The sequence below is a fragment of the Caloenas nicobarica genome, chromosome Z, assembly GCF_036013445.1.
Source record: "Caloenas nicobarica isolate bCalNic1 chromosome Z, bCalNic1.hap1, whole genome shotgun sequence".
NCBI classification, from domain to species: domain Eukaryota; kingdom Metazoa; phylum Chordata; class Aves; order Columbiformes; family Columbidae; genus Caloenas; species Caloenas nicobarica.
The window spans coordinates 81,533,734-82,110,449 of NC_088284.1; the positions used below are offsets into that span (position 1 = coordinate 81,533,734).

Genomic DNA, 576,716 nt, shown 5'->3' on the forward strand with positions numbered 1-576,716 from the left:
CCGCATCTGGTGTTCTGGATTTTGTTGTTGTTGTTGTTTTAAGGAAAGTTAAATTCTGAGGATTAGCTTTTGTACTTTGCCATTTAGGAGTGCTTTTACTGACTCAAACAAAGAGTTCTTGCTTTGGATGTGGCTGGAATTTGGTCACTAGATCAGGAGCGTATCTTCAGCATGTTCTGCACAGAATAGGCTTGAAATGCAAGGCCTATTTTTTTCCTCACAGTAGAAATAGCTAAGGATGAACTTTTCCAAACATGGCTATCAAAATTCTGCATGTTTTTCAAAGTTCTTGTGGGCTATATGTTCAAAAAACATTCTAAATTGTACTGAGGAAAATATTTTTTTTCCGATTTGAAATATCCTAAAAAATCTCATTCAAAGTGTTGCTATTCCATCTGGGTAGTCAAAACTAGAGAAGTAAATCCTGAGCAAACAAATCAGACTTTTGGACCTCACTCCGTAAAGACAAATATTAAAATTGCAAACAGTAGATAAATAGAAACATTCTAAAATGCAAATTAATTGTTACCAGTGATATAAGGCCAAGTCAGTAAAGTGCTCTCATTAAGAAGCTTTATGGAGGCCACAGATTTAATTATCGGGGGCAGTTGTACAACTCATTCTGACCTACTAGAAACATTTTTGGTTTGCACAGATGGGCCATAATTCTGTCTCTTTCCTCTGTCTGTCTTTTCCGTTCCCCAGAACAGGCAAATTTCTGAAATCTGTAAGTATTCTGCTCAGCAAAGCTCTCACCCTTGCTTGTCAGTCTTGAAAGCAGCATGCTTGCTGCTGGCAGTAGAGGTGGAGACAATTTTCAAGACTGTGAAAATCTTGTAAATTTTGTTTCTTAATAATTATTATTCTGTAGTTGGTGAAGATAAACGCAGCCTGTTCTCCCTGCTCATTTTCTGCTAACAACAGTAAGTGTCCTACATGCTTAAACCATGTGCTGCAGACGTGGGGTGGAGGACAAAGAAAAAGCTCACATAGCTGGCTTAATTAATGAGGGGCTTCAAATGTTTCACTAAGTATATCCATGGCGTATGACCCTTTTCTATTCACTCACCATGAAACGATGAAGTTTAGGGCCTCCTGAAAGGCATACATTACACTTGGCCATGTTAGTTTTACAGGAAGGTGAAGAATTATAAAAGGCTTGGGCTTTGCTCTTTTCCCTGAGAGGAAATATGAAACTCTAAACAACACATTGCTGAAAAGTCCACAAAATAAGGCCCTGGAAATTTCTTCTATGTACTTGTACAATATCTTGATAGAAAAAAATTAATCCTGTTTGTTGGAATGTGATAACTGCTGGATGGACTTCAGTAATAAAGTATGTCATCTGTTCTTCCACCCAAGAGCTGCTGCTCCTATCAGTCTGCTTATTCCTTTGAGTAATCAGTTTTCGCTAACGTCCATTTCTGTTCTGTCACCAAGAAAATGCATTAAAAGCTTACGTTGCCATTCAAGCCTCGTAATACTTGCCTTAAAAATTTTGGACGACCATCAGCAAAAATTCTCTATTCTGTGTCTCCAGCAAGAAAAACAAACAAACAAACAAAACTAACCAGCCAAGCAAACAAAATCCTAGGTGGTTTGTCATCTCTATGATTTTATTCTTGGAGCAAAAATCTTGGGTCACCAATCCATATCTGAAGAGTGAAAACTTCTGCCTTAAGTTCCTTTTTTATTGATGATAGATAAAAAGGACAGCGGAAAGCACAGCTTTCTCCTGAAACACTATGTAACTGGATAAACTAATGTCTGACCTAATCATTTCTCATGTATTAAAACAAATATCTCTAATGAGTATGTGAAAATACACTGCCAGCTAATGAATGTATAGGACTCTTCAGATTTTTTTTTGGTAATGCATTTAAGAAGACCTGTCTCTTGTTTGTCTTGACACCTTCCTTCAGTTTGATCCATTGCTTAACAAAGGTTAAAATAAAGAGCTTGTGCCTGGACTCACAGCTTCTGACCTGTGCCACACAAAAAGTCAGGGTGTCCTTTAAGGTAACAGTTTTCCCACAGAACCCAGTTGTGAACACTAGACTTGCTTTAAACATACTTAACTTTTAAAAACAATTTTCTTGACATTGATGTATCCATGTACTTAAGCTACAGTTAGAATCACAGTGAGAATATTTCCTTATTTCCCAGCACTAATGTTCAATTTCTCTTTGAGGCGTCGTAACTGCATTTTACTTTCACTGATCCTTGGTGCCAGCCAGCCCTAGCTTGCCTAAGTTTCACACAGTGTGACTGCATTCACTGTGCTAATCTTATGTTACATACATTTTTTTGTCACTCCATGTGTTTCTAATTGGTTTCCCAAGCACCCGCAGCATTACAGCTGCTCTATTTGGCAGCTGCAAGTGCCCACAAACCCCTGTGTCTTCCTCTTCTACACTGTTTTAGGTATTCTCTTTTGGCACTAAAGTAAAAACAGTTGTAATCAGATGTAAAATATAAAGAAAAAAAATAAAAGCATATGGAATTCTTGTGGCTTTGATGTTGCAAGAGGAGAAAAGTCTCTTCCTGCATTGTGCCCGCTGCTCCACCCCTGCTAATGGAAGCTGACATTTCTCTGTGTAATCTGGGGTTATTATAAGAAATTACAAGCAAAATAACCACAACCAGAGGATGAATGACCAAGAGCGCACAAGCTGCCTTTGATGGCGGACCAGGCAGAGGAGAGGGCAAGGCTGACCACAGCGGCCCTGGATGGAGGTTCTTCACACCCACGTGCAGTAGGCTCAGGAGGTTGCGATGTCCTCCCAAACCCTGCTTTACTTTCCCTGCCTGGAAAATGGCATACTGGATGTAATTACTTTACAGTGGAAAATGTAAATATTTTGTAAAACACTCAAGTTTTTTACATAAAATGCCAAAGGGCTTACTTCTAAAGCACAGTATTTTATGACTAGCAGGGAGATAAGCACAGCAAGGTGCTTCATAAGCTGCCTACAGAAAAGCACCATTGAAATGCATCATGGAAGCCCATATGGGAAAGGACTACGTTATCTCTACTGTACATGCAGAGCAGATGGGTTTTCACTTTGGTGTCTCTGATCCCACCTGAGAAAGACACACAAGTGAAATGATCATTTTATCTGTCATGCAAGAATGAAGATCAGAGCCAAGCCCAGCACCACCTGAACCTGCAGCTGGAGGAGGTCATGAAAATCTATGTTCTGAGTGCAGATGTCCTCAGATCATGGGTGGGCTTGGCTGTGAGCATCAGTCCAGATCCAGGCAAGGAATTGAGCTGCTCATCCTGTGCAGGGCAGTTAAAAAATTTTTCTGTTTCTGTGTCTGTCACCATAGTTGTGATTTACTGGACTACATACTCTAGTAGGCCTGTAACATGAGTTTCTTACAGCGAGTGCATCACTATTCATGTGTAGAAAGGGACGGAGAAAAATAATGAGTGAATTTTAATCCCATGTTCATTTTTCGTGGAAGATCCTGGTGGAATGGACTAAAAATACTCACGCAGGACGGCAAAATTTTTGCTTAAGGGTGCGCAATCCACACATGTAATCCTTGTAGTGTTTCTGCTGAATTGAGCCTTCTATGCGGGTAGAAAAGAACTCCTACAAAATATGTTGCATTAATTATAAGTTTTGCATTTGACAACTTAATTAAGAAGAGTTAGTGTGGGGCTTGCAGAATTCATGATGAATCACACGTATTCGTACAGACTTCATTTTCATGTTTCAATTATACACATTCCTAACTGATGAACAGCAACATAGTATTTTCTGTTTAATAAATGTGATATCTGTTGGAATTGATAACATTAGTTCAGTAATTACTGGGCCATTATTGTCAGGCATGAGGGAAAAAAAAGTGGAAGGATGCCCTAGTTATTAAAGTTTAGTATCAGCACTTAAAAAAAAAAATTAAAAAGTGTGAGGGCTTTACCTACTGGAACAATACTTAGCAAAAGCCACTGATGGAAGGTGCCCATGGATCCAATTAGGAGACAAGGCAGAGAGAAGCAATAGCTTCTTGACTGGAGATCTGTGTTTCATTCTTGTATCCATCACAGCCTTCTTGCGCAGCTTTGGTCAAGTTATTTCATCTCTTTATGTCTCAGCTGTCTATCTGTAATAACATAATATGCAATAATACAATATCCTCTTCTCCCACACTTTTGTTTATCTTTTTCAATTGCAGTGGCTTAACTGTTGGGACAATCTCCTTCTCTGATACAATAGCCCTCCAATTTTATGGGAAACACCAAATATGCTGCCATAATACAAATAATTGTAAATCTGATTGTCTTTTAACTCAAGGGGAAAAAAAAATAAAAGCAGGCCCCTTCTGAGTAGACACTGAGAGCAATAACCTTGAGAGAGAAGTAAATATCAGTTCAAGCGTCCTTTTTATAACAGTTTTTGATACACCTTTTTTTTGTTGTTTATCCAGACTTTCCAAGGAAAATTTCCCTTTTATTTTTCTCAAATATGGCAGGAAGCAAACAGACATTAAGAGAGGGGAATACTTTCCCTAACAGAGCCGACAGCAGATAGTTATGGGTGACACTTTAGACACAAATTCAGCCAAATCCTTTGATTTTGTTCCCAAAGAAGAGCTACTGTCTTGGCAAGAAATGAGCATTCTTGGAGGTGTCAGGGGTCTCTGCTTGATGGGGTTTTTTTCCCTTTTGCATTAACAGCATCTTGAAATCAAGTTCAGATATTTATTCATTTGGTGACCTATCCAAAGTCTCTTACACTACCAAAGAGGCAACTGCTTATGCATAAAATAGGTTTCTGCCATAATTACCTTTGAATGTATTCATAGTTATCTCTAACAAGATTACTGATCAAGAGCCTTGCCTGAGAGAACAGCTGGAAATGGCTTCTTGTTCAGTTTTCTAAGGAGCACTGTCTGCTTTATTTTACCTGTTTATCACCAGAGACTGATGAAGCACAAAGCACTTGACTCCTATTTCACAAAACATTTTTAGAAATGCACGCTACCTTTCTCACTTGATGAGAGGTTCTGTTTTCATCAAATAAAGCACAAGGAAACTGAGGTACAGAGCAACTCTAAGTGGGCATTTTGTACATTCCATCAAGAACAAGAAAAAATATGTGGTTTGACATTTCAATGCACAAAAAATTACTGAGAAAGGGATGAAGAAGATGTCCTCTTCACCTCTTCCTGTTACCTACAAGTTTATCTCATTTTATGAAGCAAACATGAAAATGAGTGACATCAAGAAGCAAAAGATTATTTCCTTACTATTTCATAGAATTATTTTGGTGGATATAACAGATAAACACAAGAGCTGAGTGAACTCCACCTGATGTGATAGGTCATGGTGTTCATCATAATGGTGTGATGAATATCCACTACAAGAGCTGTTCCCCAATTCATCATCTCACATTTGACTGTTACTAGAAATGACTGCAACTGTTCCAACTCAATGTTTTTGTTTTTCTTTGTCCCACTGGAAAATGCTGATTTGTCAAAATGTAGCTGATCCATGGGAACAGAATGAATTTAATGAAGTTCTGGTTGAAGCCAAGGAAGCTGGCAGCTGTGCCAGTTTTCAAAATCTCTTGCTCAGGCAGGTTTCTAAAATTATCCCATGTGACTTGCTGCCTGTTCACCTGATATATTGCTAAAGAGACCGAGCTCCCTCTGGTCCCAGGCTCTCAGCCATGGGCTCACTAGACCTGGAAACACAAATGCTTAAGGTGCCACCTCTGGAGTTTGCCAAGACATGGGAAAGTTTGAGAAGCAATATTTTGAAACTATTGGATAAAACAGAATTTCAGTTTCTGTTAAAAAGAGCTGTGGACTTCTTCAGGAAGACATTTTTGAGTCTGTTTTTCACTTGAGTTTTTATCATTATTATTATTATTTAGAAATTTTCCACTGAGTGGCTGAAACCCAGCATAATATACTTCTTTGCTTTGCAGTTACCGCTGTAAAGCCATTTCTACTGATGAAAAAGAAATGCAAAAGCTGTGGCGGGTTTTGTGTTGACCAAAGTGGGCATGTGGAAGAATTGACCTGAAGAGATACCTTTGTCTTTTCCCAGCTGTGGAAAGACCTTAACGGAGGCTAGACACAGATACAACTTCCAGAAAGATACAATTCAGCAAGATAAATACTATTCCTAAACATGAAAAAATCCAGTCTGAAATTAGAAGAGATTAGGCATGCTACCTACTGTAGCTGGATGAAACAGACTCTATTGCATAGCTCTCTTTGGTTGTCTGGTTTGGTGTTTTGTATTCAGAATACTAAAAAAATAGAATTTGTTATGAGGATGAGAATTTGTGCTCTGAATTTAGTTTTATTCATAGTACCTGGAGCTATTACTTGATTTTTTTGGCTATTTAGAAATACCATAATGGCAGCTTTCATCTACTTTCCAAAGGCCATCTAGTCATAGTTGCTCCCTTTATTAAATGTCAATTTAATATTGCCTTTTAACCTTCCTTTTGTTTTATCATCCTGTCATTGTCCTGAGGTTCTTTGTGACTTTCCCCCTTATTCCAACTGTAGCCACTTGCCCTGCAATTTCCCTTTTTCTGTCTCCACCTGGGACAAGTGATGTATCTGGGGCAAACACAGGGTTTACAGGCTTCTGCTTCAAGCTGTGCAGGTTTTAGTCACTTTTCCCTTCTTGATATGGATTGCTACACAAGCTGGAAACTCCGTTTTCTCACGGGACATCTCATCTCTGCCAAGGTCAGATATTCCCGGTTTCAGCTATTGCAACATATAGCAGAACTCAGAGGGCTGTGATCAACGGTGCAGAGTCTGGTTGGAGCCCTGCAGTTAGTGGGGTTCCCCCGGGGTCAGTGTTAGGTCCAGTCCTGATCAATGACCTGTGCGAAGAGACAAAGTGTACCCTCAGCAAGCTTGATGATGATACCAAACTGAGAGGAAGGGCTGACACACCAGTAGGCTGTGCTGCCATTCAGTGAGACCTGGACAGGCTGGAGGACTGGGCAGAGAAGAACCTGATGAAGTTCAACAGGGCAAGTGTGGGGTCCTGCACCAGAGCAGTAATAACCCCGGGCACCAGTACAGGTTAGGGGTGGACCTGCTGGAAAGCGGCACTGCAGAGAAGGACTTGGGAGTTCTGGTGGACAACAGGTTGACCTTGAGTCCATAATGTGCCCTTGTGGGGAAGAAGGTCAACAGTATCCTGGGGCGCATTAAGAAGAGTGTGACCAGCAGGTGGAGGGAGGTTGTTCCTCCCACTCTGCTCTGCCCTGGTGAGGCCACATCTGAAGTACTGTGTCCAGTTCTGGGCTCCTCAGTTTAAGAAGGACAAGGAATTACTGGAGGGAGTCCAGCAGTGGGTTACAAAGATGATGAGGGGTCTGGAGCACCTTTCTCATGAGGAGAGACTGAGAAAGCTGGGGCTATTCAGCCTGGAGAAGAGAAGCTGAGAGGGGATCTCATCAATGTTTATAAACATCTCAAGGGTGGATGTCAAGAGGATGGACTAGACTCCTTTCAGTGGTGCCCAACGACAAGATGAGGGGAAACTGGCACAGACTGAAGAATAGAAAGTTCAAACTGAATATGAGGAGAAACTTCTTTACTCTGAGGGTACCAGAGCCTGGAACAGGCTGCCCAGAGAGGTTGTGGAGTTTCCTTCTCTGGAGAAATTCAAAACCCGCCTGGTCATGTTCCTGTGTAATCTGCTCTGGTGAACCTGCTTTAGCAGGGAATGGGGCTAGATGATCTCCAGAGGTCCCTTCCAACTCCAACTATTCTATGATTCTGTGATTCTGTGATTGATTCTGTGATTCTGTGAACATGAGCAGTCTGCCAGCACCTGCCCATTTTGATGCTGGACCGTGTCTGCCAGGAGATTTGAAATTCCCCATCATTGTCATGTCTCCTTTCAATGACATGCAGGGCACATCACCCTTAGCGTACCCATGTGGTGCCTGCTCTTCCAGAAGATGTGCTATAGCCTGCTGGGAAAAAAGGGCTGCATTTCTTCTTTCATTCTGCAGGTTCTGTTTTAACATATTTCTGATAAGATAATTTGTTTCCAGACTTAAGTGGTCTGCGGTGTTTTAGATGTCTGAAATGACAGCAAACCTGAGACCTTTTCCATTTCGCATAATTCCGGTTCCAGCTCCCTTAGCCTCACCAGGCAGACTTGTGTATTTGGGCACAGGAAAGTCCTCCTCAGCTGTTCTTTAAAATGTGATACAAGGATTAGCTGTCAAGATGAAACTACTGCACTAATCAGTTTACAGAGGTGTAAATTGTTTGTCAGAACACAATGGCAGCAAGGCAATTTTGTTTAACAACAATCCTAACAGCAAGGGTCCCTGGGGTGGAAATAAGTAATCAAGAAATGAACTGGGGCTGAAACTTTGAGAAATTGAGGAGCCATCCCTTTCCAGTGCATCTGCAGTACAATGAAACCTTGCACAAAGCACCAGGAAAGGAACCAAGTTTCTTATTCTGTGATCCTGAAATCAACACTTGTGCAACCAATCTGTATTCACACTAGCAAACTTACTTCTTACCGTGAGAAAAGAAGGACAGGAGAACCAGGGTTTTACCCCAGATTTTCAAATGTGGCCAGTACTAACTCAGTTGTCCCTGAATTCAACAGTTTTGTTGGCAGTCACACTGGGATTAAAAGAAAGTGATCAGAATTAAAGCCAAACCAAACAGTCCAGGAAATCCCATCTTCAGAGTACCCAAGTTATGCAGCGTTTCATCCTATCACTCTTAATTAAACCATCCCAGCTGTTTTAAGGGTTGCAGAATCAAGTTATTCCAGTTTTAGTGCCTGGGTACTGAAATTAATTTTATGCCTATGCCCATATAGAGGTATGTCCATAAATCCAAAGCATGAGGAATGCTCAGCGCATCTCATTTCCCCTTGCCAACTACTGCACGGGTAAATGAAAATTTATTGAATAAAAGCTGCTCTTTTTCCCTGCAAATTTTGCCCCACTTCTGTCCTTAGACCATCACAAGTCCCATCATACTATTGCAGTCAGTCAGCACAAGAAATGAAATGATTGAAAGGCAAGTCTCAGCAGAACTCGAATAGCCCTTTCATTTTTTATTCCTTACTTTCATGTGTGTGAGACAGGGAGAGGGAATGAGAGAGACACTATTGAACTTTAAACTTCCTGATAAGCTGTATTGTGGGAAAGTGCCGTTTTTAGGTTTACATGAAGGATCTACCTCTGAGAATGGCCTTTTAGCCTGTGAAAAAAACTAGAAACATCCCAGGAAGTCTCCGAAACACTGTAGCACTGTGAGAATTTGTATAAAAATAAACATTGGATTATTTCAGTCCTACTCCCTTGAGAAAATGAGACCAAATTACTCAGAGCTACTAGCGTAATCTTGACAGAGGAAGGGAAATTAACAACTGATGCCAGGGCTTTTTGTTTTGTTTGGGTTTTTTTTTCCCCTTATTTCAGTTTAAAGTAATACACGGAAGAGGCAGCAAAGGCAGGTTAAGTATGTGATTGAAACGGGCATAGAGCTGAGACCAAGCCTTGGAAGAGAGCAAGCCAAGGCAGAAGGAGCATTTTTAAAAGGTGTAAACTGGAATTCACAGAAGCATGAGGTCTTGGAAAGTGTCCACTGACAAACACAATCCAAGAGCAGACAAATCCTGGTCTCTAGAGTTCAGGGGTTTTTTTAATGTTTTTTGCTGAGCATTTTTCTCAGGAGAAATCGAGATGTGAAAGGCACAAGGAGTCAAGCAGGGTCCCATGGAACTGCCAAAGTTGTTTCTGAGCCTGCTCAGGAAAGTCCTTCATTTCATGGAAAAATTATTCTGATTAATTTGTCTTCCCATCAGGAAGAGCTGAGGATCCCACATGGTAATAAACCCACTCTTTTTTTTTTTTTTTTTGACAGAGTTATCTGAAGCTGTAATACTGAAAATGCATCTGTAAGAAAAGAAGGAGAATGAAGGTGTTTCTGCCACAGCTGCAGGCTGCTCCACAGTATCGACAAAGGTTTGAGGGAGAATGCACTGTGCCCTGAGAGGGTTTGTTTGCACTTAGAGGAGAGCAAAAAATCTTGCATTTTCCCCAGTTCAGAGTGATGGTTAAAAGCAAATGCTTCATTAATGGTCTAACACATGACATCTGAGCTCCGGGCCCCAGAGTACTGTCCCTCTCCATACCTTGCATAACACCAAGAAAACAAGGAAGACAGCAATATGCTAGTAAAGAAAAAGAAAGAAGGTATTCTGCCTGTTGTCTTGTCTGACTCTGGATTTAAGAGTAAAAACGGGTTTAAAAGTATGAGTTTCTTTAATTTGGGCTAGAAAGCTAGGGTTTTTTAGCTGGCTGTGTAGCAAACTCGTATTTCCCTGGGATGAAACACAGATGGGAACCCCCATCAAGCATTGAAAAAGGGTTGCAGAAGTGGTCACTGCTACCCACATCCCTTTTTGCGAAAAATCGTTCCAGGCAATTCAGGAGTGGCAGCAGACAGGATCTGGTCCTTTTGCTGCCAGATTGGCCAACAAATGAAGATGAAGGTGAGGATCTCCAGTAAGAACAAAATGAAGGCAAAGAAGTTGCTTCATGTCAGGTAGAAATTCAATACCACCAGAAGCCAGAAAAAAAAATATAAGATACATTTTTAACTTCATTGTCCAATCAAATTAATAAAAATCTCAAAAAAATCACTATACATCTATATGATATCTACAGTGAAAATTCAATATCTACTGCCATTAACAACATCATTAATAACAAATGTCTGTTTAATTACTCTTGCTAAGATTAAAAAGGCCATAATTCTTGTAACTTGAGAAATTCATTAGCTGGAAAGTCTGTTTAATGCCAAATGCACCCCCCTTAAAGGCATAGAGTTTAGTTCTTGAAGGTATTTCTGACACTCAAGCATTTGTGTTGCTTAAAGAGTTACCCAGCTGGGCTGAAGTTCATGCTGTGACAATAAACAAGTGCTGTTACATTTCGGAAACTCAGATGAAGCTACAGGACATGTGGTAGCAGTGTCTTTCCTCTAGAAGAGTTAAAAATGCATACAGACACAGTAGGGTTCTCAGAAGTACCTAAATCACTTAGGACCCTTCATCTATATGAAGGAAAAAGGAATGCTTCCAAAAGATGGGTTTGGTAGCTGTATGTCTCAGCAAATTTAGGACATGCTGCCCTATAATGTAGTCTGTATAAATCAGCTTTCTTTCATTGTTTGCTGGAAGGGTCTTGCACCACCGCCATAAACCCTAACTTTGTGGATGCTGCAATGTGCACCTTCCATAACCAAACCCTCGTGACACCTAACACTCATGTTTGCCTTGCTGTTGAAGAGAGGAAAATGTAGGAAATGTAGTAGTGCCTGTTAATGGAGCAGTTTGACTGTTATCTGTTTTCTAATGGTTCTAAACTCTTCAATGAACATTCCGTCTACAGAACTGAATGCGGTTGTACAAGCAGCTACAAACAGAGCAATTACCTCCTTCTAAAGCATGAAAAGCTGTACAAATCCTTGACCAGAGCCCAGGGTAGGCAAAGGATCTGGTCTGTGGCACAGATTGGCATGGAAAGGTAAACATATTTCCCACCTCCGAGCTCTACGGATGGTGCAGAAAAGCTATAGAGAAAAAATTACTGCAGTTCACAGCAACTGCAAATAGGGATGCGTTTAGCAGGGTAATTCACCCTGAGGGATAAGAAGCTGCATGCAGAAGTAGCAGCCTAGATTGTGTGCTCCTCCAGCTGGGAAACTTCCACATCATGCTCGCCTTGTAATCACAGCACAAATGAGGGAGACATACTGAGACAGTGGCTGGAAAAGAAGCTTTCCAAAAAGATACCCAAATGATCAGTATCTCAAAAAACTATGCTGAAAGAAGGCTCACTGCTTTGCCTGTTTGTGCACAGTTTTGATTACCACAGATTACGTGCCAGCCTCTATGTAATATAGGACAAGGGGTAACAGTTCTAAACTAAAAGAGGGGATATTCAGGCCACACATGAGGAAGAAAGTTTTTACACTGAGGATGGTAAGAGCCTGTCCCAGATTGTCCAGAGAGGTGGTGGATGCCCCATCCCTGGAGACATCCCAGGCCAGGCTGGACGGGGTTCTCTGCAACCCAAGCTGGTGAAGATGTCCCTGCTCATGGCGGGAGTGGGGCTGGACAAGCTTTGAAGGTCCTTCTAACCCAAACTTACTTATGATTCTGTGAATATCTTGTGCATTTTACAAGAGCTGAATTAACTATCTAGTACAACACTTTTTTAATACTGAGTTGAGAGGCATTAGCAAACATAAATGGGCTTTTAAAAAGTGTAAAACTGCAAAATTTGTCTTTGATGCAAAGGCAATGACTTATCCTCTTTCCCTCATTTCCTCAGAAAATGACAATAGTCCTAGCTGCCATCTTAAAAAGATCTCAGGTCCACCAGCTCTGCTTCTTGGGTACATTTGTTCTATTTTTCTGCTTCTGGCAGACACATCTGCCAAAAACAGAAGTCTAGACTTTTTATGTTGTTGTTGCTGTTCTTTTAGCGTTTCAACCTTTCTCTCCTGTTGATATCATCCCTAACTGATGCCTGTTTGGAGGTGATTCCCTTTTTCATGTTATGCTGCTTAGGGAACTCAGCTATAGTGGAATGTAGACAGTTCTCCCCAAAAATAAAAGCTCACACTAAACATACACCATTGATTAACACTTGCAGCTCAGAAACAATCCTACCATGTGACACAATGGATGCTTTTACATAGTGAAAGCAGAATGACTTGAAATTATGAGGAAGTAGACGTCAGGGGACCTTAATAGTAATTCTGAAAATCTTTTAGGTTTGGCTTCTAAATATTATACAAATCTATTTGCCTCGCCCTACTCACAGACATCCAAAAGCCTTGTCTTTTACAGTCACTCTCCAGCAATGTATAAAAGCGTCTCATTCATGTTGGGCACCAATATATGAATGTCTACCACGAAGTCACAAACATCTGCTAAAAGAGCTTTTTATGAGTGCTTCTGCCCTGTTTCTAGGTCACGCAAGAAGGTACACTAATTCACTGTCAGGAGTAGTGGTACTGTGGGCAAGTAATTATGATAATACAAATAATGATATGTACTTGTATGACAGAAGCTTTTTCAGAGTTAATTTTGCAGTCAAGCAATTGCTTTGCTCTGTTTAGCCTTGCATTTGGATAGCAAAAGAAGTAAAAGAACAACCATAATTTTGGTCAGTTGGGAGTGCTGCATTACAGAGTTCTGGGGTGGTGACCAGAGGACATTAACTATTTTCCTTCTGCATCAGTTTTCTACTGCCTTGCTCCACTTTGCGAGCCTTTAAAGCTTGGCTTTGAAACGTCATACCCACCCAGTTCTACCTTTTTTAGCTGAAAAATATCACATCAGAATCAAGAGTTGGACTTGCCAAAGAGCAATGCAGAAAAAATAATCACCATAGATGAACTGGGGTGACTTTCTGAAATCGGTCCAATACTCACAACAAACCTCAGAGTGTCTGTCACAGACTAGAGCTGTAAAGGGTGCAGATGTGTTGCTCAGGCCTAGATGAATGGGTAAAGACATCTGTTTAGATCAGTTAATTTAAAAGTTCATACACTGTTCATAGTGTGTTTTTTAGTAAGCGAGGAGTTAGGTCCAGCAGTGCTCCTGAGCAACCAGCCAGACCTTATATCTCAAACGGGAAAGTCGGGTTGCCAAGGGTTCCATTTTGATTTTTAGAGCTTTAACCCAAATATGTCTAGTAGACACAAAATCTAACTGCATCTTTGTTAACATGCTCAAACAACTATCCCCTTGAAATATGTATAAGCATAACATAAAGGAGACAAAGCTAGAAATGAAAAATTATTATATGTGTGTATGATTGCCACCTCCTTTTTCTCAGAAGCAGTATGATTACCGTATGTATCCAGCTATCACACACCCTGGGTTAAATTAAACCATGGTACAAACACAATCAGTTCAAATGATATTATCCCAGGGGTCAATTTAGCCCATCACATGCTAATTACATCGTTGAAAATTAATACCTTTTTTTTTTTTAAGGTAAATAGTCTTTTCTAAAATTATTTTTATGGAAAACAGGTTTGTTTGTTTTTTCAAGAAAATTACATATTTACAGAGTTCCTGGAGTTTTTATGCTGTTACAAGTTACATCTGGTTTTCTCCACTGGCGTTGTCCAAGCCAACTTTGAAGGTAAAACTAATCCAGAACAAGCCAAGGATCTGACTAAATTCTATAAGCCAAGAAACAGCCAAGCCACAGAGAATATTTAGGCACGAGGCTCCTGCCCACAGCCCAGTGCTGCAATCCCCAGGAATGCACAGCAATTGCTCTACAACCTTGAAAAGCCCAGAGACAGCTGCTGGTTCCTGGCTGCAGCCTCCACTGCTGAAGCATTTTTTTTCCAGTTTGGTTTCTTCTCCTCCCTGTCCTGCCCATCCCCACGCCATGAGCCCCAGGGTAGGATTTTGGTGGTTCCCCTGTTCCCCTTCACCCTGGTCATCACCACCCAACAGGGTTATGCAGGAGGATGGACAAACTTCCTGAGGCTTGATGCTCTGCAAATATTCACTCTTCCTTCTTTGCAAAAATAACTTGGGTCCACAAGCTCCTCTTCTTGCAAAGCTGAAAACCTGACCCGGCAGCATGGTTTGGTTTTTTTGGTGTTTTTTCTGCTTGTTTTTTTGTTATTAAATAGAAGAGTGAGCTGTCTATTTCTACTTCTTATAAGTTAGGCTGGTGGAAGGGGGTCATCTGGACAACAAAGTGCCTAGCCATACCTCTGGTTCACTTCTTGTTCTTCTTAGTCTTTGCTCTGTAATTTCATCGTCTCTGCTGTAACTCAAGTCTTCCAACTGATTCTGAGTTTGCTAAGCAAAATTCTGGCCCCAAAAATGAGTTTTGCAGCTGATTTTAGTGCGATAAAATAAAGTACAGTTATTTATTGCGAGAAGACATAATATTAACCATATAAAACTTAATATAAACTCTATGTTTATTTGCAGTGATATGGTGTGAAAACCACCAGTATCGTCATAGCTACAGGGCAGTCTCCATATAAAAAATCTTACTTTACCCTGTGATAAGTATCCCTGGTTAAGGGCAATTGCATATTCAGCATGAAAAATGGGTATGTAACTGAAAGAAAGACTTCTGCATCTGTCTCTCAATCCTGCAGCTGTAGCACTCAAATATGTATATTTCTTACATCTGCTCTTCAAAAGGTAGATCATAGGCAGGTAAAGCTGAAAGAAGCAGTGAAATGTTTTACTGGCAAAAAGTCCACAGCAAGGTAGCAACAAGAACCTATTTATTAAATAAATGGGCTGATGGTTCCCACTCTGAATCGCACATTCTAGTTACTCATGTATGTGGACATGTACACAGATATTAGGATAATACGTCACCAGGTAATATGAGCATCCATAGGTATAATGTGTTTTGCATTCTGTCGTCCCATAGAAGATTTAAATTTCCCACCAAAATTCAATCCCTTTTACTATTCTCCCCCGCCAGTTTGTTCTCTAACACCTTCCCCACACAGTTTCTCTCTTTCCAGAGCTGTTACAAAATCAAGAGGCTCACGAGGTTGACTCAGATGGACAGAGCCGGTCATTGCCCATCATACCCCAACCCGTCCGGACATCACGTGCCGCTCGGGAGGTTTTTCATCCTTCCTGTGTGTCTGCTCTCACTTCACTCTTCCCTGGGGGCTGTTCCCTTCCTCTCCCCTTTGATTTCTCAGTATTTCATCAGATGTTTCTGCGTCTTTCCTCAAGTGTTTCCCCCAAAAGAAGGCAGTTAGGTTTTCTTTCCTCAACGAGGCTTGCCAGGGTGTTGGTTGGACCTGCGGAGGTGAGGAGAAACCTCTCTGGTCTGCAAAGCCTGGGCTGCTGCGTGAGTAATCTGGAGCTCGGTGCAAATGTTCCCAGCAGCTCTGGGTTGATGAGCAAAGGTCCTCGGCCTGGAAAAGCACCTGAAATGAAAAGCAGGAAAGATTTAATAAATCTGGAAAATGAAGGCATCAGAGAGCTACACCTCCCAGAGGTGTACCTACCAGAATTCCCTAAAACAACCATATCCCTGATGGACCCTTGAGTTTGGTAAGCGTGTTCCCCTTCCACAAGCACCTACATCTGCTCCTCAGGAGTCACTTTGGTTTAGCCAGCCCCAGGTCCTTTGGAGAGTCTATTGTAAAGATACTTTCCCCACTCCGTCATTTGCAGCTTCCCTTTCTGCTTGCCTTCCCCACACTCTGTAACAGTGCTCGGGTGCAATAGGCTGCTTCCAAATACTATTAATATCTGTCACAAACTACAATCATTTGTATTAACATTTCAACAGATTTTCTGTCTCCAACATCTTCTACATACCTAAAAGAAAGATTGCAGTGCTAGGACTGGTAATTTTTTTTTTTTTTTTTTAATTATCAATTGCCAATCAGGATTACAGAGCAAAAAGTAACAGTTGCAGAATCCTAATACTCACATATGTTTTTTATCAATTTTTCTCTCAATCACTATTCTGGCTTTTGCAGAGTTCTGCTTTGTGCTAGTAGCCTTCTTGGTGGTTATCAATTTTGTTTAGTTTGCAAAGAAAAGCCATGTTCTTCAGTTCTCCTTTGTAATTTAAACAAAGTGCAAACTAGTTATTCATAAACAGAACCACCTTTCACTTGAGAAAGCAAAAACCAGAAGATTTTGCCTTAAAGTGGAAGCTCCCTATTTAGTTAAGACAGATGTGTCCTATTCACTAGGAAAAAACAATAGCAAATCTGAAGGCCACACTGTCTAAACATAATTTTTGTGCCATTTCGAGAAATAACTGGTGCAAAAGAGATAAAGCAAAAACAACTCAAATTTGAGGTATATATTAAAAACATGTCTCATTTTAACATCTTAGTTTTTCCTTGTTCCGAATAGGCAGCTTACATATCACTGATCTTCTTTAAACCAGTTTTTCTTAACCTTTTTAAAGATTTTTTAAAATAGCATCAATAATTTAAAGCTAAGCCTAAATTTATATGAAACACCTTATATGCCTATTGCATTCCAGTCCTCTTCTTTTTTTTTTTTTTTTTAATTAAGGAGATTCTAGCAGTAATTTCTGACTGCTGTGGCATCTCTCTGCAAATCCTTTCTTCAGCTCTGCTACACTGAGGTTCATTTGTGTCATTCAAATCTTTGCTCTTTAAATATCCTCTTATAAATTTATTATGGCAATACATTCATATCTTTAAGTTTAATCTGAAACTTCGATAACAAGCAGGAGATGGAATAAATGAGCAGAGAGGAGACCAGATAAAAATTAAAATACTGTTCTGTCATTGCCCATATAAACTATTAGGGACACTGACAGAGTGGTATTTTAATTTTGTCCTGTTCTCCCTCTCTTCCTCCACCCAGCTTCACTCTTCCGTGTTCAGCTTGTTACCAAATCTTGTGATTAAGCCTAGGAACAGTGTACGATACACAACATGATCAGCAGGTCTTTGAAAAGTAGGAATATGAATGACACTCAGTAAGCATAGGTGTGCTGCAGCTCAGCAGAAAGGATCTTTTCTTTGATTAATCAGATATCCAAGTGATCCTTGCAGAATAACGCCCTTAATGTCTAAACAGTGATAAAAGCCCAGGATCATTTAATCCCATCCCTTCACCCACCCAAGATTTGCAGTGATATTATAGGGTAATTTTTTTTTTCCACAATCCATGTAATGATGCTAATGCAAAATCTACTCGCAGGTCTCTTTACAGCCCTCTCTGAAGCAAACAGTTCAGAAGTGCTTTCACTGTGTAACTAAGAATCTGAATGTTGTTGGATTTTTTAACATTAAGGTATGACTGTTTTCTCTTTCCTTCAGTTAAGGGAGAAGAAAACAAGTCTTTTTTCAGTTTTCTTATTTGTTGAGTATCCAGGTAACAAACTACTTAAAATCAAGCAAACAAAACTTGATAATTGGCCCCCATCCCCATCTGAGCCACAGAAGAATGTAACCATGGCAACGTGTGGTTTAGAGCAGACCATTTCGTGTACCTTTCAGGATTTAAGCTTGTGAGAATCTATCCATTCCTAAGTAGAATTATCACTCCAGGAGCAGTTTGTTCTTTATTTTAAAGGATGGTTGATGCTGGGGACAGAAATAGTCCTTGACAATGTGTTCAGGTGGTGTGTGGGGGGGAAGGTGAAGGCGATACACATGCACACACAAAAAGGAAAACAAAAACAACAAAAAAACCCCCAAAGTTCCTCTGCAACTGGGAACAAACAGGAACGGACACTGCAAAAGACAATAATTAAGGATGAGTCAAGCACAGCAGGTTGTCAGAAAGCTCTCCTGGAAAATGTGTTTTCTTGTGAGCTAAGAAGCCTGGAACAAAGTTAGTTATATCTCAGCTCTACGGTCCAGCACCTCTTTTCTTGCTGTGACTAACTCTCATTGTAAGTGTATCTATATATACCATTAAAGAAGTATATCTATGGAAATAAAAATAAAAATAACACACCCCGGTTTGTAATGTGTCAACCTCTTATAATCATGAGGTTTCAGGATCTAAGGAAGCTAAGCCAATTTAATACCATCATACTTTTTCTCCCCATCACGTTAAGGTTTCTGGGTTTCTTCTATCTGTGTAACCCAACCATCCTCGTGTGTTTACAGTTAATACCTCTGTGTTCATAGAACCATGCATATAATTTTGCTTTCTTCCTGCATCCCACTAATTAAATTCTATTTTTTAATGCAATTAAGTGCTGGTCTTGAAATCCATCCTGCTAATGTTAGTTTTTTGTTTTCCCTTTGAAACGGAAACTACAAACACAACAGATTGTAGCTGTCTCTTTTTACATGAGACAAGTCGCATTGTTTAACCAGAGCCTGATTAGGCAAATCAACTGACATGAGAATGAGTGGTTGCTCTGAAGAGGTAATATGCTACACAAGGCAATGCTCAGAAATATCTTGACATGGAAATCTAAAGCAGACATCTGTATTCAGATTTGAAAGGAATTAGATTTGAATCAGAATAAAAATATTCTGAGTCAGAACGAAATATATTCCTGTATTCTCACATATTATCCTATTACCCTCTGCAGCACACAAAAGGGAAAACATCTTTACATATAAGATCTTTGTGAAGAGAGGAGATACTTTGAGTAGGTAAATTCCACATTCTCCACAGGGCTCTCAGGCTGGAGACCGCTTGGGTTACTGGCTGAAGTAAGTGATGTTGAAAAGTACATTGCAGTTGGTGTAATACCATAAAATGAAAGGTACACACAAACACTCTCTTCTAACAGTACAATGGTCAGAGATGGGGCTATTCATTGGGAGTGCAAGATGCTTTCTCTAATGAGCACATTCCATGTCTCCTTTTTGTTTTCCTTTCTTTTTTTTCAGTTCTTGATATCCCTATTATCCTATACATTTTTATAAAAAATAGCAACTTACAATAAAAAAGGAATTGAGAGGAGGCATTTGTGATATTTAGAGGTGGCCTACAGTGAGGTCTGAGTTTTCATATCTAAAATTAGGTTGTAGACCTGCAGAAGCAAATATTCTTGATATCATTTCTCTAATTTCAAGGTGAATCCTAAAATAGACCATCTGGTTAGATTATTCTTAATGTGCTACTACCAGTCTTACTGCCATTGCTATTGCTGCAAGTACTATTACTATTTTTTTCAAGGAATAAGTAGGATTTTATTCATCAGCAAATAAATATTGCTTGCTGTTTAATTTTATCCTCAGAGAATTTTGCATCTTGTATACTTTGATAGAAATATAAGCTCATTAACAGAATATTTTTTAACCAGACCATTATGACTTCATTTTGAATCAAAGCTCATTAAAACAATTATAATCAAATGTTTCATTTTCTTTTTCCCTTGTGAGGAACAGCTGAAAAGGTTATGTTTGTTTTTCTTTACCTGAATCTCTAGGGTTATATAAACAGACTACATGGACTTGTTTGTGCTCCTTTTTCTTTACATTTAAGGTTTTGCTCGGCAGGTTGTGTGTGAACAATGTTCTTGGGGTCGTTCGCAAAGAGTTGCAGCAAAATTAGATGCAACCCAGACCACACAAAAATCAGTGGCAATATTCTGGTTTTTGCCCGAGAATGTTTCCTCAGCAACAAAGTCCAAACGGTGGCCATCTCTTCATGATACATCACTGACAACGTTTTGAGGGTGTGCAGGTTGGGGAAGGGTTTGCAATGTGTTTTCTTCCCAGTGTACACAATGGAATGGAAGTCACTTACAAAAACCCCATTGGACCTTAACATTTAAAAAGGGTTGTCCTTAATTCTTTGGTGCTGAAAAATATCTCTTTTTCTTTCAACACAATCACTTAGTAACATCATTGTTGTTAAGCCTGAAATTGTGCTTTCAGCAAAGCATATCTCGATTAAGCAGTCTGTAATTCAAAATAAAAATGACCAGCTCCAATTAAGACAAAATAAATCTATACACAAAACCTTGTAATCTATGTAACAATAAACTTAGAATTAAGGGATTTTATTCTGAAAGAGCATTACCTTCATATGGAAAATGGTGATTATTTTTTTCCTCTGAAATATGTAAGAAGTGCACAGAATTTGCAAGCCACAGAAACAGCCCTTAGCTACAGTCCAGCATCACTTATAGTAACATCAAACATTAATTGTCTTTCAGCCGTGAGGATAAAACCTGAAAGGTGAACATGGGTTAACATCTGAAAGCTCTGTGTACAAATTCTTGCTCAGGAATTACAGTCTTCCCTGATTCTACTGAAAATGTGAATCTTTGCTATCTTAATATAGCCAAATTTTTGTATTAGCCCAGTTTAACAACTATTTCCATGCAAACAATCAGCCAATACATGGCAGATGATGTACAAAGCTGTATAATGAAAAACCATCAGTAACACAAACAGGAAAGAAAAATGTCAACTTAAATTGACGCCTACTTTTTCTTCTAATAACTGATCTAGAAAGTGATGTCTAATTTTGAGGGAAGAGACGATACAATATAAAGGGACATACTTTGAAGCAGATAATATTTGAGCACTTCCTAGAAGCAAACTTCTTTATGACAGATATATTTAAGGGAGCTGTATTTGCAAAAGGCTAGGGTAATTTCTTAGATTTACAGGCTGCTGTCAATGCTTTCTGGGCTGTAAGATGAGCATAGGACAACAGACAGAAATGAGGACAACATCCATGTTTGTTCAGCACCATGAGGGACTAAGTTGTTCAGTCTGCTCTACCAGACACGTTAAGTGTTCTTTCGTTATTTCCCAGTTACAGCCTATTTCCTAGGTTGTGAGGCAGCAACACAGGGCTTAGCTGGTGTTTCATAACCAAGGGTTTGCATGACCTCTTGGCAATAGATAGGAATGGCTGTCACAAAATCTTCCAAATTGGTATATTAAAGAATCATTTAGTCTAAACATGGGTTTGCAATTTCACAATTTCATATTTTAACTTAACTTTGAAATGTCCTGTAATTATATTACTAGCTTAACAGGATGATTACTTTCTTTTTTCTTTTCTCTTTTTTCTTCCTTTTTTCTTTTTTTTCTCTTTTTTCCTTTTTCCTTTTTCTTTTTTCTTCTTTCTTTTTCCTTCTTTCTTTTTTCTTTTTCCTTCTTTCTTTTTTATTTTTCCTTTTTCCTTCTTTCTTTTTTCTTTTTTAATTTTCTTTTTTACTTTTTCTTTTTCCTTCTTTTTGCTTTTTGCTTTTTCTTCTCTTTTCTTTTTTTTTTTATTTTTCTCTTTTCTCCTTTTTCTTTCTCTTTTATTTTTTCTTTACTTTTCTCTTTCTTGCTTTTTCTTTCCTCGTTTTCTCTTTATTCTTTTCTCGTTTTCTCTTTTTTCTTGTTTCTTTTTTTCTTTTCTTCTTGTTTTTGGGGGTTTTGTTGTAGCCATTTTTGGTGGTGGTGGGTTTTTTTGTTTGGATGTTTGGTTGTGGTTATTTTAATTTTTTTTTTTTTTTTTTTATTTCCACCCCCCAGTCTAAAAAAAGATGGAGAGATTTCAGAAACAGAGACCAGGAGTTCATGTGGGTCTCCTTGCACATTAACAGAAAAGGGAGTCCTTCTCTTTGCAACATGGCTGTCTCTTTTTCTATAGACAGATCTTCCACTGACAACAGTTAGAAGTCAGGTGGGCAAGCAATGATGTTTTAAGTGACAGCACATAAACACTAAATAATGCATCATCTCTAAAATGACAGTTAATTCTCTGTCATAAAATTGAGTAATAGTAAAACAGAGAGGTGTTAGGAATGTTGCCACTAAAATTAATAGAGAGGTTAATTTGCAATTACCATCCGTTTCCTCAGATTATTTCCAAATGCAGATCTCTAAGCCAAGGGATGTTAAACTTTCTTCAGATTTGCATAAGTTTAGCTTTCAGGGTAGCGCTGTCACCTATGTTGTCCTTCATCCTTAGCAGGCTACCAGGAATGGGAAGAAAAATAGGAGGATGGGGGATGGAGGGAAGCAAAGAAAGAGGCATTTTGGAGTATTAGTTCTCCTGCCTGCACCAGTCCTTTCCTCAGTGCTTCCTAGTTAAAGAGTTGCTTCCCAGAGACAAGAAGGGTATGAGATGTGAAAGACAACATATTGACAGATGAAGTAAGTGAAGTTTTTTATTATTTTATTCTTTTTTAACTCAGTTAGGAGAGGCAAGCATGACCCTTGTGTCAAGTCTGGTCTGCATATGGAGCAGTTTGCATGCTCAAAGAGCAGGACTGTTTCTCTCAGGACAGTGCTGCTCTGTCCACGCTTCTCCAGCTCCCACGCCACGGCCACAGTCATCGACATTCTACTCAATGGCTGCCAAACCCATTTGATACCGTCTTGCCTGCAGAAAGACAAGGTTTTCCTCTTCACAATGAGCTCTGCCTAGAGGATCTGATTTTTCTATAAACAAGCCAAATGATTTTAAAATCATTTTTTGTTTTGTTGTTGTTAATTACTGTTTTAAGGAAGGCGGCAGACTGGAAGGCGGTGACCTACACACAGATGCTGAGATCATTTGAAATTGTTGAACGCAGGCAGTATGGCCAAACCCAGACATTCCAAAGTCATGAATCAGGCCCCATAAACCATGAGACAGTCTTGAAATAATGATCTTTTAAAAAAATAATGAATGTTGGGTTCTCTCCAGTGCCTTCTGGCTTTGTCATCTTTTCAGGTATGCATGAGATCAAATTTTCAAATTTTACTTATCAAATATGAGGATCTTAACCTTTTTAAAAAAAAAAAAAAAAAAGAAAAAAAAAAAGAAACCTGGGGTTGTTAAAATACTACATGATACGTGGAACTTTGTTTTTCAAGAAATATCAACTATTACCACTTTTCTGATAACATCACCAGAGCTGGCAACAAAGGAATAGCATCTATATATTGCAATAGTCTTTCTCAGGCACTTCAGTAAGACTTACACATTTTATGCTCTATCTGTGCTTTAATTAAAACCAGTTACTTTCTTTTGTTTGAAATAGCTCAAAAAAAAATAGAAGAAAGAAGCTATATGGATGAGTTTCTAATAATGGGTGCAAATCCACTCATAATCAAGATTTATTTCTACAAATCATTTCAGTGGGAAAACAGAGCCTCCTAAGTGTGCATGCAATTAAGTATCATACCAAACCTTTGCTATCCTTGTGTTAGACCTGGCTAGTGTCTATGTACATTGTTAGTCAAACATAACAATATCATAATCATAAATAAATCACATTTCTCATGAAAAGCAGTCTAAACCATTGGGACTCTGCATTTCTATTCATACATGTAACTGCCTGACAACAAAAACAACTTTATCATTTCAGATTAAATTGTGGTCAAATATTAACTTATGAACTCTTCTCTGACTTCACAAGACTCTGCAGCATTTCTGCCTGTTATCTGAAATCCTAAATAATGCATTAGAAGACCCAAATTTCAGAAGAATTTGTTTGAGATTCCTCTTTAGCTTCATCTGCAGTTCTCAATGAGCAATGCATCATCCAAACACATTATAGAAATTAGAGTCTGCATTCCATTATGCATTCAGACATTTATAGCAGAATGATAAACCTGTCTGTACCTCAGGGAGTTGGCTTTATAAATCAAGGCTTCCTGTAAAAAGATTACATTCCTATTTGAAATTATTGGGGTTCTATATCTTCTTTCCATATCATGTTACAAAATACATCAGAAAAGGAAAGGACAATGGAATTAAAGTGTGTGTGGGGGAAAGTTATATTTTATTAGAGGCAAAATGTGTTACTATTTAATTTTGATTTTCTGAAATAAAGCTGAGATTCTGGAGTTTTAGGTTTGAATGCTTCACTCTTCTGGAGCTTACAGAAAACCTCTGATCTCTCAATCTGGTTTTGAAAGTTATCTGCTTCTGTAGTACCAGAAAACCTCAGAAGTCTTTCACGTATTTATCATTACTGAACTCCTCCAAGGCAGGAAAATATTTATCACTATTTTAGAGATCATATGTTAAAGCACAACTCCTCAGGTTTTGCAGGCGAGCTCCAGCAGAGCAGAGGAGTGATCCAGTGTCTCCCAACTCCCAGGTCACTCAGGAGATGGAGGAATTGGAAGACCAGTCACAGCAAAAATCTGTCTTACACACTATGGTCAATGCAACAATGATGGTCAGACAAGGCTAGGTGAATAGAAGTGTAGCAAGGTAATATTTTGCCTGGAAAAAAAAAAAAAGTTTTCTGTTTTCTCTATGATGTCAAGTGAGCATAACATCCTGTAAAAAAACATTTGGTATACTTTAATTTAGGCAGCAGGTGTACATGGCATGGTTTCTTTCACAGTTTGTAGCAACAGTGTGGAACAGGAAACGTGAAATAGGAAATATTAAGAAATACAGGAAATTAGAGAACACAGAAAATACAACTGGTGATGTGAAATTATCTGTTATTTTCTCCTTACATATTAGTATTTTACTTCATTTAATTTACAAGTCAGTGAACTCGATAACTGTGTTCCTCAGCCGAACTGACTTTTCACTGAGAAACTACCTAAAAACACATCATTAATTGTATCCTGAGCATATTCAATAATGGAAAGGGAAGAAATGTATTTCAGGATGGAGGTGCATGAAAATACTAATTTTGGAGGTAGGAGTATGTCCAAAATCACCTGGGTTGCTTGATAAGACTGAAATGTACGTGTGAACTGGCAAACTTTCTCAGCATTATTATTTAAAATTTAGCATCTGAATATCAGGGCTCAGAAGAAACACAGTATGAAACACCTAGCTAAAGTGAAATAGTCTTGTTCTCTTAGGTCCAATCACTTAGTCAATGAATGGTCTGAAATCCTATTAAGACAGTAGAGTTAGGTCTTCTGGGTCTTTAATTTAGACCACAAGTGATGCCCACAGTGACTTCAGCATCTACACATTAACTTCATTTAAGCCACAGTGACTTATCATCTATGCATTAACTTTATTTTATTCACTTATTTGAACACAGCTCTTTAAGGTTAAAATGCCCCTTGAGAACTGGAGGTTATATCCACCCTAAACTAATTGAAAAGATCCGAAAATCACCAAAGGACATTGGTGTGTTCATATGACACAAGACCTTTGTCATGAAAAATAAAAGCTTTTCACATATGTATACGTAAATATATAATTTTTTTTTTAATCCTTTTTTTTACTTTCTTCTCCGCAAATAAAATCTTGTTCCCTAGTTCCACTGTGAAACAATATCTTCTCATTTTATGTTTTTCTACTTAGAAGCAAAGGTTTCATGCACTATCCTTAATATTCTCAAAACTTGAACCACTTGTTTATTATCTGACACCTAGATATTCCCTGTTAAGTGTAAGCTATTTGCAGGTATACCATTTAAAAAAAAAAAAAAAACAGCCAAAAGCTAAGTCTGGTAAATTAATTTGATCAAGAAAATTTATCCTACATTGTTCGCTTAATCTGGGATTTAGACTCAGGAAGTTGTGGAGGTAAAATCTGCAAGATGAATCCTACTTTACAATCAATAATCCTTATTCTTTCCTCACTCATTACAATTAGAGATGTAGCACAATATAGATAAGGACTCAGGAAGTTTAACATATACAGTATCGATTCCTTTTTGTGCTTGTTTTTTATTTTATTTTTGCATTATAAAATACTCCCAAGAGATGCAAACAGAGCCTAAGGAGGCCAGACATAGATGCTGTACCAGCACTATAGAACAAAATAATTCAGCGTATGCAATCTTAAAACCCTAACCATTAATCTTTTGATGCAGTGCATCTCTGAGTGTGGACTCATAAAGTATATAACAAAACACAGAGATGCCTTTTCTCAGCTGTGTGAATTCCAACAGCAGAATAAGAGCACAGGAGTGAGCACAGGGTAAGCTCTAGGGAAGCAAATGACCAAAGCACTTTATGCTCTTAGCTCTTAAATTCCTCTAGCATTTTAAGTTTTGCAGGCCAAACTATAGAACCACCTATTCTACAGCAATGCTGTATCTTGGTTGACTGACATAGTCCACTGTCAATCTGTCAGACAGTTTCACCGTCTAAAAGCTTCGAACAAATGTAATTGTCTGAGTGAAACTCTTCCAAACCATATGTTGGAATATGGGAATATTTCACAGTGGGGTTAACCATATCTGAGATGGATTTAGTGAAAAAATTACCTTATTTTGTTTTATTTTTCATCAAAGAAATCACCAAAATGTTTTCTCTGAAAAGTTCAAATTAGTCAAATTCTAAGGAATGTAATTGAAGTTTGACAAAAGTTGGCATTTGAATCATGTGTGTGGCTTTGGCTGTTTCTGGGAAAGTGTACCCAAATTTAGATAAAATCACAAGCCTATTTTACAGCTCACAGCTGCAAAAAAATTCTGTGGAAGCTATTTGAACTGCTGTGCAAAACTGACACAACTAAAATAACAGAAAACAGCACATCTGACTGGGCATCTCTTTGCCCCACGTTTATCTGTGGGATTATTAGTTATAGCCTTTTATCCCTCGTTTTCATGAAGCGGTGATGAGGCCCACACAAGAACACGGTAAAAAGTAAACCACGCTGTTTGCACAGCAAAGCTTTAAACAAAGCAAAGGGTGACATATTGAAGAAAGAAAACAAAATATCAGATATCTCATCATTAATCACCAACCATCCTAGGCACTAAATGAGACAGTCGTTTTTGAAAAGACTAGGATGTGATCATGTAATTTAAGACTGAATAATAAAGCGTGGGCATCTTTCCTTGCTATTTCCTTACTTTCAAGTGCCTGGCTTTGTGTTGTTATTAACGTAGTCTCAGTGACAATCTTGTTGTACTCATAGCAAGCAAAGGTTATCAGAAAAACTGAATTTCTGGGAATATCATGCATTCCATCAGACAAGTTTTGGGGATGCATGCCTACAAACTATTTCTCTGATGCTCCTCAACAGAATACATGTATGATTCATGTGTGTGTGTGCATCTAATACATAAACAATATAAGAAAGACATGGTTCACATGTGAGAGAAAAATACCGTTGAACTATAACATTCCCAGATGTTATTTTACTAGTGCAGCATATAGGCAGAGAGTAGCTTCCCCTTAAATAGCTTGCAAAGGTCCTCGTACTGTTCACCGTACTCTTCATTTCAGAGCCACCAGAAACCAGCCAGAGCAGCAATATGTACATAACTAGGCCTTGGATGTTTGTATATTTTTAGTAAACACAGTTATTTGGTACCCAGCTGTGCCCCTGTGGTTTTTTCATATTGTTTTTGTTGTTTAAAGATCAAAAAGCACAGTCATATACTGTACATTATAAAGAAAGGAAATGAGGAGGCAAAACTTAGATAATTTAAAAATGTCTCTGGCACCTCACCAAAACACAAAATACAAGTCTAGAGATATCCTTGAATATTACATTATGTACCTTGTGCAGAGCCAGGATCTCTGCATTGTTTGGTTTACATTACTCAAACTTCAAAATAGTGAAACTCTCTTAGTATTGGCTTCCACAACTTCATTATCTTTTGTACTATCAGCTGCAACGGCCTCAAAGAAACAATTTTTAACTTTCATATGTGACTAATGTAACCATTTAACTCTAAAAGGCCTTTTGTTTCATGCCTGAATGTGAAGATGTTTTTCTTCTAATCTTCTTTCCTTGACAATAATATGAACTGTTTTGCAGACTGTTGAGAACTTCGTCGCAGTGAGAGGTTATTACTGATTTCTCCATTTACTCTGTGGGATCTTAAATCACATGAAAGTATCTCACAAAGGAAAAAAAAAAAAAAAAAGCTGGGAGGTGACCGAAGTGTGTAAAAGTAACATCTATGTGAAGTTCTCTTCATTCGGGCAAAATAGCAGGAAAAAGAAACTTGCTCTACGTAAAGACAGCCCAAAACCAGGGAGGTCTTGACTGAGGTGTTAGTGGTACAGTGAAACCTCAGTGGATATAAGACATATGGACTAGAAGAGTTCAACAAAGTCTGATAGCAAATACAATAAATAGGCTGGAGAACAGCTGGTTGCAAGAGGAAAGCAAGCCAGAGAACTGTGTAAGAAGTAGTTACGAGCTGAGCCTAAGGGAGAGGTCATCTTTGCATAGAGCGTCCTGGAAAGGCAAACTCGGATTTATGAGCAAGGCAATTTTCTATTGTTTGTTTCCACTGTGTACCAAAATAGATTTTTAGACCAAAAAATACCTTCTTTCTCTTTCTTAATTTTTAGGACTTTTTGTGATGGAAACAGTATTTCAGGGCTTGAAAACTTAATTATGACTTGAGCTAAACAGAACAATATTACTGTGTTTGAGTTATGGAGTTATCGTGAGCAAAGTATATACACTCAACACAAGTCTGTGATGCTCATACCCAAACCTTTGTGTTTTCTGAGACTCATCTTTTAAACAAATAGAATGAGAAAGTGAATCCATATGCAGCAAAATGTCCATTTACTTCTGTGTGTTATCTACCTGAAGAAACGCTTCTGGACATGGGCATGGAAGTGCTTTTACTGTCATATTCACCTCCGTTAGACAGTAAATAAAACATGTAGGTATGTGTTGATGTACCTCCCTAGAAATTACAAATTTCACAAGTATTATAGATTATCATACAGGGATCCTGACAAAGTGTTTGTAGAAAAAGATTTTTTCCCAAGTGAAGTCTCAGAGCAAAAGTGAGCCCTCAAGATACAAATGAAGCTCCTGCTGACAATAAAGGCACCTGCTCTGGACCACAGTCACACCACAGGAGAAACTCTGACACTGAAACTAGGTTTATTTAAGTTCATAAAAACATGGAGCAAGATATCAAAGTATAGTATGAACATTTAGGGAGAGAGGGAGTTGCATAGAACAGGTAACCAAGCAAGCGCTCTGGAAGAAAGATGAAAAGTGACATGTTAGAAAAGCAAACATCTGGCATACACGGAAACAAAGGTTGTCTGGACAAAGTGAAAAAACTGTCACTTAAAAGTGACTAGAGGTTGATGCGTAAACCAGCTTTTGAAATTCAAATGAGAGGGCAGTAATTAAAATCTTAAAAAGTAAAGGAATCTTATAAGAGGATAAACTCTAGGTGAATCAAAATCAGCACTGATGGAGAGGAGTTGCCTGGTTTTTAATTTAGAAATCTACGTAGAGAAGAAAAATGAATGGAAATTCATGTTTGTTTAAATCACAATGTTTCTAGATACCTCCATGTATAATATAGACACATTTCAATGACAGTTATATTTCTTTAGATATCTGTCACTTTCTAATGCATCTATTAAACTAAAGAAATAAAGCCCCCTCATATTTATTTGAATTCCGTGGAATAGAAATTGTCTTAGTTGAAATGTGGAAAATTATTTAGAGGTATGTGTTTCTATACATCTGTGTGTAATAAAGACTGATGGACTGATATATATGCATGTCAATAGCTATCTATGAGATTTTATCTACAGTGGTTGTAAAACGGATTTTTAAATTCAGTGTTACAGTAGTGTCTGAATAATATATGTAAGAATACAGGGTGTTCTGAAACACCAGTGTTAGTTGTACACTGAGTCTTTGAAATACCAACTAGTCTTTTGTCTCAAGCAGGTGAATTCTGTGCAGGACGTCTGCAAAGGACTCATCATTATTGCTGTGAGGATTCATGCATGAACTCATTTTTAATCATTTTATTTCTAACTCCCTTTCCAGGGAATGGGTGTCCACATTAAAAAAAAAAAAAAAAAATCTTCATTCCTGCTGTCAGCAGTCTCCAAGGAATGCTGTCCTGCTGCAGCCATCATCTCTGGACCAAGGAGCTTTGCAGTTACTGCTGCAAGACCTGCAGCCCATCCCACAGAGCTGGCCAAGCATCCCAAAAAGGACAGAGCACAAAATCAGCCAGCAACACATTTTTATGGTTTTCAGGATAAGCAGAGGGGAAGGCCAAGGTCTCTGAAAAGAAAGTTTTGTCTTCACTCACAGCCCTTTGTCTCTTCCCCTCCTCCACATCCCCACCACTGCTCCACACGGATGTTCTGAGTGCAGATTGCCTCCAGCATCCTCAAAGCTAATGCACCGCAAACTCCCGACCAAGTATTTCCCCAGCTAAGCACAGCATGGGTGGCTGTTCATTTAATGAAAGAGAAACACACTGATGCCTTCTTCCCCAGGTCTTTCCTCCTCCCTGGTTCAATTCCCATTCAATTGCAGACGGCAGGAGAGGACCCAGGGTCAGTGCCAGCGAAGCAGCCAAGTCCCCACCTGCATCATATTCCATGTTGAGGCTCTGATGTGGTGGCATCGTTCTATATCACACACCCCGGGCAGGGAAAGGACCCAATGTCTGCACCACCCAGAATCTGCATGTGGGAGACAAGAACGACTGTGGTAGCCTCACTGGAGGACACATGGTCCCATCACATCTCCCACCGTCCAGGTCCCGAATCCTGCCTCTGCCCTGAAGAAACAACTGAAGACAAAAAGCACTCTAAGGCCAAAAGTGAAAGAAAATCCTCAAACTAAAAGGGATCTTTTTTTTTTTCATTAGACATTTTGTTTTCAGGCAGAAATGCCTTTTCAGCTGAGCAGACAAAAACATAGCCTTTCTTCCAAAGAAATGCTATCTCTCAGACAAAACTCAAAAATAGAAAAATGTTTCTACAAACATTTTCTTAGAAAAAATGTCTTAATGAGCTCTACAGATGATTGTTTCAGAGGGTTTATTCCCTAATTTATTTTCAGGTAACACTCTCCTTGACCTTACTGTTGAGTAAATTTTCAAGATCTGACCTTAAAAGTTTCATTTTGGCTCCACTGTAAGGAGTAGGAATAGATTGTTGTATTCATACACACACAAAATTTTCCTTGAAAAATTAGGTTTTCAAATTAATGCCCCAACATCTACAAGTATTTATAGGCTGAAAAACAATAATCTGTTTGAATATAACCTCATGTACTGAATAAAAGAAATATATTGTTTCCATCTGTCAATTAAAATGTTCACTTGAAGTGAACATTTACCTTGTATGTAATTCTTTTTAATCTCATTGTTCAAATAAAGCCAATTATTTTTGTTTGCCTACAGTAAAACCCCAAGACCTACTCTGTACAGCAACCTACATAAAATTGTAAAAGTGGTTATTTAGTAGAGAAGGTTTCAGTTAACACTACCCTTATAATATATTTATTTTAAAGTTCCCTATATGCTCTCTGTAAAGATAAATTGATTTATTGTTTTAAGACATTTCTTTTTATGTTATTTGCTAAGATAGCATTTCTCTTAATGCCCCATATTTTCTTGATCTGCCTTACAATAAAAAGCCTTCCTTTAATAATTTCAGACATTTTAGCAGGCAATCATTTATGTATGTATGTATGTGTGTTAGCAATTAAGGATACCTTTAATATTAACCTAATCAAGCTCTAGTTTGTAGTTAAGCAATCATCACTTTTACTTCAGTGAGATCCTGCCTTTTCTATATTTTACTTAACATATATACATACATACATAAAATAAGATATAATAAAGGACAGGAAAAGGTTTCTCTGGCTATATTTTTACCTTGTTTTCCTAAATGTATTTCCAAACTGTGAAACAACTATAGTCATAGACTGTTTGTACTTGAGACTAAGTAAGCATGGATGTTGTTTATTGTCTTAAGCCTCTTTTTCACTAATACTTTGTTCCAAATGCTAAATGAAAGAATGTGTTTTAGGAAGCTACTGATGACTGTGGACTAGAAAACAAAAACAGCTGCTTAAAATCTAGTTAGACCAACAGAAATATAATGGTCAGCAGACATAGCAGAGTACAAAATAAAACCATGGTATCTCCACAGCAGTGAGGAGCTGAACCAGAATATTTAAATTTCTCCTCTGAATCCCCCTAAATGTCTGCAAAACCCTACTGGTACATGCACTGGTGGAGAGAAGTTGCACCATTGCCCGTTTGTGGGACCACTGCTGAGTAGGAGAAGATCCGTGACACGAGCAATGCTTTTAGTGTAGGGGGAAAATAATCTGCAATAGTTGCTGAGGTTTGGGGAGCCATGGCCAGCTTTCTTACTACCCTGGCAGACAGGTTTTGTCATCGAGATAGTTCTTCATGGTGCTGGACCCGATTAGTGTACTTTACCTGGAAGACGGGTGTCCTACTGCAAAAGTCCTGTAGGCAATTCTGAATTTAGTCACATTTAACCGTGCCGCTTTCTTGACATGACAGCAACCTCCTTCAGTCTCTGGATACAGAGTTCAAAATTGCCTCCGATGCCTTCCCCAGCTACAAGATCAGTTGTCTGAAGAAAGGTTTATTGGCAAACAACACTTCCACAATCAAAAATCTTCCTACAGAAGGAAATGGCTCATTCCACACATGAAAAAAAAAAAAAATCATCTATTTCTTCCTTAAAATAATTAGAGGGCAGAGCAGGGACCAGAGAGACACTTTAAAAGGACAGCTTTATTTCATCATATAGACTATCACCTTGCTGTAATGCAATTTAGAAGTTTCTGATATTGGACAGATAAATTAGGAAGATAAATTGCCAGTGACAGAGACAGGATCAGAGACAGTCTAAGGACCGTGGCGTTTGTGTTTTATCTCCATGAACACAGATTTTAATACCCTGTGTTTTATTCCTGTACAAAACAAGGCTAGGTTACCTTTGCCTAGTAGATGTAATTGTCTTTTATAAAAGAGAAAAATGTATAAATTCTGAGGGAAATGCGATATCTTTTGACATAGTTTTAGACCACCCACATAGCAAGCTATGGAAACTAATGATCTTAAGCCAAAATACGTTTAAATCACTGAACAAAGCCTTTACCTTTTTACACATCTTGTATTGTCTAATAAAAATAATATGAGCTGGTTGTGAATTAGAATTTTTGAGCCCACTCTTTTGTCTGGTCTATGATGCAGTTATTATTGTTTCTAATACAAAATCCATTTTCAGTAGAAATATGCGGTCTAATGTATTCTTAAAACAGGCCTCCAAATTAGAAGGGAAAAGAATGTCATCTATTTTTAGTGCTACATATCTTTTAGTACCTGATATGAGGTCAAAATCTGCTCTGATGTAAAGAATTGATAAAAGAAAAGGATGCAAGGATATATATACTTTTTATTGGAACCTGTTTTTTTTCTTTACCTACAAATCAGAATTACTGTTGACCTGATCTTCACCACATTTAACACTGATTTTAGAAGTTACTGCTGCAAGAGAAGTCTTGCAGCACTTCACAGCACTTAGCTTATGCTCAAGGGTTGAAAAGGGCAAGCCCTATGTAAGGTTATTACCACCCACTCCCATTCATGGTCGGTCCTTAGCAAGGGGACGTGCTAGTAAATTGGGAGGTGAATTCAAAACAATTTCTCTCAGACAAGGACCCTTCTCAACCAAAAACCCCTGAAAGCATAGGAAATGTTACTCTGAATTCGAATGAGCTTTTGATTGGCTTGCTAGATAGCAAAGAGAGAGCATCAACAAGAGTGTTTATTTGTGAATTTGCAAAAATAGACACAAAATCTGGATGATAAACATTTGCGTTTATCCAAAAAGCTCTGAATACAGCACCCTTAACTAGAGCCATCATCAGCTGTATTACCTTTATCTGTGAGGAGTCCCACTTGTTTGAGTGGAACCATTAGTGGAAAAATCAGTCAGCAGTTCCATGCAGATAAGGATTACAAACCCTAGTGTTTTATTTCACTGCATTAACTGCTTTCTCTGTATTGTCCATGGAATATTTACACCCTTTAGAGCAGGGAACTATTAGGGTTAAGGAAAGCAACAGTTTCCTTTTATCCTTCTTTTGTTCCTGCTATAAGTAATACCAATAGTAACAAAAATATTTCCAAGATAATTTTCCAGCATTTTACCTGAGGTTATTCCGGAAAATGTTTGTGGTTGCCAGAGCTGTGCCTTTGAATTATGTAAGGAGCCCTGCGCTCTCTGCACTTCTTCCAGTAACAATGCTTTGATTCAGCCAGCCACCAGCTTGAGCTGAAAACAGTGATTAAGCTTGGCTAAAGTTGTGAGAACCATACCAAATCTCCTTAAGTTCAGTCCAAACAATGGAATGAAAACATATATTTTCCTTTAATAAAAAAAAAAACAACCTAGCCTTTTAAAGGGAGCTTAAAACAAGTGGTCTGAATTAGGTTTTAGTTGTGACCTCAGGTACTGCTTTTTTCCTTGGGATTTGCAAGTTATTTGGCTAAAATTTCAGTGCGAGCTTGAATAAACCAGATTGTCTAACTCATATTTTTGCACAAGATTAAAAAAAAAAAAAAAAAGTTAAGTGTTAAGGGGCAGAAGAGAGTTATCAGGAGCAGCAGCTGACCTCAGGTGTTTTGCCCTTTTCTTCAGGTTCCTGCCCCTCTACTCTGCCCTGGTGAGACCTCATCTGGAATATTGTGTCCAGTTCTGGGCCCCTCAGTTCCAGAAGGACAGGGAACTGCTGGAGAGAGTCCAGCGCAGCCACAAAGATGATGAAGGGAGTGGAGCATCTCCCATGTGAGGAAAGGCTGAGGAGCTGGGGCTCTTGAGCCTGGAGGAGACTGAGGGGCGACCTCATTCATGGTTATCAATATGGAAAGGGTGGGTGTCACGAGGATGGAGCCAGGCTCTTCTGGGTGACAACCAATGATAGGACAAGGGGCAATGGGTACAAACTGGAACACAGGAGGTTCCACTTAAATATGAGAAGAAACTTCTTCATGGTGAGGGTGCCAGAGCCTGGACCAGGCTGCTCAGGGAGGCTGTGGAGTCTCCTTCTCTGCAGACATTCAAACCCGCCTGGACACCTTCCTGTGTAACCTCATCTGGGTGTTCCTGCTCCAGTGCAGGGATTGGACTGGATGAGCTTTCGAGGTCCCTCCCAATCCCTGACATTCTATGGTTCTGTGATTCTGTGAAATGAGAGAAATACTCATATATAAGGAAAAAATATATGTGCTAGAACAGCATGTCTGTCTGAGATGGGTGTCATTCATTTTCTTGTGACTCTTCTAGCAATGAAAACAAAAGTACCAGGCAGGACAAGTCCCTGGACATTATCATTGCTCTGCAGGAGTCAGATATTTAAACCTAACACAGGTTCAGACCCTTGGTCAGATGCTGAGAACTCATCATTTGCACAGAAGAGACCAGACAGCCTCTCCCCAGGTACCCATGCCTGAAACGCCACCCAGGCAGTCCAGTAGATTCTGGGAATGACAGCTTGATGCTGAGGATGAGCGGGACCATGGAATTAATTTCACTGCATCTAGCTGTACATGGGACATGGCTTCTGCAAGAGAGGAGGGAGGTGACCAAGTTTTCCAAGGGTGGAGGTGGCCCTGCCATGCTGTCGATGCACTGGACCCAGAGACCCCAGATAGAGGTGTTCTAGGGCAGCCCCCCTCACGAGATACGTTACTTTATCTCTAGTGGAAATAACCATAAATGAAGAAAGATGTCTCAATCAAGGCAGACTTTTTAAAGCTGGTCTTCTACTTCCTCTGCTTCTCCTTTCTATCCTCCTCTGACACAAGGAGGAGATTCCTTCACTTTGTTTTACCATTTGATTACTTGGATGCTTGACGCATGGTATACGCGGAAAAATGACTTAATTGCAAGAGACTTACATTTCCATGGGAGAGTTACCATTTTAATTGTTCCTGTCTTCTAGTATTTTTTAATAATATCAACATGGTTTTGACCCTAACAGCAGAGGCAGAAACCCTTCCCATGCACTCACAAAAAACAGCTCAGATTAGCTCAGCTCAACTCTGTGTGTTGGAGGGGACATCTCTTTGCTGCTAAGAAGACTCACAGCATTTGCAGAAATGCAGGCACAAGCCTGCAATACTCTTCAGCTTTAGCTCTGACCAGTTAAGCATTTTATTGGGTCTGCTTGCATTAACCTGATAATGTACTTAAATGCTTTGCCGGTATATACATGTTTATTCCTCCTCTGTGAAGTCTATACCACTGCTAAGGTTATTTTTATTACTATTTTTCGTGCCACTCTCAATGTGCCCATGCATAGAGAGTCCCGCACAGCTAGAAGACCCAATAGCTGGGAGGATCAGGAGGAAAATCTTCTCGGTCTATACTCTGATAGAGTTTTCACTCTTTTTATTACCAAAACATATGGCAGCATGTCTAGAAATCTGCAGCAAAACTAATGCTGATCTATGGAGAGACTAAAGGCTGCTTTGAAGTCTCACCGAGTCACAGGGTAAAGGTCTCTTTAATTTCAACCTGCAGGAGAATTTGTTCATAGGAGTTTTGCTAAGACAGAACGAGTTTAATTCTCTCAGGTCTAAAGGAATGTACCTGTCTGCAAAGTAATACCTAATGATAAAGCTTTTAACGTTGAAAACATCCCACCTGATTTCAGCATTTAAGGGTCTGCTTCCCAAAGGAGACAAATCCCCAGCTGCAAGAATTTGATCTAACGCAACAGCAGCTCTTCCAGGTTTAACAATGAGCAATTTGCATCGTTTCAGTCAAACATCCCCCCTCCCCCTGGTCCACTGTGTGAGAATCCACAGACCGTTCATAAATAGATTCCCCTTTTCCAACTTTCATCTGCTGTTTTTTAAACAACAAGGGTAAAAATGTTGCATATCTGTGCGCTCCCATGAGCTCACAGAGATTCAAAGCATTTCACCAGCACATTGTAGATTTTTACCTACTGCTTCACATTTTTTTAAGTGGGACAATACAAGGCTGGAAATGGCGAGGTTTTAGGGTAGAGAACTGTTCAAAAAAGATTTTAATATGGTAAAATCAATCTAAAATTTGTACTAGGCAGGCAAGTGGCAGGGGATAACATGAGCAAAGGGAATAAAAAGAGCTCTGAAGAGCCCATACCAGTTGCTAATACTTAATCTCTTTAAATAATGAATTAGCTGCTCATATCTACTGTCTCTGCTAAGAGAAAGCACTTTCTTTGTGAAGTGAAGTAAAGCTTGAATACCCATGAATTATTCAATATAAAGTGTGCCAGTTAAAATGCCTTGATATTGGAAGTCAAGTGTAAGATTATCTTTTGTCTGTCAGAAAGCATGTCTCCCATCTTACTGAGACTTGAGGGGGTGGAAAAAGAGGCCAACCAGTGCGCAAACACATCAAGAAAAATAAGGGAAATATCGCAGTAACACACAGAATCATTTCCACTTATGGATGAGCTTCAGTCCTATGCAGGAATTATTCTGTTGGGCTTTATTCTGTTTACTGTTTCTGTTCTCCTCTTCCTCCGTGTTCGCTCCATCATGTGTGGCTCCAAGGGAATCACTCATGATGCAGTGATGCTGCTCCAAGGTTTCTTCCAGCAGAGACAGTATCAGCTATTGATCTGTCAGCATTTGCTGACATGGAGAAATATATTTCTTTACTCAGATTTCTAACAGTGTCCAGAACTGAATAATGACCTTTCCACTGTATCAGAATGTGTAATCTAGAAGAATGCACCTTGCAGGAGAGTCTGACACAGAAAATGAGTGTTTCTCAGGAAGGTTTAGGTCATGTAGCCCTGGAGTGCAACATCAGCTTTCCAAAGGGCTGGGTAATCAGCTGCTATTTTTCTTCCTTCGGGGGTTTTTTTTTGTGTTCCATCTTCATACAGTCCACACTGTTGGCAGCACCTCCAGATATCTCAAACATTCCTTATTTTATTTTATCTCATTTTATTTATCTGTCTTTGAATGGATTCTATTTTTTTTTTAATGGTTGCAGTTGGCTTATAAATATCATGAAGATCTGAAGCTACAGAGAAAATCAGGCTGGTGTTTCACAGGATATTTTTTCTTTTTTTAATCCTTCTTCCCCATTCCTTCTCAACAAAGTATCTCAATGCTTAGATTCTCTTTATCTCACTAGTGTCTCTGTGGTGCCTTTGAATTTTGTGGATACATGGTTTGCATTTGGTGATTTTTCAGGTACAGTACTGTAACATTAACAACTAACCCACAGGTGTAGCATCAAAAATATTATTCGACAATCTGGACATCAAAATGGGCTGTATACAGATTACCACTTAGAAATGCCTAATTTAAGCATCCTTACTCTTATTTTCACCAGCTATTCTGGCAGACAGGATCTAGCATGAACAGAGGTTAATCTGGGTGAGTCATCATGATACTGACCTGGATGCTATCATAGATGTGACAACCGCACTGAACATCCTAAGTGGCTTGAGTGTAGTCCAGTGCAACACTGAACACCAAGCTGAGATGACTTAATCATTTCTGGAACACTTTAATTAGCATTGCTGTCCATGATCTAGTTTTTATTGATATGGAAGAGTTTATCTGAGCCTAAGACCTCTCAGAAATCTAACCCTCGACTTTGAGGTGATACTGGAGAAAAGGTATCTCGTGTGTCTGTATCACTGATAATACTCAGTGGAGGACTGTACTAGTGCACCCAAGGGTGGCATCTGAGGGCTTTCATCATTCCTATCATTCCCTAATGATGATTCCCTAATCATCAACTGAAAAGAAAAAAAAAAAAAACGTGAAACAGAACACTGAAAAGTATCCCAAACTGTAACAAAAGGGATTAGACTCACTCAAACTGAAGAGAGATAGAAGGGCTACTGCATACTTTTCACGTGCAATTTCAGTCTGGTCTTTCTCCCTATTTAGATAAGATTGCTAAGACTATTGATCAGTTCAAGTTTGGATAAATTTCTCAATACATAAAAATGATTTACCTCTTTGTCTTAATGGAACCATCCACCCCAGACCTCTTCCACTCATTTTCATGTTTATGTTGAAATACAAAGAGCCAGACTTCATAACCAGGCCCAGGCCAGGCCAGAGAAAAACCTTGTGGTTGTCTTTCTATTTCACTTGTGCTGCCCATACATTAACAAGGAAAGCTAGAGTTTCAAACATTTACTATTTCTATGTTCTTGGCCGCTTTTCTATGTGTTGGGTACTATTCAATTTCCCTTTTAACAGATATTAGTCAAACTGAGCAAAGTTAGAGTAGCTCTCTTTTCTACAGCCCCAAATGTACCCCAGTAAGAATAAAATCTTCATCAGCCAATAAGATGAAGGGGAAAAAAAAATAGATTCTAGAATTTTTTGTCTAGACAAAGGCAGTTGTATGATTACATGGCTTGAAGTTATTTTAAATCAGAATTTTTTTCTTAATGCAGCATTCATATATAATTAATATAAAGAAATATAACCTTAGCAAGAAAAATCAGAATTGGAACTATTGCATCAATTGCCTTGTTTTGAAGGGAGATATTTGCACGATGTCTTAAAATATGGCTTGCAACGTCCTCATTCAACAGATTAAGAATATGCAACATGTTGCATGACAAATCAAGGCACAGTCTTTAGAGTCATTTAAGATTGATGTTTAGCAACAAATGAAAACCATTTACCATTCTCCCCAGAGAAATTTTGGAATGAAAGATTAATTATCCATATTATTATGAAAGCTAGATCCAGAAAAACTCACTTGGTTTACATCTTGTGTTCCAGAAATTAATTTAAATGTCTTGAAAAGATTGCTCCGAATTTATATGGTGCCTTTCCTCATTAAAATCCATGGATATAAATTTCACAGTATTTAAAAGTACATAGATTTTAGCAGGGAAAAATTAGAGGCCTGTGGCCTTTTAAACGTCAGGGACCAGATTATGGTCTCAGTTGTATGTGTCTAATTCTTGCTGAAATGAATAGAAGACCCACACATATACTGTCTTCATAATCAGAACCAATTGTTTTTCTGTTTGCACAATTCAGTCTGGATGAATGAGAAAACATAGGAAAGTAGGCATCACAGGGTAATATCAGTCTTTGGTTCTCAAAGTTTGCAACACACTAGGTCTGATTCACTCATTTGTGGTTTTATATTGAATTAACAGGCTTTTTATTAGATCTTCCATATTTTTACAATGAGAAGAACCTCCAGAATTTCATGTAACACACCACTCTACAGATTTTGTTGAACTATTACCATTTTTTATTTTTCTTGCTGAATAACAGATTTGCCTTTGTTAAGTGAATATTTTGTGCCTTTAAAACTACAAAAGCAGAGAATAGGCACATACACACTTGTGTCCATTACAATGATCTTTGGGACAGGGAACAGTTTGTTTGGGGTTTGTGGCATGTCTGAAATTTCTCTCCAGAGTCTCTCCAACATGCATTACAGATTTCGTTTCTAAGAAGTTCGCAATCTATCTGCAATATGGGCTTTCTTGTTTTGGTTTTGAGGTTGTTGTTTGGGTTTTTTGGGTTTTGTTTTGTTTTTTTTTACAAACCAACAACTATTCCTGACTATTTACACACTGTGCAATATTTATGTCTGTTAGAATGACCTAGTTCTTGCAGAATAATGCCAGATGTCCTGTATTCAAAAATACCTACAGTAATGCAACAATGACCACTATCACTATTTGTTTATATAGTAATCAGCTGTCACGCTGCCTTTTTGTATCAGTGCTGGTATTGTTTTAGCATGAGGTCTAGAAGAAACAGAGGAAAGCACACAGTTTAATTGGGCCACACACATCTTTGTAGAAAAAAATGTGAAAAAATAAAAAACCAGTTTTGAAAGTAATAAAGCACTTTGATCTCTGCTGTACCTGCTAAAGAGGCCAGATACATTTCTAAGATGCTGCATGAACACCTAGGGACCTTACTTCACAATGGAGATTTAAAACTCTCTTTTTCCTTAGGCAGGGCCGAAGGTTAGATTTCTTTTTTTTTTTCCCTGATACTATTTATTAGCAGGTAAAACTTAGATAACTACACATCCACCTGTGGGCAGTCAGGAGTTGTTCAAATCCACGTTTTAGCCAGACTATTTCTCTGTCAATTGCTCTGGCTGACTGACTCACCTCTTTTGACTCCTGAGCTGTAAACTTAACATTTAGAAGAAATCTTCCAAGAAAAAATGTTTATTGGAATGGCTACACAAACAGATTTAAATTCACAAAACATTTTGCTTGGAGTAATACAACATGGGACAAAAATGTTCTGTTGGGCCCCTCTGAAAAAGCACTTGGACTTGTTAACCCAAATCCTCTTTTCAAAATGACATCTTGACCTAAAATCTTAAGAATTAGACAATAGTCTTGAGTGCTTCTTATGCTGGCATGGATACTGAAGACCTGTTGGTTACTGAAGTGTTCCACTAACCTTAAAAAAAAAAAACCAAACACAAAACAATGCTACTCACAGACAAAGGAGTATCTGCTATACCTGTTAGCCTTCATCTGTAGTCCATATCTAAAAAAAAAAAAAATCTGCAAAGCTTGCTCACCTTGAAAACTCTTGTTTTGCTAACATTTAAGATACTACTGCTGTCTTTTCCATCAGTCTATAAATAAATACAAAATGATCCAGTGATCCAGTGTGAGTCTAGTTTGCTGTTAAGTACAGCAGGTTGGACTTCTTGCCTCATTCAGCAAAGACAAGGACATGTGAAAAAGAGAGAGGTGGAAAAATGTGAGTTGCGTTGAGAAAGCTGGTCTTCAGAGTCAGACACAGCAGAAAGACATTGCAAAAAAAAGAACTGATACTTTTCTTATCTACACCAGAGTAACCGTGTTGCTCGCACTGGAGATTCATTCATTATCTTTGGAGGATCATGTTATGAGCTGATCCAAAGAGCTGACAATTTTCCTCCTTTCCTTTCCCTTCCTTTCCTTTCCTTTCCGCACCTTTCCGCACCTTTCTGCACCTTTCTGTACCTTTCCTTTCCTTTCTGCACCTTTCCTTTCCTCTCCTCTCCTCTCCTCTTCCTCTCTTCTCCTCCTTCCCTCTTTCCTTCCTTCCTTCCATCTTTCTCTCTTCCCCTATGTCCCTCTCTCTCTTTCTTCTTTTCCTGTCTTTCAAAAAGCAACATATTAAACCAGTAAATCGAGGAGAAGACAGTAAACATTCCCACTCCACATAGTAAATAACTATTTTGACTAACCAGCTGCTGGCAGGTATAAAATCTGAGACAGCTGGTTAACCAAATCCTTAGGGCTAACTGCTCTAAAAATCACTTTTTTTTTTTCTTTTTTTTTTCCTTTTCACAGCACATATCCAGATACAGAATCTCTGAGCTAATTATCAGGGCTGGGATTCTCAACTTAATCATCACTACCAATTCCCTGGAGTACAGTGGCATCTAAGAGCTAACCCCTGCCATGCTGAATCACAGACACACAGATGAAGAGCAAAAACCAACTGAGATTTTTCACAGAGGAGTCGTGTACACATATATAATATGATCCTGTACTTTACAACTGAAGTGTAAACTGGAAGACACTAGCTGATGAAATGCAATTAAAAGTTAAAGGATGAATGTTATAGATTATTAGTTTAACAAGGCTTCGGGGAAGAGAGAGTCCATCTGTTTGCTTTGTCTAAAAGTAATTCTACGGCGGGTTATCTTTAAGAATTAACTCATGACATGTTCTCCATGAATGAAAAAAGGTGGAAAGATAAATAATCAGTTGACTAAGTAGCTGTAACTTTGCACAAAACATTCAGCTTCTGGTTAAATTAAGAGCAGGGAAAGGTAGATTGCAGAATTACTTCTTTCCATCATCCTCATTAAATTTCATTTCAACAGGGAATGGTGTCACTGCTGCTTTAGTTATCTATTATGAATTCATGCTGATATTCAGCTCGACTACTATCTGTAATGTTACTGCCCGTACTTGCAGGTATACAGAATGGTGGGCAGTTATGTGATGCCAATAAATGGCAGGCTTAATTGTTTTGTAATTATGCCATGAAATCATTTATTTTGCATGAATAAACACAGATGCTTGTATTCTCTTCTGGTGTAAATCAAAATTGTCCCACTGACACCAGTGGAGGTGTGCTAATTTACACCAGCTGGAAATTTGGCCCGATTATTTAAGGACTTGAGCTATTTGGTGAATGCTCAGTAGGCACAACTGAACTGTGAAGTTTCCTCCTAGGGCATTTCGGCAGTAGATTTTATTTTATACAGAAACTTCAGCTATCTGGATGTAAAATATTCCTGGACTAACTGTGGTAAATTAGTTGATCTGTCATGGTATTTGCTACACCATTTGCAGATGTTCAGTCCTATGTGAGAATTCCTTGATGCAACTGCCTATAACAAGGACATATTTATCACACTTATAGCTGTCTAATCTTTAAGTAATGCTGCTCAGATGGAAGACACTTCTTTATAAGAAATCTGCACTATGCTATTATTTTTTGTTAAGGTTTGTGTGTCAGCAGCATTGGCAGCTTACAACATTATTGTTTATACTGCGCTGTTTAGTGTGATGCTTAAGGCTGCAGATTGTGGAGTTATGAAAATATGTCAGAATATGCTTAACTTTTTTAAGCATAAACGTCTTTCTAGTGGGCATTGTGGAACAAAAAATTAAGAAAACATCCTGAATGGATATGGAAAGTTCAAAACCACTTGTCTAAGAAAGAGCCCCAGACATTTTATTTCCTCTGTCTCACTATAGCTACCAGAATTTCATAATTTTGAATCACCTTACGTATTTCTTGATTTGTGACTTTGGCAGCACTGCAATAATAGACTGTTTTTCACAAAATGATAGTAGAAGATACGAGCCCTCTGCCAAGAAACCATGATGTAATTTAGTGAGATTTCAGGCTGAGTGGAGCAGCCATACATACATTGGCAGGATCTTGTACATTTAAACAGAAGATCACAAAACAAATGAAATTTTAAAGCTTAAAGGACATAAGAGGAACAAAGGAGCTCTGATTTTTATTCTCAATGCTGCCACAATCACCCTTATTCTCCTTTTGTATCCCTTTGGCCAAAAATTAAGAAAAGCAATATTTCTTCATCACTGTTAATCTGTTCAGTTTGGGAGAACCCTACAGAATCGAGTTGGTCATACTAAATGTCACAACAACTGCAATAAGTATATAATAGCTCTATAACGTCAAAAACAACCCTTTCTCTTCATATGTTTAGCACATAAACCTTTAATTCTCATTGTTGTGTAACAAACTTGTCATCAACTCTTGCTAGATGAGATTCTATAGCCAGATAGATTTCTGCAGCAGTCAGATTAAACTACAGGAACATTTGGTTCGATGGCTTTTTAACTGCTTAAAAAAAAAAAAAAAAAAATCAGGTTTATTCTATGACTTCAGTAATCAGTGCAGTGTGAAGTGCTAAATAGTCAGAGAGAAAACCTTGGATAGATTATAGTAATTTTCTGGTATGTTTCTAGCTCTCTGTAGCAGTATGGTCTTCCATATTACAAGCAGAGATCTATTTTGTTTGGTTTCATTCCATCTGCTGAAGACAGATCTGGTCCCTACTTGCATTTCCCTTAGAAACAACAGGGGAGAGGAGATGTCAGCAGTATTTTCATCCCCTTTTCTTTCCTGGGCACATACAAACAGTTTGGAGGTTTTCTTCCAAATTACCAACAGACAAGGGGGAAACTGACTTGGCAACTTTTTTCTGCTACGTGGTGTTATACCAATGCTGATATGCAACCAGAGACCACTTTTATAGGACCATCTCCTGCAGATTATTCTGGTCTGATCTCAGGCAAACAGTAGTAATCAGACCCGACTCCTTTAACCATACAGATCATATTTGAAATATTTATATGTATTTATGTGAAGTCAAACATCTCAGGAGGTTCTTACTGCTCTTTGTCAAGTGCTTCTGAAATTCTGCCTGTGAAATCATTCCTACCTTGATTGCCTAAATACCTTTACAAAAATCAGATCCCTGATCTCCACTGGTGGACAGTACCAAAGGTGGACACTTTACTACGTATTTGGTTCCTCATTTATATGTCCCCCTGCACAAAGCTGAACTGGGGATATTTCCTGGTAATATTGGTGTGGTTACCTGCACAATTGCATGCACAGGTATTACAGTCCACGGGCTGTCCTTACCCTCATTACTTCATGCAAATGCTGTTGAATTCAGAGAACGGCTTGTGATGAAGAGGCCTCCTTGAGGGTTTCATACAAGCCCAGAAACAGGCTTACCCATTTAAACACATCTTCCAACTGTGTTATGAACTCAAGCTTATACCTTTTAATGGATTTTCTAACCAAAATGTGACAAACACTCAGAATTTGACATCAGACATTCATGATATGAAAACTCAAGTTCTTCACAGCCTTGGCAAAGTGAGTTCTGTTACAGCAGATATCTCTTACCTACCTGGTTTTAAAAATACAGTTATAATTTGTGGTATCCTCCTACTGGAAGAACAAGCTGCCTTGTTTCCTTCTAAAGAAAGCTAATTGCAGCTCTAGTGTCCAAGTTGCAAGGACGGATAAAGATTAACATGTGCCCTCTTGAGGCACATTCCCTTTGGGGAAATCCCATCTTCAGGTCCTCTGCCCCACGATGATGCTGCACCACAGCACACTGGACTCTTTTCATGCCTGTCAAGTCAAGATGTCCTGCAGCATTCAGCTGCAGGGCACAATGCCAAGGTTTCAGAGATGGATTTGAGGGCAGCTTTTCTCTAGATGTTTCGCACATTTGCAACGCAGCCTTTTAAGCATGGATAAACTGCTCCTGCTTTTCTTTTGTTTTCACAGTGTGCTAGCAGTCATTTCCTTTCCTGAAAAGCCTGCTGATGTTTTATACCCATTTGATGCAATTTTTCTCAGGATTTTCTCACAAAAGCTTCTAGGAACAAGCAGGTTTGTAGGTACAACTACACTGCAGACTGCTAATACTTCATTACAACCAGCTCTCATTGTAAAGGCATTTAAACTTGGTCCCAAAATGCATGCCTAGCTCTGATGTATCATCTTTCTTCACATTTAATTTGCCTTAAGCAAGCTAGTGATGGGCATCATGTAAATTCCCTGACAAGAAGAAGTCATTATATTTGAAGTAGCTCGCTTTGGGTTTTGGTAAGGAGCTGTGGCACCTTCCAAATCATTCAAGCCATTGTCATCTCTCAAAACTGCAAAGCAGATTGTGCCAGAGAGTTTAGAAGAGAAAGGAGGATGGTTTTGGGGCACAGTGGTAGCACATGTGTCCTGGAGGGCCTGTCAGGAAAAGTGGGAAAGGCTGAGAGCAAGGAATATCAAATCCTGGAAGCTGGGACCCTGTGGGCAGATAAGGGACGAGTGGGACCTTGTGGGACATTAGCTGATTTAGAGAATCGCTTAAACGTTTGCGTATTCACCTGAAACTTGCTGCTGCTAATATCACTGGTACCATTTTTCTGCTCCCTTGTCTAGCTACAAAATGTCATGTTGTTCTTGCAGACATAATTATCTAATTGTTATTTGAATCCTCCTAAACCCTTTCGCTGTTCGTTTAGCAAGTTACCAGTGAGGCTAATGACATCAAGAAAATTGCTCTGAAAGGAGTTGCCTGTATACTGCGATGTATCATAAATATAGATGAGTGCAAAGTAAGATGCTAGGCATAAAATGCAAATGAGCGGGCAATGAGATTCAGTTGTTCACCAGAGATTTGGATCTTGATGGAGAAGCCTCTGTAGGGCTACCAAGGAAAAAACAGGCTTATGTTTCCACTCCCCAGTTGCTGCTGAATAGGGACCGCAACCTGTCATAGAGCACTAATTGAACAGGATGCTGCTGGAAGGAAATATGTGTCAGTGCCAGGCCCCCAGTGAAGAGCCACCAGGCAGACTCATGGAGGAGCAACGCACAAAGAACAGCTTGGGCCAAATGTGTAGCCTGGAATGCAAAAAGTCAGGAGGGTAAGCAGACGCGGGAGAGCTCTCCTGTGGCTGAGGGAAGTAAAAGAAGGTTAAAATGCCCTGAAGATTTAAATGGCCTCTGCGAGAGAAGCAGCAGCAAGACCGCTGAAGGGGATAAACTGCTGTCATGGGAGGCAGTAATTCCGTACAACACAACTTTATTTCACTTTATGTCTTTTATACAAATAATTGCCCAAACCGTTTCACCAGCTGAAGCATCTCAAGACAGCTGAGGGTACCAGAGGTGATGGAGGGGGAGCAGGCACTGCATCCCTGCCAGAACCATCCCACAGCAGGCAGCGCTGGAGCGGAGCAAGGGACACAGACACTTCTCATGCCAGTTTTAGAAACAAAACTTCATGGTTGGTGATATTTTGAATTACTGTTATTGCCTAGTTTTGTTCCAAATTAAAACCAGTGCTCAAAGAACTGACCTCTCCCAGTTAGCCAACCTGAAACACTCAAAAGAACCCTGAATTTCAAAGGCTTTTCTATCTGCCTAGCAAATCTTACAGATACAGGTAAAGAAACAATCACAGCAGGTTTTTGATGAAAGTAGTTGTTTGAGGTGGTGGAAGACTGTTTGCAACATGGAGCCTTCAATCTTTGGTCAGTTTGAGCTAGCAATGACATTCCACAAATAAAGACAAGAAATCTTTTTCACACCTCTATGTCTCTGTTTGGGCATACAGGAGACTCATTGCTGCTGTTAAATCTACAGTGCATAAGCCACAGATCTATGTAAAGGTTTTGAGAGAAGTGCACTTCAGCATCATCAGGTTTGGACATCTTAGATATGAGGTTGCTGTGACTGGACTGCAAAGTCTTTGATCCGCTTCCTTATTTTCTGAAACTATTAATATTTATGTCTCACATTTTTTTGATACATTGTGAATTAGCTTCTGGGTGATTAGCACCTAGGATTGAGATCAAGAAGTCTGTCTAGATAATAATTTCAAAAAATCTTTGTGATTTCCTTTTTCTGGTGAATTAAGCATGTTGCTTGTGCTCAGATGTGTCGTTCAGTTTTATAAAATCTACAAACTGGGATTTTTCTTTTCCACTTTAGCCCAGAATACCTGATAGTCTGCAGGTAAGATTATATTCCTGTGCAGTTTTTCTTCCCCTCTTCCTCAAAACATCACCTGTAAATATGTCCTATATCCTCCAAAGCATGCAGAGCCTTGCAGCAAGAGGTCTGCAAGGCCAGGCACAAGCCCAATGGCAATCTGATGAAACTCTCAGCACAATCCCAAATGTGCACAAGTGGATGCTCAATTTTTCCGCTGGATCCTGCCAGACCTTGGCTTGCACCAGGGTGAAAGTAGGAGCACAGCATAAATTAGGAAAGAGAAAAGGCATCTGAGATGATAATAGCAGAAAAAGAAAACCTGGGAGCAGCAGTGAGAGCTGCAGGGAATTAAGGAGCACAGAGCCTGGAGAAGATGCGGATGGTGCGTGGGCAACAGCAGCCGATACCAAAAGGGAAAAGGGAGAAATCTGGGTAACAAGGAGCTTTGCAGCTCTTTCAATGCATAAACAGTTTGAAGCAGAGAGTCAATATTATTGTTCAGATAAACAGTATTGTGATATACACTGAGTTTGGTACTCCTCAAACAGACTTATTGTGTAACTCAGTTTACTATTACTAACCATCCCTTCACGAATAAACCTTGTCTGAGAGAGGTCCTAGGAGCAGGTCTGAAAACCACTTTCACTAAGGGAAACAGATTTTTTATTTTGGGTGTTGTTTTCTGTTCCCTAAAACCTCTCCTGTCAAAAGTCAGATAAGTTCCTGGAATTGCCCTTGTTGTGAGGATGCTGGGGAGAGGCCCAGGGAAATCATTCCTGTTCCAGTAATATGGGAAAGTATTTTGCTGCTGAATCCTTTTCCTTTTAGGGGACAGCCCCATTAATGCCGCTACCTATATCTTGCAGGAAAAGAAAATCAACCAAAAGTCAAGTTAAAAGAGGATGGATAGAAAGGAAAACGTAGAGGAGAAATATGGAAATATATTTTTCAAAGTTGCTGCCTTTTCTGAGCTAGCAGCTATTTGAATATTACTGTTGTGCAAGAATACACTGATGTGATTTAAAAATAAAAAGACTCTAGGAAAATACCAGTGGTTTTCATTATTTCTCCATTGGGAGTTTCTGGCTTCGTTAGTAGATTCAGACTTCATTGTTAGCAGCCAAATACTGAATACTAAACAAAGCATTTCCTCCTAAATTAAATGAAGCTTTTGAATTATGCAGCTTTAATGCTCACTCCTCTGCAGAGAAGAAAGGGTTAACAGCATGAAATATTACCTCTCTGTGAGAGAGGAGTGATTTAATTTCAGAAGGCAAGATCTTACAGCATATCCTGACTCAGACATGCTTTTACTGATTCAGCCATAGCATTCACTTGGAAAGCTTTACATCATGGCCTTGGCAGACTCCCAGGCTTTCCCAATGCAGGCTGCTATTTTTCCTTTAGCTTACCAAAAATAGCCATGCATAGATTTAGTGTACTTGGTTTGCTGATGTTTACAGGCATGTGACTGTTGTCAAGATTTGCCCTGGGCAGGCAGTGGTTATTACAGGTTGGAGAGGAATGAGGGAAATTCTAATTTTCTCTGGAGGCAGAGCCACCCACCCTACAGTCTAGGACTCTGAAGACCTCCAAACATATGACCTGTGCGCTTGTCTTACTCATTTCGCTGGCCCCACCATCTGCATTTGTGTTCCCAGCTCAGGGCCAGCCTTTCTGCCTGTTCATGGTAGTTTCTAAGGAGTTAGTCATTCCCTTCCTTTGACACTCACAATACACTGTTAGGGCAAAACAAAGTAGATATGCCTTTCTTTGGAGCAAGATGTGCCCAAACTCTGTCTTTCAAATGTTGAGAAATTAAAAAAAAAAAAAAGATGACTTGCTACACGAAGGGATGAGCATCACAACATCTCCATACAGACTTTCTGACCTCTTTCTAGCCCATTTTCCTGCAGCTGGGAGAACAGAGCCTCAGCTGCTATCACAGCTGTCATGCATTACAGCTTCTGGGTGGACGGAGCTGCCTTCTGCTTCATGCACTGTGATGTGAAGTGACTGACACACCCCGGTGCAGGGGATCCTTGGGTATGTATCACAGAAAATTGTGAAGGAAGATTTAGCAAGATGCCTAAACCCGGACAGCCTTAATGCTCAGCTGCCAAGACAGGCATCCCCAGTGCGCTCCTTGTCCGGGGGGCACGGCAAACACCAGTACTACCATGTTGGCCACCGCAGGACTTCCTAAAGCGACATATCTAAAAGATGAGGCTCCTGCCAGCATCCAGGCTTGTGATACAGACTGCAATTTCAGGAGAAGCACACTGTTCCTTGACTGGAGAAGGCAATTGGCAATAGCAGCAAGCACTCAGCGAGGTTTTCCTGGGGTGGTTTACCTAAAACAAATCACAGCAAGAGTTACAGCAACAGGTTAGCACATATTTTTGCTTGAGCTTACTCCCGGCCAGGTTTGTAAGCTTCCTAGCACGTCTGCAGCAGGCTGGTACCCTCTGCATCCAAGTCCAGGGTTGCTGCAGTGATCACCTCCAGTAGAAAGATGAAATAATCTGACGATCTGGTAGCTTTTGGCCCACATTCTTTAAGGTAAATCATCTGAAATAATAATCTCAAGGTCTAGAAGGCTGCTGAACAGGGTAACTGCTAAAAGTGACCAGCTGTCATAGCTCCCTCTGCTACACTTCTTGTCTCGGTGGTCATCACCACCCAACACCTGTGGTACAAATCCAGAGAGGAAACAAGACCAAGGTGTAATGGCCATATGGTGTGTATTAAAACAGGCTTCAGCTTGAATCTCACTTGCAGTGTGAGTCCTGTTGTGATGGCATCAGTGAAAATGCCTCAGTCAGAGCTCACTTTGGGAAGGCAAAGATGCTGAGCAGATGTGGGGGCCTGGGAAATGGTTTGCTTTTAGGTATGTGAAAAGTCTATCAAGGGAGTTGAGTGCCCCCTTTAGTGACTGGAGTTCTCTTTGATTTCTTGTCCCCCACAAACAATGAGGATGAAGATCACTGTTCTGATCACTTCATCCCAGGGTCTTTCCCTGATAGTTTTTTGTATTAATTTACACAAGACCTCACTTTCCAAGTGGACAGCAACATGTATATCCTCTTGCAATTCTACTTGTCCCCATATCCTTTCAGTTGCATGTTCTTCTCCTAACAACAGTCTCTCTAATTTCATCACCCAGTACCTACCTTTGTTATTTTTCTTTCATTTTACAGGTGTTGCTCTTAAGAGCTGGAAAGGACAAGATATCTATGAAACCAGACAAAAAGACAGTTCTTTTAGCTAATTCAGTGTATGTAATAGAAGTCTGTGTATGTGCATTCATCTGTTCCTAGACACATCCACATACGTGTGTGTGCATATTTTGTTTTCAAAATATTTTTTTAAAAGTGCCCTTAAATGCTGACAATGCAAAACCAACAGCCCCATGCAACTCTGGCAAGTTAGAAAGTGTAGGCTGGGCAGCCAGCACCAACCTTAATAACCAAAAATAACTGCTTGGGTCTGAACCAAGTATTTTCTCATCAGTATACAGCACCCGAGTGTAGGAGGAGGAAAATGAGGAGTGGGAGGATATAAAACAAACAGCAAAAAGGAAAAATGTCAACTGTGTTCTGGCCTTCCTTTCAGCTTCTCACAACCCACCCCAAGCAACGCAGTTGTGGTAAGTGAGGGGCTGCGTACAGAGCCGGGGTAGCACGCATACAGCTGAGCACATCTGGCAAGCAGTTGCCTGGTTTTTGTGCTGCGAGCCAGCCGACAGCATCCACGCATCTAAACCAGCCCTCTGCCATCCTTGCAGAGTGGTTTATGACTTAACTTTTCTTTTGTGATAGGTTCATTCCTCCACCCAGCGACGCTGCTGTCACTCTTTCATCTTTGTCTCCCCGCTCGCTACAACCTTTATCTGCACGTGCATCCAAACAGTCAAACTCAGGGTGATTGCATCGTAGAATTTGATATAAAGACTTTATCTGAAATGCTAAATACCTTTCCTTCCTAAGGCCATACCCTTCAAGGGAAACCATATTTATTTACATGTGTGACACCACTTCGCATGCCTGGATCTGGCATCAAAGTGGAAAAATGTGGTTTCTGTACTTCCAGGTACTAAGCAAGATGTATGTTCATGCTATATCTTGGGTAAGCTGTGGTTGCATAAAGGGAGGTTTAGCTTGGATATTAGGAAAAAATTCTTCACAGAAAGGGTTGTCAGGCATTGGAACAGGCTACCCAGGGAAGTGGTGGAGTCACCATCCCTGGAGGGGTTTAAAAGATGTGTAGATGTGGTTCTCAGGGTTCTTACGGTTTAGTGCCACTGTTGGGTTAATGGTTGGACTCAATGATCTAGAGGGTCTTTTCCAATCAAAATTATACTATGATTCTGTGAAAATGGCAGAGCTTCGTTTTTCAGATTAGCCTCAATCAGTCAGGAGAAACACATCTGTCCTTTCCCTTTTTTCTATTGACCAAGCTATCAGTAAAGTGGCCAAAGACAATACCCTTCTCTCTGAGCTTTGTTCAGTGTAATAGAGATGATGATGGGGGAAAACAGCCATCACACAGGCTGCTACTCATTACTGTTCTCATTTTAATTATTTCTACTTTCCCATCCTGCTAAGAAACCAAGGTTTCAACCAGGCTGGAAGCTGACAGTAGTAGTGTGAGGAAGGTTCAGATAAAGAGGAGAAAAGAGCAAGATGAGCAGACACGTATTTGTGAGCTGGTCCATGCACAGGACAGGAAGGAAGGTTAGAGAAGCATATCTGCTTGGGCACCAGGGTCACACCAAACAAAGAACAGAGATACAGCCATGGAAATACAGCTGTGCACATGGAAGATGTGATAGACTGGCAAAGTCAAATCGCTTCAGAAGCAAAATTAACTGTGATTACTTGATGCAAGACATCACTCAAACCAATCAAATTGTTATTTTGGGAAATCATAAATTTGTATCCAGAGTCAGTTTGTCACTCATTAAAATCTTACAAGAATGATTAGGAAATGATCTTAATAAGTAAATGTTCTCTTTTTCATTTAATAGATAAAAATATATGATGATCTCATCTGGCTCTTACATGACCCCTGACCACCTTGCAACAAATTGTTTTTATTCTCATCTTTACTGCTAGGATTGGGCTCAATCTAATTCTTTATGGCACAAACCTAGATGAAGTCTCCTTGCCACCATCTTTATCTGGATGAGGAGTGTTGCCCCAGTACAGTACATTTTAAACTCACTTATGGCAGCTCATTGCTTGCTTCGCAGGACTATGGGCAGACTAATGCTGCTGTGGTTATGAGGTACATGAAAAAAAAATAAAGAAGAGGAATTCTTATGAATCCCTTGTGAAACAAATGAAAGGCGTGTGATCCAGAGCTGTCTCCATATTATAAGGTAAATTATTTTGGTGGTTACATATAATAGATGGAAAATGGTTACTTAGGCCACTTCTGCCAGCCTTTTTGGCTCACTGGAAAAGTTGTTCTTACTAGGAAATCCCCCACAGGAGGGACTTCACAGATCAGTTTGGTGGCTTTTCATGTGTGCTGCACATCTGTAGACTCGAACTAGGGACTTTAGTTTATTTTAAGGAGCTTCCGTGAAAGGCATCATTGTTAAGTTATGCAGAAGTAGGCACAGTCATTATTAAAGTATCACTTAAATTACATTTCAAAAGGGTAGCTTAGGTGCATATAATTTCTTTTGACTGCACAAGGGCATATTTTGTGTCATATGCATGTGTCAAGCATGTGTCATATATCTGAGTGAAATGTTCCTCTCTTTCCAAGAACTACCCTTGTATAATGATGGACTGGATCTGTACATGAAATAAATACAGATCATTCTATATCCTTAAAACTAATGCATAAACCATATTGGAGAAACTAGAAAATAAATTATACAGACCACAAATTAAAAAAAAAACAAATCAACAAAATAACAGTTTTTAAAATGGAACCATTTCCAGTGCAAGTTGCTGTAATACAAATACAGCAGTGAATTCACTCTACCTTTAAATTTTACCTCTCCTTACATGGAACTATGTGCAATTGAAAAGCTGTTGAAATCTGTACTTCTTAAGCCTCCTTTTCAATAGAATAACTATAGGAAACCCAAGGGATTCAAGTGCCCAACAGGTTAAGAGCAGTTTTATTTAATACATTGTCCTGCTTTGCTGAAAGAGAATGGCGATATCTTTAAGAGACCTTTTTGATTTGCTCTCGGCTCATCGCTGCTTCACAGCGCAATTCTCTATTCCTTTCTCTCCATATCTAGAAAAAAAAAAAGTAAATGCCAGTGTGACACATTTTCAGAAAGTGACAACATGGTTTAGAAACTGTCAGTACCTAATGAAGCATTTCAGTTCTATTTTATAAGCTGTGATTATCATGATCATTTTACTGATACGTATATGGATTTGACATCTGCAGCCCTTTAGCCTTTTAAATAATCTGGTCAGCAAAATTGCCAGTATGTAGGTCAATTTAACCATTTCTTTCTAGGTTTTCTGGTGGTTTTTAGTCTTATGCATTGGGTATATTTTCCTTCTTCCCTGTAGGAAACGTAGCACGAAGACTTGGAAGGTATTCAAAAAACTCAATTATAAACTCAGAAACTTCTTATTACTTACTATATTTGCTCAAGGCAATGCATCACGTAAATAACACTGACAGAAAGGCTCTGACCCAAGAATTAAAGCACAGACCAGAACTGTTGCTCCTGTGGCTCTTATGTTATCAAAATGTTTGTTTAATTGTAATTCTTCTCATATAGATCGTGAGATGACAAGACTAATAAAGTGGTTGTAACAATAGGGTGAGGAACAAAAGGAAAAGAAAACCCAGGGATTATGTTCTGGACTGGCATTAGGAAAGCGCCCAGCTAATGTTTCTGAAATCAGGAGTAGTTAATTCTTTTCTCCAGTTTTCAGACACATTTGGTTTGTTACCATTGGAAAAAAAAAAAAAACAACCCTGTAGCCTGTGTCTTTCTGCCTGTCTTTGCATGGCAGTTGGTCCAATATGATGGACAGTGCAGGAATTGTGTGTGCAAGCCCAGGAGAGCAGTTGTTCAAGGCACAGATACTTTGCTTGTGCATGAAGCTGCAAACCAGTAGACACACGGATAAACACAGAGCAATTTGGGTTGGAAGACACCCTAGGCTCAAGATCGGTCAGGTCTCATATGGATTTGTCCATCAGGACTGGACTCTCGTACTTGCAGATGTTGACTATGGTGGCTTGCTTTTGCTTTCCCTGGAAAACAATTGATTTTGGTCCAAGTGTGACCTTACGTAAGTAACCACGACACCAAGTCAAGTATTTGAATGTGTGATTCCCGTTAGGCGTGCAGGTGGTCCTGGTGAAGTTCAGGTGGCTTCTAAACAATCCCCCGGTGACTTGGACCGAAGTGATTTCCGATGATGGCTGTTCAGTCTGATGCACAGTGTTAGCGGACCTCATCAGCAGTTTGCAAACTTGTTCATAAAAGAAATCCTCAAAACACTGTTTGGGCAGTGTCCCCATGCCTTGATTACCACAAAATTTTTCTGTTAGTCTCAAAGACCAGAAACCAAATTTTGCATGGTTATCCTAGTGATTTTCTTTTGCTTAGAAAACTACAGTTTTTACATTCAAAATATACTATTGTACCATTGCTTCAGGCTGGATTCAGATCTGTAACTAGACTTGTTCTTCAACAACTTTGAAAAGCATTTTTCAGACCAAGATTAAAAGCAATTTTTTTGATGTTTGTGATACAGGTGGTTGGTTTTCAGCTTGGTTCTGCCAGTCTAACATACAAAATACAATCTTTTCATGGAAATAGGTCTGTCTATTCTTTTTCACTTTGAAATCAAGGTCGTTGCTCAAGCACAAGATGGGCAGGAGACGTTAGCAACTCTGAACCCAAGTGCAGCAGCATTGCATATGCTGTAAATGACAATCACAAGGTAAATGCCACAGCATTTGGACACCTGTGCTAGATATTCATGCTGTGCATGAAATGCTTTCCTAGACCTACAAAGTGCTGGTGGTATGTCGAGCACCACGAGTCACCAAATTCAAGTGAAATTTATTGATTCACACGTGTGTGTGTGCCTCTGTGTGTGTACACAGAGCTACTCCCACATTTAACAAAATAAATTAATGCCAAATAGATTTTAACATCAATCTATAGGTAACTCAGCTTTCTGCAAATGCCAATTTGTGCCTCTTCCTGGAAACCACCTACAGATAGCCAAGAACTAAAGAAACCTTGAAAACTGTCATAGCAACATTTCAGATTGCAGTTGGGAAGCCTGCGCGATATCGGTGCCTTGTTTCAAACCTGACATCCAAAAATTCAAGTTTAACATCCAGCACCTGTTTGGTGCTTTTCTGAATCAAGGCCATCCACAATAACCGTAATTTGACCGTGCTTTTACTGCACAATCAATTTTTAACCCATCAGATGAATTCTCAATAAAAATTGACCAAACTACATTCTTATTATGAATCGCCTCATGAACTTTCCTGAAATAAAATATGCTCACTCTCTTTCACATGGAACTAAAGCATAATCTTCATAAATTGGTGCTCACAGATGGGAACTCTTTCCCCTTGTTAGTCTTCTTTGTAAACAGACTTTTCCTATAAGAAATGATGAAATGAAATTCATTCCTGGAACAGTGAGTACAGCCCTGTGTCAGCTCTCGAGGATCTTGTTTTCATTTTCCAGTTACTGTACAAATGAAATAATCATGAGTGCCCAGTGAACAACTACACTGGGTCAGAAGGTCTTCTAAATTGTTAACAGTTTGTTGCACCGCAAAATTTACTACTCTCTACCACAGTTTAAGCAGGGATATACAACAGATTAGCTACTAATTAAGGGACTAAACTCTGAGCTGAAGCAGAGACAGTGAAAACACAGTCTTTTAGGCAAGCTGGTGGTCTGATTCCAGATTTCATAAATGGGTCTGTGGCTCAAAGTAGCAACACCTTCTGTTTTCAAGGAGCAGAACTGATGGATGAAGTCAGAAGTTCAAGTCTACACTTAAAGTGCACACTATACCTGTAATCTTCTTTGCTCTCACATTTTCCCCGAACACAGCACCTCTTGCCTTCCACCTCCATCTGCACCCAGAGCTGCACACCTGGGTTTTCATGTTCATTTAAGCTCAGTCTCTAGGAACTGACATGCTGCCCTGGCCACAATTTACCCATAACTGTACAGCTGCTATATGTTTCTGTGCTTTTAACCACGAAATGACCAACGGTTGCAGAGGTCAAGGCAGTTTCCCATACTTTCTTACTATTCTGCAAGAAGTGCGGGTTTGTCTACGATTGTGTTCAGAAGGGCTCAGTATTAAGACACGGTGTGACTCCAGAAATCGTAATGTCTCTCTGCTTTTGATGGAAGATTTTCTATACTTAAAATGTATCTTGAAAGATACAAGTTCTCTTCCTTTCTTTTAATTTTTCTTTCTGTATTGACCTCAGTCATAGAGTTGTCTCTTCATTGACTTTCTGCTCAGCATTTGTAAAGAAGACAAAAAGCCACAGTCTCTTTGCTCGTGGTCTGTTTTACATGATGCTCAGCCCATGAGAGCACAAATATTCATGAAGGGACTTTGGACAAGTTCAAGAGAAGCTGGCTGAAAAGGACACAAGCACTGGAAAACCCCTTAAGGCTTCTTCATCCCATAGATCCAGCTGCTCTCAGTTGGATTTAATTAACACACTTAAAATTGGTAGGCTTAAAATTAGTGCACACATTGTTTCTGTCCTCTTCTGTTGGCTGAACGCTTGCAGACAGCAACTCTATAAAGCATGTGTACCGTCTCTCTTCTTTTGCCCTCTTTTTCTCTCTCACACAAACCAAAACACAGACACACACACACACACATGCACATACACAGTCACGGCTTGTCAACAGCTTTAGCAAAGTAAAATACAAATGATAATTAGAAACATGTGACCCTAGAAAAGCAGCACAGAAACTAAAAGGTCATCTTTTTTTTCCAAATAACCTAATTAGAAAAGCCTGGAGTGTTGGCTACAACATAATGGTTTTACACAGCTTTTTAACATGGACTTCCTGTTTTAAAACAGTGCAGTTTAGTGATCCTGCAAAAAAAAAACAAACAAAAAAAAACCAAATTGACATTTAATGCCAGCAAAACTGGGCTTCACAACAACACCTGCCTCAGGCAATCTCCAGCCTGTTAGATCTGTCAACGGAGCACTTGCCATCTCATAATGACCATCGAGAAGCAGCACCAGGACCTCTGCCAGATGATGAGAGAGGCTGAAGAGGCACTCCAGCATCGCAGGGAGCAGGCGGCTGCATCCCTGCCCGCAACCCCTGCTGCAGCATCCCGCTGGAGCATCCTCGCCTTGGCGGAGCCAGAGGCAACGGGCAGAGGAGAAGGGGTGATGGAGCAAGGGTAGGAGGTGGAGGCATGCAGAAATGAAGAAAAGTATGGGAAAAGGAAGGTAGGGGCCAGGGCACAAGGGAAGGAATGGAGGAAGATACCTTGCCTGGGGCCACCTCAAAGAGAAGAGCATGGGGTGCAGTTGGGGGATTTGCTGAGTTTAGTTTCACCTCCTCACTTCTCACTCCATGCTCCTGTGTAATAATTTTCTTTGTTCTGGTAAGTGTGTGTGCCAATTATTTCTGCAAAACTATTAATCCCAACTTCTTCATCGTTTAGCGGAGCTATATTTAGTTTATGGCTTTTCCCCATAAATCAAACACTGTAGGCTCCTTCGATTTTAAATGGTTTAATTACGGCAGCTATTCCCAAGCTGTAGGGCATGTCCCCACCACGATGGGAGTGCAGGGGGCTGCAAGATCGGCTCAGGACAGCAACGAGGAGAGGATGTGAGCTGGCTCCCAGGCTGGAAGCAGAATAACCAGGACACCGTGGGCCTGCCCTGAGCTAATTAGAGAGAGGGACAGAGTTCATGGAGGAAGAAAGAGCTAGAGAAAATAGCTTGAGAAGTGTTGAGTTCAGGCCATATTCTGGATTATTAAAGGCAGCCGAAATAGGTTTCTGTGAGTTCAACCAAAGGGAAGCCCAAGCTTTCTCATGTCAGACAGGCTTAATGCTTTGCAACTATCCTAAAGGTGGGAGGGATGTGAAGTTTGAACATCCATGTCCCTGGGGGCTTAGAAGTTCTCTGCTCATAGTGGTTTCATTGGGAATCGACAGCATTGCCCATTTCTCAGGCAGCCTCCGTGTCCCATAGGATTGAGCTGGATGAAGAAGCACGGAAAAATAATATATACTGTGCATGTAATGTGCTGCTTAACCATTTTTTCCAAATTTACAAAAGCATGTGATCTTCATTGAAAACTGCATACATGCCAAGTTTAGAGCTTTACATTCAAACGCTATTTGAGAGTCTGTAATGGAAAAAAAAAATACACTTAGTTGGGTAAAAAAAAACATACTGTCTCTCCAGCTTCATTGTTCTGAAATGACTCTGTGGATTTTATTCAGCTGGGGTTTTTTTGTTTTTTCTGGTTTAAGAAGAACAAATGTCAAATTTTAGCCTCAAACATAATTTCACTATGAAAGCCACTGAAAATAGGGATTGAAAAATAAAAGAATCATAACAATAGTAGTGATAGTACAATGACATTATGTATTAATAATGGTTTTCTCGTGGTAATACTTTTAGTAATAGTGGGTATCTCATGCATAATTAGGCAGGGACATTCAGATATACTCAGTGCTTGCAATACGCAACCCAGAATTTAAAAAGAAGCATCACCAAGATACCGTATCATTTATGATACAAGTTATGTGAAAGCTTAAGGTTAGAGATTGGCAATTTGTGTCTTCCCTATACTGCACAGAAAATGTAGCCATTATCCTCAAGACTTTTTTTTCTCTCTTTATGTGGAAGGGGTACCGAGTTCCACCAAGGCAGAATCAGGTATCTGTAAAGCATTCACACCTGCATGGGGTTGTCTGTTGATCTGGGGAGAATCAGGTCACTAAGACGTAACTTGGTTTCAAAGACTGAAAGGTACTAATTTTATATGCCAGTAAATCCATCAGATCACAAGGAGACTGAGGAAATGCTTTTATCTTTAAAATGACAGGCATTAATAATGTTACCAGAATTTTCCTTATATATAACTGTAACAGTTCCGGGACTCTTCAGTATCTGCACAATGTGAAAGCTTCTGAAATATAGAAGGCAGTGTCCTCTTCAGAGTCACTATCATTGCCAGCATGGATGTGGGAAGATGAGATATGTCCTCGGGAAAAAGAAAAGGTTGGATAGAAGAGAAAAAGCCGTAACCGTTTAAGGAGAGGTATATTACATAGAAACTTGTACTGACAGCCTTGTAACTGATTCTATAAGACGAAGACCAGCTCTGGAGTGGGGCTGGAGCCATCAGTTCAGTCAAGGATGGTTTGTGCCGAATTCTCACTCGCAGATGCACACAATAAACATGTTTCAAAACAACCATTGCTAGTGACCTTACAAAGCCTATGGGAATTTTACTACCAAACACGAAGTGAGGTCCAAAACAAGCACTCTGGAAAACCTGAACCACAAGCTCTGAGTATGATCTAGATGAGAAATGTGTTGACTGTTTGCTCGGAGCATCCTCGTCTCTGCAACTTCCCTCATCCTTCCTCAGACGAGGCCCTGGAACACAATGGCCAGAATATGGCTGCTTAATCTTTAAAAAAGTGGATAAATAAAGGAGTCTATTGAGATTGCAGTTTATGTTTAAATAATCTCAGGTTCATGTCAGGATGTCAATCTTCCCTCCACCCCAGTATAAGAAAAAAATAACAAAATACATTTATTTTTATGTACACGTCATTAAAGTAGTTCTGTGTTGTGTACTTCTGATATCCGTCTGCCTGGACCACAGTGGTAAGCTCACGACAAGAACATGATAAGCACAATCTACTTTTGAGCCTACTCAAGCCTCTAATAATATCCTAGCAGGGTGCCAACATGCATCTCAGCTGGATGAATATAAAGCAAGCATGCCGTGACCTGAAACAAGACTAATCATCCCCAGAACTACACCCAGGATTAATTTCTCCTGATATGCGTGAGAATTAGCAGAGAGAAAGTACAACATGGGCAGAATATAATGCAGCAATGAGTCCTGCGGGTTGAGTGGACATCCTTGCAGGTTGTACTCACTGGCTGCCCCATATACCAAACATTTAGCAGACTATCTGGATTGTTACTTTTTTTTTGCTCTTTTCTTCCCAAGCTAATGGAGTTCCTGGGAACGATTCGGTAATGGAACTCTGTGGGGAGTTAGCGTCCCTGCTTTTTTGTCTCCTCACCTTACTTAACTGTCTATCTAATATAGGACCTATACTAGTTAACTCATATAGGAGCTGAATCTTTGCCAAAATATCCAGAGCTCAGAGGGTGGGAAAGAGAGATCACAGAGGCAGCAAACCACACAACTTTTTGGTTTTGCAGCGTGGATTAGTCACTACTACCCCACACCTGCTTCTCTTTAAAAATCAATGAAAAAAATATAGTGGTAAAATGATACAGGTGAACAATCAGATTTATTTACTGAAGTTCCTGTAATCTGAACTTCTGTTCTTTAAGATACTTTTCATTAGTGTCACGTTAGTACAGCACACTGAGATTTTACAACGGCAGCAGCGATTCATTGCCTTTGTTAAAGGTTATTTGAAAGTGTGTGCAGAGCAGATCTATAGAAAATCTACAGGATATTCCATTTGGTTCATATGATTCAAGCTCACTGCAGACTGTACAGTCACAGCTTCCCATTTCTGCTGGAAATACTACAAGCTATTATATTTTTTTTATTAGCTATAATGTGCAGATATGGAAACTGAAGGCTACCCAGCTCCTTCTACTTCTTACTTCCAGTCGCCAACACTCTCTTTCTTTCCCTTTCACACACACGCTTCATTGATCTGAATTCTACATTTATTTCCATCAGAGAACAGATTTAGTTGATCACAGAAAGTCGCTCATTCCAAAGTGGAAAGATTTTTGCTTTGTTTGGCAATGGAAAGCACTTTTAACAGGTTTGGGCTTTCAAAGTTCGCATTTCACAAGCTAGCTGCATGACTTGACTGAAGCAGTATGAGCAGGAAAGTCAATAGAGTATGCACAAACAACCCTCTAAAATAAGATTTTTCTAATACCAATTGCTTTATTACCTCAATATTGGTGTCAAAAAGTTTCTTAATTCACAGAAAACCTGTGTACAAAGAAATTATTGGTTTTACTCTGTTTAAATACTTTTTTTAAATTTTTGTGCTCAGAGAACACCAAACCAGACAACTGCCAATCTCTGATTATTAACACTAGCTGCAGGGTTTACAAGGTCTGCACAGGGGACTAACTCGTTTGTGCTGACCTACCAGAACCCCAAAAAACACCACTCCTTCTGCATCAACGTGAAATACTGTGTTAAACCCCAGCTCCTGGATGGGCACTCACAAGCATCCCACTTGTGGCTGACAAAGAAGGGAATGCTGCAAAGGTTATCTGTGCCTCGAAGGCAACACCATACCCAGGAACTCACATTTTTGAAGCTGTCACTCAGGGACTGCCGAACATGTATATTATGACTGTAGGAGTGAAGCTCAGAAGTGTGGCATGCAAGAAACAGTTGTCACTAGGGGCTGGGAGGAGAATAATTCGGAAGAAAATATTTCTTTTTTTTTTTTTTTTCTTTACATAACCAATTCAAATATCTATATTCCTCCGCTGCTGGGAAATCAAACACTGAGATTGTTCCCAGACTGTATAAAACTGGCACCCAGAAGGTTCAGGAGGCTGGGAAGGGGTGAACAGGGTCGCCCTGTTAGTGCTCCCATGCGGAAATAAATTGGGAGCATATCATCAGAGCCTTGTGCTGTTGCAGAAACAAGTTGCTAGCAAATCTACAGTGGTTGGGTGCACAGCTCTTGTCCAATGAACAAATCCTGCTCTGAAAGGGTCTGTTCAGCGGCTGCATTTTGAGGGTCGTTCCAAGTTTCTCCACCCTTCATGGAGAAGGGAAATAAAATGCTGGATCCATAGATGAACAGACCTCAGCAAACATCAATTACAACATTATAGGCATGCCGGGTGGCCATTAGGAAATGGCGCCTCCGCTGAAGCTCCCATTCCTGAAGATTTTCGTCCAGCATCAATAAAATATCCTCTGTAATCAATCTCTGCAGCTATAGCCCCTCCGGTAGGTTGCTCCACAGTTTGAAGGATCCATGCCCAGAATTGCAGAGTGTGGTACGACGCAAGCGGGAGGCCATAAACTTGACTTCACCATGGATTTTCAGACCCACAGAAAAACAATAAATAACTCTGCAAACAACGCTGCAGGCGGGCAGCACTGACTTGCACAGGAGAGGTCAGCAGGACAGTGTGTTACAGCTTCTGGCAGTCACAGAAATTACTGAAACAAGAAATCTCTACTGTTTTAGCATCAGTGTAGGACTAGGAGGTAGATGTTGTCCTCCTTATCATTTATGAGGATTTTGAAATCTGACGTGAGGGGAGCTGTGGGCAAAAACAGAGCTAAAATCTTTGGGCCACTGAGCTGGATAATCGGATTTTTGGAGAGCTGCCTGGTGGCACAGCCATGCCAGGCAGTGGTTGGTACTGCAGGGACCAGCAGCTACCCTAAATCCTTGCAGTTCACCACAAAAATACTTGCACCTGAGAGGAGGAGGGGTCTTGTGCTGCAGCGGTCTAGAAAATGTGGTTTATCAGGGTAGTGTGGGGTTGGGCAACACACTGAAGGATTCACATAGCCTGCCTGGCGCTGGTACAATCTCCACAACGAGGACAGCTCTGAGCTCACCAGCTCTGTACCCACAGTCAGAAATGACCCCATAGAAGCACGTTGCTCTCAAATTAGGCAGATGGAAGCACAGGACTTGCAGAAGTGGTGTTTCCATCACCCACTTTCAGCACTCGTGGCTTCTTGCTGAAGGTAGAGGAGAAACTGAGGTGCTCAGAAGCATTGAGCATCTGCCAGCGCAATTGTCATCACAACCGCAGGCCAGAGGTAAGACTTTTACAGTCAGCATCTCCTCTGTAAATTCACTCCTGAAGTTCTTCCTCAGGGATCGTTCGGTTATATCTCAGGCCAGCCTGTGAGCTTTCCTGAGAAAGCCACGGGAAAAGTTGTACAGATGTTGAACAAAGATCACAGCCCTATTATTTTTTTTATTTTTAAACTTCTAAATTGTTTCTTTAGTGGTATTCAGGCCATGACGTCGGTATTTTGCTGAGACAAATAACAGCTTGAATGGAACCTGCTGGTGAAACACACATGCTCAAGTGATGGCTTGTTAATATATTAATAATGATTTTTTTCTGAATGAGGGTCTTTGACAGGTAGACAACTTCTTGACTCCAGTGCACCTTTAGAAGGCTCAGACAGAAGTATCTTCCTCTTTCAGCAGAAATTCTGGTTGATTGCTTAATGATATTCCATGTCAGGGATCTACAAGATCATCATCATGTTTTATTGGAGATGGTAACAATTTACTAATTATCAGCAGCACAGTTCTGAAAACCCTTTTTTCTTTCCATTAAGTTTTTTTCTTACTTTTCCTCATAGACACAACTAAATATTCACACATAGATAAACCACTGTTAATTTGGCTTGATTTTTTTTCAGAGGGACTGTTAACTCATCATTTTTATGACATTTCTAAAACATCTGCTATATTTTTAGAATCTTCACTGTTTCGGTTTTTGTTTTGTTTTGTTTCGGTTTTTTTAAATTACTTGGAAGGTTGTATTTTAAAGCTAAATAAAAATTTTGTTCCAAATCAAACATTTATAGATTAAGAGCCACGCACACAACCTCTTGTTTCTGCACCTACCATTTTGTGGTTGGGATCAGCTGCACATGATAATTTGGCATTTGGGGTTTTCAGCATTTTTGAAACTGATCTTCAAAATTAGGCATCTGGACAGTCGTGAGTATAATTACTCAGTTTGCACAGGTAATTGCAATATTTCAATATGAAGACACAGGGTTCGGGTCTGCTCTGTTCAGCATCACAGGTAAAATCTCATTCATCTCTATGGCAGGAGCATGTGGCCAGTAAATTCTTATAACTGGATAAACTGTATTATTTCAAAGTGGGGCTTCAGTCATCTGATCTTGCCTTACTGACATGCACGCAAATTACGAGTATATCATGGCTTCCTTTTAGTTTTGTAAAACTACACCATAACTACAAACATCTTTACTACTACTTGCAAAATGCTTGAGCCAAAGTCCTTTTGTACTGGGCACAACATGTGCAGAAGTTAATCATGACACCAAAATATTTATAAACTACACAAATTTTTATAATTTAAGTTTTCCTTTTCCCCACCCCAACCCCACCCCATCTTTTTAAAGCTGAATTTAAGTCTTCCTGTTCAGCCTACAGATAAGTGTATTTCAATTTATTATAGCAGTTAATTTAATTTTACAACCTTATCTGAATAATATCCTAGATTGACTTCACACATAAGATAGCTGGGTATGAAAAATCAAGAGATTTAGGGTTTATTTGGTTTTTTTTTTTTAAAAAAAAAAAAAGAGCAACAGATTGAATTCAAAAAAGAAGACAACTAAGTTGATTTTGCCAGAAATTCCTGTGTATTCCTAGGAATTAAATTCATTTCTCAGTGACTCTCCTTCCCAACTTTAAAACTGGCATTAAAACCTTTTTCTTTTTCTCTCCCATCTATTTAGATCCTTAACACTTACTTGGCCTCTTGCTGTTTCTAATGATCTTAATACTTCCAGATCCCAACGTGATACAGGTAATAACCACAGGTTTCATACAACTCCCACTGGGGTGGTGTGAGACAGACTAGGTCTAATGGGTTTGTCCCAAAGTCATGTAGAGCTCTTTGGGAATGAGACACTTTAGGAGGAAAAAATAAAATATATATATGGTATTGCTCTAAGAACATTTGTCAAGTCTTCAGCCAAAGCTCGTAAACTCTGTATACCTTATTTCTCTGTCTATATAGAAAAACAAACAAACAAAACCAACCAAACAAACAAAACACACCACCAACTTCTAAAAGAACTCTCAGTAGTCAGCGTCTCATGCTTATGAGACTCCCTGTTAATGGGAGTGACCTTCATAGAAAAAGCCCATCAAGAACAGAGGCTAAATTTCCCATATAATGAATTTTGGACTTCAATTGTGAGATCATGGTCCTTTCCTCTGTGATACTTCAATCTGGTATTAGCTGCAATAGCTTCTCAAAGCCCTTTTTAAACTAGAAAATAAAAACCAGAAAGAAATCAATCAGAAAGTAAGAAAATACTCTTAGGGTATCAGGAAGCACTAAAAGACAAGAAATGAGGGAGAGAGTCACATTAATATGTGTGAGTTCATAAAGAGGTTTACTTCTAAAACTCTTCTGCAAATGTTAGTCTGTATAACAAACAGGACTAGCAGGCATGCTGTAAATGTAGTAACTACTGTAAAATGCCATAAAAATGATGGGTTAGCAATCTATATGAAAAAATAGTAACAAGTCAAAATAACAGTGATTTGATCTTTCATGTGAATATTCAGTTCAGTCTGTGATGAGAAGTAACATTAATGATGAGGGGATATAACTGTCAAAAAATCCTGGGAAAGAAACTTAATGGAAAGGAAAATATTATTCAACCCCAATGCTGGTAATAAGTAAATTATTACCAACTTTGATAAAATTGGACAATTAATATGTAGAAGCGCCATAAAAGCATGTGGAGTCTCTAGCATGCAACATGAGCTGTTGCTTAATAATAGAGGACCTGGTTTAGGCTAAAACTTTCATAAACAACACCTTTTTATATTGTCCTTTACATTTGGAAAATTATCCCATTTTTCTTGAGATCTTTTCTTAGGGTGTTAATAACAGAGTAGAGAGTTTTTGAAAAGGCTTTTCAGAGATAATCTCGATTTTTAAGGAGTGACTGTACTTCTCATTTGATAGCAGCAATTTTACTGTTAACTGCATGTAAGTTGGCCTTGACTATAATGAGATATATTAAGGATGTAAATATTACATAGGCACACTTCTATAAGTGACTTTATGGGACACATGAAGGGTATGTGCAGGTTATTAATGGTTATTCAGGACTGCTTCTGCTGTTATGCAGACATATATTGAATTGGTAGCTGAGACACTGCTGGACATCTTTGGAAACGAACCTACTTTGAGGAAACTTCAGAAACTGTCCTACAGCACTAGCTTCAGGTGAGACTATAATATGATAATGATGAACATGTTCTTACATGTTACATGGAATATTTACAACACAAGAACATCTCATGGGAAAATGTACTCCAGATCAGGTCTGTGCAAGAGGGCGTTTTTGTACCTGCAAAAGACTTGGTTTGCTTCTGCAGCAAATTTGTGGTGCACATCAGGGCTCACCCAGAAACAAGGCAAACTCCCTCCCTTCAATTCTTTCACAGAACTGGTCCCAACAATAAATAATAAATGTTTTTCTCCCATGACCTGGCAGGTAGATCAAGTGTATAGGATTAGCCATAAAAGCAGTCTGGCAAATTCTAGTGACATCTGATATACAGAGTTACCTAAAATGTCTCAAATAGGTTGGACTGGGATGAGGTCTGATTTTAACCAGCTATTGAGGAAGAAGACCTTCTCCATCTAAGAAAAGCTGCCAGAAATGCAGTCAGAAGAAACTAAACAGTCAATAAGAAGCAGCATAGAAATGATGTCTTTCTGCTCCCAAAGGCTGTAGTTTGCATCCATTCAACTTGTTTTTTCTCCTCGAACGAGATCCAGCTAATAAAGCACTATATAATGTATTCAGATTCCTGTGGTAACAGTGGATCTTTCTTTTTTGCATGACATTTTTTCAAAGTCAGCTTTATGTATATGATTCCCGCCTGCCAAATCTCTGCCCCATTTGAAATCTATATCTAGCCTGAAACATTGTGTTTTGCCCTCTGGTTGACCGTCTGCGCCAGTGAAAGGCATCCTTGTGAAGAAGTGCCCCTTTGCTCCTGTGGTTACCAATACTGTTCCACAGAGTTTCCAAGGGTGATGCTATTATATTGCTCCGGCCACTCTATGCACCCTATTGAGTAATTTATTGGCCAAGATCCTAACAGAGGAAAGGCCTGTCTAGAATCCTACTGAATTTTAAAAGGTAGGAATATTGCACTTCATAACAAGCAGCCATTAATGATAACCAACAATATAATTCTTATGGAATTATGTCGTGCATCTGCATGAAATTCCCAAGCATAATAAAAAGCGAACCAAAGAAGTTAACCTCTTGTTTGCCGCGCTTCCTGGAGCATAATTACGGAATAGTGGAAAGAGCGTGACCCCGTAGCTCTCCAACATTATAATTAGCATTCCCCATACTGAAGCCTATTGTCTGAAGGACAGTTTTGTCTCTCCTCTGTTCTGACTTGTGCAAAATTATACCCCTAAATGTGAGTTCATGGCCCTTTCTCAAAGCCAGGCTTTTGTTTTCAGTGTAGTCCCAAAATCAATGGACTGGCAGGATGTGCCGCGTACACCCACAGGGTCAGTTTGATGCTCATTCACTAGATACATACGGTGCATTGTAAGGATCTATATGAGATAACAATGATTTTCCACTTTTCAAATGTAGCCATATGAGATTAGGGTATTCGGCAGAAAAGTGCTGCCAGCTCTTTATGTCATCCTATTAATGGTGAGTAGCAGAGTCTGTATGTTTTGCTTGGATTACAGTGCAAAACCTGTTCAAAAATCTTCCTGTTTCTCTTCTCATGTATAAATGAAGCTGTGCATTGTACCTCATTAAAACAAACTAAGATACCTCATTAACACCCGCCAAGAAGTAGTCTGAATGTCAGAACTGGAAGTCTGTATAATTCTGACACGAAAAGTTTTATCGAAGAAAAGCTCTGTTTAATTAAGGAGATACTGACAGGTCTTAGCAAAAGATTAACAACCAGAAGTTCAGAATTTCGCTGAGACTGAGGTGTAGTGAAATATCATGATCCTTACCTCAATCTTTTTTTTTTCTTGAAAATTTCTGGCTGTGTTAATGAAGGGGTTTGATGTTTTAATTTTTTTTACCATTATGTCTTTCTTCTCTACAACGGGAATAAATGGACCTGCACAGGTACAAATGTAAATGTGAGGCAAGTTTTCCTAAATTTTGCACCAAAATATGCACTCGGTTTTCAAAAGCAATGATCGTGTAAAGCACCAACTGAGCTCAAGCCAAAGAAGTCAACTAGAAAACATTTCAGATAGAGTCACTGTTTATAAAGTTGTTTTCCCATAGGATCCCAGGTGGCATGCTGATTGATCAGCACTCTTAAATATCAGGCATTTGCTTAAGAATCTAACAGGTATTTAGGAGCAAAAAATTAAGACTCTTATTCTTGGAAAATGTTGCATTAGATGTTCACAGAGATACTATATGTAAAAAACATGATTTTTTTTCTAATGAGTTTCCTTTTTCCTGCAATGGTGGTGTAAAGAAATGTAAAATAAATACACTGTTTTCAAATCTCCATTACTCCATTTACTTTCCTTAATTCCCAAATAACTAGGAATATCACATCCCAGACAAGAGCAAGCCTCTAAAACTGAGACACAATTGCTGCTGCTTGCCCAGAAACACTGCTCTTACATGTGGTACTGTACAATTTTATACTCACTTTGCCTCGGATGCCTAGAATAGACAAAATCCAAGCCTAATCCAGTCTGATTACTGTGAGTGCCCATCAGTCCAATTTGTCTTGAATGAACTTTTTGTCCTTAGGACGATTAAAGAGCTGGCAGCATTAGAAACTGAAGTCCACCGTTTGTTGTAGCAGGGAATTAATGACAATTTACAATGTGAACATGCTCCAAAGGATGCTGAGATGGTGATCACTTGGTCCAGGGTCAGAGCTTCGGACCATGCCAAAACCATGCAATGTGCCTTTGTAATATAGGTAAAGCACACACTGGGCTAAAATCAGCCTTGATTTTACCTGGGATTTCCAAGTAGATGTAGGCAGTGTGATAAAGGTAGAAACCCAACATTTGACTACCGAACCTTTTCCTTATATGGTGCTTTTTGACTCATTTCACGTCTTACTCATAGCCAGAGCAGAGTGAAAAATTTGTGGTAAATAACTAACACAACAAATTTAGCCTTTTTTCCTACTCAGCAAGCAAATAGTGATTTTTCAAGTGAACTGCTATTCAATTTTATCAAATATACGCTGCTCAGTTGTTTGGCTACATCATAGCTGAATGTAAATAGCTCTGCAAGCGCATTAATAGACATTAAACTCATGAAAGGTGAACTGTCTCTTTAATTATATCTGACTCACTGGAAGTTTCACCCTTATTTTCTGTGTGAAATACCAGGAAAAATTTGTACAACTTTCCACCAGTTTCCTCCTTTTTTCTGAGACTGGTTCATTATTAATTTTTCTAACTCCATGAAGAACAGTGAATTAATTTTTCTAACTCCATGAAGAACAGTGAATTAATTTTTCTACTTTTTAGTTTAGTATTTGCTCTGGAGAGTGAGCCACTCAATGTGTTCTAAAATTTTCCTTATTCTTATTGAAGTCATTTATTTTTAGTGTTCTTATATAGCTAACACATTTCATTTGGTTTTTTTCCATAAAGATGAAGGAACACATGGAACACAACACAGACTTATGACCCTTATGGCTGACTGTAGACAACAAATTTCATTAGAAATATAAGTTTAAAATTACCTGCTCAGATAATTGCAACAAGTAATTTCAATAAATTGACTTCCATAAAAAATATTTCAATTTCATCTTGATTTGAAATCCAAGATTTTTCTGAACGGTTCCTTTATTTTATATAATTTGTACTTTTGTATAGGTAGACAAATTAGATTCCTATATTAATGACAAGAAAAGTAGTGAGTTTTTCATAATTTTATAGTAAATATATAAATAGTTTTAGTCCATGAGAATTTTTAGCAACTGTATGCAGGGCCTTTTGAGTCATACAGCTAACCCATCCCAGATTTGCTCCTTTTCTACAGATGTATTCATAGAAAAGAGCTGATATTAAGTTTGTTTCCATTATTCAGTGCCAACTAAAAAAACAAAAAAAAAAGACCTTGAAAAAAAAAATATTGACCTGTTTTTGAACATCTGAAGTTCCCAGTCCAGTGCAGAAGTTAAATGTCTTTGCTTTTCCACTGTGCAATGCAGAGAATGTGGTGGGAACAGAATAGCAAGGCAACTCAGCTGGAAAATATCTCAGATAGATGAAATATTTGTCAAGCAATTTTCTCATGTGAATATGCCTGTAGTTGGTATATGCCAGTCACTAGAGCATGGCATTTGTTTTATCTTCTGTCCCAGAGATTTATTTCAAAGGAAAAACTGCTGTCTAAGGCATCAGAACTGTGTAGACAACAAAGCAAAGTAAGTTTAACAAGAACTATATCTTTTGTGAGGCTAACAGAGAAAGAGTCAAGTGTTAATATCCTCAAAGGTCCTTTTTTGCAGATAAGAATTTTATAACAAAGAAACTTTAAGCTAGGTTCCCTTTTTTCCTCTCTGTTAGACCCATATTCATTATTGCCAACAAGGCATCATTTTGCATTTTTTAAAGATGCAGACATCAAATATGATAATGCTGAATTTAAAATGAATAACAACAACTATAATATTAAAAAACATGTTTTCCCCAGATGTTCTGATGTCTCAATAGAATCTTTATGCATAAAAAGGAAACAAGGCACATATAAGTGTTTATCAGCTTTGCAGCTTACAAAACCAGTGTCCTGAACAAAGACAGCAACATATCCGGTGGGTGTTATCTGATCAAAAACATTCCACATGTACAAATCAAAGCTATGGGGAAAAAGAGCCATCTAAAGATGAGATAACTGAGAAAGGAGCCACATTAGGAAAGGGTCTCCTATTTAAACAGGCTTTTAAAAAGGCAAAATGAGATCTAAGCAAGTCCTCTCTTGGGGTTCATGTCCTTACAAACGGGTCTCTAAATTGGATAAAGATACATAATGATTCTGTTTTCCAGCATGGTGCGGACACTAACCTCTCTGCAGGGCATATTTTAAGGTTTGTATAGACAAAAAAAGAGAGAGAGTTAAGCCCCAAAAGAGGCATGCAGACAGCAACTGGGACCAATCGATATTACAATTAGTGTTACTAAAGGAAATAATATTAACATTTTGAATAGAAAGAGCCCTGTGGTACACTAATGCATAACACCTGCACCATCATAATTTACTGCTGATCCACATTAAGTAGAACCAGTGTCTATCTGTCACTCATCTCCTGGATGAGGCAGTTAAGAATGCAAGAGAGAGGGAGTCTTTGCTACATACTGATAGAATTCCCATGGAAAAGTTGCCCAGTCACTGGCACTTTCCTCTCCAAGACTACTGTCTTGCTTCAGTTCTTATTTGTAAGTTATTTATGTCTCTGACCATAAGGGTTCAATAAATGGTTCAATCAGTACTGAAACTGAAAAATCTGGCTCATTTGCGTAAACTCTCTGACTTTCATGCCTAATGTGTGAATTCCTCACAAAGATTTCTCCTAGGACACACACACATGTATTAGCTCTGTCCCATCTATGCTCCTTGTGGTCCAAAGGATGTCAGATTATGCTAATATCCCCCCAGAAGCCTGGCAGCATATTTACACGGTTCGTTATCTATTTCCACAAAATATACAGGTATTTGATGGCCTTTTCATTGCATATTTGAACTTTACATTTTTAGGGCTTTATATGCAACCACTCCGCCCTGAAAATAAATTTGCAAAGAAATTAAAAATTACTATTATTAATATGTTTACAATAAAAAATAATTGCTATTTTCACATCTACTGAGTTTAGGGCCTTTAAAACAAAAAGAACTAATGTTTTTAAAAGCTTTTATTGAAAAAGCAAACCAGCATTAGTGCTGGCAGCACCAAGACTGTTCCTACATTTCCCTTGGCAAAGGAATCTTCCAGGAGCTGTTTCTGCACTAAAAAAAACTTTTGCTGGGAGGATGAAAAGGGAAAATAAATAAATGTGGGGGTTGAAATTAGCACTAAGTCTTATTTAATCCTACCTCTTCATTTATACAATATAATATTGTTTATGCTTTAAAAGAGTAATAATTAGTAATCTGTTGATGCACTTAATGAGAGGAGCAGAAATGCTGTCAATATAACTGAATCAAATATGCTGGGAAGACCAAAAGACTTGTATTGTCCCTCGGATTAAACACATCCAGGGTCTCAAGTGTAATAGGAATTGTCTATTCACTTGAATAAATAAGAAGGATTGTTATTTAGCAGTACATGATTTGGAGATGCAGTATCTCAGTCAGCTTCAGAACATAAACTGTTCTTCCACAAATGGTGAGGAAGAACCAAGGCAATGGTCAACATCTGGCATTGAAAACTGTAGCGAATGAGATGGTTTGAATGCACATGGTTAAAGCCACATTATAGCCTTCTCTCGACAACTGAATCACCACTTTGAAGCACGGTAGCTTGTGTTTTAAGTAGATATCTATGAATAACAAGAGTCATCAGAGGCAGACTGACGCAGTGTGGAACCACGATGACAGAGATGTCACCATTGTAGGACCAGGATGCTGGAGGTGACCAGAAAGTCTAAGAGAATTTCGCTCTTCCATCTATCTCTGTAGATTAGCAGCAGATGCTGTCGAAATGGCTCGACAAAAGTAACAATTAGCAATTACATATCCCAAACCTAAGGTCTCCTAATGTTTGAAACAATGCTATGTCTCCTCCAGCTTCTATGTTCAGAACCTCTACTTTTGAAGGAAGAAGATACGTGTGAAATTACTCTGAGGTAATCTGCAGGATGGTGATGACACTGACTCTTACATTCAAGGATTTTTTTTTGTTATTTTTTTAAGAAAAATACCTTTGAAGTGTTTATTCAGCTCAGAACATATTTACTTTGCATGTCACTGGTAACAGGGCAGCATAACTACAGCCCACCACACCAGTTATGTGTTACTCCAATGGGAAATGGAAGAGAAAGGCACCATAAGAGTTAACAAGAGAGGAGAAAGGAGTGGTTATTACTGGGGTGAACATTCAGTGTGTGACAGGCTAAGGGAAGGAGGCAGCAGTTCTGGAGTTTTATACTTCGTCACAAATTATTCTGCTTTTCTTACAGCCCGTGTCACTGCAAGTCACCAACCTGTGATCCTTCACCCTCGACCCCCAGGAGCCTGGGAGTTCATGTCTATTTCAAAAGTTCAGCTCATGACAGCTCCTCCTTCAGCCTGCCCTGATCTGAAATTGGGCAGGGGGTTTATTTTACAATAACGTTTGAAAGATTACGTTTTCTAACATCATGTTTTACTTGCCTTTGTTCTCTAATACAGTGTAAAAGGTGGGTAGCTTGGCATTTTAAAACATAATTTGCAGACAACCGTATGCTCTGATGTTATCATCCTTTAACAGGCAGGTCTGCTGTCTGTGTCAGATGCCTCATTTGCTGCAGGTAACGTGGGCAGCACAGCCTGCAGCTAAGTGTCCTCTAACCTCTGCAGTGTAAGACCTTGTTTTCAACTGTTTATAACTCTGCCAAATACATTCGTGCTAATTTTTTCACTATGAACTGAGTTCCGTCTTATTTTCCTCACCAGCGATGTCAGACGAGTTGTCTGTTTGCATCTGGAAATCTTAATCAGCCCAGTCACCCTCCATAAGAGAACAAAGAAAGCTGAGTTTTAGCAAATGAGAAATATGAAGTATTGTAATTAGCATCTCTCGTCTCCCAGAGGCAGCTATTACCTTCTCCTGCAGGTCCTCCCACAGCTGTAACCCCAGCCGACTCTTGTTGAACTTGGTTTGCATTCAGCAGCGTGACACTCGATAGCTCTGAATCAGTGCTGATGACTGAGACAAGGCAAACTACATGAAACGCCGGGCATTAAAGACAGAACTTCTTTTGCTACGAACATGCCAAATATTGCTGATGCACCTGTTTTTTGTGTTCGGAGTGGTACGGCGGTCGAAAAGGAAGTGGCCAGCTTTAAAAGAGAAGCAGCACTTTCAATTTCTGAAAATAGCCCAGATACAGAACTGGGTAATGAAAATACGTTACTGAGTAAATGCATGTTTGAAATGTGCTTGGGCATTTTTTCATCGTCACACACAGATAGTATAAGAGATGTTTTCAACACATAGATTCATTTTCAGTGGTCTGGAGTGCTTATCTCCATCTGCCACTGGCAGGGTTAAGGTGCTGCTTGGTGACAGTGGTCAAAGGTTTGCGAGAAAGCCTGCAGTGAAATCCGTTATATGGATTAATTTGCCCTTTTCCCCCTGATTTTCGCTGCAGTTCTCACACAGATACAGCGGAGAGCACCCGAGATGTTAGTGCACACAAGCTAATGTTCAGATTTTCTGAATTTGAAAGCCATTTTTCTAGACAGCATATTAATTTCCTCAGCACTCAACAGGAATTCTGGCTGAAACTGCACTGCAGGCAGGGAAATTATAACAGGTCAGAAACTTGTAGGAGAGTTGGAAAGTAGAGGAAAATGTTGGTCATTGGTAAAAGAAACCTCCATTAGAACATGAAAGTGTGAAATATCCCAGGATGTGAGGGACGAGGAAAAAAGCATTCGGCATATGACATATCTGCTCTCCTTTGCTGGCTGAATCCAGTTAGATGGTACACAAAAGTGTCTCATAATGAAGTGAACAAAGATTTTCCACACCTACTAGGGTGGTAACCCTGGAGCTATGAAAGAAAAAAGAAAGAATCTCTTAGAAACCACAGAACACTTGTTAGTACTTTAAAAGATTGCAGAAGCCAGGAGAAAAGGTTTTTATGTTGGCTAGTTAAAAGAGACAAGAGAACTTACTAAGAAGTATGGTGTGATTTTTTTTTTTTTCTTTTCAGTTTGACCACAAGTCCCTTTGAGCAAAGCAAAATCTTCGCAACCTGGGAGTTTGGGGTTGGGAGTAAAATAAAAAAAAAGAAAGAAAAGAGCATGAAATATGTGACGCTTGCACTTGAAAAGAAATCTTGATTCACTCCCACACACGTATAGAATATCTATACTACACAGTAGCACATAGCAGAATCACAGCGTTTTATCTGCAGGTAAATACAGACCTATAAGGTAAATGTGGTGATTCCTCTGACTTATAAAGCAAAAGAGATTTAAGGGGTGATTACTGTGGTGGGTGGACTGCTTGGTGCCGAGCTTTGCAGCCTGCTAAGCAGGCAGGTTCCTGAGCCTCCGCACAGCGCATGGGAATCGTGCGAGGGAGGGATTGCGAAGGGGAAAGGACAAAACCCCCGGGGACAGCCCTGGAATCATTAGAGCTGTTGATCCAACATACCAGGGTAATGTCAGAGCTGTGGGACCGGGAGGAGGGAAGGGCTGCTGGTGGTGCCACTCCGCACTGCAGCTACTGAGCTCTGCTGAGAAGTGAGTCCGGGGAAAATTAAGGCATCAAAAAAAACTCTGTGTGTGTCAAACAATTGCCTCTTGAAAACCTTATTTTTTTCCCTCTGAGTTAAAATCGTACCCAATTTGGTATGTTAATAAACATTCACTCCACATATGGAATTTTAAAGCAAGAATCTGCTTTCAAAAAACACATGCTGCATCAGGACATGCTGCATATAGAAAATCAAATAAATATCTTTGGAGAAAATGTTTAATTTAGAACAGAGATATGTCTAGTGTTTAGAGCACCAGGTTTCGTTCAGGACCATCTTAACTTCAGAATTAGCCATCTGAGGATTCTTCTAGTATCCAGGACTGAGGGCCAAATTCAGGTTCAATTCCCTTTGGGGATATGGATACTTAAAAGCTATTCCTTGTCCATGTACTTAATCTCCTGTAGGTACACAAATACATCATGACACCGAGCAGGCCAGAAGGCGTTCATCACCCTGCCTTTGGGAGGTGCCTGGCGGTCTGCGGAGAACGTACAACACATGCACACCCCAACGGGTTCAAATTGCCAACTCCCAGCATGCATTTTTTACTGCAAGGACAGAATTTACACTTTCAAAGATCTCCTGTGTGCTTGACCTAGCTTCTCTGTTTGTTCTTCAGTGGACAGAGCTTTGCTAAAAGCTGTGAGCAGCTGTCAGCCATGCAGAGAGCAAGGACTGCAGTGAAATTCTCCCACTGGCATCCTCTGGCCTGTCTCCTCTATTCGCGGTGCTGAGGGTTGTTCCCAGCTGGCCCTGAATGCTATCTGCCTGTGGTATGCTAGCTAGATATCGAGTATTCCCTGTGTCCAAACAGCTGGAAACAACGACTGAAATGTCTTAACCGTGCCCTTGAGTAAGGCTTTGAATGTGGCTTTTATGCTAACATGGACAAGAAGCAATATATATATATTTATATACATCAATATATCTATTTTTTAAGTTATATTTGTATTATGTGATTTCAGGATACTTTTGAGCCTTCTGTAGTACATGCTGAGGTGTGAGACGAAATGCAAGCTGGGCATTCAGGGATGATAATCACCTACAGGCACTGTCTCCATCTGGAGCTGTAAGGAAATCGCACAAAGAGCCAAATCACCCATTCCCATAAATCAGCCCCTAGATATCAACAGGGCAAGGCTGACCCACGTTATCTGAGAATCCTACTCAAAATTCCCCAGATGGCCAATGACACCGAGAATCTGAGGTCTGGGGCATTCAGGTTTTGATCAAATTAACCTTGCCCCCATAGTTTTCTAACTTTAGGATGTGAAGCTTATCTGCACTAATACCTCCATCACTCACACTTTTTTTTGAGACAGTCATTTGGAAAAGAATAAGCTACCTTTAAAGAAATTTTGAAATGTTAGAGAGATGTTCAAAGAACTCGTTATTGTAGTTAAAACAGAACCAAAGTAAAACCAAATATTGTCTCACTTAAAAAACAGCAACAAATACACTGATATAAAATCAGTGCAAGAGCTTTTTGATGTAAAATGCTAAAAAAGCCTAAAAAGTTTTTATCAGTTTTGAGAAGCACAGTCTCCTCTGAGCCTTTGGTGACTATAGAGTGATGTATAATTTACCAAGAGCCATAGCTAGCACAGCTTCTTATCAGGATTATCTGCCTTTCTTTATAAGCACTTTGTAGCCTGTGTGGATCGCACCAATGACTTGTTCTGCTACAACTTTGTATTCAGCATTCTTGAATTATTCACTGCCTGCTATTTGAGTGGCAGAGTTTGCAGAAGTCCTTTCAAAGAAATAAGAAAGAGGAGCTGGTGAGGCTGCTGCAGGGGCAATGAGGGGCCAGATTTGGTCCACAAAAACATGCCAGGGGACACTTGCAGATTCTTGTGTTTTGATGTGGTAAACAATCCCACCTACTACACAGAGGAATAATCTTTAATAAAGATGATAGCTAGTTAATAGCTACACTGAGCACAGTGAAAGGAAAAGTGGAGTGGAAAAACCTGACTGTATGCCCCAGATTGTTTATTTCTGAAAGCTACGTTATCTTTTATTACATCTAGATATAACATTCTTCACACAGAGCAAGTTTAATCCCCCCCAGATCAGTGAACAGTGGTTAGCATCAAGATATTACTCCAGAAAAGTCCCGTGACACTGCTTGTTGTTTCAACCAGGAAGATTTCTTTTACAATTGCACTGCAATGATGGAATTAGCAGGGTCAGAGGAGGTAGCATGAGATGAGAAACAAACATATGTGACAGCCTCCAGGAGACAATTTACCTGTGAAAAGCAAATGTTTCCAAAACTAAGAGCCGTGCAAGCTTGACAAGCAAGGATGCAAGCCCAGTCCTTTTGAAAGCTGAATCTGAATAGTTTGGGGGTTTTTTTTTACTGGTAAAGGTCAGAAGTCAGGCTCTTACGGGCACTGATGGAGGGGAGAACCTGAGATGGTATCTTTTAGGTCAGGGTCACTCCCAGTCCCAAATTTTGGTCATTGTCTGTGATGGGAGAAATTAATAGCTATGGTTGGCACTGGCATTAAATGATGCTGGTGCACGTAGCTGCCTCCAACTTTGACACACCCGTAACCTCCAGCACTGCCTGCAATGCCACGGCCAGTTTTCCCGAGCAGAAGTCATCAGGAGTGGTTGTGTTCAAAGAGGACTGAAGGCTTAGGCTGGAAAAAACAGCTTTCAGGCAGCCTAATCTTGTCGAGTATTACAATGTGCAAGGGCAGTGAGAGTAGGTGTTCACCTGTCAGTCCACTGCATCGAAAACAAGAGCCTATCTCCGCTTTATCAGGCACTGACTTAAAAAAAAAAAAATCACATGGGGAAAAAGAAAAAAAAAAATCAACATCTTTGCTACAGAGACATTTTTAACAAGTATTCCAGAAAGAGCACCAGCTATCAAAAAGGCTGCCAGGACCAGAAGGAGCCATCAATCGAACAAGTTTACATTTCAAAGTTTTTTGAGAACAGTGAAAATGTCTTTACCCTCCTTGATGGGAAAACTGCAGTGCTATAGGAAAGTAGCTATTTGCTGCTCCTTACTGAAACGCATTTCTCTGAAGTGGCCCTTTAACCCTGGAAAGGGTGCTAGAATATATAGACGTATATATATATATTAAGTAGCTCTCCTGAGAGTTCTGCTCAGAGCTGCTTAAAGACCGTGGAGTCAGTCTGCTCTCTTTTCCCTTTGTATTTGCCGTTGTTCAGCTCCAGAGCTTCTCTCTGATATTAGAGATGAACTGGTTAATTTTTTAAAACCCCTTCCTGATAGTATTTAAGAGACAGGAGAATGCATCTGTCTAATTTTGACATCTATCAGATAATTCAGTCAAGTTCCCTCATGTGACACAGCTTTGTTCCCTCGAAAAGAACCTGCTGCAAACAAAAGGCCATAGTGTACTGCACAGCATCACTGCTCCCAGATGTTTCAAAATTAAACTACTAAGCCTCCCTGGCCCTGTGAAACCTGGAATAGCACAAAAAAAATGGAGTCACTCTTAACAAGCTGCATTTTCTGTTTCTGTGCTCCTTATTTCATCTCTGTGCTTGATTTTTCTGCGTCATTTGAAAATGATTAGGCAGCTCAAATAATTGTTTCCTGGGTATATTAGCAGCACTATAATTGTCATGTTTAGAGCTAAAGTTGGTAAAGACTGTAGTCTGCTCTGGAATATTCTAACTTCCAATATACAACAGCTCACAGATAAATATTTTGAAACTTTTATTACTAGTCTCCCTCCCAATTTTTCCTTTGTTTCTTTGACAGGACCCCATGTGGATTCGGTCTGACACTGTTCTTCATTACCCAACAGCACTGCTTGAACTCTGGTTGGAAAGGTTGTCCTCTAGCCTTTGGCCAGCAGCTTGTAGTCACTGTCGTACACTGAATGTTACATACTCTCCTCTTCTGGCTGGGTTGAATAAACAACCGGCTTTTAATTCTATGTACACGCAGAAAAAAAGAAAAATACCATCTACCATGAGACATAATTTATGTGAGCACAGTCACAGCCTCAGACTGACTTATTGAAATAAATTATATTTGGTATAATTCATTTGGGGAAAAAAAAAGTTATCAGTTGCCATGTCAACACTCTTTGTAAATACCCTTGGTTCTTAATGAACTCCTTTTGACCCTCTGGTCTGAGGTTGTTGCTGTGTGATGTACATAATTCTCTCAACACTGGTCCATTACTTCTACTCAGGGTTGGGGGTCAAACCTGTAGTATAAAGTCAAAGAGAATTAGCAGCCCTATCAATAACCAGCTGCAGGACTGCAGCCCAAACGATAGACCAGAAAAATCCAAGGAAAGATGAATAAAAAGTGGAGGAACATGCGTGTGTATTCTATAGTTTGAGCAGCTGCTGTGGACTATCAACATCATCAGGAGACCTCAGTGAATTAGCATAAATTCAAATGACAAATGCACAGTGCTATTCAGAGACTCATTAATTTGCAATGGGTGCAGCACTCATGGCATATTAGCGAAAAATTCAAATGCCTTTGTAGCATCGTGAGTTTAGTTGCGGGACCTAAGTTGCTAAAATGAAAACGTGTGCAATTTTTCAGCATTTTATTAAATTATGAAGTGTGATGACTCTATCTGTTCATCTTTTTAAGCACATGAGGTCCAGCGTGCTCCAGCACCAAATTGCATGGTTTGTGTTGAAATCTCCCTGTCAGACAAAATTCGAGCAGGAGCTGAAATTCAGGCTGGGTGCTCAGTTTTCCAGCATTGCAGGCTGATATCTCCCCCTTCTGGGTAAACGGCTCTGACACCAAGAAAGAAGGAAAACACCGATTCATGGCTTGTGCTTTGTTACGCCTGTCTCCTCTGCCACTTCAGCCATGGGTTTTGTTGCACGATATTTAGGGGAGTCAGCAACAGTATAAATAAAATAATGCAGTCTGATCGCGTGCGAGTGTGATGGCTTCCTCTGTCATTCCCCATGCACACCCGTAGCCTATACGTGTATGATAACTTGCATGTATAGGGTACAGAAAGCCTTAATTATGAGTATCTTGTCTTAAGCAGTGGCTTTGTCTATGTATGGAGAGAGAAAAGATTTACATTTTTATATGAAGAACAGCCTGGCTATAGTACTTTTTCATAACATTTAGATCAAGCTTGCAATTATAGCATGTGACAACTGAAATACACAGTGCTGGTGTTTATTCTTAGTGCCTTGACCCTGCCCTGTGTGTGTAGCTCCGACACGCTACTATATCTTTCCAACCTCAATGAACACTGCAAGCTCCACCTTATATTTCAGCTTCCTCTCGGACCTCTGACTATATCATTGCCTGGCCCTGAGTTTACATGTTTTTCTGTCCACCTGGTTGTCACACCTAATGTGGGTTTCCTTTACCAGGCAAATATACTGTAAGATAATTGCTGGTACTTTTTTTGAGGAATGAAAAGCTTAGTTTTAAAGTGCAGGCGCCACAATACCTACCTAGTAAAAAATAGCTTAAGTTTTCAAAGGCACTGGTGATTTTAGCTGCAAAGCCTCTGAAAAATTTTGAAGCAATGAATCGGCTGCCAGTTGGTTATCCAAAACCATTAGTTGCTTTTGAACATTTGGGTTTCTCTGTAAAACGCAATAATATTTTATATATACACCAGTCATTAGGTAGCACAATAATAAGAGCCTTAATAAGGTTTGCAGCATCCCCCAGCATATGCCACACCTCGGAGTGAAAGGAAAGCCATTTTCTCACTCTGGCTTCTCATCTGTGTCATCTGCCACATAGGATATGGCATGTCACAGCTCAAAAAAAAAAAAAAGAACCAGAAAAATAAAAGGATGGCATTTCTTTCCCATTCCTGCAAGGATTGGCACATTCATCTGTGCACCCAGCTATTCATATGACCTGGGCTGCCAGTGGGCTCAGTGCCTGGGGAAAGTGCTTTGCTCTCTCCACAAAGGGAACTAAAGTAGTTAGCACATCACCAAACTAAGACTATAAATCACTATAAACTGGCTTAAAGCTATAATTTACAAATTATACAAAAGGATTAGGATGCTTGTCCACCCTCAGCTTCCACCCCCTCCAAAGGCTTTGCAGGTAGGCATCTGGGGTGATACCATAAAAGCTCTGCATGAGCCTGCCATTACAGTCAGTTGAAGCTTCATCACGCACTAACATCATTTATTTTCATAAACCTTACCCAAACCTGCCAGGAACCTCAGCATCGCTTCGGATCTGAGTTATTGCAGACAGAAGGAAGGAGTTGGAAGAGGAGAGGGCACAAGGGGTGGCAAGGTGCGATGCAAACAGAGGTTGCATTTGGATGTGTGGATGTCAGGATCGGTTTTGAGACCACTCCACACCTTCCCTCTGCTTCCCACTCCTTCCACAGTTTTCAGCTGTGGGAAACACAAAAAATCTGCAGCAACAGACAAGGCTGGACCTACATTTATTTTAGACACAGAAGGGCAAACATTCAGCCACGGAGGCTGCTCCAGGGGACTGGAGGGGAGGAAGAGCCAAGAGCCAGCAGCGCCGTGCCTCCATACCCCCAACTGATGGAGAAGCACAGCAACCACCCCCAAAACGCTCATTTCCCCTTCGCCACCAAAATCCCGGTGTTTAGCAACACAGCAGAGCCTGAACACAAGCCTGGCAAACATTCCAAGTGCAGGGTTCCTGTCCTGACCGGAGCTGATGGAGCAGCTGAAGGTCCTACCCCAGCAGAGGAAGCATTTGGTGGCCCTCAGTTGGGTCCAGCTCTCTGATATTTCCATCCCTCCCCTCTGCCCAGGATAAGGCTGGAGCAAACAGCACAGGGCCATGGATGATTGCCTGACGTGATTGTTGATGCCAGCAGGACTCGAAAGCTTAAGTGACAGCCATGGGGTCAGAGGAGCCTGGAAATGAGAGAGTCGCCGTTCTCCCACCACCCACATCAAAAATGCTGAGGGGAAGCTTGGTGCACCTGGGGATTCAGACCATTAGCTAAATGTCACTTACAAGGCTTCTCCGGAGAGATGAGATTTTATTGTGCGACTGTCTCTCAAAAGCCCAGTTAAAGGAAACAGGGCAAAAGGCATTTGGTTTTGTTGGTTTTTTGTGTTTTGTTTTGATTTGTTTTTTTAAGAAAGTATTCTATATTCCGTATGAGGATAACTTTCCTTCATTATCAGGCAACACTGAACAAAAGGGTTTGATTTAAATATAATCACCTAATCTCTGCAACCAGTTGAAGAGATTTCCATGTATTTATGATAAATGTACTTGAGATTTAAGCATCAGCATAGAAAGCATTTGGTACTTGACCAAGAACATAGGCAAAAGAAAACCCACACTGCAAAAAAAGTCAATTTCTGTTACTGTAAGAGGCAGAGTTTTCCTTTTCAGAAAACACGATTTTTTTTTTTTAATTTATTTTTATTATATCACCCCCCTCAAGAGGAAAGCTGCTATGGCCATTTCATTTACAGTGGAGATGCCAGCTTCAGGAACACATTCCAAGAAGAGGCACCTTGTCACAGGTGTCAGGTGGCCACCTGGCAACAGGACTCAAATGGGGAAACATCCCACCTCTAAAATCCTACAAAATTAATATTACCTGCAGAAGAATGCCAGCAGAGGGAGTTTGAAAAGGCAAACAGGGAACTAGATTTTGTCTACAAGCTAGCAGAACTAGTGGACTCTCCCAAAAAATGTGGTCAGTGGGAAAACCCTGGCCTGAGCTACACCAGTGAAAATCCTGCCAATTTATTGGCTTCAAAAGTAAAACTTGGTCCAAAGTGGTAAGGAAGAAGGAGGTGACAATATTATTAAGCTTATGACACTGTTTGTGTTAACATCTCTTTTTTTTTGTGCAGAACATGTTTGTATTTCAATTGGCAAAGTATTTACAATGAGACTAGACACACTCACCACCAAGGGCAATTAATTCAGGGTTATAAAGCTTGTGTTTCAGAACAGGCATGAATAATTCAGTGTTAGGTTGTTTAAGTGTGTTTTGTAAAATAGAGCTGCAGCTTTCGTTTTTTTCTTGAAAGCTTCTGGAAGTAAAATGTGATTTGGTTTTTGGTTTCTTTTTGCTTTTTCTCTTTACCCCTGGGGAGAGCAGTGGCCTTTTGATGTTCCACATTGACCTGCATTCCTAGCCTGTTTCCCACTAACTTGAAGAAAATACTAAAAACAGAAGTTTTGCATGTAAGGAATAAGGGGTACTGCACTAGCCCCGGGTGTCAGAAGCTATCAAACAGGCTGCAGAGTTTCTGACTGCTTTAATCATTACTAGCTTTCCTGGACTGTGAGCATTTATGATGCTGATAAGCAAAAAATGCACACGGATGTAAACGCAGTACTTGATTTTGAGATGAGTTTGTGGAGAAGAGGGGAAGGTGTCTGTGTGGTGTCTCTCCATCTCTGCCTCAGGCACACTGCACTACCTGTCACAGCTCCATGGGCGACACAAATAAACCTAAAAACCGAGCCTGGATAACTGCTGGCTGATGGCTGACTTCTGCCCCAAACTGTCTTTACCACCCTGACTCAAAAGCCAGTAAAAAGGATGAAAGCTGATCAGCGGGATGGAACACCTCTAGTATGAGGACAGGCGCAGAGAGCTGGGGTTGTTCAGCATGAAGAAGACCCCAGGGAGACCTTATTGTGGCCTTCACATGCTTAAAAAGAGCCTATAAGAAGGATAGAGACAGTCATTTTAGAAGGGCCTGTTATGACAGGACAAGGGGTGATGGTTTTAAACTAAAGAAGGGGAGGTTCAGGCTGGACATGAGGAAGAAATCGTTGGCCCTGAGGGTGGTGAGAGCCTGTCCCAGGTTGGCCAGAGAGGTGGTGGATGCCCCATCCCTGGAGACATCCCAGGCCAGGCTGGACGGGGCTCTGAGCAACCTGAGCTGGTGAAGATGTCCCTGCTCATGGCAGGGGTGGCACTGGGGGAGCCTGGAAGGTCCCTTCAACCCAAACTATTCTATAACTGTGTGATTCTACAGCATTTGCAAAGTGCTGCCATAGTTCAAAACATATACAAATCTCTTACAGGCCCTTGCTGAGGAGTATTTTAAATCGAGAAGTATCAGAAAGCCCGAAACAATATGCCGGAGAGGTGTAAACTGCCTCAGTGAAGTAGTAAGGCATTAGCTCAGATAGCTGATGTTCATAATGTAAACCTTGCTGGACCTTTTTATCTTGGCAGAACTCAGGAAACTTCAGGAACACCAAAAATGTTCCTACACAACTGGGCAGGCGTGGCCAACCAGGCCAGTGTTGCTAAGTATCATGCCCTGACAAGCAAACTACCTCAGATGGGTGATACAGGAGACAGCCTTGTTTTTCCAAATAACTACCTAAAATCTCTTCAAAGGATGAAACCTTATGGTACTTGTTTGGTAGCTGAGTTGAGCCTTTCCAGGCTAGGCCTACAACCACCAGTTAACAGGCCGGAGGTAAAATCTGCACCTGTCCAGAATTCCACAGCCAGGGAGAGAATGATGCATGATGCAGCTGAAATGCTGCATTTTCACACTTTTCTGCCCAAAGTCCTTTGTGCAAGTAAGCCATGAGACTTCTGAGAAGGAAGAAGACTCTGTGTACATCTCCTTTAACGCCTCTCAGACCATGTCGTGCTCACCTACAGCTTTTTCTGCGGACCTCTACATAAAGGATAATGTTTACTCTCACAAGAAAACAGCCCAGGAAGATTATGGAGAGATATTGAGCCTGGTAACTCAGTATTTTCAAGATAGTTGCCCATATTTCTGTAATAAAAAAGATAACATGGCAGTAGACAGGGCAAATTCCACATCAGCTTTTCCCTGTGGGAAAAGGACAACCATGAAAGTCAATATTGAATATTTGCAGTAAGTTTTGTAGTTTATACAGGCTGTCTGCAAGGTTAGTGTGATTGAAGATTATGATTTAAACTGAAACAAATGTGTGCCCCAAACCAGCATTTCTCTTTAGAAAAAAGTACATCTTTAATTGTCACCTCTATAGTACTTTTTGTAAGGTTGATTTATTGTTTTCCCTAGAATGGTAAATCTTGAACAAATGCTTGGATGCTGTAGTGTATGGCAGTGTTTAGCAGATTTGTTTTCTAGTTAGAAATCCATATTTCTCCTTGTTTGTGCTGCGGCACAAGAGTGATTGAGTGAAACGTCGAGACCTCATGCATCCCAGGATCGCTGGCTAAGTAGGGATACACCAAGAGCTGGGAGAGTGTGGGAAGGAAAGAAATTGACAAACAGCCAACGGAAACAGAGAAAAAGGCATTTTTACTGCACTATGTTTACAACTTGTACTTTCTCAGATCCTAAAAAATCCACTGCTTTGCCTGCATGTCTGCAAGACATTATAGTTTGACTTGGTAAAAAACTGTGCATGTCAGTGCACAGTTATTAAAGTAATAGTCTCCCCAAACCAATGTGTGCTGAAATACAGGTTTAGAATTGCCTGTAAATTCTCGCAAAATGGAAGATTTAATGAAAGGATCTTCAGATTACTCAACCTGAATGGTGAATTTGCGGTCTGCCCCTTCTTACTGCTTTCATTTCTGTACGACAGTGTTTTATCTTCAAAAGTTGTGCTAAAGATCTCTAATATGACAGTGACCTAACATAAGAGGGAAAAGATATGTGTGTCCTGCACCCACTTCTCAAGTTTGGAAAACATCTGACGTGCAGAGCAGCCAGGAAATTTCAGCAGAGACAATTCAAGATATTGCTTGGTACACATACTGGGGGGGAAATAACATTTACAAGACTCACTCCTTTTTTTTTCTCTTTCTTTTCCCACTGAGGAATGGTGCTGTGTGGCTGTGGAGGGGTTGTGTGTCCACGGAGACCCTCATTCCCTGCAAGGTCTTTGAGGGTCACAGTCCATCTGCATCCACTACAAGGGACACCCAGCCAGTTTCAAACAGCAACATCCTTTCTCTCTCACATTTTTAGATTTATTTTTAACATTAGAATAACTTAAGAGCTAAGCATTAATGGCTACAGAATGCACTCTGGAAACTTAATTTACACCCATTGCATTTTCTGAAAATGCATTTGTAAGTGATAAATAAATTATTTATTAGATATGTTCTAAAATATTGGCCCAGGCCTTCTTCAAAGACCTTTTATTATGTGATACCTTGTTTTCATGTATCTTACAGTAGTCTTCACAGCCCTGTTTCACTAACGAGGCCATTGCCTTCGTTTTCATCATACCTCCTCATTATATTAATTATTTTCTGTTTTTCTTTACCTGTCTTTTGCCATTAAGAGAGTCCTCTGTGGTTTGCAGTGTGACAGAACTGTCAGAGATTCTGCATATTTGCTTTGCTGTTGTCTTGTTTAACAAATATGAACTCCTAGACAGTTTGCAATACCGCATTTCCCAGTCTGTAAAACATACACAATGAAAAAAAGTCATGTGAGAAAAAAGACTCTATTTACAATAACCAGCCTGGTACAGAGCTCACATCAGAGCCAATCTAAACATTACAACACTTAATAGCTGAGCCACAAAACAAAGACAGCCCAAAGTACACTGCATTATGAAATGCTTAGAATATTTACCATTTTTTGTAGTCCTGCTGCCAGCTGAAGTACTGGTAAAAATATTGGCCTTTGTTATTGATTTCGTTTTAAAAAGCTTCACAATATAAACTTAAGGAAGTAATTTCATCTTCAGTTTAATACAATTAGTCATGCCTATTGATTTTCCATTAATAAGTAATAATAAATCTAACAGTTACAGATACTAAGAGAAACTCGATCTTCTTAGGCTTGGTCTAGGTATCATTATCGTAAAGACTCAAAGGTGTTAACCCCCAAGTCATCAGCCAGAAAATGAGTTTGGGTTTGAACCATAAATATATTGACTGTTTCATAGGTGCTGCCTATGACCATAGTCTTACTCTCCCCACCCATGTGGAATGCCATGTTTTCTCATTCAGTGTGGAGGACAGTTAGTCTAAGCAGCCTAGGGCTCCTTGCCAAGGGTTTGCATGGCCTCAGGAGGCAGCCAGGATGGAGGTGACCTGGAGACATTGCTTGAGGTCAAGATTCGAGATTCTCTGCTCTTTCCCATGCCAGGATGTGTGAGCTCATGGTCCTCTGAGAGCAGGAGTGGACAGGTTTCTCCTTCAATCATAGGTGAAAGAGACAACCTAGTCAGACCCAAAGACCGGGTGAGGTCAGGACTGACAACTTTTATTTTTGAAAGGAATTCTATCGCCGTAGGTATTTTTTATCTGCCTTCTCATCTAATTCTTTTTTTTTGGTCTGTCTTCTCATGCACTTCTTTTTGTTTGTCATGTTCAAGACTGCACAAAGACTGTAAGACTATATTTCATGCTCTGACACCAGCTGCTCCCTTAAGACAGTTCTTGATAAACAAATGCAGAAGGTAATGAAGATAAACGTTATACGAAGTTTATCTTTTAACTTTGTACAGAGGCATTACGTAAAATGGTCAATTTTCTCAAAAAAACCTCTACTCAGTAGTTCACCAAGCCTAGTTAAGGTATTTTAAATTGCATGTAAACAGTTTATTATTTTTTTTTCTTTTTCTTCTTTTCTTTTTTTTCTTTTTTTTGTGCATTATATCTAAGGTGCTTCATTTCAGGGAGAGAAACAGACAGCAGGGAGACACGAAGCTTCCTGAGCTTCTTCTCTATTATATAGTGGAGTGCCTAGTTGTTCAGAGCTGCAAAATAGTCTGAAGGCACCTGATTATGCAAATACATTAAGCATCTCTGAAATTAGACCATGTCAGCCATACAATTAAGGAAAATAAATCATCTAGTTTGAGTGTGCATGGGCTTCCCTATTTGAAAAAAAAAATGGTTTTTTGATAGGAGAGAATGGAAAAGGATCATGATATCAGCCTAAATCCAGGTTGCAAGCTGGACTGCTAGTTGTCTCATGAGATATAACCCAGTGACAATTGACATTTTGTCCTCTAACCTTACCTCAGCCTTCACACAGTTGTCTGTTCCCCTTGAGCCAGGCAGATCTAAGCTGTCAATTAATAGATAATGTAAGTTTACTTAGATGTCATGTAATGCTGTTATCCATGTGGAAATACATCAAATGTCCTAGTTTGCTCTAAAGGCTATGGCGTTTAGTAAAAATCTCCTCCCATGGGAAACCTAGGTTTGACAAATGCCTGAGGATTAGTCATAGTCAGCCATATCTTTGTGATGCAAAATGACATAATCATTGACTTTTTCAAATAGTATTACACTTCTACTTTCTTCAAATAAAGAACCCAAGCCCAGGTTTGCAAACAGTTTAGACTGTATAAAATTGTTATTACAGAAAGATATCTTGCTAAATCTTGGGAACAGAAGATACACAATCGTTCAGAGATTTGCTTGCATTTTCATTAAATTCAAGGATGTCTAAAATCCAGTGTCTTCTTCCAATATTTGGTATGGTATTGTATTATATTGCTGCAGCACTAGATAATCAATAACTTGGACTATTCTCTCCAAAACCATCCTGATTGTGCACCAAGCCACTAAATAGTTTGCACAAAGCAGGTTGACATTCCATTGTATTAATGATAAACTTTATTTACACTATTCTTCTTAAAGTAGGGCATCTTTAAATTAAAACTTTATGTTTTAAATTGGACCAAAAATCCATTAAAATGCTTATTTTTCCTAAACCTCAACATCCAAAACATATGGAAAAAATTGCCTCTAGGTATTGAAAGTTGTTGCCTTTATCACACTGTGCATCTAAATTCCCAAGGATGATTGATTTAACGAGGTTTGCACATTAAAAATCTTTTTCTTTGTTACAATAGAGGAAATCACAAGAAAGATTAATGCCCTCTGCGTGGTGCCACCGAATTAAAATGTCTTTCAAATGTCTTCACTCCAGGAACACTTTGCTATCCAGGCCTGTACTTAGTAAAGCTTTTCTCAGTGTCAAGAATGTATTAGTCATGGCTGATGATGCTGGTGTGCTATAACCTAAATACCTGGAATATGCATATATTAGGACAAACTGGGCACTTCAGAAGGCTTTAAACAACTGTTCATTTTTTCAGACTGGTATAATGGATTCCATGTCAGAAATGCACGAGGCCACCTGAAGGTATGACATTGTCTTGACATATTTTCCCATTGCAATGGTGTTATCTGACATGAAACAGAGTAATATCCTCTACTCTTGCTTCAAAACTTTCTTACGCGTAAACCCTCAGTGGTATCTTCTTTGCCTGATGTGACAATGTGTCACTTGAGCACCTACTGCATTAATGTTGTACAAGACCTTATTTTTTTTATTTCCTCTGCTCGTACAATCATAAAGAGTATGTTGCTGATCCAAATATTTTTTCTATATTCATGTGGAGACTCAGGCTATTTTGTCTTAGAAAGCACCTCAAAGTTAAAGGGACACAGACAAGCTTGAACATACACTTATTTCTTTAGGCAAAGAGCTTGTGTCCATATTGCATATTGATGTATCATGGAGCAAATTTCTCAAATTTCTAAAACACACCCTACTTTTGACCTGAGTGGAGGGATAGGGAGAAAGCGTGGGGGAAGAAACAAGGCTCATGAGGTGGCTCTGGAGTGCAGGACCATGTCTGCTAAAAATTATATCCCTGCTGGTGCCATTCTGTGTGCCCCACCAGAAGATCATAGAACCACAGAATAGTTCAGGTTGGAAGGAACCTTCAGAGGTCATCTAGTCCAACCCCCCAAGATCATTTAATCCACTCCCAGGCAGAGCCTGGGACACAGATGTCTCAGATGAAACACGGATGACTGGACACCATGCTCCTGTGCAAAGCAGGGAGATAATCAGCCTGTTAATACAGAAGAATCACCACAGCATACTGGCTCTTCAGCTTTATATCTACCTCAACAATAGTATGGGGCTAGGAAAAAAAAAAAAAAAAAAAAAAAAAAGAAATATTAATTTAATAGCTCTTTTAAGGAAAATACATTATAAATACACCTACAATACCACTATATTGGAAAAATCATAGCTCTATTTAGCCATGAAGTCAGGGTATGGAAGTATTTACAGTGGGGAGAATAAAAGAAATATAGGATCACAGAACCACAGAAAACTGCAGGTTGGAAAAATCTCTGCAGTTCATCAGATCCAACCTTTTGCTGAAAGCTGGGCCTTGGATTAGGTTATCCAGGGCTAAATCAAGTCAAGTCTTCAATATATATGAGGTGAGATTCCAGCTCTTCGATGGGTAAAATATCTGATATTTGAGTATTCTCACTGTGAAGAGTTTTTTAATATTCAGGCAGAATTTTACCTCAAGTAACTCATCCGTGTTGCCTCATGTCTCAGGATCATGCATTCTTGTGAAGTGAAGATAACTTATTCTCCATAACCACCTTCATGGTATTAGAAGTCCGTGATTAGAACCTCCTGAGCCTCCTCTCCAGGCTGAGCAAACCTAGTTCATCCAGCTTTTCTCCACACATGTAGTTCTCCAACACATTCATCATCCTGGTGGTCTTCCTCTGGATCTGGTGGCCTTTCTGTCTTGCACCAAAAGGACCAAGGCAGTTTTCCAAGGTATGGCCTGAGAAGTGCCAAGCGGAGTGGGACAGTCATATCCTTGATCTGCTGGTTATTCTCCTGCTGATGGAACCCTGGACACAGCTGGCCTTCACTGCTTCAAAGCTGAGTTTGTGTCCAGCTTAGTGTCCACCCTATCAGTCCCCTGCATTTCTGACAGACACGGATGCAGGAGGTTGCATCAACATGCAACACATAAAGCGACCATGGCCTTGGGTCTGCACGATTTTCTGAGGTGTGTTGTAGGATTTGTGCTTGCTCCTGCAGATCTACTGAACAGGTCAACAGGAATCCACCTGCCACCATAAATCCAGTCCATGTTTCACCCATTAAAAAGAACAAGAGAACTTTCCCAAGGACTTCATGCATGATTACAGTAAGAATGCAAGACAGAGAGAATAAATACAGTTCTGGTGCAAGACAGAGAGAATAAAGCATGAAAATATACCTCTAATCTCAATAAATGTTCAAAAGTAAATATCAAAAGAAGTTTCCAAGCTGAATAGTGTTGGAAAGTGAAATATCAGAAAAGCAGCTTAGAAATTGAGGTGTGCTTTCAACAACAAATGTAGTTCTTCAGACAATAGGTGAAAATTGGGTGTTCTTTGCCATCTACTATAATTACTTAAACTCATTCGTTATTTCTAGTTTAGCAATATGTCATGAGTTCCACCCAGGCAATTTCCCATTATCCTTCATATTCTACAAACATATAGTAAGAGACAGCACCTGTCATGACAAGCCTTAAATGCACAAGGTAAAAGATAGGAGAAAACATGGAAATGAATCACAGACAGAGACAAGTGATTAAGTTTTTTCAAATAATTGAAGCGACTTTGAATCCTTTCACATTTAATAACAACATCCCTAGCGACTGGCCCAAAATAAAATAGAAAGTCTGTTGTAGAGCCAGATATTTAGCAAATTTTTTCAGAGTCACCATCCAGAGCCTTCAACAAAGGCCCATGTACCACAAAAGACACTGACCATGGGGTAGGGGTGCAGCACTACTGCCACATCCCTAATGCCTTTTCTTAATATTTTACAATTCTATTTCAGGCATGTTTTTTTAAACAAAAAATACATGAAAAAGTACAGCTGGTCTCAGAGAGGTGGGATGGACAGCTATTTGTCACCACATCTATTTCAGTATTTCTCAGTACAAAAAAAGAAAAAGGTTTCTCTTTCTTGGATCTCCTTTAATAGAGATACAACATTATGTTATTGTAATTTAAAATGTTTTAAAGAATGCAATGAAAACAAGACATAAACCCATAGTGTTGCACATTGAATTACATTTAACTGGTAAATGTCAATTATACATGTCTAAAAAAGGGTAAAACCAGAGAAGGCTGGGAATGTCAGGCAGCAAGCTACTTTGCAGCCATAAATGAGGTGAATTCTGCTTTTCCAGTATTCCTGTTTTCTGATCAGGAGGTCAGAAATATTTGAAGGGCTAAAACCAGCAACTATTTTGTTCTGCTCCTTACAATGGTGCAGGAATGACTATCCATGTAGCTCTTCTACCTGTTCCCTGACAAGACCCATGCAGTATAGAAAACACCGGATCACCTGCCTTGTTTACCTGGGACCAGAAAAAGAAAAGGAAAAGGGGAGCAGGAACGATTTGTTTATCTTTTCTTCCGCCTCCTGTGCAAGACAAATTAATTTGCTCTGAAGAGTGTGGTTGTCCAAGAAAGAAAGCAAAACTTCCACAGTGTGTTTTTAACTATATATTTAGTTCATATATAACTGACATTAGTAAAAGTTCCTAAGCTGGTAGAGTCCATTCATTCTGGCTTCAATTCCTCAGTACCTGTTAGCTCGTCTATTCCTCTTGGTGCTTCAAATCCTTGGAAAGTGAGGAAATGCATTCAATTTCTTGCCTTTTTTTTTAACATGTGAAGCATGATTTTTGTTATTTACCACATAAGCACACTTCCAATTTTTATGAAATTAGACTTTTAGTAACCTCTTGTATGCCTGTTATATCTGCAGTATCAGAGCTCTTATTTGTATACTCCATAGTCTGACAAATTCTTTTTTTCTTTTTCTGTCTGCCTGTCTCTCTTATTCCCTTTTTTTCCACAGCATTTTGTTCTAATCAGTAGATAGTAGTGTGAGGTCTCTAAAAATGGAAAATTGGCTCATCAGCATTAGACTATCTACAAATTCCTCTGTGCTTTTACCTTCTCCCTGCCTTATCTATGTAAAGCTGTGTCATGCGCACTTTTTATTTTCCTGTAGTAGGTTCTCAAGCTTTGTGACAGCTCTGCTGTTAGCAACTGCTGTCTTACTTTATGAAAAGTTTTTAGCAGATGAAGTGCTTCCAAACCAAGTCGAGTTAGAACAATACAACCCTTTTTATTGCACTCCTTTCTGGTGGCACCCACAAAGAAGTGTCATTACTGTTTTCCCCCTATATCTTCAATAAGTCCAGAGAGCCTTAGCACTGTTTTTTTTCCACCTTTCAATCAGGGAAGGTGTAACTTTGCCTTTTTCCCCTCCTGCTCCTGTGTGTGCTTCCAAAGTCACTCAAGTAGAGACAGTACGTGATAAGCAATGTGCAACACGTCTGCTCATTTGTACCGATGTTTCCAGCTAGTAAAATGCTGCCCATCCTACCTATAATTTCCAGACCAGGAGCCAAGGAACTAGCTGTGATTACTTCAGCTGGCCCAATATTTGGTCTAGATGTGTTCTGAGCCTGCCTGAGCTGGAGTTAAACTGGACAGGCGAGATAGCTACAGGCACTGTGCTATCTAATGCAGCAGGGAAGGCAAGTCCCGAGACTCTAATGTTGGCACTGTTTGGAGAAAGGGATTGGGAAGACCGAGCGCACTCCCGGTAGCTTTGCAGATGACACCAAGTTGGGTGGGAGTCTTGATCTCCTGGAGGGTAGGAGGGACATTCAGAGGGATCTGGACCGGCTGGATTGTTGGGCTGAGGCCAGCTGCCTGACGTCCAACAAGACCAAGTGCCAGGTCCTGCACTTGGGTCACAACAACCCCATGAACACTCCAGGCTTAGGGAAGAGTGGCTGGAAAGCTGCCTGGCAGAAAAGGATCTGTGGGTGTTGATCGACAGTGGCTGAACACGACCCAGCGTGTGCCCAGGTAGCCAAAAAGACCAAGAGCATCCAGGCTTGTACCAGCACTAGTGTGACCAGCAGGACCAAGGCAGCGACTATCTCCTGTACTGGGCACTGGGGAGGCCACACCTCAAATCCTGGGGTCAGTTTTGGGCCCTTTGCGCCAAGACACACCTTGAGGTGCTGGAGCAAGTTCAGAGAAGGGAACGGAGCTGGGGAAGGAGCTGGAGCATAAGTGTGATGGGAGCGGCTGAGGGACCTGGGGGGTTCAGCCTGGAGAACAGGAGCTGAGGGGAGACCTTCTGATCTCTGAACTGCCTGAAAGGAGCTTGGAGCCAGGGGGGTCGGGCTCTGCTCCCAAGGAACAAGCCATAGATTGAGAAGAAGTGGTCTCAAGTTGCGCCAGGGGAGGCTGAGGTTGTATCTTGGGAACAATTTCTTCCCAGAAAGGGCTGTGGGGCACTGGAACAGGCTGCCCAGGACAGTGGTGGAGTCACCATCCCTGGAGGGGTTTAAAAGACGGGTAGATGTGGTGCTTAGGCACATGGTTTAGTGACAGTGTGAAGCTAACAGTTGGACTTGATGATCTTGAGGGTCTCTTCTAACCAATATGAATCTATGATTCTATGATTCTCCTATTTAGTTGATAAATATAATTCCGTGGCTTGACCTACAGACACGTGATGCAGAACGTGATGATGCCGGCATGGCAGCAGATGCCACAGAGGGTCTCCACTGGCAGAGGGCAGAAGTGGAGCAGATGTGCCAGCTGGGAAACTTGCTCCGAGGGGCAGCTGGGCTTCTATCCCCATCTGCAGAGGGTTCTGCACCCCCAGAGGTCTCACCTTGCAGCACCAGTGGCCAGTGGAGCACAGCTGGGCAGAGGCACAGGAGCCGCTGCTGTCACCTCCCCTGATGTCACACCTGGAGCCCTGCAATAACCAGGGAAGATGTCCCAGCAGGTGATGTTGCTGGAGGTGGGATCATGCAATCCAGCTGCTCACCACACTGAAGTAGAGCATGTCGCCCCAAGCTCTCTGCTGATGTTGCCCAAAAATCCAAACTTTAGAAAGAATTTAAATGCCATATTTATGTCCTGACAAATCTTGTCACTTGATACAGATATACCATTTCACTTAAGCTACTGATGTTTATCTTTTAATGACTAAAATAACAAGCAAGGCAGAACCAGTGCTGTTTTCTCAACATTTCAATACATTTAAGGTTGTTGTAGTATTTTAATTCAGCATAGCTGATGTGTCATATGGAATGTATAGAGCATTGGTTTTGTACATATCTCCAAGAAAGCATTGGCCACACAGCTTTACCCGTTCTGTCCAACACGAAATACTGTCATGCCTGAACTAATTCCTTTATTACAGTGATCATATCTAGAATCCTGGTAAGTGAATATTTGTGAAACTAGCTCTTACATAGACCTTCATGAAGATAATAAATGACACTTATCTTTTTCAGCATTGTCATATATTCCTTGCCATTTTATCTGTGATGCATCTAGCTAGAGATCAATGAATCCAACCATGACATAAACAGCTAAATAAACCATCACAGTATATGACAAATCTCTTGCTAGCTCCTGCTTGCTCCAAGTTACAAATCTGCCTTTGTGTTAAAATTTTGTGTCTGGAAATGCTTCTTCTGAAGACGAACTTTAAAGTACCAAAGTATGTAAATTTCCAACAACCTTGCTATATGATATAGACCAGAGGTAGAAACAGGATAACTCTACAGTCTGGCTGGCATAGAAAAACAACAAAACGTGTAAGTGAAATAACACCAAAACAGCCTCCTAAGCAGACTGGATCATCTCTAAACCATAAATTTTTGGTAAAGTTCACCATTCAGGTTTCCACTAATAGAAAATACTTTCATCAAATCATTCAGAAAGGGGCAGCTCCTCTAAGTGCCCTCATTTCTGTTTTCATTTCCATTTTTCTCCTTAAATGACACTTGTTCTTACTCTGCAGCAAGGCCAGGTGTGCTGATAGAGACACTTTTCCCATAGCTAACTATGAAATGTATGTTCCCTCACCTCTCCAGATACCCAGTTAAGTCCTAAAAAACTTGATGGTAGAAAGAAGGGGAAAGCACGCTCCAAGTTGCTCCACTGATGGCCTCATATCAAGCCCCAGATTTCTGCTGTAAAGATGAACATCTGATGCCACGACTGGAAATACTGTTGGGTTCGCCACAAATGCAGCAGAAATAATAAGAAGCAGCAACAGCTTTTCTGGGGAAGCAACCCAAAACTTATCATCTGGTTTGGAGACAAACTTCCGTATTACTGTTACCTGTATGATATTCTGTAAGAGATAAATAACTGGAAAACTCCAAGTGTAGGTAAATAAATCTGTTTCAAAGTGTTCTATGGTAAAGGGCAGGTTGTAGGACAGATGGATATAGTTTTGTCCTATCTGCAACGTGCCAATAATCTGTGTTAATGCTCTCTTCCCAGCATGCATCTTGTCTGCTTAAATTCTGTGGGCCAGGCTCCTCACTCTTCACTTTGTTTTCACGCTGGAGCATCCTCAAGGAGTGTGAAGATTAAACCGGAAAATTCCAATTATTAAAGAACCATGACTGTGTTATACTCCCTGAGTATTTAAACATACGTTTTACTATCCTTGAGGTCAGGTCAAGTGTCTTGCTGGGCTGACATAGACTCAAAGAAATGCTTGTGCCTAGTACTGAAATTTATGCACTCTTTATTCAGTGCCTAATGCTCTTCCTTGATTGCATGAGCTTTTATTAGGCTGGTTGAGCTGATGTTTGTGTGTATTTGTGCTGTGTCTGTTGCATGGCACCAGCTGAAGCAGCATGCCAAGTGGGGTAACAGTAAGTAGGAATCTCAGTAATTGCCCTGTGTTTTTATTCCTTTGCTGTTTATCCTTCAGTAATTCCTCCTAGGCCATTGCCAAACAAACTACATATTAATGCAGCAGTACGTTAAAATAGCAAGCAATGAGTTTCAGAGTTTAACATGTTGACAGTTTCACTTGAAACTGAGTCATTTTATTTTTTTTGTAATTAAATAAAAATAAGAAATAAAACTTTTTTTTTAAAAAAGCCTTTGGCTTCTATTTATCATAATCTGCAAAGACCATGGAAGAATCTCATCAAATCATGCAATTTTCATTGAAAAGTGGCACTGTACAGGAGTCAGTGAGAAATGTTATGAAGCTTCATTATATTAAGCAGAGAAAATCTAGTCCTGTGATATGCAAGCAGGCAACAACTGTATTTTTTTATGGAGGAGGAGGACAGGGAGAAGACCAGACAGCTTACTGTGATTTGTATGTGATCTCTACAGTATGATCTTATTATGGTGTCTGATCCTCTCACAAAATAAAATATATTCTCACAGTACCTTGCTCATCTCGGTTTTGGACTCAGGTTTTATAGAGCTTAGCCTCCAAAGAGTTCTTAGCAGTCTGGAAGTCACTGCAGGTTCGTCCCAGAACAAAGGACTGAGCTGGGATTGCTCGGCAGTGGCACAAGAGCCTGGCAAAGCTTTACTGAGCTCTGTCCCAACAGCAGACCTAACTGCTTATAGCTCAGAGCTCATCTTAAGAGGGGAAATACAACCCTTTAGGATAAGGGAGTCACTTTGTAGTAGTTATTTTCAGGTTCTTCAGTGGTCATCAGAAGGGATGGGCCAGTTGCACTGGTTAGAAGAAATAACAATCTGGAAACTCAGTGAGGTTTGACAGAGTAACTACCTTTTTAAGAGCCTTTTTTTTTTTTTTTTTTTACATCTGAGATGTTATGGCTCATTTTGAAAGCAGAAATTTTAAAAGGATCTAAGAATAGTTGTTTCCAACCAGAAGTAGTCACTACTAGACATCTCCTGAGATCTGGGTGGAAAATTTTCAGTCAAGAGATGTTCTTTTTTACCAGAGCTTCATTGTCTGGATGGCGACTGCAAAACGCATATCTGCCCAGACTTTGCATAAGTAGGTTGAACGGGTCGATTGTCTCTGCAAATAGGCACCTGCACACCCAGACACTAAATTTGCAAGCAGAGGTGTAAATTTTGGGCATGGTTTATGTTAGGAAATGATCCCTTGCATCACCAATAAGCCTTCCCTGCACCTCCCTCCCACAAAGACAACTGAACCTCAGGAAAACAGGAGACCCTTCTGGGCAGGTCATCAGGTCCTCATGGTGAAAGTCACACAAAAAGGTGACGGGCAAAGAAGAAGGTCTCCTCCCTGATTCCCAAAGCACAGTCTTTCCAGGCTCACAGTGCCTCATATTTACTCAGAAGGGGCAAACCACCAGTTTGGCCATTCTTTCAGACTGCTTTCAAGATCAAGGTATGATAAGACACTCAAAATAATTTTTGGGGGGGAGAAAAAAAATACATGGCTAACTTACATCCATGTAAGAACCTTCAGAGATGGAGGATTCTCTGTTCGACCCGTAGGCCACCTCCTGTTGTCCATCAGGTATCTGAATTTAAGACTGAATAACACTGAATTTATTAGGACTGAGCCTGCAGGAGACATCAGCGTGGAAAATTCCTCCTGTGTATTTTGCTGGGGCTCATCTCTGCTGCCCATGTTGGCAACTCTGGTGATGTCGATATAATTTGGGTAAGGTTTTTCTGTTCTCATTCTGTCTAGCTATTCTTTGGGGGGCAGGGAGGGCATTTAAATTTATTCTAATGCTTCCGATAGAAAACTATGGTTGCCCCCATGCAACCAATGTACCTAGTCACCAGAAAAAGCAAAAGAAAATATGGTATTTCCCTCCTGCCAACCCATTCACTGCAATGATATTGGAGAAAACAGTAAATCCTGGGTGTAACCCCTCAGTTTTTCCTAAGAGACACATATTAATTCTGGTTTGATTATTAAAAAAACATTAATCATAAAACCTCATAATAACAAAACATTTTACGTTTTCCTATAATTAGGAAAATAAAATGTGAAGGAGAAATGCAGGGCGCTTCTCCTACCTCCTTTTTCCATGCAAGCCAAGAGACAGGGTGAGCCAAGGAAACTAGAAGATGTCCTAAAGGTATTTTAAGGCTAAAGGAACAGTCGACTAGTAATGCATCTGGCATTAGCATAACCACTGATAAAACAATAATTTATAGAAAAATCACATGTTTTATGGTCCTTCAAAAGCTTCCTTTGAATGGAAAGCAAAGACCGTATAGTGAAAACTTCCACTCTTCAAGGGTGGATACCTCAAAGTAGGGTTCAAAGGATTTTCTTCATGGGTTTCTTTGTTGGCTTTTTTTTTTTCGTGGTGGTGTTTTCTCAATATATAATTTTATAATGATGTAACTTGCATCTCTGTAAATTATATTCTATGCGCAAGAATCAAATGCTCCTAAAATATTCTCAAAAGACACTAAATATATTTCATGCATTCCTTACTAACTCTATGTTATAAAGTAATTGATACACAGCCCACAAAACATCTAAAAATACTCATTCAGCTTAAGAGATGCCTGCAATTTCTTCTGCCATGCATAGCTGCAGACCACAGAAACCAATTTGAAAATCCAGTTAGGGTAACATTCAGGAAGTTACAGAGAAAAAACAGCTTTTCACAACCTGAGCATTTGCTGTGTTTCATACTGAACTGCAAGCATGTTTGCAGAGCTCAGGGACAGAATAAACTTTCAGTAGGTGTTTTCCTAATTAAAAATATTTTTCCACGGTTCTTGACATTATTGGTCCTTCTACAGCTGATATTGTATAAATCTAAATAAAAAAGGAGACACAGTTATATCTAAATTGCTATTGTGTCTGTTTGTTTATTTCAAGCAGTGTGCAATCTATCCAGGAATATTAACGCTATTTCTAAAACGAGTAAACGTCCATCATTTATTTTCTGAGTGCGCACAGGATTGGTTGGTTTCTTGGGTTGTTTTGGGTTTTTTTTTCCCTTCCTTACAACCATAGAAACTGTTGGTATGTCCATCCTAATCCACAAATATCAAAAATGAGGCCCATAAAAATGGATTCATGAAGGCTTAAAACAAAACAGGATTCATTATTTCAAGCAGTACTTTTTCCATGACATCAGATTTATTTCTGCTGCAGCAACTTTCAGACAAAAAAAAAAAAAGGAAAAGAAAAAGAAAAAAAAAAGGTGAGAAGACTCTGAATTTACACCAGATGCTCAGGCAATTTACAGATGTAAGAAAGTGACGGGGAGAACCTCAGAGGCTTCTGAGTGACCCGATGATACGGAGGTAAAGTGGAGAACTTCTCCTGCTGCAGCTGGTCCCTGTAGGGGCAGGAGGTGGGGAAGTTTCCAAGTGTGCCCAACAGGGACAGCAACACACGTGGGTACGACTTTACCAGTGCCTAAAATCATTCACTCCACCACCATGCTACGAACCAGCGAGAGAACAACGTGCATTAGGTCGTTGCTGTTCTTCTGGTCCCGGAGCACCAACACTCCTGGATGTCACTGAAGGAAGGAAACAAATGAACTTGTCACTTCTGTATCAGAATTATTGGCAGGATCAGATCATAAAAGTGGTAAAGAAACAGGGAGAAACCATATGTTCTCACAAAAAAAAAAGGAGAAAGGGATGCACACATGAAAATCTTATGAAATTATCATCCGCGGCAAATCAGGTCAGAAACAGAACCCAAAAATCGTTTACCCAAAAAGCCACTGTGCGGCTGTGGGTCTGCTGCAGAGGGGTTGACCTCTTGTGGGGGTGGAGAGCCTGGGGCCAAGCCTGGAGATGTGAGAGCAAGGACCACCGCACACCACCCGGGGTGGATGCCTTCACACGGAGCCTGGCCTAGTGGGTAAAAATCACAAGTCCACTTACATCTGCAGTCTTGGCCAAGTGAAGGAGCTCCACCAAACTGTGCATGGGGAGAGCCACGGCCAGCAAACAACACAGCCTTCTGTGCTGACCCCTCTCAAACCACTGATGAATGGGAGGAGGCTTATGGCTGCATGTGCAAGCCTTTGTTCCCTGGAAAAGAAAATACATCTTTTCATCTTGGGAGGAAAAAAAAAAAAAAAAAAAAAAAAGTCTAGATTTTTTTCCTTCCAGTGATAGCTTTCTGAACCTTTATAAATGGATTGCTGAGGTTAAAAGAGATACATAGATGCTTTCTTCACAGAAGGATTTAAGCTTCCTCTGTCCTACAAAGTCACTTTTTCCTTTTTTTGTTATTGTGAGAAGTGACTCATTTTGGGGGGTTGTGCTCAGGAATGATACCCACATGAACTGGCAGGAAGCTGACAGTGTAATTTAGGAGGCCAGCTGTCTACAGCACACTGACATTAGCTAGCTCTTAGATGTGACCGAGGAATCTTAAATAAAGTGGGGAAATACTTCTTGTTTGACATTCAGGCTTTTTGTTTGCCTGAAAATAAGTTTGAGGAAAAAAAAAATCCATAAACTCACAAAAAATACAGCTGCTGTGCAATAGAGTGAAATCTACAAATGAAGAGAAAGAAAGGAAAATAAAAACAAAACAAACAAAAAACAAAATAAAACCAAGAACAACAACACACTAACTTTAAGTAAATGGATAGAGTCCTGTATTTTAAGCCCTGATAAAATATTTAAGGTCATATTGAATGGAAGCACAAGGAACATCTCAGGACAAGCTGTGGTAAAATCATCGTGTAAATGGACAGGCGCGGCAACATGTTCAGAGAGTCTTCAATACATATTATTTTGAGAAAAATATTTTGCAGGTCTGTTTCAGAGGGTGATGTGCATTTTGTTTAGAAAACCAAGGTTAAGAGAAGGCTGGAAACTAGCTGCCAAACTGGCAAGGAGGGATGTGGATGCGCCTCACGTGAATATACTGAACTCACAGCTACTGAGCATGAGGGAGTGACGAATAAACACAGAACAACAGGGAAGGGGGGTTAACAAGCAAATCCAGTATATCTTCTCAGTATCTTCTTTCTCTTTCTCTTGGAAGCCACCTAGACCAGATAACACTCAGGAAAATGGGGTTTCCCTAAACCTTTGCATTTCTGAGAGCTCCCAACCAACTGGAAACATGAAACAGCACTGTCTCCCACCTTTCTTTCCATAACCTTCCAGTTTCATGGCCAGATGACTCCTTGGTTGGCCTCACTGGTTGCTGACACACCTCCTGACCTGCCATTTGCAGAGGCAAAGGATCTCAGGATGACAAGGGAAGACTTATGAGGTTCTTAGGGACACGGTTCAGAGGTGGACTTGGCATTGCTGGATTAACGGTTGGATTCGATGAACTTAAAGGTCTTTTCCAACCAAAACAACTCCATGATTCTATGATTCTATGGCTTTAAAAAGCAGTTACCTTTAGCTGCTGGGTCCAACACCTGCCCTTATTTCTTCACTGCCAGCAGCTGTTCAACCTGATCCTACTGAAATGACATAATAAAATATTTTTTTTTTTTTCCTTTTCAAGAAGCATCCAGAATAGTGTATCTGAACTGTTTGGAATGAACGATGTTCCTACAACACCTATTAGTGGTCCAGTATCACTCTTTCACATGTCCATCAATATAAATGTAACCTTGGCATCGTCGCTGCCATCTCAGAGGTGAATGTCATCAGGGACAGTCGCTGGAGGTAAAAAAGTCCCTAACGACCTGCCAGCCAAATCTGTGAAATCTCAGTAGAAACCCTCAAAAGCAAGACCAAAGGAACAAAATTTTTAAAAACAACTGTTGAAATCAGAGAAATTTTGCCAATTCTCCCCTTTTCAAAACTTTCTGAAACTTCCATTGTAATATAACTGCTTTTAAGCTGTAGTTAACTTCAGTTTCTGAAGAAGTTGTTCGGATTGCTGAACAGCGATTTTTTTTAATTTTTAAAAAATGTCAAGTTGATTCAGTTTAGCAATTTCGAAACTTTCCGTCAAAAGCATTTCTTAATGAAAATGTAACTGAAAGAAAATGTTTTTGAAAAATGGTTTTCTTGTAAAAGCACTGATTTAAAAATCTTCTAAACCTGTATTAAGGAAAAAAAACCCAGAAATTCCTCAATGAACTCTGTTCAGAACTCTGTCAACTATGGCAGGTTTATTATATATTGTATATATAATGATTCCTCCTATTTGCACAATGCTCCTTTCGGCCTTGCATTTGGGATCCCAACTAAAGGTCCACGTGGCGATTATGTCTGTGCTGCTAGCCTGGACTGCCCAGGACATTATGGGCAGGACATTTTTTCAGATTTACACAATCTTCCATAACTAAATATAAATAGACAACCCCACACATTCAGCAGGGAGGAAATCAAATGCACTGACACTTTTTTTTCAGAAAGATCAACATGCTTTAAAAGTTTATAACTTCTGTGCTTAAGGACTTCAAATCAGAACATTAAAAACTTTAGATAAAAAAATTCCTCTGTAAAACGCCTCCCTTCTTTCCTTCAAGTTCCCTGGAGCCACAAAGAAATTCTGCCATAACTCAAAAGAACATTTAGCCGTAAAATAAGAGTAAAATATTTAGAAGTTATTTCACATACATTTGCGTAAAACTGGAAACCTTACATTGCCAATCAACTTCCCATTTATTATAGTTTAGACTATTTAGCTTTTGCAGCTCTTTCTCTCATGGCGGTGTTTTTCCCTTGTTCTTCCATCATTTAACTTTTTATCCTTCTCTGAAATATTGCACATTAGCGCCCATCTTTGTCTTCAGCATCTGTTTCCTATTAACCTCTGCTCTTCCTTCCTGACTTGTCCCAGATTATCAGATCCAGACGCAGGCTTGAGTAATCCTAGATGATTTTTTTATTTATATATGAATACATACACACATATATACTACCAACAGAAAATATTTATATGCACATGTATAAATATATTCATATACACATGTATAACTATAAACAAGTATGCAATATATATGCATACATCCCACCCAAAAGGTGCAATGAATGATATGGAGACAAATGAAAGCTCCAAGATAATAGACGTATATTGACACATAGCAGAAAATAGAAGTGGTCTCAGAATACTACATGCAATGAAATTTAAAAAGAAAATTTGGCGTGACCCAAAGACCAGAGAAAGACCCAGACAGACATTTTTCCATCGGTATTAGGTTCTTCCTAACGTTTCAGCAGATGTTGAAGTGAGGTGGTCTAACCGTAACATGAAAAGCTTTAAAGAGCAGTTAGTTTCACAGCATGAGATGCTCTGTATGCAAAATTACAGAGTTTATAATACATTCCCAGTCTGCAAATCTGATTGGTTCAGTAGGCTTAAGTGCTTTATAATAAGATTGTCTCTAAGTGCACATATAAATACATGGGCTAAAAATGCTCCGAAGTAGACCATGATGCAATAAACTTAACTGCTGTGTTAAGGGATAATGCGACAAGAATTCCTGTTTTAATAACTACTTCATTACCTACTTACTCAATCTGGTGAATATTATGTGTTTTCTGGTAAGGAGCATTTGGTAAACACATAATTAAAGAATCCCTGAAATATTCATTCTGGGGATCTTTTTCTGGGAAAGAAAAAGAAAAAGAAAAAGAAAAAGAAAGAAAAAGAAGAAGAAGAAAAAGAAAAAGAAAAAGAAAAAGAAAAAGAAAAAGAAAAAGAAAGAAAAAGAAAAAGAGAAAGAGAAAGAGAAAGAGAAAGAGAAAGAGAAAGAGAAAGAGAAAGAGAAAGAAAGAAAAAGAGAAGGAAAGAGAAAAAGAGAAAGAGAAAGAGAAAGAGAAAGAGAAAGAGAAAGAGAAAGAGAAAGAGAAAGAAAGAAAAAGAGAAGGAAAGAGAAAAAGAGAAAGAGAAAGAGGAAGAGGAAAAAGAAAAAAAAGAAAAAGAAAAAGAAAAAGAAATAGAAATAGAAAAAGAAAAAGAAAAAGAAAAAGAAAAAGAAAAAGAGAAAGAAAAAGAAAAAGAGAGAGAAAGAGAAAGAGAAAGAGAAAGAGAAAGAGAAAGAGAAAGAGAAAGAGAAAGAGAAAGAGAAAGAGAAAGAGAAGGAAAGAGAAAAAGAGAAAGAGGAAGAGGAAAAAGAAAAAAAAAAAAAGAAAAAGAAAAAGAAAAAGAGAAAGAGAAAGAGAAAGAAAAAGAGAAAGAGAAAGAGGGAAAAAAAGAAAAAGAAAAAAGAAAAATAAAAAGAAAAAGGAAAAGAAAAAGAAAAAGAAAAAGAGAAAGAGAAAGAGAAAGAGAAAGAGAAAGAGAAGGAAAGAGAAAAAGAGAAAGAAGAAGAGGAAGAGGAAAAAGAAAAAAAGAAAAAGAAAAAGAAAAAGAAAAAGAAAAAGAAAAAGAAAAAGGAAAAGAAAAAGAAAAAGAAAAAGAAAAAGAGAAAGAAAAAGAGAAAGAGAAAGTGAAAGACAAAGAGAAAGAGAAAGAGGGGAAAAAAGAAAAAGAAAAAGAAAAAGAAAAAGAAAAAGAAAAAGAAAAAGAAAAAGAAAAAGAAAAAGAAAAAGAGAAAGAAAGAGAAAGAGAAAGAGAAAGAGAAAGAGAAGGAAAGAGAAAAAGAGAAAGAAGAAGAGGAAGAGGAAAAAGAAAAAAAAGAAAAAGAAAAATAAAAAGAAAAAGGAAAAGAAAAAGAAAAAGAAAAAGAGAAAGAAAAAGAGAAAGAGAAAATGAAAGAAAAAGAGAAAGAGAAAGAGGGAAAAAAAAGAAAAAGAAAAAGAAAAAGAAAAAAGAAAAAGAAAAAGAAAAAGAAAAAGAAAAAGAAAAAGAAAAAGAAAAAGAAAAAGAAAAAGAAAAAGAAAAAGACTAATGTAAGTGCCAGAGGCAACACAACTGTGAAAAGCTACACCCAAAAAGCCCTCTGAATGAGAATTCAGGAGGCAAAGGATGACTAAATAAACAAATAAGTGAGGGGAGCAGGGGAGAGAGGGAATGAGCTATCAGTGAGTTAATGTTCGAAAGTCAGTCTATGTTTTTAACCTTAATTCTAAATGTCCTGATTTATGCCAATTTAAATGTTATATGCTCTGTATTTATAAAAATATTAATTTATACGTCCTATAGCAGCAGTAAGTAACTCTACTAATATAAATTAAATATTCCGATTACACCACTGTTGTGATGCACAAGGAACGATGCACCATAATCTGCTTTCCTACACACTCTAGAGCAACACCACAGTGGGACAAATACAGTCACTTCGCCTCAGCTTCACACACTGATTCAGTGATAGAATTAAGTACTTCACAGATCAGCGTAGTCTGCAGCACTTAAAGGTCAGGATTTATTGTAATGTAAATCACAAAGCAATTTTATCTTGACAGAGATTACATACTGTTATAATATTTCTCGCTGAAACTAGTGATGCTTTTGCTTTTTCTTTGCAACTGCTGTGCAAAATTGGACTTTAGCCCAGAAAAGAAAAAGGGATGGCAGCCGGTTTTTCAGCAACAACTTAATTTCTCTTCAGATTTTTCAATGCTATGAAAGAAAGGTATGAAAAACAAAACGAAACAAAACAAAGCAAAACTAAAAATAAAAATACAAAAAAACCATCCCAAGCAGACAAACAACCAAAAAAACCCCACCCTTCCATAAATACAAGCAAACCTCACAGAATGGAAAAGCGGTTTGTGTAGATATTAGGCAGGACATCCACCAAGTTCTCCTGCAGTATAATGGATACTTAACTCTTGCTATCTGGAACCAAACAATCTCATTACACAATGCTGAGGCAGCATGCTGTCACGTCATTCAAAATGCACTTATTGATTAAAAAAAAATGACATTTATATCATAACTAAGACTGCAATGGTAGCGAGCCAGCGCTCAAGCATCTGCTCCACTCGTGGGTGAGCTGCCTGGGGTTACACGGTGCCAGGACTGCAAGGCACTGTCCCCTTCACAAGGCCTGAATTAACTATTCTTCACCACGTTTACGGATGGCAAAAGTTCTGTGTATGAGAGCATTACTCGTCCACAGCATTAAAATACACGGTAACTTGCACTCGTCTTCAGAGTGGCATCAGAAGGAATCACAGACGGGATCTCCATGCCTTGTGAAGGCACTTCCCAGCAAAGACTTCAAGGTTTCCTCAGGTACGAAGCGCACACATCCCTCCAGTTGACCCAAACCTGCACCTTCCCAGGGATGGGACTGAGATGTCTGGGGATGCCTCACAGAGTGAGAGGATCCAGTGGCAGTAGAAGGCTGCATGGAGAAGGATGCTGCTCCTGTTGTATGAACCTTCGGTCGACAGCCAGTTGAACATGATCCAGCATGTGCCCAAGTGGTCAAAAAGGCCAGAATGTTGTACCAGCACTAGTGTGACCAGCAGGACCAAGGCAGCGACTATCTCCTGTACTGGGCACTGGGGAGGCCACACCTCAAATCCTGGGGTCAGTTTTGGGCCCTTTGTGCCAAGACACACCTTGAGGTGCTGGAGCAAGTTCAGAGAAGGGAACGGAGCTGGGGAAGGGGCTGGAGCACAAGTGTGATGGGAGCGGCTGAGGGACCTGGGGGGTTCAGCCTGGAGAACAGGAGCTGAGGGGAGACCTTCTGACCTCTGAACTGCCTGAAAGGAGCTTGGAGCCAGGGGGGGTCGGGCTCTGCTCCCAAGGAACAAGGCATAGATTGAGAAGAAGTGGTCTCAAGTTGCACCAGGGGAGGCTGAGGTTGTATCTTGGGAACAATTTCTTCCCAGAAAGGGCTGTGGGGCACTGGAACAGGCTGCCCAGGACAGTGGTGGAGTCACCATCCCTGGAGGGGTTTAAAAGATGTGTAGATGAGGTTCTTAGGGACATGGTTCAGTGCCAATGTTAAACTAATGGTTGGACTCGATGATCTTGAGGGCCTCTTCCAATCTAAATGACTCTATGATTCCATGACTCCTTTAATACAGCCAAGTCTTATGTTAAAAACAAGTCAAGTACCTCCTTCCTTTGAAAGCCACACTGCTTTCCCAGTCTTTCTTTCAAAGTTTAGTAGTTTGGGGGCAAACCAGGCATTTCAGTAAACTCCCTTTTGTGTGGAAAACAGGATGGAGGAGGACAGGAAAACACAATGCAGGGTGGAGAAACTTGAAGCATTTTTACAGTCCTGTATACCGCAACCCGGGATTGATGTGGTGACTTGATAAAATGTTGAATTACGCAACCATTCCCACAGATGTACTATATCACATTAATTTCAGACCCTTGAAGTTAACTAGACTTGCTGACCTCAGACTGAGTGTGTAGTCGGGATAAACAAGTCACTGTGCCAGTGTACAAAACGAGTCTTGAATTTGAAAAGTCATTAAGACAATAAACATGAAGTTAAGTTTACAGATTCACTTCTCCAAGCAAAATCACACTTTAGGCTATATTAAGAAAGCTCTCTTTTTCAGTCAAAAATGCAGAGCTGCTTATAAACATACAGTTGTATAACTGCTGTGCGTATTTTATGTTTAGATGAAATGGCAAGTTACATCCTGATGGATTTTCTGGGTTCCTTTCACTGAATTCCCAACCTTTACATTTGTTTTTCTTTCATAAGGTAGGATTCTAAAATCCAAATATAACAAAGAAGTAAAATCCATCACACGCTCCTGACTGAACAAGGATGCCAATTAGTATTCACAAAGCTTTCTTCTAATGAGCAGGAAAAGTAGGTGTTCATGGAAAGCAGCAAATTTTAAGTAATTCCACAGTTCATGAAACTTTGTATTTGTTTCAAAATGCAGTTAACATTACAGCAATTAAAATGAGGGATTCTTGGGCCATATTAATATTTGTCTCAGAATATGAAATAAGTGTAGGAAATCATCCGATACCAGGAACAGCGTACAAAAAAAAATTAAGCACTTGCAATAATTATTTTCTTGTTTGTATGAGGTTTTTTTTTAATTGTACACACTCGGCTGAGGAAACAGTGCTGTTGACCTGGCTAGTGTGGATTTAGGGCATGTTGTTTATTTACACAGAGATTTTTGTAAGCTACAAAAACAAACAAACAAATAATGAAATAAATCTTCCACATAAGTTTGAGGCCACTCTTCTGGCACCAACTCAGCTCTAGCCAAAGAGAATGCATTTTAATCAATTTCAGAACACACAAGTTTATTTTGTTCTCTCCAGAGCAAGGATTCCTTAGTTTATTAATTTTAGCATCATTACCTTTCTGTGTAAATACTTCTTTCTAAAGCTGAAAAGAAAAAACAGCCTCAGAAGCAGCCAATGGGCTTTTTTAAAGCACACATTTTACAGACTGCAATCAAAGCAGGTTAACGGCACATATAAGTAATTTTGATTTTTAGATCAGCCAATGAAAATAAATAATAACCTTTCAATTTATCACAAATGAAATCTGGTATAAATACCTACCCTTTGCACATTTTAGGTGGTCATTTAGCAATCAGAGGCAATAAGAAATGAAATGCTACTAGATTGTACTGAATTAAAAAAGGCCATATTTTTATTATTGGGATACTACAGCTTGTTTATTAATTTCTGTCTCAAGTTCTTATTGACCACAGATCTTCACAGCAGCTTAAAAATGTCCAGAGTTAGCAATTTCCTACTAGATTGCATATATTATCCTTTTTTTCTAGAACGGAATCTGAATTAATACATTTCTTTGCATTTAAGCACGTGCTCTAACACAAACTAGCCTGCTGAGCTCAGTGCAGAGCTATGAACTTGCTGTCAGAGGTTTTTCTGTAGAAAGATCCCAGGAAAGCCCCTAAAACTACCTCAATACAAAACTTGAGAGCCTCCAGAACCTCTCTGCGACTCTCTGGGGCTGCCAATGAGGTGCAACAGCCCCGCTGCTTTGCACGAACCTTTAGAAGAAGCATGGCTACAGGTATCAGCTTAACTGATAGAGCTGAAACTTTAATTAGCATGACATGAGGTTTCAACAGAAGAATTTCAGGTGGGTGCAACAATGCAGTAATTTCAGATGTCAACACCCCTCCTATCTCTGAAGGCCACCATGCCAAAAAACAAGTGCTACCGTGACGAAAGATGCAGGAGTGTGAGTTTGCACCTTTTCCAGCTTAATCCACTAGAAAAATCTGGGAAAGCACTGAGGTACCTTTTCCATGTTGCTACCATCCATCATATTCCACCTCACTGAAGCACAGGGCAAATGCTTGCCCTGCACACCCATATTTGACATTATTATTTGTGCTGGATGCACAAAGACTAGCACACAACAGACAACATCAGGTTCATCACTGAGTGGTACCTTAATATCAATAGGGGAGTACTGGATGCAAATTCCTCCTTCAACAGTATCACAGCCTCACCAAATTGTCTGCAGTTTAATAGTTTTTTAAGCCCACATGAATAATAAATACAGAGTAAAATAAAAATACCTGGAGTTATGTCACAGGTAGAATATAAAAATTCCTGCACAGGATGAGGGTAATAATTGCAAATTCAGCTGCATGATTTAGGAAGTTAAAGTAGCTTCCAAGGGGTGTCCTGGTGCTTATTTTTCAATGGTAGCAGAGGGATTTGCAAGTCCCTGATGTTCAAGGGCCAAGACCCTGGTGACTGAGATGCCCACCTCCTGTGTTTTACCATGGAATTCAAGAAGTAGATCCATTAGTTACTCGGATGTGATCTGAATATTTCATCCCAAAGCTCTGCACAATGTCTCAAAAAGGGCCATTGAAAGCAACCAAACAGGCACTTTGCTGAAATACTTTTTTTAAACGGTCATACAGCACAATTGCTCATCAGTCTTTTGCGGGGACGGGGGCGAAATTTCGCAGAAGTAAACACTAATTCAAGATAAATTTTCAGTCGAGCACATTTAAATAAAAAAAAATTTCTTTGTTTAAAAAACCAATGTTACTGCATAGTATTCTGTCACACCTAGGAGAAGAATTTAAAATATTAAATGTGTGAAACAACAAGAAGGAATAAAGCTATGCATTCCTTCTGAGAAAAAGCATGGTTACTAGTAGCATTAGAAACATTACTAAACCAGCTTCATTCCAGGCAGTATGCAATAATTTCCATTGCTTTTTATTTCAGCACACCCAAGAAACATGCTGTCCTCTACTTTTTAGAGCTTGGGTGCCAAATTAATTCTGACACAAGCCAACAGGACAATAAAAAGAATAAGAGGGGCGGCACGGACCCTGATTGGTGGAGCATCTCAGGGGCAGAGCAGTGCAATAGGCAGCACAGCTGGCATGAAGTTGAGTCCAACACAGGCGAGATGTGGGTGCAAGGTGGTTTTGGAAGGAGTCTTCTGAAGAGCGGGGCACATGGTTGCAAATCCCAGACTAAAAGAAGGTGATTGCTTGAGGAAAGAAAAAATGCGGACATGGATGAGATATATGTTTGTCAGGATGGAAACTGTTGTGTCCTCCTATCCAGAATTAAATAAAACACAATGACTAGCACATCTTCGAACCAGTATATATTTTAACAGTGAATACTGCACAAGTAATCAAATTTTTTTTCTGTCCATTTTTATTTCAGAATAGAGCTGAAGGTTGTTCAACATAGAAACATGGGCTTTCCATACATATAAAATACTCAGTTCTTATTTCTCCTGCATAGAATCACGGAATCACAGAATAGTTGGGGTTGGAAGTGACCTCTGGAGACCATCCAGTCCAACCCACCTGCTAAAGCAGGTTCACCAGACCAGATCACACAGGAAGGTGTCCAGGTGGGTTTGAATGTCTCTAGAGAAGGAGACTCCACAGCCTCTCTGGGCAGCCTGTTCCAGGGCTCTGGCACCTCAAAGTAAAGAAGTTTCTCCTCCTGTTTAGATTGGACCTCCTATGCTCCAGTGTGTGCCTGTTGCCCCTCGTCCTGTCATTGGGCATCACTCAAAAGAGTCATAAATAAGATTCCCTCTCAGTTTCTCTTCTCCAGGCTGAACAGACCCAGCTCTCTCAGTGTTTCCTCGTAAGAAAGATGATTCCAACCCCTCATCATCTTTGTAGCCCACTGCTGGACTCCCTCCAGTAGAAGCTGAATCTTAGTTGGCAAATCACTGTTACACGGGTGGAAGAGGCCCACAGATTTTTAAGGTGTCTGTACACAGCAAGAGAGTGAAAAGACCGGTATAAAAATTCCACCTGACATTTGATTACGCTGGTGGGGTTTTTTTCAAAACTTCAGATCCACTTTTTAGTCATTACAATGGGTCCCTCTAGTGGGCAAACGCATAATTGACGAATTTTATCTTTTCAGATTTTCTCTTAACACTGTAATGCATCACATTTGATTACCAAGTGGAAGCTGCCTGCTTGTAGAAAAGTGAGCACGCCAAGGTACGGATGACTTTTGTGAAAATTTTTTAACACCTAAATCACAGCCACAGTGATATAGACTCCTAATGAGCCATTTCATTAAGCAAACAAGTCACAAGCCATCCTTGTAGATCAATAATGTGACACAGAAAGTACACCTGACTTATAATAATAGAAGTTTAACAGGTTGGTTTGCCATAGCACACCATCACTGTGCTCCTGTACACTAGCCACAACCAAAATTAGCAGTTTTTGAAGTTTTAAGCAACAACACCTCTACTGCTTAGATTGTAAAGTTTTATGCTCCCCAGTAAACCAAGCTCTTTGTAAGAAAGGGAAAAGAAAATGTGATGTGCCTTTTATTGGAAAAATAAATAACTAATAAATAGCATGAATGTCCACAGCCTTGAGACACATCAAGAAATTATTTCAGAGAGAAGTATTGTATCTGTTCTTTCCCTGAGCAATGACTGGTTATGAGTGAAAGAAAACAAAATAGTAATTCCAACATAATCAATATGCTGCCGTAGTAAATATGAGCCTACTTCTACCAGTCAATACCAATGCTGGCTTAAAGTGTTTGTTTGGTTTTGTTGGTTTTTTTGGTTGGTTTTTTTAATTGTTTGTTTTGTTTTGTTGCTTGGTTTTGTTCATTTGTTTTTTGTGGGGTTTGTGTATATTTGTTTTTTGTTTTATTTTTGTTTGTTTTTGTTTTTTTAAGTTATATATACCTTTGCATGAAGAACTGTAAGCAATACATCCAGCCTTTCGCACACCATTCATACTGACGCAGGTTCCCTCTCTGCATCTGCAAAGCATTAACTGGCTCTACGGTGGGGAGTTCAAATGACGTATGAGCCTGAATCCACTTGCAAGATCAAGACAGATTATGCAAATACCCAATAAAAGCATTGCCTGAGCAGGCAGACTTATGCCAAAGATAATAATGCTATTTTCACAACTATTCAGCAAATAGGCTAGTTTATAAAAGTTTGTGTCATCTCCAGAATAATGGGCAGGTCATATCTATCTTTATAATTCTTAATTGCTATAATGAAATGACGGTGAAAACACTATCTGGGAAATGACAGATAGATATATGATTGATAGATAGATAGATAGATAAATAGATAGATAGATATAGATAGACAGATAGGTAGGTAGATAGATAGATTTGGGCTAAGAAAAGTTTCCTCTGAATAAACACCCATATGGCAGCCAGGGACTGTGGGAAGTCTACCCTCCAGTGAGCATCTCAAACAGTTTGGCCAGCATTTCCTTTCTTGCCCTACCTTCCCCATGCACAGCCTTCCCTCAGAGCTGTAACACTCCAGCCTCCTTTGCTTTAGCAAGCCAGCTTTGCAAACCTTTTCTTTTTTTTTTTTTTTTTTTTTTTTGTCACCTCTCTCTTCAGCTACAAAAGCAAGTGAAATTCAGATCCTGAGGTCAACCTCCCCCATCTCTGCCCTCCTCCCTTGTTTCCCTTGTTGCCTTGCAGGAGGGTCTGGGCTGTGATGGGCATGATATGCACCTTGTTATGCTTTAAAGAGTTGGTTTTTGCAACTTCTGGCAGTGAGGAATATATAAGTGCTGTGGAGACAAGACTTATGTTTCCCTTGAGACCTACCTTTCTTTGTAAAACTAAGGTATCAGTCTTTGAGATAAAGGCATTAATGATGTCTCTTCCTTGAGGCCCCTCTGTTCTTTGCCTCATTAGTGGTATCTCTTCCTTGAGACCTTATTAATTGGGCTTGAACAAAGGCAGGGTCATTCAGTGATCACTGACCAGCTGGGGGAAATGACAAATTACCAGCTACCCATAGAGGACCAGCTGACTCACTTCTGGGCAATTCTGGGACCACCGACTTTTGCGTGGAACCACTGACGCATTTCTGGAGCGATGCCTTTATTTAGCATGAACCTCCCTCTCCTATCTCGCACGCAAATGAACTAAAGTATAAAAACACATCTCACTTGGGACACTAGTAAATGTAGTTTCATCGCACTCACCACCAAGACAGCTACAGAGGTTGTTGCCGGATCGACTGACCTTTGGAGTGGTGAAATCCTACTTCTGATATCTTAACCTATTTCACTTTTCTCTCTCTTTCTGTCTGGGTGGCCTTGGGTCTGGGCCTGAAGCTCCCTGGCCCTACCCATGGAACTGCTCCCAAATATTGGCTGAGCATCACTTGTCCCTCTGCCTTTTACTCTGTGAGCCCTATGGCTGCCCCCAGGAAGGTGGAAAGGAGAGTTGTTAATACGTGAGATTGTGTGTCTGGTCTTCTGTTTCATACAGCTGTTTCCACGGGAAGCAACAGGCACCGCTGACTACATCATACCAACCCCGGGACTCTTTGCTGAAAACCTCCCAGAAATCAGTTTAAAAGTTCTCAAGGAAGCTGCTGACCAAGCAGAGAGACAGACAGCTCAAGTAGGGGAGAGTAGGCCATAGCACTGCAAGGCTGAGGGTCCGCAGAAGACCGTGAGATGGGGACAGTAGTGCTGGGACTGCTGTTGAGCTGCTTCCCGAAGGCTTTGTGGGACATCTGCCTTTCAGGACAGCAGCCGGCTTGTAAACTCCTCACAAATTTTTACAATTCCCTTCTTGTCTAGCTGCTTAGAGGAAAAGGCATCTTGCTGGCTATTCTTTCTAGTCTGGTGCCTTTGTGGGAGGGACAGGGGCAGATCTGTAGGCTAGATCATGAGGAGAGGGTCAAGCTCCTGCAGGAGACCATCCCCAGGAAGCAGCTCCCATGCCATATTAGACTTCTGCTTCCCTCGTTTCATCATATTGTCAGTCACAGCAGCAAGGACTGAGATGTGGGGTTTTCAGGCTCTGGAAATGGATGTCATTTTCAAGGAGGAACAGGAGGCACTTAAAACTGTTCCTCCAGTTTTAAAGAGTTTTTATTATTTTTTCAAAAGGATGTTGGAGCAGAACAGCTATGGGCCTTTGCTACACCCTGATCTTTCATTCTCACTTTTGTAAAGACTAAATTTAGTGTCCAACTAGAAATTACATCAGGCCCCAATTAGATCACAGAATCATAGACTGGTTGGGGTTGGAAGTGACCTCTGGAGATCGTCCAGTCCAACCCACCTGCTAAAGCAGGTTCACCAGACCAGATTGCACAGGATCACGTCCAGTCAGGTTTTGAATGTCTCCAGAGAAGGAGACTCCACAACCTCTCTGGGCAGCCTGTTCCAGGGCTCTGGCACCCTCAGAGTAAAGAAGTTTCTCCTCCTGTTTAGACGGGACCTCCTGTATTTCAGTCTGTGCCTATTGCCCCTCATCCTCTCATTGGGCACCACTGAATATTAATGTTGTGGTGGCTAAGCTTCCATCTTGTTGGTAGCATCTTTAAAATGTTCACAGAGGTTGAAGTCTTTTACCACATCTCGTCTACCTCCCTGAAATGAGGACTCCAACCCCTGTGCTGCCAGTTCCACTGGCCTTCTGCTCCACAGATGAGGATGAGGGAAGGGATCCAAGGAGATGGGACAGCCAAGACACATGTGAAGTGGGGTAACAACTGTGGCACAAATTCTAGTGATCTGTCCATTCCCTCCTCTGTGCACCTCCAGTCCAAATGGTGTATTTTGGGCAAGGGAAAATGCTCTTTGAACGGAACACATGTGTAGACACAGCCAACATTAAAGACGTTGGTTTTTTAATTAAAATCACAAAAAGTTAAAGTCTTCAAAAGAGCAAAAGTGAACATGCGAGAAGAAAGTGTAGTGAAGAAAGCTCCTGGTTTGGCTGCAGGACTGTCAGTTGATGTCTACGACTGGCATCTCTCCAAATGCCACATGGGTGCTTAGCACATCTGAAAGAAAGATAACAGTAAAAAAAAAAAAGCTTTATGAATGAAAACTTGCTGTCTCAAGAATATATTGTTTTCCCAAGCAGCTCTCAAAGACAGACATAAAAGTCTCACGACTTAGTTAAGCAAGAGCAGTAAATATCCAAGGAAGAGAATGTACCCATAATTTTGGATTCCAATTTCACTGCAAAGAGCTTCAGTCCATGGGGCTCTCCAGGTTTATCACGGACAGCAACACTCACATCCTTTAGGATTTTTAAAAGAGCTTTGTTAAAGAGGAAGCCGTTTGCGCATTAAATCCCATACGTTAGACACATGCCATATGAGTATGTACCTAGCAAAGCTGGAAACCACATTTTCTACCTCCCAGAAAGATCACCTAAACCACAGGCCTAGTCCAAGTCCATTAAAGTGAAGGTAGCTGTATAGAAAATAAACAAGGTGTTGAGTAGCCAGAACAGAGGAAGTACAGTGAAAAAATATATATATATATACGTATATATACATGTATCTGTAGACTGTTGCTTAAACTGGGGAGCAGTTGACTTTCAGCAGAATAACAATAAAATAAAATTAAATTAAAAAAAAAAAAGAGAGACACAGCAGTTTTAGAGCCTCCCAAAAATCTTTTGAAAAAAGAAAGACATTGCTGGCTAAAAATGCTACTTACATTCAAGGCCTCAGGAGCCACTGAGCTCTGACTTTGTGAACTATTACAAGATGTCGCTTCTTGGCAACTCTCATCCTCCATGTCCTGTTTTCCCTGTTTTACTGGTTTTCCTGTCTTCCACTGCAGGGTGAGATTGTTCTTCCCCACTTTCTCTGCAACTTTGCTGACGTCTCTGTTGGTCTGGGATTTCCATAACCTGCCCAGCCTCTTTTTCTCCTAGTTTAGGTGGGTCTATGTCTAGGGGGTCTTTAGTTGAATCTTCTGTCGCAGTTAGTTCCAGTGTTGATTTCTCAAGTCTCACAGTTTCCCTTGAAACATCTTCAGGGCTGGTCACAATTGGTAAAGAATTCTGACTTTGTTCATCTTTCAGCATCTCCAAAGTCAACAGCACGTCTTTGGTGTTTCCGGCAGTCGCATGAATTTCTGCAGACTCTGTTCTCGTAGCAGGTTTCACTGTTCCTGACGGCTGGAGCTCTTGTTCGTTACTCGTTATCTCTTCTTCTCGCTGGGCAGGTGCCTTGCCAGGAACATCTTTGGATTTCTTCCTTGGGGTCACTAAATTTTTAAATGATTCCCCTGTCGGTAAGTGCTGACATGCCCCTAAATCAAATTCTTCTCTTTTGGCCTTTGGCTTCTTCCAAGGCAGTTTTTTTAAATCCAGTGCCCATCAAGAGCTTCTTGAAAGGGCTGCCTCGTCGTTTAGTTGTTTCTGGAGAAGATGGCAGCTCAGCATCATTAGTGATCTCTCCTGGAGGCCTCTTTGCAACGGCCTCTTCAGGACATATTTCTGCACTTATTTCATCGGGGTTTAGGAGTTTCTCTGGCACGGCCTTCTCTTTCCCTCCTTCTGCAGCTTTTGCTTCCCTTTTACCAAGATCTTCTGACATTTGCACCACTTTCCCTTCCTGATCCCCACCTGCAGCTGTTTTCTCCTTCACCCTCTCCTGAACACCTGCTGCTGCCACCTCCTCTCTTGGTCCCTGCTCCTCACACCTGATGAGCTCTTCCTGCTCACTGGCTCCAGCTCCTCTGCTGCCACAGGCTGTTCTGGCTCCTGCTCTCCACCGACACTTTGCTCCTTCTCGTGCACTTCCACACTTACTGCTGCCACAATCTTCTCCTCAGCTTCTTTCTCAAACTCACACTTCTCCTCCTTTGCACTGGGTGCAGTTGTTAATATTGACTGTGCTTTTTCTTGCTCCTCTTCAATGGGAGGAGACTGGAGTTCACCATTTTCAGGCTTCTGGAAACTCTTCTTTTTTTGAAATGCAGTCCATCCCCGATTGAAAAATTTTCTGAACCGGGATGTGGAAGCAGTGGTGGAAGCAGCTGAATGACAACAAAGTTCATTGGCTTCTGGTTCTTTATGAGACTCATGTGCTGTTATTCCATTTTTCTGTGTATCTTTGGTGTTTCCTTGTGCACAGGGTGCTTCCTCAGAGTTCCCTAATTCTTCTGAGCTAATTTCTTTTTGATCACCTGCTCCTGCATGGACTCGTCTTTTTTACAGTAAAAGCCAGTTGAACTGGTTTTGATTTTCCCCTCTTTTCCTTCTTCCCTCTGAACCTGAATCCAACACATTTAAGAAACCCAGCTCATGAGACTGTGGCTCAGACCCTTGGTCAAGTTTTTACGTGTCTTCTTCCCAGGCCGGCAACTGTTTAATTGTGGAAGCATCCTTGTCGTCATCCTTCTCAGCACCTACGCCCTCCTTGGTGCTTGAGGCACATGGACTTGCCTCCATACTTTCAGTGTCTTCCCTCAAACATACACTGAAATGTTCTGTCTGTCCAACTGTCTAAAAACATGAAGACAAACACAAATTCAGTGTTGAAGAAGAATCTCAGCAGTTTACAAATAAACAGGATTACTGCAAGTGGGGAGTGATACAGGTGTTCTATTTCCAAAGTGAGAGATCACATATAAGACTAGCATAGAAAGGCACTGTGAGTCGTGGAACTGCTGGTGTCCCCCCGGGCACCCACACCCGATCCAGACCAAACAGCCCCTACAGAAAAGCCACGAGTAGTTTACCCCTCATCAACAAAGAACAGGGGAAACACTTGTGATTCTCCACACTGAAACATTTGCTCCTTTGCCTGTTCACTGTCACTTAGGGGATGGGGTTTCTTTGTTGTTTTCATCTGTTTCAGTTTTTTGAATTGCAATTCTCTCCAATCTAATTACATTGCAAATTGCCTCCAATTCTGCTGCCAAAGGTTTCAGAAAGGTCTGACTCTGGATACTTGCAGTGTAGTAATGTAATTCTCCAGCAGCTCCTACTGCAAGTACAAGGGGTTGCAATACGATAAAATAAAATGTAAAGGGTCGGTATCTGATATAGGTGACCAATGTCCAATAAAAGCACTAATGTTTTTGAACTCATTTCAATATTTTTCTGGTTTTGCAACCGGTTCTAGGGCATCTCTGTGGACATTTTCTTCTGATGCCAAGTTTGCCATCATAACTTTTTTTTTTTTTTCAAAAACAGCAGTCTTACATCACTTGATGCATGTTTGTCTCTGCTCTGGCAGTCCTCCAACTCTGCTCTTCCGCTTCCCTGTGCGTTGCCAATACCACTCGCTGCCACTTTCCTGCTGGTTGTACCTTGCCAGTCAGGGGGGACAAGAATCAATAACTTACATAGTGTAAAAGTCAAAATTCAAGAGGTGTTACACTATTTTTCAGTGATGTGCCAAGGTTCCTTGTTGCTACGGTAAGATATATTAATATTGCAACTGTTGTTGGTTGGTGAATATCAAGAAAAGGCAACAAAAACTGCAACACTCCCAGTACACAAAACAGCAAGAAGCTCACCAGTCAACAGCACAAAACATGCCTGGTTTTGGAACGCAAAAGTCTCCCAAATGATGAAATTCAGAGAAAAAGGCAAACATGGAGACAATATGACTAAATACTACGCTGACGGTTTCTTTTTTCTTCTGTGCCACTCCCACAGTCTGAGCAACCTTCAACACCTCTCCAGTTGACTGGGCTGTGCTTAGGGAGCATTGCTCTATCGGTATTTGGCCCATAACTAGTGCTGCCACATGTGCAAGAATAAACTAAGATTTTTCAAGTACATTGCAAATGCCAAAAATAAGGCCTCAATCCAGAAGAGAGATATTGCATCTTGCTGGAAGTGTTGCAAACAGAAAGTGACCTCTATCAAGAAATAATTACCAGCCACCTATGGAAGAACAGAACATTAATATACCTGTAAAAGGCAGTTGTTCAACAGCTGCAGCCAAGTATTAGAAAACTGGCACATTAAAAATAAAGCTATTATTGTCGGGGAAAAGGTTTTTTGATGACTACTAAGGGACCTTTTAAGTTCTCTATCACTTCCAGTGTCTGCAGAAAATGAAAGTGTCTCTGAATAGTTGACCTAAGAAATGAAAAGCAAAGCCAGAGACTACTGAAGTGGATAATACCCATAGTGTTCCTAGAAAACACTTGTTAAGAGCAGTTCACAGGCTCGGTCCCAAACACTGAGTCTTTTCCCTTAAATATTCACCTCCCAAACAAATCTGCTGAGACTGCAAAATACTGGTTAAAAACTGAGTGGTTTTGTTGCACATTTTTTAATGGTAGGTTTCTTTAAAGTAAGTTTTAAATTTTAGGTGGGTGGTTTTTGCTATTGGAATCTAAAGCATTTTACTTGACCTAAAAGAAGTTTGCTGTGTTTATTTCCAAGCAAGATTTTCTCTTGCATGGTAGAATGCTTTAACTCTTATTTTCCCCCTTTTCCAATTATACTGAAATGAATAGAAAAGAAATAATGTCCATACTATATATAGCAGAATATTTGCCCCATAAACACCAATCTTCATCCTGCAAATATTTCATTATGTTTACTTTTTGAGCAAGAACCTGCATATAAAATCTGCCTCTGATATAGCACAGAAGAAGTTTTACTCAAACTTTAAGACTGAGACATTAGTCGAACATTAAGAAGACTGCAATCTCCTGGCTAATACCAATTACTCCTTCACTCCCATAAATTTCATGTTAATTTTAACCCTCCCATTTTCCCCCATTATATTTTCATCATTAATTTTGAAAATCATCAAAATGCAAGTACCTCAACGGGAAGCATGTCCTTTCCTAGCAAAAGCTTTTCAGAAGACGTCTCTCTAAATGAGAGTGATCCAGCATGGCAATCCCAGTTGATGGCTTGGTCAGTAATACGGAGCCACTGCTAGTTATTCTGAATTGCTCTAACGTTCTGTATAAACAGACTGGTATTGATGGCTTAAAAGAGAGCAACGCAGGATTTCACAGACAGGAATGCTACAATATACACTCAAAAAAATAATAGGAAAAATCTATTAACTTCGATGACCTTAACTTCTGCCTCCTATAAATTCCAAGCTCTGATTTTTTGTGCGGACCAAACCTGTTCATATCCCCAGGATTACAGTTAAAAAGAAGCTGCTTTTCTGACAGTAAAGATGAACAAAGGATTAGCCAAGATTGAAAGTTACATCTTTTGATATCTAAGGAGAGAGAAATTTAAAAAGAAGAAACAATTACTAGTAGACAGGAAATTGGAAGATGAACCAATGAGGACTCTCCTTGAAGACACCTGGCAAACTAGAAATACATCCAGTCTTTTCAACTACTTTAGAAGTTAATTCCCTATGATGCTTTTCTTCTAACTAGATAATGCAGAGAAAGGATATACCCATCATAAACAGTTGTTATTGTTTCCACAGTTATGAGAGCTGTAGATCCTAAAGAGACCTGCTGGCTGACAAATGGATGATTTAAGCACATTTTTGATACAGTTTATCATCACGCATAGTTGCTTGCCTTTTGCTATCAGGGGTAACAGAGAGTTAATAAACTGTATATCTGGGGATGCAAATGCTTGCCCATTTAATGTTAACATTCATCTAGAACAGTGGAAGTACAAACCTATAAATAAAAAAAAAAACATTTTCCCCAAAGGATTTTATGTTATAGTCCAGTTCAGATTAAACTAAAAAATTAGACTTTCAAGTAGCAATAGTAAAGAACATTTTATTAAAATGGAAGTTAGTCAAACCTTATGTACCAAAACTAAGGCCACAGCTAATGCTAACACAAAGTCAACCTCAAAAGGTTCTTATAATATGATGCAATTTAGAAATCCTATACAAAGCTATTTTACAAATGAGTACTCAAACATTCGGAAATGCAGTATTACTTACTTGTTCTAAAATGGTATCAATTATTCTAGTGATAATATTTAATGATACAAAATACTGAACTATCAGTGCATATAACCTGTCTCTACTTTGGTCCTGCGAGGAAAGTAATTTTCTGCATCACTCCAGCTACAGAAATGAATGGAAATACAAAACATTGTAATGGAAGCTGCCAATGATTCCTCCTTTTTGTGCTGGGTTCATTTCTTTTCTTCTGATGCTAAATATCTCCAGTCATAATAGCAATGAACTCTTCTTGATTGACTGTAGAAAAAGAGAAAAATCATTAAACAAACAGTAAACATCCATAAACCATAAAAGAAAATAACACATCTGTATTATACTTTTTACTTAAAGGTCTCCCAGTTAGTATCTGTTGTGTCTGATCCATTACTAATCAGGCTTTACAAGTTTGGATTTTTTGATTCTAGAACAACAGAGATTTTGCACTTTTTTTTTTTTTTTTTCAATGTGAAAGGAAAAGTCATAATGAAAGCTTAATTATGTAGAATACTTAAGCCAGAATCTAGCTTACTATAACAAGCTATTCTTATTTCTAATCACTAAAGTAAACATATTCTAAAACAACATAGAAACAAGCACTGAGAAAAGTATGTAAAAAGACAGCTACGCAAAATCATTTTATTATTAGGATTTTGAAAGATTTATGAAAATGTTAAAAACTATAGATAGATTTCGTTAAGTAAGTGCATCAAACAACAGTGCTGCAGCTCCACTCACGATCAAATTTGGTTTTATTCTTAAAATCATGATTCAGACATTTATGTCCAATCTTCCCCACTCCTCCAACCATGGTACTCCTCTCCCTCTCAAATCTGTAACACTTGCCAAATACAAAATGAATTTTAGAGATCATTTACTAATGATTCCATAAATTAGCTAGAATTAAAATGGACTTTTGACAAGCTTTTCCCCATCTGAACTTGCTACATTCTTTAGTGATAACTAACAGAAGTTTTACACAACCGGGCTTGAAGAAATTAAGTTATAATAATAAATTAATTACCAGTCATTAATTATTTTGCTGCACTTATACCTGAGCTATTGACCTTACTCATATGTTAATACAGAGCTACCATAAAAGAGTTAACCAATGAACATGTTCACTCTGCAACTAATTACTGTAGTGGGGAATGATTAGATACGGAAAAGACCAGACACATATGAAGAATTCTCCCTGACAATTATCTGTCCCAGCCAATGTGCCCACACTATTCCTAAATAAAGCACTGCAAAGTAAGAGCTACATTCACAACTAGAAGAAAATAAAACAAATTCAACTATTTTAAAGAATAAAAACATAAACCTACATCTGCCCTTCTGTGACACATTCAAAAAAAAAAAAAAAAAAGAAATAAGTAGATTTAGTCTAGCTTAGGACACTATACTCTGAAGTATTGGTCCATCCTATAGCTACATCATGTACTACACATAAGCACTGCATTGTCTGTATGACTTCAAAAAGCATTTCCACAGTTTTATCAAGGTAACAACACAGTAACAGCAAAAATACAAACATCCTCCCCAAAATATTCTCTGGTTTAAAACATCTGTGTTAAACAATGCTGCAAAGCGGAAATACAGTATTATAATGACAAGCAAATTTTGTAACATTCAAACAAACTGCAAAGAGATGCATAGTTACAATTGCCAGTAAACCAGTTCATCCTAGTTAATCATCCTCAGACTTAGGATCTGTTCACAAGTTAAACACAATGAAATCAGAAGCAAATCAGTCTTTTTTAGGGTCAGATTTCTCTTAATTCCACAACATAAATGACCATAAAAGAATGAACTAGTATCACAGCTAATATGAAGAAAATATTGACTTGGACTCTGGAGACTTAAAGGACCGTATTATTTCAGTGGAGGGTTTTTTTTCCCCAAATTCTGTGTCAAAATCTGAGACCTAACACTGGACCGTGTTTCCTACAGATGCATCCACACAAGACGACAAAACCTGCATGAACCGAGAGCACCAAGTTTCTAAAAATAGTCATACTCCAAAACAATCCATTCCTAAGACCAGGAATACGAAAATAAGACTATTTACCATTTTAAGGAAGACAGAAATATATATAAAATACTTTTTTTTCTGTAGAAACCTATACACAGGTTTCACTGGAAACACAAGGGTTCAAGTAGTCTCAGTATCATACAACAGACCTTATTTCACTATGAGCAAAACAATCTCTCGAATGTAAGAAGGGTGTTCCACCACAAGTGGTATTATTCCTGTATTTGATGTATCAGTTAAAAATGCCACAAACTAACAGTTTCACTTTTCTTTTTGGCAGGAAAAGGAGAACTAGATTACAGCAAGATTTTGCTACATGACCCAGATGTTTGAAGGTCAGTGGAACAGTGATTCACGAGATTTACTTTTTCAGAATACATCTTAAAAAGCTAGAAACAGCACCAGTTGTCTTTGAAGAAAACACACAGAACCTTAACGATAAACAGCAACATACACAAACATTATGCTGTCAGTCTTCCATATTTGATCTCATACTTGACTGCTCTAGAGAATGAATGGATACATGAAATCGAGCCACCCACTCTTAGATCAACTTGAATTAAAAAAAATGTAGCACTGACCAAAAACAATTGTGACTTGGGAACCTTCCTGAAAGGAGCTAATGGTCTACATTCAATTTGTAGTGACCAAATAGCCACAAGACAGAAAACCACCTGTGATTCTAACATCTCAGTTGGCAGCTCCAGGAGAGCGACAGACAACAAAATGTGCTTGTAAATGACTTGTACTCTCTCTCACCTCTAAAGTCACACCTTTGATTCAAAAATAGTAAGATGAATCTGAAAATAAAAGTAAAGCTAGCAATGCAATGTCTCTACCATTCTTCCTTTTAAAAGAAAACAAGTTCAAAATTAAAGTATCTACCTAGATTAGCAATCAGTCTAACAGACTGAGAAAAAAGGCATCATTCCTTGCCTGCTATACAGCTAAGAAAAAGGAAGTAAACGAGTATCCTGCAGCCTATCGGAATTCACAGCTGCAATCCCGTGTGTAACTGCATAAGTGCCTAAAAACAGGATTTTCAGCTTTCACCGTACTAAGCTGCTTCAATTACCCTATAGGAAACACTGAGAAAAAACAAAATGTCTTTTCTCAGGATGCAGCTCCAAGAAAATCTGATCAAGCAGTAGGACAGTTCAGGGATCTAAGCAGCAAGAAAAATATCAGTAAAAAACCTAAGTGAATAGTTTCTTCCTGGCTCAGTGCCCTTAAACATCTCACCTGTGGGATCTGATACTGCCAGTACAAGAAACAGGTGGGAAGACACAGCTGGGAGTGTGGCAGAATATCAGAATTATGCAGTATGATAATTATGCAGAACCATGGCCTCAGACCATAGGAAGATATGAGAAAACAACAGCTCCAAAAGGAAAGAAATCACACATTTTTCTCAACACTTACTTTAGCAGTAACAGTGTCAACATTAACTCTCTCTTGGAAGTTAAATCACTGATTTTTCACTACCTTTGTCTCCAGGCATCCTATTTACAGCACTACAATGGAACAAAAGTCTCGCATTTCCATGCCACTGACCATGTTTAAAATGTCCTGCTCTTCCTCTTGAAAGAAAAGGAGTCCTTTCAGCACGTAACTGTATTCCCAAGTGTGGAATAATACCTATCTCAAGCAGCACAGAGGGGAAGAGTGTCTGTCATAAGGCTGACAACACCACTTTTTTTTTTTTCACTTGTGAGAGTTTTGAGTCCAACAGGTGGCAGCTCATGAACAGAAATACTATTGTAACTGGAAAAGCTGATGAACTTCTAGTGAAATCTCAGACACTAGTCTGAAAGAAAAACTCAAAAGTAAGTTTTGATGACAATGTATACACGTGTTTATATACATGGTCTCAAGTAAGCGGCCCCTAAAACTCAGATACTAAGGTTTTTGGTGTAAACATACGGGTATTTTCAAATTAATGAAAAAAAAAAATTTAAGTTTCAGCGCTCACAAGATTTAATAAGCACGGTATCAAACTGGATTTGTTAATTCATTCTTTATCTAGCTAAGAAATCCCTTTTGCAGCCCACTCTGTATGGACCTTGTCAGCTGCCCTGAGTGATTTTTCACACTCTGTTCCTCAGCACTCTTAAGTTCATATGTTAAACGTCCACCCAAGCTGATCCCACACATATCATCCAACATGATTTATTAACTTAACACTCCATACCTGACTAACACACTGAAATCCCAACAGTGACCTCACCACTTAAGAAATATTAACCAAGCAATCAGAGTTCTTCGCACTTTAATCCTTTTACTGATCTAGAAGGAAAAAATAATGTAATGTAGGTACATGGTATCTCCCATGTTCAATGACTTCCACCTTCAACTATATTTTCACTGATCTTTAAACAGATATTGGTTGAGTAAGAGTTAGTGGTGAATCAACTTGAGAAATCAACTTGATTTTTAGACTCCAAGATGTGTTTCCAGGACTCACAGCTGTCAAAACCAATTTCCATTATTTGCAGTCTAAACTAAGTTTGAGTTTGAAGTTATTTAGACAGAAAACAAAGAGGATATCTTCACAAAAAAAAAAAAAAAATTAAAAGGGGAGAAAATTAAGAACAGACTGTATGGGGTTTTGTGCTAACACGTACTTTCTCCATCTCCATCTTTATCAAATTCTTCAATCATAGCCCGTAGTTCTTCATCAGACATATTTTCACCCAATTCTCTAGCAACCCGGCGCAGGTTTCTCAGACTTATTTTACCAGAGTCATCATCATCAAACAATTTGAATGCCTTGAGTATTTCTTCTTGTGGGTCTCTGTCCAATATCCAGTCTGTTACTGCAAGAATGATATGTAAGTTAGATTAAAAAATTCTTAAAAACGTAAACTCAGAATTACCTTAGCCAACTGAGGTGAAGAACAGAGACTTCGGATTTCACCTGTTCTTTCATTTTTATATATTTCAATTCAGCATGCATATTTGGCTGTTATCTGACCTCTCCTTCCTATCTTTCTTTTCCCAAGCTGAGTTTCTTTTTGGTACAAACTTGTTGCTGCGGAAAACTACATGGCATGGTCAGGTTTTCAATATACTTTTCAATAGGAATTAAAAAGTATACACGTGCCTACTCTGTTTCAAACTTATCATTCAGGAAAAACATCAGCTCTGCCAGATGCAGACGTGATTTTTTTTTTTTTTAAATATCATATCTTTTGATCAGGATGGCATTTTGACTTGGAGAGAACATAGAAACTAATGGAAAGCATTCACATGGAACCTGTCTTTTAGATACAAAACCACATAAACAAAAACCAAAAAACTCCCTAAGCCCTGGGGTTATGAAAAGGATGCTGCTATGAACTGCAAGATATTAATTCTGGAAGGATTCATCAGTCTTTATTATTCTTTTTATCACAACCATTTGTCAGTTCCTGTAACAGAAAAGACAAATTTGCGACATAAAATATTTTTCTAGTAATTATTTCAGACACTTCTGGAACCAGTCATAAATATCTTCACATCTGTTTACCTGCTAGTCTCGTATTACAGGGCTTGGTATTTATGACTTTCATCAAGCCATTAAAAACACATCAACCTCATTTCTGCATAGAGAACCACTTAGCATCTGCTACTGTCTGCAGTTGGAATGGCTGCTCTGGCTTAACTAACTAGAAAGGAAAAAATTAGATTCAAGTTCAGACAAGCTCACTACAGAAATGAAGTTGATATATCTATATAAATCCCTCAGACTTATACTAAATTTGAATATTTTCATCTAAAACAGCTACACTGCATGACAGTATTCCATCATTTGAAAACTTCTACCTTTTGTGGCAAGAAGTCAGCAATGTCACTGCAATGTCAGCTGAAGAACAATGAAACACTAAGGCTCTAAATACTGCAGGTTACATGACTGTAAAAAACAAGGCAAAATGTAATTGTATAAGTGTCAGGCCATTCCTACATTTAAAACCATAAATAACTTCAAAATATGACACTGATTGCTCAATAATTGCTTAGCTATATTCAGCAGCTCTTCACAATTAAAGCTCCTATAACCTATTTTATCTAACTCCCTTACCTTTCTGATAGAAGTGGTAACATGCTGAATTCTGTCTCAAGGTCATATTGCATCACAGCAGCTCTCAAATCCAATTCAAGTTTTGGGACAGGTTATATAGCCTTCCAAATATATATTGCACTTTCTGGAAGAATTTTCCTAGCTTCCCACAGCACTTACTGACATTTTAGGTTAGCACTTATTTCTTTGTGCAGGTTTGAAAATATTAGGACTGTGTATACTCTATTTCCTTTTATATGTTGGCTGTCACTCATCTCTACATTTCATACTGTGTATTCAGAATACAAAGATTTACATTCCTCCACTATTGACTCTTATTAAGAAAAAAACCTCCCAGTTCTATATCGTAATAGTACCAGACAACTGAAAAAATACACAAGTATTGCTTCCAAATTGTACAGGCTTCATTTCTCTAAAGGTACACAATCGAACACATACCAACTTCATTAAAATCTTCAAAGGTGATCTTGCCTGTTGCTTCTCGATCATAATCTTTAAGTATTTTCAGTACATCAGCTTTTTTCACATCAAAACCCAAGGCTCTCATTGCCACCTTTTGGAATAAAATGGAAGTGCAACCATATATGAAGATTAAAATATGGATTTCACAGATTTCTTTTTATTTTCAGTAATTAGCTTCTTGACCAAGAGAGAAGGTGCATATCAGTGGTTCAGCAACAATAATACACACAATTTAAAAGAGGAAAAAAGCTTTGGAGACAAAAATCTCCTAAAATTACTATTAGCAAATGGAACATCAAGTTACAGTGGAAAAAAACCCTAACCTTTGCCTTTTCAGGCATTTTACAGACTGGAGAAAATGCTTCCTAGGACAACTAGATTTATTTTCCTCACTTTTAAAAATGTTTCAAGTACTGACTCTTTTTCAAAGATAAAACTGAAAATCATTCTTCAAATTATTCTTCCTCAGTATTCACACTAAGTGTGTATATGTTCATGTGTTTACAAGTCCTCTTACAAGTGACTTTACTGCTTTTCCAGTGAACAATATAAACCAACCCATTTTTTCTTTTTCCATTAGGTTAGCAGTACTCATTTAGTTTCCTATTTCAACTGGAAATTTCTCAGCACACACTACCTTGACTTCCTTCAAACTGATGAAAATACATTAAACCACAAGTGGAAAACCAAAATGCTACTGGATGTAGCCATTCAAAAATCTATGCTATACGCTGACTTTGTAGAGAAGGAGATAGTTCTTTTGTTTATATACCTCTGTTCTTTCATAGTATTATCTTCAGGGCCACAACATTTAGATAAACAGCTAAGAAACAGCTTTGCAAGTAATCATGACAGCTGGAAATTCAAAGTATACGGTAACTGGAAAAAGCATATTAACAGTCTCAAAACAGTGCCCGCTACTACACTACTCACTGTGGCTTCCAGCAAAAATAAAATATCTGAACTCTGAAATAAAGAGAAGGGAATTCCTACACCTAAGACATTCCTGTAACAGAAATTAAAGTAAAAATAAGACTTTTTTTTTCCCTCCTGGAGTTAGTTGGTAGAGCCAGACTGTGGAGCCAGCAAGTCGGATAAGATATTCCTTCCCAAAAGAACCTCAGCCAATAAGTGACAGAAACACTTGCCTCTCCAAAGACATTTTTTATTCTTGACGCAGTATAATCAGAATAAAAAAAAAAATCATTAAAGATTTAAAGAGGCTTTAATAAACTTAATGTACTACTTATAGAGACTTCCAGACAGGAAGACTCACTAGGAAGGACTGCCACACTAACCTCCATTTGCCAATAGCTATTGAGAAGAGAAGCCTTCGTTGGGAAGGACAACTGCTGAGCCTTCCACACACACAGCAAATATTGTACCTCACTCCTACAATCCATAGGCTCCCTGCTGAAGAATGCAAGTGGGTAAGCTCTGGCTTGTCGTCAACAATTTTACAAGTTTGATTTATATCTCTTACCTAAGTATGTGAAACCTGTGGATTTTCATGGATTATGTAGTGCCTTTAAAAAGAACCAAACAGCTTTCCAAGAGCTTTTCCTGCTTTGTGATCTCTCCAAGCTAAACCCTGGGGAGTGTTCAGGCCAGTGTTATTGCTACAGCGATTCTGTTACTGTGTCGAGTATATGGTGTGGGAAGAAAAGCTTGTTCTTACACCAATAAAGTATTTCCTGATTTTTTTCCTTCCCCCAAATATCCTCCCTTCTTTAGTTCAGCAAGAGATTCTGAACGTGGAGCATTTTTAAAGACACGGCCAACATCTTAAAAACTCACCGAGAAACAGATATATATTATCTGCCACAAAACAGTTTAAATTGAAAAACTTTTACCTTTAATTCATGATAATTTATTGCTCTATCTTTGTCTGTATCAAATAACTCAAAGGCATCTTTAATTTCTTGCTTCTGTTCTTCAGTCAGTTCTCTTCTTTTCTTCTTTTTAGTTTTGTCTACTGCAAGTTCATTCCTATGGAAGAAAAAATAAATTAAGTGTAATTGATTTCTACTGGGAAGATACCACTGCAGGTAACATTTTCCACCATGAAGAAACTCACCATAATTGCATAGATCACCACCTTCTCTATTCAGTCTTTTCCCAGCTTGCCCTCCCAATTTAAAATAACACTTGAAACAGACAATTCCTTCATGAAAGCTGGACAACATGGCCACTCCCCCACCCAAAATAAAACCAGTACAGGAATTTTGGTTAACAAATAACAACAACAAGAGAGAGTAAAAATACTACGAGTTAAAAAGAATACTTGAGGTTACATACTATAAGAGATTAGCAGTTGAAATGATGTTACTCTTGAAAACACTTTATTTCTAAACTGAAGCTTAGAAGAAAGCAGTTTCAGACAGACAGGCTGTTGGAGGCTTAACCAGGCCAGACAATTGGGTTGTCCAGCTACTAAAGTGAGTGTTAGGTGCCACCAATTGGCTTTGTTGCCCACAACATTTCTTAGATAAATGGCATTTATGGATTTTTTAAAATCCTTTAAATCACACACACACACTGTTCTAAAAGCTTTTTTCTGCACAAAAGAGACAAGCCCTGCCAAATCAGCAATTCTTGCTAAAAGATAGCCCTCTCTTCCTTGGCTAGTCTAGAAATAAGACAAAATTTTCAGATGACAGAAAATACACGATTCATACATTGGAAACAACAGCTGAAAAAAACTGAAAAGGATGGCACTGGTAAAAGATATTTGGACCAAGCTAGTAAAGGGTTAGTTTTGCTGTAATAGTGCTTTATTCACATCAATGAGACTGACTGCTGTACCCAGAGTAATTGCCTGGTAGATGTCCATTTCAGAGCAAGAACTCTTAAAAAAAATACATTTGAGATTAACAGGTGATATCAACTAAGACTGTTACAGTATTCAAGTTACATTCTTGGAAGAAGCAGCACACTGTCACTGTGACGAGTGTGGCTAATTCCCATGGTAAATCCCCTCCATTCTGTGATCATGAGGCCACATCGGACATACCAGGGTGTACTGGTGGACCTAGTACAAGAGAAAAGCACAGAACCCTGTCTAGAGGGTTATTACACAGAAGACAGCAACAGGTTCCCCTCAGAGGAACACAGGGAAAGGACAAGCGACAATATCTACAAAATGCAAGAGGAGAAACTGCAGCTGGATATCAGGGGAAACATTTTCCCCAGTGCCAAGTGTTTATGTGCTGGACCAGTTGCACTGGGAGACCGAGGAGTCTCTATGATCACAAATTTTTGGAACTCAATTGAAAAAGGTTCCCAGCAACCTCATTCAGTTTAGAGTGGGACCTGCTCTCAGCAGAAAGCTGGACTAGATGACCTCCAGAAGTCATTTCTAACCTAAATCACTGTATATATTAAGTTATGCTCTCAGGAAAGGTTTTTTTTACACTCATTTGTTTATTTGCACCAGACACAAAATTCATGCTGTGCCACCTACAGTAAAATGTACTAAAATTACTGATGAGTGAAAAGAAAACTGCGTTTCAAATATATTTATTTTCCAAACCTCCTGGAATGAGCTTGTTTTTATTCTCCTTTGTTAAGGATTTGCTAATTTTAATCAAAAGCAAAGGCTGAACACAAGCTGAGATTTAGCTTTCAACAACCACTGAAGCTACACCAGTAAGAATTCCAAATATAGGCAAGAAAAGCACAAGCTGGAACTGCCTCAGACTGCAGTAACCTCCAAGTGAGAAGTCCTCAACAGAGCAATTGAGACAGCACGATTTCACCCTGGCTTCAGATTACTACAGCTTTTGGAAGGACTAAAATAACTCTGAGCTGGCGACTTAATTAGGACTGGGAGAGCAGCTCAGATCCAGAGAGCCCACATTTTGTGAGCTGTGATGACAAAATCCATTTGTAAGTCTGAAAGCAGATTAAGGCTGAACTCTCCTGGGAGAAGGATCCGGGTACTCAAGTGTTTGTTTAGTGCTTAACATAAAATATTTTATTTCAAAAGACACAGAAGTACCTAAATGGAAGTAGCTCTGTGCCACCTCTACAACCAATTTCAGCATATGAGGAGTGAAGTTCTCAGACTTGAAAATTAAGGACGGCATATGCCGTGTAAGCGTATTAATTATACATGAAGACAAGGATTTGCCAAGTATAGAATTCATAAGCTGGGCCGCTTTACACAACAGCTACCGAAACGGAAAAAAAAAAAAAAGAAACAAAAATAAACAAACAAAACACAAAAGGTTAATTTCACAGCTATTAAAAGGCTTTTTGGAGGTGTATTCCTGTCATGATGCACAGGCGAACGCCTGATCCGCCCCCCAGTCCCTCAAGGGATCAGACAGAAGGGGCTGGAGGCTGCCGATGACCTTCCCCTCACCCCGCGTTCCGCCATTTCCCCCGAGGGGACAGCGAGGCCCGCGCTCCAGGGGACGAGGGAAGAACCGCCCGCCTCATACCGACCTCAAGGCCACGCTCATGCTGCTTCCGCCGCCCCCGAGCCGGCCGCAGCGGCCCGGGCAGCACCGCACCGAACCGAACGGCGGGCCCCGCCGCTCTCCCTTCCCCTTGGAAACGCGGCGCGACGCCGCCGCCCGCCAACCGGCGGCCTCCTCGCCACGCCGCCGCTGTCTGATTGGGCTCTGGGAGAAATCTTCCCGCCTCCCCGAGGGCAGAGGGCTCGCTTATTGGCTTAGTAAATGCCACTCAAGCGAGAGCGGGCGTGTCCTCCCCGCGGGGGGGGTTTCGGCGTGAGGTGCCGTTACCCACAATGCTGCGCGGTGGCTGCAGCCTGAGGCGGCGATGGCGGCGGGGGTGGGGGCGCGCCGTGCGCACTACTTCTCCGTTCGCCTCTAAGCGCGGCTGGCGGGCTCCCAGGGACGCCTCGGAGCGGCTGTGCCGCCTCCGCTCGCCCGTCTGTAGCCTGGGTGCGCTGGGCTGTGGCACAAAAGCTCACAGAATCACAGAATGTCAGGGATCGGAGGGGACCTCGAAAGCTCATACAGTCCGATCCCCCCGCCGGAGCAGGAACACCCAGATGAGGTTACACAGGAAGGTGTCCAGGCGGGTTTTAATGTCTGCAGAGAAGGAGACTCCACAACCTCTCTGGGCAGCCTGTTCCAGGCTCTGTTACCCTCACTGGGAAGAAGTTTCTTCTCAAATATAAGTGGAACCTCCTGTGTTCCAGTTTGTACCCATTACTCCTTGTCCTATCATCGGTTGTCATCCGGAAGAGCCTGGCTCCATCCTCCTGACACTCACCCTTTACATATTGATAACCATGAATGAGGTCACCCCTCAGTCTCCTCCAAGCTCAAGAGCCCCAGCTCCCTCAGCCTTTCCTCACACGGGAGATGCTCCACTCCATCACCTTCGTGGCCCTGCGCTGGACTCTCTCCAGCAGTTCCCTGTCCTTCTGGAACTGAGGGGCCCAGAACTGGACACAATATTCCGGATGAGGTCTCACCAGGGCAGAGTAGAGGGGCAGGAGAACCTCTCCAGACCTACTGACCACCCCCCTTCTAATCCACCCCAGGTACCATTGGCCTTCCTGGCCACAAAGGCACAGTGCTGGCTCATGGTCATCCTGCTGTCCCCAGGACCCCCAGGTCCCTTTCCCCTACACTGCTCTCCAACAGGTCATTCCCCAACTTATACTGGAACCTGGGGTTGTTCCTGCCCAGATGCAAGACTCTGCACTTGCCTTTGTTATATTTCATTAAATTTTTCCCCGCCCAGCTCTCCAGCCTGTCCAGGTCTCTGAATGGCAGCACAGCCTTCCAGCGTCAGCCACTCCTCCCTGTTTGGTGCGAACTTGCTGACACTCTATTCCCTCATCCAAGTCATTGATGAATATATTGAATAGAACTGGTCCCAGTACTGACCTTTGAGGCACTCAGAAACGTGAGGGGAGCCATGATACTGTAAGAAGCCACTGAAGAAAGAATGTTGTTTTTACAAAACCAGGGACTTGGCGCCTGACTCCAGTCGGCGGGGAAGGATTGGAAGACATCAGACTATGAATCCTTAATGTAAAACAAAGTGTCTTCAAACTAATCCCAGAATGCAAACTGATTACTGTATTTAAAAAGTTAAGCTAGGGGGAAGGGTAACCAAAGAATCAGGAATCCTTATTTTAAATAAATCAATAAGGGGAGAGGGTTGTTAGAATTAGATGAATGAAATAGGTAAACTGAGGCAGGCTTCGGGTAGTCTGTAAACTCTGAAGTACCAACCAGTAGGGAACAGGGGAGGGTATTTGTGGCCAGGATTTGTGGGGGATATCATCAGGGGCTTTTTGCCCTATTCGGTGTGCCTACCTTTAGGGATAACACCTGGTCTTGCAAAATCATTAATAAAATACGCTTTGCTGAGAGATCCTGCTTGGGCCTGTTACATTGGCAAGATGATCGTTTCCTACAATACATAAGCATGTTCTTGGTAATATGCAGATACATGCAGGCATAATATTCAGAGTATACGGGAATGTTTTTATCAAGCCTTTCTGATCGTGTATTGACTTCACCCTCCTAAAAATTTCAGGGGAAAGCAGTGTATATTACCTGAAAATGGAAGACCTTCCTATATAGTTCCAATTCTGATTGCCATGAATATTTCTGTGCTTTGCAAGCCAGTGAATGAGCCAACGTTGTGTATTGTGTGGGTGGGGAAAATACTCATTTTGTTGATAGGAAAACACGGAAAAAGTGCTGCATTGGTGCTGTGATCTGTGACATGGCAGATGCCCTTTGTGCCTGGCCATTCGGAATGCCCTGAGCAGGCAGGGCTGTTTTATAGCTAGTGCTTAAACAGTACAGTCCAGCCTTACTAGCTGGACAATATGGATGTTCAAATCTTTCCTAATACTTTACTGAGCAGTCTGGGTAAATTCACTGAAAAGACTTGGGCAGTGAAAAATACTTTCAGGCATTTCGGACCAGCTGCCCTGTGGACTGACAGCATGTCTTGAAGGAGTTTGGCATCTGCAGACACCTAGTTTTCCAGTAATTAACTGGGAGCAGCTTGACCCCCAGTACACACTGTTGGATCTGAAGAGCTGGATTCAGTAGGTGTGGTCAAGATTTCCTGAATAAAGTCAAGCAGAGATGAGTCTTGTTTGGCTGTCCCTATTGTCTCCGGTCTGCAGATCAAGTAGGCAGAGGCACTGTGAGAAGTTTGTAGTTGACCTCTCTTAACAGATGCTAGCTTTGTAAATAAAAGCATAAACCACTCACAGGTTTGATCCTCATTGTGTGCTGTAGTGAGATTTTTGGTTAGAGGTTTTTCATTTAACTCCTTGCTGTTTGGATATGTTTGCAAATAGATGCATTCATCTGACCAATGGTGTGATTGCTTTCAAATCTCTTTTTTTCACCAGTTTGAGGCAGAGAGTTGAGTGTGGGTCCTGATATGTGTCTTAGAACTCAGTGCCAGTAGCTGTGCAGTCAGTCCACACTGGTCACATTGAGGCCATAGGTACTGTACAGTAAACAAACAAGCACATATAACCACAAGGTGGTTTTTGTTGTTTATTTTTATTTTTTGTGTGTGTTTCATACAACATATTTACATGGCCAAAGAAAAGGAGAGCATTAGCTGAATGGTGAGAATGCTCACCCGGAGCATGGAGGAGGTGGGGTCAGGGTCTTGTGTGTACCAGCAAGCCCAAATTGCCCTGTCTCACCTGGGACCTGTACCCCTCTGCATGCTGGTCCTGAATCTCAGCCCAGAGGCTCTTGATCCTTGCCTGAGCTGAGCTGGAGATAAACCTGCCTTCCTGCTCTGTGGTGCTCTCGCTTGGCTTATTGACCGGGCTTTGTGACCTGGCCTTGAACTTGACCCATCACCTCACAGTTGCCTGGCAGTCACTGCAGACAGGTCTGGTTACAGTCACCTGCAAGTGCAGGGATGTCACTATCCTTGCCTGTGCTGCGGTTGCGCTTGGCTTCCAGGTTGTCCTCCCTCTTGGAGCACGTCCATCCTTGCTTCTCCCTGGCAGGTGCTCTCAAATACATGATACTGAATGATCCTTTGGGAATGGGAGATAACACGTTCAGAGCTCTGTTTCTAAACTTAGATGAGCTATAAAATTGCTTTCTTACCTCCAAAGCCAAGGAGCTTGCCAAGACTAATGAGAAGAGATGCATATCTGACTAACAAATTTGCTCTAGCCTTTAGTTACTTAACATACATACAGCTGTCCTCTCACACGTTTCCTATAGGACAGTAGGAAGTTTGCTGGCTTTGTGAATCCTGGCTCTAGGTGCTTATGTGCTTCACTGAACAAGTAAGAACAAATTTTCCTTTCAGGTGGTAGAGGTAGGACTCCTACTCATCGCTTTTCTGCTGGTCTACCACAGTGCTTCCAGAAGGGAGCACACAGCCACGCCTGTGGTAACCACTTCTCATCCCTAACCTGGTCAGGTCACCACTGAAGGGGAGCTTGAAAAGATAAGGGCAATTAGGGGCTACAAAATCCACAGGAATAAATACACCCCTATGTTCTCTGCCTCTAAATTTGATTATTCCCAGCCAGTCTCATTCGGAAGTGTAGGAAAGGAGAGTATCTTACCATTTAAAATCTTTGGTGTTTGTAGTGATGTTGTTATTCTCTGCACTACACTGTAAGATCTTCAAGGCAGAAGATCTCCAAGCAGATTCCTACTGCAACTGGTGCTGTTCTTAATGGGATGCTATGGCAAAAGTTCTGCTCCAGAAACCAAAATGCCACTGTAAATTTAGTAAACCTGGCAGCAGAGCTCATGTGCATGAAATGGATGTGCCAGGACTTCACAAATGAAAAGGCAGGCTCAAATTATAATAGCTAAAAATAAATACTTGATTTTGGGTATGGTAGCTGTGAAGTGCAAACCCGTACACTTTCAAAGTTGACTAAAGACCTTTTAAAATTACCACTTAGGAGTAGAGTGGATAAATTAGAATATCACTAGCACGTTCCTCACACATATGTATTGCCAGCTTAATAAGGAAAAAAATTGTTTATTTGCGAGGTATACTTGAAGGCTTTATCACTAGCTGTATCTTCAGCTTTTAATAAGTTTTCAAAATCCTCTGTTGCTATATGAAAGCATTTTGTGGGGCTGTCTGCTAGCCATATCTTCCCTTTGAATTAATAGGTTTCCTTTTCTAGTCGTAATTTTATAAGTATTTGAATGAATAAGTTTCCTTTTGTATTCCTATTTTTAGTAGTGTTTGAAAGCACTCTACTGTTTCCTTGTCCAAAGCTGAATTTGAGGGTTCAGGAGATTACAAACCTTGTCCTGGCTGTTCAGATCAAATATCAGAACCTGCTAATGTAAAGCAACAAGCAGAATGTACTCTGTAGAAGCATTAAATGACTTTGAGGTATGATTGCGCCACATAAAGCAACGCTGTGTTAATGTATGAGCTAGTAGTAAAATGATTTTAACATCGCCCTAGAGAGTGGCCTGGGCTAATTATGCATCTCAGAGGACGAGATTGCTTTCTGGCTAGTCTGGATATCCCTGTGCTGCACCAGTCTGTGCCTTGTAAATATAACTTAACATGTTTTTATCAGCAAAACCCAAATGTAATATTTATCTTCAAATAATTTTAAATTTAAAATAAAAACCTGATGAGTGTTTTTTGATTACTTTTCATCTGTTTCTGTGCTTCCTAATTTGACTTGGAAGTGAGGGGACTGAAGAATTAGTTTTGGATGAAATCTGGTTAGACACAAGAGGTATTTCTTAATGATATCAGTAATAAATGCATTAATTATAAATAATAACTTGAAACAGTGTTGGTTGAATTCTTAGACCTAGATCCTGAAAGTTAAATATTCATAATTCCTCCTTCGTCATATAGTTTTACACCCTTGCCTCCCTCTCTCTTTCCTAACAGATCTCCATTTTTTGTCTTTGGCGGCACATGTCGGCTCTTGAAAAGCAAAGTGTTACAATAGGCTTTAACAGCAGCTGTTCTAAAGCTCATTCTGAGCTCTGCTATATAGCATCTTACAGTCTAGGATTTAGCAGTAAAGATGTTGGTGGTTTTGTTTGTTTATGTTTGTTTGTTTATTTGTTTTTCTGTCCCTGAGAATGTTCTTTTTAGCAGAAACATCCCGTGTTTCTTTCATAGTGACACAACAGTAAATAGAGATGCTCACTGATGTAAAAATAAAATGAGATCGTGTAGTACTGAAGTAATTAAAATGACTGTTTCATTTCCAGGTGTATTAGATGATTACAAAGATGCCTTACTCATCTGAGATAGCTACCTCACAACATAGCATCTGCTGTAAAATACAAGGTGTAGTTCAATATCACAAAATAATCCAGCATTCATAGTTGCTGTAAATAAAAATGGTATGTAACCAGTAAGACACTGGAATCAGATTGCATGCACAGCAAGATGAAAATTAGAATTTTACATTTTAAAACTTCAGTTCAAAGTGCCAAATAACGAACCAAAACACCAATTACTGTCAAGAAATCCCTTCTATATGAGGAGAGTATAGGCTGAATACAAGATGAAGGCACAGCAGAAGGTATGAGACAGTCTAAAGGCTGTTCATATTTACGCAAAGATACTTTCTGTGACTGAAGCAGCCTCCTCAGACTCTCTGGCTTCCTTCTCCACTTAGTAAGCTGTGAAGACAACTACGTACACCCTCCACGCAGAGGCCGGAAGAGTTACAAGCATGATGGAAGTCAGGATCAGAATTCAGAACTATTTTGACGAATTGACAAGATGGTCAGCAATCAGTGAAACAAAATGTAATGATGGCAAGTTGACAGTGCTTTATTTCATATGAGAAAACTCCTTTGCAGAAATGCAAGATGGGAAGTAACTGGATAGAAAATACTATTACTACAGAACTTGGAAGTTACAAGGAACCAGGTATATGAATCAACAATATGATGTATTAGGAGGGGTGCAAACACGTAAGGCAGGGAAGAACCTGTTCCGTTCTGCTTGGTGCTGGCAAAGCTTGAGTGGTGTAGTTTTGCGGAACATAGTTTAAGACAGAAATAAAGAAACTGGAAAGGTCTGGGGGGGAAAAAAAAAGGAACTAAATCTTTCCTTGAAAGTAATGTTCTTAAGCTTATGGTACCTGGTAATAGTTTTCTGCAATGTAAGAACATGTACAGACACTGCATCCTAAAACAACAGCTTAATTTGCAGAAAAGGGTAACCTGAATATGAAGAAAAGTCTAAGTTTATCAGCAAAGCATTGTGGAATTACCTTTATGGCCAGTGGTGAGCCACAGGGTGGCCACTTCTCTGTTCGGTTTCTTTTCCTGTGCTCCGGAGATGGTGGATTTCAGATATTGTGAAGGAAAAGATTTCTGGAGGTGAGGAAGAGGTGAAAAAGGTGGGGGAACTCATGAGGAGGTGCAGACAGAAGTATGGATATGTGGGAGGAAGCAGTAGCAGATGACGTGGGACAAAAGGAAAAAGTTTGTAATAGGCCAGACACATGAAGCAGCTGGGGGACCAGAAAGTGAAAAAGTGGCAGAAAACAGGAAGAAGTGGGGGCAGGCAGACATGGGAAACTCTAGCTTTAAGCAAACATTCTGCTTCTCTGCATAACGATGGTGCTAGGTGACCTCAAGATAGTCTTTATCAGCCCTCTTTATTACTCGTCTGCAAAGAAGTGCAATCAAGCATTCAATTTCTCATCTGCAAACAAAACCTGTGCCCTTATCTGCTAAACGCCACTGCAAAATAATTCTTTCTTCTTACTAGGACAATTTACTGTATCAAATCTGATGTCAAATATGTTTTTCACAGTGCATGTAACAAACTTCCTTTAACACCTGTCGGCAAACCCATTTATTGAGAAAGAAGTAGTGACCGTGACAGATTCTGCTGACACCTTGAGTTCCAAGTGCTTCTGCTTCAAACACTGAAGGAGGACAGGAGGTGAAGTTCTTGTAACTGGGGCACCAAAATCTTTTTGTCCTGTGCTGTGGTGACTAATTTCCATGAAAATTCCACAGTTATCAGTTAATAAGGAGTCTTATCTTTTACCAGAATCGAGACAGCAAGTATTTCAAGCTTGTGTGTTGAACAGAAGCTCTGTGACCATTTTCTTTCAGCTGTCATTAGCTCCTGTTTTGTGTGGAAATAATAATCTACCTCACTGTGAACTGAAACTGACTCCCAAATATATAACTTTCTTTGCATCCATGTTTTCTGTGTGTGAATTTCCATTGAAAACCTAATACAGTTTTGTGGTGGTGGTGTTGTTTTTTTTTTTTTTTTTAAAAAGTACTCACTCATGGTTTTGCACAGGCTTTGCAGCATCAGTCTATGATATGTAAATTTTTCTAATACAGCCTCTTGCTCAGAAGCATAAAAAGCACTGCTAGCCACCTCTAAAGATTTTACACTCCATTTAGAATGAAAAGGTGCTTAATGAATGAAAAAGTATCTTAAAAAATATGACTGGACTGCATAGCATTATATTTTTTTTATTATTATGTATGATAAAATTATTTTTTGTGTAAACTGTTATTTAACATCACAAAAGTCTTGACAGGTCACAGAGCAAAACTTCCCATCTGACTTTTTTGTCATTTCCCCAGTCTACTGAAAATTGCATTAACACACATTTAGATTTTACAGATAAATCAACACAGTACTAAATGCCCAAGATGTTGCAATATTTAAACTTACAATTAAATATTTAACCCAAGTAGCGTTAAAGGGACACTGCCAAACTCTTATGACTAAAACATGGTAATTCTTAACAAAAATAAAGACAGTTCTTTATACTTACTTAGTAGTGAATTTCTTATAATACAAAAATAATTTAGAGACCCTCAAAAACTACTTTCAACTGGATTGTAGCAGCAGTTTACTAACAAGCCCTGTTTTGGGCCATGTTCATGTGAAGCTTACTTCTGAACTAGGAAGCTATTCCCTAGGTTTTGGTGAAGGAAAAAAACCAAAACAGCAATTGCCTGAGTTTTTTTGTTATCTACATACACTTAACAGACTTAAGCATGGCGTAATAGGGCATTTTGACAGAGATTTGGGTATTTATGGATCTTGTAGCTGATACTGAGCATAGATTTAAACACAAGTGACGGAGGATATCTTTCCTTATGAACTGGCCTGTGAGTCTTCTCTGTTGGAGCTCTGTTTTCACAATCCAGTACAATCTGGCTAAAGGGCTTATAATACTGGATCAAATAAACTGATAGTGGTATAACACAAAATGCTAATTCAAAACGTGATCTCACTCTCCTAATGAACATTTGCAAAATTTTAGCAACTGGCCTACGTATCGGCAGGGTTTGTGACAGAAGAGGTCTCTCTGTCCACGCTACTGCATGTGGTTATCATCAGCGCTCCCACAGCCTTCGCAAAAGTGTAGAGCAAGATTACTACTGGTATGATACCACAGGTGGCTAATTTGAAGGAATTCAATCAATTACTGTTAGGTAACCATGTCTTCACCGGGACAACTGGTGTAAGATTCAACGCTATCTATTTCTTGAGCCATTCTGACTTTACCTGCTTGCCACCTCAGATGTGTGATTGCCCATTGTGAACCCCTGGCTACTGAGAACAGTGTCTGGACTGCTACGTAAATAAAAAAAAAAAAAAGTAGCAGCATGTGTCAGCAGGCTGAAAAGGAAAATCACACTGTGGAGTTTGTTCACTGGAGGGCTTTTTTTGATTTCCAGGCTAAACTTCTGTATTTCTTCCTCTGGCCAACTGAGGCCAAGACAAAAAGCTCCTAGGTTTGTTTATGACAGGTCTACCGACTGATCAAACACTCCTGATGTAATACAGACATATTTGGATTCCTCCAAAAGAGAGACTACGATCCGAGTGATAATAGGTCTTTCAAGTGCTGCACTGCTACACCGCTCCTGCCCACTTAAAATTTTGCTCCAGCTTGGAGATGTCAGCGCAAACAAGAACTAGGCACGTCACAACCTATCAGTACAAATCCTGGTGAGGAATATACTCAAGATAGTAAAGGCAGGAGTGCAGTGAGTTGTGAAAGGAGAAAAGCATTACATAAGATATTCTCTTCTGTAATCTGTAGACAGAGATGCTTTCTATTTTGCAACTGTTTTTTTCTCCAGAATTTACACCTGTTAAGAAGGCTACCGATTTCCACTACCCTATTCCTTAGAAAGAGCCCGTATTTTGGACTCCCTTTCTGTTGTGTATAAGACGGGGGGAGAAAAAGTTTCCCCATAAAGTGAAAGTCAAACAAATACAGTTAAACTCTCATTGGCACTCTTTTTAGGAAAGTATATATGTCTATATACAAAAATAACATCAGACAGTGTCCTTTTAAAAAGTTATATATATATACTGTTAGAATAATGACACAAACTTTAGCCATTTCAACAGCTTTTAAATATCACACATTCAATTTTCATAAGCAACTTACAACATCGTTTAGCATTTCTCAATGCATTCAACTTTCTTTTTTTGGAACAGAGCCAAATGCAATGCACTTTTCATAAAAACCATACGCACCAAACACTTCATAAGCAAACAGTAAGCAGTTCAAGTTACATTCACTTTGCGGGAACACGTGTACCGGCTGCTTAATCCAGCGGCTGCAGCAGGGCAAGGTAATGTTAAAACGTCCATCCTTCCACTAGCACAGACCACTAACAACCAATTTACCATCCAGTCACATAAAAATAGTCTTAAACACAAGTAAAACCTTTAAGTTTGCACAGCCTGGCTCTCTCAAATTTAGAGAATGTGCTCTGTAAATAAAATTTATTTTATGAGCTCAGAAAAAACACCAAACACATCAAGCAAGGGCTCAATCCGCTTGGTACAGAGTACTGCAACACTTTAATTAGTTCACACATTCTCTTAATTCCTAACTCTCATGCCCATAAGAAGAACACTTCCCTAGCCGACGGTGAGAGTGCTCACTCTTGTTCCCATCAGGATCCTGGTGTCCCCAGGCAAAAAGCCTCAACACTCAGTCTGCGGTTTGATGCAAATCAAAACCTTTTTGGTAAGCTGATGTACATGTTATCTTGCAGCTTGGAAGTTTTGTCTATAGCATTTCCCTATGTTAGTAGATTATAAAGAAACTGTCACACAGCTACCTTGCAAAGATGCAGGTGATGATGGGTGCAGCATGCACCAAGCGGCGGGTGACAATGGCTGCAGAATGTCCCTCACCTCTTTCTTCCCATCGAATCCTGCGTAGATGCTATTCTTGCTTTGACCTAATGGTGCTGCTCCCAGCACACACCCAGGCTTAGCACGAGCTGTCTTAGGCCAAAACGTGAGCAGGAGTCGAGTGAAGAGTCACAAACCTAGTGCTACATTAACAAGGTTTCAGGCACGAATGTAAAAACTCTTGTTTGGGCATATATGCATCTCTCAGAATCATAACAAAAATAAACCAATATATTTCAATCACAACACATGTGCAAACATGCCATGAAAAACAAGAAAGAAAAATGGTAGCTTCGGCTAACGCTGCTAGCTTATGTATTTTTTACAAAAATAGGAATAAAGTAGGCAAAAATAGGTGAAAATTTCTGCAGCTCATGTGCATCAATTTGCCCGCTCTTTACAAACACATACTGCTTTTGCTTGCATCAACACTTTCACAAGCCATTTGGGTTTTCAGCAGGGAAGAGATCACCCAAAATGCGGTCACTAAGAAGCGCCTCTAGAATTTGTAATGTGAAGCACTATGCTTGCAATGGATTTCATGGCACAAGTAGAAACCTTGTGACAAACTCCAGCTTGCGAAATGTAGTTGGAAGCTAACCAATACAGCCTTTCTGCCCCAAATATGTTGAAGTGCCCAGGCAGTACCTTCTCCACGAGGCCTCTGTCCACCAACTCCATGAGGCGTCGGCAGCTTGCAACGTAGTCGCTTATTCTGCTGTAGGGAAGCCAGTCAATCATGGATCCGTCGTACACCACATCTCCGCTGAACAAAATCTTCCGGTCTTTGTCGTGCAAGCAAATGCTGCCTCTGGAGTGACCAGGCATGTGCATGACGGTAAGCTGTCGGTCTCCAAGGCTGATCACATCCCCTGCAAACAAATGTGTTACAGGAAAACATAGGCGTTTATCATGTATGTTAAACACCACAAAGAGTATGACCTACCCATGCACTGAGAGTTTATACATGCTATATATCCATGACAATGGGAGTGTGATGTTTATTTTCTTGGTGAATGCATCTGAAAGATATGCTTGACATTAGGGTATTTTCCAATGATAGTTAACACAGGCTTGGGCTGTAGTAATTGGATCTATTCCCACCCTAATAAACTAAACAATGCGAAAAGAAATGTGGCAGGGAAAATAAAACAGGAAAAAAACAGAACACATCTAAGTTGGGTCTCCTTTGGAAGTTTACCAATAGAGTGTTTCACAATTTATTGTAATTTTACCCTCAATTCACGTAGAATTCTGCTGCTGTTAGTTTTGAAAGGCAAAATGACAGAACATGGAGGATAACCAAGACTGGCCTCCACACACTTTCTTCATCTCATTTAATCAGAAATATAAAACCAGAACTTTCTTCACTTCTGGTAATTTTTGCCAGCTTAAATTTGATTGCCTTTTCACTGTTCTGGCCACTGACCTGGTATTTCCTGCAGAAAGTTTGTCTAGGGATGGAGAACAGGCCAAGTAAGTCTGCTGTTGATTTTAAATTGTAATGCCAGCTTAATTATAAACCATTTATTTACAGGTGGTAAATATGCAAACTTCAGGGCTTTGTAGGGAAAGATGACCAATGTATAAGCAACCTTCTCAGTAGTTGCTTAACCACTATATGAAACAGTTCTAAAAGACCCAGCACCCAGCACCATTGTAAAATGGTACTTGTGCTTCAAGTTCCAAGGAGAACAAGAAAAAAGTTAACCAAACCTCTACTGTATTAGAAAGCTGAAAGTTACAGATCTTGGGCCAGAGACAGGCATGCCACGAGTTTAGTCAAGAGTCAGGGAGCCTAAAGCTACTTAGCTCTTGGAAGGCAGACCTTTTGTGACAGGACCTTTGGTATTCACCTGAAAATGATTACTGGAAGTGCCAAAACAGCATCTGGAAGTCACAACAAACCTAACATCTGACCGGGTTGTACCTAACAGGGGAATGGATCCCTACATTTGGAGAAGCAGCTAGTTTCAAAATTAGCAAAGAGAATTTTTAGCCAAATTCTCTTTCAGGGAAGTGTTGTGAAGCCTTGGCAGGAGAAAGAAATAGACCTGACTATTGAAAAGATTGTGCAGATTGTGCATTGGTGAATGAAACTACAGTGGAGATAGTGAAGTTAACAGAGGAAAGTGTTCCAGTGGGTGTCAAACTGCTCTGGCACTGAAAAGAACACAAAGAAACAGAATATGGCATAATAAAAATTAAAGAAGAAATGTACAGAATTTAAGAAAAATTATTAAAATTCTGAAGCTGAAGAGACAGCTGAAGGGAACTGTGAGTCTTGCAAGACACAAGTGACTAGGAAAACACTAAATGGTAAGGCACAACACAAGTAAATACAATTTTAGCTAGAAGGGCCAAAATGAGAAGCTTGAAAGACCTGGTAAGATTAAGGTAATGCAAAACCTAAAGAAACTAAGCAGACAACGTATAAGTAAAAGCTGCAGCTTTGGACTGTTAACAGAATATTGCCCCTGCCCCATTCTGTATTTTCAGCATTACTGGGTATCCTCACCCCACAGCAATGACCCAAACACAGAGATGAGACGCCACTTCCATGCAGTATGTCTCAATAAACGTTATCTTAGAAAATATGATTACTTTGACTATGAGTGTGCTTGTTCTTGTACAAGACTGTTTTTTAAATAATTCCTCCTTTTTAAAGAAAAACAACTTAAACTTCTGTTGATTGACTATAGTTAAATGCCACATTAGATATCCTCTGAAGTCTTCAGTCAGTTTGGTTCTGCTTTTCCAAGCACCTATGTGGGACCATAGAATAGTCTGGGTTGGAAGGGACCTTCCCAGATCCCCCAGTGCCACCCCTGCCATGAGCAGGGACATCTTCACCAGCTCAGGTTGCTCAGAGCCCCGTCCAGCCTAGCCTGGGATGTCTCCAGGGATGGTTCATCTACCACCTCTCTGGCCAACCTGGAACAGGCTCTCACCACCCTCAGGGGCAACAATTTCTGCCTCATGTCCAGCCCGAATCTCCCCTCCATTAATCTAAAACTATCACCCCTTGTCCTATTGATGAAAAGTTAAAAAGATAAATATTTCGCAACACAGGGCTTTGAGCAAGTTCAATCAGACAAGAGACAGCAGAGCCATCTGGAACAAAGAGAGAAGGAAACAGACCTTGAGGTAGAAGCTCAAGGAAACCTCCCTCCGTCATGAGCTGGTGGTATTTCTATAGCACCAGATTTGCTCAACTTGCGTCCCTCAGGTGAACTTCACTCGTTATAATCTCATTGTAATGTCCAAACCCACACCTTCAGCAATAAAGCCCCTGAGCACGCGCCGTAAATTTAAAACACGCTGCACCTTGGAGATGGGCATTAGCAGAACCAACAGGAATGAGGCTGACCAAGCGTAACCGTGAAAAGTGCTGATAACTCTTGCCCAGCATGTATAAATGTTAACTGTGTGATAGCCAGTGTGGCAGCTTTGTGGAGTTAACCACCTAGCACCCACCTCTGCACAGACATGAAATAAATATCTCCACTCTGCCTGCTATTCCACTTTTTGCACACGGGGTAAAAGAAACCTGATTTTTGGGACAACACTATCACAATGGGCCCTGCTAAAAAGTCTGTCCCCAGCTTTCCTATCAGCCCTTTTTAAGTATGGAAAGGCTGCAATGAGGTCTCCCCGGAGCCTTCTCTTCTACAGCCTGAGCACTCCAACTCTCTCAGCCTGTCCTCATACATCTAATACAGCCAAGAAGAGACCAAGTTCCCTGCAAAAGGTGTCACCTGCCTGTCAGACAGCCACCCTTTAACTTCTGCTACACCCTATTGTACAGTTAGGTTATTTGTTGCCAAAATAACCCAGGCATTGTTGCCTATGAGAGACTAAGTGGATTTTTTTTACCTGTAACAAGACACTTCTGTAAAAGTTACATTTATGCACATTCTGTAAAACAATATCCATGTTCTTTGCAGTACGTATTTCAATAAATTGCTTTGTTCTTTACATCACTATGCCCTGATAGTTTATAAATAATATGGGTCACCAGATGCCAGAACTGATTGACACGGTGACACTGTTAGAAGCCCAAGGCTAAACCTGGGGTGCTCAATTAGTCAGTCACTCAAATTACCGCTCAGCGATTTTAAGGAAAAAAAAAATCCTGCATCAACAGGAAAACAGATCAAGCAAGCACACGGCATTTTTACACGTCTCTCAGTCCCTGACAATACTTTCAGAACTGGCAGAAACCAGAATTTAACTCATTATGTATCTTTTTTGTCTCACTGTGTGACCCCCTACCATCTTTACCCTTCCCCTAGTTACTGCTGATTTAATACTTTTTGGCAATCATCCTGCTTGATAATCCTTTTTGGGGCAGGATGTTCCTCTCCTACCCGTCTTTACGGTTTCTCTTGCAGGATTTATCGGTCACTAAACCTCCGAGTTTCTCATTTGTCTTCCTGTTGTGTTCTTAAAGGAAGTCTCACTTTACTTGTGAACATATAGCAAGTTTTTCTACACAATATAAATCCTTAAAGGCTAAACATATTGTCAAACTTTTTAAGAATCGAGCCACCATGTCGATGGCTTGTAGATTCTGAAAAGTGGGTTGTAGAAGTGAAAAAACACCGTTAAAAGGAGCCCCATGAAAAGTGCTGATAACTCTTGCCCAGCATGTATAAATGTTAACTGTGTGATAGCCAGTGTGGCAGCTTTGTGGAGTTACCACCTAGCACCCACCTCTGCACAGACATGAAATAAATATCTCCACTCTGCCTGCTATTCCGCTTTTTGCACATGGGGTAAAAGAAACCTGATTTTTGGGACAACACAATCACAACAGGCCCTGCTAAAAAGTCTGTCCCCAACTTTATTATTGGCCCCTTTTAAGTACGGAAAGGCTGCAACAAGGTCTCCCCGGAGCCTTCTCTTCTACAGCCTGAACACCCCAACTCTCTCAGCCTGTCCTCATACATCTAACACAGCCAAGAAGAGACTGAGTCCCCTGCAAGAGGTGTCACCTGCCTGTCAGCCAGCCACCTTTTAACTTCTGCTACAAAGTGAAAAAACACCGTTAAAAGGAGCCCTGTAAAGCCATACGAAAACAGAAGCAAGGCGCTACTCCGCGACCCAGAACTCAAAACAATTAAACATTATTATTATTTTTTTTTTTAAATCGCTTCAGCCCAGGCATTCACACAGTGCGGGAAACAGGCCGCGCCGCCCTTACCCTCCTGCAGCAGCCGGGTGGGCCGCACGGGCGGGACGCGGAACTGTCGCGCCCGCCAGCCGGGTCGCGGCTGTCGCGACACCTCCCGGTCCGAGAGCCAAGTGACGGCCTCGTAGTTATCGCCGCGCAGCAGCGCCGCCGCCTCGGCGCCGTGCACCGCCACCTCCTCGAAGTGCTGCAGCCCGCCCGAGTGGTCGAAGTGGACGTGGGTGGCGACGGCCATGAGCGGCCGCGGCCCGGCCCCGGCGGCCGGCGCCAGCAGCCCGGCGGCCCGCAGGTAGTCGGGGAGGCTGCGCAGCCCCAGCCCCGCGTCGATCACCACGTCGCGCTGCGAGCCCCGCACCAGCCAGATGTTGGCCCGGTTGCTCGATTCGTAGAAACGCTCTTGGATCCAGAAAATGCCGTCGCCCAGGGGCTTGTGAGCGAACCACTCTAGCGCAGACATGGCCGGGCCCGCCGCTCCGGAGACGACGAGCCGCCCCCCTCCTTCACGGCGCCGCGCCGGGCGGGGCGGACACGGGCCCGGCCCACTGCGGCAGCCGCGGGCGGGCCGGCGTGCGGGGGAGCCCCGAGGGGCGGTGAGGGAGCCCTGAAAGGAACCTTGAGGGGCGGGTGAGGGAGCCCTGAAGGGGGGGATCTCAGAGGGGCAGGCGAGGGAGCTTTGAGGGGAGCCCTGAGGGCTGGGTGAGGGAGCCCAGAAGGGGAGATCTCTGCGGGGCGGGTGAGGGAGCTTCGAGGGGAGCCCTGAGGGCTGGGTGAGGGACCCCTGGAGGGAATAGGGAACCTCTAGGTCAGGACTTATAACCTCAGGATACCCGAGGGCATCCTGAAGGGCGGGTGAAGGAGCCCTGAGGGGCGGGTAAGGGACTCCTGAGGGGTGGGGTCCCTGGTGGGCGCCTTGAGGCGCGGGTAAGAGCGCTCTGAGGGAGGCACCCCTGAAAGGAGCCCTGAGGGCCGGGTGAGGGAACCTTGAGGGGACCGGGCGGGCTCAGCCGCTGCGTGAGAGGGCGGGTGAGGGGTGGGAATGAAGCGCCCTTCTCTGTCGCGACAGGGCCGGGCGGTGCCCGGGGAGGCCGCCGGGATCTGTCTACGGAGGGGGGAGTAAAGAGCGGGGAGCGGAGCGGGGGGACCCTCGGGGGTGGCGGCAGCTCGGGGCGGGGGTGGCGGCGCCGACAGCGGGGAGAGGGCGCGGGAGGAGCCCAGGGGAGTGTTTGACCACGGCGGGGGACGGTGGCTGTCGTGACAAATGCTGTCACCCTTTTACCTTCAGGGGCATTAGGTGAAAAGAAAAAAATAAACACAAAATCTGAGTGCTGGTGAAGGGGCTGGAGCACAAGTGTGATGGGAGCGGCTGAGGGACCTGGGGGGTTCAGCCTGGAGAACAGGAGCTGAGGGGAGACCTTCTGATCTCTGAACTGCCTGAAAGGAGCTTGGAGCCAGGGGGGTCGGGCTCTGCTCCCAAGGAACAAGCGCCAGGACCAGAGGAAACGGCCTCAAGTTGCACCAGGGGAGGTTGAGGTTGGATATTGGGAACAATTTCTTCCCCAAAGGGCTGTCGGGCATTGGAACAGGCTGCCCAGGGCAGTGGTGGAGTCACCATCCCTGGAGGGGTTTAAAAGATGTGTAGACGAGGTTCTCAGGGACATGGTTCAGTGCCAATGTTAAACTAATGGTTCGACTTGATGATCTTGAGGGTCTTTTCCAACCAAAATGATTCTCTGATCGTGTGATTTAAATTTCAGTCCTTTATCTGCTCTTCCCTTCCACTGATTGCACCAGTGTCTGAAAATCAAGGATCTGAACACAATCGAGATTTTTCTGAGCAAGAGACACACAAGACCCTCCTCACGCCCATCACTGTCTCACCTCCACTGCAGCCAGCGGGAGCCCCATTTCCACAGGCTGTTCCACCCCCAAGGCTGCTGCAGCCTTTCCCTGAGTGACTGCCCAAGCAACAGCGTACGTAGTTTCAAAAGAATTGTAAAAGCTTAATTCTGAAATTCACCATCACATTTGTGGAGTAAATGGCACAGAAACTATCCGTAAACAGAAAGATGCACCCAGCTGCTCTATTGGGCATCCCTCGTGGCAGCTAAAACACTAGTTGTCCTGGCAACATTGTCATGCCTGGTGACTTAGTTGTACAACTCAACTTCTCTTTCATGATTTCTCTGATCATCTGTCACTTTCTGATGTCAGTAGACATAAACCTTCTAAGACAGTATGCTTGAAAAAATCATGAGTTTCAGTAGAACTGTGGAGTTCAAACACCACTAATTTGAAATCTTGTTACTGCGCATCAGACTAATGTGCTATTTCAAGAGAATCTTACCGAGAGTAAATTTTAAAGCAATATTTTTAAAATGGAGATTTATATTAACTATATTTAATGCAAATAGTGTGCCTTTCCTTCCTGGCTGGGCATCTCCCTAACTTTTTTCCTTCTGGTTTTAGTTCCCTTTTTTCACATCTAGATAATATAATTGCTCATGTTTGGGTCTTTACAGTATCTTTTATCTTTCTTCATTCTGCCAGGCTCACATCTTGCTTTTCATCTTTTTTTTTTTTTTTATCTTGTTTTCAAATGAGTTTGATTTTTCTTTTTTTTAGATTAGTTTATTTGTTTGTTTGTTTATTTCCAGTTAATGAAATAGTCAGGCTTAGCTTTTACTTTGTCGTCTTTCTTAAAATGATTTATTTAGGTCTCCCTGCTTATTTTTAGACTTTTCTGTGCTGATGAGTGATGTGGAAATATGTAATGTGATTTTGTTTTATCCAAGCAGAGCTTATTCGTCTTGAAGACAATAAGTAGGAAAATACTTGCATCAACCTGTTTCTGGCATTTAATAAAAAGGCCATTGCTTCCATTTAGGGGAATCTTAAAAGATCGTAATCTCAAGTATGCATTTCTTTGTTCCTTTATCATAATTCTTCTCTGGATTCTGTGTTATTTTAGACAAGTGTAGGTATTGTGCTGTTTTTTATTTCCTTTTTGAACTAATTATCCCATCCGCACACTAATGGTGGGAATAGATGTGATGATTCAGATATAGCAGTAAGTCTGCAGCACACACGTTCTTTCCAAGCAGGGTAGAATACCATAACCTTGCAATTATTGTCAAACAGAACGTGGGATTCTGGGCTGGGACCTTGAATGTATTTTTATGTCATTTGGAGAGTGCGCAGAAGCACATTGCATCAGATGGGCTTCTCTTGGGTCCCATTTTTTGACATCTTCCCCTGCAAAAAATGTGTTTCACACATCTTGCTTTTCTTGCCGACCCATGGGTCATACAGTCCTGAGATGAAGAGTGGCCTAACAATGAAGGTGGTGAGATGTGACTGTAAGTGTAGTTTTGTAGGGTGTTTTTCTTTATCCTTAGTGAAATATTTTAGTGAGAAACAACCTTCTTTTATCTGCAGGTAGCTTGCAGACATCCTGGAGTCCTTTGATGCTTTTACTTTCACCCTCTTTGCTTTTGGCTCTTTATCAGTACCCATAACTATTTACAAATATAAAGGAAAAAAACAAAAAACTGAGGGACAAAGAAGCAACGAGTGACAAACGCAAACCTCTTTTTGGAGAAAAATTAATAAACCGCAAAGTGTATTCACCAAAAGTTCAGGGTCCGTGAATGATTTTGATTGGTTGGTTGGTGAGTTTGTTTATGGGGGTTTTTTGTGTTTTTTTTTTTCTCCTTACCTTGTTTCTGGTTCTTCTACACCGATTGAACTCAACTCAGAGTATCTAAGGTTTAAAAGAAGAAAGTTTAAAATTCCTAGGTTAGGAGGTCATTTCAGGCTGGCAGAAATGAGGGAATGCAGTTGATTTTAGACGTACCAAATTTATAGTATGTGGAAGAACCTAAGGTGCGCATTAAAAATGGCTTGCAATTTAAAATGATCTTTGTGAGTGGTTTTAACATCGCTGCAATCTTTGTTAGACATTAATTTTACAGGTAATATATACGTGCATTTGATATATGTAGTAAAAATAAATCTTTAAAAATCAGTAATGTTTTCAGTAGTTGCAGATGGCCGGGTCGGGTCGAGGAAGAGGACGTGCTGCGTTTACCTTTGACATTGGGGCTATTGGCTTTGCTAAAGGTGCAGCTTTACCCGACGTTGTGTGTCAGCCTCCACCACCATTCCCTGTAAGTACAGCAGGTCTCTCTATGTTCAGGTACATTGTATTCACTCTCATGTTTAAATAATGTAATTAAATATATGAACAACCGTAAACACTTCAGGACAGTTCTGAAGAATTTAATGTAGATAATTGTATGGGGTTTTATTATCTCTTCCTGTCCTTTTGCTAACTGTTGTATCCCATATTTAACTAGATTGCTTGCAAGGTGTTTGTTCATTAAAGTCCTCATCATGAATAACAGAAACACTGGCTATCTGAATTTGTTTGAAATGAAGTTACACTAGTCTTTGAAGCTGCGAATGGATTTGCTGATTTTAGAAATTTACTGTTGATGCAAACATAAGAGATTTTGGATGATTGTCTTGTACCTCAGAAGCCAACGTTTGAAAATAATTTGCATATAACTGAAAGATATTTTATGTAGTTAAGGAAACTTAACTGAGATTGGACTTTTGGGACGTATTTGAAAATTAAAGAGGAAGGAAGAGCACTTTCTGACCATGTTTTGCTATGCAGGGAAGCTTCGACAATTTTGAGGTGGAAAAACAATCTTACAGTGTTGAAGTTTTATATAAGAGAACTTCCCAGTTATGTCAGGATTTGATCCAGGTGCATGATTTTTTTCTGAATCTCACATGTTATGATGCAGAACTTGCAAGTTTGGCATGTAATTGGTGCTGTGCTGAGATTTCTCTGAACAATTACTTCACCCATGGTTTTAACTTACCAAACCTGATGTTATATATCCTCTTAGCCCACCTTTACAATTAGATTGCATGATTTCATTGGTATAAAGCCATTTGTAACTATTCCTAATGTGAATGTTGCAGTCTGCTTGATAGCACAAGGACACTGAATTCTGTGTGAACTACAGTTTCTGCAGCTACAGTCAGCAGTGGACCAGCCTTGTAGGAGGGACAAGTCTGGGACTTGTGAGAGCACTTTGTGCTCTGCGACCTACCACTCAGATATTGATTGGGCATCAACATCCATTCTGTAATTCTGTCTCTGTCTCTAGTTTTCTGTATATTTTAAAAACTGTTTTCACTTATTTATCTTTCGCATTTTCAAGATTCATAGTTTAAAAGAAAATAAATCCAACTTTAACAATTTATTTGAATTCAATTGACAGGAACTGAATTGTGTGAGGGCCTTGTGCTACCTGGTTGTATGACAACACGGCTTGTGTCTGTGACAATAGTCATGGAAAGGGTGTCCACATTATTCAGAGTGATCATAATTAACGTAGTTAAAACACTGTTTTAGAAAAGGTTAAGGCCAGTGCTACCCTGAACAGAGAAGCAATGGTTTCTGAGCAAGTTAGACTGGTGTGAAAGACTGCTTTTGGCAATTAAGAGCTTAATGTGACTCTGAATGACTAATTCACAGTTTTAATAATTGTCTTTTCTTGATTTCTTTATACATTTTTGCAGAAAGACACAGCAAAGTGATAAAAGGTATAAATTTAGTTGTAAACATAGCCATGCATGTCAGAATGCAATAAAATATACTTGCAAAGTAGCATAATGCATAGTTGGTCTCTTCCATGATTAGCTGTGTTTATTGGAGCTTTTGTTAGTGTTCCTGTATATTTGATGGATATTAAGACCTCTTAAATAATAAACATAATTTGTACAGAGTACAGACAATAAGCCAGTGCCCCTGAAAACAGGAGAAGATGAAGATTACATGTTGGCCTTAAAACAAGATCTTAGAGGAACTATGAAAAGAATGCCTTATTTTTTGGCAGTAGAAGAAGATTGTGAAGGTTTGTTTGTGTGCTTTTTATTTTTATTTGTATCTTCAGTAGTTATTATTCCATGAAGGATGATGTAGTGAAATGCATGTGTGGAAGACGTATTTTGTACTGATAATGAGGAATAAAAATTGGCAGCTGAAGATAACAGGGAATTTTTCTGCTTTTACACTTACCGTAGTTGTCTGTTTACCTTGCTGTGGGGTTGCTCTAAATCTAGCGGACACAGGAGGTTATTACTGTGAGGAGCGCTTCTTTTTGTTTGTGATTTTTGCCAAGTGCTATCATCCTCCTGAGTGCTTGTTCTGAATAGTATAAATAAGAAATACAACATTTTAGGAAATGCTACATGTGTCAGTCCCAGTCAGTGCAACAGGCAGCCACTAAAAAGCTTTATAAAAATGTTTCAGAAATCCAAAGTGGCAAAACACTGCATAATCTTTTCCTTGCTATCTTGTGCTGATTTTGGATAATGAGAGCTGACTTGAACTCAAAAACGTGAGGTTGTATTTCCAGCATAAATCTATCTGAATATTTTTTGACTGAATATTCATGAAGTCGATACAATACAGGTACATAGTCCAATCCCCTCTGAATTTTTAGTAATTTTTGTTCATGGTGTAGTGGTGAATTCTAGAGGTTTTTGAGACTGCATGCATTTTTTTTTATTAGGCTTTGAATGTAACACTGATTAACACACCTTATTGATTGTCCAGTTGTTGTAAAGCACTGTTTAAAATGGAGCAGCACCCTGCAGTGAGAGCAGCGAACATGCTGCTGAACAGACATTGTGGCTCACAAAAAGCAGAGTATTTCCAGGAGCAGCAGGCAGCTGTCGAGCAGGACAAGCTTACAGCCCAAGTTGGACCCTGACAGTGTGGCCAGGTAAAACCTTGGTTATGAGGCAAGGAGAACAGATCCGATCTTCATTTCTACATCCCTTTATGGTGGTAGAAGAGTTTCAAATTACTCTTATCACATCTCCTCTTTCATCTTCTGAGTAAACAAATTTCAGTCTCTTCGGATTCTTGTCTCAGCAGAGGCTTGCTGTGCTCTTGATCTTTGTTAGGCTTGAAGTTTGCTATTTCTGTTCGAGGCACGAAAAAGGAAATGGCTCTGCCTAAGAGTGGGTCAGGGTTATTTCCAAGGAACCAGTCACTTTATGAGAACATATTCTCTCTCTTTTCCAACTTTGCCTCACGTGATTGTTCTTAGTGTTCACCTCGAAATCGCCTTTGTTTCTGCAGCCTTCTTTCTGAGTTGGAGTGATCTCTCTCTGTTGCTGAGTGTGCTTCTTAATAGAACTTCCAGCTTTGGAGACTGTTTTTCTACAAAAACTGGCAGTCGCAGGGAAAGCAGGCAGACAGCCACTTGATAGACTCAAATAATGCTTCAGACGTTCTCATCATCTCAAGGGTAAATTGGTAAGTTGAGGTAACTTTTTCTGGACCTTTAGTTGTACAGAAGTGCCTAATTTGAGGGGTGGGGTATAATTACATCAGTGGTGCTCTGGAGTTTAAAAAGCTTGCTTTCATCTCAATCACAGTATGCAGTTGTCTCTGGGACTGCATTATGTGGCAGAAGTGGCCTAGCTTTAAGAAAATCACTTTCTTCACCCTAAGGTAGATTACTTTTAACTGATCTTTTCTGTTTTCTGGTTTACAACCCTTTTCTCCCCTTTATTTCATCAAAACATCTGTCAAGCGGGGAACTGTGTGCAAGAACTTCTCAAATTGGCTTTGCTACAAGAACAAATGGATTGTTCTAAATCCTCAGCACAACATCTGTGAGCCAAATGGTCCTTTGAAGTGTGAGAAGGGAAACATTTTCATTAGTTAAGACATATCTAGCTATCTTTCTTTCATTATTCATGTAGTAAATGAAAGCCACATCTAATACTACCTGGCAATTCTGATGCAGATTTTCATCATTCATTTCAACATTCACTTTGAGTGAGTTGCAGGCAAATTCTATAGTAAGTTCTCTATTTTCCTCACTTCATAAGCTATGAATCATTCCTATTTTTCCTTTAGGTATATCTGCTATGACTGGGTGATTGTCACCTTGGCAGTGGTTTGTAATTAATTCATTAGCTGTAAGTGGTGAGAGCCAGTTAGACATTTTTTTACTGATGACATCAGCAATTAGTTCTTCACTAAATTGCCTCGAGCTGAACTCAAAACTACTAGCTTCTTTCCCTCTCTGTGCTGACAGTTTCCTACAGCATCTGTGAAGGCCACCTGCCTTAAATGCCCCGTGAGACACTCTCATTTTAAATGCAAGCTCTTTGTTGCACAGTTTTAAGTAGGTCTTCTGCCTGTCCTCTTCATAACTAAGTTTAAAACTGAGCTTCATTTCTGATGTCTTTCTTTCCCTTCCTTTTCTCTGGTGGGTATGTTAGAAGTCTTTGGCTATAAAGGTCACAGTCTCTCTTTGTTACCATTTTTTGTACAATACTCACAAAAATTATCCGTGTTTGGTTAATGAGCTATTAGTGCAATCAGAATCAGTAACTTGCATCGAGTGAATTTTGCTGTTGGGCATGGTACTTTTGTAAGAAAAAATGGGACTGATTTAAAAATACTTGAGTTTTTATATTGCCTTTGTCACTGGAGATTGTACAAGGAAGTTTTTTTGCAGTATAAATGCATGTGCTTTCACTGTATAACTCCTTTATTATTTACAATGCGCTTCTCAGTTTAGTTCTTGTGCCTGGAAAGAGGTTAAATGGACTAAAATGTATTGCTGCTGCTTAGGACACATCTCAGTTACGCTGTGAAACTTTGCCATTGCAGAAGTCCTTAAAGTCTTGGGAGCTGATCAGTCTGAGATGTGGCTTTCTGAGACCTGGGAATTCTAGATACTCTTTTGGATTAGCACTGTGGTGATAAATGTCACTGGCTGGTTTTGTAGCAAAGGTTTGTGAAACTGTTGAAGAGTAGAAAAGTTGGCATTCATTTGATGTTTCAGCATTGTTTCCCTGACTATATCTGCATTTCCTGTTTTCGTGCTTTCTAAGGATAGAAGTATTAATTATAACAATTTTAGAGTTTTGTGTTTGGTTCGCTTGTTTTTTTGTTTTGGGGGAGGGGAATGAAGAGGAATGTGTTGATAGGAGTGTGTTGATTGAAATGAGATACCCCAAAAATGCAAAGCAACATTTGGTTGGGGGGGATATAAAATCCAGGTCTTACAAGTACTTAGCAAATTATTAGTCCTGTGAATTATCATAAGAACTGCTCAAAGCAGTGACGTTAAACTGTTCGACAACTGCTCAAGAAAGTATTCAATGTGGGATAAAAAAATACACAGTATGTTTAGTTACAGGAAAATATCAAGGACAGTTTCTGGATTGCCTTTTTAATTAACTGAATTTAATAACTCTTTGTATCCTTCTCTATAGCAATTGAGAGGTACAGTAAAAAGTACAGTGAAAAGGAGCATGCAACGTGGACCCCAGGTAATATCTGAGATTATCAAAGGCTAATTCTTTATTAACCTGTGAAATGTTCTGCTCTTTTAAATGTTTGATTCATTATTTTTCAAAAAAGTATGCAAATCCTTACCAAGTCATATATTCCTTGTTGAGTGTTATGCCCTTTCCATGTTTTCAGATCAAGGCCAAGTATTGTTTTGCCAAAAAAATGCCAGTTGTCATTAAGTGGGTGAAATGCCATTCTTCACTCTAGTTCCTCAATTTAAAGTGCATCTAGAATTCAATAAAACTGCTGTGTGCTAAAACTCTGAGGAAGTAGGATCAAGCACAACAGAGGTTCCTGCCTTTCCTTGGTAGGTGGCAGGAGGATTACTGCTCTACATCATCATTCATATATATTAAAGCTATTTTCTGTACAGATTGGAGAAGACTCCCAAGAGAGATGAAGCCAAGGAAGAAGACCAAGAAAGGTAGATTATATATTTTTAAGGAGGATTCAGGACACACTAGTTCAGTGATGGAAGAAATACTGGAGCTAGTTAGGGAAAAATGGCAGAAATGTTAATTAGTCTGAATAATCAGGGTTTTGGCAGACTTTTTCTAAATAATTTACTAGTCTGCCTGTCTTTTGTGGCTTTTGCCTTGCTTCTGTAGGATGTTTTAATTTACTGGAGCATATTTATCTTCCTTTCCTGATGTACCTGCTTCCTTTCCTGCTTCCTTCCCCGATGTACCATATTAATACATGAGATAGGTAACAGTGAAAGATTAAAAAAAACGCAAAACTTTTTGTTTTGAAAGTTTGTATCTTTAGTCGACACTCACCCTTCTATTCAATGAATAGCTGGCTCTTCAGATTTCCTTTATGCTTTGGATTTCTCAGTTATCTTGTTCATGATTTGGTTGAATTTTGCATTTTTTAAGCCTTTTATGTGTGAATTAATGTAGGGTTTTTTTCTATTTTCCATGGGTTTATTTGTTTCTCTATTTTCAGCTTTTTTCTGCAGAATTGTGAACCAGATTCTTCAACAGCAGTTAGAGCTGGTATTGGTTGTTCTTACAGGAAAAAGCTTTTTTTTATTACACAGTATCATATGTGTATTTGTTTTAAAAAGTGTTTTCTAGTATGCATGACTGTTATTTTCAGTTCTCTGTAGAAGTCTGTTGCTCTGTTGATGTGAAATAACACTTGGCCTCCTGTATCTGTCTGTTATGTATAATCGTTTACTTTATTGTTCTCTTTGTCAAAGTCCTTCATGTATGATTTTTCAGTTCAAGGATAAAATAGAAGAAGAAAAGGCAATGTGCAGTAGTCATGGATACTGGCTCAGCTGAAAGCTTTGTTCCTTTTAAGAGTGTCATTGAGAAGCACGGTACTAAAGGTAGACTGCAAGATTCAACTGAAAATTAAAGACTTATTTGCAAAATCTCTAAAGAATAAACAAGCACATACCTACTTTTTTTCCTTAAAAAAAAAAAGAATAAACTGCATTGGCTTTTATGAGCCTGGATGCAATGATTACCTACCCAAGATCCAATTAAATCATAAATGCCGATTTATTATTTCTTGTTACAATAATGTTGTGATTATTATAAACAAGAAAGAATCACTGTTCACTGTGCAGAATTTTTCCCTTCTTTTGTCCCAGTTTCTCTATTTGCTCTTAAAAGTATGTTTTCTTTCTTAGTTGTAATGACAAAGATCAGCTGACCATCAGAATTTGATTGGATTAAAAAAAATACATTTTTCTAAAACCAAAAATCGTGAGTTTAGGAGGTTTTGGGGCAATCCTGATGACAGAGAGGCCACACAAAAGTCTTATGACTCAGGTTTGTAAATAGGTGATCAGTGACACATTAGCCCTTCTGGTACATGTCTGTTGTATTTTGAGGACAGCTGTCTTAGGTGATGCTTTTTAACTGAGCGGAGCAAAGGCGAGGCAGTCAAGAGAATCTGCATCAAAACTGAAACAGGCTTCCCAACACTCTCCCTTTGCAGATTGCAGCCGTGTTTTGGGAATCTCTACACAGTTACATCTACAGGGATGGATGCATTTTTACACACCTCTCCCTCCTCCTTCCTGATTTCCCTAAAAGTTTTAACCTGAGACCTGACCACCTGCCTTCTTAGTGACAAAACTTTGGGTAGAATTCCACATCTCCCCAACACTTAGCCTGGGCTGTGGACCACAGTGTCCTAAATACCAGCACTGCCTGCCAAAAAAAGCCCCAACATTGACTAGGTCCAGCTCTTGTAGGTCAGCTACATGCATATGTATATAGCAATCAGATGTATGCATTTAAGCCCAAGCACTGTGAGAACAGGTATTTGGAAAGATTAGATTGTATTCCATTGCATCTCTAATCTACATGGATCTAAAGGCCTATTTTGCTTCAAGTTATGATGGGTCAGTGTCTCTAATTTTATAAGCTCCAGAGATGCCCAGCATTTAAGGAAGGATCTTACATGACTCTTTTCATTTCCAGGCTGTTCTGTAGGCATTATCTCTCAAAGCCTGCAGGGGTTTCTGCAAACATGGTAATTTTGAATCGCACTTTCCACTTACTTTCATTGAAAGCCTGCTTCATTCTGGATGTGTTTGATGCTGTTCATATGTTATTACAGGGCCGCTTGACTTCCCTCAGCTCTGTGCAGTGCTTTTGTCACATAATGTAGGCTAAATCACAAGCCTAGGCTAAACACTGAAACGAAAATGTTATTTATGACAAATACTTTTGACAAAATATGGTTGTCTTCTTAACAGCCGTAGTGTTCTGCTTCCTTAAGTATTAGGCCAGATAAAATGTATAACCATATTGGGATACTCTCTGCTCCAGAAAGGCTATCCCTTCCATCAGTGAATACATTTTTTCTTTCTGATACCACGTAGTGTGGTCTAGCATAAAAAAGATGTAAGTTACTTAAGCTAGCTTGTCTGAAGCTGCCTTGTCCATCTGCAGCCATGTAGCTACACTAATACTGCACTTTACACAGGCAGTTTTACCCTGCTGAGAAGAGCTAATCTGTGTTAGGTACAGCCCTGTGTTGTAAGTTTTATGTGGTCATGCTGAATATAGCAGGAGGGACAAAAGACAGTTATGTTGTGGAAACAGGATGCTTCACAGAGCTCTCTGAATGGTATGACGTCTCTCTCACTCCGGAGCATTTTTGTTTCTCCTCATATACTGGTCAAATTGCACTCCTGCTCACCTTAGTTTAGGGTGCTGCAATTCAGGTAGCTCTTCCCAGCGTATATGAATGCTATTTTTGACCTTCACTCCACCGTATAGTTAAGTAGCATAATGAGGTTGGATTGTGGGGAGTAACTTGATAAAGATGATGTTCATGAGTCAAGGGAGCAGGTGGAAATACACCCTGTGGACTCATTAGACGAGAGCCCGTAGCTGCAGTAACCACACCTGCTGTGTTGGAGCTAGTAAACTGCTGTCTGCCTTTTTTTAGCTATCTGACACAACCAGCTGTCGTTAATGTGTTGCATAAATTAGTAACACTAAGGAAGTTTTGTCTTTTCAAGATGATGAAAAACAACAACTCAGATTTTGTTCTAGTTTCTTAACATATTGTGAGCATGTAGGTGAAAAGTATTTTGTGAAGCTGTATGTCATACTTTGGCCAAACCTTTGGTTAACTGTCTGTTCAAAGTGAATTTCAGACTGGCCCTGTAGGCATCACTTACATAAATTGGGCATTTATGCCTCCATGAATGATGTAGCTTGAAGTCTAAGGTAATTTCAATACAGAAAGTATCGTGTTTCCATGGCATACTCAAGATGAAAGCTCTTAAAGCAACTAAAACCATATATTCTTCCATACTAAAAACAGTGATGTATTTTATTTCAGCAGGTGCAAAACCAAAAAAGGCAAAAAGCTCTGAGCCTAAAAGTAATCTGGATGTGTTGAAAAAAATTGAGGTAAGATGTGCCTACTTTTTCTAAATTGTACGTTAGAAATTGCTGAAGGAAAATAAAACCTTTTGTATGTTTTTTGCCACAAATGGCCTTTTTCTGGCCTTGTCCATCAGAGTAACAAGACAACTGTTCTGCAATGTGGTAGCATAAGGAAGAGGATAATGATAGAGCCTGGCTGTGGGGAAACTGTTTTCTTTGCTGCTGTTTGAACACAATGACCAGTTGTTCTTAACTAAGTAGTGATGTAGTCTAACTGTGAACAGCAGAGCTACTATTAGAGCTTATTGGAGGAGAAATTGGTGCCAGAGCTTTTAAATCTATCGCTGTTTTGCCAATCTGCTGGTGTTGGAAATTAAACAGTTTAATAAGTTAAGAGGGAAGAAACATATAGAAAGAGAAACTTAGGAGGAAAGTGACCTTGGGTTTGGAGGCAACTACCGACCATGTGGGAATGGGAAGATAAAAGGTGAAAAAGTGTTGTATTTTTCTGTTGGTGATCCATCAGTTTGCTGCAGGTACATTATTATATACAGTAAGTGGTATTGCTTTATCGAGTATGACACATCTACCTGTCAGGTATTCCAACAATGGGTGGTAAAGAGAAATCATCATCTCAATTTATCACACAAGACATACTTTTAGACTTCAAGTTCAATGGCTAATGCTTGATCACATAAAGCCCTTACGAAGTTCTTGTGCTTCACATCAGATTTTAAATATTGACAAAAAACATTTGCACAACATCGTTATGTGAGTTGTCTTGCTATTAAATGCAGCATAATGTTTTGGTAACGTGGAGGATATGCTGTTGCTTTAACATGGGATTACCTTGCAAAGGAGATTGCCTTGTGACAGGAGCTGGAAAAGAAGGACGATGAAGAAGAAAAATCTGAAGATGAGAAGGACAAAATGAAAGATAAAGAAGGTGAAGATGATGAAGAAGCAGAAGAACCAGAGGAATATGATGAAGAGGAGCATGAAGAGGTATGATGTTAGTTTTCCTATTTACACAAAGTCAGATCGTACTCATTGAGTAGTGTGTTGGCTGTCAACCAAAAAAGTGTCCCTAGCTTTTCTGACACTGAGGGACAGTTGTACAGAAAGGCATTAATACATTAGTTTTTCTTGTTGCACTACAATGTGTTGTAGTTAATTTAAGTGGGTGTTTTAGACTTGTTACTCCCAAAGAGCTTTGAAAAAAGATCTCTGAAGCAGGAATGTGTCCTGCCACAACCAATACATGAAATTACTCATTTTCATCAGTGAAAAAGTGATGCCTCTTCCTTTCATAGATAATAGAACTTCATGACAATATTTTCCTTCTTTCCCAAGAAATAAGGAAGGAGAAACTCCTATTACTGTTTCAAAACATGGGTGCTCAAATGCAGTTTAAAGCATGTTTCTTTCATAAATTGTCTCCTTCACAGATACAGTCAGATTTTTTTTTTTCGTTTTGTTTAGGAAAATGACTACATTTCTTCATATTTTGAAGATGGAGATGACTTCGGTGCTGGCAGTGATGACAATATGGATGAAGCAACATATTAGCTATTGCTGCTAGGTCTCCACTGCTCAAGCCTTACACTACTTGAAGTAGAATTCTGGAGGCAGGCTGAGTGTCAACAGAACTAATGCTTTAGCTCTGTTGGTTTTAAGTATACTCTCCAAAGAAAAGGTCAGACAATTCTTTTTGATTGTACTATGCCGTAAAACAGGATATGGGATCCTTCATTTTGTTCTTTTGCCAAATGTTTTGCAGACACGTGCCTTTCTAAGGTTCTCTGGAATGCCTACTGATGGAGTAAGCTATATATGCCATTGTATTGCACAGAAGAAGAATGTATGCATTTTAATCAAAATTGTGCCTAAGCATTTGCAGTAGTCAGTTCTATGCTTTAGCAGTCAAATCTTGAAAAGAATAGTGAAACTCCTGGATGACTGCAGCAAAAAGAGATACGGCCTTTATGGACATAAGCTGCTCGTATTTGGAATCTGATTCCTCTGAAGAAATTTATGTAACTTCTGAATTCAGGTGACTGAAAATAATTGACCACTAAGCACTTTAATATAAACTGACTTGAAAGGACCTTAGTAAAATGGACAAACAACATAATGAGAGCATTTTGAAGAGCTATTATTCTACTTGAACTCATTATTTTTAGTATCTTTGTAAGAAGGAACTGTAATATTTAACCATGTGTTTATGAACCAGTGTAAGTAATAATTAAAGGTTAATTTCATTTAGAATGAAAAATTATGGAATCCTGGTTTTCACCAGTGGCACACAGACTAGTCATGAGAATTTCAGTTGTCTCAGTTTCTTAAGGTGATACTAACTTTCCTCACAGAGCTGTTAATTGAGATGGCAGATGATAGTTATCCATGTAATTGTTAATGCATTTATTTACTTTCCTACAGAACAAACAAGACCAAAACCTAACAGACAGCCAATCAATGCAAAAATCCCCCAAAATATAGGAAAAGAATGTGGTAAAGTATTTTGATGCTTGAGGTTTTAATTAGGAAAACAAGGCAAGAATACTGAGAATAGCAAAACCAGAATGTTTGGAAACATTAATTTTATTTAAGAACAAATAGCTGAAGTGTAGAAAACTTATTCCTGAGATTAGAAACTTGAGGAAATGACAGAGCATTCTCTGTGTCCCATTGTCCCTTGATGATACAAAATTGTATTGATTAGTGTAATCACTATTGATCAGAATTGGTTTTTTTCTTTTTTAAAGCACGCTGTTACTGATAACTAGTGCTGTTATCAGATCTAATGAAAGATGAGTTTTAAAACCAATTATTTTATCAGCAAAGTACAGAAATTTTCCTTGCAAGTTTGGCATTTTGTCAAGCAGTGCTTTACCTCACTGCTGACTGGAAAATAATACTGCATTATTCTATAAACTTTCATGTGCAATAAGAATTTGTTCCTTAAGGTGTAGCTTTCAAGTATTCTGATAAAGTTCCTATCAGATCTAAAGGAAATGAAACTAAAATGCTACACAGGTCACACCTCAGAGGTATACCAATTTTATTTTGAAGTGTTCATAGCTATAAAGCTTAATAAACACTCTGCTGCATTGCATAGGAAACGGATTTCGTCTGATCATTTTCTTCTAACATCACACATGGCAGCAGCTGTTTCTTGAACAGGTGTGCCTGTTCGTTGCATGTGATATACAAGAGAAAAACAGATGTTGTGAACAAGCTAAGCATGTTGAAAATTAAATGTGCCTGTCTCAAGTATAACTAGTATTATCTCCTACTAGCTGTTTCCTCCTGTGCAAGGTAAACAAAGCTCCTTGCCTCTCACACAAGGAATGCAAATAGATGGCTTTTGCCAAAAACTAGGGAACCGACACTGGAAAAGCATTACTGACTTTCTTCAGTCATCATACTGCTAATGGGAAAGATGACTGCCTCCCTGCTGTACTGTTGAGAAATATTACTCTGGCAGAAAACAGGTCTTTTTGAGACCTTTAAAAGCTGAACTGTGGTCACCTCTGTCCTCCAGAGGGAACTGCGGAGTTTAGGATGGACCATCTAAGGCCCTCTAGAGTCTAGGACTAGTTTAACAATGGCAATTAAGGCAAATGCCTGTGAACACATAGAGTTCTGCAATGATGCAGCTCTGTGCCAAGGAACTTCTGAAACAAAATGAGATTGTGCTGTTCCAGAGGCACAACAGTTGCAGCTGTTTCTAAGCTGATTTTCCAATTGTTTAGAATTTATTCCAAGACCATAACACTGATAAAACTTAGACTGCTCTTTGGGTCTCAGCTAACTTCAGGTTTTGACAGGCATATGTTCAAATCCTATCTTAACAGCATAGCAGAAAAACATCACTGCTTCATACAAGCCAGCATGGCTTTCAGGACATAGAGACATCACCACTTAAGACCTTCACTGATCACTACCTTAATTTTTTATGCCTATTTCTTAATCCTCATTTCACAGAACTAACTTTACGCAGAAAAGTTCCAAGTTCTACAGGGCGTGCACAGGATAAACCATTAAGGCTCCAGTTATGGTATGCTAGATGTGAATGTTATATGCAGATACTGCCAACAAAATACCTGTTGGCCAAGGATTTTTATTTTAGATAATACATAAAAACTAGCCAAAATACATACAAGTAGGGCCTCCTGTAAGAAAACATGTAAAGTATATAGAGCTAAGAGTACGTTATATGCACCACTTCCACTGCAGTCTAAAATAAAGTCTTTATTTTACTTATATTACTTAAGTTCTTCTAAAAGCAGAGGAGCAGAAGTAAAATAAGACTTGCGTCCTCCTTCACGATTATTTTACAAAGTTACATTTTCAGCCTTTATAAAGTAGTCATACAAAGACTATTTGTGACAACATAGCCCAAAATATAGCAGATTTAACATATTTACATTTTATATGATCCAACAGTGCAATATGCACTTCAATTGAAAACCAACTTCCTGATCAACAATGTGTTGTAATCAATCTAAAACATGATTTACCACTCAGTTCTGGTTTTTTGTTTTGTTATAAACAAGTCAGTTTCTAAAAGATTAACTTTACAGATTTTAACTTAGATCAGATTTAAATTCCATACAGAGCAGTTGGCCTGTTTACTCAGGGGTGACATGTGATGATGCATTGCCAGTTGTGTTGTGCTTTGGAAGAAAACAGTAAAGATTCCTGCAGAAACCCAGGCAGCTGATGCATGTAGATTACCAGTACTGGCAGTCCTACAATCCTGGAAAGAGACCTGCTCTATCTTCAGATAAAGTCAACTCTCTAGATTAAAAATAAGCTGTATGAAATATGCTACATCATAAAATGGTAGAAGCATGCAGGGCTCTTGGTTAGACTATACTATGGTACAATAAAACAGCCATCCCTTTGTGTTTTTCTCATGACTGCTTATCCTAAGGTACATAAACGCTCGTCAGGCTTAACTCCATGACAATAAGCCACAGGCCTTCCAATGCTGTGAAAGCCCAAAGCCCGAGATACACTAAAGTACTGTTCAGCTGTACCACCACAGGACAAAAACCAGCTGTTAACCACTGATCTCTTTACTAGTCCATCAACAGCACAGAGACCCTCCTGACTGAGTCAAACCACAGCTGACGAGTTCAATTCTGTACCAATGGCAATTTAATACCCATCAGTTCAGGTATGCACAGTAAGTTAGGCTTATGTTGCATCATCACAATAGCTAATTTCATGTTCTTTCACAACTTCATAAGAAATGGAAGGATAAACATTAAAAACGTTGAGGCTTCAGAAACAGAATAAAGGGGAAAGAAGCAAATCAGGAAAAAAAGCTTGCAGCAAAACACAGACGCCTTATGTACCAAGTTTCAATCCTACATAGAAATTTGTCTATGTGCCAAAACTCTTATCTGGACTACAGCAAGTCACCTTTTAAAGTTTTAGCCATAGAAGTGGTATCACATTAGCCACCATCAAGTATTTTGCAATGCAGTTTGTCATACAGCCTTAGGCAGAACTGGTACTTCAGTATTCATGCCTCTGTTATTGGCATATTCTTTTAATGGGAAGAACTATTCTTTTAAAAGACCTTTGAAAGCAAGTGTTAAGTGAAACATGACGTTCGTGCCTGTTTGCAATTCCTCTTCTATGTGAGAACTACGAGCAGTCTCACTGTCTCCACAGATGCCACTTTGATCAAAGGGTTCAAGAGCCACAGATCATAGATCACATATCCAAGTACAGCATTTCCCTTCAAGCTTTGGCCTGCTTCAATTTCAATAGAATACATTAAAAGTTACCTCGTTCATGTTCACACACTGGCATGGCAGTTAGGAATATTCACCCCACTTCTTGGGGCAATAAATGGGGCATGAGTCTTTGAAAATCTTAGTTAATAAAGCACTTTGGAGTAGCTCAAATAGTTACAAAACATTCACTTTATCAGATTTCTTTATAAGGAATATACTTAGTCAAGACACTCAAAGGAAAGCTTACAATAGTAGCTTAAAGGACACTGATTATTTTTCCATTTCTCTCTTTGTAAGTTGTATTCTATACAGTTATCTTGGGCTTTGGTAATAAATGGTATTTTGAACAGGGCAATGTAAATCTTACTCCACAAGGCAAACAAAACAAAAAAAATGCAAGCAGCATCTCAGTTTTTATTTAAAAATATTCTGAGTACACAAGTACCTCATTTTTTCTGTAAGAATAGTCCAGGTTTTTGTTTGTTTGTTTATCTTGTAGCATTCTCAGGTCAGGAAAAGCACAGAAAAACGAAGTTGTTTAGGAAACCCCAAGTGAAACATTCAAGAACAGAGTGGTTAATGAATACACTACTGCATAAAGAACAAGTCTAAAGCTGCACCTGGTCTGTTCTGCTGCAATTTAAGTTTCTTGCTAGCAGTCATTAAATCTCATTTGAAGTTTTCTAGGAGATTCCAGGAAAAAGTTAGTGTTTGAGGTTCATAGGCACACAGCCATTAGCACACTTACTACCCACAGAACTGCTGTCTGAAGAATCAGTTGGTCCTGAACTGAGATTAACTGGAGGGGGAAAAAAAAAAATCCTCTAGCATAAAGACTACTGAAGCCATCACAGCAAAGTGCCAGACATCTGCACTTCTATCATTCTATACACAGCTGACCAGATGAGAAGTGCAGTCCAGTCAGTTTTCAGTGGGATGCCATGGAAGGATGTGAAGTTTCAGCAAGACTCTCAGCTGGACTGTGTTGAGGCACAGTGTCACAAATTATCCTAGTGCCTATACTGAAAAGCACTGAAAAATGAAAAAACCACAGGCACAAGATTTGAAGATTCCAGCTTAAGCGTTAGCTACTACCTCTATAAAAGTCACTTTTAAAAAAGAACTTTGCAGTGGCAATTAATTATGGAATGATTTGGTTTTAAAAAAATCTTACTCTATACGAAAGATAGCATTATGAGAACGCAGTTTTAACTGACAACTGTAAACCCGATATTAAAATGTCAAGTGTACTATGCAATCTATAAATACTTCAAGATGTTTAAAAGTTAGATATCCCCAAATGCCCATTTTAGGGCTGTAAAAGGTACAGTGAGACTCCTCATCTGTTAGTTCAAACTACATTTTTTCATCTCATCATTAATTAAAAAAACCCATATGCCTATCAAAATAGAAAAAAGTGCAAAGCTTTAGAGACAATTTTATACCTTGATATCCCAATCTTGCATTAAAATCTCCTGTCTCAGGCATATTCAGAGATTACATGATCCATAGAAATATCCTTGAAGTGGAACACTGCCCATAAAGGCAAGTCACACATCAGTATGCATTTTCTCCACTTTCCATACACATTTTGCATTCTGTGGTTTCCCCTTTATCTAATGCTATGTTATGTGTCTATGGATAATGGTTGCCTGGGGTTTCCAGTTGTTAAGGCTGAAGGTCTCCTTGATTATCAACATTTATAATACTCGCTGGATTAATTCCATTTTCTATTTGTTTCGGATGCGATGCTGCTGTGACAAACACATTGGAAGATTCCATTGTCGAATGGTGACTGACGTCTGCTTTCACTAGAACTTCATAATACAGGAGATAAAAAACTGGAGTTACTATGCCGATAATCAACATAATCACAACAGCTGTCCACCATCCTATACCCCAATCTGCTCCATAGTAAGGATCCTTGCATTTTTTAGTTTTACCATCAGTTTCAAAGCAGATCTGTTGGGCTGCTAAAGCAGAAACAACTTCATTAAGATTCTCTCTCTTTGTATCATTACACTTCACTATTTCTTCTATGTCTCGATCCAGTTCTTTTAAGAAGTTGCCAGCAGTCTCATTAGCAGAGAATTTATCAGAAGGTGACGCTTCCTGCACATCAGGGGAACAGTGAGCAGGCCGAAGGACTGGTCTTCCTTTTGGAGTGACATGTGTTTCAGTCAACACACTGAACTTTTTCACTGGAATTTTGATAGACCTCAGGGCAAAAAAATCTTGATCATTGATAAGATTGTTAACTCTCTTGATATCTGCAACCTAAAAATAACAATAATAAAAAAAACAGTTTAAATATCACAGCTTCATTGAACTGAAACTCTTTGAGATGACTACATCCTAGAGAAATACCATTCTTCCCTAATGAAACAAAGGCAGAGCCTTTGTTTCGGCTGGTTTTTTTTGAAACCGATATCTATTCAAACAGTATGAAGTGAGGTCAAAGACCAAGTCTGAACAATGTTAAAGCAAGAAGGTAATTATGAGTTAGCAAACCTCCTCACTTCAGATAAGATTGAAAGTCACTTCACACATACACACTTCAGGCACATTCATCTACCAGTGGCAACTATCTCTGAAATGAATGGGACTTTACCTCGGTGTTTTCAAACAAAGTACATTACTGTGATTTCCTAATTAAATTGAAGACTTCTGAGTAAGGAATATTAAAAATTAGGAGCTTCCAATTCATCTAGCTGCAGCAGTGGTTTCGATACTCTTTCTGCTTCTGGGGAGTAAGGCAAAAACCAACCCTAACTTTAAACTGTCATCCTACCTCAAGTCAGCTCTCCCCTTTCCTTATTCTTGCTCAAAATGAATCTCATTTTGCTCTCAGTAAATTCAGAACCTAAATTTAATGTGAAATACTCTGCAAGCATTTAAGTGCCCTTGGAGAATTAGAGGCTTCATTCTGAGACAGTAACTCCCTCAGCATGGAAGGCCCAACCAGAAACCTCGCCATCATGAAGTACTTAAAAATCAGTACTTTTTTGCAATGCCTGGTAAGCACACAGGAATTGTGTCCATTTCAAGATGCACAGTACCTGAGTTCAGATCCTTCCTGTCCTCACTGGGAAGAAATCTACCTCAGGAGGAGTTACAGACAGAAAACAAGGTAGTCAAGGACCCTCTTTGCTCAGACTGTTCCACTTAAAACACAGATGTGCCCAGAAAAATTAACTTAGGGCCACCAGTGCCTACTGCCTGCACTAACTTTGTAACACAGAAAAGTGTTTCAGTTCCTGTGACGCTGTACTTACGTGTACCATGCTTGATAAATCAGATAACCATAAAAGACTGCCAAATGGCAGCATTTGCCCCACTGATTAGTGAATTTCCATGAATTCCAAGAAAGACAGCAACCCAGTTACTGTCTATTTCTTATCTGAGGCTTGATCTAGTAAGTCTGCTCGACATACCTAATTGTGGTGGGTTCTGAAGCCAAGACTTGGTTAATGAGGCCAAGGTCTGTCATGATTATGCAATAGCAATGTCAAGACTTTGGTACCTAAGCTCATGACAGGAGGCCCCTCATTTTGTTTCTGCCTGAAGAACTGGGTAACAGCAAGACTTTTGTAAATAAGTATTTTGAATTTGACTAAATTTGACCTCTTGAAAACTACACATTTAGCAGTCAGTCCACCAGCACACACAGCTGATTTCCTGTTAAAACTGCATAGATGCTAAGGCCAACATCAACTGAGACAGAAGTCTCTGCCTTAATTAGCACTGGCCAGACAGAAGTACTGGGTAGGAAGGACACTCACCAGACTAATTTAAGAACTCTTAACTAGGAGAAGTCATGAGGTCTGAGCACCAGAAAGGAAAGCTTGGGGCATGTGGACAGAGATCTCCCAGCAGTACAACGTGCTTGTGATGATAAATACGTAGGCAACTTAGCAGAATTTAAAAGGCAACTACAACTTTTTTTTTTTTCCCTCTTCCTTAAAGGAATTAAGGCTCCATAAAAACCATGAGAGTGGTCCCTCCTCATGACTAACTCAGACAGCAGAGACAGCGCTAGGAGAAGTGCCCACATGTGACAGTGCACGAATGTCACTTTAACCATAAAATGTACTACTTTGAGAGACGCTGCCACAAGAAAAACCATGTATCTATTTCTTACGCTTTAAGTGAAAAAGTCTACGGAACTGGAACGCCAGCACACTCTGCACTTCTGAAGCCCAGGTAGCGCTACATGCTCAGGGAAGAGTGGCTGGAAAGCTGTCGGGTGGAAAAGGATCTGAGGGTGTTGATCAACAGCAGCTGAACACGATCCAGCATTTGCCCAGGTGGCCAAAACGCCACCAGCATCCTGGCTTGTACTGACACTGGTGTGGCCAGCAGGCCCAGGGCAGTGACCGTCCCCTGTGCTGGGCACTGGGGAGGCCAAACTTTGAATCCGGGTGTCAGTTTTGGGCCCCTCACACCAAGACACACCTTGAGGTGCTGGAGCGAGTTGAGAGAAGGGAGCGGAGCTGGGGAAGGGGCTGGAGCACAAGTGTGATGGGAGCGGCTGAGGGACCTGGGGGGTTCAGCCTGGAGAACAGGAGCTGAGCGGAGACCTTCTGATCTCTGAACTGCCTGAAAGGAGCTTGGAGCCAGGGGGGTCGGGCTCTGCTCCCAAGGAACAAGCGCCAGGACCAGAGGAAACGGCCTCAAGTTGTGCCAGGGGAGGTTGAGGTTGGATCTTGGGAACAATTTCTTCCCCAAAGGGCTGTCGGGCACTGGAACAGGCTGCCCAGGGCAGTGGTGGAGTCACCATCCCTGGAGGGGTTGGACATGGAGATGAGGTTCTCAGGGACATGGGGCAGTGCCAGGGGTGGGTTATGGTTGGACTCAATCATCTTGAGGGTCTCTCCCAATCAAAATGACTCTGCGACTCAATGAATGGCATTTCTGACGCACTGTCTCCGCAGCAAACACCTGCAGCCACCCAGCCCAGGAAGGCACCGGACCCGCCCGCAGCAGAGCCCCGAGGAGCCTCATCCCCGCCCGGCAGGAGGGAGCAGGAGCAGCGCCCGGGACTCACCGAGCAGCAGAACTGCAGCGCGATGGCGTTCAGCGTGTCCCCCTCCTGAATGTCCCTGCTCAGCAGGACGATGTCGTCCAGCCGGTCCCTCGACGCGCTCCGCCGCACCTTCTCCCTGCCCCGCGGCCGCAGCTCCGACACCTCGCCCTCCTCCTCCGGGCCCTCGCCCTCCGCCGCGCTCACGAAAGGGAACAGGTGCCCGCTGACGGGCGGCAGCGCAGGCGGCTGCAGGCCGCGGCCGGCGCCCCTGCCGGCCATTCTCCGCGGGGGGCTCTGTGGGAACAGACCGCAGGCGTGACACCCTCCGCGGGAGGTTCCCCCGGACCAGCCAAACCCCGACTTGGCTTCCAACCCGCCACCGAAAGGAGCGCCCGGGCCGCGGCCCTACCTGCCGCCACTCCTCATGGCCGCCGCAATGGCGGCCGCGCCGCCACGTCCGCAGGGCGGACCCGCCCCCCGCCGCCCGCGCTTAAAGGGCCCGCGCGGCGCTTCACCCGGCGACGGCTCCTGAGGGGAGAGGGTCACACGGAGGCACAGAATGTCAGGGGTTGGAAGGGACCTCGAAAGCTCATCCAGCCCAATCCCCCCACTGGAGCAGGAACACCCAGGTGAGGTTACACAGGAAGGTGTCCAGCCGGGTTTGAATGTCTGCAGAGAAGGAGACTCCACAGCCTCCCTGGGCAGCCTGGTCCAGGCTCTGTCACCCTGACTGGGAAGAAGTTTCTTCTCATATTTAAGTGGAACCTCTTGTGTTCCAGTTTGTACCCATTGCTCCTTGTCCCGTCATTGATTGTCACCCAGAAGAGCCTGGCTCCATCCTCGTGACACTCACCCTTTCCATATTGATAACCATGAATGAGGTCGCCCCTCAGTCTCCTCTTCTCCAAGCTCAAGAGCCCCAGCTCCCTCAGCCTTTCCTCACACGGGAGATGCTCCACTCCCTTCATCATCTTCGTGGCTCTGCGCTGGACTCTCTCCAGCAGTTCCCTGTCCTTCTGGAACTGAGGGGCCCAGAACTGGACACAATATTCCAGATGAGGTCTCACCAGGGCAGAGTAGAGGGGCAGGAGAACCTCTCTGACCTACTGACCACCCCCCTTCTAATCCACCCCAGGTACCATTGGCCTTCCTGGCCTCAAGGCCTGGTGCTGGCTCATGGTCATCCTGCTGTCCCCAGAGAGAGTGCAGAGGAGGCGATGAAGCTGGTGAGGGGTCTGGAGCACAAGTCTGATGAGGAGCAGCTGAGGGACCTGGGGCTGTTCAGCCTGGAGAAGAGGCGGCTGAGAGGAAATCTTATCACTGCCGACAACTACCTGAAAGGAGGTTGGAGCATGGAGGGTGTTGGTCTCTTCTCTCAGGTAGCAAGTGATAGGATGAGAGGAATTGGCCTCAAGTTGCACCAGGGGAGGTTTAGATTGGATATTAAGAAAAAATTTTTCACAGAAAGGGCTGTCGGGCATTGGAACAGGCTGCCCAGGGCAGTGGTAGAGTCACCATCCCTGGAGGGGTTTAAAAGGCGTTTATGAAACAGAGAAATAAACAGCAGAGTCAATTACACTCTTAAGCAGCATTCTTTATTTTATCAGTGCTGGAGAACACTGGAGATCATCCTCCATAAGTGCTCCCAAGACTGGATGCTCCTGTGTTGCTTATATTCACATAATTATTACATATGCATTACAATTTTTGAAAATTTTGACATATGTCTATACTAAGAAATAATTGACAATGTTAGTTATAATTGTTTAGTTTCTTACTCACAATACATCTATTGATTATTAGTTAAATTTAAACTAAGCACTCTGCTTCTAAATGATGTATCACTAAATCTTCTGCCTCCCTCTTGTCAGGCATAAGGATCTAAATCTTGAGAAGATCCCAGGCAATTTATTTTTATCTCTTCATGCCTCTCCCCCCTCCTCAGGACTAGTACTGCAGAGATACAGGTGTTCAGCCCGTGCTAATGTATTTTTTTTCACAAGAGAGAAACCATAAATAAGCACTGTAGATATTTGAACTTTTTCTTCCCTAATAGAGCCATTTTCACCATTAACTCTTGGCAGCTGTTGCAGTTGCTGGGGCAATGGGCAGTAGCAGGAAGACCTACGAGTTTAACTAGTGAATTTAATCTAGTGTGGGTTCCTTCTGACGTGGCCCTAGAAGGAAGTTTTTTATTACAGCAGGAGCAAGTACAGTATTTCTTACAGAAGCTGACAGCTCTAAGGTTAGGCCGAACATGTTTGTAACAAATGATTGCATGGTTGCTGAAGACAAATGCAGTTTTGAGTCTGGTTCTTCAACAGATTAAATCTAACCTTGAAAGTAATTTTACATACGGAATTTTTTCCTTTTGTTTTTAGAGCCTTGTTATACAATGTTTTCAGACTTCCCTGAACAACTAAAGAGGTTAGAAATGCGTTCGATATAAGCAAAGGCAGAATTCTTCTGTGACCTTAGTTTTGAAAACTAAGTGAGTCTGAAGACATAAACGTAACAGCAAACGATCGTGTAGCTCTATTGACAGTCACACTTGACACCCACAGAAGCTAAAGAAGTGTGAAGACACATTTCCAGGCATCATAAAATAAGCTATCAAGGTGCAGTTTGTTCTTGTGTCTCGTTTTAAAGACTAAATGTAGATCTTTTTCAGTATCTACCTTACAGTAGTGCTCTGTTGTGGATGAGGGATGGATCAGGTAAAATTGAAGTATCCCTAAGGCTGTCTGGGTACTTCCTGGTAAATAACATCAACAAGAAAAGCAACACATTTCAGCATAGGTGTTCTGTCAAGAGCATAGAAGTTCCATGTGGTAAGTAAGAGAAAGTTTGCATGAAAGAATATAAATAATCTCAGGTGCAGAAGTCAGCAGTAGGTGTAAAATACGAGCTGCTCTGATTAGACAGGTCTGATTGCTGCACTTGGTGGAGAAGCGTGGAACAGTACTAATGTGTAAACACAAAGTTAGGCACAGTTAGTAAAAGCTAATTTTCCAGCTTTCTTATTTCAAAATTATTAAGATATTGCTGTAGATGCCAAGTGTAATTAGAATTCCCCCCAGCCAAAGTTTCTTATGAGTCTGGAGACTATTTCTAAACCATTTCATTGCATCATCCCAATCAAAGCCTGCTCAGAAATAAGCCTTCTATTTTTATTATGGGTCAGATGCACAGCTTGTGCTAATTATCATCACTGCTCTGGAAGCTTTAGATACCACCTTACCTAGAAACCACAATGCAACAAAGACAAGTTTGGATTGTCAAATTACATGGCAAATGTGTGAACATCTTGTAGGGGTCCCAGAATGATTTTGTGTTTCTGTGAATGGCAAAATACAAGTAGATAGACTCTTCCACCAACTCTTTCTGGCAAGAATCATATTGAAGGTGACAAAGTTGAATTAATTTCCCGTAAAACCCTAAGTTTTCTCGTGGGATCTCAAGTTGAAAAAAAGTAATTATAACTTAGTGAATGAGAATTCCATCTATTCAGAGGTGTCATGCCACATCTGGCAAAGAATATCTGCAGCTCCAACCAGTTTTGTTTTGTTTTTTAAAGGAAGCTTTCAGGAATAGAAGTGAAGCAACTGTAGTTGTCTGTAGCTGGGAAACTGATGACTCAGACCCTATTCATGCTGTTGAAAGACTGTTTTATGAGACCCGTCAAAGCTGTGGGTGGACCTGGAGAGGAGTCTGAAGGCAGACTTCATAGGCAGCGATGCCTGCAGCGGTGTCTGATGATTGTCCCATCATACACCACTGATGGCATATCCTTTTGGAGGTTTTCTTTAAACTTCGGGTGGCGAGGCTGCACAAAAAGGTCAGGGCAGGGAATTTCACCATTTCTTTTATCCAAAGAGGTGTACTATCAGGTCAAAAAAGAACTGCTGAAGCAGCACTCTGTCTGAGAGAGGGAAAGAAAGTATTGGAGTTTGCTGTGACCCTGCTACACCCCTGTGTGTAACCATTTGTAACTAGTGACATTTTCCCATCAATAACAAAAGGGTATATTCCAAACTTGATGAACAAGACTGTAGCTGCGTAGCTCCCATGAATGCTAATAGGAATACAGCCTTTCTCCATCCTTGTGTAAGTTACTTTGCATATCCTAATAGTGCATTCTCCGTGAGCGACAGGGTCAGTGTTAATCACTCCGTAGCATTGCAAGAGCAACTGCAGGGATCTCTACCGTATCCTCTTTGGTCATGTTATATCTACTGTGGCTTGGTCAGAGCTAGGAAGTTAAGTATATTAGTAGGAATATTAAAAATATCTTAAGGAATTAATAGAAAGGAACTGTAAATGAGATGTTGGAGGGCTGATATAACTTGTTAGTCATTTTTAATTTAAAAAAAAAAAAAAAAAGAAAAAAAAATACAACGACACACACAAAAAAGCCCCACATTTTCTTTCTGTCTGGAAATTACTTGTGTGTCATGTGCCACCACTGTTTTTGTAAGTTTTTAAGTCATTCTATGATTCGGGACCACAGGGCTGGATTTACATTTAGATAGTTAGTGCCAAGTATCCAAGTGGATGTTTTAATTGGTAGAATGACATGATAAGCTGTGACTCATTAAAAGATTCACACAGAAATAAATAGACAGCCTTTGTTTGTCTCTGCTTCCCTGCTTACTACTTGCAAATGGTACTAAAATTGTAGGAAATAGTAATGTCAATGTAGATCTGAAGCTCCAATGGAGCTTAAACAAAATGTGAAGTTATTAAGCAGTGTCTGACTGAAAGATGTCTCAGATGCATGAAGAGAAGCTATTTAAGAACTATAAAAGTATGCAGGCAAATAATGCTCTATCTGCAGACACTTGCAGAGTAGTCTATTCTCTAGAGGAAATATTTGCACATATACATTTAACTATAAGTATCATAATCTAGACCTTGATCCTCAAAATTAGCAGAAACCCTTTTTAGTTAGCAAGATTCCAACAATTTCACTTTAAAATGTGTTAAAAACAACCACAAAATTTATTTTTTTTTTTTTAATTAAGTGGTGTTGTGGTTTTAATGAGAATAAATGCAAATTTATCTTTGGATTGAGACTCTGATTTCCCGATTTCGTATTTCTTGTATTTGCGGCTTGCTTTTGTTACAGAAACACCCCAAAGTGACTCCAAGCAAATCATAAGCCTAAACCAACTTTAATTAGGAACCGAAGCCAAATGATAGACTGAAACAAAATGACAGAAACCAATATAAGCAGGGGGGTAATCTAAAATCACTCCAACAATGTTTAACAAACTTCAGGTTCAGTATTCCAGTTGGGGATATTATTACTACACAACCACACAAGAATGATGATCCACAGCCTGCACACACTCACTCAAAGAGAAGCTGCTCTCACTCAAGAGTACCCAGAAGAAATAATTGCTTGCTGGGGTGAGGGGCAAGCGTTCAGTCAAGGATATATCCAGAAGAAATAATCTCTCACCAAGGAGGAAGTGAGAGCTCTTAATTCCGGGAAGTGTCCTTAAACGGCATCCCTGTTTAAGGGGAGGGCTCCAATCACAGTCCTGCTGCTCTGAGGGTCTTTGGCGGGGGTCCCGTTTGTAGCCTTGTCGGATCTGGCTGTGGGCATTTATGGACATGGTCCAGAGATTCTCTGAGCCTGGGGCACCTCCTTGGCTGAGGATCCTGTCCACAGTGTGGTGTGAGAGGGGCAAAAGAGCTGCAGAGTTGAAAGCTCTGGTGCTTATTGACGTGGATGTGACAGCCACAACATTTTAGTTACTTTTATTTAAATTTAATGTGTATTAATAGTAGAAATATGCTGTGTACCTTCCATAACACAGCCAGTAGAGTGCATTGGTTGTTTAATATTTAGTTTTCAAAAATCTTTAAAGAGCTGCATATTTGCTTCTGATTTACATTTTACTTTGCCTAGCTCAGGTATCCTCTGAATAAGAAAATCTACCAGTGAAGCCATTCAGTTATGGTAAAGACAGTATGCAAGAATGGAGTATGTATGTTTGAAAATTTATTTCAAATTATTCACAGACATTTTGCTATAAGATTCTGAATTCCTACTCATATTGATGAATAAGACTTTCTGCAGCATGATAAGTAAAGTGTTTGTTTGGTTGGTTTGGCTTACTTGTTTGTTTGTTTTATATTGTCATAGATTACTTCCAGTTTTAGCTGGATGAATCTGTAGTTAAGTTCAGGAATAGCTGTTACTTTATCACATGATTTCCCTGAATAAACTAAGGAACCCTTTCCTTGCTCAGCTCGTTTTTTCCCCAAGGGAATCTTTGCACTGTAGTCAAGTCTTTTTTTTAATTTATTTTTTTCTTCGTTTCTTTCAATGAATTTAATATTCAGAGATTGTTAACTTTTGCTCTCTGCTTTCTCTAGCGCTCTCTTTTGGGGAATTTGCTTTGTTTGCATCCTCTGTGAGTTTCAGTGTTTTTAAAGTGCGGACACCAGAACTTTATGAACTTTCAAATATCCACCCCATCAGTGCTACATACAAAGGCAAATCATACCCCAGCCCCAACTGTTGTCACTAATATACTGTCGATGTATCTGAAAATCAAACAAACTGGTTTTTTTCCTTCTCACAGCATCACATTTTACACTTGTGGTGAGCTTCTCTGCTAGAGTTCCTTCAGATGAAAATGATTCAGAAGACGATTTGTAAGGTATAACCTATATTTTGATTTTGAAAGTATTCAGTAGGGTTAGCATGACTTGTTTTAACGGAACCAGCTTACCAGGTGAGCCATATCACTATAATACTCTCATTTCCTTTCTGCTAATACTGACATCACAAACATCTAGTTGTGATTTTTCTATTTACAGGGAGAGAGGCTTGAGGAGGAAGAGATCTATTTGTAATCCTTGTTGAACTACATAACAGAATTATTTTTATTTGTTTATAATGAAATCTGTATTTTGCTCATAATCTCTTTCTGAAGAATGCTTTCTGAAGTCTACCAGCTAGTTTTTAATCCATTTCACAGCATTGCACTGCTTACTAGCATTGCACCATGTCTTTATCAGACGGTAATGTGATTAAAAAGTCCTCCAGCTGTTCAGTTCTATCACCACAATTACTGTCATTCAAATTTGTAACCTTTCAGAATTAAACCAAATCACACTGTATAATATCACATATTTATTCCATTCCTTTCTTTTTCCTCCTTATAAGTGAAATCCCATATGAGCCTTTACATTATTTTGGCTAGGTTTGCTGTCAGGCTGCATTTATAGTCTAAACTTCCTTTTAGATCTTTGGAATTGGTTGTTATGTACAGTTCAAATATGGTTATTAAGCTTGTTGTCTTGCCAGCCCAGTGTTTTTCCCTTATATCTTTAATCTTCTATAATTTATACAGTGTAATTTAAAATGTCTAATTTCTAGTCCCTTTTTCCATAGCCTGTGTACTGATGGGTTTTTTGTTTCTGAATGAATTTTTGCTATACTATTGCACCAAGATGCATACTTATTCAAATTTTTTTCTTGATTGTAGAATACTGGCTTTTTGTCACTCTAGTAAAATCTTATTCTTCGTTTGGAAAATAAAAAGCTTAACGATTTTGATTGTTTCTCCCACACAGGGAGGAGTTGAATGTTATATGGCATTTTTTAAGCTTTGGGATTTCAGCTGTGGCTGAAGCTTTCTTTGGCCTCCGTGGTACTGATAATTCACTCTTACTGGTGCCACTGCTATGTTGGAATGCTTGCATCTTTATCGGTACGGACTTTTCCCTGGTTACAAGCCCTCTGGCACACAAGTTTTTTACTGAGGATATATTCTGTATTGGCACATTGCTACCTACAGCTACAACCAAGAAAAGCTTTCACTGGCAAACAGTCCTTTGATGTCATTCCACTGAGTGGGAAAGTGACCTTATGTATCACTTTCATCCTTTGTTTTAAGCTCCTTGTGGCTGGAATAGTGGGGAATGCTGAACAGCTTTTACAATGGAGAGAGGGAACAGTAGAAGGGAGTGCGAGCTGGAGCAAGGAGACTATCTCATGGTAAAGGATCTGATTCAGAGCCTTGAAAAGCTTTAATATATGAGCAGGTGTGGCATTCACAACCAGATATATGGATAAATAGTTGAGATGCCTTTGGTTTTCACCTATAGTAGCAGGCCAGTGTAAATTAAACTGTTGAATTAATGCTCTCTGGTCCTGGTATTACTAACAATAATGGTACCGAAATTGTAAACATCTTGCTATGCTTTCTTTCAAATTTTCAGTATAAAGTTGATTTGAAAAAAACGAAAAATTTATCATGTACTATAGTTATTGTAATCTAGAATACTTATGAACAGAGAGCTGAAGAAATGGTTGCTTTTCGTACAAAGCATGCTGGTTTCAGATTTGCCTTTATCTTTGTGTGTCAGTTTTAGATAACTATAGCATATTTTAACAAGTATGAAAGTAAAATAAATCATCCCCTTCAGCTTTTTTTAGCATTTAAAGTATGATTACAAATGTGCAGTTTATGACATAAGTAAGAGTGTGATCTAGTAGACACAGAAACTGTTTGACAGGAGGATTTTCATGAATTTTAAAACAGATTCCCTCCACCCCTGTTTTCTTACAACATTTGTCTTTTTATTCGATTCAGCTTCTATGCAGGACAGCAGAATGCATCAGAAAGCTTTTAAGTTCTTTCACTGAGTATCAGGCATGTTAATGCAAATACATTACGAGTAATCCCTCCGTAAGGAGACACAGTAACATAGCCCACCCAACATCAGTAAAGTGTTTACAAGGTATTAATATGCCCACTGTGACAAGATGTATTTGATGGGAAGCAACAAGGAATTTGTTTTATTAGTTTTCCTCCACCCTCAAGTGATAAATCTTAAAAGCTTCAATATTGATTCAATGAAATGAATGGCTGAATCATTCTGGAGGGGCTCTGACAAGGGGACAAATGCTTCCATGGTTACATTGTGCTATGCAGTATGGTTACCGAGCTTTGTTGGTTTCCTCCCTCTGCCACTGAAGTAAAATAACAAACCACAGGGAAGTACCACACATGGTGGGCGTAGACTGGAAACAACTTTAAAAGATCAAGTTAGCTGATCTTACACAGATTTTAAATGATATGGGTTTTATTCATTCATACTGTATACGCTAAACATACATTTCAGTACTTTCTCCTTCATGTATCACTTTCTCATGGAACATTTTTATTTCTTGTCTAAACCACCTCTCACTTTTGATTTGCAAAGTCATCAATTAAGAGGCTTTGTGAAAGTGTGTTTTATAGTAGTGTTGCATGGGTTATGTTTTTCTAGGAGTATTTTTATATCAAGTGATGCTACTGCATCAGTGTGGGCTTCTGCACTACATAGATGATCAATAATGAAACAGGTATAGCGTACATCTTTTATGTGCATTTGTTTTAGTGTGCTTTGCAGTAATTTAACATAATTAAGTGGTTTGATTTTCCATCTCTTTGCATCTAATGTACTCAAATTTCAGGTATCACAAGGAAGAGGGAGATGACATGTAACTTCATAGATGTCTCATTTGAAAAAAAGAAGAAAAAAGTAATGACATACAGTTATTTCATTAGCTTAAAAATATTGTGGATTAAGTATTACATTCAGAGAAGGAAATCCTGAAGGCCTTAGGTTTTGTTCAGGACAAAGTGTAAATTAAACTGAAAGCAGAAGTATCAAGACTAGTTGCATCTTTTTTTCCCTTGCAGACCAATTCTGAAAAAACACATTATCCTCTGCATTAGTAGCTGCTAGGTTTTTTTTCCTCTACATGCTTGACAGTCCCCAGAATCACTATCTCGGCATCAGAATGCTAAGGTGTTCCAGTGACCCTTTGTAGACACAATTTTACAGCAAGGATGGATGCCAGGATTCCCCACAGCCAGGAAAACAAATTCATAAACGCGGAGGATAGTGACTTCTGAGACAGAAATTCCAGCCTTACGGCTTTCCACTGGAAGCTTACATTTTTTGTAGGTACTTAATTTCACATTTACTTGAGTAGTGTCGCTTTGATCTCAAGGGGGTAAAGTAAGCAACAGATAAAGAATTTCAGAAAAGAGTCAGCTCTTATGTTGAAAAACAGAAGCCATTTTTGTTTCCAAGTTGTTCTTTTCCTCATTCAAACGGAAGCAAACAAAATACCCGTCTGTGAATTGGGAAAGCAAGTGAAATTGTATGCAGCAGCTGGAATGCTTTTGCTTTGATCTTTGTTAGTCTGAAATACTTTTTGAGGACTTTGAAATTAAGAGCAATCTAGATGCAAGAGATTATGGAGAGTTTTTAATATTTTTATTATGTTTTACCTTCAGAAAAATGCACTTCCGGTAATAATTCTGTTTGAATTTACAGTCTAGTGCTTGACATGCTTTGAAGTTGTGTGCTTTCAGTAGTTTGATGGATGTTTTATGAGAAAGTTTCTGGTTTGCTGCATACTATCTACATTGTCAATGACATGATGCAAATTAAGAGCTGGACACATTGGGAGAAACAAGACTGCAAGTTTATTTAGCAACAATAATCACACAAGAGGAGCAGGTGGATAATTCTTGCCAAGTTCTCATCTTGCTGTTTCTCCATGTGACCTACAAGCCAGTAAAGCATCCACTATAGTTTGAAAGAAGCCACTGAATACTGTAAGACCAAACCGTCTCTTCAGACATGACATTCTTTTTGTGTCATTATAATGACACAAAATGACAGAAGTTGTGTCAAAATTATGTGCTGGACCTCGATCATGCAAATCTGAGATGCACTAAATTGAAACAAAGAAGTTATTTTCTCATTAATTGGTTCATTTTTTTGCACTTGAACATACTAAAATTAACATTTTCTAAAAGTCATCTAATTTTTCCTGAAAGTCTTGTCAAATTTGTAACTATGTTCAGTAATAAATGTCTTGTGATTATAGAAATAGCATTTCTGCCGTAATGTATGTTAAAAGTTAGCAACCTCCCATGAACAGGTGCCGGGGAATTACTTTTTTCCTGATAATAGGAATACTTCAATTTTTTTCAGTTAAAAGCTCCTTTTAAATGTTAGCATGAGTATGCTTTATCAGTATGGAACTGTACCATAAAAACGTTCATCTTTGCCAATCTTTGCCATCTTTGCTGATCACAGGAGGCATAAACTAATTAATGTTTGTCCATTTGAAAAAGAGCATAACCTGCTTGGAAGTTGTCATTTTTCAGTTTCCTAAATCCTGGACATCTCTGCAAAATAGAAGTTCAGAACCTGAATTTGTCTACATTCATCTGCAGATCTACCAGTGCAGCATAAACTGCTGGGTCAGAAGCATAATACTCAAATTCTGTCATTCAGTCTTCTCAGATTATTAGTGCCATTTGTATTTGCTTTGTGCTTTTTCTAGTGTGTGTTTATTTATTCATCAGGAAAATATGCAGTAAAATCAAGATTTTAATATTGAAGCATGCCCAGCCCATCAAGAAGGATGTGGAGCAGTTCAGGAAAGAGAACAGCGCAAGTGTCTGGTACTGCTCAAGAGGCGTCAGGTGATACCTGACAGCGGTGGTGCGTTTCTTTGGTGTGGGGTACCTGGATTGGAGTCTCCAAGGAGTGCAGGAAAGTGATCAGAAACCTCATTTCATGTTTTGAAGAACAGACAACACAAGCTCAATCATAAGCCTGGTAAGACAGAGTAGTCAAGCTCTGAGGTGAGCACACTTCTTTGGGATCAGTCCTGGTCTGTTCTGCCCTCTTCCAGAGTGTGACTTTCAGAATTGCTCCCTCAAGACTGTGCTGCCAAAGTCACGTCCTGTAGTTCTGCCAATCAGATCTGCTCCCCAGTGTGAATTACACTGAGAAGGAGTAGTAAGAAAGAACACAAGGAAGGCATCCTAGGCATCAGCCAAGCAAACAATTGTCTATATGGAACGAAATATCAGACTACAGCCTCACAGGGAAGAATGTACGTGATGGTCCATAATGTTCTTAAAAAAGGTCTGTCTTGCAGAAATCTTCACCACAATGGACCATTTCTCAAAGAAAATCCACTTTTCAAAAAAAGTCGGACCACCAAAACAAAGTTAATTTCTTTCAAGGAAATAATCTGTATCGTGCTGATTACTCTGTGAAGAGAGGAGCAAGATCAGCCTCGGTATTCTGCCTGTACACTAGAACTAGTCAGAACAGTGGTCGATATTGTGTATTTTTGAAATGTTGTGTTGTATTGGATATGATTTGTTAAGAAGTGAGAAAGAAGTAAAGTTAACTTGTGTGTGGTGTATTTTAATTAAAGGTCGATCTATGAAGCAGCTATGCATGTGCCTTCTCATACTCCTCATTCTGAGTAATTCATTCCGCTTCAGCTGAAGCAGCAGAAAAGGTGAATGACAGAGCAATATGGTAATCTCTGCAGCACCAAAATTTCAAAATTCTCAGAATCTCCTAGTTTGCTACTTGCATCCAAATAAGTGCTTAGCCTAGAACTTTGAAGCTTCGATGCCGCAGGTGAAAACAAATCTTGATTTTAGTGGCATTTATGGATATTCACGAAAATTTATTGTCAGCATTTGTTTTTGATTTCTGATATTAGTAGACTAAGATTGCAATACCTGTGACTGAAAACGAAATGGCCTTCATACAACACAAAAATCTTCCTTAATAGAAACAAAAATGCAAACAAGAAGAGAAAATACTCCCTTCTGAAACCTCTCATTTGGATTTTTTTTTCTTCTTGTTCCTTTAAGTCTTGCTTTCCTTCTTAAGGATTTGTTTCATCTTCTAACTCCCTCTTCTCTGGTCTTTCCTTTCAGATGATGCCAATAAAGGGAAAAGGCAAGATTTCAAAACAAACAAACAAACTAGAGTCCATTGATTCTATTGTTGCTGCTTTCAATATTGGTTTACTCTCAGCAGAGCCATTTTTAACTTGCAGAGTTTTAATGGATTCAAAACAAAGGAAATCCAAACAAATGAAGAATTGAGGGGTGTACTTACTACACCTTATTTACTGCTTTTATTGAAAAAGAGAAATTAAGGCTGACATGGAAGCATAGTTCTGTGCAGTGCCAGATCTGTCGTAGATCCAGTAGCAGGCCAGATTGTTTATCGCTGACGTTTTTAAGGAGTGTGGTGTGGACAGCATGCAGAGTTGTTAAAAGTGCGTGTGGAACATCTCTTGTCAGTTACCAACAACCTTCCAGCTGGTTGTGCACCACCACTGACAAAATCCTGTGGGAGCTCTATCTCATCCTCCTGTAAAACAAAGGGAAATGCAGGTCTTGGGAGCGGTACAATGAAATAAAAAAGTAATTGGGAAATCCTCAGGTATGGAGAGAAAACCTGGAGTTCCATGTGTTGATTGGGAGAGAGGAGCAAAAGCTACAGTTGCTTAGGTTTTGAATGCAGGTTTTTTTTAAAGATTCTATGGAAGTAGCCATGTGAATTAGAGAGCCTAAGTCTTGAGTTCTCGCTCTTCTTGTGTTTTCTAGCTCAGTAATTAACAACATTTAACGTGCTCAGGTATGCTATAATTGAGAACTGATGACTATGAAGGCAGCCTCTCTGATACTGAGCAGCTTGATGGCTGTTGGTGGGAGCCAAACTTCCCACAGAAACTAAACAACAAAAGGACAATAGGAAGTAATTTATATAAGCTGAAAAATATTATAGAATAAAAGATAAAAAGAATTTTATACCTCAAGTATCCTTTCCACCTGTTGATCCAGAGAGGGAAAACAATATATGATCTAGATTGTGAGGCTGATATAGGAAACTAATAATGGTATGGTATTGAAAAATAGACTACTTGTTTCTTATCCTCATAGATTTTCTGTCCAATGCAAAATTTGGCAGCTGATAGTATGGGCCTTTGAAGGACTGCTTGCTCTCTTTTCAGTACAGAAGAACTGGAACTGGTGCATGGGAATAACATATAATAAAGTACTGATCAAAAATATAGTCATAAATGGAACCATGTGGACTACTGCAAGAAGTGATTGGATATATGGCACATATTATCATACACACCCAGCTGAATTCCTTTTAGGTGCACAGCATAGCTTTTTGGAAAAAAAAGAAAAAAGTAGACTGTGGGTTTTTTAAAAAATATATTTTATTATAATGTTTGGTGAGTCATTCTAGTGGCTTTTTTCATTCACTCTTCTGAATGGGAGTTTATTCTTATTATTATGTCTACTTTTGTGTCTGCATATTAGATCATCTATACCTGTATCAGTTGTACTACAGATTATTATTTATCGATGTTCACTTTCCCTGTAGCTGTTTACAGACTAAATGCAGAGCTTAATCTTACCTAACATTAACCTAGTGTCGTTATCCAAAAGTTAGGCAGTAGTCTAAGATACTCAGAGGACAGAAATAAGCCCCTCTTAGAGGTAGTTCATCCTGTGCTACTATGAGACTAGGTTAGACTGGATGGCTGATGTTAGGTGGAAATCTTTCTACTTTGAAGCATTGCTTTTATAAGCAAAATACTTCTTGAGGTCTCTTTATCTTTTACTAAGAAACTTTTAAAGCCTTTCATTGTTCTAAAGCACCACCTTCTTTGCCTTGTTTGTTCACCATAAGACAGTGTTGATGTAGTGACAAGGCTAATGCCATCAGAAGGCAGTCTCCTAATCCTGTCATTTCTTTGGCCTTAATACTTGTGCGCTGTGTTCTTTCCTTCCACATGCAAATATTATATTAGCCTTAGCAGAATCAATGCTTCCTCTCTCTGTGGTTTCTATCAGTGATTGCTTTTTCCATGTGCTCCAAATAAATTAAAAACAAAGCAAAAGAAGCTCATTTGAAATGCATGACTTCTCAGTAAACTATAGCAAGGGTAAAAGTCATTCTGCTTTCATTCAGGGCAGAATCCTATTTTGTGCTTAGCATTTCCCTCTGCCCTTTCTATGAACTAAAGCTGTGAGTATTATATCTAAAATTAGGCTAGAGTTATATCTGGATTTGTTTCTAAATACTTACATGCTAATATGTATTAATATAGGCATTTACAATAGATTCTGTGTATCCAATACTAATAAGCAATACGGGATTTTAAAAAATGCGTCTGTCAAACATCACATTAGGTGCATGTTGCTTGTAACATTCATTTTGCGCAGAGTTGTGTCAGATGTGTGATTTTTAGAGCTACTTAGAAGTACTGTTTTGAGAGAACAATCTGAGGATTTGGGACAAAGGAAAAAGTCAGGATTCAGCAAGCTCTACATACCTAGTATGTGGTTTTGTACTCTTGTAGATTAGGAGTGTATTGGGAGTTGGATTTCCTTGGAGTTGGAATTGATTCTTTTTTAAAAATTTGATTGAATGGTTTCAATTTGTAGGAAAGATGCAGAGAGTGTGAGGTTTTTAATGGATCTAATGGGATCCAGCTACATGAAATTGTGCTGCTGCTGCTTCATTCGTTTGCAATAGTAGTTCCACTTTTTAAGATCTAGTAGTTATCTCACAGGTTCTGGGAATGTAGTGAAGAGTGTGTAAATGGAACTAAGTAAAATTTCATAAAAATTCACTATTTTCTACATTTTGGGGGTGAGATGCATCGATGTTTATTGGATAAGTAGGAATTTTGATTCTTGTTGAACACTGAATGGGAGAATGGGTGTGATTTTGGAGCCAACAGTGGCAACAACCGAGTGCCGCCTTTGTGTCTTTGTATGTCAGGATTTGCTTGGAACAGTGGTGACCAGAAAATGTGAATTTGATGTTAGTTAGAGAAATTACTGAGTCAGAACACTTGATCTAGGACTGGAAATTGTTTCTCCTTGCCGAGGACTGAGTAGCTGTGAGTTAAGATGAGCTGCATGTCCTGGTGCAGCCGAGGACATGAATCCAAAATCTGTCATAATTCGGTGATAAAACTTACCAGTTTTGCTGCCTCCAGAAATAAGAGCCCATACCTGTCGAAGTGGAAGAGCTGCTGAGGCAGAGCCTGGAGGGGCTCACTCTGTCTCAACTACAGCAGCGCAGGAGCAATTGCAGGGGTCTGAAAGCACTTTCCCCTCTTCAATTCCACCCCCTTTTATCTCCGCAGCAGTGGGAAGGCAGCAGGGGCCGGGAGAGGGAGGAGAGAGCTGGATGCTGCGCAGAGCGGAGGGAGGAGTAGGAGAGGGGAATGCATAATGCGTGAGTGACAGAGAGCGTGCAGGCGGCTGGCTGGGTCCAGGAGACGCGGACGTCCATGTCCCCGGGTCTAGGTAGGTTTGTTGCCTCTCCCTTTGAGGCAGTGGTTGCTTGGGGAGCATCCTGTATCAGCTGCAGAGATGCTGGCTGTCCAGATGGAAGGTTCTTCCAGCGGCACCTGTTGCAGCAGGGAGAGGGTTTGGACAACGAGCGCATTGCTCACCCTGGAGTGGCTGCTGGGTGGTGAGAGTCCGATAAGGTTTCCCTTGTTCCAGCGGCTCCTCTTTCTGCTCTGCGGAGCAGGACAGGTGGAAACAATAGCCTTTCCAATGGAAAATCCTGCTCGCAGGGGATCATATCAGGATGGAACTCGGTCTAAAGTGTCCTAGCTGGCAGCTTCTAACTTTTAAAAACGCACAAAACATCAATTTGGCTGTTTAAATTAGGTGAAAATTAAACTGGAGGAGCTGCGTATCCATTGTGTATTGTAAGGGAGAGTGAGTTAAAAGAATGAGTTTTTCAAATCATCATCTGATAAGGAATGAGTTTTAAACATGTTAAATATTAAAATCTGGCATGTAAGTGGTTACGATTGGCAATATTGCTCATCCTTCTTGCTTTTGATATACTGATTCTGTATAAGACGTTGCATAATGCACTCTGGCTAGCCCAGATAAAGTTAAGATCAACTGTATACAGAACTGCTTGCCAAACATCAATCATTCTTTTTTAATGAGCCTATAAATGCTTTATAGTGCAGATGTGAAACAAGATGTGATTTTTAAAATTCTTATTCATTATATAGAAGCCAAAAGTGTTTTGTTTTGTTTTAATAATACTTCACACACATCTTCTAAAATTAATATTTTAGTTAAATACTAAGCATTTTCAGAATCTGCCATGAGGGCAGTTTAATAACTGAAGGTGGAGTATGATATATTTAGTCTATCTGTCCCTTAAGCTTTCTGCTACTACATGTATTCAGTGTTTCCATGTGGAAAGAAGAACCGGATTCCCATGGAAATAAAATAATTTATGGCATATTAGGCTTAGAATTGAAATCACCAAATATTTGATAATGTAATAGCTAATGTATTTCAAGGGCGTACAATTTTTAATTTCTTATTTGTTATTACTAATATCTATGTTGTTATTGATTTCTAACTTACAGTTTTGTGCTTTATTAGCTTTCTAAAATCCTTTTGTTTTCATAGCTTTACATGAGGAAATCAACGGTATTTACTAAATTTACATCTGAGTGAACTAATTAACGTTGATAATGGAAGCACATGCTTATTAGCTTGTAGTTGTGGTCTGTGTCTTGGTCACGTGGAAATCAATGGGAAAAATGATATTTGCTTTTGTGAGAACTAGTGCTGGGCAGTTTATTTGTGCTGTCAGCATTTTTAAGGCTGAAAAATAATACTGCGTGAGTTTTAAAGAGTTGATACTAGTGAATGAGATTAGTCCTTTTGCATTCAAACCTACAGTGCAATACTTCCCTTGGAAGTTGTTCTGATCTTTATTTGAATGAAAGTTTCAGAATCAGTCTCAATCATAACCTGTTACTGAAACCTCTAATATACAGGGAATGTTATTATTTAAACTTATTGTCTTGCAGGGTTTTTTATTTGCTTTTGGAATTCCATTAAAAAAATAAAAGCGCTTAAGTCTGCAAATACTTATGTGCATGTCTTAACCTGTGAATCTGATAACTGAAACGGAACTATTGGGAAAGCTATGGAAGCATATACCTTTAATGTATATACACTACAGAGGTGTGTAAGAATCTCAGTCATGGGGTACAAACAATTTATGGCAATCTGGGAGAGAAATTTTGATTTCATCATTGACCCACATTTCATCATTCATAATTTTTCAGAAATACAGCATGGTAACAATGAGCTGATCATTAATTATATATTTGAAAGTACATACCGATAGTCTATAAGCTTAACAAAACTTTAATTTTAGATTGTTTCATTGAAAACCTGATGGAAATATATGTCCTTGCATCATGCTTCAAAGAAAGGGAGAATTAAAATTTCCCTCAACTACATCTGAAGTTTTTTAGCCTAAGGTGTTTTTGGAAGCACCAAAATGGTAAAATGCATGTCTGACTCTTGCTATTATTTGAGATAGGGTATCTGATGCAATTTAACTGAATTTTCTTGCTGGACAACGCTGCTTTCTGGGGTTTTTTTTCTTTCTTGGTCAGCCTCTTCCAGTGTGTTCTTGGTACTGGGTCTTTTCAGTTGTTCACTAAGAAATACAAAATTGTAGGTAGGCTAGAGAAAATACAAAGGATATGCTGAAATTCTTTGCTCAGGGAGTATTACAACTTGACCTCATAAAGATATAGTCACATACGTAACTGGTTTTACATGTGTAACCCTATTGATTTATTTTACTCATTTGAAGAAATTGTGCTTGCGTTTCAGCACCGCAAGACTGGCCAATTTAGTTGTAGTTACTGTTATGTATAACACTAAATATTACACTTATCCGTACTATAAATTTTCATACATAGTATCTGAATACTTTTTTCAATGTGTGTTAAGACTCAGATGCTATTTAACAGCTCTATCATCAAATCAAAGCTTACAGAACTATTGCTGTTGATTGTAGGTATTTGTTGTAGTTCCAGAAACTTAAGAATTATGTCTAATAGGAGCTATATTAGTGTTTCCTAGGGAAGAAAAAAAAAAAAAAGATCGACAGGAGGAGTCAGTGTTAAAGGCCATTTATCTTATTCCAGGTGAACCCACTGTAACTATTTTTAGTCTAAAAAAAATTACTGAATCACAAATTACACTATTTCTGCAAAGCTTCTCTTGCCTAAGTCACTCTTTGAGTGAATAACCTCACTGGAAAATACTTGCTGTAAATAAACATTTTGAAGATTGCGTTTACTCCATTCATGAGAACTTGTGGCTGTTTGCAGAAAGGATTTGGAAAATGGGAGTTCAGAAGTATGCTTAAAATATGAAAAACATTGTTTCATAGATTGGCTTATGATTATTTTCTATAAAACTAATTAAAGTTGTTTAAATTCCTTCTACAGAAATAATTTGTAAGTCCAAACCAAGGTTGCTGTTAGGATGAAGTTGTACTTGTTTAAGCAGGCTTGTTTGATGGGCTAAATTTATCTGTCAAAATTAAACAACAGAGAAAATGCTTTCCATGTTCATTGCAGCTTTTGTGTGTGTGTGTTTTCTAATAAATTGAAGATGGAATTTCCTCTAGAAGGTTATAACAATATCTTTTTATATACGAAAAGGTTTTTTGTTTGGATATCTCATTTTGTATGTCGTACAAATTTATTAGTTAGGCTACAGTTATTATTCTCATTTTCAGATGGCAGAATAAACATCCTTCTTCTCAGTCACTTGCCCTGAACTGGTCCAATATGTTACCGCTCTGAACTGTTTTAAGCTTTGCTTCATTAAGGATTTAACATGTCCTTAATTCAGCCATCTGCTATGGGTTTGGCAGACCAGCTGATTCGAGGTATTGGTCAGAGCTTTAGAAATTTCCCACATTTTTAAAGGTTAGGAAAAGAGCTACCTTTATGAATAGATTTTGAATAATTCTCAGCAAGACAATGGTGCAGAAGTGGGGTAAAAAATGCATGTCATTCTCTGAAGCACAGGGTCCCCCGTCTGCCTTTGGCTTCGCTGAAAGGCAATTAGCATTTCAACCAGCCAATTTGGTTACATGCAATGAAGTCCTTGGGTTTGTAATTTGCTGCTCTCGGCTTGGTGCTGTTGAGAACTAGCTCTGTGTAATCCTCTCAAAGCAACTTTCTTTCCAGCATAGTTATTGTTACTGGTCTTAAATAACTAATCAACAAAGAGATTTCCTTGTCTTGAGCTATGGGGTGCCTTAGAAGAATGAAAAGAAATACCCAGTTAATAAGGGAATGATTATAATTATTAAATAGTGATTATTAAATTGTGACATAGGTTAAAAGGTTTAGAAGGCCAAGGAAAGCACAATACATGATAAAGGTACTGTGAGAAGTCTTTGAACCCAAACAAATTTTGCTTGAGGATTTCTCTTCACCCCACAAATGCTTTATCATATGTTTTATTTAAAAATGGACTTCCCAGATTTAAGAAATTAATTCACAGTATAGATTAGAGTGAGGCCCCCGTGCTTGTCTTCTCAAAAGGATGCAAATATATTTTTACTTCAGCAGAAAGAAGTCTTTGGGCGGGCTTTGTAAAATACAGATCTATAATAAAACCAACATTCTTTGCTGCAATCTAGTTGGAAATGCATACGTTTAACTGTAGAAATGAAACTTGTTTTGATATACATCTTAAATTTGATATACATAATTGATACAGATTTTCATGTTTAATAATAAACTTTTATGAACTCAAGAATAACTCACTGACACAATTATTCTAATAATTAGGCAACACGTTGACGTTCTGTTTGGCTCATACATGCATATTAACTTGCAGGAGTCCACCGTAATTCTTCTGTCAGTATACCTGAAATAATGCCATCTAATCCCCACTATAAGGCCATAATTTACTGTTTTATACCTTACAGATTTTTTTTTTTTTTTATTGCAAAATTATTATGTGTGAAGCACTATTGCAAAACAGGTTGTTAAATTTTTGGTTTTGAGAAAAATAACTACTATACTGCAGAAGCCCATCATTATTTTTCCTGGTATATGCTATTTGTTCAGGCCATAGTACCAGATGTTTGAAGCTATTGTAGTTTTGTCCTCAGCTTACAGGTTCTGAAAATAGGTTAAATAATTAAGTGTTGAGGACCTGAGAGAAAGCTCCAAAGTAGAGATACAAATGGAAATTATTGTGAAACTACTGAAGTTGAATAAATGGGTGTTCCTCACTAAAGCCTGCAGACCTTCCTCAGCTGGATTTCTTCATGTGCAAGAGCCTGGTCCTGTGGCAGGCTCAATTCTTTTTTTAATCTACTTGCTTTTTTTGTTCAAGCAACTGTTTGAAACAGAGTATGAAATAGAGTATGTCTCCACTTGGGGCAAAATACCTCGGTAAAAAGCTAGACCCTGGTTCTGGAAAACCCTGTAAGATAGTTTCTATTAGTGAAAGACATCTGCTGCTTTCTTTAGAACTATATAGGTGAAGAGGGATTTCCAGTGTGGTGCTGGAAACTGTATTTACCTTTTGCGTAAACCTATACTATATGCTAAGTGGAATTATTCCAAAATAATATCTTGGGGTTTTTTACAGTATATAGTTAGAACTATATAATGATAGAGTCTCATCAATTGCATGAGATAAATTAGAAGTTCTGCAGCTGAAATCAGTTTTGTTTTGTTTGTACAAATGAGGATGATTTCAGATTCCTACTGATGTATTTCTTAACATTGCTAATCAGCAAATTTCAGCCAAAGTTTTTTTTTCCATTAGACTCTGATCTCTTTTCTAAATATAAAGTAATCCTAATAACTCCAAGTCATTTCACTGGAGGTGCTCTGGGTAAAAATAATCTGGATCTTACAGCTAGTGTAAATTATTGTCTGGTTCTCTGTTTGACCAGCAAATTATAAGTTAACTGCAAATGTTTGTAGAAGAGGTTTGCGCTCTCTCTGCTTGCTGCTAGCAAACAGAAATAGTGGATTCAGCATTGCTTGAGAGTTTTGCCCTTTATTCCCTGCTCAGAATGAGAACAGTAGAGCAGGTGGTTACCTCAGAAATCCTTTGGCATTACCTGGCTTAAGAGATAAAACTTGGTTCTCCAATGATGATTACGTGCTTTAGAACTTAAAATTTAAGGATATGGTTTAGATCTACTCACATTCTTCTGAGGAAGTGAAAAGATGCTGCCAGAAAACTTACAGGGAGTGCTCTGGGGTTATTACACTTTTTACCTCTCAGTGGCCTCTAAAAATGGGATGGGATGATTTGGATTTCTCCTCAGGCCTCTGTCTTGGCCTCAGCCTGCAGATTTACCACTTCCAGTGTTGCTTCCTGGCTGTGATGGTAGATTTACCTTTCTGACTAGTAAGTGTAAGTACAAGGGCAGGCAGCATAAGCATTTTTTCTTCCTTAGGATAAGCTGTCTATGTTACAGGCCTTTTTCAATGTAACACAATTGAATGGGCAAGAGTTTTCTTATGGAGGTGTTGCTCAGGTTACATTAAATTGGCCATTCCCGGTGACACATATGGTGATAGATAATATGATTTTTAATTTTTAAAAAAATATTGCAACTGTTATAAGGCAAATGATCAGGAGAGTTGTTGACCCATGTCAGTGTCATTAATCTCAAATGCAGATAAACGTCTGAGCACCTGAGGCTGTCGCTGTGGTGCTGTTCTATCACGGCAGCAGTCATGAGCCGTGTAAGTAAGCAGCTGAGCCCAAAAACTTCAGGGCAGTGAAAGCTGATCAAGGGATTTCCAGCACCTGGTAGTCTGCATTTGTGCTTTTGCTAGCACATTCCAATGCTAGTAATAAGAAGGGGGAAAGTGGGCAGGTACCTGAAATACCTTTGCAGAAAAGAGAAAGACAGGAGACCCTGGAGAAGAATTGGAAGCAAAGGCATTGGTGACACTAAATAATGTGCATGGAAATGGATAAGACAGACTCTTGCCCCAAATGCTGCAACTATTAGTGCAGCCCTGGGATGCAAAGCTGTTGTTGTTGTGACTTATAATTCTCAGGCTTTATCCACCTTGAAACAAGTCAAAGGCAAAAAAGGGATATAGGAAGATATTATTTTGAAATTGTGCCTCTGAAACACTCTGTTGTGTCCTCCTTTGTGTATGTGTGAACTGTGGAAACTTCGAGGCAAAGAAAACCCCAGCCTGAAATAAAATATTTCTCTGTTAATTTGGGATCATGACAACAGAAAAGTTTAGTAAATCAAAGTTGCTATAATTCCTATTGCTTTCCTATGTCATTCTCCAAGACTGTTGTAAATGCCAGTGTTTTTGAGAATGCCTAAAATAAAAATGCTGAAAATATGCATGTTTCTAGTATGTTTCTACAACAGGTGCAGCAAGGGCAATGACCTTGTGAAACTTCTTGCTGGGCGCTGTTCCTGGCCGCTGCAGAGAATCCCCTCTTTACATATGAAAGAGCACACGCATCTCTCTGCCGTTGTATCCAGCCAAAGATGCTGCTGGGCGCTGACATGTCTGCTGTGAACAGACTTCTCTCGGGCAACAATTGATGGCTGTAGTGCTGTACTCCATGCAAAGTACGGGGCTTGCCAGTTTCTGAATGTTCTACTTGGCTGGGTGTTTGTAATCGCAAGGAGCAGAGACAAGGACGGGCAGTGAAAAGCACACTGGGCTTTACGTTTGCTTTGCTGCACTGTGTCTATGGACTTTAGTAATTTACAATGAGTTGTAGGTGATGAGCAGTAGTAATCGAGTTGTAGCTGCTTCAGCATACCCACTTGTTTCTTCTGCTGACCAGCAATGGCAAGTCTGGGGTAAAATGTACTTAATCCTCATTCCGTCTATTTATTTGTTAGTAGACTCCCCTTTATTTTGCTATTCTCCATTCCGTATCTGGCATTTTACACTCATTTCATTTCAGATTTGGAATCTTTCGTTTCCCTTTCGATTTCTCCACTTGTCTGCAGGTTCCCTCACCCTTCAATGAGAAAAGCCAGGAGATCTTTTAATTCTGAAGGGTTTTGATTGATTAAGCACAGAAGTCAGTGTAAAAATCTGCAGAAAAAGACTTCTCGTTCTTTATAGAATTCTGCAGGAAAGACCACCCATGCTTTATAAACTTTAAAACCTTAATGTGAAATTTGTTCCAGGAACCGAGGCGGGGGGAAAAAGCAAATCCTGGTGATTTATCAGTTACAAGAAAATCTAGTTTCATAAACCTACCTCTCCTTGGCTCCAGCTGGGCAATGGGTTGAAATGGTATTCCTCACATTAATTTGTGATATTACCGTGGAAATCACTGTGTGGAATCAGCGTATGCTTTGCTGAGTTCTACACTAGGATTCTGCTTTTTTGCGGGAAACACAAGTATGCTTCAAAAAGTGCCATAAAATGCAGACTAAAAGAAAATATTAGTTAGATATCATGACTCAGAATTCAGCATTAAATTTATTTTTTTTTAAATATGTGGTTGAAGAATGTAATTTTTAGGCTTTTAAGATTCTTTAATACCATTAAAATGTCTAGATAATTTTTGAGAGGTACTTTCTTTTGGTTTTGATGCCAGAAACCTTTATTGTAAACCCCTTGAAAACATCATTTAGGCCTCAGTATGTAGCGTTTCTTTAAACTACCACTGATACCACAAATCATTGCTTGAAATGGCTTTAATCAGAACATAGTGACAGAATAGTTGGTCCATTGATTTGTATGTACTCTGAAGTTGTATAATATCCCATTGCTTCTAGTTTCAAAAACAGTTACATGACTTTGAGTCAATAATCTATTTTAAAGCCTGACTGAACATCCTGGTTTGAGAGAACTGAACTCAATCATATTTAGCTGAAGCAACGGGGAGTATTCGATGCATGATGCACCAAATACATAGTTTACCAAAATTTAGCAGTGAACAAGGACTAGAGTTTCAGCTTTTTTTTTTTTTAAAAAAAAGGAAAAATAATTAAGCTCACCAGTGATATACTGGGATGAGGGAAGTGAGGAAGAATTGCCTTTTAATCCCTGATCTTGCAAAACCTTCTGCTGAGCTTTATGCAATGCAGTTAATAAGGAACAAATTTTGTTCCCATATAAATTTATGTAGGAATTTAGCATACAAAGTGAGTTCATATTTAATAAAGTAAAATATTGTGACCTATGATGTCTTTTCAGCTGTTTGAATAAATTTGTTCTGCATTCTCTAAGTATTAATTTATGTTATTTTTACCATCTTACATCAATTTTTAAAAATAATAATGATTTTCAAAGTTAAGTTTATACAAACAGAGTAAAAACTACTTTCGGCAGGCTGTACAAAGTAAATCTTAGTACAAATAATGTAACAAGGAAGAATACACACCAGCTAAATAATTGATGATATGATTGTGAAACCTCTCTTGTTCCACAGGGGTAATCCTATAGTTTTAGAAGGCTCTCTCGTAGAAGTAATAGAATTCAAGTAATTCTAAACTTTGTAATTTGCCCTCAAGGATCATGTTTTCAGTATTATTTACTAGAAGCATGTACCGTGGGAAGATATTTGTGAAGTCTATGACAAGGTAACAGCCGAAGCTAAAAGGTCAACAAATTCCTCGGTTTAGTACAGACGATTCCTGGATCTGCAGGCAGCGTAATTGTCCCAGAGTTTGCAAAGTTAGACAACTGTTCCCTTTCCAGCTGGAAGTTTTGTATTTTTCAGAACAGTTCTACATAAAAACAACAAATGTATCTTGCACGTTAAGGCAGACGACTTTGGAAATACTGACGATCTTAGATCCCAGGAGTTTTGTGTATATATATATATAATCTCTGTTTCTTACTTTATGTTTTTTCTGCACTAAAATGACTAAATAGGTAGATATGTAGGAATCAAGCATTGTTCCTGAAAATCTGTTGTGCATTGAGTTCTCAATAAGAGCTATGGATATCTTGCAGGGCTGCATTCATGGTTATAAAAGTTTATAGCAATGTGAAGTTCTGCAGCAAAATTATTTTACTGTGTGTCATTTTTGATGGAAATAACGAAACACTATTCAAATAGGTTGTATAATGGTTAGTTGTTTTGATAGTGAAAATGTTTAGTCCTGATTTTTTGCACTTACTTCCATTGCTCACCTGTTTCCTCTGTGATGTTGGGTAGGGCTAAGTGAATATTTTATTGTAAGTAATTAAAATTGGATAATTTTGTCATCTCAGCAGTCTTTGCTTATAGGAATTCTGAGAGACACTGGTAGTTTTCTTGACTGTACTTTCATCTTATTTAATACATCATGTCTCTGGATAATTTTTGTTCTTTACCTTGCTTCAAGCCAGTTTATTTCAAGTCCACACAACATAAATTTGGCCCTTGCCCAGACAGAATTTGTTGTAAGATGAATCAAAGTCCCGAAGCCTTTCTAGTGTGTGTTAATTTTAGTGGACTGAAGCCTGTTTTATTCTCTGTTCATTGCAAGATTAAGGCTGCCTGACTGTGTACAGGAAACACTCAGAATCTGCACTAGACCTCAGATGTATTCTGATTACAAATTTGATCCACACTTCACAAAAATACATTTCAATATATGCATAACATTTTATGTTTCAGTGACCACTTGTGACTGAATATTCATTTACTCTCAGTCATAAATAATGGAAACAAGTGCTTTGCAAACATGGCAGAGCTTAAATATTATCGATACGCAAATACTAAAGTAATATATTCTGCACAGTTTATCCAACCATCATTGACCAGGTTTGTCTGATGAGCATAGCATCTTGAAGCATAATTTTAAGCAAAATGAGATTTTATTTATATGTGTAATTACATAATATTGTTTGTATCTTTTGTAGAGAATTTTTTTTTAAAGTAACATTGTAAAATAGTGAAAGAAACCTGCTGAAAAAAACAATTCCGTTGAAGATCCATGCTATAAAGCTTTTTGGTGTTTAGAGCACAACTTTTTTCTCTTGGTTTGTTCAAAAATTGCTCAGATCCTTATGACAGAAATTTGCTTCGTCCAGCACGCGAGTTTTCAGCTCTGGTCAGCACTCTACAATATACATAACATAACAGCTGTTTCCAATTTGTTGCGCCAGAGCTTCTTAAAAATGTGTCTTTCACAGTATTGACATCTGATGACTTCACTGGAACTTAAACTCGTATTTTACATTAAAAAACTGGACTCCGATGTAAAGAGAAATAAACCACCTTAGTGTTAAATTGTCTTGTCTTAACAAGAAAAGAAAACTAGACACAGTGCAGAAACAAATGAAAATCAAGATCTGGCTGTACAAAGGTTATAATGGCATTAAAATGTGCCACAGTGATTCTCTGTGACAAGAAAACATGAAAGAATCATGGGGTAAGAGAAGCAGTGAAAAGAATCTCAAGTAAACATGCAAATGTTTCAGAACATTTTGTGGTCCCCCAGATGTCAGAAGATGGTCTATGAGATGGCTGCAAACATCCTTTTACCCGTCCTGCTGGTTCATGTTTGTTTCTAAAGAAAATCAAGAGTGGAAATAGAACTGCCAACCTTGAAGCTAATTATTTGTTGGTTGAAAATGAAAACAATTATGGCAATGTGATTATTTTTTCTTAAAGAAGTTACTTATTCCTCCACTTCAAAAAATTCCAGAAAATCATTATATGAAAATATAATTAACTATAGATGATAACTATGTTATCTAAGTTGATTAGAGCTGAGACTTGTGCATGTTTTCATCTAATTTCTGAAGCTCACAAGATAATAATGGTATTTGAAAGGTATTTGAGAAGGGTTGACTGGATTGGTAATGTTGACTGGGAATATTTAATGTATTTTAGATTCACAATTTATTAATTATTATTTTCTTTTTCTATAGGGATGCCCTCTACTTCTTTATCAGTTTACTTGCTTTTAGCATTACTCATCCATTTCACATCTGAGGAAACAGAAGTGAGGTTCAGCGGGCAAACAGAATTTGTAGTTAATGAAACAAGTACAACTGTCATACGTCTTGTAATTGAAAGGACAGGGAAGCCTGCTAACATCACAGCAATTGTGTCGGTAAGAAACTATGCCTTTTTTTCTTGCTAAATATCAAGATCTTTCTGAAGTTTTTCATGTTGGTGGTTTTTGTCAAGCCAGTGAACAGGAGGGTGGTATTTCATTGGGACAATGCATCACTTTGGAGAAGCAACACCCAGTTTCCGTAACTGAGCAAATTCTAGCTGGCTGCATCAACAGTTTCAAAATAATAGTATAAATATATCCTACAGCTCAGGTACATGTCCAAACTGATATACTTGCTTGATTTTGATTGTGGCTGTGAGCTCATGCTGAAAATGTGGATATACAACAATTTTTCCTTTTCCAGATTACTGTAGAACCTGCAATTTGATAGCTACTCCACTGAGTCAGCTTTCCTTTTGAATTTTAAAAATTTCATTGTTCAATTCATTTGGAGATCAGAGTTGCTATTTTTACATGATTTCCTCTGTTTCTTAGCTGTTATTAACCATGATCTCTCTGGTATTCCTTTTAAAAGTTTAAACTCCTTAGAGTGTGCTATCCGATATGTGTATGGAGTAAGATGCTGTGTGGTATGAGTAGTGCATGAGAACACACCAGTGTACCAGAGGAGATGCACTGCTTATGGATTTCCACAGTCTGTAGACATAAGAAATTATCTGTGTTCCCACACCATATTTTATTCTGCTGTAACTAAATATTTAAAAAATATGTGTCTTAGAAATTACAAGGAATAACGGTTGGTCTGTAAGGATTTCACACTTTGTTAACATCTGAGGAGAAAACCTTGAGAAAATGTGACCATACTTTGAAACTAATGCTCTTTACTGCTGTAACAAGCAGAGTAATTTAGTTTCCTTATTAAGGACCTGAAATTCCAAGGTTTGTTTGTAATGTTTTTTGAGCAACTTCTTATGAAGATGTTTGTAGCCTGTTTTTGTGAGGGCTTTTTGGTAGGTCTAGTGTTGGCTCAGATGATCCATAAATATAGTTGCCAGTATGTCCAGTGGTAGGTGAGAGCCACAAAAATACCTTCCATAATTTACTTCCTCTTCACTGAACTTCGAATTTCACTGCTCTCAAATGAGGAATAGCCTTTTTCACAATGGTTCGTTGAAACCTTTAGTGACTGTGAGGATGGTAGTTTCAGGTGTGGCAGCTGTGCTGGTTGAGTTGTTTCTCTCCATTTAGTCTCAGCTTCCAGCTGTGAACTTAACTTTGCTGTCCTGACACTGCTGCCTTTGTAATCTCGCCTCAAACTACCTTCTTACATTGGAATCAGTGGGATTTTCTTTTGTTGACTGAAATAAAAGCAGGGCTGCTCATTATAGAAGAACTCATCTTGCCAGCATTGGCAATCAAAATGTTAATCTAGGTTAAATGCCTAGGCTGCTTCTAGTCCCTAGACTTAGACGGGAAGGTAGAGGGTGTTACATCTTAAGGTAAATTTAATTCAGCTAGGGTATTATGAAGTGTACAGGTCTGTGCTAGGACTAGCTTTTCCATTAAAAGCCTGATCATATGATGCAGTATGCAAAACATAACCGATTGCAAGGCAGGAAGTCATAAATTATTCTGAATAAAGTATTGTGATTGTTGTTTTGTTTTGCTTTGTTTTGTTTTTCCTTTTTCATCCTGGTAACTCAACATGGATACAAGGGGCTATCTATACCTTCTGTCCAGAAATTAGCTATATGACAACAGGGGCAGGAAGAATTCTGTCCAAAGAAGAGTGTATGAAGTGTGTTAAACGAGTTCAGAAAAATATTATAGAAGAGAGTGGGGAAGGAGAAGATGGCATTTAGTTGTGTATTTATTGCAGATTGATGGGGAAAACACAGGAGACTTTTTTGACACATATGCAGCTGCATTTATACCCGACACAGAAACAAACCGAACAGTGTATATATCTGTCTGTGATGATGATCTTCCGGAGGCTGATGAGACATTCGCATTTTACTTGACGCTACCAGTAAGTCTCAATCTTTCAATTTATCTGTTTCCTGGAAAACGGTGAGTAATCTGGCGTAAATGGGTGGTATTCCATAGCTTTCAATGTGGGGTTCCTGGCAGTGCTACATGCTTCATACTTAGTTCCCTATTGCTATTGTGTCATTAATAGATTGCCAAACTATGAGTAATCATTTACAAAGTTTGTTTCAAGCACCTTGTTGTTGACTGTATACAGTATCTTTCCTCAATAATTAAGAATTATTTTGGTATCTTCTATTTGCTTAAATAATTTTCATTGTAATGTATAAGAAAAAGACCTACAATTTGATATAGGCTACACTCTTAAAAGACAGTATAATAAAAATGTGTGGTTTTTGCCCATCACAATATTTAATATCTTGTTTGTTTGTTTTAATTTTAGAAACCATCTGCAAGGATAAAGCTTGGCTCACCCAAGTCTGTCTCTGTAACAATCTTATCAAATGACAATGCCTTTGGGATAATTTCTTTTAACATGGTATGGCTTTTTATATGATACTGATGAAAATATTAGAAAACATAAGGGTGAAATTTTCAAATACGCTGGTTAGTTATTCAACTGTATCCCTTGAGAACTGTTTCTGAGGTAATTCGTGCATATGCATGTAATTAATATATGTATACAGCTTTAATACTTCTGTACTTTTTTAGGTTTTGAGATGTAGTCTGACACCTTCACACATGGATGAATATCGATGTTGCTTATCTTAAATATAAAACTTTTGAAAGTTATTTGGTCCCACTGTTTTTCATCTATAAGATCTAAACATAGTAGGGAAGAAGTGAGGAGTAATACCGTAGGAAACTTAGAGATGCACTTTGGAAATCTTGAGAATATATACATTTCCCATCTTCGGTGAGCAATTTCATATGTAGTTCTCAAGCTTGAGAGAACAGTATCATGATATAAACATTGTAAAGCACCTTTCCAGAATAAGACCCAGGTGTGACTCTAGTGACATGGAGGATATTTGCAATAATACAGAGTTTGTGTTCATAGAAAGAGAAACTGTGCCTTATTGCCAGCATTATGACAATTTAATCTTTGTGGAGGAATTTCCTGAAAAAGCACAAGAACATGAGAAATTTTTAGCACTCCAGCACTAAGCCATGCTGCTCCCTGAACTGGTGTAATTCTTTTATATCTTTCAGCTACAACAGTTTGATAGGCAGATTCCATTTATAGCTAGTTATCCAATAAGTGACTTTTTAATGGAGAAAACCTATTTTTAATGGGGTTAGGAACTCCTATAAATACCAGTGCTAATATGCCAGTGCTTTGTGTATATTGACTGTGTTAATTTACAAAAAAAACCCACCCAAAACACAACACTCTACTTGCATAATTTATTATAATTTTTTAAACTAAAATCTTTGAAGCTTTTTATTAGCTGAACTAATTGGTTGCTAGGAAATCTATGCCATCAGTGGACTGGTTTGTAGGTTGGATTAATTTGTCTGTGGGAGTTTGGTATTTCTATGGCAACGGTTTCTTCCTTTTGCTGTGATATTTGATCTGTGCCTGATTGCCTGTCTCTTTTCTTCCTCATTAGTCTGCCTTAATCACAGTGAATGAGCCCAGGGGCAGAAATGAATTTGTGCCTCTCACTCTAATTAGGGAGAGGGGAACCTATGGGACAGTCATCGTAACTTTTGAGGTGAGTTTATCAAAAAAGCTTCATACCTTTGTCTGTTAGATGAAACTGTAAAGCCAAAATCGTAACTTATTGAAGTGTTTATAAAAGAGAGGCAAAATACCTTTGTCGACTTTTGTGAAACCTGTTTCATAAAATGGAAGGATACTACCTGTGAAATGGAAAATACTGTAATTATCTGACTGTGTAATTAAGAGAAAATTAGGACGTACTAGAGAAAGCTGAGTGTTCTCTGTCATATGGGAAGATATTTGAGGCAGCATTAGTTGTTATTACCAGAAAACAATGTGTATTAAGTGTGTAAGAAATGTCTTATTTAATATTTCTTCAAACTTTATCTGTATTTTACAACTAAACATCTGAGAGAATCTTTAATGCTTGTGCCACCTTTGGACATGTATGATAGCTCCGTATTTAGTGAAATTCTGTATCTGTAAGACTGCAGTTTGAATCTCCAGAAATGAAACCACTCATGTTGAATATTTAGGCCATTATTTATGTACCTGATTTGAATGTGATACAGTTATTGCCTTCATCTATCTATCTATCTATCTATCTATCTATCTATCTATCTATCTATCTATCTATCTATTCTTATCTAGCTCTGATTCTACTACATACTTGAAACTTATATACAAATTCTTTCATATGGTTATTTCTTTATCAGTTGTCTAGTTTTATACATCATCAAGGGTTTAATCTAGGCCTGTCAAAATCTGAAAAGATTTTTGCTGGATTTTATTGCATACTAAATACAGCATGTATAGTTAAAGTATAGAATGAGATTATCTGTGTAATTTATTTCAGATCTATTTATTTTAAGGTCTATTAAATTTTACTATCTGTATAATTAATCAGGTTGGTTTCACAGTATAGCTTATATGTTGAAAAATATTAACAAGATTTTCTAAAAAAAAATCACCATTTTGCCTCTAAGTGGCTTCTTAGTCTTTTAGCTTTCACTATTAAATGTAATATCCTTCATAACACATCAAGATAAAAAGGACACAAAATCAGAAACCGCTATTATTTTGTCTTGGAATTTATTATGAAATACTAGTGATTTAAATTAAATTATAATGAATTTCCTTTCTGTCATGTAAAAGAGTCAATTATGCTTCAGTAGAGTCCTCCAAAGAGTCCTCATAGACCCATATGGAAGTAGTTCCTTGTTTTCTGGCGATACATAATTTCTTCAGAGTGGTTACTCTGATTTACTCCATCTGCCAAAAAAAGGCAGATTTTCAAAACTGAATCTGTGTGCCTGTGAGCAGGAGATGACTGAAGAGGTAGTCATTTGTTATGCATGTCACACACTGTATATTGATTATTGCACTTGCACTAGATTTGTGTTCCTGGTTTATGTATTTCTTATTGTACGGATCAATTATTTGCAGATAGAAAATGGACCAAACCCAGCTGAAGAAGATTTCAGTCCAGCCAGGGCAAATATTACATTTACCCCTGGGAGATCAATGCTGATTTATAATTTAACCGTGCTTGATGATCAGGTAAGAAGGAGCTGACTTTGTATTTGGTTTGGATGTGTAGAAGGTTAATTCCTGTTCTGGTGAGACTTAGAGTACTAAGTTACAAAAATGCTTGGCTTAAAGAGGGTTAAAAGTGCTTTTGCTTAATAAAGTGATGTTAAATTTTGGCTCTATGACCTCTCATTTTTACTCCTTCTAATGTGACCTCTGTAATTCTCATCAGTGAATATTTTTAGTTTCTGAACATATCCTGGCCGCTCTGACTAGCCCTGTTAGGTGCTAATGCAGTAAGTGTATAAATAATCAGGAAAGGTCCTTGTCGTCTGGCCAAGGAGGATGTTTGCCGACTAGATATAGGTTTATCTCTTAGACTATCCTTCCCATATTGAACTTTTCTCTATTTCTTTTAATTTTAATTGTCTGCCTTTTAATCTTTTAATTGTCTGCCTTGCAAATCAAGCTATGTTTGCATAATGAACTTAGGCTCTCCTTTTTGTCTTTATTAATTGTTTAGGCAAAAGGAACCTGATCATAACATTGCTTACATGGTGAATTTATTATTACCTCCTCAGTGATGCTGGTGCAGCTCCTCTGTCTTCAGTGCACAAGAATCCAGTTTATTCTTTGTTAAAAGCCTCTCACTCATGTGAAGAGCAGACATGTTATGTTTGCCACTAAAGAAAGAATATAACACATCGAATATTCACAGAGAAAACATAGATTGAAAAAATGTATATGTTTTTATGCAGACATGTTTCTGGGTATAAACATATTTTCAAAAATTATTCTAAAAATATATAAGATTCCTAAAAGAAACATGCAATCTAGCAAAGAGCATGAACGCTGGGTGATATTTAATAATTTTGAAGTTTTGGATTGGTCTTCAAAAAAAATATCCTCATATGTTGTGAGACATTCTTTTTATTTCAGAGTAAACAGAAAATTTTCTTCTACTTTTCAATTTGAGATTTTCATTTTTCTTACCCACGGTTTTATTTTATTTTCTTTTTCTTTATAATGAGGATAAGATGGAAAATAGAGGCACCAAAAACCAATTAAATATCATGGGGAGCAACTTAATAAGGAAATTCACACACACACAAAAATCATAGGGATAAAGTGCATGTCTCAGAAGTGCGCAACTTTAAAGGAAATTTTTTTGCATATATTTTTAATGTTAAGAGATTGTGCCAGACTAATGTGTAGAAATATCTTTTTCAGATTAGATGTGATAGTTCTGTGACTTAAGCATAGAATGAAATCTTTCGGCTTTTTAGGAGGACGTGTTTTTTGTTTTCATGTGAGAAATGCTTTGAAAGTTCCATTTCTCAAAGTTTGATTTCTACAGGTGTGGCTGGTCCACTCAGAGAAAGTCTTTCACAGTCATACATGGAAGTTGAATTTTGTGTAAAATGCCTTTGATGATGATGATGATGATGCAATTCACAGGAATCCAATGTTACTCTCAAAACTTAGTTTGAGCTTTTAAGATCTGAAGTTAGGAAGAACAATGGAACAAGTATTTTTCTGAATTGACTAGCCCTTTTCCTAGAGAAATTAGGGGACTGCAGATCTGATCTCCACAGCACTATGTTTATAGTAATTTTATTGTATACATTTCTTTTTTTAGCAAGGAATAATGGCCGCTTTGTTAAGAGGAAATGAAAAAGGCAAGGCAGCACTGGAAATCCTTTATACTGTTGTCTTTGAAGTTTGACTGGTTTTTGTGTTGGTCAATCATGGTGCCATTAAGAACTCCAGAATGCACGATCGATGTGAGATATCAAGGTGTAAACGACAACTGTAATTGTGCAGACACTTTGGCTGTCTCTTAAATGTATATTTTTATGGTGCAAGATGGCATATTGATTAGTGAACTAAATGAAACGTAAGTTAGCATCTATTCTGATACAATAAAATAACTGTTGTATCTCAGTATAGGAGAGAGGTGACTGAAAGCTTTGAAATCGCACATTGACAAAAAAATCCTGCATTGGTCAACAGCACTATGCAAGTTTAAGTGCCACCAACTGAACAAGGGACAGATTTGGCATCAGCTATAAAAGCAGTTGCATGCCTGATGTCTTAGCCCTAGAAAAGGATCTGAGGGTGGCCAATTAACAAATGAGTGTGAAAGAGAAGAAGTATTGGACAGCGGGGTTTTCAGAGCTTTTTTAGCTCAGTAAACAAAAGTACATGAAAAGGATTTGTCAACTTTATAACAGAGTATTAACTATTAGCAAAAAATAAGTAATTTTGTCCTGGAATTCCTCTCAGAAGCAAATAAGACTAGTTTCCAAGAGTCAACAGGAAAGATGAGATGCAGAGATCATAACTAATTTTTGAAGATCTACTTTTCACCTATAGCTATTAATAAATCAGCCTTATTTTTCACTTAAATAGGTTTAGCAGATCAAGAATTGGGGAATAAAATGTAGTAATATAAAGCAAAAATCTCATCCTTAAGTTCTGTAACTTGTGGTTTACAAGTCATTTGTTGTTGTCTGCCACATCAGTTACTGCAGAAGAAACAGCTGAAAGTAAAATGTAGTTTTAAACAATCATCTTGTAGAAATTCCAAAGGCTAATCAATTGCTAAGCACCAGAAAACACTTTCCCAGATCTGTGGCTGAAATTTTCTCTAGGGATGTGGCTGTGTCTGAATGCAGGTTGTGTTCCTTTTCCAGTCGTATAGGAATAGACGGGCCAAGGTAGGTTGTGTTTGTAAGTTGTTTCTGTATTCCCTCCAGGATGCACAGAGGTTAATCAGTGTCAACATCAGGAAATCAAGATGTAAATCTAAATAACAGGGGCAACACTTGTTTCCAAATAGAGGTGGCCTCCGAGAGTAGAGTTTGGATCTCCTCATAGTCTCATAGTTGGAAAGATCAATTTTTTTCTGACTCTTGCCTAGTTTTTGGTTTCGTTTTGTTTGTCATACTACCAGAGCACAGAAGTATGTTGCAGGAAATGGAAATACTCAGTTTTGAGAAGGGATTTCAGCCAAAGTTAAAAGACTCCTCACCTGTTTGTTTTAATATCAAATGGGCTGTCAAGTTTGTATTATTTCCCTTTTCTGCAAAATACGTAAAACATACTTCTCAGAGTGTTCTGCATGCATTTGAAATGTGACTTATATCCACTTGGTAACATTTTTTTTTTCCAGGTACCTGAAAATGATGAATTGTTTGTTGTTCGTCTGAGGAGTGTGGAGGGAGGGGCTGAAATCAACCACACAAAAAATTCCGTTCAGATAATTATTAAGAAAAATGACAGCCCTGTGCGATTTGTTCAGAGTGCTTACATGGTGCCTGAGGAAGCTGATGTGCTGACAATTCAAGTGATCCGTGGTAGGGACGACAGTGGAAAATTAATTGGACCTGATGAATGTGAAGTCTCTGTCACTTATGCCATCATAACTGGGGATACAACAGCACACGCACAGCTTAACGTAGACTTCCTAGATCTACAGCCAAATACAACTGTTGTTTTCCCACCTCTAGTTCATGAAATGTATATGAAATTTAAGATCCTTGATGATGCCATACCAGAAATTGCTGAGACTTTTCAGATTATGCTTCTTAAGGACACTTTGCAGGGAGATGCTGTTTTGGTTAATCCATACGTTGTTCACGTCACCATCCAACCGAATGATAAACCCTATGGAGTGCTATCAATCAACAGTATCCTGTTTGCTCAAACTGTTATCATTGATGAAGACCAAATTTCAAGGTACTACAGATCTTTTAATCTAGTATCTAGTCAGTTTAAGAGATTTGTTTTGTGTTGTTAAGCATCCTTAGCATTTCATTGAAAGTAATCATAAAATCACCACTGAAAATTAAATGTAGAAATCAGCTAGTGTGTTGTTGTTATTATCAACTATATCTACAATGATTTCAAGGGAGTGAGAATGTCTAATTATACAGGAAATATTTTATCATTTATGAACTAGATATAAAAACTGTAAGTATTTAATCACATTATTGGAATACTGCAAAACTATTAATCTAAGGCAGGATCAATGAAGTTGTGGTGCTGCCACACACCGGTTCATGCAAGTAGGAAATAGATTTCTGGCTTCTTTCCCTGGTAAATCTTTGTATTTACTATATATAAAATCAGTCTCTTGTAAAAAAAAAAAAAAAAAAAAAAAAAAAAAATTCTCGTGTGTCTCCCTGAAATACTGAAATATTTACCTTAAACTTAACAATAATTTAAATATTTGTAATTTTACAGAGAGGTTAAAATCAAAGCTCTGTACAAATTTTACAGGCAGGACTGATAAACAATATTGACAGTCTCAATAAAAATGGCCACTGCTAGCTATTGATGGTAGTTCATCCTGAGAAACAATGCATCCGGCTGTCATACTATGAACAATTTCAAAAGAATATTTTATAGTATGTAGAGCCCAGCAGTTCAGTATTAATCTGTCTTACATACAGTAAAGAAGTCTTGCTTTCTAAATGTTGGTAAGTCACGATTCCCAGATATTTTGTTGTAGTATAGTGCTTGTCAGATGCAGGAAACATGACATGTCCAGTATCAGAAATATTGATAACTTAATATTTCAGTACAGAGGCAAATAATTCATTCAGAATCATTATTTAAGTGTTCATGCCTGACAACTGTATTTTGACATAATTTATAAAATGCTGTAGAAAGTTAATAAAGAAAAAGTTCTCTGAAATTTGACTTCCATTTCTGAAGACAAATGTGAAACATGCAGAGTCTCCACTTGTCAGTATCTTTCTCTCTGTAAACAAAATCAGTTCTAACAAATATCTTCAGAGACATTACAGAGAGCTCATGAGTAAGCACTCTAAGACGATTCTTACATGTGTGTTACGATTTCACAAACTCTAAGCCCTGACTCAAATGTCAATTGCAGCAGTTAACATCTATTCCATTTATGTCAGTGTAACTCTTTCAGGGAATCAATAACTAAGCAAGCCAATATCAATTATAATTTCATATTGTGGGGTTTTATTGTCATTGAAAACCACAGGTTTGAAGGGATTACGATTGTAAGAAATGGTGGAACACACGGGAATGTTTCTGTTACCTGGGTTATAATCCGAAACAGCAGCGACCCCTCACCTGTGACCACAGACCTCACTCCGGAGACTGGGGAGATATGTTTGGATCAAGGGCAGATGCTGGTGACACTTCCTCTGGACATTATTGATGATGATGTGCCAGAAGAGGCAGAACCCTACCTGCTGAAACTCTTAGCTCACACAATACAGGGAGGCGCAGAAGTCAGTGAACCGTCTGAGGTAAGTTTGCTTTTAGAATTCTTTTGAAAAAGGCACTAAAAAGTAATAATTAGGGACTTTACTGTTTTTGAGAACATTGATTGGCTAAACTGACTTAAGGGTTTGGGCTTGAATATAAGTCAAACAAATTAATATTTCATATAATCTTAGTATATAGAGCCACATACAAAGTATTTGGCTTAGTATAGTATACAGAGCCAGACCTTTTTAATACAGTAGATTATTCCCAACATACATAGCATCGCATAGATGCCGTCTTCAGGGACCACCTGCTAGGAGAAGGCAGAAAAGTTATTTTCACTTGCTCGTTTGCTGTCTTAATGATTATTGGAATGTTTCACACCGAGTAACAGCTTCAAGAGGAGGGGTTGGTGATTAAGACTGTAACCTCTGAAGCATTAAATAAAGGATGGCTAGCATTGCTGACAGTTTCGTGAGTCAAGTCCCTACTTTGTCGTTCTCAAAAATGGCTGGAATCAACTTGGTAAATAAAATGAAATTTTTCGCAATCTGAAACATTTTAAAGTTATTCACTTCGGCTGCTGAACCAAAAAATCAGTTGTTCAGAGCTCATTCTGGCACATGGAAGATGCATAGTGGGAACATTGCCACTGTCACTGTTGCTTTGCTTGTGTACAAAGAATATTTTGGGGCTGTCAGTCTGATTTTCTTGAGTGCCAATTCACTAAGAACAAAAATGTATGGTGACAGTCAGGACATGCTTCTGTGAAAGCACGAAAAATATGGTATATGGTAACTGTAGCATAGAGTAAGTGATGCTGTTTTCTGTTTTGCAGCTTCTGTTTTACATTCAGGACAGCGATGATGTTTATGGTCTAATAAAATTTTATCCTTTGGAGAATCAGAAGATTGAAAGTAATCCAATGGGGCGTTTTTTATCCTTGAGTTTTGCAAGGGAGAGAGGAACAGTTGGAGATGTGCAGTTGGTTTATACAGCACTGTATATTCCAGCTGGAGCCCTGGATCCTGAAAGAGCGAAAGATGGCATTCTAAATATGTCTAGAAGAAGTATTCTCATATTTCCAGAAGGAAAAACACAAGATACTTTAAATATACCAATAAGAAATGATGCATTTCTTCAAAATGGTGCTCATTTCCTCGTACAGGTATCTCAGTTGTGTTTTGCGGTGTGTTTTTAGCCTGTGTAATATAAAAGATAGAATTTAGTAATGGCTCTTTCCCTTTTAATGTAATTAAAATGATCCTACCTGTTAAAAAGAAAAAAAAAACAAAGAAAAAGTTATTAGCTCTGTAGCTAGGAAAACTTTCTTGGAGACAGCTTCCAAAATATGACATTAAGAGCTTTATTCCTAATCCTTATTTACTACTTATACTATTTAAAAAAAAATTGACTGTTTTAACAGGATTCAGGTGTTAATCACGTAATTTAACAAAATGAAATCCGTGTTGCAGAAGTTAGTTATCTTTTGAGGTATGTTTATTTGCCTATCCCTTGGCTTTCAGTTTAACCAACTTAGGGTTCTTCAAACTAAATTACAGAAGCATGGAGAATTTTAGACATTACAAGCAAGTAGATATAAATGAAAAATAGTCAAAGATCTATTATGTTTTATTTATGTATAAATTTGGCCAAAGAACTTGAAGAGTATTTTTTCTGCTTATCCCTGTATAGGCCCTTTGGGCTTTTTCCTTTTTTTTTTTTTTCCACATATGAATGTGTAAGATGGAAAATCTACCACTGCTAATTAAAATTGGATGGAAAAATTTGCTAAAACTGTATTTTTGGCAGAAAACTGGACTTTTAGCAAAAATCTTTAAAGAAAGAATTTCCACTTTCCAATGAAGGCTTTCATTTTTCACTGGAAAAAACCAAGTTTGCTTACATTTTAGCAAGGTATTCTTCAGATATACTGCTGTGGAAGATCCTGGGCATTGTTATCAGTATTCGTTCTGATTATTTTCTCATCTGCAGTTAAGACTACTCCATAATCTCTATTTCCTGTGATTAACTATTGCCACTCTGGTCATCTGAGACGAAGAGCCCAGGTAGTGATCTTGATACATAGAGAAAGGGATGACTTGGTGCATCCAAAGCACAAATCAGAGAGATATGTCTCAGTTCCTTTAAATTAATCTTTAATATTAAATTAATCTTTAGATTTTAAATTGGAGATCTTCAGAGTTTTCAAATGGAGATGTTGATGTTAAATCTATAGATTTAAAATTGCCAGGTTTTGTCTTTAACTTATGTTCTACCAAAGGTGTTTCCATTACTTCTGGGATCTTGAAAAGATTTATTTGACCCACCTTGTTCTCCAAAAATTCTCTTAAAAAAAAAAAAAGGTAAAAGAGAAAGAGAGAAAAAAAAATATTGAATTATTGCCATAATCATGTTATTGTTTTACTAGTATGCAATCTTTTGTGTTTGCAGTTAGACTGGGAATTGCCTTCTGGAATACTAGAATAGGCTAGTGTGTTTTACATCTGCACAAGATCAGGAAGATCTACAGAATTAAAATACTTAATTCCAAGCCCCTGTTAAAAGATACATTATAAATAACATTGCAGTGTGGACTATGCACAGGACACACATATGATGAGTATTTAAAAATGCATGCACTTTGCCTGGCTTTTCAAACTGCAGATTCCAGGGAGGCGGAGGGGGGTCAGTGTTCTGTACTTTCTCCATGAACCATAAAGATCTTTTTGTTTGAATAAACAAAATCAGAGGGGCTTTCCAGCATAGAAAATTCATTTAGAAACTCATAGAGAAGGAAGAAAAATACCCCTATTTATCACTATGACAATCTTTCTACTTTGTGAATAAACGTTAATCTCAGTGAACATGTTTAGAATGAGAAGATTACAGAGTTTGTACTAGGCACAATAAAGGATCAACTCAGGAATCAGAGGAGGAGGAGAGGAGGAAGAAAGGAAGCTTAAACATGACTGAAGACTGGATAGAGGAACTGGAAAAGTGAGATTAACATTGTCTGTGATACCCTCAATTAAATAACCTACTGTAGTCTGAGGTGCAGTTTTTGGTATGGACAGGAAGATTAACTAATTTAATAAACTACTTGTCATTATTATTCCATTTGCGATGCATTCTTTTCTCCTTATGAACTGATTTGTTTTAAGAGGAAACACTGAAAGAAAAATAAAAATATCCTTGTTCTTCATTAATTATTACTTTAATCTCAAAGTTACTGCCTGGGACCAGAAGCACTTTATTAAGTGAATTGTTTCAGCTGTGTAGTATTTCGGAAACTTTACTGAGCTAACAACCACACAACGGTCCACCTGTGTACTGTTAATTGCAGGATCAGATCCAACTCTAAAAGAAAGCTTAGAAAACAAGCAAAGCAAACAGTCCCACCATCTGTTCCTCACATTCTCCATAAATAACTAGTATGGTTGAGAATCAATTACTGAATACAGCATTTGTAGAACATTTCCATCTATCATCAAATAAAATTGGCATGAATATTTTTGTTTATTACTCAAGCAATAGTGGATAAAAGTATGATGCCACACAAGTATTTTATACAGCTTGGTTTTAAGAATCGAAGGACTTTTAACATCACCAGTTGAAATGGTGATTCATGATCACTATATAGATTTAAATAAGGCAGCTTTCCCCTCCTTCAATAAAACCTTACAGTATGATAATATCTGATTAACTCCAAGCAAAAAACATCCTTGTGAGAGTTAAAGGTGATTGTCATTGGAGGTTCATGTCCCAGTGAAATGTTTGCAGAACTATTTGCAAATCAGCTATGGAAACATTTATTGTAATGATGTATGTAGACAGAATTGCATGGTATAAATTATATTTGAAAGAGATATTTAAACAAGCAAGTCCTACCATCTTTACTACATCAGTAATGCTGCTGGGGTTAGTGAGCGATATGTCTCTTTCAAAGAAAGGGTAAACATTTTTATATTTCTTCTTAGTATCAATAAACCATCAAAAATATGACTGTTCTGAAATACTACACTGATTTTCAATCCTAAGTACAATTCTAGTGTATTAGTTATCATAAATAGAGAAGTCCTTAAAGTCATATAAGAAGGGAAAGAAGGTTGGATCATTCTTCGCCTTCATCAGAGGCTGTAAATTATTATGGTTCCTGTGACTTCAGCAGATTTTTATCAATGTATGACAAAAAACCAAGTTAGGATAGTAGCTTGGGCCACGTGTCAAATCAATACTGTTATTCATAGGTGTAGTAATGAATCAGCTCATCTAGAAGGTTCATTCTCCCTCCACATACATTTAGTTGTGTACACAAACATGATTTGTCTGAGAGGTAGACCATTCAAAGCTCAACGATATCCACTTCATTTCTTTCACACATCTGTTTACACATCTTTGTAACAATAATATTGCCAGTAAGAGAAATTTGTTCTGCAGATGTTTTGGCCCCTCCATGTGAAACTTTGAAATGCCAGAATTGTTCTGATTTCATACTAAGGTTTCTTATTTCTCAATTTTTTCTTACATTTTCCTACAGCTTGAAAAAGTTGAGCTGGTGAATAGGATTCCTCTAGTCCCACCTGTGAGCCCTAGATTAGGTGAGATTCGAAATATTTCTCTAAAGATTACTCCAGATATTGCAAATGGAGAAATAGGCTTTATCAGCAATCTTCCGATTATTGTTTCTGAGCCAGAAGATTCTCCTGCTACAGTGGTAAGTATACCTTTTTATATTGTCCTTTAATATGGAAAAAATATTTGGAGAAAGCAAAGTTTGCTATATTCAGTGTAACAGTTGAAAGTTAATGTTAGGAAAATCCTTCTTCTAAATTCTATCTAATCCCAAATATTGCTTTGCTTTGAAAAAAAAAAAAAAAAGAAACAAAAAAAACCAAAACCAAAATGTGCTTCTAAAACTAAGGTCTGGAATAATGTGCTTGTCACTATCAGAAAATTGAGCTTGGTCTTTGTTTTCTTTGTAAGCATCTAAAACCATTCATGTCTTGATGTTGACTCAGAACAAAAGATGCTGCAGACAGTTTTAATCTCTTACCAACTGCAAAGTTAGTAGTGTAAAGTAGGGCTGATATCACTTCTACATTGCATGGAAATATCTGTGTATCTTAACAGCTGACTGACTTACATGCGAATGCATTTTTTGGCTTGCTGAGTGTTATTTCCAACAAGTGTGCTTTTTAGGTTTCTGAGAACACAAAAAATTATTTTCAAAAGTATTGCCATCCGTCCAAGTGCTGCAGTACCACATGGAGAAATGTGTTTTCATACTTTTTTACTTTTTTCCAGAGTTCACTGAAATCTCCCCACAAATCCTGGACCAGATAACTTGTTTCTCATTCTTAGACTAGAACTGCTGATTAGCTTAAGGAGAGTACACGTTGTACTGTACTGTAATAACCAGAGTAAAATTATGGTAGTTATATTTAAATTCTGGGTTGTGTCTTGACTAAATTGATTAAATCAGTTATACAAGGCTTTTTGTGTTTGTGATTGCTTAATGGTTTGTAATATAAAGAATCTGCCATCTCCATCGCATAGTGATTTGTGATAGAATTTATCATCTCCACTGCCAAAGTATGTAACTGATAAATGGTTAAGAGGTTAAGATTCAGTATATATTTGCATTGATACACTGTCTTTGATTTCATATCATATACACAGGTACAAGTGAAAAAACAAGCTGAACATTTTGAGGTTCATATTCAAATGGTAATTTGCAAGGGGTAGTTGTTTCTGCATCTGGTTTTACAAGTCACAACAGATTCATGTGTTTCACAGGTTTCCATTGCATTGCATCGAGATGGGACTGATGGTCAAGCAACTGTGTTTTGGAGTTTGAAACCTTCTGGTGTCAATCAAAAGGCAGTAACACATCATGATATAAGTCCTTTTAATGGCTCTGTCATTTTCTTATCCGGACAAAGTGATACTACAATCAACATTACTATTAAAGCTGATGATATACCTGAAATGAATGAAACTGTGTTATTAACCTTGGACAGGTATTGTACCCTAGTCTCTATTTGTATGTGTCGGTTGTAACACTCAATTGATGTATAACAAATTAGCACAGTATTAATTAGGAGGTATTGCCTGTAGTGTGTTGATAAGTGCCTGACGGAATATTAGGCCCTTGATTCAGACTATGTATGGATACTTGTTTGGAGATCAATGGAAGAAACTGTGTTGTGTTTATCATCGAATGACTTAATTTTGTTTATATTTTCATGAAAATAACGTGTGCTATTTAGAAAGTTATTTCAGCTTTGATCTTCAGATATAGCTCTTGGTTATAACATGTATCTTTTCAGAAAAGTAATATTTACTGAGGTAATTGGGAAAACTGTAATGAAGAGTAAACAGTAATACATAACTGTGTTTCTGCCAGAAAAAACGTTTATAGCTGGGGTGTCATTGCAGAATTAGATCAGCTTTTTATTTGTTTGATCTGTGCATTCCGTACTGCTTGCTCTTGATAATTAGATACTTCCATCACAACTCCTGGCTTCAAAAATTGCCCAGTGTGACCATTACCACACTCGTTGGCTACAAAGAGAGAAATGGTGTTTCTGAAGCACAGTGTTGTAGTCTCCCTTCTGCACGAGATCAGGGTTACAGGATAATTAAAACCTTAAGGGACCTCAGGAGATGCTATTGCCTGCGTGTGAACACTACTCACAATACTTGCAATAGTTCATATCGAGGAGTGTATTCCCTGCCCTGCTTCCAGCAACTTAATTGCATATATAGTTTAGAAATACCACCACTTCTACTATCTCCTACTAGTCTAAGGTACAATTTTCCACTTTTTCTGGAAATATACTGATAGGAGCCTGCCAGCAGCAATGTCCACATTGAACATTTGCTACTTACACAGTCCTTACCTCATGCAGAAGTATTTTTGTCCTATATAGGAAGTGCAAAATAGCTCTTGGGAGCTTCAACACCAGATACCCAAGGTGATTTCTTACTAGAAACCAGCAATCAGCTCCTGAAGCTGTTGCTGATCCTGTTTCCGAAAGCCTGTGTTTTGAATAATACTCTGTCGCACAGGAAAGCTGTTATTCCATTGCAGAATTGACCTGCTTCTGTGAAAGCTGGCTGGTGGAGGCATCTAGTGCAGAATGAGTTATCTAATTCTACCTTTGCTACTCACTACGTTGAAAAGACAATCCAGTTCAAGACAGAAATAAAGGGAGACTATTGCATGTATTTCTCTGCTTTCCTGGTTCATCTCAAGGAACTCATTAGTGTCTCTGGCACAAAGGGGGAAACTATAATAAGATTAGAAATTACAATGAAAGTTGTGAAGGGGTTGTGTAAGGTGGCCAGGAAATAGGGGCGGAAGGATAAGAAGTAAATAAGTAGATAGAGGAAGTGGATGGTATGAAAGGTTGACTTTTTCGAGCTGGCAGTTCTACAGGTGTCTGCCACTTACTTTGAGTAGTAACCCCATGCCGTGCCTTGGAGGTGATGGCTGCAATGAGGATTGAACTGGCAGCTGAACAAATGTGACCACTGTTCTGTTTCTATGATGTGTGGTGGGAGCAGCAGGTTCTGCTGGTCACAAAGTGGCTGGTAAAAAGCATGTGAGCTGTAAGCAGCTTTCCCAGACTTGGCAAGGTCAGAGAGTGAAGTAAGGAACAGGTGCTCTGGCATGGAAAAAGAAGTAAACAAGATGGAGATAAAATCTGAACTTTTCTCTAGACTTGGATGCTGTCCCCAAAGGCTATGAGTGACATTTGGCAACTATGACATTAGCAGAAGCCAAGACTGAAATGACTGCAAAGATCATCCTTTCAGTACTGGAGATGACTCTTCAAATCAGGGTTGAAGGATTCTGGCAGGGTTATGTGTGTAAGCTTGTAGGGTTGCTTTCTTCATAGTTTGTATTTTCTGGATGAAGAGAAGATTTCAGTTTCCAAGGCTGGCAGCCAGCACCTCACAGCAGTAGCGAATTGGCATAAAAACAAAGATGCACTGTGCTGTGGATGTGTTTGTTCTGTTCTATAAATTGTAGTGTAAGTCAGCAGGAAAATAGAGCTTGTAAGAACTTTACTGAAACTATAGACATAGAAATATATTCATAAGCATTCTATTTATTGTAATTAGTAATAACATGGATAAAATAATAAAAATAATTAGTTCTAACAAGGATGTATTATTTACAACTCAGTGGTATAGTTAAGGAAGCTTACATTTTAAACAAGCTTCAATTGCATCCATAACTATAAGAGAAACTTTCCAAGCCATTTAAAATAGTATTTTCTTTCCTTGTTCTGTGGCCTCTGTCTATGGGCTGTAGATATTAAAAACATCTCTGAATTATGACCACAAAATGGAGGCCAATGTATATCACAAAGAAGATGCTTCCAAAGAAGACAGATGAGTAATAAAGAAGCAAGACAATCTTGTACATGCTGAAGCTTCTTCATATTTTCTTTTTTTAGGAGCAGCTTCAGGTTGAATGCCTGACCATATCTGAATAGGCCTGAATTGAGACCAAGCATAAATAAAGCCAGATGTCTGTAGTGCAATCTGTATGAGAAAGGCCTTGGTCTTCTTGATGAATGTAGGTGGAATAGGCCATGGAAATTGTGTGTATGCTTTGTGAAAGCATGTGCACGTACTAGGGCTGTTCATTTTACCTGGTAAGCACAAAGAGAAATAAGTTCTTTTTAAAAATCCGACTGTTGTTCTTTCCTTCTGCACAATGAATTCTCCTGCTGGCTGTTGTTATCCCCTCAGTAAGGTGCAGATACACAACTACCGCCGTTTGGCAATTGGCACAAGTTGGAGTTCAGGACCTCCAGGGCTTGCGGGCTGTGTTTGCAACTCTTAAATGTGTGGGGGCGAGTCTGAGAACCTGCAGAGTTTGGGATCTGCAAACAGCCATATGCTCATTTTGATCTGTGAAAGTGATAATCTATGAACAGATGACTGTTTAAATAGTCCTGATTCTCAGATTTTTTTGAATCATGACTCTCATAATTTAGGATGCCAGAGCAAATTCATGTACGTATGTTATGACCTAGATCTCATTTACTGTATACAATAAATCAAACCTGAAGCAACGCGGTGAGGGGACTTTTATAGTGCTAGTGATTTCTGTGATGCAATACAAATTTCCACAGGCTAAAATTCTCTCTTGAGTAAATTTAGAAAATAGATTTTTTTTAAAAAGTGCAAATGCAAAACATATTTTTGACTATTTCATTGTGAAAGGTCTGGTAGATTTTTAACGTTTTTGTGTTGAAGAGATTACTTCATGTCAAAAAGTTAGCAGATCATAGAAGGCCTATTTAAAGCCCTGCACACTGTCTGTGGTCCTTAATTCAGGGCTCAGGTGGTGATTGTACATTGTGGGTTGCTCTCTGCACTGGCATGCACAGAAACAATGGTATGCTGTTTAATGGATCTGGAATTTTCTCCTAACTTGATGATTTCCTGTGGCTAGTGTCTGTTTCAAAACCATGTCTATCTAGTTAAGTAATTTTTCTATTAAGTAATATGTGTGATGCTATAGAAATTATCTCTTTTGGTGTAAACCGTTGACTTTCTCTTTAAAGGCTTGATCAGACTTTGTTCTCTTTAAAGGCTTGATCAGACTTTGTTTTGACGGCGAAAAAGTTATTTGAAAATAGTAGCAGAACATTGAAAAGAGTGCTACTGGACACCTACTGCTAGCTTTTATTACTTTTCAAAATAAAAATACCATATATCTCCTGCTATGAGTAACATAAAGTAGCCTACAAAATCAAATAATTTGTGGATTAAACCTGGAGAGAAGGTGTTCCTCTGAAGAGAAGCACTATGGAATTTATAGTGTGGCAAATCCTACTTTAATACTGTTCTTTAAAGCTAGGTCTTGCCACTAATTAAATCTGTAGATAATCCTGAAAAAATTGAGAAGGAGAGAACACTGGCTGCAAATCTAGGAAGCAAATTGAGTAACATTCCACAGGTGATCTGAATGCACATTTTCTGAGATACCCTGATAGAAAAGAAAGATTTTAGAGAAGTATGTTTTTAATAGTAACAGCAACACAGATTCACAGCTGCAGTTAAGTTTCTCAGGTGCCTTTCAAAACATTCACTTTCTGCAGAATTCCAATTCTTTGCTCAAAGCTATCAAATAGAGCTACATTGCATCTCTTAATAATTATTATTTTATCTGCAGTGTATTTAGTTCATAATAACATTCAAATTGCCATGTTACTTTAAACCCAGTCAAAAATCTCCTTTCTGGTATTTTGTAGTACTATGTGTTTAAAAAAGTGTAAGAAACATTTTGAAGCTTTAGTTGTCCTAATTAATATGCAGTTCTTGCTAAATAATAATTAAGGAGTTTTAAATAAATAATTTCCCTAATGACGAGTCATTTCACATGAGATTTGTCATATGGAAACTGTTTTTTTTAAAGCTATTTCAACACAGAAAACACAGTTACACAGTTTGAGACTGCATTTCTTACATTAGCATCATAAACATTCCCCGGGATCATCCTCTGTGATAAAAAGAAACTCTATGTCCACAGGTAGATGTTTTATGGAAAAAGTTAAGCTAAGGAGAAAAAAAGTCAAGTGGTTTCCCAGTGAGAGAGAGCTCCTTACTCTTGGTCTAGTGCTCTCTCTAGTAGCTGAGCTCCGTGGCTTGGCTAAGGAGCTGTTTTAACTCTTATCATTACTTCTAAATGCCTTCACCAGGGCAAACCATGAGTTTTGGAAGTTCTGGATAGACCTTTTTTATTCCGTTTCCACACTCCTGTTGTAGGTGGGCTTAAAGGGATGGTTCCAGTATAAGTTGGGGAATGACCTGTTGGAGAGCAGTGTAGGGGAAAGGGACCTGGGGGTCCTGGGGACAGCAGGATGACCATGAGCCAGCACTGGGCCCTTGTGGCCAAGAAGGCCAATGGTACCTGGGGTGGATTAGAAGAGGGGTGGTCAGTAGGTCCGGAGAGGTTCTCCTGCCCCTCTACTCTGCCCTGGTGAAACCTCATCTGGAATATTGTGTCCAGTTCTGGGCCCCTCAGTTCCAGAAGGACAGGGAATTGCTGGAGAGAGTCCAGCGCAGGGCAACAAAGATGATGAAGGGAGTGGAGCATCTCCCGTGTGAGGAAAGGCTGAGGGAGCTGGGGCTCTTGAGCCTGGAGAAGAGGAGACTGAGGGGCGACCTCATTAATGTTTATAAATATGTAAAGGGTGAGTGTCAGGAGGATGGAGCCAGGCTCTTCTCGGTGACAACCAATGACAGGACAAGGGGCAATGGGTACAAACTGGAACACAAGAGATTCCACGTAAATATGAGAAGAAACTTCTTCATGGTGAGAGTGGCAGAGCTTGGACCAGGCTGCCCAGGGAGGTTGTGGAGTCTCCTTCTCTGCAGACATTCAAACCCGCCTGGACACCTTCCCGTGTAACCTCATCTGGGTGTTCCTGCTCCGGCTGGGGGGATTGGACTGGATGAGCTTTCGAGGTCCCTTCCAAACCCTAATATTCTGTGATTCTGTGATTCTGTTTCACATGCCATGAAGAGTGAAACAGGACTAAACTGATCCTGTGTACTGAGAGGCAGTTTGGACTTCTTGACTCTGTGATGAAAGGACCATAGATGAACACCACGTTGTTCTTGACTATTGTCAATACATGTAGCAAGGGCTGACGTCTGGTGGCCTGGGGGCTGTGTGGTGGTGCAGAGCCAGGAATCCAGCCCGATAATGTGGCTGGTAGGTAGGTAACGGGGCAACCTGGAGTCCAGGGCATCAGGAAAGGTCATGGCAATGGGGAAGGTCAAGCCAGGAAGACACATCAGGTTTAGGCCAGATGATGGTCACTGCAATCAGGCACAGCCCAGCGATTGCCAGGCAGGTCCACAGCCAGGAGACAAATCCAAGGTTGAGCCAGGAAGTCACCAAGTGGGTCCTGGTCCAGGGGTGTTATGAGAATGTATGTGTGTGTACCTCAGAGTGCAGACACAAGGGATCCTCTTGTGTAAACTGTTTGTTGCTCATGTATTAATAACAACAAGTCTGTGTTGGAAACCTAAACCTAGCTGCTTCTGTTCCATTTTTACATAAAATCATAGAATCAATGTCCTGAAGGATCACAAGGATCATCGAGTCGAACTCCTGTCCCTGCACAGGACAACCCCACAGTTCACCCCGTGTGTCTGAGGACATTGTCCAGTCTCTTCTTGAACACTGTCAGGCTTGGGGCCGGGACACCTCCCTGGGGAGCCTGTTCCAGTGTCCAGCACCCTCTGGGTGAAGGACCTTTTCCTCATGTCCAGCTGACCCTCCCCGGCACATCTTCCTGCCATTCCCTGGGTTCTGTCACTGTCACCAGAGAGAAGAGCTCAGCCCTGCCCCTCCTGCTCCCCTGCTGAGGAAGCTGCAGCCCCATGAGCTTTGCCCTCAGTCTCCTCTTCTCCAGGCTGAACAAACCCAGGGACTTCAGCTGCTCCTCGTACGGCTTCCCCTCCAAACCCTTCACCAACTTCGTAGCCTCTTCTGGACACTCTCCAGTAGCTTTATCTCCTTTCACCCTGTGTCCCCAGGCCTGCACACAGTGAATGCTCCAGGTGACGCCGCCCCAGCGCAGAGCAGAGTGGGACAATCGCCTTGGCTACTTTATGCCATTTTTGAATAGTAACCAATATTTACTATGTCAGAGCAGTGAATAGCAGTCTGACCAGTCATGCAGAGAAAACATGGTCAGATCAATCAATCAATGAATCAATCAAGTGATCCTAGTGTTGGAAATGGGCCTTGGATATAGAAACCTCCCAAACAATTGTTTCCTTTAGCGGTGGGTGGGCTGAATCTGACTAGTTGCTTCCTAACTTCTAGATTGGAGTCTGACTTACACTGTCACTGTTTTGAAGTAATAAAGCATTGCCAGTCTTCTCAGTCCTTTCGAAGAACACCTGGAGATGCTCAAGATGCTCATCTTATGGTACCTTGTGGCCCTTTCATGTCTGCTGCCCTCTTCAGATTTCTGGGGTGCTGCCCTTGTACATCACAGCACAATATTAGATTCTAGCACAACTCTTCAATTCACCTTAAACAGCCTTTTTTGTTTGAGCTGTGTTTGGACTCATGCATTGTAAATCCTTGAAGCTGAAAGTGATTTTATTTCTGGCATGACCTTTCACTTTCTGATGAATTATTATGTCTTAACTACTTAAGCTTGTACATACATAAAAAACCCCTCCCTTGACATAATGGTTCATTTGTATTCTCTGTTGTAAATTGTATTACCAACAGCTTAGTGATATAATTATATTTTAGCATTACCAACCCTGGAATTTTCTTCTTGATCTTTTCATTGTGTCAACACCTTGATGGCTTTGGAACACTTTTGCATATGTTTCTGAAGGAAGGCAGAATGTCTCAATATATAGTATTTAAAATATAGTCTCATTGGAAATCAGTGAGAAATTTCTATTAGCTCAGATTGCCTATTTGAAAGAATGTATTTTCCTTTATTTTCTCAAACTTTCGAGCGAACTCTTCTCGTATTGAGTTCTGGATCTGAGTTCTTTTTGAGATTAATGAAGTCAGAATTTCACTTTATAAATGCTGCGGTAATCCGTTTATGGTATTTTGATAGGCGATACAGGTTTATATTTCATGTATACTTATTTTAGATTAAGAAAGTCAAAATGCATGATTATCACTGCAGAATATTACTGACCTTTCTTCTGACTTGATGCGATAGTTTTGTTGTAAGTGCTTGACCGAAATGTAACCATTAAGAGATTGGGAAATACTCTTTTCTTATTTTGCTATTTTGGTTTGTTACATTTTTATATTGGTATTTTACTTTGGTAATCTGGTTAACTGAAAAATTGACAAAAATAAAATTTGATATGATTTTCTGACAAAATAGTTGTTGATACGTACCTGTTATAATTCCCACCGTACTTATTTGTTTTTATCATTACTTTGGCAAATTGATGAAATAATATATTATGGAAGCAGGTAGGGAAGTGTTTTGTTGTTTGTTTATTTTAATTGAAGAGCTGTTTATAAATTAGGGCTGCTGATGCAGTCGTGAGTACGTACAAAGGCTAGCAGTAACTGAGTTCTTGGGGAAGGGCTTGGCAGAGTGTGTCATGAGCAGGTCTTGACACACTGAATTGGTCTTCAGGTCATTTCTCCTAACTGGGAACTGCCCACTGGCTAGCATTTGTCAACAGGAAAATGCCAAGCAGGTAAAGGTCCCATAGAAAGAACATTATAAGCTTTTGAAAGGAGAAAGAAAGTGATTTTATTTTTAATCTTAATTTTATTTTTTTTAAATTTTGATTTTCTACATTTATACTATTGAATTCTAGCAAGTCGCACTTTCGTTCCTTCCCCCATCCCCTTTTTTCTTTCTTTCTGTGCTGACAGGGTAGAGACAGAAAGGTTTGTCGTGTACTTTGGGTAAGTGCAGCAAGCTCTGCTTTGTCTTCAGTGAATCAATGCTCTGTTTTGCAAGTGGTTGGTTTTGACAGAATCTGTCATTTCTTCTCAGGAATCACATCTTCTGCATGCACGCTTGCCCTTCGGTGTTTAATTTGATGGCATGAGGTTCTGGCTTGAAGGCATTTCTTTAATCAGGATCTCTGAACGGTGAAAGTTACAAATGCATGGCTCGGTGTTTGATATTTAGTATTTAATGCAATAATGGAGTAGCTGTTTTAAACTGCCACAATTATGATTTGCAGCAACTAAATGACTGAACTGACTTGAATTGTAGAGAAGAAGTTTTCTGTGGTCAAAGATGAGCAGTTATCTTGTTTTTGAATAACCTATATTTAGATCTGTTGGCACAAGTTATTGTGTCTGCTGACGTATTTTTTTAATGTGCAATAAACATGTCACATTATCCTATTAAATAGATATTTCCTGGTTTGCATCTAGTATCCTGCCTGTAGACTTTGCTACAAGATACATTGCTATCTGTTTTTTTTGTAAGTTCACAGAATCACAGTATTGTGATTTTTGTAAGTTGGAGCATCCCAATTATTTATGGAGTGGTTTTGTAAACAGCTCTGGAACTGATTTCAAATATTGAATATAACAGATCACATTTTCTTTCTATATAAAAAAAGTGTTTGATGAAGTCTGGGTTGTAGTGCAGTGAAACCATAAAAATATGTACAATATGTTGGACAAAGATTTCATTGAAATTTTCTTCCAGGTAACATGGAATATGCACAGGAATCTAAATACATAAAGCTCCATGTAATAAGCCATAAGCCACAAGCAAACTGCCTTCTTGATGGGTCCTTCAGTTGTATGTTTTCTGGCATTTTTAATGTAATGAACTGAACTTAAAACAATGGCTTTGAAAAATAAATCTGAGGAAATTAATGCAAGAAATGTGCAGCATCATTCACTATATGCGTTTAGGCAGCAGGTTTATGAGTAAGAGAGGAGAAAGAGAGCTACTGAGAGTAGATCCAACACTCCCCAGAGCAAAACTGGATCCTACAGGTAGGGTCCACATCCTACAGAAGGCAGGTTAATGCACAGATGAGGATGAAACCCACAATATTCATAGAATAGTTTTGGTTGGAAAAGACCTTTAAGATCATCGAGTCCAACCACTAACCCAACACTGCCAAGTCCACCTCTAAACCATATCCCTAAGAACCTCATCTACATGTCTTTGAAACATCTCAAGGGCAAGTCTCTTCCTACTTGCAGCAATAGTAAACTTTGCAGAAGAGGGTAAGAATATATAGTTATCAATGTAATTTCTATTTGCTTAAATGATTTTGGATTATCCTTTAGGTTTTGATCCAAATACAAAGTAATAGTGAATGTAACTCTAATTTTTTACTGCACAATTCTGTTTCTTTTCCTGTGTGGTGTGTGCATGTGCCTAAAAACCCCCAGATCTCCAACTATAAAAACTAATCAGAAAATGAAGTAACTTCAGAAGTAAAGCTGTTTTTTTCTTTACAAATGGATAAAACATACTGATAAGTCTTTCTTAATTCATTTGATTCTTTGCAGGTAATTGTTTGTTTTCATAATTTATTCATAAAATCCATCAGTATTCCGATGTTCTTCACACAGATGCAGATTTACTGCCAAACAGAATTATCACTGAAAAAACCCTCTTGCCTTCCTTTCCCAGGGTCAGTGTGGAAAATCAAATACTGAAATATGGGTTTACTACTTGTGAAATAATTATTTTAGAAAATGATGATCCTGGAGGAGTATTTGAATTTTCTCCTTCTTCCAGAGGTCCTTACAGTATCAAGGTAGCTGACTTATTTCTCTTAATCATTACGGACAACTTAGTTTAAGCGGAGTGCTAGAAAAAAAAAGCTGGATTTTATTTTTTACAGGAAGGGGAGTCTGTCGAACTGCAGATTGTCCGCAGTAGAGGAAGTCTTGTCAGGCAGTTTCTACGCTACACTGTAGAACCAAGAGACAATAATGAGTTTTATGGAAGCACGGGAATTCTGGAGTTTAAACCTGGTGAAAGAGAGATCATAATTACTCTTCTGACAAGGATGGATGGGATTCCAGAGGTAAAAATTACTATTTTTCTGTCTTCAGATTGTATTTTTTTAGGCATATTAATTCATCATTTATTAAAATATAGGCAAATATATAATAGAAGAGCAAGTGTGTAATGGCTTTTCTCCAGAATGTCTTTCCAGCCTCCAAACCACAGATATCTGGATAAATAGCAGGTGTATTTGGGTTCAGTAGTCCTCAGTGATTTGGGGTTTTTTTCTGTGAATTTAAATAGTTATGTTTTGAATTCATGTAAGTTGTTAGCGTCCATGACATTCTGTAGTATAGACTACCATAGTTTAATTGAAGAACCACTTCCCTTTTTATTTTTTTTCTAGTAATCAACTGCTAGCTTCACTCAGTGCTCTCTAATCTAGACTAATATTTGCCTTATAGATATGTAGACACAATACCTGTTTTAGTGTTCCTTGAAGCATTAACTGTGAACTTTTTTCAAGAAACATATAACTACAAAGTCCCTTTAGATTAATAAAGCAAGCTATTACATTCTTTCTAAATTAGTGTGCTGTTAATGGTTTTAAAATCTTTGCTTTCCCTGTTACAAAGCCAGAAATGATAATAAATCCTATAGAAAAGAAAACTTAGCTTTCAGGGAGAATTACAAATATATATTGTGACAGTGAATTGATGTGATTCTAAGATAAGTACACAAAATAAGTTCATACCTATAATGATTTTTGGAGAAAATGGTCCTATCAGAGACAGAAATATCTAATTGGTTTTGTGTGCTGATGGTGAAGTACAAACACTTTGTGCATGTAGAAAGTGTGTGTGATTTTCTTTTGTTTAAACTTATATCTCTTTCTGCCTGACTAGGGACTGTGCATGTCTGCTGGTCTGTTTTGGATGTGAATACTGAATATGTATTTTTATTCTGAACTGAGTTTTTCTCTTCTAGCTGGATGAGATCTATTCTGTGGTACTCAGTGGCTACAGTGAAATGCCAGGCAAGATGGGGAATGCCACAATGGTCAATATAACCATTCTGAAGAATGATGATCCACATGGTGTCATTCAGTTTCTACCTGGTGAACTGCCAGTAACAATAAAGGAAAGTAAAGGAGAAATCATCTACACTGGTAATTCTTTTTTTATTAGAGTTCCTGCTTCATCTGCTCTCTGCCCCTGTAAGGCTGCTTCTCCCTGTTCACATTTCCAGGACAATATCTGTCTCAAGTCTCCACTCAGGAGTTTCTAGAGTGGTTCAGTGCCAGCAAGATGAGCAGTGGAGCAGGATGGGCCTGGAAAGCCAGAGGGACCCATCCAGCAAAGAAATGGCTTGAAAATATTCCAGACAGGAGGGATGCAGTGTTGATGTATGTGCAAAGTGCAACCTGGAGGTAGCAGCTCTGTTTGTGGAGCATGAAGAGTAGGGTGCTGTGTGAGAGAAGAATAGCAGTAAATCCTCATATGGGTGACTTCAATTTATCTGTTTCTATTCAATTATCAAGTACTTTTACAGGCAAAAATTGACAAATTTGAACTGTTTTCATGGTGAATCTTTGTATGTCCTTTCAGCAGTGCTCTCATATATTATTTGGTTTGCAATAAGTGAATTTGCTTATCATTTCATTTTTCTTTGTTTCAGTTTTGCTGACCCTCTTGTTTTTGATTTGTATTGTTCTGAAGATGCACACTGACTGTATATATTTGCATTTTTAGCTGCTTACAGCATTGTACGGAACCAAGGGAGCTATGGCAATGTTAGCGTGTCTTGGGTTGTTGACCCAGCATGTACCAATGACATCTATCCAGAACAAGGGACTATTTTCTTTGATAATCTGGAGTTTTCAAAAAATATCACCATTTACTCACTGCCAGACGAGGTAAACATTTTTACAGTATTTTTGTGTGAGTATTTGGGACAAAGAGTAACTGCTAAAACCTTACAATTTAAGGAGAAAGAAGAAATATATCTCTTATAAGAGCCTGATGAATGTTTGTGGGAAAAATCAAAATACTTAGGTAGAACTGTGATTGCTTCAGCAAATTGTAAAAGAATTTGAGAAGCCGTGCATACCTTTAAAAAAAAAGTTACAACCTGAGTGTAGCTGAATGTGGTTAAATTAAAGAAAATTTCATTTGAATAAAACCCTTGTTTTGATAGCAGGAATCCTAATTTTTATGTTTCATGTTGATATATTAGAAGTAATATAAGAAATTATTGGAATAAATAATAATAAATAAAGTTGTAAAAATAAATTATTTGTATCAGAAGCAAGAAACTGCAAGATAACTTTTGGATCATCTGTATAACAGTAAGTGTGAGGGGACTTATTTGCGGGGATTGTAGGTTCATGATGATTTCTGTTTAACTGTATGAACTGTCATTTGTCATCCCTCTTGACACACGTGAAGATCAATAATTAAAAAAAAAAAACAAACGCCACTCAGAAATCTCTGGTTTGTCAATCCCCTCAGCTGATCATTTTAATTTCTTCATTGTTTTGTATGCAAGAAATTAATTTTGTAATACTTTCTCCTTCAGATACCTGAAGAGATGGAAGTATTTGTCGTCACCTTAGTCAATGCTACTGGTGGAGCCAGGCTGGGCAATATAACGAGTGCAATTTTACAAATTACAAGGAATGATGATCCCATTTATTTTGCAGGTTAGGTATTTTTGGTTTTAAGTGTAGATTAACTTCTTTTTGTCAGCAACACAGACAGTGGGACTGAGTGCACTCTCAGCAAGTTTGTTGGTGACACCAAGCTGTGTGGTGTGACCAACATGCTGGAGGGGTGGGATACCATGCACAGGGACCTGGACAGGCTGGAGAGGTGGGCCCATGTGAACCTCATGAAGGCCAAGTGCAAGGTCCTGCATGTGGGCCAGGGCAATTCCAAACACAAATACAGGGTGGGCAGAGAATGTATTGAAAGCAGCCTGAGTAGAAGAACTTGGGGCTGTTGGTTGATGAGAAGCTCAACAGGAGCCACGAATATGTGTTTGCAGCCCAGAAAGCCAATGGTAACCTGGGCTGCACCAAAAGGAGCGTGACCAGCAGGTCAAGGGAGGGGACTCTGCCCCTCTGCTCCGCTCTGGTGAGACCCCCCTGCAGTGCTGGTCCAGCTCTGGGGTCCTCAGCACAGGACACACATGGACCTGTTGGAGAGGGGCCAGAGGAGCCACAGAAATGATCTGAGGCTGGAACAGCTCTGCTGGCAGAACAGGCTGAGAGAGCTGGGGTGTTCAGCTGGAGAAGAGAAGCTCTGGGGAGACCTTATTGTGGCCTTCCAGTACCTAAAGGGAACCAACAAGAAAGCTGGAGAGAGACTTTTTACAAGGGTGTGTAGTGATAGGACAAGAGGTGATGGCTTTAAACTAAAGGAGGGGAGATTTAGGTTAGATATAAGGAAGAAATTCTTCCCCATGAAGGAAGAAGACCCTGTCCCAGGTTGCCCAGAGAGATGGTGGATGCCCCATCCTTGGAGACATCCCAGGCCAGGCTGGACAGGGCTCTGAGCAACCTGAGCTGGTGAAAATGTCCCTGCTCATGGCAGGGGTGGCACTGGGTGACCTGGGATGGTCCTTTCCAACCCAAACCGTTCTATGATTCTACAGTATACTATCACAAACATATTTAACTGACAAAACAGATTATTGAGAAATCCTAAATCCAATAGAGCTAGTATGAAATATTCATGTTTTTGTTGTGTTGAATTTGTTTCATTCGTAACGTTCCCTAATTATCTTTCATTATTCTCTGTGTTGATTCTGGGATTGGTTAGATGGCTAAGTACAACAATATTCTCTTGTACCTGCAAGTATTTCCATGCTTTTACCACATGTGTCTTGTCTTTCACTGGGGATGAGGATTTTCTTGGGGAGGATTAAGAAAACAGGCCACATGCAAGGAGCTCAAGCTTGAACTCATGTGGATTTGTTGCTTTTGTATTTTCAGAGCCTCTGACAGTGAGCGTTAAAGAAGGAAGTGTTGCAAACTTCACAGTCATAAGGAATGGATCTGCTGATGTTGCTGTTGCTGTCCAGTATATTACTGTTAATGGAGACGCAACAGCTGAAGAGGGAGACTTTGTTCCTAGTGGAAAGAGCAGTGTTATTTTGTTTGATGTTGGAGAAAGAGAGCAGAACTTATCTGTGTATATTAATGATGATGACACCCCTGAAACTGATGAAACATTTTATATCTTCCTTATGAATTCCACAGGTAAAAGTAATGATTCGATGCATGTTTAGTAACTCTTCTTTTTTCTTGCTGCTATTTTCTACCAGCTTGGTATTATCGTAAGTCAATATATAAATGCAAATGTTATATGAATAAGGTCTGCTTCGACATTTCTATACGATTACTGTACACAATGTGTTTGGATTTTCATCTTGAATTGTGTAATTGGAAACAAACATCAAGTGATACAGCTAAAACCTTTCCAGCAAAAACAACTGGAGTGAAAGACTCTTTTCAAATGTAAATGCTCCAAATTAGATGAGGTTTTGACTTGACTACAGAAACAGGAGACCAAAGAATGTTAGTACTGCAACAGTATTAAGGAAAAAGGGATTCTTTTAGACTTTTTGTCATGCTCCAGTGTATACTACACAACTGACTGTTTTTTCTAAAAACAAACAGAACTGCCTTATTTTAGAGAAAAACATGTAAATTGGTCTCTGTTTTATTTTTGTAGTAGGGCAATGTATGCATACTTTTTTTTCAGACTGACATTATAGTTATACAAGGCTTAATCTGCAGAAAAACGCGTGTTAGAAGTTACCCAGTGTACCACTAGTAGACAACAGCTTTACTATCTTAGAAATAACACTGTGAATATACATACATATATATATGTGTATATATATATATATATATATATATATATATAAAAAGAGAAGTTTCCTCTTAGCAGGAAATGATACAAAATTATTCAGCATATTTCTATTTTTGAAATAGATGTCTTCTGGAATAAGTCATCGGTGCATTGTAATGTTGATGAGAAAATTTAAATGAAATATAAGAAACAGGTAAATTTGCCTGGGTTCTACCTGCTTAATAAAGACCCTCCCCACGCCTAGCCCTGCCAAAACTCAAAAGGGTAGTGAGAAAGTAATTTATAACTGTGTTAGCAAATTGTAATGATTTACTGTCCTTCAGACGTTATTATTCTTTAGATGAGAGGTCATAACAGGCTGTGAACAGGCTGCATATCTTTACAATGCAAACCAAAACTGAATTGAATAATCCATCAAAACAAGGACTAAGACTTAGGGCTGTAATTTAATAAAGCAGAGGAAAACTATCACAATTAACCATCAGACTGTGCCTTCACATTAGATTGTGTTGTAGGTTCACAAAATAAAATACCTACCAGGGATTCCATTGAAGATAAGGAAATATAGAACTGGACTTCTTCATTTAGACGTGCATACTAAGTGTCTTAGCCCTCATTACAGTCTTTGATTATCTGATTCGCCATCAATGAGACCAAGAAAGTGCGTCAGGTTACGCAAAAGTGAACATCCTGTGGCTCGCCAATGAATTGCTCACAAGGCTTTATTAATCTCAAACTGAATCCTGACCTCGACATTGGTAGCAGGCAGCCAGAGAATTATAGGGGAAATTTTAGCAATTATTTGAGCATAAGGTAGTTTATGTGTTTCTTGAGGTCAGCTGGCATTCACTCTGATACTCGGGTCTCCTACAGAACATCACCTTCATGGCAAGGATCGAAGAAAGCCATTCATCTCTCTTCTTGAATTTTCTCTTCAGTGACTTCTTTCTACTTGACTAATGTTCTTCAATATCTACTGTTATTTTCTCTTACCACTCTGTTGGGAACATATAATGGCTTTCCTTCTGGCACACTGGTCCTACAAGCATGGGTAGCTTCAGGCTCCCTTTGCTTCTCAAAGAAGGATCATAGCATCACGCAGCCTCTCTAGAATCACTGAGAATACATAATATTTCTATACATATTCCTGAAAGAAAAAGAAATTATTATATGTTGCATATATTGGTTTTGATTATTACATCTCTCTTGAAAATTATGTTGGACTGTTGCACCTCAGAGAACATGCAAGTAGAAGTATATGAACTTAAAGCAGTGAACACATTTTTTAGTTTGGAACAAAAGCTTGTCTAATGCTCTTAAATAGGGTGAAAAACAGGATGGGGGTGGAAACATAATGTACGTCTATGGACATAGGAAGAGTGTTGGAATATCCCTGTAGTGCTAAAATACGCACAGAAATCCTACTGTCTTCCCCTCTACTTCACAGGTATCTTTTTTCCTTCCAGATAGGCTGTGATATGGGTATGAATAAACTCTTAGGCTGTTCTTGTATTCCGTTTAAGTGCAATATTTCGATTCTAGGCCTAAAGGAGAGCTGGAGTCCCTGAATACTTTTTTTTTTCTTTTGACAACCAATTGATCAGACATGAAGTAGTACCTCTCACACAGTCCTTTCTGCTCAAAATGATGTCTTCTCAGGTCATATGTATTTTTTCCTGCAGACCTTCTGGTTTGCTCTCTGCATGAAATGCTACTTAAGTATTTTTACTCTGATTTGCCCCTTAGTGAATATATCAAATATTGGTTTTCACTGATTGTTTTATTGTTGTTCATTTCTTTGTGTGCATAAAAGCCATTGGTGTGAGAAGGAACCACCTTCGGTTTTAGAGTTACATCAATTTCTGAATTTAGATTAAATTCATCACCCTCTTTTTAGGGGATACTGTCATCTTTAAGGCTGGTGTGGCTACAGTTATTATTGAAGCAAATGATGATCCTAATGGAATTTTCTCCCTGGAGACTTTAGAGAAGCAAATAGAAGAAGGCAAAAGTAACAATTTTTTGTAAGTAACTTTAAAACGATACTTTACACTTTTTTTGAATGGATGTAAGTGGTACTTTATGAATAGAACTTTCTTCTAATCCCATATAAATTTGCATTGATAAAAATGTATTAAAGGAAAATAGCTTTACTAAAATTTGGACTAAATGATTTGTGAATATATTGAAGACATCAACTGTTTTATTGTCAAGTAGACTGTGCATATTAAAATGTATACATAAATGAATGTGAAAATGTAAATAAATAAGACTACAGCATTGCTGTTTTCTTATATTCTCAGTAGACTTTAGATATAGAAGAATCTTGATGATTGAGCAGAATATGACCTGGACAAACTGAGAAGAAAAAGTCTTCTAAAAATACAGCTAAAAATGGCTATGTGGTTGTTCTTTTTACACCCTGCGTTGAAGCCTTCCTCTACAAACAACTTATATTACTGTATTTTTTTGATAGTTTGTTTTTCTCCTATCTGTTAATAGCGGATCGAAGGCTATACTCAAAGTATTCTAGAGTGAAAATATTCTTGCTTAGCCTGATCTCTAAAAGTATTTTCCTTCCAGCCACTGGGAGGTATTAAAAAATAGGAAGAGTTAATAAATGAATTTGCCTGGCATCTTTACTTGTTGTGTTCCATAAAGCCAGGATAGGATTATAACTTGACAAAGATACTGATTGTTTATTAAGAAACCTCTAGACAGGATATAAAGAGAAGTTAGATCACAATAAAGACGATAGTGTGAATAGTTAGGGAAGAGGCCCTTTTCGTATTTGTTTAATTATTTTTTATATTTTTGTTTGTTGAAGTACTTGAAGCAGATGCTTATGACTGTGAATTAGGCCTTTATGCTTGTGTTAAACATCTGAAGAATGAAAAACCTGGAGAAAAGAGGATGTTAAATATATTGTGTCTTTGGTTTTGTTATGCTGCTCTTTTTTTTTTTTTCCTTGTCCTTTGTAATCTTCTTTGCAGGATAAATCTTTTTGATTTGATGTTGTGAAGAACGATGATTTGAACTAAACATGTTTATATACAGATTCTTTATGGAAGCACATGATACCAAGATCACCAACATCTGACAACCTTGCTCAGTCCTCACTGATGAAATAGATTTACTAGGGAGCTGTTACCAGTTAGCGATACAAAAAATAAAATCTTGTTTTCATTTACTACATCCTTAATCTGGAATACCCACAAATTTCTGAAGGACTTAGACCATAACACAAATCTAATACCAATATAGGAAAGACTTTAAGGAGGCTTGATGGCTAAAGGGAAAAATGTTTGTGGTTAAATGTAGATAATTCTGTTTCCTGTCAAAGGTGGCCAGGTATATAAATTTTTAATGTTACATTGCAGAACTATTATACATTAACATTTATTATTTACATAATAGAAGTGGAAGACAAACTAATGTTTAGCATAATGGTGCTACTTTGCATGGACCTGCATTGGTTACGTTTTTTCTAAACTGCCTGTAATATACACAAGAGTAGAATTATATTGTGAAATTGTGGGCCTTCAAAGAGGATTGTATTATTCTTCGTGGTTGTATTTATTGATAGTGGTTATATAGAACATCATATGTTATTTTTCACAGTAAGGAAGATTAGTGTAACCGTGTTTTGCCTTGCTAATGAATGCTGATGTATACCAGCCAGGACATTCACTCTTTCTGTATCACCGAATAGGGTTTTGAGACACAGAGGACACTTTGGCAATGTCTCTTTGACCTGGCAGCTGTTTGACAATGACTCTGCACTGAGGCCAGGAGAAGAGTTCTATGAAACTTACGGGACTGTGTGCTTCATGGATGGTGAAGGATCAAAGCCAATCACACTCCGTGCTATTTCAGATAGAATTCCTGAATTCAATGAATTTTATGTTCTAAAGTTGGTGAACACTTCAGGTATTGTCTTCCATATCACCATTCCCTTCTTATCTGCTTGAAAAGAATTATGTTTAATGAATCAAAAAGAGACCAGCTTTGGAAAGATCTTTGCCTTGGATCATGTCTTGATATCCTATAATTTTCTGGTAAGCTTTTAGGTTTTGTTTTTCACTTAATTCAGGTATATGAATGCAGTTATTCAGTTCCTGAATTACTGTTACACACATTTTGGTGATCTGACCTTTAAAAAGGATGTCTCTTCATGTAGTTGAAGAAAAAATAAAGGTATTAAAGGCTATGCATGTCTACTGTAATGGAGGTTGGCTGGTTTGCTTGCTTTTTTCTAGAGTAGGTAAAATACTTATAGTTACTGCTTCATATGACTTAAATTACAACTACTACAGGTCTCATACTGAGCAGAGTTCCAAATCTCCCAGACTCCTTCCACCTCAGTATTATTTATGGTCTTCCGTGCCCAGATACAACTGAAAATATGTGTTGACCTTTCCTGTAAGTGTAATCTATATGTGTGTATGGAAGTTTTTCTACTTATAATAGGTAGATCACTGCACGTTTTGAACGTAGAGGTTCTACATTCACAATTCTAATGGCAGTATCTGACAGCAGTTTTAATACATGACTGGTTACTGATTTTGCAAGGTATCTCTGCTTCTGTTTCAAAGGCAATGGGCCAAATTTTGCCGTTCCATATTGTGCAAATCTTGGGGTGATATAAGAACTGAATTTGGCCCCATGTTTGTCAAATGAATCAAAGGTAACCTGTCTCACTGACTGATTCAGAAAAACTTGAGATAACCTTGTTTTAGCTGAAAAACAAATATGTGTTTTGCAGTTGAAAAATAACATGCTGCTTTTTTTTCTGTGAAAATTATCACTATAGTGTTTTGAAAACATTACAGTTAAATTATGTTATTATTAAATCGAAACATTTTCTAAGAGTTCAGAGGCCCTTAAAGAAGGTTTAAGCCTTTTTAGAAACATATTTAATTAAGAAAACTTTAAGTACTTAGTAACTTATTTCAAACTGTTTTGTTGGAAACCGACCATTAATGTTTCCTCTAATTTCCGTTGTATAGGTGGTTCTCCTGGTCCTGGTGGTCAGTTATCTGGAATAAACCTTGCTGTGACCGTGATGATCCCATTCAATGATGACCCTTTTGGAGTCTTTGTTATTGATCCAGAGAGCCAGGACAGAGAGATAGTGGAAGACGTTCTTTCTGAAGATGATCTTTCCTATATTACAGACTTCACCATCTGGAGACAACAAGGCACTTTCGGTGTTGTCCGATTAGGGTGGGAAATACTGTCCAGTACATTCCAAGCTGGGCTACCATCAATGGTTGACTTCTTGTTGCTGGGATCATTTCCAAGTTCAGTACAATCCCAACCTCACATGAGGCGACATCACAGTGGAACAGATGCTTTGTATTTCAGCGGAAAAGAGAATGCATTTGGGATAATTGGTCTGGAATACCCGTACAATGGAAATACTGCAGTAACTAATTTTACATTTTCAGCATGGTTAATTCCTAGCATCAGTACTGATGGTTACATAGTTGAAAAGGATGATGATAATGGGACCTTATATTACGGTGTGAAAGTCCAAACAAATTATTCTCATGTTTCTGTAGTGCTTCATTATACAACATTGGGATCCAACACGACATATATAGCTAAAGCAACAGTACTGAAATATCTGGATGAAAATACTTGGCTTCACCTTCTGATTACTCTGGATGAAAGTATAATTGAATTTTACATGGATGGAATTCCCATTCTGGGAGGAATGAAGAGCCTTAAAGGAGAAGCAATTGCTGATGGTGAGCCAATAACCTGCATTATTTTTCTTTGTCTGTAAAGTTCTGCAATGTATAGAAGAGTCTAGCTCCTGGACAGGTGTACTCAAGATACTGAAACTATTATATCAGCTTAGTTAATTGAAAAGAATGAATAGAAAATTCTGATGTTTTTCAAAATGCATATGCAAATTAGATGTATGAAAGTTCAAAAAAATTCAGAAATGTAAGAGAACTTGGCTTGCAATAGTTTTTAAACAAATTAATAATTTATAATTATATTTATGTATGCATGAATATCATGTATACATACAGTTATATATCTTTGCAATTAATAATTTCTGTTAAGCTATACAGCACTGTAGCTGAGAAAGGACACTTTCTTCTCAGTTTCTGAAACAAAATACAGTAATGATTTTGTTTCTGGTTGTGTATTATTTTAAACTAAGCCAATACCTTGTAAGCAGTAGATTTTTTTAGGGCATAGATTTACTTAAGTATGTATTTATATGGTGTATTAAAATTATGCATATAAGTTTAATAGTGTTCCAGGGAACATTATCATGTGTTCTTCAGTTTATGGAACTGGATAGTCCCAATTGTGTTTTTTGTCATAGTTAACAATTACGGACATTCAATCTGAACTAGCATAGTAGTGACCAGAGAAGTATCAGAACAATTTCTTTATAAAGTCAGATGTTATGTGGTTGGAATACATTTATATTTATTCTTTCTTCTGTTTACCACTTTTCTGCATGCATTTTTTCAATTGCAGATCATTGCCATCCTTTTTCCTTTCTTCTCACCTTCAGTTTCGCATGCTTTCTTTGATGGGGATAGACAGTGAATGATTATTGAATTATTGAACGCAGTCTCCTGTTTATATTGAAAGAAGGAGAATTAAAGAAGATACAGTGATGTTAAACATGTATACATCTACATGCATATATGACCACAAACACAGAGTGAGACTAGAGAGGAGACTTCATTAACTGTATAGTGTAATATTTTATTTCTACCTCTAAACTTCCAGTAGTTTAATTCTGAGAAATAAATTTGCCCTCTGTAACAAGGTAGTGGCTCTGAAACTAGTAATTTCCATCAGACTTGCAGTATTGTAGCTGAGAAAGGATTTTTTTTCCCCCTCAATTTCTAAAACAAAGATGTGTGAAATGCAATAATGCTTTTGTTCCTGGAAGTATATGTCTCAGTCATTGTAAATTTTCTGTATTAGTGGAGATGGCATATGCTCTGTCTGGAGATAATACAAGTACAAGGTAAGGATTTAATCTCTCTCCATTTAATGTTGGATACTACACAGTGGTGAGCACAGTAGCAGAGTTTTTCTCGCTGTCCTCTTCCTTGTGCCTTGGGACCATTATCAGTAGCTGTTTGTCTCTAGAACTGACACTCAGTGTCATATCTATGCCAGTACATTCAAGAGCAGAGTTTCTTCCAAATCCAGAAAACAGCTGGAAAGAAGAGACATCTATGTGTTTTAGCGCAATAGGAATGAGAATGAGTATGAGCTGCCAGCTTAGAATTCTTGTGAAAAAGGCAGCTGTTATCCTATGATTTACTGAGTAGGATAATTGTTTGGAGACAGAGATCTATTAATGTTGTTTTAAAAAGCATTTGGAATTTGGTGTATATTTCTGAAGTCTATATTCCCATTGCATTAGGGGTAAAGCACGTCCAGAAGGGATAATGCAGGGATGGTGAGTATCATCAGAATGGATCAACTGTCCTAACAGAGAGAGAAAAAATTGGGGTCTGCTTAGCAAAACAAAAGCTGAGAGGGGTTGTGGTTGTGCTCTGCACAGCTCTCTCTGAAGGAAAGAGAGAGATTTCAAAGTCTCATAAAAATAAGGGATGGTGGTAATGTGCTGGTATGGTGAAAAACGTGAACAGTCTAGGATGGAACTGTTTGGCTTGTGGTGATCTGCCTTTAACGCTGAGGCTCAAGGAACCTTCTGATTTTGCATTTCAAGATCAATATGATTCCTAATCCAGGGGTAATAAACAGTTTACCATTGATTTGTAGCAAGTACAGCTATTCAGTTGCAGATTTATTACTTTGAAGAAATACAATAACTTGAAGAAAATTATAATTTCCTTCTCAGGCCCAGGAACAGTGAGAATTGGAGCAGGAATCAATGGCAGCAGTAGGTACACAGGGCTAATGCAGGATGTAAGGCTTTATGAACGTAAATTGACCCGAGCAGAGATCTATGAACTCCATGCAACTCCTGCAAAAAGTGATGTCCACCCTATCTCTGGGTATTTGGAATATCGGCAAGGAGAGACCAATAAGTCATTCATTGTGTCCGCAAAGGATGACGAAGAGGAAGAAGGAGAGGAGTTGTTCATCCTAAAGCTCGTTTCTGTGCGTGGCGGAGCTCGAATTTCACAAGAAAATACCACAGCGAGATTAAGAATACAGAAAAGTGATAATGCTAATGGTTTATTTGGCTTCACTGGAGCATGTATTCCCGAGGTAAGGTGTTCATAAGGAAAATGATAAGTGAAGTTTTGAACACAGAAAAATGAATGGCAAGACCAATTGACCTGCGCAGGGCCTTGATTTCACATTGTTAGCTTTTGTAGTTAAGCAAAGTTTTTCTAAAATTTGGAAATGTGTAAGTTGTTAAGAAAATTGATTTTAGTACATAAACTGAAGAATAAGGCTGAAATTTTTCTAGAAGAACATTTTTCTTTGTTTACTTCTGTCACATTTGAGACTGGGTTATCAATTAAAATATGAGATTTATTTTTTGTGTTTGGAGAATGGATTATTACAAAAATTTAAGTTTGTTTTTCTGTGTTTGAAATAATTTGACTAAAGTTTGTTCAATGACACAGTGTGAGGTATTTTTCCAAATCACTTGCCGTCATATTGTATGAGATATACATTGTACGTTTGGTGTGAATTCACTTGATATCGTCTGTGCGTTGTTTTTTTTAAACATTAAATTGTTCTTTGTTGGTAGCCACTATATATGCAATATATAAACTTGCTACTTGTTTGGGGGGAATCAAAATAAACATAATTCGTTTTTACTTCTTATACAATAATTAAGGACAAAGATATAATACCTCTTTGTCTTGGTGTTGGATTATTTTGGAAGACAAATTTCAGAATACTTTCCAGTTTGGGAACTCCCAGGGCCTTTTAGTTACATTCTTTCTAACCAAAGTGCTTATAATGTATTTGAAATCTTACCTGAGTGATACTGGTTTTTAATTTGGTTCAGTTTTCTTTCTATATGCCTACCATATGCTATGATAACAGATTCCTTCAGTTTCAAATGCCACTGGTAGTACTGTGATGCCACAGATCATCAGCCAACCATGAAGCAAAATTAAAAATTTATATGTCATGTTAATTGTTTTGCACTTATCTGTGTCCATTTCACCAGGGAAGCTGGAGCTTTCGGTGATGATGCAGATACACAGCATTGTTTTATCAATAGTTTAATTGCTTTGTGTGCATATCTGTCTACTAGGCAGCTGAAGGCACATGCAGGAGCTGTACTGCATTATACAGCTAAAATTTCTCTAATGCATAACATAGCATTGGCCTTTCAGGCAATTTTCAGACAAAATTATTTTCTATTTTAGTTTTATGATGATAATTTTCTAAAATATATGGTGAATATCAACACCTACTTTGTTCCAAATACGTGAAATTGTTGCTATTGAAGTTATGTTCCCTGTGAGAACAGTATTGTTAAGAGGACTGTAGCATACAAAAGTTTTTCCTTAATGAAGATAGTATAGTTTAATTTTAATTTATTTTCCCCCCATAATGTTTTTAGTTGAGTAAAGGAGAAATCCAAAGATTTTAAAAAGTTACTGCTAATTAGAATTAAAGTAATTGACATGAATGTGAAAGAGTATTCTCAGTTCTTTTTGACATGTGCATTTCAAGCATATTGATTCTGTCTTTGACATGTCATTTGGGGCAAGAGATTGTGTCCAAAACAAACAAGAGGGTGTAATTATTCTCTTACCTTTGTAGTCCTGTTGCAAATTCCACTAAGATTGTTCTGACCACCACCAAGCCAGTTTCAGCTTCCTACCTCTCCAAAATGCTGAAAGCAACATGACAGCAATGTCTTGCCTAAACTTTTGACCAGTGTTAGAGAATTCCGTGTTTTGCATTTATTACCTTGGTTTACTTTGACATCATTAGCAAACATTTCAATTTCTTGCTTTCTTCCAGACTGCTGATGAGGGTTCCACCATATCCTGTGTTGTGGAGCGTACAAGGGGAGCCCTGGACTATGTGTATATAAATTACATTATCTCACAGGTTGATTCCACTGGCATTAATTACTCTATTACCGATTTTTCTAATGGCACCGGCACTATCACATTCCTTCCCTGGCAGAGATCAGAGGTAAACCCTACCTTCCTATTAACTGTTCATACTGTCCTTTGCAAACTTGCTGGAAAATACCTTCTGAGGGTGCTTGACTGGTTTTCATACTAGAAAGTGTTTCCTTCACATGCCTTTTGTTATATTTTACAGGGTTTTTCTAACCCTGACAGGTAGCAACTGATATTGCAGATGCTTATAGATCTGTGTTCAGGGGTCACCATCTATGCGTATATGTTTGAATGCACATAATATATTAGATGTGTTTACATCCACATAAATATAGAAAATATTAACTAAATTTACATATATGTATGTGTATACTGAGAGCATAGGAAGTCCTGGACTGAAATAATGTAGCCAGCTACTTTTGAAATTGGAAAATGGTCAGGTTTTGATCTGAGGTTTGTAAATCAGATTTATTTCCACATCAATTAAATATATAGCAGTAAAGTTCACTGCTGTATTCAAGTGTCTTGCAACTGCTTTTGGCCACGCTCTGTCCCTTTTTCTTAACCTGTTTCTATGAATTCGTTCCTGATCCATAGTACAAGAATTTCACATGTATTTTAAGAAGAGGTGTGAGACCACAATACAGTAGGAAGTTCATGGTTGTTTTCTATTAGTGTTCATAAAATAGAAAGGGTGAATTGTTGGTAGAAAGTGCCACACTCGTTTTCACTTCTCTCACTCTGCTGAAGTCAGTATGGACTCACTGACACCGTTTGAAGGAACCCAGTGGCTCCACTAGAACTGTGGATCTGATCCCAGTTAAACAGTGTAAGTGGTTAGAGCTTGGCAAAGGCTTGTGATATCTGAAAATAGTTGGTTCATGTCACTGTTCATTCAGCTGTAGTTCTCCATTGAATTTTCTTCTATATGTTTGTCTAATCATATCGCAATATACAGAAAGCTGGAATTGACTGAGGTGAATATGTCAGCCTGTGCAGAGCAGGTTATAGTAATTAGTAGTATGATCTGCAATCTCAAGTATCAGATGACATAAAAAGCTTGCTTTCTTTGCTGTCTCAATTGGATTACTCACTGTAATGTCTTTTCAGAAGCGCAATTTCTTCAAGATTTTGAAATCTATCAGATATTGCACTTTCGATAAACACAGTTTATGCCTATCTTAAGATACAATAATAACGTCTTGCTTGGTGAAGCACTTAGGAAAATATTCCTTAATTTCTGGCAGTTTGGTAACGTTCTTTTTGGAATATATATTGTAAACATAAAATATTATCCTAGAAGTTAGGTAAATTCTGTGCAAAGCAAAAGTGTTGTCCGCATTACTTTGAGAACTACACAGCAGATAAAGCTGACTGACTAATCAAATAATTTGTTGAGTTAGGCAGGCTTGTGAAACTCATAAGTAATGTCTGTGCACAGTTTGATTCCTCCACGATTTGGTCCTTCTCTAGGTCTTAAATTTGCATGTTATTGATGATGACATTCCGGAGCTAAATGAATATTTCCGTGTGACATTAGTCTCTGCAGTGTCTGGAGATGGAAAACTAGGTTCAACTCCTACCAGTGGAGCGAGTATAGATCCAGAAAAGGAAACTACTGATATCAGCATCAAAGCCAGTGACCATCCATATGGTAATGATGATGGAGATGATACAGTCTTCTTGTAGAGAATTTCCAGTTCTAACTCAACAGATAAAATTTTGATTAGCCTTGCTAGTTGAGGCAGCAATGCCAAGTGTTTCACTTTATCTAACTTGAGATTAATTCATGATTTCTATAGAAGAGTGAAAGCTGAGTTGCTTATTCTTGAGAATTTAACAAAAAGGCATCAAAGCTTCCATGACCAAACAGGCAATGATTCCTTTCTGAGAGGAAATAAAGGTTGTATATATTATAGTTCATCCTGCACAAGTTTTCGTCAGGTGAGAATTCCTGACAAAGTGAGACAGTTCTGTATGCTTATTATACCAATAAGTACCAAGCACTATGATATATTGAGCCTCTTTTGGGGAGAGCTGAATTCATTATTGTGCTGTGGCTTTATCAAGACTGATATCAGTGAGAGAAGGAAAGGTACAAAACACATCCCAGGAAATAGCAAAATTGAGGCCTAGGAGCATATCAATAATCAAATTTTTAGTTAAGAAATGTCACAAAATATAAATATAATATATCATTTGGTTTCAATTTATGTTCGTTATGTAAATTTAGTGACAGAAGTCATGTAAATAGTACTTCTTGTCTGCCAGGTCTGCTACAGTTCTCTGTGGAGCCACCTCCTCTGCCAGGTGACAAAATGATTCTGCCAGCCTCTGCTGTGCCCCATGTTACAGTTAAAGAAGAAGTTGGACACATCACGTTACTGGTAGTTCGTGCACAAGGCCTTCTTGGAACAGTTCTGGTGGAATACAGAACAGTGCCGCTTACAGCCTTCAGCCCTAAAGATTATCAGGTATGGCCATTGCTAAGGTGTGAAATTATTTTAGAATTTAATCAGAGTTATTCGTCCTTTGGATAGCCTTCAATTTGACTGTTGTAGCCCAGGTATGATTCTCTTCACAGAAACACTTTGTTTTATATGGTGACGTGACAAATGAATGTGTAATACTCACCTTAAAGTGTAGATATAATTATGTGACTTTTACCTCCTTTCTGTGCAGTATGTTGTATTTCCTCTGGTTTTCATGGTTTTTTCTTAAGAAAATTGTCAATGCAGCAAGAAGGGATATTTGCTGAGTAAATCAAACTCTATATGAGCATTCACGTGCATGCGCGGGTTAAGATTATGTTTGTACGTACTAGGATTTGTCAATGTTCAACAAAATAATCTGTACGTATCTGTATTTGCTTGTCTGACAGATATTTGTGCAGAAAAATGTAGATGAATGCAGATGCTCAGAATTATGTGAATTTAGATGCCTTTTTCTCATAAGAAAGATTCAGCAGATTTTCTTTTTTTTTTAAGTGAAGAAAAGCAGATGTTTTGACAAAGACAAACAAAATCAAGGTTCTGTTTCTTTTTTCATATGGATGAAAACATTAGACTGTGAAGAGTTTTCATATTGCAGGCTGTTGTGGGCACACTGGAATTTCAACCAGGAGAAAGATACAAGTACATTACTGTTAACATCACTGATAATTCTATTCCTGAGTTAGAAAAAACTTTTAAAGTGGAGCTGTTGAACCCAGAGGGAGGAGGTAAGACCCATACATCATTCTGTTCTTGTGTTTTCATGATCTGTACTCATCCATTAAAATCTTACCTTTCTTAGGTGTACTATTTCCATGTTATTTCTAAAGACAAATGCCTCCACATCTGCCAGACAGCTGTAATTTTTCTTAGGAAAGAGATGTTCTTCAGATATTTTGTTAATCATTGCTGGAAACCTCCAGATCCAAAAGAAAGTGTATTATTAGCATGCATTAGGTCATTTAAAGGCAATTGCAGATTTTCACGTTACGTAATTTCACGGCTGGTAATGAGAATTAAAATAAAGTAAAAAATATTTTAATTTCAATTTAGAAAGAAATTTCAATATTTTAAAAATATTTAAGGCTAAACAGACAAAGTGGTTTTTTTCTCTGCCATTTGAATGAAATCAGAGGAATTGCAATACAGTGGCTCATAACATATTGAATGGGATCACAGCAGTAGGAGACTGTGGAAATTGGGGTCCGAGAGAGTTTAGCTGAGCTGGAGAGGTAGGTGGAAGGGTTGTGGAAGAGCAAGAACAATACTGAAAGGAAATCTCGCTGTAATTTTCAGCCAACAAGGGTTGGTAAGCTTCAGTTCGCCTGCCACATAAAGCCATTTACAGAATTTTGTTTTCCACTGGAAAAAAATTTAAGGGATATTGTAAAGCTGGTTGGAGGAAAAAAAGTAATTAGAAAGATTGGCAGCCATAATGTGACTTTTTAAAGCAATTTAGAAAGGCAAGTATGGTACCTTCTGGGAAGTTTTATCATTCTACCTTGAATGAATCCAGCTTTCTGCTGTGATTTTATCTGTCTATATGGTGCAGTGTGGCCTTAGTGATGCTTTTGATAAAAACTTCAGACCTTTCATGCATGTGGGCTTTTTGGTGGAATAGTTATTTTGTTAAAAAGAACCTAACTTTACGTTTTTTTTGGTCAGAAAACTTACAGCTAACTTTAGTAATTCACCAGACAGATACCCTCTTAACACAAATCCTGGTTTTGGCCTTTCCAATATGATCTCAAGCACAAAATTTAGGGTAAAGTTTCCATTAGTTAAGCTTTCTGCAGATTTTTCCAACTTTCTGACATGTTTTCACTTTGTGAGAAAACATTATAATAGGAGAGATTGGGGGGTTTAGCCCCTGTGGTTTTGTTTGTTTGTTTGTTTTAATTCATATTTCCAATTTCTCCATGATAAACCTCATTTAGGAGTGAGAAAGGGGAATTAGAAAGAAGGGACACAGAAAGAAAGAAAGAAAAGAGAAAACAGGTGTATGTGTTTTCTTTCCTTCTGACCTCCTATTGCTATTTCCAATGTCATAAATTAAATAAGAGGTGGCATATACAACACTTTTTCTGGCTTTTATCAGAAATCCTCTATACTTTCATATCCAAAATTGATGCCTTCCTAGAATACTTCCTCCTCTTTTGTGTTGTCTGGAAATGTTTAAATTACTTTCTGCTTTCTCTTTATTTATAAATATATGTATGTGTATATATCTGTATGTCTGTCATCTTAAAGTTGCTGAGCTCTTTAGAAATGATGACAGTGGTAGTGGTGATGGGAACATGGATTTCTTCCTTCCAACTGTACATCAACATGGTAAGCATTTTTGATTAATTCTATTTTTTATTACCAACCATAATGTCCCTTATAAATTACCATACTGACACAACTTGTCATGGTGTCACTTTACTTGCAGTTACACACGAGTAATTTAGATTTATCGTAAAGTTCTGTCAAACCATTCTTTTTCATTTCAATTTAGGCATAATTTCAATAGCAGCCAGTGTTTAGTGTGACACAGAAAATAATAGCTCCTATACCATCAAAACTATATCGTTGTGAAACACAATATAATAATTGTAGGAGTACAGTTTGCAAAATTATTTTTGTTTAAAAATTGACAGAATTTCTGGAAAGCGAAAAGCGAAGATACTTTTTAAATACAAGATAATTTTAAAATTACCTAATTGTTTGCTTTAATGGGTGCTTTATGTTACCTCGATTCTCTGCATGTCAAAAACACTCTTAAAGAAAATCAACTATGTTAGATTTTTTAAGGGAATATTTTGATTGTTTTTCATTTCTTCTCTTTAAGTTTGTATTTATGCCATGACATACAGAAAGTAAAGATAATTTAATACTGAGAAAAGTTTAAAAATACTGGATAGAGAAATAACATAAAATCTAAGGGAAAACCCTAATCATTTAGGACTTCAAATTAAACCCTACAGACCTGAAAATATTATATGAGCATCCAAATTGAGTATTTTTTTCCCTATGACTACTTGATTTTCAATTTTATTTGTAAATGCACAGGATTTCAGTTTGAATCTGAGAGTAATTCTGTGGTTTAACCACATTTTTGAGTGTCATGTTTGTTTTGGTTTGGTTTTTTTTTAAGTGCTGGTTTCCAGAAATGGTTTTCTTAAGTGCCAGGCTCTTTCTCTGTCTGAGCAGCAAGTTATCTTACCCAAGACAATCTTTTTAGTAGTGGGATTTACTAGACTAATTTTTTCCTTTGTTTTTCATACCAGCTTATGTTAGAATGAGACCTGCATTCATCTAGTCTGTCTGCTTCCTTACACTGTGGTTTACTGTATAACTCCCCATCATCCTAAATTCCACTCCATTTTTGTTTGTTAAACCTGTAATTTTATTTCTGTTCCTCCCTTAAATATTCATATATTCAGTATATTTCTTTGTTGCATAGTTCCACAGAAGGGCTGACAGGACTGCAGTATTGAAAGTCAGTTCCTTATCCATGTGGATAGTTACCATGCATTTTAAAAAAACAGAGACAGAACAGCATCTATAGTCTGGTCATGCTCTCCTGCATCTTTTTTGTAACATATTTCTTTAGCTGTTTTCTTTCAAAACATACTAGAAAAAATAACCTTTTTTTGGAACTTGCACTTAACAGCCAGCTTGGGAATCGCATCTCACATCCTTGTGACTATTGAGGTTTCTGATGATGCTCACGGTGTGTTTGAGTTCAGCACTGAGTCACTCTTGGTAAATGGAACTGAGCCCGAAGATGGAGACAGCGAGATTGTGCTGCAGGTTAGAAAGCTCTGAGTCTCTTATTGCTGTCCAGTCCTCTTCTGTCTCTGCTTTGACTGGGCTTCTGCTGATGTTTTTGCCTTAAGTCTATAGTGTTTATAACTCATTTTGCCATTTTATACTGAGATAGTTCAGCTTGAAGCTAAAATGATGTAATAATATTATCCATTGATTATGATTAAAATTAATTCTACTTATTTGCCTGTGAGGTACTACTATTTTAAAACAACAGTGTTGATGATACAACAGATGCAGCAAAGTTGACATGATAAAGATTACAATTTTTTTTAAAAAACACGAATTTATTTTTAACCCGTCATGTCAATGTCTTCACTTTATTCCATCTCATACTTTTATGCTTTTCTTTCTCATAAAAGAAAAATAAGCAGGTCTTTATATTTTTTCACTTAGGTTGTGAGAACGCATGGGGCCTTGTCCCAGGTGACACTGCATTGGGTCATAGCCTGTGATCTTACCGAAGACCTGATCTCTACATATGGGAATGTAGCATTTGATGTTGGCCAAGCAACAGCAAATATTACTGTACAGGTTTCTCCTGATGAAGTTCCTGAATTGGATAAGGTGTTTTCAGTTTTAATCATCAATGTCTCCAGTGGTCGCCTTGGAAATCACACTAATGCAACTTTAACCATTTTAGCTAATGATGATCCGTATGGAGTCTTCATCTTTTCCGAGCAAAACAGACCAATGAAAGTTCAGGAGGAAACAAAAAATATCTCCCTGACAGTCGTAAGGCGTGGTGGTCTCCTCGGTACAGTAATGGTAACATACAGAACTATTGGTGATGACGAAAAGTCACCTTTTCTTCCACCTGATGTTGTTAGAGCAATACAGGGAAAAGATTATATGCCTGTTACAGGTTACTTGATCTTCGCAGCCAATGAAAGTGAGGCCACAATATCTTTGCCTATTTTGGATGATGATGATCCAGAGAGGTCGGAATCTGTTTTTGTGGAGCTAAGCAGTATTGTTTTGATTGAGAAAGTACAGAATCGGCCAAGTAAGTATCTTATATACGTAAAACCTAAAATGTAAATCTGAAGGATAGTATTTATATTTAATAGGATAAAATGCAACAAATTAAATGTTACATTTTTTACCTCTGCCAAACTCTGTGTAGTTCAGAAATCTCTGAGTAAGCTGCCTCGTGTGCTGTTGGCATATGTATATCCTTTAAGGCAGTATTTTGTCAGAGCTGGATGAGCATTTCTTTATCCCTTTTGTATCATCTTATCCAAGGTCTTTCAGGCCAAATACATTGCAGTATTAATTTTCTGCACTAATACCTGTTCGTCTAATGTTGTTTCTGTAAAGTACAGTATTAAGAAATAACTAAGCTAGTTTCCCTTATGGAAAGCCAAAAAGTATTTTAAGAATAAAGTGGTGTCGAACTACAGCCATGTGTTGCTTACTTAGTGTAAAGAATGTTTGCTTTGTCCCTCATTCAGATAAATTCAGGTCATTACAGCCTGATTTGTACTTCAAAACTTCCTGGCGTGTCTAATTGCTCACCTGCCCCAGATTAATCTTGATATTAAAGGAAACTTCAAATATAATTCTGCTGAGAGTTTGAAATGTTCTTTATATTTTGTCATAGCAAGTGTAAAACCAAAGTTGCCTTGAACCTGTAGGCCTTCTGGACAAATAAATAAATAAACAAATGATTTCAGAATAACTTACCTTTAAGAAAAAAAAAAGGCTTGTATGCTCCACAGCAGAGTAGAGTAATACATTTTTAAATTTTGGATTTTTCTGCTATAATATAATTCAAACACCAAAAGTAAGTTGGTGCAGTTTGTAGTTATAATTTTTCTAATTCTAAAAAAGATAATTTTGTTGAAAGCTATTGGTGACTGACCACTAAACTCACATGTATGTCTATGAATTCTTTAGCCACAGAGAAGAAGCGTCTTGGATACCTCCTCACTAAGTTGTCTTTATGTTGCAGTTGTAAGTTCTCCTCGACTTGGATCAGTGGGTGAGACGATAGCTCATGTAATTATCAATGCCAATGATGATGCTTTTGGAACACTTCAGCTTTCAGCTGCAACTGTGCGAGTTGCTGAAAATTACATTGGACCAATCATTAACGTGACCAGAACTGGGGGATTATTTGCAGATGTGTCTGTGAAATTTAAAGCTATGCCAATAACTGCAACAGCTGGTAAGAAACCAGAATAGAAGTAGTATGAAGTCTATGATAAGTGGAAAGAGTGTACTGTATACTTTGAGCAGTCAAAGCAAACATATGTGCATTGAATACACTTCTGTAAAACAAGTGAAAAAAAAAAAAGTAATGAGACATTTACTGACTGTGTTTTGCAAATAGGAATCCAAGCCTTATGGGGGAGACTGTTCATCAGCTTTTAGAAAGCTATGAGACATCATCACTGAAGAATCGTGCAAGAGAAATGAGGGAAGGAATTGGAGTGTTTGTTTCCCTAGTAGTCCACCACCTCTTCAAAAAAAAAAAAATTAAAATAAAAAATACTATAGTAGTATATGTAGCTGCTGTTCAGTCCTGTGTGCATACTTAAACCCACAGTGCATTATTGAGGTGAGCTTATTGGAGGGAAAGTGAGAACTGGGGTTTCAACTGTAAAACAAACAGGCAAAATCAATCAAAACCCAAGAAAACTTGCATTTCTAAAATTGAGAGGTTAAGTTCTCCAGTTGGTCCTTGCTATACAGAAGGTACATGAAGAAAGGAGCCAACTTGGGAAGTATGCAGGGTCAAAATCACTTAGTTATAAATCACACCCACTGTGTTTCAGCTGTGTCCAAGATTGAATAGGCGGGTGGTGCATGCTCTGAGAACTGATTTTTTTGTGTGTGTGGCAGACTTTTCTAAATAAATGTGTAGCTAGATTGATGTCAGAGTATGTTTTCAATTAGTTTCTGAAGCAAAGTGTATCACAGTTGTTCATCTAGACATCCTTAGAGACAAGTTTGTGTAAAGTGAAGTCCACGCACAAAATGTGCCTTTTGCTAGAATCTACTTTACAAAGGTTCTTCTGTTCACTTTTATCTCTTGGAAAGCCAGAGACCAATTAGAGATCAAAGACAGAAACATCTTGGTAGTGTGACCTTGTCAGTGGAAGACAATAATGGACTTTTTGTAACTACCTCTTGGTCTTACAGTGCAAACTCTGCAAGTCAAGTTTTACTTTACATTATCCAGATATATAAAAGGCAATGGAAAATAAAAAATACTGTGTTGTCTGGGTCTGAAGATAGAGAAAAAAAGAAAAAAAAACCCACAAAACAAAACCACATAAAAGCATGGATGAGTGCATGTGTAAGCAAAAAGAGAGGTATTACTGATGGTGTTCAATACACTGAACTGTAATTCATTAACATTTTGTGCTGTTTAATGTTTTGTTTGTTACTTCTGCAAATCTAGGTGAGGACTATAGTGTAGCCTCATCAGATGTTGTCTTACTAGAAGGAGAAACAAGTAAAGCTGTGCCAATATATATAATTAATGACATCAGTCCTGAAGTTGAGGAGTCATTTTATGTTCAGCTGCTGAATCAAACAACAGGAGGAGCCTTGCTTGGATCTTTGACAAGGGCAATCATAACTATTGAAGCTTCTGATGACCCATTTGGATCCTTTGGTAAATGATTCATATTCGCATATTTTCTCTCTTCTGTTAACGTTTTTACTGCAGATTTGTGGGTGAGCTGTTACTGGGCAACTGAATAAAAACTTTCAGAAGACAAATTGGAAACCTGGATGAAGACAGTAAAGGAAAAGATAAGATAAACTAAATTTAAAAATGTAATTAAGGAGTAATGGTGCTTTAATATCACAAAAAAATATTATACAGTCAGTTGACACAGCAAGAGTTTGTCCAGTCTGAGATCAAAACAGATTTTGGAACCTCCCAGTAGACATAGATGTAATTTCCTGTGTACATGAAAATATTAATACTGAAAGTTTGCTTTTAAGTTTAAACTTATTTAAAAGTGATTTACCTGTGCAAGTAAATGCAATCGAGTGAAATAAAACTATGTACTTCAGGAGCTGAGCTGATATATTTACTTTAAATGTCATTGTTAATGAAATACATCTCTCTGTGCTGTACTTCAGTTTTTCAGATTACTGAATTCATTGTGGAGGAGCCTGAATTTGGATCAGTAACCATAAATCTGCCAATAATCCGCAACGCAGGGACGCTCGGTAATGTTACTGTTCAGTGGGTTGCTACCATTGATGGACATCCTGCTGATGCTGACTTACAGATTGCCTCGGGTAATATTAGTTTTGCTCCTGGGGAAGCCGTTCAGATGTTGCTGTTGGAAATCCTGGCTGATGATGTTCCGGAAAGTGAAGAAGTAAGTAAATCAGTTATGTCTTTCTTGAATAGTATAAGAGTTTTAACTTGTTAAAGAAATGTCTGCAAAGGAAAACAAGGAATGTTCTGGCAGGAAAGTGCAAGACGTTCAGATTTTACTTTGCTTGTGTTTATTGTTAGAAATACCAAAAATTGTTTAGTTGCATTATATCTTTTTCTTTTTTTTTTTTTTCTTTTTTTTTTCTTTTTGAGATTGTCCATGTAGAATTAACTCAGGCCTCCAATGGTGGTGCTATTGGGTTAGATGGCGTGGCAAATATTATAATACCTGCCAATGATAATCCTTATGGCACAGTTTTCTTTCATCAATCCTTATATCGAATTCAGGAGCCACTAGAAAGAAATTTGCTTGCAAATATAACAGTCAGGCGAAGGTTTGTATAATGTTTGCTTTATTTCTATCTATTTTTTTTTTTCTTGGCTACAATTTCAAATGTTATGCTACTCTTGAATAAGTATTTGCATAAAGTTCTTGATCTGCCCACTCAACACATTTTTATTTCATATACATTGTTTTTGCACTAGATATCTGCTTATTAGAAATGTATGTAAAATACTTAAATATGATACACATTTTAATGTACAATGTAAAAATAATGTACACAGTGTACTTGAAGTTTCATTTTGCCTACTGAATCATCAAGTCATTTAAAGCTGCAGAACAGCCTGCTCCTGTGATTTGAACTGGAGGACAAAATGGGTAAACTCCTGTGGGATGGAAATGAACAAGAAAAGGAAAGCAGGTTTTATGCCTGTGATACAATATCCTGAGGACACCTAGGAGGAAAGATGACAAGGGTGGGCAACAGAGGCTTTTTCTTCCGTGTCAGCCCTAAGAAGACTAATTTCTAATTAATTTCTAGAAACACGTTTGCATTCTTAACGGGCTACTACCCAAGCTATAAATAATCTAATTTGCTACCCACAAGATATGACAATGTAGTTATTCTTATATTACCTTCAAGAGAATCCACTTCAGTTATTTGGAACTTTTCAGCAATTCAGGAAGGGCCAGTTGATTTTGGTCACTTTTATTTTTAACCCAGAAATAGACAGGATATTAGATACACTTCATCAACTAATATTAATTTATTTTTTTTTTATTTTAATGTCTTTTAGTGGGGGAAGGTTTGGTCAGCTGCAGATATTTTACAGCACTTCTGAGACTGACGTCGTAGCTCTTGCCATTGAGCAAGGTCAGGATATCCTGGCTTGTTTCGAGTCTCCTGTACAAGGAATTCCTGACCAACCATCCAAGACCAGAGTGAACATGTCGGCAGCAAGTGACCCACTGTCTGCCTGTGCCTCTCAGTGCCTAAAAGAACAAGTGTGTTCAGCCTTCATATTTTCTGGTGCCTCTGAGATTCCCCTCTGCTTTTGGCTGACATCAGAGATCAGCCCCTTAACTAATGCTTCAGGGTTCTGGACCTACAAGAAAAACATCACCAGTGCTTCCACTCTCTTTAGTACACAAGCCATCGCTGGTAGCGATTATGAATCTGTTACCAGACAGTGGGCCACCATGCAGGAAGGTGAAGAGTTTGCAAATCTCACGGTCACCATCCTGCCTGACAATCTGCCAGAGCTGGATGAGAAATTCACTGTGTCCCTTTTGAAAGTTGAGCTAATGAACATCTCAGCCAGCTTAAAAAATCAGCCAGCTATAGGACAGCCAAATACTTCCACAGTTATCATAATGATGAATGGAGATGCATTTGGAGTGTTCAAGATCTACAGCGTAAGTCCCAGCGCGACTGAGAAAGGTCTGTATGTTGAAGTAGAAGAACATCCTCAGGCCAACATGCAGCTGATGGTCCACAGGACAGAAGGCAGCCTGGGACAGGTGACAGTGGAATGGCGTGTGGTTGGTGGAACTGCCACCCCAAACTTGGATTTTGTAGGTGTTGGTGAGATTCTGGTGTTTGCTGAAGGTGAGGCCAGGTTTTGCATTAGCTTCTGTATTATGAAATTAAATAAAAGCAAAAAGAACCTGACAGGAGCTCAGTCCTCTGGATGTTTTGATAAGCGATGTCTTATGCTTAGGTTAAATCACCCTGAATGCTCAAGATACATATGCAAAAATATATAGTTAATTAGCATATAGCATTATATTGCAGAACACACGTTGGCTGTAAAAAAAAAAAAGATGAAAAACATAAACATCTCAGCATTTTTGTAAGAAATACTGCAACATGCATTATAAAGATTACCTTCTTATCAAATAAATAAGGAGTAATAATGCTGAAGGTCGTTGTTATATGAAAGTTAATGAAAACGAGAATCAGGCCCAAACAGTATTTTGTTAACTTTCAGTTATTACAGTACTAATTTTTCATGATGTCTCTTTTTAGATTCTGAGATTGTATAGATTTCATAACATAACAGCATATTAAAAAAAATTGCAAATAGGAAAAACAACTTAATGGCAGACATTACTTAAGTACCATGTGGCACAACAGATATATTTTATATTTTCTAAGTCAGAGTTGTCTGAACAGCTATTTTGAAAGCAATTTATGGAAGTGTAATAAAGATTCTAGTGTGCTAGCTAGCTTGCTAATTAATCTGAACCCAAAGGAATGGTTGTGAGCAGTGACTGAAGCTGACACGTAATTACATTTGTGGTTATAAGTTTAGTAACAACTGTTTTCAAAGTATTCTGGAACACAGTTTAGCAAGAAATACATGTATCCTGTAAACTGATGTTCTCATAATCATAAAACACAGGTTACACCCAAGCACTGAGCGACAGGGTTGTGTTGTAAATTATAATGGATTCTAGAGAGCTGGAATTGATCGTCTTTGCTATTTGCACTATCATTCTTTAATAGCCCAGAAGACAAGTAACTAACACACTGACAGCCTATTTTAATGCATGCCCTGGCCCAGTAAATATGTTGAAATTGGGTGTACATACTTATGTATGTGGTTCATCAGAGAACTTATGCACTTGGTAATTTTTTTACAAGATTATATTCCCTTTTTCTAAGTTAAATTTGAAAGTCATAGAACTTACAATGCATATAAAGATTCTAGACACTCAGAAATTATGCCTACATTGTTAATTTCTACATAGTATATTTAATAATTTGATAATTGCATTTGCCTAATGTAGCTTTTCAATAGTAATTGAATAAAACTTCATAATGACAGTCAGCAACTTCTAGGCAGGTAAATAGATAAATGTACTTCATGTGCTTTTTTATATTTTTAAAGTATTTCCTACAAAAGAAAATTATTAAGTCTTTTTAAAAGGTGATTTCAATGTGCACACATAAGTACATATATGTTCTTCTCCTCATAGGGGAAACAAAAAAGATGGTCACGCTGACCATTTTAGATGATCTGGAGCCAGAGGATAATGAAAGTATCATAATCAGCCTCATCCATACTGAAGGAGGGAGTCGGATTCTGCCCAGTTTTGACACTGTCACGGTGATTATTCTGGCGAGTGACAATGTGGCAGGAATTATCAGCTTCCAGACAGCCTCAAGATCAGTTATTGGTCGTGAAGGTGGGTTCTTTGTGTTGACCACACTCAGTGTGTGTAACTCTTGCTTCCATCTCCGTGCTTTCTGTTGATTACAATTTACAGTGGTTGTTTATATCACTGTTCAGAGAATGCCAGCAAGCAGAGAGTAACCACATCCTTGACATCTATTTGTTTGAATTTTTGGCTCTTGCAAGAGTAGGACTGGAGAGGATGAGTACACCATTTCCAAAACCGTCTCATATATCATCATCTGTGCTTTCTCTTTTTTCTGAAGATCATGACTTGCTTCTCTTGGTATTGCATTTTAAAGCTCCTTTTAACGTGTCTTGTCCTATTCATTTATACCATATTCCAGAACTGTTTGTAGCTCCCATCATGCACATCTATTAGAAATAATAAGCAAATCTCATCTATCCGTAAATCTTCTAGAAAATATTCCTATAGAAAGATTAGGATCACATCATCCCTTTTCTTGACTCAATAACTTGCTGTTTTAATGTTTTCTGTTTATGCTTTTTTCAGGTAGTTAATTTAGGAATGTAGCAATCTTGCTGTCATCACTCGGTCATGACATTTGAGAAAGAATAATAATAATTTGATATGGTGCAAAGGTTTCTACTAGTGATTTAAAAGAGCAGGTTTTGTGTTTCGTCTAAGGTTTGATGCAGTTTTCCATAGGATAATAACAGTACTAATGGTGATTGCTTTTGGCAGCCTTTGCTGGAATTTCAGTGTTTTGCAGTATCATATTTCTCTGACATGTAAACTGATGGGCAGCAAAAGTTATCAAAACAGAAAACTTGCTGTCCAGGAATGTGTACATTGCATTTTCTGTTTGGTCTTTCTCAACCAAATGTGTTTTGTTTGTTGTGTTTGTTTATTTTCCAGAAATGAAAGAGTGTAATAACTTTTTTTACTTTTTTTTTTCCCCAATCTAGATATGGTTTGTGTTAATTCTGTGCCTGTTTTTTGTCCTTTAGTCCTCCACATTAAGAGTTCTGATCCATCTGCCAGGCCAGCCAGCTGCAATCTGGCAGGCTAAGAAAAGCTGTTAATGAGCTCAAGGAATTAATACAAACTGTCTCATACCCAAAGGTTGTGGTGACCCTGAATATTTTTCACTGGTTAATTATTCATAGTATGCTAAAAATACTGGCCATTTGGAGCTGAGTACTCTGCCCTAGTTTGGAAATTATTTGATTCCAATTTCTTCCAGCTTGTGAAAGAACATTGTCTTCCAGCAAGAAAAAACAATCAAACTAATTCCCTTTGATAAAACAAAACAAACAAACAAAAGGATTAGATTATTTCAGTGTTTTCTTTCTTTATTGGTATCAAACTTTTCTGTTCTGAAAACAAAATTTGTCAGACATAGCACCTAATATGATTATCCTTTTTATTTATTGTACTATTGATAAAATTTCTGTGAAGTAAATCTGTATTATTTTAAAGCTGTGTGTATTATTTATCACCTTTAGTAGAGGCATGCAACATTTGCCTGGCTATGACTGTATTAGAGGAAAATGCACTGCAGTAGCTTGAAATAAGGAAGAAGAGGAGGAAGGCTGAGCCTCCTTTCTTCTCCCTGATAAATGTAGAAATCTAAAGCTGTAGAAAACATGGTTAAAGGTTACAATACTCAAAATAGTGAAACTAGCATAATGACACTTTCAATCTTCAGAAATTGATTAGTACTTGTATTAGTATTTCTTTCTGGATAGGGATACCAAAGATATTGGTAAAACTGACTGAGAAATATGGGTCAGTAATTAACTACTGGGGGCCTGTAATAATGAAGACTTGTACTTCAGGTTTCTTCTTAGTGTTTGGATTACAGTGGAAGAGGCTTCTGCATCATTAGGAGTTTTGGCCCAGTGTTCAGTGAAAATTCATTATATTACATAATGTTGTACTGAAATAAGCTTTGTCTAAATTGTGCATTCTGCAGTGGTACTAAAGTGACCATTTTTCATTAAATATTTATTTGTTGACAATGATTATGCAAAATTCTCAAACAGGATAGAATGAACAGTGCAGTGTTAAATAACATGATAAATTAACTTCAGGGGAACCTAAAAACTGGCAGGCTATCCTCAGATATCTGACTGTAGAAGCAGAATCCTTGTGATGTCAATAAATTTTGAATTATTCTATTCTCTTAGAAGTAACATGGAACAACTTAAGGCAAAGGCACGAGTGTCAATACATCTTCCAGGCTTAACTGACATCTGAAATGTTGAGGCTGAATAACACATATAATTCTATTTATCTGAAAATAGATGTATGCAATTCTTCTATTATTTCTTCACAGTTTTATATTTTAATTAATTACATTAAAGTCTCATGAAGTCAGTTCGTCATATGTCTTTTAGTAACCAATATACATGCATCTCGCTAATATTTCCTTACCAAAAAAACCTGAACACATCTAGAAAATGTTCAAATTGTTCCAGCCAGTTTTAGCTGCGCTATAATACACCAGAATAGCCAGACAGCATCCTAAATTAAATACAGACTAGCTGGACTGCTCAGTTCTTTATACCATGGAGTAAGAAGACGCTTAACACCACATCTTCTCTTTTGCTTTTATATAATAAATGTATCTCAATGTTTCTCAATATGTTTTCTTCTAAGCGTGTGCATAACACAGATCATAAGATAGAATTATTCCAGAATTTGCAACAGTGGAAAAAAAATCAAGTAATACTAAGAAAGACTTTTTCAGTCAGTTGGGAATGGAGCTAAGTTTGTCAGTATTCTGTTATGCATCACTAAAATACATTTTGACAAATTTATGTTTAGTTTTGTTCATTCTTTAGTAAGAAAATGAAATCTTATGTATTATTATTTCCAAACACCTCGGTAGTGTAGATTAGTTCATATTTAATGTCTTTGAAAGCCAATGCAACACTGGCAAACTTAAATTCTGCATGCTTGAAAAATGCTTTTGACATACAGGAGCAATACACCCACATATAATGTAAGTAAAACAATAAAAATACCATAAATGCTTCTTGTATGTGCACATTGTCAATTGATACTGGTTAGACCAGAAATTAGAAGACATTATTTTTTAAATAATTAATTATAAATATTTTAGTTTGGAATATTTTATTTTTAAAATAATAAATTATTTAATATTAACATTTTCTCAAAATTTTATTTTCGAACACTGATAATATTTGTAAGCTCAAGTTCAAATAGCTGGAACTTAGAAGTAATTACACGCATTTTTCTGCATGCACTGTGTAAGTCACAAGACCGTGCAAATGTTAGGAGAGTGTATATTCCTTGCCAGTTAGCTGTTGTAGAAAACTGTGGTACATACAGCATTTACTATGTTGTAGTTCACAGACAGGTACTACTTTTCTATTTGTGCGTGTTTTTATGAGCATTTACTTTCAAAGTTATTAATCTGTACCAGGTTCCCTCATATTTTGATAATTCTTTCCAAGAGTGAACTAAAAGCAGAAAAGCCCAGCACAAAGAGATTTGGTTGGTTTTTTTGTTTGTTTCAGTCTTAAAAACAAATGTGTTATATAGCTACTTTTGAGCTCACTATTAAAAATACAAATGTCTTTCAGAAAAAATATTTTAACTGTGATGCATTTTTTGGCTTCTCATTTTTGTAATTGATATGTAGGAGAGGAAACCCCAACATGTTGCATCTCTATTCTTTGTTCCTAGGAGAACAGCTGCAATTCCATGTTGTAAGAACTGCCCCAGGACTGGGAAATGTTACTGTTGAATGGAAGATAGTTGGGCATAATGTAAAACAGAATTTTGAAAACTATTCTGGAATCCTCTTTTTTCCTGAGGTAAGTCCATAAGCAAAGCTAATGGCTACAGGAGAATACTGTAATTAGGACTGAGCTGGGAAAACTAGTCTTTGTTTCTTGGTCTGATTATTTACTTTTATCCCTTACTCTTTGAGTTCTAAACTGGAGGGAGTTTATAGGTTTTCATACTTTAACTTTACATTACTAGAAGGTATTGTTCAAAATACATATGATACAGTGATATAACTTGTATTTTATACAACAATGACTAATCACTTTACCAATAAAATTAATAGGAGATATTGAATGCAACATTTTATGTTCACTTGCTGGATGACCATATTCCCGAAGAAAAAGAAGAATACCAGATCATCCTATACAACATCAAAACAGAAGGTAACGCAGAACTATAGACTGCTATATCTTAAAACTACCATGTAGTAGTGTCATATTTTCATATGTATTAATCCACTTCGGAGGTGTAGGACAACTGGTGTAAACTACATGAAGTTCACTCACATGTTATTGAAACATATATATGAAAAACCCACAGCGTCTTTGCAGTTTTCCTTAATTGGTATTAATCCCAATTTAACTCTGCCTGTTTAATTCAGTGGTTATTCGCTTTTGTTTAACTGAACACAAACTTGAGCTTAATAATGTATTCTGGATACCGTTGCCATGAAATAAGCGGATATTTTTCTTTTAAAGCAATCTTGTCATGCCAGCTTTCTGATCTGTATCTGAATTCAAGATCAGAATATTTTATTCTTGCCATTCAAATTTATAATGAGAAAAGAAGCATGAAACTGCATCCTTTCTAAAAATACCTTGTGTTAAACTGAAATTAATGTCTAAATGTCAAACTAATGTGACATGGATTATGTTGCTGCTAGGTGCCTTACCAACTTGCCAAAATTATTTGTTGACTCGTGGAATCTGTCAGGATAAGCATAAATGGATACACCAACAGTTATTCATCAAGGCGACACTTGGGAAAGAGAGTGATTTCTTAACGGAAATATTGAGAAGTTGAATGTAATTTTAGCTTTTGGAGTTAATTCCTGGGAAAACTTTCTCTTTCCTTTGACAATAGAGAAAGTTTAGGGAAGTTGATATTTGGCACTAGCCTGTTAAGTTTTCTCAGTTCTTAATATGTTTTCATGGCTATTTTTTTAGCATGCATACAATTTTTGTTGTGGTTTTATGTTCCTTTATTTTTTACAGTATATAAATATATATACATTCCACACCATCCATAAACTTCAGTGAGTGCATCGTGCAATTGGTTTAATTTCGTTTATATTCTTACAGACTGTCATTTGAATGTAATAATAGCAGTAATATAAGACAGAAAAAAAAGTTGCTTAACACTTTATTCACTGTAGTCTTCTGATTCTTTTGCAGGAGTTTCTTCTTCAGGTGCTGCTGTTTTGGATAGTCAAGGATATGAAGCTGTTCTGACAGTAGAAGCAAGTGATGAACTACACGGAGTCTTGAATTTTGCTTCCCCATCCAGGGTAGTTTTAATTCCAGAGGAAAACAAAACAGTTCAGCTTTTTGTTAACAGAGAATTCGGATCTCTAGGTTTGTATAATAACTCTAAGAGAAAGGAAATTCTGTTTTGGTAATCATTAAGCAAATGAAAGCCATGACAGGGAGGCTGGAAATTTAAAAAAATCTTGGATACACTTGATACTCTCATAACTTCTAAGCTTCTGCAGGCTTAGAAACTAAGTTTTATTTACAACTGGAGCCATCACCCTCATTTCCACAGCAAGGAATCTGTGAGCTGTGGCAAAACTAGTCGGCTCTTAGGGTTACTACCTTTAGTCTAATGAACCTGCCTCAAAGTGTTAGTCTCTCCAAAAGAAGTAAAAAATATATGGGAAAAGTAGCTTGTATGGAATGATCATTCCCACATATTTCCACTCTAAACTTCCAGAAGCAGGCAGGTTGGGAAAGTCCCATGGAAAATGTTGTATTCAGACCACTAATTTCAGTTTATATCTCCTCTGATAATTTCTTATTCCAAATAACTTGATATTGAATCAATGTGTCTTTAACATCCATAAATTTAAGTGGCACTTAATTCCAGAATTCAACAATTTGCTGTGTGCAAAAATATTTTCTTGTGTTTGTTGCCTGAGAATTTCAGCTTCTATTGTGAGATAACATGTAATAATTTCCTATTTACCTTTTTAGATTATATTTAGAAGTCAATGATAATCCCTCTTACTTTCTTTTGCTATATCTGTTTTGAAGTTAAGTGACCAGTTACAAAAAATGTTCAAGATCTGGACATACCACCAATTTGTAGAGGCATTTGAATGACATTTTTGTTTTCCCAATTCTTTTTTAGTATCAATCAGTATCTAATTTACTTTTGGAACACTGCTTAGGAAACTAGTGCTTTAAGATAAGTATACGTAGTATATGTAAGATCTCTTACTTTAATTAAAGTCCATCATTATTTATTGAAACTAAGATTCTTTTATACCTTATATTTTATTTCATACAGACTAGCTTTGAATTTCATCTGTCATTTTGTCTCCAGGATCACTCTCTTTTTATTTGCAACTTGACTTACCCTGACAGATTAGTGAGACATAGGTTTATTATAAAAAAATTATGTCCAACTTTTGTTCTTGGTAACATTAATCAGTATGTCCCCTTATATTTTATTCTGTATTGGAGTCTATGTCAATCTGCCTGGGAAGCAAACTGGATTTGTTAAGCTGTAATTCCAGCACTGTCTTTAGAGCCTTTCCAGATATCGGTCATTCCTGAAACACGCTACTTCCCTTGGCACCAAACCTGATATTAATAATACATTAGATGTCCCAGGTGATACTTCAGCAATGTCCACAGCACCTCAAATATCTGAATACATTTGGTCCTAATGCTTTTTGAGTCCTGTGAGGTTGGAGAAATCACCAAAGACTGGACTGAAAGCACATTAAAAGCAATGTTCCATTGGCTCCAGATTAATCTTTTAATCCTTTTGCTTTGCAGTTAGGCTTTTCAATTCATAGGTGAGCATTTGATGTCTTTTCTTTGTCTGTTCCAGTAAGCATTACCTAAGAATTGCTTATTTTTTTTCTTACAAATTAAACAGGTGCTGTCAACATTACGTATGCCACAGTTCCAGGATTGCTCACTTTAAGTAATGAGACAGAAGGGACCTTGGCTGAACCAGGAGCTGATTATATAGCTGTTTCTGACTCACTGGTTTTGGAAGAAGGAGAAACATCAGCTGCCATAAATATTACTATTCTAGAGGTAAATTCTGAATCCTTTTCTTCCGTACTGATCTGTATGACATCAGAAGGGGAATATTTTAGAACCTAAAGCTCGCAACCTATATAACACTTGAAGCTAAATATTTCATTGTCATTTAGAAAGATAGTTTCTATCTTAATGTTAAAATCATAGAAGGACAAATAATAACAGAAAGCAGCTCTACCTATGCATAAATGAAATTCAGCTGTCTCAACACTTGACTAGCTGATATTCAGAACAGTGTAATTCATTGCTTACTACAAGGCCTTACTTTCTCAGTGGTTGGGTTTGTCCCTTTAAAATTGGGTAGGAATTTATTCACAAGATTGATTAGTTTGGTGTCACCAGAGTCTTTTTTATGAAATATAATGTCATACTTTGTCAGGATAGTAAATTTTACACCCAATGAAAGTATTTCATGAAAACAGAAAAAATAAATTAATTCTAGTGTTGATATAATATTAGAGACTTTTAGCATATTGCTTCTTGGTGACTTCTGTGACAGTTTCTCAAAGGAAAATGAAAAGAAGATGTACTGAATTTGTGTTTTGCAGGATGATGTACCAGAGGTGCAGGAGTTCTTCTTGGTTAATTTAACTTCAGTGGAACTCATCATGAACCATTCGACTTCATCCCCACCTAGGCTGGGTAAAACAACTTCTATGGAATTATCTTTGGTTTTTCCTTCTATATGAATTGCATGAAGATTATATTACTCTGGCATTTTGTCATTATTCCACGTACTTGTCATGTATGCCAATATGAGACAGGATATTCTGAAAGAAACATTGTAGAATATCAAACATATTCATTATTACACTTGCTTCTTACTTTTTTTTTAAGATCCAAAAATTAAAAAGTGATTTTCATAGAGGAGTTAGTAATTAACAGTTGAAGAGCACAATTAACTGAAAAGTTTTGCTGGTAGAATGTTGATCTGATTTTCATTTCCAAGTGCATAATGGAAACAAAAATGTAAAAAAACCCCAACTTTATGTAATTACTTTGTTCACTCTTTTTAAAGTATCTTTTTTTTTATTCTTTCTCAGATTTACTTTTAGGAGTCGCATCATATGGTTTTCCTAATCTTCCAGTGAACTTCATTATCATTTACTTACTTAGCTCCTCGTTCTGCTTCTGAATTCACTAGCACAGATGCCATTGGCTTTAAGGACAGTTAGATTATCCTGTGGTACTGAAGACTATTTATACTGATTATTTCTAACATCCTCTTTGATTCTTTCCCTTTTTCTTTGCATGCCTATAGAAGTGACAGAGTTAATTCGTTACAAATTGAAAGGTAACGTTCAAGACTCATTCCCCATTTGTAGAGACTGAGCTGTGATTAAAATCTAAACACAAAAATTGTAGCGTATGAGTACAAAGGATTTTTTGGAACTAGATTATACTGAATGCTGTGTAGTCTCATGTTCCATTGTAAGGGATTGGCAGTCTCTTTGAATTGTGACCATTCAACCCTGCTGTGATATCTGGGGTTAAATGCACAGATAATAGTTTAACCCATGAGACAGAAACTTGTGCTCATTGTAAGATGTCACTACAAAGTCTGTTGCCAGACTGTTTTCTAATCTTGTTTTCCCTGCTGGTGTATTTTGATTTTGACAATTTAACTCCTAGTTGGTGCAATGCATTTGTTTAGGTTTTCTAGCAATTGCATACGCTATAAAAGATATTTGAAGTGTTTCTTGGAGGTGTCTAATATCAAAAGAGATGGGGGTTCCACACATGATATAGGCATGTGCAGTCAGTCCTACACATCTGGAGCATATTGTGTGTACTATATGGCCACGTGCATGCAATATGTGGAGTAGAATTGAATACACTGAACTTAAGTGACCTTCATTTCTGGTCTGAGGCTTCACTGATAAAGAGCAGGAATAGAAAATATAAAGAGAGTTCTGTTGTTTTCTCCATGCTCCTCTTGCTCCTGTCTTCTAGAAAAGGTGGAAGAGCCTGACTCGTGCAAAAGCACGAGGCATTAGAAAAATGGAAAATGATGAACAGCTAAGAATGATGAAAGAAAAAGTAATAAACTTAATGGGTACAAGAAAGAGCTAAGCCAGGGGAGAGGGGCATCAGGGGAGGAGAAGGACGCCAGATATGAAATAAGAGGTCTGATGTTGAAAGCAAAGTATTACAGATGCTGGATGAACTGACACAACGAGGGAACAAGCAGGTTAGGAGTGAAGCTGAAAGGTCTGTAGTCGCTAGCACTCCCTCTGGGTTTCTAAAACTCAGTGACATTTCTGCTATTTGTGTAGAGGTTTTGCAGCTACTGCTGATCTTCATCACTCCTTCATAGGTTTGGATTCATGGCAATGAGCTTTTATTCACTTCTATCTGAATTGATACAAATCTTTCCTATAGCTCTAATGATAGTATATGTATTGTGGATTCAGTGGAGTCAGTCTGGTTGTAGAAATTGTCATTATTTCCTTCATTTCTTTTTAAGTCTTATTAAAAGTAAGTTGAAGTAACTTAAGGTAGTCATGCAGTACTGTTCTCTGAACAAGTTAAGGCACTATTTTCTAAGAAGAATCGAGTTCTGACCATCAAATTCTGGTCCTTGAAATCAATGGACATTTCTGGCTTTACTTTGTTATTCAGTATTTTCACAGTGCAATACATACAATAATGTTTCAGAGTTATTGTGAAGGTACATATGTCTCTATGAAGCAATATAATGTTACAGTACATAAACAGCCTACAAAGAAATTAATAATTCTGTATTTGTAGTAGAATCTGAGGTGTGTGCCGGTAAGGTTTATGATCAGGCAGAGAAACATGAATAGAGGATGAAATATTGGATCATTTATTATTCTTTCTTACTCATTTTCCCTCCCATATTCAGAATATCACAGTCTGCAAAATGTTGAATGTCACCATAATAAATGCACACAATGAAAATAAATTAAGATTCCATAACAAATCTTGCTTTTGGTATTTCCTAAGTTTTCTATGCTGTGTTTTACTTTCTAAATTTTCTTTAGCCTTTTCTTGTATGCATTATTAAATGTAACAGTGATAATTCAAGGCACTGTTGCAATTCTGATAGTAAGGTAGTAAGCACAGATTTTCTTTGAGCCTTTCCAGTTATCTTGCTCACTACAATTTTCTCCTACATTTTGGTAACAGAAAATTATGTATTTCTTTTACAAAACTAGTAGAGATTTAAAAATTGCTTCTATGATTCTCGAAAATAATGAAATTGGACTTGATTTTTCTTTCATTTTTGTCCTTCTGTTTTCCATTTTAGATGTGGAAGGTTTAGCTTCTCAAATTATTATTGATGCTAATGATGGAGTGAGCGGAGTAATTGAATGGGGAAGTGCCAAGTAAGTCTTGTCTCCTTGAAGAACTTAATGCGTCTGTTAGTGATTGGGGTTGGCCAATTATTTTCATTTTCAGTTGACAATAAAACTCCTACTAAACTCCTAGGAAGAAGGCACCCATTAACATAGACAGGCTTAATCTGTCACTAATAAACAGGAAAAAAGCACAACCTCCTATAGCTTAACTCCATTTAGGCAAGAAACAAAGGTAAAAAGGTTGTATTAGACAATCGTAATGGTGCTGATACTGTGATGATGCTTTTTCTTATAAAGCAGAGGGAATGATTTGAAGTGAAAATATAACAACTGTCTACCATGTTATTAAAAATACCATACTCAGCCAGCACTGAGAATTTTTTTTTGCTTTTTGTTTTAGTTTTAAAGTTAATGAATCTCATGGGAATCTGACAATAATGGCACACCGAAACAGAGGCTCATATGGCAATGTGTCTGTATTTTTTTATGCCCAAAATTTGGAGGCACATCTGGGTTTGGACTTTAACGTGACCTCAAGGGTAAGAAGCAAATTCTAAATTGAGCACTTTTCATTCCTTCATCTTCCTCAAAAGAAAGTCATCATGTTTATTCTGCAGAATGATCAGTAATGCAGCTGGATTTTTCATCTTGTTTCAATTACTTTGGTCATCTGAATGAGAATAAAATTAGTCATCTTATTTTACTCTTTCTTTCTTTTTAAATATGGAAGTATTTTTATAAGACACATTGTAAACTTTCAAACATCTATCTCAAATACAATTTTGCTTAGAGAAAAAGATTTCATATAAAGCTTCATATTTTTTACAGCAGAACTTTCGAAGTAAATTGCTTGTTTGCCCTCATTCTGCGATGTGCTGAACTTTTTTACTTCTGTTTTCAATCAATTAGGACACAGAGATTATAGCTCTGATTGTCTACTTTTCCTTTTTATTTAATACAATTCTGTTTACCTTAGTTGAAAAATTCTTTGCATATTATCAACTGCTGTGTACTCAATGCTTTCTGTGTTTCAATGCTAGACTCTTTTTTTTGCGGATGGAGAAAGGAATAAATCTGTTGTTGTTACGATTTTTGATGATGATATTCCTGAAGGTGATGAGAAGTTCCAGTTGATTTTAACAAATCCCTCTCTGGGGCTGGAATTAGGGGAGAACACAACAGGTAAAACTTAGTTTTGATGTTATCATTCTTTAGGATTGTATGGCAATCATTTTAATTTCATTCTTCTGAATAATCTTCTTTCAGAAAACACCATTGCCCTGCTATGGTAGATCTTTACAATCCTTTGGAAAATTCTTAAACATCCCTGTGAATTCTTTGCAATTAACTAGATAATACATAAAATAAAAAATCAAAAAGTTTGAAAGTGAGCTTTTTAATAAGAGAGTCTAGATTATTCCTGTCTATAAATATTCCTAGATAAACTAAAATACTTGCATATTCTCTTCAAGTAATATTATGGGCATTAAAGCATTATACATACGCTAAAGGAAGAAAAGGTTGTATTTGTATGTATTTGATTTGTATGTACATACAATTATGTTTTACTATGTTAATTAAATAATATTTCCATTATTTATTTCTCAAAAGCCACAATTACCATACTTGCCAATGATGATGGCCATGGAGTTTTGTCGTTCAATAACAGTGATCACTTCTTCCTACGAGAGCAAACAGCTCTCCATTTGATGGAAAGTGTTGCAGTATTAAATATTATTAGAGAACCTCCTCAGGGGATATTTGGCACCGTGACTGTTCAATATCTTGTAAGTGAAATTAATTCTTCAGAGGCATCAGTGGATTTGACCCCTTCTCAAGGATATATTGTGCTGGAAGAGGGAGTCAGATTCAAGGTAATATGATAGTTATTACCAGCGAAGTGAAGAAAGCTTTTTAGGAATTGTTGGAAAGTTTTCAGCAATGTCTTTGTGGTTTTTTCCATATTTATTTTTTTTCTTATGTTTTCCTTCATTCTCAGAGTAAATTGAGTCATGGGAGTGGGAGTGCATGAAAATTAAATATGCTCTTTTCTATATATTTCTGTGTTTGTAACGGATGATGTAAATTGAAAACAATATGATGGGTATATAATGTTTATTAATGCATCTTCTCCATGTCCAAGAGCTGCGGTTCTCCTGCTGTGCTGTCCAAAGTTGTAGAGAAGGAACAGAAGCAGTAGCTTGGTCTGATGGGCTTGTGTCATCATCAGTTGTCAAGTCTCAACAACCTTCTGTGCTTGTTTTCTTACCAGACGCTGCATATATCTGCGATACTGGATGAGGAACCAGAAATGGATGAGCACTTTGTCGTCACCCTCTTCAATCCAACGGGAGGAGCCAGACTGGGCACAAGAGTGCAAACCATGATTACAATACTGCAGAACCAGGCTCCGCTAGGGCTTTTCAGCATCTATCCACTTAAAAATAGGTAATAAACACTGCTTCAGTTAAAAGAAGATTTTTCATAATCGATAGAGTTAGTATCCGTCTACAACTTTGTTTTTGATGGATCCCTTTGAAGAAATTCAGCAAGCCAATTGTTAAACATTTGTAATTTTGAAATGTACACTATCTGTCAAATAATGTTACTGCTATACAAAAGAACAGAAAAGCACTTAAAATGGACTATTCATCTTCAGAACTGTCTATGTTTTTTTTCCTAAAACAGTATTTTGTTAGTGTGTAAATATTTCACTAGTAGTAATGCGTATTAAGATCTCCGAACCTCAAATCAGTGCCGATGGAGTAATACATTTAATAATTTATTTTTGGTTTTAAGTTTGTGTAAAACACGGGGCTGTTTTTTCAGAAGCAAATGAACTGTATGGAATGACATTTTCAAAATTATTCGGCTTAAACTGTACAAGTGGTGTGTTAAATTTTGGGCTCGTTTAAAATTTTGCTGAATTGCTTATGATTTTGCCGAGGTCTTGTGGTAAGAAACATTTGATGACCTTAATGTAGCTACCAGTCCGGCAGATAGCAAAACCAGTTATTTTATTTTTTATTTGTCTTGTATATTCCGCAGCTGGAATTGTACGTTAAGAATCTTACATTAGAAAAATAATACATTTTTTCGTTATTTTCACAACTTTCAAATTTAGGACAAATTTCCTCATAATTGAAGAAGCCAACATCACAGCTTATTTGAGAGTTTCACGGAGTAATGGGCTCAACGTGTCTGTGAGTGTTGAGTGGGAGACATTGTCGGATACTGCATTTGGCATCAGTACGTTCATTTTATACAGAATTCCACTGCTTTTGTCAGAGTGGAAATAGCAAGAGACTAGCCAAACATACAGGAGATGTGACTTAGGAATCTAAATTTACATATTCAGATTTAATTACATTAATTAATGTTTTTCTGAGCATGTCAAAATCCATTAGATAAAAAAGCTTATCTGATTAAAAATAACTTTGTTATCAGCCACTCTGCCACTCTGTTTCAGTAATCTGTATTGCTCTCCTTGCTTCTTATACAAACATTATTGTCACTGGACTTTTCTTTAATAAAATCTATTATTCTCTTTTTGTAACTTTGTATTTTTCTAATACAGTAGTAGAGACACACTTTACATAAACCTGACGTAGCCTTAGTCTGAAAAAATGCCACCACACCTTTTCTGTCCTATTTCCCAGTGTGCATTTTTGGGAGTCTCAGGCTCTAATCTCATGAACACTTTGATCTGGTCCAAATTAGCACTGCCCTTGAAGGAAGACATCATTCTGTCTCTGCCTGCTTGTTCCCATTTCCATGAAATTATTTTTTTTGTTCCGATACTGATATATGTATAGCTGCTTACCAGGCCAGACTGAAATTAACAGGGAAAAATGGAAACACCTAATTTTGAACACAGATGAAAAACCCTGTCTGGCTCAGCAACTCATCTAACCTACATGTAGGTTTGGGACTTTAGTTTTTGGACTTAATTCTGACAACAGTTCTTTTTTCTATAAGCCAGTTGAATGGCTTGAGGAGTTTAAGGATATTAGTGCCATGACTGCCTGTTGTGATGAGGAGGAGAAGGAGGACAAACACCTATATTTTCTAGTTCCTTTTTTTTTTCAGTATTGATATACAGCTAATTTTCTCACCAGCTAAACTCCAAACTGAGTCATTCTGAATTGCCTATGCATCTTCCATATGCAGCTGTAATAAATGAATACATTTATTGCTTAACTGTCATTGCATCTTCACTACTGTATTTTTCCCATGCATTTATATACACTTATAGCAACTATTTATAGATAACTTCAACATTTCTGATATGAGGTCTGGTTTTGGCAGGTTAATCATGAAAATGTCATTGAAAACGACCTCAAGAATGAGGTAATAATAAACAGTATTTTCTTCCACTGTATTGCAGGGGGTGGTATCAGTGTCCTGTCTGTCTTGCAAAGTTTTGTGGAAGAATCAGCATCTAGCTGGTGTTTCTTTACATCAGGAGAAGTTCTATATGGTGTTCTGTTGCGTACACCTCCTGCTACGTTTTCTACTGTCTACCAGTGGAAAGGAGTATTTGTTCCTGTCGAGGTAAATGTTTTTTTGCAGGCACCCATCATTATACTTAATAAAGAATCTAAGTCTCACTTTTACTTTTTTACTCCTCTCTCAGAATTTCAGTATGTGGAATCCTAAGAACTGTGTGTCTTTCCAAATCCGTGCCTCTCCCTACCTTGTGATAACTCATGGAGGAGACAGGCAGGGAGCTTCCAACAACACCGTGTATGCATTCGTGGCTGGACACAGACTCTTGAAGGTAAATCTGTTTTGCTTAAAAAAAGACCTTGGGATGCTGTCCAGTCTGGCCATGTTTTAGAAGAAAACACTTTCTTCTCAGTTAATTCAGGGCCCTAACACAGTACGTGACTTCAATGATATAAGTTTGTCACAGCAGGTTGTTTACTGCGTTTTTTTAATTTATATTTTGGGGGTGGGGGAAAATGACCTTGGAAGTGGGGAAAGAAACTGTGGAGGCATCAAGACATAGAACATTGCCTGAAAAATGTATGATAAATTGTATTAATTTTGTAATATATATACACATATGCATACATTTATATACATTTTGTACAAATTATAAAATTGCACATATGTAATTTTATGAAATGTGTAGATTTACATGTAATTTTCCAAATTTTAAAAATAAACATGTAAACTTGTCATTTTAAATGACAAACACCAAATGCCGTTTTTGTCATATTTCCCTCACAGACACAGACTCTCTCTATTCTGGATACCAGACAGGTGAAACATTTTTCTGTGGATGAAGAAGAATATTTGATTTTTGTGAGTCACACAAACAGTTCCAGTTCCATCCAGGTTAGAACATATTTGTATTCCCTGGCTTTGATGTGGGTAGTTTGTTCAGTTTTGAGTTTGAAATATGAAGGGATAATAAAAAAAAACAACCAGCCAAGTCTAAGTATCTGTTTCTGAAAAAGTACTTATGGTTCTATTGTGGATGTATAATTCTTAAAATTCTAGACTTGTTTAACTGTGCCAATACTCTCTGTGTTAACATATAATTTGTATTTAGTTTGATTTTGTTGCTAATGTTATTTCTGTTTTGAAATCTAGCATGTTAAAAACCTATAAGAACAGAAATAGTTTCTGACCATAAATCTATTAATCTGAAGAGCAGGCACAGCTGCTTGTAGTAAGATAGTTACTTACCAATGCGCTTTTACCTTAATGTATGGTCCAGCTTAGAAATGAGGAATTCCGTTTTTTATGAGTCTTCCCAGTTTTTCAGTGTGGCACTTAATTTTTCTCCTCTTGGTACCTATTATGAATATATAAGGAAAAAATATTTCATATTTCTGCAGGTTTTCCAGTGGAATAAAGAGGTATTTGTTCTGCATCATCAGCTTCCACTTTCCGGAGCTCTGAATATTGCGTTGTTTGCTAGAGGAGGTGTCATGTACCTACTAGTTTCTTTGTCAAATACCAGCCAGAACGTCCTCTTGTACCGGTGGTCAAATAATGAGTTTAGGAATCTTCATCAATTACCTGCAAAAGAAATAAAACACATGGAGGCCTGGATTTCTGGATCTGATGTCTATTTAATTATTGCAAAAGGTATTTAGGAGAAGACAAACACTGAGTTTCCTAAGTGTATGCTGGTTAGTTTGGTAGGAAAGGCATTTGGGGTAAAAGAGTTTGGATGGGGATTAAAGTATTACTGGGGAGTGACAATTCTCTGATGGGCATTTAATCAATACAATCTCTGTTTCGTCCCTCAGAAAATAAAAGCATCGGATTTGTTCTCAAATACTTATTAAACTAATGAAATATTTTCTCAAGAAAAACAGGAAGCAATAAGTATTCGCCTAGCTGCTGGTTGCAGCTTTTCTGAGCTTTGTGATACAAAAGGTCATTAGTCAGCGAAGTACATATTTTCAATACAAGTATGACATTTAAGCATTTTTTGACTGCTTCCCTATGCCAATTGAGAAGTTTATGTTGCAGTCTGTAGGTTTCTTTGTAATTTTGTGTTGTCTACTGGCAATCTTAGTGTTCTTATATGTGAATGTGTGCAGAAAAGCGCTTAAATGATGTTAGTGGATGAATCATCCCACAGAAACCAGTCCTATTATAGAGTTATGCACCAAGTAAAAAGGAAAATACAATAATTGGTCTCACTTTTTAATTAAAGCTCCCAAACACTACGTTTTGAATGGCCACCAGTATGCAATTTAACTAACAGGCAGCAAATGAATGTAAGTTTTGTAATTTTGCTCATTTGCAGAATCTGGAAATTCTTCTGAAATTTTCATATGGGAGACAGGGCAATCTACCTTTAGACACTTTCAGTCTCTTCCAATCTGCACTGTAAGAAACATCCATGTTTTCAGGCCTCCTTCAGGTTTAGGTAAGACTTAAATTACGATATTTATTCAAATCCTGGTTTATAATGCTGGAATTGCAGAAATGTATGTGCTCTTTTTTTTTGTATTATTTATCAGACTTTAAAATTTACTATAATCATTGTGATACCAGGGGAATTTCTGGCATTATAAGGAGAAATTCTGAATATATTATTGAATATATATTTTTTTTCTCCTCCTTCCTCAATGCAGTTCACATCCTCCTATCCAGTAAGAACACAACAGCACTGTATTCTTGGAGCTCTGAAGAAAACCAGTTCTCTGTAATGCTGGAAGCCCCATGCGCAGATCACGTCACTTCAGCTACCGCAAGGTCTCTGAACTCCAGTAAGAGCTTGATTGCTCTGTCTGTAGAGTCCAGCTCTCAAATTTATGAGCTGACCTCTATCTCCAACCAATCAGATTTTATACCGAGGTAGGTTTTTCTGTTTGACATAACTTTCTCCAAGCTCTAGTATTTCTTTTTTCTGTGATACTGTTTTTGTTACAGTAGAGAGGGTTATATACTTCTGTGTGTGGTGTGCTTATTAACACTAAAGAGAATTTTTACGGGTAGGTTTAAGATAACCTGAAGCCAAACAGCCTCACAAGTGGCTTTAAAACCTGGCAAGAGAGGACTTGCAGTTATGACTTGATTTTTTTAAAAAGGTTAAATAAAATTACTTTCATAATTAATTTCACTTATTCTATGATCTGTTGTCATTTAAAAACAAACAAACAAACAAACCTCGCAACTTTTAAACCTCAGTTACTTCCACAGGAATGTAAACAATAATTCCAGCTCCAAAAATGCTCATTAAATTTACAACAGTGCTTTCAAAGTTCATTAATCAGCTACCCTCAGTTTATAATTATTTGATGTGTGTGTTTTTATGCTAGTTCAGGTGAATTGATATTTGAGCCTGGTGACATGGAAGCTGTGATAGCAGTCAATATCCTGGATGATATCACCCCAGAGGAGGAAGAATCCTTCAAAGTGTGGTTGAAAAACCCTAAAGGAGGTGCAGAGATAGGTGCTCATGGTTTTGTTAACGTAATTATTCCTTCCAATGACAATGCCTATGGAGTAATCGCATTTTCTCAGGTAAATCTTCTAAGGGAAATAATTAAAATATGTATATATTATTTCCGAATAATGGAACACAAATGTACTAAAACTGTAGGCTGGAGCATGTGACAGGATTGTTTTGCTAAACTCTTGTAGCAACCCAAGTTAGAAGCTTTTTAACATCCATTCATCATTATGTCACAAGATGAGCCAGCCTGCCAGAACAAAATCATTTATTTGGAAAAAATGTCAGACAGAAGGTATTATTTGAAGTGGCTAATACTTAAAATCACCAAACACTGTAGAAGATGAGACAGCTATGTAGCAAATGCATACTGAAGATATAAAACACAGAAGAGTTGTTACTGAAATGAAACATTGCATCTGGGCTTGTGTGAGAAGCGTGAATAACAGTAAAGTAACAGCAGTAAAAATATGTCTTTCTTGAAGGTCCACTTGTTTGTTATCTGCTTCATACAATTTGGACATAAAATACTATACTAAAAATAAAAAAAAAAAAAACAAACACAAACAAACACAAACAAGCAAACAAACAAAAATCATTGGGTTTTTTGCCTCAGGATGAAGATGCCTGACATTTTAAATTCTTATGTCCACGAAACCTGGGAGTATTGACTACCTCTGAAAATTAGGGCATATAAATTTAAGAATGCACGCATATTTAGCTACTTAAAGTAGATTAACTTATGGATGCTCAGTGTCACTGGACCCCATTGAATACCTGGATCCCTAATGAGACTAATCTTTATCAGAAAATAATGTTATGGTTATGCTACTTTATGTTTTCCAGAGTTCTTTATTTAAACACGTTGAAGAAGTGGAACAGGACAGCTTGATCACCTTGAATATAGAACGTTTAATAGGAACATATGGACGAGTTACAGTCAAGTGGATCGCTAATGGGAGCATAAGTGACATATTTCCAGCTTCGGGAATGGTATGTAATATTTTCAGTGATATTAGGGAAACACTGACTGTATTGTCTCAGCAGGTGCAGATGTACTGAGGGAGGATAGTACATGTCAGATTGCCCCATTCTGTTAATTACTGCTTCCTGGTCCTTTGCTGAGATTTTGGCAATTTGCACTTCTGGCTGCAGCATCACTGTCACTTTTCTAGAACCAGATATTGCAATGCTGTCCAGGCACTACAAATGTGTATCTGCAATATCCTGTTCTCATCTTCCGTTCTTCCTTCTGTGAAACCCAGCTGCTGTGTCAAATCATCTGCATTGATGGGAATCTGGTAGCATTTGCTTTTCCTCCTAATCTTGTCAATGCAACTCAGAGCTTCAGTGGTCCAGGAGAATGTCACAAATGCCAGTTTTCCCTGTTTCTGAGACTGCTTAGATTTTCAGCTGTGTTAAAATCCAGTGTTTCCTGCTAGCCAAAATTCTCAGTATGCTTCAGGGTGGACAAACGCCAGGTTCTTCAAGTCAAGGGCCCCCACCTGGTGGCCACCTGCAGAAAACGCAAAGCCCTGTGGTCTTTGAGGCTGCAGAGCTGTAGCACAAGCCACAGCTGAGGGAAGAAAGGGCCGAAAGACTGTAGAGATTAAATTTACACCTGGAAATAATGGATCAGAAGTAAGATAAAAAATTTAGAGAAAGATTGACAGAGGGGAAATCAAGGATGCTAAAACAAGCATACTGAAATTATTAGAGTGTTCCTTGAGCTTTCTAGATGGATGCTACTTGATTTTCCTGCATACTTTTGCAGGTAGGAAGATACAGAAAGGTAAAGGCATGATGTTGTTCACTGAAAATTTCCATTTATCATTCAGCATAGGTGTAGCCTAAGTGTTTATAGACACATCTTCCTTGTTGAGAGATGCCTAATCAGTTGTCAGGCCTTTTGAATTTAAAAATAAAAATAGTATAGATAGACAAAGCATTTCTCAACCATTTTATCTGAAAACAAAATCAACAGAAAAAATCAGCTCTTCATAATCTTTGAGAAGTTGTGGAGATCCTAGAAGACTGGAAGAAGCCTCTGTGTCACCCCATCTACAAGAAGGGCTGAAAGGAGGATCCAGGAAATTACAGGCCCATCAGTCTTACTTCAGTGCCTGGGAAAGTTATGCAATGAATCCACCTGGGGCCGTCACAAGTCAAAAGAGGCATGTGATTGGGGAAAACAAGCACGGATTCATCAGGGGCAAGTTGTGCTTGACAAACTTCATCGCCTTCTATGACAAAGTAAACTGCGTGGTTGATGTGGGGAGAGCAGTGGATATTGTCTACCTGGATTTCTCCAAGGCTTTCGATACGGTTCCCCACAGCCTCCTCCTTGGGACAGTGAAGTGTCGTGGTCTAGACGAGTGGTCTCTGCAGCGGATGGAGAACTGGCTGATAGGCTGTACCCAGAGCATGGTGAGAAATGGCTCCTTTTCAAACTGGAAACCTGTCACCAGTGGAACCCAGGGATCGATGTTGGACCCACACTTTTCAACATCTTCATGAGTGGTCTGGATGATGGGATCAAGTGTACTCTGGTGAAGTTTGCTGATGACACCAAACTGAGTGGGGACGTGCACACTTTGGAAGGGAAAGCCACCCTGCAGGAAGACCTGGATGGACTGGAAGAGTGGGCTGACAAGAACCTGATGAAGTTCAACAAGGACAAGTGTAAGGTCTTGCACCTTGGAGAACATAATCCAGGAGCGCAGCACAGCTGGGATCTACCTGCTGGGGAGCAGCTCTGTAGAAAGGGACCTGGGGACCCTGGGGGACAACCAGCTCACTACGAGTGACCAGTGGCTGCTGCAGCAAAGGTGACAAAGGGGATGCTGGGCTGCACCAGCAAGGGCATCACCAGCAGAGTTAAATAAATCATTATCCTCCTCTACTCAGCACTTGTCAGGCCACATCTGGAACACTGTTTGGTTTTGGTCCCTGCTGTGCAAAAAAGCTGTGGCTGGTCTGGAGGGGGTCCAGAGAAGGGCCACAAAGGTGATCTAAGGACTGGGAAGCTGCCACAGGAGGAAAGGCTGAGAGAACTGGGCTTGATCAGCCTTGAGAAAAGAGGCTTAGGGGAGACCTCAGCACCATGTTCCGGTACTTAAGGGGAGTATTTACAAGGAGTCACAAGGAAAAGATGAGGGGCAATGGGTACAAGTTACTCCTGGGAAGACTCTGGTCAGATGCAAGAGGGAAATTTTTTACAATGAGAACAATCAGCCATTGGAATAATGTCCCCAGGGAAGTGGTGGATTCCCTAACATTGGACATGTTTAAGATTCAGCTGGACAGGTGATGGGCCAGCTTGTCTAGACCGGGCTTTTGCAAGAAAGGTTGGACCAGATGATCCTTATGGTCCCTTCCAACCTGGTATTCTGTGTTTCTGTGATTACATTTTATAGATATATGTATGCATATATGTTATGTATATGTGTCTGTGTGTGTAAATTTTTTTAATTTATAGAGTTTTATAGAATAAAGCAGTTGGTCCAACAACACTGAGAAGAAGTTTGACTTTTTTGTTTTCCCTTCCTCTAAAACTTTAGATTACGTTTTCGGAAGGTCAGGCCCTGTCCACAATCACCCTGACAATTCTTGCGGACAGCATTGCAGAGCTTTCGGAGACAGTGGAAATCATACTCACCCACGTTACCACCGTGGGTGTTCAGGACACCACAAAAGGAGCTGTCATCGATCCTAAAAGGGCGAGGGCTGTACTTACCATTTTACCCAGTGACTCTCCACACGGTGTGATCGGGTGGCATATGGAGTCTCTCTTTGTTGAAGTCACAGAGCCAGAAGGTAAGTCTGTTTCTTGATTTTTAGGAAAAAAAAAAAGTTTTTTCAAAGTCAGCATTGTTTAAGCTATAACAATTTTTACACATATATAACATATAACACTATATTTTTTTATATATATGCATTTTTATTAAAATTTGTAGCAGAAATATCCTTTAAAATATGTAACTGTGCTGTTTCATTACATTTTGTGCTGTATTTCACACTGCATATATCGATATTATCCAGTCTTTTTTTTTGTAGGACCTAAGTTATTAGAATCTTGTCATCTTGTGTTGCAGATCACTATTATGTAAAATACTTCTATTTAGGCAAAAAGCTGAACTTGCCCATTTAAAGGGATTAGCATACTGTTTAAAGTAATTTACACAGAAAGACTTTCCTCATCAACTGGCTCAAAAAGGGAAGCATTTTCCTCTGTGGGATAGGGGAAGGTAGGAAGCAGTGCAAGTGAAAATTCCATTTCAAGGAAACCAAATTGTTTTTTTTTTTCCTTCTTGCCAGCTGTGTGGTTGATTGGGTCATGTCAGTTTTCCCTCCAGGCACCACATGAAATTTTAAAGGGACCTCCCAGCTGGTTGCTCTGGCATTCTCTGCAGCCTGGTGGTTTTCCAGCAGCCACCTGATGGGCTATTCATACTTCAAAAGCCCAGCTGAAATTTCCTGGCAATTTAAAATTCTACGCAAATTTAACAGATAAAATTTATGAAAAGTACATTTTCCACCAGCACATTATTGCAGACAAAACCTTCTCCCCAGTTATATTTTAGAGTGAATTAGTGTTGCCTCTTTCTTTACTGACTGAAAGTGTTGTGAAAGGATGCTGTTGGTTCCTAACATACACACACACATGCACATTTTAAACATTTATACTTTGAAGTTTGGATTCAAGGCATGTTCTTAGGTTTCATTTGTTGCACATTTTTACAATCTTTAAAGGTTGTATTTTTAATGAATTGTATACAGGTGCTAAGTGTGAAGTAGTATCTAGTTAATACAAGTGACAGAAACTAGTGTGAAGTACAAATCCTGTTGCTTTTTATGTGTTTGTATTTCTCCAGTCTATTAGCCAAATGTTGTTTGGTGGTTTATTGGAAAAAAATTGCAAATCTGCTTTTCCAGAAGGGATCTGAGCCTGACTGATGCAAGTGTATCTCGTTCTCTTCAACATTTGAGTTAAGGAAATGTAAAATTTACAGCCAGAGTGACTGTCTCCAATGCTGCTTTGTGTATTAGAATCAATAGTGATCCCATAGGCATGTAAAGGCAAAATAATGAGATGCGAGTTCTGAAGGAAAACTGAATAAAGATGGCAATGTCCAAGTAACGGTTTGTATAGCAAACATTTAAAACTGTAAATATTCTGCATTTTGCTCTCTTTCTAGATCCAGTTTTAAAATGCTTTCCAGATGTTCTCACTGCATGTTGTGTGTGTTCTCACCACTCATATGCGCTCATTTGCCTGAGTCATTGAATTATCCAAGTATTGTTGTGTTGCTAAGCAGGACTGAAGTGGGCTCTAGCAAGCAGCCCAGTGCAATTAGGTGAGCTGAAAATAAAGCAGGGCAAGAGTTAAAACAACCATGTCTTGGGGTTTTTTTCTGCTCCTTGTTATAGGGCAAGTGAACTCAACTGCTCTTACTTTACAAATCGTTCGAGAACAAGGGTTTGTTGGAGAGATTGCCGTTCAGCTGAGCACCATGCCTAACTTTGAACTCCCCCTCTCCAACCAAGCAACAGAGAATGAGGATTATGTTCTGGAAAAGAAGACAATCATTATGGTAGAGAACGCAACAACAACCTCTGTTGTGGTCACTGTTTTGCCTGTGAGTAGGCTAACAACAGCTTTACCTAATAACGTCTTTTAAGGAACAGGAAAGTGGTACCATTTCTATACCAGAAATAGGAATTAGCATTCTAGAAATGGCTGAGGTGGGATTCTTGCCTTTTCAGATGGTTGTATATTACTAAGAATTGTAGCCATCTCTTTCAAAAGAATTGAAGTACTTGTCATTGGGAATGAACAAAATTCTCTGTTTTGCTGTAGTCCCCAAATTAACTTATAATAATGACAAAGAAAAAAGCAATAACTTTAAAAAGGCTTACTTTGCTTTATATACCTCTAAATAGATATGTTTTGTAGTTCAGGAAATGTTATTTTTTTGCCAGAAATATGTATATTCTTTAAATATGTTCAGAATGGAGATATTGCTTTACAAGTTATGGATTAGTTTCTGAAATCTACCTACCTTTCTTATAGGTAGGAAAAAAAAGTGGCAGCCAGCAATATTTTCCACCCTTCTTACAGATCCAGAATCTGGCTGCCAACTTCAGTTTCTAAAACTCAGCAAAAGTCCTCGCTTTCACCTTTCTCATGGTGTGAAGCAAGGGATTGGTCGTATGGTCCCAAATACTGGGAATTTTTGAACAGTAAGCAACCTACAAACAGCTTTCTGGACGTATTAGAGTGTTTTATTAAATATGTGACATTTAAAAATTCCTTTGCAGGACAATGTTCCAGAATTACAAGAAGGATTTATAATCAATATTACTGATGTTCAACTGGTTGATTCTCATGCTGGAGGGCAGCCAAGTGTGAAGAGGCTTGGCTTGGAAATAGCTGAAATAACAATTGAAGAAAATGATGATGCCAGAGGAGTATTTAGTTTCAATGTTACAAAGGTAAGTAAGTCTGAATGAAAAGTATTTAAAATAGCATTCCAGCAAAAGAGTCTGTGTTTTCAGATCAGTTTTGATAGTATTCCAATAGGCTTTGTGACACTAAATTGTTCTGGATAAAAAGGCTAGAAACCAGACAAACAATTCCTTCTTAAAAGGTTCTTCCCAATTAAGATGTGGAATTTATTAGGAAGCTGGAAGTGCTGAAACTGGTGTCAGAATATTCTGAAAGGGGTGTCAGAATGTCATCTAATCCAGACTTTTGCTCATAGCAAGGTCAATGCTAAGTTCAGAACAATTTGAAACTGATTATGTAGTTCTTCATTTATTTTACATGCAAGTCAATATGCAAAAAAAATTAAAAAAAGGAAGAAGAAAAAAAGTTCCCGTCACACTCAGCCATTTCTTCTTGAATTTACAGGATATAACTGGAGCTGTTGCTGGTTATGAGGTGCCACCACCACAGAATATACTGAAACTTCCAGTTGTTCGACAGGCTGGGAGGTTTGGGTCAGCAACTCTCTTCTGGGAAGCCATTCCTTCAACTGCCACCTTTGAGGACTTCACACCGTCGTTTGGAAACCTGACATTTGCAGATGGGCAGGTATGCACTTGCTGACATTTTCCTGTTTCTGGGTTACTAGTTTAAGAGTTTCTCATGTTTTCTTCCAGCAGAATTTGCATCCTTTCATTGATAACTATTTATGGCCTTATGTATGTGAGTGATGCTCCTGACTGCAGTTTTTTAACATGGAAAAGCAGAATATTCATAAGCATTGACTAGACAGGGTTGCATGCCTTTTGTACCTCCATAAGTGGGACATAATTTCTAATCATAAAGCCTGTTACTCTAAAAATTGTAACATAATGTCTTCTCTACAAATACTCAGACTAAGCCCGTATGTTCCCTTAGTTACATTCTACATATAGTTTTAAATTTCATTATGCCCCTGACAATACCTGGTGTACACCAGGGCGGTTGATTTCAAGTGGTCTTTGGAAAATAGAAGGTTATACTTTGTTAGCAGAATTTTGGCTAAAGTACAATATTGTCTACCTGCACATGCTGCTGAGTATGAAAGCAGGGAATTCTGCTGGTTTTTATGTAGAAGATTTATGTTGATGAGCTTAAAAACCATTATTGAAATTTTCTTATGTTATTGTCAATATACAAGTATTGTAAGAAATAAGCACAACAAAAAATGTGTGTTTATTATTAGATGAAATTTACCTGTTTTACATTTCAATTTTTTTCAAGCAATTCATGGAATGTTATAAATCAAATTTTGTTGCTCTGGTTTTGTTTGTTTGATTGTTTTGGTTTTGGTTTTTTTAACAATTTCTGCAGGCTACAGGAGAAATAGAAATTACAATCATAGATGACAGTGAAGTTGAATTCCTTGAGATATTCAAGATTGCCCTGCAGAGGGTAACAGGTGGTGCAAGACTTGGGGATGACACCCTGGTAACTGTCGTCATTCCGCCAAATGATTCCCCTGTTGGAGTATTTGGGTTTGAAGAAAAGAATGTGAGTGTGATTTGGATTTTCTGCAAAAGCTGGGTATTAGGTTTGTGCCATTAACACACACACAATTTTGTTGTGCCTTCATTGCAGTGGAAGACACAACTCTTTTAATTGAAAGGCATATTAGTGCCTGTCTTCATCTAGCTGTGTAGGATGGTAACAACGATGACAGTGCTGCAGCATAAATGTAGATTTCTGCATGTTCAGTATGCTAACAATTCAGGGCATCCCAAGTAAGATTTTTACTAGTCTGTTGAATATTCAAATGCTTTTGTAATAATCTGTATCAGTGAAAGTAAAGTTTGGAAAGAGATCATGAAACATATCTCATCTTAGTTCTTGTCAGTGAATGATTCTTCTGCTCTCCATGTTGCTGGTGCTGTGCCTGCATGTGACTCATTGTCTGTAATTGTTTTGAATCACAAGGCATACAAAAATAACTCGAGTGACTAATCTTTGCTAGCAGAATTCAACACATTTGTTACGTCTGTTATCTTCCTGTTGATTTTCACTCTTGTCCTAATTTTACATGGCCATTGGTAATGTTTTTTTGTTGTTTGAGTCAGCATCAATGTCTTTTGCTACAGCCTTTTCTACGTCCTCTTTCTTCATCAGGTAACAGTGAAGGAGCCTCAGACACCTGATGACTCCGCTGCAGTTGCATTGCTCACGGTGAGCCGGAGTCAGGGAGGACGAGGAGCAGTTGAAGTGCTGTGGATTCTTGAGGAAGCTGCAAGATGTGATCTGACCCCTCTGAATGGTACCCTTCACTTCAGTGAGGTATTTCTGATGTTGCAATAAATTGTTTGCTATTAGATTTAGAAATTCTGTCTTCTTCTTATGTGTGTTTGCATGGTTGTTGCTATGTGTTCATAAAAGTAGGGGCTTACCAAGTATTAGAACACCAGAAAAAGGACAGTTTGAGCTGATCAGGATAGCAGTATGCATTTTTTTTTTCCAAACAGAAAAGGAAAGCTGACATGCATTTTTAGGGCAGCATAATGTAATCATCAGGAAGATAGGCTCTTCAGATCTGAATTGTTTTTACAATCGAGAAAGAGGAAGAAAAATGTACTGAATATGAAGAATAATTACAGGAACATTTATACCATTGCAGTATCAGTTGATTGAAAGAGAAAATTGAGATTGAAAGAAGGAGAAGGATAAATGAATGCTCAAAATGTGCAGATTTTATAAAATAAATATAATACCCTAGTGACTTTCAAACTGGACAGTGTTATTTGATTTGTCTTTCATGTTAGGTTAATGATCTGAAGTAAGAGGCTTTTAAAATATTGGATATTGTCAAGCTACTTTTGTTATCCCAGTATTGGTCTTTTACAGTCTACTCAAAATACTTACCAAAGAACACTGGTTTAAGATAAAGCAGAATCTATTCTGTCTGTACAAGCCTATTTTTCATCAAACAAATAGGCATACCAGTTGTTTCTTTCACTTTTAATCAGCTGGAAAAGCTCATTAAAAGACCACCAGTGTTTGGCAAAATTTTGCTATCATTTTGCTATCCTTTCTCTACTGATAGTTCTGGACATTGTTTTTTCTTCCTGAATTCCTTATATATGCATGCAGGTAAGAATACAAGTATGTAAGTATGGTGTACTGAAATTACACAATTTGTATCTGCTTTTTCCCTATATTCTAAGTGTTTACTATTGCTCACTGACAAAAATGTGGATGAGATGGCAGTTTGTTATGACCTAGTATATCTGATCTTAAAAATGTTAATCCTTAGAATGTATGTATTCTATTGAATATGCACATTCTGACAGAAAAGATTTTGTATAGAAAGCTTCCTCTAAGTTGAAAACTCCTATGTGGCTATAATTTCAATTGTTATTCAGTTGAAAATAGCTAGGGTATTTTTGAGCTGGCGCAAAATATTTTAGAGGCAGTTTTTACTACATTTCAGCCAAATCAGGAATGTCATATTTAAAAAATATTACAGAATATATCTACCATGTGCAACACTTGATTTGTTAAAGAAAAAAACCTTTTTTATAATATCCTATTTTGTTTAGTGTCGCTTAATATGTATATGTGTATCTTCTGGTCTTTATGTGACACAGACTGAATCCCAGAAGTTGGTTGTTTTAAACGCAGTACAAGATGGTCTGCTGGAAGGGAATGAAACATTTACCATTCAGCTGGTTTCTACTGGTGATGCGGAGATATCTCCTCTACATGGTAAAGAATTAACCCATTACATTCTATTTTGAGAAATTTCATATGAGAATTCCAGTACGTCTGTTCATATTATTTTAGTCTGCAATTCTTATATATTCTGTGTGCAGCTAGTTGGTAGCAGTTTTGACTGTCAGTCTTTTTCCCTAAGCTTTTTCCTTATCTGAAGAAATCAAAAAGAATTTTAGACCACATTTTTTCCGTCTAAATCAAGTGTTGGTGTAGACTTTTGTGTTCAGATAGTCAACATTGTCTGTAAAGAATTGTTTAACAAAAAGAAGCAAAAAACAAAACCAGGTTCAGACCTGTAAGAATCATAGAATAATTTCATTTGTAAGAGACCATCTAAGGGGGTCATCTGGTTGAATTGCATTCACAATTAGATTAGGTTGCTGAATGCCTTGTCCACTGAAATTCTGAATATCTCCAAGGTTCGGGATTCCATGGGCTCTCTGGGAAGCTGGTGCTTAAACATTCGTGTCACAAAATGTGCAAAAAAAAATCTCAGTAGGTAGTTTTGTTTTACCATGAGAAGCTTTGTTCTCTTCATAGGTGTTGCAACCATCATTATTGTGGGTGACGAAGGTGCTTCTGGGGTGGTTGGGATAACCCATTCATCCCAGCATGTTCTGATTGGAGAACCTTCAGGAAATTATAATGGAACTGCTCTTATTAGGTGGGTACGTCACTCATTTATCCAAAGGAAGGACAACAGCTCTGTTTCAAAAGCTATGAGTCTCCATATTTGGCAAGAATTTCTTGAGTGCTGCATTTCATTATCAGTTCTAAAATCAGAAGTCTTTTTAAAATTAGATGCTTGATTTTAAAGAAGGGCAGAACATACTATGTATATATCTTTTCATTATTGCTGGGGAGCTTTAAATATGTCTTCAAATTATTTACAACATGGATTCATTAGAGGAAAGAGGATTCTGATCAAAGGAATAGGGGAAGGCAATCAATTATGTTTGAAGATGCTTTGTGCTTTTCAGGATTCAGTTCGGGATTCGTGCTTGAACTGAAATTTGGTACATTGTTATGATGGTTAGCATAACCAAAGCAGCAACTGGGTTTTAGTTGAAACAAGATGCAATTATTTCACTGCATTCAATCAGCTGAAAACAGGATGAAGAGATCACAATGTTACCACACCTTCTAAGAGTATTGGAAAAAAGGATTACAACACTTTCCCTTAGTGAAACAGCAAATATAAGCAACAAAACAGCTTCTCATGCTGCCCTGAGAATCCCAACAGACAAAGGGATACTTTGTGCAGCAGCAGTTGTAGAACATGTGGTAGATCATGGTATAGACAATTTCTTGCCACACTTTAGTTCACCAAGACTGATGTCATGAATAGGATTAGTCTCTAGGTTTTTAGACAAGCAGCAGACAGAACATTTCTCACGCGATCTCATAGTACTATTCTCATGTCTTTCTGCCTTAAAAAACCAAACTACCTGTGGGCATTACCCGTAAGTCCCATTTCCCTTCTGTTTTGCATGTCTACCTCCTGAAAAGCAGAAAGGTGGCTCAGTTTTCAGCCCCCAACTTTGGGCTGTATATACAAAGAAACTGCGAAGTGCTTGTAGTAAAAATACAGCTCAAGATGCCTCCCAACACAGGGAAGTAAAACAGAACTGCAGACATGTTATTGCTTTGAAGAGGTTATTGTAAAGATCTTAATAGTGACTTAATACATTAAAACTCAAGCTTCACAGTGCTGATAGCATTTCTTCCATGCACAACAATATCTGTGCTTTCTATCTCTGGATTTGGTATCAAATATTAAGGGTAGAAGATTAAATCTGTGTTTGTGTTCTGCAGCCTGACACGTGGCCCAGGGATTTTTGGTGAAATCATAATATATTGGAATATAACACCCTCTCATCACACAGAATTTATTGAGACATCGGGGACCTTGACAATGCGAGACAGGCAGTCTGCAGCAGTGGTTCTAATACAGGTACGTGAGAGATTTTACACCAGTAGCTATTTCAAGTTCTTCCTTTTATTTAGCTAGCATCTTGATTAGAAATTAGTTATACCCCTCTACCTGGAAATGGTTAATTGGTTCTTCTCCCTAGGCTGTCGATGACAACCGTCCTGAGGAGAAGCATTACTACAAGTTTGAACTAACTGGAATCAGTGATGGAGGACTCATAAATGAATCTAGCAGCACAGCAAATATTACCATGGCTGCCAGTGATTTTCCATATGGAGAGTTTACATTTTCACGAGAAATACTGCTAACAACAGAAGAAGAAAAATGGGTATATGGTTAAAATTCCTTCTTACGTAAAATATTGATAGATACCAATATTGTTGCTAGATTTATACTTAACTTTAGAAAAAAAAAGTCAAAGATTTATTCTGCATTTATCGTAGCACAGTCTGTCTGAGGCTTTTGGTGTTTTTTAATACTCTGAGAAAGACGCCTATCTGTTAAATTATGTGTATTCTGCGCTTACTAGAGCAAATTGTTACCTGACAACCATTGAAAAGGTGCCTTTATAACAGTCTCAGAACAGTAACAGAAAAACAAAGCCATCTTTTAAAGCAAATGTCCTCTTTCCCTCAGGTTAACATCACTGTTGTGCGTTCCAGGGGATCCTATGGCAAAGTGCATCTTTGCTTTCAGATAATAAATGGGACTGCAGAGGAGGGAGTTGATTTCACTCCCACAGTAATGGAACTGTTATTTGAACCACATGAGGAGAGTAGAATGATTTTGGTTGAAATTCATGATGATGACTTTCCTGAAGGTCCTGAAGACTTTTCAGTGATGATCACCAAAGTGGAACTCCAAGGAAGGTAAAGATAAAATTATTTATAAGCAGGAGATCAAACTGTATTTGGAATCTGATCTACCTGCATAAAGTCACCGCTGGATTTCAGCTGTTTCACTGTAAAATTTTGTAGGGCAGCTATAATAGCAATAATAATATGAATTGGATGTATGGGAAACCAAATTATTTTAACATTAACATGAAGATTTTGCTGATTAAGATTTATTAAAGCTGAAAGTCCATACATTACATAGAAGTTGTCAAATCGCGTGAAATTAAGTAAGAAAATATAACGTGAAAGAAAAAGTGAAAGATTCATATTTCTGTGAAGAAACTACCAGCTTTGCATATATAGTTTGAAAAAGTGTGACCAAAAATCTTCAGTGATAACTGTCAGAAAATAAAAGCTTTGCGTGGTAATTGAAAATTGTCATATCTGCATTGCAATACTTTCACAAGATTTTTTTAATGTAATATTCCTTTTTATGTTCTTGCAAGTGGATTTGATTTTACCATAAAAGAAAATGGTCTACAGATAGATCAGCCCCCAATAATAGGAAATATCTCCACAGTACGAGTCACTATAGCAAAAAGTGATAATGCAGAAGGCATCATAGAATTTGATCCACAGTATATCCTACTTCAGGGTAAGTTTACTGTAAGTTTTTGCTGTGGTTTAGAGGATAAGCCTGTGGCTCTGTCACAAATTTTGAAATAAAATAACTTTTTTGCCAATTATTCTTACAGTGGAAGAGGATGCTGGATTAATCATGATACCTGTTGTGAGAAAGCGTGGGACATACGGTGATGTAACAGCCGATTTCCTTTCTCGAAGTATTTCTGCACTTCTGAATGTTGACTATGTCATCCATAATGATTCTGTCATATTTTATCATGGCCAGAACCAGACTTTTATCTATATCTCTATCATAGATGATGAAGAAAGGTAATTAATTTTTCAGATATTTATTCACTAGTGTACTTCTGAGAAATCCTTTTTTAGCATGTGCGGTATGCCTGTCTGTAGAGTTGGAATTGAAAAACAAATTTCTGCAGCCCTGAAATATCACCTAAATTTAAAGGGGGGAAAAAGAAGCTATTATTGGAGTTTCATAGTGCCTGTTAAATTTTATGCAAACAAATACATTATTTTTACTTAGATTATCAGAAATTTTGGGTGTTAATAGTACTGCTGTGAATCATAAAATATTTTGCTGTGTTTTTTTTTTTTTATTTAGCACGCGTGGAAAATAAACCAATATTTTTATTTCAGATATCACCATTCTATGCAAATGGGAGGAATCTTCTGCTGTATGCTTACAGAGATGACTTCTGTATACCTTTAACTAGATCCAGCTGGATGCATGGTTGAATTACTAAGCATAGTTTTATTTTTTCGTTCTTGTGTCTCAGAATGTCTTTTTTTTCTTTTTTCCACGCAGCGAATTTGCAGAGCAATTTGAAATCCAGCTGACGGGAGCCACTGGTGGAGCAGCCCTTGGGCTCCATCTACTGAGCCAGGTCACCATTGCCAAAAGTGACTCCCCCCAGGGCATCATCCGATTTCTCAACCAAAGTCGAATTACTCTTCCCAACCCCGATACACTGACAGCAGTATTGCTGGTGCTGGAAAGGACGGGAAGATTGTTTGAGGAGGCACAGGTGGGCCCTGGTTGTCAAAGACTGAATGTTTTCCAGTGACAAGGTCAAAAACCTTCTTTTTTTGCTGTCAGGGGCTTCCTTGTGACTGATTTCTAATAGGATAGTTGCAGCTTTTCATTAAGCGTGAATTCCATATAGTTGTAGAATAACAGAAAATATTGTTACTCCTTAGATCTTCTCTTTCTCCCCCTGCTTTTTTACTTTTATTGTGGTGCGGTGTACTTTATTTTGAACTAGCTCTCAATCGCATTGAAAATATAGTTAATTTCATGCACCACCACTAATTTAATTTAATTCGGTTGACTTACTTGCTAAAGGTGGTCATTGGTAATTTTTTTTTTTCAGTAAATTGTTTACTATGATTTCTCTAGATATTTTTTTTACTCTGTACAAATCACTGACAAAGTGAAAGTAGAAATATGAACCAAGGTAGGGCTTTCACAGTCTGGGCAAATGATTGGAAAATTGGCATTAAAGGCCATGAGCTACTGCCCTCCTCATATAAAAATTGCCTTGGTCTTCTTTGACTTTTCCTAGAAGTCATTGGAGAAAACTGAAAAACAATTAAATGCCAAAATAATAATTTTAAGATGCTGAATATGACCTCTTCAAAAACAATCTAATTTGTGGGAAATTTTGAAAATTTTCTAGCTTTTAATTGGCCTGAAGAAGTGTCAATCATTATTTGAGGCATTACAAACTTCTATTGCAGAAAATATTTGTCATTTTCAGTCTTGATATCGCACTTCCCACGGAATGGTTCTGATCAGGATATTCATTTGGTGAGCTTTGCAAAACAAATTGTGAAAGGAAGAGAAAAATAAACTGGCCTGTGTATTTCCTGTGCTACAGAAATCTCAGTTTCTTTTCTTTTCTGTAACTAATTTCTAGAATTTAATAAACTGGCATTGTGGCTAACTAACACTTCAAAATTTCTATTTTTAATGGGTTTTTTCCAAAGGATTATATATTTTCCCACATAGAATTAATTATGAATATTATGTGTTCTGTAATAACAGCATATATTTATATAGCTTGTTACTAGATGCAAGATTTTTTACCTCACTTGTGTTACTCTGTCATTTCCCCCCACCAGGGAGGCTGTTATAATATGTCACCACTGTAAATATGAAACTGGTATCTTCCACAGATTAATTGGGACATCTTGGGACCCAATTCAGAAGAGGTTTTATCTCCCCTGAATAGTGACATTGGTGACCCTGTGAACGGATCTTTCTATTTTGGAGAAGGAGAAGGAGGGCTGAGAACTATTAATCTACAAATTCATCCTCATGAAGAAATTGAAGTTCAGGAGATCTTCATTATTAGGCTGAGCCTTATGAAAGGTGAAGCAGAACTAGATCCTAAGGCAAACAGCATTACACTAATAGTAAGTCATTATTGCTTTTCTCTCTTCTGAGATCTCTGTTGTTATCGGTACTTATCCTGCAAAGCTTTTAAAAAGTAATCATAATTATTGCATAGTTTGTCATTTGCCTTTTTTTTTTGTCTCCTCTACTCCTTAGGTGTATTGTTACAGCTTCACTTCTTTAAAAAAAGGCAAAGAATCTGTTACTAAAAGTTGGTATATAAGTCCTGACTTAGCCCGCTTATTTGCAGATTTTTGTGGTTCTCTTTGGAGAGAGCATGGATTGGGTCCTCATTTCTAAATGTCAGTTTGTTGTTCATCCCTTCTTGACCTTTTGTTCTCCTCCAGCTATCATATATAAAATACAGAATCCATCACACTGCAAGAGAAATGCAGAATTTTTTTTGGAGACGGTAGGAGTTGTCAAAAAAAAAAATGCTCTAGAGATACTGCAACTGAGGAAATATTTCTAAAGCTGTGATAAGAAGCCCACAAAAAAATAAAAATTGAAATTTTTGTTTGTTTGTTTTTTCTGGTCTGTGGAGTGTTGATGAAGCTAGCTCCTATTTTCACAGACTCTTCAGTTTCTCCTTCAGGAGCCCAGGTTCATTCCTGGACTGGAATCTTTCACCCTGCACGCCAGTGAATTGGTTTCTCAAACCACACTTATGTTGCAAGTGCATTTTAAGTCAGTTCATGATGAATTCTTGTTGCAGCTGGTGATGCACGCAGGTGGATGTTGATGAGCTCCGTCCCAGAGGGATGAGTTTGCAAATTTAAAAATTGTTTCTGTAAAAACATCCCAAGTTGCCTGAACATTTCCTGCTTTAATATCAAAATATTCAGATATAGCATTTGAAATAAAACTCTGTCCTTTTCTTCCTTGAACAGGGGCACTGAAGCCTCAAAAGGGGACTTCACAGTGTCTCTGTTGTCTCAGTATCATTCTAATTCCTGTTCAATTTAGATCCTGCTTAAGCTTCATTATGTATCACTGTAGGATTTTCTTATGAAAGAGCAAGTCACCCATAGTTTTCATATGAACTCTTGTTTTGTGTGTATGTGCATGTTTGTGAACATGAGTTTGATATCACTCACTTCTCATAACTTGATGGTCCTGTCTGCCTGGTATTTTTTTTTTTTTTTTGCTCAGATTGTCTTCTAACTACTGATGTATTCTTGAATCTTCTTAAGAGGAGAAAACTCAATAGGAAGAACTAATAGATATGTTCCCTGTAGCATCTAGCATTGACAATCTCAATGTTTTGAACAAGAATACTACTCACTTGACATTTCTGATTTTTTGTTTGTTCGATTACTTTTTTACAGATACAGAAGTTTGGTGATCCCAATGGAATTGTACAGTTTGCTCCTGAATCATTAAGTGAGAAAAACTTCACAGAACCATCTGCAGTGGAAGGGCCACAAAGTATTACACTGTTTGTCAGACGAATTCAGGGCACTGTGGGAAACATAACGGTATTCTCATGCTCTTCCTAATCAACATTGCAATCTGAAATCATCCTCTGTATCAATGCATGGAGGGAGATCTTATTCTGTGTCTTTCAATTGGTTATTTCTCGAACTCATTTTTGAAGTGTTGCCTTTTAGACTGAATTTAGCAAGGGCTCAGCTCTAGTACTTGTGATTTGTAGAGTCAGATTCAGTCTCCCCTGGTCAGTGAAAAAAACAGAAAAACAGCACTGTAGTGCTTCTCTCGCTTTCTCTCTCTCTCTGCCCCTGTGCTTTCAATGGGAGAACAGAAGAGACCAGGCTTCCATAGTGAGCTTTCTTTGAGATTCTCACAATTTACTTTTTTTCAGCCATATGTAAAGGTAAGAATCAGACAATTTTGAATCATCGTTTACGTTGTCTTTACCTAAAGTTGTTTAGAAGTCAGCATTTTCACAAGTACTCATTTATTAAAAAAAAAAATAATAATAAAAGCATCTGCTGTGTTTAATGAGAACTCTTCACGCCTTTCTGTTGTGAGGAATTCTGGAAACTGGAAAAACAGCAAGGATATCTTAATGTAAAAATAGAAATAATTTCAAGAAATTGTTCAGAGATTCTGTATAGTTTTACATAAGTATCCAGAAGATATACAAAGGAAATCTTTGCATTTGCATTACTGCTGGAAGAACAACACACCATTTTGTAAAATAGTCTATGTGCTTCTTTCTATGCATACTTAAAACAATTTTTATTTTACCCACTTAAACCCAACCTATTCCATATGCAATCTATACTGAATCTTGAATGTGAAAGTTTCTGACTCTATGGGTAATATTGCCTTCATTTTGTGCATTTTCTAAATAAATTTCAGGTTTACTGGGAAATACGTAGTGAATCTGACATCACAGGTGACTTTCTTAGGACAGAGGGATCTGTTGTCATTGCTGACCAGCAGAGCACAGCTGAGATAATCATCCACCTGTTACCTGACGATGTTCCAGAACTGGATGAAAACTATGTGGTGCAGCTGATTTCGGTAGAAGGTGGAGCAGATTTAGACCAAGAGAAAAGAATTTCAAAAATCAATGTGTTTGCAAATGATGATCCTTATGGAGTGTTTGCCCTGTACCCTGACCAACAGTCAGTACTCGTAGAGAGGAACCTGGATCGGTATGTTCAGATCAATGTAACTCGGCATGCTGGGGCATTCGGAGACGTGATTGTTGAGTACCATATCATGTCTCATCATGAAGAAGCACTAATTGAACCCGAGAATGAGGTGGGATACCTCACAATAAAAGATGGTGCCAGCTTTGGAGTGAAAAGAGTGCCAATAAGCAACCAGGTCTGTGTTATCCTTTTAAGTCCTATGGTATCTATTTTTTTCCCTTTGTGTTCATCACAATACAGATGTGCTGGAATAAGATACTAAACTCTCAATACTGTCCACTGTAAAGAAGCAGAAAAGAGAGTTTTGGTATAATGAATTTTCTATTTATGGACTAGAACTGCATTCAAATATCACATTTTCAGATAATAACTGCAAAATCACTCTGTGCATGTGTTCAAATATTCAGTGTTTCCTTCCATCGTTGCTTTGTGTTACTCTCAGTTCAATATTTCAGTATTTTATGTATTCAAATATTCTTTCGAGTTTTTCTTTTGGATTGTAAATAGTGCTCTCTCAGTGCTGACTCATGAAGCAGCAGGTAAATTCACCTGCACTTGCCTGTGTTCCCTGGTTGTTATTATTATTACAGTCTTGCATCCACGCTTACATCCTTTTACATCTGTCTTGCATCTTTTTAATCCTGAGAATTAAAATCAAGCTGAGACCCACTATGTTAGATACAATTCATTAAAATGGCAATACTTGCTCTATAAACTCATGTTTCAACTAACTGCTGGTAAATTACAATCACAATATTGCTGTTTTAGCTGTGTTTCTTTATAGAAACATAAGCAACAAAACACTTGTCTTGAAAACACTGCTCTTTCATGCAAACAGAACAAAATCTGCCAATTGTTCTGCTACTTAACTCTTTGAACTGGTGGTTATCATGTTTTTTAGTGGAATTATTTTTCCATCATTTTAATTACATTCTTCCTCTCAAAGGCGTTTATTTTACTGGGCTTGAATTTTACCCTGGAACTGACTAACGTACGCCTGGTTGGGACAGGTGCCAAGGATGTGCCTAAAATATTAGGAAAAGCAAAGTCAGCCGTTCTGCTTGTTCCTGAGGAAGCTGCCAATTCACAGGTCAGTAGACTGGCTGCAGTGTAACTTTTCTACTGCAGAAGGAAGGTACGCTTCATTACAAAATGCAGCTGCTATAAGAATTCAATTTGCTCCTTAAAGTTTTCATCATTGCAACCAATTTAATGACTGACAAGACTGTTCCAGTTATTACTTGTACTGTATATTGTCTTTTTTTCTGATACAAATTCATATAGAGATGTGTAAATACAGTTTGAAAATGTTTCTTCATCTATAAAATGTAAATAGTGTAAATATTATGATTTATTTATACTTTTGTTTACATGAAATGGAAGTTCTGAGACTTAGAGGAAAATAGCTAATTCTGGACAATGTTATTCCTTTAAGTACAGAAGCTCCAAAGTAGATAAGAGCATGTATGCAGTATCGTGTGCAAAAAGAGGTGGAGGTCATGCTGGGTTTTAATGCAGTTGACAGTATCTTTGGCTAATCACTGAGTGGGAAATTTTCCATTTGTCTACTTTGTATGAGACTGAAAAAGGAGAATATGCCTGTTCTGATCTGGTGTATGTGCTACAGTTCCCTTTTCGTGTGTCAAGCAGAGACAACAGCATGCTGAGTTTTTCTCTCTTAAATTTTATTGAAGTTTTTATTTAATGATTTTAATTGTCTTGAAGCACTGTTCTGTCTTTCAATTTGTAATTGAACTTAATTCAAATGGTCTTTCTGTAAACATTGTTTACTACCATATATCCATTTATCATTCTTTTTAGAATGTGCGAGTTATCCTTTCATTCCCATTTGCTGGTCAAAGAAAGAAAAGTAGACCATACTACCAAGAATAATTTTGTGAGCAATGTAGTGTGACAACAACTTACTTTTCACTGGACAGACAAATAATACTTTATTTTAGACCTGTGTGTATCTGTATGGTACTACAGCTATTGCCTGTGAGCATTAAGGGCAGGTTGGTTTGAAACAACAGACACAGAATGCTATATTCAGTGTTTTCAGTACCAAAATGTCATCCATACTGGTTCCTTTTTTCCCTGAGATCTAATTCTCAGAAGTCTAAGATTTAGAAATGTTGAAGAGTTGTGAAGGAAGCATGTATACATATATATACACAAATGTATATGTATATGTACATACATACATTTATATGCATGTGTAACTATTGTTAAGATGCCTACCTTACAAAATACAGTACTCTTTCACAAATGTTATTGCCCACTTTTGTTCCACTTTCGATAACAAAATCCACTATGTTTCCACAGGTTGGCTTTGAATCTGTGATTTTACGACTTACAGACATGATAGCAGGGACAGGCCAGGCTGTCATCACCAGAAAAGGAGTTTATGGCTCTGTCGTCGTGAGCTGGATCTCAGGATACCCACCAGACCTGATCACTGACGTTGCTCAGTCAGGCAATATTACTCCTCTGTTTGGTGAGTAATTATCTGAGGAAACAGCTACAAAAGTTGCATAAGTGGTGATACCACCTTTTAGTTATATATACCTCTGTACATTTTCCGTATTAATAAAAAGTCATTAGATTGGAATTGTATTGTCTAATTTTTATCTGTAAGGGATGTGTTCATTTTATGAGCAAAAAACCCCTTAAACTTCATAGATACACGTCTGGGAGGCAGGCATGATGCTGTGGCCCTGAAGGACAGCTTCATATAGGAAAGACCCTTATCCAGTTTTCTTCTTCCTAAATGGAGTGGAATTGTGATTACAGTCCGTACTTCAGCACATTCCCAGATAAAAAGAGGATTCCTATTGGATGCTTTTGACTTTTGTTCTCTCTCACTCTCTCTTTCCTTCAGGTACTGTTGTATTTTCCTCTGGTGAGCAAAGTAAAGTAATTTCATTTCAGGCCACTCCAAGCCTAAATAAATGTGAGTCATTTGCCATCACTTTAACAGCAGCACACAGCAATGTGTCTGGTGGAGCTCGCCTGAGGTAAGGATGTTGCTTATATTTTTGAGTCGCACCAATGCCGTAAGAATTATGACCTGTGTACAGACATACACCTTACACAAATCCCTGTTATTATTATGGGCAGCTAGTAACTTGTAGTCCATTCTTTGATAAGTTTGTATATCTTGTCTCAGGTGAAAACAAAGTGATCTGGATCTGACCTGTTCAGAACGGAGGCTTTTATCCAAATCCAGTCTATTTCATAGGCACCTAGAATAATGGAGACAGTTAAGAAAATTAAGATCAACAGTTTTAGCCAGGAAGCTGAAGAATGAAAGCAACTCCTAACGGTTTTCATTAGTGTCCCTAAAAATCCATATTTAGAAGGTCTTAGATAACAAATTATTTAAAATAAGTAAAATAAAACAAGAAATGCTCTGAAAATACCTAATTTATATAAAACCTTTTTATTTTTTAAAAAACCAAAACCATTACATTTAATGTAGTTTTTCCATCTCAGATAAGTTGTTATCTACTCTTCAAAATATTTTCTTTTCATTCATCCTTAGCCATTGATAGCTAGAAGTGGTATAAAAAGAATGGACATGGAGTAACATCGTGTATGGAGAAAGGTTTTGACTTTGCCGTGTTACAATTACAGTGGCAAATCTGAAGGAAGTCAGGAATGAACTGGATGGATAAATCCTGAGATTGACCCCGTCTCCTGGGCTTGTCTGTCCTGTGGACTGGTGTCCTCAGAGCCCCTATTTACCCTGTGAGTCAAATACATGAAGTATACGAGAATGACCTTTCCTAGAAAAATTAAGATTACATCCCATGGAGGGTAAAGGTGGCAATTACTTTGGAAAGTTTTTGGCTCCCTTAGTGATGGAAAGGGTCTAGTTTTTTAACCAAAATCACTGTAATTTTACTGCCATTTGATAGCCTCTAGCACTGAATAATAGGTCAGTTCTGCAGACAGGTATAAGACACAAGGTTTAGCAAAGAGTTTTGCCTCTATGCTTATTTTCTAATAAGAAGGGGATATATTTAATATGAATGAACTAGAGCTTAAGTTGATATTGATAATAGGGCTCAGATCTGGAAAAAAATTACTGTGAAGGGACAGTTAGTATGTCAAAGCCCCACTGTAAGTTTTAAGATAACTTCCTTTCATTCCCTAGCTTCCTGGCTGTAACTGTACATCTGTTAGGATCTGTCTACCCCCCAGTTTTCCTTTGGAATGGGAAGTTGGTTCTGTAGATAAAACTGGTATTACTCGGGATGACCGTATTGTAATATATCTTCCTTCATTGTGTCCATAACAGAAAGACATCATACTTTGCCTCTCCATTTTCTCAGGAAGACTTTATTTTATTTAAACTTTAGTCTGTATCCTATGCTGATTTGGGTGCATTAAGTCTGAGGAGGGCTGTTCGATCCAATTATTGCAAAAACATTTTTCAGGCAATCTTGCTACATCTTGCTTTGGTATGGTTGCTATTTCTTCCCTCTACTGTTAGACATCTGTTTAATCCACTTTCTTACAGCCATCATTGATTGTTCACTGGAAATTATTCTGCTTGAATGTTTTACTTTTCTTCATGTTTCGTATTTCCTCTCTCAACTTTGGTGTCTCTTCTGTTTCAGATCAGGGTTTACAATAGCTGAAATTGAGCCAATGGGGATATTCCAGTTTGCTCTTAACTCAAGGTCTGTTTCAGTTGAAGAAGATGTTCAGGCAGTCACACTACATGTCCAAAGATTGTTTGGTTTTCGAAGTAATCTCACTAAATTGACATATCAGACCATTCCAGGAAGTGCCAAACCACTAGAGGACTTTATACCCATCTACAGTGGAGAGCTTATGTTTTTACATTTTCAGACAAACGCTATGATAGAAATATCAATAATTGATGACTCTGCCTCTGAAATGGAGGAATTTTTTTTTGTAAATTTGACTTCTGTGGAAATTTTGGATGTTCAGCCTGTGAATCTTGCCTGGAGTCCACGTCTGAATCCAGCTTTCAGTGTTGCAACAGTTAACATCCTCACTAATGATATTCTTAATGGAATACTAAGTTTGGGGCCAGAGTTTGTTTATGTTGAAGAAGATGCAAACAACAGTACCCCCAACACAGCGATACTTCATATCAGAAGGACCAAGAGTTTTACTGGTGATATCGAAGTAACCATTAAAACCTTTGGGGGAGTGAGTGCGCAAAGTGGAGCAGATTCATATGCTTTTGGAAATGTTTATGGAAAATCCAACTTCACATGGGCAATGGAAGGAGAAGATTTTGAGGAACAGTCAGTCTCTCTGACTTTGCTGGATGGAGAAAGAGAAAGCAGGGTGTCCATAAAGATTTTTGATGATGATGAGCCTGAAGGACAGGAATTGTTTTATGTTTTCCTCTCAAATCCTGAATATGGAGCTCAGATTGTAGAAGGAAAGGATGAATATGGATTTGCTGCTTTTGCAACAGTAATTATTGCAGGTAAGATTATTTCCCCCAGAAAACTGATAACAGTAAATAACTGTATGTTTTCATAGCAATTTTCATGTAAAGATTGGAAATCTATTTGATAATAAGCAGGGTATTCTATTCCGAAATCTTGGGTTTTCCAGATCAGAGGAAGCATCTAATGCACTGACCTACTACACATCCCTTAGCAACATAGCTCAAAATACATTTAGAGATGATGCTTATCTCTGTTCTTGCTCTGGTTTACTCATTAAGGTGAAAGACAGCTTGAGTGTTTTTCTTGTAGATATATTAGCATTGCAGGCATTTTAGATTTTCTTTGCCATTTTGTCACCTTTACATACGGTGGGGTTTGTGCAAAGTAACAGTCTCTATATTGACATTCAGTATGCACTGGTAAGTAAAGCCATTGCTACCTGTAAAGGAGAAATCCTTTAGAAGCAAGATTTAATGGGATGCTGTGAAGACATTAGCTTCCCCTCATTAACCCTGTCTTTTTTTTCCTCCACTGCTGCTTTGCTGAAGTCGTTTGCATTCCCATGAGAACAGTGAAGTATCGTGCAGCTCCGTAGTTCCACACACTGAATTAAAGATGAAGAAGAAAAGCTGATGTGACAATTTGGGAAAATTAATGGGTTCAACAACATTATGAGTGGGATGAATAAGAAAGCTGTCCTTGGAAGCCTGTCTTCATCCCATAACCTACTATGTCTGATTTCAAAAATACTTATTCTACTGGTTAAAATAAAATTTAGAAATGCCAGCATTTAAAGTTCTAGATAACTATGGAGTGTAAATTAAAAATAGAAATATTAAAATAAATTTTCTTGAGGTGTCCCCAGGTGCTACTTTGTAGCATTGTTTTGATACCTATTTTGTTTTTTTAGCGGTTATTCACATTAAAGTTATAATTTAGTGTCAGCTTAACTTTCTTGCTAACTAATTTTCATGGACTGTTTCCTATATAGGAAGTGATCTCCAGAATGGCATTTTGGGATTTGTTCCAGAAGTACAAAGTGGTCTCGTACTTGATGAAGACTCAGAGGACAGAGAGGTGCTGCTGATTGTCGCAAGGCAACCAAACAGGTGCAGGCAGCGGCTGATTCAAGTGCCCTTCCCACATGTTGTAATATGCTGTGTTGTTAACCACAGAAGCTGCTGTTAGCGGAAGAGTTTATCACAGAGTTTTAAAATAAATCTGCCTTTCAGCTGCTTTAGTAACTTCTCGGAATTTGATGAACTGGCTTTTAAGTTGTGAATGTGATTAAGTCTGTCACTCTCCTGTGATAAAGCAGAGACAGAAAAAAAAAGTATTTTCCAACTTACACTGTAAGGCTGCAAGTGTGAAAGATTTGCTTGAGTTAAAATATTTGCACTGCTCAAGGTGTAATTCAAATTCTCATCTCCCTGTGTAGTACAATGTAGGTATGAATACTAAAATGAGCAATTAAGAAGGCACCTGAGTGTTGGCACTATGATAATGTTTTTAGTCACACAGACACTATGTTTTTTTCTAATTAGCACATATATATGTTGCACATTTATGTGTACTTTAAACAAATATGCTCAAGTACTCCACGTTCCTTAAACTTAGAGAAAAGATAAATCCTACCTGGCTTTCCAGGCAAATGGTTACTGTAGTATTAAGGAAGGTACTTGGGCAAATCCCTTCCAAGCACCAGTGTCTCTTATGCAGCTAATGTCATGTTTTCTGAAATAAAAATTAAGAATAATCTAGCTCCCTGTAATTGCTTTATTTTCTTCCTGTGTTATGTTTTTGTGATCTAAACACGTCAAGTGAAGGAATTTAAATTAAAAAAGAGAAGTTTTCATCTTACAGCAGTTTGTTCCCTGGTGATAAGTTTTGAAAATAACAGAAAAGGTATGTTACCTTAGTGGTTTATGCTTCCTAAAACAATAGTGATCTCCTTCAGTACATATATACTCTTGCTTTCCTTATAGGGCTTTTGAAGATGTGAAGATCTTTTGGCGTGTGTCCTTTAATAAAACTGCTGTTGTCCTTCTGAAGGATGGCGTGAGCTTAGAGAATGAACTTGTATCCGTGGTGGGATCCACTACCTGCATGGCAGGTCAAACGATGTGCAACATCTCCATTGAACTAAAACCTGATAATGTAAGTAATCATTGCTCATTTGTGTACAGCACTGTGGTGTTGAATTGCAGTTTGTCAAGACTGAAAAAACCCTCTGGTCTGAAGGAAGTGATGTGTGGGACACAGTCTGGAGATGGTAACTTGACATCTGCTCAGTTCCTCTGCAAACACATGTTTATTTACAGGCTTGTACTGCCTCCATGGTGACTGCTAAAAATTTGGGAAGGAGGTGAGTATTTCATTTGAAGATTAAATTGCAGATCTCAGATTTGTATAGAACCATAAGAAAAAAGAATGGAGTTATCTCAGTGAGATGTGTATTTATTTGCTGCATTCTTATCCTTCACACAGTAAATTTTTCATCAATCAAAGCACTCCTTAGGGTGTTTTATAGAAAGCATATCCTCTAAGTAATAACACCTCATTCTACAAAAAAGCCACAACCTTTTATTGCAACAATTTTTACTGAAAACAAATGGAAAAAATAGTTTTGTTTGACCACCTAGTGCTTAGAACAGTCCCTTAAGAAAGGAAAGATTAATGTTTGTCCTTCTTTCAGAGTGAAGAGTTTGAAACTTTCCAATAAACTATCCTAGCAGTCAGACTAGTGGCATAGCTGGGGTCTGGGGAATGGAAAAAGACAATATGAGAAGGTTTCTACAGTTTTTCTGACTACATTCTAGAAAATAATGCAAGATATAGGATGTGGGAAATAGTGATTTCCCACTAGGGAATCGGGTGCATTCTCTTAGCTCAGAGGGCTATTTTCCTTCTGTACCTTCAGATGTAATTTTTAAATTACAGAGCCAATGAATAAAATATATGCATGAGTGGATCACAGGTGGCCTCGACTGAGTAAACTGGGATTTTGAACCTGTTTATTCCAGAGGAGTGTTATCATTATTTAATGACAGCAGCGTGGCAGCTTCAGAGACATGCATTTATACCACATGAAGCACAAGCATGTGCCACTCTAACAGGTGCTAATGGGAGGCTAGAGTTCCCTGTGGCGTTCCAGTGAATTTACGCCTGTCATCCATTAGTCAAGATAATTCCATGTAAATAATTACTTAATGACTACTTAAAAATATATGCTGTTTAGCCCCCCAAAAATTTCTTAATTCTTCTTCCAGTTCTTCTTCCATAACATAGCTTATAAATTAGCAACAAATACATTATGAAATGATGAAGTAATAAATGCATTCAATAAATATTTTACGTTTTTATGGCATATGGTATGATATCTAGCTTTTAGAAAGTTTTTGCTTAGTCAATTGCACTGACTTCATTTGCTAAGAGCTGAATCCTGCTTTCCTAGAATTAGAGTAGAATTTCCAGAAATCCAGACTCGGAACAAAAAGCTATGCTTGAAATTGTCTGTCTTCAATTACCATCTTTTTTGTTATAATGCTGTGGTCTTGTAAAGAACTTTGGGGTTTTTTGCTAGTTTGCTGCTTCCTCAGTGCATCTAATAGGTTCAGATGCCATATTTCCAATTATTTATGGAATCTCAGGAATCGGATGTCTATTTCTAAACACGTTATATCTGTATTGTAGATAGAAAATCAAAGGTAGGGCAACACATCATAGTGTAATTTAATATTGCTACCTTATTTTCAATAAACAGGCATTCAGTTTGTAGAATTTGCTAAACTAATTCTTTGACATGTGAACACTGAAATTCAATAGCCTGTATTTCCCGACTGACACAAGATTTCTGTATATTGTAAACCTCACAAAGGTCTACCAGATAATATCTCCAGGATTTGGGATTTTGGATAAATTAAGCATTAAAATCTAGTTAAGCATTCAAATATAGTGTGATTCGCTTGTAAAAGCACGTATAAACATGTTAGTGCACAAACATTAAGGCTGTATGTAAAATGTTTTTCAAAACTTTGCATACCAGAGTTCAATATTCAAATACAGTCAATATTAAGTGCAGATTCAAAACTGCATAGTCAGTCTTCTGTGGAGTTTTTTGCACAGGTAAGTAGGTGGGTACATGCCTTTTAGTAAGGCAAAAATAAAGTGAAAGAGCAAATTCCTTACAAAATATACAGTTGTGTAACTCCATAATCTGGAAAATTGAGCTCTTTAAGAGTTTACCGTCTTGTCTTACAGTGAATTTACAGCCACAACACATGTAGTATACAAATAGCTCTTTTATTGTGGTAAAGTTCTGTGCAAAACTTGAGATGTCATTATTGCACATGGCGTTGCTGCAACATTATTATTTTTAGGATATATTAATACTTCATCTCACTTACTGCACATTTCAAGAGGCATGCTTATGGTGTTAGTATCCATACAAAATGCATACAAAGTGCATACAAAATAATGTAAACATTTTTTTAAACTACAAATAATTAGTGGGTCTTATAATGATATGAAAATCATCCTGCATTTACAGGTACCTGAATTTGAAACATATTTTTTTGTTGAGCTTTATGCTGTAAGCACAGGAGCTGCACTGAACAGCAGTGCCAGATTTGCTTTTATAACCATCCTCGAAAGCGATGCTCCTCATGGTTTAGTGTATTTTGCTGTGGGATCTCGTTTTGCTGTGGCTCATAAGAAGACAACTTTAATCAGTCTGCAAGTGCGTAGAGATTCTAGTACATCGGTAACCACAGTGGTCAGCTACAACATGCAGGTAAGACTTCTATTATTATTTTTATTATCTAACTTATTTTTTGCTGTTAAATCATTCTGTAAAGTAAATGTGGTTGTAATTACTATTTTTTTCAGGAAAAAGTCAAGCATTTGCTGGGCCCATATATTCTAACTTTGTTGGGTTTCCATTAGTAGAAAGGCCTTGTTTTCATTGCATTATCAAGAGTGATTTTGTTCATAGTACCTTTCAGTGGCCTCAAAGACAATGGGCAGGCAGGCATTAAATACATGTCTTTCTTTGTCCTAAGGTTCTTGAAAGACTCCAATTTTTGAGGCTTCTTTCTCTCAAATTAAGTTTTTATTATGTGTGCCTGTCAAGATTCAGATACCAACACACTTGCTGTTTTAGGTGAAAAATGTATTAATGCACAGAGCACACTTAGGAAAAGAGTGCTTTCATCAAATTTTATTCCATTTTCTTGAAGGTCTAAACTTGACAATTGTTCACCTGATCGAAAATCTCATGTGCTTAAGTCTATTTTACCATTCCCATTCCTTTTTTTGTTATGTTTACAGCTGTAACACCAGACACTTCTAACTTTGGACCCTTTTATCTCTAAATGACTACCTCATTATTACTGACAGATGATGAAGATTCTCCTTTAGCAGAAGTAACACAACTGCGAAAACATGATTCCTTCCTTGATTTAAATGTCAGGGCACAGGCTGCAAGAGGGGTGTAATTCCATCAACCTTTACAATAAAATGTTTTGCATTCTATTGCTGTATTGCATGCATATTTATTTTAACTGCATGGGATTACATTGTATTTCCATGCATTTATTATAGCTGACCAGTGCTTTTGTTCAATTGTGTGATAACAAATTTTCACATTCTTTCCAACCAAGTGTTTGTTATAATTTAGATGCTAAGTGGAGAAGAAATTGCTACTGTCCAGTGTATATTTAGGCTGAAATATAGGGAGCACTTCCTTACGTGTTTATATTTTTTTAATATATCAACCCTTCTTTGGACATTTTTAGGTTGTGAGGGTGCATGGCCACACACCAAATTATTGGTGCTATTGATACCTGTAAAATAAGAAGTCACGGCAGACAGGAAGCATGAGGCACTAACTGGAAACAGATGTTTATCTCATTTCTACAAAGGTTTCTTAAACATTGTTCTTGTCACTAGTGCTTTTATTACCACTTATTGTTCCATTTCCTAGTTCTCTATTGGAAGGGATAAACAAAAGGAAACTTCTTACTGAAATTTGCACAGATTGTGTGATTGTGTTCTAGAGCAATTTTGAAAGAGATACACACTGCATTGATTTACTAAGTTCTCTGAACTCGAAAAATTTCTGATTTATTCCATAAGTAAACTCTACTAATTAAAGCTAAATGTTTTCAAAAGAGGTCTAGTATTTCACAAATAAAACTCCTTGTTTTTTACCATAGGAGATGCTTGCTTAAGAATTAGTATACAATCTGTTCTTACTAAATTAATAAATACTATTGAATCTGAATAATAGCCCAGAATGTTAGTTTCCACTTAAGGAAAGTTTGTTATATTACCAAATATAATACCAGGGTTATGGCAACTGACAAAACCAGCAAGAATGTGAAGAATGAAACAGTATCTGCAAACCTCATGGAAGGTAAAAATAGTGCCACTTCACAGGAAAATGAGGCTCTATAGCATTCCTAGATATTTTTGCTGGGACTAAAAATATCATGAACTGATGTTAATTTGGGCACAGGTTTCCAGAATGCTTTTTTTTTTTTCCTTTTGTTTAGTTTTTATGTATCCGTAATGCCTGTCTGTACTCTGAACTGAGGGAATTTCATGCTACAGACCTAAACTTACATCATGCCCTCTGGAATTCACCTTACAGATGTGCTAACATTTCTGTAACATCTATTCACCCAGAAAAAGCTTTGTGATTTTTATTCTATAAAAGAACAAGAGGGATCCTGTATACTATTGACAATATATATAATTCTTCCCCTGGGTCGTCAGTGATTACAGGTGACAGATTGCTATTTCAGGGAGATATTTCATTTAATTTAATTTTTAACTGCATTTTGAAAGAGGATTTCTTTTTTTATACATTTGAATTTTACCCATTTACAATAGGATTTACATTTACAGCAGCTGTTTTTGAACGATTGTTTCTATCATAATGTTACCTAAAACTCTTTTGATTTGTTTTAAGGAGCTACAGAAACCTGAACCTATTGGCCGGACCTTCATATCTCCAGCTGTGGCAGGACAAGATTTTGCCAGATCTGAGGGCTTACTATCTTTTGAACCTGGACAGAGAAATATGTTCCTGGATGTGACCCTGACTCCAAAGACAGGATCTTTAAACCCATTTCCAAAGCGTTTCCAGATTGTACTTTCTAATCCCACAGGCGGTGCCAGGGTAGATGATGTGTATGGCATTGCTAACGTCACCATTGTCTCAGATTTGGACTCCTTGCCAGTTTGGGGGCTCATTGATCAACTGCATCAGCCTCTTGATGATACCATCTTACACAGAGTCCTCCAGAACCTGAACGTCAAAGTGGCTACAGAAACCACAGAAGAGCAGCTTACTGCTGTGATGCATATAATAGATAAGGTAAACCTTTCCTGCTCTTTCTTGAATGACTAATGACTTTAATAAGAGTAAAATAACACGGCCTGTGATAAGATCAAGGCTAGCATCCACAGCAGGGACCCAGAGACACAGACAAAGGTAAAAATAGATGTTGTGAAGTCCCACAATCATGGAAGAAGTTTGCCTGCTACAAGTTAAGATGGTGGCAGGCAATCAAAAATCAAGTAGGTTGAAAAGAGGAACTGGTATTGATTTTGTGTATGTACCTATAGCAAAATGTTTTGTGCTGTGCCACATTTTCCCTCTGGTGTCATGCTCTCACAGAGCTTATTATGATTTTTTGACTCTCAGGCCACATCTTTGTTGGTTTTATCCCTGGCACAAGACAGTGAGGATCAGGGTTTGCTCTTATCTTCACAGCTGAATACAGTCAATGCACCAGCAAGTCCTACCAGGACCAGCTGGAGTCTTCTGCTGTGCACTTAACCAGGCCTGCATCTTCTTTTTTTTTTGCCCTGTTTTTTTTTTTTTCGCCCTGTTTTTTTTTTTTCCTTTCCCGTGCAGTATCTTTGGCAATTGGGCTGGCAAGTAGCTGAGAACATTGGCATTACGCTGAGTTCTATGAAAACCCTGGGACTAGTTTTATGGCTTCCTGGCTCTTCTGGACTTGTGGAGCACTGTACAGGAGCTGAGAAATGTATAAATACCTAGACACAAAGCAGTATAAAAATATTAATGAAGAATAATTCATTTGTGATTATTGCCATTTTGACACAGAAATAATATCAAGAATCCTCAGGACTCAACAATCTTTGACTTGTGAAGGAACGAAAAGTTCCACATGGTTTCTTTAATAAATCCATATTAGTAAGGATATCTTTGTGTAGTTTTGACATAGACTGCACCTAACGCCTTGGCAGCAGCGATCGGAAAATGGAAAAAATATGCTGAACTTTCAGAATGAACACTGGGGTAAATGTTCATTTTATGAGGAAATGTTACAAGAAGACTTCTGTGCGTAAAATGTTCGATTTCTTCTCCTCCCTTTAGGTGACAGATGTTGGTGAGAAACAGGTACTCACTGATAAAAGCAGAAGTCTTTTCTATGAGATACTCTGCGCTCTGGCTAGCCCAAAACGCGAGGACACACGAGGATATAGCCTGCTTGCTGTGGTGACCGAGAAATTTGCTTTTTCCCTGTTGACTGGGGTAATGTGTGGATCACTGGGAGAAAGGTAAGTAACCTTGAATTCATAATATGTTTTGAAAATACCCAAAAGCTTATCAATACAGTAAAAATGTAAATGATATTTTTTAGAAAAGGGACTTTTTACCTGTGTGAAAACGTGTTGCAATCTGTCACAATCTTACAAAGTACTAGGAGCTGGTGTCACAAATGCGCAGTAGCTCTGGGAGTAGGAGATCTGGGATGTATTAACTCACCATTAGCTTAAACAATGCTTAGAAAAGGATTCATTAATCTTGCTAAGAAAATAATATGTAATTATATGATGGAGAGCTATACTTTAAGATTTAGATGACAGTAAGTAACCCAAAATTTCTACTGGCGTTCCCTAATTTCTATGTACTTGGTTTTGCTCACTTGAACATTATTTAGAATTGTTTGAAAGCTACTCATAGTTTTTACATGTAGTTTCAAATTCCTAGTTTTTTTCTGCAAGTGCATAATACCCTATGGTCAGGTTAATGGGCAGGGAAAATAGGTGACTGCAGAAACAGATGACAGTTTTATGACACGAATGCTTTTCAACAGTGAGTTTCTCCTACTGTGAATCTATTAAACAACTGGTGGTTGAATTTAGAATAAAAAAATACAATTTTTTTTCCTTCAGATGAAAATCAGCATGCTTTAGATTTCTATCTCAGTTTTTTTTAGAGATGTAACTTTCTGTGACATTTCATAAGTTACAGGGGATATGATGCCCATCTCAGCCAAAAGACAGTAAATGGCATAAATAACAGCACTATCTGGAACAGTGTCCAGAACTTGAAAGTTAAAATTCTTTATTGCAAGTTATTTGTGTCATCTGTTGGGAATAAGAGCTAAATCATCCATTTTAATGCTTCTCCTTCTTATAGATTAATCTCTACATCAAGTTATAAAGATGAATATTATGATAACCTGGTTTATCATGGGAGGGCTTTTGTTGCAGATCATAGTGAGCAAAATCCAGAGGAGAAATGGAGAAGCCAAAATACATAATAATTCTGCCCCTTCTTTTTTCACAGAAACTGAAGCTGTCTTTCTATTTGATGTAATAAAGCCTAAAATGCTGAAGGAATAAAATATTAATTACGCATACATTTTAGAGTAATTCTGTGAAGAATAGTGAAAGTTCAGTTCCACTTACCGGCCCTGTCACTTTTCCTTTTTAACAGAGGTAAAAATATCCTTGACAGCTGTCCGTACATTGCAATAATGGCTCACAACTGGTTTCCTCAGCAAATCAATGGACACAGATTTGATGGAAAAGACGGGGATTCTATTCAAGTACCTGAACATTTGTTAAAGGTCTCTGTTGTGTTATCTCCTCTTCAAGAAGAGAGCTGTGAATCTGTACAGTTCACAGAATACAGCAGTCAGCAGTGGTTCCTCACTGGAGATAAAGAGCTTGCCTTGAAGAACAAGGTTTGAAGATAATGCAATTTATTTTTTCAATAAATTAATTTATATATTACTCAAACCATCTTAAATGTCTTTAAAATAATGTGAGCATTTTTGTGTGTATGTGATTAAAATGAGCACTGACCATTGAATTTTAATATTAAATTTATATTTATGTTGTATATATTGTTTCAGGTTTTTTCTATGAGTTTGAAGGGTCAGAGCTCATACCCTTTGAAAGATAACAATGAAGTTGTTTATCGGATTTATGCTACAGGGAGTCGGATTGTTCCACAAAAGTCTCTGTGTCTCCTCTGGAATCAAGCTGCTGAAAGGTTATTTTATTAATCTGTTTAGTTTTCCAGTTCCTACCGTGAACCTGTGTATTTGTATAAAATGCCGTAAACTCCGATTAGATAGTCTGCAAGTATAAAATTGATCTATTTCCTATCCATCTTTTTCCCTTAACTTTTCTGGCCTTTGTACCAGCACAAAAAACTTTCTATATAATAAAATGTGTAGTTATTCTAGCTTAGAGATTTCTCAGACTTCTACATTGATTTTTTTCATCACAATACTGTTTAGATTATGTAATGATGTGTTGGGCAATGCTGAGAGGCCATAAATTCCAGAATTGCACCTCTTCATTAATAGTAGTGTCTTTTGTACTCTTTACAGTTGTTATCAGATAACACTTTGAGTCCATTCTTAAAAAAGTAAAGAATTAAACCTGCGTCTCTGGTATTGCTTCAAGTCGCTGGAACAGAATGTTCCTTATTTGCTAATATCCAGAATTTTGGCATAACTTTTTACAATGATCTCTGCAGGGCTCTTACTTTTTGAGAGAAAAGCCATCTCCTGGTAGTTTTTAATATTGCTGCTGATAGCTTAAGTTGACGTGTCCTGGTTTTCAGAGGAAGTGGTGAACTGCTGATCATTTTCCATTCTTGTTGCTACTCACACCATTGCAAACCATGGGCTAAAGTCTTCTGTGTATTCCCTTCAATGCCCTATTATTTAATTTGCCTGTTTCTTTCCTGTTCACACAGTATAAATGAAATTAGAGAGAGTTATGTTCTGTATCCTGCTGAGATCTAGTTAGTTTAGATATGATTTCATCAGATGGACTGGATTATATCAGTCTGTCACTGATATAAACTATTAAGAAAGGAGATGCAGCAGAATGTACCTGTATGCTCTCCTTTTATCTAGACAATGTTATCACAGAACAATGTTGTTTCCACTAGAAATGGCTTAGGATGTCACTTGTTGTATCCTTTTTCAAAATCAGTTCAGCAATACTGAAGGAAAACATGTATTTTAGTTTCGAAACAGCAAATAGCAGTATAAAATAAAGTGTTCTTCAGAATGTGCTAAGGCATTGTGCAAGTTTAAGCAACAAACTATTTGAAAAGTCAGATGGGCCTGTAAATCTTGTATAAGTTTTAAAAACATGGCCACAAAAATTTTCTAGGGGGAAAAAAGTTAATTACCATATATTTACATTTTTTAAAACAAAAAAAAAAATTAAAAGCTGTTTTAATTTCATGTAAATATGCTATTCTAAAAACTACACATGAAAGACTACATAAACGCATTTATGCCATAGTTTAGAACACCTGGTTATTTCAGAGATACGACAATTTTCAAGCCTGCTTACCATGTGAATTAGACAAGTCCATTTCCAACTTTGTGAATCTTTTGTTTTGCAGCTGGCTGTCTGATAGCGGGTTCTGCAAAGTGGTTGATGACACATCAGACTACGTGGAATGCTCTTGTTCTCATATGTCCATTTATGCAGTTTATGCCCAAACAGATAACTTGTCTTCATACAATGAGGCTTTTTTCTCTTCTGGATTCATCTGCATTTCAGGTCAGTTGATGTAAAACAGTTTTCTCATTAATAACAACTGATGAGCAGTAAGACTGATTGATTTTTAACCATTTTAGTAACTGATAACAATCTGTTTATTTAGATGGGTATTGGAGGAATGTTGACTAACTTCCCGGTGTTTAAGTTGCCATCTGATCCAATATTTATACACTGACAAATGTTGTGACTGAAAAAAACAAAAGTCCAGCAAAGAAATGTGTTTTTTTGTGAAGTTTTATTTAACCATACAAGAGAGAAATACGTCATTCATTTGGGGAAAGAAACTTAAACATCCAAAATTCACCTGTGTGCCAGATGAAAGTAAATTTTCCTTCTGGTGTTGATAGTCACTGTGCAAGCAGGAACCTCGGAGCAGTGGGGTCACTGAGAAAACAAGCTAAATGTCTTCTTAGTCTGACCTTAGGGCACTTAAATGAGGTTCTGGGTCTGCTCCTTATGAGGTTTGTAGCTTCTATACTAGATAATCAGTGTATGAGTAACAAAAACAGTGCAAGCAGCTAAATCTCCTATTGATCCCCTCTCAGCAAACTGCCCTAAAAGGCTGAAGGTAAGCTCCTTAATTGGTTTAGAACCTCAGCCATAAAAACGTAGACAAGGAGAGAGAAGAAAACCCTCTGGTTTTCACCTACTTCATAAAAACTGGTTGTTTTATTTAACAATAATGAAATAATTTTTAGCAGATAAAAAGAAGCAGATTTTAAAATATAGTTAAGCTTCTAACTCATATTGTGTTACTGAAAGTAAAAATAAAAAGACAAACTGTAATAAATGTAATTGCTGGTCTACAGAATAAATTAATTAATGAGACAAATATGCCACAGAATGCAAAATTTTATAGAAAATGAAGAAAAAAAATACAAAGTAAGCCAATGTGCTGTAGAAACTGAAGCTAAGAGAAATATTTTGCTGAACTAGAAGAAATAAAGACCTGCATATCTTCAGTGCTATTTTTTTACTCTAGATGTGTCATAAGAATGTATTTTAAAAATTAGAACAGTTTAGCCTGCTTAAGGATTTGCCTTGAATGTAACTGCAGTGCCTTTTGTCTTCTTTGGCTGGCTGAAGGTGTTTCCTTACATGATTATAAATATTTAAATTTAGCGATTAACAAATTCCTTTAGATTTAAGAGCTATAAGGATATTGTTTCTCTAACCACCTAGGTGTGAAGAATAAAAAAACCAAAGAAGTAGAATGAAATAGAACATTATTATTTCTGAAGTTAATGTACATGAATAATTTTATAAATATTGCTAGCTAATTTTTGAAAGGTTTAGAAATTAATCTTTTTGCAATGATTTATTTCATTTGCATCTTACAAATACTTGTAGTTGAGCAACCAGTCTGTCTTAAGAGAGAATAAAAGATCTGCCTTAAGTATCCAAATCCCTGCCCTTCTTGGGGTGTGGAAGTGCACAAACAATTAACTTTACATGAGCTTTAGCTCATGTGTTCCATAGTGGCTCAGTGTTCCCAGGGCCCTTCTTGCAAGAACTGCTTACTGGTAGGTAAGGAGCCCTTCCCATTTCTGTTCATGTTCATATTCACAATGAATTAGTGAAATGAAAAGCAATGTTATTCTTTCTGAGTACTGTTACATTATATTTCTACATGGAACTCAGATGAAGTGGGAGACTGGCATTTAGAAGGTTATAGCTATGTCCTAAGGCAATGCTACCCAGCTGGAGGCAATTTTTTATTTATTCATTTCTAAAAGCATTTTTGGATGCAATAGTTTGAGCACTGAAGAGTTATCTTTGCTTTATAATAAACTATTATGACAATAATCCATATCATGCAGAAATTAAAAAAAAAAACCCAAACAAACCTTTGCAAAAATGACTTGTTTGCATCATGCAATTATTTTAGCTCCCAAGCCTATGAAAAAGTTAAATAGATGTTATTACTTAGGTAATAAATTCATGTGTGATCCCAGTGTGAACAAAAATGAATTTATTCTCTCTATAGGGTTTGGGGTTTATCTTTGATGATCTACACCTTCAAGTGTAGATCAAGAGATCCAGCATTGTTGTTCTTATCTAGCCTGGTTTGATAGACTAAGCTTTAAATTTCATTTCTTCTTTGTTTTTTCGTTTGTTTGTTTGTTTGTTTGTTTTGGGGGGGTTTTGTTTGTTTGTTTGTTTGTTTTAAATTCTTTCTCCATAGGTTACACTTTGGCTATTATCTCCCACCTGTTCTGCACCAGATGTGCAATGTTTGCAGCTAAACTTCTTACTCATATGATGGTGGCTTGTTTGGGTACTCAGGTAAGAAAAAAGGCTGAAGTCTTTAAGTGTAAATTAATTACATCTTTACTTTCTTTTTCCTCACTTTCATGGTCTTGTCTGAACAGATCTCCTTTTCTTTTCCACAGTGTAAACATGTTTGGAAAATGTAAAATTTCAACACAATACTTATAATTAATCCAATATTCATATCCTATGCAGAGAATTCAATTGGAATTATACAATTTCTGAAAATAATTAGAGAAAATTTATGGATGATATGGCCACATGAGAAGATAGGCTTGTATGTGCAACAATAAATGTTTTGATGATGGGCTATATAATTGAGATGAAAGAGTTCCGTCATTAACATAATTATTTATTAAATAGGTTAATGTCAGTAATCTTAAATCCTGTGGGAAAGGTTTATTTTGAGTAGTAGATGCTGAAAGCCCTTTTGCAGCCCAGTATTTGTTAGAAGGTATAATTATGAAGAATTTATATGATAAAAGAGAATAAATTGTCTTCCTAGTTCTCTCACACCTTTTCAAATAGTAGGTAATGGAATGTCAGAAAACCGAAGGAGCACGTGAAAGGAGAATATGTCTCTCTGTCCTATAAAATATAACTTCCTCAGCTTTCCTACATCTGGTGAAATGGAAAGCTGTGAATAACCTCAAGTATCTTAAAAATTACTTTATGGAAAGATTTCTTAAAAAGGAGATATTATGTATCTCTTTAATGCTATAAAGAGGATGTAAATACAAATTTAAATGTGGAGATACTAAGCATATTAGAAGGCAGGTTCTTAGAAGAATGTCTGAAATCAGGGAAATACTCTGTAGATAATTGAAACAGCCCTGTGTTACCTGCAGTTTACCAACTGGAATATCTCTCAGACAATATTTTGTATACTGCCATAGTTACTACATCATTTTATTCATTTTACCTCATGATATAGTTCTTTGTTGTACAATGGATTGCATTGATAATGTTCATCATGCGACTGGACTTAAAATAGAAGGAGTGGGAGAGGTCCTCAGCTTCTTTTAGAGATCTCTGAATACCTGCAGGTTTCTTGCATCTTAGGGAGTAAAAGCTTTTTGACATCTCAGTTCCTGATTTTTTAAACATGTGCTGTTTTTTTAACCGTTCTGTTACATGGAAAGCTAGTTTATTCCAGGGAGCTGTAATGTGCATGGTTACTGGTGTACAAATGAGCAGGCTTCATTTGGGACACGTAGCTCGTAACTCAGGTAAGCACCTGCATATGTCAAGATTATATGAAACAGGATTACTGAGAGCCTTACAGCACATTTTAACAGTCTAAAGATAGATTTTTCAAAAGCTTCTTCTACTTTTCCTTTGTAGTGAATGTTGAGTTGTTTGTGTTCCCAGAATTATTCAATATTTTGCATATAATGGAACTACACTTATCCATTTTGCATTATTTCTATCTCCAATAGTTTTCCATTTCTTTGGCAATATATTGCATTTCCAGTACAGAGAAACTTGTTTCTTTTTACAGCGAGTTTCTTTTTCAGAGAATTATTTTGGTTTTTGCTCTCTAAAAACTCCTTACTGGTCTTTCGGACCCCTTGAAACATCTTAATCTACATGTGGAATCACACAGAATGGTTGAGGTAGGAAGGGACCTCTGGAGCTTCTCTTGTCCAACCCATCTGCTCAAGCAGGGTCACCTAGAGCCAGCTGCCCAGAACTGTGTCCAGGTGTCTTTTGAATCATTCCAAAGATGGAAACTCCACAACTTCCCTGAGCAACCTCCTCCAGTCCTTCATCATCCTCACAGAAAAAAATGTTTCCTTGTGTTCAGAGGGAACCTCTTGTGCTTCAGTCTGTGCCTGTTGCCTCTAGACTGTCAGTGGGCACCTCTGAAAAGAGCCTGGCTTTGTCCTCTGTACATCCATTGTGCAGGTATTTATATACACAGATAAGATGATTCTGAGCCTTCTCCAGGTCAGGCAGCCCCGGTTCTCTCAGCATTTCATTATAAGAGAGATGCTCCACCACTTAATCATCTTGGTGGCTCTTTCTTGGACTCTCTCCAGTATGTCCATGTCTCTCTTGTTCTGGGGAGCCCAAAACTGGGCACAGGACTCCAGGTGTGGCCTCACCAGTGCTGAGCAGAGGGGAAGGATCATCTCCCTCGACCTGCTGGCAGTGCTTTGCCTAATGCAGCCCAGAAGGGCATTCGCCTTCTTTGCAAGGGCACATGACTGGTTCATGTTCAAGTTGATGTCCACCAGCATGCCCAGGGCCTTTTCTGCCAGCCTGTTTTCTAGCTGGGTGGCCTCCAGCGTACTTTGGTGCATTCATTCAAGCAAAGTTAGTTTTGATATTTTAACGTGGATTACATAGTTCTCTTAAAACTGTTGCATACATTTACACTTATTGAGTAATTTTGGTTGGAAGCCACGTCTGAAAACTTTCTGCTCAAGCAAGCCCAATTTAACCAGGACCCAGTCCAATTGAATTCTGAGAATCTCCAGTGATGGACATCCCATTAGCTCTCTGGGTAGCCTGGTCCTATGTTTGACAAGCTGTTGTGAAAATTGTCTCCGAATATCTAGTTTAAATCTCATTTCTTGAGACTTGTTTCCTTTGTCTCTCATGCTGTCAGTATGCATCTGCAAGAAGAGTTTGGCTTCCCCATTTCCAGGCATTTCTATGAGGTAATTTATAACAGTGATAAGATTTCCCCTTCTCACACTCTTAAGACTTAACCGCATCCAGTCTTCTGCATATTTTGTGGTCTGAATGTCTTGGTGGACCTTCACTGAACCTGCTCCAGTGTGTCCGTCTTCTTCCTATAGTGGAGATCTCAGCTGTATCTGGATGTGGTCACAGAAGTGCTGAACTGAAGAGAAGAATCATTCCCTTAACATTTGCTAAGTCAAACAGCGATATGAGGCTGCTCTGCAACAAAATGTTCTGCTGTCTCATGGTCAACTTGCCACCCATAAAAACCCTAGGTCTTCTGCAGGTCTGCTGCCTTGGTGTTTGTCCCCAGCCTGTCCTGTTACATGCTATTACTCTCTGTCACCACCTGTCTGACTTCACATTTGCCTTTGTTGAACTCTGTCAGAAGTCAGCCCATTTTTCCAGCCTGTTGAGTTTCCTTTAAACAACAGCCCTACAAATCGCCTGCACCCAGATTTTTGGGTCCTCCTCAAACTTCCAGTGTGGACCTCTGTCACATCATCATATTTCCAGATGCTGTAAGTAGTATCAGCATCTATATCTCGATTTGTGCTGTAACTGCCCTGGAGACCATGGTCGGGCTGGTTGGTGTGTCATTCAGAAATTTAGTGATTCACCTGTATTGTAAAAGTCAATCAGAAGGAAGGACAAATAAAAATAAGCACCTCAGCTGTACAAGAAGCATCTTTAAACATGGTATCAAATGGTTGTTTTCATAACTACCTGTACTTTAGGTGAAGAGTTGAGGCCTCGCTGCACATTCAAAGTTCTGCAAAACCCCAAAATAAGTCATATGTTAAATAGTATCCCAAATCAGAATTTCTTGTACTTTGAAGCATTATTTGTGTGAACTGCCTTGCTTCTCAGTTTTGGTTTAGTTATTTCATAAGATACCTTTATCATTCTTAGAGTTACTTAGTAGTTCACTAACTACCTCTATTTGTACTTGCACGGGACTCTATAGTATCTTTGGACTACACCTGCCACTCAGTCCAAGAATTGCTTATTTATTTCTGAAGATACACTGAACACGATTTCCCTGATTTACTGATAGAATTTTCATTCCAGGTTGTATAAAGCTGCTAAACTTCTGTTTCTTCATTCTCAAGCCAGTGATAGATCTGCTTTGCTATAAAATGAATGTCATGCTGCCATATACACACTTTCCAAAGAATATACAGTGAAAACAGGTACAGCTATGGGAAATATTTCACTTGAACAGCATGTTCAATCAAAATTTATTTTTCATGAAAGTAGTCTAATCCAACTTATTTTGAGACTATGTATAAAAGAAAGTAAACAGATATTTTTAAGGCTTGACCTAAATGGGAACTAAAATATAAAATTACTGCATTTCTTTCTGCTAAATGCAGCTCTAAACATTATAAACGTACCACTTTTATTTTTTTTCTTAATATACGTACAAGAGGATTGTCAGTTGTATGGCCTAGCAGTTTTTATCTGCCGACAAATCCAGACTTTCAAATAGTAATTCTATTGTCATCTTGCAGGTTTCTCTCAAGAAATGTATAGAAATATATATATATATAAAGAAAAACTGTGTGAAAAGCGGGTACTTCATGAGTGCAGAAAAATGGTAATTGTTAATGCAGTAAAAGATTACAGAAGTAACAGATTAAGACAGAAAGGATTTTCTTCTAAGGCTTAAGAGCATAAAAATGCCATTATTGCGTTTTCTTCTTCATGTATAAAGGTAATATTGAGAAGTCAGATATCTCTGGCTTCTGGAACACTTTGCTCAGTTCCAGCTGCTGAAGGACTTTGAAACTGAAAAAGTTAGCTTCAGCTTATGCCCACAGGTTTTTCTATCTGCTTGTTAACTTTTTGTTTAAATACACTGCTTTTAAACTTTTATACGAAATACTCATCTGTGCAGAACAATTCTTGAGACCCATGTCATGTGGTGTGTATATAGTAATTTAGATTAATTACAGAGGGACTATTTAGAACAGTTCTAAGTCCTTTTGTTATTCATCCTCAATCCTCCCATCTCTTTTCCTTTTGCCAGGCAATTATTCTGCAAGTTTAGAACAAAACTTTTGAAAGAGGATTTTAGGAGGGCAACTGCTGAGCCAGTTAGCTGGCTTGGAGAGGAAATAAAGACAGTTTGACAGCAGCTGTTGAAGAAAAGAAAGTGGCTTTAAGGCAGAGTGAAAAGAGAAAGGATTTGTTTGACAAGAGTGAACTGAACTACTGTGCTGGCTGTTCTGAACATCTGAAGGAAAATCTTTACACAGTTACTCGTGTTGTGATATGTTGGCATATGTTCTGCCTAGAGAGAATTAGCATGATTAGGAAGCCTAAGTTTAACAGAAAACTCTAAAGAGAAGATACTTGTACAGCTGCTCTGTTTCCCCAAAAATAAGACAGAGTCTTCTATTAATTTTTGCTCCAAAACGTATTACTTTTTTCCATGCATAGCTGCCTGTACACTATTTAAATTGACTTTTTTTATGAACCGTAACTAGGGATTATTTTTGGAGTAAGGCTTATATTTTGAGCATCCTCGAAATTCCTGAAAGATCATGCTGGGGCTTATTTTCAGGATAGGTCTTATTTTCAGGGAAACAAAGTATATGCACCTACAAGTATTTGGGGGCTATACATATAATTATATGTTAACAATACAATTAAGTTTTGTGATTTTGCTAACCAATGCCTCTCTATGAGTGGAGTTATTTAAGACAGTTTTAACTGAGAACTTCTGAAGTGTAAATCAGCAGTTAATATTTTCCAGTTTAAATAAAAGGAAAATGTTAACACTGCATATTTATCTAGTAATATTTAGGCAGTAGGAGACACCAAGTTTATACCTGTTAGATCTCAAACCACTCTAGAGAATGAAGGAGCTGGTGTTTCTGTGAGCAATTATATTTTTACCAGAAAAAAAAAAAAAAAAACCAAAACAACAAACTAAGAAGCTTTCCAGGTTAGATATTTATTAGTCTTGTAGTGTGTGTTTGGTTTCTGTTTGTTGGTTTGGTTGGTTGGTTTGGGGTTTGTTTTGTTTTGTTTTCCTGTAGTTGCTACCAGTGCACTAATGATTATTGTCTGTAGATGGCAGTCAAACCTTTCCAGCACATTGCTCAGAAATTTGTCTGTTTTGTGGTTTCTCTCGCAGGAATCTGTTACTCTGTCACTGACGGGGAATGGTGATTCACAATATTCAACCTTCATTTCATTCTCGGTGTGTCTAGAGCTTCTAGTGTTAATGGAGCATTTGTAAAGCATTCAAGAATAGATGTTTGGTGAAACCCATTGGAAAGACATAAAAGGCTAGCTATTTCTAAAAATTTCTTTTTCCTTTCCATTCTGATAATAACTCAAAGAATCGTGATGTCTCCAACAAACACTACGTCTTGGATTGTTAGTCATAGTATTTAATTTGTTTGTTTAACCAGCATGTTATAAGTTCATGCAACAATACCTCAAATGCATGAGGAAAAAATTACAGAGATTTTTGGTTTTGGAGTAAATTTAGGTGAAGATTTGTGTATTTGAAAAATTAAAGTACAATGAGAACATACTTCAGAGTGTCTCAACACAGTCATATTAATCAATAACGTTCTCATTTTCGAAACAATTTTAAACCTAGATTACAGACTTAATAGGAACCATTGTTTATGGCTCCTGTGCTTTGCCTGGGGATTCCCAGGCAGAAACACGTGAATAAGCACTTTGTACGTGGCTTGTAAGTGTATACTCAGCTTGATGCCTCTTGTCCTCATTAAGTTTCAGTGTGGACGCATCAGCCATTTCTACAGCACGTGCCGAGTGTTGCAAATGACGTGAATGTGTGCTGAGCTCTCCACTTAGACTTTTCATGTATGCACTCCTGAGCTGCTCTGTATATATGCACTCACAATTTCTCTGGAATATTTGAACATTCCCAGCCTGTTTACAGCAATAACCCTATAAAAATGCCCTGCTATTCTTCTGGCCAGTGAAGAAAAAATAAAGTCTAATGGTCAAATAGTAAAAAGGCCATATGGGGAACTGTCATGCTATTTTTGTCAAACTATAAGTTTATGTTTTCTAATTTAACCAGTCCTCAAGCTACAGTAGCACATAGCATCATTATCCATCACTCTAATATCTGAAATAATTACCAAGCTGGCAAACCAAAGTCATCCTACCATTGACTTTGACAGAAATGCACCATGAAGAATTATATTTACTGTATTCAGTTGTGCATTATCCAACCTGAGGAGAAATACAAACATACATGTCATTTGTTTTTTAAGAAGAAATGGTAGAAACAATCCTAGTTTAAAAAATTCTTAAACATTTATTTGGAAATTATAAACTGCAGCCTTGGTAGAATTGTTGTTTTGTTATTTGGATTTAGATTAGGAGGAAGATAGAAAACACAATTCTGCCAGAACTAAGATAAATTTTAAAGATATGATGAAATCTCCATGAGGTGATGAAGGAGCAGAGTATGAATGAATGATCATAGAGCCTGCAGTTTCTGCCGTTGTATAAATGTAAAACTTCTGCATTAACTGTGATATGTTACATCTGCTGTATTGTTAATCATAACCCTTCTCTTCCAAACTAGGGGAAATCTCACTTTCCCTCATACATAATCAAAACCCAAAAGAAATTGTCATATGTACCTGGATATGGGGAGTTTATAAAGCATATAAAATCATAGAATGGTTCAGGTTTGTGGGGACCTTCCCAGCTCCCCCAGTGCCACCCCTGCCATGAGCAGGGACATCTTCACCAGCTCAGGTTGCTCAGAGCCCCGTCCAGCCTGGCCTGGGATGTCTCCAGGGATGGTTCATCCACCACCGCTCTGGCCAACCTGGGACAGGCTCTCGCCACCCTCAGGGGCAACAATTTCTTCCTCATGTCAGGCCTGAATCTCCCTTTCTTTAGTCTGAAACCATCACCCCTTGTCCTATCGCAACAGACCCTGCTCTGTCCTCATCTTTCTTATGGACCCCTTTTAAGTGGAGAAAGGCCGCACTAAGGTCTCCCCGGAGCTTCTCTTCTCCAGCTGAACACCCCAACTCTCTCAGCCTGTCCTCCCAGCAGAGCTGTTCCAGCCTCGGATCATTTCTGTGGCTCCTCTGGCCCCTCTCCAGCAGGACCCTGACCTGGCAGTAGAGAGAAGCCTTCATCTCAATTTGGTCCTTCTTTATGGTAAATGTCTGCTTTTTAGTCAGCTGATGGGGAATACTAATGACAGAGCTGTTTCTGAGAAGCCTGGTGCAGAGCTTCACTAAACTCCATGCCCATATGAAATGTGAAGCTCTTATGGAATAGGAAACAATATTTTTATGCATTACTGTACAGTTAGAGCCCAGTTGCCCAGGATGAGGGAATTTTCTTTATAAAACCTAATTCTCTTTGAGGGCAACTAGGCCTGCAATTTCCTTGCTCTAATTTTCTTGCTGTAACATGGCATCAGTAAATGATGCTGAACATGGTACCATCTGCCCTTCATGAAGCTGAGAAAGCCGTAAATTTTGGGAGGGTCCAGAATAAGCAAGTGAGAATGAGACCTGGGGATCCAGAATTGGTGCCTCCTCTGCAAATTCAGTGTCATGTTAATGTGTTTTATCCTGTTACTCTTCAACATGAAACTTTTCAGTAAGAAGAATGATGAGTAGTAGGTAGTCTTCTTCCACACTTACTGTCAGTGTTCTTATCTTTGGGATAATAATGTCTACAAAATTCTCATTTAGAGAAGGGGAGATTCTGCAGGTGTTACTTACAGTGGAAGGTGGAAAAGATTTCCACTTCTCTTAGAGGAATATTGTTACTTATTCAAGAAAACTGGACATTATTTCCATTTTGGAATACCTGCTGTCATTGAAGTGATGAGTGTTTCTCAAATGAGTACTCAGCCATTAACTCCCTAGGTGGGATTTCGTGATGGGTGCTGTGCAATCTCTCTGTCCTTACACAACTTGTGCTAAGACAATTGTGGAATATTCCACTCGTCCTGGGATAAATGAAGTTTCCATAGGATGAGCAGAATCTCGTGCTAGGCCTTTACTGTCATATTTCCTGATAAAGGAAAACAGTCCTTCTGCTAATCATTTGTTATCACAAGAATAAAAATTTATATGTTCCTGGAAGTCTGGCTTGCGTTACTTCCACGGAGGCTGGGGTCACACTGAATAGTCAGCATCAGGCTTCAGTTGATACCGCATCATTTACTTTGATGATCAAATATAAGAATGATAATTATGTTTTCCAGCAACTTTGTATTTAAAATTAATTTTCATTATATAGTAGAAGAGTAGCAATATTAGTTTAAATTACACATTTCTGTTAAAATTAGAGTTCTGTACAGCACAGCTAGCTAAGACACTTGTTGGGGATGTCAGAAGGGAAAGATACATCAATAAGAATGTTAATGTGGATAAGCTGCTTTCACCAGTTCCTTAAATGACATTTATATTATTTCAGTAAATAAATGTTAGTTGTTTTACAACAACAGCCACTCTGTTTCAGGGTATGTGATGTATATTCCCTAGTCCTGCTGATAACATGTTCTGATATAATACAATATGTAGGGATTTCTTGGAGTCTCACCTGTGTTCTTTGTTACCTTTGCAAGAAGAATTAACACCTAAACCTTTCTTCCCAGCAACAGTGTTAGTAGTAGGCTTCCTACTTATTTAATTACTTATTAGCTGATTTCAGTCATTCTCACCAAGTCAAAGCACAGTGTTCATGCAACTACTTTTTCAGAAGCAGTTTCAACCTAGTAATTAGTAGAACTGTTTGGGGATTAGTTTACATAAAAGACAATTTCATAGCAGAGTAATCTAAATTGAATGCTTTTATAGCAGAGCAATGCAGTTTTATGATCAGGCTCCAAGGGCCCATCTCTATTAAATTACGTCACTACTTGTGAGTCCGCAATATCCAAGAAGAATCAGATAGTCAATGATGGAGCTAATCAGGGATTTGTAGTGGAAGAAATTATAATTTTTCTCAAGATGTCAGGAAGTGGGCAGAGCGGTTTACACACCGGGACCTTGTTGCAGCATCTTTCCCTTTTTCCAGTAGAGGGAGTCATCTTGCCTATGGAGTTCCATCAGATGTCAAGCTGCTGTGGCTCTGAGAGGCTTGAAATACACATTATGCTACCTGCAGATACTTAAAGCTCAGGCAAAAGTAAAAAGCAATGCAGTCTCTATAAGAGTGGATTTTTAAGATCTCAGTATAGGGAGTGTGGAGATGTAGAAGCAGCTGATATACCATGGAGCGAGGGCAAGAAGTGGTGCTCTAGGAGTCATGGTGGGTGATGGGACATGTAAGAAATAAATCTGAAATACATAGGTAGTTTACATTTTATGTTATGTTTTTTCATCAGCCAACACAGGATTTTGGTCTCTCACTGATAACATCGCCATGGCAGTACCCATGTATTTCTGCTTTCACTATTCATAGGGATAATGTTACTTTACCACCCTTATTCACTTTTCTGTGTTGAGTGAGTCACCATGTAGTGTCGATGCACAGGCTGTTAGTATCTTCTTATAGATTATCTTCTAGTGTTTGCCAAAACTCAGATATATGAGCAATACTATACCATATGTTAGAATGCTGCTACATTATCTCACACCTCCTGTCCTCATTGCAAACAGTCAAATGTTCTGTTTATCACTTTAAAGTACAAGATATGAGATTTCTATCAGCTAATGCCTTCCAGCTCTTTTTTCATTATACCCTATTTTTTTTTCCCAACATCACAAACAGTTGGGGACCACACACAGAGAGGAACAGACAGAAACATTCCCAAGTTGCCTATTCATTGCTTTTCTCTCTGTCTTATGGAGAAGCAGTTTACACTGCTGCCTCTCTCTGCTTCATGATTTCCATTGCCATTTTTCAGCTCTTATTCCCAGTTTCTGCCTCCTTTCTTCCTCTCCCTTTGTTCTGTCCACTTACGCTTGCCAATCTGCTTTAATAAAAAGGTAGATATGTATTACTCCTCCTAATTAGCCAATCTCCCATTGCTTGCTTCCCCACTACAGGTTTTTCCTCAGCCCTGCCTGGATGGAGAGATGAACCGCAGTATCTGTTTTACCCATAAATTCGGGCCCTAGCAACAGCTGTGCAGTGTGAATCTGAACCTTCCAAAACATTCTTAATTTATCTTGTCTTGTGGAGAAAGAAATCCATTGGCTTTCGTGAACAATAGGACCTCAATGTTTTTCCTTTACACAATTAAATTTATACCAACCATTGAATGTTCAGATAGTTTTCGCTCCACCACTGTCACTTTGTTTGCTTACTTCCAAGTGCAAGAGTATGTGCAAGAATGTTTTGCAATGGTCTTTTTTTTTCCTTTTTTGGCAGTTTTCTCATGACCTACTTCTTCATATCTTCCAGGCAGCTAATGTTCCATACACAGTAGATTAACAAGTCCTTTTCAAGACTTAATTGGATTAATTATTGGTATACATGAAACCAGAGCCTGACCTTGCGAGATTCATATGGCAAGTGTAGTTTTAGGCGTACCAGGGTCCTAATAGCATTTGAAATAACTGAATAAGATTTTGCTAAATACCAGCTTACTAATGATTACAATTAATTGCGATTAATTATACCTGTATAATTTTTGATAGTTTAAGAAACAGGCCGTAGTAGAATTTTATACACTGGTATATAGGATTTTGTTCACATCATGATTTTTTACTGTTGTTGTATAGAAAGCGTCTTTTGAAAATGACATTGCATGTATTTATAATAATCAAACAAACAGGTCATAACACAAAGACAAGACAGAACGTCCATTTTGGTTATTCTTTAGTGTTCCATGTAGGTCATGTCAGTATCTTGTGCTAAATAAAATATGATTTGCAGCAAAGTGCTAATACAGATGCTGATCTGAATAGACTCTGAAAAATGATCATGAATCCATAAATGCTGGGAATGACAGTGAATGATGAGTGAAATAATTAATGAAGAGATTGGGCTGTATATTAGCCAGAGGGAGAAACCAGGAGCATATGAAGTATATGGTCATGTGCTGAAAAAAAAAAAAATAAACTGATTGTGTTCAGTCATGACAAAAGGCTTAAAAAACCATGATGACTGATTGTAGGCTATGCTGTATTTCCATATTTCCATTTCAGTGGGAATCTTCTTTTTTGTATTAAAGGATTTGGAAATTCAAGCAATCTAGAAGATCGCTTGCATGAGAGGGCTTTATCTAACAAAATTGCAAAGTATACGCTTAGATCATGTCACCTACTTCAAAACATTGCACAAAGCTGTTCAAAACCACTGAGGTGCTATTTTGATGGGAATCCAGTCAATGAAGAGACATCATATATGAAATGCTGCTCGGTTCTTTCTAAATTAATAGCTAAGCAGGTAGTGGACAACCATTCATGCGAAGAAAATTAAGGAACCAGGAGAGATCTTTTTGGAATAAGATAGATGAAATAATAGAAATCAGCTTCTTAAACACAAGGTGTGTATATCAGTAGAAATTGTGTGGCTGGAAAATCTTCTGGGAATGACAGAATTTTATGTATTTCTAGGAGAGAAGAGAGAAGGGAATAAGCAAACACAAGATAATTAACAACTTTGTTTTACTTCACAGCTGGAATGGGATAGGAATCTTCCCTCAGTCAATAATTGTGGGTCAGCTAGCAAGAAGTAGCTTGGAAAGCACAGGAATTCAGGGCCTTAAGACTGTCTGTGAGTAAACAAACAGAATTGCATCAAATGAACACCCAGCCATCTCACCATTTACCCAGGGATATGAAATGTCTGCTCCACCCAAAAGACAGATTTTCTGATGAAAAGTGTTAGTCCCCTACCTCCACCAGTATTTATCCTTGGTCCTTGCACAGACAGTGTCCAAAGACTTACAGTATTTTATTGTGTCCTGCAACAGTTTTAGGCAGATATTGCTCTCGTCTGTGGTCTGACAGAGAGCTGCATAATCTTGCACCACTCTACAGAGGCAGATGGCAAAGGGGAGACATACAAATGTTTTCACTACATTATACAAGGCCAAGCAGATCCTCCTCGCGTGTGCTTTAAGGGTGGTTGAGCTCTACAGTGTCCAGGTTCAAAATCGGGAAAATTCAACCTTGAAAGTAAGTTGGGAAATAATTTCTCTTTTTGAGACGAAACAAAACCAAACCAAAGAAAAAAAAAAAATCCCCACACAAACAAACCAAAAACCACCACAAACAGAAAACTAAAGCAATAACTGAAGCCCTGGTTCATGATAGGTGACTTTTTTTTTTTTTAATGGGTTGCGACAATGAGAACAAAGTTTGCAAGAAGTCATACAATGTAAATGTGTCCCGTGAGGATACATCAGTCCTCTAAATCTAACATACCCAGGTGTTTTATCTTCCTGCCACCCCTTTTATAGATGTGCGTGATTCAGCACAAAATGAGAGGCAGATAGAGAAATACATAGGTGAAAAGTGTATATACAGAACTGTCTGTTCTATGTAAATTCACACTTAAAAGTGGCTCATAGTTACTGCTATTCGTTACTTCTGAAGTATTTTTAAAATACTGTAAGTTGTGCTTGAGTGTAATGTGTGAGTAGTGAACTTCAGTTGGAGACAATGACATGAATATTGTCAAAAGGTCTGCATGGGAGATAAAAGACTGAGCTCTGTAAGAAAATCTATCCTCACATTAATCGGTGCTCCTTAGCTGGTGCAGATCCTTGCAGTCTCTTAATTTGGAGCAGAGTTTTGGGTACATTGGTGACTAATGTGTGCCTAAACCCTCATCTTAATGATTGCCAAGTCATTAATCCATTGTGATGCACAGAGTCCTACTCTTGACCTGGGTCAGCTTAAAGTGATGTTCATATATTGACCTTTAGAGTTTGTAAAAAAAGTACCTTACCTTCTACTTCATGCAGACAAAATATGGCTTCAATTCTTTGCTCATTACTAACTTAGCTGAGATCACACATCTAGCAGCTAATCACTTCAGGATAATTATTATTTTGGGTGTCTCAGCTTCCCAACTTTGAAGAGCAAAAAGTTGCAGGATATATTTGATAGTCAATGCTATCTATTGTTAAAATATGTTTTGTTGACATCAGGCTAGTTTCTTAAAGCATTGCATAAATGTGGTTTCACTGGAAAAGGAGTGGAATAGAAGCAAATAAGGAAGTTGGATGAGGTGGTGGTAACCGGGTGATTACTAAGTCTAAAGCATTAGCTTTTCAGCAGCCTTCCGTGTTATAAAATCCTACGAATTAGTGATGTAAAGGTCACCTTTATCTTCCTCTACCTGTGTGAAATTTTTACTCCATAATGTATTCTTGGTTGTGTTTATTTAAGAGTTTTAAAAGCATTTAGCTTGGAGGCTTCTAGCACCTACATTTTAAGCTTGCTTTGTTCTATGCCTGTATGCTGGGTACTATTAAAAGGGTAAAGTCAAAGGTGACCTTGATCTTAATTGTGCTAATAGATCTTCCCTGACGTAGGAAGCAAATGTAAGGCTATGCTGATTTTCTGTTTAGACAGTGAAGGCACTCATCCACATGCACAGAGCTGTGGTAACTTTCACGGCATTTGCTAATGCTTTAAGTCTTTCAGGTTTAATTTTTTTATCTTTATATTGAGACTGTTAACTTTTGGAGGTGGAAACACAACATATCAGTGCCGATCTAAGCAGTCTGCTGAAAGGCACATCACAGAATCACAGAATCACAGAATGTCAGGGATTGGAAGGGACCTCAAAAGCTCATCTAGTCCAATCCCCCCGCCGGAGCAAGAACACCCAGATGAGGTTACACAGGAAGGTGTCCAGGTGGGTTTGAATGTCTGCAGAGAAGGAGACTCCACAACCTGCCTGGGCAACCTGTTCCAGGCTCTGGCACCCTCACTGGGAAGAAGTTTCTTCTCAAATTTAAATGGAACCTCCTGTGTTCCAGCTTGAACCCATTACCCCTTGTTGGTTGTCACTGAGAAGAGCCTGGCTCCATCCTCCTGACACTCACCCTTTATATATTGATAACCATGAATGAGGTCACTCCTCAGTCTCCTCTTCTCCAGGCTCAAGAGCCCCAGCTCCCTCAGCCTTTCCTCACACGGGAGATGCTCCACTCCCTTCAGCATCTTCATGGCTCTGCGCTGGACTCTCTCCAGCAGTTCCCTGTCCTTCTGGAACTGAGGGGCCCAGAACTGGACACAGTATTCCAGATGAGGTCTCACCAGGGCAGAGTAGAGGGGAAGGAGAACCTCTCTTGACCTACTAACCACCCCCCTTCTAATACACCCCAGGATGCCATTGGCCTTCCTGGCCACAAGGGCACAGTGCTGGCTCATGGTCATCCTGCTGTCCACCAGGACCCCCAGGTCCCTTTCCCCTACACTGCTCTCTAATAGGTCATTCCTCAACCTGTGCTGGAACCTGGGGTTGTTCCTGCCCAGATACAAGACTCTGCACTTTCCTTTGTTACATTTCATTAAATTTTTCCCTGCCCAACTCTCCAGCCTGTCCAGGTCTCGCTGGATGGCAGCACAGCCTCTGGCGTGTCAGCCACTCCTCCCAGCTTGGTGTCATCAGCAAACTTGCTGATAGTACACTCAATTCCCTCATCCATGTCATTGATGAATATATTGAATAATACTGGCCCCAGAACTGACCCTTGAGGCACTCCACTAGATACAGGCCTCCAACCAGACTCCGCCCCATTGACCACAACTCTCTGGCTTCTTTCCTTCAGCCAGTTTGCGGTCCACCTCACTACCCGGTGGTCCACCTCACTACCCAAACTACATGTTGTTCTTTCCTCCAGCTTTCACAATTCTGAGTGTCTTTACTAAGCTTCACCATCTTCAGAAACTGCCTTTGTCCAGAAATGCTGAGATCACAGGTGTTATTAGTGAGCATGATAAATGTCAGATTCCAGTAGATTTATCAAAGGAAAAAAGAAGCAGTTTATTTTTCCAGCCTCTGAAATTACTGACAACAGTATCTTCAAACCACTAAAATGTTCTAGAGTGTTCTGCTAACATTTAGCTATGTATAACACAAGTTGTCCCCTTTTCAAAATTCACTGTCTAATCGTTAATATAGTTTTACAAAACTGGAAACATTTTTTCAATAAAGCAAAACCAAATGAATGCGAGCCTTTATTTTTCAGTAGGTCATTGCCCGCTTAATTGGTTCATAGTTGTATACAGTTTGCTCACTTGTAGCTTCATTAGTTTATGAAGTTCTGCACTATTTGTGATGCTTACAATGTACTAAACATTACAAACAGATATTTGAAGAAGAGAACTAATCTTTGGCTTTGGCTTTAGACATATTTTCTGCCTGAAGTTTCTCCTGAACATTGCATTGTATTATCCTTTCAGAATATTTTAAGTTGCTGAGAGTTGTTGATTGAGATAGATAGATAGATAGGTAGATAGATAGACAGATAGACAGACAGATGATAGATAGATTAGGTAGACAGATAGATAGATACAGGATATGAATCCAACTTAGGAGGCTATCACTTGCCATCAGTGATGAAAATGTAAGTGTTGTAGCTCCACATGGCTTATTTCATATTTATCCACAATTTAGTCTTAAATAGACCACAAGTACTTGTAGTGATGCTATCCTAACATGCACTGAATAATCTTGGATGCTAAATAATCAAAGATGGGTCTGTTATACGATCTGGTGCATCACACAACTGTAGTCAAACACTGAAGGAACACCAGAGAAAATAAATGCTTAGTAGAACTTTATTTGGCACCATCCTAATTTTTGAGCTACTATACAGGTAAAAAGTTGAAGGAGTTGTATCTATAGTAGCTAGATTTCAACCAAGGTCCAACACCATGCTTTCAGAACCTCAGATGAATTTACTACATTTATTTAATGTATTTTTTAAATAGCATTGTAGTTTTGTAGAATAAAAGAAAAGGGTAGAGTCCCCGTAATTTAATTTTCAGCATTTCTAGTCTGAAACAAAGGGAATTGAGATGTATTATCAACTCAAGCTCAACATTCTGCTTTCTATTATTGTTTCATGCCCACTTGTCAAGACTTTCAATGAAGCATTGCTTGTTATTTTCATCAGATGCAAGAAACAAATTCATGAGGTTAAGAATAGGCTCTTGTTTGATAATTACAAACTAATATGCTGCAAGCAATCTAGCAAATTATGAGCTGTCATTTACTCACTAATAAAGTGGGTTTTCTTAAGATAGAATGATATACATGGATTAATTGTAGTACGTGCCCAAAAATAAATTATTTGCTAGGTCACATTGTTGAACATAATTTTTAATATTGCCAGAGCTTTGTAAATAAGATTTGCAAAGCTTTGTGTAGTAGCTTCCTATGACAGAGTGTGCTGTTCGGAAAAGTCAAGTATCACTGATAAATCAGAAACACACATTAGTCATCTCAGACTGTAATTTCCCTTTCCTTTCCCTAGGCTTTCAAGACTTCCCCACACATCAGGTGAAAATCTGGAGAGAAATATTTTCCTTATAGTTTGCTTTTACCCTCAGTCCAACTGTGTGGTCAGTTCAATAGCATAATTGCCCTCTTGTTGTTTATCGTGACCTAGTTTCTACACTCTCAGATGGCAAGGGGTTTCTACAACTAATTCTGTTTTTAAGTTCTATGGTTGGATTTATTTTTGCTTCTTTATTTTTACATTTCCTTTTGGAGTTATTGTGCTGCCGAAAACAATGTAAATTTTAGATCCTATAGTAACAGGGCCACAAAGATGATCAGGGGGCTGGAGCACCTCTCCTGTGAGCACCAGCTGAGAGAGTTGGGGTTGTTCAGCCTGGAGCCTTCCAGTACCTAAACTGGACCTGTAAGAAAACTGGTGAGGGACTTTATACAAGGGCATGTAGTTATAGGACAAGGGGTGATGGCTTTAAACTGAGAGAGTAGCTTTAGATTAGATATAAGGAAGAAATTCTTTCCCCTGAGGGTGGTGAGGGCCTGTCCCAGGTTGGCCAGAGAGGTGGTGGATGAACCATCCCTGGAGACATCCCAGGCCAGGCTGGACGGGGCTCTGAGCAACCTGAGCTGGTGAAGATGTCCCTGCTCATGGCAGGGGTGGCACTGGGGGAGCTGGGAAGGTCCCTTCCAACACAAGCCATTCTAGGATTCTGTGATTCAATGAAAATATGCTTCACCTAGTGCAATTCCAGGATGTATTTATTGATGTCGTATTCATGAAATTCAGTTCCAAGCTTAGTCCCACTGCTGAGCTCTGGTTTTCTAACTTTCAGTCAGATAGAGCTAGATACTCACCCTGAACTCACTCTATAATTACAGTAGTAGCCTAAGGGGTAGGCCCTGCCCTGCGATATTTGCTCTTTCAAATATTTTAAGAACAATAAAATGGAAAATATATTTAACAAGGGGAATGATAATTTTTCTGTCCCACTGAACAGATCAGCAATATGTAAAAAGCAAATGGATTTTATCCAAAGCCTGTTTCATCCTACAGGTGTTGGTGAACTTGGAATGGGCCCATGTAATTGTTTTTTGTTCTGTGTGATATTAACATATTACCCCCTCTTCCTTGAACCATTTGAAGTATGGATATTGTAAAACTTTCCGTGTTTCACTAAAACATGTATCTATCAGTGTTGATAATATAGCCATGTGCTAGATCACATTACAGAGCTTTGCTTGTCTGTGTGGAATTTTCCTAGATGAGAATTTTCTTTTGCTCTTTCCTGTGTGGTCAGGGAAATACTGGTAGAATAAATAACTTGCTGTTGTCCTTATTTTTACTTTAGCTGCTAAAATATCCCTCCTAATTTAGTAGGTGTTGTGTCGAAGTTATGGAGCAGGTGAAAAAGTAGGTGTGCTTTTTAAATATCCTTCTGCTTCCACTGGAGTTTTAGCAAGTCTGCAAGTCTGTTAGAAATAAGAAGTTCTGTAGATCTACTTCATAATCTGAAAAATAATTTTAAAAAAAATTATTTCCTCTCTGTTCAAGGTTGACTGCCCTTTCCTCAAGGTACTGTGTTTCTTCCTAAGCCCAAGGAAAGAGCCTGCTATTTGTTTATTATATTTTAGAGGTTTGGAGGTAGGTTTTGTTTTGCTTTGGCAGACTTCCTTGTGTTGGTATAGGTCATCAATGTAGCACTTAGAGATTCCCAAGCCATTTTGAGAATGAGTTTGTTTCCCCTGTGCTATAAGAGTTGCATCAATTTTGGCCTTGTCTTTTTTTCTTATTCTTGTTTTCACAATTCTGTATAAAATGAAAGTTGTGACTCCATATGGTCCTTGTCAGTGGGCCACTTCTTCTGTTTCTGTGGTTTTGCTGTTTTTTGTTCCAACAACAAACCTGTCCATGAAAGTTCCTTCTATCATGTATTTCTTTGGGCCAGTGCTTGGTAACTTTTGAGGTGACTTAAGCAAAGCTATGAATGGACAGCGAGTTTGACCCAGATACACCTGCTTGGAGGGTGTGTGTCATGATAGAAATTAACTGGTCATTAATAGACAAATCATAGAACAGAATCACAGGATAATTATGATTGGAGAAGCTCTAGAGATCACGTAGTCCCACTCTTTGCTTAAAGCTCCTTATGCAAGTGAGAGAATATACAGAGAACTGTGTAATTTATTTTTCATTCTGATCAAACAAATTTATACTCAGAAGTGGCTTGTTTCTTGCAATTCTAGTATTTACAGATGGATTTGAAATCCAAAATGGGATTTGGAGAATTTTTCTTGATGTAACTCAGATTGTCCCAAATTATAAATCAAAAGCTTCTCATTGGAATGAATCATAATTCATCAATAGTCTAAATGCTCTAAATAGGTTAAATAATTCCAACCACCATTTGTTTTTCAAAATGCTACATTTAGTGATTACACTGGGATGCGTGAATTAAGATACTTTTGGTGGTTTAGCTCTGCAGATCATATCGTTGCCTGCTGAATTTTAGAAAACACATTTGTTTGGTTAATTTCAGTTGTTCCAATGCAGGTATTTTATTGTATGATACGAAATTCTGGGTGATGTGGAAAAAAGATTCAGTCTTCATTGCTGGGGTTTCAGAGGTGTGTGGTTTTTAATATAGTTTTCTAAGCTGTTTTCAAGTAATTCAAGCAAAACAACCAAACTAGGCTTTCTTTCACACTCTAAAAAGATGTCTGGAATTACTGTGTAGGTGTATCTGAAATGGACACTGCCAACTTTTCCTGCTGCAGACCGAAATGCTGAAATGGTGTGCTTAGAGGTTCTTCTTACAGGGCAGGCTTGACCAAAAGCAAGACTACTGTGTACCTCTCACAGAGTAATCTCCACCTTTATTTCATTTTCTAATCTTTGATTTAGAATATGGATCAAGATCAAGCAATGTAGTGTAAGTTTAATTCCTGTCAATGGTGTCCTGCTTCATGTGAAATGAAGATAAATTTGACAGGTAACTCATCTGTATCAAAATTTTTAAGCCTATTATTTTCTTTTTTTTTTTTTTACATAGAAAAGTGAAGAAAAGCAGCACAACATGGTAGAGGAAAAATACTCCTTTTGCTAAAAAAAAACCAAAACGAAACAAAACTTTTAAAAGCAAACAAGTGAAAAGAAATTATCAGGTGTGTTATACATTGATAGAATCAAGAATAACAACAGAAAAGGCTTCTGATAGATCCAGGTGTGTATGGGAGAACTGCAGCTTCAGTTAGAATTGGCCACTCCTGAGCTAAACAGGAAGTATCAGACTTCGGTTTTGTGAGAAACTAGACAAAAAGGAAGCAATCCAGCCCTGCATCACTCAGTCTTCTTTGATTTACACCTGACTTCAGTTTGCAGGTGGCTGTCACATTATACCTGACATGTGCTGCTGAAGTCTGTAGGGTCCACCTTTCTCTTCAGATTCTTAACAATTGCTCACAGGGACCAAAACTAACATTTTCTCTTACAAGTCTTTGTTACAAACAACAAAAGGTTGTTAGCGTGGTTAGAAATTAATAAAATCTGAGCTGAGAACAAAATTCACTTTCCCATAATTAAACACAAATTTAATCACTGAAAAAAATCTATGTTGCTGAAGTACTAGACTGAAAAAAATTGTACTAGTGACTTATATTAGCATAGATTTTTCAGCCCTGTGTTTTCTAAGTATTTTTGTTAGACAGAGTTGGAGCTGTGTGAGCATGTCACGGAAGTTTAAGTGGTTACATAAGTAGTGTGACTGTATATTTTTAATCAGACATCTAAAGATGGTCTAGCTATCTAGGATCAATAATTTAAATTTTATACAACAAATAATGGGGTAGAATATCAGAACTGACAATTGCATATGCTAAGAAACTTCTTTAGTATAAAGATTAGTTGCTAGACTAACTGAAAATTTTGAGTTTGGGTACTGGACTTGACAGATTTCTTTCTCTTAGCTGTCCAGTTTTTCATCATTAAATCTTGAGAAGTGTCAATGTAGAAATACTTCAATTTTAGAATTTATTCAAACTCATTGCTCTAAAAAGCATGTATTTATATTTATAAAAGTAATTCCTTTCCTTTGACTCAACAAAACAAAAGAAATATTAATTTTAATTGGTCTGACATGGTCTATTTATCTAAGTGGCATTATATTGTCTAAACTATGACTTTGTTTAAAGACTGACATGATGAACGCTAAATTAATTTTATTAATTGATAACAATATATGAAACTAAATATGATAAACTCTTTAAGCCATATGTGAATGTGAATACATACATAGCAAAAAGTCATTGTAGATTTTGTCTTTGGATGATACAATGCCATCCTGCTTAAGTCAGTTGGCCAACTTGCAGGCATTTCCAAGACAACACAAGCACAATAGTAATTTTATATCCCCACCTGATATAATGACAGATGGACAGTGTGGGTTTTTTTTTTTAACAGAACAGAAATTAAATGATCAGGCTGCAGTTCCCGGAAAAGTTGCTCTCACTCATTATTTCTGGCTTATTTATGTTTAAAAAATAATAACAACTAAGAACAAGACACTATTCAGTGACTTGTATTGCCGGAAATGATGACAGCGTTAAATAGATTTTCTTTTTGTAAAGAGGTCCAATTACTCCATTATTAATGATATTATTTAAGTACTCATTAAATGTGACATTATTTAATGGGTTTGTGTTAGTTTAAAACCTTCATTAAAGGATTACTGTGGGGGGTTTTGTAATCTTGTATTTTTCCATCCATCCAGTGCTATATTTCCTACTGTCATTATGAATTCAGAAACTTCTTTATTTGGACAGTAAATGTAGGATCTCAGGCCCTTGATGAAGGTGAAGACTATGTAGTTTTCAGGTGATATAAGAAACTGGAAACAGTTAAGCTTCATTGGCTTCTATTGTCCTGTGTGAAATTATTGTATGAGGTTACACTGATGTTTATTTGTTCTGTGGGCCTTAATATCACGTGGCAATTTACTGTCTTGATAAGTGTTTCACAACTAACCACCAGCAGAAGTAGATACAATCCCAATATGAGAAACAGGGCAACCAGGTCCTTCTGTATTTAATTGTGAGTACATCTTCTACATTGTGTAGTTAATAGAGAAGGAATAAATAACATACTGTTGGCATCGCTTTTTTTTCCCCTGATGTTGGATAAGTGGTATTTTGATGTCACAGAACTAAAAAAAAATAAAAAAGTCTTTAATATTTAACACTGTTATGTCTTGTAACTTTTTGTAGTTGGAGTTATCCTAATTATTTCTAAAACTAGATTGGTAAGGATGGTATTACTGAAATGTTTTTACCAAAACTTTGGTAAATATTCTGAATTATGACCATTAAGAAGTAGTTTTAATCTGACTGAAGTGTTTTATGTTTCCAAAGAGGGAGGTTATATCAATAATCAATAATGAATTTCTGTCACTTTTCCACTTACTGCAAGTTGCTCTTTGAGTAGGTTCATTTATTCAATTCAGACTGCTTAGGAATAAGTATCTCAAGACAGGAGGATTCTGGAATGTGTTTCAGAACTCGCAAAATCTGATTTCACTACACTGACATTGGATCTTGTATTAAGGATGTTTTGAGAATCTTCAGTGAATTAATAACATTCCTCAGGGATCACTGTGTCAGTGAAAAATAAAGTATAACTATATAAAGTGTATAAAACTTTTTGTATTTTGAAAGTGTGTCTAAACTCTACCAGATTAAAAGCTGACCTCGCTTTGTATACACACATAGATATACACATAAAAATAAATGTGGAGATATATATATATAGAGATATATATGAGATGGATATATATACACAGATACAGTCATAGAGAAAAGAGAAAGCAAAAGACAAAGACTAGCTAGACGAGACAAGCTAGACTAAACTAGCTGAGGCAGACTAGAAGGCTAAGCTGAAAACCTAAACATTGATGCAATTTACAACAAAAAAAAGCTGCAGAAAATGAACGACTACAGAATGTGTGCCTATTTAATTTTTTTTTTTATTGTATCTTTTCAATAACAGTATTAGTAAATGTGGGAACTGGCTGGTTGTGCTCTTATAGTTTCTTCCTGTTTTTTTCTCCAATTTATTCCTGAAATCCCACTTGTTCAGGAGACTCTGCCTCTCATTTTTGTGATGCCAACTGTTTTCACAATATTTCAGATGTGTTCCAAGATGGATTTATACTGAAGAAATGTCATTTCCCACTCCTCTTAATATTCTGGTTAAATATGCTGTAGTTAATCTGGTTACTTCACCTCTTGTAGGCTTTCCAGATTCATGAGGCACAGACCATTTTCCTCTGAATTGTCCCACAGTGATTCAGAGTGCAGAGGCCAGAATACTCTTTGCCAGGTTAAAGAAAATTTGTTTCATAAGCAGAGAGACCAGTCTGTTTCCTACAGTAGTTACTGGAATTTTCCTTTGTTTTCTTTCTTTCTTAAATCTTGATCAGCTGCTGCTTAACAATGGCTCATATCATGCTCTACTGTAGCCATCTCTCCATCCTCTCCTTCTTCCCACCCTTGCTACACCGAAATTCTGCATTTATTTTTATTTCTTCCTTCCTTCTTTCTACAGCAGTCTCTCTGCCTAAGGCCACTTCACTCCTTCACTGACCTTTGCCAACCCTGACCTCTTCATATCTCCTTGGCTCTGACTGAATGCTGGATGCTGTAATTCAACTTTCTGCTGCTTTCTAATGAAAGCCTTTCTCCTTCTGATACCTCTCTGCTACTCCTGTCGCTCCTCAATTTAATCACAACATAAACTTCTTGCATTCAGCTAAGCTAATTAACTCTGTTATCTCCTTTTCATTTAACCAGTAGCGCTTGTTAACTCTCCAAATGGTGGTCACCAGTTGTTGCTGGGCACTGTACTCTCCTTATTCTTCCATGCTGTGGGACTCCTCTTAATGTGCTCAGTTACAAATGCCTTCTCTGTGGTGGTGAACATGAGAAACTTGTCCTCTCCTTTCCCATGAAACATCACAGCAGGATGCCATTCAGGTCCAAAACAACTTTGTTTCACGGTGAACAATCCTTCTCCTCTGAATTGTCCCATTGATCTGTGGTAATTGTGCAGATGAATGTGTCTTGCACAGTTCAGGCATGTTTTGAATACCTAATAAGCTCTGATGAGAGAACATTAGGACTACATGTTGTTTAAATTGACATAGTGCAGCCAGTAGCAGTAGGGTAGGAGACTGGTATTTTGAGGAGACCTGAAGAGTGGTCAGAGTCGTAAATTTGAAATTAATTAGCAGTATCAGCTTGGAGAGAGAGGATCAGTCATCCTTGCCCTAAATTGTCTATATTTCAGTGATTTCGGAAAATTTTCCCTCTTGACTATCGCATATGTTGGGAAACCATAAAGGAATGAAAAAGTTTTTAAAAGAAATGATACAACTTTCTGTTCTTTTTCAGAAGTTGTAAAGTTAAACACAAGACGAGCTGTATGATGTCGAGGGTATTTTATACTTAATACTCAGAATTAAGCATAAAAGAATATTGTGTTTTCTCTTATTAATCTGCTTGATTTTGATTATGATTCATGTAGAATTTTTTAAAAACTGAACATGCTGATTTTGTTTAGTTCTTTGATTAACCAGGTACCATGTTGGTTTCTTAAATAAGACCATTGTATGTTGTTTCAGATGACTATGATTTAAGAGAATCTTTTAATGTCAACTGTAGAGGCACTTAAGTCTTGCTTCCAAAATAGGGACAAATAGAATATGTAATCTAAGCCTATAACTCTGTCTAAGGTATATCATAGCATCATAGATTCATAGAATGTCCTGAGTTGCAAGGAACCCACAAGGATCATCGAGTCCAACTCCTGTCCCTGCACGGGACAACCCCACAGGTCACACCGTGTGTCTGAGGACGTTGTCCAGTCTCTTCTTGAACACTGTCAGGCTTGGTGCTGTGACACCTCCCTGGGGACCCAGTTCCAGTGTCCAGCACCCACCTTTGTAGAACCTTTTCCTCATGTCCATCCTATCAAGGTACTCCCTGTAAAGTCCTCACACCTAATTTCTGAGCTGTATTTGCTTTTGTCCTTTTTTTTTTAATCTTACGGAGTGGAGTTTTGTTGGTTTATTTGATGGATCAATCACTATTCAGTGGTGTTCTTCTCACGTACAGTTCTGCAGCACACGAGCAGATCTTACCTTAGCCACCGCTTTGGAAGGCTGGTTAATGAGCTGTGTTCCTAAATGTGCACAGGATGCCCTTTGCGCTGTGCATTATAACACAGTAAAAAGCAGAGAGCTCCAAGTGAACCACTAATTGAGCCTGGTCGAGACTTGCAGACTGGACAGCTGTGTTAGTCCAGCATGCAACTCAAACCAATTAGCTCTACCCTGAGGCAAGGCATATTTGTTTCCATCCAGACCTGATGTAACCGTTCCTCTTCCAAAAACCAGGTAGTATTTGCCCACACTTTTGTGCTGCACTACTGGGACATAAAGGCTTCATCTGTTGATACTGTCAAGGGCCCACGTGCTGGACGCCTTTGAAAATGTGCATGTGCCATTAATACACTTTTAAACAATTTTTAACATTCACATTAGCAGTGTGGTGCAGTACATACATTTCTCCTCAGTCTCATCTGCTTATATGTTTTACCTGTTCTACACCAGCCTCCACCTTTGATTCTTATTGTCCACAGAAGCACTCCCAACTTGTTTTTCTATTGGTAACAAAAACAGGATGAAGCAAGTTACATCACTAATTAAAAAAAAAATTGAACAATTTAACACTTCAGGAGGCTCTAATGGCCTCTCCTAGGTAAATTATGTCTTTCTGTAAGATATAGGGTAATATTAACAAATACAGGCAGCTTGGAAAGAACTTGTAAAATTGCACATCAGGACTTCATAATTTCTAAACTATCGGGCGTGATTTCTAGCATATTGGGCTGCTTCTCAATTTAATACACAGTGAGATAGGAAAACAGTATGTCTAGATGTATATTTTATGTTCTTAAGTTGTTTTTACAAAGCAGAGACTTTTGACCGTGATCATATAAAAGACTATATATTTTTGTGTGTTTGTTTGCATAGCTCAAATAAGAGTCAAACTTCCAATGTGCTTTTTTCTTTCTATTGGCTTTCTTTTCAGTGTACTGTACTGGGTGTGGTCAAGATGAAGTTAATTTTCTTGATAACAGCCTCTGTAGTGCAGCCTTGATAACAGACCGGTGTTTTGGCTGTTGCTGGGCAGTTCTTTAGAAATAAAATTATAACTTTGTGCTACCTTTAACAAATACCTTAACAAACTTTATGCACTGCAGCAATGAAGTTTAATTGATTGTTCATTTGTATGAATATTTTCCCATCATTTTCATAGGATCTAGGTGAAAACTAAGGAAGAAAGTATTTTCAAAATTTGTGTAATTTTTCTAGTTTTTCATTTCCACCACCTTGCAGTTGATATTTTGCTTGAAGAAAAACTAGTTTTATGAAGAGAAGCATCATTGTAAGGCTTCCTTTCTAAACATGCAACTCTAACAGCACTGAAATGCTGCAGGAGCAGGCATTTGTCCTGAGCAACTTCCCAGTCTTCCCAGTAAAATTAAAATTCAAACTGTGAATGGGTTTTATGTGTATGATTAACATTCTGACTAATGTTTCAAATGCCTAGAAAAAAGGACCAAAAATCACCCATTATTAGTGTAATATGTATTATTAAATTTCATATGTGTCAGAGAAAAAAATACCCAAATACCTGTTTCTTGAAATAAGTTCAATAGAATTTTCTTAGCAGATTTTTGGCTACTTGCTTTTGGAAATGCACATTGCAATATCCAGAAGTATAATTTCTACTTCAGTAAAGAATTCTGTAATATATCAGTAAAGGCCACCCACTCCTTTTACTCTTTATATTTCTGGAGTTTGTTTGGCCCTGTCACTATTGCCTTGATTTTTCTCAGTCTTTCTTTGCCCGAAGATTATGAAATCTCTTCCCTGAGTCTCACTTAACTCTGCTTGAAGGAGGAACAGCAATGAAGGGGTTTCTTTTTGGTGTTCAAGGTCTGCTCTGCCCGAGAAGTAGAATATACTTAACTTTCCAGGGCTCTTTTTTGTCTTCACTAATATTTTAACCTTTACTTTGCCTTGCTTTAGTGGATATTACAGTGATATTTTTCCTTCTCATGTTTTTTCAGGCAATTGTTATTGGATAGTAAAGGTCACAAAATTACATTTTTATTCTTTGGTTATTTAGTAGTAGATGGTAGAAATAAATCTGCATCCTGTTTTGCAAACTTATCAGTCAAAACGTGGAACAGAAAAATGCCAAACATGATACATCATGTGCAGATTTTTCTCATTATTTTGTAACCTGAAAATAATTCCATAATTGTTGAAAAACATGGGCTTAAAATGAATGTAATGTTGATTTAGGAATTACATTAACAATAAAACTTCTAGTATATTCGAAGGGGGAAAAAACAGCTCAGAATTTTTTTCTTAATTTCTTGGTATACATCTTAACTAAAAATTAGTGTGGTGAGACATTTCCCGAGGACTTACTGTTTTATTTTTAGAATAAAAAGCTTGGATTTATTTCTGACCAAAGTTGTAGAGAAAAAGAGAGGGAGACTAAGCCTGGCTCTATTGAATGTTATTCTAAAACAGAAAGCTGAATCTGGAAAGACTAAAATGGACCCTGTGCAGCATAAGCAGAGACTTGTTGGTCGAGGTGTCTCCTCTGGGTTAGAGGAGAATCTCCCGAGCTGTTGCTTCTGTTGAAGGTTTCTCATACTTTTCCTCTCTTTTGCCCTCTGAAAGCAATTCTAATGGTCTTTATGTTAGTTCTTATTTGCAATATGATTTTTTCATCTTACTTTTTCAGCAAAAAAAGGGGTTTTTTTTTGTTTGTGTTTTGGTTTGGTTTTTTTTACGAGTTCTACATAAGACTGTGTCTTTTTAATGACTTTTTGTGACCCACAGATGTCAAAGAGGCCTGGAAATTATGCAGATGCTTGCTTGACAGTGTATTATCAGCTGCTAATTCTGCCAGAGAATTTTAAGTGCATTTTTTCTGACTCATTCTTTGCATGTGTATTGTTACTAGTGCATGCGGAGACTGGGAGGGGTTCTTTGGCAGAGATGTCCAGATTGGATAAGATAGCACACATCTCAGAAGAAAATTAGAAGCAGGTAAACCTGGAAAGAAAGTTCATGCTGCACTGTAACGTGCTGTGTTAACATACCAAAATGGATGAGGGGTGTAAAAATATCTTGTTATCTGTAACAGGTTGTGCTGGGGATCCAGTTTAAAGAGGAACCTACAACAGTGTATTTTTTTTTTTTTATGTTTGATCTTTCTTTCTCAACTTCAAATTTTTCTCATTGAGTTTTCCACTTGGCGTGTGCTGCTGAAATACAGTGATCTGATTTTGACTCTTTGGTTTCTTTTTTTATAAACTTCAAACATGTGCCTCTGATTTGACACCTCCCATCTCGTCTTCTTATGAAGAAGAAAAAAATAACAACAACAAAAAAAAAGAAAAAGAAAAAAAAAGGAAAAAAACCTCAAGGTGTGCCAGCTTCAGTAAATGAGAGGTAATAGGGCTCGGTGTGTGTGTGCCAATGAGTCTGTAAAGAAAAGCTGCCACACCTTAAACCTCAAGCAGTATTTACCAGCCAACATCGCCAGGATTTAGCATACCAGCCCCTATTTATTCAAACTATTTTCACACAAGCTAAAATTCCAGCCATGTTTGCCATAGACAGAAGGTGCCAGTTCTCACCTTATCTCTCTTTCCATTCCTAGCACTGCTGTTGTAGAAGGAATTTGTCAACAGTTCCTTGGCTTTTACCAAACAAGCTTGGACCTCGAGGAGAGCACAGCCCGAGATGCTGATGTCCCTGTGCTTCTGATGCCTGTTTGATTTCTCTCTCCTCTTCCCCATGTGCCTGTCAATGAACAGCTTCATTTTTATCTGTTTAGATTCAGTCATAGCATTGTGAGACAGCAATGTATACATCAATATATACATAGTGACCTTGGCAGGGTAGCATCAGATGGGCTGGGAAGGTTTTTCTCTGTGCTCTCTTAGTGATAAATATTTAATAGGTAGTACCCGTGCTGAAACAATACGTGGCAACCCCTGTTCAATTTTTTTCTTCCAGATGTATTAATCTGGTTTTAACTTGTCAAAACCAAATAGAAGTTGAGTGCTAACACATTTACAGTGTAACTTTTTTTTTTTAAAGCAGGAGCACTAGTGCATTTGTCCAAGTAAGGATTTGTGAGCATTGTTGACAGTCAGCTACAGTCAGTCTCCCAAGAGTGAAACTTCAATTCGGAGATACAGCCCCACATGAACTACACACCCTAACATGAAATGTTTCAACATGCCCTGTTCTCAGCCTGAATAAAGATGGTTCATTTCATCCTGGGGCCTGACTACGAGGCTATAGGCTAGTCCGGGTGGGAGGCTCCCTCACTTCACCTTTTGATGCTGTGCCAGCTCAAAAAAAAATACATCAGGATTCCTTAGGTCAAAGAGAGGGAGCAAGAGGGAGCAAGACTCTGCGGCTCAGCGATTGGGGCACTTATTTAGAAGAGGGGAGATCCCTGTTCTGATTTCTGCATGAGAGCCTTATGCTAAATAGCTATTAGAGTTCAGAGACGCGGGTCTACCCCTAGAGCCAACCCGCAGGTGGAGGAGGGCATGGAAGCCAAGTCTTTCCACTTCTTAGGTGGATCTTACAACCACCGACCTGTTGTTAAAAGAAAGGCATTGTTACCATCTGAAACATCTGTGGGTTTTAAAAGAAAAAAATGTCTCCTGCTAAAGTCTAGAAGAAACATTCTGGCTGTGAACTCTGATCAAATGTCAATGTCTCCCTAACTTCTGAGAAGAAAGAAGTTTTTATGAAGGTTTCTTCCTTCTGCGTTCCCTGTTGATGTGAGCTCACACTCTGTGCAGTCTCTGCTTAAAATACTGGGGGCTGTGAAGTACGTTCGTGGGACACTGTGACAGTGATGGGCCCGAGACCCACCCCAGCGTGGCCTTGTGTGCAATGAAGCATCTTCTTTTTGTCTTGCCTCTTGATGGTCCACCTTGGAGAACTGTTTGTAGCATGTCTGTTTGAAGCTACAGAGAGGTCAGGCTCCTAGTGCAAAGCAGGGACCCAACACAAGATCCAGGCAGCTACATTTTAGGGCTGTAATATTTATTTATTTATGTTTTTAGTATCACATTACCTGCTTAAGACCACATGGGGCATTTTTGGTGATATTGGGAGTTCACAGAACTCGTGGACCTCAGACTGGTGCCGTATCTATACTTTTTCCACAGGACGAAGCATTATTTCCATTTAAAAGGCTGCCTTTTCCCACTCTGATGAGTAGTTGAAGAGAATAATCAAGCATAGTTTTGAGAATGTTTGACAGCGGTCTGAATAATATGCTATAATTGTTTCCATAGTTTATGAAATATTATTAATGATTTAACACATTCTGTAAGTTTCTTAAATATAGAGCATGTTGAGGTACCTTGATATTCTGGAGCTTTTTGTTTTTCACATATGCTTGCTTTTCCTTTACTATTTAAATTGACGATCTCACTTAATTTGCAGAGGGGCTTTAGTTTCCTGTGCAAATTAATGAAGTCTGCCCTTAGGCACAATCAGATATTACCAAACCTCCTCAACTCCCTCCCCCAAATGAAAGCAAACTGTTAAAAAAAATTTTTCTACACAGAAATACCTACATTACTGCATTTCAGCAGCTAATTTTCATATATACAATCAGAACCAACTTCATCTCTAAAACACCAATGATTAAATAACCAGCTCTAGCGAACTTTAAGCAGTATAAAAAAAAAACATTCTGAGAAGCCAATGTTGAGATTTCATTCTCTCAGCTGAAGAGGTTGTGGATCATCTCTTACTCTGCTCCAGACTGTAACATAAAACAGTAATAATTTGGTAAAACAAACAAACCTAGATACGCAGATCATTCAATTCTGTATACTAAGAGTGGCTGTTCAATCTTTTTAGGCCATCAAATGGCTTTGCAAGTGCTGTTAACACTCATGCTTTTTTCTTTACTTGCTTTTATTTTTTTTCCTTGACTTGCATTATAATAAAAAAATAATGGAGAACAGATATTAATATAAAAAGATCAAGAATAAGATAACATTGTTACCTTGTGCTATAAAAGCAAGCAATTCATAAAAGAGAATACAGTTATTTAATTTTATCTGCTAAAGATGTACTTTCATTGAAAAAAAATCAGGCTATTGAAAAATTAAATCCTGTGGAGAAAATACGCAAAAAAATAAAGTGTTTTCTTCTCATTCAAATGAATACGAACATGAAGTAATTTCATTGGCCTTCACAGAATCGTAGAATCATGGAATTGTTTTGGTTGGAAGAGAACTTTAAGGTCAAGTCCAACCATTAACCTGACACTGCCAAGTCCACCTCTAACCCGTGTCCCTGAGAAGCTCATCTGCACATCTCTTCAACCCCTCCAGAGATGGTGACCCCACCACTGCCCTGGGCAGCCTGCTCCAATGCCCGACAGCCCTTTCCAGGGAGAAATTTTTCGTAATATCCAATCTGAACCTCCCCTGGTGCAAATGTGAACTGAAAACTGTAAAAATCAACAAAAGTATGATGTCTTTTTGATGATCCTGAGAAAGCAGGAACTGGTCAAAAGCGGTAGCTAAATTTGCTTCCTGAAGTCTATATTTAATTGGATAAGTGAACTCTTTTCTTTGCATGCATCTCTCAAGCTTGTCAAAAGGAGGAGATACAGACCCATCAATACACACCAGTCAGATAACTGAAATCCTAAAGAAAATTTCTCTTCGTGTATGAATGTTACTGTAAAGCATTTTAAATACCGAAAATGCTGAAACTGAGTGGTGCCCATGCTTTTCCTGCTAAGTTTACAGTTTCTCAAAGCAATCTTTGTACTTTTGTACAAATAAGCACACTTTTTTAGTAGAGGGAGTACTGAAAATGTGGCACTTAGTCCTGCTAATCCATAGCTGTTGGCACACCGCAGAGTCTTGCTTCCCAAATAGTTATGTTCCAGACATATATATCTAAGGAGCTTCATAATGGAATTCTGTATTACTATAGACCCGGCAGAATGGTTAGAATCTGTTTGAAACAGGGAGTTTCCACAATGGAGATACTGTCATGCAGCAGATGGCTCGAGACTGGACTCTACACAAGAAATTACTGGCAACTTTTCTCCTTTCTCTAGCATATAGGTGCCATCACGTGAGTTTCACTTAAACTGTTACCACAGTATTATATCAATAACTGTAGGGATAGTAAAATACACATAAATACATATGCGTGTCAAATAAATCAAGCAGTGAAGGCCAGTTTAAGTTCTTCATACTCATGCTGGTAAGATATTAGTCATGCGGATTTTGCTACTGAAGCCAATGAGATGACTCACATAGGGGAACAAGATGGTGAAAATCTGTCCCTAGGTGACTTCAGAAACACATTATATTCATGTACTGAAACAATTATAATTTCACAGTGGCAATTTACCTTTAAAAATGTTATGTAAAACACTGCAGAAGAACTGAATCATGATGTGACCAGCTTAAGTTTAAAGCAAAGAGTTATTTAATTACTTAAAGGAAGCAGTTGGAAGTTAATTTGAAGTTTAAGAGTTCCTTATGGCAAATTGTTGCTTGTTAAAACCCCACAAATAATTATCAATGTCATTTAAATGTTGCTTCCCTTGTACTGCCTTTCTCCTGCATAATAACATAGGTTGTATTTGGATTAAGAATTTTTTAGGCAAAAAAAGAGTTTTTCTGGGACCATCGTACAAGTACATGGACTCTCTCCTACTCTGAGGTTAAGCTGTTCCACTCTACATAGTGTTTTCCAGCTCATTATTGGTATATTCACCTCAGATTAATTAGTGCCATTTACTGACAAAGAGCAACACGTTTGTACCTTTGTCTGCTGTGTCCTAGCTGGGTATCCTGACTTCTAGGTCCTTAAATATTCCACAGGAGGGATTCATTTGTCTTTGGATAGATTTTTTTTTTTTTTTGTCTTCCCAGATACAGCTTAAGTGTTCATTTCAGCCAATAAAAGTTTCTGCTTAAACATCTTACTGATGGAAAATCCCTGCATGTGGAAATTTACAGCAGAGGGGAAGATTATTGTTAGCGTTCTGTTTCTCTAATCAGAAATAGTAAACTAAATCTATTGTTGGGGATTAGGTGTGATAATGTTGGCGACTGTAGACGACAGAAGTACAAAATTGTTAACAGCAGTGTGTTCCAGCCTGTTTTTCACTAATGAGAAATGGCCTCTCTTTCTGGGGAGGTGTAAGTCTTTACTACAAAGGAGGCGATATATTGTTGTGATGTTGGTGTTTTGCAGTATCCAACATGGAAAATCATTTGCTAACTTTGTTTTCTGAGTTATTTGACTCAAAGTGTTACCCTTCAAGGTGTGCTGACAGTAGACAAATGCAATTTATGTAGTAGACTAAATGTTGTATATCCAACCCCATTTACAGCATTATTTTGTTGTCAAATATTTCTGATTATGTTGTTCTTGCAAAACTGTCTCCGGTGCTTTTGATGAACCTTAATAGGCCTAAGTCCAGAGTCTTAGATTAATGGATTAAATAGAAAGAGATAGTGAGAATTTGCCCATGTTTGAGCAAATAGGAGCAAGGATCTGCAAATAGAACACAAGTGTGTTCAGTCTGCCATTACTGCTAAGTGTGTTCTCTGGTTCTATAATATAATACTTTTGAGAATGTGTTATATGCCAGTTACTGGGCTTTTTCACAAACAAAGCAAAGTACCATTGGGACATTGTCCTTTTGCACAACAGTAATGCTTTTGCCCATTAGGAAAGAAGTTACCCAATCTTAGAGTGGGTCAAACAAACAGGCAAACTTTTTCGTCGTACTGTCATTGCAAACACTCCAGAGAAAGATAAAAACGGGGCACAAAGTAAGTTTTGGAGCTAGGAATCATTAAAAAGAGCATCTTGTGTAATTGTTCACAGGCAGAGAGGCTGGAAGTTGTGCATTGTCTTTATTAACTTTTTTTGTTCTCAGTAAACATAGGCAGGTGCCAGCATCTCCAAACCCAAACACTCTCGTCCAGCAATCACATGTTGAGTGCACAGGCAAGTCACCCTTGAATCTTTCCAGAGTTCATGCTGAGGTCCACTTTGTGTTCATTCTTACTGTGTTTCCTGGGAAACAGAAACTGTGTAAAGTAGTAGTGGTTTACTAAACAGCTGGGAGTATCGTGTTTGATGGCAAAGTACATTGTATGCCCATAATGTTGTTTTATCTTGGCTCTGTATAAGCATCATTCAAGGTTTGAAAGTTTGGTGTGTTTTTTTGTTGTTGTTGTTGGGTTTTTTATGAATTTCAAATACCAAATAATAACTAGTTCTGTTGGAAGTCAGAAATCTTGTTCACCACACACATACAGATTCTCAGTTTGGTTTCTCTTGCAAGAATATTTCATCAGTCCTTCCTGTGTAGTTGGGAGATGCTGCCTTACATGTATCTCCTGTGTGATTCTGCTTATGTTCCCAAAAGGAATATGAAGAAAGGAATATAAAGGTCAACAATAAGTAGGAAGCAAATTGTACTTTCCTGCTTTACTCACACCAGCAAGCAGAACTGGAGGGATTTTGAACATTTTATTTTAATTCACCAGGATAATTAAAAAGGTTGAAGTAATTTGAATCTCAACAGCCTCATTTTCAATGAATTTGTGGTCATGCTCAAAAACCTTGTATCATTTTAGAAAAGATTACAAACTTGATGATTGTTCACAATGTTAGAACTATGAAACAACAGTAGAAAGAAGCACGTGTCTCCTTCATAAGCTGAAATTTATGTTATGTATAAACTCTTATCTATACTAGACAAAAAACTCTACTTGTATTATATATTTTTTGAAGATTGGTAAAACCATAGAAAATCACAGTGAAAACTGGAGATTTTAAAGTAGTGAAATAGAGATTCACTGCAATGGAATGGCAGAGATTAAAAGTCAGATGAGGATAGAGTATGTCAGTGTTTTCTTGGAAGACAATGTCCTTTGTGAGTCAGCCTGGTAGAGAAAGAGAGAAATTATCGAAACATGGGCAGAAGCAGGAGACAGCACCTTTGGCTTAAAAATAAAGGGTATAACTGGATAGTAAATCAAGTTTTGCTTAGATATCTTCTAGCTCCTCAATCCAAAATACAGTTCCATAATTTTTTAGATGGAGAAGCTTTTTTCTCACTGTGCCTTTTCTTGTTTTGTGGAATAATTAGAATCTGCCAGCTCAATGGGATTCACCCTGGTAAAAGGACATTAGGGGACAACATCTTCCATGTCAGACATGTGACTCCACCACTGTGTTGTTCTTGAGTAATCATTCTGCAGAATAACAGCAGCTTAACTTAATTTTCTCCAGAAGACATTCCTAGGTTAACAGCAGGGCTCTCTGGAAGAATTTTAGTTAATAATTTTCTCATTGGCAGGTGATGTTGTACAGAAATATTGTGCTCAAAATTGTAATTTGTCAAAGTTTCCAGTGGGCAGACCTGAAGCGTTTTGTTTTATTGATCTAGGTCAGCCATTGGCAATCTAGAGTTGGCACACTCTATAGGAAATATCTTTATGGAAAGCTCCATGTTTGCATATTGCACTTAGATCATGTACTAAAAGATCATGTACACTGCGGTTTGTTGAGGTGCCTTTCCCATAACAGATAAAGAAAAATTTTAAAAGTATTCAACATCCTTACCCTGAAGAGTTGTAGGGGAGCCAAACAGCAATGACACAAGTCAGCTATGCTTGAGATTTTCTGGACTGTGGAGATTGCTCAGCAAAGGGAGGTGACAAGGTGGGGGCACCAAAAGTGGCAACACACTGGCCACCAAAATGTGTCACTTCTCTACCTTTTCCCAGAGATCCTGTCCCTGAAAGGTATGACCATTCCTTCTGCTGCCCCTGTCGATCCTTACTCTGCTGAACACCTTGCAACTTCAAAATGAGTGAACTGAGAATGCTGTAAAGAGCGGTTCCAGAGGTCTACTGGGAAGTCTTGGCATGATGTTCATTCAACACATCTTCCACTAGGAAAGCTTCCACAAGTAGCCTCTGCTGTTATTCAGCATTGTTCTCTCATAGTGGCCAGGACTCATGACATTAATAACCTTTTTGCTGATATTTCTGTGTCTGCAAAGATTTTTTGCAGTGATGTCTGGGAGCCTATAGCAAAGATAGTAGAAACTCGGCAAAAAATGATCATATGTGTCAGCATAAGAAGTTTCAGCCAGCTGGGTGTCTCCTGAGTCAAATAACATGAGGAAGATAAGCTTGGCAGATGAAAACCTCCCAGCATGGAAAGGCCTTGATGTCTTCTGATTGCTATGGCAGGAAAAACAAAAGTGAAAACACCACCAGAAAATACTATGCTAAGTCTTTTTATAGGCTGATGCTTCAAATCGTGTCAGTAGAGCTGTAAATTCTAAGCTTCTGGCACAGGGTGTAACATTCCAGAAAAAGAATATTTTTTTTCCACAGAATCACATTTAGTGTTTAATAACAAACAGTGTGAATGTAGCCCAGTGAACTTAAACACACCAAGGACAGTGTTCTCAAATAAAGTGGCCAGCAAAGGTGACAGAGTTCAGTTCTGGTCTTGTGGACCTTTGAAGCTAGTTTGTTTAGTTTGGGGCAAGTTTATATACATGAAAGAGGGCTGTATATTTTGGCTTTGGAATCTAGATTGCTGTTTAACCACCATTCATAATTATGGTATTACTTATTAATCTTTGTAGCCTTAGGTCAGTTGAGATCTGAAATGCAGCTGCATGGCTCAAACGTGTCATTTTGTCTCCTATTCTTTCAAGTGACAGATGCTTTTAAAAATAAGCACAGCAAAAGCATGTAAAACTTATGTGTAATTTTTTTCACAGTGCAAAGTGCTTAAAAAATAGATCCAAAATCTCTGTGTTGTAGATGGAGAAAGTGAGAACCAGAGAAGCATCTTTATTCTTCTATGAGTCCTTATGTTAGGACAGGGCAGAGCCAGGATTCAAACCTAAATCCCTTTAGTCCCAGTCCAGTGCCCTGTTTACTCCAATGTGAAAGCATAAGCATATTCCTAGTAAAAAAAATTGAAGTTTTTCCTAGCAATTCTATAATCCCATTTTTGTCTACATTCTGAGTCTCTTTTCTGGAAATTTAGTTCTCTAGCTATTAGGATTTTCTTTGAAAGATTCCACTTTGAGAAGGCATTTATACCTTAAAGTTTAAGAGCTTCTCATTGACAACAGCTCAAATTCTCTGTTAAATTTTCTGCTAAAAAGCAGTTTCACTGCCTGAGAGTAACTTGCTGGAATTCAACTCTTTGAAGGGTTATTTGGGGTTAGCATTTGGGTAAGCAGAATTCTTCTTTTCTGTTTTTAAATAGATGCTATATATTCATTGTTAGGTTCAGATGTTAATGTTTAAACAAAGTTCCTTAAATAATAATAGGCACTTTTAAATTTAATATAGGTAAATGTAAATATAGCTGTTATTCCTTATGCTTCTCAAGATAGTTTACTTGAAAGTGTTGAAAATTCTGCCTGTCTGCAGAGCCCTTTCTCATTTTCTTGTGTATTTTCCTAGATTTTTCCACGGTAGGTAGGATGCTAAGTTCTTACCACAGGTCAGACACTTTGTAATTTTCCATGTGCTACTTAGATGTTTATGTGAGATTTGGAATTAATCACTTATACAGTTCACCCTCATAACGTGGTTTATCTGTTACTGATTGACCAGGGTAGGTATAAAGTTCTTAAACTGTTGATGATGCCTTTATATAAATTAACAATGCCATTAACCTGCATTCAAACAATGAATTATTTTTCTGAAAAATCTCTCCCTAGAGAAAGGGGTTGAAACCATAAAATCAGAAAGGTTCTTCCTATAGCAGCCCTTGCAGTGCTAAAAACACACCGTGGTTACATATAAATAATCTCCTTTTGTTTCAACATATAAATTTACAAAGGAGTGCAATGAGTAGCTGAACACCTTAGGGAGCTATAAACAATTATACTGGAGCCAGAAGCTTCAGTCTTTTTTCCGCAGGAAAGAAGACTTTTCTTTTTTGTTAGCAGCTGGAACAGAAACAGGCAAGATCGGTTCCAGTGGTTCCATTGGTAGCTTTCCCATTATCCAGGGAAAGAAAAGGGGGCAAAAGAGGGAGGAGGAAATTATTTTTTTAGGGAGCGTTATTATGTCTTCACAAACAGGATTTTGTGAATAGTCTCTTGTTTTTTCTGTTAGGTGCCCTGAAATGGGAAAACCTCCCCCAAAACACGAACTACTTCAATAAATTTATTTAGCTTAAGAACTAACAACATTTTCAACTTCAATTATGAAGACTTGAGATAGTTCGTGAGTGGAACAACCAAAGTCTCCTGTCTCCAATTAAATGCCTTTATGGGAATGTATGAAATGATGGAAATCCAGTTTTCAGATTATCCTGAAAAACATTTAACCATGGGAACTCCACATATAATCATTAGAAACTGTAAATGTTCGGTTAATGCTGGAACCAGGAGGAGCTCCTCCACTTTCCCCATCTTTAAAAAAATACTAAAATATTAATTTACTAGGATGAGGGCAGGCATGACATGGAGTTTTGTTGAACATTTACTATTTAAGGCTTATTTTCAGGTCACATGAGAGCAGGTTGTGCTCAGTGTCACACCAAATGACTGCTCTTCAGTATATTGGCTTGTGTAAAAGGCAGCGAACCTGTGGGTTATGTCTTGTAAATCTATCACAAAAATCTATATCCAAAGTCATACTGTATTTATAAACTAATCATAGTTTCAAGCGGATCTTTTCTGGGATTTCAGGGATTTCGTGCATAGCTTAATTTCTAGGCGGGATGAACAGGTGTCTGGCGTTGATGACACCCTTTGCTGTTATAATTTCATTTCATAATTTGATACTGGTATTCTGTGCAGATTAGGAAAACGTGCCTGTAAACTAGGGGAGGGAGGTTTTCTTTGACCGTAATGCCTGCATGTTCAAACACAAAAAGCACAAGTTTTGTCTCCCTTTAAGCCTTGTAGTTGCAGGAGTGATTGCTTTGAAATGCACACTTACTTTAGGACATATGTCAGCTGTCTAATACTAAAATTGTCAGCACTACTATATCCATGATCTCATACTGATTTCTCACATATTCTATTGTAAGTATATTTTTGTGGCGTTTAGTCTATTTTTTTTTAATGCAGCATTCATTTCAGTTTCATCACTGGGATAAATGGAAGATGTATGTGTGCAGCACAACACATAGCTTTTCTTCTCCTCCTGCTTATATACTTCAGATATTTACGTTTATACTAACCACATATAAACCGTGTTCTTGAACCTCTTTGTAGATGAATAAATTTCCGTCTGCTGCTGACAGCTGGAATTGTCTTTTCTACCATAGCACCACCTACTGAGACCCAGTGCCTGCTCTTTTAAATAAATGTGCTGTCTCCTAAGAGTCAGAAACATCGTCACTCCCACCTTCTGCTTGCAAATGGTAGCAAAGTCCTTTGCAGTTGGTCCTTCTAAATTTTTCTTGCCTTGAATCACAAATAAAAGGATACTAAAATTCAAAATGAAAGGAAAGGACCTTTCTCCTTAAGAGCATGTAAAGTATTTGCATGGTGGTGTTTGTGACAGATTTATTACAGTGTATCAGAACTGGCAAACCAGCCTGCAGCTCTCAGTTAATTCTCTGTAACGATGAGAATAATGTAAAAAACATTTAAATGTGCTGGCTGGATAAAACTAATAATATTGCTTCTATATTTAAAGTTTAAAATACATTTAATTACACAGCCATCTGATCATCTGGTGGAAAAAATTTAAGGCAAGTGGAGAATATTTTGATTTGGCCGATACCTGGCAGTTAGTTCCCACAGAAAGCACTGATGTTTCTCAAATAAAAACACCTTCACCCTCCACATACGAAGTAACTGTCATTGATCTAAAACATTAACTCTTTATTTGCAATGGTACTGCTTCTGACTACTGTCATAGTTTCTAATGCCCAGGTAAACTTTTTTGGTTGTTCCTCAAAGAATGAATAATATAAATTCTCTGTGTCATTTAAAGTTGCTTTTGACTTCTTGCTTTGTAGCCCCTTCCTGTATTTCCAGGTGGTGGTTTTATTCTTCTGTATATCTTGCTTCCATTCCTACGGATAATTTTTAATATAATATTTTAATAAAATATTTGCTACTCTGAATATCAGGAAGAAATCAGACAAGACAGTGGGAAAGGAGAGAGAAAAGGGGAAGCCAAAGAATACTCATTTTCAAGTCAGCTTCCCCTGTGACTCATGTCTTACCAGTCTGGCTGAATTCCTTTGTTCAGTGTCAGTTCACGTTTAGAGGAAAGAAGTTTTAGAAGAATAATAGAAAAGGAAACCCGTTAGATTGCTCTTGGAGCATAAAGCTTGAGATTTCACCAGGCAGCAATGTCTTATGTGCGTGCATGCTAAAAATACGTTCTTCTCCAAGTTTTGTGGCCTGCCAACCTCTTCAGAGACACCAGTTCATAAACTGGTTATGTCAGTCCTGTGCAAAAAACATAAGCTGGCCTTCAATAAAACAGGTTGGCTACCGAGGTTTTCTCTTCCTGATGGGTGTAAACCCGGACTTTTTCTTTCTCTCTGCCAGTCATCCCTGCAGGACAAACAGTGTTATTGTTTTTTACCCCATGTGTTCTGCAGTATTGTTCAAGTGTAATGAAAAATAAAAGCCACTTTGAATGAAGGTAGATATTTGCAAAATTGCTTCCTGAGAGTAAGAAGTTTTATGAGATTGAAGATAATGTAATGAAAGTTTGCAAATCTCCACATTTCTGGAGCAGAGATAGAGATTAGTGTAGTAAAATTATGATAAAAATCAAAATGAAGAGACAAAAATTAACACGGAAAAAATGCCCAAAGATTCATAAAAATGTAGTAATTTCCATCTCAGTTTTATGGCATTGCTGTTGAGTGGCTTACTTCTACAGAAATAAAATATATTGCTCTGTCAAATAGTAGAGTATGCTATCAAAGGCAATAAGCAGTTGCTTAGTCTTTACTTCGCTGATAATAATATATTCAGAATTTTTTTGTTTTGTTTTTACATACCCAGTATCAATATCAGAATATTACACAAGTGATTGTCTCCTGTTTTTCATTTAAGTGATAATTCCTGAGGGTTGTATTTTTTGAATTTTAGGGTTTTTGTTCAAAGCAACTGTTCTTTAATTTTGTTTTAAAGAGATTTGGTGCAAGTTAGGGATTTTGAGAGCAGAGCAGGGGCATTTACCCATGGTCTGGGTTAGAGGTGAGTTGATACTCCTGGTAAAACGATAAGTTTGGGACCTTTGTCAAGACCTCTGTTGACATCCATATTTTCTGAAAAAAAAACAAAAGAGAATGTGAGTTACAAAATTAGCCAGAGTAGACTTTAATATGAAGAATAGGTCACTTTTAATATGTGAAACTGAAAAAGAAAAAGTTATTTTCATTCCTGGAAGGGCCTCCTGTATTTTCAGTACAGGAATTCTAGTGATGACAAGCGTAACAGGGCACAAAAGTGTAGTCAATCATATGAATTACTGCATTTCTTGGGAAACACTTGATGGCAATCTCCCTTCAGATCTGTTTAATTTAAACAGCGACAAAAAAAACCCACTAGAACGCCTGTGATCATGGGGGATTTCCACTTAATTAGATGACTTTCGCTTTCCCACTGAACAGATGTGCCCACTGAGCGGCAGCCTTTACCCACGCCCAGAACACTGGCGATTCTTAAAATTTATTAATGTGTGTTGTACCTATTCTGTGTGGACTTTCTTTACAATTAATTTACCTAAGGAAGGAATTAAAGGGAAACCTATACTGCAGTCTCTGATTAATGTTTTGAGGTAATGCTCTATCTTGAGCAGTCACTTCAATATCTGCGATATGCTACAGATACCAGCAAATGAAGTATTAAGTAAACAAGTTTGAGCCTATGGAGGAAAAAAAAAAAACAGTATTAGGAGAATTTTGGGCTCATTTGTGCTGTGTAGATACAAATTTTTCTAACCTTAGGGTTTTACATTTGCACACAAGACAGAAACATGTGGTAAGATATGGGAAAATAATCCCGTTTTTTCATATATTGATTCAGACTTTGTAATATTACATTCTGTAATAAGAAATGGTTGAAATGACTGATCATGTGGACTGGAAAGTAGAACTTGTGTTTTTCAATTACCTTCAGATTGCTTCCAGATAAGATTCTGAGCTTGGTTGTTGGCTGTAGATAAATCAGGGAAACAGAGAAGAATCTACATTGAGGGATCTGGGTCTGTGTAGGAAAGGTTCAGCCTGACATAGGCTGTACACATGGGGTTTTTACCCATTTTCTGATTCTATATTTTCATGCTGTACGCTTACATCCAATCAAATAAAAAGTAGAGATCTACATTTTCATAAGGATATGCTAAATTATAGTGTGATTCACGAAGTAATACTGCTGTAGCTGCAGTTCGCTCACAGCAGAATTTGTAGGACAAGATAATATCTCTTCCGGCATAGTTGGATAATCTAGGTAAGTCTTCTAACATGCAAACATTTTTAGTGATGAAGAGCTGAAGAAGGGGCTGATGTCCCTCAAATTCTGTGGTTTTTTTACTATTTAGCTGGTTTGCACAAATTTACTACCTCTCCACATGCCTTTGCTTCACTGCAAATTTTCTCAGTTGTCAGTGCCCCAAAGGCGTCATGATACCAGCCTGCAATTGCTGGAAAATTTAGGAGAACCCCACTTTTTTTGCCTAATACTTTTCCCTGAGATCCCATCCGAGTGGCTGTGCAATGCAAATAAATGAAGCATATGAACCTAATCTTACCCAGTGACATTTTATTCATCAGGCCTTGCAGAGCAAGGATAGGCCTGTGTATTCCTTTCCTTAAGTATGGAATTCTTGTGCTTCAAGTTGGACTCCGGCCAGTTCCGAACAAAAACTGTTTAGCAGTTAAGAGTTGCTTTGTGTTCAGACTAACGTGGGGCTCAGCCTCCCAGCAAGACTTATTTTCTCAAGTACTAAAGCTGTACAGCTTTTGATCTGGGCCTAGCTCATGTTCAGCTGACTGAGAGCATCTGTGTGCAAGATACAATAGGAATTAAAGCCGATTGGGTGCAAGATGGCTCATATGGCAGAAGGTCTGTCCTCGCTGTGCCAAGGGGCCTGGGGACACCTGTTTGAGGTGTTTGCAGACACAACGTTTGGAGGTGGGTGAGAGAATGGGAAGGGGCAGAAAGGAGACCACAGAAAGGTCCCTCCACAGATGAGGTTACCCAAGGAACTGAGGAAATTAAGCTCTCTTCTTGGAAGTGGCGAAATTCCATCTTGCTTTGGTGCCGAGAAGCCAAGGCAGGCAAGCTCACCCACAAATCCAGTATGGAAATGGCACAGAATCAATGCAAGTTTGGAGCTCAGAAGTTATTTCAGTGATAGTGATTGACCACATGAACATATTAAGAAGAAACAGAAAAGCAAAACATGTGGTGAGGAGGTCATTTCAGTTAATAAATTAATGTGCATAAGCTACTTTATGCACATTTGACCTTCTAGTGTTGATTAATTTCACGCATGGGAGGGGTCTGAGGAGAGCACTTGCTATTATTAGTATAGCCTAGCATAGGAAGCGTTTGAAGCACTTGGTCACAGCAAAAACATCCCTGTTTCTGTAGGAACAAGCAAAATGTTGAGTCTAAATACAGAAATGATCTCTAAAAGGAGGCAGGTTTGAGATGTGTGACTTTTAAGACAAACATTCTTTGTGTTTAGCTTGTGTTGCAATAAAAGATAAGGAGGATAATGCCATGTTCCTAGGAAAAAAAAAGCTATAGAAAAAGTGCTTTTGTTCACATCTTGAAAGTAAATGTGGTGATTAATTGCTTTAGAACTAACAGTTAAGCAGAAAGGGTGTTTGCTTTCTTGTATACCCACCCATATACAAAGCCATTCTACTTGGCCTGTTTTGCTTGCCTATGTGATTTAAGTGTGCTCTTCAAAGCTGGTTTCAGAGCTCTGATTTCTGTCTCAGGGTTTTTTGTTTGCTGGTGTGGGTTTTTTTTGGTTTATGGTTTTTTTTTTTTTTGGGGGGGGGTTGTTTGTTTGGGGTTGGTTTTGGTTTTGTTTGTTTGTTGTTTGGTTTTTTGTTTGTTTGTTTTTGTTGGTTCCCCCCCCCCGGCAGAATTACCACACATCCATGAGAAACAGTCATCTTTTGGGGCCTGCTAAGCATAAACAGCTCTGGGTTTTACAGTGAGTGAGCTGCAGTCAGCTCAGGAAAGAGATGTAAACTGGGGTGGCTATCCACTCTTTTTAAAGAACTTAGATCTGGAGTTGACTCTGTCCTACCAGGAGATAACTGGTCTCTGTGCTGAGTGGCAGGAGCACATTCAGTATTTAAAATTATCCCAGAAAAAAAAAATATTAAGCCATAAATATTCATTCCTCGCACTCTGAACACCGTATCTGAATTATTTGAAGGCAATTTTCCATTGCACTGCACTGTACAGTATATATCCCATGAAATCACTGAAGATTTTCTATTCTTGCAGCTGATTTTGTCAGTCAACTAGTGGCACATAGAATGGCCTATATATTAGTTTTACTATAATTAAAAAAAAAAAAGGTCATTATGTATTATAACCTTTCCTTCCTGTTCTAGAAGGTACAGCAGAGAAGACATGATAGTTGAGCCTAAAAATTCCATAGCATCTTAATCACTTCTGAAGTACCTTCCTGTCTGAAAGCAATTTTCATGCAAGGAGGTTCATTTGGAAATGAATTTGAAATATTTCCAGTTACTTTTTCTGGTTTCAGTCTGGCACAATGAAACAGAAGATGGCTCTAAAATTACTGACCGATTAGGAATGGGCCTTGTTTTTCTCACGATGTAGGGTCAGCAGCTCAGGTAATTAGAATTATTAAAGGCAGTTTCAATGGATTAAATGTAAATGGCTGGGGGTAGTGCTTCTTCACTACTAAATAACTAATGTTACAACTAAAATAATCCAACTTGAAGTATTTTCACCAAAAAAGGCTGGGTTTTAGCGCTTGCTTGTGACCTTTTTATAGAAAGGTGTCCTGCAATATCTGGCAGGTATCAGGTTAATCAGAGGAGCTGCCAAGGGCCGAGCATTGCTTTTGGGGCTGGAAACAAAATTCTGTGAGAGGAGGTGCTGGGGATGGGGACACATTGGTGGGAGAGTCATCCCATCCATGTCCCACAGAACATCCCCACTGGAACCCAGCACTGAACCCACCAGAGACCATCTCGTGTGACCACAATCATGGTCACAGAAGTCACTCGGTGTTAAGCCTTTAGAGGGAAAAAAATACAACAAGAACTGGAGACCAGGGTTCTCGTTCGGTCTCAAACTTATAACTAGCATCCATCTTATCCCCCTTCCCTTCAGTGGCATTATTCCTTCTTGTCACACTAATGGAATCTGTCTCAAGGCCAGAAGTTCATCTTTTTGAACAATAAGCCATACTTCTGAAAATGGGAAAAATTTTCAGTTTGTCACATAGCAGCTTTGTTTCAGGAAGGTGGGTTGGGTTGGGTTTTTTTGGGTTTGGGGTTTTTGTTGTTTTGTTTGTTTTTGTTTGTTGGTTTGTTTTTTGTTGTTGTTTTGGTTTGTTGGTTGGGTTTGTTTGTTGTGATTGCTTTTTGGGTTTTTGGGAGGTTTTTTTGGTTGTTTTTTTTTTTAAGTTTGGGCTCAAATCCTGCTGGACATCAACACAAATTCGCTTTCCGCGGAGTCATCTTTACCAGTGTTTGATCTCTACAACTGAGGGCCAGCCACAACTGGAGCCTCCCTACTGATGCCCAGTAATCATAAAAAAGTCCTGAAGCCACTTACAGCTGATATAAATAATGATTTATCTCCAGGTGTTCTTATTTGCCCAGACAGTTGAATTGGCAGTGCTGGGAGAGCCGCGCAGACCCGTTTTCACCTGCGCGCCCCTGAGGGTGAATCATTGCGATATAAGTGCCATATAATTTGGAAATGGCTTATGACAGAACTCTACTCTGGAGTCTGAATTTTCATTTTAAAATGTATACCTAGCTGAATCACAATTTCAACTTCACCCTGGTGCAATAGACCTTTTTCCTCATTCAGGTGAGAGCTTGAAAGTTCCCTGGTAACTTCTTATTCATAGCAGTATGAGGCTTTGAGACATTAATGCTGAAGCCTTAGGTTCTCACTCTTCTTCTAGATGCCTTTTTCCCTGGGGGATTTGCAGAATTACAGACTTGTGAATTTGTCCCACATCTGGCCATTTTGCTTTAGTCAAGTGTACTTTAAACTCAGCTTTTCTGTTTGAATGCTGAAGATTTCCTTTAGTGTAGGATCTATTTGCATGTTCCCTGCTAGATTTAGGCTAAACCCTAGACTGGGCTCTTACAGTTCTTCAAGTTCTCCTGCTCATTTCTTGCTGCTACTGTAAACCCTCTTTTTTTTAACTGGTCACTTCTATCCAGAAAGTCATCTACCATTTTACTATCAGACCCTTCGTTGTGTGTGCCCTGTTCCAGATCTGCACAGCTGAATTAAATACTTGTCCTTCTGTCCTACCATATCTGCAGCTCCAACCTAGTCAACAGGTTCCCTGGAAAAGGACTTTTCATCTATTTTCAATAAAATCCCAGGGATGCAGTTTAAAGCCTTTTGGAATGGGGGGATCCATACAAAATCAGATACAGAAAGGTGAGCCCATGGTCCACAGTTTCTTTGAAGAGTGGTATGAGTCACCAGTCAATCCTGTGACTATTATGCATATCAACATAAAAAATGTTGGAAATAATCCGCTAGAGCAGTATGTATAAATAAGAGAATACAAGGACACTCACACACCTTTCTAGCCACAGCATTTGAAAGTTCTAACTTTTTTAACCTACTGTAACTACTTTACCTACTTTTTGTTTTTTACCTGCTGTATCTTCAGAATATCTACATTGCTTAAAATTAATCTGCATCTAGATGAGCCCAGATCACTGAGTGTTGGCTGTGCTTTGGGTGTGACAGATTAAATATCTCTTTAACTCCTACAGAAAGTTTGAGGATTTTTATAGTAAGAACGATTTTGAAATATCTGAAGTGCTGTGAAATGAAAAGAATGCTTTACATCCCTGTTTTTTTCCCACTCTTCTCATAAACTACATAAATATTTTTATGTATTGATGAAAAATATAGCAGGTGATTTTAAGGTGTGGAGAGCAAACTGCCTTTCTATTTGTGTTACTCTGAATAAAGCAACAGCCATTCTTAGCTTAATGAACTGATTTTGATGTTCCATAAAAGTGCATCGGAAATTTGAAGCTAATAAGTGTGATAATAAAAACAAATACAATCAAAATGGTGCCCAAAGCATGGAATATGTTTAAGTGCTTCATTCCCAGGATCCCCTGCTACTAGTTTACCAAATCAGTGTTTCAAATTGTGAGTAATTAAGAGAGAAACATGCAAAAAGCAGCTGATTTAATGACAGTACAGAAGTGTGTGCTCAAATTCTAGCATTTGGCAGGAGACCCTGACCATGAAACAGGAATTAGACCATATGAACCTATGTAGCCCAGCCTTGGGAATGGCTGTCTAATTACTAGATAAAATACAGACAGCAGTTAGATATTTTTTTAAATACAAAAATCTATATCTCCATCACTGTTTTAACAGAAGTCCCTTTAATAACATCTGAGAGGAGATTTTAAATAGTTAAACTTGAATCACTTTTTATTTTTAGACATTTTGCTAAGTCTGGCTTTTGACTATTATCTGCAAGCCCGCTTACTTTAGACAAAGAAATTAATTTGTGTTCTGCATTCTCATTAGACATGAGAAGCTATGAGAAACTATTACAGAAAACACTATATTCTCTAGTGCTCACCAGAACCCCTAGTCACTAAATATCAAAATACTGAAGTAGGCATTGCAGAGTAATTTTTCAGCCTAGTTTCATATGCAGATGCTCTATTCCAGAATAAACATCAGTTTATTTTAGATCATTTTTTCATGAAGACAATTAGAACAACCGTTATTTTAGGAGTAAGTGACTTTCTCTGCAGTTTGTTTTCACACGTTGGCAAAACTGCAGAGGACAGATTCTAGCTCGATAAGGACGTTTCTGTGTTTGAGTTTGAAAAAGCAATTCAGTCTGTACTCCTGAACGAAGTCCATGGCAGCAGGATACAACTTCTAAATTCTAGAAATACTTGAACCGCACTCTGGAACTTATTTTTGCAGTTCTGTTCGTGTACTAAAAGTTGTACTTAATACCTAATCTATGTTATTGCTGTAGGTTAGTCACAGTTCTGGGATCCTTATCTTTTTGGCATATTTAATGCATTTTTTTTTTCTTTGTCTGTTTTTAATCTAAGTTATTGCTCAGAGCACTAGTGACCCAGTTCCTTCCCCCACTTGTTTACAGGTGAGGTGAGTCTGTACAGAACAGATAAACTATGACTACTAAGAGATTATTTAATGCTATTTAATAATCTGCGTCAGCTTGTGTGCTTGTGATGGTTTTATTATAGGTGTCTGAAAAGTCCTGTCTTCAAGTGGAATCATCTTAAATCTTTACTGCCTGTTATAGCCTCTGCTGTTTACTAATTCACATTGATTATTTTGGGTTCAAAAGCCAATTCCATTAGCACAACGAAATTCAAAGGTTTTGTTTTCTATTTTTGTTAGGCAGGGAAAACACCTTCTTCTGCTCTGTAATTATGAAGCCTGTTGCACAGAGAAAACAGCAGTTAAAGATAATATCATATGTCTAATATCATAACAGACTGTACTGCTCACTGAACTGATCATTCTTTAAGCCATATTTCAACATTTGGAAGGAATCTGGATCAAAGATTGCCGTAAATATTTACATAGGATCAACATTTCTTTAATATCATAGGTTACAAGTAATAGCAGAACAAGGGAACTTACCTGTTAGCCCTTGTTGAAGAATGCTTGATTTCTGTTAAATAAATGTCTTTACGTGTTAAGACCTTCTGGCAAAAATTGAACAGGTCCACTTAGATATTTTTTCATATCACACCAGACTTCATCTTAGAATAGCTCTTCCAACCCATAAATGAAGACGGATCCCATAGTCTTGTGAAGGTCTTGCTTTCTACAAATAAACATCTGTTTTTCCTTGGGACTGTAGAGACCGTGCACTCTACCAAGAGAGATACTGGTGAAAACCGTGACCATTTACCATAACCAGCCTTCTAGAGGTTACATTTTTAGTGTACCTGATTTTTGAGCTGCTTACGCAGCCACTAATTCTGTAAACATGACTCAGATTACCATTAACAGTTTAACTAGGAGGTCTTTGCTTACCCTAGCATGTTTTAACTGAAAAAGAAAAGGAAAAGCCCTTCAAGATGATGTCCAGACCAGTATAAGGGGTCTAATCTCTAGGCAGAGGTTTTCTACTGTGACTTAGTGAAGCCAGAAGACACTATATGCCTGTAATTACGTCTCGGCTAATATTTCTTTTTAAATCAGAGAGATAACTTGTTATCCTTCCCAGCTGGCTAGCCATACAGATAAGCATGGGAGACCTCTGCTACCGTACTTAAAATACTAAGAAAGAGGGAACCCTTGTTGCACTCCGACCCCAATTTCTGGTGGGTCTGCCCTACCCTGTGTTGCGATTTCTACAGAGGGGACACCTCCCATGGACATGCAGGCAGAAGAGCTGCGGATTGCTCCAGCCAGTCATCTTCAGGTTATTTCAAGTACAGACTAGGAAAAACAGAACGGTTCCAGTTGGAAGGGACTTAAAACGATCATCTAGTCCAACTGCCTGACCACTTCAGGGCAGACCAGTAATTAAAGCATGTTTTTAAGGGCTTTGTCCAAATGCCTCTTGAACACTAACAGGCTTGAGGCACTGACCATGGGCCATGGGGCATTGGCCAATTCTGACTGTTTACGTAAAGCTTCAAGAGTTAACAGAAGTGTTTCCTTTGCAGAAATTTTACTTACTGAAAGTCACATATTGCTGACCCTGGACACAGTCCTAAATTCAGTTTAGAGGTAATAAACAGTCATGCTGTCAATTTTGTGCACATTTATTGCAGGAAACTTACACCTGAACTGTAAGAAAAGCTATATCCAGAAATGGAAGAAGTGAAAAGTCTCTTTATTAATAGTTTTACCCAATATGCCCCGTAAGCGTATATAGATCCATCTTGAGAAGCTTCTAGAGGCAATTAATCTGTGATGGCAAATCTGCTGCTTGGGGTCTAATCTGACCTAGGTAGAAAACAATACAAGTCAGATCCTACTCTAGAAAGTCAATATCCACCAGAAAAGCTTGTTTTGGACCTGCGGAATCAGCATATTCAGACTACACTGAGCTGGGTCTGGGTACTTGAAACTGGAAAAGACTGTCAATATATTTTTAATGCCTTTAAAAAGAGGCTTTTACAGCTTCTATTTGCATCATTACAGCAAAAGAGTTGTGTTATTGAGGATCTCGCAGGGGGGATGTCTGGCTCATGTTCTGTAATGAATGATAATGCATTGTGCATCTTTGTCCCGGGTCTAAAGGGGGGTGATAATAGGAACTGTATAGGGTACTGTTCTGTATCAGTATGTAAAACTAAACGGGTTAAAATCTGCCAAGAGCCTCGTAGTCTTTATTTTTCCTTATTTACCAAAAGAAAAAATCAAGTGCTGCGCATCACGGTGCCTCACCCGCCCTTAACCCTGCACCCTCAGATTGCTCAGAGAAGCAAAAAAAAGAGCCTAAAAATGGGAAGTCGAGAGGGCAGGGACTGAACCCAGCATGAAACCAACTACCATCCTGCCAGCTGGGGGAAGGGAATGAGTAACATATGGTTGCTGATGTCTAATCACCGCTTAAAATGGTTGCCAGTTCTGCTGCTGCTTAAGAAAGTGTAAACATCTCTGCACAAAAGCACCATGGGTCACTGTTGTAAATACACCATCAGTATTTCAAGTGATCTTATTTTAGTTGGCTGTTTGGCTTTTCTTAAAGTGTGAGTTTACAGTGATATATAATCAGCAGAATTTAAGCAAATAATTCATAAACACAAAAATGTCTCTAAAATATACAATGCGTGCAAATTATGCAGTAAGAGTTTGGAGCTGCTGTTCACAAGGCACTTATTTTTTGATATATATGTTCACTGACTTAACTGGAGCCAGAAATAAAGCTAAATCCACGTGTTTTGGGTTTTTTTCTGGTGTCAGTTACAAAGCACTCCTCTCTGTATCATGGTGATTTCTGAAACAATTTATTGACCAGTGAAGTCATTGAGCTTTCACGTAAATTCAGAAAGCAACTTTAACTGCTTATTTCAGCATCATTAATACAGAATAAATATAAAATGAAAAGTTAGTTATTGAACTTTTATTTCAACCCAGTTAAACACTGCGTTTTGAATCTTTTAAATTATATAACCTTTTCCTCTGTGCTCTGAAACACGCTGAGCATTGTATTGTGACTTTTTCCAGGAAGAGCAGCTTAGAATGTTTGGTAGTGTCCATAAATATCTGCAATTTTTTTTTTTTTTTTTTTTTTTGTACATCCTTTGTTGGTATTTTTGTGCTGGCATTTCATATCAGAACACAAAACACAAGAAGAACACTTGGCTTAAATCGGTGCTGTCCAGACCTACCAAGCAGTAACAAAAAGTATGATTCATATGCACTATTATTAAGCAATGTCCCTGTGTTCGAGGAGGGAACTCCCTTTTTTTAATCCATATAAAGTAAATTCAAAGCAGGAGAGAGCAGTTCGGTGAGGACATGGGAGTCTAATGAGTTTATTTTCCTTCGTTATTGTTCATTGCAATTAAGTCCAACAAAAAGAACAGCGCTGTAAATTATGCCTTTGATACTATTCCTCTTTGAGTTTGGGTTAGTATAATGACAGATAGCATGCGGCTGGGCTCTTTGTTTTGTGGCAGTTTTGGGTTTTGGTAGAGATGCATGTAAACAAGCTGTATAATGAAGACAATAATCTTCTCCTATGTCAAACAAGTAAAAAATTTTTGCATTATTAAAAAATAAAATTGATAAAAGAGAAAAAAATTATATAAAAAGAAATTAAATGACCACTGTTAGGAGCCGTTTCTGTAAGACATATACGTGAAGACATATGAGTCTAGAAGAAGACAATGTCTAAAGCTTCATGAGTTCATACCGTGAAACAGGAATTTACAGATGTTACAAAATGTGACAGAAGTATACAGACTTGTTCTTCACTCTGAAATGTTCTAGAGGAGCTGGCCGCTTGGTCTGAAGGTTTCTCCTGGTGGGGAAGGCTCTACTCCTCAGCTACAGGAGATGGGTCCTTCTTGCTTAGGTGAGACGGTTAAACTGTTTAGAGCAGATGTGTTGGGCCCAAACTCTGTTGCTCTTCCAGAGCTAAATGTTTGTTGTTCTGCTGCTGGATCCTTTATACCTGCTCTGGTCAGCCCTCTCCACAACTCTTTCTCTAGAGCATAGCAAGGTGTTCTCTTTGCTCCACCCAGCACAACACACTGCCTTTTCAGCATTTCTTAAAATACAAAGGAAAGGTTATTGCTCTCACATTTGTTTTGCCCATGTAAAAACATTTTTTGCAGTTCTTAAAATTATATATCAAGTTTCAATAATACCTTATTGCTTTATTGTTTTACTTTTACACTTTATTTGACTTCTTACTTATGGACTTTAACTGAACATGTGCGATACCAGTGCTGGTAGTTTCTGTTTTCTAGTATTTCTGATGAAGCCATGCTGACTACTCTTGATGATTTTCTCTTCCGCTGGAGATGGTTTCCAGGCTTATCTGCTCCATCACCTTCCCGTGAATGGAGGTGAGGCTGATCAACCTGGAGTTGTTTGTGTCTTCCTTCTTGCCCTTCTTGAAGAAGCAGGTGACATTTGCTTTCCTCCAGTATTTGGGCACTTCCCTCCCTCACCGTGATCAATCAAGATTATTGAGAGTGGACTTGCAGTGATAACTGCTAGGTCACTCAGCACCAGCTCCATTTAGCACTGGGCTTAGATATGACCAGTTTGCTTAAGTATTTTCAGACCTGAAAATACATTTCTTGCTCCAGCCTTACACCCTGGCCTCTTGGACATGGCTTCCTGAAGGCTGGTCTTACTAGAAAAGACTGAGACAAAGACATTTAGTACTTCCACATTTTGTTTCCAAGTAGAAGACATTTCCACGTGTCATGTGCTGTATCCTCATTTTAAAGTCCATCGTATGGTAGCATTTCAGCACTTACCATGGCAAGTTGTAATTGCTACTACTCTGTATTCCACATACTTATTCTTCATACATACAACTTCTTATTCAGGGTTCAGCCAAACTACTCTTCAGTTGGCTGTTGTTTACCTGATTGGTATAGAATTGCTTCAGTCTTTTAGTCTCTCTTTTTTCTCTTTTATACAATATTCAAAGGCAACTCTCCCTTACACTCACTTTTTTCTCTCTAAATTTCTGTAACGAGGCCAAGTTTAGCTCTGCTATTTCTGAACTTAGATTTTAATATATTCTTTTATTATTAGGAAGTTGATTGATTTCCTCATGTCACCTAGAGTTGGCATCAATGAATATGCCATGTACATTTGTCTGGTCGCAAATAGTTGGTATTAATGAGTATATCATGGATGTTTTGTTTGCTTGACAATAATGTAATCTTCTTGTGTGGAATTTTTGTCAATATTTTTTTTTGTTGTTCTATTAATGAAGAGCAAATAATGTAGAATTTCTAGTAAAAATTTGCATTGAGGAAGGAAAAGCAAATATATTAGTCGTTACTCCAAACAAACAAAATTAAAATCATCAGATTTTCAGAGAAGATAGTGATTTTAAAGCTCACCACTGGGACAAAGGCAAGATGGTGAGTAGTGTTGGTAGCATGGAGTGAAGGTTATGGCTACTGAGGCAAAAGGAGAACCCAATGGATAGACACATTTGTAGGTTGGAACAAAAAGGTCCCCATTCCAACTTTGAAAATCCTGGCGTGATACCTTGCAGGTCCCACAGCAAGTGCTTTCAACAAATCCTTCACTTCAGAGTGCTACTATGTGACTGGAAAATAATATACTAAATGTAATACAGAGTGAAAAAAAAAATCTCGGCAGTGCAGGCCCATTAATTCAGTCTCAGAAGCATGAAAGAGTTTAGAAAAAAAAAATTATCGAAAGGCCCAGTGATAAATGAAGTGGAGAATAAGACTCCTGTGTGTTTATACTCACATCATGCCAGACTAGTCTGATAGTTTTCTTTGATGAGATAAATGCAGTAAAATACAAGATATGTCACATAGTTAGTAAAATAATAATGGGGGAGGATTAGCCCAAGAACTCGAGTGTGGGAAGAGGCAGACTGATGGGAAAAGACATCTATGGGAGGGTGAAGAATGAAGAGAGTGATTTCTTACATATCAGAAGTATTTGTGTGGTATGCACAGAGATAAGAAAACTGTTGGATGAGAATCTTGTAAGACCTCTGCAGCTCTTCTCCAGCCACCCCTGAGTACTTGTTTTCATGAAGAACAGGATCAAAGTATCACCAGGATAGAGAGGGATGATGAAATTGGTGCACAAGCTGCAAAGCCTTTTGCACAAGGACAGGTTTTCACACTTGCGAGCGTGCATTTCACAGTGCAGGACATGAGATTACTTGGAGAAAGAACATAAACTGATCCAGGCAGAAGCTGTATTCACGGAGCTAAGCTGCTTTTGCTGTCCAGCCTGGCTTAGGCGTCTCTACAGAATACTACACTGTGCAGCTTATTTAACCTTGAAAAATGAAATCTAAGGGAGAATACTACTGCTTTCCATTAATTCATGATAGTGCAAACCCCGAGGAGGAGGAAATCGTCAATAAACTGAGAGGCTCCCGGCAGAAGAGCAGATATAAATTGACCATGAGTAAGCGCAGGCTGGAAAATAGGAGGCGGCTCTGAACCAGGGTGATGTTCTGAGACAGCCTGCTGCTTGGAAACAACGGTACAAGAATGCTCCTCTTTGTACAGGAACGTACAGTTTTGTAAATCGTCTGGTTTTACTCACTTACAGTTTGGTGCTGATGACTTAGGCTGAAAACCCAAGTGCTAATTTCCTTCAAGTAATTGTCTTAGCATGACAAAGGATTTGCAGTATCCTTTAATTAATTGAGTAAATGACCGTCAGGTGGGAACCCTGTCAAAGATCTTTTCGTCCTTTAAGAGAAGTGTATCAATTTATTGTCTTTTATTTTTTGACTTTTTTTTTTTCATTTTGTCAAGAGGAATCTTGAATGTGACACAGAACTATCGCATACAAATTAACAAAATTAGCAGCCTGCTGCTTGTGTGATGTCACTTGTTATTCCGTACTTAAATCATTTTGGGTCAAGACTGATCACCTTGACAAGTAACAGGAAGAAGAATTGTGTTATAATCTTGACACATAACCAAATGGTGGGTTACGAAGATTGTTTAAAAAGGGGTATTTAAAATCATATGATCTCTGTAAACAGAACTCTTAACAATTGGTATCAAAAGGAACACATCCAATATATATATTTTTAATGTCCCAAGAAGGAACAACTTATCCCAATATACAGTATATATTTTGCTTATTAAAGTAATAGGTTCATTATTACAGAAGATTGCACACTACAGCTAAAAACTAAGCAAAGTACAGAAGACATGACGCAGTTAAGTCTAAGGAACAATTTCTTTGGAAGGTGCTTTTTTTTGTATGTTCCTCTAACTGCCTCAGATATTATGGGGGAAAGATCTATGCAGTGGCCTGCGCTCTGTGTATTTCTATTAAATTGCTTTTTAAGATGTAAGTGCCAAAGTAGCCAGCATTTGTCAGATTAGCAGAGATATCGTCTCTTGTCCCAACATTTCAAAATATGGTCTGCCATCTGTTTTTTGTGCTATAATCCAATTCTCATTTGTATCTTCTACCCAAGGTGCAAAATAACTATATGCAAATAATGTATAAATGTTTCTTTGCCTCTTTTACCTTTCTGCTCTTTTTTTGGGTCTAAAACTGTAATGCCACTAATCACAATGAATTCTTAGATGAGTGATTACTTCAGCTGTATTGCTGCTTTACTTCTTGAACAGAAGCCAGTAGCCTGAAAGGTAGGCATTTTTAGCAAATATTTGGACTCTCCACATGGTTTTGGTTGGAAAACTGTTGACATAGCGAGATACTTCTCTTTTTTAATATATAGATTTTTTTTTTTCTTGAAAAAGTTAGTGACAGTTTATTTGATTACAGATGCAGAACACTTTCAAGCCAACATGTAGTTCAGAAGGTGCTAAAAACATGTTTCCAGGACTAAATCAGTCTGCTTGTGTTTTCATCCCTCCCTTGTCTCTATCTCTAGCCTGTCTGTGCTTGACGTATACACAAGCCCTCAGAGATCAAAAGGTGGCAACGCCTCTGCACCCAGATGTGTGTTGTATTTCGCTTGTTTTAAGAAACATTTGCTTAAGTTTTAAGGAGAAACTACTGGCACTGTTTGAGGTGGCTGGTGCTACAGAGTTGTTTACACAAACATTTCTTGTGTTTATCCCTCATGGAAGGCAGCTCTTGCAGACATATTTAAAGTATGTTTGACCTGATCCAGACAATGGAATTTGTTTTATCAGTGTCGGAATTTGGCAAATAGCAGTCTATATTAAACTGTGTATTAACTTGAATGGTTATGTGGCTGTGGTTAGATTCCAGTTCTCAGCAGAAGAGTGATGATCTCCACTTAAAATACTAAAAGTGCATTTTTTGCTTTAGGTAATGAAATGCATCTCATAATTGGTTTTGTCCAGTTGTTAACACAGTTGCTTACTCTTATTCTTCCATTTCATGGTGAGATAACATTATCTCTCTATCAACACTCAGACCCTGCCTTTATAAGAAGATTTTTTGTAGTAGAGAGACTGCATAAGAGTTATCCAATTACATACATGTCTTTTCATTGTAAATACAATGTCCGGGTGTATGCCGAATCACTTGATATACTAAAACTTCCTTCCATACCCCATCTTCTCATTTTATATACATCAAATCAATCTGCACAGTCCATGAATTGCTATTACTAAGAAGGCAAATTGCTGTTAGTCAAATTAGTACATTCCTTGTGAAGTAAAGAAGTCATCAGTTACTGCAGGTACTCAGTAGGTAAACTGAGCCTTTCTTTATATAGACACTTTAATTCTTTAATGAAGTCTGCTTGTAGAACTATTTCCTCTGTAAAGAAATTAACAGAAAACAGAGCTGAAAGTTTCCAAGTTGTGTTTTAATTTTCAGTGCTATATTGAAATTGTCTGTCGGTGTCCATTGCACTTGGAGTTGGAATACCTTTGTTCTTTAGACAATACATTGGCTACTTATCTCGTTGATGTATAATCTTTTGACATTTGGTATGTCTGTGGAAAAAAAACATCTGCCTTGTGAGTATCCTGGCCTGCTCTTGGTCGACAGTATTGCTGTCCTATGTGATGGGATATAATATTGCTACATGCCTGACAGTCTGAAGACAATAAATGCCTCTTGAGTCTGTTTGCTGATAAAATTTCTGGCCTCACTGAAATCAGTCTCTTTTTATTTTATAGAGGAAAACCTCCACCCTCAGATACAAAACTGGTGTCTAGTGTTGCATGGCAATGAGTCTGGGGAACAATACTAAGCTATGAATATTAAATGTCTCGATAGTCTTTTCACATATGGATGTAATGGATCCTAGGTTGCCTGCAAAAAACTTTAAAGCCAGTTTTGTGGCTGACAGTGCTAAAGAGTCACTTCTTTTGGCCGAATATTAAGTGTTCAAGATGTCTCTCCTGAGTCTCTGGAACAGTAACAGAATGTATGTTTTACTTCCAAACAGAATTAAATTAATTTTGTTTAATTCTAATGTGCATGTATTCATGTTTTTCCCTGCAGATTTCCTTTCTGGCTTCTGCTTACATGAGCCAACATCTCTCAGAGGAAAGCTGCTCTGCCCTTGCCTCTGTTACCCATTACCTTTACCTCTGCCAGTTCAGCTGGATGCTTATTCAGGTTGGTCTCTCAGTCTTTTTCAGCTTCTGTAAAAGTAACTGATAGTTGGAATGTGTTTCTGTTATATCATAGTATATGTACCTCTGCAAATCAATGCTACTAGAGAGGCAAAACATTAGATGGTCTTTATTAAACCTAGAGTGTCACAGCTCCAGGGATAAATATTTGAACCCTATGAGGACTCTTCCTCAGCATCTCTTATTTGGTGTTTTGAAAAAGTCTCTTACAGGTGAAATGTAAGTGTAAACTACACTGTAATTTTTTGAGTCAGTAACATTGTATTTATTAGACTTGTATAATATGACAAACATACCTTCATAAGTTTGCATTAAAATGAGGAGTATATACATTCATAAATATTGCCAGAATTTTCATAGGATCATAGAATCATTTTGGTTGGGAAATGACCTTTAAGATCATCGAGTCCAACCATTAACCCAACTCTACCAAGTCCACCCCTAACCCATGTCCCCGAGAACCTCATCTCTGTGTCTGTGCAACCCCTCCAGGGATGGTGACTCCACCACTGCCCTGGGCAGCCTGTTCCAATGCCTGACAATGCTTCCGGTGAAGATATTTTTCCCAATATCCAATCTGAACCTTCATTGGTACAACTTGAGGCCATTTCCTCTGATCCTATCACTTGCTACTCAGGAGAAGAGACCACCCCCCTCCATGCTCCAAGCTCCTTTCAGGCAGTTCAGAGATCAGAAGGTCTCCCCTCAGCTCCTGTTCTCCAGGCTGAACCCCCCAGGTCCCTCAGCCGCTCCCATCACACTTGTGCTCCAGCCCCTTCACCAACTCCTTTGCTCTTTTGGCACATTATATAATAGTAAATACCGTAAAAAACAGTTGAACTAATGTGGGAGACCATGAGCAATCAAATTTGTTTGGGAAAATTACCAGTTGTAATTTAGTCAAAATAACAAGCTGTGAGGTTATTTGGAAAATACATTATCATGCCCTCATCTAGAAATGTACATTTAGCACTAAGGCATGAATTATGCCATTAATTTGTCTATTATTTTAATTGGATTTGTCCATAGCACATTTATTATACCATACAGCTTTATATACACAGCTCCATACATTACCATACAAATCCTCCAATATGTGGGTTGTTGGACCAAACCAAGAATTGCAAATTAGGCTAAATTTAAACACAGCTTTGTGTCCTGGTGACATCCAGGTGGTATCTGGCATTTTTCTGGGATTATGCCAGGTTCACTTTCATCGAGAACCCTCGCAGCCTCTCTAACAAGTCCACTCTGCTTGTGGTCTTCACAAGCTACGAGCAGATGTTGTGTCACGTACACTGCTGCTGCAGCCGCTCATGAAAATGGAGCAAAGAGACCTAAACTGCTCCATCTCTAGTGATACTAGTACTCTTTTTAGTCTTGTTGTTTTTCCCGAATTTATACAGTTAGCAAGATTGAATATTCTCTCCAGTGGATGTTACTTTCTCCTGTCTCAGTACAGAAATTCTCCTGTTGTACTTCTCCTACCTTGGCTTATGACTTTCTACCTAAATTATTTTTGACCTGTAAATTGTGGTCTTCACAGTTGGTCATTCTCTTCTTTCCTAAGTTGCTTCAGATCTCTTGAACATTTGTTGTTATGGACAGACAAAGCAATACTTATAAGCTGCTATTTTAGTAGGACATCTCATGTTTTGAGTGCTCAGTGTTTGATAGTGTTTCCTCTTCCCATCCTACACGTTACATGACATTAAGTTGCAAACGGATTCCCATTTCAAAGGCTTACTCTTCCAAGGATTAACCACTTACAACAACAAAAAATTGTATGGCTGTTGACAACTGGCCATTTTTATGCCAGTAGTTGAAATCCCTTGTAATTTTTGTCAAAGTAGACTTCAGCCAAGTCCCAAGAACTTACGTCTCCCATTGCATTTAGTGGAACCTCAGTCTTGTGTTCATCATGAAGACTCTTCATGGAAGCCTGAGGGGACCAAGGTGCTTAAGAGAGAATCCGCAACACCCTGCTGAGTGATGGGCTGACAAGAGCTGCCAGGAGAAAAACTCAGCATCAAGGGGATTGCCCCTTTTTTATAGGTGCAGGTCTTCAGCTGCCAATAGTTCCTGAAGTCTGAAAGACCCAAAAGGAAATAAATCACTTGAAACATAGATCAGCCCAGCCCTCAGCTACAATTTACTCCTCTAGATTGAGAAAACGTTTTCAATTTATATTTCTCATTGCAGAAGGAGGAAGCAATGCCAGGGCACTCATGGAGTGCTGGGGACATCTCTGAGCTCTAATTGGTCCCCATGACAACATTAGCAAGGGAAAATCAAACTGATTTGGGAACTCTAGATGCCACTGTTGTCTAAATGGCAGATTTAAGTGCCTCAGAAACGCATGTCTATATTTCTCAGCGTGGTATACTTAATACACATTACTTGATTTGGAAGGCAGAATTAATAATGTATTTATACTTAAATACTTCTGTCTGGGAAACAGCAAAAATACGGACAGATTCTGTATCACTTGTGCAGCCGCTCTGCCCTCTGTGAGGCTGTGTAGCGTAATGCATACCTTTTTTCACTCACTCATATTATACAAATCTGCTAGCGTCAGTCTTGATCACTGCATACAGAAGTGGGTGAGTGTGACAATCAAGCGTGCAGCTATGTGCGGATATGTGGAACTGAAACATCCAGAACATCCAGACAATTTTAAGTGCTCAAAAGATGGTGGAGCAACATTTCCAGGAAACAAAAGTCTATAGGAAAACATGAATTTAACAGTACCGTTGGAGCTATACAGATTCAATTCTGTAGTTCACACCAAAGATCTTTACTTTCCAGACTTTAGGACAACTTCCTTACATTTTTGTCCTAATCTTTCCATGTTGTGCATATTACCAGGTATAGTAATTATACTTAGCATTTTGTCATATTTTACCAGTGGCTGCAACAACTAAATCTATAGCTTCGTATTCTACTTCTTTTTCTGTTTTTAGCTCCTCATATTTGTAGGCTTATGTTCAGTACTAGTATTTGTACTACACACACGGCTACTACCCACTTGCTGACTGAAATGTGGGAACAGAAAGGACCTCAGAGACCACCTGGTTCATTTTCAGAGTCAGAACAAAGGCCATATCAAATCATCCTTGTTTGTCTGATTGTTCCTGTCACTTTATATCACATCGTCTTGTTTCTTGGCTTTTGTAGGGAGATTTTTATAAGTTGCAGAATGTTGATAACATTACTTAGTTCTTTAAGGATGAAGTTTTATTGACTGCAGAAGAAGATGGATAAGTAAGGTGTACATAACTCATTGTGCCTGCAAAGTGAACTTAGCCTGAAATATTTGCCTTGTACTAATGTCTGAAATTCAGAAGTCTTCATCCTGACAAATGTCCCTTCATACAAATGTATGTTGCCTGTATTTTCAAAGGCAATCTGCACTTTTATGTTAGGAGGACACAGTAAGGATGCCTTTCGATATTCTGTTGTCCTTCCCATGGCAAATCTGTAGTATATGACAACCATTTGTCAGGAAAAATAATTTTCTTCTCTTAGCATTTTCTAACTTGTTACCAAAAAAATAGAATGTTACAAAAAAAAGTTAAAAGCTGTCCTTTGAGGAAAAAATTAAAGTAGTGTAGTTCTCAACTGCCAGTTCTGACATAGAGTAAAATTTTGGGAAAAAGTGGAGTTTTTGTACTATTTTAAGCCATTTCTACAGTGGAGTAAATTGACAGTAAAAGTGGCAGTTCAATAAGCAAACCAGAGTATATGCCATGAGCTTGCTGTCACCCATACGTGAATCCTCCTCCTTTGTGAATTTAATGGCACCTTAAATTTTCTATAAATTTATTGTGGACTTGTAAGACAAGTATTTATCTTACAATAAGTTTAATGCTTATTTTTAAGAGTGATTTATGAATTTGTAAAAGCATGCAACCATGCTGAAAATGAAAGCTATGGCCATTCCTAAAAACAAGGAAGTAGGGAAATAGAAGTTTTCCCACGGAGTTGAGAAAGACTTTATTTAAAGTATTTTGCAGCTAATGTTTACCATGTATCCACAGATTATCACTAAAGGTAAGTTAACAGATAAATAAAGAAATAAAAAAAAAACCCCACCCACCCTGGTTCTGCAAAGGTAATTTCAATTAATTGCCTCATTATAAAACAAAGCACTTCACTGAAGTTCACATTGTCTCATTAGAGTGTTATTTGAATACATAATTGTTTTGCACGCTACATCAGAGCAATCAGAACTTGTACATTTGTGCTTCCACCTGAGAAGCTGGGAAATGGACTGTATGTTTTATTCTTCTGTAGGACTGGTTATTGTTGCAGCATGGCAACAGGAAAGGATTTGCTAAATATAGCTCCACTATTTGTATTTCATTGATTAAGTTTTGGAACATCAAAAAGGGTTGAAGATGAGAACTTACAATTATGAAGACAGAAATGTGATTGCGCAGGACATGGAGAACTACCCAAACCCCCTTACACCTCTGCAGCAGCACTGCTGTTAGAGTGTTAAATGTGATAAATGAGGTGAGATAGGTAAATATGGCTAAGCAAACACAGAGCAAGGACATGAGGTACAATTTCTTAGAAAGCAATCTCAGCCGGGCAACTGAGAACAATGTTCACCAGGTTGTCAGAATTAGTGGAACCAACAATCCCTGAGCATAACGACATAAATCAGTCCAAGGATTTTGCTGTCTGGAACTGCTTGTGGTGAAGCACAGCCTAGTCAGGACTACAAGGGCATGTAATTTGAGGAATATTTATTGGCATAAGGTGACAAACAGAATCTTGAATGGGTTTTCAATCCCCTGTAAAAGTTAAGAAAGAAAAGGAGATTATAAGCGAGCAACCAAATCTTTCCATGAACTGTGGATAATTTTTTCAAAATACGACTTTCATCTGTTTAATGTTTTCTCCCTGTGAATGTCCAACAGTGGAATTAATAGTTTTTCTGTGTTCCTTCAACCTACGCAGGGCAGTTACAATTACATGGTAGGATTTTTCCTGTGTACTTTTAAGGGAAACAAATTTTGCCTTTGTTCACATGGCACCAATCACCATATGAAAATAAAGAAGGCCATAATAATTGCTATTTAATTAATATCATTAAATCCACTGGACATATTAATAAAATATCATTCTATAAGGGAGCATTTAAAATGCTTACTAAACTAACGTTTTTTTTTTTTAAAACAAGTTTTTAGCATATGCAATGTGCTTTGTGATTCATGATAGAAAGTATTGTATGTTCGTGCTATATAAATCACAAAAAAACCACTTTAATAATGATAAACTGATGAGACCTACATAAAGAATCCACAAACCACTAATTAAGTACTTGATTGTGAAAACTTAGTCTGTCTGAACAAACTGGTGGACACACCCTTGCCTGAGGGTAATCTGCAAAATTTCACAAACAAAAATAACCTCTTTGCAATTGTCTTGTCACTGTATATGGGCCTTACCTAACAACTGACAGCTGCAAATTAAGCATATAAATCAACATTAATGTATGAAATCCCTGTGTAGACAATGGAAAGGGATGAATATTATTGGGTAAGGATGAATCAGTACCTGAAGATCTCTGTCCTCTCTCCGTTGTCTGTCAACACAGGCTAGAGGCATAAGCTTGAATTAAATGCCCCCTAGACAGAATAAGACAAAATTAATCCCTTATTCACCTCATACAAAAGGCCAGAAATAATTATATAACATGCAGAGTTGTAGCTTTGAAAAGGAGGACATGAAGAAACATTTTGCAAATCATATTTGTATTATAAATAGTTTAGGTGTTTATTAGAAAGTAGTCATCTGTGTAGACGTGCATAAAAAAATGCTAAGCACATAGGGAAGTGTTTCTACTATTAACCTCTTAAAGAAAATGCAAAGATCCAAGCAAAACTGCAAGTATTTTGTTTTACTTGAAGGGTTTCCTTACTCATACTGACGATTCTTTTCAGAGATTTCGACTAATCCACATCATTTTGATTCATGTGTGGTTTTAAATACTTATGCCACTTGATGATGAGTTGAGCATAAGAAGACAGATTGTTGTAGAGATGCGTGTGAATTTGCATTCACCTATTTGTATTTTTTTCTCAAAATCTTGTACAAATATTACACAGAATTGTGGAACCACTGAAGCTGGAGGGGCATCTTGAGACTGTCTAGTCCAGCACCCTAGATCAAGTAGGGTCAGCTAGGCCTGGTTGCCCAGGACTATGTTAAGTTTTGATTAAAGACAGAAACTCCACAACCTCTCTGGACAGCTTGGCCCAGTGTTTGACCACCCCTACAGTAAAAAAAGCTTTTTCTTGTGTTCAGATGGCATTTAATGTATATTAATTTATACGCATTGCCACTTGTCCTGCCATTGGGCACCAGTGAGGAGAGTCTGTCACCCTCTTCATCACTCCCTCCCATCAGTTATTTATAATATACACATGGGTAAGATCCCTGTGAGCCTTTTCTTCTCCAGGCTGAACAGTCCCAGGTGTCTCAGCCTCTTAGGAGAGATGCTCAGGCCTGTTAATCATCTTCATGATCATTTGCTGGACTCACTCCATGTCTTTGTTCTACTGGTGAGCCCAGAATGGAGCCAAAGTCAGAACCACTGAAGGACGTTTGTGCATTTCCTACAAGAAGATACGTAGAGCTGAACAACAGCATAAAAAGATTCAGCACAGATCACATTTAGCAATAGTCAGTCAGTCTTTTATGTGAAGCAATGGAAATGCAAGAAGAAAGCTACTTTTGCACCACAAAGTTATTTTTGCACTGCAAAAATAGTGTTTTGTACTAAACAGGGTGTCACTTCCTCTCCAATAGTCTAATCCCAAATCTAACAGTTATATAAATACTCATACTTCTTTTATAATCAGCCTCTTTTGATCACTTAAGAAAAGAAAATGAGAGCAAAATATTTATGTTGAAAAATGTTTATATATGCACATATGCTGGGACAGAAATATGCTGTATTATGACATTCAGAGTGATTTGTTTCTTGGGATAGCTAATCATCCACCACGTCTACTGATTAACATTCTGCATTATTATTTAGGCTGTTAACTTCTGGTATGTCCTGGTGATGAACGATGAACACACAGAACGGCGCTATCTGCTTTACTTCCTTTTGAGTTGGGGGCTTCCAGCTTTTGTTGTGATCCTGCTTTTAATTATCCTGAGAGGAATTTACCATCACAGCACAGCACAGATTTATGGACTTGTCTACAGCGACCTGTAAGTTTTCCTTTAGAAAAGCATGAGCTAGATATTGTACTCTCTATACTGTTTTAGATTTAATCTACTTGCATGTACAGAAGGGGATATGCATACAGCCACATGCAGTAAGGGACAGGAGGCTTCCTCATTTGGTGGAGATGAAGCAAGTGTGTCACCTATAGGCAATGCAGCATTTTCCGTGCAACTGGGCTTTGCTCCAGTTTCTCCACAGTTCCCTCCTGGGCTGAGCATTGGCAGAGCCAGCTTGAGCATGTCTGCTTTGTGGGTAAATTATTTATTCTTTTCTGAGACTGTGCAATTCCAGGAAGAAGGACAGAAATGGATGCTGCTGCGGAAGCGAGCAGAAGAGCATGTTTTCCTTCCATTTTCTTTCTGTGTTTGAAAAAACACAGCACCAAACCAAGCGCTAAACCCATGTATCTTAAATTATTAAATATATTCTCTGCTAAACAATGTTACATTAACATGTCAAATATATTTCCTCAAGTGTTTCTCTTGGAATATTGGACATGATATGTTCCAAACTGTTCCCAATTTGAGCATTGCTCTAATTCCAATAATTAACACAGCCTTTTCAAAGCCATATATGACCTCAGAAAAATATCCTAATTAAAATAATACATCTTCATAGAACATGAGACATTTAAGTGGAAAGATACATAGATAAATATTTTTGTTCTCCTTCCCTACCTCTTTTGCTCTGGCCCCTTTTCTGGCAAAGCTAATCTACGATAATAGCTATTCTAGCATATGAGGCTATTATGATTATTCACTATGTGTCATAATTACATGCTTCATGTGTGGGGAAGAGTAAACACACAACTTCTTTTTAAAATAATAGAATAATGTACAAATTATTTTTATGAAAACTTCTTATGAGGGTGCTTAGAGCAGACCCAAAACAGGAGAATATCCACCTCTCTTTAATAAAAGAGGAAGATTCAATGTGCATCATTCCATTATAGCTAAACGAGATTCTGTAAAGTGTTATTTTGTCATACAAAGGGAATTACTGTGAGAAGTAGTTACTGGAATTCAGTATCTGTATGTCTGAGTATATGCATATAAATGTATATGTGCACTTATAAATATTACTTGTATGTGCATACGTATCCAGTGCATAATAAGCAGGGATACTTGATTTAGATCTAAATGAGCTATTCTGGGTGCTAGAAGCTGTTTAGCTGTGTTAGCCAAGGTTTAGTCCCACATTAATAGACACCAGCACTCAGAAGATTATCTGAGGTCCCCAATAAGCAGATAATTTCTGCTTTTAATGCCACATTGGAGAGTGCTGCATAGTTCTATACCATTCCATAAACATAGACATTTCTTCGCAGAACATGGCAAACAAGAGTATTGTGTTTTCCTGCATGGCAAAATGCTTCTCTCTGCACAGTAAACACAAGAAGTGTGTGTAGCATAATCAAGTCTTCTGATTGCAATCAGACAGTGGATGATATCATTATGCAGTGGTCCACGGTTTCACAGTGGTTTTCTTTTGATGTCCATGCCCCATTATTTCAAAAACAAGCAAAAATCCCTAAGTTCTGATGAAATTATTAAGTAGAGGAAAATAAGTTGGTCCAACTCATTTGCCTGAATTAAATATAAAACCTTTCCAGCATCTTATTAAAGTGGGCAAATGCCAGAAATCATCCCAAGCTTAGTGAGTGTGCGGCTTATTCCAGCTCAATGTAAGGACATATCTACAAGGATTTTCATAAATGTCGTTGATGCTAATTCCTAATTTGAAGAGCACTTTAAAAGTTGCTCTTAATTATACAAAGAGGACTTTCAGAGCCAGAATGTAGGAAGGAGGAGAGACTGAACTACATCTCTTGGTTTGTTTTCTCCAAACCATTACATACCAACTTCAGAATCAGCCTTAGAAATAGCTTGGGAACAGTAAGGTATTGCTAAGGAGCTCATTTCATGTGAGAACTGGAATACTGGTTAAAGTAATGAAATCAGCGAAGCCTGTTATCTTAGCTCTTTTTTTAAGCGATCGCTCCTTCAGGCAACACTTTTTTGCCTTACTATGGTGTTTGACTGGCAGTTTTGTTCCCAACCAGAATGCCACAAGCACAATTAATAGCCGAAAGGGCGGCTATCCTGAAAGAGCTTCATTTTATGCTTGCACTGAACAAAAGATGATTTGAGCTGTCTTGGATTTTGTGCTTCAAAAGAAGTATTATGACAGGATCTTCCCTCAGCTATGACAAATTTTACACACAAATGCATACGTTTTGTACAATAGCTCCCGTAACATGTGACAGTATAAAAATAACAAGCCGCTGTGGTGATAAGAGTAGTGTACATGTTGGTGATGGCTTTCATAATAGCGGAGTTTATGTATGGCGTTATGGTGTTTGGCATTATGTGGATTTTTTTATGATACTGGTAAGTTTGTCTGTATTGGTGTTCACCAAGTTGCGTTTTTTTTTTTTTTTTGAGATAGTAGCTCCATGGTGTGTGAAAGAGCTGACTGCTAAGAACGGGATCATTTACTCTTCCCTTTGCTAATTCCCACATTGCTCATCTGGAGAGGTTTTCACCTCTGTTTGAATAGGACCAGAAAAGCTGCTGATGAGAGGCATGTTGGCATTACTTGAATGAAAGAAATTATGAGATGGGCATTTGTCTGGGGTGGGTTTGAATGGAGGAAGGGTGGCCTGTTTGGATATCTGTAAAGAAAAATGTGGAGGTTCTATGAATATCTGATACAACAAACACCTTTACTAAGCAAAGTAATGATTTAATCTCCTCTTAAGACTGTGCATTAGTTCTCCTGTCTTCTTTTAAAAAAGAATATCAAGTTATTTCAGATGCAGGTATCTATAACTGCACCTCTGCTTAATTTCTTTGTGTCATAACCATTGGCTCAACCATATCATGAAAATTCAAAGTAGGGGCATTCTCTGCATGCAGCTGACTTGTAGAAGGGGCTTGGATATTCCTTTGCCATCTATCCCAGGTTTTTTTACTTTTTTTATTATGGTGAAAGTCTTTCCTGAAGGTTTGTCCCTGTTTGTGAGCGAAATCTCTGAGGCATCTCTACGTTTCAGGTACATTGTACACCCTGGTCTCTTTTAACCATACTCTAAATTTTATATCCTTGCTTGAGAATTGCCACGATGGATGAGACATTATCATTTCTTAATGATAAGAGGCAGACGTCAGCCCCTTTCAACTGGCTAATAGGTGAAATGTGAATTAAGCTCTGAATGAGATGGTTTAAAATCACTTTTTTAAAAGTATATTATCCTTTTAGATTTCTGAGTTTTTATGTCATACAGGCAATTTTTCAACCCCTGTTGGAATTTCCTGCAATCTCTGTTCAAAATATCTTCTAATGACATAAATTCTACTGTTGAGGTACACACTTTTAAAAAAGTATTTCCTTTTGTCATTTCTTATTACATTGAATGTCACCATGACTTTGTGTTGTGACATAAGAAGAGACCTCAAGATAACCTTTCTCTTCATTTTTTTTTTTTTCTTATCTCCCATCCGATTGTCTCTTTCAGGAGTATAAACCAAACCCATAATCTGTATTTCTGTACAGGAATTGTTAATGCCTCTGCACACATTAGCACCCTTCTTCTGCTTTTGAGAAGTTTTCTCATGGAATAAGAAAAACTTACAAACAGATGAGTTCACAACAAGACAAGAGTTCAGTTTAAAATCAAATTCCAAAGCTCACTGTGGTTCCCAAACTTCAGACGGTTCAACATTTGCTGTTGTCCTGGTTTATACGGCTAGCCAGTCATGGCCTCATTTCTGAAAATCTTTTAACTAATGTTCTCAAAGTGAGTGTAATTTTAGCAGTATGTTTAAACTGAGTAGTATGTTTCTAATAGGTCTCTTAAAGTACAAAGAGTTCACCAAGTGAAGAAGAAAACATTTGGAGACAAATCAAAACTATAGATATCGGCAAAGAGATGTAAAGTGCAATGGAGAGGTGAAGAGATGAATGAAGAATTACATAAAATCAAGCTCCCACCAGTTTCATCCTGGTCTCATTGGTGGTTACTTTGAAGAAAAATGTCAGCAATATGTGTCTACCACGTATCTTTAGAGGAATTGCATCACAGGGAATGTACAGACTGCAAACAATTCTTGAAACCAATACAGGTATAGATGTAAAATCTCAAACTGGTGAATGACTTGAGACTGGGTTTGGGTTCATGACACCTCTCACACTTAAACACAGAAGCAAACAAAACAACTTCTGAGATGTGAATCCTTGACAATAAAATAGCTTTCTAATTTCTCATATAACCCTGAAAATTTAATTGTTCACACTGGCATACAGGTGAAAATTCAACATTCTTTTAAGTCAGTGGAACCACACCCATTCGCATGTTTTTTCCTTAACACATCAGTTTCTGAGATAAGAGGCCTGAATTATTTAATTCCAATTATCAGTTTTTCTTCGCGAACATGAGTTTAAAGGTTAATTATGCTGCATTCGCTGGATCTGTACCAAAGACATTGTCCAGAGGTATAATAAATGTTAGAAAAAAAATGTACTATAAAATTGGCCAGAATCACAGCTCAGTGGAGCTTGAACTTTTAACTCACTTGGGTAGTTTGCAAAGTCTTACCTACAATAGCATTAAAGTATGTTTTTTATAAACTTGAGCAGTACTCTTGTTGCAGCACTAAGCTTTAAATCTGACTAGACCTTCTTGAAACTAAACTCACGTAAAAAGGTCAAAGTACTGTTTTTATTAGAGTATAAACTAAAACAGGTAACCTTTGAAATGGAAAAAACCTGAAAATGATTTGACATGACAGAATACAAATTTTGATGTTTATAAACAAATATCTCCCTGCCCATTTTGTCCTTGCAAGAGCTGGTTAAGCTGTTTTTCGAGCACATTTTTAGTCAAGTTGTAGCCAAGCTTTAGCCTCACTTTTTAAGATGAAGCAAACTATACAGTTTCCTCTAGTTCCCAGAAAGTTTTTTTCAGTCATTTCTGAGACCCGGCTGTCTGCATCTTGCACTTTTAAGAGCTTTTTTCCCTCTGACAATCCCTCCAGTTTTTAGAAGTGTCTCTTTTTTAGCAGTATCATTTATCTGTCCAAAGGAAGAATGATCTCCCCTCTACATCAGGAGGTCCCTTCTGATTCATTCATTTTCCTCTTTAAAATCTCCTGTGGCAAACAATCTAAGCGCATAAGAATCACATGTACCATTACAATACTTTAAAATTATAGAAGTATCCTTGTATTTGGTTTCAGTGATGGTGATATGATAACATCTAACAGCAGAAAAAGGCTAAGCTAAATTTCTCATAAATATATATTCTTTTTACCATATGATATCTGTGAGAAATAATGAAAAAAGATTGTACAGGAAAATTGCTTTCTGAAAAAAAACCAAACACTTCAGTCTCCTGTACAGTCTAGCCCAGGGCAGAGGCTTTTCCAGCAGTCACTGGATCTGTGACTGCAGCCACATCCAGGGAACAGGAGAACACAAGGCTGCAGAAAGCTGGAAATTATTAATTTTTTTCTGTGACTAAGAGTTACGACTCTTCCTGTTACTCACATCGCAGTTTCTCTGAATCACACCCTTACGCATGAGTGTGGCATGGGGCACAAATTAATGTCTAGGATCCATGGCCGACATTATTTGGAAAAAGAAACTTCACAGAAGATGCATTCCGGTACCAGGCGTGTATCACCAGGTCAAGGGCACTTTGTGCATCCTCAGAGGAGACGGAGTCAGACCTGATTTCAGACAAAACAAGCAGTGCAGTTGCTACTGGAATGCTCGCTTTCCTTGAGCCCTGCTGTGTTGGAACCCAAACTAGTGATAAAACAGAAGCGTGGAGACAACTAAGATACTGTCTTAACTGTCGTTTTTTTTAACATCTGTATGCTGAGAGCTGTACCATGCACAAAAATAGAGATAGCCTACAATTCCAAAGATGCTTCCATGTGGTGGAGTACAAATGTGGAAAGGCAGCGGGGTTCACATCGCTTCTGAGTGTACTAAAGAAGTTTGAAAGAAGCACAAACCTGTAAGTTATTATGCGTATTTGGTGTTACACAAAGTGCATAAAAGTTGCAGGAGATGAGAAATATTTACTTTAAAGTCTGGCTAGGACTGGAAGTTTGAATGATAAAGCCCATCAAAGATCTTTTAAATAAATAAGTTTTAACTCATAAGGATAGGTGGGAGGATGAGAACAATCTAGGCTCAGGGCTCGACCTGAACAAAAACATAAAACATGATAATTTGTGACATGTTGTGTAAGTAGTTCTCCGAGCTTCATTTGTTTTGATGCTGTTTTAAGGATAAAATCTTTCTGAAGCACCTTTCCAGACACTACTTTTTGTTAAGTTTTATTTCAAGGGCTACAGCCTTCACAGTTTCCAATTATTTACTGGCTGAACTTACAAGAAGGCCCCTGTAAACCTTAATTATTTGCTACAGATGAAGTCATGTTTTGTCTCTAACGCAACACCTGCCAGTGAACCAAGTCAGACAAAATAATGGGTGCTGCTTTGGGTGTCCCCAAGTGGCACGACTCTTTCACTGCTGACAGACATTCTGGGCACAGATCCCAAAAACGGAGCCCTCCTTCTTAAACACGAGGACTTGTGACACTACCAGTAACAGGAATTTTTTTACCTTGAGTGAGCTAATTTCTGTCCAAGTATTTGGATGAAGTCTCTTATGTCCTTCTTCCTCTATGACTTCAATAGTGCTGAATTTAGCCCTGAATCTTAGAACAACATGCTTGAAACACCAGACTTTTACAGGTGGGAATAGCTAAGAAAATAGCTGAGAATAGCCAGAAAAAAGCATTCAGCATAACTGAACTGTCAGGCATGCTAAGAGGAAGAGGTTTACATGACGAATGGATGTGGAATTCCCATCCCCTAATGCCTGAGCTTTGTATTCTGCACGGACTTGGAAGTGTCACCAAGCCTAGTCCTCCCTCTTCAGCTTCTGCTTCCTATTATCCCAATTTTTCCACCTCTTTTCTCCTCAGTTCACTGGCAAATCACCTAGGGTTTCAAAGCTTTTGCAAACCGCAGTTGCCAGAGCTCAGCGCAGAATGGTGCTTGGACATCTGTATGTGAGGCCAAAGGCTGCATGAACTGCTCAGCTGAAGGGGGAGGAAAAAAAACAACTGCATTTTTCACTGGCTGATTTCTCACCTTTCACTGTTTTGCCCTTCTCAGTGGGGTAAATTAGCCCATGCTGAGCTCTGTGCTACTGTAAGAGAAATGTTTCTGATGAACCAGAGCTACTTGGGTTATGTCTGCACTGCACCACAATATACACATTCCTGCAGATATATCTATATCTATCTATCTATCTATCTATCTATCTATCTATCTATACTGGGAAAATTACCCTACTCCCCTGACCTATAGCAACAGTTAAGAGAGTTCAAAATTTGTGCTGTTTGTATTCTGTACTTGTGCTTTACTTTCTAAATTCCTGCATTATTTCCAAGGAAGCTGCCTAATGTGCTACCCTCTGCTAAGGATTATTTAAAAACATTTCACTACTAAATGTGATGGCTTTAATTACCTTTTATTTATCCCTCATTGCCAACATATGTTTTCAGTGGAGGAAAATAGTTGGGGGTGGGGGTTGAGTGCTTTTTTGTAACTTGGCAAATGTTTATGGTTAATGTTAAGCAAATGTTAGCACATCAGAGACAGACATAATCACTGCATTGTGCTTTTAAATAAATAAAATAAAATGGCTCATTTGAGTGATGGAATTTTGAAAAGTGAATAGGGAAAAATATTTGTTGCTAAGGTAAAATTCCCAGCAACTGTTGGGCTCTGACACATCAAGGTAATCTTACAGGGTTGCAAGGATAATTTGTTGTAGGTGAAAGCTGCACCCACAAATGACCTTGGGACCTGACGCTTCAAACAGGTTCAGATCAGGGGATTTATGTGCTGAAGCAAATCTCCAGAAATGTATCTGAATCTTGCGCAGGACTATGGCAAGAGTACCAGAGGACAGCTGCGGGATGAATGCTCGCATCCCTGCCACTGGCAGCTTTTAAAAGCTCCACATTTCTTTTCAGGTTCTGTAAGAAATTAGCAAGATAGTCCCGCCTCCTTTATGGTCTTTAATTAGCAGAACGCTGCCTACTGCTACTAAAAAAACCTCGTTCTCGGTTTATCTGTTTTCCAACAGCTTAGAAGAGCCTTCATCCAGTATGCTAGAATATAGCAGGAAATGCTAAAATAAGAAATAGTGAGATCAACAGCAGCAACTGGCTCCAACTTCTTCATTGCCAGCAACATGCTGTTTATAACAAGTATATACATCTAACCTCTTGTATTTGATCTTCCTAAAAAGAGTGCTGAGGAATGTCTGAGAAAAGGGAACACAGCTTTAGCAGCTTGATTTGTACTTGCATTATTAAATTTATTTGTCAATATGGCTCATGCAGAAGCAGTATGTCTAATAGAGAGGCTGCAATAGAAGGGGTTGTAGAGTGTGCTTGTCCTGGACATTCATTGTGTTACAACAAAGCATGCAGATTAAAAAAGGTGTGCATGCTAAGTACTGTTTTGAAGTAGGGGAAAAACTTTTGCATGACATTTTTGTTATTCTGCATGCCAAAGGGCAGGACTGTGAGTCTTATTTATGTTTGACACTTTGCATGTGGAAACATCTTCTTTTCTAGCTGGATTTGTATTAAAATCCTTGTTTTAATGAATGGGTAGAAAAAAGTATGTTAATTAGGAGTGTCTGTCCTAAAAGCTCATACAAGGGAAACATTTTCTTGAATTTAAGAAATACTGAATAGTAAAAAACCAAAAAAAACCATAATAATAGATTATTTTTTCAAAGCCATTGATAATGACTGATAGACATGAGGAAAAACCTTAGATGTAAACAGCAACAAAATAATTAACTGAAATCAGGCAGATAATTCCTTACTTATTTTTAAAATTGCAATGTTAGCAAGAACCCTACTCTAAGAGATTTCAGGCTGGTTTCTAACAGCTTGTTTTCCTGATCAAATGCAGAGGACTACAAGTTTCTGGGACAATATGCCTGGAACTCCAGAGCTTCCAGTGCCTTGGAAGCCTAAACTGTATTAACAGTCCTTAGTCTTTACTTTCACAAGAGAGGTAAAAAAAAAAAATAAAGAAAGAAAGAAAAATAAGTAGGTATAAAGCTGGTCGGAGAAATTTCCATAAGATAGTATAATGAGAAGACTGAAACACAGTGGCCCATGTTCTAAAACAACAGCAGATGACATTTTGGGTTCTCTTTATAGAAAGCATTGCTTAGGCATTGTGTTTTTCCCCTTTTCCCAACCGTTTAGCTCTACAGTAATAGCAGCAGTAGAGAAAACCAAGGAAATTGGTTTTTTGCTTTATTATGCAATAGATCTGGTTTATTGACAAGACTGTTGTTGCACACACTGACTCAAACTGAATCTTCTGAAGATCCTGTTCTTTGCTGTTTCAAAACAGAATCTCGGCACTTCTTCATTCTTTGTTCATGGTCAACTGCATTTCTATTGTTGGTAGTTACTCTGTGAGCACCTCCATTAATGTATGTGGTACTACTTGTAATTAATATTGACATATAGTAAAGGTGATAGGGTCAGATTTCTAGCAGCCCTTCGCACTGATGTGGAGTTGTCATTCAAAAAATTCTTGGGACAATCTGTCCAAACGTAAACAAGAATGAGCAAGCCTTGGCTTGGTTTCTGGCAATTATAAATTCCACTGCATTCTGAGTTTACATTTCTTTACCAGGATGGTCTAACTGTTTTCATTACCTTCCTCCCCTCCTTCACCTCTTCCCCTCACTCCCTTTCCTCTTTCTTTTGCTGTGTACACGAAAGAAACTGAAAGAAAACTAAATAACGTAAAGGGTTGACTGCTGCATTATCACCCTATAAAATCTAGAAGAGCTGTTATTAAACAGTTTGCATTTAATTTCAAAATTACATCCAGTAAAAGAATTGTTTTTCCCATGTTGAATTATATATGAAATAAAAGGTGTGGGCCTATCTCTCAGCTAATCTGCATGAGATATAAACTGATTTAAACTCATCAAAGGCAACACAGATTTCATTTTTGTTCATACCGAAGAATATCCACAGCAATAGCATGGGCAGTCAGAGATTTCTTGGGTGGTTCATTTTCCCATCATTCCAATGAGGTGACAGAGGCCAAGCAGAATCCATGTGGGTCAGTCCAGCTGTGCTGAGATTTGGGCAGCAGCGTTTCATTACAGAAGTCTCAAAGTGTACTTGTACAAGTGGGTAACGTTTCACAGCTGTACTGGACTCTTTGGGGCAGCTTTTATGGTTCGTCTGAATTTGCTTGCTTTGACTTGTAAGCAGATGATGTTCGGTGTTCCAGGGAAAATCCTCTATTTCCTTTTCGGGAAAAGTGCAAAACCAAAACAAAAGCAAAAGTAAAATGCAAAAAACAAACAAAAGCAAAAGTAACGTTGTGGTGTAATCTTTGAGCTGCAGCTGTAGGAAAAGTATTTGCCTTTTAAATTTTATTCCAAAATAGCTCCATAGGTATATACAACCTTTCAACTCTTTTGTTGAAATTATCAGGTGAAAATTGTTTTTTTCCCTGATTCCAGTTCATGCACCCCATCTCTTAGGTAAGCATGGCAAATTGACCCAGGAATCTTTTACATTTTGACATCTGAATTTGTGTAGTTATTACCAAGACCACATCTAAATGTAGGATAACCTGTGCAACAGCTGGTGGAACATCCTGGCCATGGGTTTCTGAAGAACTTGCACAACATTCTTTTTGTGCAAAGGTGCACAAAAGTGTAAGAAGAACTTGTAGCTTCAACAAGTTCAGGTATTAATATTTTTGGGGCAGAGGCTCAGTGCTTGTGCAAAGGCTGCTGTTCCACATCTTTGAGAGGTGCCACATCTACCCTGGGGAGCTGTGTTGGCTTCAGGACACCCAGCTGCAAGAACCAGCTTATCTCAAAGTCTATTTCTGCAGCATGCCAATGCTGCCCAACAAAGCAGAGCCTTGTAAAACCCTGTTAATAAACAGCTGCTGGGGCCAGTAATGCGCAGTTTTCAAGAATGGGCAGTTTGTCATCCTGGGACAAACAGATGTGGAAGAGGTGCCAAGCGCGTCCCTCACTTGGAGGTGGCTTTGTGCTGCGGGACCACGGCTGGAGGGGACCTGAGCTCCTTGGGCATTGCCCTCAGCGTTTGCTCAGCATCAGCACCTGGAGCCACAAAGCTGAGCTTTGCTGAACAGCCTCGCAGGCAGCTGGGCACATGTCTGCCAATTTACCACCTGGGAAAGGCAGATGCAGTTCTTTTCTTTTTTTTCTTTCTTTTTTCTTTTTTCTTTTTTTCCGATGCTCTGCATGTTTGCATGTTCACAAATTTAGATTTTTCAGACTGCTCGGGAGGAAAGAAGCTGGTACTTCCTCCCAAGCAGTCATGCCGCGAGTTTCCGCTCTGCGCGATGTTCTGCACACACTGTACCCAGAGCTGCGTCTGTTTGCAAAGCAGGAAGAAAAAAAAAACCCAACCAAAACCACCCTGAAAACCCAAACCAAACAAAATTATGCATTTTGCAAAAGCCTCTGTTAGCATCCAGAGATGGAGATTCTCTGGCTGCATTGTTTGGAGGTGAGAATTGAGGAAAGGTTTTAAATAAAAAACTTCAGTAATGTCAGGAAGAGTTGCCTGTGGTTCACTTATCAGCCAGAACATTTATTTATATTAGTGCTCTTTGCTTATCAGTAACAGCACCGACATGAGCTTATGGTAAAAGCTCAGCAAACACTGCATTCTTTAAGTTAAAAAAAGAAACAACTCTTTATAAATGCTGATGCATTGTGTTACATTTCTAATTTGTTTTACCTGACATTTTGCTAGCTTTCCTAAATGTCTTCTCTTACTAGTAAAAGCCTACTTATTTTTAGCAAATGTACTTTGTAAATTACAAAAAAGATTTTTTTTCAGAACAAGAAGCAATAGGAACTGACATTTCAATAGCTTCAGATCTATGTCATGCAGAGAGAAGTGTAATATTTACAACTGTTCCGTCGATCTTCTGAAATTTCAGAGCTTCTTTACAGAGAGCATTCTTTGGGGCTGGAATCACTAATATTAGAAAACTTTTTTGCTTTGTAAAATGTAACTCCAGCAGAGTGCCACTTTTTTAAAAAAACTTGTGTAATCATCATGCACCCTTTAATTTCAATACAGTCAATATTTCAGACCAAATCACTCGCATTTAGGACCCAATTATCAAAGCTACACCCATTTTTTCATAGAAAGAAATAGACAAAATTTTTCTAGTAAGTGCATGTGTGCATGTAAACACCACTTTAAAAATCTTAAACTGTCTAGGTAGAAATTTACAATGTGTAATGAATATATTTCCATGATTTTTTTTTTGAAAATACAGAATTCGAGGTATTTTATAATGCTGTACTGCAACTTGATTTGAGAAAAATCAGGGTTCAGTCCATGTAATTTGGCCAACATGGGTTAAGCCTGCAGTTTGTCTACAAGTTATTAAAAAAAAAAAGGGAGGAGGGGCAAAAAAAGCAAAACCAAACATAGCGGCAGGGATTTTCCGAAGAATACAGGAGAGCTGGTGGGCAACCACATCCTGCCGAGGTGATGTCAGTGGGATGTGGGCTGTGTCGTCCCTCTTTGAAAGCTCCAGCAACACCCTTTGACTCAGTTATAAACCAGTGCTCAGTTATAAACCAGTTATAAACCAAGGCGAAAACTTGCTGTAAGGCCCTTTATTGGAGTTACCTGGTGTAAATACAAATTAGATAGCTCTCTCCTGGGTATTTTGAGCTACTCTCTTGTTGCAGAGCACAGACACACAAAAAACCAACAGCAACAAAACAAAACAAAACCAAACAAACAAAATCTATTTCCTGAGAGGAACCTCTTGCTAAAAGAAACCCTTGCTTATTGGAGAGCCATCAAAATATAAAGCCATGCCACATTTCAGTCGGCCTCCACTGCTTGAACAACCTCTCTGGCCTGCCAAGGGTAACTTGGAGTGCACTGAGGTGGCTGTAATTTGTGCTGACCAGTGTGAAATTGTTCTTCCCTCCTCAGTCCTGCACATATTGTGGCTTCTTGAGGTCTGATATCACTGTGCTGGCTTTCCAGTGCTTGATTTACCTGAGCCAGGCCGCTTCTTCTTTTAAAACTTGCCATGGGCCCAAGGTTATTATGAATAACAAGCTGTTAGAAATGCAGCGTGCGTCTGGCCATTAATGCTCAACTTCGGTACAGTTGCCGTGGCCTTTTGAGCCTTATTTTTATCAATGCATCCATAGCCTTTTATAGTAATGCTGAAAGCCAGATCTTTGTTCTTAACAAACCAGTGTTTCTACACTTTTGAATGAGCGATGCACAGTATTTGGAAAAACAATACCATAAACATTATCATTAGCATCATCGTAATTACATAATAATTATTTTATAATGATTTTTTTTTTTTTTTTGGTATAGTGGCTGGAATGTTTTGCTTCACACAAAGATGCTCAAACACTGCTCTCAGTTTCTGAAACAGTTATAAACATTCACTTTTGTTGGCTGGGAAATTATGACATCCAAATTTGCAAAAAGGCGAGGTTTTTTTTTAGTCCTCTATATATTTTTTTATTTTAACTACTGAAATACGACTACTGCAGTATGAAGTTAGTGTAATTAATTAGTATTTCAATATACTTTATTAGCAAATTTTAATTTAGACATAAACACTGTAATAAACTGTAAGGAGATATATTCTCCTAACCATCCCTGGGTTTCCTCTAGGAGTTTGATCTTACCAATGCAAGCCAAAGCAAAGAAAAAAAAATCAAAATGGATTTATCAGTTTTTAGGACCAAATTGAAATTCTCTAAGGGGGTCTGTTTCTCTCCAGCTGTTAGGTATCCACCAGCATCCAAAATCAACAATTTCACTAGGCCTCCTAGAACTGAGGAGGTTACTACTTGTCTCTAGGGCCTGGAATAGGGTTGGAGTAGCATTGATAGACTGTAGAGGATGGAAGGGCCCAAATCTGCTGTAGTTTCACCAAAATTATGTTTTTGACTCAGTTGGCCTCTGCCTCGACATTGTTTTGAAAATATCTATTTGGAGAGATGCTAAACAGAATTGGGCATTTTGGATGGTAAGAGGCTCCTTGCTTGACCACAGATCCCTGGATCCCTTCATCTGCCAGTGTGAGTGTCCGCCAATAAGCTGGATGCGAATTTTCCCTTGATCTTCGTTTTTCCTTTTCACTTAACCAAGCAGACGTATTGTGCCAACATTGGACCAACATTTGGCTGAAAAATATTGTTTCAAGCTGTACTTGGATTAAATGAATTCATAGAGGCAAGAGCCCGTTTGTCTGAGCGCTGTCCTGACAGCTGCAATCCCCTGTATTGTGCTTTTTGACCTGACACTGATATCCTCAAATGCCTTGTAAAAATTATTTTACACGACTAAGTTTTCTTTCTATGCTGCAAATGGAAATTTTAATCTTTATAGTCCATGCTTAATAAGTATACATGATAAAAGCATGACTCAATACTATCGTTTGCATGTCATGCGATTACTCAGAGAACACCTGGTTGCTTTCTGAAGGCTTAGGAAAAAAAAAGTAATGCTTGAGCGTTGCATTGTATTGCAATGTGCCTTGCCCTTTGCAAAAGAAAAAAAAAGTAACATTCTTTGCTGATGCGTTGTTTTAAAATTCTCGTTTGTGTCTTATGCATATCTTTAGAGAGATATTCTCTGACCAGTAGCAGAATGCCAGACATTAGCAGTGAAAGTAAAGTTTTTGGTAAGCGTTATTTTAAGTATTGGATAAATACTGCATTGGTAATTAGGAGCTATACATGTGTTTTTCACTGTTGTGCATCTGCAGGATTACTTTTCCTATTATGCAGTTTGGATTGTGCAATATTTTAGCTGATTATTATATAAATGGGCTTGCTTATCATCAGAGACATTGGCAAGCAATATCTTAGTTAAATACCAAATAGGATGTAAATAAAATACATGCTTAGCATGTTCTCTGGGTGTGTGCAGCTATCCTGTGCCTGTGCATGGTTTGCAGTTATTGATAATGAAGGGAAAGGTGAAGGCAGAAAGGAAGGGGAGAAAGGAAAGAAGAAAGGAAAGGGAAGGCAAGGCAAAGAAAGAAAAGGAATAGAATTAAGGAATTCTCTACAGTGAGAGGAAAAAAAAAAAAGAAAAAAACCCTCTGTTTCCTGTTTTGGGCTTTACTCTGTGGATTGCCTGGGAAATGTTTGATAACTGTTCACCAGAAGAGAAAGCTCTATCTACATTAGAACTGAACCTCAGGGGCTTCATTGGAAAGAGGAGTTCAAACACAGAAAGAAGTACTGCCTTACATCTTTCCTTGTAAGGCATGTACTTTATGTATTTGTCTTTTTCCCCAAGCATTAATTTCTGGTCTTGAAAGTAGCTGGCTAGTTTGTACCTGGACACCTTTTTAAGGGACCTAGCCGTGCTCCTTGGGGATCTGCTAAACAGAGCTAATCCCTTCTGTGACTGCTCCGAGGGTCATCAGCCAGTCTTGGTATAGTTTAAACCCCTCAGCTTCTGTTTTCCAGCAAAAAAAAAAAATATTACGACATGGAGAAAGTATTATTCTTTTGCTTTTTCCTACTCATAGATGGCCAGCTCCTTTGCCTGCTTTCAGTTTGCCAACACATGTCCCATCTCTTTAGAAAGAAAAAAAAAAAGAAAACCAAAACCAAACGCAAACCCAAACCAAACCAATCCAAACCAACAAACAAAAAATCAAAACTATTTTTTTCTTCATTGCTCTCCTGTGAACTTTTTTCATGTAATTCATGTTTTTTAAATATGTCAAAACCAGACACAGCTTGCCACTGAGGTTTTTGTAATGCTGACTAGAGCAGAACGATTATTTCATATGTGTTGCAGCATTTGCTGCTGTTCATACACCCAAATATGACATTGACCTCTTTGCAACAGCATAAAGTTATGACTCATGTTCTGCTTAATGCGATCCACAGTAGTTTACAGGGGTTTTTACACAGAACCATAGAATACCAGGTTGGAAGGGAGCACAAGGATCATCTGATCCAACCTTTCTTGTAAAAGCCCAGTCTAGACAAGCTGGTCCATCACCTGTCCAGCTGAATCTTAAACATGTCCAATGTTGGGGAATCAACCACTTCCCTGGGGACATTATTCCAATGGCTGATTGTTCTCATTGTAAAAAATTTTTCTTTTACGTCCAGTCAGAATCTCCCAAGGAGTAACTTTTACCCATTGCCCCTCATCTTTTCCTTGTGACTCCTTGTACAAAGGGAGTCTCCATCTTCATAGCCACCCTTTAAATACTGGAACACAGTGCTGAGGGGTCTCCGCTAAGCCTCTTTTCTCAAGGCTGATCAAAAAAGTTCTCTCAGCCTTTCCTCCTGTGGCAGCTTCCCAGTCCTTAGATCACCTTTGTGGCCCTTCTCTGGACCCCCTCCAGACCAGCCACAGCTTTTTTGCACAGCAGGGACCAAAACCAAACAGTGTTCCAGGTGTGGCCTGACAAGCGCTGAGTAGAGGAGGATAATGATTTATTTAACTCTGCTGGTGATGCCCTTGCTGGTGCAGCCCAACATCCCCTTTGTCACCTTTGCTGCAGCAGCCACTGGTCACTCGTAGTGAGCTGGTTGTCCCCCAGGGTCCCCAGGTCCCTTTCCACAGAGCTGCTCCCCAGCAGGTAGATCCCAGCTGTGCTGCGCTCCTGGATTATGTTCTCCAAGGTGCAAGACCTTACACTTGTCCTTGTTGAACTTCATCAGGTTCTTGTCAGCCCACTCTTCCAGTCCATCCAGGCCTTCCTGCAGGGTGGCTTTCCCTTCCAAAGTGTGCACGTCCCCACTCAGTTTGGTGTCATCAGCAAACTTCACCAGGGTATACTTGATCCCATCATCCAGACCACTCATGAAGATGTTGAAAAGTGTGGGTCCAACATCAATCCCTGGGATCCACTGGTGACAGGTTTCCAGTTTGAAAAGGAGCCATTTCCCACCATGCTCTGGGTACAGCCTCTCAGCCAGTTCTCCATCCGCTGCAGAGACCACTCGTCTAGACCACGACACTTCACTGTCCTGAGGAGGAGGCTGTGGGGAACCGTATCGAAAGCCTTGGAGAAATCCAGGTAGACAATGTCCACTGCTATCCCCACATCAACCGAGCAGTTTGCTTTGTCATAGAAGGCAATGAAGTTTGTCAAGCACAACTTGCCCCTGATGAATCTGTGCTTGTTTTCCCCAATCACATGCCTCTTTTGACTTGTGACGGCCCCAGGTGGATTCATTGCATAACTTTCCCAGGCACTGAAGTAAGACTGATGGGCCTATAATTTCCTGGATCCTCCTTTCAGCCCTTCATGTAGATGGGGTGACACAGAGGCTTCTTCCAGTCTTCTGAGACACCCCTCAGTCTCCATGACTTCTTAAAAATTATGGAGAGCAGCCTTGTTCCCAAGGTCTGTGGCCCCAGAGTGCTGGTAAAGACAGAGGTGAAGAAAATGCTGAGAACCTCTGCCTTTTCAGCATTGTTGGTGACTGCTTCACCTCTGCTGTTTAATGGCTGGCCAATATTTTCCTTCTGTTCTGGTTATTGTTTATGCACCTGGAGAACTATTTCTTGTAGTTTCTAACATCTCTGGCCAATTTCAATTTGAGCTGAGTTTTTACTTTCCTAACTGCATCTCTGCACACCCTGGCAATGTTCTTGTAGTTCTCAACAGTCATTCATCTGTGTTTCCACCTCTGGTTTCCACCTCTGGTTCTCTTGGTTTTGAGCAGACTCAGAAGCTCGCAGTTAAGTCAAGAGGGTCTCTTGCTCCACCTGCTTCCCTTACCTTTAAAGGGGATGAGCTGTTTTTGTGTTTCCAGGATAGTGTTCTTGAAAAACTCCCAGCACTCACTATCCTTTATCCTCCATGGAAACTTCGCATGGAATCCCTCCCAACTGGGCTCTGAGTGAGTTGAAGTTTGCTCTTCTAGAATTTAAAACCTTTGCCTTAGGACTAGCCTTCAGGGGCCTCGACAGAATCCCAAACTCCAGAATATTGTGATCCCGGCATCCACGGCTAGAACTAACTATACTAAAAAGCAGGTTTTCTTGTTCTGTGAGTAGCAAGTCCAGCAGTGCCTCATTCCTGCTCGGCACATCTAACACTTGCACGAGCAAACAGCCCTCTAGGCATTCCAGAAACTTGATGGATGACATGTGAGCTGCTGTTCTTCCAGCAAATGTCTGGGTAGTTGAAGTCACCCGTCAGAACCAGATGTGGTTGACCTGAAGGATGTTTAAAAGTGACCCAAATATAGTTTCGTTGGCCTTACCATCTTGGTTTGGAGGTCGGTAGCAAATGCCTACTGTAAGATTCTCCTTAGAGATGACCCCTGTGATCTTCACCTAAAGTCATTCAACAGGGCTTCCACAATCACCATTATTGACTTTTATACATTCCAGGTTCTCCTTAACATAGAGCGCAGCTCCTCCTCCTCTTCTGTGCCTGTCTTTACGCAACAGCTTATAACCATCCATTCTGTGAGTCATGCCACAATATTTCAGTTATTCCTATGATATCATGATTTTCTGACTGCAGATGGAACTCCAGTTCCTCCTGTTTGTTCCCCAGGCTGCATGCCTTGGTATACATACACCTAAGGTGGTTGGTCTTCTGGTTCTCCTCTTGGTAGGCAGCTAAGGAACATTTGTCACTGCTCTGGTTGCCCTGTCTTGTTCCCCAGTTGTTTGCAATGTCATGAGCATCACCACTTTGAACCTAGCCCCCCAAGTCCTGCAGCTAAAAGCCCACCTCACCCAGGTGGCCACCTTGCTGCCAAAGATTCCTTTGACAGGTGAATCCCACCCCTCCCTAGTGGGTGATAGTCATCATAGAATGTCCTGTTGTCATGAAAGCCAAAACCCTTACGATGTCACCAGCCACATTTTCCAGAATTAAGAACTAGCCAGTGAGCATGGTAGGCATTTAGTAGGTTTTACAAATTTGATTTCCTTGTGTTGCATCCCACTGTGTAATTCAAATACCATCGAAAGATTCCAAATGGATTTATAAACCAAACCTGTAACTTCATAAACAATGAAATCAAGTTTATCTGATGTAGTCTGTTGTCCAGAAAAGCATCTTGATTTTTGCTTTTTAATTCTTCATGAGCTGAATGTTTTATCATGTCTCGTATTTGTTCAGTTAGACCTGTTCAACAAGCTGATGTGTCAGATCACATTGTTTCTTTTTCTGACCTTTGAAGTAATGTTATTACATATCTAGTGATCTCAGTTTTTCCCTGTATATTCCAAGACATATTGAAAAAGTTTGTCAACAGACTAACTATGTTATCAGGTAATTTTTTTTGTAATTCTTGAATGAAACTTCTAAAGGAATCATGACTTTGAAATGTCCTTCAAATATTGCTTGACGTCTTCCTTGGTTACTAATAGACTGGAAAATATTACATTTACCTCATATAATACAAGCCTGGGATAAAAGAGTTTCCATTCAAAGTTACGACAGCACAATGCTGAGAAAGAAGTACATTGAATGTTGGTTATAATTCACAATGTTATTGACATCTGAGATCTGTTCTGAAAATGTAGCATGATATTCAGTGGGAACATGTGGAAAGAATTGTATCTTGCCAAGAATATGGCCATGCAAAAATAGGACGGGGAATAACTGGCTGTTTACCAGTTCTTCACAAAAAGTTCTGCATATCGTGGGTGATAAACTGAGCATGAGACAACAACTTTGTGCTATGGCACAAAAGGCAGATGTGGTATTGGCCTATATATGAAGCAACTTCGTCTTAAGGACACATAAAATCCTTCTGCTGTAGTCCCATACTGAGATGAAATGCTATCAGAGGTGCTCGACCCCATAAGTTAAGAAATACATTAACAAAATGGCGTGATCAATGAGACTGGTGGTGGTCTTAAATATAAAATGTGCTCAGACAGACTGAAAGATCTAGGGCTCTTTAGTTAATAGAAGACCAGAAGGGAAAGTTGCAGCAATTTACAAGTAGATAAAGAAATGTTGCAGCAAATAAAGGAAAACTCTGTTTCCCACATCCATATGGGCTGTGACCAGATGTAACGTGCGTATACCGAACCACAGAAGATTTAAGTGTAACAGTAGGAAATGGTTGCATGTTCTTTGTCAGGCTAGACAGAGATCAGGCAGAAATGATGTAGCATGTGGTAGAGAGAAAATCTTTTTTTATGGAGAGAAAAGCTTTTTAGTTCACTGTCACTGTACAGTTTCCTTTAGTAAAAGGTTCACATGTACAGTGAGTCATTTCTGGTGGTACTTCAAAAATATTTTCAAATTTCACTCACGTTAAACCATCCTGTAGCAGCATCCATGACACCATCACAGGCCAACACTTGCTGCAGTTTTAGGTAGCAAGGTGGCATCTGTTGTACACACAGTTGTTTCGTGGCTGAGTTGCAAACTTCCTATCTGTGCAGTAAAGCTTAAAAAAACTCCAGACAAGTGCTACACCACCCTCTATTGCCATAAAGCACATCAGATTGGGCCACTCTCTTTACATGTTTTTTCCACTGAATTTTAATGTGTGCTGAGTCCATGTTTTCATGGTGTTGTGTGATCTGTTGTTAGTGTATCTAGAAAACTGCATGAAGTGGAGTGAAGGCTATGGGATTAACCCATGTCCCTTTGCCACTGTGTATTTTTTGTATAATCTTGTAGAAATCTCTAAAATATCTACCCTAGAAACAGAACTTTATCTGGTATGAACATGGCTTGAATTTCCTCAGCAACTAGTGACTATCATCTCAAACATTACCCTTTTTAAGATGAGCATATGATTTCCTACTGGTTTTCTTCAAAACAGTTCATAACAACATAAGCAATGTTTTTAAAAGCAGCACATACAAATAAAAATTGTCAACATTTTTTTTTTCCCTGTGAGGGGAGAAGAAAACAAAACACAATATGAACATTAATCTTGGTGCCTAATGCATTTCTGGAAAATGACTACTGTTGCAATGTAAAACAAAAGAAGAATGGAATTATATAATTTGTTTAGGCTGAGAATTTGTCACGTTCAGGAGGCTTTGACTCTGCAAAAGCCGACAGGGTAATCTGCTCTGAGGGAATGCCCGCCACCGGTTCAGTCTCAAACAGTTGCTAAAACCAGCATTTTCCTGCATGCAGTTTTAAAGTAAATGAGCGTTATTTTTGTTTTGCTTTAAAATTTTCTGCTTTAAAGCTTGGCGGCTCATCCTCGCCCTCTACTCTGCCCTGGTGAGGCCGCATCTGGAATATTGTGTCCAGTTCTGGGCCCCTCAGTTCCAGAAGGACAGGGAACTGCTGGAGAGAGTCCAGCGCAGCCACGAAAATGATGGAGTGGAGCATCTCCCGTGTGAGGAAAGGCTGAGGGAGCTGGGGCTCTTGAGCCTGGAGGAGACTGAGGGGCGACCTCATTCATGGTTATCAATATGGAAAGGGTGAGTGTCACGAGGATGGAGCCAGGCTCTTCTGGGTGACAACCAATGAGAGGACAAGGGGCAATGGGTACGAACTGGAACACAGGAGGTTCCACTTAAATTTGAGAAGAAACTTCTTCATGGTGAGGGTGACAGAGCCTGGACCAGGCTGCCCAGGGGAGTTGTGGAGTCTCCTTCTCTGCAGACATTCAAACCCGGCTGGACACCTTCCTGTGTAACCTCATCTGGGTGTTCCTGCTCCAGTGCAGGGATTGGACTGGATGAGCTTTCGAGGTCCCTTCCAATCTCTGACCTTCTGTGATTCTGTGATGAGCTGCTCTGCACTGATTCACTGCATTGGTTCTACCCTCCTGGTAGATGCCCATGTGTTTAAAACATGAGTAGTCCTGAATCGTGTGTGCAGGGCCCATGGACTGGGACCTCTAGCTTGGCACTAAGGGAAATAAAACACTACAGCATTACCTGGACCTCACTGCTTTGGGATTATACCTCACTGCCAAAAAATGTGTAGGTATTTGATATAAAGAACAGCAGTATTCCAAAACATGCAGAAAGTTGGAAGAAGGGACCAGAGGGAACAGCATAAACTTGTGTAAGAATTATTGCACTAGATGTAGGCCCACGCCACAAGTGATTTGTTGTCTGAATTGCAAACGAACATACAGAACAGAGCTGAGTTTGTTGGCAATTCTGAGATGCAACGCAAGAAATCAGACCTTCTCAGAGTTTTATACTTAAAACTGTATTGAAATTAAAAGCCCAGATCTTCCACCTATCAAGAACTTGTAATGTTTTCGATAGAGGGCTGACTTTCAAACTGGGAAGCTGCCCAAACCAGCAGATGCAGATAATAAATATCGTCATCTATGACGAGTTCGTGAAAAAAAGACATTTTAGGGTTTTTGTGTTTTACTTAGATAAAGGTCATACACAGTTGCCGCAGATGGTTTGTCAGATTAGCAACTTTTTAGCAAGTAGTTATCTGTCGAAAAGTTTTCCGTTGTCTCGCCTGCTCTGCACTTAGTAGAAAATTGTTGAGCATGTTCTAAGAAGTAATACGAAGTACCAGCTCAGAGGTAACGTAGCCTTTTTCCACAACAAAGCCAACATCTGGAACAGAGCCAGTTGCTTTTTAAGAAAACCTAGGATGCATGGACATCTAGAAGTGTATGTAGATCATAACCCAACTTGCCTATTTTCATTTTTTAGCAGTCCCATCTACTTTGTGAATAATTTTGCTGAGTAAGCATGAATAAATGATTCAGGCTTTGCCTTTTCTGAGGTTATTTTAGGTGCGCAGATTTCTCTCTCTAAATGGAGTTGATGAAATAAAAACAAAGTGAAAATTGATGTTGTCCGACCTTTGCCTTTTACTTTCCTGAGGTAACGCGTGCAATATGAGCAAACTCACGTGATGCCACAATTCGCTGTTCCCTGTGCCAGGGTGCCCGCCAGCCTGCTGTGCCTAAAGGAAGGGAGAAGCTAAATCCTGTGCCCAGAATTAAATAACAACATTAATGAAAATAAATTATAAATTAAAATTAGCAATAGTAATAACAATAATGTAGCTCTGGAGAGAAACTCACTTGACAAGTAAAAGTCAAAAAAAAAAAAAAAAAGGTTAGTTGCCTGCTGACAAACCAAAACAAGAATACCAGGTACTTGATAGACAAGAACACTTCCAGTTTTCCATCGAACTTAACTTTCCATAGTTTCAAGATGCATTTCAAGGAGATTGTCCTCAGTAATAATGAAATGAAACTGCCTTTAATGCTTTAAACTATTTTAAAACTTTCTTGCTTAGAAGGGAACAAAATGTCAGTCCTTTCATTGAATACCTTTCTGAATTTTTTAAATAGTCCTTATTTCCTCAGCAAAGTTGCTTGTTTTCTTTTTTTTTCTTTTTCCTTTTTTAGTATTAATTATGGAATTGTGCTAACAAATAGCTCCAGTATATAACTTGTCAGCTGATTTCTGTTTTTCTTTTAAAAGTACTGCAAAAAGAAAAGACAACCTTCCATATCTTATGTAGCTGGAATATCTCCTGAGATTTTAGGAAATGTTATAGTTTAGAAGATCTTTACAAGACTTTGCAAAGACACTTTAAGGGATCAGATAAATGTACTTCACTGCATTGAGAAGCAAGTCTCACAGTCCCTTTTCATAGATTAGAAGGGGAAAAAATAGCAAAACCAAGGTAAAGCCTTGATTCTGACTAAGTGAGGTCATTTTAACCAATGAATTGATTTAAATGATTATGATTTTTTGAGATTATGTCTTTTCCAAAGGGAAGATAATATAGTCTGTTAATTTCCATGTCCTAAACTTGCCATGTTTCTTTGATTTAAAGTATCAGTTTAGATTGAATGAACATCTGCAATTGTTCTCAAGAGAGAAAAAAAACCCTTATATTTTAAAGCTATTTCTTATCATTCCATTCCTGGCAAAAAATATGTAAAGTACATGTCTTACTGCTTATATGGAAGGAAAAAAACTAATATAGTTTCTGTGGTTTTCTGTTGTGGTTGTTTTGAGGTTTGGTTGGTTTGTTGGCTTTTCTCTTTTTATTTTTTTAAAGTTCTTAAATAAATGAGAAATCATTACATAGTAATATGGAATTATACCTTGAAAAACACATATGCTATAGACAATTATTTTAAAATTATTTCTAGCATCTTTCACAGAATTATAACCGATACAGACCAACACAGGACTTTGAATAATGTGTTTAACATTCTCAGAATCTGGAAAAAAAAAAATTTTAAGTTAGAAACATTTGAGATGCGTGTAGAGCTCTGTTTGTGGGAAAAGTGACACTGTGGGTGGAGTAGGAGATTGGCAGGCTACCAGAGGGAGTCTTGAAGGTAATGAAAATTAGTTTGGCTAGGAGTAGTGAAAGAGAATCAATTAATGGGAATATGTTATTGTTGAGGTCGCCAGGAAAATTTATAACAATTAAAAAAAAAAAAAAAAGAGGGGTAAAAATAAAGTTAGTGGTCACAACAAAGTCGTCAAAAAACCACAAAGATGGACCCTCTAGTCAGAGAACAATAGTCAAGAGGGGCAAGAGTGGAGGCAGCTTGGGATGAAAACTGAACAATTGTATTTTTGATGACAGAAAACATGGAAGCTGGTAGCAAAACTTCCCGAAACAGCCAGGAAAAAAAAAAGTACAATTTGATAACAGAAAGTGTTAACAGGAAGTCACAGAAACTTTGTAGTTAAGTGACAGTCTCTGAAGAAGCTAACAGTGTTTGGTTTTTCTTGTGCCCATTGCACAAGGCATGTATTTTAACTGGTAGCTGTATTTTTTTTTTTTTTGCTGTTACTTGGAGTCAAAACAAAACAAGACCCTTATATGTACTTACCCAAGAAAGAAATTAGAAAATAACTGCATTATGCACAATGGCTTTGTCTTCCATGGATTAAAGACTTACTTTACAAAGCCTAGAGACTGTTTAAATTTTTTTTTTTTTTAAAAAAAGAACTTGCTTGCAGGAGATAATGCTCTTATTTAAACAAGAAGGTCTGAATTATGTGTAGGTCATTCCAGATTCTACATCAGTATTTCTAGGCCTTTTCCTGTAGAATAGTTGTGTTCTGGAACACCAACTTAGTTGATGTTTTGGGACATTTTTCTTCTATTCCCATCCAACGCTAGGAATAGGTGAAAGTAGTTCCATGTGATACATGTGTCATGGTAATGGAATGATAAATGTGTGCCCCTAGTGTCAAGTATAATAAATATTTTCAGTTGGTCCCTGTAATGATATCCCCCATGATTTCCAGCATAAAATATAGCTTTCAACATACAACATCACACTGCTGTATGTGAATAAAACTTACAGAAAGCAGTGGTTGTCATTGAATTGCTCATCATTGCTTTCAAGAAAAAATCCAAAGTAAGATTTGTGGGTTAATACGGCTCCGTGTATTTCTTGTCTACATAACTTTTCAGTGTCATCTTTAGAGCAAGTGCCTGGGGATATTAGTAAACGAGATCCATCACTGTGGGTTTTCATTTTTATGCAGCTTTCATTAACTAAAGGAGTGCTCACAAAAAACTTTCAAGATGTTCAGATAGTTTTTTAGGAGTGTATGTGGTCTCTGAAATACGAAAAGCTATCAAATTAAAAAAGATACTGCAGGTTTCAGAACATAAATATGACTTTGTAGAAGGCTATACTTGTGCTAAGATTCTTGGCTTCAGTATAATCATTCAAAGCAGCACAGGTGATGGTAGAGTCATAGAATCATTTTGGTTGGAAGACACCTTTAAGGTTATTGAGTCCAACCATAACCTAAATCTAGTACTAAACCATGTACATAAGAGTCTTCATGACTTAATGCTAATTTGGCCCACTCAAGAATACAATTGAGGAAGAAAACTGAATTTCATACCTAAGGAATGTTAAAAATTAGATGGGTGAAATGTGTCAGTTGTTGTGTCCAGGAAGCAACCGTGTTGCAGCAGGCCAAGGGAGGTGACCCTTCCCCTCTGCTCAGTACTCGTGAGTCCACGCCTGGAGAACTGAGCCCAGTTCTGGGCTTCTCAGGACAAAGGACACACGGACGGACCGGACAAAGTCCAATGAAGTCCAGAGGAGTAAGGACAGGTGGACTGTTCAGCCTGGAGAAGAGAAGGCTCAGGAGGATCTGATCAAGGTATACGTAGGGAGGGTGCAGAGAGGACACAGCCAGGCTCTTTTCAGCAGTTCCCTGTGCCAGAACCAGAGGCAACTGTCACAAACTGAAGCACAGGAGGTTCCCTCTGTACATCAAGAAACACTTATTCATTGTGAGGGTGACTGAGCTCTGGCACAGGTTGCCCAGAAAGGCTGCGAAATCTCCATCCCTGAACATACTCAAAAGCCACCTGGACGTGGTCCTGAGCAACAGACCCTGAATGGCCTTTCTTGAGCAGAAGTTTGGACCAGATGACCTTCAAAGGTCCGTTCTAAGCTCAACCATTCTGTGATTCTGTAAAACAAACACTTTTAATTGCTATAGAGAGATCCTACCCACCCCGTTGCTTACCTACTTGCTTGGTGATGTTATCAGGTTCTATCTCAGGCTGGTGTCTGAGTCTGTATCTTCTAAGAGAGTTGCGGAGGATGTCTAGATTTTGCTGGAAAATTATTTTGGGGATTCACTGATTGTGCCAACTGATGGTCTGGAGGAGCTGACACAGAATGCAGTCCTAGAGGCTTGCAGGACTTGCTGGACAGAGTACACCATGTCCACCTAACCAAACCCAGAAGGTACACCAGGCACACTGGTGAAAGATTGGTTCTTAGGTGTCTATTATACCAGCATTGCCTCTAAGCTTAATTAGCAGCACTGACCTGACAAACAGAAGGGCTGGGTGAGTTACACCCTCTTAATAAGGACAGCAGTGACCACATACTCTCTAGACATAGTGACTCCTGAGCCGTCCCTTGGGCTGCTCCGTTGTGCGTCATCTCCAGAGTAGGTCAGTGGCAATAAAGCACGTACTGATCTCCAGGGAGGTCACAGAAAACCCTGGTCTCTCATGCCGTAGAGAGCTCTCTTTAGCTATCATCTCCATATTCTCCAAGACATCATCTTATATGCGTAATTTGATTCTTTTTCAGGAATAATTCATGTTCCTGTCACATCTTTATAAATAATTATAACTTTAATAAATGGAAAGGGTAAGGAGAGACAGGACAAGTTAAAAAAAAAAAAAGGGAGGGAGCATTTGGCTTCAGTGTGCAAATGACATATAATTTCCAACAACTTGAGGAGGAATAGTTATCTTGCCTTTAAGTCTTGTTCATTTATTTTAAAAATATATTTCTCAAAATTTAATTTGTGGTTTCAGGAGCTAAGTATAGAAAATTGCATAATGCCCTTTTAGACTTTGGTGACTAAGAGTGTTCCCATTAAATGAATATAGCATGCATGGAGTTTGTTAAAATATAATTTGTTCCATTGCAACAGTTTAAATCTCTCCAACATTGGTTAGGCTAAAATATATCATACGTGGTTTTAAGGTGCAAATGTTGTTTTCCTTAGGATAGAATAAGGAGATAAGAACCAACAGAACTCTATGAAGGTTACTCTGGGAATAAAGTTAAAGAATTTGTGGTTTGTAAAGCATATCTTTATTCAAAAACATTTGGTTTTTTAAAATTTCACTTATGATTGTTTGAGGTGGTTTTTTTATGTTTACAAACAGAATTTTTTTTCCCATTTTTTTCCCTCAGATGCTTCATTCCAAATGCCTATGCTGCGCTCTTCACTGCTGCTCTGGTGCCATTAATGTGCTTGGTGGTGGTTTTTGTGGTGTTCATCCATGCCTACCAGGTGACCCCACAATGGAAAGCGTACGATGATATTTTCAGGGGAAGAACAAATGCTGCAGGTACGATTCGTTGGCTACCCCTATGCAAACAAGTTTGGCTTTCAGAACGGTACTGACTGTTCTTTCCGGTTCAGAAAACCCCACTAGAAACCACAGAGACACCTACTCACTCGTTTAAGATTAAGCGCGTTAGTGGTCCCTTTGATGTCTGTGAAAGAAGTTTAATGATGGAAGTCATGCAGATGCTTAGCTGTTTCAGGAGGACAAAAAAGGGTTAAACCAAAACCAAGAAATTTGTCTAGTTTAATAAAGAAAATAGTGATAAAACACAGCATCACCCTGGTCAGAGCAATGCCTTGTGTTTTGCGGTATATTCGATGGCTGCCCAGTCACCCACTGTCCACCCACTGTCTGCATGTTGGAGCATTTGGAGTTAATGCCTCTGTTTTGAAATTTCTTAGTGCTACTTGCAACTGAAACGTGCTTGCAAGAAAAGGTCTGTCATGAGCAAAACAGGAAGCATTGGTCGGTCTCCTCTGTCAGAACAATTTCAGATACAATAACATTCCCAAAATAAAGTTGTAGCAGTTTAGACCAACACCATAATAATAGGACACTGTACGAAGCTTGCAATATTCCTTTTGTTTTCATGGTGCTTTTGGAAAAAAAATCTGAGTTTCATAAACAAGCGCAAATATACAGATTTTAATAAAAGTGTGCCTATTTTCTCCCTGACTGCATGAAGCCAGTTAGATTTGATAAACTTGTGAAGGATCCCTGAATCGTTTTTCTCAATTCATCAAAAAAAACCCAAATGAACTTAAAAGGGACAGTGAATTATTAAAAAATTCCATTGATTAGTCCAGTGTTGGTAACTGCACAGATTTATAAAGAGTAGCTGTCTTGTTCAAATGCTCGAATTTGCAGTGATAATTGTATTATTAAGTGAGGAGTTGTGGGGTATTTTTTACATTTGAATTATAGAAATATAGTCTTTTATGAAAAAATGAAATAAATGTTAAATATTTATTATCTGGACATTTCTTCAGATATTAGTTTCTTTCTTAGTGACAAAATGTCAGCTTGACTAAGAGCTATATGAATTTGGATAAAGTCTGATAAACATAGCTTGTAAGTATAATGCTCAAGAAAAAATAGCAGAAAGTACTAGCAGAAGTTCTATCTACATGATATAAAGACATGAAATAATAGGGTTGAAACAAAACTTTGTTTGGTTTAATGTAGGATTCAGCGTGTTTTCTGTCTCAAATAGAGTCCAGAAAATGGTATCGAGAGCGATGAGGTCTCAGAAGAAAAGAGAGAAAAAATCAGGAATAGACGTGTTCAGTAAAATGTCAATAATAGATGCCTTTTTTTATTTTTAAAGCAGGTTGCAACTTTTAATACTTGTGCACCTGCATGACAAACTGATGTTTTGCTACCATAGGGCTTTTGCAAGCACAAATGAAAGTACCTTGTGCTGCGTGGGTGAGAGCAAGTTGGAGAGAGTCTGTTTTAGAGAAGAGAAAGAGCTGCAGAGCTGCCTGCTGAGGTTCACGGTGCCTGGGGCTGTACAAGGGCTCTCTGTGCGGCTGTGTTTGTCGTGTACGCTTCCAGAAAGAACGGCTGGTGATTTCTGTAGTTTGTAACATTGCCTATAACTACATAACATGGTACTAGCTCTTAACTAAAGGCCTCTGACTTTCTGACTGAATATTTCTCTACTGAAATGTGAGATGGTGGTAGTATATTTACGTTATTTGGAATATTTTATGGGAATATCATACTTTTAAAGACATAAAGGCAGCTTGCAGTAAGGCCTACTACTGCTTTTAAGTTTTGAAACTTACCATATAACCCACCTTTTGGAGAAGAAATGATCGGACAATGCCCTCAGACTCATGGTGTTAAATTTGGGGTTGTCCTGTGCAGGGACAGGAATTGGACTCGATGATCCTTGTGGGTCCCTTCCAACTCAGGACATTCTATGGTTCAGTCACCCACAACAATGAATTCCTACAGCAAAAAAAAACCCCACAGCTTTCCCAGTTTCAAGCCAGAAGTTCAGTACCCAAACTTCCCCACCTTGAACAGTACAGTAAGTAATGAAAAAAAAATCACTGCTTTGAAAAACCATTCTCCATTAGTCACCCTTTCTGGAAAGAGAATAAAATTCCAGGTGAATGACACTTTAAAAAATTATGCCATATGAAGTGCAGAGAGCTGTAAACATAGACAATAATGTTTTTAAATATGCTTTCACATCTACTAGTAATTGTTGACAGCTGTTCATTAAAATTCCAGAGAGCAAAGATATTGCAGAAAGGAAAAAGTGCCACATGTAATTATCATTTTTATATAGATATTAAAACAAACACCTATTCATGTGTGAATATTTGAACTAGTACTGTTTATTCCCTGCCTGGGACTCATCCAGTTAGAAGACAGTTAAAATTGCAGCCTGATATCGATGACCCCATATGGATTCTGCAATAATTCATGCAAAACATTACTGAATGTTGTCAATAAAAATAAAATAACAAGGTCACTGTCTTGCATATTACCATAAAACAAAAACACGGGTTGGATATGCAGACCTGAAAGAAAATAAAGTCATTGTCTGGCTTCTAAGTGTACAATCTTTTGGTCATTTCATAGATTGTAGGAAAAGCATCTTAAACTATAGCTGGTAACTCTGAAGTTCCATATTTGTGATCTCTGCTTGAGGAAGGCTGTTACTAACTTAAGTAGAAATTTAACAGAAATAGGAACAGTAAAATGTATCCTCATTTGTCAGGTACTGGGTTTTTTTTCAAGCAAATTAAGTATGCAAGTGGCTGAGCTAAAAACTGAGTAAAAATTTTTTATTACTCTCTCTTCTCCTATTACTGGAACGCTCTGGAGCTTACCTTGCAAACAAAGTTCATTTTGAACTATCCAGAATCACAGAATCATAGAATGTTTTAGGTTGGACAGGATCTTCAAACATCATCTAGTCCAATCTCCCTGCCATGGACAGAGACACCTTCCAGTAGATCATGTTCCTTAAAGCCCCATTCAACCTGGCCTTGAACACTTCTGAAGATGGGACATCCACAGCTTCTCTGGACAACCTGTTCCCATATTTTGCCACCCTCATTGTAAAAAATTTCTTCCTTTTACACATTCTAAATCTACCCTCTTCAACTTAAAACTATTACCTCTTGTCCTGTCAGGCACTAGTAAAACATCTTTCTCTGCCTTTTTTGTAAGCCCTCTTTAAATACTGAAAGGCCACACTAAAGTGTCCCTGGAGCCTTCTCCTCTCCAGGCTGAACACTCCAAGTCTCTCAGCCTTTCTTTATAGGAGGGGTTTTCCATCCCTGTGACCATTCTCATGGCCTCACTCTAGACTCACTCCAGCAGGTCCATGTGTGTCCTGTGCTGAGGACCCAGAGCTGGACCAGCACTGCAGGGGGGTCTCACCAGAGCGGAGCAGAGGGGCAGGATCCCCCCAGACCTGCTGCCCACGGGGCTGGGGATGCAGCCCAGGGCACCATTGGCTTCTGGGCTGCGAGCGCACATGGCGGCTCATGGCCAATCTCTCAGCCCAGTGCCCCCAAGTGCTTCTTCGCAGGGCTGCTCTCAATTCCTTCATCTCCCAGTCTGTACTGACACTGGTGATTACCCCAACCCACGTGCAGGACGTTGCACTTGACCTTGTTGAACTCCATGAGGTTCACATGGACCCACTTCTCAAGCCTGTCCAGGTCACTCTGGATGTCATCCCTTCCCTTCCCTCAAGCATATCAACTACACCACTCAGCTTGATATCATCCACAAACTTGATGAGAGTGCACTTGATCCCACTGTCTATGTCATTAATAAAGATATTGAACAGTACTAGTTGCAGTACGGACCTCTGAAGGACATCAGTTGTTCCTGATCTGCATTCAGACATTGGGCTGTTGACTGCAATTTTTTGGATGTGGCCATCCGGCAGATTCCTTATCCATCAAGTAGTCCATCCATCAAAACCATCTCTCTCCAATTTAGAGACAAGGTTGTGTGGGTCCATGTCAAAGGCCTTAGAAAAGTCAAGACAGATGACACCAGTTTCTCTTCCTTTATCTACCAGCACAGACAGTCCATTGTAAAGGGCCACCAGATTAGTCTTCTACAGCTCTTGGAATAAATTTCGTCTGCTGTAGTGGAACATCTTCCTGAGCTTTGGTAGCAATACTATTTTGTTCTGTCTGTAGGAACACAGTCTTGTTACCCACACTAAAGGGGACTCCCATGTATTTTTGCTACTAAGAACAGCATAACAATGCTGGGTTTCACCATTCATATCTAAGAGAAAAAAGTTGCCCCTTGGTAACTGGAAAAGGGATCTGTTTATACATGATTAAATAGTTTCTTGGAAATCTATAGGATATAATTGTGGTTTTTTAACATATATTTATATGCAGCTATTCATTTATTAGTTGTACCTCCTTTTCTGACATGCATATGTTCTTCCTAGCCCTCTGGATTTATGTCGGGTACTCTTGAGTAGAGTCACATCTGGTCTGGTTATTTGCAGGTTTTCAAGAAAACATCATGGCCCAAGGACCACTAACCCAGCAAAATTCTGCTTTTAGTAATAGTTGTCAATTCCTTTGGCAGTACTCTGCAATCTTCCCAGAGAGCTTGTCATACTCTTTTCTTATTCCTGGGATATCACTGTAGAAGAATAAGATTAAAACAAAGTTATAGTGGGGAATAAACACAAATAAATAGAATTTGCCAAATCCAAATTTAAGCAATATGCACACTTCTCATCGCCTGTCTGGGACACCAAATACATGAGGTTTCCCTTTCATGTTCTTTTTTACTGAATTACTTTTTTACAGAATTGCTCTGTTACTAGTCGTGTTGTTTTACGTGGTGATTAATGTGGCTTGCTTACATCAGAGAATTTTCCTCAGGTAGAAGGCTAGAAGAAAGGGCAATGGGACAGTCAAGAATTAATTATCTCTTAGATCAGGCAGCTCTTCCTCCTCAAATGTGAGTGTTGGAAAATAGTGTGAATGCTGTTTTACAAAGTACGTCAACTCTACCTCTAGTAAACCCTTTCAAAGATGTACATTGAGTTTACTGGACAAGAGACTTCAGTTTGAACTGGTTCGGTTTGCCAGCCGTTCAGCAAACACGTTCTGTTGACGGATTATTCTGCTATATATAGAAGCCAACTTCTCAAAAGTTAGCCTAGACAGAAGCCAAGTCAGAAGCATGCATTGGGTGAACAGCCCCTGGATGAGCTAATATTTAAGTTTGCAACAGGAAAGACTACTTCTGAAAGAAATCAGATGGTAGAAAGCAGGATGGTTGGATTTGGCTGAAATAACTGAAGGGTGAAATAGATATACATAAGAGATCATTATTTTTTCTTGACGGTCCTAATATGCAAATACAGAAATTGGAGGTGAAAAAGACAGCAATCCAATACACATTATTTTATTTTCCAACTGTTTGCTAACCTTTCGTAGTTTCACAAAAGGAATTGGAAAATATAGCAGAAAAATTTGAACTGAAAGATCACCTGCATTATTTTTCAGATAATATCTTTGTGAATGAATGACTTCAATTTATTGAACAAAATGTGGTGGCGTGATTTTTCTGCCCTGCACATAAAAATGCAGTAGAACTTACCTAGTTCAGATACCATCATTGTGAATGTACCAGGATTAATTTAAAGATTAAAACTTTATGTTGCCAAAATAGAACTTCATAAAGAATGCCTTAGATATTTAGCTGTAAAAATTTAACTATCTTCTTGCATGTTCCTTCGTATGTATTTCTTTGATCTATTTACTGTCATAGCAGCACACAATTCCAGATTGTGACAGAACATGTTGGATGGTCCAGCGATAAATTCTACCACCTGATCTTCTCAAGAAACAAACTGTATAAAATGCAAGTGCAGGACATTCCAACCACGCTTCTGTGCTCAGGACATGATGCTGAGGACAGGGCTTTCAATTTCAAGTCAGAATGTATATCTAAACATGTAGTTACATGTCTTCCTTTTCCTGTGATCTATATGATAAAATCTTTGTCTTACAGCATAAGATACATAACATGTGTGTAAGAGAACCGAAGGAACAATGAGTTGCAGGAGTCCATTTTTCTTGAGATGACAACATGCACCTAGAAATCAAGACCCAGATGTTGGCTGCTGCTGAACTAGGAGTTACGTACAGTGCTCACAGTATTAATCACAGTCACGTATTGGATATATTTTAGTCTTTGTAGTGCTCTGGGGGCTTTTTTATATTTTTTTTTGTAATTAGGAGAAAAAAAAATCTTTAGCTCCAAGATTTTTACATACACAGTTAAGACAAAATGCACAAGAATAATTACAAGCTGAAATAAAGAACAAATATCTGAGAAGGATAATAACTTAAATGCATCATCTGCACTCAGGTAATTTACATTGTTTGCACTGTGTTTCACATGCCCAAATTAGCTTTTTTCTTTTAAAGAAATCTGCAGAAGCAAGTTAATTTGCATGAGTTATGTCTGTACAGTTGTGAATTTAGCAGTCATTCAATATTTTGCATAATACTTCTAAATACTTTTATTATATGGAGATAAGCAAATTCAACCTTTTTTTAAAAATTTTCTGTAATTCTGGGATTCACCATGTTCCCTGCATAACAGTAATAGCATGAGCTAAAATAAGATGCCTGGTCTTTCATTTGATTATACCATAAAGTGTCTTAAAGATGTATGACCAACTTTACCAAAAACCTGAGATTTAGTGGAAAGGTTAGAGAGGCCAATCTTCTATGACTTTGTATTCTTTATGCTTAATGGGAGGTGTGCTACTTCTCTGAGAGGTATTCTTTAGTTTCAAACTCTTCCTTGTCACAAGCAGCAGCTCATCAAAAAATAAAAAAGAACCAAACCCAATATTTTAACAGGTTTGCTGCTTCTTGTTTTTACAAATTATGAATAATTTTGTCCAATTGGATTTCATGGACATGTACCTACCAGCTTTCTGATCTTTGATATCAGCTACTGTTAAATTCTGCACATCTTTACCATTCCCAATCTGGAATGAGAGTCACTGATTATGAGTCATGAGTCACTAATTACATGTTGGTGGTGGTGGTGGTATTTTGTTCTTTGAACTCTGAGAAAATCTGTTAGCTAATTTGTTTTGGCAACAAAATCATATTATCAAACTCCCTTTCTACAGCAGTTGTCAAAGGCAATTGAAATGGAGCCAGCACGATTTGGAACACAGTTATTCAAGTTTATCAGGAAGAAAAAAAAAAAGGTTTTGTGGTATTTTCATAGTTATGTTGCTAACTTTAACCCATCATTTCTTAAGCAATAGCCTGTAAATGTTTTACTAATTTGAGTGTCCCACAAACTGGTGAAATTCTGTGAAGGAATACATTCTCCCCAGTCACTTAGGAAAAATGTTTGTTAAGATCTTTCAGGTTTTGCAGTAGGTCTTCATGTCTAGCCAAGAATAATTAAAAGCAATTAAAGTTCCATTATCAGTTTAACAACCTAAGGGGAAGGCACATAGTAAATATTTATAGGTAAACTCAGAGATCATAAAACCCATATTATTTAATGCTTCTTTTGTTGACTTTCCTATTTTTAGAAAAAAAAATTAAACACTTCAGGCAATAGGAAAAGACATAATATGGGCCAACACAGTGGTTAGAATACAAACATTTGGATACATTATTAAAGCATAGTGCATTATTTTCCATAGTTAAATCATCTAGGTGTTTACTGCAAAGGCACACTTAGCATTACACTTCAGAGTTTTAATAGTATTTAAAAATTTCCAGTTTTATTAATTTCTGTTTGATCTAACATTTTTCATTGCTCAGAGTCATTGTCCAGGAGAATTTTATCTATAATATCAGGTAAGGAAGAATGAAGAAAACCTTCAGGTAGTCTGCTTGACAGTTTTGTGATGAAACAGCCTGAATACATAAAGTTAAGGAATAGTTCTAACTCTACGGACAGAAGAAATGGAAAATTTTCAATTCCAGAATATGGAGTTTATTTTATTTTGAATTACATGTCTGTTCTAGGAGGAAGATAATATATTACATTCCAAAATAAATAATCTAATTTGAACTGAAAAGTTATGCTTTTTTCTGGCTAGCAGTAGCAAAAACATCATCAAAACCCACCTGCTTGACTGAACACGGTGTTCTGAAGGGACTAATCCTGATGTCCTAAAGAGAGCTCCAGTGCTGGCAATCTATAAAAGCAGTGTGTTGTTCTGAGTTCATTTCAGTTATTTTTTCCCAGTGGTGCTCCAGATTTTCTCCAGAGCAATGAGCTGATTGTCATTCCATAGGTCTTATGACTTATTTCTGGTTTGATCACTTTGTTCAAGTGATTTGTTGGTTCATTCACAGAATAGGTTTTCTCTCTGCCCAACATTGTTTTTCCTAACTGTAAATTAGAAAATATATAGCAAGAAAGCATTTTTAAAGAACCTTTTACTATGCACCATGGGCAGTTGTTGACTGAAATTGTGCAGGAGGATTTCCATTTCTGCTTTCCTCCCTGGTAAAAGATGTTGTGGCAGGCACTATCAGGTTATTCTTTCATAATTGATAGGCACTACACAGGGATAAGAGAAGTTAGCAGTGTGAACTGTCCCATCATTAGGTGAAATTACAACAATGTATGTATAATTCCACCTCAATCTTCGACTTGCCATTAGGTGAACCATCAAAGGTGTGACAGTGGATCACAATGGACAACACCGCAAGGCTCCTCATCACCTTCTTGGTCCTCTTTGCAGCTTCTTCCACTTTTTTCTTCTTCATGCCTCCTCATCATCCCATCCTTTGACAACCAAGAGGCCACACAGTTGTTAGTGCTGTCAGGTGCAGGGGCAGAGGTTGGCAGGTATCTCCTTCCCATACACCAAAATAGGTATATACTGCATATGAAGGGAGTTGGTGTTCAGGGTACATTTGACACTAGAAAATTATTTCTGCTTGACTCTTTTTTGCTTTCTCTGCAGTGTCTATACCAGCACTACTCAACTGGCAGAATCTATTCCAGGCCCCAGCTATGAATAAATTTTAAGCAGTCTCATCCAGTGTTGTAAAATTTATTTCTCACTATTTTTCCAGTCGTTTTGGGCACATAGATGTGACAACTGTTGAAGTTCTAATTTCCGAAGAAGTCATGCAGAGGCTGGCTGGACCACAGTCCTGTGGTGGTAAACTTTGTGGACCTTGATGAGCTGCTGCAACCTGCAGGTTGTAGTAGATGTAGGTGTAGACAGGAGCCTCATCATTAGATTATTTCTCTGCACAGGTCAGTACACGGTAGCTCAGCAGGAGATGAACTTAAAACTCTTCACCATAGTCTTTCATTGTAAGGTTTATTTCAAAAACATAATTCTGTGTGTTTATTTCGTTACAGATTTAGAGGTGAAAGTATAGCTGTTTGGAAATGTTCTAGGTCTTTTTGTTTCCTTCTGTTTCTTATTCTTGCTCCTGCTATAAGGAAATCAAACAACAAACACAAGGCAAGCAGCCAAGCACTCTGGCATTTCATTGCCTGAATCTTATGCTACTTCTTTGGAGTTCCTTGCCACTAAATACTCTGAATTATCAGAGTTCACCATAATTAGTTCAAGATGAGTTAGTGAAAGAGAAGTCCCCTGAAGATTGCTAAATAGAAACTGTGTCTGGTTCAGGAAGCTCCTGAGTTTTAAATGGGGAAAATGCTGGGAGAAATATCACATCTGGCCAGCTTTTTTGGCCGTTGTTGGAGGCAAGGCCAGATAAACTTTTGTTCATACCCAGTACAGCTCCTTTTAAGTTCCCATTGAGGTAAATCACTTTTCCCAGAACTTTAATACTTTCCCTGGTTCATGAATTTTGTAATCTAATCCAAACCCATCATGAAAATATTGAAGCCTATCTTTCACATTCTCACCAGCATAATTTTTATGTAAATTGCTGTACAAAATCTTGAGTTTACTCTAAGGACTCCCCTTCTGTAGTAAAACCACAGTTTTACCACCCATAAAAACCGATTACAATGTACTGCAGCCCTCAGAACAGTAAGCATTGCAGAAAAATAAATTTTACAGATAAGTTAATAATGAAAATATTATTTTCTCAGCAATGGGTAAGAAGCGAGAAACAGTGGGCACATTTAGTTGTTTGGTAAATTGAATGTATGTAATTTCATCTCATCAAATAACAAGCTGGACTATGGTAAGTTTTCAAGCTCTAAAAACCTGCAACTAGTTCTGCATAAGCTGCGTTTATCTGTGTTGAGTTGTCATTTCTGACAATTTTTCTCAAGCTTGTAGTTAGGCAAAAGGGGAGATATTTAGGGAGAGGCATGAACAGTCAGGATGGTGATGTATGCATACATACATATATATATATATTTAAGGAGTGGGTGGACTGACTGTTGCTTAAATATAACCTTTCATCATTCCTAGTACTAAAAAAAGGTGTGATAATGGTGTAAAAAACCAGTGTGGACCGGCATGATTTGAATATATAATGCCCAACAGAGCTGCTTGACGATGTCTCCCCTACATCACATTGATGCTGAGTTGGCTGCTCCACAGCGGTCTTTTATCTGCCAAGGTTTGCTCAAGTAGTCTTAGGGTGACTGATTGCACTTGGGTTTAGAGTAAAATTCTTGTCGGTGAACGTTCATCTGCTCAAAAATACCCTTTGAGTTTGTTTGGGAGGGAGCTGTTGGTTTTCTTTCCATATGAAGGAAACCACCCGTAACTAGGCTGGACATTTTAGTTCATTTCAAGCCTATTTATTGGCATCCTTTTACTTTATGCAGGCCTGTTTTTACAAATGTGAAAGACATTGTTGCTGATTTTCTGATATGTCTGTTTTATTAATTGAGCTTTTTTTATTAAATACAACAAATTGTCTGATCAAAATGAGTTAACAGAACTCAAATAGCTGAGACTTTAAGTGCTGACAGAGTTTCAACTCTGTATTAACCCTTTACAATACTGATAATGAAACAATCGTTACTGACAGAGTAGAAGCTGAATTGTAAATTATATAAACATTCAGCATCTAGCAAAAAGCAGGTATCTTCAGACCATCTTTATTGTTATAATGCATACATAAATTGACTTCTTTGTACTGAGTAGTATTAGTTACATAAACTCTTATTGAATTACTCAAGGTACACTCCATGGAGATCTTGATAGCTTCAGTGAGCTTAATTGTGTTCTTACATGTGGTAACTTTATTCCAGTGAAATGGCACTGAATTTATCAAATTTCCCCCTCACCTACACTTGAAGATAACAAAGCCAGAGCATTGTACATCAAAATTATATCATCTAGATATCATATTGCTCCATTTCCTTCAGCTTTGTGTACACAGCTATTTCAGTGAGCTATGGTTTCAACAATCTAGAGGTGCTGGGTTATGATTAGTATTGTGGTATTTTTCCTCAGGTGATGTATACATGAGCAGAAATCATGGTGTTAATTTTTGGCATGTTCTACTGCTTGCAATTTGTCCTACACAATTTGCTTTCTTCACTCCCCTGCCACCCACCTGAGTTGAGCCACATTGCAAAGTAATACAAAAGCCAAATCATTATTCAACGTCCTGAGATAATTCTCTTAATTGTTAGCTTTGGTCTATGTACAGTATTAGAATTGTATGCATTGGCAATAGTTAATTGCCTGTCCATTCCTTCAGTTGAGCTTCATAAGCAGCTAAAATTTATTGGATTATTTTGAGATCTAAGCAATAAGATTGTGTCATTCCATTAATATATGTGAACAAATAATTTAATTAGTTACTCTACAGGTAATCCCTGAATTTACCTTTAGAATTACATTTACAAAGAGCAACATTTCTTGATGTATGTTTTCTTTTTTTTATATATTTTGGTAATTTTTTTATTATTATAACCTCAGCACTTTGAGATTACAAGTTCTTTGCTGTTTTTTGTCAAGATTTTTAAGTACATATCTAGAAAGCATCTGGATTAATTAGTGTACGCACTGTGGTTTTAAAATAAATACTTGATGCTCTACACCTTACTGGACTACCTGGTACTTTAAAGGGCTTTGCACTTTTAATTATTGTACAAGCATTTTGATGTTAGTCATGTATATTAGCAGCTGTTAAAGAAAAGCTTGTTTCAACATCCATCGAGGCCACAAGGAGTTTTTCGATAGTGCCCAAGGGACTTTGGGACAGGTGCTTTGCGTGTAAGGAATACTAGTGACCCTGAAGTGAGGTATGAGAAATATGTTGCATTTCCATTTTACTCACCCAACAAAATCGAGTTCCTCCCAGACAAATAACAGAGGTGCAGAGCCTTAATCCAATGCTGCTCTGAAAAACCCAAATGTATTATTAGTGTTATGTTCTGGATCAGGGATTCTTGGGAAGTCTCAGACCACTAATGGATTTTGGCCAGACCACACCTCACCATGGGAGAAGTGACTCAGGTGCTTAATGGGTATCAACTGTCATTTGAGAAAACCACGGTTATCCATTCTGGCCTCCAGCTATCTCTTCGTAAGTAGTGGATCTTCCACAGGTCCTGTGTTGTATGTACTGGTCACGTACAGATTCTTTCGATCTCTCGTGACATGAAACACGTGAATCTAATGCCATTCCAAGGCACCGGTACCCACCCATGGTGCCTCCTCATGTCTTACTAGATGTTCCCAGCTGCTAACAGTGCTGCATCCTCCATCCACGGAGAGGACGGAAATAGCACCATTTACAAACGGCCAAACCAGAGAGGATTTACATCGTGTCCTCAGACGTCAGTGGGAAAACAGGCATACCTTAGTGATGATTAGAACTGAGCTTTCAAACACCTTTTCGTAGGGAATCTGATTTTCTTAATGCTGTAATGTGCTTTATTTTCCAGTAAAACCGAGTAAGTGGATGGGTTTATTTGTTTGGTATTTTTTCTCCACAGAAAAATCAAGACTTTGTTAACTGCTCCAAAGAGCTAAGTTTATTTTAATATTTTGGTTTTATTTCCTCTAGTCCTAGGCTACCACTACCCTAATATAATATTAATTTTCATGTGTAACACAGTATCTCATTATAATTCATTAAGGAAATACATGTCTTTGTTACACGTTATATCATACTATCAAACAGTGGTTGCAGAACAGCCCAGGCTGAGGTTTGCACCCCAGGTTTTACTGAGTGATACTGGGCTTTAATAAACTTTAGGAACATGGTATCTGCTGGCATTGTGCTTTGCTTCAAGTAATTTCCTTGTTTATAAAAATATACACACACATTTCTGCCAAATAAATAGTTATAGCCCTGAAGCAACTACTGCCTGCCACACTGGAAGGCAGCCTGGACTTTGGCTTTTTCCTGCATTCAGGATGCACTTAGTATTTGTACGGTATTAAACAAAATGCCCGAAATGCCCCCAAACTGCTGTTTCAGGAACGACATCTGCCAAGAGTGCATCCCTGCTCTTTGCTGATGCCACGTAATTAATTCAAAGAGGGGCAATGCGAGGCCGAACACCTCAAACACGGACTTTGGAGCATCCTATGAATACAGTCAACACGGTGGGTTCAGCAACAGGAGCGGGTGGTGGCAAAAGACAATTTCTGCTGTCCTTTCTGCAAACTTTGTCCATGCAGACGTGGCTTCCTGCCAGCATTTCCTTTATGCTGTAAATACAGTAGGGGATACAAAATGCAGTTGTATTTACGTGTGCTTAAGGATGGATTCTGCACATATTTTTGAAGGCAAATGGAGTTAACTGGTGCAAAGTCTGTCATTGGGGGGCTCCTTGGCTGAGTGGAGGTTGTCAGTTTAAAGTTTTGTAGGGCCAGATGCCTTCTCATGTTCAGCTTGCACTAAAATTAACAAAAAAATCAGAGAATAAGCTATTCTTATAATTTCCATGTAATTCTGTAAATTGCCAGAGCCATGGCAGTTTTTGTATTCCTAATGTTTTGTTGTTTTTTTTATCTTTCCCCTTTCCTCTCAATTCTTGAAAATCCATTTTCTCACAACATTTGCAGAGCTTGCCAGGAGCCCTCGCGTGCTTCCCCCAAGGTCAGCATGTTTTCTGACCCGACGTGTGCTCGTCCCACCTGCAAACCACCCACGCCTGGTTTGCTGAGCTGGGCTGTGCTGCCCTGGCCCCTCCATCACCCTGTCCTATAGCTGTCCATGCCCTTCTGATGGTCTCTTGGTCCCACTCGGGTTCCATAAAGCCCTGGGAACCCCACGTGCTGGGGCAAGTGAAGGGCTGCCCATCGCTGGAGAACGAACTCCAAGGTTGGCCAGAAACAGCGAAACTGGGTCCTGCGATGGTGCTGCTTTAAAAAAAAAGTGTTATTTTCCCCAGGGCGCAGCCAGCTGAAATGCTGTGTTTGTGGTTTTCAGAGATCCCCTTGGTCTTGTACCTCTTTGCCCTGATTTCTGTCACCTGGCTGTGGGGAGGACTGCACCTGGCTTACCGGCACCTCTGGATGTTGGTCTTCTTCATCATCTTCAACAGCCTGCAGGTAAGAGCTGATGCCTTTTCCTTCGGTGATTTCGCAGAGCTGGGGGTCGTCTCCCCCGCTCACAACATGTTGGGCATCTCACCTTCAGCAGAAGCATTAATTTTGTATTCTGTTTATTTCTGAAATTAACATAAAAAATGCATATTAAAGCAGGGGATGCATTGTTTTGAAACAATAGCAGTACAATTGCATAGACTTAATTTCATAACTAGTACACTGGAAAAGAAAATCGCTTGCTTTTGTGTGTGATATGTTACTGGGATAGTTATAGCAGTAAAACTGAAATATCTGCAGCCTTTGCAAAAATGCTGGGTATTTCAGTTTTCTGTATCTGTTAACTCTATTTAAAAGAAAAAGAAAATATAACCATAATATTGATTTTTTGTTGTTGTTATTAGAGGTGACCCTCAAAGCTTAGGTTTTCTCGTGCAGTATACGTATTGGTAAAGCAAAGCTCTTTTTGTTGAAAAAAATCAAATACAGACTAGATGTTGATTATGAGTTTTAAAAAACGCAAATAACCTTTTGCAGAATTTCACACATGCAAGTGCTTCAGCTGGACTCAGTGCTGCATGACACTGAATTCAATGCTATACTGCACATTGTGGAACTGTTTATAGAATAGAGGATAGTATATCACAGATGAGAAAATTATGTCTGGAAACAGTGAAATGATGAGGAAATAAAAATATATGTATCCAAATCCATGGTGTGCAAGTTCCTCTGCCATTTTTACAAGAGAAATAGGTGTGTTACCATGTTTGATTTACCTACATTAAAAATCTTTACACCTCATCAAATAAAAATTAATTAAAATGGTATAGTTTCACATAACAGATTTATTTTAGATTTGAATTCAAAAGGTGGGAGTTTCCTTAAGGAGAAATCTAAACATTTCCAAAATGTACATCTCAGAAGTAAGTATTTTTTTTAATTGAGAAAAAAAAAGTATCTTATTCTCTTTGCAATACATTTAATTATTCAGTACATATTGCCATGTAACTATTCTGTATATATTGACATATATTGGCTTAAAAGGGTTATTGCTAGAATCCGATCCGGGTTTGTGTTACATTGATCTATCTTACATACAAATTTTTGAAATTAATTATAATTGAGGTTTTATGGCAGGGGTAAAACAGTGCCAGAGCACTGTAAGATGCATGGATATTTGCTTTAAAATAAAATTACTTTATTGCCAGGGCATATTTAGAGAAGAGAAATATGAATACTTTGTGAAAATTATCTTTGCCAGATTGTTGACCCTTCTGTGTAACTGCCAGAAGAGCCTTTATATTAGTCTGCGTTATATAACCTGAAATTTCATTTTATTCAAGTAAAGTTCAAAGCCATAGAATTATTATTATTTTAATTAACGTTGCCAGTTTCAAGATGCCAATTCATGCAATATGGTCAAGAAGTAAAACAGGATGTTGAAAGCCAGTCATGTAACATATGAGACCCACAAGGTCTGCAGGGGATTTATTGCATCAGTGATTCAGTATGATAACAGGTGATGTGAAAAACACAGATATAAATGTGTACCTAGAATTATGTTTATGTCATGACTGCTACTTGCGATGCACCACTCCGAAGTTAGGATTTTGTTTAGATCCAGTTAAAAGTGAAATGAAATATTTTCTCAATTTACATGAGGTTTTTCGGTTGCTTAAATTTAATGCTCTTTGTGTAGCTTTGTTTCCATTCATGCACTCAAAAATCATTGAACTCTAGGAAGTCCCCTCCTTCCTTCCTTCCTTCCTTCCTTCCTTCCTTCCTTCCTTCCTTCCTTCCTTCCTTCCTTCCTTCCTTCCTTCCTTCCTTCCTTCCTTCCTTCCTTCCTTCCTTCCTTCCATAGCTGACTGGTCTCTTTTCAGCATTGTTTGTCCCTGCATAACAATAAGTCATGTATGTAGTACATAACTCCTGTGTGCTTCTGATGGAACCTTTTAATAGGTATTATAATGTCAGAAATATTTCTACCGTAGTTCCACTCAACTGCATGACTACATACATCTGTGTGTGTTGTTTTGGTACTCAAGGACCTGACATAAATAACTTTTAAGAGCTCTGCTCGTCCATGGGCTGTATGCTGCAGCAGTGTGGGGTCATGCACAAAGATCAAATAATCTCTGTGGGCAGGTGCATTTCTAATTTTTCAGACGCACGTCCCCAAATGCATCTCCACCCTCAACTGGACAGCTGGGAAATGTATATTCAGAAACTTCATTAGGAATCCTTGCGTTCCGTCGTTATCGCCGCTGTGCAACCCCATGCATGGAGCAGAGCCCTAGTTTCAAACCCATGGTGATGCCACATTGTCCTGCCCATAATTCTTCCTTTAACTCTCTGCCAACTGGAGCAACTGCTTCACCAATGGTTATCATCTCTGTTCTATCCTAATTGCATCAGTATTGGTCTTCCACATCAAAAGGAGAAAGCTGTTATCTTTTGCTATTCCTAGCCCTAGAGAATCTGTAAAACCTTGAATATAAAATAGATGTTCCTTTATTGAAAGGAGATGCAATAATTTCATAATAATGTATACTCTCTTCCTGCTTAATATTTTAAATTAAAAACATGGAGTTCTGTATCGCCAACTCAAAGAGCTATGAAGAAATCAAGTTCATATTTTGAAAACATTTATTACCCTTTGCTGGGATTTTCAGACTTAATGGCACAGTATCCACTAGCTTTTATTACTAGATGTTGGAAATCACTTTTTAAAGCCTAAAGTTACTGAACATTTAAAAGGAAAAGATACCTTGTTAGGGTTGGTTACCCTCAGAACATTAAAAATATGGAGTAGCTTTCACGCTACTATAGATTTTATGTTTGTTTGTTTCAATAGGTGTTTGTCTTCAGTGCTTTGTTAATATCTACAATAAAATAAGTTAAAAAACATTTCCTGGAACACCCCACATTTTAAATAACTGCCCCACATATATTGTTCTCCTGTTTTAAACTTAGCGTTCATCTTACCAGGAAATAGACAAACTGATGGGTGATCTAGGTGAGGAGACATGCAGCACGAAAACAGGGAAGGAACAAGGTGAAGAGTCTGTAAATTTCCTTAATCTATGCTTTTCATCAAATAACCAGAAACCCAAAATTTTCTTACTTAGAGAAAAAATCAGTATGCAAATTGTGTAGAAGAAAATTATGTATTACAAATTCTGCATACTGAATAAATGAAGGTTTTGCTGTAAGCAGGTACAGCTATATAAAGCCCTCTCCAGTGTCCTTTCAACCTTTAATCCCAGTCTGGCTGTTTGGGAATGGGAGAGGAAAATGTGACTTAACACTGGGTAGTACATTTTCATAATGATTTTGGTAGGCTCTAGCTGTCTCTTAGTGCATGCTCTTGGCATCTCATTCACATGCATTATGTTTTATCAGCTCTCAGGTTTCATAATGATCCTTAAAACAAGGCCATTTTTCTGTGATAAAAGGCTGTTTTACCATTTATTGGTGGGCATTGCTGTTACACGACATGCCCTGTTTCGGCTGGAAAGCAATTTGGCATTCATTAAAAGCTCTTCCGCAACAGGAAAGATAATATGAAATAGTTCATGAGAAACAGAGACCTGTTTCCCTGCTGCTCAGGAGCTATGGACCATGTAACGAAGCAGAACGTGACCCATTAAAATGTGTTGGGTATTTAAATGGATCCAGCTCAGGGGACTGGAAGGACATTGTATGTTATCTAATTTATTTGTTTAGCCTTGTGACATACATTTCCTAGGAAACGCGCTTGATAGAAAAATCATCTACTAAGGACAGATTGTTTCCGAGCGCTTCCCGCAGGAAATGGTTCCCATAAGAGATGAGTTTATAGTACGAGCTATTCTAGTGCATGGAGGGGAAAGCAACCCTTTCCCAATAAATTCAGGAATAAACATGCAAAGTGCCACATGAGAGGACAATAGCTGGTTTACAAAACAAAAAGTAAATTTAGAAAAGCATGAAAGGAAAAGGAGAAGAAGCAAGTCTGGGATATCTGATGTTTTGAGTTCCTTGGCATAGTGCACCTGATTATCCTGCCCATGCAGCATCTGTGTTGCAGAAACATACTCCGCGCTGTCATGTGGAAAGTCTCAACTCCTCATCTTTGCACTTGCAAAACTGAGAGGAACATTTACTTCTGTTCTATACATGTGATTGCCTTAGTGCACTTATTCACAAGATATTTGCTGGGGTCGGGAGAGAAAAAATAATCAGCTGTCTTATATGCTTGTCTCTGAAGTATAGGATTTCACAAGCTGTTTTGCATACACCATACTCGTCTAAAAGATCTCTGATTTTCATACAATTAGAGGGTGTTTCTGGTTTATACAGCTCACGTCATCAGCGGTGTATTTGCCGTTCAATGGATCCAAAGTTCAAAGCGGTGGGTGGATCTCTTCCTATTGTTTGCAGAGGGATTGGGTTGAGGCTTTAGACCCATTCTCAGCCTTTTCCCCACAGCCAAATTTCTCAGTATTATCTTCACTATTCTTTGGCTATATTTCCAGCAAACTGCACTGCACACCTCAGCCCTCTCTCATATCACTTAAGTTGTATCTACACTGCAAAGAACAAGGTATTAGATACCCCTAAGCTACCCCCGTCGTGGTTTCCTGCATGAAGCTCCACCACGCCCTTGCCCCAGCAATAAATTAACTTTTTTAATAAGTCATTTTGAATCAAAACCTTGCTTTTATGAAATACTGAAATGTTACCCATCAACAGTACCAAAACTCCATTTTTCAGCAATTTTAAATCAGGAAAAAAGTTAATCAAAACTGAGAGGTATCTCGTTGTTAACCACAGTATTCGAAAAGGTCGTTTTGGCTGATGCAGATAAGGGTGTTATAAAATGTCTTTGCCCACTCTGTGTTTGAGGACACCAGAATGACCCATGCCCACATAATGACCAACACTGTTAAATGTAAAATGCATCTTCCCAAGAAACACAGGAAAAAATCTGGCAGTAAGAGCTGACTCGTAGTTTTCCAAACTGGGCAAAACTGCTGACTTGCCTAATATGACAATTTTTAAAAGTCAACTTATTTGTAGTGGATTACAGTATGAGAAAATTCAAGAGTTCAGGTACAAATGTTTGAAAACCCTGCAATACTTTTATCAAGAAATATGTACAAACAGAAAGTGAGTGAACAGGTGCACGCCCAAACCTGGAGTAGATGCAATTCACCAACTTCTTTAATTGGAATAGAAGAGGTGAACTGGAATGGAAGCAAGGGCTAGCTCAGGTAGGAAATGAGATAAAAAGTCAGAGAAAACTAGTAGATTTTACGGGAAAAAAAATATGTATATAATGAGGAATATCCGTATATTGGAACAACAGAATATAAACGTAGCAAGAGAAATCAATAAGCCATAGTTTTAGGAGAAAAAAAAAAAGTAAAAAAGAACAGCATACTGAGAAAGCATGAAGAGAACAAACACAGTTTTGTAAGTGCATTTTATTAGTGTAGTAAAGAAAATAAACAGAGCTATATCATTTATGAAGCTCATGCCAGCACCAGTTTTAGGTGAAAGATATGTTTTTTTTTCCTAGAACATGCTATTTAAATGTCAGGGGACACTGAGAAAGCCACCGCTATAAATAGGTTCCCTTCCTGTTTCTTGTGATATCTTCCTGAAGCATCTCCTGATGAGTCAGAGATGGAATAGATGATCCTGTACAGCAATTCCGATGATATAAGACATACAAAAACAAATAAAATCAAGTACTAGGCAGACATAAGACGTAAGTAAGTATGATGGGCTGCAAAAGGCTGCCTAAACATTTTGCAAAATGTGATTCTACACAGCAGATAATCCCAACAAAAGAAATTAGGTCATCATAGTATTTCCAGGATAAGGTGAACTATAAGGAGAATATCAAGAAAAGCACATAAGCTTGTTAAAGTAGAAATAGGACAAGCAATACCAAACCCTCTTCTGTCAGCTCAGTGCATAAACCAAACACAATTAAACACAGCCCAAAGGATTTATACACTATTCCAGAAACAAAAGAGAACACACGCCAAAGCAGGCTTTGCATTTTGACATCTGTGGAATAAAGTAGATTCCTATGCTGTTTCTGGGGGCTTGGATTCTCTTTCAGACATACTATACCTGGAAGGATAGAAAACAACTCAGTACAGTTCACTTGTTTAATAAGTGAAAAACAAAGAAGTAGAAAAAGAAGTTGTTTTTGCTAAAGTAAAAAAAAAAAAAAAATTTTTTTTAAAAATTATCAGTATGTACATTTATTTTAAGCAAAACAAAACAACCCAAAAAGAACTAACACAAAGCAAATGAAGAAAGATTGTCACTTTTTGAGTCTTGGCACTTTTTGACATCAGCAGCTAAACTTTTGGGCTGTAATCCTGACTGGGGAATAGCATTGATATGCATTATACGAGCCATGCAAACTTATAAAGCCATCTGAATGACTTGATTATTCAGGAAATCAAGACAATGCAGCATTCATTTATATATCCCTTCTCTGTGTGTATTGCTCCCTTCTTAAAGAAGGATTATCTATGTTCTTAGTTACCACCCTAAACATACTGTAATACATGTGTACTGTAATGACTTATGAAATTATGTGAAAATATTCCCTTTACCTATTTAAGTTCTTATGTAATAGACCCAAAGTCAGCCTATAGCTGAAGACAGAACAAAGTGTGCAGTGTCAGCTAAGCAAAGGAAACGTTCTCAGATTGGAACTATATATATCCTAAATATTCAGAAATTGAGAAATTGAGAAATTGATGGTAGAAGAGAGTAGCTCATGTCACGAGCTATGTTTATGATGATGAACGTATACATAACAATGCTTAATAAAATTGCAAAAAGTGAAAGAATGTACTGAAGTGGACTTTGATTTACTGGAATTTCAACCAATCATCAATCAAATGTATTTCAAGATTACTTCAATCAGTTGCCCATTTATAACAGAAAAAAAATTAAATACAATGTATTTTTTTAAAAACAAGTATAGTAATTAAATAACATTTTAGGTCTTCCAGCATTTATGAAGCTACTTTGGCAGTTCTTGAAGAACTTACATTAGAAATATATTCCAGGAAAAACTTCTAAACACTTTTATCGGTTTTTGAGGTAGAAGATGACAAAGCAGTTTTAACCATTCCCCTAGGAAAGCATTAGTAATAAAAAGAGTTACAGAGAGCATAACAACTAAGAAATGTAACTATAACATGTACTGATACAGTCACTGAAAGCATCTCCACTGAAAAGGATTTGGGGTCTTCTTGCAGCTCTGTTCCTAAGAGTCCACTTTTCTTATTGTGGAGAATAAAATAGCAACCATCTTGATTTTATATCTGTAGCAAATCACCCACCTTTTCATTTTACATTGCCGCCAATCTCTTTGTGCCACCATAAACAGCATTTTTTTAATAACTCAGGTGAAATAAGTTTCTCAGTGTAATCATAATGTAGTGTCAATCTTTATTTTGCCTTTAAATCCAGACTTAAAAATTCTGTAGTGTTATTTTAAGACCATTAATTGATGGCCATAGAATTCAAAAGTTGAGAGTGTGGCTTCTCAGTCTTGAAAGTAATCTGTGTCTTTATAATTGGCTGAAGTACTTAATGCTTTCTTTTAAAAAAAAAAAAAAAAATCACCCAGAAGTGCTGAAACAGCTGGCCGTGTAATTGTGAGCCTATTTGTGAAAAAAGATGGTGACTGAGGATAAACACGATGGCAGGGGTAACATTACTCTCAAATTTGAGAAAGGCAGAGTATAGCTTCAGGAAATCTGCAGCTGACAGTAAATATGGGGATTGCAACTCCTCTTGGAAATAAGGCAAAGCAAATACCAGGCTGCACCAAGAGGAATGTGGCCAATGGATTGAGTTATCATGGTTGTCTTCTCAGAGCTAGTGAAACCACACTTGGAACACTCCATCCAGTTTTGGAGTCTCCAGTTCATGACGTGTGGAGAAACTAGTGAGGGCCCAAGGGAAGGTTATCATGGTGGTTAGAGGCCTGGAGATCGTGTCCTGTGAAGAGCTGTTGAGGGAGCTGGGCTTATTTAGTTGGGTGAGAAGGACACCAATGGGAAATATAAAAGCAGCATGCAAATCTTCAAAAGGTAATTAAAAAGATGATGTCATGCTCTTCCTCCCTACTCTCTTGATAGTGCCAGGTGATAACAATAAGGGCACATGGCCACAAAACTGTGTTGTAGGATGTTTTCAGATTGGACATAAGGAAAACTAATTCAGTAGGAGGAAGTATGGAACTGGAACCGTTGTCCAGAGAGGTTTGGGATCTCCTTTGCTGAATGGCTTTAAGACTCAGATAGACAAAGCCATACTGACATGATCAATGGGCTGACCCTCCAAGTGGACTGAATGACCTTCAGAGGTCCCATCCAACCAGTTTTCCTGTGATTCTATGATATGACACATGGGAAGCTCTATTCTCAAACCATTCATTGAGACAGGTAGATAGACAGATAGATAGATAGATAGATAGATGGATAGATAGATAGACAGATAGATTAGATAGATAGATAGATAGATTGGATAGATAGATAGATAGATAGATAGATAGATAGAGAGATAGAGAGATAGATAGATAGAGAGAGAGATAGATAGATAGATAGATAGTTAGACAACACCAGCCGCATGGCCCTGTGGTCATGAGTTTTTAGAAAAGCATCAAATATCACAGAACTAATGATGAAACCCAAGAAAATTATATAGAAAGGAAAATTTATGTGAAAAATACTAGCCATCTTTACGAATGACTTTGGAGCAGTGGATTTGGTTTCTCATGTTTCAGCAGTGCAGAGTGGTGTCTGTCCATATATATATTCAGCTGAACATCATTGTGATATGAAGGCTGTCTCTGTGAAATAAATGCATGTGAAGTTTTAATAGCTTCCAGGAAAAGAACCGATCGTTTTCCCTCCACCCACACATTTCCTGCACAAGAACCCTCCGTATTGTACAAGCCTGATGTTTCACCAGTATGGGAAGGACATTTCTTCCTTTTCTTCATAAAAAATACAGATGAGGTCTTGTTTGGGGACTTCTAAAACTCACGTTAAAAAAAAATATATTTTATATACAGCTTCAATGGCCTCCAACCAGCTACTGCAGAAAGAATGAATAGGATTCCTGTTTTTATCTCTCATAGTTTCATTATTACTCAGCGTATTCATATTCAATTTTAACAGAGACCACAATAAGCTGAAATTTCATTCTGAAATAAAACCAAATTAAAAGGAAATCAGTAAAGACTGACTTAATTAACTTTTTTCTGAAGTATTATATGCAATGGAAAGGCCCTCTTTGTATTTTACGTTATAATTGATGTACAATAGATTTTAAACAGGAGTCACTGTTGGAAATTGTTTAGATTTTTGGAGTGTACACCACCTGATGACTTGTTGGATTGGTAAGGGAACAAGAATAGATATTAAAAATGTATACAAGACTGGGAAAAAGAAATTGCAATCATTTAAGTATATGGTCCTTATAGAATTATGCATGAAGGAACTTCTGTCATGTGAGTAAAAAGGTTATTGCATACAACCAGTGTCCGTTAATTAGCAGTTCTTTTTCTTTCCTTTCCTTTTCTTCTCTTCTCTCCTCTTCTCTTCTCTTCTCTTCTCTTCTCTTCTCTTCTCTTCTCTTCTCTTCTCTTCTCTTCTCTTCTCTTCTCTTCTCTTCTCTTCTCTTCCCTTCCCTTCCCTTCCCTTCCCTTCCCTTCCCTTTCCTTTCCGCACCTTTCCGCACCTTTCCGCACCTTTCCTTTCCGCACCTTTCCTTTCCGCACCTTTCCGCACCTTTCCTTTCTTTTCCTTTCCTTTCCGCACCTTTCCTTTCCGCACCTTTCCACACCTTTCCTTTCCGCACCTTTCCTTGCCTTTCCGCACCTTTCCTTTCCGCACCTTTCCTTTCCTTTCCACACCTTTCCTTTCCCTTCCCTTCCTTGCTTTTCCTTTCCTTGCTTTTCCTTGCTTCTCTTCTCTTCTCTTCTCCTCTCCTCTCTTCTCTATTCTCTCTTCACTTTTCCCTTTCCCTGTCCTTTTCCCTGTCCTTTTCCCTGTCCTTTCTTTTTTCTCTCCTTTAGTGAGACCAATCTTTCACAGCTTTTTCTTACAGTAACATTTAAATAAATTCCTTATGTTAATCTATATGCAGATAAACTGCAAATGCTTAATTTCCAGTGAGGACAAAGCAGTTCTCTAAGTACAATTGATAATAGTTTTGCCAGCCTAGGAAAGAATTAATTAGAAATTTTCTGAATTAGGACAGAGTTTGCCTAAAAGAAACTGTTCAAAGGATTCTTTTTAGAAGTGCTCTCTTCTAAAGAAGTGTTGTTGTGAGCCCTAACAGGTTGTGTTAGGATTAAAGGGGAGGTGGTGTGCCAAAATAAACAATTACTTTTTGAAACAGTGACATAATATATAAATATACAGTTTGCTTTTGACTCAAAAGCATTTTGGAATACAAGCAAAGAATCTTTGAAATAAAGCTGGGACACCTCTAGACATCAGCAAAATCTTCTTGTGCCACAACATACATTCTGCTTTATCTTATATGCTAAATATATTTTGATTTTGTCAGCTAGAAACCTGTTAGCTAGACATCAGTTTTACAATTAAAGATCAAATACTTAAAGTAAGATAAAATCTAGCTTGTATGTAATGAAGTTAGGCATACAAGTCCAAGACATTATCTGCTAATCCAGACAAAGGAAATGCAGCAAATCTCTTCAGCTCTTAGGAAGGTATTTGATACAGTGCCACAACAAAACTGAAGCAATAAAAGGAAAGGGAAAAAAATTTTTAAAAAATAAAAAAAATAAAAAAAAATATTGCATCTTGATACTTATTTTCACTTGAATTTCATTATGACTGTGGCAGAAAAAATGCTAATATAGCTTTTTGATTAGACAAATTTGAGAGTTATTGGTGATTTAGAGGGCTGATGTATCCTATGCAATGAAAGGGATGATTTGTAGGCTGTGGAATGATTTAACAGCAATTGTGTGAGACCTGGAAACACCAAGTGTAGAATTATGCACTAAGAGACTAATAGTGAAACAATTTCTGCTATAAACTGGTAAATTTTAAATAACTGAGAAGTACGAACCGAGATGGGTGCATTGGTTTGTCTCAGGAGAAATGAAAATCACTGGTATGATACAGGCTTGAAAGAAGCAAATGTGATGCTAATTTTTTACCCAACAACAATACGAATGCCATTGTAAAAGCTACTAGTGACGTGTTATTTGGGATCCTGTGGACATTTCTGAGCCTGTAGGTCCAAGAGATGAATTCTGTATACGGTAGGAGTATAAAAAAATTATTAGTGGCCAGCAGGGATTTGAAAAATCTTATTTCAGAAGCCTGAGAGTATTTGTCATGTCACTTTCAAAGTTAAATTTGCTTTGATTACATCTACTAGCACAGTGGTCTGCCGGCTGTGATTTGTATGGGCAAAGAGTCAAACATCTAACCTGCTCAGAAACGCTGAGAGTGGCTGTGATCTCATACCCCTAAATTCTTTGAGATTTTCAGTATTTCCTTCTATTAACAAAAGGACCATAAGTTTAAGGAACATGTTAACCAAACTGTCATAAATTAATTTCAAAGTCTGTTTGAAAGTATTTAAGCGTAATGTTGTCAATGTTTTATTTTCGTACTGAATTTTTGTGATGGATTTTTTTGGCCAAGGGAGAACATGTCAACAGTTAAATGTGAGATCTGAATACAACTGCTTAGTAGCAGCTCTCTCAGGAAGATTTCTAATGCATGTCAGGACTGCAAATCATTTCTGTCTGGAAAAAGTTGAGCAACTGTGAAGCTGGAGCTAACCACAGTGGGAAGAAAATTGCTAAATTATGTTTTCTTTCTTTTGAGCAAAATGTCAAGTGTTGCTCTTTTGCTTTTGCCTTGACAAAGGTCAATTGGATTAAAAAAAAAACACCAAATCAACTCGTACTGTCAGCTGATTATTTGTTTAAATCTTCAGATGTGTTGTCTTGCTGTTACAACAGAGTCATGGAAAGTTCTAGTGACAAAGATGTATTAGATCCCCAATTGCAAAACTAGGAACCAAGCTGTTTTTTCTTTGTTCTTTGTGTGTCTTCTTAAAGGAGGGTGAGTAGAAGACTTAGTTTAGGGTGGGGGGTATCATCTTTTTAATCTCTGTGTGTGAGTGTGTGTGTAAATAAAACACTGGCGACTTCCTAATGTTGTGATTGTGCTTCAAAAAAAATGTGTAGAAGAGCAGCAGGCTGAAAATTGTATAACACACGTCCCAAAATATGCTCAGATACTCTGCATACCCAGCAGAGGGTTTTGAAAGTTCAGTATTTCTTATGCCCCAGCACCCTCTAGGATTAATCTTTTTGTTCCAGGAAAGAGAAAATTGGCGTTTTAATGGGCAGAGTGATTCCTTTCTGAGTGGAGTGGAACCAGCAGCTCTTGCAGGACCTTTTTCTCATTCCTGACTTCTGAAAGATGTCAGAAAAGCAGTGATTCTCACCATGGAGACTCCTGCTTTCCTGCAAAGCTTTGTCATTTTCGCACTAGCTTTTTTGTAACCACCTATTATTAGCTGAATAGGCCAACCTATGCGACAGAAATTTTTACGTCATAAAATGAATATGTGCTTATAGGTCTATTCTGAATTATGCCATTTAATTTTCATCAGTAAATGAAAAAGGGATAGTCACAGTCCCCACCTCTAGGCATCTAAATTAATACACCACTTTCCAAAGGCTATTTTTGTGGTCAGCAAAAAGAGAAATTTGATTCCAGAGGATGCTTCACCAGATGTGTGAGGCTCCTGCTTTCACGTTACTTTCAGTTAGTATAACACATCAGTGTTTAGGGTAATATTTTATTATAATAATAATATTTTATTAAATAGAAATGTCTCTATGTTCTAAAAAAAATCCCAACAAACCCCAACATAATTAACAGTTATCTTAGGAACTGGTTACTTTCAGGTTGCCCTTTAATGATGAGTGCTTTGTCCTTTCCTTATTACATAATTATTTTGCTGATGAACATCTGCTAAAGTCTTGAGAAATAATCTCAGATTAGGAGCACCTGTTTTAGCTGGGTACCTACCCTTTTTCCCTGAAAATAAGACCTAAGCTGAAAATAAGCCCTAGCATGATTTTTCAGGATTTTTGAGGATGCTCAAAATATAAGCCCTACTCCAAAAAAAAGTGTTAGTTACAGTTCATTTAAAAAGTCAGTTTAAGTAGTGTCCAGGCAGCTATACATGTAAAAAAGTAACGTTTTGCAGCAAAAATTCATATAAGACCCTGTCTTATTTTCGGGGAAACAGAGCATATGCTTTCTTCTCAGTAAATGCTAATGCCTAACAATTATTTTGATGGAGAAACCATGATTATGTGTTAATTGTAGTGTTGCAGAGTTCACAAATGGACAAGGCTTTCATTGTGTTGAATATTGTATAAACAGAGAACAAAAAGATGTCCTGTGCTCTAATGTGTCTATAAACTGATGTGAGACAAGAAATGGACATGCAGGACACACAGTACAAGCAGATGATTAGATGAAAAGCCAGCATTACAGGAGACAACAAGCTTTTGTAGCCAGAGACCTAAGAGGGGGTCATCAAGAAAGTGAGCAGGTTGGCTATTTAACTGTTTGTCTGTAAAAATTGTAACTGGCAGTGCACACTAAGGACCATCGCTGTGGAGCATCTTGAAACAAGCAGAGAAGCTTCTACTCCCCAGTGGCAGGAACCCAGTCCTGTCCTTTATACTCTACCAAGGTTTAGTCCCAAAGACAACCCTGTCCTTTCACACCTGTTTCTTTGACCCATTCTGCATAGGTTTTTAAAAAAATAATATCTAGACATCACATATGTTGAGAACAGAAAGTCTGCTAGCACCCATTCCAATAGTTCTTTGCCAGTCTCAGGACATATTTTTTTTAAATTTTTCCCTAAGAAACAGGTAATCTCAGGAGGAGAAGCAAGTCATTTGTGTCCACATTCCCTCAGGGATTTTGGTTTGCAAATAAGTACCGTGTAGGTGTCCTTCACATAGGCTACAGTAGCATAGGATGTAGGGAGGCCATGATGAGACTCTTAGAACACTTGAAGTTTTTCTTAGGAATCAGTGTAGAAATAGTCTAAAAATTAATTGATCTAAGATCTAGCCATATATGCTGAATTTTACCTGAAGTTATTCTCCCAGTCCCTTGAAAAACAATGTAACTGCCCTGTTTTACTTTAGGACACATGAAAACCACCTGAGAAGGCATCTTTAGGGTAGCCCTCACAAGATTTTAGAAATATTTGAAGTAACAAAAGTTCCGATAGATTTCCCTCTCAGAATATGTATCTGTAGAAAAACAGAGATCTTATATTGTGTGTTTGGGCAATCTCATAGATATTTGAAAAATTTAGAAAATAATAAACTTCAGAAATGCAGTATTTTCACTAATGTAATATAAATTTTAATTTCTTATATTGTAATGAAGTTTCAAAGCACTCATGATTAGTCATTTTGTGCTGGTGAAAATTATCACGATAGTATAGATTGATATAATATATGAAAAACTGAGAATAAATGATTTTTTTATAGTTCATCTGGCCTGTAAGCGGTCATGTCTGCTCTGCAGCAGTGTCAATTACCAGCCTGTCAATCTTCAGAGTGCCTTTCCGAGATGGATATTATCATTTCTGTTTTACAGATGGCTGGAATAAAAGCCATGGGAAGACAAATGACTTGTGTAGGGCCAGCTTACTTGCTAATACAGGACGCAAATTTAATGGCTCCTACATTTCAGGTTTGTGTTTAGTTTTATTAAACTGTATTACTACCAATCTCTTAGCCTGTATTGACACAAGTACTGTATCTTTTTAATGGATTGTATTTTCTAAATGGAAGCCAAATTGAGCACTACTAGTTCATTAAATCCCTGTAAGAGTAGAGAGTAGAAGGAGCTGTGGGATTAATGATTTTCAGCATAATCTGAATAAAGACCCTTCTCTTCCTGGGAACATCTCTTTTTGGTTTGCTTTAGATTGCCACCCTCCTTTCCATGGGAAAAGAGCATTAGCACAAACTGTTTAATGACTTTGCTAACATGGTTTGGCTTAGTTTATAAAAATGATTTGTTATAGCTAAAAGTGCCAAGCAAGGACTGGAAGAAAATAATGCGGTACTTAACACTAAGTAACATCTAACTTGCCTAGAAATTTCTCCTTGCACAGCACCAATACAAACAGTGGAAAAAAAAAAAAGAAAAAAAAAAATCCCAGGATTATAGTTGTAGCTTTCTGCCAAGAATATGATTTCTGTGTGTGACCTGTATAGATTGAGCCATCTAGCACATTCAAAGATTATTTCTATTGGCTTTGTTCACATGAAACCTAAGTTATACTGTATACTGCAGCTTTTCAAAAATGCGTTTAAGTAGGTGTTAAACGGTTCCATCATTTTTTTAACATGAAAGAAGAATCAGTCATCATGCCAATGGTCAAAGACCCTGTGTAAAGGATGGAAGAGTCTTGCAGTTTGGGGTTGAGGTATGTTTTGTGGAATATTTCATCCCACTGAGTAATCTCATCACCAGTACTGCTGAGCCAGAGGATTAAGTAAATAATTACTTAATTAATTAAGTAATTAATTAAGTTAATCTTATAGGCCTATACCTTTCCTGCTGTCTTCATTGCTATCCCTTACTGACCCCAAGAAGGCAAAAGGGCAAAAATAATCACAGAAAAAAAGCAGCACGTAAGTTTACTTTATCCTCTCCCGAATAGTGAAATGAGACTCAGATCATGTCCTATGGGATACTTTAGTTAGCAAACTGGATAAAATTTTTATTCCAGTGACTTAACAAGAACCTTGGCTCATGCTTTGGTTTGTGTTAAATTTTATTTTGCATTAAAACTTCAGTTTCACATGTATGATTAAGGTTTACAGGTGCTTTGATAAGTGCTTTGTTGCACAAAGTGTTAACATCCAGCAGGTTGCACTATAATTATCACAACAGCTGTGCCGCTTGCTAACATCTGCAAAGCATAAAGACATGTCTGTACCGTATATTAATGGTTTATTTACCATTTAGAAACTATTCTTAAGTAGAATCTTGGAACAGATTCTGCCAATTATCTTAGAACTAATAGTAATTAATGATTACACCTGCTTCAAGTCCCTTTGCCACACATAAAAATGCCTTCCACGAGTGGCATTCTTGTATTACTGACTATTGTATGTTTTTTTGACTAGCAATTTGTCATCTTTTTTATGCTTATACTGGATTTTATTATAGAATTTCTTTGGTACTGAAGTTGAAGTGATGTATCTGTGACACCCATATGTGACATGAAACCATAATCTCAGTTATTTTCTGTTGCTTTCAGCAAAGTTTGGAAAGCTTGCTACCACCAGTACTTTTTTCATTTTCCTAATAGATTGCCTTCCAAATTAACCTCCATTCATTTTATTTGTTTACTAAAGGCAGCATATAACTAAAGTATGACACAAAGTAAATGCTTTTTGTTGCCTTAATTCATATTGGTAAGTATGATCTTCATTGTGTTTTATACATTTAATAGAGGAAAAAAAATGTTGTTATCTTTACCAAATATTTTACATCTAGAATGTGATGTATTAATTCATTACACATGAAGCTTAATCTGAGACTGTCGGTGCAGTTGCAAGTAACTGAATGTATGTGCTTTGAGTAGCTCTGTATTTAAATTCAGAGGCAGATCCACATGGAACAGAGCTATCTAAGGCCTAAGATGGAAGTTCATCTGTATCTTTAAACTTGCCTTACTCACTGACCATGTTCAACGAACAATTGTGCCTGTGTGTAGTTTATCTTTTTAAAATAACATATATAGTACGTAGGTTATTGGTTATACATAGTTATGGGTAAACAGAATATATATTTTTGGTACGCAAAAAATATTTATTGTATCTTAGACAACACAGAAACCACCTTAAAAAAAAACCAAACAAACCACACAGAAAAAACAAAAAACACCAAACACAAAAAAACCCCACACAAAACAACCCCACAAGAAAGAAACTCAGAGGCTATTTGCAGATATGAGACACTCCTAACAAAAAGCATGGAGTGACAGTGAGGCAGAAGGTCAGTATGTGGAGACCAGAGGCTACGGTTTTCCTGAGAGCACTTGGAGAAACTGGCTTGGCCAGTTTTTGGAGTGTCATTATATTACATTAAACTGAATTTTTCTGAGAGCGCCTGCAGCAATAACCATCATCCCGGCAGTGGTGGTGGAGACACCATACCTGATGTAACAACAGAGAAAGCAGAATAATGCTCAGGTTGTCACCATTTTGACTATTGTCTCTGGAACAGGATGATGAACATCACCCATATGGACTTCTACATTCATTAAATTATATGAATTATTGTCATTATTGATTATGTGAAACGGCACTGACACACTAGGCTGTGAGATTTCCAGTACTTGCCTATATAGCTAGGTTTTATAGGCTTTATATTTGACTTTCTGTTTTCTTCAAAATCCACCTGCCTGGCAAAGTTTCCCCATCTCACTTCAGATTTACCTTCCAATTCCCTCAAGAGATGGTTTTTACCTCTCACCAGGCTTTTCGTTACTCGCTTATCAGTCCATCTTTTCTCTTAACTTCTGCAAGGAGCCAAAACTCTATTACAAACACCTGAACATGCACAGGCTGGAGGTGGGAGCCTAATTAGGTCCACGTTCCTGATCTGGTCTGACCTGTAGGTGCCTCCAGGTTGGTGAAGCTCAACCTCTACATGCTGGTTGTGATGAACAAGGTGAGAGGTCTACATCCCACCACTGACTGGGGGAGGGATAATGGCAGAACTGGGAGCTGCTCTGCAAAGGAAGAAAAGTCAAAAAGCAATAGAGTTTAAGAAAAAAAAAAATAATAATGAAAGACTTATTCTGGTTGTACTGTCTTCTTGACCCACCATGCAGCTCTGCAGTTGGCAGCTGTCTGTGTTTGCTTTACAGTGGACAGCTCTGTCAAACACTTGGTGTGGTTTTGCAATGAGAAAACACGATACTGCAGAGCCAGCAGTTATTGCCATACAAGGATGCTGGGATGGAATAGGCAGTGATCTGGAGCCCTGACACAAAGAGGGAGATCTCAAAAGAACACATATTCCATGCTGAGTAATAGGAAAAATGAAGCTAAAATAAAAAAAGAAAACAACAACCCCTGTCATTTTTTCCTCTTGAGAAATGCTCCATGGGTAGAAGGAATGGGTAACAGAGCGGGTCATATCCAAATTCTTCTGTTTAGTGCTGCAAACATATCTTAGGTCACTTCTGGCATTAATCCATTAGAAAGAATTTCCAAGAGAGAAAGCAGCTTCTTGTTTTCCAAGTACAAGAACCAACGGTTTGATACGTGTTTCGTGACTTAAACTATCTGTTGTCAACAATGAGTAGAGCTGCTTTTCTGCAAAGTTCAATAAATACACCAAGGCATGGAAATAAAATGTTACAATTGCTTAGTTTTGAAATATATATGTATATGTATTCTTTGGTATTACATTGGTATGCATTAACATGCATTAAGGTTTTTATAAGCAGAATCATAGGGAAACAACTAAATACTATGAGTTGATTAGTATCCCAAGTGTTGTTCTTTTATCAGAATCATAGAGTGGTCCCTGTTCAGAGTCAGACAATGAAATTGCGTAAATGTTCATTTCATTCCTTTTCTATTTCTGTAAATTTCACATTTTTCTTTTGTTCACAGCTTAGTAGTGGTATTTCTATCAGAGCCTATTTAGAAAGCCCTGGTATAAATTTTTGTGCTAATGATTTTTCCATTAAAAAGCCCAAAAAGTTGTAACTCACAAATGCAAATTCTTGAAATCTTTAGGGCTACCATTGCTAAAAAAAAAAATGCTCTAAACAAAAGTTTCTCATGCAAGGCTGACATCCATATTTAATGTGAGTTTGGTTTTAATTTTACTTTGAGTAAGACTCTTAGTGAAATGAGATCTCATTAACTCTTGAGGTGCTTTTTATTCATCCAGATCTTTGTCTCTTTGCACAGAATGGGGGGCAAGGATGGAGGGAGGAAAAATAGTTCATTATCTCAAGCCAAGAAGTGAGGTATTTCAATGAGAGAGCAAAATATATTATTATACCTCCACCTACTCTTGTTCACCCACTTGTCAGATATGGAAGGATGACTAGTCCTTGTCCTTATTTTTGCCCACATTTCCCTTTTTTTGAGGAGCATCCTTAACCAAAAAACTGTAACTTCCTGCTTTATAAATAATGCTTGCCGTCTGCTGTCTCTGAAGCTGCAGAAAGGCAGTAAATATCTACAGTAATTTTCATTAAAATCAATTGTCTCCTTACAGCACTGTGTGGCTGCAGGTCTCTGCCTGCAGCATCCCCCAAAAGTTTTCCCAATAGTCAGAGAATGCTGGAGTTTACAAACACCTTATTCCTACCCCTCTTGCCCTACAACATCCAGGCAGCAGGTATGGAAAATAATCATGCCAGTAATCCACAATGCTTGGGATCTCTCCAAGCCAGAGTTTCTTGAAGGTTTGTTGTGTTTATGGCTTTTGAAGATGCACCACTCAGTTACACTTTTACTCTTTCATGGTACTGCAGTAAATGCTGCTAAATAAACGTTCTATCCAATTTCTCAGTAAAATGTAACAGAATAACAAGAAATAAAGAGATAACAGTAGGCATAAGAGAGATGATGACATTGAAAGAACCAGTTAAAAGGAAGAAATATTTTTATAGCAATACCTCTTAGCCTTTAACTCTTCATTTTGAGATTTTCTGTAATTGCAAGTAAAAGTTCGGCAACAAACACAAAGTTAGTTTCTCTCTTTTGACTCTTCCTATCTGTCAAGACTGACTTTTGATTCCCTGTTTCTTTTAAATCTTTGTATTTGTCATTAATATACAGAAGAAGAAATTACTACCTTAACAAAAATTATAATAAAAATAATACCTTGATGTGCTGCAGGAATAGCACTTTCTTTGACCTTTTTATATGGGCAAGAATGACCTGTATTCAGTGATGTTTGTTTGTGTGGTCCCCAAATGTAGTTTCTTCAGTTTCCAGCTTCCCTCCTGAGTATTGCTTTCCTTTGGTAGCTTTCAGCTTTCTTTCACATATGACTAGAGAATTAACTGCTCTAATACTGTTAGTCAGGGAATCTCTTGACCTAGGGGCAGAGGTGTCAAAGGCTTTTTCAACCATTTCTTGTTTATTTGAGAAAGAAGTGAAAACAGTAGTAGACTTAGATTGCAAAGTGTGAACTGAAATGTAGGGTTGTAAAAGTTTACCTTGGAAAGCAAGTATGAGAGTAAACGTTTGAAAAATTTTGTAAAGCATATGTGCTAATTTATGACCTCTCGTATTTCTAGGTGTTTACAGAGAATGCATTTGAAAAATATGTGAGGAAAAACCTTATAGCTTTCGGTCTTTTTGGTTTTAATTTCTTAATGTAAGGTTCATCAGTGGAAAAATAGTCTGTTTTTCATTGGTATGTAATCTGGCCGATTTCTGCTATCAGACTGGTCCTCCATATAGGACAAAAATCAAGAAGAACCTAATGCAAAGAAGACCCCAATGGATGCTGTCCATGATTTCTGTAACCTGTGTAGGAAGGAATCACAGAATAACAGAATCATAGAATAGTTTGGGTTTGCAGGGACCTTCCCAGCTCCCCCAGCGCCACCCCTGCCATGAGCAGGGACATCTTCACCAGCTCAGGTTGCTCAGAGCCCCGTCCAGCCTGGCCTGGGATGTCTCCAGGGATGGTTCATCCACCACCTCTCTGGCCAACCTGGGCCAGGCTCTCACCACCCTCAGGGGCAATAATTTCTTCCTCATGTCTTGGGCTGAGAAATGCGGCAGAGATGGGGAACAATGAGGTGCTAGCCTGCTTTATCTGCTCTTGGCTGTTGTCAGCCTCCTGCAGCCACGTGTGGTTGGTGTTATTTACTGAGCCTCACAGAGATCTGTAATAAGGGACTGCAGCCAGAACTGCAGAGGTGAACTGCAAACAACTTCTGCGTGTTTGCCCTCCACAGATCACACCTGTCCTACTGTTTGTACCTTTGGTCTTTGGCTGAAATATAAAATAGGGTTTTCTTGATATTTCCGGAATGGCTACATTGGAAGGAAGTAAGAGAATCTTATTCTAGCCCAATCTGCACATCTGGCAAGTCTGGCTAAGCATCTGTATTTTCAGTACATCTCCATGCTGAACTCCTGTCTTTTAGAATTTTAATCTGTCTTCTTAAAATAAACAACAGCAACAAAAACAACAAATGCCAAACCTTTTCCACCAGTTGCAGGACTGAAATTGAAGATGCAAATGGCTGTTGTGTGGGAGTAGCTGCAAGTATGCTGACAGCTATGCAAAATATTTATAGTGAATCCTGAGTATTCAAGCAAATCTCCTTTTTAAAGACTTACCAAAGTTTCTGAACCTTTCAGGTAAGCCTGCGCCAAGTTTAGACTAAATCTGAGCTGAATGCAATTTGCCAGAAAGGAATTTATGGCTTTGGCTTTGGGTAGAAACTGCAAGATTCAGCACGGTCTTGGCATAACTGGCTCTGCATAAAGAGAAACTTGGCAGTTTAGACTGAGTTTCAGGTGTTAATGTTAGGAAAACGTCTTAATAATGCTGAAAGCACAGTATTTTTATAATTATTACAGAATATCCCCATAGCCTGTTTATCTGTGGAATTACAACTTTAGGAAAAAAAGAAAGCACTCAAAATAACTGCATCTTAGTGCAAACCTGTGAATACATTCTTAATTTAATGATAGATATTATATATGAATTATTACTTTTCTTAATTCAATTATTTATGGTGGCTTTTGTGCATGTATGTGTATGCGTATGTGGTAGTGGGAGAAGCTGGTTGGTTGAACAAGTCGTCTTATGATATTGCCTGCAAAGACTGTATGAATTTGCAGTCCTCAATCGCATTTGTTGTTGCCTTTTAACTTTTATGTGAATTTTTAGAACTTCAGCTGTAACTGACACAAAACTTTCCCTATGGAGGAAAACAGAGAGTAAATATCTCAGGAAGCAAAATGCAGAGAAGCAGTGAATGTTCCCAGTGGGAACTGTGATAAGAGAAATTATGTGGTTGATAAGAGTTATAACAGCTTCATCAAAACTGGTGCTTAACAGCAAATAAAGAGTCAAACTCTTGATGATACACAGCAGGTCCAAAGTCAACTTATTAAGTGTAATCACCAGTTGGCAGGGTTGCACTGCTAAGGACATGGCTTTTACAACAGTCACTTTAAATGCTAAGAAAAAGAGATTTAAGCTGAAGAATCTGATTTTATTTCAAAGGTTAATGTTTACGGAGAGCTCTGAGTGGGAAATGCTAAATGATGTCTTAGGATGTAGTATCATCTGACTAAGATGATGCTTCTGTCATGATGACACCAATAAAAGATCTTCAAGCTGTTCTTAAATAAAAATACAGTCGAAGAACATACAGAAAACTAAAATGTACATTAAAGTCTGCTTTTTGATATCTAGACATGCACAAAAATGCTGTGCAGGCAATTTATCATAATTATCTCTGAAAACAAGGAAACTTGCAGAATGAAATAGAGAATTTAGAGTGCTTTACGTGTGTCACTTGGTTAGCATTAATAATTGTGCGTATGGATATTCAATTCCATGGCTAATTTTCTTACAGAAGAGATTAGGAAAGACAGCAATATCAACTACATATCATGCATTATACAATGGCCCTGATTATAATTTCCTGAATATGGTTCCTTTAACATTGTGAGTCATTTTTTGCTATGTAGATACAAGCTTCTTGAACATGGCGAAACACGCAAATTATCTGGATAGATCAGACCAGTAATTTTCCCAAAAGCAGCAGGCACTTGTTATGTAAATCAGCGTTAATCCAAAGCAGGCTTTGACTGGCCAGTGATGGAAAACTACGTGAGAAAAGAGGAGTCTGCAGCATAAGAACTTCCAGTAAATGAGTGAAATCCCCAGGGAAGTTCACAAGAAGTCAGGTCAGGCATTAAAGGTGCAAAAGCATGAGCCAAAATGTGTCCACCAGGAGTGACAGTAGCGCCCGTGGCCATTGACAGCCTGACTGGTTGCCAAAAGTAAATTAGCGTAGTCCAGACAGAGAATGAGATTAAATCTCACCCTGATAAGATTAAAAAAAACTAAAGTGAAAGTAGCCAAAGCATAAACCAGCATGTGGAAATTCCTCTACAGAGACTACAGATAGTGAGTCTCAAAAGCTGAGCTGATTAAGGACAACTCTTCTGTTGGCGGAGACACCTGTTTGTGTGATTTCTTGGGATTTTCAGCTTGCTTTGTTTGGTTTGGTATACTTTATTTTGGTTTTGTTTTTACCAGCTGGCACCAATAAATGTGTAGCTTTAAAAACAGTAGTGATATTGTAGCCATGGCAATGTAAGGATCAGAATGGTCTGGTTCTGGACACAGAGGTGTTTTTGTGGTCTAACACAACATACTGTCTTTCTTCACAAGCCTTGATTTTGCTTAAAATATCCTATTCTGAATGATCAGCTTTTAGTGATATAGTCAGATGATAATAGTTATAAAATAAAATTTTCCAAATTAAAATAGAGACACAAAGAGTGCCTCTGAAGAGTGCACTGAATTTTTATTCATGCTGATACATACCCTGAAACAGGTTGAGGAAATATTCAAATGGAGTGTTCAAATGACTTTTCGTTACCAAAAGTCCTGCAATAAAGTTTATAAATAGAAATACCATTCCTCTAAAATAGATGACATTATGTGAATCTACTTCTCCTTTGAAAAACATTTCTTGCAGTTTCAGGGTAGGGTATCTCAGGCATCAATGAAAATACTTATGTGAGAAGTATAACATATATTGGTTTAAGAAAAAAGAAGTCTAATGCCTTGGCGTGTTTGTGTTTGAGTAATAAAAATCGTTTATCTTACAAGACTAATTTTAAATTACAGGATACAGTAGGCATCTTGGTTTTCTCTCCATGATTAAGGAGTGTTTTGATGGCCTATACTCTGTTGTACCCTTTCTCAATACTGCTAGTTATCTCAGTTTCCAAATTTAGATATACCATAGTGTCAGCACGGTGAGCTGGAACATGCAGAATTAGAAGATAAAGAGGTAGACTATGAGTGTTAAATGTGCAACAAAGGCTTTCTGTGGATCAGTCTTCCAGGTTTTCATGTGATCTTATGAAGTGCAAAATGTGTTCTGTCCTTCTATTGACAGCTGTGGAAGTCTGTTCTTAATTTACTAGCTTCCTGCAGCTGCCACTCCACAGAACAAATAAACCAAGCTGCTGTATATGAGGATCCCCCTCACACCCATGCATGGAAAAAATGCTCCCACAAATTATAAAATGTACCAGGAAAAACCTCCCTCCTTCTCCTATAGAGAACTTTCCACAGTCTCTTTGGGCAACTTGCTCCAGTGCTTAATTACGCTCACATTTAATATATTTTCCTTATATCCAGTTGGAACCTCCCCTGTTTCGACTTATAACCAGTATCTCTCATTCTCCTGCCCATGTCCCATTGTCTTCTTGGTAACCAGCTCTTGTGTGTTGGAAAGTTAATAGCAGTTAATGGGTATTAATTCCCTCCTAAGCTTTCTTCATGCTGAAAACCCCACTTCCCTCAGCCTGTCCTCACAGGGCATGTGCTTGAGCCCCTCACCATCTTGGTGGCCTTTCATTGGACTTTCTCCAGTTCTTACCCGTCTAGTGCTCTACCCATCTAGACAACAGTGGCCTAATGTGAGTACCAAAGGGCTGTGGGAGACCATGCTGAAAACCTTGCAAAACTCAAAGCAGATGTGATTCATCACTTTCCCCTTGTCCACCCGACCAGCCACAGAAGGCAATCAGGTTGGTCGAGTATCTGTAGTGCATCCGAAAGAAGATTGGTGAAGTATCTGGCATAACCTAAAGCAGCATCAAGGCTGTTCCCATCTCGCTGGCTGAAAAGATCCCAGTGGACTCTTTTGCATGTGAGTTTTCCTTCCAACAGTTGTAGCTGTGGGTTTTCTGGGTATTTTCTTTCTTGACATAACAGTGCAAAAGAGCAGTTGTACAGGGCAGCTTGCTGAGGTGAAGTAACAAAAGCTTAAATTGTCTTCCATCAGCACATATCAGTAAAATAACCAACAGCCTTTACTGACAATATCTTACAGACATTTTTCAAGAGGCCACCACATCTGAGAAGAACTTTATGTTGCCTGTCTGTGCTCCCATCTTTGGGACAGCCTAATTGTCTGCTTGAAGTAGTTCTCACCTTCTTCCAAGGGAAGTGCATTACTAACAATTTTTCCTCTTATCTTTTACTGTGACATTGTATTAAAGCTACTATCATAACGTAACTGTAAATGACATGGGGTTAAATATTTTGTGAGTAGCCCTGTGGGCTCAGTGCAGACAATTTACATTAAGAACTTAGTATTACAACTAAATCCTCCAGAGTCTTAGTTCTTTAGCTTAGTTATTCAGTCTGCTTCCACAGAGCCCAGGTCAAGCTCTCAGGTCAGTCATTTCACTCTGGGACCCAATAGTTTATTTTGGCCTTTCTGTGCATGCTTGTGGGCTGAAAAGAATGGCTCTGGATTTGTATGCAACAGCAGAGGATGTTAGTACTAGGCTGAGGTTTTGGGGCTAGGTTGTGGGCTTTTTTATGAAATCTTCTTAAGAATACAGAATTAATATTTACCATATTTTTAACAGAGGTGTCACTGCCTGTATTACTAACTTCAATAGCCAGACCTGCCTTCTTTCAAACCCTTTGGAGTGTGTATGTTTCTTCTCTTAACATCCCACCGGTCTGGCAGGCCTGTCAACAGAACTTGACATTTCTCTGCATTTCATACTTGCTGCAACTGGCAAGGACGATGTCTGTGTGTATCTGAAAAAATAAAGTGGTGCCAACTTGGCCAAAGTTGTTTATATGATAAACACAGAGAAACATTAAAATACCAGCAGTCTTGTTTTCATAGTGCTTTAAGACTATTTTTATGGTATTAAAGGTCGAAATGAAAAAGAACACAACTGTCAAAAGTGTGATGAAGGACAATTCAATTCTCAAACTAGTGCTTTTGGAAAAAAAACCCGCTGAGACTATGAAAGCTGTGGTTGCAGTGACACAACCCGAGTGTCTGCATCCTGCCTGTGCTCTTTGAGAATAAACAGCCCAGTAGCTGCTGGTGATAAAATAAGAATGGATCAATATGACTCGATCCGTGGCATCTTCATGTGTATGATCATTGGTAACTTAGTATTGTTTGGGCAGGACCATTTGACTTGTTTTGATTTCCCAAAATTCAGTTGCACTGGTTTCTAATAGAGATGCAGGATGGTGAGAATAAGACCACAAACTCCTTTTGATATTTCAAACAAAACTGTGGTGGTGGCACGTAGGAAGTCACCTCTACAGAGTGTATCTTCTTGAGACTCTAGATTTGGATGGGAATATGAGTCAAAGGAGGTTCCATCATTTTTCCAACTAACCAGCAATGCAGTTTCTATGTAAACATATAACCTCCTTGGGAGCATTGTGTTTTGTTAGGTATAAGCTTCTGTTTGTAAGGCATTGCTGTAATATTTTAAAAGAGTGCTGCCCAGGACTAAGGTCTTAGTCTCTGGATGACAGTAAGGGGCAGAAGTGGTGGCAGAAGGAGGAATGGCAGCAAGGACATTTTGCGTGTCAAAATGCATTTCTGTTGTTCCAGTAGGGCAGTAGTTCCTCAGAAATAGCACTGTCCGAAGCACACAGAGAGTTAAATCAGGAGTCCAGGCTGAGTTAAGGAGATACTGCTCAAGGAGATACCTGCGCTGGTGAGACCCCCCTGCAGTGCTGGTCCAGCTCTGGGTCCTCAGCACAGGACACACATGGACCTGCTGGAGAGGGGCCAGAGGAGCCACAGGAATGATCCGAGGCTGGAACAGCTCTGCTGGGAGGACAGGCTGAGAGAGCTGGGGTGTTCAGCTGGAGAACAGAAGCTCCGGGGAGACCTTAGTGTGGCCTCTCAGTGCTTAAATGGGGCCGATCAGAAAGATGGGGACAGAGTTTTGAGCAGGGCCTGTTGTGACAGGACAAGGGGTGATGGTTTTAAACTAAAGGAGGGAGATTCAGGCCAGACGTGAGGGAGACATTTTTTTCTTATGAGACACACTGTCCCAGGTTGGCCAGAGAGGTGGTGGATGAACCATCCCTGGACACATCCCAGGCCAGGCTGGACGGGGCTCTGAGCAACCTGAGCTGGTGAAGATGTCCCTGCTCATGGCAGGGGTGGCACTGGGGGAGCTTTGAGGGTCCCTTCCAACCCAGACAATTCTATGATTCTATTAATTGCGGCATTTTATTCCACGTTTATTTGTTTTAGAAGAGTGAGTGTCCACACTTGGGGCTGCTCAGGAGCATGATATAGCATGGGCCTTGCACACCAGTGCCTCATGTCCCTGTGATTCTGAAAGACAGGGCTGTGCAGCATTTTCAGCTAATGGCTTTTCTTGAAAAGTGCAAAATAACTTGAAATGTGTGTGCAACTTTCGTGGCTAGGTCCTCAGAGACCAAAATGCCAGAGGCTGCTCTGAATTCAGTGTCATCACTGTCATCTGTTCTTCTTGGGGGTTTTATCCTTTCATATCCGTTAAACAACTTAAAAGAAATACATTTGCTGAACCCATTATGCTTGACCTACATCAGAGTCACTGGATTTGTTTATAGAATGAAAGGACATTTTTGTTCCTTTTTAGTGTCTCTTAAGTGCAACATGTGTTTGCATCAGATTTTTGGAATGTATTCACTTACATGTATCAAAAATACATTTCCTCTCAGTTAACTGCTCTGGGTACTTGTGACAAAAAAACCCAATAATCTAGAAAAGTGGGAAAATGTTTTCTCAAAATAGTTTTTTTTAACACTTTTGTTTGCTGGTTCAGTGTTTAAAAAAAAAAGGTGCACGTGGAGCTCTATGGCTTAATAGCAACTGTATGAGGATATTTCCAGGGTTTGACCATCTGAGACTGAAATCCCATTGAATCCCATTAACTTCTGTTATATGTCACTTTGGATCACACTGCTTTGTCATATAGTTTTGGAATCAGAAATTATAAATTTGTGGATCATGAAGTATTGCTGCCTGTCCTATAGGGATGGAAATGAACATACATCTTGGGTATTTGCACTCCCTGTGTATTTTCAAGATTCCTTTCTTTAGGAATTCTCAAATACAATTAGATGAAACTCCTTACTGTTTATAATCACAGTTAGTACTTTCATGCCAATGGGTACCTTTCCAATAAATTGTTCTGCTTAGTGCAATTTGTTTCAGGGGTCTAGAAGACAATGTGAAGTACAAAAAAACCAATTCAAATGTAATTGTATTGCAGCGATTGGGAAGAATTCAGAAGTCTTCTTTCTGTACTCTTTTCATTAACCCCCTGTTTAGTAATTGTTGATCTGGTTGATTATCAGTTGAAATGAATTCTTTTCTCTTGGTATTAGTGCAACTTAAAAATTAGAGAAAGTCAGATTTCATAATCAGAAGTTCAATTACTGGATTTCTTTGCAAAAAAAAAGGGCATGGTTATAATACTTTTCTTGACTAAGTCTAAAGGTCAGAATTAGCAAGTTTTAAAGAAGAACTGCAGAGGCATACAGCAGGGGCTTTGTACTAATCACAAGTGAAAGACAGTGCTGAATTTGTGGATATCGTAGAGAATCTAATTTACAGTTACAACTTGGTAGCTGTGATGGCAACAGTGCAGTTCACACAAGATGGAAATTGGGGCAAGAATGCAAAGAGCCAGCAGGTCAGTAAGGAAATAAAGAATTGTGGCTAGGGGCCAGCAGCCAAATCCTATTGTGAGGGCGGCGCTTAACCACATTTTCACTATTATGACAACTGTGAAACTCGAGTTGGTTTTGTTATTGTTGGGATCTTGGCTTTGCTTTGCAACCATGTGGGTTCAACCAAATAATAATTTTCAATAACTCTTTTGGGTTGGGTTTTGTGCATTTGTGTGTTTAGCTGCAGGTCTCAGGATATGAACTTTCTTATAACTTCCAGGTCTCTGATGGTCAGCAACATCATCTCTTGTTCTCCATAGAAACTCGCTGCAGCCCTTTGAGGCATGAACTGCTGGTGAAGGGAAGGCATCACGCAGGACCTCGCCATGACCACCTTCAAACTCTGATCTACACTTTTCCTCTGTTTCAGGGTCTTTATGTCTTTGTGGTGTATTTCATCCTGCACAACCAACTTTGCTGCCCTGTGAAAGCAAGTTATACTGTAGACATGAATGGGCACGCAGCTCCGGGATCGGCTTTCTTCACGCATGGCAGTGGTCTGCCGGCTGCAGGTGGAGAGATCAGCAAGTCCACTCAGAACCTCATCAGCGCTATGGAAGAGGTATCAGTGACTCTATAGTCATTACCTTTTGTGTTGAAAGTGTACCTGGAGATTTAAGCGGCAGTACTAAGTGTAATACACAGGAATTATTATCATTATCATTATCATTATGTTTTGGAGAGGGGGAGATTTTTTTTTCCATACAAATTTTTATCTTTAGCCATTCTAGGAACTTACAATTCCTTGGCAACGTTGCATCTAGAGAATTTCCTCCTTTCTACTTGAGCCTTCAGTTTGTTATACAGGCTGGCTAAAGTGCTGCCAAAACTAGGTAACGAGAAATCAAAATATCAAGTTAATTCAGCTTACTATAGGTCTTAGATGAGTTCTAAGTTTTCAGATTTCCAAAGTCACGCCATGCAAAATTTCTAGAAGTTTTGATAGAATAGAATAAAAGTAGAATAAATTTGGAATGGAAAAATGATAAAAGGAAGAAGGAGAGGAGGGGAGGGGAAGGGAAGGGAGGGAAGGAGATGTTTTGAGGGAGATTGTTTTCAGTCTCTTTGTTGCTTGAACTGGAATGCTGCTTGTATCACTTTTCACTGCCTGTAGTAAACCAAGGTGACTTTTGCTGCTATGTACATGTTGATAGAGCTAGTTGAAAATTTTCCAGTTAAACAGATTTTTTTCCAGGAAAAACACTGATTTAATGAAATTGAAATATTTCAAGGGAACCTGCCAGTTCTAGTAGTAACTTTTGTGGAAACCAAGCTGCTCACCTGGCAGGTTTATCTGTATTTTAAAGCTCCTCAGCTTCCTCCTGACAAACCACTAAATGTATTCAACTTCTTAGCACCTCACTTAAGATTGTGCCTGACTCCCCAGTGTAGTGGACAGCATAGCGTCTCGGCATTACATGGCAAGTTTTCGTGTTCCTGAGCTCCTAAACAGTGGATGAGCAATAAAACAAGAAAATATATTTTAACTATTCTAAAATATATCTTTTTTTAGAGTTCAGTATTTTGGCTTTTCATCCCATTTAAGGAGGAGGTAGATTTTCAAAACCACCTCTTTTCTTATGAACTGAAATTCCAATTTTTTGTGCTGCTTCACCTTGAACTGAAGTGTGGCACTCCAGCTCAAGGTGGAGCTGCACAAAAAATAAACTATCACAAAGTTGATATCAAAACTATAGGGCTGTATATCACCACCAGTACCTTCAAAGACGGGCAAATTACTTTAAAATATTCTATTGGTAAACATGGGAAGCAGCAGGTTGCCAACTGTAGATGATATAATGCAAAATAATGATGATTAGTGGCTACAGAAAGGAGAAGCAGGGTCCAGCAGAGGAAGAGGCAGTGGTAAGAGAGGAGTGAACTGAACCTTTCAGTACCTTAATTTAAAATCATCAGCAACAGGGGACAGTGTTCAGAAATAGCAATATTTTTTCAACTTTTTGAGATGGCTAGGAGAAGCATCAAAACCACAAGACTCACTTACTTGTAACCGAGTTTTATATATTTATATACATATATGTATATATGCAGGGGGGTTTATTTTTATTTTTTTAACAGGCTACCTAGTTCACTATAGAAGTGACAGAATAGCTGGTTGCAAAATCCCTTGGTCTTGAGTTGGACTCTGGTCATGGTTTCTAGTTTCTGTACTATAGTTTTGATACTTACTGCATTTCTGCATCTCCTTAAATTTCGCAGGTGCCTGCAGACTGGGAGCGGGCATCCCTGCAGCCTGCCAGTCAAGCTAGTGCTGCCTTTAAGCAGAGCCCACAAAACGGCAATGTTTTCCACCCTTCTGGAGGATTTAGTACCGGCTCATTGGTTGCTGATGAGGAATCACAGGAGTTTGATGATCTAATATTTGCTTTAAAGACTGGTGAGTGACTCTTTGCCTTGTTCCTCAAAGGTTATGTTGTTCTTCGCCCTAAAAATGTCACCATTCCATGAGATCAAATTAATGAGATCCATTCGTATAATCTGATTGCCAGTGAAAATCCGAAGTAAAATTTTTTTGGCCTGGACTGCTGTTCCATAAAAATTATTGTGCAGGCTCTCTAAAATAACAGAAGGAGTCTGAAAAAATATGTTTTGATTCATGATGATAAGCAGACCTACAGAAAGTAGCAACAGATTGAAGGCTCTGACATTTTTTCACAAGTGCTTACATGGCTCACTTGTTGCCTCTAAACATGGGCTGCTTTGTCTTCTTTTTAAATTGATATATATTGAGTATATACAATGACTATATATATATATATATATATATCTGTGAGAAACAGCAGAACTTCATAAATATTGATTCTCCCACTAAGTGTAAGGCAAAATATTTATATAAAATACATTTGGAACTGAAAAATGTTGTATTCTGGAAAGATAACCTAGATAGACGTCTGCCCAAACACAAAAGCCAGCTGTGAGGAGATCACTGTGCTACTGGAGGACAGAAGCAGGTGAGGCCACTCTAGGTGTCCACACTCAAACTAAATCATAGAATCATTTCAGTTAGAAGAGACCCTCAAGATCAAGTCCAACCATAACCTAACTCTATCACTAAACCATGTCCCTAAGAACCTCAGCTGTGGCATCTTTTAAACCTCTCCAGGGATGGTGACTCCACCACTTCCCTGGGCAGCCTGTTCCAATGCCCAACAGCCCTTTCCAGGAAGAAATTTCTCCTGATATCCAATCTAAACCTTTCCTGGTGCAACTTGAGGCCGTTTCCTCTTATCCTATCACTTGCTACTTGGGAGAAGAGACCAACACCTTCCATGCTCCAACCTCCTTTCAGGCAGTTGCAGAGAGTGATAAGGTCTCGCCTCAGCCTTCTATTCTCCAGGCTGAACTACACCTGCAAAACAAAACACTTGTTTATCAGATTCTCTTCAATAGCCTTAGAGTTCAAGTCTTCCAAATCACAGGCTTTGCCCTCAGTTATGTGTTGCTTTTCTGCCTTCTCACCCACACCACCAATGAAACTTCAGGTTGTTCAAATGATGATGTAGATAGTCAGAGGTGGCCGCAGGTGGAAGAAATTATGTGAAATCTGATTCAAAGATAGGTCAGCATGGGAATGCCTGAGAAGTCAACCACAAAGGCAAAGGAGCATCAGCTGGTAAGACCTGGCAGATACTAAGCCAAGCCCATCTCCTGTAGGCACCAGATGAAATATAAAGGGAGCAGCTTGGTAGCAGGTCACCTGAATGATCTCTGGAGATACTATGAAGCCTTGCAAGAGACAACAGAGAGATACTGGTGACATTAGCAAGTTAAGTGCTCTGGAACCTGTCATTTCAGGAGTTTGTTCTCTTTGGTGACACCAAGGAAAAAAGTCAAACTGGTTGAAAGATGCTGCTGATGAAGGGGTAGTTTTATTCAGTATATTCATAATACTTTATCTCCTAAGCCAATTTCTATTGCAGAAAACTCTTCTAATTATGAAGATAAATGGATGATTAATAACTGGCCTAGTGCTAAGAAATACTAATTTTTGTTAAGACCATCACAAAATCTGTGCTATTCATTTTCCTGGACATTTTGCAGACTGCTTCTACTTTATTATGCAGTTAAAGATTTTAGGCAAGACTTTCAAATGTAGAGGCATAAGCTAATAGTTGCAAACCTTTTTTCAAAGTACCTAAGAATGTAGCTTTTACTTTTTTACTGTGTTCTGAACATTTTGAAGGAAACCAGGTAATTCATAGATTGCTAATAAGATGTGAAGCCATTCACATCTAACACTCCCACCATCGCTTACAGCGTTTACTGCTTTAGCAGCTCAGATGACATCACTTGGCCTATTTTCTGCAGCAAACTCTACACACTGCAGAAGTCTGATTCTTAAATCATGGAGAACAATCTAGGCAACAGCAGTAGTCAAAACTCATGGTTAATATAATTTGCCATAACTTCAGCATTTAATGATTTTTTAATAAATCTTCAAGCCCCATCCATAGTTAATGTTTTCAGTCCTTCCAAAGGAAGTAGGTCTAGAACAAGCTTTTTATTATGTCACCTAAATTTTATTATTGCCTTCTTTAATATTTTATTATCATTTGTTCTTATGAGCCTTTGTATTTATGTGATTTGAAGCAGAGACCTCAAGCCACAGTTGAAGAAAAAATGTTTTTGCTTTCGCCACTGGTTCAAGTAGTACCTCACCATTTCACCCCAGTGCTTATTGATGTGTCAAAACTGTGTCCCCAGCAATATTGCAAAGGCAAAAAAAAAAAGATTGTTTCTAAGCCAAACCAGTTGTCCCATCTGGTTTCAGCCCCACCTCCATTTGAACAAACCAAACTGATGAGGCAGTGTTGAGGTTAGAGTAGCTTTAACCATCAAAGTAAATGTTTATCAGCTACTGCCTTAGATACAAGCTATAGCTCAACACATACTCTAGAACAAAAACCATGATATTTTCTCTAACTACGAATCATATCTGTTTTATTATTCTAATCCAGACCTGCTCTCCAGTCCAGCTCACTGACCAAGTAGTCGAGGTGCTCCTGATGGCATGAGGGAGGGAACTGTGAAGCAATAAAAAGGGAGATGAGGTGGTGGAAAGTGGGATTTATTTTCTGTTTGGCAGGACAGGTTTATGCTGCTAAAGCGCTCACTGAGCTGTGGTCTGATGGTAATTTTGAATCATAGAATCATTTTGGTTGGAAGAGACCCTCAAGATCATTGAGTCCAACCATAACTGGTGCTAACCCATGTCCCTAAGAGCTTCATCTAAAAGTCTTTTAAACCCCTCCAGGGATGGTGACTACACCACTTCCCTGGGCAGCCTGTTCTACTGCTTCACAACCCTCTCTGTGAAGAGTTTTTTCCTAATATCCTAATATTTTTTGGCACGGTTAAGCTAGCAGGCACTGAAAAGAGCTGGTCTCTTGCTCACTCCTGGCAGCACATTTCTTCTTCCTCCCTTGCATCGTTGCTTGTACTCACATGAAACCACAACAACTCAAGTAAGAAACTTCTCTCCACACCAGTTTGATGCCCTTCGAGCACCGGTCCTGGCTCCAAGGAAGCCGTTGGACATCAGCAACTAGAAGACCAGCGCCTCTTCTCTAAACAGGCTAAAATGCATGGGCAGCTGAGACGCCTTTTTTCTGCCTTGCTCTTGTCTGTCACTTGCTGTAAGCACTGCTTCTCAAAGCTTTTTAGACCAGCTTTTATCTCAGTAGGCTGAGAATTCCTCTTCTCGAGCCCCTAGGAGAGCAGGGAAAAGATGCTTTGCACCACATTAGCTGTTTTTATCACTCCCCAAATGAGAAGTGTGTCTTTTAGGTATAGATAAGCTGAAATAGAGATGTCCATTATCTATTCCCTAAAGCTGTCAATCTGTAACCAAACTCAGCCTCAGCTGTGCTAAAATATTAGCTCCCACTCTGAAGGCTGGCTGAGGATCAGCACTGATTAGCAGAGGAATATGCAAAAAAAGCCTTTATGCCTCTTTGCACTTCATCCATCCTTTCTGCTTATGTGGTTTGGAGCTGTCTGGAGGTTGCTTTAATTTATGCCCACTGTCTGTAGCTGTGAGGTTTAATCTGGCAGCCAGGATCAGTGAGAATGAGGGTATAATCGCAGCAAAGCTAAAATCTCATTCCTGTCCTCCTGCCCCACTCTTGCACTGCAGCTGTAGAAATGAAGAATGACTGATGCAGGTTAAAAAAAAAAAATGAAACAAATCCCCACAGCACAACTTCATTCTTGAACTTGCAGTGGTTTAGTAATTCGCAGTTTGCAGTGCAGCTCCACAAATAGATGCATTGGCACACTTGGCCTTGTTGCCAAAGAAATGTGTTTTAGAACTATGCACTTAGCCCTTGGTTCCATAATCATTAATACTGGGCCTAATTACAGATTAACCTGAAGTATGGACTGGGTCAGATGAAGGCATACAACTATATTTTTAGCAAATCAGGTGGACAACAGTGCACTGTTTCTTAGCCAGCTTTCATGCTAGCTTTATGCAAGCTTTGCATCGCGTGGCTGTAGAATTTTTTGTTCAATGCAAGAAATCCAAAAGCTGGACTTCTTACGTTGTAAAGCCATGGCCCCTGAATGCCTTAGCAATAAATTAGTCCTATCCATCAAATATGTTCGTGTCCGTACAGGAATATATGGTTAGGATTCACTATGCTCACTATATCACTATATAGCCTTTTATGAAGACAGAACGAGGTGGATAAATGATGGCAGAGCAGTGGATGTGGTCTACCTTGACTTCGGTAAAGCATTTGACACAGTCTCCCACAGCATCCTCATGGCTAAACTGAGGAAGTGTGGACTGTACGATCGGGTAGTGAGGTGGACTGAGAACTGGCTGAAGGAAAGAAGCCAGAGAGTTGTGGTCAATGGGGTAGAGTCCAGTTGGAGGGCTGTATCTAGTGGAGTGCCTCAAGGATCGGTACTGGGACCAATACTATTCAATATATTCATCAATGACTCGGATGAGGGAATTGAGTGTACTATCAGCAAGTTTGCTGATGACACCAAGCTGGGAGGAGTGGCTGACATGCCAGAAGGCTGTGCTGCCATCCAGAGACCTGGATAGGCTGGAGAGTTGGACAGGGAAAAATTTAATGAAATGTAACAAAGGAAAGTGCAGAGTCTTGCATCTGGGCAGGAACAACCCTGGGTTCCAGTATAAGTTGGGGAACGACCTGTTGAAGAGCAGTGCAGGGGAAAGGGACCTGAGGGTCATGGGGACAGCAGGATGACCATGAGCCAGCACTGGGCCCTTGTGGCCAGGAAGGCCAATGGTACCTGGGGTGTATTAGAAGGGGGGTGGTTAGTAGGTCAGAGAGGTTCTCCTGCCCCTCTACTCTGCCCTGGTGAGACCTCATCTGGAATATTGTGTCCAGTTCTGGGCCCCTCAGTTCCAGAAGGACAGGGAACTGCTGGAGAGAGTCCAGCGCAGCCACGAAGATGCTGAAGGGAGTGGAGCATCTCCCGTGTGAGGAAAGGCTGAGGGAGCTGGGGCTCTTGAACCTGGAGAAGAGGAGACTGAGGGGTGACCTCATTCATGGTTATCAATATGGAAAGGGTGAGTGTCACGAGGATGGAGCCAGGCGGCTCCTCTCGGTGACAACCAATGATAAGACAAGGGGTAATGGGTTCAAGCTGGAACACAGGAGTTTCCACTTAAATATGAGAAGAAACTTTTCTCAATGAGGATAACAGAACACTGGACCAGGCTGCCGAGGGAGGTTGTGGAGTCTCCTTCTCTGCAGACATTCAAACCCGCCTGGACACCTTCCTGAGTAACCTCATCTGGGTGTTCCTGCTCCGGTGTGGGGATTGGACTGGATGAGCTTTTGAGGTCCCTTCCAATCCCTGACATTCTGTGATTCTGTGAAATAATAGAAGAAAAAAGAGAATGTAACTGCATTTCCTGCCTATTGATATGTGCTAAACCCTTTTTTAAAAACATTTTTAATGTTTATGAATTTGGTTTAAATTATGTATTTTATTATGTTTAATTCATGGCTTTTATAATGAATCAAAGCATAAGCTACTGATCTCTGAGTTTCCATCCATATTCCCATCTCCTACATATGCTCTTGTCCTGCCCTTTCTGTGATGCAGAAAACCAAACCAATTCATTGCTTTGGGTGAGATGTGAATTTAAAAAACAACAAAGCCTTTGAAAGAGGCCCAAATGCCTCCAGTGACGGCTGGTGACCCACCGCTGTAGAATTTGTTTGCAAAGATTTTTATGGGTTAGAGCAGAGAATACCAGTCTAGCACATGGTACTTTCTAAATATATATCAGACGGTATCAATGGAGGATATTGCTACATCCACATTTCAGTGTGCTTTTGGCTCTTAGTAGAGCCATATATGATAAAATCCTCAATAAATATTCTACACGGGTAATACCTGGAAAAAAAAATCTACTGTATACGTTAAAAAGCCCACACAAATGCAGCTATTACAATAATGATGCTATACAAACCAACTCCTAATTTTCAATCTAATACAGCTAGGTTTCCGAAGTCAGCACTTGTTAAACCTTGGTGTTGCCGCTGTAGGTGCCTGGTTTAAGAATTAAGCATATCATGTTGGGCATCCTGAACTAGAAGAAACATTTGAAATCTCAGATTCCGAAAGGTGCTCAGTGCAACATCCTGGAGATGTCACAAGGCAGATAAATTGTAGATGGTGGCAGAGTGCCAGATTCATGCCCTGCCTTATCAGCCTACATAATTTCTGCTTTAAAGGGCTCACTACACAGGAAAAAAGGAAGGAAGGGTAGCTAGATTGCATGTTTATTCAACCTCTCATTTGTGATTGCTCACAAATATGCAACCGGTTGTCTTTTGAACATGACTGCATAATATCCAGGCAGCATTTTCAGTCCAATCTGAACTTTGTAGAAGTCCAGTTGTCTGTTGGTGTAATTTCCCTAAAGTTAAAACCCTAAAAGAAGAATTAAAGTTGGTTTGTGCAGCTTATTCATATCTATCTAATACGACTTACACATACAACGTAAATCATGAATGATTCAGAAGGCAAGATGGAAGCGCTTACAGTATAAAAATTCCTGCCAAAGATATGAGTACAGCAATTACAAAACAAACTCCGTTGTTCTAGTGAAATTTGGAGACATATCTGAATAAGTAGGTGGTGGGTGCTCAAGAGCACGTAGGAACATCGAGACAAAACCCGTCACCAGTAGATGTCACTGGAGGGATCTTGCTGGGCTTGCAGAGCCAGCTGTGAATTCTCAGTTTCTAGCTAGTCCTCGGATGCAAAAAGAAAGGAAGAAAGGACTCATTTTCCTGCATCTTTTCCTTAAAACAGTTGCCTCACAAGTTGGGGAAAGTCATACTACCGGCTACGTACCCACAATCCAACTCTAGCATCTCTAGGCAGGGGTGCATGCTTTTTTGGATCTAATCGTGTTTAAATTCTGCTCTAATCTGAGAACAAGCTGGACCTATGAACTCTGTGAAACTTCATTGTGTAAACAGACGTACCCTCCCCAGTCTGCAGAGTGTTTGGTAAGCTGGTATCCTGGTTACATTTCAGCTCTCATTCCTAAAAAGGATCCGCTCTCAAATAGTTTGTCTTTGCATCATCAGCAGAACAAGGCCCTTGTAAACCCAAAGTAGCCTACTTCAGTCTCTGGTTTAACAAGTTCCTGATAAGAACCTCCATAACAACAACAACAACAAAAATCTTCTCTTACTTTGCACAAAGCATGCATGTATATGACACTTAAAAATATACATATAGTGTAATACGATATTAGACCAGTATCTGATCTTTTTATAGTGACCAGCACAAGATTCTTTAAGAAACTTCATTCTGAATAATTGCAGTATAGCCACCAGGAAGATAAGTATTTTTCTAACCCCCACGGTAAGTGTTCACCTTAAAATCTGAACCCAGGTTGATCACATATATTATTTGAAATATTTTCCATACTTTATTTTTTCCCATTTTGAAATTTGTACCTTTTTCAGACTAAATAAATGTTTTGAGTAAATTCCAATGTTGATGGTACATAAGCAGTGTTGTTTTGTTTCGCCATTCAAAGCATTTTATTTACCTCAAGGTTATTACCTTGTTCTTCTGTCCCCAAATGGTAAATACAGGAGTTTGATTTATCTTCTCTATTACACTCATGTTTCCTTTCTAAAACAAACAGTTTTAGAGAAGATAAGGGGAAAAAAAAAAAAAAAGAAACACCACCACAAAACCAAATAATTTGCTTAGGCAATTGCTGTTTTTTCTCAGGACTTTCAAGCAGCTTTTAGTTATTAGGACCATGATTCAATGAAAAGCTTAAATATGCCTGTAAATTTAAATCAGTAAGTACAGCTTAATCATCTTCAGTGCCCTTATAAATAAGGATTTTAATGATTCAGAGCCTGATCTTCTTGTCTGTATTATTGTGTCTCTGTACATTGATGGATTTTTTACTCTTGCTATACTCTGACAATAATTCCTGGTCTCTCAAGAGCTTGGGTCAGAGAGACCCAAGAACAGGACTCACGCAGTAGATGCCAATGAAGGCATGTTCACTCCACAACCCAGACACCAAAACCGGCTGTAAGGAGGATTGCGGTGCAGAAATACCCATTTTTCACCTGGATGCAGTAGGGCTGGGTTCACGCAGTGCTGCACCTGAGTTTGGCCCCTACCAGGACTTTTTCCAGACCTCTGCAGGAAAGTCTACCTAGACCTGCAGGTTCTTCTGCCCAGGTTCTCTGACCAAAGCTCCATTTTCAAAATTGCAGCCTGAATTCCCACAGAAAAGGAGCATCTCACTGCTGCCCCATTTTCCATACTTCTTTTCTACTTGGTTTTGTAAAAGTGGAACAACATGGGGCATAGAATTATGAGGTAACTCAAAAAAAAAGTAAGCTACCCTTATATTGTCTTTTGCTGAACAAGCCAAAGCCTGGAATATCAGCGGAGGCAGAAATAAGAGATAGATACAGATAGATACTCCTGAAAATATTTTTTTAGTGTGAAAATGCAAATCAATGCCTCTCCCAGCATAACCTTTTTGGTGCTTTTTTGAGCCAAATGTCATTCTTTTGCAACTCCCTTGAACTGCAACTGGTTACAGACCTGCTTCTGCCCAAAATGAACAACTTCCCTAAATTATTTGTAAGTGACATCACTATAAGACCATGCATTAAATTAGTCTGTCTTGAAGTCACCATGTCTAATCACACTGATGTGCGATTGTGAACAAATATAAAGCCTAGACATGCTAAACTCTACTAAGACCCATGAATCTTTTAGGATTCATTCTACAAGTCAAAGAGAGGTGCAAAAAATGCACAGAAGTTTACAGTTAGAACTGATATTCTGTGAAGAAGTGAAGTGGTCTGAAAAAAATACACATTTCATAAAAACTAGTGCAGGATTGTGTATCTTCACATTAATCGACTCAAACCTCCCCCCCATAAAAAAACCCAAACCCCCCAAAAACAAGGAAGCAACAAGCTAGCAGAGCTTCTGTGACAAAAGGATGGAGAAGCTGTCCTCCTGAGGTCTCTTCCAGACGTGTTTTGGAAGTTTCCATGGGCCAAAGTCTACTGTTCTCTCACAGCAGAAGAAAAACACAATACACCAACTTGTGCCAAATGTGGGTTTAAAGAATATTTAGTCAGCGTCTTTTCTCATGTTGAAATTACAATCCCATTAAAACAGCTGGAATTATAGTTTAACATGGAAATTGTATCATTAAAAAACAGTTCTTCATGAAAAAGTCCTTGGAAATACCAGACTGTAACAGCCAGACCATGAACCCAGCCTAGTCCAGGCCTTGATTTATGCTTTTGTGATTTCAAGGCAACCTCTGAATAGCTATTGTACCATTTACTGAGACAAAAGTGTCTGGCAGTGAAACTATGAAAAAGCATATCTGAATGGTACAAAACTACATCAGATGCTGTTATAATCTGTGGGTTCAGAATGGGAGACTAGAAAGAGGAAACTTTCCACATCATGTGGGATAGGGAAGCATTTCAATAATCACAATAAAGCAGAGCAGGACACGGTATCACCATTTCTTTGTCGGGATTTCATTCCCACTGATTCTTTCCTTTTTTTTTTTTGTTTGTTTGTTTGTTTTGCTGTTTCAGGTGCAGGTCTCAGTGTCAGCGACAATGAATCTTGCCATGGCAGCCAGGACGGTGGCAGCATGGCTAATTCCCAGATCGTAGAGCTTAGAAGAATACCCATAGCAGACACTCACCTCTAACTCCATGGCTTGCTTGGTATTTCGTTGTTGTCTTTTTTTTTTAATTCAAGCCTCAGTATTTTTATATTTGTACTTCCTTTTGCACTAAAACACTATATGAACTTGTGTAGTAGAATGCTGTGAGCTTTACTGGATGTTTAACAAAGAATATTTGCTTGAGATTTTGTATACCAGAAAATAAACTGTAATTTTTTTACAGTGGCTGAGCATCAATAGGTACCATAGCAATCAGCCTAGAATTGTATCTTTTAGCTGGATGACATATTTCACAAACTGTAGCTTTTTAAATTAACCTGTATGTGTATACACTGATTAATAAAAACAATAGAGTCTGTTTGATACAAAAAAGTCTGTTATTTCTAGTCACTGATTATGGAGCTGGAAGATGATTTTGACACCCTATTGGACAGGAAAGCTTTTTAATTACACAGTTGTTCTAAGTTTCCTAAGCTGTACTCTTCTCGCTGGTTTTTGAGTACTCAAATCTATGAACTTTACAAATTCAGATAAAAACAAAGCCTTGAGCAAGAGGGCTTGAAATTTAAGTTGTGACATAATCAAATATGTAATGATCTGAAACAAACAGAGAGAAGGGGAGATGAAGGACAAGAGCAAAACCACTGGCAGCTGCGTTCTGTCGACTGTGTTACCTTGCTGGTTTCATAATATTAAACTCTCGCTTTTCTCACAGTCGGAAATAAGGGGAAATTCCAGAGTTGAATTTTCTGTTTCTCTCTGTGGGTACTACGCAGAAATGCCTATTCTGATTGAAGTGTTCAAGTATTGCATTACAAACAGAGTTAGATCAATAATCTGGGTTATAAAAGAGCAAGAAAGGTTCCTCCCTTGGAAAAAAAAAGTAATAATACAGAGGAAGTATTTCAGAACTGAGAGGGGAAGGCAGGCTGATCTTGGAGGAATCATTAACTCTGCTTCTGCACAGACACTCTGGAAGAAAAACACATGAAAGCAGGAGACCAAGGGAATTTTCCTCTGAATATTTCTGAACATAGTACAGAAATACAGTAAATGAGAATGCAAGGTTTTCACACTTTATTCAGGAACTTGCCTAAAGGCTTAATGCTGGGCAAGCTCTGAGCAACAACCTCTCCCTTTAAAAGAAACCTTTTCTTATGGAAAATTCTTTTTGTTAATTTTGCTATAGTGATATACAAATTTTACAGCATCTAGCTACTTGTTGAGCTGAAAAAAAGAGTGTCCCTGTTCTGCAATAGCTGGTAGAACTGCACAGCTTACTCATATCAATCATATCCAAAGCAGACATAATCTTTAAAGTCTAATGCAAAAGCGTTCACACACACAGGAAACTATTTCTACTCAGCAAAGTCCTTAAACAAGTGGTTTTTAAGTTCACATTTGAATTGATGGAAAATGAGACTATGTCTATATTTAATCAGTGCATCTTCTGCTGCATCGAGTTTTAAATTTCTGACTCCCAGGAATTTTGTTGACTCTGTGCTGGTCACACTACAGAGCAAACAGGGCCAAGTTTTTGTGGTCAATGGCAGATCTTACTGGGGGGGTGAAGGTGGGGGTGGAAATGAGCCTTTCTTCATCATGGGCAATATACAGAAGCAGGGGTCCCCCATGTCCCCGTGCAGCTTTTAAAACTGGGTGCAGTGCATCTGAAATGTAGTGGGAAACTTCATACAAGAGGGAACCATCTAAGAGTGTTTTATTATTCACTTTTCTGCCCATACCTGCTGAAAACTGACTTCTTGAATGAACTGCAAGTATCACCGAAATAAGTTTCTCAGTCTGGAGTTAAAATTAGTTTTGGACACTTTGCAATAGAATACTTTTTTTTTTTTTTCCTACACAGAAAACTTGGGTCTTGAATAATTTTTAAATTTCATTTTCCTGAATCAATGGAGATGAGCATTATCTATAGCCGGTACTTCTCATCTACCCACTAAAGCCCTAATGTGAAGCCTGGCTCTGCAGAACGATTGCAACACTTGCTCAGATGTGAGAGAGCCAGGGCTGTAACAGATGTTTCTTTACTCGCAGAACATGCTACTACATGCTGTGAGAAAGCTTATAAAAGAAGGATGTTTGTTTGATTTTGACTCACTACCATAAATGTTAATGCTTTGTGTCACTTCAACTGGTTGCACAACTGGCCTGGTTAGGGATTTACTGTAAATGTATCAGCATTTTCAGAGCAGATCAGTAGGGTGATGTCTGCTGCCAACATTTCTTGAATTTTAAATCTCTAGGTGGTGCTCACATGGTTTAAGATCATGAGATGAATTCTGTTATTGTGCTAAACCCATTTTTTTTTAAAGAAAATATTCTGTCTGTGGGAAATTCAGTGTTTTAAAAGCATGGGTCTCTCTCAGCTCCTTTTTGCTGTTCCTCGAGCAGGAGAAGATTGAGATGGGAGCAGGGCAGCTGTGTGCTCTGACTCAGATGTGCCCAACAGCCTCAGCTGGACAACAGGAGAAACTTTTAGAGTTGACTTGAGTTAACCAAATCAAACTGAAAGCCTCCTGTGGTTCTCTGATCTCAGGAGTTATTTAAAATTTGACAGGGAGTATAAGCATTTCTTTCTTTCTATGACATGAGCGAATCCACAGCTAGATGACTTTCAAACCAAGTGTTACCAAAGGTTCTGCCATGCTAAATGACACATTCATTCAATCCTTTGCTTTGTTCCTGTATGGAATCTTAGAATCGTCTGGGTTGGAAGGGACCCTCAAAGCTCCCCCAGTGCCACCCCTGCCATGAGCAGGGACATCTTCACCAGCTCAGGTTGCTCAGAGCCCCGTCCAGCCTGGCCTGGGATGTCTCCAGGGATGGTTCATCCACCACCTCTCTGGCCAACCTGGGACAGGCTCTCACCACCCTCAGGGCCAACAATTCCTCCTCATGTCAGGCCTGAATCTCCCTCCTTTAGTTTAAAACCATCACCCCTTGTCCTGTCACAACAGGCCCTGCTCAAAACTCTGTCCCCATCTTTCTGATCAGCCCCATTTAAGCACTGAGAGGCCACACTAAGGTCTCCCCAGAGCTTCTGTTCTCCAGCTGAACACCCCAACTCTCTCAGCCTGTCCTCCCAGCAGAGCTGTGAAGAACACCAGGACACTTGCTGGCTTTGGTTTTTTTTCCCTATAAAAGGGGGCATCATTTTTCCACAAGACACCATTCTCAGTGTTTTGAGGGGTAGAAGGAGCTGTGGTTAATGTGGATATAACATTTCATTTGCTGTGAGTGTAGGAGACCCCTTTTCTAGACAAGGTTCACCTAAAGCTACTTAAATATGTATGTAAATCAGATGAATTGATGTGTTTCAGTTTAACACCACTCATATGCCACTGTAAGTAAATTCACTTTTTCAAAAGATGTCTGAATATATTTCACATTCAAGCGTGTAAGTGATGAAAAATGCTAAGTTCAACAGACATGTTTTAGATGATGTTTTAGAGAAAGCCAGTGTGGAAGATTCTGGTTTCACTTTTCTTGGGACATATCCAAAATAACACAATTCATGTCAGGGACTTGAACAGAAAAATTCAGATTTTTTTTTTTAGAACCTAGTTGAAAGCCCAAATATGTCCGTGTCATGTCTTTACCATGCAAATGCTTTGTGCTCCAATATCCTACATCCAAAGTCATCATCCTGATGAGAACTGCACAGTGAGACCTTTGATCTTCGAAGGATTAAATTATATTGAGAGCTTTACAGCAATAAAGTGTGTATGTGCTCAACATAAAATTATATTAAATCGACTGATCACGCAGAGGTTTGACTAGAAAATTACTTAAGTTCAGGCATATCCAGCCTTCAGATACATTTCACTATAGCTCAGCCTATAATGTGGACCCTGCACTACTGTTGCAGATTGTTACACCAGCACTGGTATAAAACAGTAAGAAATCAGAATGTGTGCTCAGTTCATTGGTAGCAGAATTTGCTCCTGTGTTCCTTCTACTGGCAGTAACGTGATGAAAATAGCACACGCAAGTTCAGGCTCATCTGCTCAATTCAATATGTTATTCTGTTAATTTTCACTGGAAAAAAAAATCCATTTTCCATTTCATCATTCAAAACATTCTTCTATGCAATAAATACATTGAAATTATTACAATGTAATACTCTTGTATGCAACAAATACATGGAAACAATTGCAATATCATACTCAAGCATTATTCAATGAAATACCTGGGACTAATTATGTGCTGAAACTGGGAAGACAGTCGTGTAAACTGGCCTAAGTGGTAGCCCAAAAAGCCTGAGAGGAATGAGTTTTGTTAGTGAACAGACTGCCTCAGTTTATTGAATTATTTGGCATATGGCTTATTGTAGAACTTGTTTCGAAATTGCTTATATAGAATTTGCTTATCACGAGTAAGTTTTCTTAGCACAACTTCTGTGAGCTGCGAACCTTTGAAACTTTCTGATTCATTAAGTAAAAAGGCCTCAGAGTCTGATGAAAATGAAGATCCAATGAAGAACAGGGAGGCCCCAGGCTCTAATTTTGCAGTTGACCCAGACTGATACACAGGGAGGTGGGAGCTTGGGTTGGGTTGGGGTATAATTGTCCAAGTTTTTTTCTGCTGAGGGTCTCTCTTCAGGAGGCACCAGCTCCAGCTGCTCTACACTGTTCGTTGCACATAAATTATTTATTTAAGAAGAATTTCTGGAATCCACGTCTGAGTCTCTGCTGCAGGAAACCTGGGGAAAAGGAACTTCCCTGACAGTTTTGTTTAGTTGGGCTTTAACCAAGTCAAGGTTGCGTTCATGGTAGGGACAGCATTTTCACAAATACACAAGATTTGGAGAAAATTATAAGTACCTTTTTTTGTTGTTGCTATTGCTTTTCAACACTTTTTGCTTTCTGTGCAAACCCAAAGGATGGTGTGGTACCTCTTTGGTCCTGCCATCGTGCTCAGCATCCCCAGGTGAATGCTCTTCCCGGAGGTGGTGGTTTTACTCACAGGATTGTTTCACCAATGGCTCGTACTACAGAATGCCAGAAGGACTTCCCTGGATATCCATAAATGAGAAATGTGTTCTGGTAACTGTGAGCACAGAGCTTAAGAGCATAGATTTAATAACCCTCATGCCACTCCCTAGATAAAACGTGCAACTTGGAGATGGCCTCAGGAATGTCTCATAACAATGGCTGGTGTCAAAAGTGCAGGGGAGTTTTTTTTACTGAAGCTGCCAGGATTTTCCCCAATTCATCAGGTAGGGTTTGAAGATGATGTGGTCACTCCTGTGCTGTAGTACGGATGATCTGAGCACACTGTGATTTTATCCAGAGATCTCTAACTTCCAAAAGCAAATCACAGAATCACAGGATGTCAGGGATTAGAAGGGACCTCGAAAGCTCATCCAGGCCAATCCCCCTGCCAGAGCAGGAACACCCAGGTGAGGTTACACAGGAAGATGTCCAGGTGGGCTTGAATGTCTGCAGAGAAGGAGACTCCACAACCTCCCTGGGCAGCCTGGTCCAGGCTCTGGCACCCTCACGGTGAAGAAGTTTCTTCTCAAATTTAAGTGGAACCTCTTGTGTTTCAGTTTGTACCCATTGCCCCTTGTCCTGTCATTGGTTGTCACCCAGAAGAGCCTGGCTCCATCCTCGTGACACTCACCCTTTCCATATTGATAACCATGAATGAGGTCACTCCTCAGTCTCCTCTTCTCCAAGCTCAAGAGCCCCAGCTCCCTCAGCCTTTCCTCACACGGGAGATGCTCCACTCCCTTCATCATCTTCGTGGCTCTGCGCTGGACTCTCTCCAGCAGTTCCCTGTCCTTCTGGAACTGAGGGGCCCAGAACTGGACACAATATTCCAGATGAGGTCTCACCAGGGCAGAGTAGAGGGGCAGGAGAACCTCTCTGACCTACTGACCACCCCCCTTCTAATCCACCCCAGGTACCATTGGCCTTCCTGGCCACAAGGGCCCAGTGCTGGCTCATGGTCATCCTGCTGTCCACCAGGACCCCCAGGTCCCTTTCCCCTACACTGCTCTCCAACAGGTCATTCCCCAACCTATACTGGAACCTGGGGTTGTTCCTGCCCAGATGCAAGACTCTGCACTTTCCTTTGTTACATTTCATTAAATTTTTTCCCTGCCCAACTCTCCAGCCTGTCCAGGCCTTACTGGATGGCAGCACAGCCTCCGGCATGTCAGCCACTCCTCCCAGTTTGGTGTCATCAAATAGCAGCATCTGGCCTATCTTCTGATGGTTCAAAGTATGTGTGAAACACAAGTATGTGTCACTGTGTACAGACACACAGAAAATAATTATGGGATATAAGAATTTAATGTCACAAAAATACATTGCATTTCAATCTGGAAGCTAAAACACTGCAGTCCAGGTTATGAAATGGGTTTCCTTGGAAACTTCTTGGCTCCTGCTTTGCAATTCCTGAACCGAGCTCAAGCATGTGATTTCCCAGTTTCCTAACTGGAAAAAGACATGCATCCAGGCATGGGATATGCAGTTGCCAACGGGTGCAAGAAAAGGGGATGCCTGAAACCTCCCTTTGCTCTCATCCTCCTGCAGTGCATAAGCACAGGCTGCACCACCTGCAGCCCCTTTCCACAGGACCCACCATGATGCTGCTGCCCTGGGTCTGTTTGTTACCTAAATAGAAAGATTTTCCCGTCTGGCAAGGACCAGAGAGATTTCTGCTCCATGTGCACGCAGGACCATATTTCCTTTTGCTTTGAGAGAACAACATGTCCTGGAGATCAGGGCAGGGCAGGAGCACAAGAACAGACAAACAAACAGTGACCTCGCTTGGAACCCTTGTTGAGTGCCGATAAAGGGAGATAGTGAGCTGTTCCTCACCGAGTGTGTGCCTGTGGTCCTTCCCATAGGACAATAACAGGGGCAGCCCCACCACGGCACACAGGCATATCTGTATTACCAGCTCAAATGGTCTTTCAGCCCCAAAATGAGCCTGCTTGCATCTGTTTTCCGTGCCATGGATACCGTTTGCAGAGCTCCCTGCTGAAATCTGAAAATGCACCACCGATAGACTTTCTTCTGATGAAAGAGTGGCCTCCTGCTTGTCCAGCACCTCAGTCACTGCTGTGGGCCCGCCTTCCTTCTCGAAGACACTTTTCTTTCACTTATTCCTTCTAATATCACTTGCTTCAATAACAAACAGATTTGTGCTCCCTGTTCCTCAGCCAGTCCTTCGTAAGGACGTAATGCCAAATATGAATCTTCTGTTTTTCTGTCTTATAAGAAGGAACCAGTTTCCTTCTTAATTCTTCATTGTTCTGCAGTTACAACATTTTTTTACCTTATTCTGGATAAGGTCCTAAGGATTCACATCTTACTCCAGCAAAAATCACTTAAGACCACCTTCAGAGCACTTGCCTACTTTGGCTATTTGAATGGCAAAATACATAGTTCACCAGTTAATGTGTTTCCACCCATGAGAATCCCATATCCAGCTATTGTTTTTATACATTTAATAAAGCTGGTTCAGCCATTTTTACCTGGACCTTCTCAAAGTTTTGGGACACGCATGGTCCCTTGTGGCATTTCTTGATTTTTCTTCCCCAGTGAATGCTGACACCGTGCCTGACCTGATGCAAAACCATGCATTGGTGCTGAAAACCCTCCGTTCTGGCTATGAGATGTGTCTCATGGTTTAAGAGGTGAGTTTTAATTTGGTGGGGCTGCAGACGGCCTGAAACCCTGCCCTTGTTTGTAAACAGTGCTCTGACGAGCTGTTTGATGTATAAAAGGTGATGTGTCTACAGCTTATCCCATCCTTTACGTGTGCCCTAGGCGGTTCATTTGAAGGGTGAGAGTAAGTACTTCTGGCAGGAAAAATTACAGCTGTAGAGTACACGTAAAGAGGAGAAACTTCTGAGTTCTTCTTTACTTTCCTTTTTTCTTATTTTCCATCACCCAGCCACTTCCCACTATTTCCGTAAGCAGGATGCTCTGCTTTCTGACGCGGCAATTCAAAACACCTAAGGCAAGAGCTGCAATCCCCCTCCAAGGACCATGTGCCTGCAGCTTGTAGGTTCTTCTGTCCTGAGAGCCAGATTTAATTGGGATTATTTCATTTTAAAGAGCTAAGGGGCTTTTCAGACTGAAGAGTGTATCAACTCCTCAAATTCAGTGCTGGCGGAAGACCTCTGTTGCACATTAGAAGACCTCTAATCCTGTTCTTTAGTGGACTAAGGATTAGAGTAAAGCCTGACCTACAGTGTGGACCAATGCTGTATTACCAGCTTGCAAATAATCTGCCCACCTTAAAAAGTCACGCTCTGCTGTGGAGCAGAGAGCAAGAACTATCAGGGCAAATGCCAGGCAGTTACTAGCAAGCCTTCTGACATGCAAATGGAATGGCTCATTGCAAACACTGGGAGATTAATATTAAAGATAATCCTCTGAGCATGGAAAAGAATCCCGCGTAGCCTCAGGAAATGGACAGCTAAATCCTCAGAGCCAGTATACACAGTCATGCCATCCGACCACGGGGACACAGACCTTGTTTTTGAAAGCAGCATGCTCTGGAGGAGAAAGTAAATGGAAAAACAATATCATCTTGCTTTCGTAACCCAGAGAAGGAGCCCTGAATGTTCATGAAAACAGTATTTTATTGCAAAGGAAACAGAAGTTGAGATTTTTCTGCTCCTCATAAAACTGAGGCTAACATGATTTAAGAATGTTATAGCTTTCTGAAGCTGTGTGAATTAGCAAAGAAACAGAGTGTGCATTTCTGTTCAAGTCTTCTCTGGTTATATTAAAATACTCTCAGAAATATTGTTTGAATTAGTCTTTTTTCTTTCTTTTTTTTTCAGAAGCACTAGCCAACAACAGGCAGTGTTTCACATACCATATGAAGTAAGTTAATATCTAGATCATAAAACACAAAGTTAGTGCCTGTAGACCACAAGTGTTCAGAATTCATTAGTTCTGACTAATTGAACTGCTTGTTACTTATTTTAATCTGATATCTACTCTAGAAGGAAAATTGTTGTGCTGAAAATAATTAAAGCCCTTTTTTGTGTGTATGTGTCTTATATGAGTTTTATATTAGTGGTGGCAATATATATTTTGCTCACAATTAGGTCCATTATTTCTAGTTTTCTTGGGGGAGAGGGAAAATAAAGCAGACTTGATTCCTTGTAGTGGAGAGAAAACTTCTATATTGTGAACAGCTCAGTATTTTATGAGTTAGTCTTAAACCTGAAGAAATAAATGAGACTTTAAATAAATAATACATCTTGGACTGGGGAGGGGAGGTCTAAAAGATGTTTGCATTTCTAGATTTCTATAGAAATAAGTATACAGAGAGCAGGAAAGGATGTGGAATGTTTAATCCCATTAGGTGTGTAGGAGAAGAGTGTCCTCCTGGTAAGACCTATTCTAGGCCAAAACGGGGAACACGGAAAACAAATCAAGGACAGTGTGTGTCATTGTCTTAGCTCGATTATTAGAAAATGCAGGATTTTGCCTGGGGTGACTGTTTGTGTTTGTACTGGCAGGGTACAGTTAGCAGTGACCGATCTGCACTTCTCAAGGTCAGACCCAGGTCCAGTGTCTCCCAAACAACATTTCTTAACATTGGATTTCACTGACTAGAATTTCTATCTTTTATTTACGGGTAGGAAAATCCGCCGTTAACTGACTTGCACTGTGAACATAAATGCTATTCTTGTTTTACAGGTGGAGAAACCGAGTCTCCAGGTTTCCCATAAAAACCTGGAATGCAGCTTTTGTTATTCAATTCAGCACGAGACTGAGGTGCGTGCAACCCAAGCAAAGACGTCAGAATGCAACAGCTGAGGTGTCAGCTTTAGAAAAACCTCGCCTGATTGTGGCTGACTTTTTATATTGACACATGAGCTGTCCCAGTGCCAATGCACTTAACGCTCGATTGTCCTTGGCTTTCCACTACAGAAACCAGGGTGTATCTGAAGACAACATTCTCATTTCTGGCTAGGACTTTATTAATGTGAGGTTCATCATCCACTCCCCAGGTACACCAGACATGCCCACAGTAGGAGTGTCCATCCAGGAGGCATTTGCATACAGCAGAGACAAAATAGATTTTGCTTCTGTCACCTCCTTTGTCCAGAGTCTCTCTTCCCCCTTCTCCTGCAGCCACAGTGGCAGTGTTGGGCAATATGCAGATGGTAACTTGGATCTTCTGCCTCTCCTAGTCTTCCAGAATGTTTATGTTATCTCTAGGATCATGCTGTAGGGATCATCTTCTTCCAGAGGAACATTGCTGGCATCCAGATTGCAGGTCTAGCTAGGTGGGGCAGAGATAACACATTGCAGTCCCCATGCTTCAAGTGTCTTGAAGATAGAAATCTTAAAGAAGAACTAGTTACACCTGATCAACCCTGCCTTTATCTTCATTTTGTGCAGTCTCATGGGTCATGCAAGTTCCAGCTATGTTCTGGAAGAAAAGAGGTTCATCGTCTGGACATCTCGAGCATGTATGTGATTAGTGTGTTAGGAAAGAGCTTTAGAAACTGGCCCAAAACAAAGTAAGAGAGAGAACATGGTCAGCTCCAGGTCTGGACTCTTGAGGACCAACAGTCAAGGAAGAGAAAATAGGCTGGCTTGCTGGTGTCCTGGGATCTTTCCAGGTATTTGGTTTAGCTGGTACCAAGGCCACCAGGAGCCCTCACTGAACATATGGACCCACATATGGACCACCTGGGCCCACGGCAGCCCAGCCCAGAGCCCAGGATCAGCAAAATTGGACCTGGCTTCCTCTTCAGTAGGACCAGTGGGTGTGAAGCTACCATATCTTTGCTCAACAAGATTGCGTATTCAATAAAGGTGGTTTAAAGTCTTGTGAGAAAAGGCTCATCCCTGGCTCTTGGCCATTTTTTTCCTCTGAGGTGATAAAAATAACTCTATTTGATTCTGAGAGGTTGTTTCAGGCTTGGTTTTGGTTCTATATTGATCTTTAACTGTTTTTCAGGGATTCTACAAGGGCTAGAGAGAGTCACGCTTCTACCTGTGTTTCAGGCTGTCAAACTGGGGGCAGAAAGCCTGTCTGTGACCACAGTTTCCTGTTTCACTCTTTCCTTTGGTTTTCTACAGTACAGCCTGCTAGGGTTGTCCCCTGTGACAGTACTTCCTTTTCAGTTCTCACCTGATTTTTTTTTTAGCTGAAGGACTATCAAGAAGATACGTAGGCTCCACGATACAAGCTGGACAACTGGTATGTGCACAGTGCAAATCTAAGATGGGCAGCATGTGTGTTGCAAGGGGCTGTGGTGGTGGATGGTGAGTTTAGAGCCTACTCCTTGCCCTCTTTCTTAAGTTCCAAAAAGCTTGAGCTTTTGCCTTATTCAGGCAAGAGTTCCAGAGTATCAGTTTTGTCTGTTTGTATAAAAATGGTGAAAATTTTCAATAATAAAACCCAGCATTTTACTGTAGTGTTGCTTTAGTAAGTGATAAAAATGCGAAGGTTTTTCTACATCAAGAAGCTGGAAAGATATACCAAAGACACTCGTATTATTAATGCCTGATTAAATGTCTCTTGCTGTTTATACAACTATAATTTTCACCATTCAATAAGACAGTGCACTGTCTTTACATATGACTAGTATGCTCCGGAATGCCTGACCTTGATTAAAAACAAACATCTCAATGTTAATGGAAGAGGAAATGAAATATTATTAATAACATGCTAAGTTCCTTTTTTTTTTGTTTGTGGTTGTGTCTTTTTTCTTTTTTTCTTTCATATATAACGACATCGTGCTTGAAGTAAGCATAGAACACTGCTGCATTTCATCCTATGCAAATACAAAGTTTTTAATATTATTTAAAGATCAAGGTTACATTTTTGCTTGAGGTAATATGATAATATTTGTCTGGACTTTGTGATTGAATAGGAAGGGAGAGGTTATCTATGCACATGCATTTGACTGGAAGTTAACATTTTTTCCTATGGAAAGCAGCGCGAATACTCAATCATTAATTTGCAAACCAGATAACTCAAATGAACTTGACTTGTGCCTTCCATATGTATCTAATGGGATTTAGTCAGAATTAACAGCATATACAGGCACGCCAAGTGATGCTCAATTGCAGCTTCCATTTGGCTGCAGATTTTTCCCTTTGAACCAGCATCCAGTGTGCAGAGAATGTTCACAGTGCCACAAGGGTGTGATGATGATGCTGGGGAGCAAGACCCCCTTGACAGTCTCTTATGCCAACCTGTTTCACAACATTCAAAAAAGTGTGGCCAGCAGGTCGAGGGAGGGGATTCTGCCCCTCTGCTCTGCCCAGAGAGGTGGTGGATGCCCCATCCCTGGAGACATCCCAGGCCAGGCTGGACGGGGCTCTGAGCAACCTGAGCTGGTGAAGATGTCCCTGCTCATGGCAGGAGATTGAACTGGATAGGCTTTGAAGGTCCCTGCCAACCCAAAATATTCTCTGATTCCTCTAATATTTCAGTGGCATTCTGCTCTGCTCTCCTTCTCATCCCTGCTCAAACACTCCTCCTTAAAGATTTTATTGAGAGGTGTCTGCTGAAGATGAAGATGATCAACTTGCTGTGCCCAAGGAAAGCCACTAAAAGCAATGAACAGCTGTAGAAATGGTCTTTCCAGGAATACGGATACCTTTATCACCTCTTTGCAATTTCAGCAATGTTTGGGATAGATTTGTGTAGAGCATACTATGAACATTAGCATGTCATGAATGCTAGGAGATGGATGACTAAGGGTTTATATCCATGTTATTTCGAAATGCATGAATCAAAGAGATTGGGACATCTTTTTTTTTTTTTTTTCTCTTTTTTCCCCCCAACTAAAATATTAATAATGACACATAATGAGTTTTCAAATTGAAAGAAACTGTCCAACATCTCCAAAGTCCTCATTGAAACAAAAGTAATGAAACTCCCTACCTGCCTCAATTAGGCTTTCCGAGACACCCATCACTCTAGTAATTAAGTGATTCCTTGTTTCTCAAACTGTACTAGACACTGCCAAATAAAATACAACCATTTAATCATGTTAAATTTGAGCTATAATAATATTAGTCATTGCCTAATAGCCTTTTTTAAGCCACTAGAAAAGTAAAGCCTTGCCAAGAAGACTGTTACCCTTCCACAGTGTAAATCAATAAATCATAATAGTACTGTGTACCTTGACCTCTTTCCTACCACAGTGTGGAAAACAAACAGCAGGAAGCCAGAGTCTGGTTAAGTAATTTAAAACAATTGGTAAGCTATAATTTAAGGGACAGGTTAGTATGATTAGTAAATCATTCATAATCTCAAAATATTCAAATGCACCCAATTTCAGTAAAATTTACTAAACAGAGCAATCTGATGACATGGCTGCTACCATCAGGGCTGTAAAAGACTATGTTCTTTTCAAATGTTTCTGTTAATGTTTGAACATAAATTGGTGAACACATGCTAGAAAGTAATTAATCGATTGCAACCATTCCTCCAAAGCTAGATGTGTCATAAATTATGGCTAGCCAGAAGCCCTTTATTTTTAACCACTAATTACTGATATTTCCATCAACATTCCAAAACTCATATTTCTGAAGCCACTGCAAACATGGGACAGAGATTTTTCATTCTTCTTTGCTCTAAATCAACTGCTTTCTGACAGTGCTTCTTCACTGCTCTACCCTCATTTTATTAAAAGTCAGGGGTAGGAAATCACCAGCTCTGGACTCCTAAAGCTGCAGCTGTGCTGTTGGGTATTTACAGCAGGGCAAGGCACATTCTCTGAAATAACAATCCTGGTTGAGTTAGAAAGGTTTTAGAAAGGACTGGGATTCATAGAAGGAATTTTTATGTGATCCTTGAAACAACGACTGAACGCTTCAGATTTAATCGCCTTCCCCTGGAATGGCTTAAGTGCCATTTCTTTGTAGGTGCCCTAAAGTGCTCCCTGGGATAGCTCAGGAGCTCGACATGTGTGTCACACTGAAAAATACAGAGGACTTCCAAATCATAGAATCATAGAATTATTTTGGATGGAAAAGACCTTTAAGATCATCAAGTCCAACCATTAACCCAACTCTGTCAAGTCCACCACTATCCCATGTCCCTGAGAACCTCATCTACTGTCTGTTCAACCTCTCCAGGGATGGTGATTCCACCACTTCCCTGGGCAGCCTGTTCCAATGCCCGACAGCCCCTTGGGGAAGAAATTGTTCCCAAGATCCAACCTCAACTCCCTCTGGCTCAACTTGAGGCCATTTCCTCTCATCCTATGGCTTGTTACTTTGGAGAAGAGACCAACCCCCTCCATGCTCCAAGCTCCTTTCAGGCAGTTCAGAGATCAGAAGGTCTCCCCTCAGCTCCTGTTCTCCAGGCTGAACTCCCCAGGTCCCTCAGCCGCTCCCATCACACTTGTGCTCCAGACCCTTCCCCAGCTCCGTTCCCTTCTCTCAACTTGTTCCAGCACCTCAAGGGCTTTCTTGTCGTGAGGGGCCCAAAACTGACCCCAGGATTTGAGGTTGAGCCTCCCCAGTGCCCAGTACAAAGGGATGATCATCTAACGATGCAAAATACCTTACTTACCATGAGACCTAAAACTCAAATTATGAAGAATCAGATTATTCAGGGCTGACTACTAGGTTAAGCATCCCCAACCCTTGAGAACTCATCCTTGAGGAAGACCATGTTACTAAGCGAGGCCGTAGTCTCTCTAAGGGTCAGTCTAAGCCTTGGGCACATGTGAATGAGCATTAGCATTTAGCAACTGTGGCAGAAAAGCTGATGCAGTGACCGAGATGTGGCCGGACTATGTTTATGTGAACACCATGGCCAGCGTAGAGCAAAGCCTGCCATGCCAGCCCTGGGAAACTCTAAGTTGGGAGTGAAGCACTTAAAAGGAGGAAGTGCGTAAAAGAAAAATATAAATACTTTCCAGGAATGCTTATATTGTCTAGACACTTAAAGGGAAAATTAAAAAAAAAAAGTAAATGCAAGCCACAGGGAAGAATAACAATATTTGTGGAAAAAAATCTTTTAAAACATTGTATATTGAGTGCTTCCTTACTGTACTAATTATCAACATGATATGCAGCATGTATATACATATATATATAAAAAAGATTAAATCCTCACTAAAGAAAGAAAAAACTCTGATGTTCTAGGAAGGAACAGTCTGAGGTCAAAGTGACTGCCTGGATTGTTACAACTTAAAAACAATTTTATTAATATTTACAGGGTTTTGTGCATATTTATATTCTTTGTTTTTAGCTCATGTCTCAGTGGGTCAAGCAAGCTTATGTCTTATACTGTTAATTATTGAGTCACTGTTCATTTTTCCATTAGTAGCAGCAGGACATGTTCTACTTCTCTGGTGATAATTTACTTCTCTAGTGTACTCAGTCGCTTTGAGAAAAACACTTGGGGAAGAGGAGATTTCAATTTCATATCAGCAACCCAAATGCTTCAGTCAGCTCTTGGTAATCTTGCCAAAATATCCTGATATATGCAAAGAGCATCAACCTATAAATACTTCATTAGACCTGACCTGACTTTGGTGTCAGAGAAGGTGCCTACGAGCACGGTTTCCATCTGGTTTTACACTTGGAATAGAAATACCATCGTATTTTGAGGGACCATTGCAATTACAAGTTCATCATAGCATTTTAAACTGCAAAAGGTAACACTTAATCTAGGGAGTTTCAAAAATGGGCCTTGTGCAAACTGTTCAATAGACATCTCCAAAGTGCAGGTGTTCAACAGATTTTCCCAGTCCTCCAAGTGAAAAATGAGCGTTGGTCTTCAACTTGACCTGCACATCACACCAGGTATCTGTCTGAGCAAAGACACGAGCCTACCTTGGGAAAACTCCAGATTTAGTTGTGTCCTTGCATGCGGAAGTCTGTGGAGATACCTGGGTTAATGTCTGTGATGGTCAGTGAAACCTGCAAGGGTGAAATGACCCATCAGTGTGGCCAGGGGATGCTTCATCACACAAGGAGGGTGTTGGTCTCTTCTCCAAAGTAGCAAGTGATAGGATGAGAGGAAATGCCCTCTAGTTGTGCCAGGGGAGGTTCAGATTGGATATTGGGAAAAATTTCTTCCTGAAAAGGGCTGTTGGGCATTGGAACAGGCTGCCCAAGGAAGTGGTGGAGTCACCATCCCTGCAGGGGTTTAAAAGGTGTTTGGACAAGGTTCTTAGGGACATGGGTTAGTGCTAGAATTAGGTTAGGTTACAGTTGGATTCGATGATCCTGATGATCTCTCCAACTGAAATGATTCTATGATATTATGAATCTATGCTTCTAAAATTTAAAGTTTCAGAGCAAGAAGGAGATCTCTCCGTGCCTCTGGAGACAGAAAGAAGGCTATCTCTGAGGGAGTGAAGATGCTGTCTGCAGCTCCATCCCAACGTTTTTTTGTTGTATTTGGAATTTAGTGGCATTCTGCTTTGGGAACTTGCAGTAAATAGGACATGTCAGTGTATTTATGTAAGAAGGTGGCCATTGGAGATGTATGGCCTGAAGAAGTGTTTTTGCAAGCCATAAAGCAGTAAAATGTGAGCTTGGAGTACAATATTAACAGGAAAAAAAAAAAGGAAGCTTAAAAAGCATATGCAGCCAAATTTCCTCCTGATTGGGCAGAGCCCACAGTCAATTAGAAGCTTTTTTCCATCTAAAGAGATGAATTTTCTTCATTTTTCCAGCGTCAGATTGGATAATAAAAATCCAGGATGACAAAAAAAAAAAAATAGAACCAGGCTTAGGTGAACAAACCAGCTGTTTTTTTTAGGTACGTGGCTCATTTATTTTTCATCTAGAAAAAGTATTGATTGCATTATATTTTTGCTGACTTCATCAGTTGGATATGGTGGGAAAGAACACCAACCCCCAGCTGAAGGTGTCATGTGAGGAATGAAATTTAATTTTCCTAGAGCTAGAAATGGAAATGTGACTGTTGCTTGGAACCTTGAGACAGCTCAGATTTCTGTACTGGAGGAAGACTACTGGACAACTCAGCTAGGTTTAATGAACAAATTAAAAAGTCCTAAGAAAGTTGAACATTCAAGTAATATAAAACACTGCTTCCTACAATTTGACCTCCTGCTACGCGTATCATGTAGAATTTTGTTTATGTTTAGCCATGTGATGGATTTGATCCCAAAGAAGGCTAGAATAAGGATCCAATCTGATCTGGATGAAGACGTCCCTGCTCATGGCATGGGGTTGTACTAGATCAGCTTTGAAGGTCCCTTCCAACCCAAACTATTCTTTGATTCTGCCTTTTCTTGTCTTTGATATTCTTGCTTTAAAAAAGAAGATGAAGAAAATTTCAGATACCTACAATTGTTCACTTGAGGATTCTTTGCTTGGCTTTCCCCCCTCATACTGTCTTATACTTTGTGTTTAAATAAACATATTAATTGATGCTATAATGTTCTTCTGCAACAATGATACGGTTCTTCTGAGCCCTGGGCAGCAGACGATGGCACAGTGCATATGGTGGGCTTTTACTACAGCAAAATTCTACTTGGATTCTGATAGCTGTGTAGGAACACTTGTGATTCTAGTTGTAATAGTATACACTTACATACTTCTATTCAGTTTTAGAATAACTGAATTGAATTTTTTAATAATGAACTATTTTCAATGTATATACATAATCTGGTGTGTGTGTGTATGTATGTATATATATATATAAAATGGCATTCCTTCCCAGCTTTGGCAGATCTGTTGGGCACATAACTGATCACTCATTCATGACGTACAGTATGTGTTGTGTATACATGTTTTTAAATGAAAATATTATATTACCTCTGAAAAAATAACTCAGGCACTAGGAATAACATTTGCGGTCTAGATGAAATCTCAGTGTGCAAGTTTATTGATTTTTTTTTCCTAAAGAAAAAAGAAAAAAAAAGCGGGGGGAGGGAGAGTAAAAAGAATAATAGTTTTAAGAAACCTTTCAAGAATTGTTTTGGTTATTGTATCTCACTACCCAATAGGAAATAATTACTCGGTCAAGCATAAGGCCATTAATAAGCAAATTAAATAAGAGAGTCAGTGTATCTTTCTTTGCTTCATCAGTCTTTAAATGCCTGAAAGAGACCTTCATTTTGCTGCTATATGCATGGAGCACATTTATTGTTCATCTGTTTTCAGGCTACTAAGTGTTACTTTTTTCTCAAACTGAAATGCTTATACTTGCAAAAAACCCCCTAATATTTTGCTAATATCAGTGTGTCTATGAAATTAAAATTAATAAATATTTTATTTGACAGCTGCATTCCTACAAGTAACAAGTCAAAGTGTTGATGAGCAATCCTTAGGTTAAAATGTGTTTGCAACTGGTGACCACATATAAATAACACATGGTTATGAGGATAGAAAGGTCAGTTAATGAACAACTTCCTCCAAATGGACCTTTTCTCACACTGGCTGTTAGTTCCATGAGTACTTTAACCATCCTTGTCGTATACCAGGGAAACTGCTTTTTCCAGAATAAAAATTTACTACCTAACAACTAAACCTCTACTTTTTAAAGATTCTTACTCATTACATTGAAGACAAAGGTTTGTTTTTTTCACTTCAGACTCTTGCTCAGTTTTGTAAACCTATTACTTGTCAGAGACAAGCTGAACTTGTCAGAAGCAATTTCAGTTTATACCATGAGCAGATATTTCCTAAGTTGTGAAGAATTTTAGGATCCAGTGTCCCAGGACATTTGTACTGCTGAGGGGCTGTAACTGTTTAGTCTACCATGGAACAGCAAGAGCTGACAACTTTCCTCTCCTTAGGCTACATGAGCAAAGTTTGTAATGGAGTTCGTGGGAGAGGATGGAAAAAGAGTTTGGGAAATGTATTACAGAATGCCTGAAAATAAATAATACGAAATAATAATAATATGAAAGAAGACCTGTGAGGCAGTACTATTCCCAGGAAATGGTTTAGGTGGCAAAACTAAATTATAATATTTTAGCCCTCCACTGGAGGAAAAAAAAAAAAAGATGCAAATTCAGAGCCCAGAGCCCACAGGCATCCTGAGAAGTTGAATAAAATGAGAGGAAGAAGTTTACTCTGGTAGAAGTAGTGCTGGATTTCCACTGCATAGGTCTTGTTGGTCTTTCTCTCTGCTAACCCTGACTTTACTAGACAGAAAATGTTTACTTTCGTGTGGTGGCTAGGAAGGTCAATGGCATCCTGGGGTGTATTAGAAGGGGGGTGGTCAGTAGGTCAAGAGAGGTTCTCCTTCCCCTCTACTCTGCCCTGGTGAGACCTCATCTGGAATATTGTGTCCAGTTCTGGGCCCCTCAGTTCCAGAAGGACAGGGAACTGCTGGAGAGAGTCCAGCGCAGAGCCACGAAGATGATGAAGGGAGTGGAGCATCTCCCGTGTGAGGAAAGGCTGAGGGAGCTGGGGCTCTTGAGCCTGGAGAAGAGGAGACTGAGGAGTGACCTCATTCATGGTTATCAATATGGAAAGGGTGAGTGTCACAAGGATGGAGCCAGGCTCTTCTCGGTGACAACCAATGAGAGGACAAGGGGCAATGGGTACAAAGTGAAACACAAGAGGTTCCACTTAAATTTGAGAAGAAACTTCTTCCCAGTGGGGGTAACAGAGCCTGGACCAGGCTGCCCAGGGGGGTTGTGGAGTCTCCTTCTCTGCAGACATTCCACCCCGCCTGGACGCCTTCCTGTGTAACCTCACCTGGGTGTTCCTGCTCTGGCAGGGGGATTGGACTGGATGAGCTTTTGAGGTCCCTTCCAAGCCCTAACATTCTATGATTCTGTGATTCTGTGATTCTGTGTATCCGTACCTGCCCAACCAAATCCTGACCCCTTTGCTGTTGTTTCTGCTGGGTGCCAATGACCACACCTTGTTCAGAGTAACTGTGTCAGGCGTGTATTAGGAACCAACACACTGTGCTATGACACTGAACACCATATGCCTAATGAGTTACCAGGTGAAACAGTTTGTAATTCAGTTGTAATTTTATTTATTTCTAAACCTCATGCTCACTTTCAATGGCTAAGGATGTTACCACTCCATGATGATGCACTAGCATCTTATTTTAAACTCTTCTTAGCTTTGAGGATTAAGGCTTCCTGTTGTTTTAAAGCAATTTTGAAGATCTGTCTAAAGCAACACTCTTAGCTCTAAGAGCTTCCAAACCATTCCACGTGAAAGATATTACTTGTCCTTCACATACTTGTGCAATGGCAATGCACGTCACCTTGGAATAAAGCTGTGAGGGATACTGTGTGAGAGAACATCTCCAACAGCAACATCATCACAGCCAAACTACTGCATTTCAGTACAATTTGGAAGGATTTTCCAGGGTGTTCAGTGATCTGTAGACTCTCAGCAGCACTCAGTGCTGTGTGGATACCTCTTGGCAGTTGTGCTGTCATGCAAGAGTGCCTTAAGTGTGCTAATATTCCTTGCCAAGCCATTAGCTCTGTTCCAAGGTCCTGCTAAGAGCTGATGGCTCTGCCCTCAGTTGCAGCACCAGCCCTTGCACTTTTATTGCTGCTTTTCCTCTCTTATCAGCAGGGAAGGATGAACCAGAGAAAGTTTGACCTCTGCTTGGTGAGAGCTCATCAGGGCTGAACATGAGCTCCTCCTGCTGACCCTTTCCTCCTTCTTGGACTCCAGGGTTGGATTGCTGGTGCCACAGTGCTACTTTTTTTTTTTTTTGCCAATCAAACTCCACATTTCCCATCCTGCTGAATGAAAAATCTAAGCCTTCACGTTTATCTGTGCCAGCCTTAGAGAGGCAGCTGAAACCGTTTGACTGAAGCATGTACTCAGATGCAAAGATATGGTCATTTTTTATACACTTTTTAAAATTTTTTTCCACAGAAATCTGCATTCCAGGAATTCAACGATCCCCTGAGACAGCCTCCTGCAGCCAGGCTTCCACCGAAGGGAGAACATCTGTGGGCCGGTCCCGTTGCGGAGAGATGGTGGGAGATTCCGCTCTCTGAAGCATCCCCATGCTGTGCTGGTTCCAGGGGAGAGCCGTCGGGATAATTCCTGATGGGATAAGAGTCCTGACAGCCACTCACCTTTCCAGCGGTTTGGTCTGTGCAGGAATCTGCAACAACTTGGCTTTAAGCTTCATAGTGACATACAGTTTTGCAAAAAAAAAAAAAAGCTGTATCTGGGAGCGCAGTGCTGTGCTTGGATGTCGGCAGGGTGGGAATCGAAGAAGAGACAACGGCAATGCAACGTCCCCTGAAGCAAAGCTGTGTCATCTGCCTGAAAAATGCAGAAGCAGGTTGGCTGTCGCGGGAGTACCCAATTGCATTTTGAATTGCATCTCCTAGGAGATAGAGAAGCTGGTGGTTTGCATAGCAAAATTTTTGAGGCTGAGGGTATGATTTTTGTACACAGATTTAACACTTTTCTCGAGGAAGGAGGTGGAGAGATGGGGAAATTCCTTAGAAAATGTTCACCTATGGCTTGATTTGTTGTTGCTGTTCGGAAAGCCCGAGAAGACTGGTTTTGAGTGCTTTGTGAGGTTTGCTGAAGAGTCTAAATTTGTTGAAATAGTCGTTATCATGTCGCTTCTGGATAAGCCTGCAATAGCACAATCGCTCTCTTGTTTTTTGCATCAACTGCCTATGCCTAATTGCTTTCTATTGTGATATAGATAGCCTGTACAAAACCTTCGCAGGTTCAAAATAGGTTTCTATATTTAAATATATGCTGCGATGCTGGCTTCTGCTGTGCTGTAGGCAGGAGAGAGTTGAACAGTCAGAGTGCTTTTTCACAAGCCCTGTCTTTCGGGACTTTTTAGTTTACATTTGGAAAAACCTTCAATCTTATTCCTTAGCAGATAGCAATGCTGAGTCACACACAGTTTTATCTACACACCGGCATCCTTGCTACATATCAGCCTCATGCTTCGGCCAAACAAGTAGCCAGTCCTTCCTCCATATCCCTTTTATTGGGTATTGATGTCAAAACAAAACTTGTTTTCTGTGCAAGGACAGGACCTTATGCCCTTCTGCATCTTCCTGTATTTTCCACTTCTTTTTTTTTTTCTGCAAACAGTAAAGGAGGTTTCATTTTGCAATTTCTACACCAGAACAGCCTTCAGTGCTGTGTATAGATACCATCATGATGGAGATCTGCATAGATCAAGGCTTACAGGGTTTAGGTAGGAATATGGGTTTAAAATTGGTAAATGAACCTTTAGACCAATATATCGTATTATTTTTCACACCAAATAGGACTTTGCCACAGAATCATAAACTGCTATAGGCACTTAGGGTTAATTAATTGATATTGGATCTTATACTAAACTAGGGCCCTGACAAACACATTTATGTTTTGATTTAGAGTTACATTTTGCTGTTGAATCACACGCTTCAACAGAAATGGCATATGAAAATCCGGCTTTCAAAGTTGCTCTTCCATAGCCAACTTTTTGAAACAAGCTTCAATTCCCTTTTAACTTTTTAAGAATAAACAAGACTAAAAGGCAACAATTTTCTTTCAGAAACACAAAACAGCAGGAACTAAATTTTATTCTCAGTTATTATGGTGTTCTGCTGAAATAACAGTGAAGTTGTGTTGCATTTTTCCCAGCTTGGGGAGTAAATCTGTCCCCAGGAGCATGGAAAATGACTACTTCTTCCAAACTGCTAAAAATGTCGGGGGGGGGCGGAGGCGGGGCGCGGGGTATTTGTTTTTGGTTTTGTTTTTTGAGGCTAGGGGAGGAGATACGGGAAGAATAGATTACTCTGCAATGGCCTATAAAAACATGCATTGACCAAACCTGTTTAGCCTTTATTTAAACAGTTTAAATAGATGGCACCTCTCTTCTTAATCAACAAAATGAAAATATTATCAACAATAAAACATTCTTGCAAGTGTCTGCCAACCCCAGTCTAGGCCAGTGCATTTTATTTGGAGCTTGCAGCACGAATGTATTTATTTTTCAAAATGCTATACTAGCCCTCTCTCCTCTGGCATTTGCTGAGCATGGGATAGTCACTGTCTCTCCTGTCCCCAGCCTGGATGAGCCAGAAGATCATTAGACATTTAGCATTTATTTTTATGGAAATGAAATAGCAAGTTAACCAGTGGTGCTGCTCCACATGAAATGCCTTTGGTTATTTTCTGTTGTGGGCCATAATCTTTTCTGTCCCTGATTCAATCTCTGTATCACGCAGACTCAATTTTTAGAAATGCCAAAGACGATCCAGAAAGTTTAAGGAAGAAAAGGAGATTTTTATTTTCTTTACCAAAAGTCAAGAATCTCAATTTGAATGTTATGTTAATACTAGATTTTATGCAGTGTATAGAGTAGAAGCCTGAATATATGGTGAATTATATGGTTGCCACTAATATAAGATAAATTTATGTTCGAAGCTCTTCTATATATCTTCTAAAACCCAGCGGGTTTGATAATTTTTTAAAGAAGATAATTAGTAGAGAGTATTCTGGAATTTCTGCTGCTAACTTTATTACTTGCCCAGAGACAGTCAACCCCATCAAACTTTAAGATGAAACTTGCAAAGAGCTGAAGTTGCTGGGATATAGAGCTGTACCAGTCGGCTCTGATGCCTGAAAATTTAGTCACACAAGTTCCACTACTTAATGGGGACCACTGCTGCTAAATGTAAGCAGGAACAGAATCTGGTTTTCTCTCTCTGTTTTTAATTTACCATGGAAAAGAACCTTTTTCCAAGTAAGACATTCTTTTTCCCTATGGTCATCACAGAAGATACAGAAAATTGTTTTATCCAGTGCCTGAATTATCCAAACCTGTGTAAGTGTCCATATATTATTTTCAGGCTGTAAAACTGCTCAGATCTTGTCAGGAGATTATCAAGATACAACGAAATTCCTGGAACCTTTATCTGAAAAGCCAGCCTTCATATACCTGTTAATGGTCAAGAACTACCTCAATACTTCCAGTTTTCTGAATAAATAGCAGATTATTTGCAGATACAAAGATGATTTTTCTCTTTAACACTTCCTACGTGTTCTGTTGCCAGACCCTTGATAGTTGGCATTTGCATCTCCGTCCTGATTTTCCTTCCCTTGGAGGATTAAAACACCTTTAGCTCACCATGAAGCTAATGAGGATGGTGAGGTCTCTGTACCTTGGAGATGATCAGACCATTCCTGTTTTCTAACTAGACTTTGCTGACTGTGAATAACAAAGCTTAACAAGAAAAATCAATGCATTAAAGACTAAATCTACAAATGCTTTGCAATCATGCAATGCTAAGCAATCTTCAGGCAAACAAGCATGTGTGGTATTCAAATTTCCATTAGTCACTCAGAGTGGAAAAACTGACGTGATTGTCAATTAGTGGGATGGGAGATTCAGCTTATTTAACCAAGAAACCACAGTGCAGTGTTAGGCTCCTTAGTTAAAGCAAATGTTTCATTACAAAGGTACTTTGATATTTCTTGTGTTTATATAAGATCAGTCATCATTCACATACTGAAAAGTTATAAAATTAAATACATGTGTACTTTAACAAAAGCAGGTTCTACCCCTCCTTTTCAAGGTTTCATCACTTTTGGCAAGCCTATACAGCACTGAAGGTTAATGATGAGCTAATATGTTCTTAAACTGTCTATTCGAGAAACACAGAAGAAAACACTGAGCACATCCCTGCTGCTTCAGCACATGAGCTTTCTTTCTCTGTCTTGCTCAGATGAATGATTTGCTGCTTCCCAAACTGTGAGCCAAAATAGCTGCTTTTGCCTCTCTGCACTGTGGTTATGTTGTCAGCATTTGGGAAACTAGTGTGAGCATGTGCCTTATGCAACCAGAGCGCAAAGGCCAGTGTGTTTTGAACTGCAGCAAAGTATTCTCCTTTTTTTGTTGTTGTTTTATTTGTTTTAAATTAGCAAGTTTGTTCAGAATTTTGTCAGGTTTTAGGGTCACCGATTTACACTCGCAAATGGTTTTTGTAGAAGCACAAGTAGCTGGCTAGAAAATACTGCTCTAGATAGTTCTGTCCCTATGCTCTGAACTAATGAAACGGTGCCTGAAGGTGATTTAAGATTAAACAACCTTTGTTTTCAAAAAGCTGTTAAGCACCAATTCATCAGAACCCTGATAAGTTCTAGTCCCTGCAACAGCGTGCCATGGCTTTTCTTAATTAGGTTTTTGTTGCTTGTTGCTGTTTTATAGAGGCCCTATTGTTGCACCAGCTAGGATCAGGCTAGTACCATCCTTGAGACACCAGTGGGTGGAACATATTAAAATAGGTGTTTTTTCCAGATGCAGCTATGTCCTGCTTTTTGCTCTTTTCTTGTTGGCTTTACTGCTGGACGAGAATAGCTTAGATAGGAGATGTATGTTTCCCTAAGAGGCCAGACACGTTTAGTTTGAAGGTGAGGGATCAGAATAAAGAACAGTCTGGTCCTGTGGAATTTTATCAAGAAAGGTGACTAATGCCGTTGGAGTTTGCTGTGTCTGAGCCTATGCCACGGCCAAAGGCTGTTCACTGCCCTTTATCGGAATGGAGGCGCCAGGGTGTTACTGAACATTGCCCTTAAATGAGAGGCATGAGAAGTCCTTTAGACACCCAGAGTTTATTTAACACTAGCTGCTCTCTTCATGGATGCTCTGGCTCTGAGGAGAAACCTCAACATGCTGGTGATTTCTGGGTGAAGTGACCAGAGTTGATAGCAGGCTGGTGGAGAAGGGACCTCTTATCAGCGAAACTCCAGCTCCAAATAGCCAGCTCTGACCCTACTGCTCATTTGTTGTGTCTGGCATCATCTCCTAGACCGACAGACCCCTTCCTCAGCTTGTTTACAAATCACATCAGTCCTGTTCCTGCCTCTCACAGCCAGCAATTTGTTTTGTGGAAGTATTAACTTGGCAGCCATCACCATGAAACAGTGCAAAGCTAACCACTTTCGGTGCACAGGTAGCTTGACTTTATCAAAAGCGTTGGATGTAACTGAGGAATCATAGAATCATAGAACAGTTTTGCTTGGAAGGGACCTTCCCAGCTCATCCACTCCCACTCTTGCCATGAGTAGCGACATCTTCACCAGCTCAGGTTGCTCTTGTCTGGGCAACCTGGGCCAGGCTCTCACCACCCTCAGGGGCAACAATTCCTTCCTCATGTCCAGCCTGAATCTCATCTTCTTTAGTTTAAAACCATCACCCCTTGTCTTATTGCAGCAGGCCCTGCTCAAAAATCTGTCCCCATCTTTCCTATCGACCCCTTTTAAGTGCAGAAAGGCCACACTAAGGTGTCCCCAGAGCTTCTGTTCTCCAGCTGAACACCCCAGCTCTCTCAGGCTGTCCTCCCAGCAGAGCTGTTCCAGCCTCGGATCATTCCTGTGGCTCCTCTGGCCCCTCTCCAGCAGGTCCATGTGTGTCCTGTGCTGAGGACCCAGAGCTGGACCAGCACTGCAGGGGGGTCTCACCAGAGCAGAGCAGAGGGGCAGGATCCCCCCAGACCTGCTGCCCACAGGGCTGGGGATGCAGCCCAGGGCACCATTGGCTTCTGGGCTGCGAGCGCACATGGCGGCTCATGGCCAATCTCTCAGCCCAGTGCCCCCAAGTTTTTCTCCTCAGGGCTGCTATGACAGCTTCTATCACAAACAAAGTCAGTGTCCAATGATTCTGCCAGTGTGTTCTGCCTTAATTTGGATTTGAAAAGGAACACCTGGAATCCTGGAAAGGATCTCATGAAGCTTTGAGGTGGAGAACAAGGCTGAAACATGCCTGGCTGAGGGAGCTCAACAAGTCCTGGCTGATGATAGGCATTTCTGAGCAGAGCACTGTCCCTGCCTTCAAGGTCTGAGGGCAAAAATAGCTAATTATGGCATTTCTTCTCCATCAAACTCCTCCACTCAAAAGCAGATGATTCTCTAATGCAGAACAGAGACCAAGGCCAAATGAAATTGCTTTTCTCTCAATTCTTAAATTACCTTCAGTAAATTCAGAGAAAAGATATTTTAACATAATCCAATTAGCGTATCAAAAGGAAACACTTCATATATTGTGATGCAGTTGATCATTTTTGGCAAAAAAAAAATGTCTGGGTGATAGTTTTTTTTCTTGTTTTGGTTTTCAGGGTTTGAGTTGGTTTTGTGGGGTTTTGGTTGGTTGGTTGGTTGGTTTTGGTTTGTTTGGTTGGTTGACTGTTTTTGTTGTTCTTTTTTTGTTCTTGTTTTTTTTCTACATTATCCAATGACTCAATGCAACTAGCATATAAAGATATTGGCCAATGCCTTCGTATTACATCTGAAATACAGAACAGAGTTAGTTGCCTATCTCCAGCAGTAAGATGTGCCAACTGTGTGCCAAACAGCTCACATAGTTGAATAACTCCAAGTAATTTTGCTGACAACCTGTAAACAGGTGTTTGCGCAACAGCCCTTTGAACATAAATACAATCAAGAAACATGACAAAATGATATGCTGAACCTCAAAGGTGGTGATTTTGGGGGAGGTTTGCTTTTTCTAAAGACTGTACGATAATAATTCAATTTAAGAGTGAAGTAAGTTCAGAGTGTGGCTGGTTTCTGCTCTCTGGACAGCTTTTCCCTTTTGACTTCCACCAAGATTTGCATACCAGTTTGGAGGGGCCCTTGTCTCTCTTTCAAGAGGACCCCCATTTATTTGCTGTGTGGTGATGTGGGTGTCTCATTACTTTTATTATCTCCTCTTTCTCCTAAACACTTACTCCTGCTAGCATCTGGCTTAAGTTGGATCAGGTTTGCCCATTCAGTATCATTTGAGAACACAGAATTCCTGATTAATTATATGCACTATTATTATATGGAGAACTGGTTTCCTTTTCAGCCAAACCATTTCTCTCGGTCTTGAGGAAATCGGGCTCCTCATCAATGTGGAAAGTCTGGGTAGGCAGAAACAATGTGAGAACACAGCTGGAAAATAGTCATTATAGTGGAGACAGACTGAACAGAGGAAAAAATGACTTGGAGTATTGGAGATTTATTTCATTTGGTTGTACGAGAAAGCTGTGGTGGAACAAAGTCCTCGCTCACGCAAAAGACTTTATGTTCAGTTCTAACTGGTTCCAGTGAAATAGATTTTGGATTGAATTATCTTCCCAGGTCTTCCCAGTGAGGATGGAAGTTGGAATATTCCCACATTAAAGGAACTCCAGTGTTTTCCCAGTGAATCCCTGATTACCTCCTTGAAGATTTGGTTTAAGGACGAATTTTGAATTGGGTGATACTGGGCAGAGGATGGAAGCAGCTGTTGTCTCTGGCCTTAAATGTTACCAAACAGTATTGCTTACCATAGACTTCTCTCCTGTAGGAAGCGGTCACCTTATTTTCGTTTTATTCCTATTCCTTCCCATCAGTAACACAGCATGGACTCCAAACAGCAAGAAAACTTGTACACTTACCTAATAAAATCTGCTTCTTGGGAAAGTCTGAGGAGCTCGCTCGTCATCTTTTTTCTCCCCATCAAGCTTCTAAAAAGAGCAGATTGCGGAAAAGGACGTGACATTTTTACAATATTTGTCCCTGACCTGTATGGCCACAAGTGTCCAAAACAAAGATGGGTAATTCTGCCTAGCCACAGCATGAAGAATGCAAGTGAGATTGACTTTGTGGCTATGGCAGTGGGCTTTGACTATCTGGCTACTGTTGATGGATCACCCAGAGAAAATGGGTGGTTTTACACAGACAAGGACCATGCAAGGCAGCAAGCTCCAGCATGCATCACCGTGGTGTTCAATTATCCCACCAGCAGCTTTGTGCTGGAGGACAGAGTCCATCCTGAGATGAGAAAACTAACCATCTTCAGTGTGGTACAGGTGGAACTGAAGGATCTTGAAATTCATGGCTTGTGAACCCCATGGGAGAAATCTTGGTATATCTGTGGCATTTGTAGATATTTTTGAAAACCTACGGAGGATGAGCAAAATGATGGAAGGCTGAAAAAAAACAAAAAGGAAAAACTTGCTGTTTACCTTATTTAATTTTTAAAGAGGGACGAAAGGGATAGATGATAAACTCTCTCACAGTTAGAATTTTCTGCAGAAATGCTAGACAAATACAGTAGAGTGTGCAAATATCTAGAAGAAAACTAGGAGCTGAGAAACAGCCAACACAGATTTGTCAAGAACAAATTATGTCTAACGAATTTAATTTCTGCCTTTGAAAATAAGGAAAGCTTTCTTAACAGATAAAAACAGCGGATGCTGCACATTCTGCTTTTAGTACAAAATTGTATTGTTTCACCTGACACTTTTTTGGCAAAGAAACATGGTTAGCTGTATGTGCTGAAGGCTCAGTGCAATTCTAGTTGGAAAACCATTCTCAGAATTCAGTGGTTTAAAGTTAGTGAATATGAGCTGTGTGTGGCACTCATCAATACTTTGTATTTTTTACTCCCTCTTTCCATTTTCAGGTGATGATGTGGGATGGAATAGAAAAATTAAGTCCGTAAATGATTGGCTTCGAGACTGGCGCTACAGTCAGGGCTTTGGGTTCTTTGATAACAGCTGGTTTTATAAGACGCTAGTCCAGTCAGTGATACGTGGGAAAGGTTTATCCCACAGGGGTAAAAGGATGCTGGGACAGGAATTAGCAGGGCTCATTTGCAGGGCTTTAAACTGGATTTGAAGGGGGATGGGGTTGTAGCTGGGCTTGCATCAGTGGGGCAGCACGCTGGAATCCATAAAGACCGGGAGGCCCCCCAGGCCCCTAGGGTGCAATCGGTGTACTCGGCTCGCTCCCTGAAATGCCTGTACACCAGTGCGCGCAGCATGGGGAATAAGCAGGAGGAGTTAGAAACCTGCGTTCGGTCAGGAGATTATGATCTGGTGGCAATTACAGAGACATGGTGGGACAGTTCACATGACTGGAATGTGGTCATGGATGGCTATGTCCTTTTCAGGAAAGACAGGCCAGCCAGGCATGGTGGTGGAGTTGCTCTTTACGTGAGAGAGCAACTACAACGTACTGAGTACTGTCCAGGGGCAGTTGAGGAGCAAGTTGAGAGTCTGTGGGTGAGAATTAAGGGGCAGGCTGGCAGGGGTGACACTGTTGTGGGAGTCTATTACAGGCCACCAGATCAGGGTGAGGATGTTGATGAGGCCTTCTACGGGCAGCTGAGAGCGGCCTCACAGTCACAGGCTCTGGTTGTTATGGGGGATTTTAACTACCCTGATGTTTGCTGGAAGGACTACTCAGCCAGCCAGCCTCAGTCTAGGAGGTTCCTCCAGTGCATTGATGACAACTTTCTGATGCAAATGGTGGAGGAGCCGACTAGGAGAGGTGCGCTGCTGGATCTCGTCCTCACTAACAAGGAGGGTCTGGTTGAAGCAGTAAAGGTGGGGGGCTGCCTTGGTTGCAGCGACCATGAAATGGTGGAGTTCAGGATCTCATGTGGCGGGAGCAAAATAGCAAGCAGAATTGCAGCCCTGGACTTCAGCAGGGGCAACTTTGGCCTTTTCAGACAATTGCTGGGGGAAATCCCGTGGGCAAGGCTGCTTGAAGGTAAAGGGGCCCAGGATAGTTGGTTAACATTCAGGGACTGCTTCTACCAAGCTCAAGATCAGTGCATCCCAACACGTAGGAAGTCAAGGAAGGGAGCCAGGAGACCTGCGTGGTTAAACAGGGAACTGCTGGGTAAGCTCAAGAGGAAGAGGAGAGTTTACAGATCATGGAAGGAGGGGCTGGCCACTTGGGAAGAATATAAGGCTGTTGTCAGAGGATGTAGGGAGGCAACTAGGAAAGCTAAGGCCTCCTTAGAGTTAAACCTGGCGAGAGGGGTCAAGGACAACAGAAAGAGCTTCTTCAAATACATGGCAGATAAAACTAACACCAGAGGCAATGTAGGCCCACTGATGAATGGGGTGGGTGCCCTGGTGACAGAAGATACAGAGAAGGCAGAGTTACTGAATGCCTTCTTTGTCTCTGTGTACTCTGCCGGATGCTGTCCTGAGGAGCCCCGTACCCCTGAGGCCCCAGAGGAAGGCAGGGCAATGGAGAAGTTTGTCTTGGTTGATGAGGACTGGGTTTGGGACCAATAAGCAATCTGGACATCCATAAATCCATGGGTCCAGATGGGATGCACCCGCGGGTGCTGAGGGAGCTGGCTGAAGTCATTGCTGGACCACTCTCCATGATCATTGCCAAGTCTTGGGAAACGGGAGAGGTACCTGAGGACTGGAGGAAAGCAAATGTCACTCCAGTCTTCAAAAAGGGCAAGAAGGAGGACCCGGGCAACTATAGACTGGTCAGCCTCAGCTCCATCCCTAGGAAAGTGATGGAACACATCCTTGGTGCCATCTTAAGACATATCAAGGATAAGAGGGTCATCAGGGGCAGTTAACATGGCTTCACCAAGGGGAAGTCCTGCTTGACCAACCTCATAGCCTTTTATGAAGACATAACAAGGTGGATTGATGATGGCCGAGTGGTGGATGTGGTCTACCTTGACTTCAGTAAAGCATTTGACACCGTCTCCCACAGCATCCTCACGGCTAAACTGAGGAAGTATGGACTGGACAATTGGGTAGTGAGGTGGACCGCAAACTGGCTGAAGGAAAGAAGCCAGAGAGTCGTGGTCAATGGGGCGGAGTCTGGTTGGAGGCCTGTATCTAGTGGAGTGCCTCAAGGGTCAGTTCTGGGACCAGTATTATTCAATATATTCCTCAACGACTTGGATGAGGGAACTGAGTGTACTATCAGCAAGTTTGCTGATGACACCAAGCTGGGAGGAGTGGCTGACACGCCAGAAGGTTGTGCTGCCATCCAGCGAGATCTGGACAGGCTGGAGAGTTGGGCGGAGAAAAATTTAATGAAATATAATAAGGGAAAATGTAGAGTCTTACATCTGGGCAGGAACAACCCCAGGTTCCAGTATAGGTTGGGGAATGACCTATTAGAGAGCAGTGTAGGGGAAAGGGACCTGGGGGTCCTGGTGGAGCCAGCACTGTGCCCTTGTGGCCAAGAAGGCCAATGACATCCTGGAATGTATTAGAAGGGAGGTGGTTAGTAGGTCCAGGGAGGTTCTCCTTCCCCTCTAATCTGCCCTGGTGAGACCACATCTGGAATATTGTGTCCAGTTCTGGGCCCCTCAGTTCCAGAAGGACAGGGAACTGCTGGAGAGAGTCCAGCGCAGGGCCACGAAGATGATGAAGGGAGTGGAGCATCTCCGTTATGAGGAAAGGCTGAGGGAGCTGGGTCTCTTTAGCTTGGACAAGAGGAGACTGAGGGGTGACCTCATCAATGTTTATAAATATATAAAGGGTGGGTGTCATGAGGATGGAGCCAGGCTCTTCTCAGTGACAACCAACAGTAAGACAAGGGGTAATGGGTTCAAACTGAAACACAAGAGGTTCCACTTAAATTGGAGAAGAAACTTCTTGTCAGTGAGGGTGACAGAACACTGGAACAGGCTGCCCAGGGAGGTTGTGGAGTCTTCTTCTCTGGAGATATTCAAAACCTGCCTGGACGCCTTCCTGTGTAACCGCACCTAGGTGTTACTGCTCTGGCAGGGGGATTGGACTAGATGGTCTTTTGAGGTCCTTTCCAATCCCTAACTTTCTGTGATTCTGTGATTCTGTATTAATGATTGGATAATGAAATTAGAGTACAATTATTAATTGTCATTAAATTTAGAGGTAACATTAGGCTGGAAGAGAATGAGAATGTGTGGACAGGCTTGACAAGTTGGCAAATATGGGTCAACAAGGACAAGCACAGGGCATTGCCTCTCAGCGGGAACCACCATATTTTCAAACACAGGATGAAGAGCGACCAAGTTAGCAACATTTTTGTTAAAAACGACTCAGGAATGATTTTGGTCCACAGGTTGGATGAGTCAACAGTGCTGTTCAGGTGAGTTAAATTAGAAGACAACCTGCGAGACTAAGGTGAAACCACCTTTCCCTTCATCATTCAGTGCTGCAAGGTTTCCATGGCAGTGCTGAGTTTTAGATACCATGCGTAGAGGAAGAATAATTTGTAGAGAATCAAATAAGTAGGAACCTGATCAAAGATCCAGAATTAAAAAAATCTCCAGAAGACAGATAAAAATCTATTTACCTAACCAAGAGGAAGTAAGCTTCCTAACACCTAAAAAAGTTGCAAAAGCCAAAGAGAGTCTGTCCTCTCATATAGATGAGAAATACATCAGAGAGCAGTGAGTTTAACTTGAGAAAAGGGAGCTTTGATTACTGGTTAATGTTTTTCCACAGGGATAAGGAATTTCTGTGCAGGAAAGTGGTGGAACACTGTTTGCATGTTGCAGCTGTGAAGAACACGATGGGCAAACACTGTTCTGGAATGACGTGTGATTGATCCTGCGTCACTTGGAAGGATGGAAGATGCCCTCATCAGGTTTCTTCACATCCTCCAGTCTGTGACTTTGACATCTAGCACGAAAATTTTAACCAAAGGCTCAAACTGACTTTGCAAGCCTCAGTGTTGGGATATAGATCAGGACTGGAGCAGCTGGGAGACACCTGTAAAACAAGACTAGATTTTAGGTAAGATTGTGTTCTTTTTTAACCTTTTCTGCTCTGCTCTTATTCATAATACCTCTTTTATCTCTTTTTGTAATTTTCAGGCTGACCCCAGGTGCATAAGCAGAGGTGTGTAGCTGGTGGTTAAAACTCAGCTGGACATGCTGAATTAATGTGCACAGAATAATGAAATATTGTGATCCGGATGTGAAAGTAACACAACTATTGAATCAAGCATTGACAGATTCGAATGTGCATAACAGTTGTCCCTTTTAAAAATAATATGCTTTGGTTTAGCAGTGAGAAACAAATAGGCCTTAATTTATCATGGAATTGGTTTAGATCAATCATCCATATGCAGATGATTCAACCAATTATTTCAGTATCTTGGTGGCAAGACTTTTTTCGATTTTTTAATTGTATCTCTTTGTCTTTCAGAACACAAACAATGGGAATGGAAACTTGCTTAAGCTGTTATTATGAGTGTTGCTATTTTCCACACTTTATTCATCTCCCTAATAATTCTGAGTGTTTGCTGTCTCCGCAGATGAACAGATAAATAAGTGCTAGTTTCGTTGGAAGCAACAGGATTTTGCTGTGTATGTCTGCCTGTATTTCTCTCAAGATAATCTTTCCATAACAGATTAATATGTATCTTATCAGATTTTTCCTCCTATAGAGTATGCATGTATGAAAATGAAAATGCTACTGAAAAAAACCAACCACATAGAACACAAACAATGTCAGTGTAAAAGCTGATATTGCAAGGATACTGCTTCCCTTTAGTGTTATCCTCACTGACCATAAAAAGCCATAGGAATTTGACATTCGTGCTTCTTATTAGCAGAAATTGTCTGCACTTGTTTTCCTAAAGAATTAAGGGTCACAGCTGAGAATAAACATTAACTTTTGAAATGGATTTAACGCAAAAATCTTGGCAGATAAAAGAAATGACTAGTAGAGAATCCAGATAAAGAAAAACCTCTGTGGGCATGTATGCTTGAAAAATAAAAACTAAAACCCACTTGCATGAGTTGATCTAAAGTAGAATAGATCTAAAGAATTCAATAAAACCATTACCACCTGCAAAGTTGCATCTTATGACTCTGATTTCCAGATTTTCTGCCTTGGCCAGACAGCTGCAGTTACATAAAAACTTTCCTTCCATAAGAAATTAACATAAAAGAGACTTTTCTCTTCATAGATTATGGATTATTTTGAAATATTTATTTTTGTTGTGTAGCATTTTTAAAGATTTTGCAGAACTGTCTTTTAGTTTTTTTAATGCCATGGTACCAAGACAGCTGACAAATTGCTATGGACTTACTAAGTACTGTGTTATGATATGCTAATGTTACAACATTAATATTTTTTTCATGCAATTAAAATACATAAAATGTAACAGAGATTGTTAGACAAAACTTAAATTTGTTTCAACATTCTTATACAAAGCTGTAGCACCCGTAGTGTCCCCTTGAAATTGCTGTACTAGTTTCTGAGGTAAGAATGAAGCCCATGCAAATTTGCCATGGTGAGATAAAGACCACTATTTTTACTTTGCCATTCTTTGTCAGAAAATGCTGAAAATATTTGTGAAGAAAGTTTCTTAGGTTTACAACTAAAAATCTGAAAGACTAACAGCACATATTCTTTCTGACTTGTACTGATGTTTCTTAACCAGAAAAGTCTGGAAATAAACTGGTGAAGTTACTTTTCCCATTTCTACACATCAGTTTGATTTAGTACAGACACTTAAAAGTCACTTTAGGATATGAGATTGTATATAGAAAAATCATTGTGGTTTAGAGAAAATGTTGTGCCTTTTGTTTGCCATCTAGTACGCTTCCTCACATGTAGGCTTTAACATCTATGTCTGTCATCATGCTTCCAGATGCATTGATAAAAACACTTTTAAAACATTATTTTGTGATATCACTTCATTTCAGGAGTGGAAGATTTTTCAGCTTAAAATGCAAGGAAATTGTGAATACACTGGAGTAGTTTACCAAAATGACATATTCACAGCAATGCAAGCTGGGATTTTCACTGATTTTATGACATGACTTTTTCTGCTGACTTAGTCTTATTGGCACAAAACAGTTCATATACACAAATCTGCAGAATGAGGGCAGCTCTCTTTCTTTCCCTAATGTATGTATAGATCTTTGCATTATAAACATAAATACACAATCCTCCTTGCCTCCAGCTGAGCTCTTAAATCCGATGGCATTTTGAGTTTTAAAGGTTAATTATACACTTTGCAAGCAAATGTTCTGTTACTAATTTAAAATTTGCTTTTCATTAGTGGATATAATCAGACCTAAAGTGCATAACTTTGGGAGGTTTTTTGTTTGTTTTGGGGGGTATTTGGGGGCGGGGTGTGGGTTTTTTTGATGGTTTTTTTCCACTTTGAAGATTTGCATAGTTGTGGACATTCTTTCCTTCTCCCATCCCGCTGCATCCACCACACGGTCCTGAGCAATGTCTCAGCCACCAGGTTATACTAGAAGGGAAGAACGATCTGCCTCGTCTGCAAGGAGACCTGCTGGCTTCGCGTGCTCTCTAGAAAAGATTAATTCAGTGCAGTGAAATCAAAACGTGTTGAGAGACTGTTCCCAGGCAAACAGCTGCTGCGTTAGATTTTCATCATCGAGGGGCTGATGAGATTTACTTTAGGCTGCTTTTTTTTCCATTGGCACTGAGCCCCCATGATAAGAATTCTTGTCTTTCTGTTGGTTATATTTTAACCTACCTGTTGGTTTTCTTATTTGAGAAGTTAAACAGAGCAGGCTTGGGGGGAAGGTCTGAAGTAACTCTGCAGTTCTACTTCAAAGACACTTCTATTGTTGAACGCCCAATCCACTGATGGCTATAGCACTTTAATGCATGTAATTGCCTTATGTAATGTAGCGAAATTAATAAACAGATGTCCTGGGTACTTTACTGACTTAAAGTGGACTCTTTTTTTGCAGATTCATGAATGCATGGGGGAACTCAGCGCTTTCCTTGCAAGCCAGAGCTGGGAGCAGCGTTTGTATTAGCTGGTGCTGTGAAGCTATTTTTAGACCTTCAGCTATTTAGGTAATTGAAGCTTTTCCCACTTTCATCTAATGCAGTCTCTATTGTATAACTCAGCTGGCGAGTGGCTTGGTTCAAGGGACAGAGACAGAGGAGACCCCACGGTGTGTGAGGTGAGATAAAAGAGCCGCTCTCAGGTTTGGGGATTTAGCAGCCGTCAAAACAAAGAATTATAGTAAACACATGTGCAGGTGGAGGATGCGTCCAGTAACTCTGAGAGAGCTGGAATGCTGGATCATGTTTACTTACAAGGCTGAAAATGCGTTAGTGTTATTAATTTTCTGTGTACAGTCAGCACTGAACCCAGGAATATATGAACATCTAGAGAGGTCTCTAAGACTGAACAGCATTATTTTGGCAAGCCACCACCTCTGAGAAAGGGGCAGGTCCAAAACGGGAGCTGGATTCTCACCAAATCCAACATTTTTGTATGGCTTTTATCTTGCTGGCCTTCAAATTTCCAGCTTGAATGCTAGGCATGTGTAAGAGACACCAGGTAGGGCTCAGCTGCTTGGCACCTAAATTCAGTTTTCCTCTCTACAGCTGGCCCAAGGAGCACGATTCAACAAGCACCAAACAAGATAAGGCTAGAAAATACAAACTTTTAAAGGATTTTTTCTAACTGCATTAACTAATGTAGATATGCTAGGCACACATTCTGTTCTTTCATCAGTATAGCCTTTAACTCCCACAGTGTCCCTTCACCTATCTTAATTCCTAATCTCACTAAACTCTGTTCTTTTTCACAAATGTGAAATACCCGAGCAGAACAGAACATTGAGTCATAAAGTTTGCTTCAGAAAACTGAAATGGTTTAGTAATATAAGCAGTCTGTTTAGCTTTTCTCTTGGAAGATCAAATAATTCACTTGAAATAAAGGACATTGGTTGACATAATACTTCCTCTAGCAGCTTATATTCAAAACAGTAATTTTTTGGTGTGGTATTTGGGATTGTGGAATGTGTGGAAAACAAAGGTCACACTTCTCAGAATTTCTTCGGGGTTATTAAAAAAGTGATAATTAAAATTACATAACATATTCACCTATCCTCTCCCCCAAAATCACTTGGCCAAAATTGGCTAAAATCCAAAGGCTTTAGTATTTCACAGAGACATGGGCAGTAATATAATATTTCAAGATGAAATAACATTTTTTTCAATAAACTGAGAGGCGGTTTTAATTAGATGCATTCTTAATGGAGTTTTCAGTGTGTTCCAGGTGAAAATATTTTCCTATAATTTTCAGTTTTGACCATATACATCTCCAGCTGCAAAGTAAAACCCAAAAGTATAAACTAAACCACATAACTTGTTCCTAGCAAAACAAAGTCAAGTCTGTCACAGTGCTGGCCTGTACAAATCTGCCTTCACTTAGAAAGAGAAAAAATATGGCTAAAAAAACCCAACCAACCAACCAAACAAAAAGAAACAACAAAAAAAAATGCCCAAAGAATCACAAATATCATTCTTGATGTAAAAGGTAGAGGGTTTTCAAATGCTTTTAAGTCTCCAAAGCAGGAAACTAGATACTTACCGTTTCTTTTGCTCCAAACCAGACTTTCAGTCCCTTCAAAAACTTTAATTACCATATTGATGTGGTAAGTCAGGGAGTGCCAGTTCAGCTCTTCTGGACATAAATCCAGAAATGACAATGTTACTAGTGGTAAATTTAGTTAGTGGTAGGTTTTGGGATCCCTCCTATATTCTGTAAGTGTGCAAATATGTCTCACCGACCGACGTATGTGTACAAAACAAACATGAATTCAGGTACATGAGATACTGTTACCAGCAGAAAACCATTCTTCTGAAGTATAAACTCACAGTTACTGTAAAGCTTGTCTAGAAAATTAATTTTTGGCAGAAGAGAGAAGTGCGGTTGCAATGCTGGGTTCAAAAAATCATCTGTTTTAAAATGAGAAAGGGAATATATAAATCTGGGTATAGGAAGATGTTTTTCCTGATCCCTATTGTTTGTTTTCTTTCAGTGATATCCTTCTGAGAAGCATATCCTGCTATTTGGAAAAAAAAAAAAAAGAAGTGCAGAATATCTGTTCACATTCTGTGATTTTCAGAAAAAGGAACAACCAGACCTGTCAATAATAGCTCTGGATGGGCAGAAATGTCATAGCAGCCCATGTGCTTTTAGATGTGGGATTTAGAGCACATATTTAGTAATTTGGTGCTTTCCATTTCTATACAGCTTGGTGCTAGGGAATGGACAAACCATTTTGCGAGATCATTTGTTACACCAGTAGTGCCAAAATATTATTACTGGCCAGAGAACTTTTGAATAAAGAATGTCTTTTGAAAGATCTCACTTTAAAAGTATAAATTAAATTGCAAATTGTATAGATTCATGACAGTTTGTAAACTGGGGTGTTTCTTAGCTGAAACAATGAAAACACAGAAACACCCTGTAAAACTTGCAAATTCTCATTTTGCCATTTTAAAAGCAAACATGCAGATCCTTAGATGAAATTACTTTAATTCCAAGTTCGCTTTTACTGGAAAAATAATAACGAACGTCAAACTTTAACAGAAAATTTTCAGGTTTTCACTCAGTACTGAAACGTAAAAGCTCTATCAGCACAATTTGATTTTTTTTCTTCTTTTATTTTTTTTTTTCTTCTTTTAGGGACTTCAGTGCAGTTGGCAGTGATGAGCATCCCTCTGCAACAAAACCATCCTGGGTTCCACCGTGCAGACATTTGGAGATTGCCCTGTGGGGAGCAAACTGGAGAAGGACTCCTAACTCTACCACAGCTTTTGGGCAGGAAAACCCCTTTAGTCCTGCCCCAGCTCCTGGGCTGGGCTTTGTGAAGGATGGGCTGGTGAGAGCTAACAGACCTGTGGCTGCACCCCTTCTCCCATTGCTTTTTCCCGGAGAAAAGTGGGTTATTTTCACAGACTTGCTTGCCTCCCTCCCTCCCCCTGTGCCAACCCATCGCACGTGGGCTGTCGCAATCATCTCACAGGGAGGAGAGAGCAAGAGGACATACTTGTTGTCGGAATACCCTGAGGCAACACCAGCAGCCTTGTGCAACTGCTGCCTTGCTCGTATTTTTTTCCATGAGCTACCAAGACTTGTCTGTAGCTTTTTTTTTTTTTTTCTTTTGGGTAGCTATTTTATAACGAAGGTCACGTGAGTCCAAAAAAAACCACCAACAATAAAATATGTAGTTTCCCAGTATGTAGTTTCCCAGTAGTGATGACTTCTGGCAATGAGTTTCATATGTCCTAATCTGAAACAAAGGCAGCACAGGAAGAGACAGTGACTCAGTCTCTGAGTCTCAGAAAGTAAACACTGTCTAACCAGTCTTATCTGGTTTTTAGGAGCTCAAACAAGGCATTTTGCTGGGCCTGGATTTCTTCTGTGTAGGGGTATGTGTTAGGGATGGATGCAGTTTGTGAACTCGGAAAATGGGTTGCCAAATGCTCTTTAGCTGAGGATTTGAGAGTTACCTACGTGTGTCCCCTCAAGGGAACAGCCATATGTTAGGCAATGCCTGTGCTTTGTTTTCTCCTAAACATGTTCACCAGCACTTTTTTTAGAGCGGTTTGGGGAAGAGGGGGAATGAGATTTTTATCAGGAAGGAAGCTTAGGGTGCTGCTCAGCCACTGTCCGAGTCAGTGCAAGTCGTCTGCTGAGGCAAGTCACCTTACCTCCATAGCAGTCCTGTTTCTTCCGAGCCTACAAACCCCACCAGCCATCCAACAGTTCTCCTTCCACATGCAGAAGAGACAGGTGCTGTCGTTTCCACCCATGTCACGGTCTCTTCCTCACCAAAGGATCTCAGACATCTGCTTCATCCAAGTAGCTGTGGCCCTGCGCTGAAGGGGAGGATGCTTCACACCTGCAGCTCTCTTGAAGGCAACTCTCATTGCCTTGCCATGTCGGTGTGAGCTCCCTTCTCCTCCCTCCCGCAAACACAACCCAGAGTACAGAAATGTGTCCTCAGCAGGTGAGCCTCTATCTGCACTTTATGTATCTGGAGGTCTGTGGAGCTGAGAGAACTGAAGACACATTCCAGCTTCTAATCATTGCTTCATCTGAGGTGTTGGTCTCTTCTCCCAATAATAAGTGATAGGATGAGAGGAAATGGCCTCAAGTTGCGCCTGGGGAGGTTCGGATATTAGGAAAAATTTCTTCATGCAAAAGGTTATCAGGCATTGGAACAGGCTGCCCAGTGAAGTGGTGGAGTCACCATCCCTGGAGGGTTTTAAAAGATGTGTAGATATAGAACTTAGGCACATGGCTTACTGGTGGATTTGGCAGTGTTGGGTTAATGGTTGGACTTGACGATCCTAAGGGTCTTTTCCAACCTAAGTGATTCTATGATGCTATGATCTGCTGTTGGTGGAGGGGTGACTGTGGAAAAACAAGGGCTGGTTTTGGTCCTCTTTGAAGATCCTTGGAAGCCCTTGGGAAAATTGATGCACCTTCTTTGCCTGCTCAGCTCTTCTCTCCTTTCCTCCTCCTCCTCCTTCATGAGTCCTTCAAACTTTCCTGGCAAAACAGGTGGAGTAAGAGCAAATGACACCCCTTCCAGCACTGAAACAATGACCCCAAAAGAATGTGGCTGCACGTACGCAAACTAGTGCTGTGATTATATTTTAATAACACACTGACATGACCTTTGAATGAGTTGTCCTTCCAGTCATCCCAGGAAGACGCTGGCAGTGTTTTTTACAGCACTGCTCAGCACATGTTGGAAAACGCTGCAGTGTTAACTCCATTTCACAGGTGGAGAAATCGCCGAACAAGAAATCAAGGAACTTTTATCACTGTTAAAGTGGAAGTGCAGAGCCAGGAGCTGCAGGCAGCTTTATCTCTCCCAGAAATTCAGGCCAGCATTCTTCAGGCATCAGCATTTCCATAGCAGCTAAGCATTTAGCACTTGCACTTGTGGATTTTCAACCATTCTTAAGGCAGTAACTTCCCAGATTAAGGAACTGAGATACTAACAAACATCTTGTTAAATTCTATGCAAGTTATTTAAGTCTAAAAGTAACTTGCATGATCAGTGTTCCCTTATCATGTTCAGGGAAATACTTAGAGGTATTCCAGAAATGAGAACACCAGAAATATTATCTACTTAGACAGCAATCCGAAGTTAATAAATGCAGCTCGCTTGTCAACCTAAGATGTCCTTTGTTGTTTTATTTTGCCGCTTAGTGCCAGCAGCCCGTGCCAAGTGCCAATTTGCGTCACTGCTATGGCGATTTTGCCCGGACGCTGATTTTGTGGTGATGTATAGCGACGATAACCTTATAACTCCGGAGCTTAACAGGGAGGTGAGAATGAAGAGAAGGGGGCAGGAGATACATATTTTTTATTTCATTTATTTATTTTTTATTAATTCCAATTTCAAAATTTATTTTATTATTTTCATTATTTTATCATTTTAATTATTTTATCATTTTAATTATTTTATCATATTTTGGTTTTATTATTGTATTATTTTATTTATTTTTATTTAATTTTATTACCTTATTTTATTTTTTATTATTTTAATTTAAATGATGTATTTTGTTACTTTCATTACTTTTAAAATTTTTTATTTTTAAACTTTATCTTATGTTTTATTATTTTAAAATTTTCTTTTATGTATTTTATTTTTTATTATATTATTTTTTATTATTTTACAATCTCCTTTTATTTATTTTTTGTTTATTTTATTATCTTATTTTATTTTAAAATTATTTTATAATTTTCTTTTATGTTTTTGTTTTGGGTTTTTTTTTTTTTTTTTTTTTTTCCTTTCTGCGGTGCAGATTGATGGAGACGCTGGCCTGACCGGGGTCTCGGCGATGTCGTACCCTGGGATGTCGCCCGGCGAGGAGTCCCCTGAGTCAGCGCTGAGTCACCGCCGTCCCCGGTCGGCCCGTCCCCGGTCTCCCCCTTCTCCGAGCAGGCAGCCGTGCGAAGCCTCCGCAGCCCCCCGGGGCCGGAGCGCTGTTTTCCCGCAGGCTGGAGAGGTGGAGGATATTTGCAAAGCGACGTGTTTCCTCTGCTCCCGGCGCTGCGTCAAAAGCAAACAAACAGGAAAACAAAACAAAACAAAAAATCACAATAAAAAAAACCCCACTCCAAATAAAAATAAACCTCCTAACACCCCCTCCTGCCCCAGTCCGCCTTCCAGACGCAGCTAAAACTCGTACAGCTGCTGGCGCTGCTCTGCTGGTTTTTATCCCTTCTGGGTTTTAAATGGATTTTTGGAAGGATTTAATTGAAACTACAAAGTGTGTACTTAGAAGGAAAGACCTGTTGGAGTCCTGCCTTTTCATTTTTGTGAATTGCAGAAACCATCAGCCCAAACCTCCGTCCTTTGCCCTCTCCTTCACGCAAGACTCCAAATTAAAGGCAGGATTTCTCGTTTTGGTTGAAGCATACCCTGACAGTCAAAATATGCTAATCTGCAGTATAAGCTAAGCACCTAAAACCCTTTGACTTAAGTCAGGGATGTTCCTGGTTTTGCCATCAATTTTGTATATAATGGTGGTTTTGAGTCTCAGAATTCTCTTTCTCATTGTAAAACCAGATGCAGCTGGTTATCTCTGAGTGAATTAGCACTAGCAGAGATTGGGACTTGTTTGATGTTGTTGGGGAGAACCCAATTGTGTGTCAGGGGGTGAAAACATTTATGCAAACTCTTACGGAATGCAATTGCTGAGTCTTTGCTTGGAGGCACTTTCTGAACTTCAGCTCCATATGTTATAGAAAATCTTAGGTTAAAGCTGCTTAAGTGGTATGCTTCCAGTTCTCCATGGGTAAGGCCGGATCATGAGCTGCACTCTTTGGCGTATCTCTAATTTTCCTAATAGATCACCACGGGGGATTTACCCTGTTTCCCCCAAAATAAGACAGATTCTTATATTAATTTTGCTCCAAAACTTGTTACTTTTTTACATGTATGGCCAGCTGGACACTATTTAAATTGACTTTTTTAATGAACTGTAACTAGGGCTTATTTTTGGAGTAGGGCTTATATTTAGAGCACCCTTAAAAATGCTGAAAAATCACGCTAGGGCTTATTTTTGGGGCAGGTCTTATTTTCAGGGAAACAAGGTATTTCAATCTTTCGCATGCAGAGTTTGTGCTGTGTCAGATATGCCTGTTGTTAATCTATATTGTAAGACGTGAAAAGATGCATGCAAAATGACTTTTGCACAGGCCTACCTTATCATTTTTACCTAAATAGTCTGGGCTGGGGGGTTTTGTTAACAAAAAGAGTTTTTTAAAAGAACAGGTAGTTTTAAACTCCTTCATTTTTGGATGCCTAGACTAAAGCAACTTATTTCTTGAAAACAGGTATCAATAACTGAAACGAGGCTCCTTTAAGGTAAGTAAATACAAACTAGACCTTTTTTTGTTGTTTTTTTTGGAAGGGTGTTGTTAAGGATAAGGAATGTTTCATTTTGAATTCACATTGTGTGACTTCTTTGAGCCGGAAAAATGTTAGTTGATTTAGACTGATGGTGAAAAAAAAAATCTAAAGTCAGGGTGTTCAATTTCTCTCCACCTTTTTAAAAGTTAGGCCGATTTTAATATTTTTAAAAGTATGCTGGAAATTACTATTTGACCATTTTATTTTTTGCTTTAAAAAAAAAAATTGCAGGTGTGTTCCACTAAAACATCCTTTCTTCAGTGAGTTTTATCTGCAGATGAGTGTTAATCTGCCTCTTCAATGAACAAAACATTCTTTGATGTTCAAAGTTGGTGACTCCCAGCTCCTTCTTAACTGTTGGGCTTTTTTTTTTTTTTTTTCTTTTTTTTATAGCTTTTCTCTTATCTCCAACCAGGAATGTAACCTCCCTTCAAGGTCTGGTCATCCTCTGAAGTCTAGATGACCCCACTCATCTGTCCTTGCCTTTGTCCTTCCATCTGTAATCACCTCCCATGGACTCCACCATCCAACTGCACATGTTGAGATCGCAGATATGGTGGGTACCACTTCCAAGATCTGAACAGGTGAGAGATGGAGCAAGAGTTTCTCAACAGAAATGCGGATGAACTTGCCATGTAGGTTTGAAATTGGTTTCAAGGGGAGGGGAAGGAGGGAGACTATTCTACAGACCAGCAAGAAGGCTGATAAAAGCACCTCATTCATCTGATGATGACTAGGAGAGAGAAGACTGCAGGCAGGAGTTGGAAGTTGAGTCGTTGCAGAGAGCTATTCAGGTCTAAACGAGAGGGGAAAAGGGTGTTATGGCCTGAATAACATTAACTTGCCATAGGCTCAGGTAGAAACAGGAAAACAAGCAGTGTGCGGGAGCTCTTGGGTTGTTTCATTTTATCCTTTGGCTTTCTTAAGGTCTTTAAAGCTTGTTCAAGCTCCAAATAGGGCAGGTATTGAGAAAAAGCCATCTCAAGTTGGAACCACGCAGACTTCGTGACCTCTTCTTTATTTTTTTGCAGCTGCAGAACATCCATGCAGCGCAACATCAGTGGGCCCCATTAGTTCAGAGGAACAGAAAGACTCGATTCCTTCTCTCTTTTCTTTCCCTTCGATTCAGCAGCTGGAAACAGGAGAGCCCGGCACACTGTGACCTGGTTTTTGCACTGTCCTTCAGGAGCTTGACGGCAGTCCAAAAAGCATTCCTCAGATCACAGGCTGTTGACACAGTACCTCAATATGAACCGTGAGCAGGCTGGATTTGTTCTATATTTACTGCCGCTGGCAGCCACCAGGAACGGGGCTGTGCATTTCTAGCATGCTCAAACCTCGTAAGCCCCAGAAAATGAATGTTACACAACAAATTGGGTCCGACGTAACTGGGCTCAGGGTATAGCCAGGCGATGCCCCTCGAGCTGACCTGCGGAATATTGGCCACGGTGCTGTGGTTCTCGCCTCTTCTGCCAATGGGTGAGCTATACTGGCAGAAAACTACTTTTTTTGTGCCTTTTTTTGTTGTTGTTTGGGGGTTTTTTTGTGCCAGTTTAACTCTCTGAGCAGCCTTTACTGCAAGGCCAGCTGTGCACCAGTGCCAGCATGAGGGCAAACAGCGAGTTTAGTGCTAAAGAGTACGAGACTCATCACTCTCTTACCATCCCCATAGAAATAAATACAAGGAGGGAAAGTACAAATGAGAGAAACCTGCTGTATGGAAGGTGAGAGGAAAATTTGTTTAAATGGCTTTCGGCAGCGGACACAGAATATCCCTTTTATGAAGAAAGGAAGCATATAATTAGGTTAAATGCTTTTATTCTTTAAAAAGGAAAGTAAGTTTTCAGATCTCTGAAAAGAAAAAAAAAAAGCTGATAGTTACTAATTTTTTTTGCCTTCTTTTCATACTATCCAATAGTTTGTGGTAACATTATGCTGACCTAAGAAGCTAAAGTCCCCAACAGTAAGCATTTGAAAATGGCCTCAAATTCCAACAGTGTGTAAGCTTGCATGTGCACACAAGCTATACAGCTGTACATTCACATGTGTAATTTTCTTATCACATCTTCATCAGTGAACTCCATGTACAGAAGACAGAGGGTGGTTTCTCTTCTCCTCTGACTTCCCTTCGGTTAGCTTAGAAGAGAAAAAAAAAAAAATCTGACTCATGCTGTAATGTATTTTGTATGGGCTGCAACAGTTTTAACTTCCAGCCTTGGTTTCCAAGCTAAGCTGGGCTAAAACAAAGGGAGACAGAACAATAGCCTGAACGTGAACGGAGCCTTCAGTCGTGTTCTGTACTCCTGGAAAAGAGAGGGGGACAAGTCTTATTAAAGTTTTCCAGCGCGTATCGTGTGGAAAGTAGAGCCCAGAAAAGAAGCATTCAAATCAAGATTTGTGCGAGCGATTCAACTATTTGTCTCTCTTTTTTCCAGTAAGCTAACTTTATTATTGTTCCAATGTGGACACCTCAGACTGTTTCAAACCAATAATCTCAATTGCTTCAGGATCCTTGAGGGTTCACCTTCCAGCTCTTAAGAACTGGATATGAAAGGCTATATATATTTTTTTAAGGCGTTGATTGAATTTTAAGTCTGTGGAGTCACTCTTGAATTTAAAGGCAGCAATTCAGCTGTTGCATATTTGCTGGCAGGGACTTACATAGGAAGGGAGTGCTTGGAGAGAGTAAATCACCCTCTCACTCACACGGTAAAGGAACTAAGAATATCACAGAGGTGCTGTGCTGCATTGCTGTGGTTACACATCTGTACCATGTGAGGCCATTTGCCCACTTTCACCATAATACTTTAAAACTGTAAAAACCACTGCCTCTTGAAGAAAGAGGAACACTCCGCAGAAATGCAAACTTATCTTGCGCAAATCCCCCCCCGAGCAGAAGTTTTGAGCGGTGCTGGTGGGTCAGCACTTTGAGGTCGGCAGTAGTTGCATAAAAGCAAAACTCATAAACAAGCCGGTGAGTCAAACTCATTTCCTTGACTAACAGGAATAGGATTTCATAAACATAGCAATCACTTTGTGCTCTCCAAAGCAACTGTGAGCTGTGTTCGCCAGTTTACGTAGCACAGAAACAAGGAGTGGAGGGCGGGGGGGCAAAGGCAGCTGTTTCCCACAGCTTTTTGGGAAAGACTGTTTAAAAAGAGCCTCTTTCAGAAAACGTGATTGGACTTTGGCTAACAGGGAAGTTATTTTAGCAGGACTTGTATAACTTGATAATACTGCCTTATTTCTGATCTGCTCTGTGCTGAAGTGCATGTTTACTCTATGCATTATGGAGTGGTGGCTTTAAGTCCTTTCTTAATGTATTTGTGTCATTAACTTGTGTTTAAAAAAAATTCAGTGGGAAAGACCAATGTATTTAAGACCCCAATCTCACAAAATTCTATATCTTTCTAGTGAGGCAGCAAGGACCTTGGAATCCTCTTTACTTCAGTGGCAATTCAAACAGATTGGGTTTGTAAGGGAGTTAAGATCTCACTAATGCAAGTACTCTACATTTTAAATTCAGAACACTGCTTTGCTCTGCCTTTTTTTTTTTTATTTTTTACCAGCCTTTTAGAAATGTTTTGTTTCATCTGATCAGATAGAAAATATATTCTGTATTCAGTTACAACTTTACTCCAGAAGATATATTTTCAAATACTTTTTTCAAGTACACAAGAAGCTGACAACCTCTTTAGTCCTATTCAAAAATATACTGTCCTTGGTCCTCAGTGCAGCTGCAGGACAACTGCATGGCACAAATATGTTTCCATGGGTGCCTCATGCCTTCAGTCATGCAAGAGGCTCAGGTTTGGGTCAGGGTGTACAAATAACATGCTGAGGCCCAAAGTTTGGTCCACAGTTGTTATTGTGGACGATCAATGTACCTTGCACAGACCTTCCTTCAGATCTCAGGCTAGGTCTGCAAAGAAGTTCCTCCATTGTTCTGCAGCCTTCAGAGCACCTCTCTTCTTTGTCATCAGTGATGCCATCTTAAATCTTCCATGGTGTTGACACTGAAAATGTATTGAAACATCAGAATGTACTATTAATCCTAAAGAGTTGGTGGATAAACCATAAACTCTGAAGGAGGGAGATGTGTTTGTCTCTGTATTTCCCTAACCTTACCTTCCTCTTGTTTCTCAGAGAGATTTAGTCTTGCTGGAACACCAGGACCCCATGCAAGTGGTTTGGTGGTTTGTGTTTGTTTGTTTTTTGAAAGCATCAGCCTGGCATTCCCCCTTTCTCTGCCATGTGCTGTCACCATGTCTCATACCCTTTCTACCACTCTGCTTTGTGCAGGCAAAGGGAGAAGTGGGGAGTAGAAAGATTTCTTCTGGCAGACTTTTATTGTAATTTACCAAAATGTACAGCAAATGGAAAACTATCTGATAGTTTTTCAATGTATGCTGTGCAATAAAGTCTACCTTGCATGCACTGAAGGGCTAAGTAGTGTCATTTCCACATGATCTATTCATGCATAGCAAGGGTGTTCCTCTGTTTTTCCCCTCCCAGCCTCCCTATGTGCCACTTGCTACTTACTCTCAATTACAGGGATAAATCTGACATTTCTTGCCAAACATTTAATCCACATTTTTTACTTGTTCGATGGCAAGGCTCTCTCTGTGTACTTCCTCTCCACCACTCCAGGATTTTTCTATGTTTCTCTAGTCGTTTGTGCCTTTTATCCTGCTTCCTTGTGCTTTTATATCTCTGCTCCTTACCACGCTCACTCTTCTTCCTCTTTCTCCTCCCCCTGTTCAGGATGTGAGTGCTTTCAGAAGTGTATTAGAAAGTTGACAGAGCTGAAATGGAGCAACTTCTTTGGAAAAAAGTCAAAGATTGCTGGAGTTTGAAGTTCTGATGATCACATTCCAGTAGACTCACATCTCCACCCTGCCGCATTTCTGCTTTTCCGAACGACAACAGTAGAGTTTTGCCCTTTTATTTTCCCTGGAACTTCGGAACTGATCGAGTACACATGACGTTCATAAGCCATTGTGTAATATCCAAATGGAGCAATATCTTCAAGTTGAGTACAAGACCTTGCAAGCTCAGTCAACAATACCAAGAAGTTGACCTGGATAAGATAATTTGTCAATTGGGAGTAGATCCTGAAGACCTGGCAACAACTTCATCCACGGGATTGAGTGGGCTGAGTGGAACAGGACAGAGAGTCCTTGGAGAGAACAGGCTGTCTACAGACACAGAGCTTTGGATAAACATAAAAGCACAAAACACAAAACCCCCAAACTCTGATATTTTGGAAATCAGATTAATTCTGACCAGTTGTCATTTTTTTTTAGTCATGCCTTAGTCTAAGTGAATACATACTGTGGAAGTCAAAGTTCACAAAAAAAAATTGATTGGCTGGCAAACTGCTATGAATATTCATACAGTACATTGCTATATTGCAATTATTTCAGCTAGAAAATATATTGGCTGCAATTATTTTGGAAACTGGGAAACGTGAAATAGAAAGACAATAAAGTAAATATTCCTTTTAATGTATAGTTATGCCGAAGTTCTAGATAAAACCTCATTTTACCTGATACATGTCACTCCATGTTATCATTAGGATAAATGTGAGAAACATTCAGACTCCTCTGTGGAAGCAGGGCATAAAACAGTGTTCCCCACTGCTGAAAACAGACACACAGTGAGATAAAAATTTAACCTTACAGACCAAGAGATTTCCTTGGCATCAGGTAGTAAATGCAAGGACTGGAGAAACAACTGGCAGGGTTGTGAAAGGGAGGAGCATTACAAACTGCTGCTGACAAGCAATTGGCAAATAAATCTCAGAAGCAACACGAGAAACCCTGATCAGACCTGAAGGAAATACTTAAAAATAATTGTAATTTAAGTGCTAGTTTAGCTTAGCGGAATCGGGCAGAAATGAGTGACATATACTAGCTTATACTAAAGTTAATGTATAGATGGTTCCTATATGTTCCTTGGGCAGGAATTCATAATAATGTTGGAAGTGTAAGAGGAAAACTTTGCTGCTAAAGGATACTTCCTACAGTAAATATTAACTCTATTTCAGGCAAATCAGTATTCACATTCACATTAGGCTTGCCACATATGTTTCTTATCCAATTTATGTCAACAGTAATTGAAAGCTGTTACCATCTGGGTTTTGGGTGGGCTACATGGAATGAGTTATCACAAAATAAGTAACTTCTCATATGAATGAAATATCATTCCAAGTCCTCTGGTGGCTTGTGGGAGCTGAGGAGAGAAGCCAAAGATCCCCAACTTGTACAGAGTTTGAAATTAAAGACACAGATTTTACTGGAATTAAGCAAAAATATCACCTTCAGTCTAGAGAATGATGGGTTAAGGTATAGGACCTTCTATATGGTGGTATTTGGTTATTTCACAGAAACTTTTAATAAGCACCCACATGTCCTCAAGTCTTGTACTGTGCAAAATCTGTGATATACAGTTTTTGTTCTGTATCTGGTGCAAAATCTACTTCAACTCCAACAATTCTACATTTATGACCAAGAAAAAGCTAAATAAATAAAAGAGCTGGAACAGATGTTAACCTCTTAACTCTGGGGAAGCCAGATGTAAATTCACTGTAGGGGCCCAAATTTAGTAGTTGGACTGCCTAACAAATAAGATACCTAGTACGCGCTGTGGTATGTGCAAGTTCTTTCTTTTTACACAATTTCTTGTTTGTCATTGAAATCTCTGTATTGCAAGACAAAGGTATTTCTTTAGATATTCATGGTTTCTATTCAGAAAAAAAAACCCACAAACAAATGAAACACAAACCAAACAAACAAAAAACCACACACACACAGACACACCAAAAAAAAACCCCAAACCAACACCAAAAAAACACCAAACAAACAAACAAATCCCAAACCAAACCAACCAACCAAACCATAATGTGAATCTTTGAGTAAAAATTTAGAGTTCCAGCCTTTGGCTTGGATGTTATATTAATGGGTACACCACATACAAGCAGATGAAGGGTTTGTTTTCTTAACCCAACCTTTTGGATAAGTTGGCGGGACTTTTGCTACTGGCAATACTAAGGGTTTGTTATAGACCACAGGACCTGTTGTCAAAGGCAAGAGCTTCAGTATATATGGGGAAAAGTAGCCATGTAGCTCTACAATACTGACTAAGAATGAGATTTCGCTTGGGACCTCCAGAGGTCCCTTCCAATCTATATTGTTCAATGTTTCAATGACTGTTTACAGTTCATTATCAGAGAGCTTTTGCTTTTAACTGCCAATTGTATTAGTGATCCCCTCTAAACTGAGTAAATCCAATTTATATATTAGCCTTGCTATCTTTTTAATTTTCTGAAAAGAGTGTAGTTTTAGGACTGGGGAATAATGAATGACGTGACCGGTGGGAAAAATATCAGCCCAACATAATTGTCTTTGGTTCCTTGGTTGAACTGGTAGTTACACAGATGCATCAGTTATCTTAAGTTCAAAAATTACCTATTATCTTCATACCACTCTGTGAAAAAAACCCATGGTTTTGAGACTCTGACCCTTCTATAGAGATCAATAAAGACAGCAGGACTTTTGATGAAATAGCTGGCAAAAATACCAAACTTTGATGAAGGGCATCTGTAAAACAGAACATTCAACAACCACACGAGCAATAAATAATCATCAGAACTACCCATACCTGTTTCATCCTTGAAGAACCACCTTCTTCTGGAAGGCAGAGCTGTAGCGATGTTTCATACGACAACTTCATGACGTCATTAGAAAATTTTGGCCCAGCGGAACCTGTGGCTGTAGCTCATTTTTATTTTGTGGGAGCTCAGGATTTCACGATTGGGTGTTCATAACTGTGGTCATTGCCCCTTGGCAGCCACCGATGGAGCTGTGGGTGTTCGTTTGCATGGGATAGGGGTAGGTATTGCAACCTTGATGTATATTGCGTCCTTTTTCATAGCTAGCAGGGTCATTATTTGGACTTAGTTTGAGAATAAGGGATTACACCCCAGAACAGACTTAATGTTTTTAATTGCTTTGGTCTTAGAGCCAAAGACATTCTGAGTTCTGCCCACAGGTGTGAGGAATCGAGGAAGGGGGCATGGATGGGGCAGAGCTTGACTGACATCCAGACTGATCAATACAAGTATTCCATCCCATTAGCATCATGCTGCATATTTAAGGAGAGTCGGGATCTTCCAGTCTCTCTCTCTCTCTCTCACTCTTCTTCGCCTTCTTCGCTCTTTTTGTTGGAGGCAGGGGAGTTCTGTTTGAGATGTTAAGTTTGGCCTTTTGCTGTTTCTCAGAGGCCTCTGGGCTTTTCTGCCTTTTTTTCCTCTTTCCTCTCTCCAGGATCAGCTGTGCAAGACCAGGTGCTGCTTCCTGGGACTGGCTGCTCAGTGTGGACAGAGTTCGCGAGGAACTGCCTCAAGTAACTTTTATTTTATATTCTATTTCTATTTTATATATATGTTTGCTAGTAGTGTGTAGGTATTTTATTATTTTATTAAACTGTGTTTATCTCAATCCAACTTTCTCCCTTCCCTTTCAATTCTGTCCCCTATTCAGGGGCCGGAGAGGGGGGCGAGCAAGCGGCTATCGTGGTTGTATTGCTAGCTCGGGTTAAAGCACGACACACAGCCATCGCCTTCCTAGTCTCGGGGCCAAGAAAGGAACTTTCCTTCAACTGTGAGTGCTATATAACAGTTCACTACTTGGTCATAAGTCTAATGTGCTCTCCAGCTATTTCAGCTTCCAAATGAATTACGGAAGAGTGACAAATAGGAGAAACCTACTGAGAAAACAGGATGAAAGCACGATTAAAGCCGCATTACATGGTGTTTAATGCCACGCTGTTACATGGCTAATGTCCCATCTTTCTCTGTGTATATGCATGGATTGAGAGCTGCAGAAAGATGAGCTGCTTCCTTGGCTGTAAGTGCTCTTTTCTTCACTCTTGCCCCCGTGCTCATTGGGTTCATCATCCTCACTAAGACAGGGGAGGAATGACTTCAGACTCAGTGGGCTTTTCTGCTGGTTAGGAATGATAGTACTGGTTGTTTGGATGTTGGAGCTAATGTCTCTACCAATGATAAACACAGGATGAAAGAAAATGGAGAGCAGCTGGAAGAGACTCAACAGACTCCTCCACCCTATCCCTTCAGAGAATATTTTCTTAGGCTTTGTAACTCAACTCTCAGTAATGTTAAGTTCCATTTAAGATGGATGTAGAAATACATAGTATATATTTTTTGAAGTCAAAGCAAACATGGAAGAACAAATTGTGAAATTTCATTTGGCAGAGGGAGGTTGCATCATCGGCTTTCCTCTTGGCCCCAGGAGGTTTCATAACATCTGAAGACATCATCATGACTGTGAGAAAGTTGACATTTGAAAAGAGTCTAAGAATGGGAAAAATTATTAACCCTTAAATGTCAAGGACATGAAGGGATTGCACCAGTAATCACAGGCGACTTAAGGAAGTAATGATCATGCACAAGTTGAAATATATATTCTACATTCTTATGTCCTGCAAAAAGACACCCTCTATATGCTCCCCATGTAGGGGATCCCCATATGCTCCACCATTTCAAGACTTCAGGAGCTTACACTGCCTGGGATCTTACCTGGTGTCCTTGGAGGGTTACCCACAAGCAAAAGAGGGTCGACACATAGATGACTTAGTGTGTGAAATTAGGATAATTTTCTTCCTGAGTGCCAAAGGTGCATTTATCACATTGAATTTCATCTGACATTTCATTGCTCAGAGGTATGATACCAAGAGATCCTCCTGCAGAACTTTATAATTGGCTTCATTCTGACTCTCCCAAATAGTTTTGTGTTGTCAGAGGCTGCTGTCATCTCACTATTTTTCCTTTATCTAAATTGTTTGTGAATGTGTTGAACAACAGAGATCTTGCTGATAACTTTCTCATATCATGTAAAACTAATTTATTCCCTAGGCATAAATCCCATTTGCCACTGTTTCTGGTATAAAATTGAACTTTACATAGAACACACTTTCCTAGCGTCATGCAGGTGTGAGTAAATATTTGCATGTGTAGTATGTATTTCTATGTATCTACTATGTGTAGGTATGTATGTCTATATATATTTGTATATATATATATGCATATATATATGTGTGTGCATGTATACTTATTTTTTTTTAAATTCTGAATTTTATTAATTGACAGTTTTATACCAAGCTGCTGTTTGAAAGAGCTGCAATAAAGTCTATACACCCAGAAAATTATCTACTAATGCTGATGACATATAAAAATATGGTATCGCTTTATTTGGCTGTGAAAATGTATACTTCTGGACTACCAGTACTGTAATGTGAGCCTTGTTTACCTTAGTTCGTGTGATGTTTGGCAGAGGGGGGGGCATATTTTTGCCAACGTTTTCTCTTTTCTTGTCTTTAGAAAATTCACATAGTTTGTGTATTATCTTCGAAGCAGACCTAACTGAACCCAGGAACAAGCAGATCTTCCCCTCATGAGACTGTGACATATTTTGAAAAGGCTGTCTAATTGAGGTTAAATGCTGCAAAAATATTGCTTAATTTTACCTGTAACAAGAATTCAAGGAGAAAAAAATTGAATATTGATGTGACTAAATTGAGCACCTACTATCCAATTATGCAGACATGAAGCCTTTCATGTGCTTCCCCCACCCATTTTTTTTTACCAACAGATGTTTTATTTGAGGTGAGGAAATAAAAATCAGAAAAACTGGCCTCTTTTCCATGACTTTCAGTCATAAATCTCAAATGAAAAATGAGGCAACCTTGCACACCTTAAACTCAGCAGATGAGCTTCAATTTCATAGTCTCAGACTCATGTTATTCTTGCCTGCCTTTTAGAAATAATTTTCCATCAATGAGATGAAAGCATTCATTCAAGATCGCTCTTGTAATATGCTTTGATTAGACAGTACGCTTGAAGTGACTATGATTTGACTGAAGTTCCAGTATTTTTTTATTTCATACAATTACATTCAGCTGTTTTAAGACTGTTCATTGTTAGTGAAAAGTTAACCAAATAACTGAAAAATAATAGAAATCTTCTACATGAGTCGCTCATTTAGCCAACATATTTCTTTGTTTTTAAAGGAGGCCCTTTACCAAGCATTCTGTTTTCTGACAATTTAAACAAAAGTTACTTTATCTACATGAATAACATAAGTGACTGCAGTGTAACTACCGACATAGGTTGCATGAAGGCGTATGTTTACGCGTAGTCAAGGCTGGGGAATGTAAATGGCGTCATGTATGGCCTTCTCCTTATCATTCATTTACTCATTTGCTTCTGATGGTGTTGATCCCAGCTGGATCCCTCCGACTTGCAGAGGTTGGGACTCGTCATTTCTTCTGTGGAAGACCTCTATAGAAAACAAAATTGCTGGAGGATGTAGAGTCCAGATGATTCATTCACTAGACGCTCTCTCCCTTCTGAGTAACGACTGAATCACAGCCGATGCCGAGGGTGGAAAAGCCTGCTTGTCATAAAGAGCTGTGGCTATTTTTAGTACTGCCCTTATATCCTGGTCAATATTCCCTCTTTATAAGACTTTCTAAAGTATGTCATGCCCTCAAACCACACTAGTAGGGCTGCAGGTGGAGTTGGTGTGTTTTGCCACTTGAGTCAGCTACTACCAAAAGGCAATCACAGATTCACGTTGAAGTTTATTTCAACTGAAATGAACTAACCTCTCCGGTCTTACAGATGTATATATAAATCCTTAAAATCAAGAGCGTGTTTTTTGAGAGAAACTTGGTGTCCTTGCAAGCATGAGCCAGAGACGATAAGGGAATTGTTGTTGAGTTTATTTGGAGAACACTGATATACTGTTCCAGAGAGAACTGTACGCTGTTATATATCCCATGCCGTATACAGGATACAGGATATTTGAAAGTTTTTTTGAAAGTTTTGTGAAAGTTCTGGAATTTCAGATAATTCCCCTCATTTATGTTTTGCACATTTCTTAATGCTGTGAGGGGCTGGGATAGTAATGAAAGTGAGGGATAATGAAGTACGAATTATTTCATGCTAATGTAGGAATCATTGTTCAGCTGAGACAGCTGATGACTGAGGATTTTCAGTGGTTCTAGTTGCTGGGTTTTCCTTAAGTAAATATGTGCTAGCTAGTGTTTAATTAAATGCGGGTTTTATTAACTGTAGCATATAGTTCAGTAAATAATAAAAATCAGTCTTCCTGGCTTATTTTGGGGTTTCTCTGGTTGTGTTCATATATGTGTTTTGGGGATGAATAATGCATATTGCTATTGGTTTTTAAGCCCTCCTAAATATTCCTCACCAGCTCAGCATCTTTGGGAACTAACTATAGCACATAACATAACCTCAACACATAAGAGTCCATGCAATGATGACCCACTATTAGTGTGTAGATTTTACATACCATACTTTTGGACACCTTGTTCTCTTGTTGGAGAATTTGTTCTCAAGAAAGCTGTTTGTTAGACATTGAGTGGCTGTTTTTAAACATAAACCAAATAGTTGTGGGTTTTCTTGTTTGGTTGGTTGGGTTTTTTCCATTTATTTTGTACACCCTGACTTTGTTAAGCATAGTGTAGGGTATCCCATAACATTTTTAACTAATCTTGCTGGTACTGCATGGGGTAAATGGAAAGTCCCAGTACTGTGGCATGGGGAGAGGAAAGTCGTTAAGTTAAGGTCATTAAGGTAAACTTGATATGTGAAGTTTTTTACAAAGTAATGAGCAACAGATTATTATATTACCTATCTTTTTCCAAGTTAAAGAAAACTTTCTCCACCACTTTTCCCTGTATTGTTTCTACTGTTTTCTTCAATGATAAATTTTTCCCATTTGCTGAGTAGGACAGAAGTGAACTAGCTTGTGGTTAATTTGCTTCTTCGTTGCTGTATTGGGATAATTAATGGTATAGTTTGTAATCCCGAGAATGGCACTGACTAATTCATTAGGCGCTAATGACGTGTTCATTTAAGTTGCCAGTTTAAGAGCCAGGACCAAATCCTGATGCTGTGGCTGAGATTTTATTCTGCCCTGTAATTACTCAGAATCTTCTCATTAATAGAGATGAGATGAAAACTGAAAGCGGATTGTCTGGTTTTACAGTAATACCTAGGAAGAAGGAGGAAAAAAGTCTGACGCTTCCTTTCTATCCCACCAGGTCCTTCCTTCTCTGAATCTTCTAGTCTTCAGTGTTTCACACTGAGCTCCTCAAACTCCTCACCTCTTCTTCCCCCCTTACCATGGGAGCAGATCCAAAACAAATTAATCCTCATGTTTGCCCCACACCGTTCCTTTGTTCAGCGGTTGTGCATTGATGTCTCATTGCAAATATGTTTTCGCCCCTCTGTATGGCTCAGAATACGATAGAGAGATAGGAGGAGAACAGCAAAGGCCAACGTGCACAACGTCAGGACCCATGGTGGAGTTGTTGACAGAGAACGCCCTGGACTTTTTTGGCTTGCTTCACAACAGGAGGAGTTTAAGAAATTGTGAATCCCACAGAGACTTTTATGAAAATCAGTGTCTGCTTTTGCATTTAGTTTTCTCTTTAAAAGAAAAATCCTCCTGTGGAGGCTATAAAATGGGCTAAGCTTTATTTACCTGAGAGATAAGAAATTTTATTGTTTGCAAGGTTATTTATGACATGAGCAAAGACAAACAGAAGGACGAAAGGAAAGATAACATTTGTTGTGAGTACCCAAGGGAATATGTTCATGAACAGGGAGTTTAGTAAGTGCCAAGCTGATTATTTTTCCCATTTCCCACCACAGGAGTAGAGTTAGAGTGTCATTAGCCTATGAAGGCACGGCCAGCATGTGTTAGACTCTATTTTTGTCCATCATCTGTGAAAATTAGTGGCAACTGACATGTCAATTAAATATTTTGGCCAAGGTGCACAGCCTTAATGATAAACCCATTATGGGGTAGAACTCTGGTTTCTCTTCTCCCAGTTGCATCCTCTGAATTTATACAGGAACATGGTCTTGCTGGGCTGGGACAGGGCAGAGACTTGTTGGGGACATGAAGGTCAAAAAAAGGACCAGTGCTGACACTGTGCAGGGTATGAGTTTATTGAACAGCAATGAGCTAAATGCAATTTTAGATTATTTTTGTAAAATCCATATGTAATTCAGGGCATAGCTATTGATTTTTTTTGTCCTGTCTTTAAGGGTTGAGTTTTTTAATTTGTTTAACCTTCCATGTTTTGAGTTTTTCTCCAGAAACAAGGTGGTTAGAAACTCACTACAGACAAAACCCCAAGGGTCCCATGGACATCATGCTGCCTCACTCCAGGGACTGGAGCTTTTGTGGAAGCAGCAGAAGGCACACGATGAAATCACACCTGTGGGGACCTTTTGGTTGAGAAAAAGGAATAAACTCCCAGCAGGAGTCCCTGGGGCAGGGTTAACCCCCACAGTTGCCTCCACCATCACAGAGGTGAAGACTTGCGGGGTGCAGCCTGGTGGTCTTCTTCATCCCTTTAGTCTCCTTCCCACCTTTCTTCACTGAACCGTTTGCTCATGAGTGAGAGGCTCAGACCCAGTCTCACAACCAGGGGTTGCTAACAGGGGCCTCTGAAAATGTACACCATATCTAAGAGAGGTTTTGGAAATAATCCTGACCTTGAAAGCAAAACGTCTGCTGCCTACAAAACTAAGACAAGCTTAAAAATGAGCAGGTAGAGGACTGAGAAAAGAGTGATGTGCCATGTTGTCTTTTCCCACTGCACCGTGGTGCAACATGAGGGTTTGAGCAGCATTTGAAGGAAAGGTGAACTTGCTGCACAGCGCCAGATAATGCGTGGTATGAGTGCTAGATGGGGGAAAAAATCTTGTTACTGAAAGTTGTGCTTTTCATAGGTACGAAGACTTCTCTCAGGAATAATTTGGGCCTCATCTGGAAGAGACAGCTGGTGGATGACCCAGCTCTGGTGGTGTTGTCCCCAGGTGCTTGTGAATCATCTGGCTGAAGGACCCATCAAGCCAATTCAGAATGAAGACTGACAGAACTTTGTAAACTAATTAAAACTCAGTTGGTATTGCTGAGGGCTCCAGCTGAAGCTGCCAGATGCTTCACTTCCCAGAGCTCAGCACCTCTGCTGTTGTATGTGTCTCTTGCACAGGACCAGCTTTGAGGGCAGTTGAAAGAGAAAGCTGTCTTAGGTACCTGGAGGTTAGGGAAAGCAAAAAAAGTAAATGTGAAATATTTCCTACTTGCCAGCAGTGATTTCCAAAGAAAATAAACAAGGGTGAGGACCATCTTTCCTTTTGTATTTTATTAGGAAATGAAGTTAATGGCAAAAAGGTGACAAAATGTAATCTAACAAAATAAGGGCAGTTCAGCTACTTTTATCTTTTCTTTGCCTTTTCCACTTCTTTATTTCTGTTCGTCCATGTAGCTGTTGCTGAATATTTCTCCCAAGCAGCATGCTGTCATTGTTGCTTGTGTAGAAATTCACACTTTTCTTCTCTATGTACTCAAAGGTTCCTCTGTGTGACATAAAATACTCAGTATTACCAACTCCAGCCGTTCAAAAGCAATGACAAGAAGAGGATTTTCTTAAGAGTAAGTTTGAAGGTGACAAGTATGCATGTGTGTAGCATTGTGAATGTCAGGTTTTTGATGTCAGAGTTCACTCCAGTTGTGTCTTCAAACATTCCTCAATGATGTATTTGTCATTTATTATTTTATTTTATTTTTTTAAAATGGAAATTCTTCTGCTATCAACTGACCTGAGGCACAAGGTCTTTAAAGCTCAGATAGGACTGAAACCAAAGAGCAAAACTTGGAATGGTGTTCTACGCTCCGATAACAACATAGTAATTGAAATTAAAACTTTTGCATTTTACTTTTTGGGTTTGGGGTATTTTTTCTTGTTTTGGTGGGGTTTTTTTAAGCAAAGTATGGATAATATATTGTGTATCTGCCTCACATCATTACCTCTGAGACAAAAAAAAAAATTGCCTCCTAGCTTTAAGTTGTTTATTTTGCAGCATGTGTTGGTCTACGTTTAACAACAGCAAAGTGAGCAAAGTGCCCTCTTGCAATGGGGTTTGTTTGTTCCTGCTGCTTCCCCCTTAAAAAAATAATACAGTCTATGAAAGGCGAGCTTTTGCTTAATGAAAATGATACTGTCAGGGTTTTCAGATGCCGTGGGTCTGTGCCCCCCTTTCCTTTCCTTTCCTTTCCTGCCAGCGTTTCTGAGAAGTTGCGAGAAGTTTTGCGTGTGACCAAGACGGTGTCTTCAAACAGCTGCTCCTCATCACCCAGGCAGCGCAGGGCTTTGTCAGGGCTGACGGAGATGACTCAGAAATAACAAAACAAAACAAAACAAAACAAAAAAAAGAGGACGAGAAAGCAGGCATTGGTTTGCAAAAACATGACTCAGCTTCTGTTAAGTAAGCCCTGTGTTCAAGCACGTCTCACGAACTCGTTGCGCAGCACGTTTAACGGGGTATTTCGTGTTTCTTTCCTGGCTCGTGCACTTTGATTTCCTGTTTACGGGAGGCTGGAGCAGAGCAGCGCTGGCTGGACCACGGCTGCAGGGGCACGTTTTGCAGGGTTTAACTTCGGGGCCCTCCCGGTGTCATCCTAATCTTTAACAAAAAACACGGGGATTTCGTGCAGGCAGCAGCCGTACGTTCTGGTGTGCACACACCAGCTGTCCTCCTGCTCCTACATCCAAATCATTTTCCAAGCCTGAACGCTTCGTAAATCAGAAATAGGCATGTGTCGTTTACAAGGCTTTTCATTTTTAACACACTCTTTTTCTTTTTTTTTTTTAAATGTATTTCCTTATTTCTGAACTTAACCTAGAAAAAAAATATATTCATTTAATAACTATGGCATTTAAAAGCCTTTCTATCAAATGGATTGAATGCATATGAAGAAAACACAAGGGAGAAAATTGATGCATTTCGTGCGCAGGGTTTCTTTGAGATTTATGGCACAAAAGTTACTAAATACAGGCTGTACTTTTGGAGAATAGAAAATAAAATAAAGGGGCACCAGAATCTGTTGAGTTTACCTCCAAAATCACCTTTCATTTCTTTTATACATACAAAAGGATTTGAAATGATTGATAACTATAAGAAACTCTTTGACAATAGACTAGGCCCTCAATTCTGCTTTCAGTGTCCATCCAAAAGACATGCATATATATGAAAATGGGAAACAAGGAAATTTCATATGCAGTCATGTAACCTGAGCTCTAAATCTTATGTTCTACTAGACTAGCTTCAATGGACATTTAAAACATGTAGCCCTATATAAAATAAAGTGTAAAACAATTTTTTTTGGTAAGGAAATAAGTTTAAAGCCTTCAGAGAGTTGTTTATTATAGTCATTAATGGGAGAAGAAGCAAAAGCATTTTAAATATGGAAAGTAAATTGCTGGTATATTTTTTGTTTGTTTCCTTGAAAAGCATTTTTTTTTTTAACCTTAAAATGAAATACACCTTACATTTTTTTTTTTCCTGTCAAGTTATTTGATGTAGTCTTTTAGACTAGAACTGTGTTGCTGATTATAGCAATTGCCCAGTCTTTCTTTACTTAAAAAGAAGCACATAGATTTGAAAAACCATAATGAAGGAAATAATTTGGGTAGCTCTCGCTGGCAAAGAATCCCTTCCCTTCCCTTTACAGAAACTGCTGCTTGTGTGTTTTATGATTCATTCACATGAAACCTCATTCAAATCCAAAATTATCCGAGGCTTCACTTAACACTTTATGGTCATACTGTAAGATGTGGATGATGGAAAGTATGTGGAATATAGTTATTTAAAGTTTCTAAGCCTGCTCAGCTTTGAAAGTCTGAAGACTCTACTGAGATCATATTGGAAAAAGTATATCAGGGTGGGAAAGTGATCTTCAAAATACTTAATACGTTAATACGAAGGCTGTAAAATGAGATGACTAAGATGTATTTCAAATTCCGTGTTTCCTGCATACTAAGGCTCTTGTGCCATAAGAATTTCTCTGAATTCACACTCACAAAAAGTATGCTTAGATGCTGTACTCAGTAAAAATGATCAAGGCTAAACTTTTGACAGATGTTTGACCTAGTATATAGCTGCAGAAGTTAGATTAGACAGTGCCATTTTCACCATATATGTGGCGATAAAGTTTGCTTATAAATCCCGTCTTCAAATACAAAGGTCACCAGGAGCAAATGAGATTTTTTGGTTTATATCTCATACCTATTTGTGCATATTTATTAACTCCAGTGCATACTGGATATTCCTAGTAATTTAAAAAAAAAAATTCTTTCTCAGTCAAATATTTTTGTTGCCACTGGAAAGCATGAATGTTGCATAGTTGTCAGAGCCTTGACCCCAAGAATGAATGAAAGGAGAAGACAGGCACCAATATGATTATATTAAATGGGAAACCACAACTGTAGTTTATATCAGGTTAAAAAGGTGAGGCTATATTATAAGAGTTATATTAGGTTATAAGAGTTATATTAGGTTATAAGAGTTATATTAGGTTGTACAAGTCATATTACAGGAGTTATATCAGGTTATAAGAGTCAACTGTGGTTAACCTTTCCTTGTGCCGTTGTTAGGAGTTATTAGGACAGTCACTTTGTGCTTTGGAACATCTCTCTCTCATAGTCACAGTCAACATTATGAGAAAGGCAGCAAAATAGTGTATTATAAACATAGCGGCGTCATTGTAAGCGGTAAGATTTAGTTGTAATTTTGTCTATGGCTGCTGTTTTATGTAACTCATCAGATATTCACAGCACTTTGAGTTTCATGAGCATGGGGCACGCAGGACACTTGCTTTCCTTCCTTTGGCACATCTTTGGGCAGCCTCTTATTAGGCAATTTCTGTGCGCAGCACTGTCAGAAAGACGCTAGTAAATGTAATTTCACATAATGAGTCTCCAAAGTGTCGATTCTCCGTGCTGCCTATGGCTTAGCTGCATTAAACAACATACTTTATCCAAGTGCTCTGCCGGGAGTGGTGGACACCACGGCTGCCCTTCCAGTGTGACAGGACAAATAACTCTCCGGTGAGAGCACCAGTTGCTTTAGAGAGCAATGGAAATTAGAGCAGTGTCTATTAGGAGATGACATGGGTATCAGAACGCTCGGGGCAGGCTGGCTGGCAAGACTTCCAGCTTCCTGAAACGCGCAGTTACTTAAGGCAAAAATCTGCAATATAGTGTATTTTTCAGCAATTGCTTAGTTTGTTTTGCTATGAAAAAAAACCCAAACCCTCTTACTATTACCTAGCAAGTTACTAAAGAATTATAGAAGTTCGTCTGAACCTGGCAGAGCACACGTAGGATGAATCGTGTGGCCAAGCCAATGACATAATCAATGTGCCATCAGCCTGGGAGATATTAAATGTGCCACGGTGAGTATAGGGCAGTTGTGGCTGTGCTGGGTGCACCACAATGGATCTGTGTCGCTGGCAAGTCTGGCAGAGCATTCTGCAGCTTTGCTTGCAGAATTCTCAGGTTTGGGCCAAAGAAATCATGAAATGAAACACAAGGGCACATCTAGTAAATTTGCTAGACAGTCAGTTTTACAGTACACCTGCCCTGTAGGATGCTGCGTTCCTTTCAGTTCAGAAGTAATAGTTTAAATTTCATTGCCTTCATTCATACACATCTTTAAACCATTTCCTCCTTGTCATTCTATGGAGCTGACGTTTTGAAGGCTGATGCCACATTTTTGATTGATGGTTGTCATTTGGGAGTGGTCCCCTCTTAGAACATTTCCTTAAAAAAAGTTTTTGAAATATGGGTTTGATGAACTGAAAGAAATACATGTCATTTTTCCTTTAAATAAAACAGCTGCCTGAAATAACATTCCTGATTAAAAACCACAATATTTATGCTTCTCTGTGTCCTACTCACTTGCTTATGGGTTGAAAGTCACTAGCAGAATGTCATCATTGCCAGATTCTGCATCTGGATCTTTGATTTATTTGACAGACATGCAACATCCAAAATATCTAGGCGTATCGCCAGTGACTGTTTAGATGATGGTGCAGGGGAATGCACAATGTTCTTAATAGATCAGTGTCCAGTCATGCCCCCAGAACTGCCTTTTTGTGGTTGTCTTGGTTTGTGTTGATCTTCTGTGGTTTGAGTGAAGCACTTCCCTACCAGTTTTCTTCCACAGAAATAAATATAACTGGGGAAGCTGACATTCTTTTTTTTTTCTGCAGGTATAGTAATATAGTACTCATGAATCAAAGCTAAAAGAAACTGAGTTAAAGAGCCAAAACTAAATTATGCCAGTGAACTACAAGGAAATCAACACAATGGAAGAAACTTCAGCTTTTTAACTCAGTAAACAAAGTCAGTGAGCCACAAATCCTACTTTCGATGGTCATTTTTGCCTCATCCATATACTGTGTTTACAGAATATGAAGACCAAAGAAAGAAAATGTAGCTACCTTAGCTATACACATCTTTTTAACACGTAGAAGTAAAATGTGCACTCATAATTGTGTAGAAATGGGCTCATCATAACCCATATAAGCACACAAGATGTGAAAAGGCTGAGTCTATTACTTTTGTTTCTTTAATAAGACCGGTTGCTTACACGCTATTTATTCAAATAATTACAACCATCTTCTTCCCCCACCCTTTCTTTTTCCTTTTAGAAAGAACAAACTCCTAGAAATAACTAGTGTCAGCTGTGAATTCTGCAGGCGAAGCCAAGAATATAAGGCCCGTGCAAGTGTGGACGGATCTGACCCTCACGGGGAACACAGTGACACTGTCCCTTTCCCCCAGCCCGCTCAGGGCAAGCAGGCTGGTGTCAGCAGCACCTTTTACAGAATCCATGAGGGGAGCCAAGAGGCCGATTTTCCTCTGCAGCTGCTGCTGAGAGCCCGCCAGCCCTTGCCATGGATGAGGCTGCACTTTCGCTATCCCCGCTGCCAGGGGACGGTGTCTGGATCCTGCTGACGAGACGCAGTGTCCCTGTAGTTAACGTGGGCGCCCATGCTTACGTTGCTTGGTGTAGGGTGTTCTGTGCTTGCTCACGACTTGCGCGGCACGGTCAGCATCAATCCCCAGTTTGCAAAGTCTACCTGGTTTGCTGCGTCGCTTTCAGCGTCGCTGAGCGACGTGGGGGACTGAGATGAAAGCAAATAGATGGCACCCGTTACCTTGGCGCAAATTAAGTACATGGCACCGTGACGAGGTTCCTTGTTATGTAACACCAATTGCACCCACGGCACACGTTGCTGCCACTGACAAATCCCAGTTGTTTTTATTTTTCGGTGAGCGACGTCACCCTTAAGTTGTTGTTTTTTTTTTTTTTTTCACTCTCCGTCTTTTTGTAACAACACTAGCCCTAAGGCTTCTTGGGAGCCTGGGTTAAAATTTACGAATGTAAAACTTTTCAAAGGTCACCAGAGCGCTTGATCCTCCTGTCAACAAGTTGCCTTGCACAAGGGCTGGAGAAAAGCATTTGGTTCGGTTCCTGGGTACAATTCAGAGCAGTCTGGAATAATCCTATAACAGCGTTTTGAAACCCCTTATTAAAACTGTCACCATATTTAGAAAGATCTACGGGCTGCAGAAACAGAACATCTTCTTATAAGGTTGGAAAACACAACAGCACATCCAAGTCCAAAATGTCCTTGTCTGAACTCGCAAGATCTCTGTTTTGTGTAACCAGTCAACAGGCTTCTGCATGACATAAATCAAAGCTGCTCCTCACCCCTTGCCTGCTCAGGATGTGTTTGGGACGCCTGCACGCGTTACCCAAGGACCCGCGCAGGTGATGCAGGTGATGGAGGTGGCACAGGTCCATGGGCAATTTGCTCCATCAGGTTCCTGGATGGCTCTCACTGTGTTCAGCAAAGGGCTTTTCCTGCCGCGGTGCACTTACAAACTGCAGATTGCACTGCTGAGCTGAAGATATCCCAGTGGTCGTCAAGGGCGAGGTGTCTGGCTTTGCTCTCGGTGGCTGCTGTGATGCTCTGGGTAGAGGCGCCAGTCGCCAGTGCAAAATTTGGGTTTTCTTCCTTCTGCCCGCGCTGCGCTTCCTTTGTAGTAATAGCAACTTTTCTTCTTCCCCTCCAGATCAGCTCACAGTGAGCCAAGGAGAAATAAATGACGTGTTGGGAGCATTTTGTATTTGTCAGCTGGTTGCCAAGAGGGTAAGGTTTAGCACAGTGGAGCTTGCCTTTTGCAGCAGCAAATAAATGGAAGCAACATGCTGCTCACGCTCCGTTTCAACCCTTAGCACGATCTCAAGCATATTTGTTCCTGTTTCTCCTGGTACTGCCAGAAGCCTAGTTAGGATCAGGGCATGCAAAATCATGGAAGAGTACCAAATACATGCCAATGGATGCGTTATAAAATTACTTTCTAACCGCATATGGTAAGCAAAAAGGATTAGCGGGAATGTAAAGTGATGTAGCCTTTTCCATATGTTAGCTACATGAAAATGATGTTTATAAGCCATTTAAAGCTTCATTTGAGGGTTTTTTTTGGGGTGGAGGGGTAGCTGTGAGACAGTGCTAGGATGTGTTAACTCAGAGGTAAAGAAGATACGAGTTCGCTGCATTGTACTCCAACATCAGTCGTTCCTGTGTATGTTTTAAACTGTGACGAAATCACCTTCAGGGTAAGCCAATTTGTGTTAATTGTGAGAAACTTCAGGGTAACAGTGCTGAAATACCTTAAAATAGTTCCCACATTGCAACTGCTTATTTACTAGGTCACACCAAGAACAAAAAGTGACTTCTATACTAGGAATTTGCAAGTCTTCTAATTGCTACTCCTCGTGTTTTATCAATTAAAAAATATACTTTTGGGGAGAAAATGTATAGTTTCTTTTCATATACATTCTGGGAAGGCATTTCAGGTCAAAAAGATTAAAGGGATTTTTTTTTTTTGAGGAAATCCAGCTTTATATGAGGCTTTATTGGTGGCATAGGATGTAAGAGCAAATACAAGCAGCAATAGAAGCAGGATATTTTTGAGCATTAAAAAGTTTGAATAAAATACAGGAAGGGGAAGACAGTGAAGGGATTAAGAGAAGATTATTACTACCTTTGAATCATAAGAAGAAAAAGTGGGGAAAATCAGAAAGAAAAGCACAGTCTTGCGGTTTGAAAATTAATTTAAACTGCATTGTTTTACTTGTGCATAGGCCAGGTATTGTCTTCTTCATTTGTTTTCTTTGGGAGGATAGCTTTATGTGGTACAATTGATGAATCGCTTTATTGCTTTAGAGGTGTGTAACTCTGTCACAATAAATGGTGCTTGATGCACTAAAAAAATAATGGGCAGCAGTAAAACTGTCTTTCCTGTTTTAGCCTGTAAAAAGATAGGTAAGAGGACTGTTCAGTTTAATTTATGGGAGATAATTAAATAGCCGTAAAACACTGATGCAGGTTTCTGTTTGTTCATACCACACATTTAATACTGAAATAATTTTTGAAACCAGAGCTGGAGACATTACAGTGATCTATTATCTTAGCAATCCTAACCAGGAAAAATTGGCTGCTTAGAGAAGAAATGGACCAGTGTTGTCAGACTTCAACTGATTTAGCATATGCCCCCAAATGAGGGTGTAAGTAATAAAAACATAATTTGTTAATCAGAAGTCATTACCCCGTGAGTACTCCACACCTTTTACAGAGCTACTGAACCACAAAGGGATTTATTAAATTCTGTTTCTTAACTGATGGGCATGACAGATTTGCCTGGAATGTTGCTATGACCACGTCCAGTGAGAGGTTTCATTTTGATTCTAGGCAGTCCAATGACAGGAAAGCCTTGCTTAGATCTGGGCAGTTGCATTAATTTCTAGATAAAAACAAATAATATTAGGTTTTGCAATAGTTTTTCCTCTCCTCCTATGTTCCCTCCGTGTTTTCAGCTGGAAAAAGAAAAAGGATATCTCCTTGGAGAAATTATGACGGAATGGCATCACACTCATCAGTTCGCTTTAGAAATAACAGCTATTAAACCAATAAACAGCTACCAGGTCCTGGTTTGCTCATCTCCAAACATTTGGTGGAGAGCTGGCAAGTTGAAGGCACACTTTAGCCTGGCAAGACTTGAGATTAACGAACAGTACCAGGCTTCGCACTTTAATATTAGATATTGGATGAGGTTTTTTTGTTTGTGGGTTTGGTTTTTTTTGTGTGTTTTTGGTTTTATGGTTTTTTTGTTTTTTTTTAATGGCATACCCCTGCCTCCCTAAAAATACATCACGGCAAACATTTATTATAGCAAGGTGCCTGAAGCACACTCAAAACGCAGCATCCTTCTGAACTCTGAATCTTCCCCATTACTGAGCTGGCTGAGCTGAAAGGTACACTGTTCGACTCAGATTTCATGGCCTCTGCTCAGAAGCCACCACTCTGTCTGAATGTCCCCTAGGTCAGGAGAAAGGGAAATCCAGCTCTAAAAATAGCATGCTGTAGCTAGGTGGGGGAGTTCCAGGAGTGAATGATTGCTGGGAGAAGAAATAGGTTGCCTTTCTCCTATTTCCAGGATATGGTCTGGAGGGCAGGTGGAATGTGCCTGACGATGTGCCTTCGCAAGTGGATTTCACTAAAAAAAAAGCCAAAAATCTAGGAGATGAAATCCACAATCAAGTCCTGGTACCTCCTCAGATCTCTGCGGATCTCAGAGAGGGATCTGCTCAAAATCCACAACACGTGGGAAGCCTAAGCTCTACATGCCAGGAGTTGTCCTGCAACACCAGCCCACTGAAAATCTGCGTTGGGCACTTGGCCCTCTGTAGAGTTGCCCATAGTCGCGTACCTTCGAGTCACAGGAGTTGGTCCAAATCGGCAACATTGACCTGGGCAAGGACGTCTTCCTGTGAAAAGCCTAGTTTTGGGTGGGCACCCATCTTCACGTGCTGCTTCTGGAGATTCTTCTTCAGTTCTGCAGCTGGGCTTCATGCTTCTGGCCATGCCGTGAAAAGCTGAGATGACTGGAGCTTATGGAGAGTCATTGCTTCATTTCTGTAAAACACAAAAAGGCTTAAATCTAGAAAGTGGTTAAAAAGCGCTAATAAATGTTTCAGCTAGACAACTGCTGGAAAAGGTGTTGATCAATTTTGCAACATCGCCTGGTGGCTCTCAGAAGCTCAAGCTTTTTAAGTTTTCACCCTTCTGTACATTTTTATGGACAGCTGATGGAAAAAGAGCCATTACTACCACATCCTGGTGTAGCACAGATTTGTATGTGCGCACAGGTAATTTAACATCCAGAAATAAGAAAAATTTGCACTGAAAATCAGGTATTAAAGAATAAAACTTATGATAATTCCCAACTTTATTATAATACTGACAGCAAAGCTAAGCTTAAATTAATTGTTAACTAGAGGTGCTGGTCTAAAAATGTGAGATTTCAAGAAAGTGTTGCAGAAAATTGCGAGAAGCTTGTCCCTTAAATGACACTGATGCTAATTTAAATTCTAACACCGCCACAGAGCATGTAAGACTTGGTTACTAAGAAGGGTTGTGCTAGTATTAGGAAAAAAAAGTCACCCAGCTATGAAGGAGTTCCAAGCAGATGAACAAAATGGAAGATCTTTTGTGTTTCTTATTGATTTGAACCACAACTCAGGCAAAAATGATTGACAGTTAGCAGGAAAAAACAAAATAAAACAAAAACTACAGAAAATCCCACAAAATGTAACAAGTCTTCCTGGTTTCTCCATCGTGAAGCGACAAACTCAAAAGCTGAAACTGCTTAACGGGGGAGGCCCTACTGCTGGTGTTACGTGTGGAGTTAGGTCAAATGTTGGGGTGTCCCACCAGCAGCTGCACCATAAAATTGAGGGTAAAATGGGAACATGGTGATCCCAGCACCCCAAACGCCAACAGGAGGACCAGGTCACACTGGCCGACCAAGGCCCTGGCTGCTCGCCCGCTGAACCTTCTCTGAGGTCAAACGACACGGTGATACGGCGGGATGACGACAATGTCGTCTGTCAGAGGCTCAGCTGTGCCTGGCATGCGGAAGCCAGCAGCCTTGGGGACACCTCGCACAGCTCTGCTGAGCTGGGACACGTCCAGCATCTGGTCACCTTGGACCTTCCACGGGGAACCTTCTCGAGCCTCTGCATGGACAAACCGCATTTCCATAGTCCCACCTGGGAAACAGACCTCTGAAGTCATTCCCCTTCTCCAGTTTTTGCTCAAAGCCCGAACCAAAAATGCATGTTGCCCCCTTCTCATTCCCCCAGCTGTACCTCATGGAAAGGACCAGGCACCTGGAATGATGGTCACCACAGCTGCAGTGACACGAACACACTGTGGTTATTTTTTTTTATACAGACATCTTTGGGAAATAAAATACTTAAGCCATGTATAAAAAGTTATGACATACTGAAAACATTTAAAAGCTTTTTTTTAAAAAAAAAGTTTATTTTCCACAAGGAAGAGCAATAGGAAAAATTAAATTGTTTTCCACATATTGTTTTCTTGAAACAGAGTCTACAAGGACATATTCAGCACCAAAACTAAAAAAAAAAAAAAAAAAAGTACAAACAGCCATAGAATATAATCTATAAAGCAAACATTTAATATTGCACTTTGTTTCTCTAACGTTTGGATTTTACTTACTTTTCCCTAATTCAGATCAGAATTCTATATCAAATACTGGGCTACAACCGTGAACCTCATGTCTTACAACGCTGAGAATTGACCAATACTTGTGGAAGAGTAATGCCTCTGAATAACTAACAATGTAACTCAAACTGAAAGTCTGTATTTGATAAGGTTATAGAATTTTTCAGCCTAATCACAAAGGCTGTGATGCCTTGTCAATTACTATGATATTGGTCAATCCTGCTTCATATGCAATTCCCCATTATATTGTAATAAGTACTTTAATGCTATGTATATCAGCAATTGTTCCCTAGTCTGTTAAAGTAATAAAAAAAAGTAAAACCACCAAATGCCCTTTTATGCCAACGATCCCATCAGCTTTTAGAATTGTCTGGTTGGAGAGGGTAGAGGGAAGGGACATTCACAAAACTGGCCTAGTAGCGTAAGACATCACCCAATTTCCTTCTCATCTGATATTCTTGCTCAAAGCCCAAGCCTTTTTAACTGAATCACTTAAAACGCGACTCATTTTATCACCCTGTTGTCATTTTTGAAACATGAATTATCGTTCATGTTCTCATAAAGGGCACTTACGGAAAAGCCTATTTTGTTGCATGTATGAAGCCTTAAAAACATGGCAGAGTTTTGTTTTTTTTGTTTTTTTTTTTTTGTTTTTTAAGAACAAGCACCAGGCAGAAACACCAGCCGCCTCTATCCCCACTCCCTTCTGAGCTGCTTTATTGCACGAAGAGATAAATATGTGATTAATTGCATCTTGGTTTAAGCAGTCAACACCAGAAGCGTGTCCCTTTGTCAGTGGTCTGTGTTACACAATTTCTGAAAGGAAAAGTTGACTTTTGTTGTAAATCTCTAGTATGTAAGTGCTGGCATTTGTGTTAGCACATCTAACCACTCCATTGAGCTCTTCTTCCTTGTGGCACACTCGAGGACGAGCACTCTTTCCATATATAATATATGTATAATTTCTTGCATTCTCAATATATGGTGAGATCCACTGTCCTGCTTATTTTAAAGCTCTTGAGAGTACCACAGAAGACACAATCATTGCAGCAACTCCAGCTAATATCAACATATAGCTGGTAACACTGATCTTGCTCAGTTTAGTTATACTTCTAGTCTTACTATTTTTACAGTATCATAAACCCTGAAAATAATACAAAGTGCACAAACTGAGCTCTTAGCGTAGTCCAAGCTTTTCCTGCAGATTGAAGTATACTTTCTACTAGAGACTCATTACATATAGAATTTTTGGTGATTAGGTAACTATATATAAAAATAAATGTGCTTTCCCTTCCCATCCCTAGTACTTGAGATATCCATCTGCCTATGAATGCTAGACAGCATATGACTTTTTCCTTTAAAAATTATTTTGAGGGTGAGCTGGTGTCCACTGGTGCTGCTTTCATTTGTGCCTTTTTATCTTTTTCTTTTTTTTTAAAGCTTCACAACTTGAACATTTTTTTATAATGTAGAAAGAGAAATAGGAATGAAGGTGGGTTTTGTAACTTTTGTGTATGTCCCTAGTCCAGATCCCCCTCTCAAGAACAAAAAAAAAACTACAAACACAAAACAAAAAAGAAGTAACTCAACAGTGCAACATAAAACAAATAGCATTCCAACAGTTTGGCAAGTGATGAGTTCACCTGAGATTAAGTGATTTTTAGGCAGTCTGTAACAAAATGCTGCTTTGCAATAATAGTAGAAAGGCAACAAATTCTTAAAAGAAATCAAGAAGGTATACAATCTTGATGAAGTCTATTTAGTTTCTTTCTATTAACTCTCCACCCCCCACCCCATCCCCACATCTGTTGCTTATCTACTACAGTAGGCTGAAAAACATACAGCAAGAAGGATTGGCTTGAAGGCATTTGATGTTTGTAAATAAATCCACAATAGGATTCAAGCTGAAGAGGTGATACATGATCAGCCTACTAGGACAATTCTGAGCATGTGCATATGCAGGTAAAGTCCAGGCTACATTAAATTAAAAAAAAAAAAAGTCAGTGCATTTGTCAAAGTCTGTTGCTGTTGTTTTTTTCTTGTCAAAGCTTTCTTTTGCTCCTTATTGTGCGGACCACAAACAAATAAGGGGGGTGGGTAACAACAGTCTGGCATAAATGAGAAAAAGCTGTAGTGACACTGAACCGCACAACGTAAGCAATGAGCATGTGCAAATTTCCAAATCATAAGAGGAAGTCATCCCTCTCTTACAATGTGGTTTGAGTGTTTTGACACACAACTGTAGGTTAGTAAGGCTGCTCCTAGTATGTGCCAGTATTTAAGGGGAGGAAAAACAAAAAAAGAGCTCAGGTCTTCAAGCATGTGGAGCAGTCCTACAACGTTACTGTAGGCTTCAAAGAATGATCACAGGTTGCTTTCGTGTATTCACCATACAGGCAAGAGCAAAACCACCTCCTTTGAAAGTGTGTCTCCACCATGACGTCTTGACCTTCAACACGGCAGGTACAATTCAAAACCCCAGTCAGCTTGCTATGGATTTCTTCAACGAGATGGGCAAGATGGTCTGTCATCTGTGGGCTGATCTGGGTTTGGATCAATCTATTCAAAAGAGGGAAAAAAAAAACACACACACAACAAAAACAAACAAAAAAATAAAACAAAAAAAAACCCACAAAGGCATTTTTAGAGTCAATTGCCACAAATAAATCAATCTAAACAAAACCTCACCAACATTTACAAGTTTAACACAATCATAATGATACATGGCATTCCCAATCCAAAGGTTATTCAAATAACTGAAAAACCTCTAGTCCACTAAACAAAGCTTTGAATGAAAGATTAGTAGCTAAGTATAGTGGAAAATTTTAAACTGCAGGTTGATGGTAACTGAAGCACAAAAAACTAACAAAGAACTTCAGTAACATAAATGTTCACAATTTACTGTACACTAAAAATACAACTTAATCACTAAAAACATGAAACTTAAAATATTTAATTGATTTGAGAAGACATTTTGCTCCAAAAGACACAAAATTATCAGTAAAAAGTCATTCTACTTTTAATTTACAAATAATTAGTATTTAAACAACCCATAAAATGTCTTAGAAGTTCATGTGTTCCACACGTTTCCTTCCTTTCTACAAAAGAAACAAGGGGAACAACCTTCTAACCCTGGTCTCCAACTCTGGACAGTGAGACCAGTTCAAGTGTCCAATATATTGTTTCGTCAAAATTTTCATCAATTAATTTTATACAACCATGTTTTAAGAACAGAAAAAGGCTTATTTTTGAATATTTAATGAAAATGAGTTTATTCCAGAGTTAAACTATAGAAGAGTCCTCAAAAAGCATCCAGAACACAAAACTATGCAGCTCTCTACCAACTTAATAGCAGATTAGTGTTTCAACAGGAAAAAAAAAAAAGTGGATTTAATCAGGCAAGATTTAGCCAAAGGACACTATTTTACATTTGTCTTATACCACTGCTTTTTCCTGAAAAAAAACTTAAGTTACATCCTAGCTATTGAGTGGCTTGCACAAAACTAAAAATGCAGCCAGAAATGTTGGAGAACTGTGTACTTACAGAAACTTAAGTCAGGAAAAATACCTTTGTAACTTTTCTACCTGGAACTTCTGAAAGCACTGCATACACAGAACCAAACCCAGACAGACTAGTTTCAGAAAGAAGCAGAGCTGAAAAGCATAAGCATGTTGTGCAGCTATAGATCCAAAATGTTGGTGTTAACCAAAGAAATGTATTATATATTTAATTCAAAGTTTTAATGAAGTTGCTAAGAGGGCACACAAGTTTGGAAATTTCTACAAAGCATTAGAATTGTGAAGAATTCTGGAAACTCTTGATGCAATTCACCTGCACTTTGCTAAACCACAGTCACCTTTAACCCTGGTCATCATTTCGACGATTTCTACTGATTTTAGGAAGGAGAAACAACTTCCTACATTTACTCCACAGGACAGAATCCAGAAAAACAGTGAATTAAATCACCATATTCTGAGGTACCTACTTCTGAATAGAGGGGTGGAGGCAGAAAACGGAACTCCTGGATGTATGCAAACAATGGTCCTGGAAGCGCTCTCTCGAAGTCATCACAAGCACCCATAGGTGCAAGGCTGGACTGTCTCTGTTCCTCTGTGACCACTTCTGCATAGCTGGGAGGTGCTGCAGGGAAAAGGCACAGGCAGTTTGGACAAGTTGCCAGCATATGTAACACAATAAATGTTAAACTGTTGTCGTAAAATGCACCAGCAGGTAGGTAAATGACTTGGGTGGCTTTTTAACAGTAGTTGAACATGGAAGGGAGGGTAGGCTGTTTTATTTGAAGATTATGTTCAAGTTCAAGAGCAGGCTGGCCACTGCTTATTGTGGCTTAATTATGCCCTTAAAGTTTAAAGCCTACTCAGAATATTGAAACTTCTGTACAGGTGGGAATGATAAAACATTGCATTCCTCTGGACTCCAGAAATCTGAGTCTGGGATTTGTACATAAAGAAGGGATGTTTATCAGATGTGTCAAAACAGATGGAAGGAGATAGTTTCTCCTTTGACAAGAGAAGTTTCCCATTGAAAAGAATTACATTATCTTTTCACAAAGCTTTGGCTACTAAAGTGGGCAAAGGACACCATTAACTACTATGACAGGTTACAACACCTTGTAACCAAGGATGCAAGTGGGATACTGAAGGCAGAATTAATTCTGCAGAAGTAAATGGTACCCCGTGCTTTCACTCCTGCCACCTTCTAAGCAGCTGAATTTCATTACTTCACCTTCAGAAAGGCAGGAAGGGAACTCTGTTCTTTGCCAGAGGACAAGCAGGTGGCAAGGAAACATCCACAAGGGATTTCCTGCGGCCTTTATGACAAAGGATGCAATTTGGGTCTGTCTGCACAACAGTGATGAATAAACCAGCCAAAAGTCAAAACAGACAAGCAAATTCACCGGGATTTTTATTAAGTTACCTTCTGGTCTTTCAGGAAGTGTCAGACCAAGCCAATTCATGTTCATGCTACACTGGCTGCTGACACTTGATGTTCTGCTACCAAATGGGTGTAGAGGAATGGTACCAATGACCAGTGGTAAGTTAAGGAATAAATCCATGGCGCCTGGAATATCAACATACACCTAAAGAGCAAGAGAGATGGATGATTAAAATGTAGATTCATATGAGCACTTCATAATTATTATACTAAGTTCTCCATCGATGCAATTTTCCCCAAGGAACTTAAGCATCTTATTTTAGGGCCAATGCGCCTATAGAGGCAAAAAGCTCCTCCAGTCAAAAGCACCTCAGGGTTCTTAACATGAGACCTCACATGGAAGTGTTACCTACTCATAACACATTTGCTTTGCTGGCACACCACAACTGTTTTAAGAGCATGTGTGATTTAAACTTACTTACATACCTCCTGTCAGGACACAAACACTAGGCTATGTATTTCTTTTGTAACTAGTCAGCACAGAGTGCTTCACTAGCAGTTTGCAAAGAATGACAGAAACCACTTATGCTCAAGAGAAACAGACCATACAACATACCATCAGTGAGTACTCCACACGGATTATACTACAGTCGAGGATTGAAGGGGAAACAGGTGGAATTTTCAACTGTTTGCCATTCCAGGTTTCTGTTTTGCCAGATGACAAGGATTCCCCACGCAGGCTGGCCACAAGCTGCTTGACTTCCTTCATTTTCCCTTTGGCATAAAATGCCTGCGTTTGGTAAATGGCTGCCTTTGGCACCACCACACGGGAAGAGCAGTTCTCAATCTCAGCAAAGATCTGAATTGATTCACCTGAAATAAAACAGAATTTTATGTTCTTGTTGTATTTACAAAGCAGCTTAAACAAACTGCGACATTCTCCATATTGTTATAATGCACTGGATGCTGCTAGCAATGAGAAACATCCACCGATGCTAACAGGAACTAGTGAATCTAACAGAGAAATGCACAGGTCTAATAGAAGCAAATGTGCTCCAACAATCTGGAGACGCAGCCAGAATTAGTTAAAAAAATTAGTCATAGTTAAGAAAATATCAAGAAGATTGCTGAAAGCAGACTTAGGTGGTAAGAATAGTTTAAATATTTTGTTTATATAAAAGCAGTTAAGTACAAACTGTTGTTTTAAAAGGGAAGGAAAAACATTTCCTATAATTACTTCTGTTACGTACCTGGGGTGTAGCCCTTCCTTTCAATTTTGGCACTTAAGGATATTGGGCCTGAGGTACAAAACCAACAACAGAGAGTCTTTTCTTTTGTGCCTGCTTGGGGTGACTGCAAGAAAATAACAACATTGCCGATTTAATCAGAGTTTCATCAATCTCTTCATCTATTTAAATCAACACAAAAACCATTTCCACAATGTGCTCATGTATTTTGATAAACATAGCTGGTTTTATTTATAGGAAAAAACTTGAGCAATTTAAATGGCACTATGCAGATATAATGTTTATTCTAATTACATTACTCATTAACACTGCTTTTTCTGCTACACTTCATACTACAGTCACACTTAGAACAGTTTTTATATATAAATACTATATAATTTAAGAAAAGGCTTTATAGCCTACATATCCCAACATATTGTTGGCAGAGCTTTTCATTTACAAGTAAGCTAGAACATCTTTCCAGTACACTGTATTTCAGAAACGATAACTAAGCTAAAGTACTGTAACCTTGACTCCTGCTATTTCCTCTGTTTCAGAATGATCCCATGTCATCTATATTACACAGACATTGTTATTTTGCACAGTATCATGATTTAGGACTTGATTCAAATCCCATTAAAGTCAAATGGTAGTCCTTTGATTTTAATGGAATTTGTGCAAGGCCAATGTCCCATTGCAAGTCTGATTTTTTCATCCATACACACAAGAAACCTATTTCAATGGACTTTTGGGGGTTTTTTTCCCCCTCCATAGATTAGAATTTGAGGAAGAGGAAAAAAAAAATTCATGCCAGATTGAAATCAAATCCTCATTGAAATCAGTTGTGATACTGAAATTATTTTAATGAAATGACATTTCAGAAAAAGGTTATGCAGAATTGTGATAATTTCTCCCCACTGGTAGAAAACTATCCACATGGACATTATCAGTTATGCACGCCAGTACATTTTTAACTCTGCATTTTTAAGTTAGCAGTCTCTCCCTACAATATTCTTTCAAGTTTCACTGTTCCTTTTAAAGATTATTAAAAGCAAAGAGGAACAGTTCTCAATTTTCCTTCTTAATGACATTTTACAATTTAGTATTATCAATTTACACTGATAAAGCCATTTTACATATATTAAAAGTGAAGCAACTCCAAACACAGAAAAACATAGGTTTCAAAATACCAGTAGTTACAGCATTGCTGAACTGATGTAATGCTTACAAGATCAGCTGTAACTAAACTAGCAAATAAATATTAGGTAAAATTAGAGGTGGATATTGTTTCAGTTATTATACTTATTTTTATGCCAGAAACAAAGAATGAGTAATTCTGTCAATTCTTACCAGTAATGAAGGAGTGTTGATATCTATATGTTCAAAGACTGTAAATTCCTTCTTTAATTTTACTGGTAGAAACCAAGGCCTATGCAATTCGGCTTTCACCCAATAGCGCACACTGCCATGTCTGCCTTCGAATGAGGTAGCAAGTGGTCTGTGCAGGACACAAAGGTCAAAACTGAGTAAAGTCTGTCTGTCTAATAATGATACAATTGATGAGGTCAAGTATCAGTATGCAGAATTGCATTTTTTTAATGCACTGTAGTATTTAATGCAGCATAACTTCTTTGCAAAGTTTCCATATCTCAAAAAAAAAAAATCAAGATTAAAGATGGGAGAAAAAAAATCATCTCCAATTCATCCTACTATAGTTTTGCATAGATTTTAAGAATCAAATAAAGAATTGTACTAGAAAATGCAAGGAGAGTACATAGTTCCTTTAAACTTCAGAGGCCACTTTCACGCCCAGAGTAAAGCATGCCCTTTTAAGGCCAAATTAAGACTACCAATTTAAAATTAGCATTAGCATCAACCAAAAATTGTTTTAGATATCTTATTTTGTAAATCATTGTGTATTTTTCACTTGGCTGGTATCTCAGTATCAGGTTAATTTTAGCTGTAACTCAGACCTTTTATAGCTTGTTTTGCCTTAAGCAGAATAAGTATTTTAATTTAGAGTTCTGAAGAGAGACTACTTTGAGTACCTTCTAATTTTCCTCTACCCTGACAAGACCAGCTTAAGCCATTTATATTTTAAAGGGATGTACCTATGTAAGTATATATATCGCTATGTACATATCATCAAGACTAGTCTGTTCTGAACTTTGACAGACAAAAGAAATCCATTTCGGGAGCTGGAGGAAAAACAATGTGGAAAGGATCTCCAGACTCTTCAGCATCACCTTTTTTTTTCCTGTAACATCATAAAATGGAAGACAGAAGATCTTTATATCCCAGTTATCTCCAAATAACAGCAGTTTTCCATAACTTATTTTCCCTTATTTTTATGCAGGTAATTTTTTTCTATTATGCCATGTTTTGAATATACTGTACTATATAAATTAAATTATTCGCAAAGTTTCCGCATCTTCCATAGGGAATAATATTAGCCATACTAGGACTTTACTAGAATGATTTATTGAGTTACAGGTTTGACTTCAGTTATTTGCACATCTGAAATGTTTACTGTCCTAATAATCCAAATGAAACAATTTTCCAATAAGTCTTCAACATTTCAACCTGTCCTCTATTCTTTAGGGCAAAGCCCAGTAAGGACAGTGTATGTCTTCCTTCTTCCTGCTGTTGCTCTGTAGTTAAAGCAAATATTGGACATAGATTATATGGACACAAAATTACAAATAAGTAGCCAGTGTCAAACCCAGGCTTTTAACCCCAGCCTTTTTTTTTTTTTTTAGTAATATCAGTAGCTGGTTTCACAGTTATTCCTTTAGGTCACTTGAAAAGAACCTGTGTTTTGACCAATACTTGTGATATTTTACTGGCTATCTGCTTCACTGCAACCTAGATGCTTCATGTTCATGTATAAAGTCTAGGGTTTTTTCCATATTTAGATGCCCCTTCCAACTCAAAGGGAAGATCAGCTATTAGCCTTATTTCTTTTTACAGTTGAGATTTTCACGGAACGCTGAATTGTCTTTAAAAATCTCTATGTACACAGTTCTTCTCCACTGTTCCAGTACGATCTACTGTGACATCCTGTGCTGCTCACTTTAAAACCAACTCATAGAACTGTTATCATCTGCAGACTCTGCTAAAACCAGCACCTCTAATAAACAGATCGTTTATTAGCTTTAGTATGAGGTACTGAGCTATTTCACATAACACAGCCCATTTTGTTAAACTTAATGGCTCCGCTGCTTGCCTTTTATAGCAAAAGGCTCCTTTTCCATCTATGTTGAGACTCCCTCTGTTCCTGTGTATTTAACTTTCTTGCAGTATTTTTAGCTAATTTCCATATTGGTAACTCCTCTATGTATAAATTTTCCATCCACAATGCGCACATTACACATTTCAGAGTTGGGGGGTAGGAGAACAATCTTAACACTTCTGCTCTCACTCTTGCTTCACCTTTGTTTTCTGAAACAAATGGGATGAGGTACAGCAATTCTTCTTGCTTCATTCACTCATCTTTCCACTTACTGCCATCCAGGCTTTCGCATAAAAAACAGCCTGGGTACATCCCAATTAAAAGAAAAAAACCCTCATTTTGCTCAAATATAGTTAAAGTTGCCACATCTGTTCCAGGCTGAGCCCAAACAATTCAGCTGTGATCTTATCTCTCATTCTGCTGGTCTGCTTGGCTCCAGTAAACTGCTGCATGAGTTAGAAGGTATCTCAGCCACTCTGCAGGACTCCAGTGACGGTTCAAATTCCGCTCCCCCTCCTCTTGGGAAGGGGTAAAATATTGGAAGACCTAATAAGTCAGAAAGACTAGGTCAAAGGAAAAGTGAACAACTGGGCAGCAACAAGCTCCCGTTTTGTGGAAATGCGAAAAAAAGATCAGTTTGAAAGCAACCTCTTCAGTTTAATGAGATTATATCCTCCACTGCATGTCAGAGCACAATTCCTACTACCATTGAAAAGGTTTCCCCTCCACCCACAGCAGGAGTTTTGCTCAGGAGGGTGGGCAGCAAGGCCCGAGGACTGCGTGTGGGCACTTACGTCTGTGGAAGCTCAAAGCTGAATGCATATTCATGCCTTCCTGAATGGATGGTGTGAAGGCCTTCTTCTGAATTGTCATCATCTAGGAGGGAAAGAAAAAAACCACGCTACTCCACCTGCGCACATTTTTATACATTGTACGGGTTTCTCTTCCAGAACAAGAGGGATTTACACACTTGTTACAGCACTTAAGAATATGGTGTCACAGAAACAGAGATCTCTGGTCCATTCACATTAACTGCTGGATGCAGAGACAAATCTTATCTACAAAAGGGTAAGGAAGGTTGCCAGATTCACCTGACAGAGCAGCAGAGGTTAATTTGCTTTAATTGATAATCCCACCTCTGAACACTGCCACAGTTGCAACTGCTGCCATTTCAAGGCCTGCCAGCAAGGTCTGTAATGGAAATCATGCTTTCCACTTTGATTCAGAGTTGAAATGAAATAGAGATGGCTCTTTAACAGCATTAAGTGTTCTGCACCAAGTCTGCTGTGTAAGATTAAATTTAGTAATTTGGCTTCCTTTTATCTCCTGCCTGGCAACAGTGTCCAGAAATTAATCACAAAAAAATAGAATGGGAAGGAAAAAAAAAAAGGGGTGTACAAGCACCAGCTGGAAAGTACCAGACAAATTCAGGAGCACGGAATATGGTAAACTGCCCAATTAACACTGTCTAGAGCTAAACTCTTATTTTTTGGTACATTAACTTGATCTTGCTTGGACAGCAGGACCCAGATATTTGCTGGTTCCACCAAGCAAGCTGACCTTTGTTTATGGTCCAATTTCTTGTGTTGCTTTAAATGCTGTAACAAATTTGCGGTTTGTTCCGGCATAATTACCATAAAACCAGAAAAGCGCTGACTCCATCAAAATAGAAAATTAAGAGGAAAAAAATAACTGAGCATCTCGCGCGTAAAAGGGGCTGGAGCAATAAACGGGGATACAGGGAGACAATGCAAAAGGTAACTGCTTGTATTTAATGGGCTGAAGCATTAATGCAGGCACACAGGTGGATTGAAGTTCCCATTGTCCTAAAGAAATGACGAAAAAAAAAAAAATAAACGAACAAGAAAGAAGAGCCCCCAGCAGCAAGCTATGGACACAAATACTCCCTCACCACGCAGCGCCACGAAATAAATGTCAGGGAAAACGCGCCGAAAAAGGGTCAATGCGTGTGAGGGTGTTTTTTTTTTTTTTTTAATTAATTTTTATTTTAATGGCGGGGGCGGTGGGGGGAGCGCTGTCTTTCGGCGGCAGCTCCGCTCCCAGCACGGCGATCCGCTCCTCACAGCCAAGTTCCCCGTCCCTCCTCCCTCCCTTCCTCCCCCTTTCTGCCAGCTCAGCAAGTCCCGCCGAGCGCGGCGGCCGAGCTGTGGTAAACAAGTGCTGAGCTGTCAATCAGGGGCCAGGCTGGAGCAGGAACCGACCGGCCTAAACCGGCGCCAGCGGATCCCCAGCCAGCCGGCTCATATACATACGGTATACGTTACACCCGCCGCATTCGCTCAGCAGCTCCGCTCCCCGCCGCCTGAGGGAGGGAGCGAGGGGAGGCGGGGCGCCGCCTGCCTTCCGCTCTCCGAGACCCCCTCGCAGTGGGGTGGACGGGAGCGGGGACAGCGATGGCGACGTGACGGCCCCTCCGTGAGGGGGTTCCCGCCGCGCCTCCGGGGAGCGACCCCTTCCCCGCCTCGGGGGTCCGGGGAACCTGCTCCCTCAGCCCCCCGCCAATCAGCGGCTGGCATCGCCTTAGCAACAGGGCAACAAACCCCCAGCCGGCCAATCAGGGGGAGGTGGGGGGGCGTGGCCTTGTGCCGCCAGCTCGGGGGGTGAAGGAGCCCCGGGGCGGTCATTGAAACTCGACCACGGTTCGGGGGGCAGCGGCCCTTCCTCTGTCCCATCCACCGCCCCACGGACACTCGTGGGCACGTCCTCCCCGCCACGGGGGGCACGGCTGTGTCTGCGCATTGTCACCCGAGCTGCGTGAAGTTTCGCTGGGGCGAGGGATTTCCGAGACGGCGGCGGCCTAACGAGGGGCGGGGGGGGGGGGGGAGTTGAGCCATAGGTCACCTCAGGTCTTAATTAAATAATTTTTTTTTTTTTTTAAAAAAAAGCAAAACACAGCTCCCTTGCGTTAACTTCAGAAATGCTTGGTAATGGGTTCGGTGCCGCCTGCAAGGCAGAGTTCAAATTACATTATTTTTTTACAAAGGAATATCCCTTCAGCAAATACGCTGCGTATTTTCTAAAAAAAAAAAAAAAAAAAAAAAAGCAAGCAGCAAAAAAAAAAAAATTACATAACCGGCTTTTAACACTTTATATTTTTCCTGTGCTATGGGAATTAAGTCATCGCCACCACCTGACGCGTGCGGCCAATCTGCGCGAGGCAGCCCCCCCCCGCCACCCCCGCCCCGACCGGTCCCAAACAGGATTGAACCGCTTCGAACAAAGGCTGCAAACTTCGACAAAAAACAACCCCCCGGCCCTGCCGCTCTCACCCCGCCGCACAGGGGGGGTCGCCAGGCTGGGGGGGTACGCCCTGCAGTATGGGGACCCCCCCCCCCCCCCAGCCTCCAACGGTGGGGTGAGGGGTAGGAGGTTTTGCCTCCCCGGTTTTGGGAAGGATGCTCCCATTACCCTTGCCCCCCCGCATTGCACCCCGTGGTGGATTTTTGGACGCGTTTTTACATTGGGTTGTCCCCCTCCCTCTCCCCCCACCCCGGAGGGAAAGGGAAATAGAAACGATTTACCGAGAGGAGATTAAATTGAAAAAAAAAAAAAAAATTAAAAAAAATATTACACGTGGGGTGGTGATAGCATATGTCAAACTAAGCCACGGGGGATCTTTTATCTGGCAATGAAGAGCCACCCTTAAAAAAAAATTAAAAATAATCGCCACATTATGGGGCCAAAAAGCAGAACACCCATGTGTCAAAAAGTCTGTTTTTAATGCTTCAATTGTATTTTCACGATTTGATAGGATGCTGCCAGTAAAGTCATTCACTGCCTATCTGGCTTGGGTTTTATAGGTGTTTTCCTCACGGAGGCAAAAAGCCTGCTAATGTTTTTTTTTAAAGAAAAGAAAGGGCATTTAAAAAAATAAGATATTTATCAATGGCTGTGTTGAAGGGCAGGTAGCTCAACTCCTGCCCGGAGCACTTTGCAGATGCATCTTCTGCAGCTTTAACATCGGGGTCCATCACCCCGGTGCAAAACCCGTGGGGAAAAAAAAAAAAATGGGGATAAAGGAAGATGCTTTTGCCTAAAAAAAAAAAAAAAAAAAAAAATCGCATGATGTAAAAAAAGCTTTACCTCTCTCGTGGCCGATCAGGACGTCCTTATGGTTGAAATACTCCACTTCTTCCGTGTAGTTCTGTGTGTAGGCAGTGTTGGATCCAGCATTTCTCGACTCAGTCCAGCGCACTTTGGCGTGTCCCCTCGCGTGGATTTTGAGGGATTTCACTCTGATTTCCCCCGTCACTTCTAAACTGACCCTTCCTGAGACCGTGTCCCCGCTGGAGTACACGGGGACATTGCTGTCATTCAGACAGTCAAAGCTTATTGTCAAACTCTTCACCTTCCCCAGCACCATTTTTTTTTTTTTAATAGCAAAGCGTAGAAAAATAGATTGTAAGAAAAAAAAAAAAAAAAGAAGAAAACGAAAATAAACAACAAAATCCCCTTAAGGAAACGGCGACGGTGGCAGCGCTGCCCCTACAGCCGGCTCATGGGGACGGCGGGGAAGCCCCGGCCGCAGCCCCGGCGCGGAGGCCGCTGCTCCGCCGTGCGCTCTCCCCACAAAGGCGCTGCCGGCCCGGCCGCCGCCGCCCCTTATAACCCGTGTGACAAACAAGCGGCACCGCGCATGCGCCGCCCCGCCCGCCGCCCCGCCCACAGCCACGCCCCGCAGTCGGGGCTGCGCTTTGGGGGCGCGTTTTTGGGGTGTCGCGACCCTCTTAGGGCGACCTCTTAGCACGCGCCGCGTTCCCCTCCGGGTTGTGGGTTTTGTTTTCCGCTGATTTTTTTTTTTTCTTTCCCCAGTTTCCTGGTTCCATTTCTCGGGTAGACTTGGTTATTTATTAGAGGGGTTAGAGGTTATTTATTAGGGGGTGGTCAGTAGGTCAGAGAGGTTCTCCTGCCCCTCTAACTCTGCCCTGGTGAGACCACGTCTGGGATATTGTGTCCAGTCCTGGGCCCCTCAGTTCCAGAAGGACAGGGAACTGCTGGAGAGAGTCCAGCACAGGGCCACGAAGATGCTGAAGGGAGTGGAGCATCTCCCGTGTGAGGAAAGGCTGAGGAGCTGGGGCTCTGGAGCTGGAGAAGAGGAGACTGAGGGGTGACCTCATTCATGGTTATCAATATGGAAAGGGTGAGTGTCACGAGGATGGAGCCAGGCTCTTCTGGGTGACAACCGATGATAGGACAAGGGGCAATGGGTGCAAACTGGAACACAGGAGGTTCCACTTAAATATGAGAAGAAACTTATTCACGGTGAGGGTGCCAGAGCCTGGACCAGGCTGCCCAGGGAGGTTGTGGAGACTCCTTCTCTGCAGACATTCCAACCTGCCTGGACACCTTCCTGTGTAACCTCACCTGGGTGTTCCTGCTCCGGCAGAGGGATTGGCCTGGATGAGCTTTCGAGGTCCCTTCCAAGCCCTGACATTCTGTGATTCTGTGATTTAACGCTGGCTTTGTTAATTCTCGCCAGCCCCCCGCAAGGTTTTCAATGGGGTGCGTGATGTTTGGTGGGTGAGCTTCCACACTTCGGGGGTTTGCACCGAAGCGTGCCGCTAAAAAGTTCAGACTTAATGTTTTCAAAGCATATTCCTGTGTTTACAAGTAAAAAGTCATTCGTATTTTCCTTGACCCGACACCTGGTGGAGGTTCTCATGCTTTTTTATGACCGGAGATGTTCTCTCTGTCCTGAGAGCATTAGGACTTTTTGTGCTTTTGCACCATCTTGTGGTAAGCCTTCAAACTTCGAATCATAGAATCATTTAGGTAGGAAAAGACCTTTAAGATCACCGAGTCCAACTGTAAAAACATGACTTGCAAAGGAAGCAAAAGTCTTTTATTCCTCCCCTGCTAATGCTTTTCTTGTTGCCCTCGTGTCTTTATATCAGATAGTCTCCTGCATATGTTTATTTGCAAGTTTTTCCTCTTTTCTGCCATGTAGAAGATAATCATGTCCTCCACGAGTCACAGGAACCACAACTCCATGCTCTGCAGTTGCTGTGGGACGTGTCAAAGGAGGCAGCCAGATGGGGTGCAGCTTCCATCCACAGAGCTTGGGCACAGCTCCTGCCTTCTGGTTTTGAGTAAATTCTCACCACCCACCTTTTCCAGAGCAAATCTGCAGAGATTACAGAATCACAGAATGTGAGGAATTGGAAGGGACCTCGAAAGCTCATCCAGTCCGATCCCCGCACTGGAGCAGGAACACCCAGATGAGGTTACACAGGAAGGTGTCCAGGCGGGTTTGAATGTCTGCAGAGAAGGAGACTCCACAGCCTCTCTGGGCAGCCTGGTCCAGGCTCTGGCACCCTCACTGAGAAGTAGTTTCTTCTCATATTCAAGTAGAACCTCCTGTGTTCCAGTTTGCACCCATTGCCCCTTGTCCTATCATTGGTTGTCACCCAGAAGAGCCTGGCTCCATCCTCCTGACACTCACCCTTTCCGTATCGATAACCATGAATGAGGTCACTCCTCAGTCTCCTCCAGGCTCAAGAGCCCCGGCTCCCTCAGCCTTTCCTCACACGGGAAATGCTCCACTCCCTTCAGCATCTTCGTGGCTCTGCGCTGGACTCTCTCCAGCAGTGATTGAGATTATGAAGTGATCAAGATTATGAAGAGCACATCAGTTAACTTTTTCTGAGAAACTGAAGGCCTAAACAAATCCTGCTAGCCCGGTGGCTACCTTTCTTCATAGTTGGGTTATGGTGCATGCTCATTTATATTCTGATACAGGTGAAGTCTTTTGTATACTGATTACATTTGCCTGTTCCAGGCTCACTGGAGAAGGATAAAATACTTTGCTAAGCTTCTGTAAATCTTACCCTGTATATTATCTGCAGACATTGTGGCCCTAACTTGCTGCCTTTCTTGCTAGGAGTGCTGTCTTTCATTGGTCCATTTTGGACACACAACTCGAGAATACCACAGCATATGAGACGAGCTCCAAGAATTTCATGCAAGGAACCTGTTAGGAAGATCATACCATTGGTGAGCTTCTGGGTGATCTCCTAGGACTTCAGGTTTTGCCAATTTGCAGACAGCTATGAGTCCTGACCATGTGTCATGCTGAGCAACAGGCAGCTCTTTCCTGTTTCCAGATTGTTGTCTGGAGGACAACGCACTGGATGGTAGCCCTGTCTCTTAAGGCATGTGGTGAAAACCACCAATAAACCTAATTTTCACTGCAATAGTGAGACAACTGCAATATGGAGCAATTTTTGAGGGCTACAGGCATGGTCGAGCCTTCTTGAATGTTTTTCCAAACATATAGAACCAATTCCACTGAATTTAGCAGGACATTTGGATGCCCATGCGATGCAAAATCTCACAGTCTTTGAAGCTCTCTGATTTCCTTCTATTGCTATGCTGCTGTTGTCAGTTAATTAAAAAGTATCTTGAATGATCAGATGTGCAGATTTACATGGAAGTTGACCCAGTTTTCTAGACTAATTCAAAATTCCTGTTAAAGCTTAGTGAAAAAAAACGAATGAAGTTCATATTCACTCTGTGCTATGTATATATATGCACCCAAAGCATTTGAGCTGAGATTTGTTCCTGTTCGAAATAATGATCCTTCTTCTCCCAGTGCCCCAAGCAGGAATCTTTCCTGTAGTGTTTGTTTTGTTTTGTTTTGTTGATGTTTAGGTTTTTTGTTTGTTTGCTTGTGCTTAAATTAATCTGCATTATCTCTTCCCTAAAACATGAGTTTCCTGCAGCCCTTCACCTCTGTGTCTTTTGAGTAAGAAGGATGGATTCGGAACAGCATTTCCTGTGTTGCATCCTGTTGGTTACCGTGGGCACAACTATAAACTCCCAAATCTCAAGATTTTGTTGTGAATCTGGCAGTATTTGGTATGTTTTAAAGTCTCAGATTCAGGTGAGGTAAGAAGCACATCTCTAGTAGACACTTTTAGACCTGATGAGTTCAGGAAAGAGCTTTCAGTTTACTGGAACATCCCAAAAATCATCACACAAATGAAACAATCCACCTCTTGGCCTCTTGCATAACATTTATACAAAAATCTCCCTTTAAATCTGCCTTTTGCCCATTTATGCTTGCTGTCCTGCCCGTCTCCCACCCACTTGGCCATCCCATTCCCCAGCCTGTGTCTCAAACTGGCAGCCAAACATCCCAGGTGGGTACTCACCCCTCAGCCCACCTGAGCTCTCCTCCTCTCCTCCTCTCCACATTGTATTTTCTGAGCATTTTCCACACCGGAATTGCCACCCACTGTGTCTTTACTGCTTTTCCTTCTGGTCTAGAGCACCGAACCGTTGTATACGGTTACATGTAATTTAAATCTGGAGCACTGAACAGGCTGACACGATTTAGTTAAGCGTGTGTTATGAATAATAAACTTTAGATTGACTGTTTTGTGGAATGGTGTTGTATTCGTGTGTATTCATGCATTTCAGACATCCTGCCAAAAGTCACACACACATCCAGTCTCTGCAGCTTTTTTCTTTTTAATATTTCTGGTACTATGCTATTCATTTTATCTTTGTGCTCGTAATTTATACGTTTTGAGCCATCTTGTGGCAAACATGGTGAATTGCCTTTTACCAGCCTTTTGCCTGTGAATTCCTGTAAACCTGCCGTTCATTCCTGAAGACTTTCTGTCAAAATAAAATCTTTAAAAAATATAATTTTGCTGTTATTTAAATGGAGAACGTGCTATGAAGTGTGACTAAAAGAGGTACTTAGCAGTTATCATCAGATGTTTAGTTAACTGTAAATACTACTTAATTTTCAGGAGTTTTTATTTTTTTCACATGAATTACCCTTTAGTTATTAAGAGTTATATAGATCCTGAAACAGGATTTTAAAAACTGAATGCAAAGATGATCAGGTCTTATCTTCTTAGGTTAAGAATAAGCAGTGAAGACTTAGTTTGAACATACTTAGAGTGATCATTATTTGTCAGGAGCTTCCAATAACCTTCGTCAGGCCTTATACACAATTGACTCTGCAGAGAAGTCTGCACAAAGTTAAAAAAAAAAATAGGTAAAAATATTTTTTTCTTTTTTTTTTTTTTGGCTGACAAAACCCATGAAGGTGATGCTTAGTAGCTCCAATGAAGATGGCAATATTCCAGATATTCCATCCTCTATAAAGACATAAAGGTTAGACCTCACTTAAGGAACCATAACACTGGAACAGGCTGCCCAGGGTGGATTCTCCTTCTCTGGAGACATTCAAAACCCGCCTGGACGCCTTCCTGTGTAACCTCACCTAGGTGTTCCTGCTCTGGCAGGGGGATTGGACTAGATGATCTTTGAAGGTCCCTTCCAATCCCTAACATTCTGTGATTCTGTGATTCTGTGAACCATGTTGTGAAACTAGCAAGTTCTCCTTTCTATGTTGTGGGTTTGCTTTTTTTTTTTTTTTTGGTGGAAAGAGGGGAAAGAGGAGAGAAAAGCTTGTTAGAAGATTATGGAAAATTAGGGAAAGAAAATAAATCCTGGCCTGCTGGGTAATACAGATTCATTGCCTGAGAATCTTCACTGGAAACTGTTGAGAATTAGTACTAATTCATCTGAATACATAATATTGATTAATCTGAATTTAACTATTCCAGTACCAATGACTGCGTGGTGTCAGGACATGCTGCCCTGTTTCTGAGAGGCTGTCACAGGACACTAATCGACTGAATAAAGTCAGGTAATGCCTTCAAACAAGATTTATTCATATATTCAATTATAGTTCCACTAACATTAACTAATTGTAAGTTCAAGATGGCAAGTGAAATACGTTACTACACAGCTGACTTAGCTACGTTTCGAAGGCTAACCCAAGGAATTACCTTGGGTAGTGTTCCAACCAAAAGGGAGAGTCCCCAGCTGCAGAGTCCATGCTCCAAGAAGGACCGATTCAACTGGGGTCTCCAGCAGGGCTCCATCTGTATCCTGCTCAAATCGGATCCGTGGTCAGATACGGTCACGTTAATCTCCATTGATTGTGGGTCTTCTCCTGTGCACGACCACAGCCACTATGAAGAAATGACAAGGCTCAGCTCGCATGGGGCAGTTGCTGCATCTGCACAGCTTAATGGATGGTGAGTGGCTTGATCTTTGTGAGGGCAGGTGCACCTGTTGCAGAAGTCCACACAGTTCAGATCTTAGCTGGAGGGTTTAGGCAACCTAGAGAGATTAAGCCTTTATGTGTCAGACTGCTGTGCAGGCTGGGACCCAGCAGATGGATGTGGATGTAGAAATAGCCAGATTTTAGGTCACCAAGCTCCAAATAAATATTCTGAAACTTCTTGAGGATATTTCACCCAACCTTGGGGGGTTTTGTTGTTTTTTATTTTGAAGTTTGTTGGATGCCTAGGTTTGCACTTTTATATGTGCCTAGAACTGTCCCAGCCTTGACATGATCTTCATGCTGAAGATCACTCAAAATCCAGAGACAAGGAATGATTCTGTTATGTTACCATTAATATCTTTATCTAATCCGATGTCTCACCATACACTTGATAAATCTACAAGGATGAGTGTGATGCACAGTGATCCTGAGAACAGTCATTATTTTTTAAAAAAGCAAAGCCAGAAAAGCTTTCAATGCTCTCTTGACTCACTGGTCAAGAAACTAACTTTAACAGGAATATCCAGATTCTTCTCCCATGTCCTTAGAGACCATCCTCACATATTATCTGATTTGGGGTGGAGGACATTGTTTGCCCCACTTTTTGAAGCTGTTTCAGTGTGCATCAAAGTATGGTCTAGAGAGAGTGCCAAAAGAGATGTTGCGTGTTGTCTGGTGGTTAAGGTGTTCATATTGAAGGGATAATCCTGGGGAAAAAAACCTAAACAGTACTCCAGGACAATTTCTATATTTCATGCAGTGAATGAATGGAAAATGCGAAATGTACTTAGAAAGTGTCAGGGTGGGGTGTGATTTAGGGTCCTGCTTGTCACAAAATGATGTTTAGATCACTCAAAGAAAAGTGTGACTTAACAATAGCAATATTTGAGTCTGGGGTCTTCTTGCTTCTCATTGGATCTTTTTCACTGATCTCAGATGGGCCTTTGTTTTGTTTAACTGTAGATATTGTTTATAGTCCATAGCCTTGGAGGTGATGTTTTGTCTGAATGAATCCTTTTCTTCCCAGCAAACCGCAGGACAGGCCTTATCTCACAAATGTCTGTAATGTCTTCACGATAGCCTTGAATTCGTCGTTTTTTCCCCTGGTCAATTCTGTTCCTCCCAGCAAAGCACAAACCAGACCTTATCTCACACATGTTCAGTGTAGTCTGTGGCCCCTTTTTGTAAATATAAGCAGAACTTTACAGCAAATTCAGATAACTAAGTAACATGAAGCAGAGAGCGTATTAAACATCACACAACCTTATAATTCTAAGTGATTTGTTGTATGTTGTACGCATTTACTTAGGCTAAATGTCTGATGTGAAACTTAAATTGAGCTCATCCACTGATCTGTGATCAGTAAAAACCACCACCACACGGCCAGTTATTTAGCAGAGAGAGCTCAAAGTAGGCTGACCCAGGCCCTCATATTTGATAGAATAAAGTGTTTGACTCATAGTCAAATTGCACACAGTGGGAAGGTCTGCATGAGACCCCCTGCACCCACAACTGAGTTATTTTACTAAGCAGGCTTATTATGGGTTTGTTTTTGTAACAGGCAATGCTGTCCTCAATCATGTAAGGAAACTTGGAGTTTGTGAAATTGGTTTGTGAATTTAAAGGAATAAGGAGCTAGGAGCAGCTTTGCCTGGTTCTCATCTACACCCTTGCAGAATAGTGTTTATTAGTGAGAAAGAATGTGCACAACAAATAGCTTTATTTCTGGTCATTCTGTTTTCAGAAGGTACATATTATTGGTAAGGAAAGTATTGAAATTGAAAGAAATGGAAAGATTTATTTGCAATTTCTAGCTAGGTTTGTTTGCTTGATTGTTTCGGGGTTTTTTGGTTTTTTGGGGTTTTTTTTGGTTGTTGTTTTCTTTTTTGGTTGTCTATTTCCAAAGCTTTGCTAAAGTAATGATTTAGAGTAACCTGAGTTCTGAGGTGTATTTGCTATTAGAAACAGAACTTGACTTATGTATTAATAGCATTAAACTGAATATTTGCAAGTTTTGGTTTGAGAAAATAGTTGCTAGTGCTGTTAAAATGAGAAAAACAAACAGTTAAATGCATATTTAAACTAATGTCTCCTGGAAAGTGCAATGGAAGTAGAAGCTTAGAGTTGCAGTCAGTAATATATTAATATAAGCACGTGCTTGAAATACCTACTTCAGAGATGGTGATGGACAGCCAAACAGGGGCCCAAGCTAGAATACTAAATTTCTTTTTTTTGGTTGTTGTTCTTTTTTTTTGGTTTTGTTTTGTCACCTTTTTTTGATCACAGGATCTTTCCCAACATCCAGCAAAAGCAGAAGAAAGATTTTTGAAATCTTTGGACAGGAGCTTTGTAAGAAAACTGAGAACTTATTTGTTCCCTGTTCTTTTGGTTCATCAAAGGACACCTGTCAGCTTTGTGTTTCAAAATGGAAAGTTATATACTGTGATTTTATCTCCAGAAATAAGCTGTTACCATTTTTTGGTAAGCAAGGATTGTAGGAGAGGTAATATCTTTTATTAGACTAATTTAGTTTGGAAAAAGAAGAGACCAGCGTTCAGCACACTGCCTTAGATTCAAACCTTTAGTAAGGCAGTATTTTTAGAAAGAAAGCGACCCTGCGGCGAGCTGAGTTCTGCTTTAGACCATCTATTATACTTCAGCTTCCTGAGCTAAACTAATAAGCACATCCAACCTGCCTTTATTAGTAAGATAATTATTCCAGCAACAAGAGCGATGGTTATCACTGTTGGGGAAGCCACGCTACTTTCTTTATTTCTGGCCCCTTAAGCAACGTGGAAGCTATGCCTCTCTCATTTTTGCTGTTAAAAATCGAAGACATAGACACTGTGAACCCCTTGTTGGCTCAGAAGCTCTGGGGAGAGAGTTTCCAAGGTTTGCAGAAATACACAGAGTGCTCAGCACTACAAATCAACATTCATGCACACAGCAAAACTGAAATGGCAGGAGGGTGATGGCTGTGGGGCTGGAAACCATACGTGGCTTTGGGCTGGAACCTTGGGGTGGGAAGATGCTCGGATAGACAAGGACCAAGCAAGAGCGTAATGGTGCAGTCTACTAAGCACAGGCATTTTAAGGATTTTTGGTAACTTTTAGTGTTAGTGAGTGAAGTGGTTGCAGCGAAGTGCTTGTGAAGTGGGGAAGAGTAAAGAGGGAATTACAGGAGCTGTCGGCAGAAGTGAACAGGAGGTACGTCTCACAATCAGCTCCTTGGTGCATCTTCCACAGGGCAGGCCAAGTTTGAAGGATTTAGGCAGAAGGAGCTTAGTCAGAACTGTGATCATGGGAAAATCCCTGCCTGTCTTTCGAGACACTCCATTTGAGATGCATCTCAAGGGTTTACTAGAAAGTTTTGCATGGCTCATTTTGGCCGGAGTTGAGCAGCTTGTTCTTTTTCTTACTCCAACTGATCAGGACTCAGAAACCAGACATTTGTTGGCTGCCAACCTGAAGGGACACAGCCTGAAAAAATATCACAGTTACGCCATGATGGCATTCTGGTTGTATGACAGGTATGTCTATGTGTGGCACACACGTGTCAAATTTGTTACGGACACTGTGCAAGGTGGGGCTGCTCATCTTCTCTGCTCTGCTCATAGCATCTGTCCGGCAGATGACAGCCCTTCGTCATGGGAGGCAGCCCCTGGCACTGTGCCACATGCTGGTGGGGTTCTATAAAACAGGGCATTGGCCTTTATAGTTCTCTCTTTTTTTTTTTTTTTTTTTTTATATACAGGCCATATAAAAGCAGAAGGGAGTCTAGGCTGATAAGTAAAATTGCATGGAATGTAATTTGTGCAGGGAAATCTGTACTATTCCAGTTGTATGGCACAGTTTGTGTGCGACTCATCATTTCATGCAACCTGGCATGCCAGTAAACGCACCTTTTTTTTTTTTTTTTTTTTTTTTTTTTTTAATGTTTAACCTATCTGAAGATTTCTTCTCCTCAGGCTGTGGATCCCAAGCAAGCAGATTTGTTTCCTTCCCACCCCAACTCAACAGCTACACAGCAGCAAGATGAGACTGACCTCTGTCCTCAGGAGATATTTGTGGGCTACCACAGCTATGGATTCAGAATAACATTGTTCATGAGTCTCAATACCAGATGCTTAATTCTCCATAAATACTGTGTTTGGACCTAGCAGAAGTGCCTGGATTAAATTCTGGAGATAGGCATTTGAGTGAAATGTGTAGTTATTTTTTCTCTCTAGTTTTCCATGAACCACCAACTTTGGCAAAGGCATTTTGCATTTTTCTGGACTGCGAGTTCCTTGCTCACTTGTAGTGACTCATACTTTTTCAGTACCATGCTGAGTGAAGTATAACAGTGAGTGATAATGTGTGGATTTTTTTTTTTTTTTGACCTGAGGAATGCCTTCATTAAATGAACAGTATTTTTGTGGAGACCCAAGGTGATCTGCACAACACTGATCTAGATTAACAACACTGCACAACACTGATCTAGATTAACTGAAGCTAGCAGCATCACTGTTTCCTCCTTCGCTCCCATTTTTTTTTGTGATGATGACATGGTTACTAAGTAATGGAAGAAATGCTTCAGGCTTTCCTCTTACTCCAACAGATTAAAACTTTCTTCCAGATGTAGTTGCCTAAGTTTTACTGGAATTGCCAACACAGTAGAATACAGAGCATGGGAAATTACAAAGAAGTGAAAGATTAGGTCACAAGACGTGTAATGGCATTCTTATGTTCAGATCAAGGTAAGTGATGCAGGTTAAGACTGTTTTTTCTCTGAGATTTCTGTAAAAATGGGCAACATCATGGTGAATTGTTAACACATGTGTTTAAGTGTCTTCCAGGAGTTAACCTGCACCCTGTGAAGATTGCAGAAGAAGAGTTCTTTTCAGCAGGATGGCAAAGTTCTATTGAGAAAAAAAACCCAACAACTTAGCTGGGCAGATTAGAAGGTGGTGCTCTGCTGAGACTGTTGATTGTTATTTCTTTGGCCTGCTAGGTATGCTTAAAATCACCTTCACACCGAAAGCAGAAACTCCTTGAGAGTACCATCACATGTAGCATACTGTTAAGCTAAATTTCTGTTGTTTGGTGTTGTTAAATCTGAATCACACGTCTACTACCTTCTGCCTTTTCACCCAATGTGGGTAAGCATTAAAAATAGCCACTGAAGAAGGAAAATAGATGTTAAGTTTTAAAGACCCATGGTCCTTTCTGAGAACTTGACCAAGAAAAATCCTCTGTGCTCTGGTGAAGGGACACACAGACATATTTCTTGGATTGCCTGTGACTGGTGCACAGGAGCAGTCCCAAAAGATGCAGTGCTTCACTGATAAAGGTGTAGATTTATCCTTCAACAACAGCTTAGGAAATTTTGCAACTTCTCTACTTAAATAAATCAGTCAAGGAAGGAGCTTGCTGCTGCATAACATATGGAGTTGTCAGTCGTTTTTATCTTTGAAACTGCTATTAATATCTTTTGGGAAAAGAGTCACACAAAGGCAGCAGAGCAGTTACATTAAGTAGGGACTGATTAAGGGGACATTAAGGGCCTTATTAAGTGCTGCAGAGCAGGGAAGGGTAATGTTGAGCAGCTAAATTATGGAAAACATGACGAATGTCGCTGTCACGTATTTTCATTCATTAGGGCCAAACAAGTCTCAGATCTTCAAGCCCAAGTTGCCCCTCAGGGTTTGTCAGTGAGCCTCGTGTGGTTTCAATGAAGTGGTTTAACAAATTAATTGTTGCAGCAACCTCAGCAGCAATTCTCATGAAGGGCTGCAAAGGGAGAAAGTCCCATTTTCCTGCTGAGGGAATGGAGGAACATAGAGAATCCCAAATCACCCAACAGTTTAATGGCTCGTGCTGTTAGAGATGACAAGATACTTCAGCATTTTTTCTACCTTTTCTTCTTACTTTTTTTTTTTTTTTTAATTACAGAAGGAGCAACCCTCTTGCTGCCCAGCATTCTACTGTTACATGAGGAGATGAAGAATTAGCTGAGCAGAAGATCCAAGTGGCCCAAATTAACGAAATGTTAGAAAAGTGAACAAGCTTGATTAATGTAATATGCAGTTTTGTAGTTCAGCACAATGCCCTTCGCAGCAGATGATGTAATTGTTATGAAACTAACCCTGAGTGATAAAATGCTTAAGAATACTCTTTGGAAAAGCTGCTGCAGAACAAGAAGTCCCAGAACAAAGTCTTTGGTTGCTAATCACTGACAAAGTTCATCCATGTCACCTCTCAGTTTCAGAGCTGGTCAATGACATTCACCATGACTGTTTCATTTTTATGCATGACTGTGTGCAGTTCTATCTGAAAATAAAGCTTAGCTAGCAGTTTTTGCTTATCTGAGTGAGCCTGAGAAAGTGCTGGAGTTTTTCTCATCTATAAGTGTAGGCTTTTTTTTAATGTAGATGGATTTTTATTTCTTTTTAAACTGAAGTAAATTTCTTATGTACACAATATACTCCACGAGAATAGGTTCTTGCCTATGTACCAAAATAACTAAAATGAGATATTTTTTATGGTATTGCAAGTAATTGGAAAAAAAGCATGATTGTTTTTAAGGAGAGAAAAAAATGGTCCTATGTCATTGACAATGCATACTAAAATAGTGAAGTTCTTGACAATAGAGGAGAGCAGCTAAAACAGGTGATTGTGTGTATTGTAGATTCCAGTGTCAGCACTTACACTGAGAGCATCTAAAATTACAGTATAGTGGAAAAAGAAGGATGTAAACTGTTAGTGGCCTCAGTCACTGTGATTAGTATTATTAGTTTAAATTTGAGCAAAAACTAAGAGAAAAACTGAAGAAGAAGAAAAAGAATGAGGATACAGTAGAAACTAGGAATATTGTGAAAATTTTTTATGGCAATTCAGGGGAGCTATGCTGAATGCTTTTTATTTCTGGGCCATATTTATCTATGGTGGGCAGTTACACTACTGTTCTCACTGAACTCACTTGTATAGGTGAAATAATTACTGCCAGTTTTCATTTCAGGTGTTTATGAGTTGTGAATAGCGCTTGAATTAGGGGAGTGGATTTTTTTCCTGTGTGTCCACTAGTGGTAAGAAAGGAAGGCAAACGTTAAAAGTGTTTTTGAACAACGCATAAAGCCAGAACTTTGCTCACTAGCTGGCTTTTATTGCCATCTGGTGGCTGCCTGTCCGTATTTCAGGAGGAGAAATTGTAATATGTTCACATTTTGTGTGCTGGTATTCAGTATTCATATAATTTCAAAAAGAAAACATAAATCCATCAGTTGCATAAACGATATTGAGTATTTAAGAAATACTCTGATATGCCATCCAGCGAGACCTGGACAGGCTGGAGGGTTGGGCAGGGAGAAATTTAATGAAATATAACAAGGGCAAGTGTAGAGTCTTGCATCTGGGCAGGAACAACCCCAAGTTCCACTATAGGTTGGGGAATGACCTGTTGGAGAGCAGTGTGGGGCAAAGGGACCTGGGGGTCCTGGGGGACAGCAGGATGACCATGAGCCAGCACTGGGCCCTTGTGGCCAGGAAGGTAGATTAGAATGGGGGTGGTCAGTAGGTCAAGAGAGGTTCTCCTTCCCCTCTGCCCTGGTGAGACCACATCTGGAATATTGTGTCCAGTCCTGGGCCCCTCGGTTCCAGAAGGATAGGGAACTGCTGGGGAGAGTCCAGCGCAGAGCCACGAAGATGCTGAAGGGAGTGGAGCATCTCCCTTATGAGGAAAGGCTGAGGAGCTGGGGCTCTTGAGCCTGGAGGAGACTGAGGGGCGACCTCATTCATGGTTATCAATATGTAAAGGGTGAGTGTCACGAGGATGGAGCCAGGCTCTTCTCGGTGACAACCAATGAGAGGACAAGGGGCAATGGGTGCAAACTGGAACACAGGAGTTTCCACTTAAATATGAGAAGAAACTTCTTCCCGGTGAGGGTGCCAGAGCCTGGACCAGGCTGCCCAGGGGGGTTGTGGAGTCTCCTTCTCTGCAGACATTCAAACCCGCCTGGACACCTTCCTGTGTAACCTCATCTGGGTGTTCCTGCTTCAGTGGAGGGATTGGCCTGGATGAGCTTTTGAGATCCCTTTCAATCCCTGACATTCTGTGATTCTGTGATATACTATAATTCTTAGGGACATGGTTTAGAGGTGGACTTGGCAGTGCTAGGTTTACAGTTGGACTCAATGATCTTAAAGGTCTTTTCCAAACCAAATGATTCTATGGCTCTATTATAATCTATATAATATTAGATATAATACTGTATACTAATACATAGGATATAAAACCATGAGATAAGGATACATGTAACCAAATGCAGCCTAAAAGCCCTGTTGATTTCGGTAGTAATAAAAATACAATGTGTTGTGCTGCATCGGGTATTTGTAGCTCTCTAGAATTGTAACATAAAGGCCAAAATAAAATTTCAGATGTAAACCAGAACAAGATAATTAAGATCCCGACCTGGTCTTTCAATTAGCTCTTTTTTTCTATGAGGATATATATGGCACAGTATTCCTTAAACCCATCTTGTATTTCTACTTCAGCATCTTCGTTTGCTATCCTGTCTAGTCTGATTCATTTTTAATAAGAGATGCATTTTCTTAATCTCATTGATATATTTGTATGTGTTACTTTGTCATTTAGTTTCATCCATGGTAGTACTTTTATCAGAAATATAAGTTCCAGTGTAAATAAAGTCACCACCTTGAGATTTCAGATTCATTGTGCATAAGCAGAAATAAGTACCACTCTCGTGTAAAGTTTGTGATTTTTTTTTTAATGACTTGTGAAAAGCAGTGACTAACACCTTTGCTGTAGTCCACCTTATTTGTTCCATGTGTTGGTAAGAGAAGATCGTTCAGGAAAATGTTTAGATCAGCATCCCGATCTGGTTTCGTTTAAGTATACTTTAGGCAGAGGAAAAGTAGTTTGTTTCAATGTAAACCCAGAAAAATTTGTGTCCATTTCTATGGACACAAACTTTTGCATGGAGAATTAATGAGATTTAACCCCAGTCTAACGAAAGGGTAAGCATGCTGACAATTGGAAGATAAATAAGGGGGAAGAGCCTTTTGAAAGTGACAAATATAAATGTATGCTTAAACTGTATTTTGTGTGGTTTGTAGTTGCCTGCCCCATGACATGTGTCTGTGTTTGGAGCATATGAACTGAATAGATAATTCAACATAATGCTTGTCTGGTGTCTAGAGTTGGTGAACACAAGGACCACAAGGACTTTCCCTTGCGTCAGCTGGATTTGGCCAGAAGATGCAGCATTGGTGATGCCATTTGTGCTGCATCTGGGATGCAGGAGTTGGTTGTATGCTACCCAAAATGCATCAAAGCAGCTAAGAAAGCCTTGACTGTCCCCAAGAGTAATTTCCTCTTAATTTATACTGCTGATGTCATGTCCACCATTCTCGCTGTGCTCTTGCTTCAGCTTGCGATTCTATTTTTACCGGGCTGTTCTCTCGCATTGCTGACACTGGGGTTATTTTCTGCCAGGTTTTCCTTCATGCAAACTCTTATTTTGCTGCTCTCCACACTGTTTTGTACTTTAAGCCTCATTTGCTACAGTCTTTTTTTTTTTTTTTCATCTGCACCGGGTGCTGTGGACCTTGTTCACCATTGTGCTAAACCTCCTTGTATTGCCTGATGGAACACTTTTGGGCTCATATTGGTTTTACTTTTAGAGAAAGCTGTGGGGCTGCTGATGGTCATGGTCTTTCTGCATTTGTACTAAAGATGGTCCCTTTTTCAATCAAAAATACAGAAATCTGCAAAATGCCCTTGCATTTCAGCTCTTACCTGGAATGCGTCCTGGCCAAAACCTGGAGCGGTACTGAGTACCTGCCATGTCAGATTTGAGACTTAGGCTCTACATTTCCATTTCCAGATCCTGCTCCAAGGGAGAAGGGAGTAATTGTAATGAGTCATTAGGGGAGGGAATAAAAGGGAGTGGTATGAGATGAAAAATTGTCAGAGTAGATAGGACAAAGTAAACTTTATATAACACATTATATAAACTTTGGAGATGATACCTGAAGTGACACATTAGGTTAAAGATAATTAGTCTATTGCAGTATAAGTAGTGCATAAAGCATTAACGTGTTAATTTACATATTGGTCCTTAATAAGAGGGTAGACATGCACCTCCCGGCTCAATACTGTAGGTCTGTGATAACGCCTTTTTCCAGCACATCAGGGGCTGCTTTATTTCGTCCGGCTCAGCAGTGGGCTGGAGAGCGAGGATTTCGTGCTGCTGCAGTCATTGATCGCTGGAGGTCATGCTGCTGCTCAGCAGAGGAACTGGCTCAGCCAGCACCAGCCAGCTGGTAGAGCTTTCGTAGGAGCATTGGTGCCAGCAGACACACTTTATGCAAAGTATGTAAGACCTGGCTTGCCATTTTTAAGCTAGCTTCTCATAAGCTTTCAGTTGGGGGAAGAAATATGTTGATTTGCTCATATTGTTCTGTGTCCATTTACACTCCTGGTTACTATGGGAGCATTAGCTCAGCAAGGGTGTCAGAAGCTTTGAATTCTAAAGAGGCTGCAAAACAGCAGCTTGGTGAGCTGCAATGGCCCTGCTTGGCCCTGACCACCATGAGAAACTTCCTGATTCCATAGCTTGTTTGTTTTTTTTTTTTTTTTCCAGGGATTAGAAAACATGGGTGTGGACTGAAAACCTGAACACGAATTGTATTAAAACTGCTGCTCGAGGAAGCATTGCTATCCTTGCAGGAGCGGGCAGTAGCCGTAAGCTAAGTGGGAAGGAGGAGTTTGAGTATTAGTTTATGTAGAACACTTAACTTATGGTTCTTACAGCCTGAGATTAAAGGAAAAAAAAATCCTTATGTAATAGGAGGTGCTATGAAAGTCTTTTCCAGTGGCACTCCTGTTCAAGGAACAGTTTTACTGAGAACAGACATCATAGCGGGATTAAAATGGCTTATATAATAATTTAGTAGCAATTGAGCTGTTTTTAAGATCAGAAATCATTAAAATACTTATAGACTGAAATTCTATCAAGATCAAAGAAGTTTCTAGTGCTTGAATTTCCAAAATAGACAAGTATCTGGTATGCTGTGGTGTTAAGGAAATCTTCTGATTCACGGAGAAGCATGAAATAAAAGCCTTAAGCACAGGTCGTCTCCTAATGAACTCATAACCTTTAGAAGTAAATTGCTTTGTAGTCATCATATTGCATGAATTCCCCCCCACTACTTTTCTCCCAAAGCACATTTTGTCCACTTTGCCTGCAGAAACACATACTGAGCAAGAGGCAGTCTTTTCCTTTGTTACATCAGGTGCTCCAGTAGCTTCGTCACATTGATATTCATTCAGTTTTCTAGAGGCATTTGATATTGACACGATTTAGAGAATAAAATTAAACTTCTAATTTCTGTTGTTAATGAAAATAGGTGGTTGCCTTTGCGGACACCTCAAAGCATCTAAGGTAGATTTCTCAATAAGACACTGTAGTGAAAAATACATGAATACAGAACAGGAGCCTACAATGCATAGTATTAAAAACCAAAATCGAGTCAGCTTTCCTACCCTTCTAGATATGTGAAGTGGGCAAGAAATTAGCTCACCACAAAACCTGGCAGATTTTTCCAGGTCATCACACTGCTGATCAACAATACCCTTGTCAAGGAAGAAAGAACAAAAACCTTGGCTGAAACGTCAAGCTTTCTTTTCGGTGCTTCTTATACTTTTTATCTTATGAGCTCTAAATGCTGACAGCCAGTGGTGGGACCTCTGACTCTAATGAAACATGTTTGTAAAGCACACTGTGTCCATTGCACGGAAGCCGCAATAGTAATGCGAAAGCGAATACCTATGGTGGGACCTATAATTCAAGTAAAATACGTGCTTGTAAAACTCATTGTTTCCTTTGAACGGAAGTTGGAACATAAAGGTGAAAGCAGACACCTGGTTTTTTGGGCAAGCTGTTCGAGATTGCATCAAAGCATGAAGCATGCAACAACTTTTAGTTGCCCTTCTAGCCAAATGCTGGCAGGGTTCCGTCTAAACAGTTTGTGCCTGTACACTGTACCATTAAGAATCAGCAACTACAAAAGCCAAAAATATTTTTATCTTCTCCAGGGACCTGGTTTTCTGCATGGTTTTTCTGTAACCATTTCAGGAGCTGATTTCCCTCCCGCTGTGCAAATGGCCTCTCCTTGGCCCTTCCTTATTGACTTGTCTGGTCAGTTCTGTTTCCTTCTGCTGAACCTTCAGCCAAATGCTTCAATGTACATTACTTGCATTCTTTTGATTGTGTACTCATTCCTATTGTGATGGTTTGGGATTACTGCCCAGTTTTCCTTAAATGGACTCAAAGTATCACAACAGGAAAAAATACCATACCAAAGAAAACTAGATTCTGCCTTGTTCAGCCAACATTGTCCCTCTCTTCATGATAAGGGTGATTTTTTATGATCTAATATAAATGGACCCAAATAAGTTTAATTTTTTGGACAGCTTTATGCATTGGAGTAGGTCTTTACTAAAAATTGCAACTGTATTTTTACTACAATGAAGAAAGTGTGTACCCTGCTTATTTAAAGCTAGTATCAGCCTGCTCTGAAGCTGATGGTATATGTTGCTGATTTTCAAATGCTCTGCCCCAAAAAAAGTCAATGCCTCAACAGCGGCTTAACTTGTATTAATATTTACGTACAAACAATGCTAAGCTCGGAGCATGGATCATTTAGTTGGAACTCAAGTATTCCATAGTCCTTCCTACTCATGCTGTTCTCATTTGTTTCATTAGCTGCATCTGGTATGTTACAGGGATTATTTTATACATAACTACCTTTCCTGTTTCGTGATTTCTGTGCATTTATTTGATTATGGTTCCAGACACCATGCCTGCTGTAGTTACTTTGGTTTATGTGTGCTTCCAAGCTGTGCTGTTATTGAGCCTAATTTGAAGGCAATCCCTGAAGCCCCACTCCTGCAAGGTACAGGAGCTGGTTGATGATGGCTTTTCCAAGCAAACGCTTTCTGAACAAGTTCTCCTGTCATTTTTTATTTGCCACAACTGTTTATGGCACACTTATGTTGCAACGATAACTGTTCTTTTGAAGTTCAGTTGCTTGTATCGTGATCTCTCCATAGTTTTTTAACTAGATATCAGCTTAAATATCAAGATATATTAAGCGCAGACAATTTTTTTTTTTAATCTCTGTTTAGGTTCAGTAAAATACCATGTTTATAACAGAAGTTGCTACCTGTGAGCCAGATGAATGATAAAGGTAGGGAGCATATTTCAAGAAGGCCCTTGGTTTGGGTTTGAACTGACGTCCTCCATTTTGCATGGAAAAAAACCAATAAAACAAGCTTTTTAAAGGCATGTGAGAGGTACCACAGAGACAACGCCCAGATAGATGCTGTGGTAGAAGAAGCAGCATAAGAGGAAGTACAGCATCAGGTTGCTGCTTGGCCTCTTTAAGGTTTTGGATGCTACCTGCATAGGCAGGATGTTTTTTGCATCTCAGAGAATTTAAACATTCTGACTTTGAATGGTAGTTTTTCGGTGGAAAGAACAAAAACATTCTTCCTTATCAGCAAGACCTTGGTAAGCAGGTCCTTGCACAAGAACTGCAGCTGGCTGCTGAGTTTGTATGTGCTCGGAAGGAGAGAGGAAAGGTGCAAGAAATCCCTCACTGAGGGACTGAAGCTCCAGTACAGTCTGTAGCAATAGCATTAAATATGCAGATCGGCAGTGATGGAAGTGTGTGTTTGCTAGAGAAGAAGGCAGAAAAGCAGATCCCATTTTGTTTCTAACCACGGTTCTCCTTTTCTCAAGTTATGCTTCTTTCGTGTTAATGAGACCGAAAGCTCATCAGGGTAAGAGAGTGTGATTTGTCCTGTGTGTATGTGGCTTAGGGCTGTGAGTCTCACTCGAGATGTGGGAATGGAAGAAGGTTACATGTCTTCATGTATGGGGTTTTTTTTAATTTTATAGCTAACAAAGTTCAATAATTCATTCACCTGTCAGCCTGATTTCCCTTCAATGAATGCTGACATTATTTTTCTTCCCTGTTTTCATTCTTTTGGATGTAGTGTCTTCTGTCTAGATTGTTGCCTGGGACACATTTCTGCCTCTATGTATCTTTCCTGCTAAAGTATTGTTTTCTGCTTTTCCCATTCGCTTTTTTCCACTGTCCGTTCTTGTGCAGCTTTTCATAAAATCATAGAATGTCCTGAGTCGGAAGGGACCCACAAGGATCATCAAGTCCAACTCCTGTGCCATTTCTATATCTCTGTCTTTTATTTACCTTTACTTTGTGTCTTCATCATTTCCCATTCCTCCTGTCTCAACACTATAATCTGTCTCTCTCCCTGTCATGCATCTGCTACCACTCTTCATCTTCCCGTATGTTTTTTCTGGCCTAAATAAAAAAAAGTTACTGTTGTGCCCCAGCAGCGAGAGCTACAATGCTTAGCTTTGGTGTGACTGCTACAGGACAGAGAGATGGACCCTTGGCTAAACCCAGGAGAGTAAATAACTTCCCAGGAAGGACCCAGAACCTCTAAAATTTTAAGCTGCCTGCAGCAAGTTAGTAAGGAAGGACTGACATAGGAAGGTGTAGGATTTCAGACACTGTATACATGCTAAAATGTCTGGTTTGGAAGCACAGCAGAGCTCAGTCTTTCCTTTTTCTCAACATGACCGTTTTTTCCACCTGTTTAATTGCCTTTTTTACAACACACTTCACTTGGCTTGACAGTCCCCTCCTTGCCATAAGATGCTAAAACTTACAACTCCGTTTCACAGGAATAAGGCTCCTATTTCCAGTTACTGTTGAAATGGGGGTGCTTCTTGCTCCTTTTTTTTTTTTTTTCCACCTGTGTGTAAAGTAATTCAAGTACAAACTAATAATGTAGGGAAGCAGGTCTGATTCCCACTCCGGGAACTGCTGAGGTAGCATATGGATAAATGATCATTGCTTTCGATTGGGAAGGAGAATGGTTTCTGACGTGAGCGGGCAGCAAAGACCATGTGGCGTGCTGCATTTACATACATCACTTTTTCCCTTCCCCTAGCCACCAGTCCTTGTGTCAGAATAGCAGAAGTTTCGAAATATAAACCCTCAATTTACACATCATGCTTGTGCACGGCTGTAATACTTGCAGTCACTCCTGTACTGAAATCTGGATCCGAATCAAGCTTGCATAAAAAAGCTCTCTGTGTTGTTTTTCTGTTCATTTTATTTTTGTTGGTGGTGGTTTTTGTTTGTTTGTTTTGTTTTGTTTTGTTGCATTTTCCTTGGCAAGAACCAGTCAGCTGTTCAGAGCCCCTTCATCCATTTGATTACAGAGTCAGGTATGTCATTCTTCACCACCAACAAAGTGTGTGATGGGCATTGGTATTCAGGAACCATTTATGCCACCAGTGAAGGTTCAGCAGAGGGCATCCAAATTACTGTGAGTTGGAGTCTTGGTTTCTTTTACGTAGAACACGGTAGGTCATATGGATACCAGGCATGCACAAATACGGTTCCCGACAGGACCAGACAAAGAGCCAAAGATTTAAATTATTTACAAAATCAGCAATTCTTTATTCTTGCCTTAAAGATTTGAGGGGATGCGGGAGTGCACTAGCCAACTGTGCCAGTCATGCCTCCTATATTTCTAAGATAGGTCCTGCTCAAAACCTCGAAGCAAACTCTCATCCCTTATGCTGAAGGTAAGGGATGTCAAACATGTCAACGCAATAACTCTTGAAAAGGTCTGCTGCTAGGCAGTTAATTTCTATTAAGCTTTGTAAAAATTTGGTACTCATTGTGACAGTGTACCATCAGTCTCTTTTTTTTTGTGAGTTGAAAGTAACATTTTAGATGCATGGCATTTAAGGACTTGGGCACGGCGAAAGCAGAATTTCCGTACAGCAGTATATCCGCCTAAGAATTACTGTAATTAAAAACATTTTTAATCTTACCATACTGCACTATAAATGATTTTTAAATATTTATGTTTTTAAAATGAGCAATTCCATGTCTGTTTGCTGCAGAATTACACTGCTGTGTTTCTAGTTGGAGTTTAAAAACAAAACCGTTACTGACTATCCAACTTCTACCAGTAACTCTTTGAAGTGTCAGATTGTGTAGGGTTTTTTTCCTAACACTGTGAGTTAAAATGCAGCCTCTTTGACAGGAATCAAAAATACATCTAGTGTACAACAAAATTTTCAGTGCAATATTATTCTGTGGCCAATATTTCTGAAGGTAAGATAGTGTATACGTAAGATCCATCATCCCCTTAAGTGGCTTGCGTTGCAATGTGGTATCCCCTGGAGAGTCCGAGTCAATCAGTTTTAATTATCAGTTTTCAATTAGTCAGCCTTGCAGAGAAACTTAAATCTCCACTCATCAACTTTTTCCTCTAACATTATCATTAGTGTCTAACAGTCCTTGTGGTCCTCATGAAACGGTATTTTGATCGTAACCTCATTAACTGCTGGTATATGACACCAGAAATTAAAGTAGAACCAGAAGATGGTAGCTAAAAATTGCAGAGGAAGTAAAAACTCCGAAGAAGCCCAAATTCTGTAGGCATTGTGCAGATAATTTAGTTAAATCTAAATAAGAAAACTGTTTCTTTATGAAATCAAGTGGTGTTAACAAGAAGATTAGAGGCAAAAGGTACATAGTTTTTTTAAAAGTCCTAGGTATATGTTCCATGTTTGCTTCACAGTCATATCGATACTGTAATGGAAAGTAGGCCAGTTAATAGGCCTAGCTTAAGAAGACAGAGCAATTTTGAAATGGTACAACTGCCCTCAACACACTTCTTTTGAGTTCTGGTATCAATTTCTCTAAAGAGAGGAAGACTTTTAAGGCATTTATAGCATAGGTAAAGCTGCTAAGCCAATTTGTAAGGCTCATATATCCTTATTTTAAGCAAGGTTGGAATTACAATCATGTCTTCAAGAAAAAGAAAGAATATTAAGAACACTGAAAGTTCCAAATTAAATTTGTGGGAAGTGGAGAAAGGCTAGAGGAAAGTCTGAACAAATAGCCAGACTTTCGTAAGAGTAATATATTCATAAGAATAAAAACAGACTAACTTTGGAAAGGAAATAAGGCAGTGCCATGCTGGACTGCAAATGTCAAAGCTGTAGGAATATGCTAGACAAAGCAAAAGCTGAGACATTAGAGCAGTCTGGAGAATGCAGATGAAATGTGCTTTCAAGAAGCAGCATGAAGAACCGTATCCAGAGCAAAGAGCGTGTTTGTGCAGAGCCACGAGATCAACAGATAACAGGAACATTTCACAGAAGTGTGTAGAAGAGTATTTTAGGTGCCTAAAAATACCTGAAGAAATACACATCCAGTGAAAAAGACAGGAACTACACAGATAAAGGAATATTTTTTGTGGGAATTGTCCAAAGATCGGCTAGGAGTGCCAACCTGAATGTGAATATCACCCTTATCATTCACAGGTTGGGTGTTGATGTAGAACTTAATTTCCTAACTGAAGATTCGATAAAAGGCTGTTAAAGAAGAAACATGTAGAATGCAAATAAATGAAGTTAAAACAGCAGAGAAGGAAAATTGCTTATTCCATAAATGCATCAAAACTGTACGTAAAAATTTTAAAAGTCTTCAAAAAATAGTTTTGTGCTGTTTCATGAAACGAGTACTTGAATATGAGGAAGCTGGACACTAGATTTTACTGGGAGTCAGTAAACTTACTGCAGAGCTTGGGAAGCTGGTTGTGTGTCAAAGAGAAAGAAAGTGTAGGCATAGGAAGGGATAAGCAAATCCTGCAGCAGGAAGAGAAATCTATTTCAATATTACCAGGAGTCTTTATCTTATTTTCTTGATTGCATGATAGAGGAAAGGCAAAACAATGACTAGCACTTGATTTATGTGTAATGCATGTAGATAGTTTAACACTATGCCTGAAATTCTTGTAGCTTTGTATATGTTTAGATCATTGAATATTGGTTCTGGAATACAATTAATGAAATTTTAAAATAAGTCACTAGAGAATTAAGATGCTAAATATGTTTTCATAGGTATCAACTGATATTAGCTAGTCTTGCATACCACCTACAGTATTAACAGATATTAAGTTTTTGATTTATTGGGATTTCAAGTATTTTGTAAAGAGGTATTTATTTCAAACATGTTGTTTGGAGTTCAGAAAATCCATTGCCTACTTGTGGTGTGGAAAATGATGATACAGTCACTTGCAAAGGTCTGACACAGCCAGATTTGGTTTTCATCTTAGTGAATATTGGGGCAGCACCATTTAAAAAGGACATTCATCTACTCAAATTTGGATGAATGAAAAGCTTTGAACATAACCTCTTGATTAATTTTAAAAAATATCAGTATTTTAAAGTATTTTGCTGGTAAAAATTTATGGCTCTTGTTCTCAGTAGAGAAGACCTAGAGCCTTTGCAGCTGTGAATCGTAGAACAGCATACAAAGGAGGAGAAAAAAGTTAGAGTGTCTCATAAAGTTGCTGCTTCTTCCTCAAAAGGGGTAGTAAAATAAAAAATGATCTCTAAGTGAAATAGCTGATATTTACAGCTTCTTTCACAAAAAAAGGAGAGAAAAGAGTTGGATACTGGACCTGCTGAGTTCTAGAGATACAACCAGTCAAGAGAGAGTCATTAATTGTTACAGCATTTATTGTAAGGACTAAGGTGGAGAAGGGAGATATCCTAAAAAACCCCATAATTCTGTCCTACAAGACAAAGGAGATGAGCCCCAAAGGCTTCATGGGAGTTTCTGAAATATTCATACCTTACATTTCTTTTCCTCTGAGGAATTATGACCTGTTCTTTAGAAGGATTTGGCTTAAACGTTGCATTATTGGGCACATTCTTTCTCCAAGCAATAGTTATTTGAAATGGTGTTTGAGGACTGACTGGTAAATCTACAGGTGCCTTTCTTTTCCTTTCTCCTCACATATTGGGTAAAGCCTTTCACCTGCCTGCCTGCTCAGTAGCAGTTGTTACCATGGACAAGAGAGTTAAAGAATAAAATTAACTGGAAGACATACACCTACCTGCTTTATCCATCTGTACAACTTACCTATGGATAAAGCCATAAGTGGGCCTAGATGAAACCTTTCTTCAGAGCTATATGACGTGACTACAGTCTTAGCGGAAAATGGAAAGAGAAAAAAATCTTAAAAAATGTATAAACTATACAGGCGATCTTTTTCAGAGGAGGTATTAAAAATCGTTTGCCATGTAAAAGTAAAAATTGCTGAAAAAGAAATTGCTAGTAATCAACAAGAGAAAAAATGTTGAGATTGCTTTCAAGATTTGAAAGAAAAATGCGAGTTACAGGACAGAGAGATAACCCGTCTTTTCCTGTGATAAAAACCTCAGCATAAAGTTTTCACATGGGTAGGAGTAAGAAGGAATTAAAAGGATGATAATGCAGCACTACTCAGAGGTTTATAATCTTATGCTGTTCCCATCAGATAGAATGAGTCCAACAGGTTTGGAAACAAATGAAGAAGAACTTGAGGTCCGTGAAACTGGAGGCTTTGTGGTCATGGTTTTGTAATCAGAAGAAAAACTAAGCAGCAGTAATATTTGTTTTCATTTATGATTTTTTTTTTTTAAAGGAGTTCAATATTTCAGGGGGACATTGGAGAGGCAACAGTATTCCAGAAGAAGTGGAATTTGTAGTGATTTTATGGGCATATATTTCTGCACAAATCCACAGCAGGGAAATGGTATTGTGAAGAAGACAGAGAATCAGAATCCAGTGCAATACCAAGAATAACATTTATTTTAGTGAAAGAAATACATCAGAGTTGGATTTCATCATTTTTAATTAAAATGCCTTTTTAAATGAAGGGAAAAGATCTGAAAAAAAAAGTTAAAATTGTGAAAAATATCCTTTGAGAAATGCTATAGGATTTTTTTTAAGAGATAATTGAGTTTTTCATTTATTGAAACCCAGCTTATTTTGTTATAGGTATGCACATATATATCAGTTCCCTTTTGTACAGGGAAAAAAAAATGAAATAAATTTTTTATGGAGTGGGAGAACTTCTAGCCTATCTGTTGAATCAAAAGACTTAGACTGAAAAATATGCTCATGTTCCCAACTTCAGAGGCAAAAAGAGTTATGGAAATTTATGAAACTTTAAAATGTATTCTTACCGTTTCATAATTAATCTGATGAGGAAGAGGATTAAATTTTCATCTCAGATGTGGTTGCAGTGAAAGTTAGAAATACTCTACAAACACTCTCCTCCTTTACTACTTCTATTAAAATTACTCAAAATTAGATAAAAATGATTCAGGAATCCTGTCTTGGATGCTATTCATTGTTACGTAGCCTGGAGATGACATTGAGAAGATTATTAGTCATGGGCAGCTGTGAAACTGAAGGAATATCGTCTGCTCCTCCAGACGAGGCTTCTGGTGGATTGAGGGTGGAGACTCCTCTGTTATTGGCAGGATAGTATATTCAGGAAGGAGATTTTTCCTCCCACAGCCTGAATTTTGTGTCCTTCATTCCAGAATTTGAGGACTGTTGAAACCACATGGGAAGCACAGTCTGTGCAACACAGGAAAGCATCTTGCATTTGAGTCAGATCTACTTAGCAATGGAAAAATATGTGAAACAGAACTGAAAGGAAGTATGAACAAGTGCTAACTTGATGAAATAAAGACAACGTAAATAAATAATAATGAAAAGATTTGGCTTGGAAGGGACCACTGGCAGCTATTCAGTCCAACCTCCTTTACTGCTTCAACATCAGATCAGGTTGCTCAGGGTTTTGTCCAGTTTTGAGTATGTCCAGGGACAAGGATGTTGCAACCACCCTGGGCAACCTGTTCCAGTGCTTAACTGCTCATATGGGGAAGAATATTTTTCCTGATCTACAATTTGAATTCCTTCTGCTGTAAATTGTGGTTGTTTTGTTGCCTCTTGTCCATTTTTTTTCTTTTTTCCTTTTTTTTTTTTTCTGTGCACTTCTGAGAAGTATCTGGCTCCATCTTCTCTGTAATTCCACTTCTGTTTGCAGAAGTCTGCAGTGAGATGCCCATCAAGACTTTTTGTCTCCCTGCTAAGCAATTCTGGTTCCTTTAGCCTTTACTCATGGTCATTGTGCTCCAGAACTCTGTCTTAATGGCCCTCCTTTCTCTAGACTTTCTCCAATATGTGGGTTTCTGTCTTGTACTTGGAGGTGCAGAAGATGATGCAACATTTCAGATGCAACCTCATCAACTCTTCTCTCCATCTTGGTCATACAGCCCGGCTCATACTCTTGTTTGCCAGAACAACAGATTGGTGGAATGGTTCAGCTTGTTCGCGCAGTCCTCAGTTTTATTTTCAAATCACTTCATGACTAATAGTTCAAATTTTCCATTGCTTTAAAAATGTAGAATGAAGCTCTTTGACCTCATCAAAATTAAGTTCTTCAATTAGAGTCACTGTTGTTTCCAACATTAGGTATTTGAAAACAGCTCAGAGGACATTTATTTTTACATGACTTGTCACAAAAGTGATGTAAAATCAAAGAACATGTAGTGAAGAGGTACAGAAGCAAGTTTTGTGAGACACACAGGGTCTTCTGTATGAATATTGTGGGTATCATATTTAGCTTTGTTAGTGGTTTGTACTTCTGACAGTATGGATCAGGTAAAAGATGCTTCTTTCATAACAGGAAATCTGTATTAGGTAGCTGCTGCAAGTATCAACTTTTTCAATGCAGAGAAATAACATCTGAGAAAATACTGATTAGTTCACTGGTTACTAACAGAATAAAAGTATACAGAGTTGTGCAAGGCATAGCTCTTACTGGACTTAAGAACTGATTTGGGGCCATAACCAGAAGGAAAGCTTGTAAGATGAGAATTAATGGCATTGAAGCCTTTGATCTGCACCTGCAATGTACATTACCTGGACCATCCTGGAAATGACCCAGTCTAAGATTCACAGAATCAAAAAGTATCTCAAACTGGAGTTGACCTATAAGGATCATCCAGTCCAAATCCCTGCTCCTTGCAGGACTACCTAAAAATAAACCTTACGACTAAGAGCATCATACAGATGCTCCATGAAGGTTCAATGGTATTGCTGAAAGGATAAGTGGTGGCGGCTGAAGAAATTGTGTTTCTTTAGTGGGCTTTGGGCAGCAGAGCTCTGAAAATTTCGCATTGGTTATTTCCACAATCCTGTGCCTGATCAAGGGGTTTTTTTCTTGCAACATGGAGACAGAACATATTTGGACTCGTCATGAGTGGAAGGTTCTGTTTGGAGTACAGTGTGGATTTGGCCTTAAACTACTCACATCTTCAAGCAGAAATTTGGCAAACGTAAGCTCTTATGTAATGGGTACATTTATTCTAAATAAATGATATCCTGCTCTTTGAAAGCTGGATTGTCTTGCCTTTACCATGGAAGCATGATTGTTCTTTGGATCCGTCTCGCCTAACTTCAGATCAGTTAATCAGCTACAGATCAGGTGATTAACAGCCAAGCTATCAATTCGCCTTTGTAATTAATGGAGGAAGATATATTTTAATTCGATCTTAAGATCAGGAGCTGCAGGGCATCACTTTCTGCTTATAATTGCCTCTCACCACTGATGGTGCTAGGTGCCTACAACTTTGTTGCAGGTGATTGATTTAGGATCCTGCTTGCACGAAGCACTATTTAGATCACTTAAAGAAAAGTGCAGCTTAGCAGAGTTCAATGGTAATGTTCAGTCATTTACTGCATGGAGTAAATACACCAAGGAGAATCAGGTGAGAGTTGTTTAGGGTGATTTCTATGGGGACAAGAGATGGGAAAGGGTGGACATGAGCCCTCCTGTTGAGTCAGGAGGTTCAGAATGGACTCCTTGCTTTCTAAGCTCCTTATCAGAGAGGAATCTGAGTGCAGCTGGATTTAAAACCAGTCCTAGACCTGGTTAAGAGTTCATGTCTAAGAGATATACCGAGATAAGGGAAAAGAGGTAGGAGATTGTATGTATTTATGGCCGAAAGATTATAAGTGCACACCCAATTCTGTATATTGCTAGGATTTCAAAGGATCATCAGGTAAGCATCTCAACCTTCTCACATCCTCTCTAAAGGTCTGGTGCCAGGTTGCTCTAAAGTCTGGAATGCAGGTCTCTCGAAGTGAGCTCTCAGACATCGAAGTCCATTGGCGATGAAGATGGGATCCTAGGTCTCTTGAAGAAAGCTCTCAGGCATCAAAGTTCATAGAATTAAATAATTTAATGGAGTAGTACAGCAGCAGGGTCGGCTCGAGCTGGGTGCCTGTACAGAGGTGCTGACTCAAGCAAAAAAGTTCCTGGGTGATTATACCCTTACAGACTATTAACCTGCCCCTCACACTATGATTTAGTCCAATAGTCCAGTCTGAGTCTGGGGTCTTCTTGCTTCTCATTGGATTGTTTCATTATCTTCAGACAGGCCCTCATCTGGTTTAGCTGCAGATGTTGTCGATGGCTTGAAGCTGAAGGCGTTATTTTACTCGGGTGGATCCTGTTTTGCTCAACAAGGT

The 576,716-nt window shown here is 38.9% G+C and overlaps 6 protein-coding genes across 9 annotated transcripts; 2 read left to right on the forward strand and 4 right to left on the reverse strand.

Annotated features, from left to right (window-relative positions):
• Positions 1-117,099: 117,099 nt before the first annotated feature.
• CETN3 (centrin 3) lies at positions 117,100-134,269 on the reverse strand. Of its 4 annotated transcripts, XR_010607818.1 has the most exons (11): positions 134,127-134,269; positions 131,531-131,666; positions 129,654-129,768; positions 127,780-127,971; positions 123,197-123,381; positions 122,010-122,179; positions 120,426-120,532; positions 117,926-119,723; positions 117,590-117,676; positions 117,416-117,500; positions 117,100-117,258 (listed from the first exon to the last, which is right to left on the reverse strand). XR_010607818.1 is itself a non-coding variant. In XM_065656151.1 (5 exons), the coding sequence occupies exons 1-5, from the start codon at positions 134,141-134,143 to the stop codon at positions 123,338-123,340; spliced, it is 504 nt and encodes a 167-aa protein (XP_065512223.1). In that variant the 5' UTR covers positions 134,144-134,269; the 3' UTR covers positions 122,931-123,337. The 4 variants fall into 4 exon arrangements, 1 of the variants encoding a protein (XP_065512223.1); XR_010607819.1 differs by lacking the exon at positions 117,590-117,676; XR_010607817.1 differs by lacking the exons at positions 117,416-117,500; positions 117,590-117,676.
• A 7,869-nt stretch (positions 134,270-142,138) lies between these two features.
• Positions 142,139-150,519, reverse strand: MBLAC2 (metallo-beta-lactamase domain containing 2). The gene is made up of 2 exons (XM_065656456.1): positions 150,031-150,519; positions 142,139-145,696 (listed from the first exon to the last, which is right to left on the reverse strand). The coding sequence occupies exons 1-2, from the start codon at positions 150,473-150,475 to the stop codon at positions 145,311-145,313; spliced, it is 831 nt and encodes a 276-aa protein (XP_065512528.1). The 5' UTR covers positions 150,476-150,519; the 3' UTR covers positions 142,139-145,310.
• A 1,401-nt stretch (positions 150,520-151,920) lies between these two features.
• Positions 151,921-166,045, forward strand: POLR3G (RNA polymerase III subunit G). Its single transcript, XM_065656756.1, has 8 exons — positions 151,921-151,989; positions 154,056-154,184; positions 155,819-155,948; positions 159,340-159,396; positions 159,792-159,842; positions 163,235-163,305; positions 164,158-164,286; positions 164,764-166,045. The coding sequence occupies exons 2-8, from the start codon at positions 154,065-154,067 to the stop codon at positions 164,848-164,850; spliced, it is 645 nt and encodes a 214-aa protein (XP_065512828.1). The 5' UTR covers positions 151,921-151,989; positions 154,056-154,064; the 3' UTR covers positions 164,851-166,045.
• A 1,392-nt stretch (positions 166,046-167,437) lies between these two features.
• LYSMD3 (LysM domain containing 3) lies at positions 167,438-174,501 on the reverse strand. Its single transcript, XM_065656360.1, has 3 exons — positions 174,470-174,501; positions 174,082-174,354; positions 167,438-171,311 (listed from the first exon to the last, which is right to left on the reverse strand). The coding sequence occupies exons 2-3, from the start codon at positions 174,337-174,339 to the stop codon at positions 170,703-170,705; spliced, it is 867 nt and encodes a 288-aa protein (XP_065512432.1). The 5' UTR covers positions 174,340-174,354; positions 174,470-174,501; the 3' UTR covers positions 167,438-170,702.
• Positions 174,502-175,277: 776 nt separating this feature from the next.
• Positions 175,278-463,378, forward strand: ADGRV1 (adhesion G protein-coupled receptor V1). Its single transcript, XM_065656969.1, has 92 exons — positions 175,278-175,404; positions 201,644-201,828; positions 203,615-203,764; positions 204,167-204,262; positions 205,338-205,442; positions 206,837-206,950; positions 210,096-210,661; positions 211,941-212,211; positions 213,009-213,338; positions 216,711-216,887; positions 217,970-218,193; positions 226,587-226,619; positions 228,325-228,451; positions 228,539-228,724; positions 229,633-229,813; positions 230,397-230,560; positions 231,223-231,346; positions 232,640-232,906; positions 235,420-235,546; positions 237,235-237,452; positions 238,532-239,275; positions 241,375-241,748; positions 243,477-243,653; positions 245,057-245,237; positions 245,855-246,057; positions 246,674-246,803; positions 248,326-248,406; positions 249,731-249,870; positions 250,282-250,891; positions 251,840-252,055; positions 253,295-253,510; positions 253,987-254,231; positions 254,444-254,625; positions 255,371-256,182; positions 257,556-257,765; positions 261,432-261,562; positions 261,820-261,919; positions 262,931-263,110; positions 264,642-264,805; positions 265,360-265,453; positions 266,076-266,105; positions 268,083-268,161; positions 268,535-268,673; positions 269,175-269,316; positions 269,746-270,008; positions 270,407-270,582; positions 271,259-271,383; positions 272,522-272,688; positions 272,771-272,914; positions 273,370-273,477; positions 273,984-274,236; positions 274,907-275,029; positions 275,238-275,460; positions 275,925-276,129; positions 276,905-277,051; positions 279,619-279,874; positions 281,489-281,697; positions 282,380-282,553; positions 282,972-283,154; positions 283,899-284,078; positions 284,691-284,855; positions 286,163-286,280; positions 286,830-286,953; positions 288,105-288,243; positions 288,365-288,550; positions 288,859-289,091; positions 289,565-289,713; positions 289,814-290,012; positions 290,509-290,728; positions 291,879-292,118; positions 293,427-293,576; positions 294,424-294,897; positions 295,669-295,812; positions 297,048-297,219; positions 297,604-297,739; positions 299,348-300,195; positions 301,152-301,269; positions 302,146-302,317; positions 304,710-304,952; positions 307,134-307,541; positions 308,571-308,755; positions 309,921-310,170; positions 310,342-310,481; positions 311,859-312,019; positions 314,205-314,305; positions 372,416-372,532; positions 379,604-379,782; positions 407,555-407,712; positions 422,064-422,185; positions 451,445-451,636; positions 453,295-453,472; positions 463,206-463,378. The coding sequence occupies exons 1-92, from the start codon at positions 175,278-175,280 to the stop codon at positions 463,322-463,324; spliced, it is 18,828 nt and encodes a 6,275-aa protein (XP_065513041.1). The 3' UTR covers positions 463,325-463,378.
• A 70,995-nt stretch (positions 463,379-534,373) lies between these two features.
• Positions 534,374-547,689, reverse strand: ARRDC3 (arrestin domain containing 3). Its single transcript, XM_065656115.1, has 8 exons — positions 547,211-547,689; positions 543,901-543,982; positions 541,225-541,372; positions 539,899-540,001; positions 539,265-539,521; positions 538,691-538,853; positions 537,738-537,892; positions 534,374-536,310 (listed from the first exon to the last, which is right to left on the reverse strand). The coding sequence occupies exons 1-8, from the start codon at positions 547,488-547,490 to the stop codon at positions 536,254-536,256; spliced, it is 1,245 nt and encodes a 414-aa protein (XP_065512187.1). The 5' UTR covers positions 547,491-547,689; the 3' UTR covers positions 534,374-536,253.
• Between the last annotated feature and the right edge of the window lie 29,027 nt (positions 547,690-576,716).

What these genes read in the sequence shown, in the direction of transcription:
- CETN3 (XM_065656151.1), bottom strand. An exon ending in TAAATTATCATGAATTAAAG is followed by an intron (nt 129,769 to 131,530) that starts GTAAAAGTTTTT and finishes TTATTCCAAAAG; the next exon opens with GTGGCAATGAGAGCCTTGGG. An exon ending in TGAAGATTTTAATGAAGTTG is followed by an intron (nt 127,972 to 129,653) that starts GTATGTGTTCGA and finishes TCATTCTTGCAG; the next exon opens with TAACAGACTGGATATTGGAC.
- POLR3G (XM_065656756.1), top strand. Translation starts at nt 154,065, where the DNA reads ATGGCCGGGTCGGGTCGAGGAAGAGGACGTGCTGCGTTTACCTTTGAC. An exon ending in AGTAGAAGAAGATTGTGAAG is followed by an intron (nt 155,949 to 159,339) that starts GTTTGTTTGTGT and finishes CCTTCTCTATAG; the next exon opens with CAATTGAGAGGTACAGTAAA. An exon ending in GCATGCAACGTGGACCCCAG is followed by an intron (nt 159,397 to 159,791) that starts GTAATATCTGAG and finishes TTTTCTGTACAG; the next exon opens with ATTGGAGAAGACTCCCAAGA.
- LYSMD3 (XM_065656360.1), bottom strand. Translation starts at nt 174,339, where the DNA reads ATGGCCGGCAGGGGCGCCGGCCGCGGCCTGCAGCCGCCTGCGCTGCCG. An exon ending in CGCTGCAGTTCTGCTGCTCG is followed by an intron (nt 171,312 to 174,081) that starts GTGAGTCCCGGG and finishes TGTTATTTTTAG; the next exon opens with GTTGCAGATATCAAGAGAGT.
- ADGRV1 (XM_065656969.1), top strand. Translation starts at nt 175,278, where the DNA reads ATGAAGCTGGTGAGGGGTCTGGAGCACAAGTCTGATGAGGAGCAGCTG. An exon ending in ACTTTAACGTGACCTCAAGG is followed by an intron (nt 268,674 to 269,174) that starts GTAAGAAGCAAA and finishes TTTCAATGCTAG; the next exon opens with ACTCTTTTTTTTGCGGATGG. An exon ending in GAGTGCCAATAAGCAACCAG is followed by an intron (nt 294,898 to 295,668) that starts GTCTGTGTTATC and finishes TTCCTCTCAAAG; the next exon opens with GCGTTTATTTTACTGGGCTT.
- ARRDC3 (XM_065656115.1), bottom strand. Translation starts at nt 547,490, where the DNA reads ATGGTGCTGGGGAAGGTGAAGAGTTTGACAATAAGCTTTGACTGTCTG. An exon ending in CCTGATCGGCCACGAGAGAG is followed by an intron (nt 543,983 to 547,210) that starts GTAAAGCTTTTT and finishes TTTCCCTCCTAG; the next exon opens with ATGATGACAATTCAGAAGAA. An exon ending in TCAACACTCCTTCATTACTG is followed by an intron (nt 540,002 to 541,224) that starts GTAAGAATTGAC and finishes ATTTTCTTGCAG; the next exon opens with TCACCCCAAGCAGGCACAAA.
- MBLAC2 (XM_065656456.1), bottom strand. Translation starts at nt 150,475, where the DNA reads ATGTCTGCGCTAGAGTGGTTCGCTCACAAGCCCCTGGGCGACGGCATT. An exon ending in CACCCGGCTGCTGCAGGAGG is followed by an intron (nt 145,697 to 150,030) that starts GTAAGGGCGGCG and finishes ATTTGTTTGCAG; the next exon opens with GGGATGTGATCAGCCTTGGA.